Genomic DNA, 497,711 nt, shown 5'->3' on the forward strand with positions numbered 1-497,711 from the left:
ATATTGGTAGCAACTGCAAAGAAACGTGTTGGGGGGTGAGACGTTTGAGTCTGCTGGTGTAGTATCTAGAAATAGAGCCTTCTGTGTGTTCCCTTTTCTTTTCTCTCTGCATCCTATTCAAGGCATCTCATTCATTCATTCATTCACTCACTCACTCATTCAGCCAACTTTTTTTTTGCAGTACACGGGCCTCTCACTGTTGTGGCCTCTCCAGTTGTGGAGCACAGGCTCCGGACGCGCAGGCTCAGCGGCCATGCCTCATGGGCCCAGCCGCTCCGCGGCATGTGGGATCTTCCCGGACCAGGGCACGAACCCGTGTCCCCTGCATCGGCAGGCGGACTCTCAACCACTGCGCCACCAGGGAGGCCCCAGCCAACATTTAAGGCTCCGACTATAGCCATGTTTTGAATATTAAAAGTGAGATTTCATATCAGATAAGGTACATTCCTGCCCTCCAACAGTTGATGGGCAGCGGCTGACAGGTTGGAATTCTTTCTGGTGCTTCAGAAAAGGACAATGTTTGTGTGGCACTGATCCCCATCTCTTCCCAGGTCTGAGAGCAGCACAGGCTCTGGAGCCAGGCTATCTAGGGCTTGAATCCCAGCTCTGCCACTCACAAGCGTCAGACCTGGGTAAGTTATTTGTCCTCTGCAAGCCTCATTTTTCTGCTCCAAAATGGAAATCCTAAAAGAGCCTACCTAATCTGATCATCAATGAGGATTAAATAAATTAAGATTTGTAAAGTGTCTACAACAAGGCCTGGCACATAATAAGGACTCAATCCATTTTTGTTATTATCATAAATGCCTGGACTTCCTGCCTAGAAATCATTGTCTGTGTGACTGCTATGTGCAGGGCAATACCCTAGGTGCTGCAGGGAGACCCAGAGTTGGGCACTGCATTCTAGCAGGTAGATATAATCTGTACACAGATAACCATCTGTAAGGAGGATATGCTCAAGCCTCCAGGCCAGCTGCAGAATGCTAGCATTTGTTATCTATTGCCGCATAACCAGTTGCCACAGACATAGTGGCTCGAAATAACATATGCATCTTATCTCCCAGTTCTTATGGGTTAGGGATCTGGGATTGGTTTAGCCAGCTACTATCTTCAGGGTCTCTCAAAGGCTGCTGTCAAGGTATTGGCCAGGGCTGTGTTCTCATCTGAAGGCTCAACCCAGAAAGAATCCTAAACTCATGCTGGTAGAATTCAGTTCCTTGAGGGCTATTGTACTGAAGGCCTCAGATCTTTGCTGGCTGTTGGCTGGAGGCCTCCACCTGTTCCTTGCCACGTGGGCCTCTCCAACATGGCAGCTTGCTTTATCAAGACATGCAACCCAGACATGCAGTAGAGAGAGTGTACTAGCAAGATGGAAGTCATAATCTTATGTCGCCTAATCACATAAGGCAACAATCTGCTCAGGGCAGTGAGGGAAGCAAAAGTCTTCACAGCACCCATCTCTGTGATGCTCTGAACGTCCATGCGCTGTGCCCCCCCAGCAACACACATGGGGACCCAACCTCTCTGTGTCTCCCTACCAGTTTCTTCAGAGTCAGATTCTGGGAGAAGGTAGAAGCTCAGCTTAGTTTACCATCTTGTCAGCAACGGGAAGCGCTACGTCAGTTTCCCATATGTGAATCTTAGCTCCTTTAGCAATCGTGGCTCTCCGTCTAAATCCCTGTAAGCTCCCATTATTGGTTCAGTGCGCCCATCCCCCAGTTTCTACAGGCTCTGCTCCAAAGAGTTCATATCTATAACTTTCTTCAGAGCACTACCCTGGATCCCCTGGAACCACTTCATTCAGATGCTTCCAGAACCAAAACAGCCTGGAAAATTACAAATCCCCATTTTGGCCTGTGGCTAATGACTGACTGGTGCAGAAGTATTAACACCTAGCTCCCTTACTCTACTGGGCAATTTATTCTCAAAAGCTCCTCAGGGGTTCAAGTTGAGTCTGGAACTTTACTTGAAATCACAACCTTACCTGGCTAATTTTTGTTCCCTATTCTGCTCTTCCTACTCCCTCTCTAATTTCTCTTGAGGCAACTTGCTTAATAAATTATTTACACAAAAACCCTTTCCTCAGGGTCTGCATCTGGGGAACCTGCCTAAAACAGATGCTGCCATACGTCGTCCCAGGAAGCTGACCTTAAGAACGGGATTCTGGATGCAGCTCATTCACCAGCAAGATGAAAAGGGAGGTCTCATCTCTGGTGGTAGGTGGCATTCTGTATTTTTTTTTTCCTGTGTTTGTTAGAAAATCAGCATATCTTTATTTTATACAAAAGAAAATTGCATATAATAATTGATGTAATTTTACTTACATTTAAGGACATACATATTGATACAAACAAACCTCTAAGTAGTAGTTTTTGATGAAGCATCAAGAGAGCAGAGTAGGGACTTCCCTCGTGGTCCAGCGGTAAGGAATCCACCTTACAACGCAGGGGATGTGGGTTAGATCCCTGGTCAGGGAACTAAGATGCCACATGCCACAGGGCAACTAAACCTGCGCCCCACATCTACTGAGCTCGCGCGCCTCAAAGAGAGAGCCTGCACACCACAACTACAGAGCCCACACGCCCTGGAGCCTGCGTGCCACGACTAGAGAAGAGGAAACCCGCACACCACAACTAGAGAGAAGCCCGCCTGCCACAACTAAGACCCAACACAGCCAAAAATAAATTAAATAAATAAATAATGAATAAACCTTTTTTTAAAAAAATGGACAACGGGCTTCCCTGGTGGTGCAGTGGTTGAGAGTCCGCCTGCCGATGCAGGGGACACGGGTTCGTGCCTCGGGCCGGGAAGATCCCACATGCCGCGGAGCGGCTGGGCCCATGAGCCATGGCCTCTGAGCCTGCGCGTCCGGAGCCTGTGCTCCGCAACGGGAGATGCCACAACAGTGAGAGGCCCGCGTATCGCAAAAAAAAAAAAAAAAAAAAAAAGGACAAAAGCACCTTTATTTAAAAAAAAGAGGAAAGCAGAATATTTTTTATGTAGCAAGCGTTAATTGTGGCATTCTATATCTTTGTATCGTTAAAGTTACTAAGACTTTCACTCTTGGTGAGCTGTGATGGCATACAGCTAAGAGGAGCTGCATTGGCTTGTGCAACATCTCTAGCTTTTGAGAAATAGAGGAAATAACAACTATAAGGACTAGGTAATTGGGTGGAATTGGGCTTGAGCAGGTCCAGAACACATGAGTAAATTGCACAAAGTAGGGACCCAGACTCTATGTTATCCACCAACCAAGACATCTTCATCAGCTCACACCTATGGCCTCATGGGGTATCCCCCATGACCAGCTGATAGAGGAAAGATCCCAAGTTTGGTTCACAGATGGGTTGACTCAGTATACTGGCACAAACTGAAAATGGACAGCTGCACTATAGCCCCCCCCAGAGGTGGCTCTGAAGAGACTAGTGAAGCTAAATCATTGTAATAGGCAGAGCTTTGGGCATTGCACCTGGTGATGCAATTTGTGTGGAGAGGGAGGTGGCCCAAGGTAAAGATACAGATAGACTTATGGGCAATGGACACTAACTCCACAGGCTGGTCACGGAACTGGAAGGCACACAACTGGAAGATGGGGGACAAGGAGGTTTGAGGAAAGAGGACCCATGGGAGTGAAGACCTTTGTGTTGTACGCTGATGCCCACCAGGGAGCGCTGACTGCAGAAGAGGCATTAAGCAAACTGGTGGGCAGGATAACTCATCAATAGATGTCAGCCAGCATTTGTTGTTAACTACCTCAGTTCTAGTCCTAAAGGCTCATTTTTGTTACTGTAGTTACAGTAACAAAACTGGAGGCTACGCATCCGTCCAAAAGCCTGGGGCTCATTCTCACTACAGCTGATCTAGCTGTTGCCACTGCTGAATGTCTGACCTGTCAGAGGTTGACTTTGAGTCCCCACTATAGGTCCATTCCTTGAAGAGACCAACCAGAGCCTTGATGGCAAGTTAATTACGTAGGACCCCTTTTACCCTAGCAATGGCAGCATTTTGTTCTGACTGATTGGTACAAATTCATTGTATGAATTTGCCTTTCCTGACTGCAGTGCTTTGATAAGATCCACTATTTGAGGTCTCAGAATGTCTGATTTATGGACACAGAATCTCACAAAACATTTTTTGTCCCAAAGAGGTACGGTAACGGGCAAATGACTAGGGGATCCACGGATCCCACAACATACCACGCCATTCTAGCATAATATATTGTAACCACCTTCTGAAGGCAGAGGAAGGCACTAACTTAGAAATGATACCCTGTGAGGTTGGGGCACCATCCTTCAGGATGCAGCGTGTGCCTTAAACCAAAAGCCATTATGTTGTGTTGTCTCCAGTGAGTTGAATATATGGGTCTGGGAACCAAGGGGTGGAAAGAGGAGTAGCCTGGCTCACTGCCACTCTCAGTGACCTGCTTGGGGAATGCATGCTTCCTGTCCTCACAACTCTAGGGCATTGGTTCTAGAGGTTCTAGTTCCCAGAGGGAGAATACTTCACACTAAACCTAAAGCTACTGCTGTAGTCCTATTGTTTTGGACTCCATGTGAGCAAAGAAAGCTATGATCATACTGGCGGAGGTAACTGACCCCAATCATCATAAGAATGCAGGGCTGCTGTTACATAATGGGGGAGGAATGTGTTTGGCACTCAGCTGATTCACTGGAGTCTCTCTTGCCAAGTTTTAACTGAAAATAGGCAGTCGTGGCAACCACTGCCTGATAAAGACCTGGTAGCAAGGAGCTCAGATCCCTCAAGGATGAAGATTTGGGACACTCCACCAGGCAGACCCCTAGATCGGTAGAAGGGCTAGTTGAGGATGAGAGGAGTCTAGAATGGATGGTAGAGAAGAGAGATGATGGATGTTAGTTATAATCTTGGGACCAGTTGCAGCAGCAAGGGCTGTGGTTTGTCCCACTAGATTTGTGACCAATTAGAATCTTGAATAAGCTATGACAAGATGGAGACTTCATGTGAGAACATGTGAATCTGAGTGTTGCAAGGAGTGGACTGTAGTGGATGCTTCTGGTGCTCTACCACATCCCTTCAGAGACCTTTGACTGGTTCACTGTACACATCCCCCAGCTACTGGGTGCTTCTCTCCTAATGGCTCACACCTCCAACCTTCAGAGAACTACCTTAATCGACCAGATCCACTTCACCCAGGCTCACTCTGGAATCAGAAGTGCTGGGTGTTATGTCCCCCACTCCCTCCAGGAAGGCCTGGAGCCGGTGACTGATTAGTGCAGGGGTATAAAAATCCAGGTCCCTTGCCTCAGAGTGGGATCAACTCACTGTAACTTGTGCTCCAGAGCTGCCTTTGGATCAAGCTGAGGCTGGAACTTGACCTTAAATTGCTGCCTTGTCTTCTTCTCCTGCCCTATTCTGTTTCCCTTACAAGTTTCTCCTGGAAGCATGTCCTTAATAAATTACTTGCAAAGAAATCCTTGACAAGACAGTTCCCTAGTAGCACATAAACTCTTTGTGGATAGACACTAATTAGGGGAAAAGAAAAATCTTTTAATCTCCCACCGTATGTAGCCCGGCATGGGATACCTACCAGGAGTTGATCTGGGTTTTGGCAAATTCTTTGGTTTAGACTCTCTTCCCTTAGTAAGAATCTGAGGATGCTAAGTGGCGATTGCATTAGTATATTACAGACGGGAACATCTGTAAATTATCAGTGATACATCAATGTAAAACACATGCCCCAGGTTTTTTGGACAACCCTGATTTCAATTTTTTAATCTCCCTGTCAGACCATTTCCAGACAGTGTGTCCCAGGTGGTGTGGTGTTTGGATAGCAAAGGATAATGTGCTAGCCAAGAGGCAGCTGAGGGAGAACACTTAAGCATTATGAAAAAGCAGGGACCTTGAAGTTAAGACAGGACCTCAAATCCTGCCTCCACCCAACCAGCTCTATGACCTTGGCCACATTTTGTTCGTGTTCTAATGGAGTTAACTAGCTCCTACTTCACAGAACTGAAAGAGAATTAATGTAGGCAAAGTGCTTAGCGTTGCTCCTTGTCCTAGTAAAGCTCAAGAAATGGTTCCTTTCGGAAGGGGAAGAACAGCGGATACAGCGTCTTCAGTGGAGTCCGGGGACATCACTATCCTTATAGAGCCAGCTTGGGCAGAGGCAACGCCCAAGTGTTTTCATTCACTTTTCCTCCCAGGGCACAGGACTACTTGCAAGGCAAAGGGAAAGAGGACGTCGTGCCGGCCAGAAGGTTAGGCCTCAAAGGAGAAAGGCCCTGACATCCTCGGCCACCACGTGGCTCCTCGACCTCCTCTCCGACCCTCCCCTACAGCCCTCTCGGCAGGGTTGAAGTAGGTGAAGGGTGGAAGCCGAGAGCCCACGCCGCGGAGGCTGACGCCCGCCGGCGGTGTCCTAGCAACACCCGCCCCGCCCCATCCCGCCCGGCTTGGCGCGGTGGCGCCGGGAAGCGGGGGGAGGCGGGCCGCCGTTGCCATGGTAGCGCGTCTGCCGCGCCCGACGCCGTCGGCGCCGGAGGGAAACCAGGGTTCCGGGCCCAGCGTGGGCGGCCGGGAGGCGCCCATCCACCTCCGCTGCTCCAGCTCCGGCCTAGAGGGGACCAGGCGCTCGCCCGGAGCCCAGGGGGACCCGAGCTGTCTGCAACCGTGGCCGGGGCGCAAGGTCGTTGGTCCCGACTCGGTCCCCCGCCGCCTGAGCCAGCCAACGGCCTGGAGACTTTACAGTCTGTCTCGTGGGGACGGAGTTGGTCGTCCGGGCCAGGTCTAGGCTGAATGAACTGTTCGGCTTTGGAATCTCATCGCACCTTTTTTCCCCAGCTACGCAAGAAACACGTACACACACGGCCTAGCGTCCCGTGCTTTTCTCTCAAGTGTTTCACCTGAAGGATCTTTAATCTTGGAAAGAGAATATGCAGAAAACAGCGGCTTCCAAATCAGCCATTTAAAAACAACTCTGCAAATAAGTATCATGTTTCACGAGGGCCATTTTAAACTGATTTGTCCCTGCCTGGAAGGGTAGTCTGGATTCTGGACTTGAATTTGCATTCTTCTAAATCCCTCAGTGAGCTGCGTTTGGAGAATTCAGTTGTGGGGTGTTAAATTTAAACGTATACGCCCCTAGCTAGTATTCTGTGTTATGAATGCTCTGTTAAACGACCCAGTCACAAAGACAAAGCCACACGATCTCACTCATTCTCTGGCCTGAGAGGCTTTTTTTTTTTTTTTTTTTTTTTTTTTTGCGGTACGTGGGCCTCTCACTGTTGTGGCCTCTAGCGCAAGCTCAGCCGCTCCGCGGCATGGGGAATCTTCCCGGACCAGGGCACGAACCCGTGTCCCCTGCATCGGCAGGCGGACTCTCAACCACTGCGCCACCAGGGAAGCCCTGGCTTGAGACTATTTTTAACAGAGGCGGAGTCAGTCACGTGTTCGTGAGTTTAATCAAATGGACAAGGGATCTGAGCGAGAAAAGCTTGCTATGTAATGCGAAGACTGCATTAGGTACATAGAGATGCGTTCTCTTTGGATTTATTTGAATCAGAGCTTTTCAAATGGAATCTTCTCCTGCATATATTTTTTTCGATCTGCTGCAACTGGAAAATTTAAATCAAAATCCTATTTCTTATATTCATTTCTATGGTAAATGTGTCTAGGCTGAGATTATGCATTTTCTTGATCAACAAGCAAATGCGCAGCAATCACTGTGAATTGAGCACCTTGCTGATTGAGCAACACTTGAAGCTGGAGGCAAGAACGACCATAATCTCAGAATGAGGATCCTCCTCAGCGTATTTCACAAGCATGTTCACAGCTAACCTTTTCCCACTCTAAAGGAGCATTCACTTGGAACCTCTTTATTCTTCATTTTGCCAGAATATTTAATCTCTCAGAAAGCTTCTTTCACATACTTTTTCGGTTGAAAATGTAATTGGGCAAATGATCATATTATTTATATTTATATATGAATATGTGTGTTTGTATCTTTTTCCCCCAGTATCAAAACAGAACCTTTATTTTTGCATTCGGAAAGCTAAATCAAGGATCTGAAAATAATAGTTTTATGTTTAGCACTAATTGGAGGGGAAAAAAAAGAATGTACAAAACTATGTATAGTAACAACTTTTTTGTGCGTAAGGCAAATTGCCGAATGTGCTTCCGATTCGGTAGTTTAAATGTTAGAATGGTGGAAACAACAATATATTTTATAATAAAATATTAGCATTTGCAAACATTAATTTTTCTTTGGTAATTTTCCTAGTGTCTGATTCTTCATTCATTACCCTGAAGTTCTTTTCACAGAAGTTATTTATCAGTATGAGCTTAGACCAGTTTGATTGCAAGATATTGGTACGGATCCACACGTGCCTGACATGGCAAATAGAACTGACCATTTCAGCTCTCTAACTGGTTGGTTGTTCTCTCTAGGTAGGTAGAGGTTTGGTTATACCCATGAGTTAGCCCAGCCTTCCCTCCTTAGAATTCATTGACCGTTTTAGAGAGTTACTGCATGCCCTACTTTATTAAGAATACATGAATGTCGAGAACCTTACTAGATTTTCTGCATAATTTCCTAACGTGAAAATGATCTCCACATAGCCATTGCAGTTAGTTTCCATTATTACAAGGTTTCTACCTTATCATTTATGGTTATTGTTTCTTAGGAACCTAATACTTATCAAACACAGGATCCATTTTGCATGCTCACCTTTCCTCTTTTCCAAATAATCAGTGACCTTAAGCTTTGAGCATCTTATCCTTATTACTGGCTACCAGCCTCTTATTTAATCCTGCGTTAAACTTGATTTACCGCTTTATCTGTACTACTTTAATCCTTTAGAGGCTTATCATAATATGGGCTCTTTAATGAAATATTTTATCATAAGAATAACCTTTCTCTACTTTTCCAGATTTCTCTATTTTTGCTCATATACCCATGTACCTTTTTCCTTCTTTAAATATTCATGTTTCCCACTTTCATTATACGATGAAATAAACCAAAATGCTTACTTGTTACTACAGAAATGACTATGTTACCACAAAGTGTTCTTGTTTAGTGCTTAATTAGTTAAGATATTAGTTCTTAATGTCTTAAGTTTAGATCTCCCGATCTCGGGAAAATATAAATGCATCTGTTGCTGGAAGATTCCCCCATCTTGAAATCTCAAAATATTTGTTCCCATCCAGCTGCAAGGTCACCTAATATTCTCAGATCATTCCGTGGGATTTGAAGAGGCAATGTAGTGTAGTAGTTAGGAGACTACTACACTGAACTCAGACTGGGATTCAAATCCTGGTTCTAACGCTTACTAGCTATGTGATGTTTTGGTTTTTTTTAATTTATTTTTTTATACAGCAGGTTCTTATTAGTCATCAATTTTATACACCTCAGTGTATACATGTCAGCTATGTGATATTAATCAAGTTTTTTTAACCTCTCTAGGCCTCAGTTTCCTCATCTGTAAAATGGAGATAATAGCACTTAGTTCATTAAGTTTGGCAATTTTAAAGGATTAAACGACATAATTCTTGTAAAGCACTTGGCACGCAATCAACGCTCAGTGAATGATGTTCGTGAGCAGTGCTGTGCTCACCATGATTATCATCTGTATTAAAACATTGTTTCCACTGTCACCAATTAACTTAGGCTAAATTAGTTTATTAGATTAGACTAACCACAGATAGACAGGATTCTGACAGGACATAAAACAGACATTTTGACTAAGGAGGGGAGCGTACAAGGAGAAAAGTCCAGACACCTAGCAGGCTAGTATTGGCACCAGTGTTACCTTGTTCGCCTCAGTGGCTTCTTGAGCGTGCTTGTTGGCAGGAACAGCCCAACCCAGAAGTGAACCTGGGATGGTGCCAGTGTGCCGTGAGAACCTAAATTATATCCAGAACTTTGCTTCAAGGATGTCTGAAAACTGTGGCGTTCCCACCACGTCTGCCGTCGAGGAAGGCACGTGAAAAGGAGGTCGGAACCTTGTCCACTGCTCTTCCCAAACTTCAGCTTCCAAATTATAGCAATAACGGGAATTACCTGGAGGCCCAGTGGTTAGGACTCTCGGCTCTCCCTGCCGGGGGCCTGGGTTCAATCCCAGGTCGGGGAACTAAGATCCCACAAGCCGCACAGTGGGGCCCAAAACAACAACAGCAAAAAAAAAACAAAGAAACAAAAAACAAATTATAGCAATAACAACAGATCCTCCCTAACATACAAATGCACTTGCCCTCCCCACAAAGGGAGACCAACCTTCCCTGTATCTATGTGGGGAATGTTCATTTTCTCTTAAGCCCAGTCACAATTCAGGTTTGATGTTCCACAACCTATGGGCTGAACTGTAAAGTTAATCATGCCCCCCAGACCCTTTATAAAACATTAGGGACAAAGGGGAGGGGAAAAAAATGAAAGTGGTTAATGTTTGTAAATGATACATAAAGAGCAAGAAAAAACTATGATCCCTACTAGGATCCTCTGTTTCGCTAGGGTTCACAAGTCCAGAGCTGGCAGTCACAGTTTCCTTCCTCTGCTACCTGCTCCATGGCGTCTCTGCTCCCAGTAGGTTTGCTCAGTGGGCCAGCATCTTTGCCCAGTGGCATGATCTAAACCTTCCTTTCCCAGGTGTCTGAGTTCTAGGGTTGCTGACGTCTGCTCTAACCTTTGCCCCTGGGTGTGGAAGTCCTAGGAGGCGCTCCAGAGCATCTACTGGCTCTCACTGTGTAGCAGCGACCTTCATTTTCCCTCATAGTCAGGAGCCCAATGATGACCAGGTGGGAGCCTCAACTTCCAGTCCAGTGAAACCGTGTGTTCCCCGATGGAGGAGTCCACAAACCTCCAATTCCACGATAACTCCAAGTCACAGTGAGGCAAATAAAAGCTTTTACATAGCACCAGGTTTAATAAGGAGAGGTGCCGTTCTCTTTTCCACCCCTTGGTTTCCAGATCTGTGAGACCCGCCCGTGGGAGCATCAGCACCACCTAAGAGCACCTGTTTTGGAGCGTATGTCACACCGAGAAGGAAAGCACCTCACGAGGTGTGGCTCAGCTGTGTCCCCTGGCCGTTACTCTCTGCATGGCAGCCTTCTGAGTGATGGGCACATAGGTAGGTCAGCGAGTCCCATGGAGGTCAGCCACCTGCTTTTTTCTGGCAGTAATGTTTGTTTCTTGGTCAGAAGTAATGTTGTGTGGAATATTGTGAGAATGAATAATGCATTTGTTGCGTCCATAAATGGCATTGCTGGCAGAAGCATGGCAGGCAGAGAAGGCGAGTCCAAACCGAAATAGTCCAGTGAGGACAAATTGTCGCCCCCTCCATGATGGAGGAGGTCAGTTATATGAAACCTGCTGCCAGGCGGTGTGATGTGTCACCAGGGGCTCAGCGTTAGTCCGCTGTTGGTAAGGTGGCCCTCAGCGGTGGGAGGTATCCGGATGTGCCTTGATACACGGAAACCCCTATGACTGAGCCCAGGTGTGACCCCCATCCTTGCTTTTTGGCTGCTTTCTGGGCAGTCTGGGGTGGTTGAGGAAGCAGCTGACTCACAGGCACTGAACAAGGCATCTTATCTGCCTTATCATTTGGGTTCATGCCTCCCTCCCAAATGCCGTGCTGCCCTTTGGCAAGCAAACCTGTGGGACGCATCACACTCTGGGTTTATTCCAGGAGGGCTATACACATCCCTATTCCCCAGACCACCATGTCACCAGTCACCTCTTTTTATTTCCAAGTCCCTAAACAAACCCATGCTTTTGATCATCTCTCTTTCTGTACAAACTGAACAACCGGCTGAATCATTTAAAGTTCTAACCACTGGGAAGATTGCCGTTCCCCACCTCTGAGCCTGTAATGCTGGTACAGTCCCTTAGCCGGAACCATCCATGTTAGCCGGAACCATCCATGTTAGCCGGAACCATCCATGAGCCAGGTTCAGGTTTTTTCTCTCTTTACCTTTAAAAAAGTCTTTTCGTAGGGAACTCCTCATGAGGGTTTATGTGTGGACTGAAGGAGACAAGCAACAAGAACAGGCGCTGTGGGAGTGTGAGCGAAGCACTCGAGCTCCTTGGACCATCTGAACCTGCACAGGCTCAGTATCCCATAGACCACGTCCACTTCCGCCAGCTTTGTGGGTGAGTGGATCCATGCAGCACCCACTTCATGATGGGAAGACAGGTCACAAGGTCACTTGGTTTTCCATTGTCAAGCATTCAGCAAACCGAGAGCTGTTTCTTAATGGTTCTTTGCAAAGAAGATGCGGCTTTAGTTTCAAAATATCAAAATCCTATGCTGGGACCCTCCCACTGGGGCTCATCACAGGCTCCAGAGAGCACTCTGACCTGTCATAGATGCTGTACCCACCATTAGATACTCTGGATCGTAAGAACCAAATTGCAGAACTGCCTGCTTCGGATCAGCTTGAGGATTTTCTCTTGCTCTCTCTCTCTCCCACTGAAAACTGACTGCCCTACAGCTTACTTGGTAAATGGATCAGTCACCTTAATACAGTGTGGATTGCTTCCTTCAGACTCATCTGTTATGGCCATGGTCTGGAAGGCTACCATATTCAGGGAGTGACCACAGTCAAGAATCTTTCATTAGACACAGCTCCAAACCATCGGGGTCCGCTGAAAACTCTCACAGAAAAACAAAATGCCTCCATGCCCATGCTTTCCAGAAGAAACAGCAGAAGCAGGACCTCTGCCCCATTTTTGTCTTCCAAATTTTACTTGAGTACTGAACCTACGTTAGAGCCACCATCCCAATGTCAAGAGAATTCAGGAAAGAGAGTTTTAGCCTTCCAGTCTCTGCTGTCAAGCCTATGGACATGGACTCTGTCTGTGGATTGAATTGTGTCCCCCACAAAATTCATATGTTGATGTCCTAACCCTCACTACCTCAGAATGTGACCTTATTTGGAAATAGGGTTGTCGCAGATATAGTTGGTTAACTTAAGATGAGGTCATTAGAGTGGGCACTAATGCAATATGACTGAAGTCCTTATAGAAAAGGAAAAATTTGAACACAAAGACATACATACACACATGGAGAATGTCATACGAAGCTGAAGACAGAGATCAGGGTTATGCTTCCGCAAGCCAAGGAATAACAAAGATTTCCAGCAACCACCAGAAGCCAGAGGACAGTCCTGGAACAGATCCTTTCGTTACAGCCCTCAGAAGGAGCCAACCCTGCCTGCTGACACCTTGATTTTGGATTTCTAGCCTCTAAAACTGAGAGACAATTAATTTCTATTGTTCAAGTCACCCAGTTTGTGGTATTTGGTTATGGCAGCCGTAGCAAACTAATATAGACTGTTGTGACCACCCCTACTGTAATGTATGGTGCCCTTGTCATGGCTCATAAATGGAGCTCAGCAAGTCCCATCGCTGTTGCCAAGAAATGTCCAGTCCGTTATCTCCACTGCTATTACTGCAATGTCCATCATTGAGAAGGGAGGCCCCCAAACTATTTATAATGACGATATAATTATTTCCTTAATGGGTTGCCATATTTTAACTCTGAGATGATTTAGAATTAAGCATAGAAACATGTTAAGAGGATCCAACCTTTAATATTTATATTTTATTTCAAGAAGGAATCTGTTCGTATCTGTTAATTTTTAAGAGAATTTAACCTCTTGGTTAAATAGGTCAGTCTTATTATCTTAAATAGAAATTATAATTGATTTAGGCGTCTGACTTCTCACTGAAACTTTTCCACATTTATACAAAGTATTGAAACATTCAAGGGAATGTAATAGTTGTAGGATTATAGTAATGGTTATAAGTTATATAAAAATAATATGAATATATGGTTATATTTACAAGATTCAACATGGTTTACTAGATTTACAAGAATAATACAAACACTTGGAAAGTTGTTAAGATAGACACCTGAGTTACATTAAAGGAACTCTAATACATCAAGCGTATACCTGTAGTTAAAAATGTTTGATGGCGTTTTAACTGAATTTATAAAAGCCTCCTTAAAAGTGATTGTCAAGATTTGCTAACTTTATATAAAGAATAATAAGATCTGTAAACTGAACCCAAGAGAGGGATTGGCAAACTTTCTGTAAAGGGCCAGTGGTAAATATCTTAGGCTTTGTGAGCCCTGTGGTCTCTGCTGCAACTACTCACCTCTGCCGCTGTAGCACAAGAGCAAGCATAGACAATGTGTAAATGAACAGGTGTGGCTGTGTTCCAGTAAAACTTTATTTTAAAAAGTAGGCAGCCTACCAGATTGGACCCATGGGCTGTAGTTTGCCAACCTCTGACCTAAAAGATTGACAATTTTTTTAATTTATAAGTTAATAGCTTGCTGTATAATTTCAGAGCTAGAGGGAATCTTAGAAATCATTCTGTTCAATCCTATAACTATTTACAAATGAGGTTATGGAGGATTCGATGGGCTACGTGACTTGCCCAAGAGTACATTATTAGAAGCACATTTATAACTTAATTCCATTATAAATTAAAGCACAAAACCAATAATGATGGAGTCTTTGTATTTGTAGAACCTATTTTGTGTGTATGTTCCAAACCTTCCACAAATAACGTGCAACTAGAAGGAGCAGATAAGTGCTTTACAGCTAAGAATGCGTACTATAGTCTTTTCAAAGTTTATTACAGTGAACCACTTGGAATCATAGGTGTAGGAAAAAAGATCGCTCATTCCTTTGGGTTCTTTACTGTTCTCATGTGTACTGTAATTCCTCTGTAGGTTTCCTAGGATTTATCGATAGAAGAAAGTAGTAAACAAATCAACTCTAACATCCTTTTTCAGTGTTTGTCCAGAGAGGGTTTGCCTGTTTTGTTTACTACTTTATTTTATTTAGTCTAATTACCTCCCTGTAAGAAATAGCACTGAGGAAGATTGTCTAAGGTATATGTTTTCATGCTGGCATTGAAAAACATTAATAGAAGTTAAATGTGGACATCCCAGCATGCTGAAATCAGTTTACAACTGTAAAATATAATTTCCTTCCAAGCCTTTTCAAATCTGGAAGGTTGAGAATGGCTCGTTAAATTCAAATATTTATGTCATTTTGATAGTATCAGCAAAAGGAACTTATTTTCATTTTTTCTTTTATCTTAGTCTTGTTACAGAGTTTACAACACAATCCACTAAAACTAGATTTTCCTCAATTTGGGGGACAGGCGTCTCACACAGACATGCACTTGTATGACCAGCATGGATTTATGGGGGTGGAGATCCTTCCTTTCTCACCGATTTGCCATCCAGTACTTTCTATATGTATAGAATGCACATACGTGCGTCTGGTTTATACACAGTCGGTGTTATGCGTATACATTGTTGTGTAACCTGCTTTTGTCACTTAGTATGGATGTTCCCTCCAGTGATGAAGTGTTCTTTTGCAGTCTGATACTTAATGGCCTCGTGGTATTCCGTCAACCACATGAACCATCATTAATTTACCCACTCTATTGTTGGACATTTGTGTTTCCAATTTTTCACTATTATAAATGATGTTGTGATGAATATCCATGTACATAAATCTTAATGCCCAGTTCTGATTATTTTTGTAAGATAAATGCCTGGCTATGAAATTGCTGATCCAAGGGATATATTTGTAGAACTCCTTGTTATAAGGATCACGAATATACATTCTTTTGGACTCCATATGCTGGGGAGTGTGCTATCAACATATTCTCATTTAATCCTCACAACAAATTCATGAGATAAGTACTATTAATATCCACATTTTTTTTCAGAAGAAACTGAGGCCTGTGCCCAGAAAATGGTTACTACATGACAGTGGTTGGCAGACCTGGTGTTTGGGCCCAAGTCTGTCTGATTTTGAGCCCAATATTCTTGATCACTGCACTATATGGCCCCTTCCATATTGCCAGAATAGCTTCCCCCCAAAATTATTACAATCTAGATTTCTACCAGCAATATGTGAGTGTGCCTGCTTCCCTGTACTGTTGAGGATTCTTTGATTACAAGTGAAGCTGAACAAATTTTTTCATGTTTGTTGGCCGTTTGTGGATTGTCTATTCACGTCCTTTGCAAAGAATACATGTCTGAAAAATTTCCCTTTGAGATAGAGAGTCAGATGATCTGAATTCTAATCACAGCTCTATCCCTAATTAGCTATGCGATGTCAGGAAAAAAAATCACTGCAGAGTTCTGAGTCTCCATTTCCTCTTGTGGAAAACTAGATGATCAAATTAAATCATCTCATGGTTGTTCTCTAAAATTTTGTGATTCCATCCATCGGTCCACCCATCAGCAGGCCTTGTCAGTGGTCAACGGGGGAGGAGATAGGTGACCACCTATGCAGTATATTTTCGTTTATGTATTTAAGGAACGGCCTCTAAATCATCTCTCCCATCCCCTGGGATTCAGGTGCCCGAAATCCCACCCTTCACTCCCTGGGGCTTTCGTTCTTCATTTTCGTTCATTCTTCTGCATCTCTCCTTCCTGCATGAAGGTTTCTTATTCTTTGGCTTCAGTGGCATTCTTTTCTTATGGTTTACTCCTTCTCAGGTTTCTCCCCCTTTCACCTAAAAATGTTGGGATTCCCCAGGTTTGCCCTTGGCCCAGTGCTCTTTTAACTAGATCACTCCCAGCCACAATGATCCACATGGGATTCCTTGCACACGCCATGACTCTTGCCTCTGAACCCTTGAACGTGTTCTCTTTGCCTGGGATGCTTTTAATCCTTTTCTTTCTAAACTGAGTCTGAGCGTGTCTTCTTCTGGGAAGCAGCCTGGCTAAAACATGATGCACGGGGTTGGAGTCAGTCAAGTCCAGGTTCTTCCACGTACTCACCGTGCGACCTTGGGTAAATTATGTATCCTTCCTAACCTCCATTTCCTCATGTGCATGATGGGCGTAATGAAAGTATGTACCTCTCGAGACTGTAGTGAGAAGGCACTGAAATCATGCATGCAGAGCTTAGCCCACTATGCTTGATTTTTTCTGAGCTTTCAAGCACCTCGTGCATACATCTATCTTAGCATTTAACATACTGCATTCTGAATATTCATCGTTTCATCTCCATTCATTAACACTGTGTCTGGCACACGTAGGCTCCCAGCCACCGTTTGTTAAGGGAATAAGTGAATCACACTGTAAACACCTTTAGGAGACTTTTTTTTGGTGGCTATTGTTTTGGTTTTTTTTATTGTTATTATGGTTTGTTTCTTTGTTTGTTTCACTACAACCCTATCAGGAATGATTTCCAACCTGACATGTCAGGAAACAAAATTAATTCCCTAAAATAGATCTTTAGGGTTGGGGAACAAGGATGCCCAACCCAGAGAGACGGAACGGCACCAAATAAGGAAGTGAGACTGTATGGAAGACAACCTTTGTATCTTGGTGCTTTTGCTGTGGCTACTCTAAGAAGATCCCCTAATTCCCCTGCTTTTCTCCCTAATTCTAGCTGAAACTTTGGCCCTGTTAGTTCATCTTCAATGCGCAGGTTCAAGTCTATCCATATACGGAGATACCTAATGTTACCTGTTTCTCCCTGAACATCTCAACACAACCTCAAAGAACAAATGAGCAATAAAGTATCTCAAACCAGATATCGTCGCTAAAATTTCTTTAAAAGTATACATGTTTAGGAAACAAACTGCCTTGGAAGGTAGCCACAGGCTAGAGATAGCAGAGAAAGAAAGGAGAAGAGTGTATGGGAAGAGGCAGGCCGAAAGGCTTGCTGAAAACTGAGATGTCTTTGGGGGAAGAAAAATCAATATGGGCTATGAATCTTTTAGTATAAACTGATGGTGAAAAGCAACACAACAGTCTTTTTTTTTTTAAGCATTTAAAAATAATTACCCATGCCCATTAGCTGGTGTCTCTTTTTTTTTTTTTTAACTTTTAATTTTTTTTTTGACTACATTGGGTCTTCGTTGTTGTGCACAGGCTTTCTCTAGTTGTGGTGAGTGGGGGCTACTCTTCTTTGCCGTGCATGGGCTTCTCATTGCGGTGGCTTCTCGTTGCGGAGCACGGGCTCTAGGCGCACAGGCTTCAGTAGTTGTGGCTTGCGGGCTCTAGAGCACAGGCTCAGTAGTTGTGGCGCACTGGCTTAGTTGCTCCGTGGCATGTGGGATCTTCCCAGACCATGGCTCGAACCCGTGTCTCCTGCACTGGCAGGCGGATTCTTAACCACTGCACCACCAGGGAGGCCTCCTTACTTCTTTATGAACACACAGAATTGCATATTTTTGACATTGGATAAAAGTATTTTCAAAAATATTTTTCTTTTGCTACTTTCTAGGGTTTTCCTCTCCATCTTTATCCACTTTGGATGATTAATTTTAAAAAGGTAAAGAGAATGGATGTAGGAATAAGAGTTTGAAAGTGACAAAAGGAAACACACCTCTTTGCCTCTGGCTAGAATTCCTTCTTCTTCCCGATGTTATTAGCATCTACTCATCCAGAAGACCCGGCTCAAGCGCCAGGTCCTCTGAGAACTGCTCCCTGACTCTGCAATGTGTGTTAGACATGGCTCCTCTGAACTTCTGGAGCCCCTTCCAACCTCCATCACATCATCTCCCCCCAGTAAACCACACTGTTCTCAGTGACGAGAACTGGACCTTTCTTATCTCTATCCCCAGAGCAGTACTCAGCACAAGTACACCTCAACCAATATTTGTTAAGGAAACGAATGAATGAGGGAATGAATGAATGAATGAATATCCAAAAAAGGAAAAGAAAAAGGTGCAGGTGGTAAGCAGGTTTCAGAAAGTAAGAAATAAGAGAACCAATACTCATTCAAACAATCTAAACACAGAGCAGTCTGAAATGAAATTTATTTTTCAGCCTCTGCTGACAGATCTGTTATACAGATTCTTGCCCAAAGTATGTCAATTCTCAGTAACCACAGTCCCAGGAAATGAGGAAAACTGTGTAATGTGGAAGAGCTGAGAGCCACATTTAAGCACAGTCATAACAATTTGATTTAAACACAGCAAAAGCTGTGTTTTCCAGAAATTTACTGCAGAAAAAAAGTTCTAGAAAAAATCTATTTCTGTTATTTTCAAATGTAAATATTCAAATGAGTGCATTATCCCACACTGCAGCAAATACTTCCGAGAGACCTGTAGTGGTGGAAAAAACTTGGATGGCAAGGGCAAAGGCTGATATGCTTGGTGGTACTTCTCCAAAATGTTTGCTCTACTGCCCCCTCTCCTAGAACTTAAAATACCCTTCATAAGAAAGTCAGTTTTTTGATGATGGCCATTCTGACCGGTGTGAGATAATATCGCATTGTAGTTTTGACTTGCATTTCTCTAATGATTAATGATGTTGAGCATTCTTTCATGTGTTTGTTGGCAATCTGTATATCTTCTTTGGAGAAATGTCTATATAGGTCTTCTGCCCATTTTTGGATTGGGCTGTTTGTTTTCTTGATATTGAGCTGCATGAGCTGCTTGTAAATTTTGGAGACTAATCCTTTGTCAGGTGCTTCATTTGCAAATATTTTCTCCCATTCTGAGGGTTGTCTTTTGGTCTTGTTTATGGTTTCCTTTGCTGTGCAAAAGCTTTGAAGTTTCATTATGTCCCATTTGTTTATTTTGGTTTTATTTCCATTTCTCTAGGAGGTGGGTCAAAAAGGATCTTGCTGTGATTTATGTCATAGAGTGTTCTGCCTATGTTTTCCTCTAAGAGTTTGATAGTGTCTGGCCTTACATTTAGGTCTTTAATCCATTTTGAGTTTATTTTTGTATATGGTGTTGGGAGTGTTTTAATTTCATTCTTTTGCGTGTAGCTGTCCAGTTTTCCCAGCACCACTTATTGAAAAGGTTGTCTTTTCTCCATTGTATATTCTTGCCTCCTTTATCAAAGATAAGGTGGCCATATGTGCATGGGTTTATCTCTGGGCTTTCAATCCTGTTCCATTGATCTATATTTCTGTTTATGTGCCAGTACCATACTGTCTTGATTACTATAGCTTTGTAGTATAGTTTGAAGTCTGGGAGCCTGATTCCTCCAGCTCCGTTTTTCTTTCTCAAGATTGCTTTGGCTATTCGGGGACTTTTGTGTTTCCATACAAATTGTGAAATTTTTTGTTCTAGTTCTGTGAAAAATGCCAGTGGTAGTTTGATAGGGATTGCACTGAATCTGTAGATTGCTTTGGGTAGTATAGACATTTTCACAATGTTGATTCTTCCAGTCTGAGAACATGGTATATCTCTCCATCTATTTGTATCATCTTTAATTTCTTTCATCAGTGTCTTATAATTTTCTGCATACAGGTCTTTTGTCTCAGTGCTGGAGAGGGTGTGGAGAAAAGGGAACCCTCATACACTGTTGGTGGGAAAGTAAATTGATACAGCCACTATGGAGAACAGTACAGAGGTTCCTTAAAAAACTAAAAATAGAACTACCATACGACCCAGCAATCCCACTACTGGGCATATACCCTGAGAAAACCATAATTCGAAAAGTGTCATGTACCACAATGTTCATTACAGATCTATTTACAATAGGCAGGACATGGAAGCAACCTAAGTGTCCATCGACAGAAAAATGGATAAAGAAGATGTGACACATATATACAATGGAATATTTATTACTCAGCCATAAAATAAACGAAATTGAGTTATTTGTAGTGAGGTCGATGGACCTAGAGTCTGTCATACAGAGTGAAGTAAGTCGGAAAGAGAAAAACAAATAACATATGCTAACACATATATATGGAATCAAAAAAAAAAAGGTCATGAAGAACCTAGGGGCAAGATGGGAATAAAGACGCAGACCTACTACAGAATGGACTTGAGGACATGGGGACGGGGAAGGGTAAGCTGGGACAAAGTGAGAGAGTGGTAGTGTATATATAGACATATATACACTACCAAATGTAAAATAGATAGCTAGTGGGAAGCAGTCGCATAGCACAGGGAGATCAGCTCGGTGCTTTGTGACCAGCTAGAAGGGTGGGATAGGGAGGGTGGGAGGGAGGGAGACGCAAGAGGGAAGAGATATGGGGATATATGTACATGTATAACTGATTCACTTTATTATAAAGCAGAAACTAACACACCATTGTAAAGCAATCATACTCCAATAAAAATGTTAAAAAAAAAAAAAGCCAGTGTTTAGAAGGGTTGTCGTTACATTTCTAGGAACTATTCAATTCAACTGAAGTTCAATTACATTAACTTTTATTAGCTAATAGGAATAAGGCACTAAGATACTCATTGTAATACATATCACCCTCGTACTGATTAAAGGGGAGCAGTTACGTTTTGATAAAATAAAGTATATGAAAAAAAAAATGCATGAAAGGCCTAATCCATCCTTCACACTGCTATTGGGATTTTCCTCCTAAAATACAGAGCTGATTGTCATAGCCCCAACTCAAATGCTTTTGATGACTCTATCTACTGTGGAATAAATATCAAATTCCTTATTGTAAAAGATGTTTATCTGCCTTATCCAAACAGGAAGGTCCCCTGCCCTGTCCTCACCTCACCCCAACTCTCCCACTTAAGAAGCAAATATCGAAAGCATTTTAACCAGGACAAGAGCACTGAGACCATACTGGTTGATTAGATATCCCTTCTTTAAAAACCTGAAAGAGTTCATAAAATCAGAGTGACTATCAAAAGGGATTTTTGAGAAATTTCTAAGCAAATACTGTGGCTGACCTCTAAATGAAATTACTGAACCGTAGATTGGCAAGCATCCATTGAAACAAAGCATATTACTAACATGACCTCGGGTGTTCTAAAATGCGACTGTGGCATTAACTACCACCTCTCCTTAGCCAGCATCCTCTACGTACATGGTCATTGCTCCCTGCCGCTCATCATTGTCTGCAGTTCACTTCTGGAAACCTACCTGTGTCGCCATGAGATTTGTCACCCCCTTGCTGAAATGCACCAGTTTGGTGGCAGTGTTCAAACTCTTCTGTCTGCAGTTTCTCAGACCTCTGTCCTTAAAATTCAGGCTTTCCGCCTCCACTACAGAGGATTCATCAACTACCATTAATATGTCTCTATAATCTGCTCCTATTTTTTTTTTTTTGTTTTTTGTTCTTGACTCTGGACAAACCCCAGGAGGCACTGAAACAGCAGGTTCTGCCTTACAGGATCCTGGGATAATGGATTTGGCTGAGACTTTGCTGTTTGATCATTTTATACCTACTGCACATGGGCTACATTAACAGACGTTCAAAGCTCGACTCCTCCTGCTATTCCACCCCAATTCCCATTACCCCCCTCTTCATCTAACTGCCCTTCGGCGCATCACGTGATCATTTTTGCTGTCACATTTGTATCTATAATGATAGCCACTTAGTGAGGGCTTATTATGTGCCATGAGCTTTCAGGAAGGCAACATGGGGCAGATTTAGACGGGGGTTTAAATGTGGGCTCTATCACCTAAGACTCTGATGACCTTGGGCAAGTCTTTCCAACCTTTGTATCTTTTAGACCTTGCATTTCTTATCTGCAAAACAGAAATAACAACTACCTCATGATATTGGGATGTGTGTGTAGATATATATGATATAGGTATAGATATACAATTGCTCATCTCTTTCCTTCATGCTTAGTGTTTGCTTTTACTGTTTCTTCCTTTTTCTGGAATGCCGTTTGCCTCCATCCTCCACCTGTCAAAACCCTACTCATATTTCAAAGCTCAACTAAAAGGCCACCTTTTCTAAGAAGGCTTCTCAGCTGTTGCAAGTCAATGGCCCATGGGTCCCCACAGTCCCTTTTTATAGGTTTTGTACCCTGTTTTTCCAGGGTACCCAGACTTGGCAGAATAACAGAGCCATAACACCAGTCACAACCAACTTTTTTCCAGTCCTGTCCCTGCCTGCAATTGTAGGAACTTCTCCATCCAACTCCCTTTGCCCAACTACTCCTTGCCTCAAGGAACCGTTTATAACCCCTCAGATGACCTTGCCCCTAACTTCTTTATACTTTCCCAATTTGTTGCTTTTCCTTCAGAGCACTTACCCAATGAAATAATCATTTATGCAAGTATGAGTTAATACTTGTTTGCCCCCAGCAGACCATCAGCCCTTTGGGGCAGGGGCTAGTCTCTGACTGGTTGGTCCTTGTGGCCCTAGGGTCTAATCCAATGCTAGGCACATGGGTGATGCCCAATAAACATTCAGGTTGTAAAGAACACAGGCTCCATGGGGCACCTGAGTTTTGTTCATCTGCAATTAGCCTTGCCCTCCAGGGTCTCTTATTTTCTCCCTTCCTGTTCTGCTATCTGTGATGCTATGAAGGCACAATCGCTGACGCCTGCCAAAGAGAAGCCTTTCAAAGGAACTATCTTCTGAGGCCACCAGATTGCTACTGACAATCACAATGGCAGATTCATATTGTCCTCTTACACATCTTCTTTGGTCCAGCTCCTGGCTGGAGTGTCCAGCTGCTTAGAACAGTGGGTCAGTGCCATGTCTGTATAGGCTCAAACAATAACTCCAGAGGGAGATGAAGTTGGTCTATCAGCGAGGACACAATGTAACCGTGGGCCATAGATACCCCCATGGGCATGTCATTGATAGAAGGATTCTGTCCACTTGGGCCTCACCCTGTAAGACTCAGGGATGCAGCTGACAGCCCTGTTACACTGAGTGTGTCTCATTACTCTGACCTGGAAGCACTGAATTTGCAGCCATCTTATGCACCTCTAATCTCTCTCCCCCTTACTTTTTCCCAAAAGGCCTCTCAATTCATTGGGCATTTAGACTTCCACCTGCATCCCATGGGACTTCCAGGCACTCTGAGACAAGCCCTATCCTAGGGCATTTTCAGGTTTCCTGCCACACAATCACAGCACGTGATATACTCGGTATTTTATTACAATCTTCATATTTATCTCCCCTGGATTTTAAATTCCTTTAAGAAAGTTATTATATCTTAATTGTCTTTGCATCTCTCTCTCCCTCCCCAAAGCCCCCTCTCTAAGCATCTAATCCAGGCTTTGCACATATTAGTTGCTTAATAAATATTTGTTGTAAGGGTCGGTGAATCAGCAGATGGGTAGCCATCAAGGAAGAAGGGGTTGGGCAGAGACTCATGCAGTCGGCATGAAACTCTGGAGGGGACGCGGAAAAAGGGAGAGCAGAGAGCAAAGGAGACACCAGAGGAGATGCCTCTTCAACCTGACAGCTGTGTCTGCGTCTGGATGTTTCCCTCGTTCCTCTCGTTCCCCACGATGAAAATGAAGGAAACGGTAGATCTCTGCCTTATAGGGCTTCCGCCAAAATCGATATTTTCTGTTCACAAATTATTTCCTTTCTATTGATGTACAAGTCTTACAGAGAAAAGGAAGGAAAGAGGAGAGAAATAATTCTGAGACTTACAGTTCGGGAGGGGTCACCATGGATTAGCCAGATTTATGGGCCAGATTTGTGGACTAGGGAAGGTGACTCCATTTTCCCAGTATCAGATGATGAGGCTTTCACTCTGCTAATGCAGCCATACATTTTTCTGGAGGCTGAATATTTCAAAAATACATTTGTCTAGAGTGGTAGCTATTTTTTAGTTTTCTGTTTGCATGCAGAGTCGTTCTGTTCTAGCAGACAGAGTTTGCCACCATTATGCAATAAGTCTTTCACTTCTTCAGAAACATGTCGTCTATTTTTATAGTTCCCACTCTCTGGGTGAATGTTAAAGTCCCAGAAGGCGCGTGCAGAGACAGTCAGGATTTGTGTACCAGCCTCGCTACCGCTCAGGGCTTCCTGTTGTGCTTCCTTCTTCACGGTTTTGCAGGTGGGAAGTTATTTAACTTCTACTTGATCAAAGTTTCCTGATTAGAACATGACTTTTGTCTCACTAAGGTGCACATCCTTTATGGCTGAAGGCTTGAAAGTTTGGATTTCTATGCAGTAGGAAAAAAATTTCCCTTCCCCATCTTTCCTTTTTTGTATATGTTGAAATTAAACTTTTTTCTGCTGGCTGCAGCATTTGCCCTCCATGAGATGCTTTTGATGACAGATTCAGAAGCTACTTCTAAAAAACAGAACAAAAAATAGGTCTTGGACATCAAGTGTATTGGAATGACTGTGCTGTGTTTCTTAAATCTTCTTGAGAAAGGGAAGACCTGAGATTAAAATAATGAAATCTGAGTCCTATATGGCCTCAGCCCTCCTGATTTACTGAGGGTGCTTACACCTTAGTCTACGCCTTATGGTTCCCCATCTAAAAGAGAGGTTCTGGGTTTCAAGGTTGGTGATGATCTGACGTAAATTCTCAAACAAACACGACAATGTTTTCTCTCAGATTGGGGCTGGAAATAGGACACATCTACTGGAAGCAGGACTGAAAATTTGAGCCTAGTTTCTCACAGAATTCTGTAGAACTTCTCAAACCATGTCCTAATCCCATCCACCAAAGGAAGTAGGGTTAAGGGGAATATAGGTCATGCTTGACACTCAGACGTACTGCTCATGGTTTCAAATATTTGGGTGTGTCTCCCTCTCCTCCTAGGCCACATACAGGCAACTCATGATGCATTTTCCCAACATTCTAACACTCCCTGTGGAAGGGGAAGTTGCATTACAAAATCTGTCTGCTGAGGTGTGCACAATTTAGCTTTGTTTTTCCTTGCCCCTCCTTTTTGATTCTCTATACCCTTCTGTCTTCCACAGCACCTGACTCAGAACTTCATGATCTAGCTCAGTGGTGTCCAATAAAAATATGATGTGTGCATTAATTTAAATATTACATTTAAACTTAAAATTTTCTAGTAGCCACGTTAAAACAGTAAAAAGAAACAGGTGAAATTAATTTTAATAATAGTATGTAATATTTAATAATCTATCCAAAAGATTGTCATTTCCACGTGTAATCAATATAAACATTTTAATGTGGTATTTTACATTCTTTTTTTCATTCTAAGTCTTGGAAATCCAGTGTGTATTTTACCCTTACAGCGTGTCTCAATTCAGACCAGCCACGTTTCAAGGGTTAAATAAGCTGCATGTAGTGGCTACCTTGCTGGACAGCATGGATACAGGACATTTCCATCACTGCGGAAAGTTCTATGGGATGGCACACATCTAGCCCATTCATGAGGATTTTTTTTTTTTTTTTTTGCAGTACGCGGGCCCCTCACTGCCGTGGCCTCTCCCGTTGCGGAGCACAGGCTCGGGACGCGCAGGCTCAGCGGCCATGGCTCACGGGCCCAGCCGCTCCACGGCATGTGGGATCTTCCCAGACCGGGGCACGAGCCCGCTCCCCTACATCGGCAGGCGGACTCTCAACCACTGCGCCACCAGGGAAGCCCCATGAAGATTTTTATGTAGAAATATTTTTCTGAAGAAGACATTACCTGTCATGTTTACTTTCCAAAGAGCCTTAGGCAGGGTCTTTCTGGTCAGAATAATGAGAAAAGCCATTTCTGATTATTTGGACCTGTGTTTTTGTCCTCAGGGCTCAAATTATACCATAGTCCCCCGAAAGCAAAGCAAACACGGTCAGAGGCTCTCTGCATCCTCCATTCACCTGCTGCCTAGAGCAGGGGTGGTGCTGCCTCTGTTACTCCCTAACAGGTGCAAAAGTTAATTTGCGTATCATTTCTTAAAGTACCCAAGCCTCATTTTTGTTTTTCACTTATATACGTTTATTTGGAAACGTTTATATCAATACATTGAAACTAAATTTTAGAGACACTGGATGTCATTAGTTTGGATATCATTAGTTTATTTTACACAGAGAAATGTGAACATTATTTACATGATGAAAGATTTCAGAACTTCAGTGGAATGGGCAGCTTCACGTGATGCCATTTCAATAGTGACATATTTCAGTCGACATATTTCCAAGAATGTCACCATCTCCAAATAAGAAATCATCCTTGTTGTCTAGAACTACTTTGATGCCTCCATATTCTGGGAGAACTTTATCTCCCACTTTCACACTAACTGGTTGAATCTCTCTACCCTTTCCTTTAGAGCCTGATCCAACAGCTACTACTGTTGCTTGCAATACTTTTCCTTGTGATTTTTCTGGAAGCGTAATACCTCCTTTGGTTACAGTTTCGGCTGCACTTCTTTCTACTAGTACTCAGTCAAAGAGGGGAAGAAACTTTCTAAATGCCTGTCCTGCCAGGATTCTGGCCGCCACAGTTTGCAGTTCGTACTCTGCTCTCACACCACCGCTGAAAGGAGGGACCACCAAGCCTCATTTTAAAAGGGCCTGCCTTCCACTCACCCTCAAAAAAGTGGTTTCCTTGTAAATGTTTGACAGTCAACTCTCTCAACGAGGAAACACTGATTTGTAGCATTTGCCAACTACTGTGGTGTTAATACTCCCACTGTGGTCAATGATTTCAAGCTACCAATGTGACATCTCTGAACGCTGGAGGGGGGTGGGGAGTGATGCTCATGGTCTGGTAGAAAATGGCTCCAGCACATCACTTGGAAGCACAGTGACATTTATGTGGACTCCTCCCACTTCCACCCCCCTCATTTTCAGGAAACTGTAGAATCTGTATCTTAGAATATCCTTCACATACAAAGCAAAAATGTCCAAAGGCCTTGGTGTGTTGGATAAAAGTGAAATTTTAAGCATAGCTGAATTTAGTAAGAAGGCTCACAAGTTAGTTTAACAAAATGTATAGAGGATTATAAACTTACCATTCTTATAGTCCACATCTATACTCATAACTAACAACACAGACCTAATCAATATTACTCCGTTTAAATGTAGCTCACCGTGAGAAGTGAGATAAGTCAGAGAAAGACAAGTACTAAATGATATCATTTATATGTGGAATCTAAAGAAGTTAAACCTGTAGAAAAACCAGAGAGTATAATGGTCACCAGGGGTTGGTGGGTAAGGCGGGGATAAGAGTGACGATGTTTAAGGTACAAAACTTGTAAGGAGTGGTAAATAAACCCTAGGGAGCTAATGCACAGTATGATGAATATAGACAATAATATTGTACCATAATTACATAACGTGATAAATATGGCGACAATGGCAATTATATTGCAAGATATAAATATATCAAAGTAACAGGCTGTACACCTTAAACTGACAGAGTGTTACGTGTCAAATTGATTCAATTAAAAAAATGTAGCTGAAAGTGAGATCAGCTTTCATTAGCACTTTTTATTCTGGTCCAATGACAACTGGACTCGTTGTCATCGGACAACCGTTGTTCCATAAAAAGGAACAACATCAAATACATAAATAGCTTGAGAATTTATCTGAATTTCTCATTGACCCATTCTTCCAGGGAAAAGATGTGTGTGCTCCATGAGGCTGAAATAGATGTTGTAAAGGCAAGATAGTCAATCTTAGATGCAATACATAGAGTGTGGGGCTGTAAACTGTAGAATCCAAACTGCCTCTGACAAGCCATAGGATCTTGGGGAAACCTTTAAAACGATTCAGGACCTCACGTTCCTCACCTACACAATTAGGGGTTGGAGTAGGTCAGTATTTTCTAAATTTTAGTCATTCTTACATATGGCCATCACTATTTTTGTCATTTCCATATGCCACCTGCACTATTATTTTGTTAATATTTTTCTTTAATCAACTCACTTTTTGCTTAATTACTGATACTTTTCCTAAGTAATACCGTCTATGAAATCATAGCTTCAATATGCTAGTTATGTTTTTTTCTAATACACATTCTAAGATACACAAACGTAACTGTAACTTCAACCAATGTGTGTGTAATTCCTAAAATTATCTTGTATACCACATGTGGCTGGCATCCTGTGGATGAGGTGATCTCTGTGGGTCCCACAGCGTTGCTGGTTTGAGAGCTGTCATAATTTCAGCCACTTTAGTGCTTACTATGGAAATCTCAGGATTGAGTCACATTGCCGTGACACTTGTCAATCAAGAAGACGAGTGAAACTGATGGCTCATCTAGCCACATTGTTGTCCAGGTCCTTCATTACAGATAAACGTGGTATGAGACTTCTATTCTGAAATGTATTTACTCCTATACCGATATAACTTTCTCATTCCATCAAGCAGCAGAAAGATCTGATCAAAAATTTAAATGAACGCATTTTGCATATAATATTTTGTCTCTCACTATTAAGCTCGGTAAATAGGTTGAAATCTGCATATAAATCACTTATATTTGCCTAGATGTCTCTATGGGGGTTGCAGCAATGGTGCTTTAAATATCATGTGAAATTTTTAAGAGATTGCTGGGTATTGAAAAGCCTATGGAATTATTTTTATAAAAAAATAGGAATTAGAAAGTAGGACTTTCTTTAGAGTTGATGTGGCTTAAATAATTTCAACCAGATGAACAGTTGTCAACAATTTGCATTTAAAATATAATTAATTATGTTCGTCTGTCTGCTATTATACTAGGAAATTAAGATACCATACATGTTTATAATAGGAAATTTCTCAATTGTCTTTTTAATCCACTATGAAGCTGCACATTTATTTCCACAGGAGGAAAGAAAAACATATTATGCTGCTAAGTAATACCAGTCTTTTCCAGGATTAGAAATCAGTGGATGGTTTGTGGGATTAGTGATTTCTATTCTCAAATGAAAACCAGATGGGCAAAACCGACAGCATAAACAGTTAAGGGAAAAAATTGGCAGAAAAAGTCACATTTGTTAATTACATTTGTCGTCACACCTCCTCTTATTTATTGAGATAGTCAGAAACTTGGTTTGAAAGATAATGTAACGCCTGAGCTCTGGTTTAACTCAATAAAAGTTCAGACTGTTTTGTTCGGAATAATTAGGTAACAATATGATAATAGAGCAGTTCTTTTTATTAGAAACAAAATTCTTGCCCACAAAAAAGTTTCAGCAAATGTTTGGCCTGTTGTTCATTTAAATGTGTAATAATCAGTTTATGTATCTATTTATACATAAAAAATAAGATAAATAAATTTAATGTATGCCTCCTACTGTAAATGTATATACAATTACTAAGCATACATCTTAGTAATATTTGGTGTTTTGGCACAAATGCCAGGAACTAATTTACATCTACTTACGAACTAGAGAGTGGGAACAGTTATGTTAATCACTCAGTATTTTAGAGAACATGATACTGAAGAAATAGTGCACAGTTTAATCTAGGCAATTTGTCTAGCATCCCAGATTCACTGGCTCGTACAGTCATCCACATTCCATGATGGTTTACCGTGAGTTGGCTTCTGTGCTCAGCTCTTTGCCAACATTATCCCATTTATTAGCCCCACTTTTCAAAGGAGGAGATTGAGGCTCTGAAGGGCTAAGGTAACGGCCTAGGTTTACCCAGCCAGAATGTGGCAGAGTTGGGTTTGAACAGACACCCCACAGCTGGGCTGTGCTCTCAAGTCCCTGCTGCATGCCAAACCCTCGGCTGAGTGCCGGAAACACAACCACGGGTAAGACGTGGGTGCCGAGTTTAAGGAGATTATGCAGCCCTTCACTTAAAACCTCTGAAATTTTGAGTTGGAAGATACCATGGAAATCATCTGGCCAAATTCCCTTTTATCACAGATAAAAAACCAGTGGCCTAAAGAGGGTAAGTGTCTTATCCTCAGTGCATATTGTAGAAAAGAGTATACATAAAGATAATGAATTGGTTGTTTAAAATGCTGACAATAACATTGCAGTATCTTTGTGGCTTGAATATGTATAAATTAATACTTTGGCCTATTTTCTCAAACATGTGATAAGAATATGGATGTCAGTGAGTATTATATATGTCGACAAAAAATTCATCAGTCAATCTAAGAAAGAAATGGAAAATTTTATTCGAGCCAAATTTGAGGATTATAACTCGGGAAGAGCATCTCAGAAAGCTCTGAGGAGTCTTCCACCGGTTAGAAATCAAGGCACAGTTATATAAGTTTTTTGAGACAGAGGGCTGTATGTCAAATGACGTATTATTGACAGTTCACATAATCCAGATCTAAGCGGCATCCTGGTGGGTCACGTGACCTCTTACAAGATTAAGGAGGAATGTTATTTTTTAAGGAGTTTTATTGTTGGTGCTGGGAAAACGTTGCTCTTTATGGCTGAGCAGGTGTTTCTGCCAACGGGGGAGGTCTGGTCCACGGGTAATGAAGATACACAATGCACAGTGGGGCGAGAGGGAGGCCAAAGAGCAGAGAAGAATTTGTGTTTAAATTTGTCTTGTCTTGCCATAAGATATGAATTTTATTTCACATAACTACGGCTAAGATAGAGGTTAAGAACATAAAATGGGATGGGGGGAGGGATAAATTAGGAGTTTGGGATTAACAGATGCACACTACTATATAAAAAATAGATAGGGGCTTCCCTGGTGCCACAGTGGTTAAAAATCCACCTGCCAATGCAGGGGACACAGGTTCGAGCCCTGGTCCAGGAAGATCTCACATGCCGTGGAGCAGCTAAGCCCGTGTGCCACAACTACTGAGCCTGCTCTCTAGAGCCCACGAGCCACAACTACTGAGCCTCACGTGCCACAACTACTGAAGCCCGCACACCTAGAGCCCATGCTCCGCAACAAGAGAAGCCACCTCAATGAGAAGCCCGCGCACCACAATGAAAAGTAGCCCCCGCTTGCCACAGCTAGAGACAAGCGCATGGGCAGCAATGAAGACCCAAAGCAGCCAAAAATAAATAAAATAAAATGAATTTATATTAAAAAAAAGATTAACAGCAAGGACCTACTGTATAGCACAGGGAACTATATTCAATATCGTGTAATAACCTATAATGGAAAAGAATCTGAAAAAGAATATACATACTGAATTACTTTGCTATATACCTGATGCTAACACAACATTGTATTGGGTTGGCCAAAAAGTTCGTTCGGAATTTTCTGTAACATGTTACAATAAATCAACTGTACTTCTGAAGCTGTGCACCTCAGATTGGGATTTGAACCTCCGTGGCAGGACTCGAACCCAACCTAAACCCACAGACTTCCAGCTGAGATCACACACCTGGTTTCAGGATTTAATGAAGCTCAGGTTCTTGATGTCTCATCGCAGAAAGAATTCAATGAGAGACAAAGTGATAGGTAAGAAGTGGATTTATTTAGAGAGAAACACACACTCCACAGACAGAGCAGAGCGTGGGCCAAGTCAGAAGGCGAGAAAGCCACCAGGGTATGGGGTTGTCAGTTTTTATAGTGGTGGGTAATTTCATAGGCTAATGAGTGGGAGGAGTATTCCAGCTACTTTGGGGAAGGGGCGGGGATTTCCAGGAATTGGGCCACTGCCCAGTTTTTGATCCTTATGGTCGGTCTTGGAACTGTCATGGTGCCTGTGGGTGTGTCATTTAGCTTGCTGATGTGTTACAGTGAGTGTATACTGAGGCTCAAGGTCTAGTGGAAGTCGACTTGTCCACCATCTTGAACCCATTTGGTTCTAATCAGTTTATGTCATGTCCTTGGGCTATGCCATTGTTTCAGATGTTGTGCCCTGCCCCTTCTCTCCTGTTTCACTTCGATAAAAAATTTTTTTTAAAAAAGAACATAAAATAATTCTGGTTAATTCAATTCAACAACAGAAATTGAGTGCCTATGTGCAGGGCCCAGAGACAACTTGCTGGGTAAATAATTATGAACAAGCTGTACAGGGTAGGAGAGACAGATAATTAACATAATTACTATTCAGTGTGATAAGGGGAGGTTCAGGGTGTTATTGACACGTGGCAAGGACACATAGCCCAGTGAAGGGACATCAGAGTTGCAGAGAGTGTTAGGGAGAGGGCAGGAAGGAGGAAGGTGACCCAGATAGAAGGATGTTCATATGATACATCCCCTGGAGAGATCGCTGGACCTGTTTAAGGACCTTGTGCCCTATTCCTTCCATTTGCTCCTTGAGGTCTACCTTCCACCCTTTGCCTCCTACTCTCTGAAGGGAGACTGACTTGCAGGGACTACATTGGTGAGCACCAGTGTGCTCTATGGCTGCCAGTTGTGGTTAAGCCAATGGGGAGCTCCAGGAGGAGATATGGATGGAGGAGATTTGGATGAAGGGCCTGAAGTGAGTTCAGGTCCTTGTGGAGGGGTTTCTGGCTGGCTGGTGGTGTCCTGGGACACCTCTCCATTTTCTCTTCCAAGGTCTTGTAACTGCTCCCTCCTTCAGGTGATAACAGCCCTGAGGCGTGGCACTGTCTCTGTGGTTTTCCTACACCCCACCCAACGCTTTGTACACAGTCCCACAATTAAGCCGTCCTTGAATTATCTTAATTTCAAGTGCAGGGATTCCTGAAAGGGAAGAAGCAGGAATGGGGAGTGGTGTTGGTGGGATTAGCCAGCTGGGTGGGGACAGACTCAGGAGAAGGTTTATAATCTAGGTTAATAGAGTTTGGAATGTAGCCCAAGGAGAACCTTGTGGGCACTGTAGGAATTTGGATTGTATTCTTCAAGTGTTGGAAGGGCATTGGAGGATCTACAACAGGGAAGTGGCAAGATCTGATTTATGCTTTTCAAAGATCAGTGGACTTTGAGTAAATCAGATTACCCTCCATCATGGAGCGGTGCCGGGGCGGGGGAGCTCATCCAATTAGTTGAAGGTCTTTTTTCTTTTTTTAATGAACTTGTTTATTAATTTTTATTTATTTTTGGCTGCATTGGGTCTTCGTTGCTGCGCATGGGCTTCAGTAGTTGTGGTGCATGGGCTTAGTTGCTCCGCGGCACGTGGGATCTTCCTGGACCAGGGCTTGAACCCATGTCCCCTGTATTGGCAGGCAGGTTCTTAACCACTGCACCATCAGGGAAGTCCTAGTTGAAGGTCTTAATAGAACAAAGACTGATGGCCCATGAGCAAGAAGGAATTATGCCAGCAGGTGGCCTTTAGACTTGAGGTGCAACATCAGCTCTTCCCTGGGTCTCCAGACTGGCCTACCCTGCAGATTTTGGACTTACCAAGCATCTATAATCACATGAACTTGTTTCTTAAAATCAATCTCTCTCTCTCTCTCTCTCAATAAATATATGTATATATCTATATCTATCTATCATCTATCTATATATATATATAGAGAGAGAGAGAGGGACATTGGCTATACTATATGATCTATGTGTTTATTATACCCATTTCTAAGACGTGTGTGTATGCACGGTGCACATGCATGCATGCGTATCTCCTGTTGGTTCTGTGTCTCTGGGGAACCCTGAGTAATACAGCAAGTGCCCTTGATTTGGAGGCAGTGGTTTGGATATGAGCTTTGATACCCTGATCACTGTCGGATGAGGTGGCCACACTGTGCACAGAGCACAGGTCCACAAACTGATAGAGCTGCTCCTCCGTTCATGGATCTCAGATCATGCACCTCTGGCAGGTCTTTGAGGCCCCTTTGGGGCTCAATTTCCTCCTCTTTAAAATGGGAAAAGTAATATCTTCCCTGCCCAACTCACATGATTTTTGTGCATATCAAATAAGACAATGTATTCAAGCACATTAAAAAATGACCACATACAGACACAACATATTAGGTATTACTTTATTTGGCCTGTAATTCTGCCACACACATTCTTGAAATTGTGTGTTGGCAGCAGACAGTTTTGAAAGTCAGACAAGCATGTGGCACCCATTCAGCGCTTGCACACGCTGTCTTTTCTGTCTGGAGTGGCTCTTCTGCTACCTTAAGTCTTAATTTGGAGCAAGGGGAGGGTGTTGGGTGGAGGTAGAAAGAGGAGTTAAGAATCAGGCAAAGGTTTTGGGCTCAAACACGTGTATGGATACTGATCGCATTAAATGAAATAACAAAATAACTTAGCAAAATGAAATATTGCAAATGAGCTCTCCATCTCAAGGATGCTATCTGACATTAGGGTATGTTACTGAAGGAAGAATATATTTAGGGGTGTGTGTATGGGGTGACAGCAGGGACAGTGAGATGGAGAGGGTGGGATGATGAGTTTTAAATGGAACCTGTTGCATCTGCAGTGTTTATGGGACATCTAAATGGTAATATGCAAGATAACTCAGGTTGGAGATATAGGCTGGAAATAGACACTAAGAAGAGCAGCTGACATTTCATGTGTTTTTATACCATGTGCCAGACACTGTACTAAACATGTTGTATGTATGATCTCATTTAATCATTAAACAGTCCTGTGAGATCAGTCATTTTATTATACCCATTTCTGAGATTCTACAGCTAAAACATGGTTCATTTGAGATTTAAACCCAAACAATCTGGCTGGAAGATCTCAGTTTACAGGCAACAAATAAAGCTACAGGGATAAGTGAGTGTGCTTAGGCAGAGTATGCAGTTTAAGCAGAGGGCAGACAGTGGAATTCTAGGGAACAAGAACTTTTACTAGTAAATCATAAGAGATTTCCTTGGAAAAGATGGAAAGGGAGAGTTCAGAAGGAGAAGAGGAAAGCTGTGTAGAAGGTGAGTTAGTGAATTCAAGGGAGGAGCATGTTTCCAGAGATCCTTCACCTTTGCAGGGAGGCCAAGTGAAGCAAGAATGTTACATGAATATTGAAATTAGGAGCCAGGGGTGGTGTTGGGGGCACGCAGATGTCTTCAAGAGGAGCTTCAGCAGATGGGTCGCTGTGGGAAGGGATTTGGGCTCAGTCATGGGCTTTCAACCAAGCCTGGGTCACCTGGCCTTCCCCCTGCGGAGGGCCACTGACATGGCACACATCGTTGATATCTCTGATAACGGAATGTTGCCACTCGCTCACTCTATTTTTTTCTTTTCCTTGGCAATTTGTCATTTCGTTTATTTGGTTTTACCACGTTCCCAGCTTCACTGCAATAAAGAGACTGTCTTTGCCACAAGTTGCAACTTTGAATGACGCATCTGTTCTTCTTTTTCCTACCTTCAGTAAGTTTCCTCTGAGGCTAGAGGGAAGATGTGATAAAGATAAATTTAAGAGTGGAATTGGGAAGTTAAGGCAGCTCTCAATCTGTTTATCTTTGGAAACCATTATACAGAGGAAAAGTTTTTCATTTAGCTCATGGTTGCTGCACACACACAAATATAATGCAAGGTCTTTTTTCCCCACAGATGATCTCTCAGAAAAGAAGCTGTTGCCTTAAGTTAGAATCTTTACAAAGTCACTCATATTACAGAGTGCTGTCTGAGTTGCTTTATTTTCAATAATAACACCATTGGGAGAAGACGTTGTTTTAATATTCTTATAGTGGTAAGTTACGGCATCAGTTAAAAAGAAAACTTTAACACAGAGTTAGTAATTATTAATAGTAAAATGATCTCTCGATCATGTGTGTTGGAAATTGTTGAGAATAAACCTTTTAAAAACACTTTAAGAAGTGAGATAAGTCAGACAGAGGAAGGTAAATACTGTACGATATCACTTATAAGTGGAATCCAAAAAGGCAAATTCATAAAAACAGATTGCAGTGGTGGTTACCAGGGACTGGGGCTGGAGAGGTAGGAGAGATGTTGTTTAAGGGAACAAACTTGTAACTAGTAGATAAATAAGTTCTGGGGATCTATACACAGCATAGTGATTATAGTTAACAATACTGTGTTATAAACCTCAAAGTTGCTAAGAGACTGGATCTTAATTTTTTCACCGTAAAAATGAAACGATAATCATGTGACATAATAGAGGTGTTAACTAACGCTACTGTTGTAATCATATTGCAATATATAAATGTACCAAATCAAAATATTGTACACCTTAGACTTATACAAAGTTATATGTCAATTGTTTCAAGAAAATAAAAGACAAACAATTTAAGAAGTAATAAAGTAAGTGATTATGGAGTTCACAAATACTAAATGGCTACTTTTAACTTAGGGTACAATTTCCAAGGTCATTCATTATTATATAGAGATTCCAAAAGTACTGTATCTTAAACAATTTAGGAGGAAACAAAGGTGATGTGTTCTAAAAAACTCTAGAAAACTCAGAAATTGACTCCAGTGATGACAGATATGGTAAAGCCTATAAAGACTTTGAATAAAATTGTCGCATGAGAGTTTATAACATGAGACTTTAAATATACACAATTAAAGTAAATATTATGCATAGCTATTTGGCTGTTGCATCTGCATTCCTGAAAGTTTATATTATATTCAAATCGCCAAAAGGCTTTTGTTCCATATTTTCTCATAGAGTATCGCCTATATACACAATTGCCTTACATTTGGGCACGTGAAGTACTCCATAAGCCACAATGTCAACAGGGTAGGTATTTTGGGCTCAGTATTCATACATGACTGCCTATAAGCGCAGCAAAGAAAGAGCTGGACAACTCAAGTAAAAGATGCAGCTCCTAAAGGCCATCCCAAACACCGCTGTATCCACAGAGCGTTTGAACGTTCAATAATGTGCCTCGTGAATTTGATCAGCGTTGGCAGTGGCCACAGGCTGCATTGCCCTGATGGAATAGCCGAGGTTGGAGAGAGCTATCCCACTTAAAGTCATAGTCCTTTTCCAGGTCAGCCCACAGCCAATGGCTGGTCACCACGGTACAGAGGCCCCACCCCAGTGCCCCAACTCAGAACAACTCTGAATGGCTATCCCAGCTCCAGAGCTCCCGGCGGGGTCGGCTGAGACCTAGCAGTGGCTACACTGCAGCTCAGCTTCTCCTCTTCCCAGTCTACCATCCTTCCCTTCCCCCCACAGGTGTTCCTCTCAAGAGTACTCCCCAAATAAATCTCCTACATGCTAATTTCTGCCCCCAAAGAAGAGGGAAACCCAACTGCCTAAATGCTGAAGAAAATAGTGAAAAATATAAATGTGATTTATTTGACCCCACTGAGTACAAGCTTCTTTTTGTCAGGCAACACAAAAAATAGACAGTGAATAGAGATTCTGCTTTTCACGTGAAAGCATGTAGGCCATTGCGGGCCGGAAGGGGGGCTGGTACCCATAACATTTTTAAATGAAGGATGAGACAAAGTTATTTCTTTATGACAGTAGTAGTGCCAGTGAAGTCATTTTACATTACCAAGTGGTTTTTCTCACTAATCATTTCACTGCCCATCACCACAATTCTTAAGGCAGAGGACCAGACAGATTTTTCTAGAAATACAAACTCAAGTCCAAATGATTTCAGCACAGTGTTTGAAGATTTCTCAATTTTACACTTGATTTTTAAAAAAAATTTGTTGAAGACATAAGAAAAAGACACAATATTGGGTATGTTTGTTTTAAACACATCCAACATCTAAATGTTGCAACAAAACATAAACAATAACTATGATTTACAAATTGTAAATAAATATATAAAAGTGAGCCATTAGGGAAACTAAAATTAAAGCCATAATAAGATACCATTACATACACTCCAAAATGCCTAAAATAGGAAAAACCAAAAACCCTGACAATACTGAGTGTCAATTAGAGCAATGGATCCTCTGAGAAAATGCTGGTGGAGTATGTGAATTGGTAGAACTACTTTTGGCATCCTCTTGATCCAGTTTTTCTAGGGCTTTATCAAATTTTTTGGACTTTTCAAGGACCCAACTCTGTAAACTCTGCTGATTTTGTTATATGTTTGTTTTCTATTTCATTAATTTCTCCTCTTATTTATGTTATTTCCCTCCTTCTCCTTTCTTTGGGTCTATTATGCTATGTCCCCCTAACTTCTTGAGAGGTTGCTTAGCTAATTCATTTTTAGCCTTTTTATTTTTTCAAACCTATGCATTTAATGATAAAAATTTTCTCTAAACACTGCTTTAGCTGTATCTTACAAGTTTTGATATGTTCTATTTTCATTATTATTCACTTCAGAATATTTTCTCTTTTGCATTATGCTTTATTTTTAACCTATGCTAATTAAGAACTATACTCTTTAATTTCCAAATATTTGGGGGATTTCTAGGGTTTTTTTTATTATTATTAACTTCTATTAAATTCAGTTGCAGCCTGAGAAGCTGTGTATGATTTTAATTATTTTAAATCTATGGCTCAACATATGGACAATTTTCTCCATATGGATAATAAATTCTCCATATATGTTTGATAAGAATGTATATTCTACAGTTGTTGGGTAAAGTGTTCTCTCTATGTTAAATTTCTTAGCTCATGCTATTCAATTAATTTATAGTCTTACTGATCTTTTTTGTCTGTTGCTCTATCGGGTTACTGAGTGGAGTATATTAAAAATTTTCATTATGTGTATGGATGTATCTATTTCTGCTTTTAACTTTGTCTTGTAGAGATATATAATTAAATATCCCTCATTATCGCCAGTAATGCTTCTGCTTTAAAGTCTACTTTGACTGATAATAGTACATCAGTTTTCTTCTCATTTTGTTCACATAGTATATATTTTTCTATCTTTTGGCTTTCAACTTATCTGTATCCTTATTCTTAAGATGTGACTAGTGTAAACAGTATGTCATTGTTTCAATCGAGTCTCAAATTTTTTGTCTCTTAACTGAAAAATGTAGGCAATTTACATTTAATGTAATTACCAATGTATCTGGATTTAAATCTACCATCTTACCATTTGTTTTCTATTTGTTCTACATGTTCTATGTTCCCTTTTCTCTCTTCCTTGTGTTAATTATTCATTAATTCCATTTTTGTTATTACATTTTCTAGTTCTCTTGTTATCTATGTATTTTAAACTATTCTTTTTAGTAGTTGCCCAATAGATTACAACATGCATTCCTGGTTTACTTAAAGTATGATATAACAAAACTACAATGAGGTATCACCTCACACTGGTCAGAATGGCCATCATCAAAAAATCCACAAACAATAAATCCTGGAGAAGGTGTGGAGAAAAGGGAACCCTCTTGCACTGTTGGTGGGAATGTAAATTGATACAGCCACTATGGAGAACAGTATGGAGGTTCCTTAAAAAACTAAAAATAGAACTACCATATGACCCAGCAATCCCACTACTGGGCATATGCCCTGAGAAAACCATAATTCAAAAAGAGACATGTACCACAATGTTCATTGTGGCTCTATTTGCAATAGACAGGACATGGAAGCAACTTAAGTGTCCATCGACAGATGAATGGTTAAAGAAGATGTGGCACATATATACAATGGAATATTACTCAGCCATAAAAAGAAACGAAATTGAGTTCTTTGTAGTGAGGTGGATGGAGCTACAGTCTGTCATACAGAGTGAAGTAAGTCAAAAAGAGAAAAACAAATACCATATGCTAACACATATATATGGAATCTAAAAAAAAAAAAAAAAGGTTCTGAAGAACCTAGGGGCAGGACAGGAATAAAGACGCAGACATAGAGAATGGACTTGAGGACACAGGGAAGGGGAAGGGGAAGCTGGGATGAAGTGAGAGAGTGGCATGGACATATATACACTACCAAATGTAAAATAGCTAGTGGGAAGTAGCCACATAGCAAAGGGAGATCAGCTCCGTGCTTTGTGACCACCTAGAGGGGCAGGATAGGGAGGGTGGGAGGTATTCGCAAGAGGGAGGGGGTATGGAGATATATGTATACATATAGCTGATTCACTTTGTTATACAGCAGAAACTAACACAACATTGTAAAGCAATTTTACTCCAATAAAGATGTTAAAAAAAGTAAGATATAAATTGTTGCTTTATTTCTTCTTTGATAATGCTTGAAACTAAAAATGCATTAAGTCCATTTACCCCTCACATTTTGGGCTGTTATTGTAATGTACCTTAATTGTATCTGTATATTTCAAGCCCCACAGGACATTATAACTATTGCTTCATAGAGTAAATATTTAAATTTATGTACATATTTATCATTCATTCTTTTTCTGCAAATACCATCTAGGATCATAGTTCTTCCTAAAATTTTTCTCTTTCACATTTGCAAAAGAGAATGTTTGATGCTAAAAAAATCTCAGTTTTCACTTGCCTAAATATGTTTTTATTTTATCCTCATTTTTGAGGAATATTTTTGCTGGACATAGAATTCTAGGTTGGCAGCTATCTTCTTTCAGTACTTGGAGGATATGATTCCATTGCCTTCAGGATTCATTGCTTCTCTTGAGAAGTCAGCTGTAAGTCCTATAGTATTGCTTCTTTGAAGCTCATATATAATTTTTCTTCTGGAGGCATCTAAGGTTATCTCTTTGTCTTTGTATTTTAGCAGCTTTACTATCGAGCATATGTATATACATACTGCTTGGGTAATCATAGCACTTCTTGAATCTATGAGACCACTAATATCTCTGCTTATTTTCTCATTTTTTCAGCCACATTCCACTCCAAATACCAGGCTTACCTCTTTGGATTTTCCCTTATTCAAATCTTGATCCTACAAATTATCTCTGCTTTGATATTTCTATGATATCTTTAGAGTTTTTTTGTGTGTGTGTTTGTGTGTGTGTGTGTGTGTCTGTGTTTAATATTTGCTTCAGCTTTTCTAATTTTTCTCAGAAGGAGCATTGGTATAAAACACCTCATTAGTCACTCTAAAAGTTTTAATTAATCTTTTAAAAAACAATTTGCCTACATTTGAATATCCACATGTGTTCTAAATGGCCATAAAGTTGTTTGCAGATATCAAAATTCAGAGAAACACTTAGGTAGATGGTTTGATAGGGAACAAAGTAAGGACAGTAAGGGATTGATTTGGAGCACACTTCAAGAATTTTAAATTGTTTAAAGTGTTTGAGTTAGTAAAGTGCTCTAGATGATGGTAAAGCGTAGTACAGTCATGAGTGTGGGGGTATAAATCTTTGGAGTTGAGGTGTAAAAAAAGAGTGAGGTAAGCGTTTTAGACAGGTTACCCTCTTGGAAACCAAGAACCCCTAAAATGACTGTGGTACCTGTGATGGAGGGACTGAATTGTCTTTGATTAATCTGGGGAATTATATTGATTATTTCATAAATTCCTTCCCTATTTGTGAAGTGCCTCTACCATGCAAAGCTCTGGACCAGTAGATGCCAGGCATGAGGGGTGGTAAAATGCTACGTAATTGGATGGCACGAGGTTCAGAGAGGAAGCAAAGCCCAGATGAAGGTAGAGAAGTAATGACTCGGCTGCCACAATGAGAAGCTAAGGGAATATCAAGCCCTCTTGCACTCACGCCACCCCCAGCTCCTGGCCTATTTCCATGTCAATCCTGTGAGAATGAACAGCTGCTTAAGCGTCCTATAAAGAACACCCATGTCCTCGAGGGAGAGCAGATTTCAGTTATAATTAGGAAGTGGAGGGAATATTTTGTGAAGTGATGGAATATGTTAGGAAATTTGCTTAGCATTTAATAGGGATTCCAGGGGATAAAATGGAGAGTTTGGGAGAGAGAAGAGTGCCCATAAAAAACACTTCCATGCCATTTGAAGAGCATGATGATGAGCTAGGGCTGAGATATTCTAACAATCAGTACCGAGACCAGTGATGTTTACTCATGACAGTGGCAGAGTAAACTGAAAAATGGTTGCTGACAACACAGCATCCTTCAGATATCTTAGAGCCAAGAGATCTACAGATGGTCCTAACTCAATTAGGAAATGATTAACACAATAACAGGCATAGTTTTTATAAATTATGTACATAGATAAGAATAACTGAGAGTGTCATGATTTACTTATTCAACTTAAATTGCTATAAGATAACCCATTAAAGAAAAAGCATCATAGCTTTTGACATGGTGCAACACTATTGTGTTATATGATATATATATTGAAGGCAAGTAATAGACTGAGCTAAAAAGAGCAACAGTATTAAAATCATTCTGAATCCCATTAGACAAATAGATGACATTCCCATCTCTAGAAAGTAACACATAGGAAAAACAAGAAAGAACAAGACAACAAAGAGACTGTGGTAACATTAAGAGAGGGAAAGTTTCCAAAAACTATTGTGAAAAGAAAATGTAGCCTCGAGCAAGAGGCATGTTTGGAAAAAGTGATCATTTTTTCGGAAGTTGCTAGTGCATGGGATCCTCTTCAAGTAGACGTTCTCCAGCTTGGGACCATCAGTTTGCCTTTGAGATGCCAAAGGCGAAAATGGCATTCTAGAACAAATGTGATACATGAATACGGAAAAATAAAGAGTGTAAGGCATTGTTACATTTTCCCCCCATCTTTGTATACGGTCAAATTGGTAATTTTCATGGTAGTCTGTTCATGGTGGAGAGTGGGCACGGGCAAGGCATATAAAGGCTTTCGAGATAACATTTTACAACCAGCATGTTCTTTGACTTTCTTTTTTCAGACCATGCTTTAGTTTTTCTTCCTTGGATTTTTTTCTCTGTGTAAGTTATCTTTAAATAATAACATCCGTTTTCTTACTAGTATGCACTGCTTGTAATGACTTCAATGAAATATGCAGGTCATTTGGAGCACAGAACTGTTTTGTGAGTTACATCATTACAAAATATGTCCCATTAAGATGATGCACAAGCTGAACTGGAGTTAATGAACCTGCATTCTTGCAGGATAATTCAAACTTTAAGGGTGATATTAAATAAAATAAGAAAGGTAGGAAAAAATCAGGTTCACTGTACACCAGAGATCATGATCTTTATCCTCTCGGTTCATTAAAGCATATCTATTGCTCACGTTACTCTCAGACCATTATTAGAGTGGTTGTAGAGCACATATACATATGTAATTAAGTACTCCTCTGCATCCATAAAAGAACTGCACGTGTTTCCACAGGGAATGCATGGGGAATTTGATTCAGAAGCCTGTAAGAGAGTGTAAGTACCTTTAACCTTTATGGAATGCTGCATGGAATTGTGTGGAATATTCCCACCTAGTATTCAAAACAAGGGTGGAAACACTATAGCCCATGGCCAAATCCAGCCCACTGCTTGTTTTGTAAATAAAGTTTTATTGGAACACAGCCACTCCTATCTGTTACAAATTGTCTGTTTTAGCCCTGTAACAGTAGAACTGGGTAGGTGCCACAGAGACTGCATGGCCCAGAAAGCCTAGAATATTTACTACCTGGCTCTTTAAAGAAAAAGTTTGCCAAGTCTCGACCTACCTGTTTTTTGTTACCTACCTGTTGACCATATACGTCATCACAAAATGAGTAAAAACCTCTCTTAATCAAATATTATTTGAGAGCGGAATATTTAAATGGTATATAGTGTCAAGGTCCTAGGATCCACTTGACCTACTTAGGAATATCAGTCTTTTTAAAAAGCCTATACATGGTATCTTAAACTCTCCTGTTGTCAAGAAATCAAATAAATAAATAAATAAAAACAATAGCCACCAGTTTCGTAAACCCTCCTGAAATACAATGTCTCGTGTTCCCCTTCTGGCTCTGTGGCAGCTGTTAACTATCAAATACTATTTCTAGAACTGTGCTGACATCAGTCGACAATCATACACAAAGCTGTTTGGCAGGACATACACCAAGCAAGTTGAGGCTGTTAAAATGAAACGGCTCTGTTAAAATTAACCCTATTCACATGGCAGGGAAAATACCTAAGTCTGCCAAATCAAACCCTTCCTATATCAGTGGGGAAGAACCATTTGCCAACCTCTAAAAAGGTAATTTAGACACAGGAGAGCAAAAAAACAAAGAAGAAAAACCCTCCAAAATTAAAATGATAAAAATGTGCTTGACAGCAAAAGTACTTCCAAATGTATGAAATTGAATCCAAAACTGAGCCTGCAACAAATTTAACTGACAAGAAAATCTGCATAATGGACTTGGTTTTATTATTAATGCTAATATGGGTACTCTTTTGTTCTATTGTGCTGATGGCAAGAAGATAAATGCCCACCGAAGGCACTAAAATATCTCCACTGTTGAAATACTGATTGTAGCTAGAATGCAAACACTTACTCTTCACTGGTAACAGACAAAAACTTTTTTAAAGGAAGTGCTACTACAGAAGCCATTTCAGAATCAGGTACAGCTTTGAAATAGAATTTCTTAAAATAACTAAATGCAACATTTAAAAAAAACCCACTTTCTTTGTGAAATTTAAAATTATGTAGATACAATTTTATCAAAATGGTAAATACATTCCTTACATGATTTTTAATTAGCACCTCTTTAAAATGAATAATTAGTCTTACATAGTCCTTATAATTCATGGTTGACGTTTACCTTCAGGGCAACCAATCAAATACTGTTGTGATATCACTTATATGTGGAAACTGAAAAATAATACGAAGGAATGTGTATGCAAAACAGAAACAGACTCACAGATATAGAAAACAAATTAGTGGTTACCTGAAGGGAGGGGTGAGGGGAGAGGCAAGGGAGGGGTACAGGATTAAGAGATAAAAACTACTACATATAAAATAGATAAGCAACAAAGGTAGATTGTACAGCACAGGGAATTATAGCCATTATCTGGTAATAACTTTTAATGGAGTATAAGCTGTAAAAAAGCTAAATCACTATGCTGTGCACCTGAAACTAATATAATATTGTAAATCGACAATACTTCAATTAAAAAAGAGAAACCAAATGGTGTAAATGCTTTTTTTCTGCCAGCGCACCTCTCCCTGAAAATCAATATTTAAAGTCCTCTCCTCCTCCAAAACCCAAGTCACCTGGGGGATGGGCGGCAGCTAGACAGGGCTTGCAAGAGGAGGGGACTGTGCCCAAGAATGTTTGCAGTTGGAGGGGCCAAGGGTCTGGAAGCCAGGGAGCTCAGGCCAAGGCTGGACTCTGTCAAGCCAGTAAACCAGTAAATCTGAGAAGGAGCAATTGGGTTTTGAAGATCAAGACTAGCAGAAGGTCAGAAACTCTTGGAGGTTAGTAACAGCAAGGAAATAGAATCTAGGGATGTCAGCTCTTAAGGTAACATCTATTTGTGTTCGCTTTTATGGGTCTTGTTTATGCTGCTTCCCAGTTGCAGGCAGAGTAGTGGTTACAGCTACTTTGAGGGTGAAATTACTGTGGATAAACCTTGATCCTGGTTGCAGCCAGTCTTTAATTACAAGAAGGCTGTTACAGACCTCGGTGATGTAGAGATTATTTAAATAGAGATTACACCTGTGGTCCAAGCCTGTGCTAATCATTCTAAATTCTCCCGCCACTTGCCTTCTCTATTTATTAATTTATTTAAGCTTTTCCCACTTTCTAGGTCAGTTCTGTCTGTCGTACACAGAATTTTAAGGTGGCCCTGAAGGTTCCCCCATGCCCTGGCATATACACCCTATATAATCACCTCCACTTGAATGTGTGTAAACCAGTGAGTATGATATGTTATCCCTCCTTTGATTAGGTTACTCTTCAGTTGACTGAGTTAGTCAAAAGGGAAATTATCAGAGAAGAAACAATATCCTGCTGGCCTCAAGGATAAAAACCAAACTGCCATGTTATGAGATGAGGGGGACACACGGTAAGGACCTCAAGGTGGCCGCTAGGAGCTGCAAGCAGCCCCTTGGCTATGTGAATACAACAAAATGAGTTCCAACAACTAGGGCGCTTGGAAGAAGATCCTGAGCCTCAGAGGAGACCCTAGGCTACAGGCTGATTGCAGCCTGGTGAGACCCTGCGGAGAGGACCCACATAAGCTGTACCTGGATTCCTGACTTATGGAATCTGAAATAATAAATTTGTCCTGTTTTAAGCCACTCAGTTTATGGTAATTTGTTACACAGTAAAAAGAAACTGAGACCCTGTCCAGTAGAATTTTCCATCATAATGGAAATGTTCTATATTTGTGCAGCTGATATGGTAGCCACTAGCCACATGGGCTACTGGGCATTTGAAATGAGGCTAGTACATGTGAGGAAGTGAATTTTCATTACTTTGAACTTAAGTTGCCATATGTGGCTAGTGGCTACCCTAATGGACCGTGCAGTTCTAGATTAATAATAATGAAGACAGCAATCCTTTGATTTTAATGTTCTTGATTACCAATAGCTCTCCTCTGAGTCCAATTTTTGAAATTTAATCTGAAATTCTCTAAAAAGACTGTATGAGGAACCATGCATAATCTAGCCCCTGCTCCCCGTCTTCAGCTCATCCTCTTCTCTAAACCTTCTTCCAATCATCTGAGTGATCAAGTTCTTTCTCCCCTGAAGCCTCCCGTCTGTAAGAACATTCTTACTTTCATTCTTCATCTGTCTAATACCTACTTAATATTTAGGTCTCAGTCCAAATGTCACTGTCTGGGAGAGAATTCTCTGATGCCCTGCATCAGTTAGCTATTTCTAACAATAGCTGTGTAACAAGCCAAAACTCAGCGGCTCAAAAAATAATCACTTATTATTGTAGTTCATGCACCTATAGGTCCACTGGGTCATCTGATGTAAGGTGGGATCTCACATGAGCCTGTGGGATGGCTGGAGGCTTCGCTTTAAGCCAGGATTGACTGGAGCACATTAGGAGGGTCAGGGTGCTTTGAGTGTCTGTCCTCCTTCTGGGACCAGCAGGCTAATCTGGGTATAGTCTTCTCACAGCAATGATAGAAGTACAATAGGCAAATATAAATACAGGTGAACTCTTGAGACTTAGACTCAAGACTGGCACAACATCATTTTTGCCTCCTTCTCTTGGTCAAACCAAATTCCAAGGCCAAAGCCAGAATTAAAGGTGGGAAGTGCACTCCACCCCTTATGTGGGAGAGGCTGGAACAATCACATGACAAAAGGCTTGGATACAGGAAAGGAAGAAGAATTGGGGGTCAATGATGACATCTTCCATATTTGCTTCATTTAAATTAGATTCTTCACTCTCTCTTTTTTTTTGGCTGCGTTGGGTCTTTGTTGCTGCGCACAGGCTTTCTCTAGTTGTGGCGAGCGGGGGCTACTCTTTGTTGTGGTGCACGGGCTTCTCATTGCAGTGGCTTCTCTTGTTGCGGAGCACGGGCTTTAGGCGCACGGGCTTCATTAGTTGTGGCATGCAAGCTTCAGTAGTTGTGGCTCGCGGGCTCTAGAGCGCAGGCTCAGTAGTTGTGGCACACGGGCTTAGTTGCTCTGTGGCATGTGGAATCTTCCCAGACTGGGGATAGAACTGTGTCTCCTGCATTGGCAGGCAGATTCTTAACTACTCTGCCACCAGGGAAGTCCAGATTCTTCATTCTTTTTTTTTTTTTTTTTTTTTTTTTTTTGCGGTACGCAGGCCTCTCACTGTTGTGGCCTCTCCCGTTGCGGAGCACAGGCTCCGGATGCACAGGCTCAGCGGCCATGGCTCATGGGCCCAGCCGCTCCACGGCATGTGGGATCTTCCCAAACCGGGGCACGAACCTGTGTCCCCTGCATCGCCAGGCAGACTCTCAACCACTGCGCCACCAGGGAAGCCCCAGATTCTTCATTCTTAATGTCTCAGGAAAGACTTTTCTTTCAAGGCACTTGTACTTGGTAATTGTTTACTTATTTGTGAGATTACTTGTTTACTGACAGTGTCCCTCATAACGCTGTGAGCCCAATGAGGTCAGGAATCATATTTATTTTATTTGCTGTAGTGTCACCAGAACCTGTGACACTCAATTATTTAATTGAATAAAAATGAACAGAATATCTGAAAAACATTTTAAAAGCTGAATATGTTCTGATAAGCAGGATCTGACAACAGATAGTTAAAGGTTGAGCAAACTTTGGTAGCTGTTATCAGAGCATGAGGAGGTATCAGTTGTCATATTAATTCATGAAAATCAAGAGAAGTAATTGAATAATAGGAGAATGTGTGTGTATGTCTGTGTGTATACATATAAAATTTGTATGTATGTGTATGCATATATAAGGGCAATAGAGTTAGAAGAAGGAGAGAAGGAGGGAAGGAAAAAAGGAAGGAAGGAAGGAAGGAGTAATTGACAGGTTAAAGCAGTCGCTGACCAGATATATCTACCCTTGGAAGAGTAACACAAAAATCCCCTAATCATCAATGAGTAATCAACCAGAATATACATCATGTAGGAGCTCATAATAGAACAATAGACTCCGTGTATATAATATTGTTTACATTTGAAGATGCTGATTTTCAGTTCTCCAGGTATCCCTCCACAGGCAATTGTACCACAAATAGTCTTTAGGCCCAGTACGCATATAGTCCACTGTTTATAAGCAGCCGTATCAGATGTTCTTATAGACCCTATTTTTTCTCTTTACCTCACGGACTATAGAGAATCTCAAACATTTTTAAAGTTCCTTCGTCTCTTATTGCCATCCTCCAATTAGTCTGTTACTTGGGAATTCTCAGCTGTGTTTGTAAAAGATACATAGAAAAGATCACTGAAATAGAGCTTCCCTCTCTCTGATGCTCTTTGCTGGGAGGAATATGGGACCATCTTTGATTTTCACTGAATCCTACAGAGTTTCAGAGACAAACACAAGTTTTTGGTTTGGTGTCAGTCTAGTTGGCCCTAGATTCTAATAAAGATTTCAGATGTTTCTTCACTCTATTTGCATGCATGACGTATACATGTCCTCTTTAATCAGGATCACAAATAGCTACAGGGTGTTAGCAACGTATTACTTTCTTTGCTGCAAGCAGCATCTTGAACTCTGAGTCACTGACAACAGTCTAATCCTACTGACGCTAGCTGGCAGGGTGCAGGGTTTCTAAACGTCTTAGAGAAACAGTGTGTTTTTAAAGTTGTGCGTTTGCTATTTATACTGATTTAAAAGCCCGCTTAAATACTTATTGAGCACCTACTATCTTCTGGTGCTGGAAGCTCTAAGCTGTATGATCAGATCCCCTCTTCATGGGGCACCCAATCTAGTGGGCGAAGCAGATATTTGTAAGCAAATGGTTGCAAAGAGATGCAATGCTCAGTAAAAGTGCAATGCTCGGTAAGATGCTCGGCACAGTCAGTGGGAACTTGAAAGAGAAATTGATATTTTCCTGGAGGGCACTCTGAGAGAGGGGTGATGCTCGAGCTTAGGATGAGTTGGAATTTGACAAGTGGGTAAAGGGTGAAGGGCAGACTAGGCAGGAGACGATATTTGAGAGATGTCAGGGTCCAGGAAGTGGAGGACCTGCTTTGGTCTGGGTTTTACACTTAGGGCTGTGGTTCTCGAGATGTGGTCTCAGACCACCACCATCACCATCACCTGGAAGCTTCTTAGAAATGCAAATCGTTAGTCCTGGCCTCAGACTTACTGAGTCAGAAACTCTGGGAATGGAGCTCCATGATGATCTGCATTTTAAGGGGTCCTCCAAGTGAGTCTAATGTGTGCTCAAGATTGAGAACCACTGCTCTTGGTGATGAGGGGCCATGCATATGTTTGAGTGGGGAAGTGGCTGGATCAGATCTAGATTTTTAGAAAGGTATCTCTGGCCATGATGTGCAGGATGGATTTGAACTGGGAGAGGGAGTGGAGGTGAGTGGAAGCAGTGAGACCAGTTAAGGAGCTATTCAGAGCATCAGTGAGACCCGTGATAAGGAATCCAGAGGGAGAACCTTGCTTTTGTTCTCAGTAAGGTGCAGAGACTTTAAAGGTGTATAGGTTATTGAGACGCTTCGCGTCTCATTATCTAAATCAGTGGCAGAGGAGCCCTGAGGCTACTGAAGAATTACTGCACGGGGCTTATGAATCCATGTACCTGCCTAGACTAAGTAAATCGTGGAGCTCATATGAATGAACAGGCACATTCACCTAAAATAACTTCCAAGTTCTTACTAACTTTTTTGTTATTACGTATGTTTGCATCAGATACTAAAATATGGCTAGCATTCTATAGGGGATCCCAGTGATTTGGGAAATATTATAGAGAGTCCTCATAGTTGAAAAAGTTCACAACCCCAGACCTAGATAGGGTGTCTTGAGTGCTATTCTACTATAATTATTGGCCGTGGAGGCCTGGTACAGCATTTGAAGTTCACCCAGACATGGAAATCTTAATATAGATTTGCTTCTCCGATATTTCTTTCTCTTTATGGGGTTGAGTCTGTAAGCCTGGCACTCAAAAGACTGTTTAGTTCCTCTTAGTGCTTTGCATACTATTAGGGTACTGGCCACCATGTAAGTGATGATTCTTACATTAGAGCTTTGCAGTCTAAAAAACCCAAATCTCCCAAAGGTATGATTAGTCAAAAGATTAATTTATTTCATAACCTAATTATAATTTCTTTTTACAGAGAATATATCTCTTTATTAAAACAAATAATAAATATTAAAAAAGCAAGCAAGATAGCTCCACAGAGCAAATTACTATGAAAAAATACATACCTAAGTACATTTGCTACATTTCTCATCCATCCTTGAAGCTTATCAGCCACTGTTAATCTCTGTTTTATTCTTAAAACTCTGTAGAAAACTTCTTTTTCAGTTATTGGAATCCTTATACTTCCAATCAAAGCTGCTGGCTGTTCTGTCTGACTAGCACCATAGCTGTCATCAAAGCTCCTGGCTCTCAGAATCAGAATCTAGGATGGGATCTGCTTGTAGGTCTGGTAGGATTCATTAAAGAAATGGACTTTTCGTTCAGGTGGCCCCTCTGCTCTCACCTACCAACTGCGAGTTTAAGACCATCGGGTCCATCTCACATTTTATTAAAAATCTAAAAGACTCACCCTCAACTTCTTCAGGGGAGCCTGGGATGACTCCTGCCAGGAGAGCCCTGCCTCTGACTGCTTACCGCTACACCCGCTAAAGCTTCACATCTCCTCAAGCTCTGACTTACACCATCTCTCTCTCCATGTAACAACAACAATTTAAAAAAAATTTAGAGACATGTAGAAGGTGTTTATATCAGCATAATATTACTTTATATGATGTTTATATTAGCGTTCTCCAGAGAGACACAACCAATAGGATGTATACACACACACACACACACACACATGCACATACACATATACATATACATACACATGTACATGCACGTATACATATATACATATACAGAGAGATTGTTAAGGAATTGCCTCGTGTGATTTTGGAGGCTGTGAAGGATGGGCTAACAGACTAGAGACTGATGGAATAGCTGATTTTGTAGCTTGAGTTCAAAAGCAGTCTGGAGACAGAATTACCTCTTCCTTGGAGTACCTCAGTCTTTTTTTTTTTTTTAATAGACGTTATTTTTAGAGCAGCTTAAGTTTACAGCAAAATTTAGAGAAATAGAGATTTCCCGCATACACCCTGTGCCCATACACGCATAGCCTCCCCAGTCATCAGCATGCCCCAGCGGAGCTGTACATCTGTTACAGTTGAGGAACCTGCGCTGACACACCATCTTCACTCCAAAGTCCATCAGCAAGCACGTCTGCTGGTCATGGTTCTTTACCTGGTGGGTGACCTAAACCTTCACTCCTGAAGGGTCTGGGCCATTAGTAGTCCTGCAAGAGTTGGGTTGATGTGGTTTTCCATCACAGCACATGGTAATACCAGGAGAAACTCTACGGGGTCTGCTGTGTCCCATACACACTCTTCCTCACCTACATTGTGGGGTAGCAGTCCAGTTTCCTCTTGGTAATCAGGATCAATCACCCCAGCCAGCACAGTAACTCCCATCTTTGCCTGTTGGTTCAGGGGCATGAGAAGCCCAAAGTGCCTGGGTGGTGGTCTTAAGTTCCAGTTCACTGGAATCATTGTTGTGTTTCCTGGTAAAAGAATCTCTTCCTGGAATTAAGCCCTCTAGGCCAGTGAGAATCAGATCTTGGGACAAGAAACAAAAATCTTGCTAGTGGATCACTAGGGATAATAGTGACTGGTGTCATTCTCATTGCCACCCCTTGATTCCCAGAGTTGTGAATCCTGGCTATGGGAGAAATGGCACCATATATTGGACTCTGACTCAGAGCATATACAGCTTCCTGGAAAACCTTGCCCTCGCCCTACAAGTTACAGCCCAGCTGATGCTGTAACTGAGTCCTCAAAAGGCCATCACACCTTTCTGTCAAGCCAGCTGCTTTAGGATGGTGGGGAATATGGTAAGATCAGTGTATTCCAATGGGAATGAGCCCATTGGCACACTTCACTTGCGGTGAAGCTAGTTCCTTGATCAGAAGCAATGCTATGTGGAGTACCATGACAGTGGATGAGGCATTCTGTAAGTCCACAGATGGTAATTTCGGCAGAAGCAGTGTCTGTAGGGGAAGGCAAATCTGTATCCAGAGTGTCTGTTTCAGTAAGAACAAAACATTGCCCCTTCCATGATGGAAGTGGTCCAATGTAATTAACCAGGTAGTTGGTTGATCACCCCGGGCAATGATGCCATATCAGGGACTCAGTATTATTCTCTGCTGCTGGCAGATTGGACACTCAGCAGTGCCTGCAACCAAGCTGACCTTGGTGAGTAGAAGTCATGTTGCTGAGTCCATGCATAACCTCTATCCCAGCCACTATGGCCACTTTGTTCATGAGTCCACTGGGTAATAACAGGGCTGGCAGGGGGAAAGAGGCTGACTGGTATCTACAGAGCAGGTCATCCTATCCACTTGATTATTAAAATCCTCCTCTTCTGGGGTCACCATTTGGCAAGCATTCACATGGGACACAGATATCTTCACATTTTTTTCACATTCAGAGAGGTCTGTCCACATATGTCTTCTCTAGACCTCCTTGTCACCAATTTTCCAGTCGTGTTCCTTCCACGTCAAACCACAGACCTCACATGGCCATAGACTGTGAATTGTTATCTAATTGCTATCTAACCTGGCCATTTCTCCTAACAAGCAAAATGAACAATCAGGTGCACTGCTCAAAATTCTACCCACCGGGAGGATTTCGCTTCACCACCGTCCTTCAGTGATATCCCAGAAAGGGTTGTAGCGCTGTAGCCGTGCACTTTGGGGTGGTGGCTGCCTATCACACAGGACTATTGTAAACAAGGCCCAAGTTTTCTCTTTCTCCAAGTGATCATATGGAACTCCCTATGAGGTTATAGGTGCAGGCTGGGAGAGAGAAGGTACTATAGCAGGAGTGGGAACCCAGGAAAGAGTTGATGCTACAGTTTGCCTCAAAAGGCAGTCTTCTGGCAGGATTCTCTGTTCTAAGGGGGCAGTCAGGGCTTTTCAATTAAGGCCTTCGACTGATTTGATGAGGCCCACCCACATTATGGTGGGCAATCTGCTTTACTCAACATCTACTGATTTAAGTGTTAATCCCATCTGAAAAATACCTTCACAGAAATATTTAGAATAATATTTGACCAAATATCTGGCTTCTGTAGCCTAGCCGAGTTGACACATGAAATTAACCATCATAATGTTCTTTCCTAATAGGAAAAAGCCTGTCCTCCCTCCTTTCCCCCTCCCTCTTTTCTTTCCTTCTTTATTTCTCTCCTTTTTCTTTCTACCAACACTTTCTAAGAGCCCACTAGATTCCTGATCCTAGAAGCCTACTGATGAAGTTGAGCTGTCTCCTTGGTAACCATCTCTAACCCAGAATGGAATACAAACTGCTGTCTGAAGCAGACTATCTTCTTCAGAGGGATCATATATCCCTTTCCAATTTTAAACCATAACTTACAGGAGCACGATTTTACTATCTCTTTTAAACAGAAAAATAAACAATTTTACAAAGAGATTAACGACTGATGCCACTGTTTAGCTGGTGGATGCCCTAATTTAGATGCTGCTGATTGAGAATTTGTCATGATTTGGTCAGAGATCAGCTCAGAGATTACTTTTGTATTACAGAGTTTGTAATGGAAATGAATGGTTTAAAAATGTTTCAGAGGAAAATATTAAACCCAATTTACAAAATAAACTGTTTTCAAGCTGTTTAGGTGGTTGAATATATAATTAATGAAACATGTAAGTTACACTACATTTTAAAATAGATTTATTAAAGCAGGTCCAAAGATGTCTTATTTGTCAAAACAAACTTGAAAAGACTATGTTAAGTCTACTTTGAATTCTGTGTCACTCATAAACTTATTTATTTATTATTATTTTTCTAGAAATGGGACTACCTCCCACACCAGTACTGGAGTAGACTGGGGAAGCCCCATCCCTATGGTGTTATATGCTCAGCATCTCATATCGCTATGCTGCCAACTCATGTCTATTCTTTCCAAATCCCCATAAAGGCCACAAGCCTCCCACCATGGTTCCCTAGCCACCGCCCCACCCCACCCCACCCCCAGCCTGCAGGGATGTTCATGATGTCCTTCACAGCATCAAAAGTTTCCACCAGTCCCAATCATCTGTTGATCTTTACTCTTGTTTCCTCAACTATTTCCATGAAGGTGTCCCAAGCTATTGTAAAATTAATATTTAAAATCCCTGGTGATACTCTTCCCTTAAAATCAAGTCCAGTCTTATCACACGTACACATTGCCAGTCATTGATGGGTTCAAAACTATCCAGAACACAAAATTAAGTGTCGAAAAGAGAGGCCATCCTAAACTAAGCAACACATTACAAAACCCATTTAAGTGGCATAGCAGAAAGCTGATTGGTTGAGAGTATATGCTTCATAGTACAGTAATGCTTATTGGACAGCAGCATACAGCAGAGTCTGTCACATCCTGTCTCATTGGCTGAGAACACACGATCTCCTCAGCTTGGGGAAAACAGACATTGCAGTAGACTATAATGAATCGTATGTGAAGATACATATTTTCTTTCTTTAACTTATGAATATGGAATCATTTCAGAGACAAGTAGCTTTATAACAAATTATTGCTGCAAAAGGTAATACTAAATGTAGTGTACATGTAATTGAAAAATTACTTTGTATTAAAATATATCATCTTTGGGACTTCCCTGGCCTTCCAGTGGTTAAGACTCTTCGCTTCCACTGCAGGAAGCATGGGTTCCATCCCTGGTCGGGGAATTAAGATCCCGCATGGCACATGGCACAGCCGAAAAAGAAAACCAAATCATCTTTAATGCAGACTTTTCATGATTTCAGACCTAGTGTCTCCCCGTGCCAAATTATTCCAATATTTACAAAAGAAAATACCTATTTTTGAACAAAAGCGAGTTGACCACTTGTGTCAAATTTTCTCAACTTATGGGGTATTTTTGTCATGCCTACTATTATGTACTTAGAAATTCCTAGTGCCTCATGGCATTTCCACCTGCTTTTGTAAATAAACTTTTATTATAACACAGCCACACTCATTCTTTAGATCTTGGTCATGGTGGCTTTCACACTGTAAGAACACAGTTGAACAGGGAATTCCCTGGACGTCCAGTGATTAAGAGTCCGTACTGTCACTGCCCTGGCCTGGGTTCAATCCCTCGTCAGGGAAATAAGATTCCACAAGCTGTGGAGAGAGGCCAAAAATGACAGAGATCATTTAGTCCTGACAACCTGAAATACGTACTATCTGTGCCTTGTAGAGTTTGTGACCCTCTGCTATAGACACTCATAATATTTTTGTCCTTTTAGGCAGTTAGAAGGGATTTTCTGGACTTAAAGGATAAATTAGCATAGACTACTTACCTCTATTTCTGTAATCTTCAAAAATAAACTACACCACCATCCATCTTGAATGTTTTACAGAAAAAATTACCTAGAGAAGCTCTGTCCTGTATAAACATAGTGTGAGCCACTTAGGTAATTTAAAATTTTCTAGTAGCCACATTAAAAAGGTAAAAAGAAGCAGGTGAAATTAGTTTTAGTAATAGATTTTATTTAACCCAATATGTCCACTATATTATCATTTCTATATGTAACCAGTAGACAAAATTAGTAATGGTATTTTTTACATTCTCTTTTGTTCTAAGTCTTCATAATTCAGCATATATTTTATGCTTATGGCATACCTAGATTCAGACTAGCCACACTTCAAATCCTCAGTAGCCACCTGGGGCTAGTGGCTACTGTGTTGCTCAGCGCAGGCCTAGAAGCAAGGGAAAGGAGATGCTCTTTTACATTCTTTTATATTTGTTTTCCTTTGTTCATTCAACTTTCATTCAAGTTTTAAAATTACTCAGGTCTTACAAAGGTAAGAAAGACTTCTGAAAGACTTTAATTCTTGCTTAAATACTTATATACTGATGTTATTATTTTGCACTTTTCTGAGTATGAAAATGTACAGTGATGGTGGACAGGAGGAAAAGCCTGGTAGACATCTGGAAGGGGTCCACTTGCCAGAGCATAACAAGGTCATGAACAGGGCTACCGAGAAAAGAAGATAGGAGGAAATTTCAGTTTTGAAATACCTGTATACTTGCTTTTTTTTTTTTTACATCTTTATTGGAGTATAATTGCTTTACAATGGTGTGTTAGTTTCTGCTTTACAACAAAGTGAATCAGTTATACATATACATATGTTCCCATATCTCTGCCCTCTTGCGTCTCCCTCCCTCCCACCCTCCCTATCCCACCCCTCCAGGGGGTCACAAAGCACTGAGCTGATCTCCCTGTGCCATGCGGCTGCTTCCCACCAGCTATCTATTTTACGTTTGGTAGTGTATATATGTCCATGCCACTCTCTCACTTTGTCACAGCTTACCCTTCCCCCTCCCCATATCCTCAAGTCCATTCTCTAGTAGGTCTGTGTCTTTATTCCTGTCTTACCCCTACGTTCTTCATGACATTTTTTTTTTCTTAAATTCCATATATATGTGTTAGCATACGGTATTTGTCTTTCTCTTTCTGACTTACTTCACTCTGTATGACAGACTCAGCTACTAGCTTTCAGGTCTCCATCCATGACCCAGGAATGCGTATGGGCCAATGTAAACTTGACCAGGAACTCCCTGAGGGCAGGAGCCCAACATTCCTTGAATGAATTGAATTCCTTCTCTCCTTTTTTTTTTCCTCCTTTGATTTCTTCTCAAGAGCTGTCCCCCTCCCATTTAGTTTTCAGTCAAATGTACCTTCAAGTGTATGGAATTATATGGCTAATTCGTTACTATGCCATGAATTGTCATATTTCCTGTTGATCAATGTTATCAGTTTTCCCCCTTTTTAATGATCTGGTTGAAAACTTGCTCTCTTTGATTTATTTATTTATTTTTTAATTCAGAAGAGAGAGATTAAGAAATGGTGCTAGGTTAAGAAATGGAAAAAAACTTCATTGGGATATAGATGTTGTTCTTTCTTCCTCTCCCTCTCACTCTCTCTCTCTCTCTCTCTCTCTCTCTCTCTGTGTTTGTCATATTTAAAGTATATTTGTGTTAAATAGTCTTCAACCGACTTAAAATATGTCCATAATTTATATAATCCACCCACCAAGTGGCCAAGAATCAAATCCATATACACCCATCCTCTTCAAATGCAGAAACAACATACTTGCATATTCCACAAGCTGGTATTGGATATAGGGAGTTGATCTTTCTAATTAACAGAAAGTCCAGTGCCCAAGAGAGAAACTGAGCGTGAACCCGGCCTCTCTTGGTTCACTGTTGGCAGGATATAGGAGTGGGATGGCGATTTTAAGGCATGCATATATCCATCACCTCTGTCTTGCCCATGGTAGACATCACTAATCAACCACTACATTCCTTCCTGCTGAGCACAGATGTGAGCTCAGAAACTTTCTAACTGTAACCCTCTAGGAAGGCACTATCAAAAGATTAGAGTTTGCATACAAGGTAAACCTATATAACATCTCTGGTATACAAGGTAGAGTTTAGAGTCCAAGACTGTGGTTAAAAGATAAGAAGCTGCTTATAGGCTATTGACACAATAAAATATCCTTCATGGCCACCTGAAGATAGTCTTAAGAAGAAGGGTAGGGGTAAAAGAGAGGTATTTGTCATGAGGCAGGTGAAGAACGAGGAGCATTAAAACCAGATAAAGGCCTTTAAATCTTTATTGAACAATTTCCAAGAGTATAAACCTCTGAGCTCTTAGGAATTTTCCTCCCATTTTGGTGTTCTAAACCTTTTTACTAGAATTTTCCATTTTCAAATCCCTTACTATAAACTACAGAATTTAAAGATAATGGAACCTCTTCTGAATAAAGGAATCAGCCTCTCCATTAATGAGCTATCGATGTCTCATGAATAAGTTTTACAAATCTGTTTACACAACAATTTGTTCCCCTGCATATGTAACCCTTCCAGGCATTGTGCCTACACTATGCTTTGTTTTGTTTGGGTGTTGTTTTTTAATTACAAAGGACATCTAAATGAATATCGGCCCTGCTACTCTGAAGTTCATTTTCTGCTTATTGACTTCTCAGTGTATGAGCAAAACAACATTTATTTTCCTATCAACTTAGCTATTCATATACTGTGACTCACTTTAGGTCTTCTTTCCCAGAGTATATCGCTCCTCCTTTTTTTGTTGTTGGGTTTTTTGCTCTCTTCTTTTTAAACAAAGAATCCATTCTACAAAGAAAATGGAATATAGTATTAGCTGCCATTCTTATTCATTTTAAAGGAAACAATGCCATTTTGTAGCAATAACTCACCTACCCAGAGGTCATTTTTCCAATAATGTCAGTCACTGAGAACACAGCTCAAAGAAAAAGGCCTCTGAGAAGTTAAAATAAACACCATGAGCTCATTCGCTAAGCTCATGAATTTGATTTCCATCCTTTTACTCTGTCATTCAGCAACTGTCTTTTCCCATTTTAGACATGATCCTAATAAACCTGGTTACGTGGTTTCTTAGCCCACAGAAGATTAGAAACAACTAATTCAAAAAAGATCAAGAGGCTTCTAGAAATTGACATGATGGCTGGTGACAAAGGAGAAGATAGAAAAAGACCCAGACTCAGTAATTCAAAAATTACAGCACGGGAGAGGGATAAATTAAGAGATTAAGACTGGCATATAGGGCTTTCCTGGTGGCGCAGTGGCTGAGAGTCGGCCTGCCGATGCAGGGGACGTGGGTTCGTGTCCCGGTCCGGGAAGATCCCACATGCCGCCGAGCAGCTGGGCCCGTGAGCCATGGCCGCTGAGCCTGTGCGTCCGGAGCCTCTGGCTCTGCAACGGGAGAGGCCACAACAGTGAGAGGCCCGCGTACTGCAAAAAAAAAAAAAAAAAAAAAAAGATTGGCATATACACACTACTATATATAAAATAAATAACTAATAAGAACCTACTGTAGAGCACAGGGAACTCTACTCAATACTCTGTAATGACCTATATGGGAATAGAATCTAAAAAAGAGTGGATATATGTATATGTATAACTGATTTACTTTGCTGTACGGCAGGAACTAACACAACATTGTAAATCAACTATACTCCAATAAAAATTCATTAAAAAAAATTACAGCAATGAGGAACCAGTTTGTGTCTTGTCAAATAGCTCTACATTCTGCAGCAATCTCCATTACCCTAGAAATTGTGTTCCTAACTACATCTTTTTTTATTTATTTTTATTTTTGGCTGCGTTGGGTCTTCATTGCTGCGTGCGGGCTTACTCTAGTTGCAGCGAGCGGGGGGCTACTCTTCATTGCGGTGCACCGGCTTCTCACTGCACCTCTCTTGTTGCGGATCACAGGCCCTAGGGCACGTGGGCTTCAGTAGTTGAGGCACATGGGCTCGGTAGCTGTGGCTCGCGGTCTCCAGAGCACAGGCTCAGTAGTTGTGGCACAAGGGCTTAGCTGCTCCGTGGCATGTGGGATCTTCCCGGATCAGGGCTTGAACCCGTGTCCCCTGCATTGGCAGGCGGATTCTTAACCACTGCGCCACCAGGGAAGCCCCCTAACTACATCTTTAAGTCATCGATTTCATATTCAGTATTTTTCATTTAAGATGAGGTAGGTATACAACATACTTTAGGAGGCTTTTGGATGATGAGATGATATGGTAAAATGGAAAGAGGACAGGCTGTAGAGTAAAACAGATCTTTCTGCTTCCTGCAGTCTAACTGAGGTCTATACATGGAGTGGGGAAACTGGGTGCTTGCCCTGGGCTCAGAGTTGAAGTTGGAAGAGGGAGTGTAGGAAACATTTCACTTCATTCCCTTTTTCTGAATATTATTAGAATGTTTTTTTTCAAAATAGACTCTTTTTTTAGAGCAGTTTAAGTTTCACAGCAAAACTGAGGGGAAGGAACAGAGATATGCCATATGGCCCTGCCCCCCCCACCCCGCATGCACAGTCTCCCCTGTTATCCACATCCGCCATCAGAGTGGGACATTTGTTACAACTGATGAACCTACGTTGACACACTGTTGCCATCCAAAGTCCATACTTCCCATTAGGATTCACTCTACTTGTTGGTTTGGACAAATATACAAGGACATGTGTCCATCATTATGGTATCATAGAGAGTAGTTCCCTGCCCTAAAAATCCTCTGTGCTGTGCCCCAGTCCCTGGCAACCACTGATCTTTTGACTGTCTCCATAGTTTTGCCTTTTCCAGAATGTCATATAGTCTGTAGCCTTTTCAGACTGACTTCTTTCCCTTAGTCATATGCATTTAAGGTTCCTCCATGTCTTTTCATGGATCAATAGCTCATTTCTTTTTAGGGCTGAATATCATCTCGTCGACTCAATGCACCAGTTTCTTTATCCATTCACCTGCTGAAGGATATCTTGGTTACTTCTAGGTTTTGGCAACTATGAACACAGCTGTTTATAAACATCTGTGACAGGTTTCTGTGTGGATATAGGTTTCTACTCCTTTGGATAAATACCAAGGAGCGCAACTGTTGGATCATATGATAGGAGCCAGACTGTCTTCCAAAGTGGCTGTACCACTTTGCATTCCCACAAGCAGTAAAGGAGAATTCCTTTTGTTCCACATCCTCACCAGCACTTGGTGTTGTCAGTTCCAATTTTGCTGTTTTACTAGGTGTAGAGTGATATCTCATTGTTTTAACTTGCATTTCCCTGATAACATATGATATGGAGCCAGTTTGGGAAATTTTAAAGTGAACTGTAAATGCAGTCCTGCTCTCCGCCTTCACATCACGTAAAGTTCTTCTATTTATTCATTCATTCATTCACTCAGCTTTCAGCAAATACAGTGTGCCTACTACATACCAGGCACTGCACTAATTGCTGGGGATACAGTAGTGAAAGTAACTGGTTGTTAAAAAAAAGAAGAAGAAGGGGGCTTCCCTGGTGGCGCAGTGGTTGAGAGTCTGCCTGCCGATGCAGGGGACACGGGTTCGTGCCCCGGTGCGGGAAGATCCCACATGCCGCGGAGCGGCTGGGCCCGTGAGCCATGGCCGCTGAGCCTGTGCGTCCGGAGCCTGTGCTCTGCAACGGGAGAGGCCCGCGTACCGCAAAAAAAAAGAAAAAGAAGAAGAAGACGATCAGGAATGTTTCCTGTTCTACCACCACCAAAATCCTGGAAAATTTGGAAGCTCCCCACTATGAAACTTGGCACACGTCAAATTTGAGTTGACATTAAATTGGGTCAACATTTAGTGGTGACAGAGGCAATCAGGGTTAATGTCGAGTTTTATTTCCCCCAAACATAGAGAATTAACTGAACGAAGCAAGATATGGGAAGAGAGGCCTTGATCTTGCGTGGGCGATCAGTAAGCAGAAGACTCCTCTTGCACTCAGCTGTCGGTCATTGGTGTGGCATCAGCCCCTGCAAAGACCTCACAGATGGGATCCACAAGAGAGAAAGTCCCCCTTACTGAAAGGCGACACCCCCTGGTTTTGACAAGTGGTCTCTTGTTTACCAACCTAACGTTAGAGCACGTCTTCACACTAGGCTAGTCTTCTACCATATATTCAGGCATTGAAAAGAATCCATCGTTTATATTTGCATTGAAGATTTCATCTGAGATCATGTTTGAAAGTTGGATTTATATGTTGTAGCTACTAGAGAAGTTACCATGACTTTATTCATAAAATGGTGTTTACTACTTTAAAGACTCAATAAAATACCAAAGAAAAGGTATTTTAACTGGGGGCATAAAGAAAGGGGGTCAAAGGTAGGTGACTTACCGAGTGGCTGGTCACAGCTGTGCTCCAGCATAGAAAAAAAGTTAGTCTCACGTGACCTTAGAATTTATTTTTTTCTTTTTATTGATTTTGGCCTTGGCAAGTGTTGGAAATATGATTTCAAAGCCCATGGGAATTCTCAAGCAATCACCTGCTTCATTTTACTGACCAGGAAATTGAAGCTCAAAGAGGTTAAATGATGGTTATGTTTGTCTCTTGCGTTGGTAGCAGGAAGTTTGCTGGATACAGACACAGGGGAAAGGCACAGATGTTGCTTTCTTCTCAGAAAAGTCTCTCAGATGTGGATGGACTTAGAGACTGTCATACAGAGCGAACTAAGTAAGAAAGAGAAAAACAAATATTGTATATTAGCGCATGTAGGTGGAATCTAGAAAAATGGTACAGATGAACCAGTTTGCAAGGCAGAAATAGAGACACAGATGTAGAGACCAAACGTATGGACACCAACGGGGGAAACTGGGGAGTTGGGGGGATGAACTGGGTGATTGGAATTGACATGTATACACTAATATGAATAAAATAGATAACTAATAAGAACCTGCTGTATAAAAAAATACAATAAAATTCAAAAAAAGAAAGAAAAGTCTCTCAGGCAGAACAACATCTGGAACATTCTATTTGGAATATCTTCCATAGTTATCGAGAGTTTCATAAACAAGTCAGAGGTACATTTGTACAAGGAATTATTGATGATTTATGGCCATGTTCTTTTATCTGCAGTGCCTAGGTTAGCTTGTTGCTGCTAAATTGGAAGGCAGTTAACATCAGTTTCAACTTTTTGCCTCTTTCACTTCATTCTAAGTGAGCCAACACAAAATGTCCACGGTTGTTCTTTTCAATCTCACAGCTTCCTTCTGTACCACTTTGCTGTAGCAGGAGGACACACACTTGCTGTTTATCTAAGGAAATTGTAAATGTGTGTGTGTTTGTGTGTGTGTCACAGCCAGCGGTCTAAAGAATTTTACTACCCAGTTTAACAACTCAGGCCATGGGATTTTACATTGCAAGTTTTTTTCTTCTATATGATGAAGAAACGATTGGCCTTTTAATTTAAAGTCTTCTCTCAAAAAGGTTGCCTCAGCTACAATAAATTCTGGATAAAAATGTTTCTGCTAATTCATTTTTCACTGAGCCAACCAGTCTGCCAACCAAGCTGCTTCTTTATTTGAATTCAAATTGATAGTGAAATATTTTACAGCAATCTATTTGTGGTTTCTTTTCCCTTTAAACTTTTTTTTGTCATTTAAAATCCAATATTGCACAGAGTGTAATTATCTCATTCAACAAATATTTGCTATAACTTTGGAGTTAAGTTGCACTATTTTAGAAGCAGAAGGTAAATAAGACTGCACTGAACCAAGTAAGGAAATCCTAGACTCTGATGGACTGTATGACTATGAAAAAAGCACTTCACCTCACAGGGCCTCATTATTCCTGTTTAAAAAAAGAATAGGATTGGACTAGAGGACCTTTAATGTCTCTTCCAGTCTGAGATGTCATGTTTCTATATACTTGGCCAAGAAATATAGACGTCTTATCTAGTCCCAAGGCTGATTCAAATAGCATGTACATGTGAATGATTTCCCGCTCTTTATCTGTGCTGAACTTCTCTCTGAAAAGCTAGAGGCAAGTACCAAAGTATTAGTTTGCTATGTCCATTTGGAAGGTGAGTGGGCATCTCTAATTTAACGTGGCCAAAGCAGAATTCCCAATCCACCCCACTGACCTCCAAATGAGCTTTCCCTTAGTTTTCCCAAATCAGTGGGATGGCTTTACTGTCTACCTAGTCGCTTATGCCAGAAATCTAGGATTTTTCTCTAACTATCTCTCCTTTCTCACTCATATCGAGCTGTTGGCAAGCTCTTGGACTCTACCTTCAAAAGCACTCCTGAGTCTTTCCATTCCTGTTCATCTCCACTCGCATCATCCTCATCCAAGTCCTCACCATCCCTCTCCTGGACCACTGCAATCACAACCCAACTTGTTTCTCCATTTCAATCTTGCCTCTCTGCAAACTGCTTCTTTCCACACAAAAGCTAAAGTGAGCTTTTAAAAATATAACAGGGCTTCCCTGGTGGCGCAGTGGTTGAGAGTCCACCTGCCGATGCAGGGGACGCGGGTTTGTGCACCGGTCCGGGAGGATCCCACATGCCGCGGAGTGGCTGGGCCCGTGGGCCATGGCCGCTGAGCCTGCGCGTCCGGAGCCTGTGCTCCGCAACGGGAGAGGCCACAACAGTGAGAGGCCCGCGTACCCGCCCCCCCCAAAACAAATATATATATATAAATCGGACCCTGTTCCTCTCCTACTTAAAGCTTTTCAGTAGCTTCTTACCAGTTTAGGTTAAATCTGAACTCCTTACTCTGACTTATAAAGCTCTAAAGGATCTGGACAGTCTCTGTTCAATGCCTCGTTTCTTTCACTTTCAACTTCCCCCGTTTATATTCCGGTCACTCTGACCTTTCTTTTCCTTGAACATTAGTCAGCATTCTCCAGAGAGAATCAATAGCATCTTTATATTTACATACATAAAGAGATTTATTATAAGGAACTGGCTCACATGACTGTGGAGGCTGAGAAGTCCCAACATCTACCATCTGCAAACTGGAAACTCAGGAGACCTAGTGATGTGGGTTGTAGTCTGAATCTGAAGACCTGAGCACCAGGAGAGCTGATGATATGAGTCTAAGTCTGAAGGCCTAAGAGCCTGGGGTGCTAATGATAAATCCCAGTCCTAGGGCAAGAGAAGACCAGTGGTCCAGCTCAAGCAGTCAAGCAGAGAGAGTGAATTCTCCCTTCCTCCACCTTTGTGTTCTATTCAGGCCCTCAGTGGATTGGGTGATGCCCACCCACACTGGGGAGGACAATCTTGTTTACTCAGCCTGTGGATTCAAATGCTAACCTCACCTGAAAGCACCTTCACAGACACACCCAGAAATCATGTTGAAACAAATATCTGAGCAACTAAATATACCACGACCCAGTTAAGTTGACACATAAATTTAACCATCACATGTGTCAACCTCATTCCTCTCTTAAAGACCTTGTGCTAGTTCTCCCTTCTGCCTCAAATCCTTTTTCATACTCACATGGCTGATTCCTTATCATTCAATTATCACCTTGAGAGTCACCTTCTTCCCCCAAAATCCTTCCCTAACCATCCAACGTAAAGTACCTCCCTAAGTTACTATTTATCAGGTCACTCTATTTTAATTATCAGCAGAATACTCATGACTTTCTGAGAGTTTTCTTGCTGTTTATTTGTTTATTTTTTGCTGTCTTTCCCCCATAAAATGCAAGTTTCATAAGTACAGAGACCTTATCTTGACCACCAAAATTGCCTTAGCACAAGAATAGTGCTGGCACATAACAGGATCTCAAATACTTGTTGAATGAAGGAAATCCCTCAGAACCCTAAGAAACCTAGATGTTGTTAACCAGATAGTGATGTCTGTCCCCTTAGATATTTGCTCACAAGTAGATGCCTTTGTGATTTGGGAAAGAAGCTTCTGCCTTACACACATATTATAAATATCTGGAGATCTCTTAAGGATTTATCTAATAGAGGTGGTCACAAAAAGTGATACAGCTGATACAAGCCCCATATGAAGTACCATAAGACTGAAAACCAAGAGAAAAAATAAGTGATAGAAATATGCCTATAGGTAACCCAGACATTGGAAATAGCAGATAAGAGCTTTAAAATAACTATGATTACTACATTCAGGAAAACAAAAGAAAATTTTACTAGAGAGGAATCTATTTAAAAAGAATAAAATAAAAATTTTAGAGTTGAAAAGCCTGCTATCTGATGTTAAGAGCCCATTAAATGGGTTTAATGGTTGATTAGGTACAAAAGAACAAAACTTAGTGACTGAAAGACAAATTAATAGAAAATGTTCAACTGAAGCACAGACAAATGAATGAGAAAAAAACCAACAACAGAAAAGAGGGTAAAAGATGTATGAGATACAGTGAAAAGGTCTAACACGTAGGTAATCAGAGACTTGGAGAAGAAGGGAATAGGACAGAAAAAATATTTGAAGGGTATTGGCCAAAGATTTGCCCAAACTGATGCAAACCATCAACCTCCAGATTCAAGGTCATTGAACCCCAAGTTGGCTAAATACAAAGAAATCACACTTGGGGACATCATAGTAAACTGCTGAAAACTGAAAACCAAAGATGGAGGAAAAAAAATTCATTAAAATCAGCCAGAATTGTGAAGCTGGCAACGAAGCTGTAAAGGGCCTAAATAACCCAGACACTGGAGAGTTTGTCCTTGGAGAATCTAGGACACAATGTGAATCCATTTTAGTTAGAGCTATCCTATAATTTTATTTATTATAATATATTTGAAAAATAAATTATGTATTGCCACACATTGGATTCATCGTTATTGCCTACTACTCAACATATTCTTCCTTCATTCATTCATTCACTCTTCCATTTAACGTTCTTGAAGATATTTATCCAAACACCTTTTATGTGCCAGCCCGTGGGTTATGCTCTTGTGATATGGCAGCAAACAAGAGAAATGTAGTTGTTGCCTTCTTGGCACTGCTCCATATGCTTTTAAAAAATTATCTCATTTATGATTCCCATCTATTCTACAAAAATGCCCATTTTACAAATGTAGAAATGTAAATCCAGAGATGTTAAATAGATTTAGCATGGTTACAGAGCCTGTAATCAACAGAGTGGTGATTCAAACCCAGATGTATCAGATGTCAAAGCTCACATTCTCTCTCTTGAACCATATTGTCTCCACGGAAAACATTCACATTTTCCTTTCATTTATCTAAGCCCTACAGATCCTGTCAAGTGCAACTGAAATCCTTCTTCCTCTATGAGATCTTCTTTGATTAAGCCATTGACTCTCTACCTCACAAATGAGCACTGAACTCTACACGGTCTTGTTGAAAGGTACATCATGTAAGTTTGTATAGTCATCTCAAAGTCTTGAGACTCTGGGGCAAGGATGAGGTTTTACATTCTTCTGGGTTCTTTGCACCCGGCACAATGCTAAGCATCACGGTATATTTGCAACTTAATTGGACTCTAAGTTTCATCCATTTATTCTAACTTCTGGATTAAGATTGAACCAGAAGAAGGGGGAGAATATTTTGATGACCCCACAAGGATCTTTTTCATCTGAGGGACATAAAGTCCACAATTCCCTTGAAATTGTTGCCGTATTTTATATATCTTTGTGTACGTATGCAATTGCTTCAAATTCTCGAAGGAGTGTGAGTGACATCCGCAAAAGGTTAAGAACCATTCAAAGCAGTCCTAGTGGTCCACACCTTAATGCCCCATCTTAAGTTGCTCCACATCGTTTTTATGTAGAAAATTAGAATTTACGTTTTTATAAGGCATCACAGGTCAGTCCCCCCTTGACATCCATTCTGGAGACCTGGCAGAGAAAAAGTGCCTGTTTTCACTTTGGAACAAGAACACAGCAACAACAAAGTTCAATCCTAATCATGCCGAGGCAATTATGAGAAGTAAGACATGCACCACTACATTTCTGACAGGCTTTTACAATCCACTTTTATTATTCAGCTCTTACTAAAATGCTAATCCCCTGGGAGGAAAAAAAAAAATCTCTGTATGGGTTCTTTAGCACAAACAAACATCTTAAAGGAAATTGAAATAAAGACCACGTTGACATAATCTCAAAGATACAGTAGGAGAAGGAATGACCAGACCCCTGTCTTGCCATTGAGAAGGGGAGGGGTGGGGAGAATAAGGAGCTTATATAAAGTAGGGTGAGCTGAATTGGGAAGTGGGAAGGTAGGGAGGCACATCTTCCTAAATCCACGAGCTGGGTGACGATAGTAAGGGTAGGCCACCAAGGAGAGTTGAGACCGGGATTATCTGGTGACGTACATCCGTGGTTTTTAGAGCAATGTTAGAACACTTCCACCCAAATAAATTGATGTTCCTATGTTGCCATTGGTAAAGGCAAACCCCACCACGTGGTCTCGCCTATAAGACCACCTGCCAATAAAAAAGTATAAAGCGCATCCTGAGATGTTACACTTATAACTACCAAGACGTGATGAGCTTTCCATGTTTTAATTTTCTGTGGCAACACCAGTAGAATTGCCCTTGGAATTTTGTTCTAGAAATTAAAATAATGGATTATATAGAGCCTTAGATTACATCAGTGGGTGAGACTAAATCAGTGCTTCTAAAGGTTCTCACTTCTACTAAATGCTTATGAAAAGGAAACACTGCCCAAACTTTGTTTTTTGTTTTTTTTTTTTTGTGGTACGCGGGCCCCTCACCGTTGTGGCCTCTCCCGTTGTGGAGCACAGGCTCCGGACGCGCAGGCTCAGCGGCCATGGCTCACGGGACCAGCCGCTCCGCGGCACGTGGGATCCTCCCGGACCCGGGGCATGAATCCGTGTCCCCTGCATTGGCAGGTGGACTCTCAACCACTGCGCCACCAGGGAAGCCCCTAACTTTGTTTTTAATCCCATTTTGCTTAGCAGATGTTCTGAAGGGGCACACATGATGATAATCCCGATTTTCAGAGAGCATGAACCAGGGCATGTGAGGATAGGAAGGATGCTGGTGTTATAGTAAAGAAATGTTATGTATTTGAGGCAGTGGTTGGCTTTTGGACCCAGGACATTGTCCAGGGCTGCCTTGTTTACCCTCTTTGCCTTCTACCTCAGCCCTGTGATGGGGTATTTTTGACTCCCTGAATCCTATAAAGGGGAACATAGAGATGATTTCTGAAGCCCGTCTCCAGACCTCAGCCCTCTGCATATGTCCCTCTTCCTTTTCGTTTTGTTCAACTAGCAAAGCTAGCTTTGCTCCAAAGCCATGGTACGCTCTTTGCCATACCCCACCCCGAATCGGTAACTGGATTCTTGTGTTGCTTCCCTGTTCTGCTAAATCACCTAGTAGCACAGGTCCTCTAAGAGAAGCTCGTCAAACTCAGCCTAAAAGCTAGGGACCCTTTGTTCACCAGTGGGCTATGTTAATTCTGGCTATTGACCATACCTCTGGGTCCCTATTGCTTTGCTGGGACATACCTGAGCATGTGAGTCTGCCCTGCAATTGTCCCTACTGCTGCAGAGTAGGGCACCTGCTGCAGTGGGTGCAATACCAGCACCTGTGACTGGGCTGGCTCCATCTTGGTCCAGTTCTGGGTCCAGTTTTAAGTCTTGCTCTGGGTCTTGATAGCTCCCAACCTTCCTTATCCTGTTAGAGCCCAAGGCACATCTCACTGTGTTCTGAGGTAGAATATATGCTTAGTTAAAGAGTAGATTGTTAAAACTCCCCTGCCCAAGATCTGGACTTGTTCTAGATTCTTGAACTTTCTAGAATCTCAAGACTGGAGTAGGGCTAATACTGCATAGGTGGGTTCATGGTTTCAGCTGTGGGGAGAGGAGAGCTGGAAGCTGGGGCAAGTGGAGGCTCTCAGGGAATAATAAATGAGCCTCTCCTGAGAACGGAAAGAGAATTGTAGGAAAAAACAGTAAAGAGAATATTAATCCCAGCTTAATCTTCCTCTTTTGTTTCTCTTCTGATGATTCCCAGGCCCTGCTCTGGCTCAGGTTCACTACCTGGGATGATTCTGATGTGGGTGGTCCAGGGACTGCACCCCAAGAAACATAACCATGGAGGCTGCCACAACCAGGGGCCCAGCACGTGTGGCATCGCGGACAGTCATGTTCACATCTAGGAAAGGATCCAGCTGGAGCAGAGAGAGGGCGGAGTCAGACCCACTGGTTGGGACCAGCATCTCGGTACACCAGCCCCAGGGTGTCCGGCGGTCCTGTAGCTGTTCCAGGCAGGGATGGTCAGGTGCAGTGCCTGCTGGAGGCTGCAAGCAAAGGAAGGCTGACTTCCTCCAGCTGGGCCGGGGAATCTTGGGCCTCCTTCCACATTTTCATGAAAGGCCACTGAAAAACTTGTTTGAAAGAATGGTTTGCCACAGTTGTGCTGCAGGAGATCAGATTTAGCTTTGAAGAACACCCTCCTCCAAGGCCCAATGGCATCTTTCTGAAACATTTACTTAACCCCATGTTAGTGCAGCGTTAGCTGCCCTGAGTGACATGTGCAGCGGGTACCCTGGCTTTGTTGCCCCCGGGTGAGGGGCTTGGGCCTCAGGGATATGGCAGCAAGCCCCCTGCCCACCCCATCTTGTCACTAATAACTCACCCTTCAGCAGCAATACATCCTCAGATCAATCTTTTTTTTATTTTAATTTTTAAAAGCAATATGTAGTTCTTATAAAAATTCAAACAAAATAAAGGACTTAACTAAAATTATTAGGGACTTATGAAGGTACAAAAGGTATGCAATTTCTTTTGCCCTGTAAAATATAAATATGTTAAAAAAAGAAAAGGACCCTACTTTTAAAGAGCTATTATTTAGCAAACTATAGAAGCCATATATGTAAGCATGTAGATTACAAGGCAGTATCTGGTATGTTTTGTGAGTTGCGAAAACAGTAAACCCCTTACAATGTTTTTCCAAGTGTGAACTGTGGGCTCATCTATTAAGTTCACTGAGGGGTTTACTAAAAATGCTTATTTTTAGTCCCAAGCCCAGACCTACTGAAACAGAATCTCTGGAAATGGACCCTTGGAAACTGTGTGATTAAACAGCACTCCACATGAATCTTTGTACCACAAAGTTGAGAATCACACCCTTGGAGTTCAAAAGAGAGACAGTATTTCCTCCATAAGGTGACCCGATTGTCTCTGTGATGATGAGATGTGAGAGATTCCCAGAAGGATGCTCCCAGGTCATCGTCTGGTAGCACCATTGCAGAATTGATCACATTGTAATGTAACTTCCTTTCCCTTGCCTGTCTGTCTTTCCAGTGGATGAGAAACTCCTCAAGGACAGAGATTTGCCTTCTTCACTGGAATCCAGTTGGCCCATAGTTGGCTCTCAATAAATATTGGTTGAGCAAATGAATAATCATGTGTGATCGAAACAAACAAGTTTGAGGAATTATATGACAGGGTTCTAGGAAGAGAAGACGCATAGACAAAATTTCAGCAATTGAAAAATCACGGTCAGTTGTTCAGAGGAGAAAGGTTACTTTCAGAAAGCGAAGATACACAGGGGAACAGAGCCATGAGAGAGTTATAGGGGTTCTGGGGTGCTGAGAGGAGGACGTAAACTCTATGTTGTGTATTCTATGGCTGATGGAGAGTCACCAAAGATGGGGGTCAGAAAGTGATGGAACCAAAGTGGTCTTTTAGGATAACTAATTATATGGCCATGGGCAGCTTCCCTGGAAGTAGGAAGTGGGTGGAGGCAAGCGGCCATGTACGGACCCTGAGAGTGGCTCTAGGGATTAGCTTGGTCACTGGTAGAGGCAGGACTTGCTGAGGTTTCATAACTGTCTCTTCCCTTCAAGCCTCAGAATCCTCCAGGGTCCTAACCCCCCGAGAAACCTTTGTTCTTTTTCTCGCTCCCATCTGCTTGGATTCCCAGGTCTGATGGGCTTTTCTCCCTTGGCTGCCCAAGCAGCACATCTCATCTGGTGCGAGGATAACTGGGAAGCCGTGCCGGGTACGCTGGGGGCAGTAGCAGTGGTCAAGAGATGAAGGGGCTGAACCGAGGCAGAGGCCGTGGGGACGGAGTGGAGGGGCCAAGTTTAAGAACAATTTCTGAGACAGAATCTATAGAATTCGGTGAATGAATGTAGAGCAGGCGGGAAGAGGGTGTTAAGGATAATGTTGTGGTTTCTGGATGCTGAATATGGGAATACAGAAAGAAGAGGTTTAGAACAGGTGGATAAATAATTCAGATTGGGACATAACGGATGTTGAATTCGAGGTGACAGCAAAATATAGAGGGTCGAGTGGTCCAGGAGCTTATTGGAGACAGAGATTCCGGAGGGAGCTGGGTGCTGGTTTTGGATTATTGGTGATCATTCTAAGGCAAAGACGTGGATGTGATCACCTAGAGAGAGCGCAAGCGGAAAGAAAAGAAAAAAGCCCATGATAGAATACCAGCATCAGAAAGCAGGCAGAGGAGAAGCCAGGGAGAGAAACTGGGAAGGACTGGCCAGAAAGGTAGGAGGAAAACCAGAAGGAAGTAGAGCTCCAGGAAAGCAAGAGTTCCCAGAAAATGAAGCAGCAGCGTCACACGGCACAGGGGGTAGAGTGAGCCGTGGGGGACTCGTTAGTGCATTAGTGAGAGGGATCGGGGCTTAGTTGCTCAAAGTAAGTGTAAGTGGGAAGCTTAATGATCTCTCTGCCTTCTCGTTTTGTTAAGAAATGAGCCCACTTCCACGTTTAACTTGTTGGGAGAATAATGAGAAAGACTTCCATTCCTGGTTTTCATCAGCAGAAGTTCATATTTTCTCAATCTCTTAAGGAATCAATTCTTTGCTCTTTGAGACAAAAATGATCCAATCTCACATTGAAAGTTTCTTATTGCCAAGTTCAATGTCATCAAGAAGAGTCAGTGGATGAATTACAAGTACGCACCACAATGCGATTTGTACAAGACAAACGGAGAGACTGAATAAGGAAGATGAACGGAATATTGAAACTGTTTCTTCTCTATTTAAAACAACAACAAAAATGATGTTTTCTCTGTCACTATGAAGGTTTATTTTGTTTTATGTTTTGTTTTTGCCCAGAACTCTAGTGTCTTACATTCTTTAGTGTCATTAAAAAAAAAAGAGAGACTACCCTGTCTACAGTACCAGAAATAGGTGTACAATACATGTCTCATTTTATCCATGCAGAAATGTATCTGAGATTAAATTTGCTTACATTTCTGGTTGATTCGCTTAGCACCAGCAGCCAAGGTAACTATTTAAATCCCCCATGGGAGCAACTGGCTTATTCCATGACCACAAATAGCCCCGTACCTAAGTGCGTGTTATTATAAGGAGTCTGGTGACAGAGTGAGGGATCAGTGCAAACCCAATGCTGCGGCTTGAAAAATAATGGCTGGTTGGCTCAACTGGTATCCACTAGGGAGACTGGGGGCAGCACCCTTGTGTCAGTCAACAGAGGCTGAGTCTGGATGGTCTAAGCAGAAAGGGCATTTATGCTCAGCATGGCAGGTGGCCCACAGAAATCCTCAGGTGGGCTGGAGGTGGGATCAGCAATGAGGTGATGCAGCCTAGTTCAAAGCCTGCAGTTTTGCTGCAAACTGGTCTGGCGGTGACCCTGCTATGGACCCCAAAGATGCTGCACTGTGCCCCGGAGGCTGCCACCGCCCCTATGGCTGCAGAATTCTGCACCATCCCACTCCTTGGTATCGCCGGTTGCAGGGGGAGCCTAGGTCATGCCCCTCCCCCCCCCCCAACTGCAAGAAAGGCTGGGAAGTCTGTCTCTGGCACTTCCAGGGGACTTTCCGGTCTTTAGCTTTGACTCCCGAGGTTGGGGATTCCCCCAAGCACAGGAAGGCGGTCACATCCTGGGCAACTAAAAACAGTGACAAATGTCGTTCTTGCATTTGAGAACTGGGACCATGTCTTCATCTACTCTGTGGGTCCAGACCCAGCCCAATGCCTGCACGTAGTAGGTGCCAACAGCACTTTCAATTATGAGATGCTTTGCCAACATACGTTCAGGAGAGAGTCACCCTTCACGGATTCCTAATAGCCTAGAGAGCTGGGCAACCTGACAGCATGTATATCTTCACATTTTAAAGCAGTGGCTCTTTCCCTGAACCTGTTGTAATGTGGCCACAGGATATTCACATTCTCTGATGGGCTCTACGTCAAAGCCATTAACAAAACTCACCCTCTGCCTTTGGCAAACCTCCTTCTGACCCCCATGAGTATCTCACAATGTGCATGGTACAAGAAATAAGGAAATAAAAGTATGTAAAGCCTCTGGTCTCCTTTAAGTGAGAGAGAGAAAAGATCTCAGCATTTTAAGATGAACATCTCAAAAACTGTACTCAGGGTGGCAAGCAGTATAATCTACGGCGTTATTTGACAAGATGGTTCTTGGTAGTCACTGCCCACTGGAAGGGAAAGCGTGGAGCTGGTTGACTGGTAAGTCATCCATTTTCTGTGAAATAAGGGAAGCACTGGGGACTTAAATGGTAAAGTTATCAAATATCTTACATCTGAACGGCTACGTTCAAATGATTTCCACGCAGGCAGCGTTTTTTTCCTGACAGTAATGGTTGCAGTTTTCACGTACAGTATGGTGCCTTGCAGACACTGGAAATTCAAGGAATTTTTCTTGGTGGTGATAACAGCTAGAGATAACATTAAATTGCCTCTCCTTTTGGTAACAAAAAAACTTGGCATTTTTTTGAACCCTAAGGAGATATTTTCCTATAGTGTACTAAAAGTATAGGTGAAGTATTAGACCTATGTGTGAGTGTTACTGATTTCGATGCATTTTAATAACGTTATCGTTGTTGTCAGATGAGCATTTGTTGCAAAGAAAGAAAGAGTTCCGGTATACCATTCACCCGGCTTCCTGGATGTCAATATTGTAAATAACCAGGATACATTTATCAAAACTAAGACACTGAATATGGTATAAGCTCTCAACTAAACTGCAGACATCATTTGGATTTCTGCACCATCTCTTGTCAATGAGACACTTCAGTGCTAATTTGAGATAAAGGTTAAAGGTTCCAACACAGCTAGAGAACTACATTAATTCAGATGGACTGGGATTAGATAGAGAGATGGTTTCGAAACAAACCATTTTATGGGCCAAAAATAAATATGTTTTTAATTTTGGCCCCCAATATTTTGCACGCATGATCTGATTTCATCCTCCTCAGAAACCAAGGAGGGGGTTTGCTGGATGCCGTCATATCCTCTTTACAACTAGGACAGTGGGACTTAGGATTCCGAGCCACGTGTGCGAGACAGCTCAGGTGGGAGGTGGCAGGGCCGTGGTGTGGAATAAGGCCTCTCTGATTCCAAAGCCCATGACCGTGACCGTCACCACTACAGTACAGACTGAAGGGCATTCATCACAGGCGTGATACAGATATTGCCTCTCGATCAGAGTCTTGTCTGGGACCCACCTTCCCAAGGTCGTCTGGATCGACTGTGGCGGGTGACCCCGAGGTGGGAGGTTGTTCTGTGATGCTGACATGTGACTGTAAAGTGAATGGGGTTTTCTGTGATGTGTGGAGTTGGTGCAACCCTCTTTGCCCCAACCCTGTCTGCTCTAAGGAACAGGGTCCTTCCTCCTCGGGGTGAGTGGGGGCTGCCCTCCTGCTGGGGGGAGCCTTTTGTTTTTCTTTCCTGGGTGTTTCAAGGCTTACTTAACATGTGTAAAGTGATCTGAAATGAGGGGATATAAAGAGCTGGGGAACTGCAGAGTGTGGATGATTACCTGAGGCGAGGCAGCTGAAAGAGCGAGGCCCAGGGAGACAAAGCGGGTCTGGGGAGACACGGAGAGTCTCAGCTCAGAAGCCGGCTGGTTGGCCTGGAGCCAGGCCGGCCTGTTTCTGGCAGCGCTCTGCCCCAAGCTCTGCTCAGGAGTCAGACCCTGGGATAAATCACTCCACGAGGGCTGAGCCAGAGCTGAGGGAAACGAGTCTGAGGACACGGATTGCAGCCAATTCTGTAACTGGTCCTACAGAGAAGGGGATGCCACCCGCTCATCACTACTGCCAACGCAGGACCACCTGCAAATTACCGGATTTGGTCGATATAAAGGAGGAAATGTGATAAATATCAAAGACATGAATGAAGCGGAGTGAGGTTTGCTCATTCCTTCCGACAAGCATGGCTTCACAGTAGTGATTTAGTGCTCACCTGTGGGAGGCATTAAACCCTTAGAAAGTGGTGGGTAAAGAAAATGAAGTCTGAGTCACGTGCTAGTGCACCGTCTCTTAAGTGTGTTAGTAGAAGGGTGACACCATTGGTTTCATGGAGGATGTTAAGGTTTGTGACCTCACAGGGCAAAGGCAGGTGGCATTTTATTGCAATTTAAAGCATCCAAAGAAGGAAGTGGAAAATCTGCCTTTCAACATCACCTGTATCTAGAAAGTTAGTGTTATGACATAATTTCCAATTGAGTGAGGGTTTCTGTGCACCTCTGTGTGTATCTAAACGGTGGCTATGTATACAGCCTCTTCTAAACCCTTTATGACGATAGAGGGGGAAAAGGTCTGTTTGGAGAATCCAAAGTTTATTTTATGCTTTCATCATGTTATGTCCTGTTTGGGTTAATAGTTGGGTTGTGACCCATCTCCTGAGCCCACAAACTGAGGGTGTGGCTGCAGGCAGCACCCTACAGCTTGGAAACCAGAGCAGAAGGAAGCCCGCTTCCCCTGACTTCAGTTAGAAAATTCCAGAAGACTCTGATCAGCCTGGCATGGGGGCAAGGGCCCAGTGTGGGGCTAATCCTACAGTCAGAGAGTGATGGTCACACTGTAAGATGCCTGCTCCCATTCGACACCAGGACCATCCAGTGGAGTGGAAAATCCCCAAAAGGAGAGCCAAGTAGCCACCCCCACTTAATGTCGCCTCCAACTGAGCCGTTAAAGCGGCCAGAAGGTGCTCTTGTCCCCAGCCTGCCGCAAGGGGACTTCTCAATGACCAGGACCCACCATAGTCTTCTAGTTTGTTCTTTTCTGGGCATTGCACTTCTGACTGATTCCTCCTGGCATTGTGTCTATGTGATACCTTTGGTATGTAACATCACATATCACCCACGGGTCACAGAAGGGTCATCTGGAGCTACCAATGATGGCTTCCCGCAGGTCTGCATCAATTCTTGCCTGAGCTAGTATAATAATATCCTCCTTATGCGTCTCCCTGCCTTTGTCTTGCTCCCTTGTAAATCATTCTCCTTACAGGTTCTAGAATGATCGAGTCCCTTTCAAAACTGTGATGGTGAATTTTATGTATCAACTTAACTGGGCCATGGGGTACCTAGATATTTGGTCAGATATCTGGTTACATCAGTGGTGGTGTTTTGGGTGAGATTAATATTTGACTCGGCAGACTGAATAAAGCAGATTGCCCTCCCTAACGTGGGTGGGCCTCATATAATCAGTTGAAGGCCTGAATAGGACAAAAGGGTTGGGTAAGGAGAACCTCCTCCTGCCTGACTGCCTTGAACTGGGACATCAGTTCTTTCCTGCCGTCAGACTCCAACTGAGACATCTGCACTTCCTGGGTCTTGAGCCTGCCATTGTTCAGACCGAGATGACACCAATGGTTCTCCTTGCTGACTGCAGATCTTGGGACTTAGCCTCTGTTATCATGTGATCCAATGCCTTACAAAAACTGCTTTCTATATATCTTCACATCCTATTGGTTCTGTTTCTCTGAAGTATCCTGGCTGATACAAATACTGTCTTATTTACTAACTTCATTCATTCATTCATTTAAAAAAAAAATCATTGAGCACCTCCTGTGGGCCAGACACTGTTTTGTGTTCTTGGAAATGATCACTGAATAAAACAGATTCCTGGCCTTGTGAAACTTTTATTTGTATGGGGGTTGGTGGTGGAGGGAGACAAACAATGAATAATAAGTAAATTAGTAAGGGGTAAGTACAAGGGAAGAAGGAAAAAAGTACAGCAGGATGAGGAGGCTCAAGAGACATTGAGAAGGGGACATTTGAGCAAAGGCTTAAGGGAGATCAATGTGTTTGCCATGTGCAAGTCAAGATAAAGTGTAAACCTGGGTGGTCACTGGCCCCTGTCAGCATCTCCAGTGGGACCTACAGGCACTTCCTCACTTGAAACCTTTGTTTTAGCCTCATTGCTCTCCGTGCAGCTCTCTGACCTGCCTGGCTTTCTCATCCTTCCATGCCCTTGCCCACATCTAGGATGTCCCCTCCGTGAAGTCCTTCTTCTCCCCACACTTGCTCACATCTTAACCTCTACTTGTCCTCGAAGACTCAACTTCATGGTTTCTACCAAGGTTGCCCAGCATGGTGACTTGTTGACTCTCTTTTGGTGTCCTACAGACTTGTATTTGAGCTGTTATTCTGCCCCTAAATATCTGTGCAATTTGGGGCAAGTTTGTTCATCTGTAAAATGGGAATAAAAAGAGTACCCTGCTTATAAGGGACTAGAAATGAGAAAATGCAGGTAAAATGACTCAGTGACTCTTAGTTGCTATTATTATTGTTCTTCCTTTTCCCCTCTTCCTCTTCTCTCTGTTCACCCAGAGAGGCCGGGCCCAGCCCTTCCCACACCCCATAGTCTTTCAAGCAGCCTCCCTTCTCAGCCATCACCCTGGACCCTGGCTCCACACCCAGGCTGGCTGTCTTGCTTTCCTCACTCACAGCCATCTCCCGCCTCTCATCATCCTTGCCCAGACCACATTTTGGCTTCAGATTCAGGTTTTTTCCTGGCTTCCCAGAGCTACTTGATCCCTTGCTGGGTTGTCTTGATGTCTTGACCATGAAACCCCCTGTTTTAGTTCTCTGTAAAAAAGTCCTAGACCTGCTGGATCAGACCTAGCCCCTGCTTGGGAAGGGAGGCAGTGGGGTTTCTGTAGTAGGGAAACAAAACCACTTCAAATGTTTACCACGGAAGAATTTTTTTTAAATACACTTTTTAAAAGTAACAGTTTTAAATTTACAGAAAAATTGAGAAGATAGTACGGAGAGTTCCCACCTACCTCACACCTACTTTCCCCTATTACTAACATCTTACATGTTAATGTATGGTACATTTGTTATAATCAATGAACCAGTATTGATACGGTATTACCAGCTAAAATCCATACTTTATTAAATCTCCTTAGTTTTTACCTGATGTCCTTTTTCTGTCCCAGGATCCCATCCAGCACACCACAATACATCTAATTGTCATGTCTCCTTAAAGCTCCTCTTTGCTGTAATAGTTTCTCAGCATTTCCTGGTTTTTAATGACCTTGATACTTTTGAGGGGTACTGCTCAGGTATTTTGTAAGTTGCCCTTCCACTGGGATTTGCTGATGTGCACAGAAGGAATTTAATGCAGGGGATTGCTCCACAGGTGATGGAGGATGTGAGATGCAAACAGAGGAAGGTGAAGTTACCCAGCAACTAATTTTAGCAGAAAGCCATTAATATCACTAAGCTGGAGAGTTAACAGGAAGTGACAGTGTTACCTGAGCCAAGGGCTGGGGTCACCTGGCAGAAGCCCCAGCTAGATGCAGTCATGGCTAGAGATGCTGTCAGAGGCAAGAGGGAGGTGAAGAAATTCTCTGGCCTCTCCTTTCCTCCCACCCTCCACTTTCCCTCCAGTGCCTCTCATGGACCATATCCAGCTATTAGCCAACTGACCAAGATTCTGTAAACCTTGGCCTGCACGAGTCAGCTACTAGCAAAACAGAGCAGAGGCAAGGCTGAGAATGGCTCTAAAGTCAAACTGGCCCAGGACTGGAACCACTGGCATTCGAACACACAGTGCCTGTAACATGGTTTTACTGCAACACTTACACCACCACTCTGCAACTGTTTGTCTGTCTGAGGGCTCCGTATAATGCATTATTTATATTTTATACCCAGAGCCTAGAACAGTACCTTGCTTACATTAAACATGAAAACATTAGGTTTTCAACGTTTGAGGTATACAGAATGAATGAATGAATGAATGATGGTTTCTTCTGACCAGTCCCTCTTCTGGTGCACTCTTGCTTTGAGGAATTGCTCACCACCAGCTCTTCTTTTCAGCTTCTCATCACCTCCTATTGGTACTAAGATGACTTTCAGCCTAGCACGTACAACATCTGAAGGCCACAGTGGATGGTGTGATTATAATTAGACCAGTTTTCAACAAAGGAATCACACGAGTTCACCACGTAAGTTTTGCATGAATCCTGCCAAGTGGTTCCCCAGGAAGGTCGTCCACATCTTTTGAGGACATTGCCACAACCTGACTCTTCCTTATGAGCTGCCCATGAAAGAAATGAATCTTTTTTTTTTTTTTTTTGCAGTATGCGGGCCTCTCACTGTTGTGGCCTCTCCCGTTGCGGAGCACAGGCTCCGGACGCGCAGGCTCAGTGGCCATGGCTCACAGGCCCAGCCGCTCTGCGGCACGTGGGATCTTCTGGGACCGGGGCATGAACCCGTGTCCCCTGCATCGGCCGGCGGACTCTCAACCACTGCGCCACCAGGGAAGCCCAGGAATGAATCATTTTTAAGAATCAGATATTACTGTCTTTTCAGTTAAATGTCACCCAGCACTCACCTGGCCGGTATTTAGCTGGTTTGGGCCACATCATAAGAGAAGTTACATTTCCTTTCGGCAGAGGAGAGGAGGAAGTAGAATGCTACAAACAGAACTGACTCGCGACTTTCCCAGGGGTGCAGGAGGGCTGAGAAGTAACACCTCGATTATCACCAGGTCTGGGCAGGGATGCCCTGGATATCATGAACAGGCCACCAGGTATCTGAAACTTTTGAGGTTCTAGGGTTCTTGTGGACTTTCAGTGCTGGGACTGCACATAGAAAACCAAGTTCCACTTGAGAAAACCTCTTTCCTTCATGTGTCAAGTGGAGTCAGTTTCTAGTCTCTGATAAAGAATAAAAAGGTGTATAGGTGACAGGGACATTGCTTAGCCCCAGAGTTTCAAGTTTTCAGTCTGCCAGGGTGCCCCGGACAGCCACAGGACAGAAGTCCGACCAGCCAGCTTTCTCATTTAGCAGAGACTAAAACTTTTGCAACTAGCCTCTTATTTCCATTCTGGTAAATCGCTGCTCTAAAACAGGTAAGAAATGATGACTACAGGAACATAACTGAGTTTTTGTTTTGGATACCTCATTTTCCATAGTATTTGTAGAGAAATAGTTGGGAGGCCAGGTGGGCACTTGAAAAAGCAGGAGTCTGTTGGAGATGTTGGCATCTGAGTTGGGGATCCCAGCTGCTCTGAGGACCAGCTGTGTGATTTTGGACAAGTCACCGTACCCTTCGGGACCTCCACTTTCTCGTTTGAAAATCGGGGATTATAGTGTCTGTTTTATCACAGAAGTACGGTAAAGATCACATGAGATGTTTGTGCGAGGACTTTGAAGATCGACAATTGTAACATACTACAACTGATTCTTTGCGTGGACATCAGGCAGCAGGAAAGGTGACTTTGATGTTTAATTAATACTAAAAATCTTCTATTACATTTATTTAGCTATAATTGGGAAGGAGGAGGGCAAGAGTAATTTTCAAAGGGACTTTTTGAGCTCCAAAAATAGAACTCAGAAAATACACATTTGATTTTCCTTTTGGTGTCAAACCACAGCGCCATTGTTATTAGCAGTTTTACAGAATTGTGACCTTCAAACTTGGTGATATCAAAGACTGAAAGTAAAGCTCCCAGTCTCGAAGCCTTTTAAACAGGCTTTTCAAACTAAAGCACTTTTATTTTGAATTAAGAGCTAATAGAATTGTCCTCTTAAATGAGCACTTGCAAGTTTAAAATTTGCCTTCCAGGTGGGCTGTAGTAAACAAATGTGTTGAGAGGGCGCTGAAAGCCCTTTTGGGGGCAAATGAGGGGAATCTCTTCGTGTAACACACTTTCTGCAGTTAGAGAAATCTAGAACTTACATTTCCCCTAATTGTACATAAGCTGATTTGTGTATATATCTAGGGTCATAATTTACTTTCAGTTTACTGAATTTGTGAATTTTTGCATTTGTTTTAATTTGTAATTCAGTTTTCTCCATGAAGCACACCATATGCCACCATTAATTCTTGCTCGTTGATTTCTTAGGAGATACATGAGTGCATATTCTGATGCAATTGTTGAGGTCTTTTGAAAATCAAATGACTGCGTGTTTTGCCATATGGGCCTTTGTTATTTAAAATAGCATATGATAAAGTAAGAGAAAGCAAAATGCAGAAGGACGTGTTAGGAAAAAAAATCATTGGAAAACTGTTTAAAACATTGTTTTAAACACACAATTTTCAACCTTTTTCTTCTCGGGGGCGCCGTTATATCTTCGGAACGTATCATTACTGATGCCGCACTCTCTCTTACCGTCTGTGAATGTACAATATCACAAGTGCACCGGGAGAACCTACGGAAACCAGTTACTGCCCTACGCTTTACACTGGGGCTACAGATGTTAATATCCGCCTTCAATGAGTTCAGTTGTCCCCAATGTTTTTCTTTTAACATCTTAGGCCGGGATTTGACATTCAGCTCCAGTTCATCCGCACCTACCGTGTCTGGTTTTGAAAGAGGACGACGGGGTTTTCGGTTTTCCCGGGGAACCACGGTGCTCGCGAGCCGCCTGCCGTACGTGCGGGCTGTAGACCTGGCCGCCGGCAGGCGCGCGGCGCGCACTAGGACCCAGCAGGGCTCCGGGCCCGGGTGAGAGCCGCGCCGCCGACCCCGGGCGGGCGCCGGGGCTGGAGCCGGGGTTCCGGCCGCGATCGGCTGCAGCTCTGCCGGGAGACGGCGCGACCCGGCGGCGGGGCCACCCGCGAGTCCAGCGCCGCCGCAGCCCCCCAATGCGGCCGCGAGAAGCAGAAGGGGGGGCAGGCGATCGAAGGTAACGAAAATGGGGCTCATTTCCTGCCTCCTGACCTTCTGCTCTGGTTCAGCATTGTCACGAGAAGCCCTCACTGTTCAGGCTGCTGCATTTGGGGGCACACTTTGATTTTTTAAGGTGTCCGCCCCCGTATTTCCACCTGGTTTCAGATTGATTTATAGCATGCAGTCCGAATGGGAGAGATCCAGGGCTGGCAAGTTGCATATTTTCATTAGTTTTGTCTCAAAAGTAAGTTCATTTTAAAAAAAAAAGTTTCTCAGGAATTTGAGGATAGTAGTTTTTAAATTTGTTTTTTTTAAATAGCAGACAAATGGATAATTTTTAAAAATTATGAAATAATTGATGTAATTCTGTTAATTACTTCCTAGGTCTTTACTTTTGTGGGCTCCCCAGGCATTACTTTTATTTTCAAGGAACTAACGTGTTAAATGTGGAGTTTGGCTCGGGCAGAGTTTACAGCATTGCTGTCGCAAGTGTTTTGCTATCAATTATAAACAGTCAAGTGTTTTGCTATCAATTATAAACAGTGTCAAATCTGTGGGCAGTTTAAACCTCTTTTCAAATACTGTAACTGGTTATCCTGATATGACATATACAGATGAGAGTTTCCTTTGAGGGCAGTCAGAATATTTCTCTTTTTGGAGAAACCTGGTTTTGAGGAGAAAACCATGATTACTGGCTGGGGAGGCTGAAGAGAGTATTTTTCATGCTTTGTTTATACTCTAGGATTTGACATTTGGGAAAGGGAAACACAGTCTTTCTTGGTAGCTTTTAATGGTGGGATTATTAATTTATTTAATTTATTAGTTTCAATTGGTTGGGCTCGGGGAGCCCTCTGTCACAGGATGTGCTTAAGGTGACACATTTGCCAGCAGTTGGGACACATGATTTGCACGTGTAAAATGTGCTTCAGCCGAAAGGTCTGGTCTGCTGGGAGCTCCCATGTGGAGCTGTTGTGGGCAGGGTGCGGCTGGCTCATTGAGGAAAAAGGGAATCATTTTCCTTAGCTAAGGAGACATCCTGTTATATTCCTTTTGTTCCCTGTTTTTCATTGATCGCCAGCGCTGCCTGAGAGAGGGGAGAGCAGCTTGGAGAGCTCGGAAGACTGCACAAATGACTCCAGCCCACTCTGCTCTCACACTGATTGGTCAGTTCGATGAAGACTTAGGGAAACAGTCACCCAAAACCTTCTTTGAAAATCATGCTGTAATTTCAGAGTAGCCTTCTCGTGCCCAGATTTCTGCAAGGTTGATTTTTAATTTGGGTGCAGTTTGCTTGAGATACCTTTGTGTTTAATTTTTTGTTGTTGCTTCTATCCAAAGAAAGTAGGCCATTCTGGTGACAAATTTCTTTGCAGACATCAGCTTTTATAGACATATCACTTTACAATACGTTCTCAATGGTTTCTCCTTGGGAGTTATAGAATGCAAAGTTGTTCAACTTAGAATAATTTCTCCTGTTTTTTTTTTTTTTTTGATCTGAAGAGTTAAATATCACTGTCAGCAGATGGTGCTTAACTGTATCTTTACTTTGATAATGTAAGTGTCTTGTGCATTATTAGCATGTATCTTGCACTAAATTTAAGTCTGTAACAGTGAAAGAAAAAGGCCACGAAGAGCCAACAATCAAAATCAGCTTGCAGACTGTTATAAGAAATTGTGGCATCTGGTTTGAGGAGAATGCATTTCAAGTTAAAAAAAAAAAGGGCATTCTTCACCTTAAAAGAATGAGTTGGTAAATATTGTGAAATGTTCTACATAAGCGGAAAAACATAAGGCCGGTGGACAACTCCATTTGAGCCTTAAAACACCCCAATTAAAGAAGCACCGTCCCAGAAGTTGTTAAATGTATAAACACTTTTCCGATTGGCTTAAAAATTTAGACACAGGAAGTGGATGGTATCTAACAACCGATGAGTAGAGACATGGTTGTCATGGAAACTGAGACGAGTTACCCCCTCCAACACACGTACACTACCATAACCACCATTTAAAAAACAAAAAAACAAAACCTGCATGTCATCACAGATGCCTGGAGAACATGTTGCCTTCTGTAAGCTTTCCCACAGCATCTGTTGAAACCTGAGACCGTGCCTGTCAAATCAAGGTCATTTTACAACAACAACCAAAAATGCAGTCTCCTGGATTTCATAACTGTATTTTTACTGAAAAGATGTGAGGAAAAGGGCTTAAAGCAAGGAGGAGCACGCGTGCTTACTTTGCATTTTGCTACCTCGGAGTTGTGCCAGGGAAGGCTAAGAAGAATGTATTTGATCACTTAATTGTAGAAGCGAACTGATTTGTAAGTCTACTGTTAGAACAACACTCTGTGGAGCTGTAAAGACTAGGCTGTTACCTGTGGCTGAAGAGTCATTTGGGGACGGTATAATGAAGAGTTTCTGTTTGCAAGAGGCTTCTAACTTGAACTGTTGCAATTGAATTTGAAGAACTGTGGCATTTTGGAGCTTTGCTCTAAGGCTGCCTGTACAGGATAGATGAAGACTCTGTCTGGTGCTTTGGGAAATATAAGGAAGGGTGTTCTTAGTAGCAAAGCAGGGAAAGGATAATCCTAAACAGAAATAAGGGCTCTTTCAAAACTGCAGTTATTATTATTTTGGTTAACTTAGAAAAGTTTCCTCTTCTTCTGTGGATGGAGAAGAGTGCTTTAGTTTTTAGGATAATTGAGAGGTTCCCCACCTCAAGGTTGCGAATATTTTCAATATCTTGGTAGTGGTTTTAGTGAGGAGAGTAAAGAAAGGAGAAAAGTTTGGAGATCTCCCCCTTTCACTTTGCTAAGCAAAAAATAACTGAGGAGGCTAAATTTTGAATTTGAGGGTCAACATTGAAGCTTGTAAATATAAAACCGGTGCATTTCTTATATTTCTCTAATCTTGTCAATGGTAGTCTTTAAATTTGAAGCGATTGATATTCATTTAGAAATATCCTTCTTATAATCGTGACGATTTATAGCATGGTATTGCTTAGTCTTAACTGAAAATGGTCCATTTTACATTTCACTTAACTAACACTTTCGTCTTTTTAAAAAGCAGAAGATTTCCCTTGTTTTCATAAACTAATTGCATGGTGGCAGGGGAGAGGAGGTAGAAAGAATCCTAACTATACTGTAATATTTATTTAATATCCTGCATCTATGCCATAGGAAATACAGACGTTAGAAGCAATAGAGCATCATTGGGGTGATTTAGCATGTACTTCATGATCCCCTCTTGTCAAATATTTAACTGATTGAGATTCGGTGAAAAAGGTTAAGCTTAGTGGCACAACTGTTCTCTTTTAGCAAAGGATTTCCTGTAGGGAGCTTTCTTATCTTCAACTATGTTCATTGGCAGGAAACATGTCAGTTGCTTGTTTTTACAAACTGAAGGAAATGAATGGGATTTGTTAGTTTCTAGAATCTGCCTTCATGCTCCATTGTCTGTCAAATAGTTTGCTCAGAACAGTTCATTTTTAAATGGACTTTGGAGGAGTACAATTAAATTACTCCAAATCTTTGGCATTTCTGTTCATTTATTTTTGACTCTGAGATTAGAAACATTGGTCATTATACTGCTATGGACAACTTATTTGACCAACACACAAGATGTTCAGTAAAATTCCAATTCATTTTCAGTTGTCAGAGATATAGACATTAACTGAAGTTGGCGTTTTTTGATGAGGATGCCAAATTTCTAATAATTAGCCCAGAATACCAACCAAATGCCAGTTCTGTGGAGAGGTAAAGGGAAAGAGTCAGCTTCATTCTTCTCTTGGCTTGTGATAGTAAAATCCATCAAGATTACATGTCAGGTGTATGCCTCCTTTGCTGATGGAGTGGGGGAGAGTTGGAATTTGGGGAGGGGCTATAGCTAAAGCCAGGCTAGAGTCCGTATGAGAAAAACGAATCTTAACCTTGAAAAGAGTTATTGTGCAAAACTCTGGATTACTTTTTGAATATTATAAATAAATATATTTAATAGTTTCAGTTCATGTATGTTTCAAATTCTGGAAGAGGGTGAGGTTCTTAAAAGGAAAATAAGTACAGAAACCTCCCTTTGAAGGGAACAGCCGGGGGAGGGGGTTAAGAGAGCCTAAGGGAGGGCACCATTTGTTGCGATGGTTTTCACACATTTTTGAAGACATCATTTTGGTTTTATATTTAGCACCAAATGGAGTCTTATGCAAGACCCTAATATACGAGTGGAATAAAAACAGAGCTGCTCTGGGGGAACCAAGAGCTGGGAACCCAGAATCTGCTCTTTTCTCCTGGGCTGTGCCTGGGGCACACCCTAGGACCCTAGTATCCCTGTGAACTGTTTGACAACCACTGCTTTTAAAGTGCCCCAAATATTCTCTAAGGAAGGCCCCGAGGGAATTGCTTGCAGAGTCCTGGAACTTCCGAGCTGTAGAGAGAACTTTTGCCTTGACAATTTAAGAGGGCACTTGTGCTCAGAGGAGGAGGAAGAAGGAATGGCAGACAATGGGCTCTAATAAGACATTCTGTATATAGCGCTAGGCTGGACTGGCTATAAGTATGAAAGAGCCCTGGTTCCATCTGTAATAAGGGAAGGGGAAAGGACTTTTTTTTTTTTTTTTTTTACGTCTTTATTGGAGTATAATTGCTTTACAATGGTGTGTTAGTTTCTGCTTTATAACAAAGTGAATCAGCTATACATATACGTATATCCCCAGGAAAGGACGTTTTTAAAGGGCCCCCTTTCCTCATAAGTTACAGGAGCATCATGTGGAAGTGTTTGAGATTAGTCGATTCTCATTGTCCTGGAATGTGTGGATTTATTCTAGTACCACCTCAGGATCTGTTATATCACTGTTCCTCTATCTGTCAGTTAAAATTATTTCATATTAAGTGTCATTCATGAAATGAAAGTTTGCCAAGCTATATAATCTGCTTGGCAGACGCGGTAGTGTTTTGAGTGTTGAGTAAAATGATAACACATGGATGGTATTTGAATATCATCAAACATATTCAGATTATCTCTTCTGTTATGAGATTTACTGAAATGGCAGTATTGGGATTGAGTTCAGTTCCCCTTGTTTACATCCCAGAGGCCATAAATATTAAGATTTCTAGGGGTGGCGGACAGAGGGATCCCCTTCACTTCCACTCCTAATTTTCACAACCCCTTGATTCACATGTGCTCGGTTACAGAAAGAAGGAGCAAGCAGCAGGGACTTCACGCAAACGGTATCAACAGCATTGTGCTTCTTAGGGTCACAGCAAACCTCCTTGCATTGTTTCTTGGAGGCCGCACAGTTGGGGAGTTTATAGAAGTAGAAAGGACAGCCCCCTGTCTACATGCTCCTATTACTTCCACTGTGCTTGCCATGCTTCTAGTACCTGTGTGGGTCAGAGATGGCGATTAAAATAATCAATATTCTGGGAAGCCACAGATCTTCCCACAATTTGTGCCGGAACTTTTTCTTTCTTTAAAGAAAATGTTTCCTCTAGAAAGATAAAACTAGTATAAGCACAAAATAGTTGGCCGTGGTAGTGGATGAAAATGACTGTGGTTAACTTTTGTTTGTTGAATTGGGTTGAATAAAGCTTTTCACGTTTAGGCTGTTTAAAGCTATCTTATTCCTCCTCCCACCTGCATTTCAAAGAAGAATGAGTGTGTACAGCCATAGAAAACCAACGGAGCTGTCCCAAGGCGTATTCATAATAATAGACTAGTGACTCTCCTTGAGTGAGCACTTATACTCCGATGTTCTTGGGGACTTTGTTTTGGAACTCAAGGATGCTTCCAATTACCAGGACCTTGCTGAAGTTGTTAATGGAGGGCTCCACATATTACAGAGTGTGTCTGCTACCTTTGCGGATGTCACTTTCTTAAGATTCAGACAGTAGTAAGTCCTACTGGAAGAGGTGATTTTAGAATATTATACAAGGTTAGATTTTAGATAACCTCACATTTCTCTTTAAAGTCTGAAATGTTCTAATTTGGCAAACTTAACATTTCTGCAGCCTGTAAAATGAAAACAGTTACCATTTAATGACTAGTTAATAAGGTCTCTAAATTAAGACAGTCATATTGTTTCGTGGAATTGGATTTAGCATTTAGAATGGTCTCTCGGAAAAGAAATAAGTTGCTCATGGTAAGTTTGGCAATATTGGATAATATAGAAAAGTCACATCCAACTGATAAGGGGTTTTTGTTTATCAGGTGCTGCCCCTATTAATTATTATAATAATCTAGTATTAATATAATATTACTACTACTACTACTAAATAATGATAATATGCAGTAATGTCCCTTCACAGATGAAGAAACTGAGGTAACTATGTTTCCAGGCCATACACTCTTTGGTACAAGTAGTTCTCACCCTCAGGCCCCCGACTCCAAGTTCCAGTCATTTTCTGTCCCACTGGCTACCTTACAACTGCTCCTCTGTTTCTATTCCAGGGTTGATAACTCCCCCTTCTATGCTTGAAATGGCGTCTCCTCCTGGGAAAAATTGCGAGGGGCGGGAAAAATATTGTGATTTTGGCAAGAAGTAGGGTTTTGCTTCTTGACATTCTGTGTTCCCATGTTTGACCATCAGTGATGGGAGGAAACTTTTAGTTCCCTTGTCAGAGCTTACCTTCCTTAATTTATCTTCATCTTTTCTTTCTTTGAATGAATTTTTTAAAATTAATTAATTTTTGGCTGCGTTGGGTCTTCATTGCTGCGCGCGGGCTTTCTCTAATTGCGGCGAGCGGGGGCTACTCTTCATTGCAGTGCGCGGGCTTCTCGTCGTGGTGGCTTCTCTCGTTGCGGAGCACGGGCTCTAGGCACGCAGGCTCAGTAGTTGTGGCGCACGGGCTTAGTTGCTCCGTGGCATGTGGGATCTTCCCGGAGCAGGGATTGAACCTGTGTCCCCTGCACTGGCAGGCGGATTCTTAACCACTGCACCACCAGGGGAGTTGCCATCTTCATCTTTTGAAATTCCCTTCATGCATCCCTGAGCACATTCACCTAGTTGGTGAACAAAGGGCTCTTACCACAGGGATATGATTTTCTTTAATTACCCAAATATTACACTTAGAATTTCTGTTGGTGGCATCCAGAAAACAGATTTCCTAGACAGTATTCTCTTTATAATTCCTATGAACTGCTCAAGAAACTCAGAGATGCAAATTCAACGATACCTCCTTTATTTTTTTTGGAATAAAAAACAAGTGGCTTAAGTTGTCAGATTAGGAGGGTGTTGGGTATCTCCTTCTTGAGACCCCCTTACCTGTAAATCAAACAAACTCCACATGGGTTTATATAGACCAAGTGAAACTGGGTTAGTCTGACTTTCTCATCTAAGCCAGGAGCTCTGCTCTCATTCTGGCAAAGGGGAAAATGACAAGTTAAATCTTCACCTGGGCACCCCACTATGCCTGGTATGTATGTGACCGGTTGGAACTAGCAATGGAACCGATGTGGACATTTTCAGGGATGCAGGTGCCTGGTACTTTCTAATTCTCTGGAAGACTTCAGGTAAATGATCAGCACTTGAATGGAACTAATTCATATTTCACACGTGTACTTTCACAGACCTCACATGTGAAGTCATTTTAAAGAATTGATCTAGGGACGTGTTCAATATATATATATGCACCAATTTCGGGGAAGGAATCACCCACCCATTCATTCAATGAACAGTTATTGCGTGCCTACTGCATATAAGCGACTGTGCCCTGTGATAGGGAACTAAAGGGGAAGAAATCACCGGCAGAGCCAACCGTCTGTTCCCTAACTCTGAGTGGCTTCTTAAACTGTAAGTATCCCCAAATTTGGCCCTATTGAAGTTTATATTCTAAGCTGATGTCGACAGATTGAAGTGACGCCCTCCCTGAGTTCCTCTCTCCAGGTGTAAGTGCAAGGAGGATTCCAGGGTGGGTAGTTTACCTGGGAGACGATCCCAGGAGGACAGCAGTAGGGGGCGCGAGTGGGAGACTCGTCTATGCCCCCGCACCCCGCCCCCTCCACCTCCATCCCCGGTTACGCTGCTAGGGGCGCCTAGGCGCGCTCACAGCTGGTGTCCAGCATGTCGCTTCTAGGCACTGGTTGATGACTCAGGAGACGTTGATTCCCAGCACTTAAGGTTGGTGCGTGAGCTTCTGCCAGACAAGGTGCTCAGGGAGGTTCTTGACACCTCTGGTCGAGGTGAAGGTTGGACTGGTGGCGCTGAGTAGTGAGGCCTGAAGGGGACGTGGGCCGGGCACCAGCAGCCTCTACAATGCTCTCCACTTCTCAGCTCCTTCCACAGTCTTGGAACTGAGAATGCTTTACAAGAGTCATTTTTAGTGGTCCTCTGAACTTCAAAATGAAGATCCTGAGAAAGTGGTTTTTCGGTCTGAGAAATGGGAACAAGAGAAGGACATAAGCTCTGAGTCTAAGCATTCAGGCAGAAATTTTCAATAAGGGCACTTATTTTGTTGTGTATGTTTTTGTTTTGGTTTGGTTTTTCTCTGTTACAACCATTATCCTTGTTTCCCAGGTTGGGAAACTTGGACAGCCACTTGTTTTACATGCCAGGTATCTCATTTATCACCAGGGCTCCTTGCTGCTTTCTTTGAAATCCACCTCATGGTCATCTCCTCATCTTGAGTTCTAGTGCCTCACTCTGAGAATACTGCTGGGAACCTCCGAGGTGCTCTGTCTCTCCTGGCCCCTTTCCTTCCTCTGTCCTCCTGAAGACTTCTGTCCCTAAACCACTCTGGAAGTTAAGGGCTTTGAAGTTAGACTTCTTGCTTTCAAACCTACTTACAACTGTGTGACCTTAACCTCAGGCTCAGTAATGTGAAATAAGACTCATTAATGTGGAAATCCTGAAAGGATGCTTGCGAAAGCTAATGATAAACCGTTGACAGACAGCCTGATGCATAGTTGCAACTTAAATTATTGTAGCTATTTTTATTTTTACGTTGTTATTGTTGTGTTATGTCCCTCATCTACTAAGAACCTATGCGGGCTCCCCGTTGCTCTCCTTACCGAGTCTGTCCTCCTCTGCCTAACTTTCAAGACCTTCTATAATCTGGCCGTCCCCATTAGTGCTCAGGAAATGCCCCCGGATCTGGTCAGGGTTCATTCATCCCTGAACTTGCCTTATTCTTTCCAGCTCCCCTGACTTTGTTCATATTGTTCCCTGACCACAACCTTCTTCTTCCCCGCTTCACATGTTGTAGGGTCACCAGTTTCACCCACTCTTGCAACTGTGAGGTGCAGAAAAATGCAATTTGTCTATTTTGTCTGCAGCAAACCTTCCTCCCAGCAAACACCCTTTGGTTATCAGGAAAAAGAATAATAACTTTTGATCCCGTCTGTTTAAAAACTTAGTTTGATCTGATAATCCAAATAGTCCCTTAAGATAATTCTCAGTCTTCCTAGGAAAACAATATCCCTTCCTTCCTGTTGTTCCCTTTCTTTGCCGGTGATGTCAGAGTGTGAGGAAGGGGTGTCTCGTGTACTCTTATTTCTTACAGAGGACTAGCGAATCTGTCTCCTTAGTTACGGTGGCCTTGACCTTCAGAGGCTGGGTCTCTTGCCATGGTGTTGCTTGTTCTGTATTAGCAGATGAAGTCTGTGGCTCTTATAACACATAGTCTAGTCCAGTGGTTTCCAAAGATTCAAAGTAAAACACAGATACATTTTCATGAGATTCCAGTAAGCATATGTGGACAGGTGATACAAAAGTTTTTACAAAATAACCTGTATAGCTGAAATAGAAATTTTACAAGGTATTATTATCCTTTTTATACTTGATGTACTCAGATCTTTTCCATTGTATTTTATTTAATGAAAAAAACCCCCAAAAACAAAAAACCACACTTGGGACCCAATAAGTGACCCACAGTTTGCAAAAAAAAGTTGATCTGGTCATCCTCTTGGCTTTATGAGAACCTGACGTGTCATCCCCTGCTGGCTGGGTCCACCCTTAGCTCCCACTGGCAGCAAACTCGTGAGTATGTGTGACACCATCCATCAAGCCCACTGGCCTGGTGGTCCTTGCAAGGGGTCCACTACTCAGTCCACAGTCTACCCGAGGCACTCCACCACACAGCTCCCTCTGTTTGATCAGGCTGCAGTGCTGGGCTGAGGAAGCTGTGTTCCAGGCTGGTGCAGACCCTCTCTTCCTAGGGCTCTGGATGATGGAGGGGGATGGACACAAACACATCCCTCTGCACTCAGGGGTAGTTCCTCTATCAAGAGGCAGAATCCACTGTCTTCTTCTCTTATCTCCTTTTTCCTGCCCATCGTTAACTGGACCCAGAAAGAGGTGGGCTTTTCTTTCACTTCCCCTCCACCATCTCATCCTTCTACCATCCAGGCAGAAAGATTAGCAACTTCACTGTCACTCATGGAAGAAAGCAGTATCTTCTGTAGCCTTCAGGTCAATTCTTTGAGCTGGGTCCTCCAGACTGCTGCTAATAGGTGAAAATCCTGTCCCAGGAGAAAGCCTGACTTTCAAGGCTATGGAATTTCTGCCTATGGCAGAGTGAACTAGTTTCCCACCTATGTCCATTAACTACATTTCTAAGACTCCCTTGTAGCTAAGAATGGCAACATTTGGGCTTCCCTCGTGGCGCAGTAGTTAAGAATCCGCCTGCCAATGCAGGGGACAGGGGTTTGAGCCCTGGCCCGGGAAGATCCCACATGCCGTGGAGCAACTAAGCCTGTGCACCACAACTACTGAGCCTGCACTCTAGAGCCTGCGAGTCACCACTACTGAGCCCGTGTGCCACAACTACTGAAGCCCGAGCGCCTAGAGCCCATGCTCTGCAACAAGAGAAGCCACGACAATGAGAAGCCCGCACACCGCAACAAAGAGTAGCCCCCCCCTCTTGCCACAACTAGAGAAAGCCCGCGTACGGCATTGAAGACCCAACACAGCCAAAAAAATAAAAACAAATAAATAAATAAATTTATAAAAAAAAAAAGAATGGCAAAATTCTAGCCACTTGGATGTGAGTAGATGTGAAGTATGTTGTTTCTGGTTTGTGCCCTTATTTTTCTTTATAATTTTACCACATACTTTTTAAATCCTGAAACTGTATATAGTTTAGTTGCACACGATTTCATATAGATGGAAACATTATATATATATACATACCCACACACCATTTGTAGTATATATAGATATATAGTATAGATACCTATGTATTTATATATATGTAAACATATGTTGTGTGTATATTTATGTCTACAGTTACATCTGTAAACAGATGGATTTTTTTTTAAGTGAACACACCTATGTAACCAGCACTTATGTTAATAAATAGAATGTTAGCTTCACCCAAGAGGTCCCCTTATGCCCCTAAGGCACTATCTTTTGCAAGATGACCACTATCCTAATTTTTTTTTTTAATAAATTTATTTATTTATTTATTTTTGGCTGCATTGCGTCTTCGTTGCTGCACATGGGTTTTCTCTAGTTGCGGTGAGTGGGGGCTACTCTTCGTTGCAGTGCGCGGGCTTCTCATTGTGGTGGCTTCTCTTATTGCGGAGCATGGGCTCTAGGCACACGGGCTTCAGTAGTTGCAGCATGTGGGCTCAGTAGCTGTGGCATACGGGCTCAGTAGTTGTGGCTCGCAGGCTTTAGAGCACAGCCTCAGTAGTTGTGGCACAAGGGCTTAGTTGCTCCGTGGCATGTGGGATCTTCCTGGACCAGGGCTCAAGCCCATGTCCCCTGCATTGGCAGGCGGATTCTTAACCACTGTGCCACCAGGGAAGTCCCTATCCCAATTTGATCTATTTTTTTACTGAGAGAAGTGTATTAAAAGTCTCTCAGTAAAGTGGTAGATTATCATTTTTTTCTTGATATATTTTGAAGTTACACTATTTGGTATGTACACATTTAGAATTCTTCTATCTTCTTGGAGAATCAAATTTTTTATTATTATGAAGTAGTGCACTTTAACTCTCATAATGCTTTTTGTCTTAAAGCATATTTTGTCTGGTGTCCATGCAACAATACTAGTCAACAGTAGGATATAATAGCTTCTTCATTATTAGTTCTTGCTCTTTGTTTTCCATTCTTTGTTTTTTCAAACTCTTTACATCTGTATATTATTTTATTTTGTTTTCTATTTTTTGGCCGTGCCGCACAGCATGCGAGATCTTAGTTCCCTGACCAGGGACCGAATCCATGCCCCTTGCAGTGGAAGCGAGGCATCTTAACCACTGGACTGCCAGGGAAGTCCCTACAGCCTGTATTTTAGATGTATCTTTTGTAAATGACATAACACTGGGTATTGTTTTTATGCAGTCATACATATCTTTTAAATGAAATATGTAAGCATTTATATTTATTGTAATTTCAGATTGATTTCAATTTATTCTTTCATGTTATTTTATTCTTTCCATTTGTCCTACCTCTTCATGTTTCTTTTTTTTCACCTCTTCATGTTTCTTTTTCTTTCACCTCTTGCCTTCTTTTGAATTGATTAACATTTTTTCCTTATTTCATGTATTATTCTATAGCACTTTGGAAGTTTTACACTCTATTATTATTCTTTTAGCGGTTCTCTAGAAATTTAAGCATGCATACTTAAAAGTCTAAAGTGAATCATTATCTTTCCTCTCCTCCTAAACAATGCAAGGAGCTTAGACCATTTAATTCCAGTCATTACCACCTCTCACACCTCCCCCTGCTAGCTTGGGTCCCATTTTTGCCCAGTGTTTTAGTTTTATCTTGTGGGTTTTTTTTAGCTTCGTGGGTTAGACATTATCATTTAAAAATAGAAATTTGTTCAGATTTACCCACATATTTATTACTTTCTTTGCTTATAATTTCTTCCCCGACTTGTACTCCCCTACCCATCACTTCTCTTCATAGATTTCGTTAAGTGAGGATCAATTGAGGGAGACCTATTTTACTTACTGTTTGTTGGAAAATTCTAATTCTTTCCTTTTTTTCCTTAAAATGTAGTTTTGCTAGGTATAAAATTCTGGTTACTTTCTTTCAACACATTAAAGATGTTCCGTTGTCTTCTGACTTCTGCTGCTAAGAAATCAATACTGAATCTAATTGCCATTTGTCTTGGAAGGTATTTGTTTTTCAAGGAAACCTTATAACTGCTTTGAAGGTATTCTTTTTATCTTTGGCATTCTGCAGTTTTATTATAAAGTGTCTATAGATGTGAATTTCTTTTTTATGTATTTATTTTGCTTTGGATATTTTGTTTTGTGAATTTGTGGATTGATTTTTTTCATCAATTCTGGAAGGTTCTCAGAGTATTGTTCCTGCTTAGTACTCTTTTTTCTACTTCTGGATTTTAGATTAGGTATATGTTAGACTTCTGTTGTCTTCTCTATGTATTAACCTCTTTTTCATATTTTCTGTCTATATAATATCTTTATATGCTACAGTCGATAATTTTTTCAGTCCTTTTTGTTTCTTGTATCTAACCTGTCTAATCTTGCTCATAGTTTATATACTTGTGTCCTATTATTTTTTAAACATTTATTTTATATTGTGCATCTGATAATTTTTTAGACTTTTAAAAAACTGAAATAGAGTTGACATACAATATTGTTAGTTGATAATTTAAAAATTTGATGTCTATGGGTTCAGTTCTACTGTCTCTTATTTCTGCTAGTTTTTGTTCATGATGCTTTGTTTCTATATGCATGTGTGTATTTGTGGCTTTTATTTTACTTTGTTTTATTTTACTGTGACCTTATTTTTTTTACTTTATCAATGAGAATAATTTGAGGTTTGAATTGAAGGTGAGTTTCACTAGATTTTGCATTTGTTTCTCCCAAGTGCCTGGGATCATCACCAATCTGCAAAGCAAGGACTTAAAAATTCTCAACTAGAGGTTTGGGGACCGACCACATAATCAATTCATACTCGAAACCCATGTAAGGATTGTCTTATGGTTATAAATGTTCAGTAAGGACTTTCTCCCCTCTACTGAGCACTGAGTTTTGAAACAGGCAATTCTGGTAGCCTTTTGGAGTCCTATCTTTAGCAGGACACCTCCTATTACACTTTGTACCTTGGTGGGCCCTGGCTTTGTCAGTGCCAGTAACTTTATCACTGACCCTTATGCCCTGCTAACTTGTAAAAACAGAAGCCTAAGTTAGCATTTCAAACTATTTTTGAGGACATGTTTTGTCCAGCATTTTTGATTGTTTTCAGAAGATTTTAAAGGTATCTATTCTGCCATATTGCCAGAAAAAGAACTATTCTTTCTCTTCAACGTAGTGCAGTGAATCAAAACAATAGATGTTTATTCCTTATATGTCCAAAATGGGTATCCCTGATTAAAGAATGGCTCTGATTCAGGTGGTGATTTAGGGAATGAGCCACTTTCCTTCCTATGGCTCTGCCATTGTCAGTCTGTGGCTCCCAAGGTCATTGTGCTTATTTGGATCACACTGGCAAAAAAGCAAAGAATGTGTAGACTCCTGAGTGGCATGTTTTTACTAGCCAGCCCTAGATGTGGCACATGCCACTTCCTTTCCCATTCTATTAGCTAATACTTGGTAAGATTGCCACATCTGACTGCAAAGAGGGGTTGCTGGGAAAAGTAGTCTGGATGTGTGTCTAGGACAAAGAAGAAACAGGTTTAATAAATAACCAGTCTGTCTCTGCCATGTAGTTCCTCCGTGAAACTTCAGCCCAACCTGATTTCTCACTTCTCTGAGCTCCTGTTTCACTTATAATCAAGGCCACCAACTTTAGGACCTAATTATCCTGAATTATTTCATGTTTGTACAGTTTAAATCCCCAGCTATATAATAACTTCCTTGAAGGTGTGAATTCTGTGCTCAACTTTTTTTGTGTGGTACACGGGCCTCTCACTGTTGTGGCCTCTCCCATTGCGGAGCACAGGCTCCGGACGTGCAGGCTCAGCGGCCATGGCTCACGGGCCCAGCCCCTCCGCAGCATGTGGGATCTTCCCGGACCTGGGCATGAACCCGTGTCCCCTGCATCGGCAGGCGGACTCTCAACTACTGCGCCACCAGGGAAGCCCTGTGCTCAACTTTTGAAAATGTCCCCTACCGCTCAGTTTTGAACATGCTGTATGCTCTAAAAAAAAAAAAAATATTAAACCTCTGAATGAAAGGAGAAGGTTCTTGTTGTAACATATTTAGGGATGTAGTGTTGTGGTCTGCAACTTACTCATTATGTTAAGCCTTCAACTTTTCTTCTTAGATTTGAAATATGTTGAAATAAAAATTTGGAGAAAACCCCAAACGTCGGGAGTCTGGAGGGGGCACTACAAACAATAGTTGCATTTCCATGGGGGATCAGTTTAATCTGTCTCGGTAGCTTCTTCTGCACTGTTGAAATCAGCCTTTTCAGCTGTCTCTGGGTTGTTATGAGAATTCATTCAGTCATTCTGAAAATATTTGTTGAGGTCTACAGAGTGCTAGATATTGTTGAGAGGCAGGGCATTGGGAGATGAGCAACACAGATAAGATTCTGCCCTATAGGGGGTTGGATGAGGAGGTGCAGACAAACTGCTTTGAGTGGAAAAAGACCTTTATAGTTGGCTTTGTGATTGATATAGTGATGGTGAGGTTCTAGTTATTTGTATGATGTGGGAAAAAAAGGCTTGGTGCTGTCTCAAGCCCTTAAGTAGAGACCTTGCCCTCCCTTTTCCTTTGGCTTTAGGTCTTGCTTAAGGAGGCCAGCCTTTCTCCAGGCTAGTATTTAACAACAGGCAGAGGAATTTAGCTCTTGAATATTCTTCAGAGCCACAGATAATCTCAGCTAAACTGGGCCTTAGGTTATTGGCCTCAGTATCCCTCTTTACTTGAGTTTAACTCATAACTTCGTTGCTAGGCTCGATGTTTTCAATGCTTCATTTTATTTTCTGTTGCTATTGGTCTTAGTAAATGAGAATGACATATGGACCTGAGTTAAATTGTTGGAATCATAATTTGCTTTCATTGAGTAGTTTTCTTTCTCTACTGCACTGTACTGTGGATGGGAAAATGCACTGACATCTTAGAAACTCTAATCTATTATCCATCTGCTCGGATGCAAACACAATGCATGTGGCAAATTACTTTATATGCTGATAAAGCCTGTGCTTTGGAAAAATGTTGTGCTGTTTATATACAAAACATTGTTTTGAATCAAGCCATCTAAAATATGCAGATGAAGAAAAGGAAGTGTATTCTGAATACAACAAAATTCCAGGAAGGGTCAGGCTGCAAAATACAAGATGTGGTGAGTCTGTAATTAGGTATTGACCATGTTTTATTCGACTGAGCAGCTTCTTGGGCTTAGCTCTGACATTGGTCAGAGAATAGCTTTCCAGCCCAAAGGAGTTCACTGTAGAAGATGACCTAGGTGGATAATATAGCTCCCTCAAAAGCCAAGGCAGAGCTAGCCTTTCACTTCACTTATTATGTTGTTTCCTTCATGGAACAGGGCATATGAGAGTAGAGGACAGAATTTCTAATAAGAGAGATGAAGTTGGGGGGGGGGGTACACAGTGCTTTTTTTGAAAATTATGTTCATTTTCTTCTCAACTCTAAGGCTTCTCTCTTATCTTTTTAGAAAAAATGCTCTCTTGTTTGGAAGAGTTTCCAAAACTGCTCTTTTATAGGTACCAAGTCTCAGCCAAGGACATTAATAAGATGTAGAGCCCATGAACTGGCAGGCTGGGTAGGATAGTTAAGTTCTTCTGCTGATACAATGAGCTACTGAATGGTGTCTTCTCATATTGAACAAGGGCTCATTTGTCTCCTTAATACCAAATATTCTGTCACGACAAAGGGTAGGGACAAAATCTCCACATTCTTGATATGGCCAACGTGAATTTTAAATTCATTTATATTTTTTAAGCGAAGTACTCCATGCATTATTATTGGGGTGACCATATATCTTGATTTGTTTGTGATAGTTTGGGTTTGTGCCTATTGCCCCAGTGTAATGACTAATACTACCTCTTTTCATTTTCAAAAGCATCCTGATTTGTACGATAAATTATGGCCACCTTACTTACAATGGTAGTCAATATGTCTAGCAGTAGTAGATCCAGTCTGTTTAGAGACCAACTCTTCTGCTGAGAACAGATGCTTAAAATTAAAAAGAAAGAAAAAAAAAGAAGTCAGTTTGGAAGCATTGGAGAGCCATCAAGGCAATGAGGAATAGCAGAGCTAAGATTTGGGGGCAGGAAAGTTCCTTCATCTAAGAGGTGAGCCCAGCTTTTGTATCTTCTTCTAGAGACAATTATCAATTGCAAAAGTAGTGGCTAAGAGACTAAAAACTTAACAGAGCTTTCAACAAACTCATGGGGTTAGGTAGTCAAGTCCTGCCAAGGAGCACAAACCCTAGTAAACAACCTCAGTTTTCATTTGGAGCTCTGAATCAAGATGAACCAGAAATAGAAAAACTCTCACAGGGACTGAAGCCAAAAATGAAATATTTTCAGATTAGTGTCACTAGCTTAGATGCCTGCCAGAAGCCAAAGCAAAAATCCTCTCTGGAGGAAGATACATCTTCCAGAGCCTCATGTTCACTAGAGTTTTTCATGTACTATATCTGTCACCCAATGAAAAATAACTAGATATGTGAGAAAATGAGACATAATCAAAAACCAAGAAAAAAATTTGACAACTAAGATATACCTACAAGGGATCCACATAGTGAATTAATTAGATATAGTCTCTAAAATAACTGATTAATATATTCAAAGAATTAAAAGATTTAAAAACTTGCCAGAGAACTGAAAATTATAAGCAAAAACGTAGAACTGAAAAATATAGTTACTGAAGTTAAAATCTAAATAGATGAACTTTTTGGGGTGATGGAAATCCTCTAAGACTGAATTATGGTGATGGTGATGGTTGCACAACTGAATTAACATACTAAAATCATTGAATATACATTTACAGTAGGTGCATTTTATGGTATGAAAATTATACTTTAATAAAGTTGTTAAAAAATGGATGGATTAACCAGATGTAGTTGAAGAGAGAGTTAGTGAACTAGAATATAAGGCAGAAGAAAATACCCAAATAAAGCACAGAGAGGCAAAATAATGGAAAGTAATTTGAAAGATTTGTGAAATATAGTAGAAAGGCCTCATATACAAATAATTGGAGTTTCAGTAGGTAGGGAGAGAGAAAATGGAACAGGAGAAATAATTGGGGGAAAAAAATGACTGAGAATTTTCCAAAACGAACAAATGGCACAGAGCCACAGAATCAAGAAGCCCTAAGACACCAAGCAGGGTCTGTATAAAGAAACTTCACCTAGGAACAACACAGTGCGATTTCTGAAAATCAAAACAAGACAAAAGCTGAAAAGCAGTCAGGGCTGGAAGAGTGGGTACCTTTTGTCTTCAAAGGAGCAACAATAAGATTGACAACTGACTCACTGAAACAGTAAAGTCAAAAGGGAATGGATGATATCTTCAAGTTGCTGAAAGAAAACAACTGTTAACCATGAATTCTATATTTACCTAAAAGGATTTTCAGAAAAAACTAAAAATATTTTAAAAAATTATTATGAGCACATTTATCCTAAAGAAAATACTAAAAGGCATCTTTTGGACAGAAGGAAAATTATCCCAGATGAAAGCTCAGAGATGTAGGAAGGAATGAAGAGCAATAGAAATAATAATTAGTTAAATATAAATAAATACTAGCCATACAAAATAATAATAATTTTGTCTTGTGGAGTTTAAAATATATAGGGAATAAATATATATGATCAAAGTGGAACTCAAGTCTGGACAGATTAATGAAATGAAATTGTTCTAAGCCCTTTATATTGTAAAGGAAGTGATAAAAACTAATTAGTGTTAGCCATTAATAAGTCAAGGGTGCATGCTTTAAACTCTGGATAATTTTTAAAAGAATGATGAAGGAATATATAAATAATAAGCTAAGAGAAGGGGAAATAGAATAATAAAAAATACTCAAATAATTCAACAGAAGGTGCAAAATGGGAAAAAAAGGATCCTAGACTAGGATCTTAAGATCCTAGACTAGGATCTTATGAGACAAATAAAAACTAGTAGGTTTAGGCCCAGATATATCAGCAGTTATATTAAATATAAACAGAGTAAATACCCTAATTAAAAGTCAAATATTATCAGATTGAACTTTTAAAAAACCTATATACTGCTTTAAAGAGACACACATTATTTAAAAATATATGGAAGGGTCAAATATAAGAGGATGTAAAAAGATATACTATGCAAACACTAACCAAAAGAAAGATTCTGTAGCTAAATGAATGTCAGATAAAGTAGACCCTCTAACAGGCAAAAAGTGTTGTCAGAGATGAAGAGAGATTATTTCATAACAAAAAAGATTCAATTTGCCAGGAAAATAAAATATTTCTAAATTTGTACGCACTTTTAAAACACACACACATATTCTCATACACATACAATTATAAGACCTATAAGTAGAAATAGATATTGATATAGTTAGAAATTTTAATATATCTCTCCTGGTAATTGATACAGTGAGCAGACAGTAAGAATCAGTTAGCATATAGTTTGAACGAAGTTAATTAACAGACCTGATCTAATTATAAAACAGTGCACTTCGGGCTTCCCTGGTGGCGCAGTGGTTGAGAGTCCGCCTGCCGATGCAGGGGACACGGGTTCGTGCCCTGGTCTGGGAGGATCCCGCGTGCCCCGGAGCGGCTGGGCCCGTGAGCCATGGCCTCTGGGCCTGCGCGTCCGGAGCCTGTGCTCCGCAACGGGAGAGGCCACAGCAGTGAGAGGCCCACGTACCACAAAAAAAACCCCCCAAAAAACAGTGCACTTGACAAATATGAAATACTCATTTATTTCAAGGGCACAGAAAATATTTGTCGACATTGCCCATAGTCTGAGTCATTAAGCAACTCAGCAAATTTCAACGGATGGAAATCATACAGAGTGTATTTTCAGATAACAGTGACATTAAACTAGAATTCGACAATGAAAAAGATACCTGAAAAAACCCCATATGTTTAGAAATTAAGCAATCATGGGTCAAAGAAGAGATGGCAATGAAAATTAGGTAATATTTACAAATTAATGACAATGAAATATGAGATACCAGACATGGAATACAGCTAAAGCCATGATTAGAGGGATATTTATAGCCTCAAATATATACATTAGGAAAAAAAAAGCGGTTTAAAAATAAATAACCTCAGCATTAATTTCAAGAAGTTAACAAAGAAAAGCAATTAAATTTTTTTAAAAGGTAGGAGGAAGGAAATAATACAAATAAGAGAAGAAAGTAATGAAATAGAAAACAGACATCCCATAGACAGAATCAACAGAGCCAAAAAGACCTTCAAAATCAATAAATTCTGGTGAGACTAATCAAGGGAAAAAAAAGCACAAATAGCCAATATCAGGGATGAAGCAAAGGACATCACTATATTTAAATGATAAGGACAGAATATGATGAATAACACCATGGCAAATTATGAAATGAAATTTTAGAAGAAATGGACAAATTTTCTAAAAACGCCACTTATCAAAACAGACATAAGAATAACAGTCTGAGTAGCACTATATCTACTCATATGAATATGCAATTAAAAACCTTACCACAAGGACGACTTCAGACCCAGATGGTTTTTCTGTTAAATTCATTAAATATTTAAGGAAGAAATAACACATTTTTTTCCACAAACTCTTCCAGGTAATGGAAAAAGAAGGAACACTCCCAACTTGTTTTAAGAGGTCAGCAGAATTCTTATACTAAAACCTGACATAAATAAGAAAAATTCTGGGCCAGTTTCACTTATGAATATGGATTCAGAAATCCTAAACAAAACACTGGCAAAGTGAATCCAGCAATAAATTACCACATTATGATCGAGTTGATTATCTTCCAAAACTGTAAGGTTGAGGTCATATATTTGAAAAATCAATCAGTGTAACTCAGTATATAACAGAATAAAAAATCATACGATCATCTCAATAAATGCAGAAAATGTATGTGATGTAATGCAACATTTATTCATGATTTTTTAAAAGGGTCAGCAAACTAATAAACAGGAGAAAATTTTCTTACTCCAAGAAGAGTATCTACAAAAAATACCATGTATCGTTAAAAAGTAGAAAACATCATGAGTAATGGATGCAATGTTAAAACTTTGTTTGAGAGTAAGAAATAAGACATATGTCAGTTATCACCTCTTCTGTTCATCATTGTATGACAAATCCCAGCTAATGCAATGAGGCACAAAAGAGAAATAAAGATATTAGGATTGAAATGGAATAAATAAAACTATAATTATTGGGGGATGAAATTACTATGTATATAGAAAATTCAAAAGGAATTTCAGATAAATTGTTGGAAGTTAAAAGTGAATTTAGCAAGTTGGCCGGATACAAAGTAAATAGGAAAAAATAAATTCTATTTCTACTTATTACCAATAAACAGATATACAATGACTTTACATCAGAATAAAAATAATCAAATACCTAGGAATAAATCTAACAAAAGTTATGAAGACCTATGTTGAAAACCATTTGACATTATTGAGAGAAATTAAAGAAGATGTAAATGGAGGGATATGTTATGTTTATGAAATGGAGGGCTCCTTTTTTTTAAAAAGATGTCAATCTCAAACTGTCAGTGAAATCTCAATCAAATCCCAAGAGGGTTTTTGTGACAATTGATAAGCTGATCCTAAAATTTATATGGAAACACAAAGGACCAAGAATAGCCAAGATACTGTTGAAGAAGAATAAGGAAAGAGGACTTGGTCCACCAGATATTAAGATTTACTGTTGTCCTGCTAGAGTAGCTGGGGGAGTGTGGCACTGGTGCAAGCATAGATGAATAGATGAGTGAAAAAGAACAGAGTCCCCAGACACACCTGTGTATATACAGACACACTATCAATGATAAAAATCCCATCCCCTTGGGGATGGGGTGGCCATTTTTAAATAAACAGCCCTGGAACAATTAGATATCAACATACACCCTTGACCCTAAATTTACACCCTACACCAAAACCCATTCCAAGTGAATTTAAGATCTAAATGTGAAAGACAAGATAATAAAATATCCAGAAGATAACGTAGGATAATATAGTCATGACTTTGGCTAGGAGAGGAATTCCTACACAGGACCTCAAAGAAAAAAATCATATAAAAAGACAATAACGTTGGACTGTATTAAAATGAAGAACTTACATTCATCAAAAGACATAGTTAAGAGAGTGAGAGACGAGTTAGAGGTATCTGCAATATCTATGATTTACATAGGGCTTGTGGGAAGAATATACAAAGAATTCCTCAGATCGATAAAAGATAAAATAGAAAAATGGGTAGTAGACCTAAACAGGAGCTTCACAGAAGATGCTATCCATATGTCCAATAGACTTGTGAAAAAAGGGTTCCACTTCGTAAGCCTTCAGGGAAGTACAAGTTAGAAACCACATAAGATGTGACTACACTTCCACCCACTGCCTAAAATTAAAAATGACTTTCAATACTAACAGGTGGTGAGGATTTGGAGAAATGAGAATTCTCATACACTGCCGGTGAGCCTAAATTGGTACAACCATTTTGGAATACTAATTAGCATTATCTAATAAAATTGAACAAGGGCATATTCTGTGAGTCCGCAATTCTAATCTGATGTACAGTTTCAAGGGAAAAGTGAATACATATATATCAAAAATTATGGAGAGAAAATGTCATAGCACCAGTATTCATAAAGGTCCCAAACTGAAAACCACCCAGTATCCATCAGGAGTATAATATAATGTGTGCATGTGTGTGTATGTGCACACACGCTTTATGGTATATTTATATAAATAAAAAAACCAATAGGGAACATATGTATATGTATAACTGATTCACTTTGTTATAAAGCAGAAACTAACACACCATTGTAAAGTAATTATACCCCAATAAAGATGTTAAAAAAAAAACAAAAAAAAAAAAAAACCAATAGAAACAAACTGCACCACAACCTGGATAAGTCTCATTGACATTAATGTGTGAAGGAAGCCACACACACACACACACACACACACACACACACACACACACACACACACACACACACACACCCCACCCCACCCCCCGTGTTTCATTTATATAAAACACAAAACACAGGCTTGATGAAACTATAGTCTTTAGGGATGCATGCTTAGATAGCAAAACTATGAAGTGATTACTATCAGAGTTAACATAATAGTTGTTGGGGAGGATCAGGGTGCTAATTAAGAGGAGAAGGACGGGCTTCCCTGGTGGCACAGTGGTTGAGAGTCTGCCTGCCGATGCAGGGGACGCGGGTTCGTGCCCCGGTCCGGGAAGATCCCACATGCCGCGGAGCGGTGGGGCCCGTGAGCCATGGCCGCTGAGCCTGCACGTCCGGAGCCTGTGCTCCGCAAAGGGAGAGGCCACAACAGTGAGAGGCCCGGGTACCGGAAAAGAAAAAAAAAAAACAAGAGGAGAAGGATGAGAGTTTCAGGGGTGCTGTCAAAGTTCTATTTTTTGACTTGGGTGATGATTACCTGCATGTCTGCTTTTCGATAAATCATTGAGCTGTACATTTTCTTTTGTTCACTTTTCTCTATGTATTGTATGTTATAGTTCACATAGATGGAAATTTTAAAAAATCAGTAATGTACCTTTACCATCATTTTCTTGATTTTTAATCAATTTAAATACTACCCCTTGACTTGGTACTGTGATAATTAAGACCTCTTCCCTTTCCCTTCTTTTGAATTGACACCGTTTATATTATTACGTAAGCACTATGAATCAGTGAGACCAATGATATACTATGATTACAAATCCTTTCTTGTGCAACTTTTCATTTTTTCCTACTAGTAAATATTGCTTCTTTTTGATTTGTGTATATATTTGTAGATATGCAAACATACACTTTCCTTTCACCCTCCCTCCCTTCCTTCTTTTTTTCTTTCTCTTTAATTTTTCCCATGCCTTCTAATAGCATCTCTCAATCTCATTTTGCTCTTGGCCAAACGTATCAGATCATGTACCCCTTCTGTTTTGTTTTTCCTGCTGTCATCTGCTGTGGTTGCTCTATAGCCTGTTCTAGAACAGGTTTTGTGCAGGGATTTCTTTCTCACCTGTGTCCTGTATGGTTCCCATTTCCTGGATCCCATGTCTTTTCTTTTATGGTTTGCTGCTTTTGGTGGAGCATATGTGGTAACAGTTTACTAATGCACAAACATAGGAGATAAATTCTCAAAGAACTTAATCTTGGGGAATGTCTTTAATTCACCATCTTCCTTAGTCAGCAGTTTGGGTATATATATGGTTCTAGATTGAAAATCATCTTCCCTCCATATTCTGAAGGTAATACTAATTGGCATCTAGCTTCTGTTGTTGCTGTTGAGAAGTCATATGCCATTTTGATTGTTCATCTTTTCTATGTAAACAGATTTTTTTCTTTCTGGAAGCTTTTAGAATTTCGTTGTGTCTTTATAAATCATTTTGCTGTGGATTTAATCAAACCTTTCAACTGAAAGACTTATGTTCCTGTTTTAGGAAAGGTTCTTACGGATTTGTGTTTGTTTGTTTATGTGTTGTTTTTAATCATTTTCCTCTCACCATTTTCTCTGAACACTTAGAAACTCCAATAGTTGAACTTCAGACTGATTTTTAAATTTTCTTATTTTTTTTTTCCCTTTTGTCTTGATCATCTTTCTGGCTTATTGCCTTACTTTCTGGATGGTTTCCTTTTCTTTATTTCCAAATCATCTGTTGAATTTTTTATTCTGTCCATCATATTTTTAATTTCCAAGAACTTTACATTTTTCCTTGAATGTTTGTTTTTGCAACAGCCTGCGCTTTTTTTTTTTAAAGCAATGCCTTTTCTTATCTTACATAATATATTAATTCGTGTTTTTGATATTTTCTTCTGTTTCCTGCATTATCTCCGTTTCCTCAGACTTTATTGTTTTTCCTGATTGCTTAGGTTTCTGACTCGTAGTGTAGGTTTTCCTTGGACGTCCTTTCCTATTTAAATGGAAGGTTCTGAATAGCTTATTGGAAGCTGTGTGCTTCAGGAGCGGGCTTCCTGTGGAAGTGGCTGGGCTGGGACCCAGTTTTTTCAAATTTCGGTATCTCTCAGGAGGTTTCCTTCTGGGGCCATTCCGTTTCTTCAGAGAAGGATCTTTTAATCCTGTAGGAGGGATGTAAGTCTGGGTGTTGGTATTCTGATACCCAGCTGGGCAAGGGGCTACAGACTCTTGTTGTCCATTTCACCTTCTGTTTTTAGCCTGGTGTCCTACCCCTGTGCTCTTTTCAATTTATCTAGCATTAAAATTGACTTGTATGGGAAAGGGGAGGGGGAATCACCTGGTTATGCCCCCAGGAAGTGTTGAGAATGTGAAGGTCTAACTTTTCATTGTAGAGTCTCACTAACCTCCACATCTCACTCCCGTAGTCCACTGTGCTTGACGCCTGCAATTCCAAAGCCTTTGTGGGATTCTGCGAGGCTAATCCACTAGCATCTGATCAGTTTTCCCTCTGCTGGAATTTTCGTCTCAGCTTTCTTCAATATGCCTAAATTCAGCCATCACTCCTCTATCTTTAGATATTGCTTGACAGCTCTCATCTGCTGTTGTCTCCTCTCTCATTCTTTCTGTCTTTGTGGGTTGTGTTAACTCTTTAAGGACAGAAACCATGACGTACACATCTTTAGTTTACTTGCAGGCGCAAGCACTAAGGCTTAGGAAACATTGATTGACTGATGCCGACCTCCCTAATCATTGCAGTACTCTGCCTTCTTGCTTTCCTTTTTTTTTTTTAAAATAAATTTATTTATTTTTGGCTGCGTCGGGTCTTCATTGTTGCGTATGGGCTTTCTCTAGTTGCGGTGAGCAGGTGTCTACTCTTCCTTGCGGTGTGCGGGCTTCTCATTGCGGTGACTTCTCTTGTTGTGGAGCATGGGCTCTAGGTGCGTGAGTTTCAGTAGTTGTGGCTCTCCTGCTCTAGAGCGCAGGCTCAGTAGTTGTGGCACACAGGCTTAGTTGCTCTGCGGCATGTGGGAGCTTCCTGGACCAGGGCTTGAGCCTCTGTCCCCTGCATTGGCAGGCAGATTCTTAACCACTGCACCACCAGGGAAGCCCCGTCTTCTTGCTTTCTTTACCCTTTCCCCCATGTTCTCTCTTGTTTCTCATTTGCCAGTGTGTAGATGCAAATGATAGCATCTACTTGGGTGCTGCATCCAACTCTTGGTAGGTTCTTCCTTCCTTCTGTCTCTTGGGTGCCCAGCAAACCTGGACCCTGCCAGGCATCAGCCCATTACATGTGCCCAGCACTTCTGCCTCCTTCCAAGCTGTCTTTGCTTCCAAACTGTCTGGAAAAGAGGAGTAGGAAAGGGAAGGGGAATAGCTCTGAGGTGCCCGAAGGGGCTGAGTTTCTCTCCCCCGCCTAAGTAGAAACGAGGTGCTCTTAAAATAGCCTTCGAAGCTTTGTGATGTGAATACAGCCACACAGCCGTTCTCAGGATTGGCTTATTGTTGAAAATAAAAGTCTCTGGGAATACGCATGCCACACTTCATTCTCATGACAGATTTTTAGAAGCTGCATCTTGACCGCTGTTGCTAAGTGGTTTCAGGGTAGCCAATTTCCAGTCCTAGGCTGGTGTTCAGAGCATCTCTGATTGATGCTGCATGGCACTCTGCAACTCCTCTCCTGTAGACCTCAGCTGAGTAGGCTTTTTCTCCCTCCTCTCATGCGTCCAAAGCTGGGAATGTGAAATAGGCTGCATGGGTGTGGGATTCTCCAATTATGAGGAGCATTGAGACCGTGCCCAGTGGTCAGTAGGGTCCGTCTCCCTCTCCCTTATTCCTTAGTAACTGGAAAATTGTTTAAGCACAGTCAGTTTCTTTAGCTACCTTGAGATTTTTAAATGAGACTCCTTTGACTTTCATCAGTAATTTGATTTGGAAGAAGTTAATAAAGGTTCTGGTAAGAGTATTGTGTTTTGAATGGTCCATACCTATAGGTAAACTTGAAATGCTTAAGTAAGTCTGGTTTCACAGTGATCTGGAGGGAGGAGTGCCTCTTTCCTAAAGATTATAAGAACACATCGTCTTATATAAAGACAGATATGGGGCTTCCCTGGTGGCGCAGTGGTTGAGGGTGCGCCTGCCGATGCAGGGGCCGCGGGTTCGTGCCCCGGTCCGGGAGGATCCCACGTGCCGCGGAGCGGCTGGGCCCGTGAGCCATGGCTGCTGAGCCTGCGCGTCCGGAGCCTGTGCTCCGCAACGGGAGAGGCCACAACAGTGAGAGGCCCGCGTACCGAAAAAAAAAAAAAAAAAAAGACAGATATGTCTTGGGTTGGGTCCAGTGGTTAAGACTCCGCGCTTCCAATGCAGGGGGCGCGGGTTTGATCCCTGGTCAGGGAACTAAGATCCCACATGCCGTGTGGCGCAGCCAAAAGAAAAAAAAAAGACAGATTATGGTTTTAGTCTCATTATCTGGAAGTGTCTGTGGTAGGCAGTCAGCTCTGCTCTTTAGTTATTGCCAGAAAAAAAATGGTTGCAGTTCAAATACTCTTAAGTGATTTAATTTTTTGGTAGGTGTTTCCCCATCTTAAACTGGTTTATAGTTAATAATATCATACATCGGGTCACTAAATTTGTGGTGTATGTTTTGCAGCTAGTTAATCTTGGAGGGCACGCCAAGGAGTTTTCTGATTGGGAGATAGGCATGGTACATCCTTTCCAAGATGTGTGTTTGATTATGTTTTACAAAATTCCAGGCTAGAAGTATTTCAGTCGTGGAAACTTGGGTGCCCATTTGTCTGTATATTAAAGTGTCCTGAAATCCTTGTTGCACAGGGGAGTGTTAGCTCTGCCCACGGGTACTGAGTGCCTTTAGGCTTTGCCAGGTCCTTCTTCCTGAAGATGGAAGCTCTACCCCACAGCCCTGCTCTGTCTTAAATCACATCTCTCCATACTTAACAGGCAACACAGATGCCAACCAGGAATTTAACCTCAAATATGCTCTTCAACACTGATCAAACCTTTGATTGAACAGGACCATGTTTATGAAGGATTGTTGGTTGTCTGACCCATTCCTAATTTCAGCCTGACTACTAGAAAGCTCCGTATGATATAATATTAGCCTGGAACTTTCATGGAGTTGTGTTTCATCCTGCTGCCATTGGGCAGTATCCCCTGTGGACCCCATTGGTGTGTTTGTGGCCTAGGTGATTCCTAGGTTTTATTTGTCCTGCAGATGATTGTTGCTTCTCCCAAACCGTGGTTTTAAAATTTTCGAATTTGATTGTCTTTGGATGAAGCAAACACCCTCCAGCTGTCCCCAGACCCCACCGTTCCCTATCATCTGACACTAGCTTCACTCAGTTACTTTGCCTGCTTGGCTCCTGTGGGAATTTGAGTTTGCAAATCCTCCTTTGCACAGTGTGATGGTTAATTTTGTGTGCCACTTGGAGAGGCCACCTTACTCAGATATTTAGTCAAATACCAGTCTAGACGTCGCTGTGGAAGTGTTTTTAGGTAAGATTAACATATAAATCTGTGGACATTGAGTAAACCAGATAACCCTCCATAATGTGGTTGGGCCTCCGTCAATCAGTTGAAGACCTTAGGAGAAAAAGACTGAGGCCCACTGAGGAAAAGGGGGTTCTGTCTCCAGACTGTCTTTGAACTCGAGCTGCAACATCAGCTCTTCCTGTGTTCTCCAGACTGCTGAGCTTCACTGCAGAATATGGAGTTGTCAGCTCCTATAATTATATGAGCCAATTCCTTAAAATAAATCTCTCTCTCTCTCTCTCTATATATATATACACACGCACACACTCACCCATTGGTTCTGTTTTCTGGAGATCCCTGACTAGTATACGTAACAAGGTCTTTATAGAGAACTACAGGAGCAGACAGTTGGTTTGCTTGTGTCTTACGGTGACTGAGTCATGTGACTGAAGATACTTCCCTTTTTGCATTGACTTGAAAAGCTTAGAACTTAGTCTGCGTCTTAGCTTTCACAGCTTTAGCAAGTAAGTAGCGAAGGATATGGACGGCACATCACTGGTAGTAGAGGCACACCAAGGCCGTGGTGGTAGGGGTACTGGATTCAGGTTGTACTAGGAGGGCATTTGGTTACCACCTCCCCACCTCCTGCCTTTGGTAAGTATGTCTGTCTGCTGGGCGGCTATAACAAGGCACTGTAGACCAGGTGGCTTGTGAACAATCCAGTCCTCGGTATTTGCCTGAGAGAAATAAAAGCACACATTCCCCACAGATCGGTATATAAGTCTCTATAGCAGCTCTGTTTAGCATAACCCCGACCTGGGAACAACCCACATGCTCCACAGGTGAATTGCGAAACAAACGATGGTACATCCGTACAACAGAACACTGTTCAGTAATACAAATGAATAAACTGTTATACATGCAACGTCATGGATGAATGTCAAAGTGATTTTGTTGAGTGAAAGAAAGAGAGTATATTGGGGGAGAGCAGTCCCAGTTCTGGAGGGTTGATTACACAATCAGGTATTGGTACAAACGCTTATACACATGGGGGCTGGTGTGGGGGACCCTCTAGAAACCACCTCTTCCCTTCTCTTGCCTAAAACCCTCTAGTAGGATGAGATCACCTCCCCTTTAAAGGGTTTTGGGAAAGTGGATTCCACATTTGGCAGTATTTTGTGGTCTGTAACTCTGGCCTGTATATGTATGATTCCTCAGTGTAATTGAGAACCCTGCACAGGGGTGTCTGCACAGAACACATTTTAGTTAAAACTGCTCAGCATGGTAGTCCTGAAAAACAATCATCTGAGAGTTTACAAAACTTTTTATAATCAGCAAGGAAATTATGTCTTCTAATACTTCCATGAGAAACTCATTTTGTTCACCCATTTTATAGATGGCAAAGTTGTGGTAGAAGAAGAAATTCTGAGTCTAATACAATTTCCCAGGCAGTTTGTTTCTGGAAAATCTTAGGAGCAGAGTTTCTCTTGACTGGATTTTTTAAAAAAATATTTATTTATTTGGCTGCATTGGGTCTTAGTTGCGGCATGCAGGCTTCTCTCTAGTTGTGGCGTGCAGGTTCCAGGGCACGCGGGCTCAGTAGTTGTGGCATGTGAGCTCAGTAGTTGTGGCACGCAGGCTTTCTAGTTGTGGTGCATGGGCTTAGTTGCCCCATGGCATGTGGGATCTTAGTTCCCCTACCAAGGATCGAACCCGCATCCCCTGCAATGGAAGGTGGATTCTTAGTCACTGGACCACCAGGGAAGTCCCTCTTGATCGGATTTTCAAGACTCGTCGAGAAATACTAATCTGGTATCTGGAAAGATGGTCATTGGAGTCAAATAGATTCAGGTTCAGATTCTGATTTTGCCTCCAGTTACCTGAATGACCTTGGACGTACTCCTGGAAACCTCAATTTTTTCCGCTTCAAAATAGGAATAATCTATCTCATAAAGTTAGGGGAATATATTTATTCACTTATGTACTTACTGAGCAAAGATTATTGGGTGTCTACTCTGTAGCAGTGAGGAAGATAGTCAGTGTTCCTGCCATCATGGAGCTGACATTTGATTGAAGGGACAAGGAAACAATAAGTAGCTAAACAAATAAATGTATAAGATACTATCGGCTGTAAAATAACCATACAAGGTAAAGAATGGGAAAGAATTCTGGTGGGACCACTTTGATACGAGTGACCAGAGAAGAGTTCTTTAGTAATAAAGGGCCAGCCAAAGGGCACAGTACATGCAAAGGCCCTGAGGTGGGAAACAGCTTGCACATTTGAGGAACCAGAAGAAGGACCAGTGTGGCTGGGGGTTGGTGAGTTGTGGAGTGAGTAGGAGATGAAATGTCAGGGCCTCATCTCGTCGGGTTTTATGGGCAAGGGAAGTATGGACTTTATACTTGGTATACTGGGTGTACTGGGAAACCACCAGGGAATTTTAAACAAAGGAGTTGCCGAGTATGATTTATTTTTTGAACGTTCTCCCTACTGTGTGGAGGATGGGTACAGAGAGACCATTTAAGAGGTATGATGGTTTCTGGGAGAGAAGGAGCTTCAACTACAGTGGTAAATTGGAACGGTGAGAAGTAAAAAGATTCAGGATGTATTTTGAAAGTAGAGCTCATGGATTGGAAGTGTGGGGAGGGGAAAGGAACAATGGAGGATTATTTGAGGAAGTTGGAAGGCAGTGTCGTTTCTGGAGATTGGAAAGACCTGGGGTAGGGAGCGGAGATCCGGAGTTCTGTTTTGGACACACTAGGCTTGAGATGCCTGCTGGGCATGTCAGGAAGGCACTGGGCATTGACCTCTACAACTTGGGTTGGGGGGGCGGTCATTGGCACGTAGGTGGTGTCTACAGCTATACGATTGGGTGCTATCATCCATAGAGAAGGGGCAGAAAAGAGAAAAGGGCCCAGAACAGAGCCCTGAGCACTAAAGTTTAGAGATCCGACCAAGAAGAGATGAGCTAGCAAAGATAACTGAGAAGGAGCTTTCATTGAAGCTGGAGAAGAATTGGGTGTGGGGTGTCACAGAAGCAAGAAAAGAATCGTATCGACTAGCCGGCGCTGGACACGCTCAATGAAAGTTAGTTTCCCCTTAATGGAAATAGTATCATTCATTTACTTTAGGTCTTTCAAAGGATCTAATATTACCTTTCATCCCAGCATAAATTCAATTTGCAATGGCATTTTTTACCTCTTTCATATGTCTTTCAAGGTTGAAATGTGGAGCCCCGAAGAGCTGTGGGTTGGTTACCCCTCTTCGAAAGCATCCATTTACCAGCTTGCAAATCCACCAAGCAAAGATTTCCCCTTTTCCGCCTTAAGTTCTCATGATTTAATTTGCCTGAGTAACCTGCTGTCATAGGTTTTCATAGAGTCCTGACATCTAACAGAGTAATTAATGCTTTAGGCTTTTAGGAACCGTTTCAGGATTTTTATTAATCACCGTTGTGATTGCACATATGAATTATGAAGGAGTTATTTTGGTAGTTGGATTTCCCCCTTAGAAAAATTTCCATATTTGTTCATTATGAACTGATAGCCTGGAGAAGAATAAAAAGGAGAATGTTCCCTGGGTCCTGTGCAGGCATTTCAAATTATCCAGAGTCAGGGTGACTTCATAGTACATGGACAGAGTGTGAGTTGTTTGAAGTTGGTCCTCAAATGCTTTCTCTTTCTCTTTCCCTCGCTGTAAATTAATTAGAGATTCTGTGTGACTGGCCCAAATATATGGATTTTGTGAACTGTTTAAAGATGCATGAGCGTCAGAAGGAATTTGTGTGTTTTGTTTGATTCTGCTGTGATTCTCATCATTGGAGGAACCACTCTTAGAACCATCATAATTAGTGTGCTATTCTTTGGGGGGTTTTCCAGGAGAAGGAGGGTATCCAGGTAACTGCAAAGAAATAGAAACCTATCCTCCTAATTCCTTTTTCATTTTGTTTAGGGAAAGCATCATGGATTTTCAAAATTATGTGATTGTACTTGAAATCAGTGTATCCGAGAGGAGCGTGATGGGTGCTGTCTGTCTGGTCCTTAGGATTCAGTCTGAGGTGTGAAAAACAAAACACCATCACTGTTTTCTTTGAAACTCCTCCTCCTAAGGCATCCGCTCACCCCAGACCTTTGCAGATTCTCTGCATAAACGATCCTGCGGCTGCAGGTGGGTCCTGCTGGCCATTTTCCTTGGCATGGGGGTAAATGCAGGTTCCCCCGTGTTTGGAGGAAATTTTACTCCATGCCCTTTACTCTGACAAGAGAAGACTTGCTGCTTTACTGGGAACAGGGCTCTTTTCAATGATTAGAGTGATTTTCTGTGATTCTGCCGTACTTGGGGAAGATTTTTGAGACTACAAATAAAAGACAGTAGTTATATCAGTGTACGGACGGAGGCAGCCACTCTGCTTAGAATCTGGTGCCTTGACTATTGAGTGAAAATACCTGTTATTGCTCTAACTGCCATTTTTACTCTTCCTAAGTGGCCGGTGGGATAAGGGATGGGGAAGGAGCTGGATAAAGCAGGAGGAAGTCCATTTGCAAAGTCAACAGCGGAAGTATTCAGGCAGAGCAGCAGACATCCGACCTGAATTCTGTATAGATAAGGGAAGGATTTGATACCGGCAGCTGGGCCACCCTGCTAATTCTACAGTAGCTTGCCGTGACAGACTAATCTCATGGTATTTTCATCTTAATTTACTTGCATCCTGCTTTTTGTAGGTAACAGCATTTCTGCCAAAGGTGATAAATTTGCTAAAGCTTAACATTCAGATTCTTTCCTCATATGAGTGTTATATAATTATATATACATTTGGGCTCAAAGGTCCCCGTCTAACAAATTCCCTTCACCGGAGTCCCATCTGAGGGCCCATTCTCTCATTAATTTTATTTGACATTTATGTCAACATTACATTCCTCACCTAAAAGGAGAAATCACATGCGAGCACGGGGGTATGCTTTAAAGTGGAGTATTTAGTTTGGCAGTGAAAAGCAGTCAGCTAAGTGCGAAAGCAAAATGTTCGAAATTAGTTAACGCGGAGTGGTCTAAAGCACTAAACAAGTTGCTCAACAAAGTGCCAAGTGCCCGTGCACGTGGCCGTTTTGATATTTCTAACGTTTTTCCTCCAGGGGTTCCCAGAGTTCACTGACATCGTGTCTGGCAGATTAACTAGGGAGTCATCAGAGGGGAAGGAAATGGGCTGAAAATAAATTGTTATGGTGTCAGGAGTGGAAGTTGCAAAAATCAAAGACCTGATTCTTCTCCCACTTGTACTAACTTCAGAGTGAGGAGTTTATCAGTGAAACATGGCGCGTCCAGCTCCCAGTTCTGCTGAGTGGAGAGTTTTATCAACGGCTGCCGCCGAGGCAGGAGGGCAGCTGGGAGCCCCATCCAGGCATCGAGAGTTATATTATTTCTCGGACCACGTGGCCGGGGCATCGCTTAGCGCTTCCAAAGGTACACAAAAGCGTGATCTGGGGTTGTTAACCCTAAACAAGAAACGATTGTTAGAGAACCTGGCCGTCCTCCGATTTGGGGTCTAGGTTGAATTTCGAGTCCGTGGATGCCTCGAGAGAGGGAAGGAGTCAGCTGTAATCAACATCCAAGGGACTGAACGTGGCAGTTCCTTTTGGTTCCAGAATGCTGACTTCTACATACTTTGTGGTTTGTGTGTTCGCGAGCTGTGCTTTGTGCTTGGCTGTAACGGTGAACTGCAGACTGGGCTTTTGTTTTGCAGAGAATTCACCAGCGGTGGAGAGGACCGGCCTTTGGCATAAGTGGGGGTGGGCAGGTTGTCTAGCCCCCTCACTCTTTTTCATTCCAGTGTTCACCCCTACACCCCCGTCCCCCAGCCCTGCCAGGCTTCACTGACCCAAAACAAACACTGGAGTCCCCCCCTCCATGCTGTCTTCAAGCGGTTGGTGACCAGCAGACCTGCAAGCCTGTCCAGGTGCCCGGGTCCCTCAAGGTCATCACTTGAGTGCTTTTAACTATGACCTTCTGGAATCAGTATCTCCCGGGGGTCCCCTTGGTGGTCTGGCCACTTCATGTCTCTGAAAGGTAGGGATTTTATGAGGGAAGGAGAAGAGGAGGGTTGCAGTTTGTGAAGGAGAAACTGAGTCTGGGTTGACCTCATCACTGTCAGCTCAGATAACTTTGTTCTCGGCACCTCACGTTGGCTTTAAGGACTTTGTGATTTTCTCACCTGATCTCGTCTGCTTAAGCTTCTGGCTTGTGTTGCTAGGTTGTTTGGGTACAGGGTGAGCTCTGGCAGTGGGGTGTGTGTGTGTGTGTGTGTGTGTGTGTGTGTGTGTGTTTTGTTTTGGAGTTCTGGTGTGCACTTCTAACCCCTTTAAAGGCACTGCATACAGAACTAAGAAATTCATAGTTTTCTGGCTATCAAGGCAGCTCTGGATCTCACAGGAAGAGCTTTTGAGAGCTGGAAGGGCCACCTTTCATGTGTGGAAAAACCCAGAGAGTTAAGAGCCAGGTCTGGGACAGTTCCCCACTCTTCTTTACTCCTTCTGGCCACAGCCTGTAGGATGATCAGAGAAGCTTCCCATTGCAATGCCAGCGTAGTGAGATGGAAAGTGGTGGGAATACCTTTGCTGAGAGCTGATGACAGTTATGTTCCAGCACCCTAGAATGAAGGGGCCCTTCAAGACTGTGGAGTCAGGGATTTCCCTTGTGGTCCAGTGGTTAAGAATCCACCTTCCAATGCAGGGGACGCAGGTTCGATCTCTGGTCGGGGAACCGAGGCAACTAAGCCTGCACGCTGCAACTACTGAGCACACGGGCCACAGCTAGAGAGAAGCCCGCGTGCTGCAACGAGGAGCCCAAGCACCGCAGCAGAGGATCCTGCATGCCGCGACTAAGACCCAATGCAGCCCCCCAAAATAAATAAGTAAATATTTTTTTTAAAAAAGACTGTAGAGTCAAATCCTGAGGCCGTTAGCTCTGGGTGGCAGAGCCAGGACTGACACCTGGCTCCTTTGAGCCCTTAGTTCAGTTATCCCCGTCAGCGCTTTCTGGGTGCAAGAGAATTAGAGGCACCCACTGACTGACACCTGCTCTCTCTCTCTGTCCTCTTCCTCCTCCTCTGCTCTCTCCCAGGCCTTAATCAACCCCCCAAAAGGCCTAAAACCTTCTTAGGGGAGTGTTTACCGTGGAACTAATCTGTCCTTGTTGAGCCTCTGCTTACATTTTAAGCTTGGTTAAATGAACCACCATTCCCTCAGGAAACAGCCATTTCTCTGGACCTCTTTGCTGCTGACACCAGTTGCCCATGGGCGTCTTAGTCTGTTCAGGCCGTTAAAACAAAATCCCACAGACTGGGTGGCTTATGAACAACAGAAATGTATTTCTCCCAGTCTGGAGTTGGAAGTCTGAGATCAGGGTGCCTGTGTGGTTGGGGGAGAGCCCTCTTCTGGGTTGCAGACGTCTCATCATAGCCTTACATGGTGGAAGGGGCTCCGGGGCTCTCTGGGGCCTCTTTTATAATGGCACTAATCCCATTCACGAGGGCTCTGCCTTTGTGACCCAGTCGCCTCCCAAAGGCTCCGCCTCCTAGCATCATCACATTGGGCATTAGCGTTCCAACAGGTGAAATTTCAGGGGGACACAAACATTCAGACCATAGCAAGGGGTGACACCTTCCAGCAAGCAAGTGGTGAGGGTCTGTTGTGGAGAGGACTGGATGATTGGGAGTGCTGCAGGGGGAGTGGCTCAGATCAACGGTACTTGTTGTAGACAGTGACCATGGAGATAGTTCCCTCTGCCTCCGGTCCCCTTAAAAATGTCCCCTCTTTGAACCCATTCCTACACTGTTGGTGGGAATATAAATTGGTGCAGCCACTATGGAAAACAGTATGGAGGTTCCTCAACGAACTAAAAATAGAGTTGTCATATGATCCAGCAATCCCACTCCTGGGCATATATCTGGACAAAACTATAATCCAAAAAGATACATGCACCCCTATGTTTGTAGCAGCACTATTCACAATAGCTAAGACATGGAAACAACCTAAATGTCCATTGACAGATGAATGGATAAAGAAGATGTGGACAATGGAACATTACTCAGCCATAAAAAAAGAGTGAAATAATGCCATCTGCAGCAGCATGGAGGGGCCGAGATAATATCCTGCTAAGTGAAGTACGTCAGAAGGAGAAAGACGAATACCACATGATACCACTTATATGTGGAATCTAAAATATGACACAAATGAACTTATCTATGAAACAGAAACAGACTCACGGACATAGAGAACAGACTTGTGGTTGCCAGTGGGATGGCAGGGTGGGGGAGGGATGGAGGGTGAGTTTGGGATTAGCAGGTGCAAACTATCATACAGAGAATGGATAAAGAACAAGGTCCTACTGTAGAGCACAGGGAACTGTATTCACTATCCTGTGATAAACCACAATGGAAAAGAATACAAAAAAACAATGTATGTGTGTATATATACATATACATATATATACACACATATGTATATATATAACTGAATCGCTTTGCTGTACAGCAGAAATTAACGTATTGTCAATCAACTCTACATCAATTAAAAAAAAAAGTCCCCTCTTTGCTACTAAAGACCTTGCTTTGTATAAATGCCCTCGCCTCCTTTAGCCTTCAGGCCTGGCACGGAGAGCTGTTCCTGAGGGGACCCCTGATTCTTGTCCCTCAGAACTTGTACACGTGGCATCTGGCTTGTTGCTTGGCTGGGAATAGGAGCTCAGGTGATGTCCGTGCTGTTTGAAGCAGGGCTCACAGGCAAGCTTTCTTCGCCACACTTTAGAAATTGCTAAGTGGACTAGCTCTTTGGACGGAGGGTCCGGTTCCTCCTTTAACGGAAATGTTCGGAACGCACCCAGCGCCCCTGGTCTTCTCCAAGTGCAGCTTTATTGGCATTTGGCTCCTTGTAATATATTTTTAATATACTATGTATGCTGTATCTGAGTAAATCAGTAGGTATGTTTTGAAATTAAATATTTGCTAAGGGCTAGGTTCTCCCGTTGTTAAATTATTGATAACAAACTTCACAGACACTGTGTGAGACTGGATGATATATGAGTTTTGAGGGACCTGCCACTTATTAGACTTTATCTGCCCATGAAATCCATTTCCAATTCAGACCATATCTACTTCGGGATTGCTTGCTAGAAATCTAGTCCCAGGTTTCTCCTTATTTCAGTGCAGTATCTCTGGCTCAGCACCTTTCCCAAGGTGGCTGATCTAATCGGGGCCCAATCACTTATCGCTTCTCATTTCCTTTGGCAGGTTTGTCAAACCGGGAAGTGCATCTCGGGGACACTCCAAAGCAGTAGTCGACCCACCCCCTTCGCCCTTCTCCTGTTTAGAGGAAGGTGAACTCCCTGAACCACAGCCCTGCTGTGGGGTCTGTAAACAGAAACAGGACCACTTGTGTGGTCAGGAGAAGAGAAGTGGTCTCCCTGCATTCCCCGGTGTCAGGAGCTGTCAGGAACCTCCCCAAGATGAGCAGTCCTCAGTGACCCTGAGCAATTAGAGCTCATTTGCATGGTGTGGCAGGCCACTGACCCCCCAGTCTCTTTCTGCTCCCCCACTCCTCTCTGACTTCCCCATAGACAGGTGCGTGCTTCTGACTGCTGCAAGGTCCAGCTGGCAGGAGTACTCTAACTTGTCATCACAGAAGTAAAATTTGTCACCTCCGTGTTCCCAACCTCTGTTCTTTCATGTTTAACCAGCATTTGGAATCTTTATAAACATGTCAGGAAATTAATTATTTCCTAATTAATTCAGAAAAGGAGCAGAAGACATTGCTAATGATAGAAAAGAGAAAGGGACAGGTAGGACTGAGGGTGGCTTTTGTTTTTCACTTAGAATTGAATGAATATGGGCATCCAGCAATTTGAGAAATTACTTGGGGCCTGCCAATGCCTTGGTGATTTTGGGGCTGTCCTGGAAGTGGTCAGAATTTATGAACAGGTCTAAACTGATCAAATACGATGGCACGCTTTTCTGCTCCTACTAATGGACAAGCGGTACCTCATTTCCCCATGCACAAGGGAGAATAGAAATTTCCACGTATATTAACTTTTTAATTATTTGAAATGTATTCTTTTTATCCCTACTTCGGAAATTATATTCTCTGAGGACATTAAACCTAATTTAACCTTTGTCTTGATGATTCACAATCATCTTTCTAAACATCTAGAACTGTGTATTTTAGTGATTTCAGAATCTTAACAATCTCAAGGGTGCAGTGTTTTAATTAAATGAGCATTTCCTCTATCCATTGTTACCGAAAGGCTAAAATAATAGACATGGAATAATGGAAAGAGTTCTAAACATAGAATCAAAACCCTGCTTCTAATTTAAGTTTAATCATTAATTAGCTGTTTGACCTTTAGCAAGTCCCTTAACCTCTCTGAGAATTTATTTCCTCATGTGTAAAAATGGGAAGTCGGACCATAATATTCCCAAGGCTGTTTAGATTTCTAAACTTCTATAATCTTCTGATGAAGGACCATGATACTCTGTGATGCCGGTTGTCCTAAGGGCTGTTGAGGCTGGGATTATTTGTTTCTTTAAGCTATGGTCCCGGACTGCTGAGATTTTCTAGATATTGTGTTGGCGTTGAAGCTTTTTTCTATTCCACGGTTTGCAAACTGTAGCCTCTGGGCCAAACTTGACCCACCACCTGTTTCTGTAAATAAAAGTCTATTGGAACACAGCCATGCTCCTTCATTTACACATTGGTCTGCGGCTTATTTTGAGCTACAAGGGTGAGGTTGAGTCGTCACAACAGAGAAAGTATAATCCATGATGCCTAAAATATTTACTCTCTGATCTTTATCTTTACAGGAAAAGTTTGCCAACCTCTGCCCTATTCTTTTCTTTTCTTTTTTTTTTTTAACTCTCTATCACTTTTCATCGTAATCACTCTCTCTCCCTCCAGGAATCCATTTTAATTGACCACGTCTCCCAGGCCAGAGGCTAAGAAATCAGAGAACACAAGTGATTAGAATTGTGTTCAAAGAAAGAGTTAATAGGTTTCTGAACAAAAGTTCAAGGGCACAATCTCTGAGTGCAGTGTTGAGGGTGTGAGCTTTTTACCTACTGAGAGATCCTTCTTATTTAAATCTCTGGGTTACTCTGGAGAGTTATTCTAGGTGGTTGAAGTCTTACCACAATTTGAAATTTCTAGAAACAGTTGCTTTTAGGTTGCTGACTGTGGTTACGGATTGGCCGTAACATCTGCTTCCTACATAGACATGCCGTTCATACATGTGGCATTTCCTATCATGGCGAGGCTCAATGCCAGAATAGTGATCTGAACTTGAGATCAAACGACCTGGGTTTAGACCCTCCTCAGCTGTCCCGTGGCTGTATGGTCTTAGGCAGTCATTCCCTTTACTTCCCCAAGCCTGTTTCTTCATCTGTAAAACAGGAACGATATTAACTACATCATAGGGTGTGCTGCAAGGGATATGTGTTTCAGCTCCTCCCTCAGTTGCCCTTCCCGCCACTGGGGTGGAGCAGGTGTGAAACTGATATGCCAAATATAGAACATGAAATGGGCCACAGCAATGGTGGGCAAGATCACTATGCCTTAAAAATTACCAAGTGTTTGCCCTCGTCTACAAGGCCAGGTGAGTAACCCTTGCCAGAGTGCTGGATTGGCTCAGCTCTTGATATAGTCAAACTTTGATTCCTGTTAGGCCCTTGTTCCTGTGTATAGCTCCATGGGTGGTAAAGTGAAGGAGTTAGGGTTAGGGGAAAGATGCAGACATTCCTGTGTCCCTGTTGTAATAGCACCAACCCCGATTCCTATCAGCTGCTGCTGAGAGTACTGTTTCCTGGCGTGGATCTGAGGCCATGTATGTATAGATGACTGCCTCCCACTCTGGTCTGTAAGTCCCGTAAAGGCAGGAACTATTCTTTTAATTTTAGCTGCAAATTTCCATTGACTAGAACGATACCTGGCTTCAACATATATATGTTGAATTGATTTGTCGTGACCAAGAGTTTCTGGTGGCATAAAGGTTTCTTTGAGGTTGACTGTGCTAACTGTATGTTTAGGTAGTAGCCATAAAGTGCTAAGTGTCCAAACAGCCACCTGATGGAGGAAGTAGCCCTTCCCTCAGGATATAGAAATAGAAGGCAGGCCACAGCTACAGGTGCAGCAGAGCTGGGCTGAAATCTCAGCCTGCTACTCACCCAAGATCACCAAGGCTTTCCACCACTGCTGCTGTTTCCCTGACTCGGAGGCTGCCACCCATTCCTCACCTCCATCCCTTTTGCCCCTCTGCTGCCCACGGATAATCTGGATCAAACTGTGGAAAGTGAAAAGAAAGACTAATCTACAACTCAGCTTGAAGGTTATCCTAGAAAGGGCCAAACCATCCATGATCCAAGCCATGTGTAAACACATATATTGATGTATATCGTCCCCATGTGTTACTTATGTCTTTGTTGGGAAATGAATAACGAACACTTGATTCATTCATTTAAACAAACATTGAATCTTTGATTGGTGCCGGGCTTTACGCTAGTTGTTAGGGTTATAGCCCGGTGGAGGCCCAGCAGGGGATCTGGGGCAGGCTGCTTTGGGAGGGGGTTGGATTTATTTTGTGCCGTGGGAAACCTTTGGCCAGGTTCACAGGTGCGAATGGCACAGTCAAGTTTCTGTTTAGATCATCACTTTTGCTGTTGTGTATAGAGAAGTTCCAAGGTGGGTGAGAGTGCAGTCCTAGAGGCCAGGTGAGGGATGTCCCTGGACTACACAGAATAAAGTGACGATGAAGAGGACTTTCTGGTGGATTGGAATAGAAGTGGGGAGGGGCAAGGAGGTCCCGGGATGCTGACATCTAGGAGGTGGCATTTACTGAGATGGGAGAAATTTGGGGGAGGGGTGGGAGGACAGATGTGGGTGGGGGAAGGGTCTCAAGTTCTGCTTTGAAATTAGGTGCATGGGTGGCACAAGCACCTTCTGGAGCTGGTAAGCGCGAACCAGTGTAACCTTTCTTGTCCTCACTGCTCGTGAGTTGTACCACGCTCTGATAAATGACTAGCTTTCTTCCTACACGTGGATCTTCCCTGGGTACCACTTTGTACCTATGTTTATACCATATCGCCCCCTCAGTAGTTAACACCATTGCTCATTTACAGTAGGTGCTCAATAAATATTTGGAGATGACTTGCCTGCACCAAGCATCCCCAACTTGTTCACAGAGCTCGACTCTGAAGCAGGAACTCTGTGGGTAAAGGGGAAGAGAGGCAAATGAAGAGGCTTTTTTTTTTGTGGTGTTGATGATGAAATGGCTACTTTTCTGAAAAGAGACTTCAGATGAGTGAGGAGGAAGAAACGAAAGAGAAACCGGATTGAGGAACACATCTAGACCTTTGGCCCTGATGTTCCCTTTCTTGGCCTCTAGACTTGGAGTCTTGGGTCAGCTGTTGTTGGAGTCAGGGTCACACCTGCACACCTGTCTTCTCTCCCCTTTTCCATTCAGCTTCCTTTCTCCTCCCTGTTCTCTTTTTCCCACCTTAGAGAAGACACGGCAAAGTTTTACTTGGAGGAAGAGGAAGGGGAGAGTGAAGCCGAGGCCTTCATTCAGGTGTCCAGGGGCAGGGATATTGTTTGGAACATGGAGCTGCTGTCACATACAAACCTGAATGAGTCGTGAGTATTTCATCCCCTGGAAACCAGCACGATGTACATAATTTTCACCACATTGTCTTGGTGTTCCGGAAGATCGAAGCTGGTGATAGTGGTAGCTCTTATTAACTCAGAAGTGCGTTTCTGTGATATATCCCATCTCCACACCTAGTATTTTTGACAAAGCAAAATAATGAGGGCAGCGTCTTGGCGATTTTAAAAGCTAAGCGCTTGTTGGATTTTTTAAAAATTTAAGTTATTTCTTCCCTGTAGGAAAGTAAAGAAATCCGTGATAAAATAATAATTAAATGCTGACAGTGCTAAATTTCTACGCTGCGTGAGCGGGCGGCAGTTTCATACCAAAACATTAGGTCATTGGAAGAAAAAAAAAATCTGATTAAATACCTCTGTAGGCTTTTCTGATGAGCTGTTCTTAAAAGAGTCCATGACAGTAATGAAAGGGCGTAATTTGACAGCCGCGATTTACTCTTGGAAAAAAAAGGTACAATAGAATAGTGCGTATGTATGAGGTTTTTACAGGAATTTCTTGTTGGTCTTTACTAGTGGGGTTTGTTTCATAATCATTAGTTTCTAGCAGTTTCGAAGAGCCCCCCCAGCTGCAAAGCACGTTGTATGACTGGGGTGAGGGTTGAGGGGACAGTTTCAATGCCAGACTTCCTTTTTCTGCTTCTTTTTTTTTTGTCTTCTCCAGGCAGCAGGTTTCATATTTCTGGGGTTAAATGACCTTGACACGAGCAGGTTTGGGAAATGGAGTGTAGCTCGTCGAGATTCTCTTATCCCCTGTATTAACCTTCTGCATCTGGCAGCTCCTAGCGTCTCTTTGTATTAAGTCGCCATGGCATGGGGGCTGCAGGCCAGATTTGACATGAAGATGGAATGATAATGTGGCATATGGTAAATGCAAGGACCGCCGCTAATTACTCTTTCTTTTCCCTTTCTCCTTGACTTCTACTGGTGATGGGAGTTTTCTCGAATTTGTGTTTTCCTTTTTCAGCCCCGTCGTACTCTCACCTTCAGTAGATGTTCGAGCAGATGACTTTCTTGGCTATGATGTGATAGATACAGAGTTTGAAACCAAAAGAGGACTTAGGGCTCATCCAACCTAAATGCTTCGTTTCAAAAACGAGGATTCTGGGTCCAGGGAGGGTCACCTGGGAGGTGGTTGCAAAATGGAGCCTGGAATTCAAGTCTCCAAGCCCCCAGATGTGCCTGGTTTTTCCTTTTCTGTCCTACCTCCCAGAAGCTGAAATGAAGCCAGCGTATTTGCGCCCTAGGGCTGCTATAACGAAGGATACAACAAACTGAGTGGCTTTAAAGCAACAGAAAGTTATTCTCTCATATGTTTTGGAGGCTAGAAATCCAAGATCAAAGTATTGGCAGGGCTATGCAGACTGAAGGCTCTGGGGGGAACTGTTCTGTGCCTCTCTCCTGGCTTCTGGTGGCACTGCCAATCCTTACCTTTCTGTGGCTGTGTCAGCATAGTTCCAGTTTCTGCCCCCAGCATCTCGTGGTTTTCTGCCTGTGTGTGTCTCTGAGTCTTTTCTCTCCTCATAAGGACACCCGTCATGTTGGCTTCAGGGCCCACTTTACTCCAGTGTAACCTCATCTTAACTAATTTCATCTACAAGATCCAGTTTCCGAATAAGGTCACATTCAGAGGTTCCAGGAGTTAGGACTTCAGCGTATTTTTTCAAGGGGACGCAATTCAACGCAGAACAGGTGGGCTTGGGTAAGGTTTTCCATGGAGGGTTTCTGGAGACGTCGAACTGCGATGAGTCATTATCACCTTCAACTGTACTTTCAGAGCTTGTTCTGTCTTGATGCTTTTCCTGTCAAGTGCAGGAACCTGAGTCTTTTCCATTTATTATTAATGAGGATGATGCGTAGCTTTCACTTTTTAGCGAGGAGTGAGAGCACGTGAGTCAACCCGAGGATTAGCCACAGAAAAAGGATAAAGTTAGAAACAATTCAGAGACAAGATCTGAGCTGTAGACATTATTGTAGAGATTCTCTGAGTTCTTTTTCTGTCTCATTAGAGCCTTCAATTTGGAGAGTTGATTCTTTTTACTCTTACACGTGTTCTATATTTATTTGTAATTTAGAATAATTATAATTTAGAATATACAATTTATTCTATATTGCTTATTCTATAATTTATTCAGCAATCACCATTGTCTACTTGTCTCCTTAACTATTATTTGTTCACTATCCCCTCACTCTAAATTCACCTTCTGGAAAGCTTGACATTTTAATTCCTTCTGTCCTATCGTGCTCTAGACAAAATTCATAATGGCACCCCATTTCCACCATTGTTGTCTCCTTGTGGTCGCCCCATGGAGCGTCCTTCAAACCAACATGATCTACTTCCTGATCTCCACGTACACACTGCACCTGTCCACCTCCATGCTTTGCTCTGGCTCCTTTTGCATCTGCAGTGGTGGCCCCTGCTCTTGCCACTCCTCTGAACACAACCTACCCTCAAAGGCTTGTATCCATCCCTGTTCTCCGTGGATGCTGCCCAGATAGGAAGTGCTCTCCTCCTGAGTGCAGTCCTGTAGAACTCCTTGTCAGCACCTCCTCTGGATCTCACAGGACTGCCTTTTAACGCTCTCTCTCTATAGAAATTACGGACTGGCAGCCACAAGCCCTGCCTTCTACTCAAGGTGCTGCCATTACCACTTTGTGTGCCCGTGTCTGATGCTGCCTCTCTCACTGTGGTTCTATGAAGATCAGATGAGATAGAACATTAAAATTATTTAAGGCTCATCTATGAGAAGTACTATTTAAACATTTACTACTTAATGTGCCTCAACTTACTCATCTGTAAAATGGACCTATTAATCAGTAGTACCTGGTGGAGATTAATTTAGTAAAGCACACGGGACAGTACCTGGCGTCTAGTAAGACACTCATCCTCGTCCTCATTGTCAGCATCTTTGGATGGAACTGTGTGCCCTGTTAGGACAGAGGTTGTGACTTAGAATTTCCTCCATGCCTAGGATGGAACCTTGTACTGGGTGCTCCGTAAACACTGGCTGAACCGTGAGTTCCAGTCTTGCTGCTGTGTGCGGTACTCACATTCTCTTTTTCCTCCCTTTTCCCAAGACATTAAAATTCCCACTGATCACTCTTGAGCCTGGAAGTTTTTAAATGAATAGAAATCAACTCTCTGACAGCAGTGTTGATTTGGGCTCTAAGCCTAAATTAGTTTGATAGGTGAATTGCCGTGGTAATGCAGATGTCATCATTCAAAAGTGATCCAAATTCATTTTCTTTTGATACCTCCTTATCAGGATGTAACACAGGCATGTTTTGAAATGGAACAACCTCTATTAGTTTAATTGAGCATAGTTTTGACAGTGTCAGGGTTTGTGTGATGTCCTCGTAGTAACCCTTTGAAGGTATTGTTCTACAAAATGGTGGGGCAGAAAATTTTTGGTTCCGCGTCTGGTGTAGGGTAGCAGCCCTGTCATCTCGGTTGAGGCTGTACCTCTTGTACCCCTGAGCTCACACTCAGAGCTGATTTCATCCGGAAGGCACATGGAGCCCCTTACCTGTCACTCACTGCGTGTCCTTTCCAGTTGGTCTAGGCATGGGCATGGCAGTTGTTACATGTTTTCAATAATCTGGAGGACCTCTGTTGGAAATTTCTGAACTGAGACTGTATCTGGATGCCACAGAGCAAAGCTGGGAAGGGGAAACCTGGTTTCCAATGTCAGCTTGTCTAGTAATTGGCTGTGTGACCTTGAGAAAGTTAGTTATGGCCTCAGAGCCATGTGTGTAAAGCGCTTATGCCAGTAACTGGCATGCAAGACACATTCAGTAAGTGGTGTAGCTGGTTTTATTTTTTTTTCGAATATCCTCAGAGATAACAAAAAGTAACTCACTTGCAAGCAGGTAATACTTGCTGGGTAATGTAATTTTGGGTCCATGACGATAAGTCATTGTAAAGTAATGCGACCCAGACTTGTAAACCGGCTCTGGAGTCACTTCTAAAATCAGTGACAGGACTTCCCTGGTGGCGCAATGGTTTAGAATCCAGCTGCCAATGCAGGGGACATGGGTTCGAGCCCTAGTCTGGGAAGATCCTACATGCCACAGAGCAGCTAAGCTTGTGCACCACAAGTACTGAGCCTCCGATCTAGAGCCCATGAGCCACAACTACTGAAGCCCGTGTGCTGTAGGGCCCGAGTGCCGCAACTGCTGAGCCCGCGTGCTGCAACTACTGAAGCCCGCAAGCCTAGAGCCCGTGCTCCGCAACAAGAGAAGCCACCACGATGAGAAGCCCGCAGACCACAACGAAGAGTAGCCCCCGCTTGCCGCAACTAGAGAAAGCCCGTGCACAGCAACGAAGACCCAATGCGGCCCAAAATAAAATAAATAAACAAACAAATAAATAAATAAATGCAGAAGGAATGACAGAATTAGAAAATTATTTAATAAATAAATAAATAAAATCAGTGACAAGATTACTACTTTTCATAAAGCCAGTGCATCCCAGGGCTAGAGTTTTGCTGCCCAAAGCTTCAGTACCAGGACTGAGTTGTATGGGTAACTGGGGGCGGGGCATGCTTCCCCCTCTTTGCCTCCAGTCAGGACAGGTGGAGTGAGGGTGGTTCCTGGTTTCTCTCCCCATTCCTTCACCAGTGACGCTGGGGCTGCACGTGGCCACAACCTGGTCCAGCTCCTTGCCAATGCTCGTTACTGACTTGTGTAAGGAAGACTAGCCTGGCAGACCCTCACTGCTCTGGGCAGACTCCCTCTCCCCAGGGAGTATATTTGAGTGAATACAGCTGCCTCTTTCCCTTCCCTGTTGCTGCCTGGTCCCAGAGAATAACTTGACTCTTTCCCGACATCCTCCACTCAGTGGTAAGAGGAACTTGGCTACCGGACGCTATTCGTACAGAGAAGTTCTGATACACTGTGTATTGTAATTGCACTTTGCTATCTTTTGGTACTGCTGTGCCTTCCTCCCGTGCCGAGAAGGCCAGTGAGAATCTTAAAGTGATAAATAGGAAGAAGTTTTGTGTTAAGAGAGGCCTAAGCCTGCTCAGATGTGAATAGGTTTGCAGGAATGCATTGAGCATCTCAGCCAGGTAGTGAAAACTAACTTGTACCCATCTCGCCCTGTCGTCACCCCTGCTTTCCAGCTGCCTCCCCAGGGCCTGCTGGAGCCCCCATGCTGGTCCGCCTGGCCTGCTTCCTCCCTTACCCCTGATGTGGCCGGATGTGCCGGGCCCCTGGGCTCCAGACCTAGGCATCTCTCCTCACTGCACGGCCAAAGCTGGCTCAGCCTCCCCTGAGGGACGGGCTTGCCCAAGTCCTAGGACAGATCTTGATCTGAGGCAGGGTTTAAGGAACTCCATTCCAGAATCCTTGTTGCCTAGTCCAACCTTGACCTTGGGTCTTGGTTCTTTTTATAGGTTCTGCAAACTGTTCCCTACCCTGTTTCTGTGCCCAAACCTCCTGCCTTGTTTACCTGGCTGAGAACAGGTACTGAAAGGCCTGTGCTCAGCCCTGCCCTGTCCCTGCAGTAGAGCCTGCCTCTCAGTACCAGCCCAGCAGATGGGGGCTCTGCTCCCCTCTACCCACCGTCTGCCTGTCAGCTTTGTAGTTTTGCGCTGCTCCTTTCCCGGTTCAGTCACCCTGTTTCTGACTTCATCTGCCTCTTTCCTGTACTAATTCACTTGTTCTTTGCCCCCTACCCTTTGTATACAGTGGAGATACTGCATGGCCAAGATGTGCTCCTGGACAAGATAGATGATAGAGAAACGGAGAGAGAGAGAGAGAGAGAGAGAGAGAGGGAGAGAGACAGAGAGACAGAGAGACAGAGAGACAGAGAGAGAGGGAGGGAGGGAGAGGTTGTCTGGAGAAGTAGAAGCAAGTCTTTAATATCCATCTTCATTGTCCCATCAATAACTATACATTGTTAATTTTTATATCTGAAACCACACAACTCAGATTGGGACTTGAACCCACTGTCTTTTAATTGCAATCACACACCTGGTCTCAGGACTTAATGAAGCTCAGGTTTTTGATGTCTCGTTGCAGAAAGAATTCAGTGAGAGACAAAGTATTAGGTAAGAAGTGGATTTATTTAGAGGGATTCACGTTCCAGAGACAGAATGCCATCCATCTCAAAAGGCAAGAACGGCTTTGGGAGGAACACACTCCACAGAGTATGGGCCGTCTCAGAAGGTGAGAGGACCCAAAATACGGGGTGGTTAGTTTTTATGGGCTGGGTAATTTCATAGGCTAATGAGGGGGAGGATTATTCCAACTGTTTTGGGGATTTCCAGGAATTGGAAATGAGCCTCAGAACTGTCGTGGCGCCTGTAGGTGTGTCATTTAGATGCTGATGTATTACAGTGTGCGTGTGATGAGGCTCAAGGTCCGCTGGAAGTCGAGTCTCCCGCCATCTTGGACCTAGTAGGTTCTAACCAGTTTCTGTCTTGTCCTCAACGGCTATGTCATTCTTTTAAAGGTTGTGCCCTGCCCCCTTCCCTCCTGTTTCACATCTATAAGGTTCCTGTATCTTAATTTTTTTTGGCTGTGCTGCACAGCATGTGGGATCTTAGTTCCCTGACCAGGGATCGAACCCGTGCGCGCTGCAGTGGAAGCGCAGTCTTAACCACTGGACTGCCAGGGAAGTCACACTCTATCTTAATTTTAAAATTTTAAAGTATTTTGTCTACACTTGCTTTTTTGCCTTATGTTTTGGCTTTAGTACCTAACTTCTGCTTAACATGAGATCACATTTTGTGTGATGTCAAAGACCTCCTTCATGCTTGCAGTGGAATCTTTGCCTTTGGCACCTGTCCCACCTCAGCGAGCAGGTCTACTGCTGAAGACCTGCCAGGAGGCCCCGTCTAACCAGCTAACCAGGCGAAGTCCCACTGTAGGGTGGGACCTCAGCCAGCTCTTGGGGCTGGCTGGCTGAAGCCAGTAGGGGCGCCACTGAGAATGAGTTAGATTCTCTTGGAATGGTCCCTTTCACGTGTTGAGCTGCGTTGCACGTATCACCCACCTTACGTGTGGGACGGGAGCTCCAGCAAACTGCCGTGGAATTTCTGCACAGTCCTGACATGCTTACTCTGCCAGGATTCGAGTGGAAATTAGGAGGAGAGTTTTATGGAAAGGACTGCCTTTGAAGGGAATGAATGAATGCAGCAGTAACTAAACTTAAGGATGAAATTGGCACCTCTCACTAAAGGCTCAGATTTGTGAACTATCGCTCATCCTATGTTCTGGCCACACCGGCTTTGAAGACAGTCGAGAGCTTGGGTGACAATCTCAGGGTTTTGCATCTAAGTCCCACCTAGTGCAGTTTACTGCTGGTGTTTCCCCCAGCTTAGCACCTGAACTACTGCTGGGCCCAGTGAGCCCTTTTCTGCCCTGTAGGGTCTGGTGGCAGCTCTGATTGTATTTTTCCTCATTATGCTTTTGTCCCCATCACTCACAGCTTTGGATCCCTTGCCCCACTGCCCCCCATCCCCTGCCCCAAGATGGGACAGAAGAAGGTCTTCCAGCTTTTTTAGAGCCTTCCTGTCCCTTTTCCCAAATTAGCTGGGTACTTTCCACCCCACAGCCTCTTCCTGGTAGACTAGAGACCAGCTCCCCCGGGACGGGCTGGAGAATACTTGGGAATCAGTATCCTAGGTTGAACCCAGAAGCGTTCCTTGTCAATAGCACCAAGTTGACAGACCCCTATGGCTTATGACCTTCTTCTCCTTTGTCCTGGGGACTTCTCCTTCTGCCCCCTCATAGGAGTTCGTGTATCCATGCTCTCCCCCAGGACATTCAACATGGGAAGGCCTCTCGAGGGTCCCCCTCTTCCTGGGGAGGATGTATGTCAGTACTGTTCTATCTCCCCTCCACCCAGTACTCGGTCCATCCAGGTTGGTAATAAAAGGTTGATAGCTTGGTGATGTGCGATACATGAAGACTCAATGCTTGTCCATGCTTTGGCCTGAGCAACAGAATGAGAGCAAATGAAGTTTTAGTTTCCTTTATTTGCTATACAATGAAAACTGGCCAGGTAAATAGAAAATGCAAATTCATCATTAGAGAAAAAGAGAATATTTCCTTTCTCATCCTTTCTACAATCTAGAGGCATTTTAATGTAGTAAACACACGGGAATGCGCGCACGCACAAATCGTTAGACTAAAAGGTAAGCTACATGAATTCTAGTTCTGGCTACAAACTTCCAGTGAGCTTGTTGGTCAAACCTACAAACAAAACCTTGGCTTCCTCACCTATAAAATGGAGAAAATATTTTTATGCCTGCTTACTGGCTTATTGCAATTATTAAATTAGATGATATATGCACGGGCTTGAAGAACTATACAAAAGACCAGTTTGGAGGGGACGTCCCTGGAGGTAACAGTGGTTAAGACTCCATGCTTCCGATGCAGGGTGTGCGGGTTCGATCCCTGGTTGGGAAACTAAGATCCCACATGCCACGCAGCGCGGCCAAGAAAAAAAAATTAAAAAAAAAAAAAAAGACCAGCTTGGATATCATTTCTAGAGACACTGACTTTACTGAAGAGAAAGAAGGTGGTAGAAAGTCACCTAAGATATGAACATGCAGTTGACAGGATAGGAAGTAAATGGCTCTTAAATATATGAAAAGATACTTGCCCTCCTGCTAATAAGAGAAATATAAACTAGAACTTTAAGAGGTCATGTTTACCTGTCATGGTTGGTGCCGTGGATTAGCCAAGGTGAGGAGAAGCAGACACTCACGTTGCTGAGGGGCGTATAAATTGATACAGTCTCTAGAGAAAGCACATTGGTAACATTAATTGAAATAGAAAATGCATATATTTGGGGCAAGCAATTCCATTTCTTGAAATTTATCCTACAGATGTACTTGCACTTATATAAAATTAGGCATCTCTGTATTTACTGATAGGGACTGACCTTGAAGCTATGTTGAGAGAAAAATGCAAAGTACAGAACAGTTTATAAAAAACATTGCTTTTGTCTTTTCACAAAGAAAAGAAATGCTAATATTTGCATAGATTATATCTGAAAGGATACACCAGATTTAGATCATTGTTTTAGGGTTTTTTTCTTTATTTTCTTTGTCTACTGCCACCCGCCCTACCCCCCCAAACACACACACACACTTTGGTGGTCATTGCTGGTTTTTGTTTGTTTACTGCCCTGCCCAGGAGTAGAATTGGGTGGCTGGTGACAGGGGGGGTGATAAGATTACTTTTCGCTGCATATCCTTTTGAACCTTTTGAATTTTGTCTATATGTAGCTATTACCAACAAATTTTAAAAATCGAAACAAACAAAAGTAAACAAAAAAATCAAAGTGAACAACAACAAAATACGGACAAAGTCCCAACTCTCCTACTTTCTTCTTGCTAAAATAAAGTTAAATAAAATGAAAGGAAGAAAGGCACTTAAGAGGAATTACTCAGGTTTTTTTTTTTTTTTTTTTTCCTGCCCTTTACCATGCTTGACTTTCATATGCCTCTTTGTTTGTTAGAGTATTTTCCTTTCACTGTTTGGAAAACTAACTTGAGCTGGTTCTTTACAACTGCAAAAGGAGATTTTAGTTTCACGATTCTAATGAACCAAATGATCCTGTCTGTGCTCTCTCCTTGATCTGCCAATCTTTATTTCTGAGATCTGAGTAACCCTTGAAAAGTTGTGAGCATCAAACCTAACCCAGATATTCATCTTCCCTGACTTCCCAATGAGTGATGGAGCTGGCTAGAGAGGACCCTTGGAGCCTGCCGCCCAGGGAATTAATCTCCGGGGTAATCAGATAGCTGTTCAGGGACTGTGGATCCTAATTGGGTATTGAGCATTTTGTTAAGTGACTCGAGGTCTGCCTTCCTGCTTTATTAGAAATTACAAGTTGTGTATCTGGGGACTGTACCTCCTGAGTTTTGCTTTCTTTATTTTTATATATTATTTAAGCAAAAGGCTCTTTTAATTGGGCTTGTCTTTTGACTTGATTAACTCACAAGCACTACTTCATAGAGTTAGTTCTTCTTTACCAAATTGTCCCCTTTGTGTAATTATGGAGAACTGTGTGTTCTCTTTGCTGTGAAGACCAAATGGAGCCCCGTGGACCAGGTGGGGTCTCTTGAAGATTTTCAAATGAAGAGGCCCTCCATGAACACGTGTCAACATTCGAAAGAGCCCCTTCATGTTGACTTACCACGGCTTTCAATTAGGAGAATTCACCACAGCCCACGTGGAGACGTCCTCCAGGCCCAGTAAAGAGCTTGTTTTATTGTGTTTATGGACAATTTGGAGTTAAAGGCTATCTTCAACTAAGGGTCATGTTTACATTTCCATTGTGAACTAAAGTCACTTGCTTGTTGGAATGGGGTTCAGCTTGTTTATACATTATTCGTACCTGTAAGTCAGAGATCATACGTGTGGTGTGACATGTGTGAACTGCATGCGTGTATTTGCTGATAGGGACTTGAGTTTAGCTAATATTTTCACAGAACGTTTCCAGCAACCCTTACAGCCTCACTTAAGCAAACAAATAGCGATATCCTTTGCAAAACAACCGAGCACACAATTCTGAGTAATTTTTCAGATGCTCTTTACAATGATTGGCCCAAGGCCTATCCTAACATCATGTACTATAGAAGCAACTCCGAGTTCTTTGAAGAAGAAAGATAAATCTCAAGGCAACAGATTTCCTTCTGTTTTCCTTCAAGTGTTTGGCTCCAGTTCAGTAATGAGTTTTATGTAGCTTATCAAGTCATGAAAATGATGGCATACAGCATTCTTACCTTTTCTTAGGTGACTATTAGGAGATTCCCAGAATCTCTGGATTCCCAGTTTTTTGGGGTCTTGCAAAAGAACTTTTGCCATGGCCTGAGATTAAAGCAAAAGCAAATAAATCAAACAGCTCTGGCAAGTGAACGTTCTTGTGCCCAAGACTGAATCATCAGGGAGACCCTAAAATAGAGTGTACCCCAAGACAGAAGATATCTGGCAGAAAGGAAAGAGAAAATGTTGGGGTGGAGGTCACTGGGCCTTTCTTCTACAAGCGTGTCTTGAGTACTTACTATATACTCAACACTGTGCTGGCTGGGCACACAGCGTGCAGGGATGCAGTGGTTGACCAGATAGACGGGACCCACCATAAGGAAGAAACACAAGTCTAGATGCCCTAGAAAATTGTGTGGAGGCAGCAGTGGGCACAAGGCTCCCCCTCACCACCCTGTGGGGGACGTTATCCCACCTTGGACTCCTACTCAAGAGGTAGCATTGGAGGGAGCAGGGGGTACCCTTTCTTTTGGGTTGAGGGGAGATGGGTTACAGAGATATAGTGGTGTTGGTAGGAAGCACAGGCGTTGGTAGGGCACGTTGGACCAGGGATGAGTCAGAAGGCGGGTGGCAGCATCAGAACCTACTCTGCTTCTATCACTTTGACATGAGTTTCAGAAAACTGATCTGAATGGTACAGAAGATTGAAAATAAAGGAGGTTAACCCCAGAAAGTTAGATCTATAGCTCTTGATCCCCTTAACACAGTGCGGTGCCCCCCATAAAGGGTGTTTTTCCCTCTACCTCACCATTCTATCATTTGCTGTTTTCAAAACCTGGCTCTTTTGCCTTGTGCCGCAGCAAAAATATTTCTACAGTTCTTTGTAAGTAAATGGAGTCTTAAAGCTTAAACCTCTGCCCTGGGCAAGGAACCAAAGGATGTCATTGTGCATAACTTCAAAGGCTGATAAGATGTTTAAGGTCGCTGCTCTCTGAAAGAGTTTCTTTCTTTTAAGGCCAGCCAGAAACATTCTTGTACACATCCCACCATTATTCCAATGAGAAGCAGAAGACCGTTTCTTCAGTGCGTCGAGGCTCTCGTGTTGTTGGGTTTTTTTTTCCGCCGCATGCCTCTACCCCACAGAGTATATTCTCTCTCTCTGCCCTACAATGGTTGCATTGTGCGTTGGATGATGGATGTCCAGTAAGCATGATATTAAAGGCACTACCTTTTCCGTCTGGAGGAATCAAAGAAACAGTGGTTCTGTTGCATTATTTCCATGTTTGCATGAAGCAGTCACTCAAGGACTTGGGGGTTCTTGATATTTTGGGGATTATGACTGGCGTGGTATAAGCTGGTGAAAGATCTGATCATCCAGCATTTAAAGTCTCTCGGTAACAGGTGACTCAAGAGAAGTTCAGAGTCTACTTCTGTCAGGGACACTTCTCTCTCGCTTTTCAGTTTTATCCCTGGGCACTGCAGAATGTGTTGGTTTCTCTCTGTCACCAGCAGGCAGTTTGGCACAGCAGATGCCCTCAACCTATGAAAGCAGGGGTGGAAGATTTTTAGTAAATTGTCCAGGAAATAGGAAAATACTGGCTGTGCTGTTGGAAATGTTTGCTATTTACTGCACATTCTTTCACACAGGATATCTTCCAGCTAAACGGGTTTTTTATACATTCTGATTTTGAAAATGGAGGCCTGCACTGTCAAGTCTAGGAGGAGAAGGCCCCCGGGGTAGAAGGGATGGAGCTCTTGCCATGATTCATTACCCACTGGCTGGTGGAACATGGATGCTTTGATGGCCAAAGATGGTGATGCCTCCGTTGCGTCTTAATAACACAGCGCTCGGAGCTCCTAGGTGCTTTACAAATGCCTGTGGGTGGCTTAATAAAAGTATAATTTAGGGTTCTGGTGCTTGCTTGTAGTTTACCTTGTTCTTCGCCTGGATTGCTGGCCCAGAGAATAGAGACAAAACTCTCTAGTTCTGCCTTATGATGCCATTCTGCATTACTGCACTCCACGGGCACCCCATCGCTGCCTGCCATGGAAGGAGCATTGGCCGGCCGGCCGGCCAGAAAAAAATGTAACGTAAATGAAGACTTGGGAACCTCACTGTTTGAAGCTCCCGTTCTCGCATTCCAGACCGAGGCCCTCAGGCAGACTGGAGATAGCTTAATACAAGCATATTTGTAACACTCCGGTTCCAACCAGATCAAAGGGCAGTGAGCCTGCCTGGGCTGCAGCCTCCAAGTGAAAACTGGACCCTGGAAGTGAGCCTGTGTGACTTGGCCATGCCTTGAATCCGAGAAGAAATACCAATTCTGTTATGGATGTTTGAGCCATCGGATGGAGACTTTGAAGTCTCTCTGCCTGTAAAAAATTGGATTCGGTGCCTCCCTCAGCCTGCCCCCACCTTGGACTGGTTTAAGATTTGGGGTTTCTTCCGAAGTGGTGCTTCTTGTTGAGGCTGCTGGGGAAAATGAAGTGATCACGCAGAAGCCGAATGGGTGCTGGACTGCTGGGAGCCTGGGAGGGCTCAGCTCAGAGGCTGGATCTTTTGGGACGTTCCAGATGTTACTGGGATTGGATGACTAGAAGCACTAAAGCTGCAGGTAAAGGGGAGCCTCACTTTCTTTTCTTGAACAGACTATGGAAATGTTGGTGTTTTTGTTGCCTGAATCAGTTTTTTTCAGACTTTTAGGTTCCATGGATTAATACATTTCAAAAGAAAATTTTCTTCTTTTTTTTTTTTTTTTTGGCAAGTAAGGGCTTTAAAAATTACCACTCGTTAGCACTATAATTCGATAAAGCAATGGACTTTGGAACAAACCAGGAAAAAAAATCAGTAAGAATTTAATTTCAGAATAAAAGCAATCTTTTAAATATAATACGTTTACCATTGTATTTTTTAAAATCTGTAATACATTGTTAGGATTTTTCTCCTTTTGCCTCTGGCCAGTGAAAACTTTGTCACTGACCAGTATTGGTCTGTGAACAGGTATTTGAAAACTATAGTGTTAGGCTGTTAGGCTACATATATACTATATAAACAGACTTATATACGTACATACAAATTGAAAGAAAAATCATAATTATTATGATACTAACACATTTGCATTATTACAGAGTAATACATGTTAATTACAGAGTACGTTTACATATATTATCTCATATGGTCTGTTAGTGTACGCCTTTAAAACATAAATTAGTCTTAATAGCCTAAGCTGAATAGAATTAAGAACAGAAGGGAAGTCTAATGTTTAAACTGTTACTGTCCTAGAGTCAAATATGAATAATTTAAAAAATTATCTACTGCTTTGATTTTTCCATGTCTCTGCTACTCTGCTATGTTAGTGAGAGTAAAGAAACAGATAATACTGTGATGATATGCACACATCTTTAGAAACCTATGTATAGCCTACTCGCATTCACACATACATTTATGATTTCTTTTCTGAATAAAAAAATCAGAGCATGTATTTTGACGAACATAAATAAACAGTGAAAAATTGGGGAAAAATTAAATTATCTGATATACATTATGAGAAAAATCTGCGGACTCTGTGGGGCAGGGGTTAAGGGGGGCAGGCAGGGGAGGACGAGAGGGTGGACGAGTGAGAGAGAATTTTTACTCTTAGTGAATAGGGGTGTTTCTAGTCCCAAACTTGTATTTAAAAACAAATGTGGGGCTTCCCTGGTGGCGCAGTGGTTGGGAGTCCGCCTGCCGATGCAGGGGACGCAGGTTTGTGCCCCGGTCCGTGAAGATCCCACGTGCCGCGGAGCGGCTGGGCCCGTGAGCCCTGGGCGCTGAGCCTGCGCGTCCGGAGCCTGTGCTCCGCAACGGAAGAGGCCGCAACAGTGAGAGGCCCGCGTACCGCAAAACAAAAAAACAAAACAAATGTGTATTTTGACTTCAACTCAAGTGTCTCTGTCTTGAACATCTGAATATAGGTGTTTCTGATTTTGAATGTTCTCTTCAAATAAAATAACAGATATTTTCCCTTTGCCAGCTTCTCCTTCCAGCTCCTACTGGCTCTCCTAGGATTTCAGGCTCCCTAAGTTTCCCTGAAGGAGGGCACTAGCTTCGGTATTCTGGTTTGCAAGAGTTTCTCTGAAGCAAAATCTATTGCAGGACCAGTAGACTGGTTGCCCAATCGCGATCTTATTTTGAAGACCCTCAACCAAGCCAGAACTTCAGTTAGGCACGAATTTATCGGTCAGTTAATTACTTCAGGCAGTGGTCGTTCAGCAGGTGTGTGGGTGCCTCATCCATGTCAGGCTCGGTGCTGGGCAGTGGGGATACTAATAGAACTCAAGATAAAATGGTTTCTACCCTTGGGGAGCTACCAGTCTATTGGGGAGACAAACTAGGACACAACAAATAATAAATTACAAATAGTAATGAATCCTGGATCGGAAACATACAAGGTGCTATTATCAATAAACTTGGAAGAAGCCATCTTGCAAACTCATCAGGTAAAGTGAAAATTTGACAATCAGCAATTGATATTGTGTGTGTGTGTGTGTGTGTGTGTGTGTGTGTGTGTGTGTGTATATATATATGAAAAAGACGAAGGCTATATAATACATTTGTAAGGCTTTTATTACGTAGGAGATTGTTTCAAGAAAGGAAAACATTAGGAAAATATTTCATCAACTCTTAATTTTCTCATGGCCTCTGCTTACTGAATAATTCCTCTGCAGAACTACAGTGTACTAGATTACTTACATGGTGCACAAGGTACTCCAATAGGAAGGCTAGAGCTGCTTGGCTGACTTAATAGTCAGACCACAGGCTCTTCTTTCCATGACACAGCACTAAGGGTTTGGCCAGATATCTCAGATTACCTACAAACTAAAAAAAAAAAATTTTAATTTTTCGGGGGCTGTATTTACCCACCGTTTTGTTTTCTTCCAATGAAAACCAAAATCACCTAACACTGAACATCGGCTCTGAATAAGGCCCTGAGCTTTTGCTCTTGGGGAACATACACCTGGTAGGAGAGAGAATGGTTGTATGCACAGGATGTATATACAGTAGAAAAGGTTCAGTGCAGGAGCAGAGCTGCAGGTAACAGGAAGGGCTGAGTGTAGGGGTGGAGGGCTCAGTTAAGAATTGCTGGAGTGGCATTCAGACTCGATCTTAGAGAGTGGGCAAGCATTAGACTTGTGGAGAGTGGCAGTGCCGTGCACCTGCTCAGCCACCTGCCAAGCTCATGCGAAGACCCATTAAGCCTTTTTCATATTAAAACTAACAACTCTTTGTTTCCTGAGGGCATATGTCTTGATAGGGAGCGACGATAATATATCGATTTCCATCAAGTTGCATTTTATCATCATAATGGTTACAGAGGAGGCTGCTTTTAGTCCCTGCAGTGCATTTGAATGTGTTGCAAGAAACATGGAAGTTGACGAAAGGCATAATGGATCCATAACGGACGAGGGGCTGACGAGGCCACAAATGGGACATGCCACGTCTGGAACACGAATGCTTCGCTTGGTGTCACGTGCATTCTCCACATTAGAAGGGGCCGATGGGCACAAGCTGGTTTTGCCTGGAACTCCAAGGAAATGTGTGGGCACCTCTGCTGGGCTGCTTCATCCGGTTGCCTTTGCCTTCAGCATCCCCTGTGGTGGGCCTGTGGCTGCTAATGACCACAGGTTCAGGATTGCACGAGAAGAGGATGCCTCTGTCCATGCGAGTATGTGCAACTTTCTGAACGAAAGGATTTTTTTTTTTTTTTTTGTGATACGCGGGCCCCTCACCGTTGTGGCCTCCCCTGTTGCGGAGCACAGGCTCCGGACGCGCAGGCTCAGTGGCCATGGCTCACGGGCCCAGCCACTCCGCGGCATGTGGGATCTTCCCGGACCGGGGCACGAACCCGTGTCCCCTGCATCGGCAGGCAGACTCTCAACTACTGCGCCACCAGGGAAGCCCCGAAAGGATTTATTTTTTATTTTGCCACGCCGCACAGAGTGTGGGATCTTAGTTTCCTGACCAGGGATCGAATCCGTGCCCCCAGCAGTGGAAGCGCGGAGTCTTAACCACTGGACCGCCAGGGAAGTCCCCAAAAGGAGTTTTTTTTTAAATGAAAGGAGATACACTATGAATGTTGTGAAGGATGTTTTTCTAAAAGAGAAAGAAAAGTTTGGGATCAAGTGTGAGTATATTTTATGCTATTCAGAGCCCTGGCAGGTAGGCCTGGTTCACCCCAGAACCCTGGGAAAGGACAGGCCTGGCCTTCAGTGCCGTCTTCATCATTTGGGAAGTCTAGTCAGCTCGGTCAGTATGTCTTGGAGGTGGTTTTCGTAAGCAAACACAATCAGTGCCAAAACTAGCCTTTTGCGGAAGAACTTAGTTGGTGAGAGAAACCATCTTACCTTATGTCCTAATAGTAAATGTGTTCTGAATGAGGCCTTGGCCCAAAGTCTTACATTTTCTTCCATCACGCCTACAGCACAGGGGTGGGATCTCAGAGCCCTTAGCGAGGGTTCGCCGATTATTGAGTAATGTGCTCAGATGTGCAAACACCTTCACCAACGCGAGACACAAAGATGCATTTGAATCCACAACTCCTCGTAACATTGAGGCTCCATCTTTATAACGTTAATATTTTTCCAAAATATATATTTGTAATGGAAGTATAACCGACCTACAATACTGTTAGTTCCAGGTGCATAGCATAGTGATTCGATATTTCTGTATATCACAAAATGATCACCCTTATAAGTCTAGTTGCCATCTGTCACCATACAAAGATATTACAATATTATTGACTATATTCCTCACGCTGTACATTTCATCCCTGTGACTCATTTATTTTGTAACTGGAAATTTGTACCTCTTAATCTCTCTCACCTATTTCACTCATCCCCCCACCCCCAAATATTCTTGAATGCTGTTTTTTCCCATTGCTTTTGGATATTCTCATCTTAAAATAACATTGTGTGTATACTAGGATGTGTAAGAGATGTATCACCCAGCAGAATGACCTTTAGTGGATTCTACTTTTCCTGATCAGTTAGTCTTATGTTTGGTATTGGGATGTTTTCTGTCTCACCCAGATTCCTGAATTTGGAAACGAGTGACTTACAGTACCTTTTGATTTGGTTTTAATCCATCAAAATCAAGTTAGTTATAAGTGATGGAAGAGCTTACTTTGTGTAGTCCGGGCTGCCGGGAGACATCAGCCACATGCCAAAAGCTTGCTCGTTGCCCGGCAACCTTGCTGGAGGAATAGATTTTCTGCCACTGGCTCCCTTTTTAGTCGAGGCAGAATCTATTAACACTACTATTCTAGCCCAGAGAACCGGAGCTGGAGTTTAGCTGCAAAGAATGGTTGGAGTTTTTTGTTTTTGCTTTTTAAAATAATCCAGCCCGGTGTTTCTGGCTTCTAAACTCTGCTGCTAATTTCATTGACTTCCAAGTAAAGATTTAGAGCTTATTAAGATCGCTTAACACTGCCCAAGCTAAAGAAGTTTGTTTTCTGCCTGCCTGGCCCCTGAAAAAGCTCTTTGTTTAATTTCTGTAGAAACTACCACGCAGGGAATGGGTGGGGGCTGTGAGCATCCAAGGTGGAGGTGGAGCAGGTAAGAGCGACTTCATTCAACCCCAGACTTTTCGTAGCCTTCACAGGTATACTTGCTGGCTCCCACTTTCTAGAGGCAAACTTAACGTCTGGCTGTCGAAGCTGTTATTTCTTCATGTATACACGATCTAGCTCTGATTGAAAAGTGGCTGTGTATTCCTTCCTCTTATCCTGCAGTCAAAGAATGTCTTTTCTCCTTCTGTAGCTAAATACTTTTGTAGCTAAATACTTCACCAACAGGATTGATGGTTTCCGTCTACCAGGGGAGCTTGCATTGCTGTCAGCTCTATTGTTTTGCTTATGCTTTTAATGTAATAGCTTTGGGTTGTAGCAAGAGAAGATGATGGCTAAGCCCAGCGTCAGGTGGCTGGAGTTATTTGCCTCTGCTGAAATGCAATTTTAATAATGGACTGTATCAGCTCAATGTGTTTTCTTGCCCCTTTGTAAAACAAAGGAAGATCTCAGCGCATTAACCCGTTGGTGGCAGGAAAAATCAAAATCTCTAAGAACCACTTAATTAAATGACAGTTGCACCTCATATTAGAAATCTTGCAAACAGGCTGCAGAAATTATCTGGACAGGGGGGAAGGGGGTTGCTCTTTTTTTAGAAAGTGGACCTTAGCCACCTCATCAATTTCGCCCTTTCTAAGGGCCAAACGCTGAAAGGTAAATACAGAGTGTGACCTGGCAGAGAAATGAGCTAACTTGAAGAAAACCATGACTAACGCTATAGAACAATCTTGAAATTCACTTGTTTATTTGTTCTGATCATTGTAAACTTTATTAATTATGAAAATGCGGGTGTTTTGGGCTTATTTTCCCAAATAATCTTAGAATGTTACTGATGCAAGGGACCTTTGAGAGAGCAGTTCAAGTGCCCCCAAATCCTCCTTTACAAAGAAGGAAACCAGAGAGGTGAAGAAGTTTGCTCAAGGATACACAGCTATGTTGAGAGTGGCCAGCCAGTTGACTCTAATGACAGGACCACCCAAACGATGCTTCTGAAGGGAAATGAGAGAGGAAAAGCTCCTACTTCCACAGCGCTGATTCCATCTGTATAACCAACAGATCTTTAATGCACACCTTCTGCCTATGTGCAGGTACTGGGCTAGGTGCCGGGGGAAGGCGCGGTCTTTACCTTCATGAAGTTACATTTAGAAGTGGGAGATGCCCACAGTCAGCGGTGAAACAGTAAGAAAATTACAGGTTGTGATAAGTACTTAGCTAAGATATAAGGGGAACAGAGGAATGTTGTTGGCAATTAGATAACAGAAGTATTATCTGTTGAAGTACTTAACTCCTTGGGAACACCTGCATTCTTACCACTAACAGAAAATATGTTGGAAAAAAACTATGTTGGATAAACTGAAACCTTTGGAAGGGTTCATTGTCACCCATTATGTTGTTCCAGTGGGGAGGTCTGCCTGGTGAGATTGTGAGCTTCCCAAGACAGTGTACAAACCAAAACCGAAATTGGTAGGGATCTTAGAACTCTTCCAATTCATGAATGCTGGGATTCAGCCCCTTTGTTCTTTTGTTTGTTCATCAGTTCGTTCCATTCCTTCATGTGGCAAATACTTATTAGGTATTTCCCACTTGCTACCGAAAGTCTCTGCACAACAAAAATGTTTCCGAGACCTAATCTGGCACACTTCTATCAAGGAATATTCCATACAGACTCCTGTTATCAGCGATCTTGGGACATTTTATCCTAGCAAATTGGATTTTTAAGTCATATAGCTCATTCTTTTTCTTTCTAACTGGTTGCTTTAGTGCTCCAGGCAACTTTACATGCAAGATTTTTTTTTTTTTTTTTTAATGAGTACTATGAAACTCTAGTGTGAGGATTTGCTTTTGTTGTAGGTCTACTAGAGGGCAGTGGTGAGAACTAATGGACTTGGCCAAGTGAAGGATCTGTTCCAAAGTCTGGATCTTTCCACGAATCACATGGTCATTTGTTGCTGGCCTTGCCACTATCTCCATATATTTCCTCAGAAATGTCCTGGATCTCAAAATCTGCTGTAAATTTACCACACATGGATCTTGTGTTTCCTTCCCCGGCCATGCTGCTAACACTGATTCGAAGGCTCTGACTGAGAAAGTGACTAAAAGCGTTTATCATGCTGTTCTGTGCATTTTCTTTGTTCTCCTGATACTTCGTTATATCTGCGTATCAGATGTCAGAGAAAAGTAGAAGCAGCCCCGAGGGCACTGTTTTTGTAATTTCATATAATTCATTTCCTTGAAAATTTGGCTGGAGAGGATTTTCCTTCAGACTTCTCTTCCATTTTGGCATCTTTCTTGCTCTTTTCCCATGTGGCCGATGTCGAGTCTTTCACTTGTGTTCAAGTTGAAAGCATCTTCGTTTTAGCCTAAGAAGACACAGCTACAGTGGACTGACCCTAACGGGCCTCCCTGCCACCCTGGAGTGTCTCATGCGATAGTTTCTGAACATTGAGAGCTTGCTCTGTGCTAAGCGCTCTGCTGGATGATTTGACTACACAGATATTCCACTCACCCTTAGGGGCAGGTAATGCCATTATTCCCATTTGACTGATGTGGAAACTGAGGCCAAGAAAGTTTGAGCAATTTTTAAACCAAGGTCTCATAGTATAAGTGGTGAGCGTGATCCGAAGTTGGACTTACATAATTTTAAAGCCCCTCTACTGCTGCAGGTGCTAGCTGCCCCCTTTATTTGTCCATTATAGGCACTCACTTTTTTCTTTAGACCTGTGACAAAGTCTGTAATATTACAAGAAGGGAAGGTGATTTATTTGTCATTTTTACTAGACCAGTATTTTCTATGTGTTTTAACAGAACACTAGCCAGCAAGATGTTAGATGTTTCTAAAAAACGAACAGACCAAAAAAAAGGAGTCTTGCGTTAAATTAATATGGTCAAAACTGCATATTAAATCCCCTTCTAGGTGATTCTGAGTTCACTTTTGCATGTTAAGAGGTCTGAGCCGTCCTTCAGCAAAAAAGCATTTTTATTCTAAAATTTAAAATTTTAATTTAATTTCCCCAAATTTCCATTGGACTACAGAACCTTTATTTTTTCTCCTAATGCCTTTAAAAGCATAATTTGGAAAAGTCTTCAAGTAAAAGGCAAGGAAAGAGCTTGGGGCATTCCACTATAGAATTGAATTTTTAAAAAAGGAAAAGAAGAAGAGAAAACAGAATGTTCTCAGGCCCTCTAAAGTTCACAGCCTCCTGTTTCACCCTGTTCCACCTTAAAACTGTTTTTATTTTTCACCCAGGTTCCTCCAAGGCGGGAAATGTGAGTCCCCTGGTCTTTATCTCCTGCCTTGAGACTTTTGTCTTTGGCCCAGGTCTCGACTAGGTTTTTTCGCCATCCGTGCACTCCACCCACCAGTGTACGTTAAGCTCCTTGAGGGGAGGACCTGGGCTGTAGCATCTTTGTGGTCTTACAGTGGCTCAGTCACTACATAGGAAATACAGAAATAAACTGTATTTCGAATAAAAGAATAAAAATGCAGGATATGGCTCTGTTTTTCTGAGTTGATTCTAGCCCAGTGAAGAACCCCCTCTTTGAGTGACAGTGAGAAATTCGAGAAGCTGCAGTAACTCATTTATATCACTAGGGTTCCATTTGGAAAATGATACCTCCCCTTGTCCAATTTAATTAGTAATTGTGTTTTCAGTTGCAATTGAAAGCCTCAGAAGAAAGGATTGTAGTAAACTGTGGTGTTTGGTATTATTGTTGTTATCTAATTATATTTACTATTGTGACAGTTTTAAATTAAGGCACTTTTCAAGAGGAGCACATTGTGTTATCTGATTGGTTTTTCTCTTCTTCTTCCCCCACCTCCTGTGTATTCTAAAGTCCAGTGTTAAGCATGAGCCCTCTTTTACAGATACAAATCGACGCATGCAGATTTGTGGTTATTTTTGTTTGTTTTTTAATGCGTGGCCTCAGGTTACATGGCAAGTCCGTTCTGAATACGGAGGTTGAGCCTCAGGGTCTTTTCTGAGATGTCACCCACACGTTGACAAAGCCAGTGTGGTTTCAGGGAACGGTGACCCAACAGGAAATTGGAAGATGTGGGGTCTGCTCTGGCCCTGCCGTTTATTTGTTGGATGGCTTTGGACCATTCATTCATTCATCAAGCATTTTATGGGCTATCTACCAGGTGTTCGGTGCTAGGCTAGATGCTAAGGCTACAGAGATGAATAGGACAGTGTTCTTGTTCTTAAGGAACTTCCTGTTTAGTGTATAGATTCAGATGCATAAACCAGCGTGCTCAGAAAAATGCCATGGGTGCTTTGCTAAAAGTGTGTCCAGGTAGAGTGGGAGTCCAAAGGAGGGAGGGGCAAGACTCTCTGTGGTGCTGCAGAAATGCTTCGTGGCAGAAGTGATTTGGGGTTGAGTTTTGGGAAAAAAAAAAATCTTATCCAGGGATTATGCCATGATAGGGAGTTTGGACTTTATGCCTCTTTCTAATTTCCTGGCCATGAGAGCCACTGAAGAGTTTTTAACAGGGAACAGCATAGTCATTTTTGTGTTTTAGAAAGCTATGTGAGGAGGATGAGTTTATTTCGTCTCTGGGAACCTTACTTTTCTCAGCAGTAAGATGCATATAGATAATACCCACTCCTCTTGCCTCATGGGTTTGTTTGGGTTGCATTTCCTTAAAATGCAGTAGGAATAGCTGACCTGTACTCACTACTTTCTAAGCCCTTTAATCCTCACAGCAGCCCTGTGAAGGTCATTATTGCCGTTATTTGCATTTTATTTTATTTATTTTTTGGCCCTGCGGTGCGGCTTGTGGGATCTTAGTTCCCCAAACAGGGATTGAACCTGCACCCTCGGAAGTAGAAGTGCGGAGTCCTAACCACTGGACCACCAGGGAATTCCCATTATCTGCATTTTAGAGATGGGGATGGTCATAGGCTGACTATCCGGCCCAGGGAGACACAGCCAGGATTTGAACCCAGGTCTGCCAGACTTGGAGCCCCTGTGCCCTTAGCCCACTATCGATGCTGTTAAGATGCTGGCATGTCTTTCTAGCCCTTCATTTCTCACCTGAAACATTTTGGCTGGTCGCTGTATTTTGCCTCCAGTGACCTTTTAGCAAAGAGTGTTGATGTATTGGAAAGACTCAAAATCAGCACCAAACAAATGTGCCATTATTTGCAACTGTTTAATTTTTGTCTTTAATCATGTACTCTTTTACCTTAAATAGAACCAAGTTTACGGAGTAGAATATGTGACTTCAATTCTTTTATACTAACTGGGAGTTACAAAGAACGTATGTTTCTACGGGCATATACATAAATCTTCCCTCCGATGTTAACAGAAAATTGATCGTGATTCTGACACCCTCCTTTTGGGGAGTTCCTTTGAAGATCCATATTATGAATAGGTAAACGTAAAATTGAAGAGGATGTAATGAGATGGATTAGAGCAGGGGAAAGACCTTGAATGGGGTAGCCTGTCAAAAGGAGTTGCCAAAGAACAGAACAGACAAAGGTAAGGAAGTAGGTTTGGCAAACTCAGCAAGCTCTGCTTGTTGAAACGACAATTTGGAAAATATTCTAGAAGTTCGCACACAGGCAGTCGCAATTCAAGGACAAGTTAACGGCACCTCTTTGGTAAAAAAAGAAAAGAAGTGTATTCACTATATTTTCTCTGTACTAGGTCACTGCAGGGCGAAAAAAGGCTGCATTATCTGCTAACCATGAATCAGTTTCTTTAAGAATTGCTGCTTGAAGATTCAGGAGGTTCAAGAAGAAGAATTAAAATAAAATGCTGTCTCGACCTGTGTTCAGTGTGCCAAAAAATAGCCCAGAAAAATGCCAGGGTTACACATTTTGTGGCTTGGGAGGAACGTTTTGATCAGCCTTCAGCTACTCATAAAAAATAAATACGGCTGTGTTCTTACTCGGACTGTTTCTTGAAGATCTTTTAGAGTAGATTTCCAGCTGAAATTTCACCTCCAGTAAAAAAAAAAAAAAAAAAAGGAAAGAAAGAAAGAAAAGCTGAGCCTTACTTAAAGCATTAGGCATGTCATGCCACAGTAAAATAATGGAATCACGAAGAGAAAATGCTGCATTGAGATAGAACAGCTGTCCCTTATACTCACTGCATAAGTATAATTCATCTGTTTGTAGGTTATGCTTTAATGGGGAGCAATATTAAGGGAATGAGAAAGAATTTCTTTATTACGTGGAAGAGCATCGCAAAGAAATATACCCCCATTGGAGCAGCTGTTTCAGAAGAGCACGTTCTGGAACGTGAGTGGAAGTATATCCCCCAAGATTCTGCTGCCTGGCTCGTAGGAAGAATGGAGAAAATATAGGAGGTGCGGAGCCACGGATAGAACCGACCTCATGGCGTCAGCGTGAGGTTTTGTGGGTGTCACTGCCAGGCTCATTGGTTCTCAGACTTGCATGTGCATTGGAATCACCTGGGGAGTTTGAAAAATATATGATGCCTGGTTCTGTGCCCAGAGGTTCTGACCTAATTGGTCTGGGGTGTGGCCTGGCCATGGGGATTTTTAAAACCTACCCAGAGGACTTTGACGTTCAGCAAAGATTGAGAAACCATCGGCCTAGGAGATGACTGATTTCCTTCTTTTTCTGTGTTCTTTGCAGCTAGGGCGGTTTGCTTGTAGGGACTTTGGTTTGGAAGCCTCCATCCTGAGTGGGGAGCAGAGACCTTCAAAGCCAACCCAGAGAGCACTTGATTAAGTCTTTAGTTTGATAGATTCCTCTCTTTAAGGGCTAAAAAGTAAAATCCCAGTGTTCCTTTGAAAAATGAATCCTGGGGTTTCTTTCCATCACAGAGAAAGTATAAGTATATTCTCTCTGAACTCCGAAGTAGGAAAAAGAAAAAAGTAAACAACCACATCCAGGTGCAGGCAAACTTCCAAGTAGTGGGAAGATGCTGTGAAGTGATATTGATCAAGGTATCAGCAGGCACTGAGACTTGACCCTAATTTACCGCTGGGGGAAAAAAAAACAAGAAAGAAGGAAAGAAAAGAAAAGTAATAGAGTACCTTCTTGATTATAGGTCCGGTGGTCAGAACTACATTCCCTGACTTAAGTGGGGATTTTTCCTTTTCTTTTTGGGATTTCTAGGAAATACCAGACAGTACGGTATAACATAAGTAAGAAGAAACACGGCTTTTAGTTAGTACTTCGCTAATGCTAAGCATTGACCTTCAATCATTCTCTATTTTTCTCAGTCTGTAGAACAGGAGTCATACTATCGCTTGTACTCCAGTTTGATAAAGAACATTTACTTCTTTACAAGGAACTGCCTACTGAGCAAATATTTGAGTTTGGGGTGATTGAGAAGGGGTGTCTTCACCTCAGCACCAACCAGAAAAAAGCCAGGAGGTCACAGGTGGGTCCAAGAGACCGAAAGCAGGCTTGAGCAGCTCTCCTCAAGTGGGATGTGCTCACAAATCTAGAGATGTTGTTAAAATGCAGATTCTGAATCAACAGGTCCAGGGAGGGGCCCAAGGGAGTCGGCGTTTCCAGGTGATGTTGATGTTCTGACCCCCGGCTCACACTTTGAGAGGCACATCAGTCCAGTGCATCTGCTGGGGTGAATGCTTGTCTTAGGGCAGCTGGAAGAGAATAAGACATGGGTGGAGAAGGCTGGTGTGTGGCTGCCTCTGTGCAGGCGATGTGTGGAGTACAGGCGCAATAATAATTTTTTGACTTTGAGTTCATGTGGCCCCAAGCAACTTGGTACGATCAGTGTCTATGTTCTCAACTGCTCTTTTTATAGATACTAATTTTTATATGCTTTCCATGCTCTACATGACCTTGAGGGGAACCTGAGTATAAAAATTTAGTTTCCTTTTTGGGGGGGCTGCGTTGGGTCTTCGTTGCTGTGCGCAGGTTTTCTCAGTTGTGGCGAGCAGGGGCTACTCTTCATTGCAGAGCACGGACCCTAGAGCACACGGGCTTCAGTAGTTGTGGCTCACGGGCTCAGTAGTTGTGGCTTGTGGGCTCTAGAGTGCAGGCTCAGTTGTTTTGGCACAAGGGCTTAGTTGCTCCGTGGCATGTGGGATCTTCCCAGACCAGAGATCGAACCTGTGTCCCCTCCATTGGCAGGTGGATTCTTAGCCACTGCGCCACCAGGGAAGTCCCCCAAATTTAGTTTCTTTCTCCATTAATTTTTTCCTGTTTTTATCGAATTCTGGGATGTCAGCCTACTACCTTTCTTTGTGATTCAATCTAATTTATCTTTTGAGTCTTTCTTACCTACATGTACAGCTAGTTCTCTTTTATCTGGTGCCTACCATGGTGATTTTTAAAAAATCTCTGGGTAAATGGCAACATTATTCAAAATAATCTGGTTGACCTCATCCTCATTGGGTTATCAGTGGAAATGTTGGGGTAAAATCAACTTGCCAACATTGATCTGAATAAGATCCTCTGATTATGTTGTTTGCCCGATGGATAGATTTTTGTGTTGCCACTCTAAATTGGGGGCTGTGTTGTGTTTTCCTGATCGTTTCATAATGTGCTCACACATTATTTAAGGTTTGTAAAGTTTAAGAATAGATGTAGTTTTGTGTGTTCTAATTTAAACATAGAATTTGGAAAGGGAAGAGGGTTTTAAAAAATATGGTTGTGACATGTTTATTATAAATAAGTGAAAATGGAGCCCGTGATTATGCTGGTGGTATATATATATATATTGTACCTTGTCAACAAGAAAGCTTTTATGTTTGTGTATTTCACATGGTATTTTCTTTCTTTAAAAAAAATTAGAGCTGATGATGTCTCCTGGAAGACTTAAACACATTCTGGTTTAAAATAGTCCTCTATAACTGGGCTTCTTCTGGAAGTTTCCATGGCTTTCTCTTAGAACTGCAGGCCTGTTGAAATGGACCTGGTTTTCACTAGCTGCAGTCAGTTATTCCCTCTTTTCTCTAAGCCAGAGGTTCTCAAATATCAGTGTGCATCAGAATCACCTGGAAGGCTTCTTAACAGACAGCCAGCTGGGCTCCATCACCAGTTCCTGGTTCAGGAGGTCTGGGGTGAGGCTGGAGGACTTGCGTTTCTCCCATGTTGCCAGGTCATGCTGATGCTGCTTATCCAGGTACCACATTTTGAGAACCACTGCAGTTTCAGCCCTTGCTAAGTGTAGACTGGAACCAGCTGCATGTATGTTGTACTTGGCTGACGCATCACCTGGGACCTTTTCAGAAATGCAGCGTCTTAGGCTCCAGCCCAGACCTACTGAATCAGAATCTGCATTTTAACAAGCTCCCATGTGATTTATGTGCACATTCAAGTTTGAGAAGCCCTGCTTTAAGCTACTTGCAACATCATTAATGCTCTGATGTTACTAGCATTGGGATTTCATAAGCACTGAGTGAAGGGAAAAGAGAAAATCTTAAAGAAATTAGAACTCTTAGGTACTTAATCTTTCTGACAGCATCTTCTCTGGCAAGCTGAGGTCAACCTGGCCATAGTTGAACTCAATTCTGTATTATTCCAAGAAGTAATTTTTAATCATTTCTTTAATTCTAGAGAAAATGACTTATTTTAAATCACTTACTTAAAAAGCATCGTAAAATTACAAATTGTTTATCGTAAAAAAGTGAGCTCACCTAATCAGATTCATTCATTGCATGTTCTGCCCACAAGTTTTGCAAGTACTCAGGAGACCACAGCAGACAGATGAGCCTATAGACCCGGGAGACTGGGGCAGAGGGCCACTCCACTGCAGATTCTTCTCCATCCTTCTCAACAGCCACAGGACTGTGGAATGAAACCTAAAGTGCATAATTATCATCTGGAGGCTTTATTTAATCCAGTGGAAAGTAAACAACAACAGAAAAAGATTTTCTGGAATATCTAGAATTTTCAGTTATTCAGAACCCAAAGTGCCGCCTTCCTGGATAAATGAAGAGTCTAAAGTATTTTTCTTTCTTTCAAATTCATTGCGTGACAAACATTTGGAATTCTTAGGTGCTACTTCCTTTAAAGAGGAGAGTAGTGCCTAACATTGGCAAGTGTGTTTTCTGTCCTTGTTTTCCAGTGATTCCAAGTAGAAAAAAGAGAACTTGTGGGGGGAGAGAAACACTACAGGAAGACAGTCAAAGCATCTAGACGTCACAGTTGTGCTACTGAAATTTTTTTATACTCCTTTTAGTCATGTGCCGGGATAAGCAATGCCACAAAGAAAACAGGGTACATCTTCTTGAGGTATCTGTTTCACCTGAAGATTTGAGGGGGCGGGCAATGTTACATACTCTTGACTAGTTAAGTAATATTAAACATTATGTTTATATTAAAACATATTATTATTTATGGACTAGGCAGTAACATGTGTACAAATTAAGGTATAGCATGAGACTTAAAGAAATTAGATTTTTGTAGCTGGCCACTGTGGGTTATATCCCCAGGCCCCTAGGGTTTGATTCCTTTTATTCTATAGAAATACGTTGTTCGAAAACATTAAGAAGCATGTCTTAAGATATTAGGTAATCTTTTCAAAAAATACCTTTATTGACGTATCATTGATGCATAGTACACTGTGTATATTCAAAGTGTACAGTTGGTAAATTTTGACATATGTATACACCTGTGAATCCATCTAACAATCAAGGTAATGAAGATATTCATCACCTGCAAAAGCTTCTTTCTCCTCTGTAATCTCTCCTTTCATCCCGCCCCTCCTTCAAGTAGGCAAGTGACCTTTAATCTGCCTCTGTCACTATAGATACACTGTCTAGAATTTTATATAAATGGAGTCACATAGGATGTAGATGTGTCTAGTGTGAGTGTGTAGCATAGTACGAGGAGGTAGGTCTAGCTTCTTTCATTCAGGATCATTATTTTAGGTTCATCCACGTTGTAGTGTGTGTTAACACTTCAATCTCTTTACTGCTGAGCATTATTCCTTTGCATGGACATGTCACAATTTATTTTTCTGTTCACCTTTTGATGGACATTTGAGTGTTTGCAGTTTATGCCTTTTAGAAATATAGCTGATGTGAATATTTGTATGCAAATCTATGTATGGTCATATGTTTTCATTTCTCTTGGGTAAATGCCCAAGATTGAAATGGCTGGATTATATGATAGGTGTATGTTTAATTTTTAAGAAGCTTCCATAATGTTTTGCAAAGTATCTGTACCATTTTACATTCCCACCAGCATTGTATGAGTTCCAGTTGCTTCACATCCTTGCCAAAACTTGGTATGATCTTTAAAAATTTTAGCCATTCTAATTGGTATGTGGTAGTAATATCTCATTATAGATTTAATTTGCATTTCTCTGCTGACTAATGTTATTGAGCATCTTTTCATGTTATTTGCCATTAATATATCTTCTTTAGTGAAGTGTCCGTTGAAGTCTTTTGCCTAGTGTATTGTTGGGTTGGTTATTTACTCATTACTGAGTTTTGAAATATATTCTAGATATGGGTTTTTTTGGTCAGATATGTGATATGCAAATATTTTATAACAGTCTATGACTTGTATTTTCATTCTCTTAACTGTTTCTTTCAAAGAGCAGACTTTCTTAATTTTGAAGTCCAATTTATCAAATTTTTTTTTTTTTTTTTATGGATGGCACTTTTGGTGTTATAACTAAGAGGTATTTGCCTAACACGAAGTCACAAAGATTTTCCCTTATGTTTTTCTCTAAAAGTTTTAAGGTTTTGCATATATTTCTGTGGTTCATTTTGAATTTTTTTTGTATGTGGTGCAAGGTACAATATGTGTTGAAGTTCATTTTTAAATATATGAAATTCAAATTGTTCCAGAACCATTTGTTGAAAAAACTTCCTTTTTCCATTGAATTACTTTTGTACCTTTGTTTAAAATCAATTGACCAAATACGTGTGAGTCTATTTCTGGACTCTGTATTTTGTCTCACTGATCTATTTGTCTATCTTGATGCTAGTACCACACGGTCTTGATTATTGTGGCTTTATAATAAATCTAGGGTCATGTAGTGCAGTTCCTCCAAGTTCATTCTTTTTGAAAGTTGTTTTGGCTACTCTGGGTCCTTTGTACTTACACGTGAATTGTTAATCATCTTGGCGACTGCTACAAAAAAAGTCTGATGAGATTTTGATTGGGATTATGTTGAATCTTTAGATCAATTTGAAGAGAATGAACACTTTAATGAATTGAGTCTTCCAATCCATGAACATGGTATTTCTGTCCATTTATTTAGGTCCTTAATTTCTCTCAGTAATTTTTTGTAGTTCTTACCATACAGGTCTTGCACATCTTTTGTCAGATTTATCCCTCAGTATTTTAATGTTTATATGTTATTGTAAATTGTATTTTCACTTCTGATTATGTGCCAAGATATAGAAATACAACTGCTTTTGTATACTGATGATGTATTCTGCAACCTTGCTGAACTCACTTGTTAGTTCTAGGGTCTTTTTTGCAGATTGTTTGGGATTTTCTACAAAGATGATCACATCATCTGCAAATACAATTTTACTTTGTCCTTTTTCACCTGATTGCCTTTTATTTCTTTTTCTTGTCTGAAAGTTCTGCTAGAACCTACAATGAAATATTAAATAGAAGTGGTGAGAACAGAAAATCTTGCCTGTTCCTCATCATAGGAACAAAGAATTCAGTCTTTCATCTTTAAGTATGATAGTAGCTATAGGATTAAAAAAAATGGTGTTCTTAATTAAGTTGATGAAGTTCCTTTCTATTCCTTGTTTGCCGATTTTACCAAGAAAAGATACTGGATTTTGTCAAATGCTTTTTCTGTGTCTACTGAGATGATCATATGAATTTTTTAGTTTTTACTATGATGAACTATATTGATTGATTTTTCTAATGTTATTTCAACCCTGCATTCCTGGAATAAACCCCACTTGGTCATATATATATTATCTTTTACATTTAACATTGAATTTAATTTGTTAAACATTTTTGTTAAGAATTTTTGCATGTATGTTCCTGAAGGGTATTGGTGTTTAGTTTTCTTTTCTTGTGATCTTTGTCAGGTTTTGGTATTGGAGTGATCCTGGTCTCATAGAATATAGTGGAAATCTTTCTGTCTTCTTCAATTTCCTGGAAGTGTTTGTGAGGAATTAGTATTATTTTTTTCCTTAAATGTTTGGTAGAATTCACCACTGAAATTATTTGGGCCTGGAGTCTTCTTCATGGGAAAATTTTTTACCTAAAAGTTCAGTTTCTCTAATAAATGTAAACTTATTCAGATTATTTTTTTTATTGATTTTTGTTAATTTGTGTCTTTCATGGAACTTGTCAACTTAATTTAAATTACTGAATTTATTGGCATAAAGTTGTTCATAATGCTCACTTAACATACTTTTAATATCTATAAATTGTAGTGACATCACCATTCTCATTCCTGATTTTGGCAATTTGTTTTTTTCTCTCCTTTTCCCTGATAATATTAATTAGAGATTTATTAGTTTTATTGACCTCAAAGAACTAGCTTTTAGTTTCATTGATTTATTCTCTCATTTTTTTGTTTTTTTTTCTATTTATTTTTGATTCTATTATTTTCTTTCTTATTTCCGTTCTTCTGCTAGCTTTGGGTTTCATCTGCTTTTTTTTTTTTTTCCCCTAGTTTCTTAAGATGGAAGACACTGAAGTTATTAATTTGGGAACTTTTTTTTTTTAATATAGGCATTCAGTGTTTTAAACTTTCCTCTAAGTCTGCTTTAGCAGTGCCCCACAAATTGTAATATGTTGTGTTTTCATTTTCATTCAGTTCAGAATACTTTCTGATTTCTTTTTTGTTTCGTCTTTGTCTCATAGGTTATTTAGAGATGTGTTATTTACTTTTCAATTATTTAAGACTTTTCCAAATATCATTCTGCTACTGATTTCTAATTTAATTCCATTATGGATAAAGAACATATTTATATGACTTAAGTCCTTTTCATATATTGGTATATTTTATGGCTCAGAAAGTGATCTATCTTGGTAAATGTTCCATATGCACTTGAATGTGTAGTGTTCTGTTGTTGGGCATAGTGTTCTTGACATTAGATCAATTTTGTTGATAGTGTTGTTCAATTCTATCCTTACCGATTTCCTGTTTACTTGTTCTATCAGTTTTTGAGATCTCAAACTATAATTGTGGATTTACCTATTTTTCCTTGCAGTTCTATCACTTTTCTTCATGTTTTTAAAAATTCTGTTATTAGGTGTCTAAACATCTAGGGTTGTTATGTTCTCTTGATTAATTGACTCCTCTATCATTATGAAATTACCCATTCTTTGATTAGAAATCTACTGTGTCTTATAGTAATTGAGCCATTCCAGCTTTCTTTAGATTAATGTTACTGTGGTATGGGTGTATCTTCTTTCATCCTTTGACTTTGTGACTTTAAAGTGGGTTTCTTATAAGCAGCCTGTGATTTGGTCTTGTTCTTTCTCATCTGACAATCTTTGTCTTTAAATTGGGATATAACTGTAACTATTTACTTACAATGTGATTATTGATTTGGTTAGGTTTAAACTGACCACTTTGTTTTTTGCTTTATGTTTATTGAATCTGTTCTTTACTGCCCTTTTCTTCTTTTATGTCTCCTTTTGGATTGCACGTTCTTTTTCATCTATTTAATTTCCTTTGTTTACAGAATAGTTATATCTCTTTGTAGTATTTCAGTGGTTGCTTTATTGGTCGTATATATTTGTAGTATACATCTAACTTACGGCAGTCTACCTTCAAATAATAGTGTACTAATTAATATATAGTATAAGAATGTTAAAAGGGTACATTCCTATTTCTTTTCTCCTGGTCTTCATGCTATTGTTGTCATAAGTTTTACTTCTATGTTTGTTATAAACTTCACCATTCATTGTTATTATTTTTGCTTTAAACAGTCAATTGCCTTTTTTTTTTTGGCGATACGCGGGCCTCTCACTGCCGTGGCCTCCCCGGCTGCGGAGCACAGGCCCCGGATGCGTAGGCCCAGCGGCCATGGCTCACGGGCCCAGCTGCTGCGCGGCATGAGGGACCCCCCGACCCCCGGACTGGGGCACAAACCCTCATCCCCTGCATCGGCAGGCGGACTCTCAACCACTGCGCCACCAGGGAAGCCCTCAATTGCCTTTTAAAGGGATTTAAATAATAAGAAAAAAAGATCTTTTTTTTGGTCTTATGCAGGCCTCTCACTGTTGTGGCCTCTCCTCTTGTGGAGTAGAGGCTCTGGACGCGCAGACTCAGTGGCCATGGCTCACGGGCCCGGCCGCTCCGCAGCATGTGGGATCTTCCCTGACCGGGGCACAAACCCATGTCTCCTGCATTGGCAGGCAGACTCTCAACCACTGCGCCACCAGGGAAGCCCAGAAGAAAAGATCTTTATGTTAACCTACATAGTTACCATTTCTGGTGTTTTTTATTCTTTTGTGTATATCCAAATTTTTATCTGGTATCACCTTCCCTCCTCCTGAATGACTTCCTTTAAAATTTCTTATCATGCAGGTCTTCTGGTGATGAATTCTTTTAGCTTTCATATGTCTGAAAAAGTCTTTAGTTCACTTAGTTTTTGGAAGCTATTTTTCACTGGGTATAAAATTCTAGTTTGACAGTTTTTTTCCTTTCAACACTTTCAAGATATGGCTCCACTATCTTCTGACTTGCATTCTTTCTGATGAATAATCTGCTGTCATCTTTATCTTTGGTCTTCTCTACCTAACATGCTTCCTACCCTTTCTGGGTACATTCACCATCTCTTCTGTTTTTGTTTTTAATTTTTTTTTCCCTCCAGAAGTTTGACTGTCATGTGCCTAGGTGTGGTTTGGTTGTCTATGTGTTGCTTGGTGTTTACTGATCTTCTTAAACATGAAAATTTGTCTTTAACCAAATTTGGGAAATTTAGGATGTTATATCTTTAAGTAATCTTTGTTCCTCATTCTTTCTCTCCTGTCCTCCTCTCCTCTCCTTCTCAGGCTTTAATTGCTATACATGGGTAGATAGACAGATAGATAGATAGATAGACAGTCTCATAGGTACCCAAGGTTCTAATTTTTTCCAGTCTTTATTTCTCTCTGTTTTACAGACTAAATTAATCTGTATTGTCTTCAAGTTCATATACTCTCTTCTCTTCTCTCCATTCTGCTCTTAAGGCCATTCAGGAGACATTTTAATTTCAGATTTTTATTTTTCATTTGGTTGCATTTGGTTCGTGTTCATTATGAGCCTATTTTGTTTATGCTATGAGTAGAGTTTTTGGTGGTAAAATATCATGTGACTAGTTTGAATAGGCTTTTAAAATCTTTGTCTGTAATTCCAAAATCTGGATTTTATTAGGTTCAGTCTTTTTGTTTGTTTGTTTGTTTGTTTTTTTGTTTTTTCGCGGCACGCGGGCCTCTCACTGCTGTGGCCCCTCCTGCCGCGGAGCCCAGGCTCCGGACGCGCAGGCTCAGCGGCCATGGCTCACGGGCCCAGCCGCTCCACGGCATGTGGGATCTTCCCAGACCGGGGCATGAACCCGCGTCCCCTGCATCGGCAGGCGGACTCTCAACCACTGTGCCACCACGGAAGCCCAGGTTCAGTCTTTCTGATTGCTTTGGACATTTCTCTTGAGTACAGGTTAGATTTTATTGTTTCTTCATATGTGTACTCATTTTGGATTGTAACCTGGATGTTGTGGATGATATATTTTAGAGACTCTGGATTCTGTTATTCTTGAAAAATGTTGATTTGCTTTGTTTTGTCAGGCAGTTATCTTGAATGAATTCTGATTCCAAGCCCTGTCTTTCTTGTGGTGGGCAGCACCTAAATCTTTTCAGTTCTTTTAGCCTTTGCTCAAAGCTTGTAATCTTCCTCACACACATATAGCCAAAGATTTGAGCAGAGTTTTTACACAAAAACTGGGGCTTCCCCTTCTCAGATTCTCCCTTTCTGGGATCTCACCCTCACTTTGTAGCTGCTGTGGATGCCTTAGACTCTGTTTTCTGGTTCTTTAAGCCAGTAACGCCTTGAAGGTTTTCCATCCAAGTTTTAAGTGCTTTATGCAGCACTGACTAGTGAAGTTTTAAAAAGCAGAAATTCCATCTATTGCCTTTTCCTTCATTCAGGTGTAGACAGTGTTTGCCACTTTTGTGACTCCTAATGCTTTCAGGTAGTATTTTCGTTTGTTTGCACATTTGTTTGTGTTTTTTTTTTTTTTCTTTGCGGTACGCGGGCCTCTCACTGTTGTGGCCTCTCCCGTTGCGGAGCACAGGCTCCAGACACACAGGCTCAGCGGCCATGGCTCACGGGCCCAGCCACTCCGCGGCATGTGGGATCTTCCCGGACCGGGGCACGAACCCGTGTCCCCTGCATCGGCAGGCAGACTCTCAACCACTGCGCCACCAGGGAAGCCCTTGTTTGTGTTTTAAATCTAAAGTTTAGTATTTGTTATTTGCAAGAGTATTATTCTGTTAGATACCCTTCTACTATTATCAGAAACCAACTCTCCTCTTTCCCTAACTTTTAAAGTTTTATCCATGGCTCTAGGTTCTTAAATCTCCCTTGGCTTTACCCCTACAGAGAAGGCATGACTGCCCCCTCCTACCCTAGTCAGTCTCAATCTTAACTCCTGCTTTTCCTTGAGGGACTTTGGGCTCTAGTCTCTCCATTCCTATTGGCCTCATCATCCCAGGTCAGGCTTTATCCTTTTACACCTGACCTTCTGGCTCTGGGCTCTCCTCCTCTAAACCATGTTCAACACCTTTGCCTAAAACTTCCTAATGTATCACATTCCCAGTTTCTACGTTGCCAGTAGATCTCCATTGCCTATGATGGGGTCTCCTCACTCACAGATGGTGATAGATCAGTAGTTCTGGAGGAAGCCAGCTACCTTTGCATTCATTTTTGCAACCCTGTCTCCATAATTTTTAACTTTCCTGAAGGTAAAGGAGACAGAGTGAATAGAAGCATGTCACTTCAGCTCCACTCCAAGACTTTACTATCAGAATGTAGCACAACTTCAGAACTTCAGGGAAATAAAAAAAAACTGGTTTTCCTTCAGATAAATTGGCCTCCTCTGGCTTTCAGCCTGAGTGTCCACAGGCATCCACAGCTGGTGCAGCCTACCTGTCTGATCTCAATCCTCCCCTCCCCTCCAGCTTCATGATTTCCTCCAGCTTGGTCCGCCGTCCCTTTGAGCAGGCACCATGCTCGTTCACATGCCTGTGGATGAATGCTTGTGAAGAACTCATTCTTGAAGGCCTAATTCCAGTGCCTATTTCTTTTCTTACGTGAAGTCTTTCCTAATTGCCAGTGGTTGAAACTCATCTTGCCCTGTGCTGGGCTCTTTTGTATCTGTTTTTAAACTATTTAACAAGGTTTCAATGCAAGTAACAGAGACCTCCTTCAAACAAACTTAGTTGTTCTTAGAGTGGGGGAGAATATATTTTAAGGAAACTTGTGTGTCTAACTTGCTGTTTCCTATTCTCTAAATCCCGATTCTATATTCCCAAGAAAGATAATCTGATGCACGTAGCTTGGGTCAGGTATGTACCCCTTCCTCCAGTCAGTCCAGGTCTGGAGAGCAAGGTCACATGATTATAAACATGGCAGCCTGGTGGAGGAGATTCCAGTGATTTGAGGGCTGATCAAGGGGAAAGACATGACCACAAGGTGGCAGTAGCGCACACAAGCTTTATTGGGCAATACTTAGGCAGGTTTGCATGGGGAGGAGGGTAGATACTCCTCAGGGCAGTATTCTGGGGGCGGGGGCTTGTGGATTACAGCGAGAGGGTTGAGGGTAGGTACTCGGAAGGGGAAGAGGACATGGGAGCTCCAGGGGAGAGGGTACCGGAAGAAGGGGTTTACATGTGTCTAGGTGATGTCACCCAGCAGCATGCTGGGGAGTCTTTAGGTCAGCGAGCTCCAAAGGGCAGTAGGTAGTGGCTTAGGGTCTTACAACCATAAGCCTCTGTCTTATTAATGACCAACAAATTCTGGGTGTAGTTTTGTGGGGTATGCAAAGCAGGTCGATTCTAAATGACTGAAAATCTTGTTTGGGCTATTTTAAAATAATTGGATGTGTACAAATTTGAGTTTCGCACCAGCCGGCTTTTGAGCTAATGGGTCTCAGAGTGTACTGAAGAAATAAACAGCTTAGGGGCCAATACACAGGGGTCATCTTCGGCTCCTTTATGTGACACTCAGAAGCACCGCTGTTGGTCTTGGTAGCGGGGAGGGCTGTTGGAAAGAGAAGAAGACAGTCTCCAAGGAAAGCCGGGGCTTCTGCAATCACTCTTTCAGCCCTTGTCACAGCCATTTAAGCATTAGAGATGTTGGTGTGCACACCATCTCGTGTTAGCTCCTTGGCGTATTTATCTGTGTATTAGCTGGAGTACCCTATACCTGTTACACATGGAAGCCATGTTTGTTGAACGAATGAGTGAATGCTTTTTTCCTCTCTGAAATGCCCTGCATCTGCCTGAAATCTGCTCATGCAAGGTCATCTCCCTGACGGGTCTTCATTTAGTCTTTTCTAGGGTCCTCTACGCCACAACGTTGACACACGCCATCTTACGTGGTTATGTTTGTTCTCCGACTGAAACCGTAAACTTCTGGAAGCCTTGGGATACGGCATCCATTTCTTTAATCTTTCACATGGCTAGAGCCCTGCCTTGCCCAGGGAGTAGAGAACGCGAACCCCTTTGGTTGGGGCGCCTGCTAGGTGGAGAGCTGGTTCTCAGGTGAACCGGAGGAGCAGAATCTGGATGGCAGTGGTGTTTCAGGAAAGCCTGGGTGGCCGAGAAGATGACCACAGGTGACTGATTTTAGAGAAGCAGTGCAAACAGCAGGTCAAAGGGTCAAGTCAGTGCTGGGGAGAGTGTGGAAGAGGGCAGGTGAGCTCCGTGGACAGGTCAAAATGAGCAGTTCAGGACTGAGACTACGAACAGTGTTATTGGGCAGGTGTCTGCTTTACAGAGCTGCTGGAAGCCTGACCCTTGGTGCCTACCCCAGAGCTTTGAATGCACTAGGAGGCCGTTGAATACTGTTGTATTTTCCTGAGTCCTAAGTGGCATCTTAATTACAGAAATCAGAACTTAGGTGACAGCAGAAAGACAAGTTACTGCATGTAGAATACTAAGTGTGTGTTCATCCTTGAAAGTTCATTTCCTTTATTTACTTCTACACCTTAGAGAAGTAGAGGCTTCCATTTCCATCTGGCTTATGTACAGATGTAAAAGATTAAAGCAGTAGAGAGAGCAGAGAGAGGAGAAACTTTAGCCAGATCCCATTTTTCTAAAGTTCAAAGTCCCTGAAGCATTTATCTGCACAGATAGCCATCTCTGTACGTACGATATCTGCACACAAATAAAAAGCTATTCTGTGTGTAGGTGCTTCATAAACAATAATGCTGTGTCTCTGCTTCCCTGAGATGCACAACTTGCAGATGAAATAAACTACTTTTCTGTAACAATTTGGATGCATAATTTGGACAATTTGGATTCTGGTTTTTTTTTTTTTTGCCCACAGTCGATGGCATTTTGAAAACCCTGTAGCCGTTTCAAGTGGTGTGGCTTTTGACCGGTGCTCTGACAGAGATGAGGGGCACACCTGCTCCTAGGTCCCAGAGGCGACCGTGCTGTCATAATGGTGGCTCCTCAAACGGTCCTTGGGTATCAGGAGCCGCAGAAATGGTTTGCGCTGCAGCCTGACAGCCTCAACATTCATGACTGGTCATTCTAAAAACCAGGCCTTTAACTTTTCATTACATGTGTTATTTTAACAGTTACGCACATTGGAATACATTCTGACCGGCAGGTTTCCACCTAAATGGTCTTCACTCTATTTGAAACAGTCCTGAAAAGTAAAACCTAATACCTTCCTAAGTGACGGTGTATGCCGCACGTAGACAGTGGTGACCTTATTCTTAGTGGCTGTAAATCTTGGTAGAAATGTTTTTCGCCCTTGCCCAAAGTGGACTGTCCGCCTAGAACTGGCCCTTCAGAATAACACAGAACACACTCAGCTGTGAACGTTTTGCCATCTCTGTGCTGTCGAAATGACAAACAGATGACGATTAATTTAACCTCTTGGACCCCTCTTTTTTTAAGGAGAGTGCCACAGATATCAATAGATAGTTGGGAGGCACTGAATAACGTGAAGCTAGTAGAATGACAAAATGCACAGATGGAGTGGGGACTGTAAAATTCCTCGAAAGCACAAGCCGAATGTTTGATGAACTAAAATTAACTGTGGTGTGTGAGGCAGCGTGGGGGTGGAAAGAGGGCTGTCCTGACAGTCGGCACCGGCTCTGCTCCTCACAGCTTATATGACCTTGACCAACTTCTCTGGGCCTCAGTTTCTGTAATAAAGTTGGGTTACGGTAGCTGATGTCTGTTTCTAAGGTCTAAGACGCTAGCTCTACGATCGTGTGATAAGGGACATTCCTTGGCAATTTAATTGCACTTAATGGAGGTAACATTGCTGTTGTCTTGACATGTGATTTACACAGAGGTTCGCCCCAGGGAGGAGGTGAGGACAGGCCAGAGCTTACAACTGCAGACGCTAAGGTCTCAAGTCTGATTGATGCTGAGGCCAAGGGCAAATGCATGTACAACAGCCGGCTCCCTCTGCGACCTGCAGCAGAAAAGCTCTATAGGAGCAGGTGTTGCTCCATTGTTCTGGCCCAGTTGGCCTGTGCGCTGGGAGTGGCGTAGTGCCTGGTTACCTGGCTGTTAGGACAGCTTCTCCCATTCTCCATCCTCTTCTTCCCTCATTCACCTCTTTCCCTTTTTCTAACACCTTCTCCTCTGTTCTGGCTTGTCTCCTTCGTATCTTGTTTTCCATTATCAGCGTCATCACCTGGTCCTCAAGCAGCCCTTTCACATTAGCCTCTGACATCCTGGAAGAAAACCGAGATAGAGCCATGTCCCCTCCCTTCTAGTTCATCTGGAAATGCTATCAACTTTCCTCTAAGTGTCGAGGAGTGTGTATGTGTGTCTGTGTGTGTGTGTAAGAGAGAGAAGGAGAGAAAGAAGAAGAGACGGTTACAGTTGGTGTGACAGTGGTTAGTGTTTTGAGATTAAAAACAAACAAACAGGGCTTCCCTGGTGGCGCAGTGGTTGAGAGTCCGCCTCCGATGCAGGGGAGGCGGGTTCGTGTCCCGGTCTGGGAAGATCCCACATGACGCGGACCGGCTGGACCCGTGAGCCATGGCCGCTGAGCCTGCGCGTCCGGAGCCTGTGCTTTGCAACAGGAGAGGCCACAGCAGTGAGAGGCCCGTGTACCGCAAAAACAAAACAAAACAAAAACAAACAAACAAACTCAAAGATGGTGGCATTGGCGACAGCATTAGACACCATGCAAGCTGCATTTGGGAAGTAGGGTTTGGGGAAGCTGTGACTGCCTAGTTTCTCTCTTATATTTCACTCTTCTCACCTTTGACATGTGAGAGTCGTTCCCCAAGCCACCCGGCAGCCCTTGCTTCCCCGTCCTGAACATACCATCCCCAAAGCTGCCACGTTGGCCTGTTCATTATTTTGAGCTGAAGGCACTTGGAAATCAGCAGGTTCAGGGAGGGCTCTCTGCCCTTCCCTCTCTGCCTACAAGCAGAGCATAAATTTCCTGTGAGAAAGGTGTCCTCTCTGTACCAGGAAGAGGAAAATATTCTTATCATTGGAGAAGGGGAGTTGAAGCTGAGATGTGTCTGCCCAAAGACACCTTTTACTAGAATAACCCTTCTTTCCCATTAGTTTCCCCTGTGTACTTCCAAATCACTTTCCCATAAACCCATCTTCCTTTAGTATGTCACATCTCTACAATTTATCACTCTTTGTTAAACTGATATATAAACCCCTGGGTCTAATTCTTTGGGTTTCATTTCTTTCTTTCTTTCTTTTTTATACATCTTTATTGGAGTATAACTGCTTTACAATGTTGTGTTAGTTTCTGCTGTACAACAAAGTGGATCAGCTATATGCATACATATATCCCCATATCCCCTCCCTCTTGAGCCTCCCTCCCACCCTCCCTATCCCACCCCTCTAGGTGGTCACAAAGCACTGAGCTGATCTCCCTGTGCTATGCAGCAGCTGCCCACTAGCTATCTGTTTTACGTTTGGTAGTGTATATATGTCAGTGCTACTCTCTCACTGCGTCCCAGCCTCCCCTTCCCCCACTATGTCCTCAAGTCCGTTCTCAAGGTCTGCATCTTTATTCCTGCCCTACCACTAGGTTCATCAGTACCATTTTTCTAGATTCCACATATATGTGTTAGCATACAGTATTTGTGTTTCTCTTTCCGACTTACTTCACTCTGTATCACTGACTCTGGGTCCATCCACCTCACTACAAATAACTCAATTTCGTTCCTCTTTATGGCCGAGTAATATTCCATTGTATATATGTGCCACATCTTCTTTATCCATTCATCTGTCAGTGGACATTTCGGTTGTTTCCATGTCCTGGCTGTTGTAAATAGTGCTACAATGAACATTGTGGTACATTCATTTCTTTCTGTGAAGTCTCCTATTCCACGTAAAAATATTAACGTCAAGTACAATTTGTAAGTTTTTTCTTCCGTTAATCTGACTTTTGTCAGTTTAATCCACAAGTTCCAATCACAGAACCTAAGAGGGTAGAGGAGAAGTCTTTCCTCCCCTAGAGTTGCCAAGCAACTGGTCGTGCTGCCCAGTCCCTGCCTCAGTACGTCTTCCTGCTCGTCTATGGAGGGATGTAGACACAGTTGTTTGTTCTACGTTGTAGGCAGATGGCTGAGAACAGGGGTTTGCTGTTTTGTGAAAGCAGCACACTGCCCTTCTTGCCTCTAGTGAATCTGCATGGTTCATATCAGGACTGCAAAACCTCATTAAACCTGGGCTACTTTGGGTCCGGGGCCTTTAGGGGATGACCTTTAGACTTTTGGACTCTGAGCGAATATGAGTTATCATGTGAATTATAAACCAGGCAGGTTTTCTGAGGATCCTGACTCCTAAGGTGATCTGATTGTGAATTGAGGAACCCTTTGGACACTCATGAATACCTCTAGGCCTGTTCCGGTTAGCTGTGCACGTTTGGGATGGTATGGGAGCAGAAAGAAGTAGCCTTTGGGAAAAGGCAGGTGGCAGTGGATTTGGTCATTCGTTTCAATCTGTGACTTCAAAGTTGCAACCTCCAAGCTCCAAAGATGTCCTCTCGTTCTGAATGTGATGGTGATTATGATCCTATATCTCTGGGAAGTTTATGGGGGGCGGCTATGCCCCCCATCCTTGTCTGTGTGATTGGGGATGTGTGTTGGCAAGATGCACGGCCAGGTCAGAGGGCAGCGTGGGTCCTGGGGTTACGCTGGACACACAGCCCTCTCTGCTCAGCTGAGGCCACCTTCGGTGCGTGTGCAGGACTCTCTCTGGTTCCGTGGATATCATGAGACTTATTCTGGATCCCTGTCACGGATCTTGGAGCTGAAGTCATTCTCAAACCAGGTCCCAGATTCTGTTTATAAGGAGAAGCACAGTTTAAAGAGTATTGGGAATTAGGGGGCATGGGTTCGAGTCCCAGCCCTGCCATCAAAGGGCAGTGAGACCGTCACTGTCTCATACCTCCCCAAGTGTCAGCATCTCCACGTGCACACCGAGGAATTCCCCATCCTGCTTCCAGCTTTTCTCGACTCATCCCCATTTGTGTGTAGGAATGGGAGGCCCCTCTCATGGGGACGTCTGCCTGCCAATTTTGATCTGTCTCTTGTGTGGGTCCTGTGAGAGGGAAGGAGGAGGAATCCAGGCTGAATGGTGAATGAGAGCTGAAAAACATGGGGAATGCCTTTCTCCACGAAGCCCGTGCTTGCATGACAAGATAAAAATATCTCCCACAATCTGTAACAACGATCCTTTTGAAATCTCCAAGTAGTTTCTTCAGATTGAAAAATACTATTAGAAGTATGCAAACAATCACTGAAGCTTTTGAGAGTGATGGTTGGCACTTTAAAATTTCCGCTAAAAATTGAATTCTTTCTTCATTTCACAGATATTTAAATGCCTGTTAGGTGCCACACACTGGAATAGATACAGCAGTGAACAGAACAGACAAAATCCTTGCCTTCTTGGGGCTGACATGCTAGTGGGGAGATGGACAATGGACACAGGAAATAATATATATCATTTGCAATTAGTAGTAAGTGCTATGGAGAAGGACATATACTTTTTTTTTTTTAATTGGCTATGCCGTGCGGCTTGTAGGATCTTAGTTCCCCAGCCAGGGATTGAACCCGTGCCCCCTGCAGTGGAAGCGCGGAGTCCTAACCACTGGACCGCCAGGGCACTCCCGAAAAGGACGTATACTTTTAAAGGGCCAATTGATAGCGATCATTTTATTTTCACCATGTACAAAGCCTATCATTTTGAGCAGCGTGGTCGGGGGGATGCCTTAAGTCATAAGGTCACAGAATGTGCGGTGTTCAAATCTTGCTACCGTGTGCGGTCCACGGGCCAGCAGCTGTGGCATCCTCTGAGCACTGGCGAGAAATGCAGACCCTCAGCCCCACCCCAGACCTGTGGGGTCGGAACCTGCGCCTGACAGGGCCTGCAGGTGGTCCGATGGCAGGTTCACGTCGGAGAAGCACAAGCTGAGAGAAGTCTGTGGCTTTGGGCATCAGAAGCCCGGGAGTCTGCTCAGAGCATGTCCGCTAATGATCTGGCGACCTTGGGCGGGCGCTTTACTGCCCGTCGGCCTCAGTTTCCTCCTGAGTGAAATGAAGAGATTAGAATGATGCTGACATTGTCTGCTCTGGCCAAGTTCCTCTCTTTTTCTGAGTGTGCGCCTCTCCTACCATCACGTTCCTTATCCATCAGACCAAACTCTCTCTGGGGTTGTATAGGACGGGAAGGTGCCTGGGGAGCTGATACTCTGTGCGCTGTGGAATTTCTTTCTCTCTCTCTTTTTTTTTTTTGGCCGCACTGTACGGCAAGTGGGATCTTGGTTCCCTGACCAGGGATCGAACCCACGCCCCCTGCATTGGAAGCGCAAAGTCCTAACTACTGGACTGTCAGGAAAGTCCTGCCGTGGAATTTCTAGGATGTGCTCTGTCCTCTTAACATTTAGTGTTACAGATGCCCACGCTCTATCCCATCACAGAGGACGATGCTGCCTTCTGTGTGTGCGTATAACATTGCTCCCCCACCCTCAGCAGGGCGTATGCTTTGAACAGAGCCACAGGTGGGGTGGCTAATCTGTAGACCAAGTTCCTATTATCTCTGGCCAGGCCCTTTATGGCCCCAGTGGTTCCAGGTGCAGAAATGGGGGTTGCCTTTGAGGGTACATGGAAATGTTGCTTCTGATGATATACTGACTGGTCCACGCTAGCATCGGGTGTCATGGACTCAGCCTGCCCTTCTGAGGCAGAACACACAGCTCTGTGGCCTGGGCATGGAGCCTGGAATCTTGACGATCTAATTTTGGCCTGGCTATTACATGCAAACCTCATTTTATTGCGCTTCGAAGATATTGTGTTTTTTACAAATTGAAGGTTTGCGGCAACCCTGCAACGAGCAAGTCTGTTGGTGCCATTTTTCCAACATCATTTGCTCACTTCATGTGTCTGTGTCACATTTTGGTATTTCTCACAGTATTTCAAAATTTTTCATTATTATTATATTTATTATGGTGATCAGTGATCTCTAATGGTATATTGCGAAAAGATTACAACTCACTCAAGGCTCCAGTGATGGTTAGCACTTTTTTTTTAGCAATAATTAAGGTATGTAAATTTTGTTTTAGACATAATGCTATTGCACCCTAAATAGACTACAGTATGGTGTAGACGTGACTTTTTCTGCACTGGCAAACCAGAACTTCCCGTGACTCGCTTTATTGCGATATTCGCTTTATTGCAGTGATCTGGAACCGAACTCAAAATATCTCTGAGGTGAGCCTGTGTTAACTTCTGAGGAGCTTGGGGCAAATCACTTTTCAGGTGCCTGGCTATCAGGCTGCTTACTGATAAGCTGGGGTTATAATCATTTCTACTTCACAGGCAGGGTATTGAGACTTTATTATATAAATGCTTTGAGAGCTGTTTTAAGATTTTTTTTTTTTTTTTTGGCTGCGTTGGGTCTTGGTTGCCGCACGCAGGCTTTCTCTAGTTGTGGCGAGCGGGGGCTACTCTTTGTGGCCCTGCGCGGGTTTCTCGTTGCTGTGGCTTCTCCTGTCGCAGAGCACAGGCTCTAGGTGCGCGAACTTCAGTAGTTGCGGCACTCGGGCTTGGGCTTAGTTGCTCCATGGCATGTGGGATCTTCCTGGACCAGGGATCGAACCCGTGTCCCCTGCATGGGCAGGCGGATTCTTAACCACTTCACTACCAGGGAAGTCCCAAGAGCAGTTTTTAAATGTGTGATTTCCATGCTTATGTCACTACATACTAGCATACTCTTTTTTTTTTTTTTTTTTTAACGAGTGTGAAATCCTCTCCCTACTCCTGTTGGTTTAATGACTACAGCATTGATGAGCAAACAGTGGCAAATGCCTATTAATGTTACTCACGGACCACTGTGGGTTAAGGAATGAACTAGGCGTTGACCTCCCCTACTTCCCGTTAATTGTGTATGTCCGCAATGTGACCTAAATAAAGTTAGGGTTGGTCTCTTTCAGAAGACGTTTTGGATTTCTCCTTACGATAAAGTTAAGGCAAGCTGATGTATGGCTTGTAAGCAAACAGACCTATTCAGCGAAGCACTTGCCCAACTAGGGAGTTATTATGATTGAACGTCGGTTTCTGGATGTGGTCAAATTCTCAGCTTTCTCAGGTGTTTCCTGGCCTGCCGAGGACTCTAGGAGAAAACCGTCTTCATTTGTCACTGCTGGTTTCCATTGGTGGGGCCACCCGATAGCTGCGATGGAGCTGCGTCTTACCTTACCACCTCGGAGGTCCAGATGAGCCCAGTGCTTGCTGGGATCGGGTATTTTCAGATCTTTGCCATCGTGCCGTGAGACAGACTTCTGGGCTCACTTGACTGACTGCTTAATTATCTGCTGTCCACGCTGCGTAAAGCAGATGGGTTCAGGGACGGTGTTTCATTAGCTGTGTAATTTTAGGCAACCCACAGAGTAAAGCAAGTGAGCAAACACCACATTAACAACCAGCACCAAAACTCCCTTGGTCAAGCTGTGATCAAGTTCAGGCTGCAGAGATAAGATGCAACCATCACAGCTTAGCCGGGCAGAAACCATGCAGGGAGCTGAGTCACAGATCATGCATCTTTTCCAGCCCTTGGCTGTACCCCATTGATATTTGTTTCTTTGCCGGGGGGTGGAGATCATTCTAGACCTCTAGGGTGCATGGAGGCCTGTCGAGGAACAAAGCGCTTCATGACAAGGTTGTGTCTGGTTTGGAAGCTGCTGGGCTGAGTGGGGATTAGATCCAGGAGCTCTAGAAGGGTTTGTTGAGATTGGGAAGTGGTAACAACTGGTCTTGTGGGCCATGGTTGCTGTGAGAGGTGGTTTGGTCTGGTAATATCATAAGGTGTCATCTTACGGAGAGTTCATACCAAGAAGAGGTTCTCTCCCCAAGCAATGTGAAGCCACTTGTCGGAGATTTTCCCCAGACCTGGGGCTCTGATTAAGGTTAAGGTTTTGGGGTGGCAGGGGGAGCTGGGGAGACACATTGGTGGCTGGCCCAGGTTGTCATGGACACTCTGTCTCCTCACGCGGAGTTGTGTCTCTTTGCCCCGCTCTGGCCCTCTCTAATGCCCTTGAGAAGAGCACCAGTCTACATACGCTGGAGCAGGTTGAAGGGCAGTCCATTGGGAATTATTGCCAGGATAGATCCAGAAGAAACGCTATCATTTTGTCCTCTCAGTTTATCAGTAGGTTGGTAAAAAGATCGCTCACTTCTGTCACAAAGTGAGATGGATGCGTAGGAATCAACACATTCAGCATTTGGACAACCCCATGGCATTGTAGCCGCCCTGCAAACACGTGGGTTGGATCCTTGACACGTGGTTTTGGAAGTGGGCTAACGTAATACCTCAGATTCCAGTCTTGCACGGTTGACGTTCCCCAAATGCACGTGAGTTGATTAGCAATGCACGTGATCCCTTGGCTTGTATATTCCCTGGCTGAGTGACCCAGTTAGAGGCCTGGCCCGGGGACAGAATGAGCAAGGCTAGCTGGGCACTGTCAGGAAACCCTCCCAGCTAGGGCTGGGGGCTCCTGCCATCCTAGTCATGGGTACAAACAAGAAGGGGGAGAGCCCCTGCTGTTGGTTTGGCCCTGGGTCATTTCCTTTCCGGCTATGTGGATAAATAGAAAGAAGTAAAAAATCCAGTGGGCTTAATATTAGAGCTTGTTTCATGGTGTCACATATGGCTTTTGGAAGGAGCCATTGTGCACGGTCTTCTGGTTTTTCACCCAATTGTTAACCAAACTTGAAACATTTAGCAGCTCTTTTATGTGCTAATATGTCCAGTGAGGCAAGAATCATTATTGCACCCTAATCATCGACCAAGCAGGGCTTCAGAGTGGTCGAGACCTAGTGAAAATCACAGGCTTGGAACTCACTAGGCAGGGACAGAACCCCAGCCCCAGACTCCGTCTGTCCTCCTGTTGTCTCTCAGATGGTGAAGTGGTTCCACGTATAAAATGTGTTGTTGCTGTGAATGACTGTTGTTGGTAAGGAGAGCTGGAAACATTCTCATTTCTAGATTACCTTTCAAATATTCAAATGCATGCACCAGTGGCATATGGCTAGAACTCTTATTTTTTCACTCAGATGTCTTCCAGTGTGCTTCATTGAATTCCAAACCCACATCAGGTTTGAATTTTGAAAATGCCAACTGTATACTAACTGGATGTGAGAAACGAAGAAAACTTTCATAAATTAAAAAAAAATGGTGATTTATTATTCTGCATTCAAATAAACCAGCTGTATGGATTTTTTTCCCCATTTTGGTTTATTTGCATCTTGATAATATGGAAGGAACAAGGTTGCCTGTGTATTCTTAGCTAATTTTCTACAAGAGAGTTCTACAGTAGCATATATCAGAGGAAAAGGGACTACGGTGGTCTTGCCCATTACCTCTATAGGCCAGGAGCATGGACTTCGCTTTGGGTGGATGGAGAAGCCTTTGTTGTCCTCAGATGGCTGTGCCTTCTCAGTCTGTCCAAAATTGTGGTCCAGTAATCACCTGACTCTGATTTCTTCCCATGTGGAGGAGTTTCATTTGTAGGTGCCATTTATGCTTTTGTTACTTACCAGGTAGGAGATTCTCAAGCACTTTAAAACTAATGAAGGAGGGCTTTTATCTGCCAGAGTTTCTTCAGTTGCAGAGAAAATTAGTCCAAATGTTTGTGTTTCACACGACCTTAATCAGAGGCACTATCATTGGAAGGAACGTTGGCTTGGAAGTCGGAAAACCACCTAACAGAGAGAGCCCAGGTATGGGGCTTGAAGAGATTGATAAGCTTTGTGATGCCCTCTTGTGGAAACAGTCCCCCTTCCCCCACTGTCAACATATTAAAATGCGCCATGGACCACATGCAATAGAACTTATACATTGTACATCTTCAATTCTAAGTTATCATTCATTGTAAAGTAAAACATTATATCCCACTAAGAGAAATAATGCCTAATATAATTAGATGCACTCATTGCAGAGAGTTCAAATGTAGAAAAATGCGCTTTTTACAATTGATGAAATACAGTTTAGTTATAAGTTGAGTTGCAGTCAGGTCGTTGAGATAATGCTAAATTTTGTGGATTTTATTATAATTTATTTCTAATATGAAAGCTAAAACACCCATGTAACCATTATCCAACTTTGGCAGATCTCAACATTTTGCAATTTTTACTTCAAATACGTTTTAAAAAAAAAATTGAAGATATGATTACAGACTTCTGAGTATCCCTTCCCCAATCCCAGAACTAATCTCTCCCTTGTGCCCCCATGTAACCGCCATCTTGAATTTGGTGCTTATCATTCCCATGCATGTTTGTCAACTTTTACTATATATGTTTGTATCCATACATATATTTAGTGTCTTTAAAAACACTGCTAGTTTCCACCAGTATGCATCCCTTCCTTCTTCCTTTTAATACTAGAACCCCAGAGCTTTAGCTAGCTGAACACCATCTGCCAGCGATGACTAAGTGACTAAGTTCTGGCTGATGGGTGAACATGGAAGGGATGGATACAACATCTGGACTTTGCCTTTAAGATGAAGGAGCAAGTGTTTCACGTTCTCTTTCCTCTTTGCTTCTAATTAGGACAGGGGCAAGGTGGTAGTGAGCTACTTAAGCCCATACAAATGTGGGAGACACACAAGAAGATAGCAGAGTGACAAGATGGAAAAATTCTGGGTTGGTTTGGCCCTGGGTCATTTCCTTTCTGGCTATGTGGTTAAATACAAAGAAGTAAAAAATCCAGTGGGCTTAGTGGGCTTCAGGGTATCCGTTGCTCCAACACATCCCACTCACCCCCTGCCCTGCCACCGGGCTGCCCACCATCTCAGGCTGTTTCATGAGAAGTAAAAAACAACCATATTTTTATTTAAGTCAGTGTTATTTGATCACTATGAAAACAGACCGCAAAATGTTCTTCATTTGTTTTTGGCTGCGTTGTGTCTTAGTTGCGGCACACGAGATCTTTCGTTGCGGCACACAGGCTCTTCGTTGCGTCGTGTGGGCTTTTCTCTAGTTGTGGTGCACAGGCTCTAGGACACGTGGGCTCTGTAGTTGGCGGCACGCGGGCTCTTTCATTGAGGTGAGCCAGCTCAGTAGTTGTGGCGCGCGGGCTTAGTTGCCCCAGCATGTGGGATCTTAGATCCTTGACCAGGGATCAAACCCGTGTCCCCTGCGTTGGAAGGTGGGCTCTTTACCACTGGACCACCAGGGAAGTCCCTGACCCCAAAATGTTCTAATAGGAGTGGTTTACATTCTGATTATGTACATTGCTAGTGACTTACTGTATTAAAGACTTTCACTTTTCTTAAGCAGGGAGGATTAGGGTAAAACACTTTCATGTAATTCATTGCATCCTCAGATTAAAAAAGGAAAAGAACACATTTTACAGCTGCCCCAGTGACTAGGTATTAGTGTCCAGTCCTGCAGTGGACATGACCCCATCGAGGGCATGTGAACTGAGCTCCTTATCTTTCATATAAAGATAGAGGAAGTTCATACACACTTAGGACAGCTAGCTGCTCTGTCCCCAATAGAGCAAATGTCACAATGGTAATTTGAGAATGAAAAGGAAAAGTTTCCATTCTCAGGAGAATTTTCTTCCCAAATCCTGACTCAGTACCCAAGTGAGCATCTTAAGATTGAGGCCTTCCTGGTCAGTTTCTCTTCTCCAAGAGCTGGCCCCAGGGACTCCTCACTGCTGCAGCACAAACAGCAGAGCAGCTGCTCCAGGAAAAAGGCGACCCGCACCTGCTGGCCCGCATCCTTGCAGCTCCAGCCAGGGTACCAGGCTGGTTGGAATGCTTGCTCTCTGCAGAGTGGTTCAGCGGCTCAGGAGCTCTGCCCAGAGGGACAATGTTTGTGTCAGAGCCACAAGTGGATAATAGGGGAGTCCAGGGACCATATCTAATTCTTTCCTGTCCCTCTTTGCAGCCCGGATGCTGTCCGATAGCACTAGCTTGTGCCTGATCTCTTGGGTCAACTTGGCTTCTGGCCTTAAAGGCCGGTCTGGTTTTTGGTTTCCCTCTCAAAGGGCACTTGCAACAGAGTGAGGCAAGGCACCTGGCCCCTCCTTTTGGATGGGTCTGGGGCCATCCGTTCCAGTCATACTGGATGTACCTTGACCTTGGGCCTTTTCCCCCTCTTGCATTAAGTATTGGGTTGTCACAAATGAACTTATCTACCCAAGACTCACAGGCACAGAGAACAGACTCGTGGTTGCCAAAGGGGGTGGGGTGGGGGAGGGATGGAATGGGAGTTTGGGATTAGCAGGTACAAACTATTATATATAGGGTGGGTAAGCCACAAGGTCCTACTGTATAGCACAGGGAACTATATTCAGTATCCTGTGATAAACTGTAATGGAAAAGAATATGAAAAAGAATATATATATGTGTATAACTGAATCACTTTGCTGTACAGCAGAAATTAACACAACATCAGCTATACTTGAATACAATAATTTTTTTAAAAAAGACAGCATCAAAAAAAAAAAGATTTGGGCTGTCAGGTGAGTGGTTCTCAGACTTCTGCAGTCTACGCGTTGCTTTGATGCAAAAGATATTGGGTTCCACTTACGCCGTCTGTGCCCACTGCTTCAAAACGCACAACAGAGGCTCCTGGCCTGAGTGAGTACAAGGTGAGCGCTGCTCTAGCTGACACCCACAAGCTAAGCTGAACTCAGTACTGCCCGTAAAGTAAATTCATGGTGGGAAAAAACAAAGTCAAGCAATACCGAATTCCTTCCCTCCCGTGGAGGCTGGAAACTCAACAGTGCAGAGGGTCCTGTGCAAGGAGAAGAAAACGAGGTCCGGGTAGCAGGCAGTGTGTGCATTCTGGGCTGGTTGAACCGCGAGTTTCCTTGGATGGGTTTTTGAATTCTAAAAAAATGAAACTGAGAAGTGAAAATTCCCTTAAAACACCAGTTCTCTTATCAATTTGCCTAATCACCAGTTCACCAGAAATTCAATTCCGTGTGGAGTGTTTTTCGTGTTTGTTGCCACTATCTCAAAAAAAAATTTAATTTAAAAATTAAAATGAAGCGTAAACTAAAATTGAAAAACAAGCTGGATGTGCCCTTCATTTACAAACCCTATAACTCCGAAGAGATGGCAAAAAGAAAGAAACAAACAAACCAAAGGACATTCCTATGTAAAAACATTCAAAAAGGTTTCAAATTATAGGCAAATTGCTCATCAGGTGACTCGCTTTAGGCTAATTGGTCTAGAGTCAAGGGCATGCAGAAGTCGACACTTCTGTGCTCAGGGACACTTTCTCAGGCCTGTATTCATCTTCTTTCAGACAAAATTCTAATCAACTCTCTTATTTGGTTCCCCAGCCCCTGGCATATTAGATGTGAATCAGAACAGGGAGGGAACAGCCAGAACCAGACCACTTGGTGTGTTCAGAAGGCCCGCTGATACCCTGACAGCCAGGGAGGGGCAGGTGGAGGCCAGAGAAAATGAACGTGCAAGTACAGGGATGAGGACACTGCACTAGCGAGGGGCCTTGTCCTGTGTGCTGCCCTGTCTGCCCTCCTGCCTCAAGATTCTCTGGCTTCTGAGGGCACCTCTGTATTATAATGTGCATAATGCCAGCCAAATCATGAAAAATATTTATAACAGGCTAAATCACATGTTATCCACTTTGCCCCATTCATCGTTTTCTCATACAATCCATTTTAGAAAGGTTTTCGTCAAAAGGGACCAAATCATTGACTCTTGAATTGGGACACCCATTGGAAGAAACCAGTTTCCCCTGCCCTCTGGGAGAAGCCTCCCCAGAACGCTGCCCCTAAGGGTGCCTTCTGCTGCTTCATCAGCTCCCCCAGGCCAAACTAGAACAAATCCAATGGCCTGGAAGATTTCACTCCGAGAAGTCCTCTTTCACCAAAACGATGTAGCATGACCAAATCCAGTTCATTCTTTTTTTTTTTTTTTAGCATTTAAACTTTTATTTTACTTAAATTTTATTTACCTTTTTCTTTTTCTTTTCTACAAAAGGCAGATAATGATCGTTGATCTGCAATTGCCGTGTTGTGCACTCCCCGAAAGGGGGCAAAGTTGGGAGCTGGGGCGGCAGCTCGGAGGATGCCTTCACCGGCAGGACTAAGGGGGCAGGCGCCCCCGCGGCCCCCTCTCCCGGCCTAGATCATGTCGGTGGTGTTGAAGACCCACTCCATGAACTTGTTCAGCTTGTCGGAGGCACTCTGGACTCCTGCAGCCTCAGGTTGTCCTCTCGAAAGTGCCCAGTTCATTCTTGATGTGCAGGGTGATGTGGGTAGGAGGTCGTGAATAGCCCAAATCACCATGAAATCTACTTTGGATTAGTTGGTGGCTGCTGGTCCAGAATGGCTTCCTTCCTTAAGGAGACGTATTAGGATTTTCCAGAGAAACAGAACCAACAGTGCATGTGTATGTCTGTGTGTATATCTATATCTATATATCTTTCTATTAAGGAATTGGTCCATGCAATTATGGAGGCTGAGAAGTCCCATGATCTGCTGCCTCTGAGCTGGAGACCCAGGAGAGCTGGTGGGGCAGTTCCAGTCCAAGTCCAAGGGGCTGGGGACCAGGAAAGTTGGTCTAAATTCCAGTCTAAGTGCAGGAGAAAACCAAAGTCCCGGTTCAGAAATAGGCAGAAAGAGTGAATTCACCCTCACCTGCCATTTGTTCAGTTCAGGCCTCCAGGGGATTGGCTAAGTCCCGCCCACGTTGGGTAGGGCAATCTGCTTCACTCAATCCACAGATTCAAGTCCCATCCAGAAATACCCTCACAGACCACCCAGAATCACGTTCAGCCAAGTATTGGGATACCCTGTGGCCCAGTCAAGTTGACACGTAAAATTAACCATCACAGGATGCTAACCAATTTATTGCTGCTTCCTGCTGATTCCAATCCCCCTTTTACGTCCAAAGCCCAAGGAGCCTCTGATCATCTTTCCCCTCCAAGGCCCTCTCTGAGGAGTGGCCAGGATTTAGGGTGGGACACATGGGAAGGAAGAGGGTTCAGGACGTGGGAGCAGGCTGAGAGGATGTGCTTTGGGGGCAGGGGCTGACCTCAGCCTGAAGGCTGACCCATCTCCTTCCACCCTTGGAAGAATATAGGTGGGCGAGGGCCGAGAGGAGCATTGCCTAACTTTAACCACCAGCCATAATTGATGCCCACACCGATTTATCTGATACTTAGTATCTGTCCTTTTATAAGTATTGTTGCTACAGTTATTTTAAGTCCTTTACAAGCCAGTACATTTGTGAGCACACCTAGAGGCAGTGTGGCTCTTGGAAAGAGCATGAGATCAGTTAACAGCAGGCAGAGTTGTGCCTCTGAATGTGTTGACTCCAGGCCAGTCACGGACTTTGGAATCTCAGTGCTCTCCCATAGGAGATGAGATTGCAGATAATTGCCACACTAATTCATAGTGTAATCTTGTCATAGTCAGATGAGATGACCTATATGAAAACACTTCATGATACTCAACAAATATGGAAGGGTGAAGTAAAGGTAAGAAATGACTGTTTTTTACTACTGTGACTCTGTTCCTTAAGTTTGTAAGTACTGGTCAGGATTAGTTAAAGAGTCATCACTACCTGCCCTGCTGGTACTCGAAGACTAGACTTTAATATACTGGACTCCTCTCGAGACGGCTTTCAAAAAGTGACATAGTTCTTTGGCCAGTAAAGTGTATACACGTACCTATTTTCTGTTTTGCCTTATCTTACGGATGCGTTGATCATTATTATCATAGTATGTAGCCAAGAATGATTCGGTTTAGGAAAATAATAGTCAAAACTTTGCTGGTCTTTTGTAGGATGGTTTTGCCATAGCCCTTGCAAATGAAGTAGTGGTTTCTTTAAAACATGCCGGTTCAGAGTCACGGATCTGCATTTTTAAAGCCTGCAATTGATTGTTCAGTGTGAAAATTGTATTCCAGTGAAACACATCAGCATGTAAATCTAAAGTGTGGCCATTTTCATCTAGATTGAATATTATTAAGTAGCCCAAGGGATAGGCTGTAATTAAGATTTCGAAGAGCTTACTTTTGCTGACTGTGATGAGTAACCCCAGTATTGAAAGTGGCATACCAGTTTGAAGAAGGGGAAGATGGCCCAGCAAGACAGTCTCTACATGTTTTGGCTTTTAGGTGTCACGAAAGAATTTGAGTTTTCTTCACCGATCCACACATTTGATGAGGGCAGCGATTGGAACGTGATGCAAATACGAGAATGTTCAGATTCCAGGGAAATCACATTTCTTTCTGAACGATGGCAGATTTCCACCTTGTTAGTCCCTCACTGATTCTAATACCTTCTTCCATGGGTTTAGGAACAAAGACCAACTGGGGACAGATGAAGCCCTTGTTGGGGTTTATGCTTTTGCCTAATTAAAACGATTGGATTCACAGCCTGCTAATGCAGCTCTAGTTAGAAGGGAGAACAACTCTCAGCTTGGATCCACTTCGGAAAGTTTGCAAAACCTCCCCCTGCCTTTCACAGAACTGAGGTGGCACATTTCTGATAGCGTCTTTATTGTGGTGCAATTCCATGATAACTGTTCTTAGGTGAGACGAGATGCTCACCTTGTTCTGTCCTACGCACACCATTTTAAAAGAAAGAAACAAAGTTCTCCATTTCTCTCAGGAGAAGTTAGTGAAAGGATCCGTGCCTATTTGCACCACCTTAAGCAGGTACCCAGCAGGCTAGGTTGGCACACAGCTCGTTTCAGCCATCCGTATTTTCAGGTGTACCATATGTATTTAGTACATCATTTGATAATGCTAAAAAAATATTAAAGCAGTGTGAGACTAAAGGAGAAAGAAGATGAATGTTAGCATTCCCCTGGGGTTCATGGGTGAAGGAATTAACACAGCGTGGCACTCTACCCTAGCTGTGTTTGTTTCCATGGCAACAGCTACGTACATGTTTCAGACTATCTACAGTGACACAGTTGCAGAAATAGTAGCTTGCAGGTTTCTGATATCGCATCAGTGGACAGGCAGCACGTACTATATTAAGTAAGTGTAAAAGAATTTAAAATATAGCTCTGATTCAGATGTATATTAGCTCAGCTAAGCGATGTATTGGGGATTTCGGCATTCCCCTTCCTCATGACAACAAAATCTGGGCAAAGTTGAAAGTTGCAAGATTCCAGTCAAACAATTATCCCTGCTTGGGTAAATATCATCAAATGAAACAAATGTGAGTGAGTTACAAAGGTAAGAAAATGGCTTTTGTAGATGACATATTTCAGAAGGATATAGTCAGTGAAGCTAATTTTTTGGAGGGCGGGTAGTGATGGGTAAGGAACGTAAGCTTTGGTTGAAAATAGCTGAGTCTTAAAGCAAATCAATGTGCACCAGAATCTTTAACTGCTGCTGAGTTTGTGGTAACTAAGGTATTTGAATGTATCATTCTAAAATTGCTTTTATATAAAAATGATCAGGTGAGGAGCAGAGAGGCTGACTGGGTATATGCAGTTAAAGAGAAATTGGGGCTCCGTTGTCTTTCTGAATGCTTATGTAAATATCTCCCTTCTCGCCAGGATGACCCTGGTTTGTCTTTCACATTCGCTGCTACTTTTTGGTACCATTTACTGTCCTGTGTGTTTGTATTATGCTGCCACGTTGTAGCCTGATAAGACTTGAGTGTTGGTTAGAGAGCACCCAAGTAAAGATGATAGACTTTGTAAGTGTGTGACTTTGCAGTCAAATTGTACAGTAATTTAGGAGAACTGTTCAAGTGAGTATTTAGTTACAGGCTAGACCTCTGCTTGTGAATAGTAGCCTAGGTATTAGGTTAATGGATTTTGATGTGCACATTATGATTGCGGGAGCTTTCAAGTATGTTGTAGTTCAATTTATACTGAGGTTTTCATGTCAGAATATTTTTATTTATGCCCATTATTCCACGTAAGCCTGCATTTACCTTACAGTTTTATTATTTATGTATCAGGAAAGAGAATGTAAAATGGCATGGTAATGTAAGCCAATCTATTCATTTGAGGAGGATTTGTTTTCTGACCATAGGTGGACTTTTACAAAAAGTGGTATGAGAAACGCAACTCTTGTGTGTGTGAGACTGTTTTTTATGTGCACAGGGAACTGTCTCCCACGTCTACTGCACACTGTTCTTCACAGTAATTATTTGATTGAATGTTCAGAGAACACCTATGGGAGGAGGGGGTTCGGGAGCTTCCTGCACACCTGGGGGTGTGGGGGGCTGGGAGAGATTTGGGGTTGTGAGTCAGGGATGGAACCCTAGAATGTTTGACACCCTAGTGGATAGATACGATTTGCCTTCTAAATAAGGTGATCCAAAGTGAAACTAGTGTTGAAACCTCCCAGCAATGCCCATCTGTAGCCTGAGCCACCCAGAGACGGGAAGTGAAGTCTGTGTCTTCTAAGGGGAATTTTTGTTTTTGTTTTTGTTTTTTTTGTGGTGGCTCATACTAAAGGCAGCTCCTTTCTCAGACGGGGAGCCCCTCTGCCTATTCTCACACTCATCTCTGTAGTTTCGGGACCCCAGCCCATCTTTGGGGCCGACGGGAGGGCAGGCTTGCAGACCCCCTCCCCCATGGCCTGAGCTGCCCGGCGGGCCCCGGGTATCCTGGTGGGCAGCCTCTCTCTGTGACAGCTGCAGGAAGCCACCTGTGCTTGGTCCCGAGGCAGAGAAACCAAATACTATTGGTGTGAGGGTTTACTTGATGTTCTGCTATTACATTTGAGGGGCCCTGGAAGCCTTGGGTCATTACCCTTGAGCTCTGAAACTGGAAATCAAAAAAGTGCCAATGAACTACTTTGGATGATAGTTCAACTTCTGCCTGTTTGGGGAGTGCAAGCCCTTCCAACAGTTGACACGTTTGTATATATTTTTTTCATCGTCCCAGAGTACTTTCCAGTGTAAACAAAAAATCTCCAGAAGACACCAGTCTAAGCCATGGTATGTTAACTCTTTCGTAAAAATAGAAAAACACATAAACCAAAACATAAAGCCCTAGGCGGCACCAGTCATTCAAATGTAAAATCCTGGCAGTGCTTGTAGGAAACTCAATTGCTTCCATCTGAAGAGCCAGGAAGTTGATTTGGAAAAAAGTAAATTTGAGGGATTCCCAAATAGTGGCAGCATGAAATGAATAAGAGAAAAATGAAGGTACAGACTGATCTTATTACCAATCGTAAATGGTAATAGAATTGCCAGAATAAACTTTCTGGGCATAGAGTCTCCACTGCCTGGTTGTTTCTGAAGGTTCTTAGTGGTCACAGGGTAAGAGCCAATCCCCAGGCTGGTGTCCAGGGCTTTCCACCATTAGTCCCTTTCCAGCCTTCTCTGTCACTAGGTCTCTTTCTTGAGCATCCCGGGGCCTGCCCTAGGGTAATAAATACTATATCCTGGCCTCGTGGGGGAAGTTTCTAGGCCTTTGCTCTTGCTGCTGTCTCTGCCCGGATTCCTTTCCTCCCACTTTCCCGGCTTCAATTCCAATTCCTCCAAAAAACCTTACAGATCTCCCCCTGTCACCCTCCCTGGGATGACTTTTCCATCCTTTCCATCATGCTCCCATAGCAGTTGGTCTTCAAATTATAGCACTTATTTCACTCTATTAGGATGAGTTGTATCTTTTCTGAACTGTGATGTAAATGTATCAAAGACACAGGACCGGGCTTCCCTGGTGGCGCAGTGGTTGAGAGTCCGCCTGCCGATGCAGGGGACACGGGTTCGTGTCCCGGTCTGGGAGGATCCCACATGCCGCGGAGCTGGGCTCACGGGCTGGGCCCGTGAGCCATGGCCGCTGAGCCTGCGCGTCCGGAACCTGTGCTCCGCAACGGGAGAGGCCACAGCAGTGAGAGGCCCGCGTACCGCAAAAAAAAAAAAATAAAATAAAAGACACAGGACCCTGATTTAGGTACTTCTGTAGCTTTTGCCATACCTAGAACAGTACTTCAAACTTGTTTTTCATTGAATTCTTAAACACTTGCAAAGGTATACATCATTGAACAGTCTTCTGCTCAAAGACAGACTGTTAGATATGAGATTCCTAAGTCTATGTCTGTCCCAGAACCAAGCATCGTGACCAGTTCAGCTACTTTCGGATGCTTCCAAACTTCTGGCTGTTTGGCATCATCTAAACACGGAAGCCAGGTGAATGGCTGATATTCTTTTCATCTTCATGGAATCAAAGATTTTAGAGCCAGAAGGAACTTTAGGGAGCTAAAATCATATTACAGAGGAGAGAATTGTGAGCTTGAACCGGTAAGTGACTTTTCCGAAGCCACGTGGTTGTTTAGTGACCCACGTGTGTGGATCCAGCCGGTAATATCTCTACGTGGTCCTGCCTCCTGAGCCTTCCTGGCTGTGGCCTTGGGTTCCACTGAAGATATAACCAGTCAATTTCCTTTCTGCCCCGCTTTGGGATTGGCTGGCCTTCTGTCTATACACACCGTCATCCAACAATAATTCCATTAACTCTTTGCTCGAGGCTGATATCACTGGGATAGAATTAAAAACAAAAGAGAACTGAGAGTTGAACTCAGGGGGACTGAGAGCAATGCTAACAGTTCATTAGCCATCGCCTTGCTAAAGCTACGGCAGCTGCTGGATTCAGTCAAGTTCAGACCCTTAAAAAGAGTGGAAAAAAGAAAGCACATAGTTTCCAGTGCCTGGGCACTGCACAGCCGTCCAGCTGCGTGTAGCACCATGGCAAAAAGATCTGTTCAGTTTCAGAAATACAAGACCCCGTGCTTGCACACAGGGAGGGGACTGTAGCTGCAACTGGGCCTGATTTGGCATTACTTCTGCCTGCAGTTCTATCAGACACAGCTCCTATGGGAAGTCCATTAGTATCTACAGAAAGAACCAACCCTCCAAGTTGACATAAGGAGCAGGCCTTGTGTGTGTGTGTGTGTGTGTGTATGTGTGTGTGTGTGTGTGTTTCAAGGCCTGTGTCTAAGGTCGACAGGCTTTTTAAGAGAAACTCTTGGTTTTCTATGTAAACGGTGTACTTCTTCTGGTCCAGAGTTAGCCTGTTCAGGGAATGAAACACAATTCAGGTTTCTGAGTTGGAAGCCTGATTAATCTTTCTGCCAGTTACATATGGAAATAAATTAGTAAATGGTCCATCTGGGACTAAACTACTGCAGAGATGATAAATGATCGCCATCATATGTCTGTGTTGCTGCAGACTGAGTCGTGCTCACCAGGAGCTGCTGAAAGATATCTGGATGCTCTAGCGAGGTCAGAGGAATAAAAGTTAAAAAAAAAAAATTAGAAGTAAAAAATTTACCTTGAAATGTGTTTTGGGAGGACGGTTTGGTTGGTGCCAAGTTTGTGCCTTAGAACTGCTCTATCTGCAAATATTTAAAAGGAGAGTCTGGGCATAAGAAACATTTTACTTTTATATTTTCAAAGGCCAATACAGTAACAAGTATTGATTAGTACCCAAATGTCTCAGTGAGTAGGATAGTATAATTATATATACAATAAAAATATACCCCTGTGTAATATTTCACCTTATAACTTTCAGAGCAACTTCTTGTCTGTTTTCTTATTTAAATTTCAAAGGTGGGACAAGTCAGTGTCTCTAATTCTTTTTTTTTTTTTGCGGTACGCGGGCCTCTCACTGTTGTGGCCTCTCCCGTTGCGGAGCACAGGCTCCGGACGTGCAGGCTCAGTGACCATGGCTCACGGGCCCAGCTGCTCCGCGGCATGTGGGATCTTCCCGGACCAGGGCACGAACCCATGTCCCCTGCATCGGCAGGCGGACTGTCAACCACTGCGCTACGAGGGAAGCCCTCTAATTCTTGATGGATGAAAAAGTGAGGTTTAGGAAGTTGAGTGCCTTGCCCTTAATGACACAGATGGCTAAATGGCAGAACTGGGATGAACAACGGATTCGGAATCCAGCTTCATTTCCATCAGAGCCTTGCATGACATCAAAAACATTTTCAGTTTTTCATCATTCATCTAGCAGCACCAGGAAATAAAGCCTTCTATTTCTGTCAGTTTTCTAGAAGCAAAAGCCATACCTTCTTGATCATGAAAAGTAGTTTTTTCTCTAATTAGAAGTGTTGAGTATTAGTTTAACTTTTTTAGGGCATGTTTTAATTTTTTTAATTGAGGTATGATTGACATAAAATTTTATTAGTTTCAGGTGTACCACAATGATTCAATATTTGTATACGTTGCAAAATGATTACCGCAGTAAGTCGAGTTGACATCCGCCACCTTACATAGTTACAAAAAAATTTTTTTTCTTGTGATGAGAACTTTTAAGATCTACTCTCTTGGCAACTTTCAAATATGCAATACGGTCTTATTAACTATAGTCATCCTGTATCTCCACGACTTACTTTATAACTGGAAGTCTGTACCCTTTGATCCACTTTATAACTGGAAGTCTGTACCCTTTGATCCCTACACCCATTTCTCCCAGTCCCTGGTTTAACTCTTCCTTTTGACTGAGGCACACCCCTCTCCACTTGAGTTATTTTATAAAGCTAAAACCATCAGTGCCTTCAGGGGCTTTTTAGGTGTGGTAACATTTTGCCCCTTTGCAGAATGGCCCGAGGCTACTGTGACATCCAGATTCTTATGCCTGCTTTGAAATTTCCTTTTGTGTCTTCCTCCAGGGCAAACCTTCAGCAGTTAATCCTTGAAGCAGCTGAGGTGCTCCCCTCTAGAAAAAGCAGTTCAAAACGTACAGAAAAGCAGACTAGACTTAGAAATTATTAAATCACCTGGTTTATCAGACGTCAGTTTCTAAACATAAGCCATAGGTGCTGCTAAGTAGTCTTCATACAAGAAAGAGAAGCAACGGGCCCCTAGCATTTATGTGTCTGTGCTTGGCAGTAACCTTGTCTCACCGAGATCACCTCCAAGTTTCTCACGTATCAGCCAGACCTGGTTCCTCCATGTACCTGAATAGCCCTCATGCTTTCTCACCTCTGGGCCTTTGCTTCAGCTTTTCCCTGTTCCCGCCTGTCAAAATCCTGTGCAGATCTCAAGTCCCATTACGATTGTCTTGATGCTTTCCCTTACCTGCCTCCCCACACCAATCAGAAACAAATATCTCCTTTGAAAACTTCGAACTCTTTGTTAGAGAAAATAACACGGTCTGTATTTGAGTTGCCTGTATACCTGTTTTATCTCCCATAGAGGACAATACATTTCTCAAGGGCAGGGATTTCATCATCTTCTCTCTCTGACCCTTCTTCCCTCCCCAATCCCTAGCCCAATACTTGGCCCTTAATTGAAGCTTAACATGCAGTAGAGTAGGGTAATTTTATTTTTTAACAATGGACTCAATGTCTTTGGATGGGTGGATAAATTAATGATTTAAGATGTATCAGTATCACTTGGAGGGCTTGTTAAAACAGATCCCTGAGCCCCACCTCCAAATATTCAGATTTAGTAGATCTTGGGTTGGGCCAAGAATCTGCATTTCCAACAAATTCTCAGGTGATACCGATGCTGCCCTTCCAGGGACCACAGTTTGAGAACCACTGATAGAATGAATTTGTTTCCTAACATTCTCACACTAAAGCTCATAGGCTCACACCATTCTTTTCATTAGAGAGCCTACTGCTGTGTCTTCCTTGATGTGTAGGTCAAAAAAATATCTTCCATTAGAAATTATGATGCCGTCTATCCCGTGTACCAACTTTTCTATTTTGTAAGATTATAGGTTAACCGTGTTCTCCAAACCTGTAGCCCATTTAGTGAGCTTTAGCTTGATGGCATCTTTTTCTCCAGGAATAGAGCCAGGGTAATTTTATTTTACAACAACAGACTAGGGAGTCATTGACTTTGCAGCCTGTATACCTGGTCTACCTGGAGGATCAAGGCTGGTTCTCATGGTGGAAGGCCGGCCTTGGAGGCTTGCTGGCGCTCTGATGTTTTTCCTTTATATAGACAAGTGTTTCAGTGGCAGCTGAAGTAAAGTAAAATGATCTCACAAATGTCTCAATGGCAGCTAGAGTAAAATAAGATAATCTCATAATATCTATGGCATGTATTTTCAAATCTCTGGGTCCTTTTATGCCCCATGAGGCAGTTTCAAGAACACTCCATCACGAAAGACCCAGTGCTTCAATAACTTGCCAAGAAATAAAGAGGTACCGTTGCAATTGACTTTTTCGCTGAAGTATGTCATGTTTTAGAGAGTCAGGCCAGAGGTGACATCCACCGTGGTTGAGAGGGTTCTCTCTCCTCCTCTGCTCTAATCCCGTCGTCCTTCTGCTCCTCTCCACCAGCCACTAGACGCATCATCTCCTAGAAGACCAGCGTTCTCGTGATCATGGAGGCCTCTCTGTCCTTTCTGTGACTGGAGCAATGCTGACCTCGGTTTCCTGGACCCATTCTGACTCAGGTAACCAAGCTTTGCCTTCCCCAGCTGGCTTACACCTCTTGGAGATTGCACTGAATAAATGAAATACCAAAGCTATATTTAAATGCAAATGCCAAATTGATTGTTTCTCCAGCAATTGAAATCCTCCCCCTCTTCCTCCGCGTCTTGGCGTCTTTTTTTTTTTTTTTTTTTGCGGTTCGCGGGCCTCTCACTGTTGTGGCATCTCCCGTTGCAGAGCACAGGCTCCGGACGCAGGCTCAGCGGCCATGGCTCACGGGCCCAGCCGCTCCGCGGCATGTGGGATCTTCCCGGAGCGGGCACGAACCTGTGTCTCCTGCATCGGCAGGCGGACTCTCAACCACTGCGCCACCAGGGAAGCCCCCTCCGCGTCTTATTTTTCTTTTTTTTTCCCCGCGTCTTCTTAATGATCAATTTATACAGCTGATCAGACTGACAATGTGGTCAATGAATTTAGGCATTAAGATAATGAGTCACATCTTTATTTAAAATGTTGGTGTGTGTCATAGACACAAAGCAACAGGCACATTGCTGGGAATTTTTGTATAGAAACTAGCCTCTGCCGTACCTAGTTTCTCTAAGTCATTTTCTTTCCCATAATACTGTATTTCTTTTTATAAATTTATTTATTTATTAATTTATGGCTGTGTTGGGTCTTCGTTGCTGTGCGCGGGTTCTCATTGCGGTGGCTTCTGTTGTTGTGGAGCACGGGCTCTAGGCGTGCAGGCTTCAGTAGCTGTGGTTCGAAGGCTCTAGGGCACAGGCTCAGTAATTGTGGCGCACGGGCTTAGTTGCTCCGCGGCATGCGGGATCCTCCCGGACCAGGGATCGAACCCGTGTCTCCTGCATTGGCAGGCGGACTCTCAACCACTGTGCCACCAAGGAAGCCCCTATATTTCTTTTGAATTGTATTAATCTTTCTAATGTTGGACCTTTTAATTGAGTTAATAAGTATCATTGAGTATCTGTTATGTGTTCTCAGGGCAGATGGGGATAAAAAACTATAAGACGTATAAAAACATAAGATACATCCTCATGCAGCTCAGACCTTAGCAAAGGAGCCACGACTCACTCATAAGAAAATGGCAGATGGCGCTCAGCTTCCGGCCGGAGCCGTGCACTATGGTAGCTCTCTGGTTCAGGGAATTAAGAGACCTTGAGGATTGGGATTGAAATAATCGGAGAGTTCATGGAAGAGGGAGGGCTGAAGGCGGGCTTGGTCACAGCCAAGAGGGAAGAGAAGCAGCCTGGTCTGGCCCGGAAGGCGGGAACGAGCCTGCCATGAGCCTAGCCAGTGAGGACCACACAGGGCTTGGAGGACCCCGAGCCTCTTCTATCCCAGCCAGAGCCAGGCTCCTCCTCAGGGCCTGGGTCCCTTAAGGTTCCCCTGGGGACACGCTCCCTGCTCTGTTACAGAGTCACCTTGGCTGACGGCTTCCTTCAGGGGACCCTAGTCTGTGGTGCCCCAGCCCTGGCTTGGCTACCTGGCTGGCCTTCTGCTTCCTTGGGCTTGCCCATACCTGGCCTCTGCCTCTCTACCTGATTGTTTATCCTCACATACCTGCCCCCCTCCCCTCTGCACTCTGCCTGGCGGGTGTGGCTTGACAGGGCCCCGGGATGAACCAGGTGCTGTGTGAGGTCAGTCCCTGGTGATTCACAATGGGTGATTCTGAGCTGAGAAGTGGAATGGAAGGGTAGGAAGAAGAAGCCAGGAACGTGAGTTTGTACGTTGATGCCAAGAGTGTATCACGAGTTCTGAAAACCAGAATTCAGGGAGGGCCTCAAGGCTGAAGCTGGGGCCATAGTCAGGGATGGGAGCCCAGTGTGCTGATTCATCTTGCAATGGCCCAGCAAATCCTGCCCACACCTAGCGCTTTTGGATAAAGCAGTGGCGGCGTTCCTGCCCTGGGTCTTGAGGGTGCTGGTGAGGGTCGCCGGCCGAGGCCCCCGCCCAGCCCGTCAGGTCTGCGTGGCCACACACCACCTTCCTTAGCGTGCACCAGTGCTTCTGGAACTGAGGCCTGGCTCATCCAGGAGCTCAGGCCTTCCTGGAGTCAGAGCCCTGGATCACCAGCCACCAGGAAGTGGAAGAACTAGAATAACAGTATTCGTGTTCCCCTCCCACACAAGCGACTGCCTAATCTGTCGTTGCCCTGCCTCTTCTAAGCCTGGGGTGGGTCAGCTATGGCCCGCCGGCCAGGCGTGGCCCACTGCTTGTCTGGGGTGGACAAGCTGAGATGGTTTTCACATTTTAAAATGACTGGAAAAAATTAAAAGAAGAATAGTATATTTTGCCTCGTAGAGATGATACAGAATTCAGATTTCAATGTCCCTAAATTAAGTTTTACTGGAACATAGTCATGTTTATTTATTTCCAGATTGTCTATACCAGCTTTTGCGCTACAAGGGCAGAGTTGAATAGGTGCGTCAGAAACCATAAAGTATTTGCTTTCTGACCCTTTATAGAAAAAAAGGTGCTATCCTCTGGCCTAGGCAATTGATTGACACAAGTGTTTGCAAAATTTGAGGTGTGGAACTTTTTCCCTCATAAAGAAAATAGGATTGAAGGATGAGTGGGATTTAAATAAGCAAGAGAGGAAGAGAGGCATTTTCTAGATTGAGATAGAGAATTGGTCCTAGTCTAGTTGGATTTTTCTGTTCATCTATTTAACTTTCAGTTAAAGCTAGATGTGACACTGAGGCTATTTCATTTCAGGAATCTAATTATTAGGGTCGTCTTTAAAAGGAGGCATCCAGGCTTCTCAGGTTAACGTAAATGTTGGAACAAATCAGCACCAAATTAAAATATAGCCTGCATTTTGGAACTTTCTTCTTTTTACTTGGCACTGGGTGTGAACTATTTTGTTTTAAACCAAGAAAGCATTTTGTTTTAAATCAAGTAAGCATTGAAGGTTTGCCATGAGTAAGCTATGGCATTTAATCTTCGCAGCATTTTCCCAGTCTGGTGGGGATTTTTGATACTGTTGAGTGAAAACTGGTGAAAGTTGGAGATGCGGGTTCTAATCGTATTAGCTAGCTGAGCCAGGGCAGGCTGTGGGATACTAGGGTAAAAAGTACACTCCAAATTTCAGGGTTTAGTGCAATAAAAGTGTATTTCTCACTCACCCAGAGTTGGATTGCACGAGTGTGGCTTTGCTGCCTCCCCCATCCTGTGACACCTACGTCTCAAACTGTGGCTTCCTGGTTGCTTCAATATGTGAAAAAGAGTTGAGAACACACACCCATTCTTAGGTGCCTTAGACCGGAAGTGACTCAGACCAATTCCACATCCACAGTCCATTGGCCAGAACTAGTCACATGACCCTGTCTCGTTGCTGGGAGGGTAGGAAGTAGGGAGCAGCGTGAGGTACGTTTGGGGTTCCCACTGCCCCTGCAACACTGTAGCACTGTGGGAAAGCCCAAACTTTTATCTGTGCTTTTGTCTGCTCATGATTAAAGGGTAATTAACCCAGACCTACATTTTTTCACACAGTTTATGAAAGGCTTAAAAAGATGTATGAAAGATCTCTAAAAGGTATAACGAGTTGTAAAATATGCAAGATATAATCGTTACCTAACTTCTTTACCGGGTCTTGAATGGTGATGGGCTGGAGTTGGGATAGTCACACATGCCCCAGTGTGCCTGGAAGCATCCTAGCATTTGCCAGTTGACCCAACAGAATTATAATACAGCCCTTCATTACACACCTGGAAATATGCTGGTATGGACAATACATGACATGCTCACGCCAGCTTCACCCCACTGGTCATCCTTGAAGATTAATGTTAGCTACTGTTTATTGAGCCTCTTCCAGAGGTCACACTGTCCTCAGCTTCTGCCTGCCTTCTTTTCATTTAATTCCCCAAACAAACTTGTGAAGTAGGTACAAGTAATGTCATTTTAAGATGAGGTAACAGATGCAGAAAGGTTTAAATTGTGGTCACAGCTAGAGAGTGGCACCAGCTTGCTTTGAACCCAGCTTTTTCTTGCTCTTTCCAGCTCTTGCACGTGACTGCCTCACTCATCCTTTACGAGGATTGTGCCCTTGACCACGTGGGGCCCCCCTTCCCTGACACTGGCTTGGGAGTCTGTTCCCAGACCGCACACGGGGAGAAGGGTACAGCTCTGAGTGGTGAGTCCAGCCCTTTTTGACCCCGATGAGAAGACAAGTCATGGAATCATGAAGGGGTTCTCCGGAGCCAGCAGTTAACAGGTTCAGGGTGGCAAGCGCTGCTCCTGACTTTCACTTGGTCCCTTTCTGCCTGCTTCCTTAATGTTGACAACTGCAGCTCGTTTTAAAAATGGGCACCACCTTTATATATAGGGAGAAAAGATTTTATTTTGAGATCTAGGGTGGAGTAGAACTCCAGCCGGTGAAGACTTGCCATGTGCTGTGCAGTTGATCCAAACAGGCATCTTCCCAACTTAAACAGTGAGTAGAAACTGAGCTCCATTTTCAGGAAGTTTGTTTACAAGTTTGTTTATTAAAAAAAAAAAAAAAAGCCAAACCACAACCAACGACCAGTTTGCTTGAAGAATTTTATCAGACAAAAACCCATCTACTCAGGAGATGGTTTTAATTTCCCTGGTTCCTGGCCTTCCTAATCACTGTTCAGAACTGACCCCACGGAATCAAAGGGAATAGTCTCTGAAAAATGGACCAAATGTAACAGAAGCACCTATTGCAATGCTTGCTTCAAGAAACCCCCCAGACAATTATACATGTGGTTTCTAGATGTACAAAGAAAACTAAAGGAATTCCATTATGAAAGAAAAATTAGATGGAAATTTCTAATCCCATCTCATAAACAATATAGGAATAACTTTTAAATATTCTGCTTTAAGCATGCATTTAATGTGTGCTCTGGGAACCAAATAATCTTGCTAAGATAAAACATTCTAATAATGATTTATGTAAATTTATTTGTACAACGTAATGGTGTAGTTGCCTATAGCAAATTGCTTGGAATATGAAATGACATTTATGAGGTCTTTTTTTTCCCCCCTCTGAATGAATACAGTGGAGAAAATAAGAGACTCCAGAAAGGACAACAGAAATCCATGTTCAAAGTGGAGTCTGAGGCCAGAAGAGGCAGAGGCAGCTGGACAGGTTAGGGGGTGTGTAAATAGTCGAGCAACTCAATTCAATATGTGTTCCTGTGATGGTCTCATTATTTGAGGCATCTGTAAAGCCGCACAAAGAGTGTGTGTGTTAGATTCTTAGAAGGCTAGAACCCTTTATTTTAGTGATCATAACTGTGCAGACACCAGAGCTCTTTCAGCATAGCCGACGACAGATCACTTGTTGTCAGCGTGCCCTGAGAGGCAGGGTACTTACAACATGAAGTGCCAAGAGGCCAAAGGTAGTTAAAAATCGGGCAATTAATCTCAGTTCCCGGTTACTTTAATGCCAAGGGAAGTTATGCTGGAGTCATACATGGGGCCCAAATGTTAATAAACAAAAGAGAAAACTCTCCCGGGGACTGATTCATAGACCTATGGGGAGTTTTCCTGTGGCTGCCCGCTTAGCACGTTTGCTTATGGCTCTAAGGTGTTTCCCAGAAACATTTCATTACATGGAAATCCCCATATATGTAACAGAGAGAGTTTCTGGATCTGTGCTTTGGCCTTGTACATAAATGCCCAGTGGAATTTGCCAGAACCTGTACTATTTGGAAAAGATAGGACATTAACACCTTCGTTGTAGACGGCATTTAATTTTTTGTTTCTCCAAGTATTTTTACTATCTCACTTGGTCGCCACACTCATTTTTGTGAAGAAGGTAAGAGTTTGTCTTCTGTATGTAGAGAAACTGAGGGGCCGCAGAACCTCCAAGGAAGGTCACAAAGCGAGACATTGGTGGGGGAGGGGACAGCTTCCCCACTAACGTTCGTCTCGTTGTCATCACAAACTAAAGCAGATGAAAGAGATTTGTGAACTTTGGAGGGCTTGCTTTATTTAAAACAAGAGCAGAGTTTTAGTCCCTCATAAACCATTGTGGAATGATACCAGCTCTCCTGAGAGAAATGGCTTTGTCTGATGGGACTGAATGACTGCTGTGGTGGTCCAAGGCCTGAGAGAGCAGGCATGAAGCCTCAACAGGACTTGAAAGCAGAGTGAAAACAACGCTGGCTTCTAGGAAAGACGGGATGGCCTGCGTTTTTAGCGGTGCTAGTTAAAGTGCATGCACTGTAAAGGCTGTGGCTTCTGGCAGGGCTGCTTGTAGTGAGTGACCCAAGGGTGCCAGGGAGAGGCAGAGGATGTTAGGCTTAGCGTATCAGCCAGAGTTTCAGATTCCTGTCCCTCCTCTTTCCAGCTGAATGACTTGGGGTGTGATTTCTGAGCTGTGTATTCCTAGAAAATAATGGAAGGTATCTGAGCCTCCATTTCCCCATCTGTAAAAGGGGGATAATGATATTTAACTTATAGAGTTGGCGTGAGAATTAAATAAAATAATTCTTATAAAATGTTTGGCACAGGGGGAGGAGGGTTGGGTGAAGGGGATTAAGAGATGCAGACTTCCAGCTCTAAAATCAATAAGTCCTGGGAATGTAAAGTACAGCATAAGGAATAGAGTCAATAGTACTGTAATAATTTTGCATGGGAACAGATGGTTTTACTTGTCGTGGTAATCCTTTCATAATGTATTCGATTGTGGGATCACTATGTTGTACACCTGAAACTAACATCATGTTGTATGTCAACTACACATCAATAAAAAAATAAATAAACAAAAGTAAAATACTTGGCACAGTGCTTGGCAGACAGTAAGCGCTCATTTTATGGTAGCTCTTAAAGTGATTATAATTGTCATTACTTAAGAATGTATGTTCCTGGGTGGCACAGTGGTTTGAATCCGCCTGCCAATGCAGGGGACATGGGTTTGAGCCCTGGTCCGGGAAGATCCCACATGCCACGGAGCAACTAAGCCTGTGCACCACAACTACTGAGCCCACGTGCCACAACTACTGAAGCCCGTGCACCTAGAGCCCATGCTCCACAACAGGAGAAGCCACTGCAATAAGCCCATGCACCGCAACGAAACTAGAGAAAGCCCGAGCGCAGCAACGAAGACCCAATGCAGCCAGAAAAAAAGAATGTATGTTCCTGACTGATAATTGGAAATGAGATGAAAATCCATCTTTTATTTAATGAGAATGAATTGAAAAGACTTCTAAGTCAGTTGTTCCTATGTACTGCAGATAACAAGGTAGATATGAGAGCTCTTTCAACAAAGAGTTCTTCATGTTTGAAAGCCCTTTGCAAGCTGTTTGCCAGGGAGAGAGAGGCCAGATACAGAGCTCTCGTCTCAAGGGAAGAGGGAGATTTTTGCACACAGGCCCTGAGCTGGCCACTTTAACATATATGGTCTTTGTTTTACAAGAATTCAGAAATTAAGCTGGTCTAAATCCTTAGTTTTTGCTGAAAGCCCTGGTTCGGGTCCAGACTCTCCAAGTTGGTTCCCTTCAGAACCGTCATCTTGGCTGGCGGAAGAGTAGGTTTGTGTCAAGATAAATGGATGGAAATCTTTGGTCATTTGCTCCTTCTGCTGTCTGCCTGCAAAAGACGGCATTCACATTCCTTGCACATGTGTTCTTGGCCCTGGTGGGTCAGGCCCCTAGGCTGAAAGTGTGAATACACCCTTTTGTTAGAATTCATTTCCATTAAAAGCATGCATAGTGCTTTCTTATCAAGGGTTGAATTGGATCCGATGTAAAATGTGTTGATTTTTTTTTTGAGATGGCCATATAGTTATGTCACCTTAGAAAAGGTGTTTCACAGAAATTCTCTGAAGGAAGATAAGGAAATGTGAAACATTGTGAAGTGAAATGAGAAAGTAAGTAATAATTCTCAGATTCGGGATCCAATCTGTCTATTTCAGTGGTTCCTGGACACCAGGGGCCCTCCTGTGTGGAAGGTAGAGAGATTCTGAGGGGGCTGCTTGAGTTTACAGTTGATGGGGTGTGGGGAGGAGGGGGGAGCAAACAGATATGTACAAATAAGTGTTCAAAGATGAACTTTTCCCCAGTCCAAGGCAAAGAGAAAAATAAACTCAAGATAGTGAGTTCAGTATTCTTTACTTGGAAAAATAAAAAGTTGGCAACCTACGCCTCTCCGAAACTATTTTTGAAATTTTATTGTGGTGCAAAATCACGATCTGGGAACCTCCCTGACTTGGCTTCTCTCGCCCCTTCTCCTTGGTTCCCTTCTCACCTCCCTCTCTCTCCTCCATACTGGCTTCTACTACTGTTTACTGGAGGTCCGCAGCCTGGGGCTTGTCTTCCTTATTAAACAGGAGATTAGCAAGCGCTAGAGACAGAGCATCAATGAAGACTTTCTTCCTGCTTTAGGGAGGAGAGAAGAAAGGCATTTGAAACGATGAGCAGACATCTGGCCACAGCACTCCGGCTTAAGAATACACAGCCACACCTTTGTCTCCTGGTGGAAATCGGCAGACCCCATCCCCCCTGCAAAGGCAGAGGGTGAACTGTTACTCCTGGTTGCCGTTTCCCTGTAGTGGGCATATTTATGTGTCCACGTTTATTTTACTCTCACTCTGGTATATGCATGTGAACTCCCCAAATGGATATTTGGGCGTTAACCAGGGACCGAGTCTTTTGAGCCCAAACTCAGAACTGTGCTCAAGTCTCGTAGCTCCATCAGTGGTGGTAGCCACGTAGCTCAGGTGAGAGGTTTTTGGCTTTTAGGATAGAGTTAGGTTCAAAGGAATAATTGCAACTCAGAGCAGGGGCATCTCCCAGAGTCTGAAGAGGTAGAGCTGTTTTGAAGTTGATACCCCTTGAAAGAGAATGGCATCTAAATTGGTCTCGTTATTATGACAGCTCATGAGGAAGGCGCTTTTGTAAAAGGCGTAACACGCCCCCAAGCCCAGTCAAGTGGCCTCTGAATGGTTGGACTTCTAACCAGCCTAGGAGAAGGTGAGTTTGTTTGTGACATGAACACATCTGACGGCAGGTAGGTTCAGCTCACTCTTTAGCATTTCTTTCTTCTTGCTGGAAGCTGAGGAGACTTCACTGCCTTTGACTTTTTTCCTCTGAATACCAGAGGATATCATTACCTCAGATAGAAAACGTATTTTTCCAGGTGCACAAAAAGAGGCAGGAAATTGGTTGTAGTTGCTACTGGAAGGTCCAAATGACTTGCCAATTAGAATTTAATAGACTTTCTCTGTGGTTAGTTTGATCTGTGAACGGACAGCTTCTCTTCTGAATCAGTCTTCGGTGAACTGGTAGAAGATTGGGCAATGCTGATTGAGACTGCATGATTTCTAGAGGGTTCCAGCATCGGGGGTCCTCTAAGGTAAAGAAGGAAAAGGTTTGTTTTTTTGCAAAGTGGTGTGTGCCTGTGTGCTAGGAAGTTAGGTGCTTGGTAAATGCTTCTAAATAGTGACAGCCTAGTATTCTTATGGCATTTAACTTTATCCGTCACGTGAAAGTACCTGAAACATTATAAGAAGATTCTTATAATGTTGTATATATATGCATATTCATGTAATGCAGATGTATATGTAAATATATGTGTATGCAATGTGTGTATAAATGAGCAAATGATGTCATTTGATTCTGGGACAGTTTATAGGATTCATTGATTTCTTGTGGAGATATCTAAATGATCCCCGTTGTAAGTGGTTCCACTTTTGTATTAGTCAGTCTCCACTTCTTTTTTAGCTCTTCTACTCGGGACACATAAGTAGTCTCTGGATGTGTGTGTGTTTAACTGAACAAAAATGTCAACAACCTGCTATTTATTTTATTAAACAGCTTGAGCAGAGATGTTTGGTCTGATTGCCAGAAATTGTTAGCTTATCACCGAACTGTCCTGATGATTCTTATTATTCAATTTGCATTGCTTATGATAATAATTATTACTGCATAAAAGAGCATGATGTTTTATTTGTATAGTTCTTTCATTAATAATTTAATTGACTATTACATCCGAGTGGTTCTGCAATACGTGCACATCGAAATTCTTAGAGGTTGGCCCCGGCACCTTGGGAAGTCAGAATATAGATATAAATTGTAAGGCTTGAGGCACGGATACGGGTGGTAGGCAGGCCTTTCGACCTTGACATCCAATGGGGTGGCTATACATTTCCCCTCATATTTATTTCCAGGCATTTTATTGATTCACCCACTGTGACTCTGATCTGGTTATTTTAACAACCTAAGAAATTAGATCATGGTCTAGTTATTTTGGTCACTAAAATGACTAGATTGATACTGATTTATAAGTGAAAAAGGTAATGATGGCTAAAACAATAAATCTGACCCCAAATGATTGAATCAGTGGCTTCATATAAACAGAAGCTGTGTCTTTGGTCCTGGTCTTTAGAAATGGGAAGATTTCATTGGTCGCAACTTAGCCAGTGTACCTGAACTACATTGCAACTGTGTGAGACATATATTTTGATACGTTTGCTGTAGAAAAACTTTGTGGATTTTTTTTTAGTGTAGGAGAGTACTGCAAGTTTTGTCTTCATTCATGTTTTATATATTAAATAAAATGGTGAATTAAAATATGCCTTTGGAGGCATGAGAAATTGGGTTGAACCTGACTCTGGGGGGTGTCAACCCATAGTGATGTTCCAGGAGCTGCATTTTATTTTATTTTATTTTTTGGCCATGCGTGTGGCGTGCGGGATCTTAGTTCCTCCACCAAGGATTGAATCCGCCCCCCCTGCAGTGGAAGCACAGAGTTCTAACCACTGGACCACCAGGAAATTTGCAAGGAACTGCATTTTAAAACTCTGGATTCAACAGGGAAAGAGAGCCCACAGAGGAGTTCCCATTTGGCCAGTCCAGCTTGACATCTGGGAGGATGAACTCACGTGTTGATCAAGAATGTCGTGCGGGAAATCTTCCACATTGGAAAGTGGAGTTTCCTAAGATGATTGCCTTCTCCTCTGCTGGTAGATGATGCATTTGGAGCAGGTTTTAATGTCTGGCCTTGCACCTGGGGACGTGTACACTGGGGCTCAGGAAAGGAGTTAGAGGGTTTGGGGGATTGTTTGAGAGCTTAGTTTTATTTAATTTCTTTTAATTTTTAATTAATTAATTAATTTTTTGGCCGTGCTACATGGCTTGTAGGATTTTAGTTCCCCCGACCAGGGATTGAACCTGGGCCCTTGGCAATGAACGCACGAAGTCCTGAACACTGGACCGCCAGGGAATTCCTGAGAGCTTAGTTTTAAAATTTACCTTTTGGAAAGGAGTTTGGTTTCTCATAATTAAAAATTGTGTCTACGTCTGTAATAAACAGCTAGGTTCCTAGTACTGTGAATTCTCTGGGTGCACACCCAGTTACTGATTTAGAAGAAGGTCATGTTCTGGTGGCTAAGTGGTACGTGTGTATCACTCAGGGTAGACTAGGTGATAGGTTAACAGATGGCCCCCAAAACTCAGGGGCATAAAACAATGAAGGTTTATTTCTTGCTTACCCTACGTATCTATTGAGGTTGCCTAGGGACTGTGCTTCAAGGCGTCCTTGACCTCAGTCCCGGATGGAGGCAATGGAACATTCCCTGTCACCAAGGCTGAGGGAAAGGAGAAAATGGTGAAGCACGTGCTGGCTCTTAAAGCCATCCAACTTCCGCTCACATTTTATTGGCCAGAGCTAGTCATGCGGCCACACCTAACTTCAACAAGGTGGGAAGATGTTATATAACTGTGTACGTGAAGGAGAGAGAGCTGAAATATTTATAAATAGCTGTGTGATGCCCATAATGTACAACTTCAATATTATAGATAGAACTCTAGAAACCTAGCTCAGTGGAAGCAAGTGAGCAGAGCTTTGAGAGAATTCTTTACATCCTTCAGAAAAATGGACCAGTCGCCTGAAATGGAGTTGCTTCATCTCTTCATTATTGTCCTCTCCAGAGACTGAACCAGGGAGTGGCTCGGGACTCTAGCCCCGCAAACTCTCCATCTCACATACAACATAAACCACTCAAGCAAGCATTCCGTGTGCTTGTTTTGCAGGTGGGCCATCTGTGGAGTCCCGCAGCCATCCCCTTCTTGGCCAACCCTGTGCCCCTTCTCAGCTCCTCCTACACAGACCTTCTGGAGCAGCCATTTTGCTTGGTTTCCCCCTCTTGGGTGTTCACTTTTATATTTCATCCTGTATATTTCAGTTTCCTAAGTGGGCATCTGAAGGTTTCTTCTTTTCTTAAAAAAATTATTTATTTATTTTTGGCTGCTTTGGGTCTTTGTTGCTGCGTGCCGGCTTTCTCTGGTTGCGGTGAGCAGGGGCTACTCTTTGATGCAGCGCGCGGGCTTCTCTTGTTGCGGAGCACAGGCTCTAGGCACGTGCGCGGGCTTCAGTAGTTGTGGCACGTGGGCTCAGTAGTTGTGGCTCGCGGGCTCTAGAGCGCAGGCTCAGTAGTTGTGGCACCCTGGCTTCGTTGCTCCGCAGCATGTGGGATCTTCCTGGACCAGGGCTCGAACCCATGTCCCCTGTATTGGCAGGTGGATTCTTAACCACTGCGCCACCAGAGAAGTCCTGAAGGTTTCTTCTTACAAAGACGAAGCTCGCTTGTTTGGGGCATTGGTCTGTGCGTACAGCCAACAGTAAGGAAGTTGTTCCTCGCTCTCCAGGCTCAAGGAGGCTCCTGTTGTCCTTGCCTCCGTGCTCTCTGTGTCTTCTATTCATCTCTGCCCTGCTGTTCCAGGGTGCTGGCTTTAAGTCTCCCTTTTGGAACTGAACGCTTGGGTTTGGGCTTGGGTTGTTGGTGTAACAATCCCCATCAGGGCCTTAGTTATGTTCTCCAAGTCCCCAAAAGGAATTTATATCTACACAAGATAGCCTCACGGAGCCAGCAAATTCAGCTCTCTGGAATATAGCCAGGCGTTAGGGAGAAACAAAACATATCTCAGAGAACAAAAGAGCCTTCTCCAAATCCATGCACTAAACTTTAAGTTGATCCTTGCTGGTTTTGTGTTATTAATGTAGCCACGCTCCTAATTAACGTGGTTGTCTGATTTTCGAGAAAACTTAGGCACAAAGAGGTAGTTTGCCTAAGGTCTCAAAGCTAGGAGTGGTAGAACGGGTTCTTATGATTCGAGACTTAGAAGGATAATCAGTGTTGATGAAGGTGGCAGTGAGATAAGCAGACAGGCTGGACTGTATTTAACTCTTTTTTTTTTTTTTTTTGAAGAAAGTAGTATGGAAATATATAATAACTGTAGGACGATTCCCTTCAAAATGGCCATGTTTAGTTTTTAATTCTAACGTATGATGAGTGTCAGTTGGCTGAGAAATTCCAGCAAGTGGAGCTGTGCTTCCTATTGCCAAAGGAATATGAAGTTACTGGCTGTTCTCTTTGCTGAACACCTAGTTTAGCGGGTGCATAAACAGATGCTTATGAAATGCTTTTTTGCACAATCAAGGTGAAGCCTCGACTCAGTCTGTGTCATGACGATCAGCCTGGTTCTGGTGTGCTTGGTGTGAGGTGGACGGCTTCAGGCATATCTGGGAGCAGGGGCAGACCCCACCCCATGTCTGAGGATGGCTGCTTCCTACAGGCACATTCTGGCCTGGAAGCCGATGGCGACCAGCTGGTTGACATTCACCGAGATCCCCCATTTGTGTTGAGTCTCACAGTTTCAAAGCAGTGTCACCCACATGATCTACTTAACTTGAAACAACCCTGCAGGGTAGGCAAAGCAGGTATCGGTGTCATTTCCGTCGTTCCGGTGGGGACGGTGAGGCTTAGAGAGAAGCACCCAAGGTCACAGCACCAGTGAGACCCAGAAGCTGAGCCCCTCACCTAGACCGGGTACTCGCACCCCTGTGTTGCTCCGTGAACACCTGCCCTGTCCCTGCCCGTGGGATGTGGCCAGAGATACTTTCCCTACTGCAAGGAGCTTTCTTTCCCAGTTAATAAAGTCCAGTTCGACAGAGAAGGAGACAGAGGAATGTGAAGGTCCAATCACAGCACGAACCACTTTGCTCTCAGATGGAACAACATTTGATATGACATGAACAGGAGAAAAAACACCTTGGAACCTCAGGCAGTTCGGAGGCAAAGCCTTCTGTATTCGAGCCGCAGTCAGCAGCTCTCCAATTGGAGAGGCCCCACAGCCCTGCTTCCTGGGCTGAGGACGAGGCTGAGATTTCCCTGTCAGGCAGGGGAAGCACCTTGGGATTGCGGGTACCGAGGGAGGCTCTCACTCTAACCCAGGCATCGGAGAGCCACCTGCCTACCCAGCTGGTGTGCCCGGCAGGGAGAAAGAAGAAGTTTGTCCACTGGTTGTCAGCCTCTCCTCCTGGTGCTGGGGGTCAGGGCATCCTTAGGGTGGTCCGAGCCGAGATCTGGTCCAGGCTTGTCTGTATAACTAGCTCAGGATTAGACCTTAAGCCAGTTAGGGGACACTGGGTGTCTATTTTTCTCATCTGTAAATTAAAGAGTTCTCAACCTCACTCATAATTTAAAGAGGCTCAAATCAAAACTACAAATGTGATACCATTCGTCACTTGTATGGTAAGTATTTAAAAATTTGAGAATATCCAATTCTGGGCTGGAGTTGGGAAATAGACACCCTCTCTCTGTTTTCCTGGGGGGATGCATTGGTAGAGCATCTTGGAAGGGCATCTGGCAATATCTATCAAAAGCATTGACCCAGCAAGTTCACCCTCAAGAATGTATCCCATGGATCTACTCACCAAAGTATCAAAAACTGGTGAATGGGAATATTGATATTGTTCATAATAGCAACAGCAAAAAGTTAGATACAACCTCAATACCCATCCCTCGGGGACTGAATAAGTGTTTATCCTTGGTAGACCAGTGTATATCCTTGGCACACCGGGCAGCATTTAAATAGGATAACGTGGGAGGGGTGCAAAGATATAATAAGTAACAATAATACATGTTTTTTGAGTGCCGTCTACATTCTGAGAAGTTTACATGTATTGACTCACCTATTCCCGTTTTACACTTGAAAAAGCCAAGGCACAGTGAGGTTAAATAAACTGCTCAAGATCATAATATAATCAGAACGTAGCCTGGCGTGGGGAGTACGAAGCAAGTATTTTGGTTTGAGAACTTTGTCCATTGCCTTTTTTTTATTTATTAAAATTTTATTTTTAATCTTTGGCTGCGTTGGGTCTTCATTGCTGCACATTGGCTTTCTCTAGTTGCGGTGAGGGGGGCTACTTTTCATTGCGGTGTGTGGGCTTCTCATTGCGGTGGCTTCTCTTGTTGCAGAGCACGGGCTCTAGGTGGGTGGGCTCAGTAGTTGTGGCGCAGGGGCTTAGTTGCTCTGTGGCATGTGGGATCTTCCTGGACCCGGGAACAAACCTGCGTTCCCTGCATTGGCGGTGGATTTTTAACCACTGCATTGGCAGGCGGATTCTTAACCACTGCGCCACCAGGGAGGTCCCTGTCCACTGCCTTTTGTCTTAGTCTGTTCAAGCTGCTGTAGCAAAATCCCACAGACTGGGTGGCTTATAAACAACAGAAATGTATTTCTCACAGCTCTGGAGGCTGGAAGTCTAAGATCAAGGTATCTAGTGAGGACCCTCTTCTGGTTTGCAGACTTCTTGTATTCTCACCTGATGGAAGGGGCTAGGGAGCTCTGCAGGGTCTCTTTTATAAGGGCACTAATCCCATTCATGAGGGCCCCATCCTCATGATCTAATCACTTCCCAAAGGCCTTACCTACTAATACCATCACATTGGATGTTAGGATTTGGGGGAGACACAATCATTCAGACCATAGCAACTTTTTAAGTGGAAAAAAAAGCAAGTTTCAGGTCCTATTTATGTTAAAAGAATCAAGTCATATATGTGTATATATGTATATGCATATATGTGCATGCATATCTGTGCTTATATTTTCATACTTATTTTTGGCAGGTTACACAAGATAAAGGTAGGGAGGACTGAGGGTTCAAGGTAGGAGGGAAGCAACTTTTTACACATTCCTGTACTGTTTTGTCTTAAAAAAAAAAAAAACCCAAGGGTGCATCTAGCACTTTTGTTTTATTTTTTAAGGTTTACATGGGCCTAGTTTGTTTAGGTGGTGAGACTAGGGGCCATTTACATTTTCCTTAAATTTTTCTATATTTAGAAATTATCTAGTAAATAATTGTATTTTTATTTTTAAATTTTTGGCTGCCTTGGGTCTTCATTGCTGCTCGTGGGTTTTCTCTAGTTGCGTGAGCGGGGGCTGCTCTTCATTGCAGTGTGCGGTTTTCTCATTGCGGTGGCTTCTCTAGTTGCGGAGCACGAGCTCTAGGTGCGTGGGCTTCAGTAGTTGCAGCACGAGGGCTCAGTAGTTGTGGCGCATGGGCTTAGTTGCTCCGCGGCATGTGGGATCTTCCTGGACCAGGGATCGAACCTGTGTCCCCTGCATTGGCAGGTGGATTCTTAACCACTGTGCCACCAGGGAAGTCCCAATAACTGTATTTTTAAATGAAAAGGTTGGACGTAACTCTTTCCGAGAGCCCCTGCCAGATTAGAAATCTCCTGATTGCATTTGTTGAGCGTGAACCCAGCTCTGTTACTTAAGTAACATGTAATGACACCATGTTCTCTGCCCGCAAGGCGCTTAGAGTTGGAGCAGATGGTGGTGGACGGCGATAAACATACCTGGAACAGGTGCAGCACTGGGATCACACCATTCTCTGCTGGAGGCTGGTTGTCTAGCTTGGCCAGCACTCATTTTCTTCTCCGGCAGAGATTCGTGTCTGAGGCTGGGGTGGTGAGAGCCCCTGCGAGACGTGGCCAGTGAATACAGCTGCTTGTGCTTGAGAGCCCCGGCAGGGTCCAGCCTGGGTGGATTCTTCTGAGTTCGAGATTATTACCACCACCAGCAGTGATGTACCAACAATGAGCACCAACTCTTATTTTGTGCCTGTGATCATCTCTATCATTGTTTTTCTCCCCATTCTTTAGATGAAGATTCAGATGTGCCCCCCTTGCCTCTGCCTTAGTTGTCAGTGATGAGAACAGTGTGCTCCCCACCATGCTGCTGCCCCGGGGCCTCAACGTGGTGACTGGAACAATCACTGAGCCGAGAAAACCAAGGAAGGGGGTCAAGATTCTTGGTCAGCTGCCCCAAGCCCCCTGTAAATTTTTTATCTCATGTTAAAGGATTTGCTTTAACTGGGGGGGACCTTGTATCTTGCAGTTCCTCATGACATTCTGTTTGTACCTGCATCCCAGCACTTAACCACACTGTAGAGTAATTGCTGTTATAGGCTGTGTCCTTCACTAGGTGTGGGTTCCTGATGGGCTAGGTCTTGATTCATCCTGCTGATCCAAGTGCCTAGTACTGGCCCTTAATTAAGACTCAGGAACATTTCCAACATGGATAGAGCTGGTGCTCATGGGCAAATCAGTTGTCTGAGCAGTCAAGAGGCACCAGAAAGCAAGTCATTCAAAAAACATAACCCCTACGCTTGCCATCAATTGGAAGAGAGATGAGAAAGAGGAGAAAGGAGTGGGGTTTCCATTTGGTTTGGTGAAGTTGTGTTTGGTAGCAGAATGGCTGCCCCGGGGGGGGGCTGAATGTGTCGGTTATTCCCATCTCAGTTTGCTTTAAGCAGAGTAACTTGTATGCCTCAGTGAACTGTGTTGTGATTAAGGGGGAGGGGTGCAGACACAGAGGAAGAGAGATGAAGAGGAGGAAAAATAAGTGGAGGTGATGGTCCAGAAGCTGGAGCACTAGGGAGGCTTTGGGGCGGGGCAGGCGTAGGCCCTGCTTGCTGACTCCTCCCTGACTTCTCCCTGCCTGAGTGCTCAGTGGTGTTCACACTGAGACTCGTGTTGGGGCAGCCGGTAGAAACGTGTGTGCGCGCGTATAATTTATAAAAATGAATAAAGCAAATGAGAAGGGGACCACCCTCACGTTCTACCCCTATAATCAGCCTGTAAAAATAACACTGCATGAAAACCTAAAAGCTGGAATAGCATTTAAAACTAATCTTAGGAACAATCCAGAATGATGCTCTAAGGCTACCATATCTAGGTAGCTCCAGGATTGAGATTTAAGTGGGACATCTCCAGAGTGTCCTCCAGTCTGTAGCACCAACAGATCTTAATCTACAGGAGTAAATGGAATGTGACCTCTCAGGGCCTGAAATGATAAACAGCTTAGGTTGGAAGTGTTAGATCACCCTTCACAGTCTTTGCAATGCTTAAATCTGTGAGTTTCAGGGAGCCACCTTTTTTTTTCCTTTAAATTTATTTATTTATATATTTATTTTTGGCTGCGTTGGGTCTTCGTTGCTGTGCACAGGCTTTCCCTAGTTGCGGCGAGCGGGGACTACTCTTCGTTGTAGTGCGTGGGCTTCTCATTGCCGTGGCTTCTCTTGTTGTGGAGCACGGGCTCTAGGCCTGCGGGCTTCAGTAGTTGTGGCTTGCGGGCTCCAGAGCGCAGGCTCAGTAGTTGTGGCGCACGGGCTTAGTTGCTCCACGGTATGTGGGATCTTCGCGGACCAGGGCTCAAACCCATGTCCCCTGCATTGGCAGGCGAATTCTTAACCGCTGCGCCACCAGGGAAGCCCGGGGGAGCCCCTTTTGCGTGTAGTCGGTGGTATAAAACACACCTCGTGTGGCCATCTTGCTGAACTTACTGAAGGGTTCGGCAAGAGGGTGGAGCCCACTTCATGAACTAAGCAGAGGAAGCTTTCGCAGCAAGATTTCTGGGAAGGGGGAATCGCTCAAGTTTAACGGGTGTTGCTGGAAAGGTATCCAGACACTGTAGCCATGGGTATGTGGCACCAGGATTGCCGTTTAGTGGGCTGGGAGGATGGGAGCTCTTGGCCATGATTTGAGAAAGGCTGAATGCCAGAAGAGTAGGCACTTGAACTGCCTCTAAACTCCAAGTTAGCATAGGAGCTCCCCGGGTCTGGGAAACGGGGCAAGCCTGGGGAACGGTAAGAAGATGGAGGCATCTCATAGCCCCACACGTGACCTTTCCTTAGTCCCTTCTCCCTTCCATGATCCTTCCTTATTCTTCGCTGCCCCCATGCCTACTCAGCTGATGGAATCTGGAGAAGACTGGGATCTGTTCCATCTGCACTACACTCAGCTGGGGACAGTGGACTGGGAGACACATACCCCTGCATATCTCTGATGCCGGAGGCATTGATCCACGGCAAAACCATCAGCGGAGCCCCAACTTCTTATGGCCCTAGAGCAGTGATGCCATGTCCCTGCCCCAGTGGCTGAGGCTAGAATAAAGAGGCCTCAGGATACTTCTGTAGGTTAAAGACTTTGTTGAAATACACTCTGTGCTGTAGAAGAACCAAAGTCTATGGGAATAGCTTGAACCGAGCGTACTTGGCTAGGAAGACCTGTTATGGGTAAGAACTGGTTGCTCCAAGACTGCCCAAACTGTGGCCTTCTGAAATGAGGGGTGGCATGCAAATTTTTAGTTTTAAACCTGCCCTCCTAGAATTTCCTGATAACTTTCCAGGTCTCTTCTCCTCCAGCAGTCCTGGTCCAGCTTGGTGGTGGGCATGACAGAAAAAAGGAATTAGGTAGGAGTGTATCACTCATGAGATGGCTTTTGACATCATTAGCCAGATTCCTTAACATCCCAGTCTGATGCATTTGATCTTGGATGAATTTTCCAATATCAGTGTTTCCTGTAAGGAAGAAAGAGGAGGAACTGGACTTCTGTCTGCACGGTCGGGAGAGCTCACCAAAGTGGCCCTCCCCACAATGGAGGGGTCTGCCCCAAAGGGACAAGGGTTCCTACTTCCCCCAATCAATGTTAAATAGCCTCCTGGCTATTCTTCCAGCTAGTAAGAATTCAGAACTATCGAGGCAGTCTCTATACTCCCTGCCATACAAGCAGGAAGCCTTCCTTAATGAGAAAAGTAGATGTTTACGGATACTATTTTATCAGATAGAAAGCTGATTAAAGTGGAAGCTCTCCGGCAGGGTCTGTCTCTCCCGGTCACCGTCCTGACCCCAGCACTGCTCATGACGGGTCACCAACTTCCTACAAGGACAGATGTGGGCCTGGATGCCACTAAGGTTTTCTTTCATGCTGCTTCTCAATTCTGAAGCACCCTTTTTTCTCCCTTCCTAGTTTGACTTCTTTTAAAAACCTATCCATCTTTCCATGTCCATCCAGACAGTTGCTCACTGGACATCCTTTCTGATTACACCAGCTCTAGGGGTGTCTGCTTCCTTCCGGCACCTACTCCAGACATCACATTGTATGTTTCAAGTCATTTCCAGCGAGCCATAGTTCAAGTGCTATATTTTGTAACGAACTTGCTTGTTGTTCTTACTATTTTTATTAGAAAGGCTTTAAGGCTAATAACGTCACTCAGCATCGGTTTAATAATTTACTGGTTTACTAATTTAACTTTATTAAAGTTAATTTAATAACTTTATTAATTAACATATCCATTATTCATCTAAAAGTATTTCTTAAGTACTGTGGGCCAGGATATGCCCTGGTACTGGGGACAAAGTGGTAAACACGCAGCTGAGGTCCCAGGTCCTGTGGCATCTGCCTTTTGGTGGGAAAAGACAGGCGACAAACAGACAAGAGATTTCTGATTACGATCCATGCACTGAAGGCAGTAAATAAGCTTGGGGGAAAGTGGCTGTGGTGCTGGTGGTCTGGGAAGACCCTCAGTGGGGAGGACATCGCAGCTGAGTACCTGAGGGAGGGAAGGGAGAGAGAAAGCGAGGCTGGAATCATCCCTAACCTGGGAGTATCAGGTGGGAACATGATGGGGTCGCAAAAGGGAGGCTGCAACCCCTCACCTCAGCTGATCATTTGGTACCTGAAACTTCTTGCCTCTTTTGTTTCGTTTATTTTGTGAAACTTTTTATTTGGAAATAATCCTAGACTCAGGAGTTGCAAAAATAACATAGCGAGGACCCATGCATCCTTCTTCTGGCTTCCCCCGTGAGAACATCTTATATAACTTTAGTACATCGTTAAAAGCACCATTGTACATCATTGGTACAATACTATTAACTAGACTACAGACCTTGTTTAGAGGACTTCACCAGCTTTTATACGTATTCATTGCATATAAAGGACTTGTCTGTGTGTGTGTGTGTTACCTTTTTAATGTGCACATTTCTTTATCTCTTTTCAACTTAGTTTGCTGATTGTTTCAGGAATATCTGATTTATTTATTCAGTGAACATTAATCAGACACCTGCCACGTATCAGTTCTGTGTTGGGTTCTGGAGATACAGGATGAATGATACTGAGGTAAAGGGTGTCAAGGGGGCTCAGTGATTGGTCAGGGAAAGCTGTCCAGAGAAAGTGTTGGAGTGAGCCTGAGAGGTCTGGACAAGAGAAAGGACGGCCCATCCTGGAAATGCCAGCGGCCAGAAGGGAGTGAAGTCAGCAAGGATAGGTTAGCAGGTTGAGAGTACGAGGGGCCCTGAGTGCCAGGCTAGGGGTCTGGGGCTCGATGCCTCTTTGCAGATTACCCACAGTGTAGCCGAGGTGAGAACTCAGAGAGTGATTGTAATCAGCTGATAACTCTACTTAATTTATTTTCTGTCTGATCCATCCTTTTGAGCAACAAAGGCAATGTCTACACTGTGCAGATCTGACCTAGGAGAGCCTCCTGGATGCCGCCCAGCAAGATCTCCGCTCCCAGGCAGAGCTCAGAGTAACCAGAAGCAAGAAGAGAAGCCCATTCACTATCCACTCTGACAAACTGCTCTTTCACCGTGAAGTGCCTGTGTTTGCATATCATTGACATTTGTTGTACACGAAGAAATGAGGTATTGGATGCTATTTAGACGTTTCCTTCGATTTGAATAGGGAGAGAGATGCCTGTTGATTCCTGGATCCACACAGATTAAACAGCACCTACCCACCAAAAAAGGAATATGCACATTTAATCAAAACATCTAGGGCTTCCCTGGAGGCTCAGTGGTTAAGAATCTGCCTGCCAATGCAGGGGACACGGGTTCGAGCCCTGGTCCGGGAGGATCCCACATGCTGTGGAGCAACTAAGCCCGTGCGCCACAACTACTGAGCCTGCGCTCTAGAGCCCGCGAGCCACAACTCCTGAGCCTGTGTGCCACAACTACTGAAGCCCACGCGCCTTGAGCCCAGGACCCACAACAAGAGAAGCCACTGCAATGAGAAGCCCGCGCACCGCAGTGAAGAGTAGCTCCCGCTCGCCACAACTAGAGAAAGCCCGTGTGCAGCAACGAAGACCCAACGCAGCCAAAATAAATAAATAAATAAAATAAATTTATTAAAAAGAAAAGGTCTAGTACTTGGCTCTGACCTTTTGAACTTGTACTTTCGGGGCGGTGACCCTGTTAGACACAGCTTGCACTGCTCCTCTGGAACACTCAAGGAAGATCTAACTCGGATGTCCCTCTTTTAGAACAAAATGCAAGAAAAAGAAGTCCCTCACCCTGCTCCCCCCATCTCCCCATCAAGAAGTAGCCTGGGGCTTCCCTGGTGGTGCAGTGGTTGAGAGTCTGCCTGCCGATGCAGGGGACACTGGTTCGTGCCCCGGTCTGGGAAGATCCCATGTGCTGTGGAGTGGCTGGGCCCGTAAGCCACGGCCGCTGAGCCTGTGCGTCCGGAGCCTGTGCTCCGCAACGGGAGAGGCCACAACAGTGAGAGGCCCGCGTACCGCAAAAAAAAAAAAAAAAAAAAAGAAGTAGCCTGGATTTCTAGAGAAAGGAAAGTGAACAGTAGACCCCAGATAAGTGTGCAGTGGGCTCCCCCGGGAATTCCAGCCCGGGCTGGGTTGCCAGGGTCCTCTCAGCATCCCTTAGCCCCTGTCCGGCAGAGTTTACAGTCTTCCCCTCCTGCTGTGAGGTTGACAGTTCTGAACCAGATGTCACCCCGTGCAGATGTGCACCCCACTCGCTCACCCCACGGTCCCCATGGAGCTGTTTGTTTGGTCTTGGGCACGGGTTGCTGAATGCAGCCCTCATTGGGGACTCTGATACCATACAGGCAATTCCCTTCCTGGCGAAGCCTTCTGGGTCTTGTGATGCTTGTGATGGGCCTGCCTTCTCAATCCAGTCGGCACTTGCGCAGACGGGAGAGCCCAGGAAAGCTGTGGCTTACGGGAGTGAGAAGGGGTGTGCTTTTGGCTGTGTGGCGTACAGTGTACACAGTGTGTGGAGCAGATGCCCCAGGTGGGAGGTGGACCTGGATTGGGCAATGGCCTAGATAATCCTAAAGTCTCTTCCTGATCAAATATGCCATCTTTGTACACCAAAGGCTAGTGGTTTGGATGCAGATTTAAAGTCAGTCTGATTAAGACGAGCTTTCTTTCTAAGCTTTCTCAAGCTTTTACTGGTCTAAAGTAGCAACAGTGTCATTGTCATTTTAAGTCATCATAAGGTTGCTTAAAACGGCCCTGTTGCTTTTTTTTTTTTTTTTAAATAATTTGGCCTTTGTATATATGTGCCACATCTTCTTTATCCATTCATCCGATGATGGACACTTAGGTTGCTTCCATGTCCTGGCTATTGTAAATAGAGCTTCAATGAACATTGTGGTACATGACTCTTTTTGAATTATGGTTTTCTCAGGGTATATGCCCAGTAGTGGGATTGCTGGGTCGTATGGTAGTTCTATTTTTAGTTTTTTAAGGAACCTCCATACTGTTCTCCATAGTGGCTGTATCAATTTACATTCCCACCAAGAGTGCAAGAGTGTTCCCTTTTCTCCACACCCTCTCCAGCATTTATTGTTTCTAGAGTTTTTGATGATGGCCATTCTGACCAGTGTGAGATGATATCTCATTGTAGTTTTGATTTGCATTTCTCTAATGATTAATGAAGTTGAGCATCCTTTCATGTGTTTGTTGGCAATCTGTATATCTTCTTTGGAGAAATGTCTGTTTAGGTCTTCTGCCCATTGTTGGATTGGGTTGTTGGTTTTCTTGATATTGAGCTGCATGAGCTGCTTGTAAATCTTGGAGATTAATCCTTTGTCAGTTGCTTCATTTGCAAATATTTTCTCCCATTCTGAGGGTTGTCTTTTGGTCTTGTTTATGGTTTCCTTTGCTGTGCAAAAGCTTTGAAGTTTCATTAGGTCCCATTTGTTTATTTTTGGTTTTATTTCCATTTCTCTAGAAGGTGGGTCAAAAAGGATCTTGCTGTGATTTATGTCATAGAGTGTTCTGCCAGTGTTTTCCTCTAAGAGTTTGATGGTGTCTGAGATGTGGCACATGTATACAATGGAATATTACTCAGCCATAAAAAGAAACGAAATTGAGATATTTGTAGTGAGGTGGATGGACCTAGAGTCTGTCATACAGAGTGAAGTAAGTCAGAAAGAGAAAAATACCGTATGCTAACACATATATATGGAATCCAAGAAAAAAAAAAAAAGGTCATGAAGAACCTAGGGGTAAGACGGGAATAAAGACACAGACCTACTAGAGAATGGACTTGAGGATATGGGGAGGGGGAAGGGTAAGCTGTAACAAAGTGAGAGAGTGGCATGGACATATATACACTACTAAACGTAATATAGATAGCTAGTGGGAAGCAGCCGCATAGCACAGGGAGATCAGCTCAGTGGTTTGTGACCACCTAGAGGGGTGGGATAGGGAGGGTGGGAGGGAGGGAAATGCAAGAGGGAGGAGATATATGTATATGCATAACTGATTCACTTTGTTATAAAGCAGAAACTAACACACCATTGTAAAGCGTTTATACTCCAATAAAGATGTTAAAAAAAATTTTAAAAATAAATAATTTGGCCTCACCACGTGGCATGCGGGATCTTAGGCCCCTGATCAGGGATCGAACATGACCCCCCTGCGGTGGAAGCGCAGAGTCTTAACCCCTGGACCACCAGGGAAGTCTCCCTCCCCCGACTTAAAAAAATTTTTTTGGCTCTGTTGCTTTTTTAAAGATTCCATCCTGCACCAACTCTTTGCTGAACACCCTATTCGGAGAGCTGGCTGATCGTCTGTGATCCAGAGACCAAAATGTTGATATTCCCTCAAAGCAGGGACATATTAGCTTAGTCTTTCTATGAGAGGAGACGCACGGGGTAAGCAACAGATAATTACTTTTTCTGGTCTGTTTGGAGAGCTTGCAAACGAAATTTGTTTCCTTTTGTCCTTTTCCACTCAGCAAATATCGACTTTGACTCTTGGCTGTGAGTGGGGCTGGAATGAGCGTGGCTAATCTTAGTTTAAGGGCTTTATCTTCTCCAGGGCCAGATCGGCCAAAACTTTCTGCTGCAGTCATTGACTGGGACCTGGAGGGGGTCCTGATGGCTCTGTTCACTGAGGCTCCCACGGGGCCAGCCAACAGGGCTCCACACCCAAGACAAAGTAGCGGCACATTGTGAGGGCAGCTGGATAACTTTTTGGTAATTATTTGTTCTCAGGCGTGCCAAGGCCGCACTTGAAACTCAGATTATTCACAAGCATAATCGTCAAGCTCTCAGTTCACATTGTATGTCTCTGTGGAGTACAGGAGGAATAGGGTCATTTTCTGAGAAGTGCACTGTCAGACACTTGGTAAAAGGGCACCCAAGGGGCAGTTAGAGTCCACAGTTGACCCACATGCTGAGTTTTGGGGAGAACAATGTGCTTATTATCCCAGGAGGAAAGGAAGTTCTTCAGTGGAGAGCCCACGACTCACTAGGAGGGGCCGCCCAAGTGGCTGTCTCTAAACAGGTACCTTGGGGCTTCCCTGGTGGTGCAGTGGTTAAGAATCCTGCCAATGCAGGGGATATGGGTTTGATCCCTGGTCTGGGAAGATCCCATCTGCTGCGGAACAACTAAGCCCCTGTGCCACAAGTACTGAGCCCACGTGCCGCAACTACTGAAGCCCGCATGCTCTAGGGCGCGTGTGCCGCAGCTGCTGAGCCCGCATGCCACAACTACTGAAGCCCGTGCACCTAGAGCCCGTGCTCTGCAATGAGAAGCCACCGCAATGAGGAGCCCGCTTACCTCAACGAAGAGTAGCCAGTGCTCACTGCAACTAGGGAAAGTCCGCATGCAGCAACGAAGACCCAATGCAGCCAAAAAAATAAAAGAAGTACCTTGTGTATTTCTAATATAGGAACGAGACAAGTTAGAGCTGATCCTCCAAGGCCCAGAGAGTGGGCTTGGGTCAATGCAAAGGGAACAGATGCAGATGGCAAGAGACACAGAAAATGATCGATATTTCTTAGAGGGGAGAAGCCTTGGAGGGCTTGGGTTGAAGAGATTTCCGTTAATACAGATTCTAGACCTTGGTTTCAAAAATACAAGATTTTCCCTCACCTTAGTTTGCACCTAGTTTCTTAGGTCAAACAGGTATGATGGACTGTCAGACTTTTTCAACTTCTGAATCACTTATTCAGTCATTCAACATATATTTATTGAAGACCTACTGTGTGTCAAGCATTCTGCTCGTGTTCCTGTAGAGACAGCCAGTGTATAACCAGCAAGCTCTTTCCTCCACCCTTCAGAGAGGATTCAAGATGATTGATTAATAAAAATAGAAAACATAGGAAAGATAGTCTCCATGGGGTTTTTGCAAATGGGTTGATTGAGTTCCATGATTTCTTACAAAACCAAGAGAAGCACAATCTATTCCTTTCTTCCCCTCTTTCCCCAGGTAGATACTATTTTTGTCCCCCATTTTCCAGATGAGAGCACTGAGGTTTCAGTTAGTTAAGTAACTTGCCTGAGGTCATACGGTTAAGAGTGGTGGACCCAGGCTTTGAACCTTAGCTTCTGGCTCCCAACTCCATGCTTGTAACCACTATGGCATGTTGGATTTTCCTTAGTGGAACAGGCTCAGGTATCAGGAGGCCAAATCAGAGTCAAACCTCAACAGTTTGGGCCAGGGCTGAACCAGAAGTGCCCACAAACCTGCTGGTTCTCCTTGACTGGTCTTCACGTCCTTCTGGCACATATACCTTTACAGTGCTTCGTGAAGGTCTTTGGAAACAATGGATCAACTGATAATGCTCTGAGTACAGCTCTTTGAAGGAGACTGGAAGAACATCATGTTTAAAGAGGCTATTGCTCTGTTTGTTGGTTATTGACTAGTAGCTCACAAAGGGCAAGCTGAACCAAACTGCGTATCTTTTATGTGATGCTTGTGATTGCAGGAGATGCGTGGGCTAGGGTGTGAGTTGGAGTTATTAATAATAATGACACAGTGTTAGTTCCCATTTTCCAAGAACCTACTGAGAACTAGGAAGCCCATGCTGGATGTCTCCCATACCTCATTTCAGTCTCCCCCGAAGCCCTAGAAGGTGGTTATTGTTATTCTGCTTCACAGATGAAGAACCAAAGGCTCCGAAAGGTTAAGTGACTTGCCCAAGGCCACACAGCTTATATAATAGTTAACCCCGCTCCTTAGATTATGCCGTTTCCACTTTCATTCATTTGTTAAAACATTTACTGAGCACCTACTATGTGCCAGCCATTGTTCTCTGTGCTGGGGATGTTGTGAGGAATAAGGTAGACAGGTCTCTGTTTTTTGGAGTTTACATCAGACAACGGTGCCCTGTGGAACCTGGGACCCCACTTAAAGTAAGCAAGGGGGAGATCAGGGTCCAAAATGTAATAGGAAGGCCTTGAACTGCAGAGCCCAAAGTCTCTTGTGGTTAGGACTTATTCAGGCACGTGACTCTAGAGATGTGCCTCCTTCAGGGAGGTTTAATTTGTTATTAGTGTTTATTAAAGGGAAAGTACGATTATCATAAAAGATCCAGAATGGGCCATTTTGGAGTTAGGCAGTTTGCAGTTTTATGACTCAGGCTGACTTGGGAACAGGCTGCAGAAGGTGGGCTGTCTGGTGGATATCCCAGTGGTCTTGCCTCCTTGCTTTCCTTCGAGACCCACCCACCCATCCAGCACCCAGCCCCAGCCCCGGGCCATGTGTCAGGGAAGGAAGCTGATGGCTACCAGCCTGGCTGGCATCCCTCAGTGTTACTCCGTGGGCCGCATGGATGGAACTGGGGTGCAACTGTCCCTTTCCTTGTGGCGACTTTAGCATCTCTGCCCCCCACCCAGTATATGCTGCTAGCACCTGCCTTCTCCTATTAGTGTGACAACTCAAACCGTACCTACATATTTACAGACATTCAGTTCTCCAGTTGAGAACCTCAAAAACGTGCTTGTCTTTCCCCTGCGTCAAAACCCTTTTGTTCTTTCCCCCTTGGCTGACTCTACACCAACTCCCAATGATGCTGGTAAGACTTTTCTCAGCTGTTCCTTTTCCCATCGTTTCCCCATATCAGGCCCTGTCTCTGTCCTCCAGTATTTCAACAAATGCCGATTGAGTACTTCATCCATGGAGCGTCTGGTCAGGGTCCCTTCAAACCCTTTATCTTATGATGAAAAAGTTGGGACACAGGAAGAAAACTGGCCCAAGGTGATATTCCCAAGTCACAGTCGTGCATTCTGTTCATCACAATGGCCACTTCTCAAGCACAAAATATCTTAAGTGTGAGAGTATTTGAAGCGCTGGGATTTTGAGCCATTTATCAAATGGAATTGCTGGGATAAAATACAGAGCCCGTAGCCACCATTCTCTAGAACATACAAGAACAACCACAGTCCTCACTCCCCCTCCAGGATAAGATAAGGGGTTGTAGATAATTAACGTGAAGATGGAGGCATTCACTTTTTTCCCTTCTGATTACAAGTTATTGTTTAAGGTTAAAGATAAATGTTAAAATCCTAACAATTTAGAAGTGCTTATCAAGGAAAGTTTAACGTCCCTAATGATCCACCCATGGAAGACTTTTTCATGCATATATTAATATATCTAATGCTATTTTACAAAAAACAGACTTGATACGTGGTTTGCAATGTGCTTTTCTCTCTGAACATCTTTTCCCATAAGCACCATGGTCAACCTTTTTCTTTTAAAAGCCGTGAGTTTTCATTATATGAATGAACCAGGATTTAGCTAACTGATCCCTTTTTGATGGACATGGAATTCTTTTCCTCTAAAACAGTTTTCCTCGATAATAAATAATGCTGAAATAATCCTTGTACCTGCATATTTTTGCACAACTGTGTATTTCTGGGCAATGGATTCCGACAAGGAGAATTGCTGAGTCAAAGCCGACGTGCATTTTAAACTTAATAGATATTGCTAAATATCTCTCCAAAAATGATAGGACCCACTAACATTCCCATCAATTGAACGAGACTGCCTGTGTCCTTACATCTTCATCCGCTGGGTTTTTACAGATCTTTTAAATCCTGGAGCTAAATATTTTTATTTTATTTATTTTTTAATTTTAATTTTAATTTTTTGGCTGCTCTGCACAGCTTGCAGGATTTTAGTTCCCCTGCCAGGGACTGAACCCGCGCCCTCGGCAGTGAAAGCGCAAAGTCGTAACCGCTGGACCGCCAGGGAATTCCCTGGAGCTAAAGATTTTTAGAGGCAATCTTATGATCTGGTACAATTTAAGTTCATTTTCTAATGTCTGTTATCTCTTCCGTCAGGGTACAAAGAGCTTAAAGGTATGGTGGTTCCATTTTAGATAGGCATTTCTTAAAAGGTTTTCATTTTGGGTTTATATCTGCAGGCTTTTGGAAACCTGAAACTAAAGTCTTAGCCCTTCCCGGCATTTTTCCCCCAGGGTTTCCTGTTGGAGCTGACTCGTTTCCTGGACCCTGGCTGCAGGTTGTTGAATGTGGATGCACTGGCCTTCTCAGGGCTCCATAAGGGGAAATAACTGATTTCCAAGGCCTCCCATCTTACAGGGGGCCAGGTTGAGGAAGCTTCTTGAAGCCGGCTGATTCTTAAGCTAAGCTTCCCATCAAAACGGGCTTCCCCCAGCAGGCTTTAGAACACACATTTCCTAACCCAGATGGCCTTGCCAGCCTGGACACCTGGCTGGGAAGTAGGAGCCGGCACCTCCTGTGTCCACATTAGTGATGCTCCTGTGATGGCGCTGACAGTCTCAGCCGCGCTCCTTCCCCCCCATCCCCGAGGAGTGCTGGGGAGATGGAAATGGGCTTGGCCAGGGCGCCTTTCCATAGCAGCTCCACTCAGGCACCAGTTAAGCCCAGGTGGATAAATTATCCCTCCTTGAAAGGTCACTGCTACGGGACACCCCTCTTTTAAAAGCCAAATTAGGAAGAAGCAAGATCAACTCTAGGGAAAATAGTGCAGTGGCCTCTTTGTTCTGGGTGCCCTCAGCCTGTTTTTCTGCCTTTCTCTCTCCCTGCCCCTTAGGGTACACCCTGAAAACACACCTTTATACCTCTTGGGGGCACATGGAGCCCTGCTTTCTCTCCAGCCAGTCCCAGGGGATGACCTTGGTATCAGTCATTTACACACTAGTATGAATTTAGGGTACTAGATTTTGGACACGGCAGTAGGGGGAGGAAGAACTTCAGGTAGGGGCTTTAAGGTGTGGCTGCTTCTTACTCTCTGAAATCACTCCATGAAAATGATCCTTTTTTGAGTGTCAAGTGAATTCAGAGATATTTAGACAAGGTAGGAGGTGAAGAAATAGTGTCCTCAAGAAAAATGAAGAATTTTGGCCACTCTAAGGTCCCCAACCACCCATGCTTGAGTGATGACTTCCAAAAATACACTTTGTGTTTTTTAAAAGCTCTTTTCATTTAAACCGTTTAATATACTCACACAAGCCTTCAATTTTTTTCACATGGGTAGTGAGTGAATACACTCAAAAATAAAAAAGTGAATCTGCATTGTTAAGACAGGCAGGCAGGGATGATGAAGATTTAACTTGTGGGACTGTCACCCTCAAGCTACAGTAATTCTCCAGAATGAACACAGAGATGTGGCAGCATCCCATACCTCCTGGCCTGTGCTCAGGCTGACACCTGCATGGTGACACATGACTGACAGGTAACACGATGAACTGAAAACATATCAATCCAAAGACCAGCCCAAGGAAAGCCTTGTTAAGTTATAACATGCTCCAGAAGTTCCATTTCCAGAACTTTCGGCACAGTGGCAGTATGTGGTGGCCGGTGGTCATTTTTAGGGTTAGGGTCCTGGTTTGAGGAATTACATTTCCTGACAACCATGCAGACTGTTTAGAGCACAATGTTGCCAGATGGTCTTTGCCTTACTTGAAAGCAGCTGGTTGCCACGGATGCCCCCCGCCCCAGGGCTGGGCTGATGGTGCAGATCGGGCTCACTCACCCTCTACCTCTGTGGATTTCATCAGCATCCTGGCATCAGGAGCAAAATGAGAGGCAGCTAAAGTTTGGGTCTGCTTCGAGGTGTTCAATCAACACCGGCTTTTCTCTTTTTGTCTTGACCTTTGGTGGTTAGCTTGAGCTTTCCACTTGCAAAATCCTGGGCTCTTCACTCTGAAAGAGACCTTAGAATTCTTCGGGTCTGCCCCACCGATTGCAAATTCCAAAACTGAAACATCCTTCTTTAAACCTATGGTGGGAGGATGTTGCCTCCAGGCCATGCAATGTCCCACAGATACCAAGGAAGGAAAGGCTAGCCCTGGGGGACTTCTCTGGCAGGCTCAGTGTTCCAGATTCATTTAACAGGCGAGACTGGAAAGTTATTTCTGTCAAAGGCACAGGGAGCAAAGTTTTAAGAAGAAAAATAGAGAATACTCATTTTCTCAGCTAGAAAGAACTTTGGAGAAGAGCTGTTCCTGCCCCCCGCATTGTCAGAAAAAGACACTGAGGTCCAGAGTGGTTCCCAGGCTCATCCAAAAGGACCGAGCTCTAAGGCAGACTTATGATGGATTGGGTTGGGATCCAGGGAACTGTTGAAATTTCAGCAAAGCGCGTTAACCAAGATGTGAGGAAAGAGGAGGAGGGAAGGGAATCCTGCCAGTGAGGGCCGTGGGCTCCGAGGCACCTGGGGGAAGGTGCAGATGGTAGCTGTGGGCCACCAGGGACCTTTACAGATCTGCACCTCGGTGGGCAGATACTGAAAGGGGTAATTACTTATAATGTTCTTGGCTGACATGGCCCTCCATGAAGCAGGATATTAGGACTTAGTAAAATAATGCATCCTACAGAACACATTTCATTGACTCCTGGTCTAGAAACATTTCTGGGAAGGTTGGGAGAATGCGAAGGCCCCATGAAATGGACTAGAGCTGGGTCCATAGGTGGGCACAGTCACAGGCAGCTGTCTTAGAGCAGTTTCTTTCCTGCCATCCCCTGGCTCCGTAATGCAAGAGCAGGGAGTGTCAGAAGCTGCCCGGTGACTCCCCTGCCCAGCGTGGGTTCAGAGCACTTGCCCACACAGGGTAGTGGATGCAGTGGATGGGGGCCACTGGCTCTGCCCCCATGCAACAAGCAGATCCTCCTGTCAAGGTAGCACCGTCAGGGGCTTCAGAACAAGGGGACGTGGCGAGTATGCCTCTAGTGACAGGGGTGCTCTCATCTTGGTCCTCTGCTATGTCCCTCTGCTGGACCACTCAGTTCCCCCTCTGGCCCCCCTGGTCTATTCCTCTATTCCTCTCTCCCCAAGAGGCCTCCTGATGGCAAAGTCCCTTTTGGTGGCCGGAGGAGAAGTCTTTGGGCAAAAGGCTCTCGGGCTCCCACGGTGAGTTGGCTGAATTGTGTGCATATGGGGGTGTGGATCCGGCAAAGCCACGGCTCCAAAAGAGAAAGCAAAATGCCCTAGAACTTGGCCTCCTGCCCCCACAAACGTGGTAATTCCAAATGTCACCTTGGCATTTCCTTCTCAAATAAACTCTGTCTTGTTCCTATCATAAGAAAACACGGACCGCGGAACTTCTGTGTTGATTTCTCAGTCCTCTGATTGACTTGCTGTGTGACATGCTGAACTATTAAATTTTCTTTCATGGATAAATGTAGACATGGACTTTGTGATTTTTAGCTGTTGGGTACTGGAGGCCTGTGGTTTATTTTGAGTCAAAGAAAAGAATCTGGACTTCCATATTGTGTGAGTGAGTGTGTGTGTGTGTTTATAGGAAAAGGATATAAGGTAAAGAGTAGCTAATATTAATTGATTGTGAAGAGCCACATGGATATTTTTAAAAAAACATCAGAGATGGTTCAAAGGGTAGGAGATACCTTGATAACATTGCCATCAGAAACTAAGGAATGGGGACGATTTGGGTAGAAGAGTTGTGCTTGATGGTTAAGTCAAGAAAGCAGAAGTAATTAACAAAGGAACACCTTGAATTTAAAGAGGTGCTTTGCCTCTCGGGAACACGTGAAAAATGTTTATGCTTCAGTTCTCTGCAGAGTTCTCGTGAAACCCACAAGGGAGATGCAGGGAAAAAACCCCACCCATTTTGAAGATTCAGAAATGAAGACACAGAAGGTACCTGACACAGTAATTCTGGGACAAAGGTGGGATTTGAATCTAGAGTTTCTTTTGTTAAGAATATAAATATTGGGACTTCCCTGGTGGCTTAGTGGTTAAGAATCCGCCTGCCAACGCAGGGGACACGGGTTCAATCCCTGGTCCGGGAAGATCCCACATGCTGCGGAGCCGCTAAGCCCCTGCACCACAACTACTGAGCCTGCACTCTAGAGCCCGCGAACTGCAACTACTGAGCCTGCGAGCCATAACTACTGAAGCCCTCGTGCCCTAGAGCCCGTGTGCCACAACAAGAGAAGCCACTGCAATGAGAAGCTCACGCACCGCAATGAAGAGTAGCGCCCGCTCGCCACAACTAGAGAAAGCCTGGGCACAGCAATGAAGACCCAACACAACAACAACAAAAAAAAAAGAATATAAATATTTTTTCCTAGTTTGCTCTGTCTGAAAAGGCCTTGGAGAGAAGCTAGTGATTTCCCCGTACAGTCAACTCTTGGCATTGTGGGAAGAGAGAAGGTAGAGGACTGGGAGAGAGAGGAGGGGCCAGCGAATCAAGCTCATCATCACATCGTATCACGAGGGTCTTCGTGTCCAGCGTGGTGGGGACAGGCAGAGAGAGCGCCTGTAGACACTGGACCCTCTTCATTGCCAAGGTACCCCTGCTAGTTTCCGAATGAACACTGGCTCTGTGGAGAGAGTGGGCTTGGGGCTTTCTGGATCAGATCTACACACCTCCGTTTTCATGTCCACAAATGACCTCCTTGACCTACGGGGGGGTGGGGGGGATCAGTTAAAACATGGATAGATACATTCATTTGGAATTTATTTTGGTGATTTTAGATTAGGAAGAACAGAACTTTTTCTCAGAAACACATATTAAAAGTGTGTTTTTGAGATTAGCTGTGTATCTTTAACGCATGCGTGTAATCAAAAAGACATTTGGAAACCACTGTGGACATTTACTTTAAACTGCAGATATTTATAGACAAGCTCAAGCAAAACACACTTGGTGCCAGAGACACAGATTGGGTGTGGGTCACTGTTTATATGGAAAGATTGGATTTTTTTGTGCTGCGTTCTAGGAAACCTCCTGTGTTCCTGGGGGCGTTTCCTAGTAGAGTTATCTGTTTGGATGGTAGGGAGTTGATAATTTCCCTTGTGGCAATATTAGGTGCCACATGGTAGAGGATGTTGGGGGGGAAGCTGGTGAAAGTTCAGAAGGAAACTCTATACTGTGTGGGGCTGCTAGATATTGAATGCACTTCAATTCCAGCCCTCAGTTCCTTATTAAAATACCTACTGAGGGATTCTACAGTTTCCTCTTAACTCACATAGTTACTCTATGGAGAATACTGTGCTTTTCACTCTTCTGTATCACCAGTGGAGGATATAAATTAGGATTGACTTTCTGGAGAGCAGATCGGCAACAGGGATCCAAGGCCTTATAATGTGAATACTCTGACCCAGTGATTCCACTTTTAGGAATTCATTCCAAGGACATAGAGCTTTGTACACGATGCCTGAATAAGGCTGTTCATCTGACATTGTTCATAGGAGCAGATAAGCTAAGTGTCCAGTAGAATGAGGGTGGCTAAGCCATGGGTCATCACAGTGTCACACGGGCACGCCACGACCATTTACTGAGTGCCTACTACTGTGTGCCAGGCACACAGCAGGTGCCATGATACAGTCTCAAGCCCACCTGAAGCTCAAACTTTTGTAGTAGAAACAGACTTCATACGTTGTGAAGTGGAAGAAAGCAGGGTACAAAGTATATTTACAGGATCTCATTTCCATCATATGAATAGAAACACTCTGGAAGACTGTCTGAATTAACAAGGTGTAGAAGCTTTGGGCAGTGAAGTTATAGACGAGCTTTTCCTCCCTTCTTATTTTTCTCTAGTTTCCAAGTTTTTTGCAGTGACAACTTATTATATATACTGTATGTACTATATGTATATATAGTGTGTGTATATATATATATATATATATATATATTTTTTTTTTTTAAACGTGGCTTTGAGGAAAGAGAGAAAGAGAAGTGAGCAGAACTGGGTTCTAGATCCAACTCTTTTTTTTTAAACTCGTGCTGAGCCCTTGAGCGAGTCTGAGAACTGTCCTGAACGTCCTCTGAACGGCTTGCGGAGAGGCCTCCTAGGGCTCCAGCTCAGGACACAGAGATCGCAGCTCTGTCTCTTCTGAGGACGCTGGGGATTTTGCTGCAGGGCTGGCAGGACCGGAGCTGTCCCGGGGAGCCAGACAGCAGATGGGCTGCTGAAGCCCTGATCCCTGGGCACTATTGGTCTCCAGGGCTCTGGTCCTCTAGGAACCTGGGGCTGTGCTCAAACCGGGAAGAGAGTTTCTGTATTAGTCATATAATTAAATTAAGGAAGTGCCTCTCACCTGGTGAAAAAAAATAAGCTGCGGTTGACTTGCACTAACTCAGCCTAATGTCCCCGCACCCCAAGCAAACAAGGATGGCAGCTCCATGGATTGAGCCTTGCCTGGTGCCTGTTCCAGTGCAAAAAGCATTTCACAGACATTTTCCTCGTTGAGGCTCATGATACACCCTGAAGTGTAGGTACTCATCGCCTCCATTTTACAGGTGGGGACCTTGAGCTCAGAAGACAGGTAACGGGAGCAGGTCATTGGAGTAGAAGAGGCTGGGATTCAAACCCCAGTCCATCTGCTTCGAAGCAACATCTTTTTTTGTTGTTGTTGTACGCGGGCCTCTCACTGTTGTGGCCTCTCCCGTTGTGGAGCACAGGCTCCGGACGCGCAGGCTCAGCGGCCATGGCTCACGGGCCCAGCCGCTTTGCGGCATGTGGGATCTTCGCGGACCGGGGCACGAACCTGTGTCCCCCGCATCGGCAGGCGGACTCTCAACCACTGCACCACCTGGGAAGCCCCGAAGCAACATCTTTAACGTCTGTTCTGTACTGCCTTCCACTCCAAGAGGCAAGCTCTACCATAACCATAGAAACAGATGTCTAAAGCCAGGGGAGTGTGTGAGGGATGAGGTAATCTATCAAGTGGCAGGACTCTGGGAAGCTGAGGAATGCAGAGGCTTAGAATGGGCAGAAGATTATTTCTGATAAAAGTGTTTTTTTTTTTTTTTTTTTGTCTTGCGGCATCTTAGTTCTCCGACGAGGGATTGAACCCAGGGCCCACGGCAGTGAAAGTGATCCTAACCACTGGACCAACCGCCAGGGAATTCCCATTTCTGTTGAAAGTTGATGCAGAGAAAGTTACTCTTTTTTTTTTTAAACATCTTTATTGGAGTATAATTGCTTTACAGTGGTGGGTTAATTTCTGCTTTATAACAAAGTGAATCAGCTATACATATACATATATCAGCTATACATATACATATATATAGAGATGCCCCTCCTCCCACCTAGAGGGGTGGGATAGGGAGGGTGGGAGGGAGGGAGACGCAAGAGGGAAGAGATATGGGAACATATGTATACGTATAACTGATTCACCTTGTTATAAAGCAGAAACTAACACACCATTGTAAAGCAATTATACTCCAGTAAAGATGTTAAAAAAAAAAATCTACAAACAATAAATGCTTGTAGAGCGTGTATGGAGAAAAGGAAACCCTCTTGCACTGTTGGTGGGAATGTAAATTGATACCGCCACTATGGAGAACACTATGGAGGTTCCTTAAAAAGCTAAAAATAGAACTACCATACGACCCAGCAATCCCACTACTGGGCATATACCCTGAGAAAGCCATAATTCAGAAAGAGTCATGTACCAAAATGTTCATTGAAGCTCTATTTACAATAGCCAGGACATGGAAGCAACCTAAGTGTCCATCATCGGATGAATGGATAAAGAAGATGTGGCACATATATACGATGGAATATTACTCAGCCATAAAAAGGAACGAAACTGAGTTATTTGTAATGAGGTGGATGGACCTAGAGTCTGTCATACAGAGTGAAGTAAGTCAGAAAGAGAAAGTTACTCTTAGTTGCCTTTTCTGGAGGGTTATAAATGAGGAAACTGGGGTCTGAGTGAGTGAGAGAGAGAGAGAGAGAGAGAAATAACCACCCTCCCTTATGCTCACTATAATAACCTTTCCTCCTGCTTGTGGTTTGAAATCAAAGGCCAGCTATTATACCTTACATACCTATACCTCCCCAAAGAGTGATAACTTATACCAAGACCTGACCTTTGTTGTTGACTTTTTTTCTTGAAATTCTTTCCTTGCTGGGTTCTAGCTTTGCTTAATTAGTAGGTATTAAAAGATGATAAGACAGGGACTTCCCTGGTGGTCCAGTGGTTAAGACTTCGCCTTCCAGTGCAGGGGGTGTGGGTTCGATCCCTGGTCAAGGAACTGAGATCCCACATGCCTCACGGCCTTAAAACAGAGGCAATGTTGTAACAAATTCAATAAAGACTTTAAAGATGGTCCACATCAAAAACCCCCACAACTTCATAAAAGAAAAGATGATAAGACAAATAGGAGATACCAGGGACACACAGTTAGGACAATTTAAGTTAGAATGAGGATAAGGAATTGTTTATTTTCCACATCAAAAGAATGTTCTAATATGATAGGTACTACAGTTGACCTTTGGACAGCATGAGTTTGAACTACATGGGTCCACTTATACGTGGACTTTTTTCAATAGTAAATACCGTAGTGCTGCACGTTCCATGTGGTTGACGCCACAAATGCGGAGGAACAGCAAATAGGGAGGGATCGTGTATAACTCTAACTTATACCCAGAAAACAAATAGCCAGTTCTTCCTGTTGTGCATTCAAAATGCACACGTTGGAGTATTAGCTAATTATTTGTCATGCATTTGCCACCCATGACTAATCCTATTTTATGAATGAAATGAAAGCAGGGAGGTGAAAATACTTGCATGACCTCTCAAAGCTGAGCCATTGGTAGAAACAGCACTTGAACCCACGTTCCCTTCTGCTAACTCACTAGGCTACTGTTCCATTTAAACCATGAGTCATAAGCCATCAGGAACTGGTACAAATACTCTGGTGGCTTTTGTCATCCTCTCTTCTTTTCTCTAAAGGGCCAGATAGTAAATATTTTAAGCTTTGCAGGCTATACAGTTTCTGCTGGGACCGCTCCACCCTGCCCCTTCTCGGGAAAGCAGCCATCGGTGATATATAAACTAATGGCTGGGGCTTTGTTCCAATAAAATTTTATTTAGGAAACAGGTAGTGGACGTGATTGGCTGGCAGGTTGTAGTTTGCTATCGAAGGCTCCTTCTTCTTCATTTCTGATGTTGGGTGGGAAAGTCAAGTTAGCCATGAGAAATGTTCAGTTCGAACACTGAGCAGGCTCTGAAGTTGGGTAGAGGCTGATGTGTAAATTATGTCCGTGGCTGGGAAGGCTGGCCGCTTAGGATAAAACTGAGAACTGTATGTTCAAGCAATAGACTGTACCTAACAAGCAGTAGACGGCCACTCATCCCATGAACATGGGCGTGGCCTCAAGGGAGACGCTGGGGAGACCCTGGAGAATTCAGGGCACATGAACCCCTGAACTAATCAGCCTGGGGGTGTTTTCCGCTATTGAGGGGGCATAGTTGCATCGTCTGCCTGCACGGCCAGAATGTTCCATCCGGCCCACAGTCTACGCCTACAATCCATTTCTCCCATCAGAATGTGGACCCCAGGAAGGCCGTAATTACCACAAATGTGTTGCAATGAGCTCCCTGTTTGCCTCCTCATCCGCAGCAACGAGCAGTTCTTATTAGCGGCAGAGGGCTGGGAGTGACGTGACGCATTTGCGTCGAGGCAATGGTACATCGTGCGGAAGTGTCACTAGAGATGGCTGATACCTGTCCCCTGAGAGGAACAGGTGGGTCTGCAAAGAAAATGACTTAAAAACTAGCTGTCCATGTGTTCAGCTTACCCGCAACACTCCCGCCTAGGAACGTGCATTCTCCAAGGACAGTGTCCTGCACACTGGGCTGGGATTGGAGAATTTTGTCATTAAGGTCAGGAAAGTTTATTCCGGTTCTGCTGTTAAGAGAGGGAGTGCTATTTTTCTTTCAGCAGAGACAGCACGGGATCTAGGACCAAGATTAGAAAAGTTTTTCAGCAAATCTTCGGGGAGTTGTAGAAAACTTCGAGAAATCCTAATTAATTCCAGGAAAGAATTTCAATGGTTTATTGATACCTTCAACTATAAAGAGAGAAAAGAAGAAAAGGTTTAATCATTCTGCTTGGGAGAAAATGTACCGGTGTTAGGCACAGTTAATGCAAATAATGAGCAAATGATTCTTAAAGTTGGCTCTTAACTCTCATTCTATTATAATTCTCTTTATATTTTACATAATAATAGTAAACACTTGTATAGCATTTACCCTGTGCCATGCATCCCCATAGGTGCTTTACAAATGTCCCTTTATTTGATCCTCCTTGCAGCCCTGTGAGGGAAGTATTATACCCCCATTTTACAGGTGAAGGTAGTAAGGTACCAGGAGGTCAAATGACTTGGCCATGCCGGCAAGCTTGACTAGCCTATGTGCTTGCCCCTCCTGTCGCCTGTCTTTTAAATGGATGTCGTGGCAGTAAAAAGTACGAGTGTATTCCTTCTAATGGATCCATCGTTTCCTAGAACAGATCGATCAATCCCTCATTGCATCCCTTGCTCAGCAAAGATTTCTAATGTTTACTGTCTGCTGGGCAGGACTCTGTCTACTTGGCTTCTCAGACATAATGATGGTGGGTGGTGATGGCTGACAGCAGTGTTGGGTGAGGTGAAGGAGAGCTCCAGCTGTGTGCCCTCACCTCCATGAAGCGACTTCAGCCCAAGCTGCAAACCTGTTTCCCAAGGGTGCACCTGTTCACTAAGCTCACGGGACAGGTGTGGCAAATCAGAACACCTGTGCGTTAATTTGAAGTGAGAAATATCACTGCCTAGAAGTGGTCTGGTGAGCTTGGGAATCAGGAAGGGAAGGCTTGGATGATTTCAATGATTTGAATGAGTGCGACTGCAAAATCAATTGCTCACAGCCCCCTGTGTAGCTAGATGCCATTGTTGCTGAGGCCCCAACCTCAAGGCCAGGGTTAATGCTGCCCAGTGCACCGGGCTGGTCTTAGAAAAAGTCCACCTTTGTGGAATCTGTAAGAGCCTCCAGTACCCTGACCCTCCCACCCAACTCCCACCCCTCCCTCCCTTTCAGGAGGACACTTAGTTCTTTAGATATGTTAACGCAGCCCACACTGCAGACTGGGGACTGGGTGGTCTCTCCCTTTGGGACTTCGTATATCTATATCCCATCTAGCACAGGAAAGTTTTTTCTGTTCAAGCTGGTGGGGTGTGTAGGACAGAGCTGAGACCCGGAGGGTGACTGAGAGCCCTGGAAATGAGCAGTGACACTAGGTTAAGGGCAAAATCAAAGGTCTAGCCTACTTGCACAGGTTCCATGGGCTCCTCCTGGCTTCCCAGCTCACTCCTTGGAGAAGGTAATCACACACCGCCTTGCAATGTCATCATTTTTAACATTAAAGGAGTGGTACCAAGAAATGGCAGGTCCAGTCCTGTGTGCAGAGGCTTCGGGTAGTTGGGGAAGAGGCCTCAGAGGAGGGACTGGAGGGCGCAGTTGCTGTTTTGAACTGAGGGGAAGGGATGGCCCAGGCTGGGCGGAGACCCTGGGCAGGGGGCCTGGTTGGAGTGGAAGGAGAGCTGGAGCTTCAGCTGTGCCCTCACACTTCATTCAGGGCTGCCTTTTCCGCAGCTGGACCAGTGTCCAGTCCTCTCCCCCGTCCCCTTCCTAAATCGGTCATCCTTCAGTATTCAGACCTCAACCAGGCTTGGACACCTGGACCTACTCTCGCCCTATCTGTTTTGCTGCAGCTTAATCACCATCACCTGAGCCACAAATAACATCAAAGGAAAGGGCTGGTCACGGACCAAGAGGGTGTAGCTGAAAGGTGACCCGCTGCAGAGTCCCCCTGTTGCTCATTAACAAGGCTTGAACCCACAGCTCTGCAGGGAACTGAAACAGGGCTCTCTCTGCTGCATGGGTTTGAGGTGCTCCCTTTTCCCCAAGCTCTACTGGGAAGCTGCTGCAGCAGCCAGAGGCCAGGAAGGCACACCTCGATCAGAGGAGGGGGTGGCCCTCAACTTTCTCGCCTTAGTGGGGGCGGGCAGGCCAAGAAGCAGACCTGGTGAGTGCGGATGGCGCCCTGGCTCGGAGCCTGCTGGATCAGACTGCTGGGTTCACTCCCGGCTCTGCCACCCCTTAGCTGAGTAACCTGTGGCAGGTCATTTTAACCAGCTTGAAGCCCAGGTCTCTTGTAAAGATAATCATACCTTCCTCAAAGAGCTGTTGGCCGACAGAGGAGAGAGTCCATGAGAAGCGATGAGCCTGGCACACAGTAGGTGCACATGGGGAAGATGCGGGCTGTGTGTGGCCTGAAGCCTATTCAGTTTTGGGTAGGAGGGAACTCTTTAAGAAAAGAATGTAAAATTACAAATATGGAACCAGGTATAAGTAAGCATTTATTTCAAATGATAAAAGAAAACACAAAAAAGTGTATGATTAAAAAGCTGACATCCTAAACATCATGAAATCAAAATAACATAATATTATTATTGATCAGCTGTTTAACATGTGTCTATGTTACTTTTCTTCCTACAGCTTTTGGGCTCTGTACTCTTTGATCATTTCTTCCTATGATAATGATTTTGGAATGCCGTTTTCTCTCTAGAGAATAGCAAGATAATTCACCCGTTCCTATAGCACGGTTGGTTGGGATTTGTTTTTTACAGTTGATAGTTTAGAAAAAAAGTTTTTTAGCTTTACAACTGGTTGTCGGTAACGTCAGATAAATTTTTAGGATTATTGTCAAACTTGCGGAAAGCTCTTTCAAGTTTCTTTCAATGTGTGAGCTGTAAGGTTTCAGAGCATTTAAAATTTTTGTATGCAGTGTCTGATCTTAAATATAAAAGATGCCTATTAGACACATTTCTGGAGTCCTTACCTGGGTCGCGGAAGGGGCCTGTGTGAGTGAGGAGTGTTGAGGTTTAAGCTTCAGTATTTCATGGTAAATTTTCCTGTGAGTACTCAATAAATGTTAACTAGATCATATTTTATTATATTTACTGACACTCATCTTTTTAATTTTATAGTTTTAGATTTACTAAAAATGAATTCTCATTGACACTAAATAGAATCTTAATTTAGTTACATTTGTGCAAGTCGTTCATTCAGTATCATTTGTTGACTGTCTACTTTGATCAATCTACCTCACGTTGATCGTTGGGAGCCTTCGATGACAGAGTGGCAACACACAGCTCAGTGTCTTCATGTAGTGACTACACAATAAACTAAGCCACTATTGTAACTGAAAGTGGGGTCCGGCTACTCGCCGCTCGAAAGCCAATAAAGAGGCCAAGTTGGTGGAAAGGAGAGTTTGCTTTACTTTGGATGCCTGCAACCGGGGGGCTGGGGGCGGGAGTGGGGAGGGGGAGGGCCGACGCCTGTCCAAAGGCCAAGTCCCCCTCCCTGACAATCAGGGGGCAAGAACTTTTATAGACGGAGGGAAGGGGCTACGTGCAGAAACAGCACAGTCAGCTCTGACCGTCATCTTGAAATTGGTCATCTGTGGTCTGACCAGCGTCATCTTGATTGTTTTAGCTACAGTTAATCTTCTGTTCCAGGGTCGGTTTGTTCCCATTTCTTTGAGGCCGGTTCTCAGACTTGTGGCAGCTGATGTCATGGCTACAGCCTGCTCATCATGTAGGTAACTTCTTCCACCTGGTGGGGATCTCAGTATCTATATGACAGCTCACGGGATACGGCTCAGAATATTATCTATAGCCCTTAAGGAGGAACTAAAGGTCCTGACTATGCTTAATGACTAAACTATTATTATTTGGTCTCCTCTGACTGTTTTCCTTTGTTTCTGCATTTTCTCACTTCTCTGATTAAACTTATTCTTTGGCTGAAGTTTTTCCACAGACAAAATGCAGGCAGAGGACATGGTGGGTGAGGACCACAGGGTCCTGCTCCGTTTCACTATGACCATCATCACCTTCCTGTCAGCACCCGATCTGGAACTGGGCACCTGGGGATATAAAGTTCAGATATTGTCCCTCAGGGAGGTTGGTATGGGCTCAGCTTAGGGTCAAACTCTTGAGACCTGATTGGGAGTCATGGTTTGTATCAAATTCTAGGTGGAGCTGGCCTTCCCTCTAGCCATGAATTCTTTCCAGTTAATCTCCATTCATGAATTCTCCCTTCATCAGTAATGCTCTATTAATATGGCCAAATTTATACATTCAGCCATACTTTTAAAGTGCTCATCGATAATGTTTAATTTCATTTTTCTCCCAAATCTTTTTATTCCTATCAAGTCCAGTCACTAAATTTGTCAAAATGCTGTTTTCTCTATTTTTTTTTTATTGACGCATAGTTGATTTACAATGTTGTGTTAGTTTCAGATGTACAGCACAGTGACTCAGTTATACATATATATTCATAAACATACACACGTATATATATTCTTTTTCAGATTCTTTTCCCTTATAGGTTATTACCTATAAGGTATAAGTATATTGAGTATAGTTTCCTGTGCTATACAGTAGGTCCTTGTTGGTTATCTACTTTATATATAGTAGTGTGTATATATTAATCCCGAACTCCTAATTTATCCCTTCCCTCCCTTCCTTTCCACTTTGGTAACTATGTTTGGGGTTTGTTTTGCCTGTGGGTCTATTTCTGTTTTGTAAATAAGTTCATTTGTATTTTTTTTTTTTTTTTGGCTGCCCTCCGCAGCATGTGGAATCTTAGTTCTCTGACCAGGGATCGAACCCACGTGCTCTACATCAGAAGTGCAGAGTCTTAACCACTGGACCACCAGGGAAGTCCCTCATTTGTATTTATTTTTTTAGATTAGTTTTCTCTATTTTGTAATGTTAAAGACTTTACTCCGGCAGAAACATCCGTGGACAGGGAGTCAAGAAGTGGTATCTGCCACTAGCTCTGCATGGGGGATGTGTTGGGAGGCTTCGGGTTACAAATAACAGAAAATCCAACTCAGTGTCCGAACAAGACAGGAAATGTGTTGGCCCATCCACTGAGTCCTGGCTGGACCTGCCTGTTCTTCTACACCAGTCCACTGCCCCTGGAGCTGATGATGGGATCAATCCTGCCCAAACCACCAGGCTGGGGAATTGGGTGCTGTTGAGAAGGGAGAGAAGAACAGACACTGGAAAGGAAACTACCAGTGTGCGTTCTGACATGTGACCCTAAGTCACTTCACTTCTCCGGGCCTCAGTTGTCCCATTAAATTGGGGGCTTGTCCGAATCCATGAGTGAAGTCCTTCCTAAGGGTAAGCTTTATGATTTTATTTTTACTAATTGGTTCTCGTAATGAATGAACAAACCTTTTTTTGGCCAGTGCTGTAGAGCTAAGAATGTAATTAGGAAACAAATAGCTCTGTTTCGATAAGTCAGGGCAGTCAGCCTTAGTAACTTTCCTCCTACCCATGAGTTGCAGATTTTGATCTAGAAAAATGAGCAGTGGAGGATGTGAGGGAGGATCCCCGGAAAACAGCATAGAAAGCCTGCTTTGACTTAGTAAAGCATATTTTGTTCGCAGCAAAGCATAATTTTGTTCACAGCAAACGTAACTTGGATGTTCGTTCACAGGAGATCCGGGAAGGTCTGGGCCCGGCTTATTTTTCTTACCATAACCATTGGAGGCTCTGCTAGGAAGCTGGTATCACAAAGAAGCCGAGAGAGGTTTAATCTGGATTCAGAGGGAGCTGGTGTTGCCAGAAGCCAGAGAATGACTCTAAATGGCAGTGGAATCAGATCCCTGTGGTTAGTTGAGGGTTTCTCAAGAATGAAACCACAGACCTCAGCTTTCTACTTCATCCACTTTTTATGGAGCCTTCGGCCAGTCTGGACATGAGATCCCAGTAGTGGCACCAGAAAAGCTTTCAAGGAAGCATCTGAGGGTGGTTTCTGAGGGAATGAACTCCTGGGCCTTGGTACCAAAATCCAGTTGGGAGTGCCGTGGATGTGAGGGTGGCATGGGTGCTGGAGATGGCGGTGAGCTATGGGGGCCTGTTTCCTCCGTTCCCAGTGTACAGAGCTGTGTGTAGACTCTGAAGACCTGTAGGGCCCAGGGCTGCCTCAGTCGGAGAGTTTTACCCTCCCGTCCAGGATCTACGGGGAAGAGTTAATCTGATTAGTAGTACAGTCAGTATATTTTTATTGTGGTTGGCTTTTTGAACATATGTATAGAGTTGGCAAAGGTTGATCTGTGCCTTAATCTAATTCCCTGCAATATAGCTTTTGGAAATTCGTTCTGGTGTGGTGGTCGGTGGTGTTTCTAAACCGGCAGACAATTACCACCTAACTTTGTGTGCAAAGTGAAAGAGAAATAATTCGAAAATGGTTGCTGGTCAGATGTCTGTGCCTTGGAAGCATTAGCCTGGAGTGAAACCATAAGATCTTTATCCCTGTGGTGGTGGGTCATTTGTTGGATTGGGGGGAGGGAACAATGAGGACTGGAGACAGAGTAGATTGTTTTATGAGTTGCCTCATGGGCACCTTCATAGCTGCTTGTTCCTTCTGCGGGTCCATGTCCAGATGGGAGGTAGGGACAGGCTTGGAGTTTCAGGCCCGGCCTCTGGAGTTGTCAACTGTCATGAGGTTTTTTTGTTGTTGTTATTCCAAAAATCTTTGTGTTTTATAATTCAGGCAGGAGCTCAGTGCTGGTGTGTGGCCCTTACCCTGGGTCTTACGGCCTTTTGTAGATGTTTGTCATTCACTGAATGATGTCCATGTCTATGGGAGCACAAGCAGCTGAGCCTGCAGAAGCAGGAAGGGCGTGTATGTTTAGTGGTCCATTTGAAGAATGCTACGCAAGAACCAAATCAGAGAAACCCATAAACCTCCGACGAAGAAGCCCAAGACGTAGACTGCAAGCAAGTTACACTCTGTGATCTTGGAAATGAGATCTTGGATAGTATAAATAGATCGGAGAGTGCGGTGCTCAAGAGGATGGGCTCTGCAGGCCGAAGAGACTTGGGGTCTTAACTTCTCATTTCACCTCTTAGTGCCGATTATTGACCACCAGCAAACAACTTTTATTTTATTTTATTTTCGCCACGCCACGCAGCTTGCGGGATCTCAGTTCCCCGACCAGAGATTGAACCCCGGTCATGGCAGTGAAAGCCTGGAATCCTAACCACTAGGCCACCAGGGAACTCCCATAACTTAACTTCTTTAAGCCTCGGTGTCCTCATCTGTAAAAGGGGACAACGGCCCCTACCTGGGAAGGATAGTGGAAGGAGAAAATAAATAACGCAGGTAAAGCTCTTGGCATGGTGCCTGGCATGTAGGAAACATTGGAGAGCTTTTGTTGTTTTGTCTGCTGTCTGATTTTTTGGATTGCAGTAATTGGGTACTTGGTGTTCATTGTTTTGGCTTTTGTTATTTAGGTGCCTTGAACATTCCCAGGCAAAACTGACATTCCCTTTGGTCCTCCTCAGGACAGTTAGGAGTAAGGCGGTGTTAGGGTGGTCTGTGGACAAGCCAGGTTTCCCACCAATGAAGGAAGAGGCGAACTCTGCCTGTCAGACATGTTACTAGGGAAGAGCCCCCTGTGGCTCGGTTTCAAAGCAATATTTTGTCCCCACCCTTCCACAGAGAGGTGACAGAAATCTAGTCAGTCTCTGAAGAGTGGTAGAGAAGCTGAGACTTCAACGGGATGCCATTTTAGACGTCTCAATTTCTTTGGATGGAATTGGGTTTTTACATGTTTGATTCAAACAACAACAGCAACAAATCTGCAAGAACTCTTTTGCACAGAGGACCGAAAGAATGGCTTCTTACTCGATACAGAAACTTGGGTAAAAAACATGCAAACACGAGAAGAACCACCAGATTGCTGTCGGTAGGTGGCAAAGTACTTTGCTATAAATATTGCAGGACTCCTCTTTCTTTTAAAAGAAAAACTTGCTTTGCATTTCAGACAACAGAAATGGCTGGACAAGTCTTTAGTTCATGTGCAAGAAACTGAAAACAATGTGAAAGATTTTCCTTAAATGGAGACAGAGCTTGGCCTGGTCTCACGTTGAAGTTCAAGCCCTGGTCTGAATTGGCCTCCCATGTGTTATTTCTCATATGTTATATGCAAGGTTCCCCTGCCCAAGACCGGGGAATCATTCATTTTTTCCTGTAATCTTGAGGTGTGTACAGGGCACGACTCGGCCTCAGACCTTTCTGCTTTCACTTTTGGTTATTCAGAACCTCCATCTGGCGGTATTTGACTGTGAGTGTTTTCTGTGGCTTTTCTGTGGCTCCTGTTCAAAGTATTCAAAGCAGTTTAAAAATACATAATGTTCAGCGATCTGACCAAGAACTAATGTAAGTACTTATTTGAAGACTATTTTTAACTCTTTTAACTCTTACTATGTCTTGGAAATAGATACTAAGATTTAAAAAAGGTTTGAAAAACATAGGACTACTCCACAGTCATAATGCTTTCAGTGGTGACAGTAGTTGCAAACAGCACAGTTTGTAAAAACAGAAGAGCTAAAATTCTTTATTTAATATTAAACAGGAAACTGAAAGCAGTCTGCAGCAATGTGGTGGGTTTCCAACAAACCTGCGGGTGGGTTTATCTGTGCTGAACAGCCTAAATGAGACATTTCCCCTTTTATTCTGTTAAGATGGTGAGTTTTCATGACAATCTCAACCAAAACATGACCATTGGAAGCAGGTTCTGTCTTGTTAGATGTTAAAGCAACCGGTTTCCACTAGAACCTAAGGAAATTTGGAAGCGAGTTGCAAACCTCTCAAAGAGTGGAAAATGCACTTTTGTTTCGCCTTTGTGCAGGGCTGTCACTCACCCAACATGTGCATATGAATATTATTTCCGAAGACCTGGGCTTCATTTTAAGGTCAGCCTTCAATTTCGAGAGAATATAATTTGCTGCTATTTTTAGAGCATCATGATTGCTGGTAATAACTAATGGAAAAAACTCAACAGAGAAATAAATGTCTAACAGCTGTGTCTGCTTAAACTTGATTAAAGGCAGTAAAAAAAACGTAAACAGAAGAATGAATGTGACAATGGACGGAGGGAGAGACAAGTCTCCCTCATTGTGAAAAGTTTTACAGACCTAACTCGTTCTACTTCGGAGGCCGGAGGTGTCTGTGTTTAAAGTTTACTTTACTGTTGGTCCTGAGTGGGATCAGTGTTGTAGTGAATAATTTATAGGCAGCATGAATGAGCTCATTAGTCACCTTTTCAGACTTGAAATGAGTTTTGTGGTTGTCATTACTCGAGCCTTCTGTTCAGCCGCCGCGCACAATGAGAGTTTGGCAGTTGGCCGCCTTGTTGTCAGGCAGCCTGCTCACCCATTAGGTCTGCGTTGCTTTTGTGTTTCCTTGAAACCTCCTTCTCTTCCTGTGCCGGCCCAGGGACTCTCACATTTCAGATGCCTCTTGCACCCCAAGTTTAAATGAGTTTTTCGGGGGTTAAAAATGTTGCGTCTGCCAGCAAGAATGAAGTAGATGGAGTGAGCTTTTCTTTCTAGCAACTCCTGTGTAGGATTCCCTTGGTGCATGGTTTGATATTCAGGTTCTTCAACAGTAGCAAGCTAGGGGGTCCTTGTTGAGCGGCTGAACCGGGCTGTCGCATGGTGGCAGGCGTTTCAGGCGAGGAGATGTCACTGGAGTTTAGAGGGGGCCGGCTATCTGGGAGTAGGTGTGCGTTAGTTACAGCCCTCAACATCCGTGTGGTGCGGGTGTCTGTGGATGAAGAAACTTATCCCAGCAAAGCTGCCTGGCCAGATTCCCAAGGCCAAAGAGAACCACGTTTTTCCTACAAAGAGATCGACAAGACGACCTTGCAGGAGCCCAGCCAGCTGGAGGGTCCCCGTCACTGGGAATGGCCATTACTTCTTCCCCATCTCTACGTCTTCCCAGTTCAGATTATTAAGAGAAAGCAAATGGTTGCGGCTGCCTCCTTACTGCGCCCTTGGAGACTTGCCTTGGGGGCTGGTATGAGGGGGAGATGAGCCTGGGCATGCCAGTAGCAGGTGGGATTGCTTTGGAACGGACGTCATGACGCTCATCCCTCCCTTTGAACTTGGCCTGGGCAGCCTCCGGAGAGCTCTGACGTCCACTCTCTGGGACTGGACTCCATCTGGAAGTCCAGGACTCTGTGGCATGCCCACCTTGGCCTTCGGGTCGCCTCTGCTGGCGCTCCTGGTGCATGGATGCTTGCCCGGGGAGTCCCAGCCAACCGCCTGCCGCCCCGTGCTGAGGCCTCTTTGACATTAGCTATGAGCAACAGGCACTAATGGCTGCCATCGCCAGTGTGGGCAGCACCCCCTTCTGGGATCCATATTGTCAGACAGCTGGCCCCGAGGCAAGGAGGAAAGATGCTCAGTATTCCTCTCGAGAAGAAACGCCTGGTTGTTTAGGGTCCAAATCTTTGGAGCCAGAGTCACATGGCTTTGAGTGCAGAGAAATGAGGTGCTGTTGATCGCACCCACCGAAAGACAGCAATCCAGTTAGCCACTTCCTTCCCAGCCTCCACCCCTTAGCGATGGATCACTCACAGGCACTCATGCCTCACACTTTATGGGCACGTTTTGCTTGCATCTGAATCACAATATTGAAGGTACAAGAGATGCTATTTTTGGAAGGAGGCAGGGTTTAAAAACTGAACGTGTTGGGTGAATTGCACTGCCCAGTAGAGGAGCAGAGACTTCAGGTTTGGCTGTCGTAATAAATTGAGTAACTTGCTTATCTTCGTAAAAGGGCTTTGTACAGCAGGGAAATAAGTTGATAATATTTTTAATCTATGTAATCTCTCCAGAGAGTTCACCAGATTCGGAGCTTTTACTTTGTTTTAAAAAGACAGATCTTCAGGAGAAGAATTGATTGTTTTCTTTCACATCCCTCCGAAAAAGTAAAATGAGAGAAGTTATTTCTTGGCATGGTTAAGACTTTGGCAGACATAGTCACCGAAACCCATGAGACTGTGGTACTTGGTGTACTTGCTGAAGAGAGGAAAACAATAAATGCTCTTAAAAACGTTGGAGGAGGAAAAGGTTGATGATGCTACTCTTTCACTGATCCGTAGTTATTAGATACCAGTTTGAGAGAGGAATAAAAAAAGAGCATTTTTTTTTCCCGTTAAGTGATTGATTTTTTTGATTACCACTAATTCCACATGCTACGAGCAGAAGAGAAGTGTAAGACGGGGTCCTTGCCTCTCAAGGCACTTAGTCTGTTTGACACTCAGTAGCTAGTTGATTTGTTTTTTATTACAAAGGTACACCATACCATGTTGATTATGAAATAGAAGCTGAACTTTGTCTTTTTGAAAGTAGTCCCTTTTCATTCAGCTTAAAAGTCCCTTTTTTCCTTCTACCTCCTGGTCAGTTTTTCCTTTCTTGAACCTCACCGCTTCCGGCCTTTACATCCTCGACCTCTAAGAGGTTCTTTAAGACAAAACCAAATGCTCTGGATTGATCTGACGCTTCCCTTGGTAGGAACAGGGCTCTAAACTCTGGAGCCAAACTGTGTGGGTTCAAATCCCAGCCCCATCACTTACCAGCTGTGTGACCTTGGGCAGGTGGACCTTAGCCACCTTGGGCAGGTGGCTAAACCTCTCTGTGCCTCAGGCTCCTCATTTAATAAAATGGCCATAATAACATTATCTGCCTCACGTGGTTAATGTGAGGCTGAAACAGTGAATATTTGCAAAGTCTTAGAACACTCACTGGCACTGAATAAGTGGCCAATTAAATACAATCGATTTCATTCTTCACGGGTTCCATATTTGCAAATTCTCTTACTTGCTAAAATTTATTTGTAATCATAAAATCAATACTTGTGGTGCTTTCATGGTCATTCGTGGACATGTGCAGAGTGGCAACAAATATGAGTAATCCAGGGGCTTCCCTGGTGGCGTGGTGGTTGAGAGTCCGCCTGCCGATGCAGGGGACGCGGGTTCGTGCCCCGGTCTGGGAAGATCCCACATGCCGCGGAGCGGCTGGGCCCGTGAGCCATGGCCGCTGAGCCTGCGCGTCCGGAGCCTGTGCTCCGCAACGGGAGAGACCAGAACAGTGAGAGGCCCGCGTACCGCAAAAAAAAAAAAAAAAAAAAAATATATATATATATATGTAATCCAACACACACATTCCCAGCTGAGACAAAGCAACTCTCCGCCTTTTTGTTTCAGCTTTCATACTGTAAACAAGCGTCCTTTTAAATGTCTCTTTAGTGTCACTTTTTTGGTGTGCTTTTTGTTGGCGATTTTGCTGTTTAAAATGGCACCCAATCACAAGTGCTGAAGGGCTATCTTGTGTTCCTAAGTGCCAGAAGACTGTGATTGCCGTGTGGAGAAAAGACAAGCTTTTCCTGTGTTCGATAAGCTTTGTTCAGACATGAGTTCTAGTGCTGGTGGCCGTGAGTTCAGTGTTAATGAATCAGCAATATATATTACATCAGGTATCTTTAAATGGAATCGGAGAAAATAAGGTAATGTATTGATCAGTTAATGAAATTGTTGTGACCGGTGGCTCGCAGGAACCTAACCCTAGATTTCCTCTAGGAGCAGAGGTTCAATATTTGCTAATTCAGTGCTTGACTGAATGATAAGAATTGACTGCAGATAAATGGAATCCAAGTACTCAGAGGGGCAGCCTCCTTTAGGACAAGCTTTTGACTGCAGGGAGTATCCCTGGAAGGGCGGGAGAAGCAGGAGTAGTTCTGGCCATGCAGGGTGTGCCTCAGCTGGGCACAGATTTTTCTGGCAGATTGAAAAACGCAACAACCAAAAAGATGCAACCACATTTGGTCCCTTAGAAGCATAAGTTTTCATAGAAGATCCATCTGGAAATGGAGAGTAAATGTTCCCCCTTCCCCACAAATTCTTAATTCAAGAGTATTTTCCCTCATCTTTGAACCTACCTAAGAGTTTGTAGAAAACGTTTGATACTCAAAACCAATAAATTGAAAGCTTTCCCACAAGCAGACAATAGACCCCATTATGCAGGGTATAACGTTTGTTATACTTAGCAATTCTCTTGTTTGCTTGGAGCACCAGCCTTTTCAGAAAGGGATCATTTTGTCCCTTCTGATTGAAAAGATCACAAAATGCTTCAATGTGGTGAGAAGTTTTGCCAACATATCTATTTTCCCCCAAACTCTTACTTTATGAAATGTTTGCAAATTGTTTCACACATACAGTATATGAGAATGTGAAAGTGATTCAGAAAAGGGAAAGCTTCACTTAAAACGACTGGAAAATGCAAGTAGAAGGGAACAAAGGGAACATGGGTAACTGTGGCCCATATAATTTAATAAACATCCACCTGAAAACGTTGTTGCATATTTCAGTGCCTTCACTCTACATACTGAGTGTCTTCTGTGTGTGTCAGACACTGGAGTAACTTTGCTGTGTACATTGCTGAATAAAACAGGTATGGATCCTGGTTTTACGGGGCTTATTATCTCATGGGGGTAGGCAGTCTGGTGGGGAAGTTTACTGTCTTGCTTTGGCATCTCCTTAGGATAAACTCCTAGAAGCTGGAAATTTATAGAGTCAATGACCATGCTCGCTTAAGTTTTAATTCAGTTCACCAGACTGCCCTCTTAAATAGTTATACCAAGTCACGTTCCTCCGATACCCACACCAATATTGGTGTGGTTATTCTTTTTAAGTCTGTGCCAATCTGATGGATGAAATGAGATATCACAATTGCTTGAGTTGGCATTTCTGGGATTTTGTTGCTTTTTTTTTTTTTTTTTTTACTGAGGTTGAGCATCTTTTCATGGGTATATTGCCATTTGTGTTTCTCCTTTTGTGAATCTGCCCCATTTCTCATTAGGGTGATAATTTTCTCATTGAGTTGTAAGAGTTATAGATTTAAAATATTAACCCTTTTTCATATGTATGACAAATACTTCCTTGTATTTTTTTTTTGTCTTTGAACTTGATTTATGACCTCTGGTCTTACATACAAAGTTTAAATTGTTTTGTAGTCAAATATGTCATTATTTTCCTTATGATTTATTTACTTAACAAAAATAGCTCTAAGTGCCAGGGCACTGTTACATGTGTTTTACGGATATTCATTCATTTAATCTTTATCACCACCCTACGAAGTGGGTCTTGCTGTATCCTCCATCTTTCCCCCTTTTTTTTTAAGATGAGGAAACTAGGGTTTTCCCTGGTGGCGCAGTGGCTGAGAATCCGCCTGCCAATGCAGGGGACACGGGTTCGAGCCCTGGTCCGGGAAGATCCCACATGCCGTGGAGCAACTAAGCCCGTGCGCCACAACTACTGAGCCTGCGCTCTAGAGCCTGCGAGCCACAAGTACTTAAGCCCACGCGCCCAGAGCCCGTGCAAAGCAACAAGAAAAGCCACTGCAATGAGAAGCCCGCGCACCACAACAAAGAGTAGCCTCCGCTCGCCACAACTAGAGAAAGCCCGTGACCCAATGCAGCCAAAAACAAACAAATAAATAAATTTATTTAAAACAAAAAAAGATGAGGAAACTAGGTAGAGAGAAAGAAGTTAAGTACCTTGATTAAGGTTACCCAGTTAGTATGTGGTGAAGTGAGAATACGAACGTAGTCCCAGGCCACTAAGCTATATCAGCTCTGGTCTTGGTATTAGGCTCTGTGTGTGTTTAATTGTGGTTGCTTCCTAAATGCTCACTGAATCTTCCCCATCCTTGAGGGCAAGTGCCACATTTTTATTTCTCCCAGTTCCTTCCCAGTGCCCTGCACACAGTACTGGGCGTGGTATAGCTAGATGCTTAATAAGTACTTTTTGACTTCTGGATCATCAGCTCACACTTCTGTTTATGCTCGAAGAGGAGCTGACAGGTTCTATATTTTCCATTTTGCTTCCAGCAGGTGACTTGATAGGCTCGGCTTTGGCTAGGGCACCTGAGCTAATGAATGTCCCTCCACGGGTTCAGCTGTACTTTCCCTTACTCCACAGCCCTCCTTCCCTCTTCATATAAGCCTCCTGGCTCTAATCCCTGCTGGAGAAATTCTAATAAGCCTTTTCCCAGGCACCACCCTTCAGAACCTGTCAGGTAAACACCAAGGACGCACAAGAGGAAAACCCCAAGAGGGGATAACCGGAAAGCCCAAAGGATGCTTGAACGAGCCTTTGAAACTCACCAAGAGATGGAGGGTCTTCCAGCTGTGGTCCTGGGTGTCTCTTCCTTCTGCAAAGGAGGGAAGGAAGTGAGGAACTATTTTACTACGATGGACAGCATTCTCACATGTTATCTCAAAGACACTTAGTCAACCCACAATTAAGGAGTTATCTTTGAACATAATCTCTTGTCTTCTCATATTCAGTCATTGGATAGATTCTCTTGGTTCTTCCTGTGAAGACTCTCATGCATTCATTTTTTCCAGTCTCACTGACTACTTTCTAATTCAGTGGGTCCCAAAACGTGGTCCCTGGACCAGCAACAGCATCACCTAGGAGCTTCTTAGAGACGCAAATTCTCAGGCCCCAGCTCAGACCTACTGAATCAGACACTCTGGGGGTGGGGGCCAGCAAGCTGAGTTTACGTAAGCCCTACAGGTAATTCTGATGCACATTCAGGTTTGAGAACCACTGCTCTAATGGAACCCCCCTTTTATTATTCAAACATTATAAATGTGTTGGGTACTCATTGTAGAAAATTTGGAAAATATAGACAAGTATGAAAGAAGCAGGCAAAAAAATTACCCCATAACTCAACCCCACAGAGGGAAACACTATTTTACTATTTTAACATTTTTTCGTATTAAAAAATGTTAAAAAAGATAATCTTTGTTTCTGTATGGATTACTGCAGTGCTTTCTGATTGGTTCTGTCTACTTTTGGTCTTCCATTTCCTTCTTTCCGCTCCCAAAACTCATCTTGGGTCCATGATCCCATTCTTCTTTTTTAAAATTGAGATATATTTGACATATAACACTGTGTGACTTTAAGGTGTACAGCATACTGGTTTGATACATCATACTGAAATATTATCGCCACTATAGCATTAGCTAATACCTCTATTGTGTCACATAATTATCATTTCTTCTAGTATTGGGAATAATTAAGATCTAGTCACTTAGCAAGTTTAATGCTTATAATACAGTTTTGTTGTGTGTAATCACTGTACTGTGTATTAGGGCTCTAGGACTTATTTATCTACTAGAGGCAAGCTATTCTTTTTTTTAAAGCATATTTCTGATAGAGCAACTTCTGGATCCAAAAATACTCAATGAGTTCCTCTTCCCCTCTGATTACTGTACATAAACTGCTTACCTTAGCATTCAGGGAGTTTTGTGATAGGATGTTTCCTCGCTTATCCACTAATATGCATGCTCCATAAGGAACAAAAACTTTGTATCCCTGGAACCTAATAACGTCATGTACTTGGTGGGCACTCAATATATTTGTTCAAGGAATGAATGCATCTTCTTTTTTTTTTTTTTTTTTAATTTATTTTTGGCTGCCTTGGGTCTTCGTTGCTGCGCGCACGGGCTTTCTCTAGTTATGGCAAGCCGGGGCTACTACTCTTCGTTGCAGTGCGCAGGCTTCTCATTGTGGTGGCTTCTCTCTGTGGAGTATGTGCTCTAGGCACACGGGCGTCAGTAGTTGTGGTGCACGGGCTCAACAGTTGTGCCTCGTGGGCTCTAGAGCGCAGGCTCAGTAGTTGTGGCACATGGGCTCAGTTGCTCCACGGCATGTGGGATCCTCCCGGACCAGGGCTCGAACCTGTGTCCCCTGCATTGGCAGGCAGGTTCTTAACCACTGCGCCACCAGGGAAGTCCTGAATGCATCTTCTAATACAGTCAAGTCATAGTTGATAAATCTGTATGCGCCATTCACGGCTCCTGCCTGGAAAAGCAGTTTGTGCCGTGGCACTTTCTCAAAGTGCATATGCCTGGGACCTGTCCTAGGAGATTCTGATCTATTAGGTGTGGCTTCCCAGGTATCCCCAGTTGGGAAGCTCAGGTCTAGAATGTCCCTTCCCCGTTTCTATGGACCTATGTTTATTATTCTCCTTCCAAAGTCACCTCCCTTCCCCTCCCCAGTCCTGTTGTACCAGATGGTTCTACTATGCCTCCTGCTGTTAGGAGGGGAGAAGGGAAGAGTTACCTGAATTAGGCCAAGCCGATCAGTTTATTTCCCTGGGAATCTGAACTATGTAGCGGAAGGCTGAGGCAGTCTGAAGGTGGTGGGTGCTGGCAATCAGAAGGTCCTTTGCACTTGCCGCTGGCAGCCATGTGTGGTGATACATGAGTAGAGGAAGCCGGCCTTCAGGGAGGAGAGTGGACAGACATATAGAGGGAGGTAGGAAAGACAACTTGGTCTCAGAGGGAAAGAGGTGAATGGAGAGGAAAACCACCTAATGATGCCCCAGTTCCACGCAGTCCAGCTGTGCTTCCTGTCCCAGGCTTGACCCAAGTTCCCACTTGGGTATCCTTTTCCCTGGAGTCAACTTGAAGGATCCTGTTCAGAAGCCCGTCTTTCCAGGCCTGCCTCAGATTCCTCCTCGTCTTTGAAAATCCCTCAGGTCTTCTCACCTGCAGCCCTCTCTCCCGTTCCAGGGCATGTTGGAGAAGAAAGCGCAAAACACCACGGCGAGGGCCAGTCCTCTCCACAGAGGAGGAACCTGGGGTCCCAGGCTGATTGCGGACTGACTGGGCTAGAATCTGGGTTCTCCCGGTCGCAGATACAAGTACTCTCAGCCCAGGCCCAGATAGGGCCGTGGAACGGTCCCATCAAGTCCCCAATCAGGAAGTAGGTGTTGCCCAAAGTGAGTTCTAGAGCACACCTGGGATTCTGCTGTCAAACGTGTTTGTAAAACAATGATTTAAACAGTTCCACTTGTTTCTTTGAGGCTTCTCCGGCTCTAAGGCACAAGGGTCCTTCCTGCAAGTTCAAGAGGGGAATTGAGAACGAGGCTGTTCCTAAGCGAATTTGGCTTTTGCCCCCGTTTGTCAGGCAGCAGGTCCCAGAGATAGGAGTCTATGGAATTATAAGGTGGAAAGACCACTCTAAGCCTTCTTTTGGCTTTTAGCAAAGGTCTGTATTCCCCATTTCAGACAGACAGGCAACCACGTGTACCCCGCTCTCCACATCAGGCAGGGCTGGTCCACCACTTCCTCTTAAGGATGACGATACCTTCTCACAACTCTTGCTGCATTGGTAACGGGAGAGAGAAATTCAGAAATATGTTTGAGAATGGAAGAAACCAAAAGCCGCAGAGGGGAAGAGAGGTGAGCTCATGAAAGGCAGCTTACCTCACCTTACTCCACCCTCTGCTCAGGGGCTGCTCCTGGCCCTAAGCTTGCTGTGTCTTTAAGTTTCTGTTCACGTAGGATGGCTGCTTTAGACAGAGTCCTTGTACAATAACCACGCGCTTACATCGCGTCCTTTTGAGCTCTGAGGAAGAAGGAAAGGACAAGGGGTGAACGTAACTCGGTGTGTGAGTGTGGTCGGGTGCGGAGGCTTGGGACCTGGCAGTTGAAGGGGAGGACGGAAGAGGACTATTTCTTCCTCCCCAAGGCAGCAAAGGTCTCTGGCCTTGGTTCCTTTGATGAGAGGTTCACCAGCCTCAACTGATAGGCAGATGGAGGTATCTGCAATAGACTGAGCTCCTGTCCTGGCTTTGTTACCACCTCTGACCTTTAGAAACTTCGACTCAGGACTTCAGATATATCTCGTTTGTCCCTCTTGCTTCACGCTTTTTGCTTAGTGACTTGGGGTAGGTCAAGTGTTCAGTAATTTAAGGGGTGGGGCTGGATGACCTCAGGCTGCCCCTGGGCCTTCACCTCTGAATCATCTCCCAGGTGGGTGGGATTTGCCTTGGCACTGGTAAGTAATAAGGCCTGTGGTGAGTGCCCTGATGAAAACTTACCACCCACCATCTTGGAGCTTTGTGAAGTGGAACAACTCTCAGATTGATTGGGGTTTCCTTATTTTTGGAAATTAAAAAACTCAGAAACCCAGTGGGATTTTTCTCCGCCTTTGGCTAGGTTACAAGGTACTGCAACCTGGAGGGCTTTCTGACGGAGATCACTCCGGGCCTTCCCACTGGTTTTCCTGCGGTTTTCAGAGAGCTCAAAAGGGCCTGTCCTCTGGCTCAGGTGGTGGCCGGCAGAATGACCTGGGCTTCTCTTCTGCGCAGGAACCTGCTGATTTGGTTACCTGGGCGTGGTGTAAAATCGTATTTTTATTTATGTCACCACCAGGGTGTCCCGTTGGACTCTCCTTTCATCCTCTCTTGGTGTGGCTTCAGCAGCGGGTGGCCCATCTTTGCAGGCGCCTGAAGACTTGGAGTGGTGGCCCTGCGAGTTGTCGGTGGGGTTCGTGGAAGCTCTAAATATGAAAGACATGAGGCTTGTTTTCGCTGGAGGCTTAGAGGTCGGCTGGGGCGTTGAGCACAACCCACTGGAGGCCCCACGGTTTGGCCTTCAGGACGGGCCTCTTGCTCTGTAATCTGTAATGGCCACCCTCCCTCCCCCGGCAGACACGCGCCTGCGGACAGACGAGAGGAGCAGCCACCGGGGCGGGAGGCTGCGGTGCCTTTGTGCCTTTCCTCCCGGGGCACGAGGTGGCAGCTGGAGGAGGGCTGGGGATGGCCCCCGGGAGTCCCGCCAGGACGCCGTAGTTGGGGAGAAGTGGAATCTCTTCTCCCCCTCGCAAGCCTCGCCCGCATCGTAATTCTTTTTATTTTTACTTTCGAGCCATGTAAGGCATGCGGATGGGTAGGAGCGTTCCGGGGACACGTTGCCAGAGGCGCGGTGCCCGCCGGCCCGCGTGGCCAGAGCCCGGGGAAGGGACAGGCCGCGCGCCGCCCGCCCCACCAGACCCGCCGATCGCGGTCGCGGCTGCCCGGGGTCGCAGAGCCCGCGCCGGCCACCCCCGCTCCGCGAGTCCGCGGGAAGCGAGTCCGCGCGGCCCAGCCGGGTCTCGGCTCCGGCTGCGCCTCGGGAGCGCCCGGGCGCGGGTAGCAGGGCCGATCGTGGCGTGGGGAGCTCCAGCAAGGGCCGCCCCGGCGGGTCCGCGCCCCGCGCCCCAGGCCGCTGGCGGCCCGGCCCACGTTTTCCCTCTCTCCCGCTCCCTCCGCCCCCTCCGCTCCGTCCCTCCCCTCCGCTCCCCTCCCTCCCCGCGCTTCCCCTCCTCCTGCCTGGTCATGTGTCGCCTTTTTTTGTTTGCAGTGGAAACAATTTCTCGCCGCTCGGCGCGCCCCGGCCCGACGCGCCGCGGCGGAGGCGAGCGGGAGGCGGGACGGGGCGGGGAGAGCGGCGGGGCCGGCGGGAGGACGCGCGGCGCGCCCGGCGGACGCCGCAGGTCCCATGCCGCGCCGCGACCCCCGCGCCCCTGCCGCCCGCCGCCCCGGGCTCGCCGCGCCGCGTCCGCGCGTCCTTAGCCGGGCCACCAAGCTATGCCCGCTGGGCGCCTGCGAAAGTTTGTCGGCTCCCGCTGAAGGGCAGCGGCGCCCCCGCGTCCCCGCGACCCGCTCCGGCCAGGTGAGTTTGCTCCCCGCTCCCGCCAGCGCCCGAATGGGATTTGGGTGACTCGGGGCGGGGGCAGTTGTTCGAGGCCGTCCAGGAGGCGACCTCGCCGCTCTCGGCTGACCGGGGACTCCGCAGTTCCTGGGGGAGAGGGCCCGGGATTGGGGGGCCTGGCCGGGCGGGGAGACGGGAGCCCCCGAGCGGGGAAGTTGCCCAGTCCGAAGAGTTTCCTGCCCCGACGTGCGGGCTGTTTCCCGGTGCCTCGATTTCCGAAAAGCCGCCCTAAAGGAACAGAGTTAGTATTGTCCGCGAAGGACTGGATCCCCGCCGTTTCGGGCCGGGGCAGGGGGTGCCGATCAAGGGGAGACCCCAAGACGACAGACAGCCTCCTAACAAAGATTTCCCCCCCCCCCCCTCCCCAAACTGTGCAGGCTTGGCACCGGCAGAGAGAGTCTCCGGAGACTCTCGAGGCTTGACTCCTCCTCACCCCGGCCCTCTTTGAAACCCTCCTTGGGTCCTGGAGAAGTTGGGGGACGGCGGGCTTTTATTGATGTGTTTTTAAGGCTCGCCGCGGTGCGGCCAATAAAAGGTTTATGACATCTGACCGGCAGTGAAGGTATGCGAGCTCCCAATTGCCCTGTATACGGGCAGAAGAGCAGTTTCCCCGTTGCCTGGCAACGCCGCTGATTGACGCGGGACGCAGCCAATCGCCGCTCCCGCAGGTCCCCTTGAAATGTTTTTGACAAGTACAGTAGACTGGAGTGGAGCGCGTGCGTGCGTGCGCGCGCGCAGGGGGGGGGGTTGCCCTCCCCCCCCCCCCCCCCCACCAAACTCGCAACTGCCCTGCTCGGCTTGGAGAGGATTTCTCAACTTTTTAAAGTTCACATTGAGCATCTGTTCAGAGCTGGGCCAGTAATGTCTTTGTCAGTTATTTGGAGCCCTCTGGTAGTGGGCAAGAAACTAGCTTTCCTGCTGCGTTTTCTCCGTTAAAAAGGAAAAAAAGATAAGAAAACACAGCAAGTCATAAAAAAACAAGAAGAGGGTGTGCGTGTGGGGAACGTAACCAATAGCAAACCGAAAAATTGTTAAGGAGGTCACTAGTGAATAACTATTTGCGGATCCGGTGGAGCAACCTTATTGGCAGCAGATTAAAAATGTTTGCTTAACTGCAGACTCACATGATCCGGATTCTTTTTTTTTCCCCCCTCTAAAATAGGAGGAAAGAAAGATTTGGTGAATTATGTAGTTAGAGTATAATAATGGAAAACTCCTCAGCTGTGGTTTCTGGGAACTGTTTTTTAAAATGGAACTGTAGTGATCAGCAGCTCTTGATACCGTTGCTATAAAATGCGGGGTTTCTAGGGATGTAGTTAACAGTTGGAGAACATGGGGGGCACAGAAACACAAAGCAGACAAATGATCCAAGGGTGCTGGGCCCCGGTAACCCTCTTTTCTTGACAGTGCTGTTCTTCTAATAAAACCATATAGCTGGCAATGTTTGTTTAAAACAAAAGAAAACGTGGAGAATAGAGTGTTGGTTCCTTTGGGAAGCTACTGACAAATAAGCAAATTAAAAAGAAAGAGAGCAGCATGTTGTCATAGCAACAGTGCAATTAAATTACTTTACTGTCAGCCATGATATAATTTTCCTGTTTGGAAGCTCAGGAGACATAAAACTTTCCTCTGGAGCTAAAGTTGACTTCAGTGGCTGGGTCGTTGTTCTCTTTTGTACTCGACCATGTGGATATTCCTGGTTATCAGAAAATTAGGTTTTTTGATGGGGGTACGTCGAAACTTTGAGAGAGACAAGCCTAATTTTGATTTGTTCGTAAAGAAGGTAAAAGAATCAGGCTGGTCTCTGTCTTACCCCCAAATTTAAGATACTAGATTATTCTTTAAAATGTGTCCTGTACTACTCAGGTTAGCCTCCTTTTTTGATGAAAAAATATTCCCTGTGGATGAACCCGAGGTAGGTATCTGAACTGCCCTGCTTCCATGGGACTTTGGTCTCTGTGGATGTTTTCCGTCCTTAGCGGTGGACATCTACAAGCAGCTCCAGAGAGCTCCCCCTCAGGCCTTCGGTCTGTAGGTTCTGTTTGTCCACTTCTGGGGAGGGGGCCTGCTACCGTTCTCAGGCACCTTTGACTAGCTGTTTAGTGCCCCACATTATGCTTTCTAGAATCTCATTCTAGAGCTTCCCTAGCTGAAGTGGCAGTTATTTTAGGCATGTTATCAGTGGGCATTTTGAGCCTTAGAATGATCATGTCTTTGCTCTTGATGTGTTCATTCTTTTTTCTAGATAGACTGCTTGATCTTACTCAGGGGTGGGGTGGAGGATAAAACAGACACCAAGCGCATTGTCTGAGCACTGTAGACGGAGAGTGGGAGACCTCTTTCATTATCTTACTGTTCTTTCCGTCTCACATTGAGTGCTTCAGGGGTGAATGTGCCTTGTATCTGTCGGGGTCATTCTTTTTGTGGACTTGTCACCTCCCCCATTGTCTTTCCTCATCAGATATTTTACTCCCTGTTCTAGGTCATTGATAACAATGGGGGAGGGGTAGAGTAGAATTCTGTAGCAGTTTTTGTTGGATTTGCCTTCCTGTCTTGAAGCTCGTGGTTGCTCTCCTGAATTTTTTCACCGACTTTAACTTCAGTTAATGGCTTATCTTCACATTCCCATGTATTTGTGTGGTGTCTGACGTTACTCACTTTTTTGTTCAGTTTGTAGTGTCCCAGAGAAATTAAATGTACTTCCCCCTCCAGTTTGAATCCACAGAATTCCTTGACATCGCTCTTTAGACTTGCCAAATGTTAAAGTTTCAGTTTTAGGTTATGACTTGTGGAGAAAGAAGGAAAAAAAAAATCAAATAAAACATTACCAAATTTATGCTCATCATAGCCATAGTTTTGATTCCTAGGCAGTTGCAGCGGTCTTTGTATGGAAAGAGCTGAATTTAATCTGAACCAACTGGCCTTAAACTTATAGGTATGTCCCTTTTTTTTCTTGAGAAAGATAAACAGTGAGACCTGTCACCCAAAGTGACATGGGCTGTGGTTGCACTTATTTTGTGGTTATTGTGCAGCTTGAAAGAATTTGTACATATTCATGTATAATAGGTAAACTGAGGCAGCAGGCAATAACTGATTTTTCCAGGGTCACAGTGAGAGTCTTCATAGATCAGGAAGAAGGTATTGTGGAATTTCCCATTGTTTTTTTTTTTTTTTTTAATTGAAGTATAGTTGATTTACAATGTTGTGTTAGTTTCTGGTGTACAGCAAAGTGATTTTATACGTGTATATATATTCTTTTTTGTATTCTTTTCTATTGCGGTTTATCATAGGATATTGAATATAGTTCCCTGTGCTATACAGTAGGCGTATCCATTCTATATATCATAGTTTGCATCTGCTAATCCCAAACTCCCAATCCACCCCTCCCCCTCCCATTCTCTTCTTGGCATGTGCACGTTGAAGGTGCTGTGAACATTTCCTGTCTTGTACCTAAGGGCTAACAGGTCATTGTGCTATGTGCGTGGTAGACCGAATTTACTACTGTTAATCGGGCATCTCTGTGTGGTGGAATGTGGGTTAATGTCACTCAGTGTGGGAGCTGTGAGGGGATGTTCCTAAGTGGTAGGGGGTCCCCAGAGGTGGCAGGGGTGGGAGGGGGGCATAATCATTAGGGGGGGCATGGCTGCCTCTCTGTTTTGGGTTTCACCGCCTCGTCTTCTCTCTGTCGTGTGTTTCCCAGGAGCCTTCACGTAAATGGGTCCAGTCATGCCTCCCAGTAAGAAGCCAGAAAGCTCAGGAATTAGTGTCTCCAGTGGGCTGAGTCAGTGTTACCGGGGCAGCGGTTTCTCCAAGGCCCTTCAGGAAGACGATGACCTCGACTTTTCTCTGCCTGACATCCGATTAGAAGAGGGGGCCATGGAAGATGAAGAGCTGACCAACCTGAACTGGCTGCACGAGAGCAAGAACCTGCTGAAGAGCTTCGGGGACTCTGTCCTGCGGAGCGTCAGCCCCGTCCAGGACCTGGACGATGACACGCCCCCATCCCCTGCCCACTCCGACATGCCCTACGATGCCAGGCAGAACCCCAACTGCAAGCCCCCCTACTCCTTCAGCTGCCTCATATTTATGGCCATCGAGGACTCTCCAACCAAGCGCCTGCCGGTAAAGGATATCTACAACTGGATCTTGGAACATTTTCCGTATTTTGCAAACGCACCTACTGGGTGGAAAAACTCAGTGAGACATAATTTGTCCTTGAATAAGTGTTTTAAGAAAGTGGACAAAGAGAGGAGTCAGGTAAGCCTCTGGGTCTGGAACTCACGTTTTTCTTTTTGAAATTAAACCTGTCTCTCCATTAATAAAAAATGTTCAGGAATGTAAATTCACCACAGGGAAGTAGCACAGAAACGCGGGTAATTCGATCTCATTTCATTCATTTAGATAATTGTCAAGAACTTCCTTTTCCTGTGTTTGGGGTTTCTAAAGCCAGATTGAGGGTTTCCCACTGGGGAACATGGTTACAAAACGGTGGTTTACAGACTTGATTGGCTCTGAGTATCATTGTCCTTCAGAGTCGGTGGGTGGGTCCCCCTTTGGTTTTGGACACCAAACAAAAGTCTGTATTTTGATGGCAGCCATGAACCATGAGGTGTGTGTGTATACATACATACATACATATATATATGTCTCTGTGTGTGTGTGTGTGTGTTTGTATATTTGAGGAAAGTTGCCACTGAGGGCTAGAAAAAAATGGCATCTATTTTCGTTCTGAATATTAACTTGGAGAAAGGCAGCTGGTCCGGGATTCTGGAATAAATGGACAGTGGTGGACATTGCGGGGGGTGATTTGAGCATCCTTCTATACTCCAAGACCAAAGACACGAATTGCCCAGGTGACTCTCTTGAAATCGGGTGTCTACAAAGTGTTTGGCAACTTTGAAACTCCCTCTGAGTGTGGAAGGTGGGCTGAGGGTAAGACTGACTTTCAGAAGGTGGAATTTTGACTTTAAAGCCTTTAAAGCTCCAGCTTCGTGGTTCGCTAAAGAAAGACAGTTTTAATAATTTGCTTTATTTTTCTTGTAAGGAACACAATAGGTACGGTAGAAATAGGATTGACGGTTAGAGCTGGAAATCAAAATTGTGACCTAGCTTGGGGTTCTGAAAAGTAACGTAGCAACAGTTAAAATAACTTGCCAGAAAACGTACTCGCCACAAAGTTTTCGTGTTGCCCTGTTCTCACGGTTTTGGTTTCCGTGTTAGTGGTGCTGTGGTGTGGAGCTGGCGGTCTGCTTTCCAACCTTTTTAAAGTTCAGGTTCGGTCTCAGGACCCCTCTGGAGTGGGCTCAGCAGCTGTGCAGGGTTGGGGCCTTTCATTTCTTTCTTTCCAGGAACAGGTATGTGCTTCCAGTTGAATCTTGAGCCTGAGAAGATTCTACTTGTCCTTGGCCTGGAAGACTACGACTGTGGCAGTGGTGAAGCCCTAGTTTTCCTTGCTGCCACTGGACACGTTTGTCTGCAGATGCTGTTCACCCAGAGTTTATGTTAAGATGGAGTGTGGGGGCTTCCCTGGTGGCGCAGTGGTTGGGAGTCCGCTTGCCGATGCGGGGGACGTGGGTTCGTGCCCTGGTCCAGGAGGATCCCACATGCCGCGGAGCGGCTGGGCCTGTGAGCCATGGCTGCTGGGCCTGCGCGTCCGGAGCCTGTACTCCGCGGCGGGAGAGGTCGCAGCGGTGAGAGGCCCACATACCGCAAAAAAAAAAAAAAAAAAAAAAAAGATGGAGTGTGGGCATGCAGGGTTTGAGGGGGGTGTTGCCCAGGAAGAGGAAAGATGTGGAAACTGCGGAGCTTTGCCGCTGATCGTGGGTGCAGGTGGTGCCTGGATCCAGCGTGCAAGTGTGAACACTCCTGAGTGCTCTGGGCCCTGCCTTCCCAGTTACGTCCTTATTTTTATGTAACTGTAACAATCGCGGGGCACTGCTGCTGTCCCCAGGTGTCCATCACTTGCTCTCCTCCCCTCCGCATCCGAGCATGGGCATCCTAAGACCGACCTCCGGACTTGGCTCTGCTGAGTGTTTTAAGATCATTCCTTGAACTTAGAGAAAATTCATCTCTCCCCTGTAAAGAACCAAGTCTGTGGTCTTAAAAACTTCCATATGGGTGGGTGCTCAAGAAAGGGAAAATCTTGGGAAGCAATTCCAGGGTTAGAAGGTAGAGAAGAAAGGGCTGTCAGGTCCGCCAGAGCAGCACGTCCCTGATGAAGCAATGATCAGGGCTTTAAGTTGGTGTGAAATGATTCTGCAAGTTACCACATGCCTGGGTCGGCGTGTTTGTCATCACGCCGGGGCACATAATAGTAATTTAGCAAATGCACACTCTGAAATGTTAAACAAGACCAGCTCCAAAGTATGCAGAGAGACTCGGGAGTATTATTCATCAGCCTGGGGAGTGACAGGCGGGCGTTGGATAACACTCTGGCAGGAGCGCCGTCACCCCCTTGCACCCCCCTGCCCCGCTCTGGGAGTCGTGTTTTCCTGGGATGATGGTTGTCATTCTGCAGATAGCGCCTGTAGAAAGGGAATGGTTTTAAGGGCTCGAGTTTGTTTATCTTGTGAAATGTTGAGTTCTGGCTTCCTGGGCGTACCGACCTGTATTAACATGTTTCTGATCAGATGCCAGTCACTTGTGTGGCTGGGAGTTTGTTCCCGGGGTTTGTGATGCTGTGAGAACAAAGCAAGGTGTGTGAACTCCCCATTTTACTCCTCTTTCCTCGGATAACCTTGGGGCCAGCTGCTGGCTGCCCTGAGAGGGGCAGACTCCCGGGTACCCTCAGGCACTGGTCTCGACCCCTTTCATTTGTGGTTTTCTCCGGTGGCCAGCTGAGTAAGGCAAAGGCATTTCCCTCACACTCTGCCCAGGGGAAGCTCCTCGGGCTCTCAGGTAAGCTCATGTTTTCCCAGAGGATTTTACTTGGCTGTAGCTCCCATGCTGAGGTTCTGCTGCAACACAGTGACTAAATGTGCGCAAATGTTGGTGAGAAAGATGCCAGGGGAAGGGGAGGATGGAAGCCTTGCGAGCTGTGTTTGCAGAGTTAGCCATTCCGCTTTTTGTTTTCTTTTTAAAAGTGTGGGACACGGTTTTAAGCGTGGCATAAGCATGAGAATGCAGAATGTGGTGTGATCCTTGTCCCTGGGGGCTCGGGACAGTCCCCTGCTGCACGGCTGCTTGGTGGGGTGCTAGAGAGGGAGCAACCTGGGTGGCACCGGAATCACCTGCGGCACTTACACACCACCGCCGCTTCTCGGCCCCTTCCTGGAGACTCTCATTCAGCGGGTTTGAGGTGGGCTGGGGAAAACTGAAATTCTCATAAGCTTCATAGGTATTTCTGACTTACAGCCAGATTTGGGAATCCCTGAACTAGATCCCCTTTTGGGTTCTTTCCAGTGCTGAGATTTCGTCAAGGACATATTCTCATGAATGGGTAAGTTAGGTGAGAAGAGAGGTTTTTTTTTTTTTTTTTCTTCCTGTTTTATCTCTAATAGGACTTTGAGAGATAGCGTTTTTTTTGTTTGTTTGTTTTGTTTTTGTTTTTATTCCAATCATGGAAAATTTCAAGCATATACGGTGGAGAGAATCAGTCACTGTATGGTAGTGACTGCATACAGTAGTACAGTGACTCTGTATAACCACCATCACTGCCCACACCAGATTTAGTAGTTAACAAGGGCTTGCCTCTCTTCCTTTGTTCATTTTTTCTTTTTTTTTGGCTGTTGCTTAAGTATTTTGAAGCAAATCCTAGCCCTCATGTCATTTTATCCCAACATATTTTAGTGTGCGTAAGAACGGTTTCCATAACCACAATGCCAGTGTTACCTCTGATAAAGTGAACAGTTCTTTGGTATCACCTAAAGGCAGATCTGTGTTCAGATATCCTGGATGGCTTACAAAATGTTTGTTTGAATAAGGATCCAAACATTGTTTACACATTGCATTTGGCTTTGTTTCTTCAGCCTGTTTCCGTCCACGGCAGACCCCTGCCCCTTCCTTGTCCAATAGACCCCTCCACGTAATACGTCTGCTTCATTGGGGTTTCGTGAAGCTTGTTCCTCTGTCCCCTCGTGCATATATTCTGTGAAATGGAAGTAAGTGCTAAAAGGCTAGATCCCATTCCGGCTGTTTTCCCTCAGGAATACTTTATAGACGAGTCTCGTGCCTCCTCACATCAGGAAGGCTGGTTGACCCACTCCTGGGGACGCTGCGCTCGTGTTGTGGGTTCACGTAGAGTCGGCTGCTTCCTCCTCTGCAAAGTCCCCGTAAGCCTTTCATCTTACGGTTTCATCTGTGGATGCCCTTTGCCCACATCAATCAAGATTGAGGTCCAAAGTCTGGGATTAAGTTTTGTTATTTCCTAAATACAGTTCTCAGTTGGAACCGTAAGATTAGCATGTACTAACCTCTCCGAGTATTTGTAAATGAGAAGTAAAGTGTACTTTTTATTTTTTTATAAACTGGATTATAATGGCTCAGGGGTGTGTGTTTGCTGTTTCTCTGCTTTTTCTTTACTTCCCCGCTTGACACTTTAACAAAACACATTGTTGTCATAACAGGGTTTATAAAGGAAACAGTGTACAGAAATATGTTTATTATATCCAGGGCTGAGTGCTTTAAGTACAGTTTTAGCTTGTAAATATAAGCAGCTTGTCTTGGTTGAAAGAGGCCTGGATTGGAAGCCAAGATACCTGGTTCTAGTTCTGATGCCGGAGATACATGGCTGTCTTGGGCCTCAGTTTTCTCAGCTATAGAAGCAAGAGTTTATTGTTACCCGAAGCTTCTTAATTTGGGCTCTGTGAATGTGAGAGGCTTTGCAAACAGCCTGAAATTATTGACAACATGTCACGTGACTATGCATTTTCCCAGAGGATCTCAAGATTTTGTTTGCTCAGTTTTTAGGTTCTTAATGGGACCTCTGACCCTGGAAAGGTGCAGACCCACTGGTGTATTATAATAACAATAGTGGACTTACTGTGGAACACTTTCTTTGTGCTTTCCCAATATATCATTTCTTTCTCACTACAACCCTGTGAGGTAGGCCCTAGTTTCATTCTTAAAATAGATGATGAGTTAAGCTCAGAGTGGTTAAGCAACTTGCTGGAGGTCACGCAGCTCGTAAGTAGCACAATAGGAATTCACCTGAATTCCCTACAAACCTAAAGGGCATGTGCTGAAGTTAACTCTGGTGCCTGAGCACACGTTCTCAGTGTAGACGCTGCTGTAGATGATCTCTATGTGCTTCCCCAAAGTAGCCTATGATCATGAGTTATAGGGGAATTAAAATAACCCAGATAAACTCAGAATTTACTCTGCAGGTACAGGATAGAGAAGGGTAAATATAGAGAATATTTTTGTGCTGTCAGGACGGGGCCAAGCTCTGTCCTTGTCAAGCAGCTGGAAGGGTGTCGGCGTTTGCACGAAGCCTATCATGGCCCTCCAGCTCCCTGTTTCCAGGCTCTTCCCAGGCCCCCTGCCTCCCAGGTCCCCTCCACTGAGGTCTGGCCCAAGTTCAAAGCCCCTTCTCCCTGCCTAGACACTGTTTATACAAGTTCTCCCTCTAATTCCCAGCCCCCTTGGTGTTCGCTTTTCCATCCTGGTGGATGAAATTCTTTTTCAAAGGCAGTTTTGAAAATGGAGCACCTCTTATATGGCAACACCCCCATATCACAGTTGCTCTCATTCCCTCCTCTTGGGGGTGCGACCACAGCATTTCCCTTTCCCGTGAAATGGCCCCCATTCCTGTGATGGTCATTTTAGGAAGAAGAAAGCCTGTAGCTACTACTGTTATTATGTTTTGGGGGGTGGGGATAAATGATGCTCTTTGAAAAACTGTGCAGTTCTGTCCTGATGAGTAAATTACTAAAAATCAGGGTAATGTTCGATGGTAGGACATGCAAAAATGAGATGAAGTGTATAAGATTCTTCCGTGGCCTCTGGGGCAAGTGACGGTCCCGTCTATCCCTGCGCTGGCGCTGCCCTGGACAGCAGTAGGAACACAGCCTCTTTCTCACCAGCGCCCACTCCCTGGCAGGCTGCTTTCCATTGTCTATGCTATAGGCTGTGTAGCCTTGGAAGGCTGAGACATTACCAGCCTTTCAGGCCGTCTCTGGGGGCCCTGAAATAAACATACCCCCATGTCACAGGCCCTGGAATAGGAAGCACTTCATACCAGCATCCTCAGTGAGGCCAAAAAATCTATGTACTGCCTTCGGCCACGCTGCCCCGCCGATCTTGCCCATTTGTTCCAGGCACTGCTCTGTCTTGATTCTTCCAGGCATAGATGCTTTGGCTGGGGGGACATTTCTGTTGTCTTGCTCTTGCCAGCTGTTCATTGCTCATTCATTCATTCGACAAACTTTTTAAAGCACCTGTTGTGCTCAGTACGTACTATACTTAACTATACGAAGTGCTAAAAGGGTGCAAGATTGAATGTATGTGGCCATGGCCTAGAAAGACTTCGTGGTCCAGTGAGCCCCACCTGCAGAAATTCCTTCTGGCTAACGGAATTCACCAGCAGAAGCCCTTCTTTCAGCTCTCTCTCCCCCTTTTACTTATCTGTTTCTGGTTTCTCACATCATTGCTTTTCTGGCCCTTCCATTTCAAGGATACCCTGCTTTTCTAGTCCTCACAGTGACTCCCCTGCTGTTGACCTTGATGAGGGTCTATACACGTGTTCTGGAAAGCTTGGTTCTTGGGGATCACAGGGCCCCATTAATGTATCTGTCCAGTATCATTTTGCAAAGTAGGGCTTGGTAGTCCCTAGGTAGGTCTATGAGATGCTTCTTCATTGACGTACTGGCTGGATATGCAACCAGCAAGAAATTATTCTCAGAACCTCCCCTGTTGAGCTGAAGAGGCTCTAGGATTTCCCTTTGAAATCACTTTAGCTGCAGGATAATTCTCTGTGCTAAATAATATAGGAAGTTGGCACACCGATCTCCTATTTGAAAGTCATGTGTTCCGCTTCTTTCACAAATAGCGATGGGTTGTTGGGACTAATCGGTATCCTCTCATGGAGCCCTTGGCCATCTTAATGCTCTTAAGCTTTAGCAATATGATGGCAGATTGTAGATTTTTTAGAAAATTCTGTCTCCTTCCCAGTGGACATTTTTGCACTTGAAACAGATGATGATATATTTAAAAGCTAATGTAATGTTCGTTTCGATGATACTGTGTTTATTAGCCTGGTCTTTTGTTTGCAGATTTGGGATTCGTGGACCCCTTAAAGTGTTTAATTCTTGTTCTCCACCCTTGTCGCTTTTAACTTTTTTGCGGCTTCTCTCAATGAATACATCCAGCCAGCCCTGTAAGAATTTATCTTGGCTACATTTGCTTCAACACTGGCTTAAAGTTTTCAGACGGTAGGAATTGCATCCCGCCGCTCCTGTGGAATGCCTCCCTGTTACTAGGACATCAGTATCTCATTGCCTATAATTTAAGGGGCTTCGAGCACCTTCTGCTTATTAGTTACTTTATTCAGTAGAATTGTTTGGTGATATCAAAGGTTAAAATTGAAAACGAGATTTGGTTCTTGGCTTTTAGGAGTTTACATTCCAGTGAAATAGGAGACATTATAAAAATATAAATAAAGAAGAGTAAACCGTCACAGGTATGAGAAGTGTACCAGATCAGTAAGTGATTGGTGTCATTGAGGTCAGTCAAGGAGGCTTCCCCTCCCCAACGAGGGGCACTTGGAGCTGACATAAAAGACAGTAACGGACAAGTTTTGAATATTCCTTAGGGGGGGCGGGGCGGGGGGCACTTGAATAAATTGTTAACAAAGCATGAATGAACATGAGACCTCCAAGAATAGAGTAGTTAGGATGAGGTTTGACTGTTTCTATTATAAATAGAAACTCCAAATAACAGTGAATTAAGCTAGAAGTGCATTGCTTTGTCACATAAAGTAAGTCTTGAGGTATTGGACAGAGATCAACATTCCGTTTATCTTTCTGCTCTACTGTGCTTAATACACTGCTGGTTTCCATTCTCAAAGTCTTCTTATGGTCCAAGATGGCATCTGCTAGCTTGTTCTCATTTTAGGAAGCACAAAGGGGTATGCAGGGAAGGACAAAAAGGGGTTCCATTGAGTTACCAATTTTAGGGAACTTTTCCAGAAACAGGCCCCACCCCCCACCCCGCACTCTGCTTTCATCTTATTGGCTAGCACCTGGCCACATGACCCCTCTTGGCAGCAAAGAAGGCTGGGGAATGTAGTCTTTTAGCTGAGCCCATTGCAATCGCAAATAAAATGCTGGTTCTCTTACTAAGCAAGCCTGAGATTTTCTGTCACAGAAGTCTAGGCGGCCTAGGAGATGCATGTTGCTGGACCCAAGGGATGTGTTGGAACAGTATCAGAGAAAAGCAAAGAGAGAAATGGGTGGTCGGAGAGGTTATGTAAATGAGTATGAAGAATTGGTGGGGAGCTAGGATGCTAAAGGGGGAAATTTAAATTGCTCTTGTAACTTAAAGCAGAGATGATGACCCGTTTTTCAAATATTCCAGTTAATCAGCATTTTGCTTCCAGATATTCTGGTTAAATTGCATTTAATATCTTCAAAAGCAATAGCTTGATAGAGGTGAAGATGTAGTCTGTGGCAGGTGTGATAAGAAGAAAAGCAAGGGAAATATATGGTTGAAGATAGGGAGGAACGTAAAGTAGTTCTTTTAATAATAACTTGATGCTTTGCTGTGCGAGGTTACTGACAGTTCCAAGAAGAGAATGAAGCCTTTGATTTACGTGTGTGTGTCTGTGTCTGTGTGTGTGCACGCGTGCTGTTTGAGTACCTTTGCTTGTGAACACAGCAGGAGACCGGTAAATACTGGCAGAGGGACTGTGCTGCTGCTCAGGGGAACAGGTTCTCCAATTACCCTTCCTTTTCCTCCTTTTGTCCCCACAGGGTTTGTGCGGGGTCCCCTCTGGGCCCAGTGAGGTCAAGGTCAGTGTTGCCTTCCACTTATTGGAGCTCTGTGAAGGGCCTCATAGAAAGCGATGACTGTCATCCTTGAGGGACAGGACCCATAAATGATTTAACTGATGTCATTAGATAGAAAACAGTCAGCTAGCAGAACACTTGTACATACGTACTTTGTTTTTAGAAGAAAAGGCCAAGTCAGGTGAGCGCTGACTCCAATCATGGCTGTCGTGGAAGGAGAAGAAAATCCAGTCTCGTGGCACCAGAGGACAGGCAGTGTGGCACAGAGCTGGGGTGCCGAGTCACGCTAAGTACTCCCGGAATACTTCACGGAATGCTGAGTTCCTTCTAGAATCTTCCCTAGATGCAGTCATGTAAAGTGAGAACCTGCATTCGCAGCCACAGTTCTGAGACCCTACGGAAGCCTTACTTTGCAAAGTAAAAAATAGACTCCTCACAAAAAGATGTAGAAGTACTTCTCCTTCATCGTAGAAGTATTTTCAGCGGTGGTTCATCTGTGCCATGTGTTTGTGGAGGGCCAGGCACTGTTCTGGGTGCTGGGGACACAGTGGTGACCTGTGATGGTCCCTCACATTTCTCCTGGACCATCCATGGGGTGGGGACAGGGAGGGTGACAGGGAGGCACGTGTTAAACGTGTAAACAGTAGATCCATACATGGACACATAGGTACTGTATCAGATGATGATACATGCAGTGAAGACAGTAAAATGGGATAATGTACCAGAGAGGGGTGGGGAGGAGAGAGGCAGGCTTCCTGGAGGAGCTGACTGGGCCACGCCTTGAATGGCAAGAGGGATGCAGCCGAGCAAAAACTTGGGACAGAGAGAACAGCATGTGCAAAGGCCCTGAGGTGGCAGTGGCTTGAAATGTACAAGCACCAGAAAGAAGGCCTGTAGGAAGTACGTCCGTGAGGGGAGAATGAGGTGTTTAAAGGGGCTGGAGGGGGAACATCTGTTTGGGGCTTGTTCCTGTGGTACAGGTTAGAGATGATGGAAATGATGCTGGCTTAGACCAGGATTGGGATTTGCAGATGAAGGTGTATGTGCAAACATGGGTTGGGAAGTGAGATGGGGGTTAGAGCAAAAAATACTATTTTGGCCATGTTAAATTTGAGATGACTTTTGAACATCTAGGTGGGGCTATCAAGTTGGAAGTTTGGTATGTGAGTTTCAAGCTCACTAGAGAAGTCGGAGTAGAGTTATGAATCTGGGACGCATTAGCGTTTATTTGGTGGAAACTAAAGAGGATTTCTGGATTACCTCTCCATCAGAGAGGAGCTGAAATCAAACCTCTATTTTAGTTCTGTAGGAAATTATATTTCCATTAGTGTTTGACAAGAAAATTCATTTTGGGGTATATTCAACATGGCGAATAAAAACAAAAGCGGTTTATATTTAGAGGGAGAAACTCCGAATTATTTCAAAAATAACTTATTTGTAGTTATGGTAGTTACTGCCTGTAGTTTTGTAGGCAGAAGAGAACAACTTTTGCTCCTTGTAACGAGGGTATAACTTCTAAACGTGTTCAGGGCCAGTGGCATCTCTGATATGATGAGAAAAATGCACTCCGCTAAACATCCCATTTAGTAGAGCCCCCTAACCCATGGCTTTGGCGAGTTCCCTGCCATCTGGTCTCTGGCTGGAGAGAGGAATTTTTCTTGTATATGTGTCTCCATAGCAACGAGTTTGCATTTGATATGGTAAGTAAGCAGTTGCCTTAGCAACGGAGTTGCTGATGTGGTGGCTCCCCTGCTTTCCGGGAATGGATAAGCTGACCAAACTAGTTTCGATGTATCGTGTAGGGCGCTGTATTTGTAGGACTGCACACGCTGGCCCTGCTAGTGTAAAATCAGTCCTGCTTTAAAAGAGATCGCTGCCCCTCCCGCTTCCAGGAGGAAGGGCTTACCCAGGTAATAAATCAGGCAAAAGTAGTTGCTGTCAGTTGAAATAGATTCTAAGAGGGATCTCCTGGTGGAATTTATTTAGTTTCATTTAAGGAGAATGTCCTCGGCAGGGTGCATTTGGTTGCAAGGCAAACAGAGTCCCTCAAGTTGCCTTAAGTAGAAGAGTAGTCCTCCCAAGGACGTAATAGTCCCATGGACCAGTGGTGACAAGCGGTAAAGCACATCTGGGGTCCATGGCGATTGGAACTGCTCCCTCTGTCCCTCTGTGGCCACACGGATGCTCATCCTGCCATTCTCTGGGGATCCGTTCCAGTCTCCTCTTAGTAGCCTGGCTTCCCCCGTGTGGCTCTTGATTTCCGCTTCCTCACACCACTGGCTTGATGAGGTGGCGTGTTGACACCAACCCTTGCGATGTGATGGCCCCAGTGCCCGTCGTCGCTGTGCAGTGTCCTTGTCATCGTTTCAGAGTCACAGACTTGTCCTCCCTGAATCAGATGTTCAGCCCTGGTCACAACATGGGCAGGGTCCCCTGGATCAAGGCAGCTGCTGGGACCATCGCTTCATCTGGGGTGGGGACTGGGCTTGGGCTTGAAACATGCCTGCAACAAAAACTTGTCTGGAAAGCCTTTGGTCTTTGGAAACATTTTAATAATGCAAAGAAAAATAATAAATAACTCTGAAGTATTTTGTGATTTCCACTTCCCTTTGTGTCCCCTCAGCGTCTCTCCAACAGATAATGGAGATTTTCACACCAAGAATTCGGGGACTGTCTTGTGCCTCCCTTCATTAATGGTCTCTGTGATGACTTCATCTTTCTTGCGTTTCATTTCCGTAGATTTGGGGCTGGTGGTTCTCAAACTAGCAAAGTTTTTCTTTGGTGGCTACTTTTTCCTGCCAGCTGCCCTCAAATTGCCTGTAATCACAGGGTTGATTGATTACCAAAAATGATGAACTCTAGCCCCCTGTTCCAGACAGGAGTAAATGTCATCTATCCAACACAAGTTGTCCTGATTTTCAAGAACAAGAGATTGGGTAATGGTTCTTGCTAATAATAATAACCATTGTCTACCAGCCCCTGTCATCACATTGAGATGTTCAAAATGGGGGAAAAAATATAATTACTTCATGCCGGGGACTGGAGATACAAAGAGATTATGAAACTCTGGTGGAGTAGACTGGGCAAAGATAAAAAGAGACCAGGAAAGTATCATTTGCTAATTGCCAAGGGATTGATTGTCCAATGGCCAGAATTACATGGTTTGGGAATCCAAAGGAGAAAATGATCCCTGAGGGTTAGCAGAGCCATGGGAGAAATCCCAGAGAGGAGATGGAATTTCATTAGCTGGGTGGCCAGGACTGGGGCTGGTAACAGGGAGATAGGAGGTCACTGGAGTCATTAGGGTTAGGTTGGACATGGGGGTGGGAATGCATTTGGGGAAGACTGGATCTGAAACCGGGAACTGACATTTTCACAGGTCTGTTTGGGGGCTGTTTGTAATTGTGTGAGGCATTTGCATCCATGATCTTGTAGCTTTCCAACAACTGTAAAAGTAGATACTATGTTCTATTTATAAGTGGGGAAACTGAGGCTCAAAGAAATTCATTGGTTTGCCAGTGAAGTGACCCAGGCAGGTGTTGAACCAAGATCTGGGGCTTTTGCTTTTGCCTGAAGCAGAGGACTCCTGTGGGATAGAGAGGGAAATAGATTTGGAAAGGTCAGTTGAGCTGGACTTTGGGGGTCTTGAGTGCCACGCCAAGGAGTCTGGACTTTGCTCCTAAAGCGGGGGAGAGCCCTTAGACATTTCTGAGCAAACCCAGGGCATATACAAAGATGCAAAGCTGGAGGCAAGTGATTCTTGCTTATGTCTTCAAGGTTTTGGCCCCAGCCCTGTCCTCTGCTGCAGAACTTCCTGCTGCCCAGAGATTTATGGAGAAAAAGACCATGGCCAGCTCTGACTGATTTTCAGTAGATTTAACTAACTTGGGCCAGATTTATAAACAACAAACACTCTGCAACTTATTGTTCATTTTAAGTGTTTTGCTCTTATTTTTATTTAATGAATTCTGTTTTCACTGATCCTTGCTTTTATTTGTTGGTGCCACCAGTTCCTAGGAATGACCTGACCATTCTGGAATTCCTAGAGTTTATAGAGGAATGAAACGAGCGACCCGCCCGCTCGGCACTGCCCTGTGGATTTAATCATTTTTTGGTGTCCGGGTGGATCTTTCCCTCTTCTGGTTTCAGGCGGTAACATCTTTTCCCCTTTGGCATTGTAGGTAAACACAGTAATATTAACCCTTTAGTTCTATGGGAAACAGGGTCCAATAGGTGATTTCTTTCATTCCTTAGTTCATTCAACTACCTTGAGCCCTTGGAATGTGGAGGGCATTGCGCTAGATGCTGTGGGGGACCCAGAGGTATAAGACGGGGTCCTTGCGGACACTCTGGGGTCATCCCTGATGCTTCCCTCTTTTTCAACTCCGTACCCAGTCAGTTACAAACGTCTCCTGATTCTGCCTCCTTCAAGTCTCTCTGGCCGTCCCTTCCTCTCTAACCCTACAACTGCTGATCTTCGTTGTTTGCTGGGTGGTACTTTACTGTGTCCCCTCAAGTCCGTCGAAACAGGGCTGCCAGAGGGCTTATTTAATTCACAGCCCTATAGTGGCTCCTGTTACCTGGAGTGGTTGATCTCAGAGTGTGGCTCTGACCACCAACCTAGAATGATCTAGAGTGTTTATTAGAAATGCAGATTCCTGAGCCTTAGCCCAGACTTCTGGTGGTGCCGCCTGGGCATCTGCATTTAAGCACACTCCCCAAATGCTTCTTTTTTACACTGAAATTTTCAGAAGCAGCGCTTAGAGGACCAAGATCAAACTCTTCAGCTGGGCTTATAAAGTCTGCCTTCCTTATACTTTGTATTCTGGAAGATGTTAATACTGTAGTATAATGGACTTCAGTGTACCATGTAACCGTCATGGGAGTCCACAAACCGTATGTGTCATTAACATGTGACCTATCTTGTTTCATCCGACCTCTCCCTGACCCTTCTCACGCCCCCCCACCCCCCCATTATTTAAAGCAAATCCCAGGCAGTGTATTGTTGTATCTACAGATATTTCAGAATGTATCTCTAATACGTAAGAACTCTCAAACACACACAGACACCCGCCCCGTACCACGAAACCATTATCACTCCTAAACCAAATTAACCATGATTCTTTACTATGTCTAAAATCCAGTCTGTTTTAGAATTTATCTGATCGCCTGTTTAAAAAAAAAAAAATTAGCAGTGGTTTTTTCAAATTAGAGTCCAAAGAAGGTCCACATGTGACATTTGGTTGACGTACAGGGTTTCCCCCCACTGTCTGAAAATAGAGCATTCCTATGAAACCTTTCGTAGGACGCATCTTGCTAACGGATGCACAAAGTAAATTAGGGTAAAGCACAGACACAGACACAGTTCAGAGCTCTAGCGGTTTGATGCTGAGATGCTGAGTGTGGTTCCTGGGGAAGGAGCTTGGTGGGCGCCCCCACCCCTTGCTGCTGGGGTATTTGCTGCAAAAAAATGAACGCTCTTTTCGCTTTTTGCCTTTTCTTGTAAAAGCAAAGAGCTTTGGATTTCTTTCTGTTAGTGAAACAAGTACTAAAATAGGTCTTTTGTAAAAGGGAAGTGGCATAAAGCAAACTTTGGAAAAGCAGGGGATACCTGTATCTCTCCAAATCTCTTCAATCTCTTTTTAATCTATGCTCCTTCCTCTTCCTTTTTTCCCCTCATCATTTAAAGGAAGCTGTCTTCCCGTTTCATCCTCCTCTTCTGTCATTATTCTGATACTCCAGTCCTTCTGCTGAATCTCTGGGCTCTGTTCCTGCAGAAGGCCCTGTGCTCTAATGCCGACTTCGAGACTTTGACTTGCGTACACTGTTCCCTCTGCCTGGATTGTTCCTCCTCTTTTCTCTTCTGGACGCTGCATTCTCACCTTGGAAGACCCAGTGACCTGCACCCCTCTAAACCTTCTCCAAGCCATCCCTGCCCATTTTAGTTTTTGTTCCCCACTTTGCCCATTATTTTTCAGCACTTATTTTGCAGTGTAATCATCCCCTTAGTATCTGTCCCTGTGGTGTTCTCGCTTCACTCCTTTCCCCACACTGAGGCTGAAGGCAGGGATCACATGGAATCTACTTTTGCACCCGCTGGAATAAGGGAGTGCCTGGTATATGGTGGGTAATCCTTTTTTTTTTTTTTTTTTTCATTTCAAAATATTTTGTCTAGTTCTTCTCTCTTTTTTTTTTTTTTTTTTTGCGGTACGCGGGCCTCTCACTGTTGGGGCCTCTCCTGTTGTGGAGCATAGGCTCCGTACGCGCAGGTTCAGCGGCCATGGCTCACGGGCCCAGCCGCTGCGCGGCATGTGGGATACTCCAGGACCGGGGCACGAACCCGTGTCCCCTGCATCGGCAGGCGGACTCTCAACCACTGCGCCACCAGGGAAGCCCCGATGGTAGGTATTCCTGAAATACCTTATAAGAGAATGGACGAGCCATAAGCCACCAATTCAAGTGTTTTAAGATAAATTGAGGTTTAGGTTTTTTGAACACTCGAATATTTACTGTTAATAAGGTTTGTATACCCTGTATGAGTAGCTTTCTTTAATTAGGAAGAACACTGCTTCCAATTATTTTTTTCAGTCCACTGTAAGACTGTGGGCTTGCCCAGATAACGGCCTCTGTCTACCTTCAGTGGCCAAGAGCCGCCACCCTTTTGTCAAGAATTAACAAAAGGGAAAGAGTCTTAGCACCAAATGTGCTGACCAAGGAGTGTTTGACAGTTGGTAGCTAAAGAGGGGGTTCAGGCGATACGGGAGAATTGACCCCTGCCCTGGGAAATCGCTGAATTGTGGATGACACCCAAGAGTCTGTCACTTTTGTTAAAGCACAGCAGATTTTCTTTGTTCTTTCCGTTCCCTAAATTCTTTGATAGGGATCTCTTTACTGGGATTCTAGAAGATGGTGGGGGTTTGTAGAAGAATCTGAGGTCCAAACAGTGCAAGTGACTTGCTAGAAACTCATGTATCTGGGCGCAGAGTCCAGGTCGGCTGCTCTTTCCTCTGCACCATCTCCTTGCTTCACTCCTTCCTCAAGACTCTGATTAATTGGAAATGGACACAAACTTGTGCCATTTACATGGGATTTATTTTCCTTCATGTGTCTTATTTTGAGTTACTGAATGTAGTAAATTTTTTTTATAAAAAAAATCATTTGTTTGTGACCTTTGAAAATATGCTCAAGCCTGTCACATTTTTGTTTCATGAATTACTCAAAATGTCCTTGAATTTTAGTCTTTGGATAAGTCTTACAGGCACTATTTTGAGTTACCTGCTCATTAGTATTATAGCCATCGATGAAATCCACCCAGATCTTTCCTGGTGAGCATAGGACCTGTTTGTTGATACGTATGTTATGCGTAGAGAATGCAGAATGCCCAGAAGCAGGGACAAATGGAATCAGAGGAGAGTTGGAGGATCCACTTAAGTATTTGTCTTGATTAGCTCTACAATTATTATCTCTGGTCCTTTAACGTATTTGAAAAGTTTTTCCTTCTTCCTTAGAGATCAGTTTATATTGAGGGAGTTGTTTCTCTGAAATAATATTAATACATTACCACCCCTGTATTGGTGCCTGAAACTTTCTGATAACTCATTCATTCATTCAGCAAGTGGGCATTTCGTGCTTACAAACAGGCTTTGCGCTAGGCATCAGGAAAACAAGGATGATTCCAGTCTTGTGGGGGAGATGAGCATATAAAGAAATTCATGCCCAGCTTGGTGTGTGACCTCCATACAAGGTGCTGTGGGAGAGCAGAGGGGTGCCTGCGGCTTGGCTTTTATATGTGTTGATGAACGGGTAACTGTTGAACAGAGAGGGTTAGTAGAAAGCTTGCATGGTGCACAGAGCACTGAGCTAGATGTTTAGGGTCTCTGGGTTCTAGAGCTAACTGGGTCAGCTGACCAGCTCTGTGACCTAGGCGTGTGCCTTCATCTCTCTGAACCTGAGATTTCTCCATGCGATTCAGTAATCCTTCTCTTGTGGTCCCACTGTGTTTATTCAGTGTGTTGTCATTCATCTGTAAGCCGAGGTGGCCTAGATCCGTGGTTCCCAAACCACTTGCGCTGGGGGACTGTTTATCCTCCCTCCTCCATGCTTTTGTTACACATACAGGATGTGACCCCCAGTCACAGGTTCTGATCTGTGTCAGATCACCAGTGTCAACTCGGTGTGCCTAGAAAGAACACTTCTGCCCAAAGCACAGGAGCCGGATGTGGCAGCTTACACAGCAGTGCTGTGCATAAATGTGATTTCCAAAGGGCTTGAGGAAGTGTTGGGAAGAAGCCCTGCCCTCACGGTGCTAGCTCTGTGGAAGACCCTTCCCATGTGGGAACAGCAGACCTGGGATGTGTGTAATCTGCAAGCCCTTTCTCGTGCCGAAATCAAAACTGTATTGGGGGGCTTCCCTGGTGGCGCAGTGGTTGAGAGTCCGCCTGCCGATGCAGGGGACACGGGTTCGTGCCCCGGTCCGGGAAGATCCCACATGCCGCGGAGCGGCTGGGCCCGTGAGCCATGGCCGCTGAGCCTGCACGTCCGGAGCCTGTGCTCCGCAGCGGGAGAGGCCACAACAGTGAGAGGCCCGCGTATCGGGGGGGAAAGAAAAATCATTTCATAAACTCCCAGTGATGTCGGAGGCGGTGACAGGCACTTGTGCTCATCCCCATCTTTTCTCCCCAACTTCCTGCTCTGGACAAGCCACACCTCTGGGCTCTCGCTTCACTTTTGCCCCTCTGTCACCCTCACTGCGTCTGTCCTGCCTCCCTCTGGACAAGCCTGCTGCCTGTGCAGGCGTAATTTATGGCCAGATGGTTATTTTCTTAGCAGCGGTTGAGTTTTCTGAAATGTACTCCCAGTTGGTCTTTTTTTTTTTTTTGCCCCGTGCAGAGTGTTTGGTGTACACAGTCTGAGCCATCTGTTTGCCCCGGTGCTGAGGTATGGGGTCTGGTGAGGAGCCCTGCTTGTGGCTGTCGCCTGGCCATGGCTGATCGACGGCCATTCGGAGACGGCCGTGAAGGTTTTCAGATCATCTATTCAGAAATGGCAGCTTATTCACACGGTGTCATTTTTGGACGTCTCATGGTGGCCTTCATTTGCCTGTCTAAGCAAGCATTATGCGTTGAATTGTGTCCCCCTCGAAAGACGTGTTGAATCCCTAACCCTCAGTACCTGTGAGTGTGACCTTATTTGGAAATAGGGTCTTTGCAGATGGAATCAAGTTAAGACGAGGACAGACAGGATTAGGGTGGGCCTTAATCCCGTATAACTGGTGTCCGTATGAGAAGAGGAGAGATACACACACAGGGAAGGATGCCGGGTGAAGACAGAGGCAGAGGTTGGAGTGATGTGTCTACAAGTCAGGAAACTCAAGGATTGCCGGCAACACCAGGAGTTAGGAGAGAGGCATGGACCACATCTTCTTTCAGAACTTCCAGAAAGAACCAACCCTGCTGATGCCTGGATTTTGGACTTCAAGCCAGAACTACAAGAGAATAAATTTCTGTTATTTTTAAGGGACTCAGTTCGTGGCACCTTTTTGCAGCAGCCATGGGAAACTAACACAGCAGCAAAAAGAAATAGCAGTGAGTTTCTGCTTACACTAATGATGTTAAGCGTAAACCCTAGCCAAACATAATTAAGAATCATACAGCGGGACTGTGTCCTTTCACAGAGGAGGGAACTGAGGTTGGAGAGGTGCTTGCAGACCCACAGCGGGGACTGGTGATGGATTCCGACCCGGACCCCACATCTCCAGAGCTTAGAGCTTCTCCCACTCCTAACACTGCCTATTTGAGGACATTCGAAAGCTGACCTCATTCACATTACAGAAAAAGAAGCCAAGTTAGGAGACAAACCGTTTGTTTTCCTCTTCGGGTTTGGATGGTGAATGAGGAGACCACGGGTCTTGACGACCAAGTGGGGGGAATTTACAGGGTTCCGGGCATATTTGCTCCACAGACTGCCAGAGGACAGCCTGGGACACAAACTGCTGGGATTCGTTCTTCTGGGACCGTTGCTTGTTGGTCGTGCACTTGAACTTTCTCTTCTTTATCAGTAATGGATTGTAATGAGTGCCCATGTGCTTCTCTTTTGTTTTTCCTCCTTTCTGTCACCTCCCCTCTTTTCTCTGAATGGAAGCATTTTCTGAAAGGCTTTTCTCGGTGTTTCTAGTAGGTGGAGGTGGTATGGGGTGATGGAGCAGGAAGTGGGCTTAACTTTTTAACTTTACACGTGAAAACCTTAAAGATGTCAGCCTGTTTTCAACTCATGTCACTCATCTCATCCTCTTCAGAAGGTACCTTGTTAGAGCAGAGACTTTGCAGGCTCATCTCTGCCTACTTTGAGGTGTTTGTGGGCCTGGCTCAGTCCTCCCCCAAGCCCTCCTGTGCTCCCCGCCCCGTCCTGGGCCGTCTCCTGCACCGGGCGTCTGTCTCCGGGGCCCACTCACGTGCCCCTGTGCCCATGGCAGGGTCTTAGATGCATTGAACCCACAGGATGGTCCTTGCTGCCTGGCAATCGTCTTGAATTGGTTTAACTAGGTGCCGTACCTGCCTGACATTTCTTAGGATCTGTCTAAACCTTGAAGTCGGAAGGAGCGACTCTTGTTTGGAGTACCGTGTTGGTCAGCAGAAAAATCCTTTTGACTGAGACATGAAATCACGAGACTCAGTTTGCACAACCCCAAATGGTCACGTCAGATGGGTTCTTGGTACGGAGGGCCTGACTGCATCCCCTTAGAATTATTAATGTATTGGCTACTTTGTTCCCGATGACTCAGTGTGTGCATGACCTCAGTTCTACTAAGCATCCGAAGGCACTTTTGTCGAGTGTCTTCAGTTTGCACAGTGCAACAACATTTTGTTTCTGAGCAACAGTTGTGCCCTTGAACCCAGGCTGCTTTGCCAGAAGGAGGACTCGCTGGCCGTCCTCGAGAGCTGAGGTCGGTCTGGGACTGGCCATGGGCAGTCGGGCTGCTCCTTGGGTTCAAGGTGATTCTCTTTCCTAAAGTTTTCGCTGGCCTTAACTGGTCCCAGGAGACCAGACATAAGTAAGTAAACAGAGTTCCCTGTACAGATGCCAGTCCTCTTCATCTCTGGCTTGTGTGGGCTAGACCCACTCTTAAGCTTAACATCTGGAAAGAGAACTTTCTGGAGATACCACCTCCTAAGTGCTAAGGGCAGGAGCTCTTGAGAAGATCTGGACTCCTGAGAGGGTCTCCCCTCCCATATGTGAGGACGGAAGTAACAGCCCCTCTCATGGCATCACCAGGGAACAGCAAGGACTTCAGAAGGGTTGCCTGAGATTTGGGTCATACGTGTGGATTCAGTTACTTTGGTGCATCCTTGTGCTGTTTTTATTTTCTTCAATACCTTGTATTTTATTCCTACTAGGCTTCCCCCCGCCCCCGAATAAAAGCACATTCAATAAGAAGAATTCTCTAGTATCTAATACAGAATGATACTGCTTGTCAGTTGGAAGAAAAAGCAAATTGTCTGCTCTGTGGGTTGGGAGTTCCTCTTTTTTTAAAAAAAAAAAAAAAGCAGCTTAGAGAAAATCCCTGAACATAGTCTCCTGATTGAAAAATATATTAGTGGATTTCAGGGCTTTATCATTTTCTTAAAGTAACAGTTTTCCTTACTTTTCAAACATATACCATATATATATATATATGTGTAGTGCTATTGAAACATATGGCTGAAAACATTCCCAGTGCAGAATTTTTATGGTTTACAAAACAGAAAAAAAAAGCCATAATTTTATAAAATTGGGTGGTTGGAAAGACCCTTCTTATTCCTTATCCATCCCTCTTTGGTGGTGGGCCAAAGGGCAGTGTCCTCTCTGTGGCCATGACCAGCTGGATCATTTCTGTGCTACCTCCATGGTGGGCTTACTAATATCATGCATCGACACCTCCAGACCGCCCTTTGTGCACCGAATTTGGCTTCCTGTACATCGTCAACAAGCAAATGCCTCTAGCCATCCTACCACCCCCGCCAGCCAACACATGGTCAGTTTCAACAGCTTTCCATCCTTTTCTTCACAACAGTTTTTTTATGCAATCATTTGGATTGCTTGTGTACTTTGCCAGTGTATAAAAATTAAAAATTAAAAAATTTAATAATAAGAGTTATGAAGAGCGTAATTCTCTTAAACACACCCATTGAGAAGGAGCTGGAAATCCTTGGGCGTGAATCTTGGGTCTTGATTGGGGAACTGTGGGAGTCCTCGGCTGGGAAGGGAAAGGAGAAAATTACAGTGTGTGTGAAATGCTGCGAGTCTGAAAGGTTGGGCGTATTTAGGGACTTCATAATTGTTCTTTTCTTGGTTTTGTTTTAAGCACTCTGAGAAGGAACACGCTTTTATGCTGGTGAGGTGGGCGCGGTAACAGAGAAGTGTTGACTTTCCTGTGTTTTACTTTCGAACCCATTTCGGGAAAGCATCCCAGATGGGACGAAAAGGATTGCCCTGAAAACCCAAACAGAGCTCCTGTAAGCTGTCCCTCGAGCTGCAACTGCCCACTGGAGCCTCGCAGGATGAATGTTTCCTTTCTTTTTTTTTTTTTGCGGTTCGCGGGCCTCTCACCGCTGTGGCCTCTCCCGTTGCGGAGCACAGGCTCCGGACGCGCAGCCTCAGCGGCCATGGCTCACGGGCCCAGCCGCTCCGCGGCATGTGGGAGCCTCCCGAACCGGGACATGAACCCGTGTCCCCTGCATCGGCAGGCGGACTCTCAACCACTGCGCCACCAGGGAAGCCCAAGTGTTTCCTTTCTTAATGGCAAGACATATTACGGTGTTTCCCGAGTCGTCCTAGTTCCTTCCCCAGTGCTTCAGATGCGCAGTTTCCCAGGACTTTCTCTTTCTGAATCACCTGACTTTGGATCCTCCGATTTCTCCGGGATCCCTTTGTGGATGCCACCTGGCATCACAGAGCAATCCGGGACCGGTACTCTGTTAGCACTGGTGAGCCGGCCACCGGCAGAGCTGTGTTCCCTGATGTCTGGGATCCGTTCTGTCTCACCATGTCTTCCCCCATCAAAGGCTTTGCTGTCAGCCTCTTGGGCATCTCATTTTTAAATTTTTGTGCTCTTCCCCCAACCTGACACCTTCTTAACTATCAGGTTCTAGCTTTCATGACACCTCTTCCTAGAGGTCCTGCTTAAGCCCTCCCACTGGGCTCCATGAGGACTTTTCCTCTAGGGAGCACTTTGCCACAGGTGTATTTAAACTCTTACATGTTACTTGTTCACCATCTCTCTCCTTCTCCAAGTGGAGCACCAGCGCCTTACACAGGGGACTCCAGAAGTTCTGCTGAACGAGTAACTGGCACCCCCATTCTCCTGGTCCCCTTGGTGCTAGGCCCGCTGTTGTCTTTGATTCCTCCTCTCCTTGGGCCTCTGGAGGACACCTTGCTTGTGGCCCCACCCCCTTTATCCCTGAGTGGCAGGTACAGCCTTTCCCATCTCCCAGCTCTGTCCCCTGTAGTTTGAATACTGTCACCACTGTGTCCTCTGCTCAGGTGTCTTCGTTGGTTGCTGCCACCCATGGAAGTGAGTTCTCATCTCCTCCCTGACTTTATAGCCCCTTCTGAGTCTTCACCCATTTAGCTGTCTTCATCTTGTTGCTTCTCTGCTTCTCTGTCCCCGCTGGGGACAGGTGGGCCCCCTGCCTGCTCTACAGAGCGCACCGTGCATGGTCCACTACTTGTGTTGTCTTTCCCTGGACTTCCTTTTCTTTCTCCCTTCTGTACAGCCCAGCCAAGCTCTTTCCTAAGAACTCAGTTTAAAGCCTATGTCCTTAATGGGATCTACCCCTGATCTTATTACACTCTCTGGCCCTTGGCACTTAAAGTCTGTGCGGCTTATAATAAACTTTATAACAAAGTTTGCTATCTAATGAAATAAGGAGCAGTGCAGATGATTTTTTAGGAGCTTGGAATCAGAGAGACCTGGGTATGAATCTTTGTTTTGCCATCTGCCAGATGTGTGTCCTTCAGCAAGTTAATTACTGTTAATGAGTTTCGTGTCCTCATCTGTGATGAGGAGAAGAATAATGCCTTTCTTACATGGTTGCTTAAAGAACAAGTGATATAATGACGGTACAACTCCTGGAATGTACTAGGTACTCAATAAATATTATACTGATGGTCATTTCTCCTATGCTGGTGCTGTGGACTGAATTGTATCCTCCCTAAATTCATATCCCCAATGTGACTCTGGAGCTTTTAGGAGGTAATTAAGGTTAAATGAGGTCATAAGGCTGCAGTCCTCATCTGATAGGATTGGTGGCTTTATAAGAAGAGGAAGAGAGAGCAAGCGCTCTCTCCATGCTCACACACCAGGGAAAGGCCATGTGAAGACACAGTGCATAGTGGCCGTCTGTTAAGCCAGGAAGAGAGTCCTTACCAGGAACTGAATCAGGCAGCACCTTGATCTTGGACTTAGAGCCTGCAGAACTGTGAGAAATAAATTCCTGTTGTTTAAGCCTTCCAGGCAGTGGTATTTTGTGAAGGCAGCCCCAAGCAGACTAATACAGTTGACTTTCTCTCTAATTAGATAACGATTTGTCTAGTTGATGTTAATTGAGCACTTATTATGTGTCAGACACTTTCTCATTTAACCTTCCATGTCTAATCTCTCTCAATTCTCATAACCACCTCAGGAGATTGGTTATGTAACTTGCTGAGGTTCCTATAGCCCAGCAGTGCCAGGTTTAGAACAGCAACTTCACGTTGTAGCCTTTGTGCAGTGGCACCTCCCAGAGTTGTGCAGTGTGTGCCAGTGACCCCACATGACCCTGATGGGAGGCCATGGGTCTCTGAGTCCAGATGATGAGTTCCTTGGTGTCAGGGGCGATGCCTTATGTTTCCTCTCCAGTGGCACTTAGCAAGTGCTATGTGCACAGGAAGCAATTAAAAAATAATTTTCGGTTGGCTAATTTTCTCCAGACTGTTAGATCGCCTACATCTGGGCAAAGAGTGGAATTTTCCACCCTCCCCCATTCTCCAGTGTGCATCTCCTGAGCTGTTTGCTGTCAGTGAGGGCATTTGGTGTTCAGGTGCAGAGCTGAAGAAAGTAAAGGAGGATCACGTCTTCAGTAGATGGATGGATATTAAACCTTTGTCTCAACCTTCAGTTTTTTATTCTCTCAGTGAGTGGGAAGTGAGTGAGTGTGAGGATGGCCCTTATGGAGGTGTCTTTACACGTTGGTAATATAAGTAGTTCTTGTCTTGTTCTTTTTCTCCTTTGCTTTCTTCTACCTCTCTTGTGTGAGTTAAATTTAAGAGACCAGAGAGAACATTAAACAGCTCTTTTTTTTTTCCTTTCCCCTGCCTCAGCCTTTGTGATTCAAAGAGAAATTTGCTTCACTCTCCTCAGGACCCAGATGGCTTTGTTCATAATTAATTAGCCCGTTTCCTCTCAGAACTCGATGGGTTTGGGCCTCTGAAAAAAGTTAGCCGTGTGGAATCTAACTTAGGTTCGAGGTGATGAAGTTCTTCTAGCTTTTAGATTTCCAGGGTCATGTTCATAGACAATGGCATATGTACCTTATCAGCACGATTATTATTTATACCCCACTTCCTTGTAATAAAGATTACTGTAAGACATAGAAGACGTGTTACAATAAGGCTGTGAAAGTGAAAATCAAAAATAGACAAACCCTGTAGAGAGAGGGGGGAAAAGCACATATTCCAAATCCTTAAGCTGATATATTTATTTCAGTTGAGTACCCTGACAGCCAAGGCAAAAATGGAAACTCAGCAGGTTATGTAATTCTGCTTCGCTGGTAAGATGACAATTCAGGAGAGAGTCATAATCCTCAGGTGCCAGTTTGTAGAAAGAATACATTGTGGGGCTCTTTCTCCAAGGAATATAAAACCACATAATTTACAACATGTTAGCAACCCTAGCTATAGTTCAAGAAGTGATCTCGATTTTTGCTCATGCTGTTATGGCCTTATCCTTATCTGCCCCTGGATAACTCCTGTTTAGCCTTTAGTCTTTGACAGGGGTCACCTCCTCCAAGAAGTCTTCCATGATGCTCTCTGCCTAGGCCAGGCTGACTCCCTCTCCTCAGTGGAACCATAATACTGTGGGCATATCTTTATCTCTGCCCCTCCATGTTGCATTATGTTGTCTCTTACAACTAGCCCAGGTTTTCCTAGGACTCATTCCTAGTACTGTGGTAGGTGTGTGGCCAGTGCTGAAGGAAAGAAGTTTACTGATCTAGGTTAGAAAATTTTCTAAGTGGACAAAACCAATTCTGGCAGTGAAAACCATTGGCTGATTTTTAGTGTCTGCCTGTAGTAGGTAGTTTGTCTGTGACACAGGAAAGTTGTCCGTCTCATTGAAGCTGTTGGAAGTGGTGGTTGTCAGGTGACCTGGGTTCTAGTCCTGATGCTTCTACCAAGTGGAGGTGCAACTTGGACATTTCACAGGCTTGGCTTCTGCACCTGCAAAGTGAGCATGTTGCATCAGGCCAGGGAGTGCAGAGGTGTGGAGTCCATCTCCAGCCCCGCGTTCCATGCCCAGGGTGGGCAGCCCTCATCGGCCGCAGCTCTCACCTGTGTGCAGATGCAGGCTCAGGCGCCGTCTCTGAGAGTCGCTCCTGGAAGCCACCGCCAGTCCACTGGGGTTGGTATCAGAGAAGAAACGTATTTAACATCCATGGTTATATTTGAAGTTCTTTTTTGCCCTAATGATTCTAGAAAATTCCTTGATTTTCCTCGATCATCACTGTAATGGGTTGGAGTATCCCCCCCAAATTCATGTCCACCTGGAAGCTCAGAATGTGATCTCATTTGGAAATAAGTCTTTTGCAGGTGTAAGTAGTTAAGATGCGGTCGTACTGGATTTGAGTGGACCCTAAATCCAGTGACTCGTGTCCCTGTAAGAAGAGAGGACACGGACACACGGGGAAGAGTGCTGAGTGATAAGGAAGGTAAAGATTGGAGGGATGCGGCTACAAGCCAAGGAATGCTGAGGATGGCTGGGAGCCACCAGGCCTGGGAGGAGGCCAGGAAGGATGTTATTCCCTGGAGTCTTCAGGGGAGTGTGGTTCTGTCAGCTTCTTGGATTCAGACTTCGGGCCTGTGACTTAATATTTCTTTTGTTTTAATTCACCAAGTTTGTGGTAACTTATTATGACATCTCTAGGAGACCAGCACACTCACACTTGTCTCATCAAGGAGGAGACGGTGGATTTGGGGGGCCGTGGGGAAGCTGATGGGTCCTGGCTGGGCCATAGCAGACTCCAGGCACCCAAGGGTCATCTGGAGAGGATGGCCGGTAGACAGCCAATGTGTGGGCAGTGGGTGGGCCAGGTGAAGCTCTGGAGAGAGTTGAGAGGGTCAAGCCAAGGGCATGGGGCCAGCTTTACCTTCATTTAAGCAAAATGAAGTGAGCTTCCTGGTACTTTTATTTAAAAACCATCCATTGTGTTTGCTCTCTCTAATGCTGCTATGCCATCCTCATGTCTGTCTAGAGAAGGCTGACCTGTTGGAAGATGTCTTCTTGCCAGGTGGTGTGTGTGATGGAAAGAACCAGACCTTTCTCTGACTGTTCCTAAAAATCTAGACATTGATAAAAAGCCCCTTTTCCCAATTAATAGATGAAAACATACAAATTAATTTATATTTTTGTGGGACATATGTTTAGTTCAGGCTCCCTGAGGTCTTATTCAAATTATCGAAAACCTGGCCTCTGCAGTGTAATTCACAGATGGTACTGGCTCCAGCCAAAAACGAAAAAGCAACCATGTGCAAAACACAAAACGACTCAAGCATTCTGAGCACTTGGGTTTTAGGGGAACAGTGTTGCACTGGGCCTGCCTCCCACCCCCCCAGCTCGGGACCCAGCAGGACACCCTCCCATTAGATGGGGGTGCATTTCATTGTCTTTTACCTGTCTTGTTCGGTGTGACCTGTAAGCTCTTGTCCACGTTTACCTTGCCTCAGATGCTACCCTTTCTTTATCAAATGTTCTGTTATTTAATGATCTCAGCAGGCCACGAAGTGGGGAATTGTTGTCCCATTTTATAGATGAGGAAACCGAGGCTCCAAAGAACAACGAGGTAGCCTGTTACGGGTCACACAGCGGGTAAGCAGCAGAGCAGAATCTGAGGTGGGGTCTGTCTGACTCTGACACCCATGTCCTCCCAACCCACCTCACAGGGCATCTGTGGGAGGGGTAGGAATGTAGCTTGAGCAAACTTGGAATGGACACAGATGAGTTTGGAGAGGGAGCTGGTGGAAAAGGGGGATGAGGGAACAGGGAAGGGGATGGCACAGGAGAAGGTCAGGAAGCTAGGAAGGTGCAGGCTGTGAGGCCTGGAAGGTGGGATGTTTTCTGTCTACACTGGGAGCTGTCAAAGGCTTGGCCATGGGGAATAGTGGTGATTGGAGCAGTTACACCTGGCAGGAGGGAGCAGCGTGGTGGGTTAGGGGCCAGGGGTTTGGCTGGGGCAGTGAGCAGTTGACTAGGTTGGTAGCTGTAGGAAAGGGGTGGGTGATGCCAGACCTAACTCTCCTGGAGGTAGAGTGTGAGGCTGTGATGACAGCTGGGGGCAGCGGGGTGGGCAGACATGGAAGCGGAGTGAGAGTCGAGGCTTACAGCTGCTTAGAGGAGAGGGTGGTGACATCGGGCACCGTGACAGGCATCAAGGAGGAGATGGTGGATTTTGGGGGGCCGTGGGGAAGCTGATGGGTCGTGGTCTGGCCATGGCAGACTCTGGGCACCCAAGGGTCATCTGGAGTGGGTGGCCGGTAGACAGCCAATGTGTGGGCAGTGGGCGGGCCAGGTGAAGCTTTGGAGAGAGTTGAGAGGGTCAAGCCAAGGGCCTGGGGCCAGCTTTACCTTCATTTAGGCAAACGTCGCGAAGCCCCTCCCGGACTGTGTGTGCTGGGGCCGCGTAGACTTGGCAGCATGCTCTCCAGGGCTGGGGTGTCGGGGCGTGCAGGATTAGTTGGGCTGTTATGGTCATGCCACCAGATGTTGTGGGAAGGCTTTATAAAATTAAGAGCAAACCTATAATCCGTGTGGTTTTGTAGGTTGAGGCCTTGGTCCGAGGCATAATCCTCTTAGTCGCTTCAGGAATACTGGGAGTAAATAGTCTACAGTGGAGGATTATTATTGGTATTTATCAGTAATATTTGCAGATGACAGTTCAGTTAATTACCTTGCTGGTGTCTTTGTGACGATTTTCTGAGAACAGGGCTTTTCCCCTGCCGTTGCTGAGCTTGATTTCAGAGTTACATGCAGAGCTTTAGGCATCTCAGGGCTGGTTTTGCCTCTGGTCCACATAGCTGAGCATCTTCACAAGTGATTCTGAAGGTGATTCCCAGGACTGCTCGTGGTCTGTGGGGCCCGTGAGGTCATGGCCATGGCGCTGAGTGAGAAGCAGCCCTGCCTGTGGGTAGCGCTGTTAAGGGACGTGGTTCGAGGGGCCCGCGCTCTGGGCACATCAGGAAGGGCAGGGGCAAGGACTGGGGGTGCAGCGCTGTCAGTGCAGAGCTCATTCTGAGATGTTCTTCTTGGGAAAGCTGACTGCGTTTTGGTGTTAACGTGGAGAAGAAGGTGAAGCTTGACTGAAGTCCTTCGGTGTCCCAGGTAAATAGGACCTTAACAGGAATGAGGCTGGGAAGAGAGGGCCTCAGCCACCCGCAGTGGGGAGGTCCGTGATGTGGGAGAAGGCGCTGTCCTGCGTTCTGGGTTCAGGGAGTCCTCTTCCTGCCGGAACTCAGGAACTTAGTAGTTTATTATGCTCTGGAGCAACAGCTCTTAATGGAGGTGGTTTTGTCCCCTCAGGGGCCGCTTGGCAATATCTGGAGACTGGTTGTCACAACTTGGGGGAGGAGTCCTGCTGACACCTAGTGGGTAGAGACCAGAGATGTTGCTGAACTTCCTGTAACACACAGGACGGCCCCACAACAAAGAATTACCCTGCCCCTAATGCCAGTAGGGCTGAGGTTGAACCGTTGCCATGGGCTACGGTTCCAGCAAAATCTTCCTATCCTCACCGCTGTCTGCGGGGGAGGACTCAGGGCTCTCACCACGGCCAAGGAGGGTCCCAGAGTGAAGGTCTGGTTGAGAGAAGACTGCGTGGCTGCAACCAGGAGACTGGGGCCAGGCCGCCAGCGGTGTGTTTTGCCCATCAGAGTTTGGGTCCCTTAAATGGCAAATGAGGAGGGCCAACCAGATCTCTGAGACTCTTTCCAGCTCTCACATCCCGAGATTCTAGAACTGACCCTCTATCCTCATAACCTGAGCAGGATTTGAATAATTTGCGGAAAAAAATTTGATGAGACACTATTTTCTTACGTCTTTCTTACCAGTTTTTACTTGCTTTTTTGTTTGTTTCTGAAAAGGTAAAAACTGTGTAATAAAAAGTACATATTTTAAATGTTTCCTCTTTTTAATAAAGAAGGACTGTGCTGATAAACATGAGAATGTTTGTTTTATTTCAAGGAGAAATGATTTTAATATATTTGAAACACTTCTGCTCAGTGATGAAAATTCCACATCTGATCACTTACAGCAGATAGGTATGTGCGTTTTAAGCGTCTCTCCTGGGATACAACCCGGCTGTGGGGACCTCCCCAGACATGTCTGGCTCTGAGAGGAGTCCAGTGAGTGTGCAAGAACTTGTGATTCCAGGGTGTCTGGGTGTTCCCCAGCTGATGCAGCAGACACGAAGTCATCCTGGATAGCCGTCTCAACTCCCACCCCCCTACACACACACAGACACACACACGCGCGCGCGCGCGCGCAGTATCCTGGGAGCTCTTGATTTTCTATATCAGTGAATGGCTAATGTGCACACGGTGGCAAGAACTGTTCCTCCATTTGAATTAGAGGCATAGGCTTCCTCCTTCTCCTGGACATCTTTCCTATTAGTTTGCCAGATGTGCCACAATAAGTACCACGGACTGGGGGGCTTGAACAACAGAAATGTATTTCCTCACAACTCTGGAGACTAGAAGTCTGAAGTCAAGGTGTCGGCAGGGTTGGTTTCCTCTGAGGCCTCTCTTCTTGGCTTGTAGATGGCCGCCTTCTCCCTGGGTCTTCACATGGTCATCCTTCTGTGCGTGTCTGTGTCCAAATTTCCTCCTCTTATAAGGATACCAATCGTACGTTGGATTAGCGCCCACCCTGATGACCCCATTTTAGCTTAACTGCCTCTTGAAAGACCCTGTCTCCAAATACAGTCACATTCTGAGATACTAGGGGTTTGGACATCAACATGTGAATTTGTGGGGTTAGGGTCACAATTCAGTGCCGCTCGCTTACGGAGATGTTTGGTGTGCCTGTAGATGTAGAGGTTCTGTCTGGGACCAGACTTTACAGATCGTGATGAGATTTACACCTCTGCAAAAATACTACAGTGACCCATTACCCTACTACCTAGAATCCGTAATTGTTAACCTGTTGTATTTGCTTCATCTTTACGTATAGATTATATGACCCAGTTAGAAGAAAGTTGTAGCATCAAAACATCAGCATGAATCTCTTAGGAATAAAGATGTTCTCCTGGGCAACCACAACACTATCTGTGTTTTTCGCTTTGCGATTAGCCCGTACTCGATGGGGAGACAATTTGGCACTGTGTGTGTATCCATTGATGATGCTTGATTGAATTCTTTCACTGGGGAGTTGCAAAATGGTGATTTTTCTAATTCTGTCATTAGTTGGCATTAAAGTTCCAAAAAGGAACTGTAATGACCGATGTGTAGAAAAAGGGATTGGTGTAATAGTCACCTCTAATGGTAGCAAAATAAATTTCTCTCTGTGAATACTGCTGTGGCCTCATAGGTTTTTATTTAAATCAATGCTTTATAATCAATTGCAGATTTTTTATACATCTTTATTGGAGTATAATTGCTTTACAATGTTGTGTTAGTTTCTGCTGTACAGCAAAGTGGATCAGCTATATGCATACATATATCCCCATATTCCCTCCCTCTTGAGCCTCCTTCCCACCCTCCCTATCCCACTCCTCTAGGTGATCACAAAACACTGAGCTGATCTCCCTGTGCTATGCAGCTGCTTCCCACTAGCTATCTGTTTTACGTTTGGTAGTGTATATATGTCAGTGCTACTCTCTCACTGCGTCCCAGCCTCCCCTTCCCCGGCTGTGTCCTCAGGTCCGTTCTCAAGGTCTGCATCTTTATTCCTGCCCTACCACTAGGTTCATCAGTACCATTTTTCTAGATTCCATACATATGCATTAGCATACGGTATTTGTTTTTCTCCTTCTGACGTACTTCACTCTGTATGACAGACTCTAGGTCCATCCACCTCACTACAAATAACTTGGTTTCGTTCCTTTTTATGGCTGAGTAATATTCCATTGTATATATGCGCCACATCTTCTTTATCCATATGTCTGTCGATGGACATTTAGGTTGTTTCCATGTCCTGGCTATTGTAAATAGAGCCGCAATGAACATTGTGGTACATGACTCTTTTTGAATTATGGTTTTCTCAGGGTATATACCCAGTAGTGGGATTGCTGGGTCGTATGGTAGTTCTATTTTTAGTTTTTTGAGGAACCTCCATACTGTTCTCCACAGTGGCTGTATCAATTTACATTCCCAACAGTGCAGGAGGGTTCCCTTTTCTCCACACCCTCCCCAGCATTTATTGTGTCTAGATTTTTTGATGATGGCCATTCTCACCGGTGTGAGGTGATACCTCATTGTGGTTTTGATTTGCATTTCTCTAATGATTAACAATGTTGAGCATCTTTTCATATGTTTGTTGGCCATCTGTATGTCTTCTTTGGAGAAATGTCTATTTAGGTCTTCCACCCACTTTTGGATTGGGTTGTTCATGGTTTTTTTGATATTGATCTGCATGAGCTGCTTGTATATTTTGGAGATTAATCTACTCTATGACGTAAATCACAGCAAGATCATTTTTGACCCACCTCCTAGAGTAATGGGTATAAGAACAAAACTAAAGAAACGGGACCTAATGAAACTTCAAAGCTTTTGCACAGCCAAGTAAACCACAAACAAGACAAAAAGACAACCCTCAGAATGGGAGAAAATATTTGCAAGCGAAGCAACAGATGTTGTTTTGATGCTCAAATTATCCCAAACTTGGCCAGTAGGGCCTTTCAGGCTGCTTTTTTCTGTCTTTTGAACAAGCCTCTTAGTCTTTGAATACTACCTTGCTTTCTTGCACGGAAATGCCTTAGGCTCATCTTATACTTTCCATTTCCAGGCATGGGATCATCCATTTCTCCAAAAAAGCTCCGATTCCATTTAGTGGAAAATGGTATTTAGAAACCGAATCTGTATGCTAGGGGTGTTCACTGTGGCTGCGGTGTCATTACTTTCAGTGGACAGAACTAAGGCAAAATAGAATCACGCGTTTATTGCTGTTTCCAAATCACTTTAAACATTAGTGGGTTTAAGTCTTTGATTTTGTATTCATAGCTCTTTGCTTGGCTTCTAACACTACTGTTAATACTGTTAACACATGCACTTTTTGCTGAACTCTACGAGATATATAAAATAGTTTCAACATCATATTGTCTGTTACTATTAATAATGTGATTCTGATGGAAACATAGTATTTCTTTGTAGTTCATTTTGTCCTTAATATACATTCCACTAGAATGCACAGCCAGTATTGAATTCAAAAGTCATGTGAACGAACTCTTTTCCTTGTCAGGTTATATTGCCCACTTGATCCTCTAGTTAGGTTATTTCGTTTGCTTTTTAAATTTTATTTTAAAATTATGGTTTGCTCTTTTTTTTAATCAACTTTACTGAGGCAAAATTTAATAAATTCATAATAAAATGCACCCATTGAAAGTATTTTGACTAATATATATGCGCCTGTGTAAGCAGGTGTTACAGTGGAGACCAGAACCTTTTCATCAGCATGAAATGCTTCCTTCTCCTTTGAGTCGATCTCCTCTCCCTCACCCAGACCCTTGGGCAACCACTGTTGTACTTTCTTTTTCAGTAGATTAGTTTTACTTTTTCTAGAATTTCATATTAATGAAATCATAAATTGTATATTTTATTTCTGGCTTCTCTTACTCAGCATGTTTTTGAGAATCACAAATGTTGTGTGTATCAATAATACACTCCTTTTTATTGCTGAGTAGTATTCCATTTTATGGAGATACAGAATTTGTTTGTCTAGTCACCAGCTGATGGATTTGGGATTGTTTGCAGTTTTTAGGAGTGATGAATAAAGCTGCTCTTAACATTCTTGTACAAGTCTGTGTGTGGATAGGTGCATTCATTTCAGTTGGGTAAATATCTAGGACTGGGTTTGCTGGGTCCCATGTAAATGTATGTTTAATTTTTTTTTTTTTGCGGTACGCAGGCCTCTCACTGTTGTGGCCTCTCCCGTGGCGGAGCATAGGCTCCGGACGCGCAGGCTCAGCGGCCATGGCTCACGGGCCCAGCTGCTCTGCGGCATGTGGGATCTTCCCGGACCGGGGCACGAACCTATGTCCCCTGCATCGGCAGGCGGACTCTCAACCATTGCGCCACCAGGGAGGGCCCTGTATGTTTAATTTTATAAGAAAATGCTAAACTGTTTTCCAACGCAGTTGTGCTGGTTTACATTCTGCCCAACAATTTGTGAGTATTTCAGTAGCTTCACATCCTGACCGCATTTAGTATTGTCAGTGTTCTTAATTTTAGCAATTCCCATGGGCATATTATCATATCTTACCATTTTAATTTGCATTGTTCTCCTTTTGATTGAATTTCTATTTTGAATAGTAAAGTATTTCTTAGTTCCAACATTAGAATTCTATGAAAAAGTATATTTAGTGAAGTCTCAAACTTATTTTTTCCCAATCCTCCTGTGGGAGGTGTGGTTTAAATGATTGGAGAATCTGTTGAGCACTTGTGTCTGTGTTGGCACTGGGTCTTGAGTAGAAATGGAAATAGACCCTACCTTCAGAGAGTTTACATATTAGTGAGGGGAGATAGGCATTGATCACATAGCCTCACAAATAAATGTAAGATCGTAACTTTGCCGTGTGCTTTGTAGGACAGATATAAGGAGAGGGCTAAGGCTGTGGCGTCTGGATTTCATCATGATTTCCCAAGAAAAGATGTTTACATGCTCCCTCCCTTAATACCTGTTGCAAAATTTCTAACCTGCTGTGACTCTGGGATCTGTAGCAACAGGTTCAACCCTTGGAAAATAACCAGCACCCCACTATTGGAACCCAGGTCTGTGGAAGAACCATGATAAGCCTTCACTTAACTATTTGGTTTTAGATGAAGTTGTATGGGCTTGTTCCTTACAGAGTCCCGGTTGAGACAGACTTTCAGTGTTTTTACAAAAAATACATTGCTAACACCTGGTTTACATGTAATTTCTTAAAAGCCCTTTTTAGTTTAGTTTTTAACATTGTAGATACCGGCACTGGATTTGAACCATTTCTCAGTGATTAAAGAATGTCAGTTGTTACGTTATCAATGGTTGTTTTTTTTTTCCTTTAGTAGGTTTGTTAGATATCCCCATCCAACCCAACCCCATCCCAAAACAGCTCATAGTTTTTAGATTTGAAACTTTGGTTTATGTTTTGATTTCCTAGGTCACCCTGACCTAGTATAGAACACCAGGGGTCTTCAGGGTGAGGTTGACTGTTAGGTCTTAAATTCTTAGAAATTTTGATTTTATGTTATTGTTGTTATAATCATTGAATTCATACCATAGAGCTATTATCTACTCTATAAAACGTTTTAGATAAGATGCAGTTTCAATCTGCTGTTCTAAAACTGGAACTTCCCGACAAATGCTGTCCTATTTGCAATTTTTACGCATGGTTAAAGTGACTCTGAAACATAGTCGAAATCATTGATGATGCACTTATAAAGGAATTCTACAGAGAATATTTTTAGGAACAACATACTTTTCTAATCCTGTAATTGAGTTTTCATGTTTGAAAGCTTACTTCACTTTTTAAGAAGATGAATTCTGCTCTTTCAAGGTACACAATAGAGTAAATTATGATGGAAGTATTGGTGGCATTTTTTCCCCCTGCCTGATAGCGATCCTCTCTGCCTTGCAGAAATTGCAAGGGGATTAACATGCACATATTGTGGCACGTAGATTCCAAGAGTGAAATGCTAGGGTGATCAGTTTGGTTTTTATTTTTGCCAGTCACTGCCGTGGCAGGAGACAGATGGCACGCTCAAGCCGAAGTAACCAAGGAGTGTTTAATAAAAGACTAGTTGGCAGCAGTGGGCAGGGATAGAAGAAACCAGCAAGGGTGGTGCACTACCCCCGGAGGAGGGGGGATGGCTGGCTGCACCGGGGAACTTTCCTCACCTCTGGGTCCAGTGGCGAAGGAAGGGAGCAAGAGCTGGAACCCGGGGGAGAAAGTAGCTGAGGTTGTGGACCCTCAGTAGGGGCAGGGCCTTTGGCCGCGGGATGCAGCTCACTTCTAGGAGAGCCAGGAGAATAAATACCCTGCCCTCATTCTCCTCCCACCCTAACTTCTCTCACCGGTACCTCCCATTGGAGGACGCAGACCGGAGGTCAGTGGGCCCGGGAGACTGTCCATGTGTCTACAGGTGTCAGCCTCCGAGGGTTGTGAGCAGAGCAGAGGAGGGTATAGTGTCCTGCGGAGCGGAGGGAGTCTATCCAGCACACTTGTAAGATATAGAATGGGGCGGGGGGGGGGTGCTAAGAACCGTTGCGTTGGTCCTCACGTGCCCTGAATATCTAGTGCACGTGTGTGCTTAGCCCTGGCAGAGGCCGGAGAGGAATGGGGCTCCTGGTGGTCGGGTGGATCACAATGGGAGGTTTGTAAAAAATATCTAAAGATCTTTCCTTAATTTAAAATACCTAAACAGGGACTTACCTGGCGGTCCAAAGACTCTGCACTTCCACTGCAGGGGGTGTGGGTTCGATCCCTAGTTGGGGAACTAAGATCCTGCATGCCAGGGGCGTGGCCAAAAATAAAACAACAACAAGAGCAAACCACACTAAACAGGACCCCCAGCTCCTTTCAGCTAAGTTGTAATAGTCTTCATTTTCGAGTGTTTGATACTTACTTTCCCATCACTGGAGGATGGTACAAAATCCGGAGAGATCTCTCCCAAAGGAGAGCTTCCCTTTCTCCAGGGCTACCTTTGGGAATGCGGAAGACAGAGCTGGCCTTGTGAGCAGGACGCATCCCCACAAGCTCTTCTTGTGTATATGGAGAGTCTCTCTGAGCTGGGACTCCCGGGACCCACCGCACAGGTTCACCACAGCTTAAATGCCCAGAGCATGCTTTCCATTCCATTCGAGAGCACAGGGAGATCAGCTCCTGCTTTGTGACCACCTGGAGGGGTGGGATGGGGAGGGTGGGAGGGAGGGAGACGCAAGAGGGAAGAGATATGGGAACATATGTATATGTATAACTGATTCACTTTGTTGTAAAGCAGAAACTAACACACCATTGTAAAGCAATTCTACTCTAATAAAGATGTTAAAAAAAAAGATCCTGCAAGCTGTACGTTGTCCTCAGGGCTGCCACGTGGGGGAAGGAAGTGCTGCCGGAATAGATGCTGTCTTTTGTTGTTTTTGTTTTGGGGAACAGCTGCATCTTTGGAGCACCCGAAGTACAACTTTTCTTTCTGTTGTCTTAAAAGATTGATACCAGTGCCTTATAGATGCACTTATAAGTACTCATTATGTACTTATAAGGACATAACTTATCAGAAATGTAAATCACATCCTCCCTGTGGTGTGTGGACCCCACAGGCCGTGGAGACCTTTCCCCAGAAGTTGAGTGTAATTTAAGGCTGTGTTTATGTTGCCAAACAAATCCAGTGTAGATGACTCCAGCGGAAGGATGTTGGAGTTCAGCTCTTTCTCACCCATTTTAGAACATGTCCATCAAACCAAAGCCCTTTCTCTCCTAATTCCCTTTGAGAATTTCTTTAAAGTAGCACATGATTTTAAGAATCTCCTTGCTGCCGGGTGAATTCAGAGACGTGGGGTCCCACCTGGAGGGGAGAGGATGTAAAAAACATTGGGACAAACGTACACAAGTTGCCCCAGTTTGTGGGATTCTGTTTATCTTGGTACAACCCTTTCTGTGGATTGTTGGAACCCTCTGAATGCTGAAGATTTGAAAACACTTCCAGGAGGCTGGATTTTCTCATGGAAGCAACATGATTTGCTGGAAAGATGGGGGCAGCTCAGAAGACTGTGGCTGGCTCTGCTTCTTGCTGGTTAGGATCTAGGGAAGCCCCTGTCTTTTCGGAGCCTGTTTTTCTTGGCTATAAACAACCTGAATCTTCTCAGATTCCTTCATCGAGTTGTTTAGGGCCACCTGAGATATTTGCTTGCCCTTCGAAATTTGCTTTACAAACAGAAAGGTGATGTTTTGTCTGCAGAGGGTCACGTGCCAGCAATGCAAATATAAAGTCATCGTAATAACAATAGTAACTTTTTCACTGTTTTTCATCTGACGTGAACGATTAAAGAAAATGTGTGTGTGAATGAGTGTGTGTGTATCAGAAGGTATTTGTATGCACACTCCCATTTAAGGATGTACATCACTTCGTACAGTAGATCATCCCCAAATTATTCGTGATTTGACTCGGAAATGTGTGATAGGTTTTCTTGCATCTGGTTACCTACCTACTGATGTTGGTCACGGGACTCTTACTTTGGTGGTGACACGCACGGGTTCCTGAGTCAAACTGAGGCAAGTTAGTTAACTTGTTTGAACCTTAACTTCCTTATCGGTAGGGCCATCCCACTACCCACCTTCTAGGTTTGTTGGGCGAATTGAACGAAATAATGCACATGAAATGCTAGCTTGGTGCCTGGCACATGGTCAGTTCTTGGTCAGCGTTCATGGTCATTGCCGTTACTACCGCCGCTACTCACGTGTGTGTAGCTTGAGTTCCGAGTTGGACTGACATTTAGGCCAAGTGACTCTGCAAGATCCTGAGTGAGTTAAAATTTCTTGTGTATAAAATTTCCATGGATAATCAAGGGCTGGCTGTTTTGGGAAACCTTAATTAGTCATTGTGGCATGGTCTGAGTGCGGTTGGTAGGAATCCCCGGGTATCCCTGGGCAACGCACCTAGCGTCCCTGTTTCTCCCCTCCCCTGTGGGGGGGATCAGATGCCGGCCGCAGGAGTCCTTCCCGAGATCCAGTTCGGGACTGAGGAAACGGTGGTCAGAGAGGACTTTTACACCGTGAGATGAAATGCGCTGTGTAGCAAGCCAGAGATACCCACCCCCGCCCAGGCGTTGTAATCAGGTAACTCAGAACCCTTGGCAGACTTTCTCCGAAGGTCCTGTGCTTGGCTATCAGGTCGCCTTGTGTAATTGTCAGTTATTAGGTACCCTCATGAGCTTCTGGTTGACTCTCTAGAGGGCTGTTCTCTGTGTTCTGCCCCTTGCGTTGCAGTGAGTTCTCAGGTGAGCTGAGAAGCATCCAGACGCAGGTGTGCTGTCCCAGGTTGCCTCTGTGGCCCTGTACGAATCTTCTAGGTCACTGTGCTTATGGCGCAGGTGAATCCCCATAGTGCCCAGTGCTCAGTTTTGACACTGGCCTTTCCGGGTGACACATATCACATTATCACCAAAATCAGCAGTTTGTGGGAGAGACATGCAGATACTGAGGTATCTGCCCTTTTGCGGGACCTCCCAGGAACACAGTTTGTGAGGATGATATGATGATGAGGTTAAGGTTGATGATGATGAGGTTAAGGTTGTAATTTGCTTTTTAAATACAGTTGACCCTTGAACAACAGGGGTTTGAACTGCTCGGGTCTACTTTTGTGCAGGTTTTTTTCAGTAAATATATTGGAAAACATTTTGGACATTTGTGACCATTTGAAAAAACTTGCAGGCGAACTGTGTAGCCTAGGGATATCGAAAAAAATTAAGAAACATACAAAACACATGTTAATTGTGTATGTTATTGGTAAGGCTTCTATCAACAGTAGGCTCTTAGTAGTTGAGTTTTGGGGGAGTCAAGAGTTATACAAAGATTTTTGACTGTGCATGGGGGCCTGGGGGTCCGTGTCCCCCCAACCCTGCATTGTTCAAGGGTCAGTCGTACTCAGAAATGGGCCTCAGGGAGACTCAGTGTGAGGCCAAGAGAGGACGTTTAGACACCAGGAAGCTCAGACCTCACCAAGGTTTTCATGTGGTTCCTAGGGTCCAGGTCAGCGAGTCTTTCTGGGGGACTCTGTTCACTTATATGTTTCTTCATCATTAATCGCAGGATCAGATCATCCTCTGACTCTATCTCCCCTCCCCTCTCTGCCTAGCGCTCTGTCAGGCGTGTGTTCCTTTGGCGTCCTGGACCAGCCACCTCTTACCTGCAATTGTCCTGGGCACCCTCTCCCTGTCCCGCAACAAATTCGGCCACTCCCTCTGCTCCCAGGGCCCCGTGGATTCTGTCTGACTAGCACCCACAGTAATATCAAAGGAATCTTACAGGGTCCTTTGATCATTATTGCTTCCCCCACCTGGGTCAGGGATGGTCTCAGATTTATCCTCGTAGGGGACGCTACAACATCAGGGGCCCAGGCTGTGCTCAGATACCATTTGTTGAAAGTGTCTCCTTTGCTGTTGGGGTGCTTGTGCTAGAATTTAGAGGCACTGTAAAGATAATTTCTCCTTCAAAGCGGGCCGAGTTGCTTATAGCAAAATACTGTGGCGAGAAGCTGGATTCCCAGCCTAGGAACTGCCAGCCAAGACCCCATGGGGACGGACCATCAGGGAGAGTGGGTGACTCGTTGGTCCCATGGCCAGTGGTCTACTCTTTAAAAAACCAACCAGCCAACCAAACCAACCAAACTACCAACCCAGCGTGCGTGTTCTACTGAGAGCGTCTTTATGATTATTTAAAAAAAATAAAAGGCCGTGATCATTAAGCTCCAGCCCAGTAGACACACAGCCTGTAACTGTAACTCTTACCTGGCCAGGCACATTTAACAACTCTTAGTTATGGAAATAAGGTGATCAAATTATATGTGCCAATTAGATAAGATCATATTGGAACATTTAAAAATAGATGAGTAACTATGGACAACCAGAAGATAAAGTGGCACTGGTGGGCCAGTTGTAATCCAACCACGGGTGTCTCTGTCAGACCCACGTGGGCCTTTGTCACCCTCCATAAAACGTTACTGTGGTAATTCTCATTTGCCACGTTTGAATCACTTTTTAAAAAGTAGAGGTACCAGAAGGAGTGTAAGTTCGGTCCAGAGTTGGAGCTGGCTGTCATCTTCTCACCTCTCCATAGTGTGTTTATTAAAAATCCTTTCCTGGGTCTTGAACTTTTAAAATAACTGAGTTCTTACTTCTGTCAGTGTTCTGAATGGTGAGTTTTACCTCCCCTCCTATCCACGAGCTTTAAGTCAGTTTGCTTTTTAAATCGGGGGAAAAAAAGGCCTGAAAAAGGCAAGTTAATATATGTCTTTTATTCTCCCATGTAGCCTCTTTGCAATTTGCTTATGCAGTTTTAACTTTAAGGTTGTAGATGTGATGCAAACAACTGTTATTTATAAATTTTAAAACGGAATATATCCACATTCCAAACAACTTTATCACGTACCGTCCTGTTTTATATATTTATATATAACCTGTTTTATATCGGTGACAAATAAAACCTTGTAAATTTGCTCATCTTTGTTTCTGTAATAAAGTTATTAGCAGTTACGTGGTCATGTAGAATTTATTTATCTATCCGTATATCCTCTGTGTATGTGGTTGTGAGAGAGAGGGAGGGAGGACTGTTTGATGCCACGATATCTCGATTTCATTTGAGTAGTAATTTCACTCTTTGAAGTGGTGTAGCACGGCTGGTTTTGCAAGTATATAAAACCACCAGCTTTTTATATTTCCTGTGTGTTTTGAGAGTGTATGAAGTTTTTGTAAACTTCTCTGTGTCTGTATTTCTTCTCAGCCTGCCTAAGCTAATACTGTGAGGTTTCAGAAAGGGAAGAATAGTTAACTCTTACTTGCTAAAGGGCCCCAAAGGACAGATTGGTGAAACTAATTGGGAGAATCCCAAGATTTAGTTGGATAAAAGCAGTGATTTTAAAGATGCCAATTCTTGGGCTTCCCTGGTGGCGCAGTGGTTGAGAGTCCGCCTGCCGATGCAGGGGACACGGGTTCGTGCCCAGGTCCCGGGGGATCCCACATGCCGCGGAGAGCTGGGCCCGTGAGCCATGGCCGCTGAGCCTGCGCGTCCAGAGCCTGTGCTCCGCAACGGGAGAGGCCGCAACAGTGAGAGGCCCGCGTACAGGAAAAAAAAAAAAAAAAAAGCCAATTCTTTGACTTGCTGACTTGGAGTATCAGAGTGCGTGTGTGCGTGCCTGCCTGTGTGTGTGTGTGTGTGTGTGTTCCCTTTTCTTTATTAGAACTTACCAGCATAGAGTTTGACAGTATTTTTAAGTAAATGTCTTTTAGGTGTTTTGGTGATCATTTTATTATTGATTGTTGCTAGTGCACTAGCTCTTGACTGCCTTTGGTAGTTGGAAAACAGTAGTCTAGAGAGTACCAAAAATAACTCATTTCAACCCAAACAAACACTTGCCAGCTTTGCCAGCCGCCATGAGCTGATGTGCTTCACGGTTTCCCTCCCTTTGGCCTCTCCTAACCCCCGGTGGAAATTAGAGGGATGAGCGGTGGAAGTCAGCGTCATAGTGAGTGATAGAGGAGAGATTCCTGTAGAGCAAGAGCCATTGGTTGTAAACTTCAGTCAACTGGTGTCCTTCTGCCATTCCCACCCCGACCCAGCTTCACCTGCCAGGTTTGTCCTAGAGATCAATTTGGTTTTAGGCAGATCTTGGGGCCATTTTGGTTTTATTTAGGTGTTAATGCAAGGAAATGATTGACTTTTCCTGCACCGATTAAACACACACACAATCTGTCCAGCTTCTCCACTAGAGGTGAAGCATTTTCCTCATGCCTAAAAAGTTCCTTCCCCACCTGTGCCACCTGCATTCCCTCGTCCCCTTCTCCGTGGATGCTTGGTGAAGGGAGGGAGGCTTTCAGAGACAGCTGAAGCACGCTTGTGGGAAAGCCTCATTATAGAGCTCACGTGTCTGAATATCGTACAAGTGACATGTTCATCTTGATTTCCACCTTCCTAGCTTTTAGAATACATCTGTAAAGTGATAGCAAGATGATCGCGGGACTGGAGGAGAGTTGTGTATCTGATATTCAGAAGATGCAATGTTAGTGAGTTCGAAATAGTCAGAGGCTGTGAATCTCAGGGGCTCTGTGTCCAGCTCCCGATGCCCACAAGCTGGGCTGGTCCTCCAGGTGCCGGGGCTGCCCTCCCCGCCTGCAGGGCCGCTCCCCGGAATGAAGCTAGACTGAGGCCCACCAGGCCAGGGTCTTGAGAGAGGGATTCCTGTCTGGACCAGGTATGTAATATCTCTTTTCCATTCCTCCTTCTGCTTTTGGAAAACAAACAAACAAAAAAACTATTTAGAAAGCAAAGTGGGACATTTAAAACACTGCAAACAGTTTGGGAAATCCAACTGTCTGATGTGATTTCTTTTTAAAAATATCTTTCTTCTGGTGTAGTTGTCTATTTTGTTATGATGTATCTAGAAAAAAATTCTTTGTGATCAGTTTTGTTCTTTTTCCTTCTCTCCTCCTCTGTTTCATGTATTTGGCTAATTTTTCAGATCCTTTTCTTTTTTTTACTTCCTTTTTTTTTGGCTGTACCCACTTGCGGGATCTTAGTTCCCTGACCAGGGATCGAACCCATGCCCCCTGCACTGGAAGCGTGGATTCCTAACCACTGGACCGCGAGGGAATTCCCCAGATCCTTTTCTTAACAGTTTAAAATTTTAAAAATCCCCCTTGATGTTTTTAGATTATAAATTATAGAATTTTAGGACAAAAAGGGCCTTTAGGAATCACTTACTTGCTAAGCATCTTGTTGTGGTATGACGTTACTGGCACTTGTTAGAATAACTTTTCTTTGTTTTATTTGCTCTTTCCAGTTTCACCCAACTTCTCCTGTGACGTCCTTTGACAGGAAGTAGAATTAAATTAAGTGTCTTTTTCACGCTGGGTATGGTGTTAGGCGCATTTTATATGTTATCACCTTTAAGCCCAACAAGACTGGGAGAAGCCTGTTTTACGTCTAGTACGTAGGTGAAGAAACTGGCAGTCAGAGCTGACAAGAGGTTTATTCCCGGTAACACCACAGTAGGGTAGTGGTGTAGACAAGATCCACACAGGCGGATCCCTTTGTTGCTTGGGAGCCATGCGCGTGGTTGCATTCTGGAATTCTCCCTGGGAAGCCCTGGCATTGCCTCTTGCCCCCTCACTGGTCAGAGTCAGTGAGGAGTGTTTGCCTCTCACTGTTGACAGTCCCAGGGAGCCTGAACCTCAGAAAGCCAGACTCTGTCCTGGGGCTTTGATGGGAAAGTAAGAGGAGGGATCGGGAGAACACAGTCTCCAAGGGGCTGCAGTTTCTAGCGGGGGCAGCCTGGGGTAGGGGGGTAGCTGGAGGGGGCGTGGGCGTTGGGTGGGTCCACAGGAGGAGCTGGCCTGACAGAATATGTGTGTGTGTGTGTGTGTGTGTGTGTGTTGTGTCCTTGTGTGTGTGTATGTGTACAAGTGCGAGGTTTCAGCACCTTTGTGCCCCGCAGGACTCATCCTTTCCCTCCTCTGCCGACCTACACTGCATCGGCCAGCTTGTGCTGTCCTTTATAGTTGTGTATTGTTTGTCTTCCTCTGGAGGTTCTGCACCCTAAAAAACGGACCTTGCCTTGCGTCGTGGTTACAGGTGTTGTTAAGTGGCCTTCTTCAAAATGAGGCACGACAGCGTTATTCCCTAAGTCAGCTGTCTCCCCACCCTGTAGCAGGGCAGCGTGGAGGGTAGGGCCTCTCCACTCAGGAGGTGGCAGGTTTAAGGTCTGAAGGGTAGGGACCTCCCTTGGGAAGTACTGGGTTGCCACAGGGTCCTGGCACGCAGGGGCCTCGTTGCACAAGGAAGCGACTCAAAGCAAGGAGCATCCTCAGAGCCTCGTATGCCTCCTGGCATCACTCCAGTGCCCACGTCTCTGCTTTGTTCTGTTTTGATCCTTTCATTTCTACCGTAGTACGTCTGATATAAAATGCTTCCTTCGGACCAAGGAAAGTACCATCAGACAGTGGAAAACAAATAGCCATGTGTGTTGTTTTTTTTTTTAAGACGAAATTCGCATTATTTCACAATTCGGCAAGTACTCCCCCTCACAGGGCAGGGCCTGCGTGTTTTGGAGCTTGACGTCAAGGAAAGCGGGCTATTTAATATTTTACCATCATGATCAGGGGAGCAGTGTTCGTGGAGCTTTTATTACGTGCCACGCATAGGACTATCTCATTTAATCCTTGCAACGGTCCTGTGAATCAGGTATTATTATATCACTCCCATTTTATAGATGAGGAAGTTGAAGTTCAGAGGAGTTAAGTAACTTGCCCAAAGTGCCCAGAACAGAAAAATGGCAGTGTTGGGAAGCTAGGAAGGAGATGGGGAATTGAAGGTACGTGTGTACTAAGTAATCTGTAGTAACACATTCTCAAAGCATAGAGTTAGGAGCCCGTGGGATGATTTAGTCTGACCACCTAATTTATAGATGAGAAACTTGAGACCCAGAGAGGGAAAGTGAACTGGACATACACGTTGACTTTCAGAAGCAGTGGTGTTAGGTGCAGCTCAACAAATACTAATACGTGTACTCATCACTGATGGGCATACTGACTCCAGTGCGCGTCCGTACCTCTTCCCTCCCGCATCCCTGCAGATGGGCCCCTTTCCTGCCTTGGAGCACTTGACTTAGATCATCATTGGCATTCTCTCCCCAGTTCCACAGGACCCAGCCCAACTCTCTTAGCGCCTGAAGACTCCCCTTACCTGGTTTTAGGTTCCCAAACTACAGGAGCTTTGAGTCTGAACCCTGGGTTCAAGTGCAGAAGCTGTAGAGAGGGACCAGCCAACAGTGGCCTGTGTTTTTGTAAATAAAATACTGTGGAAGCACAGCCATGTCTGTTCATTTACATCCGTGGTTGCTTTTGTTCTGCAACGGCAGAGGTGAATAGTTGCAACGGACCGTGTGGCCTACAGAGACTAAAAGTTTTTTTTTTTTGGCTGCGTCGTGTGGCTCGTGGGATCTTAGTTCCCCGACCAGGAGCTGAACCCGTGCCCCCTGCTGTGGAAGTGCCAACTCCTAACCACTGGACCACCCGGGAAATCCCCACAAAGACTAAAACAGTTACTCTGATCCTTTAAGAAAATGTTTACCAGTGCCTGCTGTAGAAGAATCAGTTAATGTTAAACCTCTAAAGCCAGACCACCTCAGACCTACCTTTCTGTGTTCGTAAGCTTTTGCTATAAAGTTTGGGGTCATTGAGGGGACAGCAGAGGGAAGGGAGTGGCATATGTCCAGCAAGTTCCTTCAAGTACCTTAATCAGTAGCTCTTAATACAAAGACTCAAAGGTTGTATGTTCACCTGAGCACTGGATTTCCCCCTGCCTCCCAAACTTTGACCTAGTTACTCAAATCAAACCATTATTCTTCTCTTTTCTTTACCTGCCACTTCTAATCCATCGCCAGGTCCCATTGCTTCTGCAGATTACATCCCGAAGCTGCCCTCTCTTCTACGTCACTGCTGCCACCTGGGCACGTCGGGCCTGGGCTGTGGCATCAGCTCATCATAGATCCCGGCAGGTCCTCTTCCACTCCCAACCCTTTTATGTTTCACACAGCAGCAAGTTCCTGTCTTCCAACTCACAACTCTCTTTATTTCCTTCACAGCAGACGGTACAGTCTGTCATAATCTTGCTTATTTGTTTCTTGACTTACTTACCGTCTTCTTCCCCCTCCAGAATCCAAGCTTCAAGAGAGCAGTTGCCTTATTGTATTGTTCTGTATTCACTAATGTACCCCCATGGTGCCTGGCATACAGTGGGTACCGTATGGGTGAGGGAACGGAAGAGGGTGGGTGGTGTTGGAAACATCCGTGGAAATGGCATATCAGAAGCATCAAAAGGGATTGTTTGGAATTGACGTGTACACACCGCTGCTATATTTAAAATGGATAACCAGCAAGGACCTAGTGTACGGCACAGGGAACTCTGCTCAATATTATGTAACAACCTAAATGGGAAAAGAATTTGCAAAAGAATAGATACATGTATATGTATCACTGAATCACTTTGCTGTACACCTGAAACTAACGCAGCATTGTTAATCATTATACTCCAGTACAAAATAAAGAGTTAAAAAAAAAGTGGGGGGCATTGTTTCAGAGTCACCAGAAACACGTATCCAGCTCCCTGCTCCATTTTGCCATGGGTCCTGCCTCATTAACCCCCATCCCCAAGCATGGTCCCTCCCCTGTGAATTGGGGGTCACATCGAGGGAGTCCTCCGTTACAGCTGGGAAAGGGCTTTATCCTTCAGAAGTGACGAGAAGGAAGAAAATGGAAACCATTGCTCTAGAAGGGTGTTTACTACCCGTTTTGGACCCAGATCCCCAGTAAGAAGTGTATGTTACTTTGTGATCCACTGTACACCAACACGCAGGTGTACTCACACACACATTTCACAAAATATTACTTTAGTACAGATGCTTTCTAAGCTGTTCTGTTTGGTTCTAGTCCTTTCCATGAAGGCAGTGCTGGTTGTGACCCATTACATTGACTGCGTGCCCCATTAATGTATCATGGGCCACATTTGGTAAACAATGTTTTAAAATACGGTTTATCCTCAGAGACAACCTAGCGAAGAGACCTGCAGTGAAGGCCCGATGTTCGGCAGACTGACTAGTGCTACCATGCGGGTCTGCAGAGTTCCGGGAACAGGGAGAAATTCATGGCCTGCCAGGGATGCCCCTGGATCCAGACCTCTCAGGGAAAAACAAGTTATCCTTAGAAGTTAGATTTAAGATTTAATTTAGTTGCTATTCTTCTCTCTCTCTTTTTTTAAAACCCTTCTCACTAATCAGTTCTTTCTGTAATATAGGTTCTCCTGGTCTTTTTTTCCTGCTATATACTGATATTTTTATTGCTAACAAGGAATTGTCTGTTATTCCCCAGGTGCTTTTTAATTAAAACAACAACAACTTGGCTTCATCTGTATGTTTTTACTCCTCTTTCCTTTTCATATTAGTTTTCTCAAACTCTGTGTGTGTGTGTGTGCGCACACACCCGTGCTCATGTGAGAAAGATCTTCCTTCACCTCTCCCTTCCTTCACAGACATGTTTTTGTCTTAAATATATATATATTTATATATATAAAATATATAAAAACATATTTATAAATATATTATATATTTATAAATATAGAAAATATGTATATTTGTATATTTTATAAAAATATATTACCTATATAAATATATATAACTATTTTTCAAAGATGAAAATGTGTCTGTGAATAGAAATCTTTCTTCCCTTATTATCTTGAATTCCCTAACATTTGATGGTGCACGAGCCTCACAGTTATTATGGTTCAACAAAAGAAATCCATATTCTTTAGATGAGATGCAGATAATTCTAAAAGCTCTGACCCTCAAACCTATTACACAACTCTAATCAAATTACACCCTTTTCTCCCCTGTTATGGGCATTAAATGTAATTTTTCCTGGCCGAATAAACTTGAGCATTCTCTGCTCTGCATAGTTCCATTTTAAAAGTTTTCAAGTCAACCTTCTTACTATTCTGAACTGTTACATGAAACCAACGAGAATGCTTGCAAATAAGATGCGGCGCCAGCCTCTTTCATGCTCCTTCCAAGCTCTGCCTGGAGCTCTCCACTGGAAAATCATTGGAGGGATTTGAGGGATCTCCAGTGTCCCCATAGGTGTGTCCTGAAGATGCCCTTTTGGCTTATTTTTTTTCTCTCTGGAAATTCTGAGTGTGAGATACTGAAATTAGTGTTTGGTCTGTGAAAATCTATCACAGTTCCAGACCACGCTCACCATAAAATGCAGAACTGATCAAGGTAGGAACCGTGATGATCCCAAGCTCAGGCACATTGCCTGCAGTGAAGATACTGGGAATGTGTGCTGACCAAGTGTGGAATTAAACCTTAGCTTGGTGATCACTGTGCGAAGACCCGAGCAAAAGAAAACTTCTAGTAGGGAAGTCAGAATTGGCTTCCTGAGCAAGGGAGAAGTAACATGGAGTGAGGGGTTCGTAGAAGGGTGATGGGGGGGGGGTGGAAATAAAGTGGGGCGTCTTAGAGAGTAGCAAAGCTCTCCAGAGCACACTTGCTGAGCCGGGGCCAGTGGCGCTCCAGGAGATTAATACTTAGTCCTCACGTGGAAGGTCTGCTTGCCGGGGACCCTACCCACTGCCTCTGTTGGAATTTGGTGATTCTTTCATGATGGGAGAATCGGATGTGGAAAGCATGGTGCAGCCAGCTTTGCCTTCTTTCTTCTGTCCAAAAGGACCTGTTCGTGGTCCCCTCCGCCCTCCGCCATTTATCCAATGCCTGTACGTTCTCCACTGTTCTAGGTGTTTCCTGTCATGCTGGACCGCACACCTGTCTCTAAGGGGGTCTTTATTTTGCCACTGAGGAAGCCTGGACTTTCTAGGGGACCCTGATTTGCCCCAGGCCACAGAGGAAACATCTGTCTGGCTTTAGAACTCCCGTTCTTACTGTAGCTCGGCCTGCCTCTTGTACCTGGATCACTTAGCTTGCGATCGTCCCCTCACCCCAATCCTGCGGGGTTTCCCCCTTTTTCTTCTGGTAAATAGTAGCGTAGTATAATAAACAAGGTGCTAAGGATTAGGAGAAACCGCCTTCTCGGCTTATTGTTATTTCCCTTCATTTGTTTGTCATATTTTTATTCCCTGTAAGATTAAACGGCCCTACCCTGAAAGCCACCTTGATGAAAACAGAAGCCCCGTGTGGTTCCCAGAACCAGGGTGATCTCATTGCAGAAACGTGTGGGTTGCACCTGGGCCCTGGCCCTCCAACTAGCTAGTTGGGAGCCTTGTCTTCAAGGGGATTGGAAAGGGAGTCCCACTGGCACAGGGCTCCACAGGGAGCCTTTGATGGACTCAGGCCAGGACCCCTGCTGCCCAGGAGGTGACTGGCTTTTGTGGTTTGCTTTACGTTATCCAGATCTGGTAGTCACTGGTCTTCCTCCACGCCTCTCAGCATCTTGGCTTTTGCTTTCTTCTAAAAAGTGTGCCGCACAGCTTTTCTCCAAAGGACAGAATGGAAGGTCCAGGGCTGATCCTTGGTGGCCTGCCTGCTTTACCCGGAAAGTGTCATTAGTCCCCCTTCTGGGCTTGAAAATGTACGCGTGGAAGGAAAGACCACGTAAGGGTGCTGAGTTTTCTAAAATTGAAATGTTTCATTTCTTTAAACATCCGGGTGGTTAAACTGGGAGCTTTGGTGTTTAGCCCAGGCAGGTTGGCCTGACTGGGACTGTGTTTGGGGTCAGGCCTGCACTTGCGGGGCGGGTGGGGGGAGCAGTGGGGGAGGGGGAGCAGAGGCTCTAGCCCCGGATCTTGGCTTCGAGCAGTTCCCTGTGCTGAGTGCACTGGTGGTGTTGATAGTAAAGAATTTTAAGGGGTTCTGTGAATAAGTTTGTAAGTAAACTATCTGGTAAGCTGATGACTGAAATACAAATTTTTAAAACTTTAAAGATTTTAGGAATAATTTATTTTTAGTTCTCCTTCTAGGGGATTTTCTTGGACTTTGCCCCCTGCATAATAGTTAAACGATTTTCTTGTTTGCTTTCTAAATCTATCTGTAGTATGATAGTTGTGAAAATTAGAGAGTCGTTGGCTGGAAGCATGGGGTGGGTGTGGGTTTATATAATTTGACTTCTTTTCTCTCCAAATCAGTAAATGTTTACAAATGACCTTATCAAGCAGCTTGGGTACATTCGGTCACTTGAAAGCGAGCAGTCAGAACAGTGACTGCCTATCCTATCAGCCTGCCGCCAGATCCAGCGGGCCTCAGAGGCAGATCTTGCATGTGTTTTATAAAATGCTGCGTGCCCAGAACGAAAGCGTCCAACTGAAAGTGGGCCTCCGAGCAAGTCTCCCTCTTTCCATGGAACCAGTTTGTTAAAATTTGTATTTTAAAAGTTTCTGACTTCTGAAGATTCAGGTCTGGAGCAAAATCCAGAATGGAGGATATCAAAAAATAAGTACTGGATTCTGGCTAAGGTTTACCACTGCTGCCTGAGTTCTTTTGTTTCTTTGGGAAGGTCATTACAGAATTCCATTGGAAGCTTAAATAATGTCATTCTTTTGTTAAGCAGGAAAAAACAAGTGGATTACTTTTCTGTTTTTGTAAAGTGGCACCGGTATAATAGGGTTTGAAAACATAACCCTCGAATTTTTAAAGCAGAGACAGAGTTTTGAGGGTGTCCCTGCCCTCTTTTTCTCTCAACCCTTGATACCTGACAAATTTAAAACTCACTTTTTAAAGGGGATACATATGTTTTTCAAAGTTGACACTGAAAAATCATAAGGGAACTGAGGGTTTTGGTCAGTAGGATATGAAAATTACAATATTATTGTAGCAACATCACCTGGAAATAACATATTCATTTTGTTAAACTTAATGTGTATACACAGAAGCGCATTGCCTGGTGTTCTGTTGTCAGAGGACAATAGTACAGTAGTTAAGGCTGGCAGACAGTTAACAAAGAAGTGAGAGGCTTTTCAAAATAAGTAACTATGATGAGAGTTATACATCTACTTACTGCACAGTAGGTACTGTCTCTATATTAATCACTTTTGTATTTTATTGTTCTTTGCAGAGTATCGGGAAAGGGTCATTGTGGTGCATAGACCCAGAGTATAGACAAAATCTAATTCAGGCTTTGAAAAAGACACCTTATCACCCACACTCGAATGTGTTCAATACACCTCCCGCCTCTCCTCAGGCATATCAAAGGTAAGCCATTCAGACCTTTTTTGTTTTGGGGTTGGTTTGTTTGTTGTCTACTGAAGTTGCATAATTTTGGCAGAGACAGGCACTGAAACTAATTTAATAGGCTCTATGATTTGAAAAATAACTGTAGATAAATGAGAAAGAAGTTAAGTATTCTTGGAGGCATATCCAATTGTTTTTTCGGCAAACCTTACCGCTTCTGCTGCTTGGGACGAATGTGTCTCCTTCCAGAAGGCTTCGTGGTGGGTGGAATAATGTCTTCCTGGGTAGAAACATTTACAAAGGGAAGTTGTCAGCTTTAACATCTCAGAGTGTGGCCGTTTGCAGGGATGAGAGTCCAGGAGCGCGTCGGGTAAGCGATTCCAACTTCCCATCCTCCAAGCCAGAGTGTCTGCAGGTGTTTCACTGAAGGATGCACAGAGTTGTTGCCGCTTCCCGTCTCCATGTAGACGGTGCTCCAGAGTGATCGTTTCGTTGTGGTTACTTGGTGTTTGCCTCTTCAAGGAAAACAGCAAAGAACAGTACAGACTAGGATTGCCCCTCACATGCCCATTTGTTTTGAGACAGTGAGGTCACGGGTGCCATTTTTACAGAGATAGAATTGGAGGGGAGGATATGCAACCTGTCACTCAAAAAAAAATAGGTTACTAGTTTTAGTATTTAGGCTGAAAAAATAGCCCTATAAAACAGAACCAATTTTTAAAATTGATTTTCTCTTGCATAGTGTTTGGGTTTGAAATCTATCCCTCAACTCTACAAAAAAAAGTTTTTTTTTCTTTAATGTATAGAGATGTTTCTATTGTTACCCGTCAGTTAAGAGAATGATCCTTGGACTACAAGTTTACGTCAGTGAGGAAAGGCGTGAATTCATAGATGTCGGTAGTTTCACAGTCTGTGTCATTGCAGATTCTTTCCCTAGTCTGGTGTTTGTTCTGCAGAAGGGAGCACAAAGTGATCCTCTGAAACAGCATTAATGAAGTTCTTGTACATCTCAGTTGAGAAGCATTCCATCACAGGCCTTAGACAATCAGTCTTCAGCAAGAGACGGGGAGGAACAGCTGGGCTCTCTGAGAAGACTGCTGTATGTCTGCCTTCGCTAGGCGATTAGCGTGATGGTAGCCATAGCAACTGCAGCATCTCCATAGTAACACGTAGCCGAGACAGGTGCAGTTGCATCACAAGGCTGTTTGTTGCCTGGCAAAAGGACAGGCCATTAGTACTTAGATATGGGCTGTTGCCTTAGAAACAAATAACCCTACATAGCAACTACAGTTGGCTTGAAAGATTTGGGGGCAAAAAAGGTTGTAGCAGCTTTTGTCTATGTTCATAAAAATCAGTGGAAGCATACTTTATTGGAAATGACAACTTGAGGTCATATAGCTGTAGGAGATAACATGGGATTTTCCAAAGCAGCCCAGCCAGCATTGTAGAAATGTCCAGAAGGGCAGAGCCATATGCTTGGTTTTCTCCTTGTGGCCGTAACCACTCCTGAAATGGGAGAAAACTGGGTTTGGAGTGGAGACTTACTGATGTGCAGGGTTGATGGGGGAGGGGATGACCCTCATTATTGGAATAATTCCCAGATTCTCATGTTCCTTTGTCATCCTGCTCCCCTCACCCTCCACACCCCACAGAAAACCCTTCACTTTCCTCCCAGTTTGTACCTCGGAAGTATTTCGTATCCTTTTGCTTCTAAAAAGTTAAGAACATAAGTGTTATTCACTGGGTCACATCACTGGTTCATTTAGGCCAGTATTTTGTTGCCAAACGCGACCCCAAGGGAAACACAGTAATTATTTAATAATTTGAAGGATTAGAGTGGAGCTCTAGAGGTTGCCAGAGGGATGCACGCTCAGGCGACGGGCTTTGTGAGCTGGCCTAAGCCTAATGACTTCATTTGATTTTTTAATATAGGAATAAAAATGCAGATGAACTGGAACTTTTGTAATGAAAATAATTTCCAAACGAAAACTTCAGATCCCAGTATGTCACATCCAGTTCCTCTTCTCCCAGTTGACTGAGGGGAAAAAAAAAGTTTCTGCCTCTACGCATGCGGGAGCTTAGATTTCACCTCCATAAAGATTACTGGATGTGGAGTGAGAAGACAGACCAGATTTCAGCCTGCCTCTTCCATGTCTTAACTCTAAGAACAAGTCACTTTCTCTTTCCCGGGGACTATAGTTCCGTCATCTGAAAGCTTAGTATCCTGTAGTGTGTAAAATTGTACTAAGGGTCCTAAATGCTGGATGATTGTATAATATTCGTATAGCTGACAGTGACGTAGTCAGTTCCGTTCTAAGCCATCGGGCCACTTGTGGACGTGACTTAGGGAAGGTGGAAGTGGGACAAAGCGAGTCATTAAACAGGGACCACAAATGATGACCTGACACGATCTGGCTGGGTCCTCTGTGATGCAGGGAATCACCTGTCTGCCCCGCAGGATTGCTGTGAGGGGCACCTGGGAAGCGCTTGGATTTCACAGAGCTGGTACTTAGCATGCTGAAGATGGTGATTATACTAGATGGGTGGTTATTGCTAGCACTTGCAGGTGTGCTTGGCAAGTAGCGCTCTGAACCAAGCTGCAGGTGGCTGGAAACTCTGCAGGGAAAATGAAGCATCTGAAAACACTGACCCCGAAACCGTGTTCACGTCCAAATATGATGCTCAGTACTGCCGCACGGAGCTTGTGCCTCTGTTTTCCAGCATACCCTTTTGAATATTTGTTAGAAACATCACTGTGATCTCTGTCTTCATCTTCACTGTGTGATGCACTTTTTTCTTCCTGTGTGCCGTGTCCAAATTTCCCTTTTTTAGAAGGACATCGGTTATACTGGATTAGGGGACTACCCTATTCAGTATGATCTAATCTTTTTTTTTTTCTGTGGTACGCGGGCCTCTCACTGTTGTGGCCTCTCCCGTTGTGGAGCACAGGCTCCGGACGCACAGGTTCAGAGGCCATGGCTCACGGGACCAGCCGCTCCGCGGCATGTGGGATCTTCCCGGACTGGGGCACGAACCCGCGTCCCCTGCATCAGCAGGCGGACTCTCAACCACTGTGCCACGTGGGAAGCCCAGTATGATCTAATCTTAACTAATTACATCTCCAATGACTCTATTCCCAAATAACATCACATTCTGAGGTACTGGTAACCAGGACTTTAATGTGAATTTTTTTTTGTATGTTGGAGGGGGAACACAAAATTCATCCCATCACAACCCTTTTCTTAAGTAAGGCATTTCACTAATAAAAATATGGAGAAGCAGAAAGTAAGGAAGTGTTCAGAAAACAAGGATGTAAAAAGCCTACCAGAGCCAACCTGAATTTGCTCCCCGTGGCCAAAGCTGGGACAATATGAACAATAAATAAATAACATAGCATTGGGATATAACCCCAAATATAAAATACCTGTCTGTGAATCCATACTGATATAAATAAATGCTCAAATAAATAAATGAGAGTAGAGACAAATTTCCCGTACGGAAGAATTCTAAATAATTTATGTAGATATTCATCCATTCAAGGAGTGGGTGTTTAACTCCCCACCCCTTGAGTGGCTGCACTTAATGACTTACTTCCAAAAAGCAGAGTGTGGAAAGGGGGTGGAAAAGGAAGTTTATGGTGGAAAACCTGGCAAACACTACCTTGGCCAGGTGGTCAAAGCTAACAGCATCTGTGATGTGAAGTTGACAAGATGTACCCGTGATAACGATGTCAAGAAATTATCACTTCACCTTTGTTGTCCTCCTCCCCCAAATCCCTAACTTCTCTGTAATCAGAGAAAAACATTAGGCAAGGTTTTGTCCCCAAGGTGGTGCGGCGGGGGTGGGGGGGGGCATTCTTAAAAATACCTGACTAATTGTCTTCAAAGCTGTCAGGTCATCAAAAACAAAGAAAGTCTGAGAAACTGTTACAGACCAGAGGCTACGAAGACATGGTGAGACATGGTGACTAAATGGGTAATGGGATCTCTTGGATAGGTTCCTGGAACAGAAAGAAGACATTAGGGAAAAACTAGTGAAATAAGAATAAAGTGTGCAGTTAATAGCAACGTATCATTGTTGGTTCCTTAGTTGTGACAAATGTACCATAGTAACCTAAGATGTTAATCTTGGACAAACTGAGTGTAGCGTCTGTGAGAACTCTCTGCACTGTCTCTGTAACTTTTCTGTTCAAGAAAAAGCAGTCCCCGATGCGCAGACTAGTTGAGTTTATCAATTTAAAATAACCATGTCCCTTTTGTTGTAATGGAAAGTGAAAATCACTGCATCGCTGAGCAGTTTGCCCGACCCATTTGGAGTCTGTCTCTATCATGTTACGAGACAACTGAAGAGCTCTTGCTTTTACCTCATTCTCCCTAGGATCTGCTGAGCCGTACAAGGGGCTTGGCTGTAAGTTGGCTCTTACAGTTCTTGGAACTCTATTTCTGTGAAATGATGCTCAACTGTGCTTGGTAGGGTCCCCGAGGTCAAGCTGCCCGTGCCAGATCAACTTCTTTTTGTTCCCAGCTTTTGCCAGTGTGACTTTCAGACTCTAGGTCTGGAAGGAGGAGGGAGGATGGTGTAGTTGGGTTTCTTGCCCATACGTCTTCAGAAAAGTCCTATTATCTGGTTTAATGGTTTTGTTGCCTATGCCCCTCTTTCGTGGACGTGGGATTTCTCATTAATGGATATGCACATTTTAGTGCTTTTGATATAGATATTGCCAATTTGCCTTCCAATTTTAGACTCTGTTCCAATCTACACTCCCTCCAACTTATTAGGAATTTTCCCTTTTCTAATCTTTCTCCGTGTCTGATGGTAAAATAAACAGCTCCCCAGTGGGTGACCTTGACTTTTATGATTTTGATACTGTATAGTGGGGGCCCTTAAACTTGACAATACTCAATTCACACCCCTTAAATAGTGGGTACCCCAAAACAATGTTTATGACAACAGATTGTTTTCAAAAGTTATGTATAGGGTCTTATGTAGCATCCTCTCTGGGATAGGCACCAATCCAAAATCAGTTGACAGAAAAAAAGTTTCAATCATCTGTCACCATAGGCGGGAACAGGTTTTATGATGAATCAAACAGGATGGGTTATAGAGAGTTTCTTGGATGATCATTTTTTCAGAGAAGGGAAATTTAGTAAAATATACCTAATTTGGGAGCCAGAGCCACTATAGTTTTATGCTTCCTTGGTACCTCCAAAGAAATCTCAGCATCTTATATGCCTCTGGTCTATGTGATGGGGCAGCCATGGTTGGGCTTTGGAGGAACATAAACCCTGATTGAGGGGACTTCTGTTGCCCAATGCACCTTTCACTTTTTGCTTAAATATCTTTAAAAATAATGACAATGTATTTTATATTTTATATACAGTATTGTAGCCTAACATGTACAAAGTTAGAAAAATCCATAAGACTTTTATTTGCTGATCTAGGTCTGAAGATTTATTTTTTGGATGACTTTAAAGTTTACAGAGTCAAAACATTTCAAGAAAGTTTCTGTCGCTCTCACCTTTTTTTTTTTTTTTTAAAGAGAATTCCGAACATTTAAGCTTATCATTTAGCTCCTTATGTTTCTTTTTGCTTCTTCAGAGCAGTTTAATGAGCCGCAAAAGATACGTTAATGACCTCTCCAAAGGTTTTGGCCTTTCAGATATTGAGGGTCTTAATGAAAATGGCTGATTTTAGTGCTGACTCACCAAAAGGTTTTATTTTTATCCTGCCTGCTGCCCTATTCATGTGCTTTGAGCTTATTCTTTATAATTTTTAAAAATGCCTACATAGCAGAACTATACTGCTAAGGATATAGAAATTGTACAGAGTGGTCAGTATATGTTTGAATTAAGGAAATCATCAGGGATTCCTCACCAGGTAAGTAAGCACTGGCCGAAGGAGAGACCTGATGATGGCAGATGGGGGATTGCGTTGGGAGGAGGTAGGGAAGGTGGGGTGTTTAGGGAACTCATCCTTTTAGACAATTAAAAGATTAGAAAATCCTAACAATGTTAAGCTTGTTAACATAACCATGTTAATTCCCCCACTAAAATGCTGAATTTATACACAGCAAGGAATAGCTTATTCATTGCTTGGATAACATCCAATAATTTTTTAACTTATAAGACATCTTTCATTCCAGTTATTCAAAGTGGTATGCATTTAATTGTTGGCAGAAGAACTGCAAAGCCCAAATAAAATCAGTTTTAACTTGTATTAAAGGGGTTTGTTAGATTGTTGTGTCATCGCAACTTTTAATTCAGTCAAGTATAAAGAATGAGTGTGAGGATTTAGATTAGTTACATCATTATTACACATTACACACCTTATATTTACTTGTAAGTGACATATTTGATGGAAACCATGAATAGTTTTTTAAAAGCTCCTCATATACAATACACTTACTTGTGTAAGTGTAATTAAAAAGGGTGAGGTATTAGCTATGTTGAAAGCATATGCGTTAAACTGCAACATTATGCTTAATTTTTTAAAGGACAATATTCTTTTAAATTTTAAAAATCTTTTAAAATCAGTGTGAAGCTTCATTGTGCTAAATATATTGAAGGATGTGCTAAATTAATGTGGTAAAATGAATATGGGATTGAATGACAAGATTTTCTAATCATAGTAATTTGAAGTACAAACTTTGTTTTGTTAAAAAATTGGAGGAGACATAGAAAAGGCTTACAAATTTAGGGGTTCACTTATATATAAAAAACAATGCTCATTTACAGTGTGAGCTTTAAAAATCCATTAGTTAGCCATGATTTTCTTTGCATATCAAATCATATTGTCTATTGACTTCCATTCTATTTTCTGAGTTTGTCCCGGAATATTTTTAATCTCAGCATTTTACCTGCAGTATGCTGTCCATTGTACATTTCATCCTCCCTTATTTTATTTAAATGGAAAATAGTCTCTGTTATCTTTGAGCTCTTATGTACTAGGTGTATCGTATGAATATAGTGCCCAGTCATCCAATTTCATCCTGTTTTCACACTCACTTTGAAAGTTGAATGTTTCAGCAGCTATCTATTTTACTCAGGTGCGGAGTGAAACTCATGGCCAAGAGAGAGCCAAGCTGAGTTCTTTTTCATCCTCTGAACTCTTGGGGTGCCCTCAGTCCCTGGTTGGTATTCTGTCAGCAGAAGTGTTAGGATCTCTTTAAATCTGCTACTGGTAAATTTCTGTTGATCTAACTACTGAGATAATGGATGACAAAGGGGTTCTGTGTCCCTGATTCCTGGTTAGAAAGTTGAAGTGTTGATGGACTCAGCAGGAGTCTGGGGTCTTTACCGATTTGCTTCCTGTTTATTTGCATCTCCAAATAGCCAGCAGAGGACCTGGCAGATTCCTGGTCAGAGCATCTTAGGGGCCGACCTGCATTCTGCATGTTTGTCAACCCCCTCACCTTCTCGGAGGGGGAGAAATTGATCTCCATGTTAGAAATATGAAAGAGCTGTCAAAAACGCATGGAATCAGTGATGTACAACATGAGACAACAGACTGCACACTCTGTTTTGCAGGAGGGTAAAATTGGCAAATTAAAAAAATTTTTTTATTGGAGTATAGCTGCTTTACAATGTTGTGTTAGTTTCTACTGTACAGCAGAGTGAATCAGCCACATATATATCTCCCCTCTTTTTTGGATTTAGGGCACCACAGAGCATTGAGTACAGTTCCCTATATAGTAGGTTCTCATTAGTTATCTAAAAATCGGCAAATGTTTCATCACAATAGAAAATTAAAAGCAACCACTGCCATTTGTAAGACTCCTCTTTCTCCAACTTCTGGTTACACTAAACACTCCTGGATTTTATAGACTGAAAAGGAGGGGGATTAAGAAGTAGAGGCCTGATATAATTAGATTAGACAGTAGAACCCATCATTCACAAAAGATTTGAGGAAGGAAGAATGGGGGTGGGGAGAATTCGTGTACTATAAGTGCGTCAGCTGTGAATTAATGTTGGTCAAAAGCGTACTGTTAAGTAGTTTCAGGTTATATTAATAAAAGGTGAGTATTTGAACAAGTGATATGATGACCAGTAATTCCCACTTTCATTGTAGACCAGACCTCACTGCGATGTTTCTGACCAGGTGGGAGGGGGACTTTAAGATAATGAGAAAAGCAGTGAAGCTGGTGGAAGAGCTGGAAATGTGTGATCTGGAGAAAATACTTTCAGAAGATCAGCATGCCAGCCGTATTCAACTTCTGCTAGGAGGGTTTTGGGTCCAGTGGGTTGAAGTTATAGAAGGAAAGATTTGGGCTCACTTAAAAAAGATCTCTCCAACAGAACAGCATCTAACAATGCCAGACACATACCAGGATCTGGGTAACTGTTTGGGTGGGTAACTGTTTGGGTGGGTAAATGTTTGGGTGGATGGGTAAGTGTTTGGGTGGGTAAGTGTTTGGGTGGATGGGTAACTGTTTGGGTGGGTAAGTGTTTGGGTGGATGGGTAACTGTTTGGGTGGGTAAGTATTTGGGTGGATGGGTAACTGTTTGGATGGGTAAGTGTTTGGGTGGATGGGTAACTGTTTGGGTGGGTAAGTATTTGGGTGGATGGGTAACTGTTTGGATGGGTAAGTGTTTGGGTGGATGGGTAACTGGGTGGGTAAGTATTTGGGTGGATGGGTTACTGTTTGGGTGGGTAAGTATTTGGGTGGATAGGTAAGTGTTTGGGTGGGTAAGTGTATGGGTGGATGGTAACTGTTTGGCTGGGTAACTGGGTGGATGGGTAACTGTTTGGGTGGGTAAGTGTTTGGATGGGTAAATGTTTGGGTTGATGGGTAACTATTTGGGTGGGTAAGTGTTTGGGTGGATGGGTAAGTGTTTGGGTGGGTAAGTGTATGGGTGGATGGGTAACTGTTTGGGTGGGTAAGTGTTTGGGTGGGTAAGTGTTTGGGTGGATGGGTAGGTGTTTGGGTGCGTAAGTGTTTGGGTGGATGGGTAACTTTGGGTGGTTAAGTGTTTGGGTGGATGGGTAAGTGTTTGGGTGGGTAAGTGTTGGGTGGATGGGTAACTGTTTGGGTGGGTAACTTTTTGGGTGGGTGGGTAACTGGGTGGGCAAGTGTTTGGGTGAATGGGTAAGTGTTTGGGTGGGTAAGTGTTGGGTGGATGGGTAGCTGTTTGGGTGGGTAACTTTTTGGGTGGGTGGGTAACTGGGTGGGTAAGTGTTTGGGTGGATGGGTAAGTGTTTGGGTGGGTAAGTGTTTGGGTGGATTGGTAAGTGTTTGGGTGGGTAAGTGTTTGGGTGGATGGGTAAGTGTTTGGGTGGATTGGTAAGTGTTTGGGTGGGTAAGTGTTTGGGTGGATGGGTAACTTTGGGTGGTTAAGTGTTTGGGTGGATGGGTAAGTGTTTGGGTGGATGGGTAAGTGTTTGGGTGGGTAAGTGTTGGGTGGATGGGTAACTCTTTTTTGGGTGGGTGGTGGATAACTGGGTGGGTAAGTGTTTGGGTGGATGGGTAAGTGTTTGGGTGGACGGGTAAGTGTTTGGGTGGGTGTTTGGGTGGATGGGTAACTGTTTGGGTGGATGGGTAACTGTTTGGGTGGGTAACTTTTTGGGTGGGTGGGTAACTGGGTGGGTAAGTGTTTGGGTGGATGGGTAACTGTTTGGGTGGGTAAGTGTTTGGGTGGATGGGTAACTGTTTGGGTGGGTAAGTGTTTGGGTGGATGGGTAAGTGTTTGGGTGGATTGGTAAGTGTTTGGGTGGGTAAGTGTTTGGGTGGATGGGTAACTTTGGGTGGTTAAGTGTTTGGGTGGATGGGTAAGTGTTTGGGTGGATGGGTAAGTGTTTGGGTGGGTAAGTGTTGGGTGGATGGGTAACTCTTTTTTGGGTGGGTGGTGGATAACTGGGTGGGTAAGTGTTTGGGTGGATGGGTAAGTGTTTGGGTGGACGGGTAAGTGTTTGGGTGGGTGTTTGGGTGGATGGGTAACTGTTTGGGTGGATGGGTAACTGTTTGGGTGGGTAACTTTTTGGGTGAGTGGGTAACTGTTTAGGTGGGTAAGTGTTTGGGTGGATGGGTAACTGTTTGGCTGGGTAACTGTTTGGGTGGGTAAGTGTTTGGGTAGTGTGTGAACCAGCTACTCTTGGGATGCTAGTCAAGTTGAGATGACCAGCTGTCAGGGTCCCTTGAAGAGATTTAATTATTGCTGGGAGAATTGCAAGGTCATCCCTTCCAGCTCTTGCAATGTTCTGTTTCTAAGTCTGTTGAGCTGCCAGCACAGGAGAGTAATGGAATATCACTTGGTAGCGCAGTGTTTGTAGTTCTCCAAGCCCACAGTGTAGGTTGGAAACAAAACACAGGGAAGATACGGCTTTGTTACTCAGAAATGAGAGGTCAGATTCTTCTCTTGAAATTGTTAAGTCCAGATTTCAAGGCCATGATGGTACTAATTTAGTTACTCTTCATTCTGTGTCACCCAGTATTTTGATTCCTGCCCTATAATTACCTCTCTTGTTTTAGTGACACTTCTTTGCATTTCCTTCCGTGTGAAGAAAATTATCACTGCGGTGTTTTGCCAAGCAGAAGATCATTTCCAAAAGCTGTCCATCAAATCATCCAGACCTTCCTCCTATTGTTTATCCACTGAATTAACGAGAGCAACACCCACCCTTTGTATAAATCTCTGTGGAAGAGCCAAACCCCTGTCTTTATTCTGTGGTATCACATGTTTTGGGCCGGTCTCTGGTCACATTCTTAACCTTTTGTTTTTTCTTACGTAAGGGCCACATCGCGTTATTTGTCAAACCATCTTTGAGACTCTGCTGTGTATGTGAAAGGTGCAGGAAGAGTGTGAGAAGCGTCACACGTTAATTCCACATTAATTGCTAACTCTTGCTGATTTTTCATTCATCTGGAGACAGCATCCATAAACCCTTTAGACACATTTCTTAATCCTTATCTTCTTAGATTGAGTTGCTTAATCGCAGTAGTCCAAGTAGAGACATGTATACGGTGTGTTTATCTATTTTAAATGGAAGCTTTTGGTCAAAGTCTGTTAGCCACCCATATCTCTCTAACACACTAGTACCCCGCCCCCCAACCCCCCACCCCCGCAAACACACACCACCACCCACCCCCATATAGCTTGGGAAGAATAAAAGTGAGTGGAAAAAAAAACATTCAGAGGAAACAAGTAGAAGGAGTTTAGTGGCTTTCTCTTCCTACTCACCCTCTTCTACCACCCGTACCCCTCCCCTTTCCTCCTCTTCCTCCACCCTCCCCTCCCCCTCCCCTTTTCTCCTCTTCCTCCACCCCTCCCTCTCCCCCTCTTCCTTTTCCTCTTCCTCTTTCTTCTCTTCTCCCTCTTCCTTTCCCTCTGCAATTGTGGGACTTTCAGTGAAAGGATTTTGTTTAATGATAAAGAGAGCAGAGTTTAGTATCCTAGGATTCCTTTGACCTAGAAATTGACTCCCTCCTTCCCTCCCCATTTCGTTTTTTGCTTGTAGAGAAATTGAGGAACATAGAGAGATTCCCCCCCTTTTAAACTTTCCAGCAGAAAGCCACTGGAATGGGTGTTCTGACGGGCTTTGGTGAGTTCCTCAGGCCCACAGCCCCCTGCCTGGCCTCATGTCTGCCCGCACTTGCTAGGGAGTGGACCCTAGCTGGTCCTGCAGGCGGATGGACGGGTGCAGTAGCTGTGACGTCCTCAGGAGGAAGAGGCAAGTCTGGAAGAACAGTAAGAAAGCAGAAAAACGAAGAAGAGCTAAAGATCTTATGGTCTCAGAGTGGGGTGCTGGCATCCCCGACCCTCCCCACCTGTCAGAATCCTGCCCTGTGGTAGACCAGAAGTCACACAAGGCGACTTGTCTCTGATGAGCTTTGGTGCCCTCGTGCAGGTCCTTCTGCGTCCCTGGGCCTCAGCTCCTCGTGTGCAACAAGGCACATCAGGGAGCACAGCCTGAGAACCCCACTTGACCATCCCCAGGCTCCCTCCCAGCTCCTGCAGGCTGACCACCATCAAACCAGGCCTAGAGCAAATCCCAGTACCTCTCAGAAAGATGCGGGTTAGAACCTTGCCTGGGCCACTCCCTATCTGTGTGATCTTGGCCAGGTTGCATTTTGTCATTCCTGTTGTGGCATAAGAATACCTAGCTTAGGACTTCCCTGGCGGTCCAGTGGATAAGACTCTGAGCTTCCACTGCAGGGGGCGCGGGTTCGATCCCTGGTTGGGGAACTAAGAAACTAAGGTCCCGAATACTGCGTGGAGGCCAAAAACAAAGAAGAAAAAAAAGAATACCTGTCTCAAAGGGGTGCCATGGGTATTAAATTAAGTAAAGGACTGTATCGAGTGCATCTGTGCCCATGGAAAATCAACGCATTTCAATTTCTCCTTCTTCACCTTCACAAGACTCTCTTTTGGTAGTTGTACAGTCTTGTTTTTACACATGCTGCATACCAATTTGGCCCCTAAATATTGGTTTGCACTGTAAGGCATCTTTTTATATATTATCTTCCGTAGTTTCCACTAGATTTAAGATCTGTGAAAACCAGGATTCTTTTAGAGTTCTCTTTCCCTGTGCTTTAACCCTGCCTACAGGTGTTATTCAATAGATATTTATCAATGGTTTCCCTTAGATAGCAGAGTGCGGATTATGAGAATAGTGCAAAACATATTCTTCTGGTTGCTCAGGGATGCCCCAGAATAATTGTAATGCCCTCCCTCCCTTTACTGTCGTGAGGCAAGGGACATATGGGTGGGGGGGGGCAGCTCACTCTGTATCCTTTCCCTCTGACGATAATTGAGCGGGTTTGTAGTGTTGGTGTCTCTGACCTTCCATCTCCTTCCCCATCTGTCTGCCAAGGCCCTGGTGTACCTCTGGGTATCACAAAGCCTGACTCTTTGGACCGGGTCATTCTTGAAGCCTCAGAGACCCATCAGGTGACTCTGCGATGGAAAGGTTATACATTCCAGGCTGTTGACTTCAAGGCACCAAATGTTGTCAGAGGACTAAACATTTTGCAGCTGCCATAGAAAATTCAAATGCATGTAAGGTGGCGCTAGCCAGGAATTGCTCTCGCTTTGTCTCATTCATTATTCCTTTGAAAAGAAGCCTCCCTCTGCTCCTTGCTGAAAGGAAACTTCCTCTGAACACTTAACTGCAGAACAGAGCACTTGAAAGGTAAGGCACTTGGGCTCCCCCTTCCTTAATCATAATGGGAAAAGTTTTCACCGCAGGCCGGCCAAAACACTCAATTTTGTGCATTCTCTACCAGATACATAATCCGTGTTTAAATCTCTTGGCAGTAACTCATTAGTTTTTCCCCCTACATTCTTTTCTTCTTTGATGAGAACAAAGCCCGTCTCCCCCCTGCTCCAGATCTTGCTTCTTTCTCCCAGGAAATCTCACTGTTTCCCTTTCATCCCTCAAGAAGAAAGTCACCCAAATGTTATCCCTCCCTCCCTGCTAAAAGATGATCTTGATTCTTTGTACTTGAAAATCTGGGTTCAGAACTCACAAATAGGTGATACCACAGGCCCTGGATTCTGCAGGAGGTGTTCTGGCCATACATCGTGGCCTGACTCTGAGGACCCCCTCACTTGAGCAGTGCCTCCTTCAAGCTCTGTAATGGGCTGCTCTTGAGAAAGGCAGGTGGGGCGTATGGTAACTCCAATGGAATTTTATTATTTAAGCCCTTTGAAGTTCCCTCTTTCTAACCCCCTCTTACCCTCCCCTCTTAGATGCGGAATATTCTGTCATCACTGGTGTTGAAGTCGAAGTTATAGGAGAACCACCGTGAATTTCTCTAATACAACTCTTTGATGCAGAGTCAAACAAAAATCTCTTTCCACCCGATATTCCAAACGTCTATGAAAAAACTGTGTAGTGGATGTGAGCTCTTTAGCACTATAGGATTACAGGCAGAGCTTGGAGATATTGTGGGTTTGGTTCCAGACCACTGCAATAAAGGGAATATTGCAATAAAGTGAGTCATAGGAATTTCTTGGTTTCCGGTGCATATAAAAGTTATATTTATACTCTGCTGTTGTCTAGGAAGCGTGCAATAGCATTATGTCTAAAAACAATGTATATACCTTAACTTAAAAGTTCTTTACTGATAAAAAAAATACTATCATCTGAGTCTTCAGTGAGTCATAGTATGTGTGAACATCAAAGATCATTGATTACAGATCACATAACAAATATAATAATAATGAGAAAGTTTGAAATACTGTGAGAATTACCAAAATGTGACACAGAGACACAAAGTGAGCAAATGCTTTTGGAAAAATGGCACTGATAGATTTGCTCAATTCAGGGTTGCCACAAACCTTCAATCTGTAAAAAAATGCAATTATCTGGGCATGCAATCACGTGAAGCACAATAAAATGAAGTATGCCTATATAAAGAATTTAAAATTTAATTAGTTCCTCCTGCATTGAACCCTAAATCAAGGCAGAAAACCAAGCATTTATTGAGCATCTACTATGTACCAGACTTGGTATTAACAGACATCATGTATGTAATCTGTCTTAACTCTTATAAGAATCTGATGAGATTGATTTGATCACTGTTTTACATTTTAGAGAACTGAGGCTAAGAGAGGCAGTCCTGTGCCTGCCAATGGCAGGTCACCCAGGTCACTCGTGAACGACTGAGCTGGGACTTGAGCCAGCAGTCTCTCCCTATTGTGACTCCAGAGACTCAGCTCTTCCTACCTTAACTTGGCACCTTGTGGTCGCTTCCTTCTATGGAAATATTCTCCAGTATCTGATAGTTGGAGGGGTGAGCCTGGGAAAGGAAGACTGGCACATCAGTTTTTATTTTTAATTAATTAATTTATTTATGGCTGCGTTGGGTCTTTGTTGCTGCTCGCAGGCTTTCTCTAGTTGCAGTGAGCGGGGGCTACTCTCCATTGCGGTGCGCAGGCTTCTCATTGCAGTGGCTTCTCTTGTTGCAGAGCACAGGCTCTAGGTGCGCGGGCTTCAGCAGTTGTGGCACGTGGGCTCAGTAGTTGTGGCTCGTGGGGTCTAGAGCGCAGGCTCAGTAGTAGTAATGCATGGGCTTAGTTGCTCCGTGGCCCGTGGGATCTTCCCGGACCAGGGCTCGAACCCATGTCCCCTGCATTGGCAGGTGGATTCTTAACCACTGAACCACCAGGGAAGCCCTGGCACATTCCTTTTTAAAAGGCATTTTCAGTTCTGTAGCGTAATGAGGGTGGGACAGATGGAGGTGAGAGCAGTTCAGAGGCCCCTGCAGTAGATCACATCTTTGGAGATGAAGGTCTGAAACAGCTTGCGAGGAGGGAACAAAGACAGTTGGAGGGAGATCCCTGGGGCTTGGTGGGGAGCGGGGTGGAGAGGCAGCTGAGAGGGGCCTGACTCGTGTGGATGGAGGAGGGCACCGCAGAGGGAAACAGAGAGGGAAGTGAGTCAGGGCCATGGGGGGTGTGTGTGTGTGCGTGCACACTCCATGCTTGTGTAAGGATCGCTTCTGTTTTAGACAAAATAGAAAAGCAAATGTAGATGTGAGGTGGGGGAGAATCATGCAATATTTGCTCAAACTTGTGGCTTGAGTTTTATGATTTGGGAGATTATTTATACTGACTGTTTAATAAGAATAAAGAAATTCAACATTCTCCATATTAAAGGTCTTGCTTTGGGGAGTTCCCTGGCGGTCCAGTGGTTAGCACTCCACGCTCTCACTGCCAAGGGCCTGGGTTCGATCCCTGGTCAGGGAACTAAGATCCCAAGTGACGTGCGGCGTGGCCAAGAAAAAGAGAAAAAAAAGAAAAGAAAAGAAAATCAGTGTCTGCCATATGTTCAATTTCAGTAGAAACAAATTAAAATTTAAAAAAAAAGGACTTGCCTTGCCGATGAATTCCATTCTCAGAGATCATTAAGGTTTTGTTTTTTCCTCTAAGCTTGCTTAAATACTCTGTCATCTTTGGGAATAAATGGCCACACAGCCATCTTTCTAATCATTTTTTATGTGTAATTTAAAAAAAATGTGTTTGTAGGGAGAACTGACAAGAGCTAACTGCCTTTTGGGGTTAAGTTTTTTTGGTCATGGTTGTTAAAGCAATATATTTTGTAAACATTCTTTTAAAAAAACTAATTATTGACCCGAACCTCCAATATGTGTGAACCCAGTAAATATTTGTGAAATCAAATGAATAAATGTAATTAGCATCCTTTATTTGATATTGAAATCATAAAATGGATGAAAGACACAGAATTAACTTTATTTCGGTACAGAATAAGCAAGTGAAGATTCTTCCGAAAATACCTGGCTAATTCTGGTTGACCCACATGTATACAAATTAAACTGTAAATAACTATCAAAATAGTGCTGTGAAAGTGTATAGTTGCTAAGGCAAGACTTAGATTGCTGAAAATGATAAAGCTCTCCTGGTCACTTTGGCTTCTATGCGCCAAGTTGAGTGGACTACTTGGGTGGCAAAATGCAACAAGTAAGGACATTTTCAGTAATATAAAAAGGTGTAGGAATGATACTAAATTTGAGAGAACCAATTGATATTAATGTGCTAGACCATTGAGCTGTTTTGCAGTTAGTCCTGGAAGATGTAGTTTTAACGAAGTCTCTAGATCAGCATTAAGGGAACGAGGTGGGGTGTCAGAATCACTAGAGGGAATTTTAAAAAATTATATAGGCTCTTGATGGTGCAGTGGGCTGTGTGTGTTGGGGGAACTTTTTGCTGTGAACATAAAACTTCTCTAAAAAATAAAGTCTATTATTTTCTTTCAGACGTTTATGTGAATAGATGAAGGGCATGACTCTGGGAGTCAGGTATAGCATTACTGTGAAGGGTGCTTGTCTCCCTCTATAGCGTGCACCAGGAAAATCATGCTGAGAATTACTGTCCCATGTCATAGAAAGTGGGGCAGAAAAGAACCTAAAACCACCCAGTTTAGTTTCCCCAGACGGGTACTACAGTGAACAGTTTCCAGAGATGTTAGGACTTTCCTATCGAATATGTGTGGAGTTTTCCATGGCCAATAAATTTGGGAAATGCAGCTCATGATAACTTTGTAGTGAGCTAATGCAGATCTTTTCCCGCACTTTATTAAACAGATACTTTTTTGGGGGGGGCACACTTACCGACATGTTCCAAGGAACACCAATTTGGGAAAAAGTAATCTAAAATAAGGGTGTTTTCAAAGCATGAGTTGCCACTCGCTAATGGGTTGTGAAATCAATGTAGGGCTTACAACCATTCTTTTCTTTTAGTGAAAAATAATAGAATAGAAAATGCCAGAGTGGGTTGCACATAGGAGGGTAAATGTTATTTTGTGAAACTTTTGTTTCAGTTATATATGTGGGTTTGTGTAAACTCAGTCATAATGAAAACTCTATTCCTTACTGTAGATGATGGCCAAAAATATTTTGGAGATCACTGGTCCATTTCAGTTCCTCAGTTTTATAAGTGAAAACCCTGAGACTCAAGGGTTTGAGTGGATCTCAAGATCACGTGGGGAGTTAGTGGCAGACAGAACCTGAGTCTACTCTTCATCCTCTTTCAGCGACACCAGCGCTCTACCAAATCCATAAATCATCCTGTTTAAAAAGCAGCCCTGGACTTCCCTGGTGGTTCAGTGGTTAAGACTCCACGCTTCCAATGCAGGGGGAGCTGGTTTGATCCCTGGTTGGGGAACTGAGATCCCACGTGCTGCGCGGCGCAGCGAAAAAATTCAAAAAACAGAAAACAAATAAAAAGCAGCCCTGGTGGAAACAACCCAAATGTCTGTCAAAGGCAAATGGATAAACAAAACAAGGCTTATATGTACAGTGGAATATTATTCAGCCTTTAAAAGGAACGATATTCTGATATGTGCTACAACATGGGTGAGCCTTGAGGACATTATGGTAAGAGAGACAAGTCAGACACGAAAGGACAAGTGTTGTATGATTCCACTTAAACTTAATAGAGACAGAAAGGAGATTGGAGGTTACCCGGGGTTGAGATGAGGGGCAGCCAGGAGGTAGTGATATTAAACCACTCTGGGTACAGAGTTGCTGTTTGGAATGAGGACAAACTTCTGGAAGTAGATAGTGGTGACGGTTGCACAACTGTGTGAATGTACTCAGTGCACTGAACTGTACACTTAAAAATGGTGAATATGGCAAATTTTATGTTATGTATATTTTATCACGATAATAATTTAAAAGAATCCAACCACAAAATCATAATAGTAATAATAATAATAACAAAGGCAGCATAACACTTGTTTTAAGCAGACCTCATTTCACACTCTAACACCTGTTCCTTCCTTTGGCCCTTCCCCTGTGCAGGCCCAGGCACTGAGGTTTCTGAGGCCACCTAGGCAGGCTTCCTGCGCTTAGGAATCCCTGGAGCAGAGTATGGCCACATGTGGCCTTGATTCTAGACTCCCTGGCAGGTGATGACGGCTAGCATTTTCGCAGGTGATGCATTTTACAGCAGTGGGTCCTGCTCAGCAGATGACCTTTTCCGTCTAATAGCTCTGATTTTCCAACGCGACATTTGGATAAACCCACAATTTTCTTTTGGAAGGCCAAGGAGAAACATGTATCATGGTTTTTCTCTTGGTTTCACCCCTCTCCTCCGTTGACCTTTAGCCCTGACCCATTGACAAATACCCTGTTCTCCTTTCCTCTTCCCTCTTCCTTTACAAGACCGCCAGGCTCGCCGCAAACAGCCATTTAAGTGAAATGCTACTACCCACAGGCTGCTGATAGTGATTCCCACTGTCTCCATTCTTCGCTCATGCTTCACATGTTTGGGTATGAGAATCAGAAGAAGCACGGTGAACCAGAAGTGAGACCAGGGGCGGCCAGATAGCAGAAAGTGGATGTGTGCTTCTTCCTTGGAGCCAAGAAGGTTTTTGCAACTCCCAATGCAAGGCAACTTCTGCCCATAAAAGTTGCAGCAGATGGCAGTCACTGATTGGCTCTGCTTGAGGACTTGGGAGATTTCTCTCTGTCCTGCAGGCACCCTTTTGCTTCCTGTTCCTCCACAGATATTGACAAACAGCTGGCCTGTGCTTGCAGCGACCCCATCGGAATCTCTGCGGCCCTTAAGTCAGCATCCACGATAAAGGAAACTGAGAGAAAATGCCTCTGAACTTAATCAGTGAACGTATTTAACTCGGTTTACTGGGAGCTCAGGAAGTACTTCAGAAATAGTTTATCCTTATGTTACCTGAAATTCACCACGAGTGAGGCTGGTAGAATCTCCCTGAATTAGGGGAATACATCATGATATTTACCTCAAAACTCAGCGTAACCTTGTGATTTGAAATCAAACCCAGGGTTTCTCTACCTTGGCACCGTTGATGTTTGGGACCCGAGAATTCTTTGTTGTGAGAGGCTGTCCTGTGCACTGTAGGATGGTTTGCAGCATCCCTGCCCTCTACCCACCGGTTGCCAAGAGCAGCTAGTAGCACCGGCCGCCCCCCCCACCCCAAACTCCTGATGATCAAAAATGTCTCTAGACATTGTCCTGTGTCCCCTGGGGGGCAAAATCGCCCCTGGCTCAGGACCACTGGCAGCCAGGATTCTGCCATGTTCAGAGTTTTAGGCATTGAGGACTTCATCAGTTGTTATTCTGGAAATAATGGGAAATGGCTTGGGGTTTTTTTGTTTGAGCCCTGCCTCATTTGTATAAAACTCCAATTTTTAACGTGTGTGTAAAGTGTCATCAACTGTGAGAAATTAATACCTAGCACTGCTGTGAGGTGAAACCATTACCCATGTCATGGGCTTGTTCTGTGATGGGTATTTGGTTATGATTTCAGTCCAGGTCTCCGTGCCTATGCCAGTCACGTGGCTGAATGATATGAGCAAGTTATTTACTTCCTCTCCTGTGTCTTTCTCCCTCCACGTCTAAGTGGAGGATACCTGCTCTTCATCTTATCAAATAGCCATGATGTGGCCAGTTCGTCTGCTGAACTCACCTCATTGGGGGTGTTGTCTGGGACCATGGAATTCTTCATGGTTTCATTACCTGTTCCAGAGCCCCCAGTGGGTTCCCAGGTTCCATCTTCCATAAAGCAAAGCATTCGTTTCCTCCCCTAGGCTGGATAAGCTGGAACGTTTCACTATTCAGTCATCCATTGTTGCTGGAGCCCCCGCGTGCCATGCTTTGTTCAAGTCACTTGAGACACTTTGATGACTAAGCTGGTTTCCTATCACACTCTAGTTTGAAAGGTGGACTTATAATAAATCTGATGTATCACGAGAACTGCTTTCTATCACCTGTACGAAGTGCTGCGGTTTAATCTTCCTGCCTAAGTCTGAAGAACTGATTGTGGTGGTGATTATTTTGGAAGGTACTAGCATGCAGTCTGGGAGAGCACTGTTCTGGGAGTCTGAAAACCTGGCTTTTTTTTTAATGTTGACACTGGTCCTGATTAGCCGTGCTCCCTTTCCCAGGTCACTCTCTTTTTCTGGATCGCACTTCCTGGCTGTGTAAGATGATGTGTACGGGCTGGATCATCTCTGACTCCAGCAGCCTATGCTTATTTTAATAGTAATTGTATTAGAATTATTAGATACTATGATAATAGGTTTCAGAGCTAGAAACCTCGTGATCAGCCAGCCTTTGTGAGGAGGCCCTATTTTATGTTGTTACAGTGGGTTCCCGGCTCACTTGTGCCTGGTGGGGAGACTTGCACAACTCTGCTGGGGTCGGAGGCCTTGCAGCACTTAGAGGTCCCACAGAAGGGGTAAACCAGAAGTCTGAAAGCTTGCCCTGAAGCTCCGTAAAGCAAGATGCTATCTCTAAACAGACCCATCCATTTCAGAGGGCTTCTTTCGACGGGGCTTTCTGGGGGCGGGGATGCCTTTTACCAGTATCTTTCTGCTCACCTGTGGAATTTTATAAACTTATTCGATTCAGGTGACCCACTCCTTCTGCACCTGAAGCTGTAGGTGAATTTCCTGTCCAGTTTAAACCTTGTCTCCACACCTGTCACTTCTGGATCCTATAAGCTCCATCCCCAGCATTCCAGGGTCGGTCACCTCAAAGGTGTCCATAGCCAAGCTCCCAGCAAGGGACGCCCAGTCGGGAATGAGATCTCTAGGCATATGTAACGGGAGAGAAATATTCGGGGCATCCTTCTCTTTCTCCAAGACAGCTCTGCGTACTTATTGCCCTTTCAGGTGTAGTCTTGCAGGTAAATCTCACCTTCTCCAAGAAACCAAATTTTGAACTCTCACTGCATGTCAGGATAAATTTCCCGAATCACCTGGCTGATATTTGGCACATACTGCCTTATAGTGTGGTCCTGTGTGTGCATGTGCCGTTTCTCTTAAAAGATCGTAATCCTCTCCCAGAGCCATGATTGTATTTAACCCCCTAGAAGGACCCTACAGCCCAGGTCGGGCTGTGCGCGGATGTGTGTGCGTTAGACACCAGTAAACATCAGCGGAGGGAATGGATGGATCTCGGTGTCAGGCACTGGGGGGCACTCAATAAATAGTTGTAGAATTGGACCAAATGGTAAGTGCTTAAATATTTCACAGTTCTCTAGTCTTTCTACTTTATGCCATTTACTGGGGGTTAGAAAATAAGATGAAGCTGTGTGTACGCCCTGAAGAGTGATCAGTGGTTGCTGTTATCTGAAGAGCCGTAGAGCTCTTAGCTGTTTTACAGCTCTGGTTCTTTTTTTTTTTTTTTTAAAGCAGTGTTTACTATTTCTGGCCATTATGTACACTAATATAAAAATTTAATTAGACCCTTTCTTTTCAATTAATTTTTACAGCCCTATTTGTTTGCTCTCTCGACAGAGCCTGTATTGTGTGAACAAGAGAGATCAATTTTCTATCACAAAATTCATTACTTTTGACTAAAGTCCAGTGAGTCTGTGATTGTACGCGCCACTCTGGGTGAATTTTCCTGCCGCTGGAGAGAGCTATGGATGGTGAAATGAGCCGAGTGTTCAGGTAGCCAAAGAGAAGTTTTGATTTACTCATGGTCCTCCTCAGGGCGGCAGGTGGAGCAAAGTTAAAAGGCTCTGCAACTCTTGAGATTAGAAATATGTATGTGTTTTATTCATTCCTCATTCTTTTTTTGTTTGTTTGTTTTGTGGTATGCGGGCCTCTCACTGCTGTGGCCTCTCCCGTTGCGGAGCACAGGCTCTGGACACGCAGGCTCAGCGGCCATGGCTCACGTGCCCAGCCGCTCTGCGGCATGTGGGATCCTCCTGGACCGGGGCACGACCCCGTGTCCCCTGCATCGGCAGGCGGACTCCCAACCACTGCGCCACCAGGGAAGCCCTCATTCCTCATTCTTTAATATTTTTTTAAAGTATCTAGAGAAGTGAAGTTAGGTATAGAATATGTAAAGGTTAAGAGAGGCCTTTTCTTTCAAGAGCGTGTATAAAAGAAGATGTCCATTCCAGGAGGGCAGGGACCTATAGTTCTATTCATTCTTTACCTCCAGGGTCCACACAGTTCCTGGTACCTGGTAGCTGTGTGGTAAATAGTTGTTGAGTGAGGATGCATGAGATAAATACTAACTGGTTTTGCCTTTTATCATTGATTAACGTGTTTCCTGGATTAAAGGGTCTCTGTGACTGTCTCTGAGTCTCCATGAATAGCATCTTGGTTGGGGCTGCTCTCCAGCGTTGGGAGATACGACCACACCTGTCTTCAAGGGCTGCAGCTCCAATGCCTAACTTGGCAGGGCAGGGGCTAGGCCTGGTCCCCAAGAGGCACAGGTAACGCCCAGTGTAACCAACACAGCCCCTGAGGACAGAGCATGAGCTTGGGAGTCACACACACCTAAGCACAAAGCCACCTGCCACTAGCTCTTGACATGGGGCAAGTCGTATAACCTCTCCTGTTGTCTGTTCATTGATCTGTAAAGCTGGGCCAGTGACACCTGCCATCCAGAGTGGGTGGTGGGTGATAAACGAGGGAGCGGGTGATGTCCTCCTTACTGAGATATTAAATAAATGTATCCATTTAAATTCCGTTATCTTCTAGTGGTGTGTTCTCCATCCTCCTCTGTACTGAACGCTTTACCTCTTCCTCTTGCATGAAATGGGGCAGGTGGGAGAAAGGGCCACAATAGCCTCGGTTCCTTAGGGAATCTTTGATATGGTGCAGAGTTCGAGGCTAAAGCATGAGTACAGGAAGGACTCATTCTAGGTGGGAGCAGCAGTGTCCAATGGAACTTTCTGTGATGATGGAAATGTTCTGTATCCATGCCGTCCCAGGCACAGTCACTAGCCACAGGTGGCTGTCGAGCACTGGAGATGTGGCCAGTTTGACCGAGGAGCTGAATTTTTCATTTCACTTCATTTGAATTTGAATGTAAACCCGTCCCATGGCGAGTAACTAGCGCATTGGACGGTGCAGCTCTAGGGCCTTGCTGGGGCTTAAGGACTCGTGGTCTGTCCGTTCCCTGGGAGCTTGTGAGAAATGCAGACTCTCAGACATGACCCCAGACCTACGAGATCAGAATCAGCACAGGTGGTTCACGTGCACGTTTGGATTTAAGAAGCACAGGGCTAGCCTCTGAGCTGCTCAGTGTTCTGCATGGACTTCCACGCAGCTGTAGTACTAGGGAGGCTGGACCCTTGGAGCTGGAGGGTTCTCACCGTCACCTTTGCCTTCTCGGCTACTCATACACCCTAATGCAGTCTCCAGGGGACCCAAGCGTGTGGGTCTCTGCATCCTGTGGTTGAGAGATCAAAGGAACAAGTTATGTAGCTTTTAACTCAGGGTTCAATGCTGTTTTGCTTATTCCTCCTCATAAACCTTCTTAATCTCTATGTTCCCAGGTTCTCTCCCCAAAAGGTAACTCTCTTTTTATCTTCCCACTCATCCTACTATAGCTTTATTTTTCCTACTACTTTGCCTTAAACTGGTAAAGATGTGGGTATGTACATATGCATTTCTCTCTGTCTCTGTCTCTCTCTCTCTCACTTTCTGGATGTTTCAAACCGAATCAGTACATTCAGGTTGTGGTTATCTTAATGCTTCCAGCACTCTGGCTACTGATAAATATTTCAAAAGCATAAATAACTTTTTCTACATGAAATGAGAGAAATGTCCCCCACCTCTCTGAAAGTATTAATAATTTCTCTTCTGTAATGGGACTGATTTAGCCAAATGAAACACAGAAAACTTCGCAGATTTTTTTGACATCCAGCGGTCAGATCACTTTGGCTAATGGGGATGTTACTTGGGTATTGCTGACATTAGCCAAGTTGGGAATTTGATGGAGACTTTTCATTCTGCCCTCTTTTCAGCCTTGAATCCTCACAGACATGATGTGCTGATGGCTGTCCACCGGATGTTTGTCTATAGGATGTTGGTGGCAGGTTGCAAAACTGTATTAAGCTGCATCTTGGGAGCTGCCGAGGGCACTGTGAGGCAGCTGAGGCACTGAGCTAGAAGGGGCACCACACCAGGATTCCGTGCCCCTAAAATATGTCTCTAAAACAGACCCGAGGTCACAGCACTGGTAAATGAGGAGCCATAGTGTGACCCCTGGAGGTTTGGTTCCAGATTTTGCACGATTCGCCATCCCCCGCGCCTGCCTTTGCTCCCTGCCGGGAACAGGCCATCTCCCACATCCCCTGTGCTGCCTCCCTCTGAGTGTCGATGTCATTGCATCTGGTCTCTCCTCCTCCAGGTCTTTGCTCAGATGTCACCTTCTCAAAGATGCTTTCCCTAGCTGCTCCATCAAAAATAATGCATACACACGGGCTTCCCTGGTGGCTCAGGGGTTGAGAGTCCGCCTGCCGATGCAGGGGACGCGGGTTCGTGCCCCGGTCCGGGAAGATCCCACGTGCTGCGGAGCGGCTGGACCTGTGAGCCATGGCCGCTGAGCCTGCGCGTCCGGAGCCTGTGCTCCGCGGCGGGAGAGCCCACAGCAGTGAGAGGCCCGTGTAAAAAAAAAAATAATGCGTACACAGACACACACACACACACACACACACACACACACACACACACACACACACACACACACACACACACACACACACACACACACACACACACACACACACACACACACCAACATTCTCTATTCCCCGTGCCCTTCTTTATTTTTCTCCTTAGCTCTTATTCTTACCTGTACCATATACATTTATTTGTATGTATGTCCCTTGAGAGCAGGGGCTTTGTTTTGCTCACTGCTACGTCCTCTAGATCTAGAACAGTGCTCAACCCCAAATAACACAAGATACATTTTTTTTTTTATTGCGGTACGCGGGCCTCTCACTGTTGCGGCCTCTCCGGTTGCAGAGCACAGGCTCCAGACGCGCAGGCTCAGTGGCCATGGCTCACGGGCCCAGCCGCTCCGCGGCACGTGGGATCTTCCCGGACCGGGGCACGAGCCCGCGTCCCCCGCATCGGCAGGCAGACTCTCAACCACTGCGCCACCAGGGAAGCCCCAAGATAAATATTTTTGAATGGAAGGATGAATTAATGGCTCTCTAACCTGGAGAGCTGCCGACGCCTCTCACTTGGTCTCCTCCTCGCCTCTTTCCTGGTGAGCTTCCCCACTCCAGGTGGCCGGAGTGAGCCTCCTGAAACGTCTACTTGCCCTTGACGGTTCCTTCCAGAGGCTTTCTGTGCTTATGGCTCCTGACAGCTTTACAACTCCTCTTCCTGCACCCTTACCAAATTTCCTTCATTCTTTGCCTATGCCGCCGCGTCGTTCCCTGTGTTCTCTGTCCTTCCCTCCACCAGCCCTGCAGACCCGGGCCCTGTGTCCTCAGATGGCCTGAGCTTCGTCTGTCCGGCTTTCATACTTCACAGTCATGTCCGTCGACTCCAAGTTATGTGAGGACAGGAGCCACGTCTATCTTGCTCCCCTTCGCTCTCCCACCTTCAGACTGAGCACCCCGCACAGAGCAGGCGCTTGACCACTGTGTATTGAAGGATGAATGGGGCCATTTAATTCTATGGGCAGAAGGAAGTCTCACTTCTGTAGAATTCAGGGTTTCTTTGGCACTGTGAGGCCTTACTGTTCAAGCTGTGAGATTTAAAGACAGAATGCTTCCTGCTAATTATTAACAGTTGCCCTGGAAGAACAGAGCCATTATGGGGCCCTGAACCCTGGCACGCTGCCCCCCCCCCCCCGGCCCCTGGTGAGCAGTGCCATAGAGCAGGGCGGGAAGGCAAAGGCAGGTACCGCCCTGGCACCTGCTACCGTCCTGTTACCCAAAGAGGATTGCGATTTTGGGGCCAAAAGCATAGGGAGTGGGTAAAAGGCTTTGCAGTGAGATTATAGCGCCTAAAAACTCCTTGCTTTTGTTCAGGAAATAAGGTATTGGTTTTCTTTAAGGCAGCGAGACAATCCAGTTTAGGGCCTGGAGTGGCAGATCGATGTCCTGGCATTCTTCAGATACTGAAAAAAATCAGTTGATCTGTATTTGTACTTACTGGGTTTCTTGTTTAAAAAAAAAAAAAAGGAAGAAGAACGACAGGAAAGGAAGGAAATTTTAAAAGCTCATTAAAAGTCCTCTAAATGAAGAAAATTGCACGGCATAGCTCTTAAGAACATACAAAGACAGCCTCCCTTTAAAGAACATCTTATTTGGTCAGTGTGTCTTCAAGCCAAAGTCTGGAAGGTGAATGGGCAGTGTGGTGAGCATGCAGTTTCTTTGTTTTGGACCTGGAGAAGAAGGATCCTTGCCCCTTGACCTCAGCTCCCTACATGTAAGATCATAGAACTTCTCACGTTTGGTTGGGGCTGGGTTACAGTCAACTCAATGTGCTCTCTACCATTGTGGTGGGCTGTATAGCCGTCATAGCAATTCTCTTAGTGCTGGAAAGTCATTTTCACCTCTGATGCTTCCTGGAGGTGTGTTTTGCTTGGCTGTTGGCCCAGGTGCCTGAATCTTAGCCCTCCCTGCCTTACCTAAAGTTTTTATTGATGGGAAGCTTCTTTTTGCCAATGGGAGAGCAGGCCTTCCTCCTGTTCCTTCAGGTGTGAGCAGAGACCCAGGAGGGATTTGTCCCCCTGCTAATAATACTTGGGTTTGATTCTTGCATGATGGTTGGGGATTAGCTCACTCACAGAAGTTTCCATTTCCAGAGAGGGGAGAAGTTTGTGGGTGATTCCGAAGGAAACGTTCAAGAGATTTTCTTCGTACCACAGAACCCGAGTTAACACTGAGTTTGGGAAACCTCGGCACCCTGGTTACAGAACTACCACGCCTTGTGTTTGAACTTCCATTGTTAAAAATTTATTCTGAATCTGTGTGTCGATTTTCTGCTAATAGTTAGAATATGCTGAACGAATACTTGATGTGTTGGAGGACATTGCATTTTGCCCTTCAGTGTTCGGTTTGTAATAATTGATGTAAAATACGTGTCCACCCTCAAGAGGCGGCAAGAAATGATTGCTTTGAATAAATCCCCAACTGGAGCATCTGACCTGCCCCTTTCCCTTAGAAGTGAAATAATCTCTATCCTCTGCTTTCCCTGCCACCTGGAAATGTTTTTATTTGAAGACGGGGGCTAGCTGGGTTTCAGTTAATTAAAGTTTTAATTGTGTTTGATTCTGCAGCAGACCTCATGTTTGCTTTCCTTAATAATGAAATGCAAAGTGTCATCTCCGAGCTCACACTCCAACTGGACAGCAAGGGGGAGTAGAAGCAGGCTCGGAACCTGCTAGCCCTGCCTGGGAATTTGTATTTGCTATTTGCTTTTGGTATTATATTCAGGTCTGAGGAAAGTACTGACTTCAGTTTCATAATCTGAACATGACTGAAGAATTGCTCTAGTGTCTAAAATTCGAGCACTTGTGCGTTGGAAATAAAACATCGTCTGTACAAAACATAAATACTTGTCCTTTTGTGGAGAAAAAAACTAACCTGTCTGGCGTCTTCTTAGCAAGTGTTGCTTGTAAAGCTGGCCTTTGGCTGGTGTCTGGGTACTTAGATTTTGAGAGGTTTCCAGAACTGGTAATGAGAGTGGTTCACTGTGTCTTAACTGTTTGTATAAACAATGTGATGATGGAAGAAATTTGGGATTTTCACGCGAGCCAGGCAGGGGGTGCCTTTGGGCACAGTCCCCAGTAAAAACCTTGGGCACCGCTGGGAGGGAACTCGTGGAAGCTTGTGCCTGGTTTCTTCCAGACTTCACCCCATGTGCCTTTTCCCTTTGCTGAATACACTTTGTATCCTTTTGCTGAAATAAATCGTAGCCATGAACATTTATGCTATATACTGAGTCCTATGAGTTCTCCTAGTAAGTTACCGAACCTGGGGGTTATCTGGGGTTTGGATAGTCATTCAGTGTCAGTTTGAGATAATCATTTCTTGGCCTGAGTAAATTATTTTTACTGGGGTATCTTGACACACCTTCTAAACCTGTTCTGCCTCTTGATTGTTTCTATCTCAGCAGTTCCCTCCCTTCAACCCAGTATTCATAGTCAGAAACCTCAGAATCATCTTTGATTCTCTCCTGCATTCAAAGCACCAGATTCTGTCAGTTTTGCCTCTGAAGTGTCTCGAATCCAGCCTTCCCGTAGCCCCTGCCACCATCCCAGTGTTAGCGCTACTGCTCTTTGCTGGACTTCGTGCAGCAGCTTCCCTGTCCTGGTTTTCTGCCTCTGATCTGCAGTCCAGCCTGTCCTTCGTGTCACCTCCATCCAAAACCTAGGTTGAGTTACTGCCACCATTGAAATAAAACACAAATGCCTCGGGTCAGCCTTCCAGGGCCCTTCACTGGAGGTGGCGCAGCAAAGCGGTTGGTGTGCAGGTTTGTGTTGTCAGCTCTGCCCCTCACTGGCTGCCACGGGCAAGTTACACACCCTGTCTGTGCGTCAGTGTCCTTACCTGTATGTGAGGATAAGAACAGTACCTTCCTGCTAGGATTGGTACAGGTTTAAATGAGTATACGTTTAAAAACCTTAGAACATGTGCCTGGCAGATGGAAAGTGTTCCGTAACTATTAGCTGTGCTTAGTTTTTTTTTTATTATTATTTTTTTTATTTTTCGGTACGCGGACCTCTCACTGTTGTGGCCTCTCCCGTTGCGGAGCGCAGGCTCAGCGGCCATGGCTCACAGGCCCAGCCGCTCCGCGGCATGTGGGATCTTCCCGGACCGGGGCACGAACCCGTGTCCCCTGCATCGGCAGGCGGACTCTCAACCACGGCGCCACCAGGGAAGCCCACTAGTTATCTATCTTATATATAGTAGTGTGTTTATGTCAGTCCCGATCTTCTAAGTTGTCCCTCCCTCTCCCTCACCCCCTGGTAACCATAAGTTTGTTTTCTGAATCTGTAACTCTATTTCTCATGCTTGGTTTTTATAATTATCTCTTGACTTGCTTCCTCTGGGCTGGGAGCTGCTGCCTGATATTGTCTGGCTGTGGCTCTTTAATAATCAGTTGCTGAATAAATGAATGAATGAATGAATGAGAAAGGGGTTTGTGCTCTCAAGAAGCTTATGGTTACTTGGGGGATATAAGATGCTCTGATGGATTAAACTGAGAGTATGAGGGGAACACGGATGAAAGTGGCACATTGTGTAAAGGGCTCAGGTGGGAAAAGAGGCGCACCAAGTTGTTTAAGTGAAGTTACCAAACTCATGCTTTACCCCCACTTCTGATCCCACAGAGAGAGGCAGAGAAGTGTCAGGATTGGGTGTGCCTCCAAGAAACAATCATAAAAACAAAGTCTTCCCGCGGGACCCTGAGACTCTAACTCCTGCTGAAACTCGTCTTTCTCTGGAGTGACATTTTGAGCTACTTAACGGGGTGTGCGCCCTTCTGAGGATACGATCCCTGTCTGGTGATTTCTGAACGATTCTCTCCAGGGTGCCTAGATTTCCTCCCGGCTCTCTGTGGTAGAAGGGACACAGGGAGAGAGGAAAATAGATGTCAGTACCAGTGCAATCTCCCAGGACCCTGGCCTCCTAACACATGTCTGAGGATTGGACTGGCCATCACCAAATCTTGCATCATGGAGTTGGTAGAAAGGGTTGGTGTAAGTTGCTGTTGGGTGTAAGGCAGCTGTGCCACATGGGAGCAGTCCTGTCCTAGGAGCTCCCTGAGTGACTGCCAGAGGCCACGCTGCAGAAGGTGTTACCAAGATTGCTGTTGCTACTTTCCCTTATTTGTATTAGGCATCCACTAGAGTCATGTAAAGCTGCATCTTGAAGCTCCATCACAATCTTGGGATTGTGGTTTGCTGTACAGGTTCTGTTGTAGAGATCTTTGTATCATTTAGTTTATGCTGCGTAACAAACACCCCAAACTAAGTGAAAGTGACTTACAGGAATAGTCATCTCTGTGCTCATCATTCTGTGTGTTGGCAGTTTGGGCTGGGCTCAGTGTGGCTGGATCATCTCTGTTCCGGGTGGTGTCGCCTAGGCTCTCTTGTGTATTTGGACCTCAGCTAGGATGACAGGGACAGCGGGGGCCTCTCTCCATGGGCTCTCACATCGTTGAGGAAGCTATTCCAAGCTTATTCACGTGGTGGCAGAAGGGTTCCGAACCACTAGAGAGAACATATTGCTCCACTATGCAAGGACTTTTCCAGTCTCTGCTGGTGTCCTATTTCCTAATGTCCCATTGGCCACAGCAAACCATGAGTCCAAGGCAGAACCATTGGCAGGGCCCATCTGCGGGTGTGGATACAGGAAAGTCTGGTGGTTGTCGGCTCTAGCTGCAGCAGTTTGCATCAAGGTGTTTAGCTGGGGTCTTGCCAGAAATGAAAGCAGCAGTATTATCGTCTGCTGTTTTTGCCTCAGCAGTATTACTGTCTGCTCTCTTTGCCTTTCTCCTCCAGACAGTCTCCTGGGATGGATGCAGTCAGTGGATTAGATACTCTGCTCCCTGGTCCACTGGGCCCTCTTAGCACCATTCTCTCTATGCCCAGCCATACTACAAAGGCTCGAGCCATCTGGCTCACAGATTGATGGGTACTCCCAGTCCCAAAGGGCCCACCAGGAGAGTGTAGCTGGATCAGCACGAATCTGACGTCAGTGCTTGAAAAGGAACTCCAAGCTAACAGCAAATACAGCCCATGCAGATAGTTCTGACGCAGCAATATCTAAATCCCCCACAGTCTCCTCAGCCTGCCCCGAGCCTGGGCCGCGTCCTTCTTCCGTTCTTGCGCATCCTTGAGGAAATGCCAGCAGCTGTCCTCTGTGGCCCTCACAGTGCTGTGACGACAGCAGAGCAATGGATGAAAGTCTGGGGCTGTGAGAAGGAGGGACACTGCCTGGGACTCTGGACACCCAGACTCGTTAGTTGGGTTTAGTGCCAGGAGACTTGAACTACTGGGCACGTGGAGGGGCGGGCTGATGGCCTCCGTGACAGCTGCTTTCATCCCATTCTGATCATCTTATTTTAAGTTCTGTATCTTTTCAGGTTTATGCTCATGTTAAAGATTGTATTCACATGATGCAAAGTATAGATAAAATTTTACGTTTTTGCATATGGGTATTCAATTGTTCCTGCAGCATTTGTGGAAGTCTATCATTAATTACTGCACTAATTTTTTTTGTATTTTGTCAATAATCAATTGTTCATATATGTGTGGATCTAAAAACAAATAAAGATTGTATTCAGCAAATATTAGAGAAATATTGCCAAGAGACAGGAATCAAAGGGATGATTTTGAGGTCAGATAGGTGTTTGGATGTAGAATCTGGAGTGAGTAGGGGAAGAGAGCAGAAGGATGGATGGTCTTCGGGTCCCAGAGTGAGGCTGGGCCCTGGGCAGCAAAGATACTTGTTTGGCCAGGTGACAGGGGATGGGACTGATCAGGTATCAAAGAACTTCTATTAAGTGCATTTGGGGAAATCAAGATGACTAGGCGTCTGGGGCATGAGTACTGGGGAGATGACTTTTGCTGCAAGCAGGGAAGAATTAAATTTGAGCAAGGATGAATTTTCCATTCTTTCAGTCTGATATTATGACAATATCTCAGGTTCAGCAAATTCGACTGTTAATGGTCAGTGGGCGTCAAGAGCCCTCCTTGGTGGGGACTGTGCAGGTTCTAGGTTGGATAATAACATCAGTATCGTTGACTGTGAAAGCTGCTTGGGTGACTGCGTGTGTGTGTGTGTGTGTGTGTGTGCACGGGTGACTGCGTGCGCGCGCGTGTGTGTGTGTGTGTGTGCGCGCACCCGTGCATGCATGTGAATGCATAGCCTAGCATGGAAACACAAGTGGAGCCCTATCAACCTGTCTGTCTCATGTCTGCCTCCGCCAGTTACGTTCTAAGCTCTGGGAGCCTGGAACCGAGCTTATCCTGGGCACCACTGTGTCCCCAAGGCTTTGCGTGTTGCCAGGCGTCTATTAAGCACTTAAGAAATATTTATTGAACAAACAAATCAAGAAAAGCTGGAAGAGGAATTTTTTTAAGCATGTTTACTTTCTTTTTGCAGTAATTTTTACATAATTAACCTGGACATTTTAAACAGCCCCAGAACAATGACTGTTGATGGCTTTTAAGCTGTTTTGGTGGTGGTGAGATAAGAAATGAAAGGAAGCTGACAAAACAAGGGACCAAAGTGAAATTTCTACACTATTAAAAATAAACACACACTAAAAGACTAGGAACCTAAGTTATATGGATTACCGGCCTAGGGTAGTAGACGTATACCATCTTTTCAAAGTGTATTTACCTTTTTCCAGAATTAAAATAGCTTTTTTGTATTTTCTGATTATGAACTTAGTACATACTCATGTAGAATGGTCAAACAATGGAAGAGTGTAAAGCACTCAATAAAAGTACCCTTATTTCCAGATTGTTAACATTTATGAAAAAAATTTTAATTGTGGTAAAATGCACATAACATAAAATTCACTGTCTTAATTTTTTTTTTTTTTTTTGTGGTATGGGGCCTCTCACTGACATGGCCTCTCTCGTTGCGGAGCAGAGGCTCCGGACGCGCAGACTCAGCGGCCATGACTCACGGGCCCAGCCGCTCCGCGGCATGTAGGATCTTCTCGGACTGGGGCACGAACCCGTGTTCCCTGCATCGGCAGGCGGACTCTCAACCACTGCGCCACCAGGGAAGCCCTGTCTTAACTATTTTTAAGTGTAAAGTTCAGTGGCAGCAAGTATGTACATGTTGTACAACCAGACTCTCGAGAACTTTTTCATCTTGCAGAACTGACACTATACCCATTAAACATTGGCTCCCTATTTCATCCTCTCCCCGACCCTTGGCAACACCATTCTACCTTCTACTTCCTGTCTGTGAATAGGACTACTCTAGGTATCTCATATAAATAGAATCACACAATATGTGTCTTTTTTGTGTGTGTCTGACTTATTTCACTTAGAATACTGTCTTTGGGGTTCATCCATGTTGTAGCATGTGTCAAGATTTCTTTTTGTATGATATTCCATTATATATGTATCAATATATGTATATATAGTTTGTCAATCCATTCCTTTGTAAATGGACACTTGAGTTACTGACATCTCTTGGCTATTGTGAATAATGCTGCTGTGAACATGAGTGTTGAACATCTTTTAACATATCCCTTTACCCACCCAAACTATATTTATAAAGGGCTCATACGGTGCTCCTTTGTAACGTGCATTTTTACTCCGCACTGCCATGTACCTCTTCTCTTGTCAATTCATATTGACAGGCAGTACTCTTTTTTACTATGTGCATGGTGTGTGTGCCCTTGTATAGATTTACCTACTTGTGGTTGGACATTTAAATTGTTTTCCATTTCTTGATATTCTAACCGTGCCTCAGTAAGCAGGGTGAGACTTATACGTTTGCCCCCTTGCCTGGAAATAAAAATCATAACATTTGGGTCCTAGGCTGAATTCTGCAGAAGCAGAGCCCAAGAGGGGGATCTGGGTAAAAGCGATTTACTAAAAAGGTGTTCTCAGGGGAAAAGGAGTGAGGGAAACAGGATGAGTAAGGAACTGAGCAGAGAAGTTCTCAAATTTAGTCTCGGCCCAATTGGAGTGTAGTCACCCTGGCAGAGCTGCCCCTCTTTGGTCTGGGGGTGCTGTCAGCCTGTAACTTGAAGGCCTCTCGTGGCCCTAAGCCAGGGCAGTTCTGGAGGAGGTGCAGGGTGTGAGCTATTTGTGTAGGCCTCATAGTGGCTGGAGCGGGGGGCAACCCCTGGTTCCGAGGCTGTGGATGGGACAACATCACCACCAGCGCTTGCGACAGTCGTGGCGCTTTCTTTCTGCCCGGATTGTGCTAAGTCCCTAAATGCACGTTTAACAGCCTAGGTGCTCACTTATCCCTGTGCTACAAATGAAGAACTAAAATTGAATGATGGTAGGTAACTTTCCTAGTGTTCCACAGTCAGGAAGGGGTGGGTGGGATTTGGAAGGGTCTGTTCTATACGAGGGCCCGGGCTCTTTTATCAGTAGCCTCTGGTATGTATTGATTAACTCCTAGAAGCAGTATTGCTGGGCCCAAGAGATAGGCATTTTAGAAATGCATGTATATCCAAGTTTCTCTCCCCACCCCTTCCCCAAGTTGTATCAATTTATAGTCCTGCCAACACTTTGACTCTTCTGCCATCCCTTAGTCTTGTCAGTCTTTCAAATACCTGCTCATCTAGCTGGTAGAGATTTTTTGCCTTGATTTTCCTTTCTCTCCTTATTGCTGAGGTGGACACCCTTCCCCGTGGTTTGGGCCAGCTGTATTCTTCTCAAGGCCCGGTTTTTCGTTAAGTCCTCGTGCTCATTTTTGACGCCTTTGGACTACTGTCAGATCCCCGTCCCCGGGATTGGAAATGCTGCGTTTATAGTATACTTGTTTCGTCCCAACGCTTCATTCTCTTTCTAGACTCTCACTGAGTTCTCTGTCTAGTCTTATGCTAGGGCTGTACTCTTTGGATTACCACACAGCTCATTTTTAAAGATGGAAACTTGTAGGATTTCTTTTGTCGGCTAGATGCTTCCTGAAGAGTTGTCAAGTCCAGGACATTTATAAGCCATTCAGCCCCAAATAAGAATAGCTGAAACTCTCTTGTTAGCAGTTAATAATGGTGTCTGTGGTGCTCGAGTGCCAGCAGTGACTTTTCTCTAGTGAAAGCACATTTCTCTCTTCAGCCCTGTCTGTAAACTTCATTTGCATGGCAGACCCTTTTCTTAAAGGAAGTGGGAGAAGGAACTTTGAGCTTCATCTCCATCTGAATTATCGGTGTATCAGTTGGTACTAAATTTGCAGTTGAGAGAAAATTTGACTTGGAGTGGCTTGAGAACAAATGGAAATCTGTTAGGTTTCTGCGACTATAGAGTCCAAGAGTAGGTCTCACTTCAGGCAGAGGTTGTTCCGTGGGTCACACAGTCATGGTTCCTCACTTTCCACCCTTTGGCTTTTCTTCTCTGTGTCGGTTCCATTCTCAGTCAGGCTTTCACCTCGTGGAGGCAGATGGCTGCCCAACCTGACATGAATCCTTGAAGGTCAAGGCCAGTGGAAAAAAGAAAGGATCTCCTACTCCAAAATGTAGGTCTGACTGCCATCCGCCTAACGACCAGTAACTGTAGCAGGGGATGGTGTACATGTTTCTGACTTGTGCTCACCCTGCACTAGGGGAGGACTGGCACCCAAGGCAATTTGGGGAGTGATTACTGGAAGAAGAGGGAATAAATTCTGGCTGGCCGGGAATGTCAGCAGGTGTCTACCACGTCCACGTTCATGGCGCTTTATTTTCACGGTGAGAAAAGTTCGTGACGGGAGGGGGAAGGGTAAGCTGGGACAAAGTGAGAGAGTGGCATGGACATATATACACTACCAAACGTAAAACAGATAGGTAGTGGGAAGCATCCGCACAGCACAGGGAGATCAGCTCGGTGCTTTGTGACCACCTAGAGGGGTGGGATAGGGAGTGTGGGAGGGAGACGCAAGAGGGAGGAGATATGGGGATATATGTATACGTATAGCTGATTCACTTTGTTATACAGCAGAAACTAGCACACCATTGTAAAGCAATTATACTCCAATAAAGATGTTAAAAAAAAAAAAAAGTTTGTGACCTCAGGCTCGGAATGGGAGCTATGTTTAGAGAACAGGGCTTGCCCTGGGTCTGGTGACTCGAAGACAAGAGAATCCCCTTTTCAGGTAAATTCTGTGACTGTGGACCATCTGCAGAGCCTGGGGTTGCCAGGGCCATCGGTGACTCTTGGCAGACCTTGGTGGGGTTCCTGTCTTTTTAATGAGTGAGGTGAGCTTCCAGCCTGCCATTTCAGTATTAAGCCAGAAAATGGTTCCTCAGCACCACTGTGGGACTCACTCTCCAAGGACCCAGCATCCATCCGCTGGCTGCAGGGGGGTAGATGGCACACCCAGGAGGCACATTGCCCGTGAGCCCACCCTGACCCGTGGCCAAAGTGCATCTCTCCCCACTCTTGCTTGGGTTTTGCTGTTACTGAAATGGTTAGCTGTGCCCAGTTAATGAAGGTGTTACTTAAATTCCTTTTCCTTTGCTTTTTAAGCATGAACTTTTAAATGGAATTCCCCCTACCCTTTTAAAATAAAATTTTAAGTCTAATAACAGAGGCAGCCTATGTAATGGAAACAGCAGTGACCTGGTCTCCCTCTGCTCCTTATCAGTGCAGGGCTATGCAAAACCTCTCCCAATCAGTTTTGTACACTGTAATGTGAAGTGGTGGTGCTAGGTGCCCTTTGAAAACACAGGAGTGGGCTTCCAGAATGTGAGTCCAAAGTGGCTGTAGAGAATGCAAGTGCAACCCTTACACTTATCAGAGGAGAAGGCCTAGTGAGGCGCAAGGGCTTATAAGGGGTGAAATTGGAGGGAGGGCCTCAAACCTGGTCTTTTAGTTTGGGCTCTTAAATATAAGGAGCAAAGGACAACCACTTAAAAAGTTAAAAAAAAAAAAGAAGTGTAACTGATCTGCTAAAAGAAGAGAGAAAATGGTATTATATAAAGCATTCCATTAAAACCTCAAAAAGCAGGAAGAAAGTGGAAGACAAAAATAAGACCAAGGGTAGTGAATAGAAAACACAAACCAATAGGCTAGATATTAATCCAACTGTATCAGTAGTCACTTCCAATGTCAGTAGTGTGAATGCACCAATGAAAAGGCAGATAATGGCAGAGTGAATTAAGAAACAAGACCCAACGACGTGTTGTCTACAAGAAACCCACTTTAAATATAAAGACACACATAGATTAAAGGTAAACAGATGGAGGAAAATGTACGGAAAGAAAGCAGGAGTAACTATATCAACTTCAGGCAAAGCAGACTTCAAAGCAAAGAAAATGATCAGGGATAAAGAAGGGCATTACATAATGATAAATGGGTCAGTTCTAGAAGAAGACGTAATTTTAACGTGTTTGTGCCTAGCAACAGAGTGTCAAACTATGTGAGGCAAAAACTAATAGAATTGCAAAGAGAAGTAGATACATCCACTGTTATAGTTGGAGACTTCAACACCTCTTTCTCAGAAATGGACCGATGCAGAAGGCAGAAAATCAGTGAAGACATAGTTGAACTCAGCAGCACCATCAACCAACTGGATACAATGGACATCCATAGACTAATTCATCCAACCATACCAGGTTACACGTTCTTCTCAAACTCACATGGAATGTTCACCAAGATAGTTAATTGGAAAATGCCAAACTGTGGGGAGATTAAACAACACACTGATGGCTAACGCGAGTCAAAGAAGAACTCTTAAGAGAAATTTTAAAACAGAATAGAGAAATTGTAAAATATTTTGAACTAAGTGAAAACGAAAGCACAACTTATCAAAATTTGTGGGATGCAGTGCTTAGATGGAAATTTACAACATCAAAAGGATATACTAGAAAAGAAGAAAGATCTAAAATCAGTAATCTAAGTTTCCACCTTAGGAAACTAGAAAAAAGAAGAGAAGATGAAATCCAAAGTAAGCGGAAGAAAAAAGATGAGCGTAGAAATCAATGAAGTTGAAAACAGAAAATCGGTAGAGAAAAATCACTAAAACCAAAAGCTGGTTCTTTGAATAGATCAATGAAATTGAGAAGCCTCTAGCCAGGCTAACTAAGAAGAACAAAGAGAGGATGCAAATTAGTAATATTAGAAATGAAAGAAGGAACATCACTACAGATCCCATGGAAATTAAAAAGGATCATAAAGGAGTATTATGAACAACTTTTTGCCCACAAATTTTATAACCCAGATTAAATGGACCAACTCCCTGAAAGATACAATCTGCCAAAACTCACACAGGAAGAAATAGACAATCTGAAATAGACAATCTGAATAAACCTCGGTCTATTAAAGAAGTTGAATCAATAACTAATAACCTTCTCAAACAGAAAGCCCCAGGCCCAGATGGGTTCACTGATGAATTCTATCAAACATTTAAGAAAGAAATTATACTAATTCTTGCCAGTCTTTTTCAGAAGATAGAAGCAGAGGAAATACTTCATAACTCGTTCTGAGGCCAGCATTACCTTAATACCAAAAATGGATGAAGATATTACAAGAAAAGGAAATTACAGACAAGTATCCCTCATGAACATAGATGCAAAAATCCTTAACAAAATATTAGCAAATAAAATCCAACTATGTATAAAAAGAACTATAAACCTTGGCCAAGTGGGATTTATTCTAGGTATGCAACAGTGGTTCAACATTCAAAAATCGATATCCTCCATCACATTAACAAGCTTAACTTATATGTGTGTGTACTTCTGCTTCTATTCTTATAATTCCAGGCCTGAGGACTCTGAATGGCTCAGCTCCTCGTTTTGAGCTAGGCCAAGTAGATTAAGGGTCACCTAAAACTGATGTCCCTTAGACCCAGAACCTGGGTCAGGTTCTACCCCGGCCCAGTCAGCCATGGCCATTGATGTAAAGCATGACCACCCTGGCTCCGTGTGCTGAGGAGGGCATTTTCCTGAGGAGAGTGTGGACCAGAAGTACCAGCAGACCACCAAGTTCACCAGGTGTCCCCAATCACACATTTTACCCACTTCAGCCTGAAAATACTAGGATTATTTTCAGAAAAAACTGGGGGCCTTCGTGACCCTACAACTGTGTCCATCTGCAGAGAACAGTGTAGCGCAACCTGAGGTAATTCCAGAAGATTCAAGTTCATTTTAGAAGAGCTAATTCTGGATCAGGGGCATGAATACAATTTTTATTTTGATAATTATTCTTGTGCTCTTCTTCCAAAATTGTCATTGTCTTAAATAGTGACCAGACTTGAAGGTCTTTCCTCTTTCTTATGTCAGGTGCGGAGTGTCCAAAAGTTGCTTCTATCTGGCACATACTTGCGTTTTGATTAATGGAAGATTGCTTTAGGGTTTATTGTAAGTGATTCTGGAAGGCTTGGAAGAATGGCACTTTTTCTAAGCTTTGGTTGATAGTGGAATTTGGAAGGATGGTTAGATGGTGAAAACCACGGTTGTACAAAAACCGTGGGCTGTAATATGATGCAAAACATGTGTCTCTAAAGTATAAACAGAAGTGCAGGCTGCCAGTGAGCTTCAAGGAGATACTGTGGCTTGGTAAATGGAGAACCCAAGGGAGAGGGTAGCAAAAGCGAAGAGTCCTTGGGCTGTTTCAGACTTGAGTGAAGCAGCATATCCATGTTTTAATCTGGATCAGCACTTTCTAACAAAGTTCATGGACGATGCAGCACTATCTGGTGGGCAGGCTTATTTACACACAAAATATAATTAATTCCATATTCTCCTCAGACCCAAAAACAGTACTCATGTTTGTTTTTAATAATAAAATTATTTCTGTTTAGAAAATGGTGTAGATTTACATAGACCATCTGATGAGTTACTCAGATTGTTCCACTAATAACAAGATACAGGAGAAACAATCTAAGAAAAACATTTTGAAGAGAATTTGTGTGTGTGGTAGGGGAGGGAGGGTTGGTTAGCTGAAATCAAAAAGATTCCAAGTAACGATGATTAAATTTAATACTAATTAAATTAGCATTCCACAGGAACTGTTTTCTGGAAATTTTGGTAGTGCCTTCACGAAGCAGCCCGGACTCAAGGCCATTTGGTGGGAAATGGCTCATTTGCTTTGTTTTGGTCACGTTTAAAGTTAATCCAAAATCAATTTCTTTTTCAAGAACTAAAATGTCCCTGGTCTTTATTCCACTTCAGAGATCTGCAGACTTTCATTGTAAAAGGCCAAATACTAAATATTAACACGAAGCAGACATACACATAAGTGAAGGACCTGCAATTTGGATTTCATATTTCATTTTTTATTTCAACCACTTAAAAATGTAAACGCCATTCTTACCTCTGGGGCAGTACGGTTTGGCCCATAGTTTGCAGACCCCTGTTCAGTTCCTATACTGCCTTTGAGGTTGGTGTCTTGTCTTTTGGGGAGAATATTCCTACATATGAAATCCTTTTACATTGGCATGTGAAAGGGGGCCAAACTCTGGTGCTCACGCGTGTGCGTGTGTGTGCGTGCATGCGTGTGTGTGTGCGTGCATGCGTGTGCGTGTGTTTTGGGCTCTCCTGATCCTCCTGCCTCCACTCTAGGGGATGAAGCCAGGTCTCTTGACTTTAGAACTTTGATTGCTCAGAACTTTGTCAGCAAAATAGCCTTTATGGCAGGGAGGCCAGCATGGTGGACTCTGAAACAACTCTGGGCTCATTCTCCACGCAGAGAACTCTGAGTGGCTCTTGAAATAGAGGGAATCGAGAATGCAGGCAAATGTAGGAAATGAAGGTAGAAAGCTGCTGAGCTTTCCATCCAGATATCCCTGTAAGAGTTGTGAGAATTGTGATGGTAGCCTCCTAATTTCTTTGCAGATACGTATATTTTAAAAGGCTTAGGTGTCTCTGGTGCTTCATTTCCTCCTTATTCTTAGAGTAGTAAGCAAAAGACGTGCTTCTACAAAATATAAGCACATGGTGAGACACAGATGTAGAGAACAAATGTATGGACACCAAGCGGGGAAAGGGGGTGGGTGGTGGTGCTGGGATGAATTGGGAGATTGGGATTGACATGTATACACTAATGTGTAAAATAGATAGCTAATAAGAACCTTCTGTATAAAAAAATAAATAAAAAGCACATGGTTTCGTTTAGTACAATCTTTGGAGAAATTAGGAAAGATGCAAAAACATCCAGTTTTCCTAAAATGATCTGCATAACGTGGGACAACGAAACAAAGACAGATTTGTGTTGTATTTAGTTAAATTTGTTTAATAGAAATCATTCTTATTAGGATGCCCTCCCCAAATCCTTAATAAATATAAAGCTTTTAAATATTTGTCCCATTTTGTAATTAGTCTAGATTTAGCAGTGGTTCTTCCTGATTTGGGAGGAAGCATGCTTGACTGTTGCTAGGCAACGGCTAATCGGGGGTATTAGCTGCCAGCAAGCCGTTGGCAGTAACTGTAAATTCTTTTGTCTTGTTAACCCAGAAATGAGTGTTAAAGATACAGCAGTACATAAAGTCTGTTCTGTTGTTCAAATACATGCAACTTAGCTGATAAATTCCTCCACTAATATAACCTTGAGGTGCAGCTAAAATTTATGGTGTGTTTAGGGAGCCTGTTCATTCTTGTGCCTGAGTCAGACGTCTGCTCACAGCACCGAAGCTCATAGAGTGGGACGGTGATGTCATAGAGGCGTTGTTTTCTCCAGGTCTCCATAAAATAATCTGAGGTTTTTGTTAAGTTATGGGTTGTGAAATGTATGTGGAGTTCCAGCATAAGCGTCCCAAGTGAGGACCCTGGCTCAAGGATGGCCTTCGCCGTCCTTGACCTTGGTCTCCATCTCCCAGTGGCCCGCAAGTGAGCACCCAGCACCTGTGATAAGTCCTGTGGCAGCCAGAGCCCTTGTTCCCCTGAAGCTCAGCCAGCCTCCGTGCAAATTTTCTAGGACAAAACCCTTGGAAAATGAATTCTCACTTCATAAGCAAATATGGTGTGAGTCATCCTTTGGACATTAGAATTAAGAAGGAAGAAAGAAACACAATTTATTTGGTGGATGCTTTTTGTTTTTTTTTTTTTGAATGAAACTGCTGTATTCCAGACTTGACCCCAGACACTCTTTCTTCTGGTCACATGTTTCTAAAGGACACTGTTGATTGTCTGTTAGGGGTCGCCCACCTCACCAGGCTCTTCGGAGTACGTTTTTTCACTTAATCCTCGTACCCTGGGTGGAAGATAGGGAAGACACAGCAGGTCCTTTGGGCCAGAAGGGGAGGAGCTGGGATGAAAGTTCAGGTTTCCTCTGGTTCCCAAGCCCATGCTCTGCTTTGCCTTCAGTTTGGGTCCGGTTGCCCAGTGAACCAATATGAGGCATCCAAGGCATGGCCAAGATGTTGAATATGTTTCATTCTTTGTTTCCTTGATTTCTAAAAACAGCTCTTTGATGTTCTCTACAAGGTAGAAAAGTACCCCTCCTTTGTAAGTTCTCTTCTCTAAAAGTACCATTTTCTTGGCCACTTCCCCACCCCTACCTCAAGCATAGTCGGGAATCTCACATCTTAGGAAGCAGTCTCTCTCCTGTCTTCTCCACAGTTGTGCTTCAGTCAGTTTCCCCTTGAAGCTGGGCATTTTCCCTGCCAACCCCACTGTTCTCCTGGGGCTCCAGTTCAGCAGAAAGCAGTGTTGTCACCAGAGGCTGCAAACCCATTTCTGTCCCTTTTTAGTGTTTTTCTTTTTTTCTTTTTTTCACTACGAGCCAAACTACTTCAGCATCATGTAAACACGCTGGAGTATGTTAACAGCTGCCTCTCTTAAAGTTGAACCTGCTCAGAACTAAACGGGGAATGCTTTCAGGTTCTGCCTAAGTTTGCATGTGACAGCATCAAAGCTATTTTTAGTGGAGTGATCACCGGCAAGAAGCTGAAAACGGCTGCTTTCAACTATAAACAGTGGAAAGAAAGGATCATTTATGCACTGCTGCAGCTCTTGAGTCCATTTCTATGGGAGACAAAGAGGTGTGTAAATCTCTTCTTCAAAGTTATGCAGGCGTCTTGTGCCTGTTCAGAGCCCCATCACCTCTGCAGAGAAGAGTAATGTTAATTTAGCGCTTGGCTGCCTGGGCTCTGAGTTAAACTAGATGCACTGATAATGGTGAATTATAGGACTGTCCTTCTAGGTGTCCATTCTGAAAAGAAGGCTATGTATAGATGCTTAGGAGCATCCAGTAAACATTTATTTCCTGTAGGTCACAAAACTCCAGAGATAACAGGAAATGAGAGTTGGGTTATATCAACGTCATGGTACAGTGGAAAGAACATGAGTCACTTACTAGCTGCAGGACCCTCGTGACCTCACCTTTCTGAATTGTGTCCTTAGCTGCAAAATGAGGATCCTGATACCAGCTCTGTAGACTTCATCGGGCTAGCTGTTTTTTTTTTCTTTTGACATTAATTAATTTATTTATTTTTGCTGTGTTGGGTCTTCGTTTCTGTGCGAGGGCTTTCTCTAGTTGTGGCAAGCGGGGGCCACCCTTCATCGCGATGCGCGGGCCTCTCACTGTCGCAGCCTCTCTTGTTGCGGAGCACAGGCTCCAGACACGCAGGCTCAGTAGTTGTGGCTCACGGGCCTAGTTGCTCCGCGGCATGTGGGATCCTCCCAGACCAGGGCTCGAACCCGTGTCCCCTGCATTAGCAGGCAGATTCTCAACCACGGCGCCACCAGGGAAGCCCCCAGGCTAGTTTTTTTCAGCAGACATTTACTGAACACCTGCTCTGTGCCAGCTACTGAGAACTTTAGACTCATAGAATAGTCGCCGTCATCCTCCCAGAGTTCATGGTCTAGCCGCATAAACAAATAGATTACAATACAGGGTGATACCTGGGGAGAACAGCATGGGAGAGCCGGATGTGCTCCGGGCATGGATGAAGACAAGAAGGAGATATCGGAAGAGCAGAATTTTCGAGAACGCGTCAGAGTTTGCAAAGAGGACAATAGAGGGAGAGGTGTTTCTAGCGTGGCAGCTGAGTGAACAAAGACAGAGGTGAGAGGCATTCTGGTGTGTTCGGGAGCCCATGAGCAACTTGGTGTTGCCAGAGCGAAAACCAAAAAAAATACAAATAAATGAACACAAACAAGCAAAAACAAGACAAGGGATGGTAGGAGATGAAGCTGGAGCAGGCTGAGCCAGTCGCTTAGAGCTAGGAAAATCGGGAGTGACACAACCCACAGGGAGCCCAGGGAGTGGTTTTGAACACAGGATTGACTGAATTTCACAAAAAGTCAATGGAGTCACGGCTAATGAAAGTCCGTACATCTGCGGAGATGAAGTGGCGGCAATTATAACATACGTGTGATAAGGGTGCCCTAAATGTAAAGCGTTGTCCCAGGAAAGGCTAAGCCTGGGACAGTGGTCCTGAAACTGGGTGGCACGTGACTCCGTGGGGCTTTGCCTTGAAAGGAGGGCAGTGGAAGGTGCAGAGGTAGCACCGTGGGAAGACCTCTTCCGGCCAGATTCAGTGCTGGGCTCTGCGAGCGAGTCAGGGGCATGACTCGTGTCCTTCAGGAGCTCTCAGGCCAGGTGGCACCAATGAGGATGCTGTGAGCCTTGGACGTGAAGCGTGTGCTGTGTGTGATCAGTGGACACTCCCAGGAGAGCATGATGACCAGGCACCAGGTCTACACATGGGAGTCGAGTTCTCCCAAAGTTTTCAGGAAGCTAAGGGTTTCCTGAATACGCTTCAGGCTTCGCTTAAGTTGTGGTAAGTCAGAGAAGAGGGAAGTCCAGAACAAAACAAAGCAAAACAAAAAACCTCTCACACAGCTACACCGACTGTTTTTACCCAGGAAGAAATGTTCCCACCAGTCACCATGTACCATGGAACTGTGTAAAGCGCAGTCCTCACACCCCCATCTCTGTAACTGTGGCCAAGAAGTAACATTACTGTTCTGAAACTATATTCTCCTGACTTTAATACTGTTAAGGAAGTTTAGCAACATTATTTGCTCCTTTGTCTTTTTTTTTTAATTTTTATTTTATATTGGAGTATAGTTGATTAACAATGTTGTGTTAGTTTCACATGTACAGCAAAGTGACTCAGTTATACATATACATGTATCTATTCTTTTTCAAATTCTTTTCCCATTTAGGTTGTTACATAATATTGAGCAGAGTTCCCTGTGCTGTACACTAGGTCCTTGTTGGTTATCATTTGAAATATAGCAGCGGTGTGTACATGTCAATCCCAAACTCCCTAACTGCTTCGTTGTCTTTTAAGGAGAGGAGTGGATGTTTCTGTAGGTTTTCTAGAAGAATCCAATGGGTGTGAAGTTTTAGGTGAAGAGTCAGTTATATAAGCTCTAGCCCACATGGTGTGGGAAGAGGACCAGTCCTCTTGGGTTTTCCAGTCATTTCTTCTCTGGTTTTCCTGAGTGGGGCTCCGGGTCCACATGGGACGATTTGAGAATAAGAGAGTCACAGGCAAGTCACGGCTTGGTACAGGTGGTGAGGGAGGTGGCGAGGGATCACAGGGAGAGGAAGGAGTGGAGGGCGCATCTTTGAAGGTAGAGCCAGTTCTTTATGCTCAGTTGGAAGTATTAGGACAAAGGCATAGGTTAGACGCTGATGCCAATCACAATATTTGTTGCCTTGGCAGATATAAGAGATTACTTTCTGGAAATGGAAAATTGCTTTTTGTCACTTCAAAGCCAACCATAACTAGATCCAGTAAACCATAGGAGAAATATTAAAAAAAGAAAGAAAGAAAGAAAACAACTTCTGTTATGTACAACTTCAGCATTTGAACGCCTGGATTTGGTACCCTTGATAGAACGTGTAGATGGAGATGTCCAGCTCTACAGCATCAGCTTTCCAAAATCAGCATTTATGTCTCTCATCTTCTCGGTGGAGTCCGGGGGTGGGACTGGCTCTCAAAGGGAGGAAATGAATTGTCAAAGTAAACCACAGCTTTGCCACAAATAGGTCATTTTCTTGTCTGGGACCAGTTTTCAGCATTGTAGGGAGTACTGGGAATCAAACTGTGTCCAAAACTTCGACTAAACGTTTATATCTCTTGATCTCCACAAGCCTGAAAGATAAATAGGTCATAGTGACTTTTGTCTCTGTTACTGAGGTTTTTCCCTGAAAGCTGTATCAGTGCAATGGAATGGCGATGGGTAACGTTATTAACATTATCTGTATCGTGCAGTGCGTGGTTGTGACAGCCTCAGGACAACCCTTCAGTCCTGGGACAGAAGATAGGAGTGTGGCCGACCCTTCCTGCTTCTTGGTGACGGGCGATGGCCCAAGGATTTCAAGGCAAAATGATATTGAGTTCAAAACAAAATGATATTTTCGCTCAAGAGGTGATCCTCTTAAAGGAGTGGATTTTGGGGAAAGATCACTTGTCTCCAGCTACATGATACTGTTTCAGGTCCCCAGCTGGTTCCACCTGTTAAGCTGGAGCCTCTTTGCACAATTGTTCAAGATCGCCACAAAACCGCCACCAAGCGAAGGAGAGAAGGGTTGGGGTTCCTCAGTCTCGATGCCCCTGCAGCCCAGCATGGCCAGAGGGCCACACTGTCCCTGTGCCACCCTAAGTCACTGCATCCCAGACCTGCGCCCTCATCCAAGCTGCTCCTTGAAGGGTCTTGGTGTCTGTATTCATGGGCAGTGACCCCGAGATAGAGAAATTCCATGACAAAGCCTCCAGGTTTCAACCCCCCAGGAATGCACCTAAGGGTGTATTGAGGGGCTGCTCTCTGGGCTGGGATAATAGTCAGTGTTTATCGAGCAGGTACTAGGTACCATGCCCTGTGCTGAGCACCCAGCAAGACGGATGACACTTTTGGGGGGTCTGTAGTTTCCCCGGGGAGGCAGCTGGAGAACTGGCAGGACAGTTGGTGTTGAAGTCTGTGTGTTGATGGCGGGGCTGCCAGGCTTCAAACAAGGGACAGATAAAGATCAAATCAGGGTAGGCCTCATGGAAGAGAGGAATTGTCCATGGTTTCTGCCCAAAAAGAGGGTTGTTGTCCAGAAGTTGCTAGCGTCCAGATTCATGGCTTAGTAATTGAGGGACCCAAGGGCAGTAGGATCCAGAGCTGTGTGTCGTTCTCTGAACAACCACGGATTCTTTATTTTATCTGCTTAGCCAGCCATGACCCTGCCTCTTGGAGGACAGTATAGTTTCTTCATTGCTGTGTCCCCATAGCAGGTGTAAAGACATGTTATTCAATGAATGGATGAGTCAGGGAAAGGAAGGTGGGCAACCCAGCTCTTATTACTGGAGCAGAAGCTCCACCTGCCCTACGTGAGTGTCTGGCTGGCCGTTAGGGAATAGCAGTGTATTTAGTTACTTATCTAGCTAGCCAGTTAGCTACTATTTGTTTTTATTTTTTTAAATTTTTATTGGAGTATAATTGCTTTACAGTGTTGTGTTAGTTTCTACTGTACAGCAAAGTGAATCAGCTATATGTATACATATATACCCTCTTCTTTGGATTTCCTTCCCATTTAGGTCACCACAGAACATTGAGTAGAGTTCCCTGTGCTATATATAGTAGGTTCTCATTAGTTATAGTAAAATCCACGTAATATTAATTTATCATCTTAACTATTTTTAAGTGTACAGTTCAGTGGCATTAAGTACATTCACATTGTGGTGCAATCGTCCCCACCAGCCATCTTCAGAACTAACTTCATCTTGCAAAACTGAAACTCTGTAACCATTGAACGACAACGCCGCATTCCCTCCTCCCCACAGACCCTGGCAACCACCATTCTACTTTCTGCCTTTCATGAATTTGACTACTCTAGGTACCTTATATAAGCAGAATCATGGAGTACTTGTCTTTTTGTGACAGGCTTATTTCACTTAGCATAATGTCCTCAAGGTTCATCTGTGTTATAGTATGTGTTGGAATTTCTTTCTTCTTTTAAGACTGAATAATATTCCATTGTATGTATTTACCAGGTACTCTTTATCCATTCATGCATCGATGGACACTCTGGTCGCTTCCGCTCTTTACCTATTGTGAATAATGCTGCTGTGAACATGGGGGTACAAGCAACTCTTTGAGTTCCTGCTTTCAGTTCTTTTGAGTATAGTCCCAGAAGTGGACTGGATCCTGTGGTAATTCTATGTGTAATTGTTTGAGGAACCACCACACTGTTTTCCATAGCGACTACACCGTTTCAAAGTGATGCCTCAGTTACTTAATTTTTTGTGTCTTGCCTTTCCTCTGTGAGTCTTACAAATGCAATCCTCCTCCCTTCTGCACCACTTATGTCCTTTGAACTGGACGGATGACCACAGTTGCACAGTCAGCCCAGATTCGGGAGCTGCCTCTAACCTCTCCCAACCACCTTTGAAAAAGCTAAGTTTATCCCATTGGCCCCTGGGCAGTTGTCCTGTGGGGAGTCCCAGGCTGCTCCTGAGATTAAGCTGGAACCAAACTGGCCCTAGACTTGTAGCTCTTGGAACAGCTGCTCAGCTTTCCTCAACTCCACCATTTTAATTGTGATTAGTAGGTTCATTTGCATCTAAAAGGAGTCGTTTTCTTATCAGCACCATTGAGTTGCGAACCAGTGTGCTCCATTTATATAGAGTGGCCCATTTTAACCAGGCCCATTAAGCAGTAAAAGTAAATGTGGGTGTTTTACAAATGCAAATATATCATGCAAATAATGTACTTTATGCTGAATGATGCCTTGGTTTTCATATGTAAAATTAGAAACTGTGTAGCACAAAGATAATGATAAACACCTTTGCATCTGTTCATAAGATGTATCATGAGCTGTATGCATCTAAAATTGTAGCCCAGGCTTCAGGCAGAATTTCTTTGGTATACTCAAACATGCATTCCATATTATCAAAAATACACATGTACTTATCTAGTTATTTATATATTCCTACATAATCAAAAAATCACAGAAAAGAGTAATCCAAATTACCTCACGTATTACTTACCATCAAAGATGAGATTTGTAATTTTGTTTCCATTTTTAAAGATTTTTAAGTTTTTATCTGAGATGATGATAGTGGAAGAAGGAATGTTACTATATAGGCTAGTTCCTTTGTAAGAGAATTATGTCTACTAAGAGAATTTTTTAGAAATCCTACTGTGTGAAATAATTCTGTTTATGATATGCAGGTAGCACTTCTGCTGCTTTACACCATCACTTAGTAGAATAATAGCAACAATTTTTGTGTACAGTGAACTCGGCTAAATTCTAGGAGGGGAGTCACCTTTAGTCTCTGCCTACATGGGGTTTCTGCCCTTTGGAAAGGTAAGACACACACCTATGGAAAGTGAATTAAAGGTGTAAGACATCAGATCAGGAAATATCACATAGTACGATCAGCTGTACTGTACAGGAATTACCAAATAGACTTTACTATACAGGAATTACCAAATTCAGAGTGGGGAGAGGTTCCAGTGTAGGAGTGACCAGAAAAAGATCCGGGATTTGCGTTGAACCATAAAGGATGGATGGGAGTTGAATAGGCAAAGAGAAGATGGGAGCAGGGCATTTCAGCAGAGGGGAACAGAATCTGAAACCACACAACCCAGATTGGCACTTGAACCCAGTGTCTTTTAATTGAGATCACACACCTGGTCTCAGGACTTAATGAAGCTCAGGTTCTTTTATGTCCCCTCACAGAAGGAATTCAGTGAGAAATAAAGTGATAGGTAAGAAGTGGACTTATTTAGAGAGAAACACATTCCGTAGACAGAGTGTGGGCCGTCTCAGAAGGCGAGAGGCCCCGAAATATGGGGCGGTTCGTTTTTCCGGGCTGGGTAATTTCATAGGCTGATGAGTAGGAGGATTGTTCCAACTACGGATATTGTGGAGAAGGGGTGGAGATTTCCAGGAATGGTGCCACGGCCCACTTTTTGACCTTTTATGGTTAGCCTCAGAACTGTCATGGCACTGGTGGGTGTGTCAGTTAGCATATGCTGATGGATTCCAATGAGCATATAATGAGGCCCAAGGTCCACTGGAAGTCGAACCTTCTACCATCTTGGACCTAGTTGGTTCTAACCAGTTGATGTTGTGTCCTCAGTGGCTGTGTCATTCTTTTAACGGTTGTGCCCTGCCCCCTTCCCTCCTGTTTCAAGTTGGCTTGAATGGGTCATAGAAATATATGGGGTACGAGTGTGTTCTGGAGACCTGCCTCAGGTGGTATGTTGGGGATCAGGGGGAACGTTTGAGAAGGAATAGAAAGGCCTCTTGGGGCAGAGAACCTATTGGACTTAACTCTGCCCTATAAGCTACTGGTTTTCACCCACTTTTATAACCATCAAGCTCTTCAAATGAAAAATTATGTGGAAACTCAACACGTCAGACACATGAAAAATGAGATGCTTTTTTTTTTAAATTAATTTTTATTGGAGTACAGTTGCTTTACAGTGTTGTGTTAATTTCTGCTGTACAGCAAAGTGAATCAGCTATACGTATACATATATCCCTCTTCTGGATTTCCTTCCCATTTAGGTCACCACAGAGCACTGAGTAGAGTTCCCTGTGCTATACGGTAGGTTCTCATTAGTTACCTATTTTATACATAGTATGAGATGCTTTGTTGACGTTGGTGCAGGACCTCACCTAGACACCCGTCCCCCACGTCCACCACTGGCAGCACTATAGGCACCCCCTGGGGGTTCCCTGGGGAACAGTTTGCAAACCAAGGGGAGAGCTCAGGAAGATACTGTGCTCTGAGAAGACTGTAAAGGTATTAGGCAGGGAGAACTGGGGTTGGGGGAAAGGCTGGAGATGGGCAGACCTATTAGGATGCTAGTGGGAACATCTGCATATGAGTTGACACAGTAGAGTAGAAACACAAAGGAAGGGAAATTGCAAGAGTCTTTTGAAAGAAGGGGTTGGCAGGAATGGATGACAGCAGATGGGGGTTCAGGAGAGAACCTTGGTTGAGATCCCAGATTTTTTTTTTTAACATCTTTATTGGAGTATAATTGCTTTGCAATGGTGTGTTAGTTTTGCTTTATAACAAAGTGAATCAGCTATACATCTACATATATCCCCATATCTCCTCCCTCTTGCGTCTCCCTCCCAACCTCCCTATCCCACCCCTCTAGGTGGTCACAAAGCACCTAGCTGATCTCCCTGTGCTATGCTGCTGCTTCCCACTAGCTATCTATTTTACATTTGGTAGTGTATATATGTCCATGCCACTCTCTCACTTTGTCACAGCTTACCCTTCCCCCTCCCCGTGTCCTCAAGTCCATTGTCTACGTCTGCGTTTTATTCCTGTCCTACCCCTAGGTTCTTCAGAACTTTTTTTTTTTAAGATTCCATATATATTTGTTGGCATACAGTATTTGTTTTTCTCTTTCTGACTTACTTCGCTCTGTATGACAGACCCTAGGTCCATCCACCTCACTACAAATAACTCAATTTCATTTCTTTGTATGACTAATATTCCACTGTATATATGTGCCACATCTTCTTTATCCATTCATCTGTCGATGGACACTTAGGTTGCTTCCATGTCCTGGCTATGGTAAATAGAGCTGCAATGAACAATGTGGTACAAGACTCTTTGAATTATGGTTGTCTCAGGGTATATGCCCAGTAGTGGGATTGGTGGGTCATATGACAGTTCTGTTTTTAGTTTTTTTAAGGAACCTCCATACTGTTCTCCATAGTGGTTGTATCAATTTACATTCCCACCAACAGTGCAAGAGGGTTCCCTTTTCTCCACACCCTCTCCAGCATTTATTGTTTGTAGATTTTTTGATGATGACCATTCTGACTGGTGTGAGGTGATACATCATTGTAGTTTTGATTTGTATTTCTCTAATGATTAGTGATGTTGAGCATTCTTTCATGTGTTTGTTGGCAATCTGTATGTCTTTGGAGAAAGGTCGATTTAGGTCTTCTGCCCATTTTTGGATTGGGTTGTTTCTTTTTTTGGTATTGAGTTTCATGAGCTGCTTGTAAATTTTGGAGGTTAACCCTTTGTCACTTGCTTCATTTGCAAATATTTTCTCCCATTCTGAGGGTTGTCTTCTCATCTTTTTTATGGTTTCCTTTGCTGTGCAAAAGCTTTGAAGTTTCATTAGGTCCCATTTGTTTATTTTTGTTTTTATTTCCATTTCTCTAAGAGGTGGGTCAAAATGTATCTTGCTGTGATTTATGTCATACAGTGTTCTGCCTATGTTTTCCTCTAAGAGTTTTATGACGTCTGGCCTTACATTTAGGCCTTTAATCCATTTTGAGTTTATTTTTGTGTATGGTGTTAGGGAGTGTTCTAATTTCATTCTTTTACATGTAGCTGTCCAGTTTTCCCAGCACCACTTATTGAAGAGGCTGTCTTTTCTCCATTGTATATTCTTGCCTCCTTTATCAAAGATAAGGTGACCATATGTGCATGGGTTTATCTCTGGGCTTTCTATCCTGTTCCATTGATCTAGATTTGTGTTTTTATGCCAGTACCATACTGTCTTGATTACTGTAGCTTTGTAGTATACTCTGAAGTCAGGGAGCCTGATTCCTCCAGCTCCATTTTTCTTTCTCAAGATTGCTTTGGCAATTCGGGGTCTTTTGTGTTTCCACGCAAATTGTGAAATTTTCACAATGTTGATTCTTCCAATCCAAGAACATGGTATATCTCTCCATCTGTTTGTACCATCTTTAATTTCTTTCATCACTGTCTTATAGTTTTCTGCATACAGGTCTTTTGTCTCCTAGGTAGGTTTATTCCTAGGTATCTTATTCTTTTTGTTGCAATGGTAAATGGGAGTGTTTCCTTAATTTCTCTTTCAGATTTTTCATCATTAGTGTATAGGAATGCAAGAGATTTCTGTGCATTAATTTTGTATCCTGCTACTTTACCAAATTCATTGATTAGCTGTGGTAGTTTTCTGGTAGAGTCTTTAGGATTCTCTATGTATAGAATCATGTCATCAGCAAACAATGACAGCTTTACTTCTTCTTTTCCGATTTGGATTCCTTTTATTTCTTTTTCTTCTCTGATTGCTGTGGCTAAAACTTCCAAAACTATGTTGAATAATAGTGGTGAGAGTGGGCAACTTTGTCTTGTTCCTGATCTTAGTGGAAATGGTTTCAGTTTTTCACCATTGAGAACTATGTTGGCTGTGGGTTTGTCGTATATGGCCTTTATTATGTTGAGGTAAGTTCCCTCTATGCCTGCTTTCTGGAGGGTTTTTATCATGAATGGGTGTTGAATTTTGTCCAAAGCTTCTTCTGCATCTATTGAGATGATCATATGTTTTTTTCCTTCAGTTTGTTAATAGAGTGTATCATATTGAGTGATTTGCGTATTTGAAGAATTCTTGCATTCCTGGGATAAACCCCACTTGATCATGGTATATGATCCTTTTAATGTGCTGTTGGATTCTGTTTGCTAGTATTTTGTTGAGGATTTTTGCATCTATGTTCATCAGTGATATTGGCCTGTAGTTTTCTTTCTTTGTGACATCTTTGTCTGGTTTTGGTATCAGGGTGATGGAGGTCTCGTAGAATGAGTTTTGGAGTGTTTCTCCCTCTGCTATATTTTGGAAGAGTTTGAGAAGCATAGGTGTTAGCTCTTCTCTAAATGTTTGATAGAATTCGCCTGGGAAGCCATCTGGTCCTGGGCTTTTTGTTTGTTGGAAGATTTTTTTTTTTTTTGCGGTACGCGGGCCTCTCACTCTTGTGGCCTCTCCCGTTGCGGAGCACAGGCTCCAGACGCACAGGCTCAGCGGCCATGACTCACGGGCCCAGCCGCTCCGCGGCATGTGGGATCTTCCCGGACCGGGGCACGAACCCGTGTCCCCTGCATCGGCAGGCAGACTCTCAACCACTGCGCCACCAGGGAAGCCCTTGTTGGGAGATTTTTTATCACAGTCTCAATTTCAGTGCTTGTGATTGGTCTGTTTATATTTTCTATTTTTTCCTGGTTCAGTCTCGAAAGGTTGTGCTTTTCTAAGAATTTGCCGATTTTCTCCAGGTTGTCCATTTTATTGGCATATAGTTTCTTGTAGTAATCTCTCATGATCCTTTCTATTTCTGCAGTGTCAGTTGTTACTTCTCCTTTTTCATTTCTAATTCTGTTGATTTGAGTCTTCTCCCTTTTTTTCTTGATGAGTCTGGCTAATGGTTTATCAATTTTGTTTATCTTCTCAAAGAACCAGCTTTTAGTTTTATTGATCTTTGCTATCGTTTCCTTCATTTCTTTTTCATTTATTTCTGCTCTGATCTTTATGATTTCTTTCTTTCTACTAACTGTGGGTTTTTTTCGTTCTTCTTTCTCTAATTGCTTTAGGTGTAAGGTTAGATTGTTTATTTGAGATGTTTCTTGTTTCTTGAGGTAGGATTGTATGGCTATAAACTTCCCTCTTACAACTGCTTTTGCTGCAGCCCATAGGTTTTGGGTCGTTGTGTTTTCATTATTATTTGTTTCTAGGTATTTTTTGATTGCCTCAATGATCTCTTTGTTATTAAGTAGTGTATTGTTCAGCTTCCATGTGTTTGTATCTTATAAAGATTTTTTCCTGTAATTGATATCTAGTCTTAACAGCATTATGGTCGGAAAAGACACTTGATAAGATTTCAATTTTCTTTAATTTACCAAGGCTTGATTTGTGACCCAAGATATGATCTATCCTGTAGAATGTTCCATGAGCACCAGCGTTTTTAACTTGAACATTTTACAGGCAATCACCACAAGCTGGGTCATTTTCTTTTCTTTTTTTGAGGAATGCTGAGTTAAATTAATTGGTAACTTGTATTCTTTCAACAAGCATTGACAGGTACCAGCCAAGTTCCAAGCATTGCCGTAGGTGGTAGGGATTTAGGAGAAGACAGACTCAGATGTCGCAGTGTGTCAGGGAGTGTGAGTGCACCGTGTGTAAAGGGAGACAATCACAGACACTGTGTTCGGCTGAGTTGTCCCCTCCAAAACTTCATATATTGATGTTAGGTCCTAACACCCAGCACTCCAGAATATGATCTCATTTGGAAATATGGTCATTGCAGTTGTTAGTGAAGATGAGGTCATACTGCAGTAGGGTGGACTCCTAAGCCAATATCAAAAGGAGGAATTTGAACACAGAAAGCACACATAGGGAGAATGCCATATAAACATGAAGGCAGAGACAGGGTGATGCATATATAAGCCAGGGAAGGCCAAGGATTGCCTGCAACCACCGGAAGCTAGGGGAGCGGCATAGAACAGATTCTCACTTAAAGCCCTTAGAAGGAACCATCCTTGACTTTGGACTCCTAACCTCCACAACTGGGAGAGAAGAAATTTCTATTGTTTTAAGATACTTATCTGTGGTACTTTGTTATGACAGCCCTAGAGAACCAATAGACACACTGAGAAATCCAGGGCAGTGTGGAAAGTGCCCGTGGGGACCAGCAGGGGAAACAGAGGTGGGAAACTGGCTCCCTCATTTGAATTGATGTGGCCTGGGGGGATGCAGCCAGAAATACATTCCAGAGTCTGGAGGCAAGATCAGCTCGAGATACAGAATTGGAAAAGCCAGATTCCCCAGGAGTTTATGAACTCTCCTAACAAAGGAGAATGAATAGAGAAGAAGAGAGGGCTACAACTCCAGGAATACCCATCATTATGGGGGTAAGGCTGGACAGAGAGCTAGCAGATTTCATAGAAAGGAGAGTGGGAGGAGGAGAGCCAGGCTAGCTGGGTGTTGTGAGGCTAAACTTGGAAAGGATTTTAAAGAGATAATGTCAAAAGTGATAGTTTATGTAATTAGAAAAAAAAAATAATAAAGTAAGCCTCTCATATGCGTGCATGTGGGCGGGCACAGAGTGGGCAGGGGAGAGGAGCTGTAGAGCCATCAAGGCCCTTAGCCCTGAATGGCGGGGTGACTTAGGGGCTTCTGATGACCCAGACGTGAGGGGATCGCAGCCAGTCCGGGGACACCATGACGCAGAAGAGCGGAGGTCGGGCACTGTCGCCCAGCTCCTGTGCTTGGTGAGTGCATGGCAGGGTCATGGGGGCCAAAAGGAGCATTTGGACACTAGGTGATGTTGGATGATGGGTCAGCTAAGAAGTCCTGGAAGGGGGAGGTGAGGGGAGACAAGGGATAATGGCAGGAGGAAAGATGCCAGAGGAAAAGAGGGCAGTAGGGGTGTTGCTTTGGCAAAGAAGAAGGTGCAGACACAGGTAGAAATAACGGAGGGTGAGTGAGCTTGTGAGGAATGGCTTTGGTTTTAGAAAAGAGGAGGTGACGTTTTTGCCTGACGAGGTATGGAGCGGGGAGGGGGGGTGTTGGGACTTGGCGAGTGGAGAGAAGAGTGAGGGCAGCTTAGTCGGGTTGCTGACCATCGGGTAATGGTTCTTGGCTGGGGGCCATTTTATCTCCCAGAGGACACATGGTAGTTTCTGGAGACATTTTTATTTGTTACAACTGGGGAGGGTTGGTGCTGGGATCTAGTGGGTAGAGGCCAGGGAGGCTGCCGAACACCCTAGCACCCACGGGACAGCCCCCACCACAAAGATGATCCAGCCCCAAAGGTCAGCAGTGCCAAGGTTGAGAAACCCTGTCACAGGTCAGCAGCACATCTCAAACGTGTCTGAGGAGGGAAACCCTAAACTTCATAGCATACTCTGTGGAACATTATTGATGTGTTTAAAATCGCCCAGTAGCTCTTGCTCCAGAGCAGCCAGCCCTGTCTGAGTCTCGCAGCCGTTCCCCCCCATCCGCTGCAGCCTAGCGTACCCTTGGCTGTGATGGGTACACAGGAATGCTTTGCGGGTTGATCCGGTTGGAGACAGGATGAGTCTCCAGTCTTTTTAAAAAAATTTTAAATTTAACTTTATTTTTTTATACGTCAGGTTCTTATTAGTTATCCATTTTATACATATTAGTGTATATATGTCAATCCCAATCTCCCAGTGCTCCAGTCTTAACATTGGCGAAGGTGACAAAGCCGTTCCATTTCTTACCAGGATCCGAGTTTTGCCTTCAGAGAGATCTTGCCACACTCTCCGTTGTGGCTTTTGTGGTCCTTGCTGGTTATTGTCTGATCACTCCAGTAATGCCTTCCCAGTAATTGTCAGCCTCTGAAAATTGGCCAGTCCTGATACGTTTCCACCTGGTCTCTTCTGCCTCTTGATTGCCTGACCCTGAAAGGTCACTGTGGGCAGCCGTACTTAATAGTTTGGATCTATGCAGGATTCTGGGCAGAGCTGTCTTTTTTTTAGCTTTCTTTGGAGTAGGTGGCATCGTGAAGCTGCTTCTTCCAGCCTATTGATTTTTAGAAAGTGTTCATTGCTACTTCGGGTGGAGGAACGTTTGCAAATGAGATGATCTCAAAGCATCCTTAAGGGGAAGAGGAAGATGAAGGTGTGGTTAGCTCTTCTGTCACAGAAGTGAAGCCAAGAGCCTAACGGGGAGAGTCCACAGGATGTAGGAGGAAGTGTTGGCACCGAGCACATCATTTAACTTCTCTGAACTGCAGTTTTCTTGTAATCAAGACAACCACTGGGATATTTGCAGTTCACAGAGTGTCCTTTGTACATGCATCATCTCATTTAATTCTCCAGCACTACATGCTGTAACTGCTCCCTGTTTGTAGGAGTGGAATTGAGACCTGTTTTCATCTTGTGTTTTTTTTTTTTTTTTTTGCGGTACGCGGGCCTCTCACTGTTGTGGCCTCTCCCATTGAGGACCACAGGCTCCGGATGCGCAGGCTCAGCGGCCATGGCTCACGGGCCCAGCTGCTCCGCGGCATGTGGGATCTTCCCGGACCGGGGCACGAACCCGTGTCCCCTGCATCGGCAGGCGGACTCTTAACCACTGCGCCTCCAGGGAAGCCCTCAGCTTGTGTTTTCAACAGACAAATTCCTTGAGTCCAAATCTTGTGCTGTCCCCACCACAACTCGGATGGAGCCAGGTGCCCACTGAGATCTCTTTGAATGTCAGTATAGTCCGGTTTTGTATGGAAGGTTGTAAAAGTCCCTGAGATTTCTGAACTTTCAGCTGGACTCTTTAGTGATGCGTCTCAAATTATGAAGGGTGTTTTGTGAAACTTGAGACCATCTCACACACGTCTGATTCCTGCATTCCAAACTTCAAGACTGGCATCTTTCACCCAGCGTGTCTGTGTTAGTATGTGGTGTAGGTCGTATTTGTTTTTCTATGACATTCTGTTGATCAATCCACAGTTAGAATTAACAGTAGAATTCCAAGTATTTTTTCGGGAATTTCCCCCTTCATTACAACTGCTTTGACTGTTTTATTCCTGGAGAAACACAGTCTGATGGTAGATTTCACACATCCAAGGGGACTGCCTTCGCATTGTTTCTAGTGCTAAGAATACGTCAGAGATCTGCTCAGCTGCCTGAAGACTACCAGGCAAGCTCTGGCCTCTGTAAGGACCAGGTTAGGATAGGCTGGTCTCACCACATCCCTTTCTGTTGTTTAGTGTACTTTGGGCCACTCTGGCAGAGATGCTAACTGCAGGGGACCTTCAGAAACGCAGCATGTAGGTTGATCTTTCACTGCCCAAAACTCTTTAGACTTTGATTCACTTCTTCCGGGGTCCTTCCTGTATTCATTCTCTCTCTCTCTCTCTCTCTCTCTCTCTCTCTCTCTCTCTCTCTCTCTCTCTCCCTCTCCCTCTCTCTCCCTCTCTCTCCCTCTATCATTTTACAGTAAAAATTTTTTGTTGTGGTAGTAAAATGCACATAACATAAAATATACCATCTTAGCCGTTTAAGTGTACAGTTCAGTAGTGTTAAGCACATTCACATTACTGGGTAACCAACCCCCATAACTCTTTTCAACTTACACAACTGCAACTCTGTACCCACTAAACAACTCCCTACTCCCCCCTCCCTCCAGCCTCTGGGAACTCCCCTTCTACTCTGTCTCTATGAACTTGAAATTTGTCCTTTTGTGACTGGTGTATTTCACTTAGCATGATGTCCTTGGGGTTCATCCGTGTTACAGTACCCTGTTCTCTCTTTCAGATCAACCCGTTCACATTTGGCAGCCGGGTTCTTAGACAAAAAGTACTTTTTAAAAAGTACTTAGAAGAGAAGTACTTTAACTAATTTTCTTTTCTTAGACTCACAGAAAGTCCAGGCTGGTGAAAACAGGTGTGGATCTTGCCAGAACCTCCCAGGGTCTTGGTTAGAGTTCATCCGGTTCTGACAATGATGGCAGCTCATGGGTGTCGCATGACAGATGGCATCATTATGCCAAGAGCCACCTTAGGGCCGGACGACCTGTTGACCTACAGTGTCCCCTTGGGAGCTGGAAGAACTGCAGCTGAGTGTGTGAGGCCCAGGGAGAGACAGAGCTCTGAGTCTCTGGCAGGTGCTGGTGGGATGGTAGGGCACTTCCCTTGGGATTTGCTGGCTCAGCTCTGGTCTTAATGATCAGCTGGATCAATGTTCTCAAATGCCAGTTGACAAACTGCCTTTGCTGGCAGGCCAGGCCCTCTTAACCTGTTGCTCGACTTCCTTTGCCACACGTGGGTTTGGCTTCTGGTGCTGAAGGTCATGAGATTTTGTTAGAGCGTTACTGAAGTGAGACAGTTGTGAAACCAGCGTTATATTGTTTCTGCTGATATGAGCCCACGTGTCTGTTTTTCGCATCTGGTGAGCCTGATTGCTTTTTCTAGCCTGGGATTTTGTCTTGGAGAGATTCCTAGTGAAATACCGTCCACAGCCTTCTTCCGTGGAGGAGGATAGCTAAGGGTTTGGTGCCGAAAGACTGGAAGAGAAAGCTGGACGATGAGAAATGAAATCGGGGCTGTTGACGTGTGTCTTTGTGGTACAGTGGGCTGGTCTTGGGCTGATCACTGACCAGCCGTGTGATGACTTGGACAAGTCCCTCCATCACCTGAAGAATGGGGACAGTGGGTTCTGCCTTGCCCTCTCATGGGATCGGAGGATCCCACGGAAAAGTGTTGATCACTGTGCTCTGTACATGGTAATGTGGTATCCTGTCTTCAAGCAGTGTGAGCACCATTGTAACGTGATTAAAACCCACTCTGGTAGGTTGAAGGGGGCCCTAGTGGCCACTTCCCATGGCAGTGACTATTTACAAGTTCACTGGCGTTTAGGTGACTTGAGTGTGGCGAGTCCCCCATCCTGCTCTGCACAGACCACCCACCCTCCCCTCCTTGATTTGCCACACAAATGAGTGGTTTCCAGAGTGGCCTGAGATACTCCCACAGAGACCTCGACCACTAGCTTCTCTGAATTACTGTGGTTGCTATACATTTTTAAGTAATTTTATATACTTTTTAAAAGCTAACTTTGAGCTTTAAAGCCCGGTGAGCCAGGGATATCTCCAGATGGAGGAAAAAAATCAGTTTGCTCTCTCCCCAACCTGTAGCCACTAGGGCCATAACCGTTGGCCTTTCCACACGCATTTCTAGTCTCTTTAGATAGAGTCACAAGAGGTTGGAGCTAGCTAAGTATGACAGTAAGCTCCTAGAGGCCATAAAATATGGCTTCTAATTTTTCTCTCCATGTCCAAGCACAGTTTTCAACAAGCTCTTAATAAATCCTTGAATCTCCTAACAGTTAGAAGATGTCACTTGGAGGGACCATACCAAAGAAGAGTGTAGAATATGGGGCCAGTGAGCTCAAAAGCTTTGCAATTAGCATGGCAGGAATCGAGCCCCCAGGTGAATGCATCAGTCACAACAGGGGCTACATCAGAGCGGGTAGGTGGGCCACTCCAGATCTGTCTCCACTGTGAGAGTGTGGATTACACCGGCAGCACAGCAGAACGAGCGGAATAGCGATCGGTGACTTAGGTACATTCAAAGGATGTTGTAGAAATCTTGAAGTAGATTTCTATCGTACAGAGAATTTTCCTTATCTACACCACTGGATTTACCCGTCCTCCGTTCCCCACGTTTACTCCATCCCTGGCGTCTACTCAGTTTTCAGGCAAATCAAGGTCAGAATGAAGAGGAGATTTGGAGGGAAGTAAGCTAGATATTCAGGCTCCTGCAGTAATAGTCAATTATCGAATTCTCCAGAAGCGCCAACTCCTCTATTGTGAACTCCTCAGTTTTTAAGTATCTTTAGAAATCAGGTGATTCAGCGTTGGCCACAGCCAGCTGGCTATTTCCTGCTTTCTTATAAAAATCAGATGGTGAGATCTCAGGAGCTGGCTGGGGTTGTTAAAAGATAATCTTAAGCATTTTAACACACATTATTCTTCATGCAGCTATGAGCCTTAACAGCCTCGAATCGGAATAGGACAGGAATCACACAGAAGAGAACTCAGCTTGCTGCCATCATCCTGCAGCCCTGAGACCCCGGCCAGATCTCCTGCTGTCCTGCGCAACTCCTGGCCACTCAGAGGCCACAGCAGCCGGAGCTGAGGATCAGGGCTGCAGGAAAAGCCATAGCTGAGATGCATTATCCTCACTTACTCTGAGTAGAGTGGATCCGAACCACAATAAAACAAAAGTTTTATCATTTACATCAAGGTTCATTCTGTGCGTTTTCTGACACGTTTGACATTATTTTGATGTATTTGTGTGCTGTAGCACTTTTCTTCCTCCTTCTCTACGCCTCACCAGCCATGTAACATGTCCCCATACCTGGTGTGCTCTTTGTACCTCTGGGGACGAAACGTTGGTCAACAGAATGTGTCACTGGCATTTTTCCTTGTTAACAGTATTGTTCCCCTGCATCACTAGAGACCCTGATGGACTCTAGAAACATTCATCAGGTAGTCCTTCAGATTTCTTATTCTGTGTGTGTGTGTCCGTGTTTGCCAAACTTACAAACTTATCATTTAGACCAACTTTTTAATTTTTTTTAACGCTGAAGGTGATTGATGATGCATTAACCGGTATCATTTGCCACGTTCTATCTTGGAGAAAGTAATTTATGCTGCCTGTTGGGCTGGCTGTAGGAACAATTTTGACTAAGTGCTTTCTAACATTAATCTAAACCAATCCTTGATTTAGAATCACCTCCTTTCTACTCCAAGACCGGCTTGGTTATAAAGTTTTTCACTGGGTGTCTTAAAACAGTGAAAATGCTTGTCTATAAATGTAGTAAAGTGTCATTGTGATACATTAATCTTTCGTCTTTTCTTGCCTCTCCTGTTACAGGACTGTGAGTGGTAACATATCTGAAAAGTGTTTTATGGGATATGGGGTGCAACATTTTAAGCCAAGGAATTGAAAACGGGATATGAAACAAGAAGACGGGAGGGAGGGAGTTGATCAAGGTCATATCTGTATAATAAGAATTTGGTGGTAGAAAAGCCAGGAAAGGCAAGCTCGCATTTATAATGGGCAGGTGGCACTAGGAAGTGGTGAAAAACCTGCTGATCTCAGAAGACATGGATGGGAGTTCTTTGCCTCATAAAGTCATAAAATTATGAAGAAATTAGCGGAAGTTATAAGCTATGATGTTGAGCATCTGATGTGGCCATTTTGTTTACCTGCAGACGATTTCAGTGCCCAAGAGGGAGCAGGGTTAGGACAGTAACCTGAATACCCACATGGACGGGTTATGCACGTTGAAATATGAAGCCCATTCATCATAAAACAAGACTAACGGTTTTTAAAGATACATTTTCAGAGGGTGTAAATAATGCGTAATTGAGAAAGTGTCCTGAGGCCATTTTGAAGGATGTGTTTGGAGGAAGCGTTGTTTTCTGAGTGCTGCTGAGTGAGTGTAGACAAGCTCGCCCTCACGCTGGTTTCTCTTCTGTTTCAGCACATCAGGTCCACCCCTCTGGCCGGGCAGCACCTTCTTCAAGAGAAATGGAGCCCTTCTACAAGGTAGGTCTCTGACAGCCCCCCCTCCCCCTCCCCCATCCCCACACTACTCCTTCGCTCCTGGTGTCTGTCGGGAGAGTTCTGTCTGCTGCAGAGCGGGCCCTCTGTGACTGCTGTGGGATGGCTCTGTTTGTCCAGTTCTCTTTATTTCTTCCTACTGACGTCTCCTGGTTGATATGAACTGTTAATCTGAGATAAGACGGCTTCTTTGGTCTGTTGTCACTGGTCAGATTCCAGAAGTGGTCGGCTTGCTTTGGTGAAATTGGAATTACGTGGCAGTTAGGATGCAACGATAGCATCAATTGGACTGGTAAAATCAAACCCTATCGCGGATTTCCAGTGCCTGGGCTGTGAGGAATGCTGGGGGTGTTCTGGCACTTGGGTCATCGTGGAGATCCACCTGTTGCTTGCTGTACCCTGACGTCCACGTGTGCCTGGAAGGGTGACTGCGGTTTGTTCTGAGGCTCAGAGTTCAGACGCCCTCCCTCATCCCTGCAGGCGTCATTTGCAGGGGGGCATTCTTTCTGCTGTCCAGTCCATCCTCAGCTGCCTTGCGCGACTTCCTGTCCAATGCACTCAAGGAATTCAAACCGCCTTTCATCTCTACTTTTGCTGTCAAGTTTCTTTAAAAATGGCCAAAGTCGAAGAAGAACACAGAGCTAAAAATAGCAATGAGATGCACTCTAACTACTTGGAGAAAGTACTTTGGGGAGATGTCTGCTCTGCAGATCAGCTGGAATTGGCTGGCCCCCAAGTGTCTTCTGACTTCCCTTCCTCATTAGCCTCTCTTGATTGGCTGGGTGTCAGAGTGGCACAACTGGCCCAAAGCAGATGGATTTGGTTTTGCCAAGAGCTTTGAAACTGTACTGGGCTTAGGGTGAGGAGTTTCAGTGCATCTTGGTTGGTTTAGAGCTGTTACGCCTCTTTTCCCTAAAAGTTACACGCCCGGGGCCAGCCATGTGTGTGAAGGAGTAGGATATATATGTAGCTAAGAAAAGAGGCATTTATCTTCAGGTTTCCAGAGTAGCTCAAACAATTGTGAGAGATGTCATCACATTTGTGCTATTGTTTTCAAGGCCATACAATTGTATGTTGTCTTTTTAATAGCCTGTGAAATCGGGAACTTCAGAATTCCTTTACATCTTTGCTTGGTCCGGGTGAAATTTAGGTAGGTAGGTCTGATTAATCCTAATTTTAATGACCATCATAAATATCCTAAATATTTAAGAAAAAAAGGGAACTCCCTCCACTCTCAAAAATTAATACATAATTTTAAAAAAGTCTATTCTGTTCTCCCTTCAGAAAGTGTAAATGGAGACCTATTATGAGGAGCCTTTGGGTTTTTGCAAGTGGATTTCAAAGTTATGTGCATCCTTATTTTTCCTCTAGATCTGTAGCAATGGTATGAATATCATTCATGGTTGGATTATTTTCACAAAAGGCATTTTATTTACCTAGAGCATTTTCTTATAGGATTTTTATTCATTAAGTTCCACATTAGGGAAGATTTGCTCTAAGCATGTTAGTTTTGGGTTATTTCTGCAGGACAGAAGCATGAGGGAAAAATTGGTAAGGTTTATGAAATTGAGTGATTTCACCATGAGATTCTGTCTCATGGGTGGTAGACTTTTTTTCTTTTCTCATAGGGTTAACCATTCTCCTAATTACTCTAGGCATTGAGAACTAAATTATTACAGATTTCAGATGCTTCTTGAATCCACATCCAATTCAATACATCCCATTTACTTTTTATGTACATGTTAAAATCAGAAGTATCGTGGTGAGAATTCTGGAGTGTGGGTGGGGATTTGCTAATGTTTTTTTTCCTGTTGTGTTTCTGCATTTGCTGTATCTGTATAGAGGGTTCACGAGACACTTACATTGTAATAAGGTTTTTTAAACTCTGTGTGTGTTCTTCTGAATTATTATTTTTTTAACTTTATTTTATTGATGTATAGTTGATTTACAATGTTGTGTCAGTTTCTGCTGTACAGCAAAGTGATTCAGTTTTATATATATATATATCTTTTTTATATTCTTTTCCATTATAGTTTATCACAGGATATTGAATTCAGTTCCCTGTGCTATACAATAGGACCTTGTTGTATATCCATTCGATGTATCATGGTTTGCCTCTGCTAATCCCAAACTCCCATTCCATCCCCCTCCCACCCCTCCTCCCCCTTGGCAACCACCGTCTGTCCTCTATGTCTGTGAGTCTGCTTCTGTTTCATAGATAAGTTCATTTGTGTCATATTCTTGTGTTCCTCTGGCGGGCAGTACTGGCTTATCAAGAAGTTGCTGATGCCCACGAACAAAAGTTTTACAGTAAAGATACTGGCATAGAAAGAAGGGAGCTGCCCAGTCATGGCAGAGGAAGGTTTAGTTTAGAATCAAGTAGAAGAAAATGTAGCTGATTTATGCTCACACTCTCACCTTTATACTTTGTATTTTCAATGTATGTCCACATTTTTTCTTTATGTCTAAAGCGAGCAGGAGGATGTTTGTCTAGATAATCAGACTAGGAAAGAGCTCTGTTAATAGGTTCCAGCCACAAGGATTGGGAGTGCAGGCCAGGAGGATCCCCTAAAAAACCCAGTTCCTAGAAGCAGGGTAGTAGGTGAAGCTTGGTCACACAGTGACACAGGGACCCAGCAACCGGCCAGCAAAGCCCAGCTGCGACCGTGGGCCCTGACCACAAGCAGAACTGGCGAAACCGGACTGCACGGGGCCGGGGAGAACCTGCTCTGTGAAGTCACCCTACGGGTTGAGACTAAAAGAACCCAAAAGCAGCAAAATGAGCAGATGTGCCCCATTCCTTCGAGGACAGAGCCTTGTTTTTGACAGGAGGGAGGGAACGTGGGCCTGTCACTTCTTGGGAGAGTTGACACTTGTACAAGGCCTTAAAAAGTAAATAGATGGGAGTGGTGCCAGGAGGGAAACAACCAGAGCACATGGGCACGAGAGGACCACAGGTAGAGAGAGCGATGGGGACTCTATGGGGTGGATGCAGAAATGAGGGCTTTGCGGGCACTTTGGAATAATGACATCATCACGCACTCCAAGATGTTTTTCAGAAGAAAGCTGAGATTTCCAAAGAGGAAGTAATGGAAGGTAAAACCTGAAATCAGTGGAACAGAATGACCTAATTGGTACAGTGGGGAACCGATGTGTATTGTCTAATAGTTGTTTGCTTTATAAGCTGTTGAGCAGAGAGGTAGTATAGTTCTTTTTTTCCAGCGTAAAACCAATTGCAAGAATTAACCGGAAGCACTCAGGGTCCTGTTGAGGGCGGCCTCTGGGTTTCGGTTCTTGCAGATTCACTGGCAAGAGGGCCTGCTGAATCGTCTTGCAGTTTTGAGGATAATGGGGTAAGATTTGGTTTGGATTACAGCAGGCATGGGTACTTAACATAATTGGTCATTTCATCAATTCACAGTATTTATTTTATTTTAAATGCCATTTAGGCTGCTAGAGACATTTTAGTATGTTAGCAGTTTCAGTGGGTAGAGAGCACTTCAGATCTTGTACAATAGTAACCTAGCTGATTGCCAGAAGGGGACAAACCCTTCGTTAAAAGGGGACCCAGGATGGGGCCCAACAGCTGAGTGTGGCTTATTCAGAGGCCTCAGGAGTGGCCAGCTGACAGGTGTCCCCAACTGTCTCCTCTGCCTGTCTCTGTGTGTCTTGGTGACAGTCTCTGTGTGTGAAATACATTTTTTTAACCATCTTTTTTTTTTTAATTTTTACTAGAGTATAGTTGATTTACAATGTCGTGTAAGTTTCAGGTGTACAGCAAAGTGAATCAGTTATACATATACACATAGCCACTCTTTTGTAGATTCTTTTCCCATATAGGCCATTACAGAGTATTGAGTAGACTGTCCTTGTGAAGTACATTTTAAAATTTCTTAGGTTATAATATCTCTTATTTTCTTAATTAAAAGAGTAAACTGGGCTTCCCTGGTGGCACAGTGGTTGAGAGTCCGCCTGCCGATGCAGGGGACACGGGTTCGTGCCCCGGTCTGGAAGGATCCCACATGCCGCAGAGCGGCTGGGCCCGTGAGCCATGGCAGCTGAGCCTGCGCGTCCGGAGCCTGTGCTCCGCAACGGGAGAGGCCACAACAGTGAGAGGCCCGCGTACCGCAAAAAAAAAAAAAAAAAAAAAAAAGAAGAGTAAACTATTGTAAGTTTTCTTCCAAACTCCCTGGCCCCAAACTCCCCCCTCTCCTTCTGCCACATAGACACACATATTCCCTTCACCCATCAAACTTAAAATTAGGTTACTTTATTTAAACATCACCCTTGGATGAATTATTTTAATGAGTCAGTGATTCCTAATTAAAGACATTCCTCACCTCTGGTCTGACCCTTCAGCGTCTGCCCCTGGAGGGTGCATCCCCCAGCCGCACATGGCATCGCTGCTCTTGCTCGCATCATTTCTTCTACTAAGAGTTGCTACGAGCTGCCGCCCATCCGATCCGCCACGTCTGCCCCACTTTGGCCTTCATAGGCTCTATAGGCCTCCAAGCTCCCCACGGAGTTCTGTTCAGAGAGAAGCTGCTGCCTGTACAGCTCTGAGCCAGCTGACCATCTGGGCCTACCCACACTGCCCCACCTGCAAGCATTTCATTAGTCTTTGTCTCTGTGTGTCAGGCACTGGATTAGGCTGGAACCTCCCTGGGAGGCCCAGGGACTGCCCCTCCACCACTGACCGCCCGTCCCGGGGTCAGACCACACGTCCCAACCCTTCTTGCAAAGCAGCTCAAGCCCTGATGCCACCACAGGTCATGCAGACCTGCCCAGTTAGCAACCCCCTGGCAGCCTTCCGGGCCCTCCCTCCACTTTTCTCCTCTCCATCCCTCCTGTATGGGGCCACTAATTATTATTAACTCTATTCCCATAGGATGCAGGGGTGGAATTCAAAGAAATTCCCTAGCACGCATAGCAGATGCTTATTTCTTTTCACTCCTGACAGCCCCCTGGATGAGCTAATGAAATGGAAAGAAGACCTTCCAGGCCTTTTCAGTGCACAGAGCAGGACTGAGCTGCCGCAGGCCCGAGAGCAGACAGGGGAAAGGAAACCAGCTCTTCTGCTGTCAGATGCACGTTGCCCCCACGAGCGCACAGATGTGCTCGCCACTGGTGTGACACATGCAGGAAGTTGATTATGCCCAGTAGATGACCTGCTTTGGGGAATGCCAGCTTCCCAAGTTCTAGGCCGGCTTCATGCACTTACTTTCCTGGGAGTCCTATTATGTACCGCCCACTCTCCACAACCCTTACGCCTTACCCTCTCCCGCAGCTCCGCAGTGGGTTTTTTCTGGTAAAATGTATGTAGTACCTCCCTTTGGTTGTGTTTGGGGCTGTGAAAGGCTCAGCAGCAAGTAGTCAGTATATCAGAAACGAGTTTTCGTGGAAAGGAGCCTTGGATTACCAGTGAGGGGACCTGGCTGTGGTCCCAACTCTGCCACTTGGTAAACTCTGACCTTGGGCAAAACTCAGGCATCCCTAGGGTTTCGTGTTCTTGCCTGTGAATTAAGGAGCGGACCTCAGGAGTGGCAGGGGTTTCCTGTGGATTACAGCTCTGATGAGCCATACTAACAACTTCTCTAAAGTGGGTCGAGGACTTTCCTGGTGGTCCGGTGCTTAAGACTCCGTGCTTCCACCGCAGGGTACACAGGTTTGATCCTTGGTTGGGGAAGATCCTGCATGCTGCGACCAAAAAAAAAAAAAGAAAAGAAAAAATGAAATATAGTAAAGTGGGTCAAAATGGTTTCGAGGCATAGCTCAGCGGGAGCAGTGCCACCTTCAGCCAGCAGTGTCAGCGGATGGCCCACGGAGAGGAAACAGGGTGACGGCTCCCTGGGTGTATCTTGACCCTTGAACAAACCCTTTCTCGTGGATCGTAGGGAGGCAACATACTACAGATTTGGACAACTTGGAAAGGACCCATCTTGGCCTCGTGGGCACCTGGCTTAACCCTCTCTGTGGGGGTAATAATAAACATGCTTGCCGTATGGGGTTCCTATAGGGCTCAATGAATTCATATCAGTAAAGCCCTGAGAACAGGCTAAATTCCCAGAGTCAGTTATTATAACATTTTACAAAACTATGAATCTTAGGAAAGCAGGGCTAACATCCTCTGAACGTGGTGTCCCTGTGTTATTTCTCTTCTCTGCTAAAATTTCCCTTGTCCATTTGTTGGGCCTACTGATTCTCAGAACAGGGCAAAAGACGGGATAGCCCGGATCCTTTTGGATTTATACGTGGATCTGAAAGACAACTTGTTCAACTCTTTATATCAGATTCCTTTCAAATAGGACTGCTTCCTTGTGAGGTTCCCCCAGCTCACAAAGACTGAGTTATACCCCTTGCTGTACAGTTGTACATAGCCAACAGGTGCATAGATAACCACGCAGAAAAGCACGGATTCAGCACCACGGCAGCCCAGCTTTAAATCCCTCTCTCTTTGGGCACCAGCTGTTTGACCTTGGGCCTCAGTTTCAGTTGTCTGTAAAATGGGGCTACGAGTTGTGCTCCCCAGAATCTTGGCAGAGATTAAAGGAGGGTGTGAACGTGGAAACATTTGTCCAGTCCAGTGCCTGGCCTGGCACCTCACAGACACTTAATAAGGAGTGGAGTTAACCTTTGACTCTGTGCCCGTTAATCCTGGCCAGTGTATTCAGGGTGAAAGGTTCCAAAATTCCTTAAAGGAGCCGTCTCCCAGCAAAAGCCCCTCCTGTGCGTGATGTCCACGCACACTGCCAGCCTCGCCAGTGTTTCCTTTCTGATGGAACCAGGGTGTCTGCGTGGCCTGGGTCTCTAGTCCAGGCGCTTCCTTCTTTCTGTCCATCAACACACAGACTGAAGGCTTTGTTCGGTTTACCCTGCCCCTCCCCTACATTGCTTTCCCATTTGGTTGCCGCCTCTGGGCTCTTTGGCTTCTTTCATCTAATCTACTCCACAAGCTGACTCTTTTGTCCATTTTGCAAAGAGGGCATCCGCCTAATGCATAAATCTCTTGATTCTTGCCCCCAGGCACACCCGTTTCAAAAAAAAAAAAAGCAACAGTAATAACAGAAAGGAAACAAAAAAAAAACCTCTCTACTTTCCCCCCAGTGCTAATTGCCTTCTGTCTTTGTTTGGCCTGCAGAAGCCCTTTGGTTTTTCGGAGGAGCTCTTATCTCTTGGCCTGTTTGTCTTATTGTTCTGCCCTGAGTTATTTGTAAAGATATTTATGTAATACAGTAGTAAAGTCACCTGCCTATTTTTGTTTACCATCGAGTGAAGTTAAACGGCTGCTGCTCTGTTCTTCTCATCACTCAGGTTCTGTGCGGTCACTGAGAACATGCTCTTAAGTTACTTAAAAACTGTAAGGAAATGCAGTTTTATTTTATTTTTACCCCCATCGTTTTTTTTATTGAAGTGTAGTTGTTGTACAATATTATATGTTACAGGTGCACAGTATAGTGCTTCACAATATTTAAAGCTTATACTCCATTTATAGTTATTAGAAAGCATTGGCTGTATTCCCTGTGCTATACAGTATATTCTTGTAGTTTATTTTGTACCTAATAGTTTATACGTCTTAATCCCCTCCCGCCTTTCCTCTCCCCGCTGGTAACCATTGGTTTGTTCTCTACACCCGAGTCTGCTTCTTTTTGTTATATTCACTAGCTGGTTGTATTTTTCAGATTTCACATGTAAGTAATACAGTATTTGTCTTTGTCTGACTCAGGAAATGCAATTTTAAAAGAAGCCTTTGATAGAATTCTGACCTTCACTGTTTTTTTTCCCCCCTTAATTTATTATTATTTATTTATTTATTTTTCGCTGTGTTGGGTCTTCGTTGCTGTGTGTGGGCTTTCTCTAGTTGTGGCGAGCGGGGGCTACTCTTCATTGCGGTGTGCAGGCTTCTCATCACGATGCCTTCTCTTGTTGCGGAGCACAGGCTCTAGGCGCGTGGGCTTCAGTAGTTGTGGCATGTGGGCTTCAGTAGTTGTGGCTCACAGGCTCTAGAGCGCAGGCTCAGTAGTTGTGATGCACGGACTTAGTTGCTCCGCGGCATGTGGGATCTTCCCAGACCAGGGCTCGAACCCGTGTCCGCTGCATTGGCGGGCAGATTCTTAACCACTGTGCCACCAGGGAAGCCCCTCACTGTCTCTTGGGAATCCAGATTTGCCCCAACTTCCCAGTGTCTGCAGCCTGACATGGACTCTCCACCAGCCAGATAGCCTGTGTTTTCCTATCTGACTTTAATTTCAGCCAGTCTCTGTACCATTGTCCATAGAAACCCTTTTCATGAAAATCCAGTGTTGTACTCGGCCCTGTAGACAGAAGTAGGGAAGCCAGCAGGAACTGCCAGCTTTACCAGGGACCTGGCATTGAGCGCTTCCTCTGGGCCAGGCCCCTGCCGGGTGGGTGGGTGCAAGCTGGTTCTGCTGTTTCCAGAGGAAGGTGGAAACTGGGGCAGGAGTTTAGGAGATGGAGGGCAGGGCCGGAGAGGGAGTTTTAGAAGTTGTCAATCCAGAAATGACCGTGGAAGTTACGAGCCTACATGAGATTTTCAGGGGGTTATAGAATGAAGAAGAGGGGAAAGCTCCATGTTGAAGACCTAGATTTGTGATAGAAAGAGGAGTGCAGCTGACAGCAAGCAACCATGGCATCAAAGAAGCCGCTCAGTCAGAAACTGGAGGAAATCACTGAAATGAAGGGAAAGAGTTTCAGAGAGAGGGGACTGGGCAAGAGCATCCACTCTGCAGAGAAGCCAGTGGGGGCGTGGGGGGGATGGATGGGGCTGAAGAAAAGCCACCTGTGGGCTCTGATGATTAAAGTGGCACTAGGGCCTTCGGGGCACGACCGCTAATCTTCTGTCTCTATGGACCTGCCTGTTCTGGACGTTTCACATAAATGGAATCAGACAGTAAGTGACCTTTTGTGTCTGGCTGTATATATTCTTTACACTATTCCTATGTTAGCTTTATGCCTTAGGTATAATTACTCCCGTTTTGCAGATGGGAAAAATAAGGCCTGGAGCAACTGTGCTGCTCAAGGTCACAGAGCCAGGATCAGAAACCTGGACTCACACTCATCTTTGGCTCAAAATGGCATCAGTATTTCTAAACAGCTTTGCACTTTAGGTGTTTAGACAGACAGTCTGCTGTGTTTTGCAAACTGGGGCTGGGGAGAATCCAGTTATAATGCTTAAAAGCAATTTATAACGACGAGACAAAAAGATGGAAGTGAATGCTTGTCTTCTTTTGTTTGAGTAGTTAAGAGGCTTCCTTTCTTCTTTTGTCCCCTCACATGACTATTGTAAACAGCTAACTTTAAGATATTTTAAAGGCTGAGGAAAGAGAAAGGGAAATCCTGAAATTAGTCATTCAAAGATTAATGCAATGAGAGGGCGTAATTCTTAACAGAATGAATATTTTATTTGAGTGTATCTGAATTTTGTACTAGGAAATAGAGAGATAAAGATAGTTTTACACAGATTACAACTCAGCAACAGGAATATTTCCTTATAGTTTAGTTTTTGGAGCATTTAAAAATGTTTTCCTTGTCTATTAAATTGTATCATATAGATGATAAAATAAAAAGATTAGACAACTTTGGATCGTATTGTACTGCAGAGCCTGCTTTTATCAAAGTGCTCAATCTTATTAAAATACAATTGAAAAAGTCAGCCCCCTTGAAGTCCTGTTTAACCGTGCGTGGATGGAAGTTTAGAAATATTTCAATACAATTGCCAAGAGGCTTGCAATGAAGAAGAATTTTTTAGAGTAGACGAAGGGAAATGTTCACATTACAGTTTCAGAAGTGAACTTGAAAGCATCCACCTGTAAACTGCAAGAGGTCAAGTTTGTGTTCTTGTTTGGTTCCCTTGACGACCAAAAGGTGTGGCTCAGAACTCCTGGGTAGTACTGGCTGCAGTGCATGTGATAGGTCAGGAGTGTATGGCTGTGTGTGTGTGTGTGTGGGTGTGTGTGTGTGTGTGTAGATGTGACTCCCCTGCCAACCCCCTGCCCCTCTTCCTCTGGTGTTTCCATCCCACAAAAGACGGTATGAGGATAAAAGACCTCAGTTTTCAATTCAGGCCTTCCTGGATCCATTCCCTGCCTTGCTGCCTAATTGCTGTCTGACTTTGGGAAAGTTATGTAAACTTCTTTGAACTGCTGTAAAATGCAAAAATACCAGTCTTGCAAGATGAGTATAATTATATGTGAAGGTTAGATGACAATCTGTGTATTGTCCCTGGCACTTAGTAGGTGCTGCAGGTGTAGCTGCCACGGCCACTACTTTCCCTCCAGGGGAGGCAGCGTGACTGGGAGAGAAGAGTATGGATCTCGGTGCTGGCCAGTCTTGGGTACAAAGGCCGACCTCTGCCGTCCACCAGCTGCGTGATTTCAAGCAGCTTATCCGATTGTTCGAGCCTTTCCAGCCAGTAAGACAGATAGTAGTGCTTCATGGGATTTTGTGAGAATTACAATCGTGTATGTACAGGGCTGGCACAGGGCCTGGTGATCATTGTGTTCAGTAAATAGGATTCATTATGTTTATGATAGCATTTCTGCGATTTCCTAAGGTTTTCAATTCCTTCCACCCCCAGACAACAACATAAAAAAAAAAAAATCCTTGCCCAGTTGAACTGATGTTATATCTTCAGGAATGTTTAAGACTGTTTTCAGCCTCTCTGAAGCTCCTGCTACATGAAGGCAAATGTCTACAAGATATGCACAGGAGGAGGAGAACTTGAGCCCTCACCAGCTGTTCTCACGGACGCTTTTGAGTGACTAAGATCTTGCAGAAATATGACACAGAAAAAGAAGTTTCCTTGGGGATGGTTTGGAATAGTTTGTGATCTGTATTCCTGTTTCTTCCTCTTAGTGTCTCGATGGTGCCAGAATACGAACTATTTGCAAAGACGCGTTTCAAAGATGGGAGGAGGGAGAGGGAGAGAAAGAAGGAGAGACATACTTGCAGTGATAAAGAACTTTAGAACTTCGTTTAAAGGATCTCGTTGAGCTTGTCCCCTGCTCCATGGTCACTGTAGCACACATGGTTGGCCCCTTTTTGGGCTGTGATTTTTTTTTTTTTTATGCGGCGTGCTCAGGATGACCGCATTCTGCTTATTGGATACACCTTGCAGGGAGGTGTTAGAACCACAGGTCCGTGCCTGATGACACCTGCCAGTGGGGCTACTCTAACCCAGTGTCTTGGCTGTGGAGTCATTTCCTACACGTTGGACAAGATTCTGAGGACATTGTGACAAGAGACCAAAAGCCTGTGACATGTAGAAAGGCCAGTTCTGTATTTAGCATTTGTGTGTACCATAGTTCTCAGACTGAGAGACTTCCTTTTTTAAGTTTTGCCATGGTTGGGAAATGAAACAATTATGCATGAAGTTTTCACTTTTAAACTTTTGCAGCTGTTGTGGGCCCTAATTGGGGTGCTCACGGGGACGGCATGGGTACCAGTAGCCATATCAGGGCATCAGTGGCATCTTTCTTCTCTTGTGGGGCCCACTGTTCGCTCCCCCAACATGATATTGCAACATAATATTACAAATGAGAGGTGCCAACTTTTTACAGGAGCTCCCTGGCCTCGGCGATTGGTTGAGAGACAGGCACGTGACCGAGCCCAGGCCAGAGTTCTACTCTGGTCTTTCTTCTCTTGGGTATGGGAGCTCTAAAGCATGTGCTGTCGTCACAAGGCCTTCCACGTATCAATAGAATTGACCAGTGTACAAGAAATGGCACCAGCGCAAAGAAGCAGAGACAAGGGACCACTCTACTACGGTCCTTCCTGTGGTTCGATTAGATGAGCTCATAAATTCTCCCTTTTACTTGACCCAGCTTGACGTGGGTGTTTTTGTCTGTGTGTGTATGTGTACATCCAAGAGTCCTAACTAATAAAGAATCTCGATAAGGGAATAGCATCCATTCAGCTAAATGTATATCACTGATGATTTCTGTGTGTCAGTGAAATTCCAACCTCCCCATTGTCCTGGGAGGCCCACTTAGTGGTTTGGCTGTCATTTGAAAGCAGATGAGCTCGGAGAGCTTTCCGGAGATGGTGACTTGAGTTAAACAAACAAAGTAGGATCGTGGTAATAATAATACCTATTCTCTCTGTCCCCCAACTCAGCATTGCCTTTGGTGGGAATAGGCTCGGAGAGGCTCAGATTGAATTTACAAAGTGGCTGCCTGCAGCCTCTCGGGCTACAAACTTTGACTCTAGCGTTTTCCCAGTGTTCCCAGAAGAAGTTACGAACAGCACTGTAATTAGACCAGCTTGGATCACATGACCACCTGGAACCAGCACTGTAATCCGAGGAATGGGAGGCGCGGGTTGGGTTACACGGCGGGTGGAAGCATCACTTGGAAGCACATGGACGGATGGGGAGATGGAAGGGTCTCCAGATTGCAAGTCAGGGTCAGTTCCCAAAGACGGGGAAAGGAACTGTCCATGACAACAGCACAACCATTTTAAAAAACGAGTCAATGGACAAGAAAGCGTTAGGTCACATATGCAAGTATTCGTGGCCATCCAGTGGAAGGTCAAAGGCTGAGTGCACATCTTCCCCTCTGAGACTCTTCCAGCTTTCTTTGCACGAGAAGGGCCATCATCCACGGGTGTACAGGTGCCAAGGTCTCAGGGCATATGGTGGTGTCGGTCAAGTTAAGTAATTTCGCAGAGGCCCAGGATCTTGGGCAATGATGACATTCACCTTTCCTGGCAAAGTGGGGGTCGGTGGAATGCATTACTTTAACCAGACTTGCCTCATTGGTGATAAAGGAGAGGAAGAAGATGGGATACAACTTCCCTTTGTTGAGGATTAACCTTGAGCAACCAACCTCGGGATGTCTGAGAAGTTCTCTTAGCAGCCAGAGTTGATCCCCAGGGTCCTCACTTCAGAATACAAGATGCTTGGACAGTTCATGTATTCATCAGCTAGGACGGCCACAACAAAATACCTCAGACCGAGGGGCTTCTGCCACACAGATTCATTTTCTCACCGTTCTGGAGGCTGGGAGTCGGCAGGCTTGATTTTTCCCGGCCCTCTCCGTGGCTTGCAGGTGGCCACCCTCTCACTGTGTCCTCACATGGCCTCTTCTTTGTACGTGTGCTTCCTCTGGTCTCTCCCTCGTCTTAGAAGGACACCAGTCCTATCGGATTTGGGCCCTGTTAGGGTCCTGTTGCCTTAGAGCCTCACCCTTACTTCTCGTTTAATCTTAATTACCTCTTTAAAGGCTCTGTATCCAAATTCAGTCATATTGGGGGTTAGAGTTTCAACATAAGAATTTGGGGAGGGAGACACAGTTCAGCCCATAATAGTGAATTACACACATATATTTCACGAACATTCCTTGATTTTCTACAATGTGCCAGCTACCCTAGCTGTGACATCGCAGTCTAGCTGGGAGACAGAACCACTAAGAAGCCTGGGTGGTTTGTGCCACTGCAGAAGGGCTCAGATTCTGGGAGGAGGAAGTCAGGAGTCAGGGAACACTTCGCTGAGGGGTGCTGCTCGTGCAGTGCAAGGCTCTTGGCCCTGCAGCTCCTAAATCTGCCCATATGGACTCCTTGACACGGTTAACTGTGCCCTTCTCCATCACAGTGTTGCTCCGGGCCTCAGTACCAAAGATGCGTCACATTACATCAATGGCGGAAACGCTCACTTAGCCAAGCTTACAAAGTCACGAAACCCACCCCAAAGGCACAAGTCATTAACAAGTGCACAGACAGTCATATGTGACGTGCGTGGCTTCGAAAGCAGTGGCGAGATACAATGATCCAGGATGGAGATGGGAAAGTCACCATGTCCGTTTCAGGTAGCTTTCCTAATTCCTTGCAGGAAAGAAGATGGGGAGGTGAAAGAAAGGTGTTCCGGGCAGAATTGTGGGGAGATTCTTAGAAAGGTAGTAGAAGATCGGTTTGACTCTGAGGTGAAGGGAGTGGCTAGATAGTGGCATTGGGCTGGATGGTGCAATTTAAATCTGGAAACCAGCCGTATAAGGAGGGGTCAAGAACTAAGAGCCAACAGTCATAAACACCGGAAGCTCCTGCAGGATGGTACCCATCATATCACACGATCACAGCAGAAGGTGGTCAGGGTGACTTGGGTCGTAGTGGTCATCGCTGGGCTGAAGCCAGAAAAAGATGCAAGCAGCTTTGCTGAAGAGGTGAGAGGAGAGTGGCAGACCCAGAAGTAGCTTGGGTGGAGGTGAGGTGTGCGGGGCGACTGGGCAGGTGAGAGAGGTGTTAGAACCTCACATACCATTAGGCTGGGATGCTTTGCATTTCTCTCATTACCCAGTCTACTTAGGAAAAATAATAATAATCACATCTTAAATCGGTATAATTTGAAGAGTAATTGGGTAATGAAAATCCAGTTCAGAGCCAGAGATGGAGCCTCTTCCATTTCACTTGCTGGTTTGCAACTTAATTTTTAAAATTAAAATACCTCTAACGAGTCTCAAAATTGTTCAAAATCCAAAATATAGTGAGGGGAAGATAAGATGCTGAGTGAGAAAATGGATTCATGTCAAAACCCGCCATACTGTGTGTGTGTGTGTGTGTGTGTGTGTGTGTGTGTGTGTGTGTGTGTGTTGAGGGTAAGGGGGGCGCTCAGGGGTGGGATAGTTCTTCTCTATATAAGGACATTAACTACAAATGGCATTTGTTGGACATGTGAATCAATGAACTGGGAGAAAAATGGGATCGTCTAGAATAGCTTTTATACTGCAAAACTGAGCTTGGCATTGGAGGGACCTGACTTTGAATACTGACTCTGACAGCCCCTCATAATCAATCTCTCGCTCGCTCGCTCTCTGTCTCTTTCTCTCTCTCTCTCTCTCACACATACACACACACACACACACACACACACACAGCTGCACGTTCATTTGCATATGTTCTTCTTGGCTTGCTCAGATACTCAGCCTTGAGCTTCTGTTTCTCCATCTGTAAGATCAGGAGGTTACCACCTAGCTCTCAAGAAGTAAATGAAATCACGTGCAAGCCAGTGTGCTTTGTGGTCCTGACGGTGTGGTCACCTGGGCTCAGTGTTGCCCCAGCCAGAGCTCACAGGGAAGGTGGGCAGAGAGAAATCAAGTTACGGTTCTCCTTGGGGTGTGAGGTAGTGACTGGAGGGGGTAGAAGGGGGCTCCTGAGGTGCCAGTTTGGTTACCTGGGTGCTGGTTACCAGGGAAAATTGTTTGTAAAAATTCACTGAGCTGGACACAGATGTGGACTTTGCTGGGTATATGTTACTTCAGTCAAAAGTTTCAAAGATGATTCGGCAACAAAAATTTCATTACACCTGCTTGACTTCAGATTATTTTTTATGCTTATGTAGTGAACCTCAGAATTCTTACATGATTCAAAAAATGAGATTGTCATAGATTTTATTAAATCAATGTATTAAATTAAAGCTGGGTGAAACAAAATAATGAGAATTTCTCTCACAATTCAGGCGTGTTTTATTAAGGCCCACTGAACCTGCTTTTTATTGATATCGTTAATACAATATTTAGATTCCATTTTGAACGTGCCAGCTGGCAAAGATTACTGTAATGTCCATCTTTTCCGAGACTGGGTGGTTATTTTTTAACACTCATAACCAGAGAGTTAGGTTCTTAAATGTAGATTAAGATGAATCTATGTGACTATAAGTGACATTAGAAAAATAAATGAAAGCTCTTTATCAAAAACTTTGAGTAGGTCTTTGCCAAAACACATAGGAGACTCATGTAAAAGTGTAAAAGTTTACCTAAACAAAAGTGGTTTTTCTTTCCATCATAGTGTCTTGATGGATAAATACGTCGGTAAAGTAATTGATGTAGAAATCATTATTTAAACCTTGAAACTTCCCAGCAAGCATTTTGCTAGTGGAGAAAACGTGTTTGAAAACTTTTGAGATTTAAAAACAAGCAGGCCAGGGTCAGGGTGGTAGGGGTGCAAAATGGGTGAAAGGGTCAAAAGGTACAGACTTCCAGTTATAAAATTAAAAAGCCTTGGGGTGTAGTGTACAGCATGGCGACTATTTAATAATACTGCATTGTATGCTTGAAAGCTGCTAAGAGAGTAGATCTTAAGTTCTTATCACAAGAAAAACAACTGTAACTGTGTGGTGATGGAGATTAACTATACTTACTGTGGTGATTATCTCACAATATATACAAATATCAAATCATTACATTGTACGCCCGAAACGAATATAATGTTACACATCTATTATATCTCAATTAAAAAGAAAAATAAAAACAAGCCAGGCCAGTTACACTGAGATTTGTAAGCTTCCAGTGGAATAGGAAATAACCAAGATCTTTTTCAACTGATAGCACGTAGAATTGTGGTTGTACCTTGAAGGCTGACTTAGAAGAGAGGACCCTTACTCTGGAGCATTTGTTGAAATGATTAAGGTGTTCAGGAAAGCCTGTCAGACCACTGAACCATTTGTTATCTTCAATTAAACTCTAAGTCTTTACATCGGCCCTTTTGTAAATACTGTCTAAGTGGCTACTGCTGCCTCTTAAATTTTCAAATCTTCTAAGAATGTGTTGTCATAATAATAATAATAAACCATAGCATCATTTTTATGTTACTGCTCAGACCTAGATTTTGTCTTGTGTGTTCCCAAGCCAAAGGCTGTGATACTCCCCTATTTCAGGGACAGAGGGAATCTCAGATATGTCTGTATTTGTTTTTCCCCAAAGAGTTAAGGCAATACTACAGTGTGCTTTCTGTTTTTCAGCAAAGCTTAAGTACCTGCACGCTCTGACTGTGATTAGTTTAACTGTCGAGAGTCTGCACGTTACAAGTATACTTTGCTTTATTGTGCTTCACAAATACGGTGTTTTTTACAAATTGAAGGTCTGTGGCAGCCCTGCATCAAGCAGTTTTATTGACACAGTTGTTTCCAGTAGCATTTGCTCACTTCATGTCTCTGTGTTTTGGTAATTCTTGCAATACTTCAGACTTTGTCATTATTATTATATATGTTATGATGATCTGTGAACAGTAATCTTTGATGTTATTCCTCCGACTTGCTGAAGGCCCAGATGATGGTTAGCATTTTTTAGCAATAAAGTATTTCTTAGTTAACATATTGCATACTTAAGAGACAACAGTAGAATGTAAACATAACTTTTATCTGCACTGGGAGACCAAAAACTTCTTGTGACTGAGCTTTATTGCGGTATCAGCTTTTTTGCGGTGGTCTGGAACTGAACCCGCAGTATCTCTGACGTCTGCCTATAAATATTTCTGAAGGACTTTCTTCACTCCTGTAGTCATTTATACCAGGCTTTGAAGTATCAGTAGTGTGGCTTATATTCATACCCTACATCAGGTGTTCTGCTATTTTTATCTCAGTGATAGTGCAAGAAAGTACACACCCTTAGTTTTGGGGTCGCATCACAGTACAAAATTAAGTTGTGGGAGTGTCTGCGTGTGTCTCTTACGTGACTTAGCATATGTTTTCTGTCCGAATTTGTCCTCATCCTCCCCTCTTGTCTAATTAAAAAGTACTTGCTTCCTTGTTCGGAACAAGGTAATTTTGTATTCGGGACTTATTTTGGCGATACCAGCGGAGTGCCACAGATCACACAGGCCTCCAGTTTGCACTTGGTGCGCTTATGCAGGAACCAACCAGAGCCATGGAATTTCGGAGCTGGAAGGTTTCCTAGACACCCAGCTGGCCACACCCTCGGTGAGCAGACAGGTAAGCTGGGCCCAGGGAGTCCAGGATCTCTGGGTCACAGGGCAGATTGGTGGCAAAAGCAGCCCTCCCCAGGCCAGGCCAGCTCTCCTTTTCTGCCATCCTTGCAAATTGGAGTAAACTCCCCTTCTCTTCCTGGTATGCTCAGAGGTATGGAAAGGAAGGAAGGAAATCCCAAAGGGCATTGCATAATCGAAAGCAGTAATATAAAACGGATGCTTCTTCCTTATCACACTGGCACCAGTCCTGGCCTCGGATCCCAGCTTTTCTTTATTTTTTTTCTAAATTTATTTTATTGTAGTATAGTTGATTTACAATGTTGTGTTAATTTCTGCTGTACAGCAAAGTGATTCAGTTATATATATTATACACACACACATGCACACGCGCGCGCACACACACACACACACACACACATTCTTTTTCATATTCTTTTCCATTATGCTTTATCACAGGATATTGAATATAGCTCCCTGTGCTACACAGTAGGACCTTGTTGTTTATCCATCCTATATATAATAGTTTGCATCTGCTAATACCAAGCTCCCATTCCATCCCTCCCCCACCCCACCCCCTTGGCAACCACAAGTCTGTTCTCCATGTCTGTGACTCTGTTTCTGTTTCATAGATAAATTCATTTGTGTCATATTTTAGATTCCACATATAAGTGATATCATATTTCTCTGTCTGACTTAGTTCACAGAGTATGATCATCTCTAGGTCCCTCCATGTTGCTCCAAAAGGCATTATTTCATTCTTTTTTATGGCTGAGTAATATTCCATTGTATATAGGTATCACGTCTTCTTTATCCATTCATCTGTTGATGGACATTTAGGTTGTTTCCATGTCTTGGCTATTGTGAGTAGTGCTGCTATGAACATAGGGGTGCATGTATCTTTTTGAATTAAGAGTTTTCTCCGGATATATGCCCAGGATTGGGATTGCTGGATTGTATGGTAGTTCTGTTTTCAGTTTTTAAGGAACCTCCATACTGTTTTCCATAGTGGCTGCACCAATTTACATTCCGACCAACAGTGTAGGAGGGTTCTCTTTTCTCTGCATCCTCTCCAACATTTGTGATCTGTAGACTTTTTAATGATGGCCATTCTGACCAGTGTGAGGTAGTACCTAGTAGTTTTGATTTGCATTCCTCTAATAATTAGCGATGTTGAGAATCCCAGCTTTTTTACCCACTAGCAGTATTGTATCTTTTCAAGTCTCAGTTCCTCCGTCTGTGAAGCCTGGCATACAGTAAGCACTCCATAATTAGAAACGACTACAACCATGAGGGCTTGGTGGGTTTCCTTAGGTGCAGTTAGAAATTGCACGCCCCACCCCAATAAAAATTTAAAACAAACAAACAATAAACAACAACAAAAAAGAAACAGTAGTTCAGCCTTCCGGCCAGGGTCCTGATTCCCCCTCAAGGAATACACATAACAATAACTTTGAGCTGTTTTGCAGATACTTAAACCCCTCACCAGGTGGGAGAAGTTAACTGTCTGCTGCCCACAGGCATGTAGACCCCAGACTGGTTAGAACCAGAAGGTTGATCCTGTGGACTCCCACTTACCTCCCCACCAACCAATCAGAAGAATGTCCACGAGCTGACCACGCCCTCTTTGAACCATTACCGTAAACCTCCTCGCTACCCCTGCAGGTCAGAATGTGCAGTTCTGAGGGCGTGAGCCCGCTGTGGCACCGTTTGCCTGGCAAAGCAATAAAGCTCTTCTTTTCTACTCCCCCCATCCCCCGCCAAAAAAGAAAGAAAGAAATTGCACGCCCCTGGCTTTGAATCCAGCGCACTGCTTCTGTGTATGGCCCAGACTGAGGCTGACCCCAAGATACATACATAAGTGAGGATTGAGGGGGCATCTACTGAAATTTTCATTGTAGTTACTTTGAGCCATGGGATCATGAGTAGTTTTTTATTCACTTTCTACTGGCTGCCATCAGGTTGTGTTGGTTAGACAACTAAAGTATATAGAAGAATAAAATAAATTGTACAACTGCTAGTTTATGTTCATTAGGTTATCGTTAGTGGTTCGTTTACATCTTCAAAGATCGAGCAATGTTTGCAATAATGTAAAATGGCAGAGTGTTTAAGGCATTCTGGGCTACTTAAATCTTAGAGAATAGGGAAGCTTTAGATCTCATCCCCTACTTGTGCCTGATATATGTACCTGAGACTTCTTTTCTTTTTAATAAACATGAACCATATCCTCACATTGTTACGTGAGAGAAATAACAACTAGCAGAATGACAGAAACAGGTCTCGTTGCCCATACACGTGAGACCCGGGGCAAAGCTGGAATGCACCCAGACCATGCCAGCCAGGAGACCTTTTCTGGTCCACCCTTTTGATGCAGATGGGCAGAGTTAGGGCTAAGAAGGACCCGGAGCCCCTCTGTATTTTAACGGTACATGGCAATCACCACAAGCACAGGGGAGGTCTTCCCTGCAGCCCAGAGCTCTGGTCCAGGCTGCCCCACAGGCTGAGCACCCCCCCACCCCGGGATTCTTGGCCACATCAGAAGTGCTCCTGGCTCTGTGCTCGGGAGAACAGAGTCTCTAACCGATACAGGAAAGCACTTCAGTGGCAGATAATAATCTTTTTGATCACGTTGGAGAACAGGTAGTATTTGGGTAGTTAGCTCAGTTGAAAGCATGAAGGAGGGTGATGTGGGGACATCGGGTGCAGGCTGTTTGCTGTATCCAGGACTTTTAAAAACTATTACATGTTTTTAAACAACTGGAATAATGTTCCGGTCTTCTAAATGATCTCTTCTTGTCTGATACACAGTGCCACAGACTTCCAGGATCTATTACTTGCCTGTAATTTTGCAGACCAACCTGGTACATTTCCATGAGGACCAGAAATTCCATGTGTGGATCTGCTCAATGGGATTGAGAGACAGTAGGTTCAGAATTGAACATCAGGATTCCCGATTTTGAATGTGTATAGCTGTTGAAAACATTCATAATCTTAAAACATATTTAATATGCAGTTTAGAAATGTTTGCAGGTGTTCTGGGACAACTGGGGCCATTGGAAGGTTTCTGTTGGGGGTAGTGACCCCAAAGCCAAAAGGTTTCCTCGGAGCCCTAGTCTCTACTTCTGGTGCTTGTTACCATCTGCTTTAGGGCTGTTGTGATGAAAAGGGCTGCATGTCAATGACTATATTTAATTAATTTGTCTAACATATCCTACCTTGTTCCAAAAAGAATTTGCAATAGCTTATGAAAATGCAATGCAACTAGAATTTTTTTTAAAGGACATGCAACAATCAAAATAAAGGGAAAAGAAGGGTAGGATAACCAAGGTAAAGTTAGGAGATAACATTAATATATAAAATTAATATCCTAGGTTCTATGTATTGGTTTAAAGGATAGAGCGGTCAGTCATGAATATGGCTCTAAGCTTCCCGGTAGCCAAGGCAACGAGAGAAACACAATCACTTGTATAGTTTAAATGTTCAGGTTAAAATCAGCTTGTTACCAAAGAGGAATGCAGAAGTCCCTGGTACTAATCATCAGAGAGAGTGAGAGAAATCCTTAGTTATGTAGCAAGATGCATCCTGAAGACTATGCCTGGTTTCACGGGCAGTTTTCTGTAACATCTCTTCAGGCAGGGCAATGGCAACGAGGCGTTTAGAAGCCAGTTCTTCAGTGATAGCCCAGGGATGTTGCCATCTTTAGGCTGGGGTAGGGCCATGGAATCTGTACTTTTAAAAGCTTCCAGGCGATGCTCATGTTCATACAGACTTGATAGCTTCTGTTTTAGGTAGTGAGAAAAAGGTAACTAAACGAGGTAAGTGTCCAGAGCTAGAAATACTGGGTTGATGAGTTGCTAGTGACCAATCATGTGAGAGGCCCAAATTCACCTGTGGAAGTAAGTCTAGAGAGGAAGGAGGGGAGAGCGAAGGAGCTGAAGGGACACAGGGAGGGGAGAACGGGACGCATTCCCATGGCAGACCTCTCTTCACATTTTCTCCACCCCTTTTCGAGGTAGAGTTTAGAAGGGAAGCGATACAGATTGGGAAGGTATACTGTAATGTGAATAAAGACGTTTGAAGGTAAGGCACATTGAATATATCTTTAAATTGGATCACTTGAATTATTAGTTATACTTATCATTATTGAATATGAATTCTTTAAATTAGAAAATATAATAAGGTTTAGAAAATATTTACCAGTAAACAGGGCTCCAGTGGTATTGGCTTTGTCACAGGGGCTGCCACTTACTAAACTTGCCTCTTATGTGCTCGGCATCGAGCTTGGGCCATACCTGCTCCCCCCTTGCTAGACCTCACCGTAGTCCTGTGAGGAAGAGGCATCGTAGTCATCTCCCAGTCACTGGCGAGCAACTAAGGAAGGAAACAGAGGAACTGGGATCTGCTCCAAATTTGCCCATTCCAGGAGAATCCAGAAACTTGACACTCCATTTGTGGTTAAGTGTTCTTTTTTCTTTTCCTTTCTTCTTTTCCTTCTTCTTCCTTCTCCTCCCCCTCCCCTCACTTCCCCCTGACCCCCTTGCTGAAATAAGGTCAAACATGAAATCAGAAGTGTCTGGTTGAACTAAGGGGTTAGGGGCCAAGAGTCCCCTGCCTCAGCCTCTCTCACAACCCCAGTGTCACCCTCTCAGAAAGGCCATAGAGCGCCACTGGGCCAGGATCTCACTGGCATCCCAAGCTGTGGCCTGCAGCGCTTTTGTAATGTGACTCTAAGCCCCATTTGTCATGGCTCTAGTGTGTGTGTGTGTTCAAAGACATTCCAATTTTCAGCCAAAGGACAGATGGTTATTTCCTATTTCATTCTTTATGAAGTCTCGTTTACTTTTACAAATTAGAAGAATAAATAGACAGAGTCTCTATCATGGTATTAGGATACGATGCCCAAAGTTTGGCACAAGTGCACACACCACTGTCTTTTCATCTGTGTGTTCTGAAGAAACCCTGCCCCTTGGAGAGTTCTCACTGGTACCCAGGCTGTGCACTTTGTGTAACGCTGAGGTTCAAATCGGCCGAAGACATGTGACCAGAGAGCATCTCACACCAGGGCCGCAAACGGAAATTGGCTCCAGCGTTTCAAACTTTTTGTGGTGAAAATTCAACCTGATGGGGAAGCCCAGAGGGGATTTTGAGAGATTTTCTCATCTAGCCTCCTCCCCCAGAATCGGATTACGCACAAATTGGTACTTACAGGTGGTAATTAGTTCTGTTCTTAAAAGATTTCTCTAGAGGATAATTTTACTACTTTCTTCAATAGTACGTTTCAGCCTGAATTTCTGGAAGGAACTTCTTCCCACTCTTTAATTTGAAATTCTCTTCTTATGGTTTAAATATAATTTCCTTCTGTGCTCTGTGAAGAAGAAAACAAATAACAAAACAACAAAATGGGTTGGTCCCCTGCCTCTTATTATTATAACACCTTGGAAGTGTTGCCCTCACCATCAACACCCATCAACCCTGTGGGAAGATGGCGGGACTCAGCCTCTAGCAGTAGGGTGGGTGTGTATCCTTACGTGTCCGTGTGCCCGTGAGTCGGCAGAGGAATTGATGATGGTGATTAATGGGAACCTCCAGCCCCTGCCCCAGTTACCCCCAGCACATACCTGCAGTATGGGTGGCCAAGGAGTGCTTCATTTTCCGACTGAACAGTGGAGTTTTTCTCGGCTCGAAGATAACTGATTTATATTGGTTTATACAGGGTTCGAACCTTTGGCCTCAGTGGTTAACCCCGTGTGTTTTCCTACTCACCTAACCTGCTACTCACACAGAAAACAATCTAGTTTTCAGATTGACCAGGTCTTAAATGAATAACTCGAGGAGTCTAAACTACACTGCTTTTTATAGGTTCTGATTCTTTGAAGATTCACAGAGGTCCCACCTGCTCAGGCTTCTGTTGGCAGGATATCAACTGTGGCCTCATCGCCAGGTTTTCCCTGAATAATGAATGAGGCGGTGTCGAGCAAGTCAGAAATAGAAATCAATAGAGCTAAATCCCACCAAGAAGAGGCAGCCCGGCAGTGGACTGATAGAGAACACTGAGGCCATTGGGTGCCAAACACAGTAATGCACAGCTTTGCCCTCTTGCGAGCTGGGGAAAGAGAAAACAGAAGGCTCGTGACCTGGGAAGAGTCGTAAGGGATCAGAACTTGGGATGTACCTTGCTCAGTGGGAATGAGGAAACGTGAGCAGACGGTCCAGAGCTCAGCTTCTTTCCTGCCGATAGAGCAGCAGCTTGGTGCGCAGATCTCCCGGGAGCCAAGCACCAGACATCTTCATAAATCCCATGTGTGCAGCTGTGTGACCAAAATAGACCCACACACGGCCTGTTTGTCCTGGCTGCAAGGAACGTGGCAAGACCGCGAGGTCTGCAGAGACATCCTTGATCCCTGCCCCTGCTTCCCTTGGTGCTGAGCTGCCCATCAACCGTCTGCTCAGGTGCAGCCCCCCGCCCCACCCCAGGAGGGGAGCACAAAAACAGGCTTGGATCACAGGAGGCACTGTCTTGCTGATGGACTGATTTTAGTTTGAGGGAGATTGAAACTCGTGGTGTGGAGAGCCTTTTTCAATGCCAGTTGTTCATGAAAGACTACTCGATCTCCCCTTTGAAAATGATAGCAGGCATCCTTCGGGAGGATGTGGGGATGGCTGGCAGGAAGGGCAGGGCTGTGCCAGCTAATTCTACTTAGTTGCCTGGCAGGTAACCAGACTTAATCCTTTCATTAAAGGCATATCAGGTGTGCCCGTTGGATAAGTGTTCAGACACACACACACACACACACACACCCTTCAGACTCCTTGTGAACCTCCATCACCCATGGACAGGGGTTTTGTGCCTTAGGTGCATTGGAACATTAACCCAAAAAAGCATGAGAACCACTCGATATGGTTTTAGAATGTGTAAGGAGGGCTTACTATGCAGAGGGCACTGATGGAATCTCACTGATGAATTCTTGAGGACCTTGATGAGGGTCATGTTTCCCTGAAGATCCCAGTTTGCTGACATATGAGTTTGGACACCAGGCCTTATTAGTGGTTCTGTTCGAATTCTGTTTAGAATATTCTGTAAGGTGTTTTGAAAAGAGTGTTGGACCGGGAGCAAGGACTTCTGATTTGATCTTTGTACCACCCCTTCAGAGCCAAACGTGTAGGGTTTGTGTTCAACTCTGCACCTCATCTGGATGGGAGTGTTGGGTGGCATCATTTCCTAAGGTCCCATCTAACCTCTGTTTACAGGAATAGACTTTTGCCATAGGATTTTTTTTTTTTTTTTTTTTTCCGGTACGCGGGCCTCTCACTGTTGTGGCCTCTCCCGCTGCGGAGCACAGGCTCCGGACGCGCAGGCTCAGCGGCCATGGCCCACGGGCCCAGCCGCTCCACGGTATGTGGGATCTTCCCGGACCGGGGCACGAACCCGCGTCCCCTGCGTCGGCAGGTGGACTCTCAACCACTGCGCCACCAGGGAAGCCCAGCCACAGGACTTTTTGTACTTAATTTTTCTGGCTCTTCTCGTGCTCAGTGCTGTGTCTGACCTGGAGTGAGTCGATGCTTGGTGAATGAGTGAATGAGTAGATGAATGAACGCAGACCAGCAGTACTCATCTGAGTAGACAGCCTGTGCCTGATATAAATATGGAGAGCTCAGGCTCCTTGGGTTTGACTTGAGTCCACACAGTTGGAGATTCGGGCATCACTTGAAACTGTGCATTTGTAGAAAGGAGAACAGAAAGTGGCAACGTGGGCAGGTGGCTTGTGGAGACAGAAGTGTTGGCATGACTGTGTGAATTTCTCCAAAGACACTGAACAGCGCACTGTGCCCTTAGCCTTCTGGGCCTTCATCAGGAGAAGGATTCGGTGGCACAGCGTCACGCACTCCCTGTGTGCGGGGTAGGGGGGTGGGATGCTGGGGGAGAACCTGATGGAGGGGCCCCTGGCCTCTGGGAACCTAGCCTCTAGGACAGTTCACTGCACAGATGTACTGTGTTCAGGAAATCCAAGTGGAGGAATAAAAAAAACTCTAAATCGATATAGGAGTGTCATTAAAGCACTTAGCTCTCCTGCGGATCCCCGCTAAGTGCCTCTAATGCACTGTGTGTGGGGGGGGGGGGGATCAACAGAAGGTCCACTTTGGGCGGCAGCCGGGAGGGTGTGGCCAAAGAAGGTGGCCTTGAGGGCTCTGGGTCTGAGGAGGTGAGGACAAGAAGCTCTGCTGGGGCCCCTTAGGAAGAGACGTATGTTCAGAAGCACAATTTGTCAATGACCCCACCCAGCGGAGGGCACAGACTGATGGGCCGGGGAGGGGTGGGCGGAGGGCAGGTCTGGCACACAGATGGGTTTTGTTTGTCAGACAGAGTGACTTTGAACATATAAATTCATCGTCAATGCTTAAAATTAGGAGTTTTCCCAGCAGTGTTCAGATTTCTGGCTCCTCTTGACAACTTGGAGATACAGCAGCACGGGGCCCACGCTGCCTCGGGCCAGGAGCTGGCTGGACCTGAGTGGCCGTGCTCCGTGATGTCCGGGTTCATGGTTCTTAGCACCATACACCCTGCTTCACTCGGGCTCTCGCCTCTGAGTCACTGGTTAGAGAGCAAGCTTCCCAGTTCTACTGGGGAAATAGTCCAGGTTTGGGCAATTAACGCAGCCCTGCTAAAGGTAGGATAGGTTGGTGGCGACGGCCGCTAAAACATTTGGAACTAACTGCTCGCTATGAGTGGACTCTCTTCTAAGCGTTGCGCTGGCTTTAATTCACTCAACCCCATGGAAACCCATGCAGGCAGGTACTGTTATAACCTGTTCTGACAGATGGCGAGACCAGAGCACAAGTTTCATAATTGGAATTAGCTGCTCAGGTGCAAGCAGTTCTTCTGTGACAAAGCTGGGATTTCCACCCAAACGAGCTGGGTCCTGGGGCTGCTCTTGACGGATCAAGGAAATTGACCATTATTGAGTCTGGTGTGGGTAGCACTGGTGCCCAGGGCTTTGTGTGGCCCATTGCCACAGAGTCTGGCACAGCCTCTGGGACACATACAGATGAGGGAGTGGAGACTTGGAGAGGATAAGGGACTTCCTCAGGGATACAGCTGGAGTCTTGAATGAGGGCCGGAGAATGAGGAAATCCTAGAGGATTTCAAGAAGGCAGTGAGGGGGCTTCCCTGGTGGTGCAGTGGTTGGGGGTCCGCCTACCGACACAGGGGATGCGGGTTCGTGCCCCGGTCCGGGAAGAACCCACGTGCCATGGAGTGGCTGGGCCCGTGGGCCATGGCTGCTGAGCCTGCGCGCCCGGAGCCTGTGCTCCACAACAGTGAGAGGCCCGCGTACTGCAAAAAAAAAAAAAAGAAGGCAGTGAGGGACTCAAAAAACACAATGATGGCTAATGAGAGGGAACAGAGGAACTGGAAAGAGGGAAGAGGAGGCAAAAGATTTATAAGGAAGGATCTTGACAGACGTTTCTGTTTATTCTCTTTCATTTGGAGCAAGGTTGAACTGCGGTTCCCTTCTGGTAATTTGTCATGTTTCTGGGTGCTCCAGCCCAAAGGCATTAGCTCCCACCAGCCAGACTTCTACCTTAAGAAACGACTCTGGGAGTGAAATAAGATCTGATCTTTTCTGTGCTCTCAGTTGAGATTTCTGCAGCCCAGTCTATTTCATGGGAAAGAACCATTTGATCTCCCCCGCGGACAGCATTTCAGGGCCAACAGGAGGGACCGGGCCTAATGCAGTGATGAAAACTGGAATCGCCTCTCCACCCCGAGGCAGCATAAACATGTAGCAGCCCTGGGCAGTGCTCCCTGGGGAGCTCCTTGGATTCAGTCTTCCAGAACCTTCAAGCCCTAGCGTGAATGTCAGGTTCCTGCTGCAGGCCCTTTTCCACGATGCCCATGAACCCTTACGAGAGTAAGGCAAGAGGATGCCTGCACACGCACGTGTGCGCCCTCCGTTTTTGGTCCCCCCAGGCCTGGGCCATCTCGTGTTATGCCTCGATGAGCACTGACAAGCGGGGGCAGCAAGGAAGCCATTTATAGCTGAACTGTGGCGGCCCAGGTGCCCAACGCACTGCGGCACGCTCTTCTCGCTGGCATGGCCCACCAAGACCCATGCGGAGACAAGACACAGACGCTCAGTGCCCTTGACAGCCCCCTTCCAAGCTCTGCCTGACCCTGTCGCCTGTCTCTCCATAAAGAGATGCCCTCTTCAGGTAAATCGGGTGGTTTCCACAGTCCTAAACCTCCCCACGCTTTGGGGCAATACGTTCACTGCTGTATTTTCCATTTCTTTAGTGGAAAACCTCTGCAAATTTTATATTCTGTTCATGCTGTATCTGTGTATTTAGTCGAGTAACAGTGTTTTTGTTTACTTTAACTCTCCCTAAAGTTGCATATAAAATGAGGCTCAGGTAAAAGGTATCATTTTCATCTCGGCTTTTCAAATACCGTCACGTGTCAGGGGTGGAGTGTGGGTGGTAGCACATGACCCAGTTTGAGAAGCTCATGTCATAAAAGTAATCCTAGGCTCTGTAGCCTGGGTTTGGCTTGTAGTTCACCAGGTTATTGGCCGAGTGTCCTTTGTCAAGTTGCTTAACCTCCATTTCCTCATCTGCTAAGTGGGTATAAGGATCACTGCTTTGTTAGGTTGTTACAAAGAGCAAAGGAGACGATTCAAATGACTAAGCATGTAAATGACGCCTAGTAGATACTCAGTAAATGGTTGCTGTTCAACAGACAGTACTTCCAAAGAACTTTTCCCCAACATTTTCAACCAAACCTGTGAATTCTTAGCTAGTGTATCACAAAGCTGCTTTATGCCTTTGAGTTGTTTTATGACTCTGTCCCCTCGTTTGTAAAGGCTTCAAGGTCAAAGACCATATATTCAGACGACTTCATGCTTCTCATAGCATATCAGTAGTATTCTGTAGGTATATTCTATTATTTGTGCCTAGAAATGATTTTATGGATCAAAAATAGCACATTCTATTAGAACACAAAGAAAATAACTTGAAAATGAAGAAACATTTCATAAAGGACATGGCAGTTGGGTGGGGTCTTTATAGAGAAGGACAGCAGGGCATCTTAAGTGTTTGTTTAGCTCAAGTCAGCCCCCTCTATCCTACTAAACTAACAAGGTACACCTACCTCCTCCCACATTAAATATCATCATATATAAACTATGCTCTTGACTGGTTAGTATAATGTTATTTTTAGAGACATTTAAGTGATTTTTTTTTCTTTAAATTTACAAGGTGCTTTTGCAGTGAGTTTGCTTTTCAGGTCTCATTTTTGTAGGCCTTGGAAAGCTTGGGGACCCCAAAAGCATTAGAATTAGGGGACCTGATGGATCAGACAACTAAGAAAAGGATCCCAGGCAGAAGGGGTGGTTTTGTGAGTGAGGTTGGATGGCCTAGGACGTATTTCGGGACGGTGCCTTTATCAGGTGTGACGGGGCTGCAGGAAGCATCTGGGAAGTGGAGAGTACAGTGGGAAGAAGATCAGAGGTTAGAGAAGGAGGAGGTGGTGCGTTCTAAGGAGGTTCTCAAGTAGGGGCGCTTAGTTAGGAAAAATAGAAATCTAGCCCTTTCAAAGCCTAATTTTATTTTTTTAGATAGTTCTCGGTAAAGATCTTTTGTTTTTTTCTTTCAGTTAGCAGGATGGGACATATATGAGTTTGGGGACAGCAAGGACACTTTCTTGACTGTGCCGTTCCCTATGGGCCTGGCAGAGTAACTTGGCTTCTTGGGGTCCAGTTCCTCACCTGAAAAATGTGAGTGTTGGTCTAGGAGACATCAAAGGCTGTTTTACATTGTAACTCACAGATGTCTTTGTGGATTCTCTCAAAAGTGTCTCATTGCTAACCATCACACAGTACACTGGAGTTAGTTATACATTTATATCTTTTAAAAACAAAACACCTCAGTCCTGCTCAGTGGCATTAGTCCAGTGGACTGGAGGAGTCAGCTCACTTCTCCTATAAAGAGCAGATAGTAAATATTGTAAACTCTGCAGATCACACAGTTAGGTTTTACAGCTTCTAAACTCTGGCTGTGTCCTGTAAAGTTTTATGTACTGACACTGAAATTTGAATTTCATATAATCTTCATGTCACAAAATATTCATTTTTTTTCAATAATTAAAAAATATGTACGCCATCGTCAGCTCGTAGGTCATCCATACAGAGACAGACACATTTGGCCCATGGGCTGTCTATAGTTGGCTGACTTCCGAATTAGTCTGCCCCTCCTCGGCAGCTGTCGGATTTTATCCAAGCTCCTGCTGTAGTCCCGCACACCTCTGGGCCTCTATGGTGTTGTACCGTCATGTGTTTCTCCCAAGCATCTTATTCAGGGACCGTGAGACCTTTCTCCACAGCCACAGTCCCTGGCGGATAGTAGGTGCTTGCTGAATGCTTTCCAAATGAATGGTGTAGTAATTGTCCCACTTGCAGGATGACTCTTGTCTACATGAAACATTGGGAAATTATTGTTTCATTCCTAGAATGCAGCATCTGTTTGGATAGATCTGTACTGGAAGGTATTTATTGTCTGTCTGCATCGTTGAGTGGCTCTCCTAGCATTTCAAAGGCTGCAATGCTTGTAAATAAATTCTCCTTACCTGACAGCCGCTGTTCTAAGAATTACTCAGCTGAGGAGCTCTGTGTCTGTGATTCCAACTAAGTGAAGATGCTGTCAGATGAAAGGGGAAAGGGCTTGGGAAAGGAGGATGGAGCAGTGACAGGGAAGACAGCAACAGAGGCCTTGACCGCCCCAGGTCTTCTATAAATACACCATGTGGGTCCACAGGAATTTCTAGATACCTTCCTCTCCACCCTGGCAAGCTTTTGAGAATACAGCCCATCTGTTGAGTCCAGACTCCCAAGAGGCTCATTTAAATGAACCCCTGAAATATTTATTTTATCGCTTGTTTGTAATTTTAAGGCAAGAGCTTTATAATTTCAACTAAGGAATGGTGTTCAGTATTCAAGCAAGGTGGTGTTTGTCCTGGCTTCCACTTGCCCATGAGAGACGCGAGGCACTTAGGGAAGATGACTCTTGCACAGAGCTGTATATCTGGAGGATATAATGCCAGGAAGCACAAAGAAGAATTATGACCATTTACTTGTGTATTATTTTCTCAATTTGAAGCACTTGAATTCCAGAGCTCTTAAATCAAGAGGTTGAATTCCTGGCATTTTAAAGTAGACCACTTGAATAAGCTGTTTAAACCGTTAGAATGGCTTTTTAAAAAATTCACCAGTTTCTTGGATTATTTGCTCTCGAGATTTACTTAATTGAAGTTTTTGCCTTTTCATTTTCCTTCAAACCAAAATGATTTCTACAGTTAAGGAAGTTTTAATTTTATTCCTCTGGGTAGAGTAGATTTCCTACTTCAGTCAGTTCCCCAACAGGTAAAAGCAGGCAGTTTTCCACAAGTTTCACATAGCGCACTATACACAGATACACGCTTAGGGTTTCAGCTTTGACTTTCTTCCCCATGGGCATCATATCTGTAAATACAATGGTTGCTACATTTTCAGGGTCTTAGGCCCATATCAGCTGAAAGCTGCCTTTGATTAAAACCAGCCATCAGGGAAGGGAGAAGATAGGGATGGGAAAAATATCAATAATGAAGTTATAAAATTGTTCTAGACACCGATTATAGATCATTTGCTTCTGTTGACGAAAAGCAAAACAATACTAAAATGCAGAAGTGTGGAGGGTAGAACTAAGATCAGAATCATCTATTTGCACATTTATAAAATGCCTATTGTATGTTAGTGACAGTCTTAGACCCGCAGGAAACCAGCAGTGAATAAGTACTAAGGTCTCTACCCTGTGACATGTATATTTTAGTGGGAAGACAGAAAGCAAACAAATGGAGAAATGAATATGTAGTGTGATCTCAGGTGGGGATACTTGCCATAAATAAGAATAAAGCAAGGCAAGGATAGAGTGGTGGTCTTAGGGTGCTATTTCAGGGAAGGTAGGCAGGAAAGGCCTTTCTGAATAATTGATGTAGGAACCAAAATGATGAGAAGGTACCAGTCATGTCAGCATGTAGGGGAAGAGCTTTTTAGGCAGAGGGCAAGTGCAAAGGCCCTGTGGCAGGAACAATCATGGCTTGTTGAAAGAACGGCAATATCAATGTGGCTGGAGAGGTATGAACAAGACAGAAGGTTGTAGGAAAGGAATTGGGAGTAGCAAGCAGAGGCCAGATCATCATAAATCATGAAATAGAGACTGGGGTTTTATTCTAATTATGATGAGAAACTGTTAGAGGGTTTTGAGGAGGGGCAAGACTTAATCTGGTACGCTTTTTGTAAAGATCACCCTGGATATATGTCAATCCCAATCTCCCAGTTCATCCCACCCCCCTTTCCCCACTTGGTGTCCATATGTTAGTTCTCTACATCTGTGTCTCTATTTCTGCTTTGCAGATAGGTTCATCTGAACCATTTTTCTAGATTCCACGTGAGAACCTACTTTATAGCACAGGGAACTCTACTCAGTACCCTGTGGTGACCTAAATGGGAAGGAAATCCAAAAATGAGGGGATATATGTATACGTATAGCCGATTCACTTCTCTGTACAGCAGAAACTAACACAACATTGTAAAACAACTATACCCCAATTAAAAAAAAACAGGGAGTTTGGGATTGACGTGTACGCACTGCTGTATTTAAAATGGATAGCCAACAAGGACCTACTGTATAGCACAGGGAACTCTGCTCAACGTTACGTGGCAGCCTGGATCGGAAGGGAGTCTGGGGGAGAATGGATACGTGTATATGTACGGCTGAGTCGCTTTGCTGTGCACCTGAAACCATCACAACATTGTTAATCGGCTATACTCCAATATAAAATAAAAAGTTTAAAAAAAAACTGTAAAACAAACAAACAAACAAAAGATCACCCTGGAGAGTGGAGGACAGAATAGCTGGGCAAGTGGCGGGGTCTGTGGAAGTGGAATTCAGTTCAGAGTCTACTGTCATAACCCAGGTGAGGATGACGGCAGTTTGACCAGGGTGCTGGCAGTAGAGGTGGTCAGACATGGCTGTTTACCGTAATCTCTTAGCAGAGGCCTTGAACTATACAACTTTTTCTCTCTCCTTAACATAATTCAAGCCTAAGGTGTAAACTTACTGAATTGTCTGTTTAATTGAACCTGGAAGTACGATCTAATTTGACATCTTCTAGTAATTCTTCTCTGCCCTCTCCTAGCTCTCCTGGATTCCGTAAAGCTCCACTAATAACCCAGTTTCTTTGGTTTTACTCATCGAAGTTTTCTTAGTTCCCAGGCGTGGATATGAGGGCAAAGAGGTAAAAAGGATATCCTTCAGGTTTGATTACAATAATCATACTTAAGTTCTATATATACTTTTCAATTTACAGAAGTTATCTTATTTGTATCTCTGTTTTTGCAGCAGAGACTCTTGATAAAGGATGGGTGGATGGATGGATGGACAGTTGGGTGGATGGATATTTGACGAGTGGAAGGAAGGAAGGAAATAAAGTCTCTCCCTATAGTCTACACCCTGAAATTGGAGGGAGAGGAGATAATATTCATTTAATTTGATTTTCTCAGTAATCCAGATTTGAGCTTTTTCAACCATGTCCTGCCTTCTCTTTTCTTCAGCTATGCAGCTCCATTCCCCAAACAATGTGAGTTAGGGATAGGGACTAAGCCAAGATTCTCCCCACTCTCTCTAATTGCCCTTCACTGGGGCCTTCAGAGCACTGAGCATAGGAATATGTGAAACCCACCGTTTCAGGGTAAAGGACCTCAGCCCTGGGCTATGTTCCTCATGGGCCTCTGATCTGCTGTAGTGCAGACACCCAGGCCTGGAGGAAATCATGCCCTGGGAAAGTATATCTTTTCATTTAAAGATGTAAAACAATTAAAATGTGAACAGCAGCTGTCAGCGGTGGCCTCTTACCATTAGGGTAATGTAATGGGAAAGACTGTTGATATTTTGGGGTTGATGAAAATGTCGACCTTTTTTTTGATAACAGCTTTATTCAAGTGTAATTCACATACCGTACAATCCACTGGGTTTTAGTGGAGTCACAGAGTTGTGCAATCGCCACCACCATTAATTTCAGAATATTCTTATCACCTCAAAACAAAAAAAAGCCCATACCCTTTAGCCATCGCTCCGCCACCACACCCCCAAAATGATCATTTTTTATATCAAATTTGTAAGTCCTTGGCCTGCTGGAATTTGCGCTCTGATCGTGAGCTCTCAGAGAGGGCGCTTGTAGGCTTGCAGCATGCGGAATGGGTAGGGCAGGTGGGGCTCTGTCCCCTTGCTGCTTACCATGTGTCTCAGGGGGCCCCTTTCCCTGCTGGGGTCCTCCAGAATTTGTGTGTGTGTGTGTGTGTGTGCGTGCGTGCACGCACACGCACGCATGTGTGTTTAACCAGGCCACTTACAGAGCACACACAGGGAAAAGCTCCACTTTTGGGGGAGAAGGAGGGAGAAATGTGAATTTTGAAGCATTCTCTTATGTCTCTTTTCCCTGAAAATTGCTTCTTTCTCACGGAACTGCTTTTCCAGAAGAGGGCCCTAGTGGATGAGACAGTCTTCTTTACTTTATTTCACAAGTGATTTGTAATCTTGAGGCTAGGCGCTCCAAATGGCGGAAAAACGTATACCGCAAGAAATATCCAGTTCAAGAGACGGGGACGAGAAAGACCAAGCTCCTGTTTCTCTCTTTCTTTTTTTTCCTTCCAGCGCCTTTTTCAAGCACTAAAAGCCCAAAAAATTTTAAAATGAGAAACCTGTAGTGACTATTGTTTCTTGCTTTCAAACAAGAAAACATTTCTTGCCCTGGAGTATTTTATGCCCCAGAACACTTCTTTGATATTTCGAGCTGCAGGGTGAAAATTGTCAGCTCTCAGTCGATAGATCAGTGCAGCATCCTAAAGACGGAAACAGGAAGAACGTGACCGATGCCCACCTGCGTCTCTTTTGCATGTGCTTCCAAAAATAGGATGTGTGTGCATTACACTTAATTTTTCCTTTGTATTTATTAGCGTTTTGGTATTCCTTTGCTGCATAAAAACATAAAAAGCCCAGAACTTAGGTTATCCAGTTCTGCTGCTGCTTTGAATTCAGACTAGCTTTGCAACTTTTGAAGCTTCAGTTTGCCCATCTGTGAAATTCATTCAGCAACCCCTACTGTGTATCCCATAGCACTTCCATCCACCTGACAATTTAAGTCTTGATTATTTTCCATCTCCTCCTCACACCCCTAGAATATCAGCTCCTTAAGGCCGGGACTTTCTTCTTTGTTCATTGCTGTATTCCCAGCATTTAGAACAGTACTTGGCATATGGTAGGTGCTCCGTTAGGTGCTCCGTTAATATGAGTTAAAGGAAATGAGCACACATGTGCTCATTTAGGAAGCACGTGCTTCAGCGCTTCCTGACTTCCTACCTGAAGTCAGGAAGTTGGACTTAGATGATTCGGAAGGGCCCCTCTGGTTTTTAACATTTGATCATCCATGCCAAAAGCCCTCTCCGGAAGCTGTTCTGACACATTTTTGTATGTGTATGAAGGATAACGGGGTTTTCACATGCCCTGATCTGAACTTCTTGTGTGTTTCCCTTTTCTGTAATCTTAAGGAGAAAGTTAAGTCTGGGGCGTCTTCACTCTTGTAGCTATAAGAAGACAAGGTAAGTGTTTTTCTCTATGGTCTCCTTTGAAGTGAAATGCTTACACACATCATATCCTGAAGGGCAGATTTCTTTTTGTGTATGTATATGTCAGCTTACATATTAGCATATGCCCAGAGCCTAATGGGAAATCAGACAACAAACCTAAAACAAGTCTAGTAAATTTGCCTTTTCATACCCTTCACACTTGATGAGATTTTCATGAAACTGGTAGGTGAGCTCTGAACATATTTGGCCATAGGCAGATTCCTGTGTGTCTTTGCTTCCTGAAGGTAGGACTCGTAGAAGGACTTGTAGATGGCATTTGTAGGTATGGGGTAGACAAGGGAAAATATTTCAAGACTCCTGGATTATTTGGGGACCTTGCCTTGGGTTGCCTTTGTATTATAAGGTCAGATTTAAGGTCAGGAAAGACGAGTACCAATACGATACGTTTCTGCCTAAGAAAATACTTCGGCTTTTGCTGAAACTTGATTTCATTTTGCTTGGTTTCTCAGGGTGATTTTGCCTCAATTCTGTACAAATAGGATTTCTAGATACTTGGTGCGAAGATAAACTGCATGTCTCTACTCGTTGACAATGAGTTGGGTTTTGCAGGTTGGTTTGTTGTAACTTTTTTCTCTGAGCATCTCCGTTATAGCATCAGTGCAGAGAGATTTTCTTGTGTAGCCAGGGCTGCATATAGCTTTTTACTGTTTTCATTCTCCTGCGAGATGGACTTAGGGGAGCTCTTATGTGAACTGAGGCGTGTCAGGGAGAGCGCTCACATGGGTCCATTGGCGGATGCAAGGCAGACACGGCTGTGTTTAGATCCTCCCTCAGAGGTGCAGGAGCCCATTCGCGCCGCTCCCTCACCTCCGTAGGTCATGGAAAATGGCAAAAGTAGGATCGTTGAGGTAATTTTTTGAAGCACTGTTATTGTGGTTGACATTGATCACTTACTACTTCAGTTGCATTCCATGATGTCAGGTTTACTGCATTTACCTGTAGAAGAAGGAAAATAAACCCTCTCAGAGAAGAAAAGGGCAGCATTATTATGTGTTCATGGAGTCATAATATGGCCTCATTGTCTCTCGCTGCGGCCATCAAGGATGTATTCATATAAAATAACACAGCAGAGCTGATGCTTAGAGGTTATGAAAGAACATACAGGGGTTGTCAAAGCTATATCTGGGTTAAAATATGTTGTGAGACTCCCAGCCCTCCTCAACAGAGGCTGTTTAAGGTACAGTGCGGGTATTTGTGCTGCTTTCATTGTATGCATCCTGAATGAAGAATCAGCTCTTTAAAAAGAACGTTAAAAATAAAACCCATGTTGTAGAAATCTGACTTAGCCCAAAGAGATTGTGGGTGTCTTAAATGGCTACTCATTTCCCAAGGTGGCTCAGAGGTTTCCTCTTGGTCGTGAGATATTTTGACATGGCATCTGTACTTTGCCTTTTAAAAACGATGTTCTGTCTGTGAAAATACATACATACTTCCTCACAATCACTTGTATGACTCTTCGGGGATGTGAACCCCAAACCTCCTAGGAGGGAGGGTTTGTCTCCTCCTGTTTCGGAATTGGCCTCACCCCAGCTTCTTGCCCCACCAGGTTCTGGTTTCCAGCTTGGACCATTTCATTTCTCTCTCCCATCAGGGGGCAAGACTGGTTGAAGAAACTCTTGTATAGAGAAAGTGTAAATCATACCTCAATAAAGCTATTAAAAAACACACACACGCAAGCACCCTGATTAATGGACTGTGCCATCACTATGTGGATACTGTGCGTGGTTTTTAAAAATAGCTCTTTCACTAGAGTGTTTCGGTTGAGGGTATGTATTCTTGGATTGTTTTTTATTATTATTTTTTTGTATAGCATTGATAGGAAAAGATAGAACTCTTATACTAATACATGCAGTATTTAGATTGGATAATACTCCCTTCTCTTTTTATGGTGATTTCCTGCCTTTCTCCTTTGCTTTTCCCTGCTACTTAAGCATCAAGTCTCGGGCATTTTCCCAGTGTAATTGTTGATTAAGTGCTGCATATCCTGCAACGATTATGAGAAGATTATTGTATTCAGCTTTTAATCTTATGAGTGTCAAATATTTTACTTTAATGGTATCTTTATTGTTATTATTCTTCATAGCTCTTTCTGTTTGAGTAATGTAATCAGGCAAAATAAAGGTAACAGCACAAATTCAGCACTTCTAGAGTAAGAATTCTTTGTCTCAGAATGGAAAGCGCCACCTGCTGGCTGTTCTGAAATGCTGATTGGGGTCTGCAAAGATGGAATTAGGAATGCCTTAGGCCTCTTTTGGTTGCAAGTAACAGAAAGCAGCTAGCTCAAGAAGAAATATATATAAAGATAGAGACCTATTGGAGGCAGTACCAAGGGTCTCAGGACCCCAAGGCCAGGCTTGTAGCTGGGAGGCACCAGGACCGGGAACCAGACGGCTGCCAAGAACGCAGGCAGCGCTCACCTCCTCGCTGCTTCTTTCTGCGCGTCCTCTGTGTTTTCTCTAACGTTGTGTGTGAATTGGTCGGTGGTCATCGGTAGCTTTCAAGCTAAATATCCTCTGTAGACGAGAGCAGCCCAGGTGGACCAGCCATCTTTTGGTCTCAGTTCCCAATTCCCAGGAGCAATGGGAATTCTGACTGGAACAACTGTAGTCATGTGACACCCCCCCACCCCAGTCCAGTCAGCTGGTCCAGGAGCGCCGTCTCATGACGTGAATCACGGCAACCAGGGGCTCTCCCCGTTGGCGAGGGAAGGCGCAGCTCCAGAGAAAGAGGCTCGGTGTGAATGGACCTGACACCTGCAGTAGGGCTGTGTTTGTATATTTTTGTGAGAAGGACGGCGACCCTGACTCCTCATGCAGCCTTCAGGGATGCCCCACACACTTCTGCAGGAATCTGAATGCATATTCCAGAGCTTGGGTTTCTGAGGGGAACCCCCAAAAGCAATTTCTAGTCAACTGCCTATTGCTTAGCTGGGCGAAAGGAATCAACAGTATGAGTAGCTCCAGTTACTGTTTCCACAGAACCACTGATGTCTCCACTTTATAGATGGGGAAACTGAGGCTGGAAGGACAATGTGTCACCTGTTGTCATGTCACTTGTTCTGGCTGACTCCAAAATGCAGAGCCAACCATGGTACTAGGTTTGGGCTTTATCTCTACAAGCTGACAGCCGATGCCTCATGGGTATGTAGGGAGGACAGTAGGTGGTTAATAGGGAAGTGGCTGGTTACACGTTGGCCTGAAGTGGAAAATTTGCTGGGAATAATCCATATTGAGTAATATTTGTGCACATCGTGAGGACTTAACCTCAGCATGAACTTTCTATATAGAAACCTAAAATCCATGTAAATGTTTTAGTTGGACTTCAAGCCATAGGGCATCACTTTGAGTAGAGCGTGTCACAGGGATAGAGTTCTGACTGGTCCAGCCAGTGTCATCCCCTACTCATCGCTCAAAGGATTGCATTGTCTGTAATATGGGGGACGGCGCTAATTGGAAAACTGTGGCTTATCTATCAGTGCTAACTAACAAGATCATGGAGCCAGGGAGGTTGGAGCAGTTTCTCCAAGAGTGATCATTGTGGGTGGTGAGTATTGAGTGAGGTGTAGAGAATCAAACTGTCTATATAGATGCTGCTGCCATGGAAAGAGCACTGGGCTGACAGTCAGGGTTCTGGGGGCCAGGCCCAGCCACTGACCATCTGTGAGACCCCAGGCAAGTCACTGCCTGCTCTTCACCACTCCGCTTTGTTTCTCCCTTTCTTTTTAATATGTTGTAAAAAAAAAAAAAAAATCATAAAGTACAAAAAGATACATAGTGAAAACTGTCATCCTCCTGTGAAAGAAATACAGCTCTAGTCCCCCTCCCCAGAGGTAACCGGCACGATCAGTTTCTTACGTGCCGTTTGATAGCCGATGCCTTTACACACCTGAGTAAGTGTGCACATTTATGCAGACGGGGACATACCATATGCATTATTCTGACCATAAAGATCTTTCTGTATCAATGCATATAGAGCTATCCTTTTTTGGGACTCCGGAGTTTTTCACTGTGTGGCTGGATTAAAGTATCCTCTGGTCTTTGACATTCTACAGATAGGGTTGCAAAGTGGCGTTTTGTTGGTTCATTTCCTTAATTGAGCGAGGTTGAAGGCCATGTATATTTTTTTCTGTATGTTCCCTCCTTGTGCCCGCTGCTCTTTTTTTTTTCCCCCATTGAATTTTTCTTTTCCTACTGCACCTCATTTTCCAAAGAGGTAATGATCCAAGTGCCAGTCATTTCTACAATTAGGAATATTTTAGCCGGGGGAGAGATCTGATGGATGTTTACTGAGAAGCCCGGGTACCTGGGAAGAGGCCCCGCGTCAGCTGTGGAGGCCGACTTCGTTTACCCGGTCCCTTTCTTCCTCCCCATTGTTGTTGAGGTGAGGTCATGCCGAGTTCCTCAACAAGCCTCAGACTTAGTAGGGGGAATACCTGCCCAATAGTGGGGCTTGACCAGTTTTTGCCGGTTGAACAAAAGAGAGAACATGGCATTGTGGGACGAGATTATCTTTGGGATCAACTAGTTCTCTAGACATTGATCTGGGTTCAAATCTTCTTGGCTCCAGAATTTGCAAGCCATGCAAACCTCTCTGGACCACAGTTTCCTCGTCTGTAATATGGGAATAATAATACTGATGTTGCCAGGCTGTTCTGAGCAATAGAAAGAACATAATAAAGTATCGAGCACATGACAGGTTTTCAGTAATTGACAGCTTCTTGTATTAGTGTCATTGTTCTGATCAGGACTATTATTGCCATCACCATAAACCCAACGAGTGACAGTAGGGCCATGGGCTAAGACTAAACAATTGATTCACGAGATGACCATGTTATATGAGATTGTGACTTTTGCAGACCATCTGCGTCTTTGCAATAAAAGTTTATTTGCACCTACATTGATTTCATTTGTCTTGTGACCATCATTTTCTTACAGGCTTTAAGCCTCTGTTGCTAGACATAGTACATAATGCCCGTGTAGTTTCAATGCCCATCCAGTTTTCGGGCCTTGAAAAGGCAGAGTGATTTGAAAGTATTCTACTTGAATTCTTAGTGAGAAAGATCTGAAAACTCTGCTCCTCCCCTTGCCTCCCCCAAGAAGTCTGAGAGATCAAAACAAATAATCTTTCTCTCTGCATCCCTTAAACCCAACTTAAGAAATTAACGAAGGAAGATGGATAGAGTGAAATAAGACTCATCGAGAAGAAATGGGAGCCTCCTAATTGATTCCCACAGAGCTGCTGGTTATTTACAACTAGGAAAATTGCCTGCTTGGAGATACCAGTTCAGCGCTCTGGTTCCACTGTTTTGACAGGAAAAAGTCACTGCGCCTGGCTGGAAAAGCTCTTAGGGAGGAGGAAAGTAGAATGAATTACATCTGACTGTTTTTCTTTTTTTTATGACTATTTCTTTTTTTTTTTTAACTGTTCTTTTTTTTTTATTAATTAATTAATTTATTTATTTGGCTGTGTTGGGTCTTCGTTTCTGTGCGAGGGCCTTCTCCAGTTGCGGCGAGTGGGGGTCACTCTTCATCGCAGTGTGCGGGCCTCTCACTGCCGTGGCCTCTCTTGCTGCGGAGCACAGGCTCCAGACACGCAGGCTCAGTAGCTGTGGCTCACGGGCCCAGTTGCTCCGTGGCATGTGGGATCCCCCCAGACCAGGGCTTGAACCCGTGTCCCCTGCATTGGCAGGCAGACTCTCAACCACTGCACCACCAGGGAAGCCCACATCTGACTGTTTAACACCATCTCATTCATAGATTTCTGCCTTTTCCCCCAGTGGATCATTCGCAGTCTCTTTTTTAGTATATAATTGTTCATTTTAAATTTTCATGTTTGCTCTAGCTGGGTGTATGTTAATTACTGGCAGTCTGTAATTATGTTGTCTATTTGTCATTTCCATGGCAGCAAGGGTAGTAAGCTAGAACTCTTCCAATAGCAAGAATTTTAATTTATAATTCCCTCCCCCCAAACCGTTTAGAAATTGATACGTTTCACTCACATTCTAGATGTAGTTCAGTAAATGCCATGTTATTGATGTTCATTATCAGGTTTTAAGCTAAGAAATGCCGCTGTAGCCGGGCGCGGTGGCGCGTGCCTGTAGTCCCAGCTACTCGGGAGGCTGAGGCAGGAGGATCGCTTGAGCCCAGGAGTTCTGGGCTGTAGTGCGCTATGCCGATCGGGTGTCCGCACTAAGTTCGGCATCAATATGGCGACCTCCCGGGAGCGGGGGACCACCAGGTTGCCTAAGGAGGGGTGAACCGGCCCAGGTCGGAAACGGAGCAGGTCAAAACTCCCGTGCTGATCAGTAGTGGGATCGCGCCTGTGAATAGCCACTGCACTCCAGCCTGGGCAACATAGCGAGACCCCGTCTCTTAAAAAAAGAAAAAAAAGAAATGCCGCTGTACTCTAACTTAGAGATTCCCAAGATTTTGGTGTATTCATTCACTCCACAGCCACTTATTGAGCACCCACTGCACACTAGGTGCTTGGGATATATTCTCTGAATAGAACAGACAAAATAAAATATTCTGTAGTTCTCTGTGTAACAGGACTGCCCAGCTGACCCCTAAAGCCACTGTCTGGCTGGCGGCCATGGCTGTGTGTCCCCTAGGCTGCCAAACACTTGTCTGTTCCCAGCACGGTAATAATGAGGAACATGGTAAGAAGTTAGAAGCCACTGGCGATTAAAGTTATTATTTCACATTAAAGTCCCCCGATATGATATTGGCAGCTGAGACATACATGGAAAACATAATAGTTTAAAGATCATCAGATTAGTTCCAGACATCCCCAGGATCTGGGTGCAAATTAAATTAGAGGTACATCCAATCGATCCAATCAAGAAACAGGTCTGGGATTAGGGGGCATGTTCTTGCTGTATGGACCAGGTAAACAGAGTGACCGTTGATACTGCCTAAAGCCACATGCCTCACAGGAAGTTCCAGCACCCTAGATTGAAACTGACCCCTGGAAATGATTCCCAAGACTGGGCTGTTCTGGTGCTATGAGTACAGAAGGTGGGGACTTGGGAAGGGTCTAGAGTGGAGTGGAAGACTAAAGGTTCAGTGAAACTGATTTAAGAGATGGTCCTGCTGGTGGGTAATGCTGAAGAGCAGGTGCTTACAGGAGAAGGGATCTGGGGGAAGTTAGGCAGTTGGAAATGCTCTATCTAAAAAAGGCATATGGGGCTTCCCTGGTGGTGCAGTGGTTGAGAGTCCGCCTGCCGATGCAGGGGACACGGGTTCGTGCCCTGGTCCGGGAAGATCCTACATGCCGCGCAGCGGCTGGGCCCGTGAGCCATGGCCGCTGAGCCTGTGCTAGAGACCGCAACAGTGGGAGGCCCGCGTATCGCAAAAAAAAAAAAAAAAAAAAGGCATATGACTTGAGTTCCCCATAGTCATTCAGCAACTTTTTTTTAGTACTTATAGAATGTGGTAGAGTGTGAACAATACAGAGGTCCTGCCCACACAGAGCTTCCATTTCACTGGGGGAAGCAAGACAGACAAATAGGACAGACAGATGGACAGATAACCAAATGTGATATAATATAATATAATGTTGTACAGTTGTGAGTGCTACAAAGAATTATAAATGGGATAAAGGAATAGAGTGATCAAGGTATCCTACTCTATTAGTCGTTTTTTGCACTTCACTAGTTCTCAGTATGAGAAGAAGACATTAAGGGGAGGGGTGGTCACAGTTTGTTCCTTTGGGGTGTTTTGGTTTTGTCTGTCTTCCCCCAAATCAATACAGGGCTTTTAGTGACTCTTTAAAATATCACAGAGAGGTCTTAGGAATCATCTGGCATCTTGTTGTTTCTGTAGCTGGATAACTTAAATCTTATTCATCACCTGCCGAACTGGTCCTTCTGCAGAGATGTAGATACCATCTAAAATTTTTCTAATATTCTTGTTTTCAACTGTTGTGGCTTGCTGAATCAAAGCAGCTGAATTTGATGCAGTTTCAATGTCATTTTCTTTGAGAATTAACTCACCTTTCTGGGCTTGAGGTACTGAACAAGCGATGTCTGGCCTCGCCTGAACCCGGAGCATCTATTTTTTGCCCAAGAAATTTCAGATTTCAACAAGAAACCTGTTTTGAATAACAACATTGATGGGGAGATGAGCATATAGAGACCTCATTTTGTAATGGAAACCCAACATAACACCCTTGATCATGTTCTGTTCGTGATACAGATAGTCGAAAAGTGGCCAGTTTCTTTCTGTATCCCCGCCATTTGTCAACCTGGAGCCTCTTTCTTTTCTTTCCAAGGAAACTGAGTTCTACATTGATATGATTGAAGCCCCTCCAAAAGGCTTTTCTGGTTCCCTTCACAGTAATTGTGTGGCCCTTCACACAGTAATTGTGTGATGTCAGAATTTTCTGGAATATCTGCAGTCTGATTGCTGAGAATGGTCTTCATTCTCATAGTAGATGCAGCAAAGAACAGTTTTTATTTTTAACAAACCTTGTGAGATAATTGTAGATTCATATGGAGCTGTAAAACAATTGTAATTCAGAGAAATTCTGTTTCTCCCAATGGTAACATCTTGCAAAACTATAGTATAATATATATAATCTCATCTGTATCTACAAAAGAATCTTGCTGGGGTTTTGATAGGAATTGCATTAAGCCTGTGTATCAGTTTGAGGACAAATGACATCTTTACTATGTTGAGTCTTCTAATCCATGAACATGGTATACCTCTCTGTTTGTTTAGATCTTCTTTGATTTCTTTTATGAGCATTTTTGTAGTTTTCAACATATAAGTCCTATACATGTTATATTTACACCCAAATATTTCATTTTTCTTGAACAATTGTAAATGATATTATTTTTAAATTTTTGGTATCCATTCATTTATTGCTAGCATCTAGGACTATAGTTGATTTTGTATGCTTATCTTATATTCTGAGACCTTGCTGAATGTACATTTTAGTTCTAGGAGGTTTTTTGTATATTCCGTAGGAAGTTCTATGTAGACAGTCTGCAAATAAAGACAGTTTTATCTCTTCCCTTTCGATGCCTTTATTTCACTTTCTTGCCTTATTTCACTGGTTAGAACTTCGAACACTATGTTAAATAAGAGTGGTGAGAGCAGGCATCTTCACCTTGTTCTCAATCATAGGGAGGAAAGCATTCAGTCTTCCCTTATTAAGCATAATGTTAGCTGTAGGTTTTTTAACAGATGCTCCTTGACAAGTTGGGTAAGACCCCTTCTATTCCTAGTGTGCTGGGCATTTTTATCATGATTAGATGTATTTTTCATATGCCTTTTCTACATCAGTTGATATGATCATATGATTTTTCTTCTATAGCCTGTTGACATGGTAGATTACTTTGATTGATTTTTGAATACTGAACCAGTCTTCCATCCCTGGAATAAACCCCACTTAGTCACAGTATATAATTCTATTTAAATATTCCTGAATTATATTTATTAATATTTTGTTAATTTAGTCTGTACCTTGCCTTTTTTATACGGTCCTTAGTTGGTCTGCTCTCTTCTCTCTACCTTTCAGAGTCTTCTTATGTTTGTCTTATATTTAATGTCCATCATTTTTTGTTGTGTTTGGTGGAAAGAATAGGGAAAAGTATGTCTATTCCATTTCCTGGAAGCAGAAGTCCCTTCAGATGGTCAATTTTTAGGTATACTTTTAAGCAGCTGTATAATTTACTACCGGAAGAAAAGGAAATCCTGAATTCAGGTCTTGATGAATAAAAATGTTCGACCAAGTTACTGGTTTGACTTGCTTGATTCTAAAGAAGCTGAACAAAGGGATTTAGGCTGAGCAAAAAGGTGTAAACATATCAGATCTTCAGTATCACTCCTGTACTTCCCAGCAGAAGAAAGACCTGTTAGGGTCATCAAAGCGTCAGGGACACTATACAGGCTTTTACCCCAGCAGATTGGCACGCACCGATAGAAGCCTTTTGATGAACTTCAATCCACTGTCGTGCCGACAGCATTCACTTAAATTGCATTTCCGGGACTTCCCTGGTGGTGCAGTGATTAAGACTCCACGTTCCCAATGCAGGGGGCCTGGGTTTGATCCCCGGTCAGGGAACTAGATCCCACGTGCATGCCGCAACTAAGAGTTCGTGTGCCGCAATTAAGACCTGTTGCAACCAAATAAATAAATATTTATACAAAATAAAATTGCATTTTCTTCAAGCTGTTGGTAATACCAGATATTTACAAAAAGGTGCTGTAGGCACTGCCGCATGCTCTCAGTTGCCTATCAACAGTTATTTGCCAAATAATTGTGTGTTGGGGGGCCTGAAACTTAGGCCAAGGGGGACTTTTCTTCTGTTGTAGACAGATGATGACTGGTCAAGGAGATGAGTTCCCAGAGGGTCAGCGAGAATCTCTTCTGCATCAAAAGAGCGCCCATTCTTTGCTTTCATTGGTTGGCTTACTTTTCTGCCTTTCTTATGATTTCCAAGAAATATGGCACGGTAGCAGAGGTCACAGAGATTCAGTGGGGGAATCAATAAGCCACGGAGTTCTAACAGCCCCTGGTTTCAAAGGTCCCTCTCCATGGTGAAGTTTTCAAAACAGCAGATATTTTCCACTCTCCTCTTATCTTCCTGCTGGTTTACTTTAGCGTATATTTGCACGCACCTCCTGTGAGTGCAGTGATTGAGTAAGAAATGATCCCTGCTCTCAAGGAGTGGTAGGCAGAGAGGGTGCAAATGACCGTAGTTCAGGGGTCACCAAGGAGCAGACAAAATGCCTTCAAAGGTCAGAGGCAGGTAACCTGGCTTTCTGCTGGTGAAATTTGAGCTGGTGCTTCCAGAGTTAGGAGGATTTCAGCAGCTGGGGGTAGGGTGGCACTGCTGGCAATGGGTGGGCCAGGAGGTGAAAGCATAGGCACGTCCAGGGAACATAGCACAGAGCACGTAGGGCTGGACTGAAGAGAGAACAGCACTTTCCTCTCCAGCGCTCACCTGCCCAACCATTGAAAATAAACATCTTTTCCCCATATGACCGTTAGAACCGTAATGTCTTTCCACTTATGTTTTTCCTTCCACTTTACCTAAAGTGGGCTTTTGTCATCCCCTCATTCATTTGTGCACTTGAGTTAAGACTTCAAAGTGTGCTTACCTACCTAGCGTTAGGGGTTGAATTGCACCCTCCACCCACCCCAAGATATGTTGGAAGTCCTAACCCACCCTTCGGTACCTGGGAATGTGACCTTATTTGGAAATAGGGTCTTTGCAGATGGAATCTGTTTATGTCTTGTAATCAAGATGAGGTCACTAGGGTGGGCCCTGATCCACTGTGATTGGCGTCCTTATTAGAAGAGGGAAATTTAGACACAGACACACATGGGAAGAACTCCACGAGATGATGGAAGCAGAGATTGGAGCTGCAAGACAAGGGGTGCCAGGATGGGTGACCAGCACTGGAAGAGGCAAGGAAGCGTTCTCTCCTACGAGTTTCAGAGAGAACATGGCCCTGCCAGCACCTTGATTTTGGACCTCGTTGTTTTAAGCTACCCAGTTTGTGGCTCTTTGTTATGGCAGCCCTAGGAACTAACATACCTAGTTTATACCTGGCCCTCTACTGGTGGAATTCGACTTGGATTCTACAGTCTGTCAGGGAGGTTCAGTTGTGCCTGTTGAGGTCACATCGGTGGCTAATAGGTGGTCTTTGCAGGGGGAATTTGATCATCAGAGGGGCTCCTCGGCTTTCTGGTCTTTAGGCTGAGGTCTCTGGGATCTCCGTGGAGGACAGTGAGCTGGTGACAGAGGGTGGAGTGAGCAGGCACTGTGACGTGGTTCCCATTAGAAAATTGGAGTAGATGGGAATTAAAGGGTTCTAGAGCAAAAGACTTCAGAGTTCATTTACACCAACTCTTCCTCCTGCCCCTCCCTGGAAAGAAGTATCACGTGACCCATCCAAGAGCCACTCTGCTAGTAACAGAGTGAGGACTTGAATTCAGATCTTAAATCTCATATCCAGACTTCTAAGATTTCTACCGGGACTCTAAAGTCTGTGGTTCTGATTTCGGAAAGTTTTTTGGGGGTCACAGAATTTTAACTTACGCCTTTAGACTCTTCTTTACTTACTGGGCTGGTGGGGGGAAGAAAGAAGAGGCACTTTAAAAAAGAAAAAGCAAAAAAGGGGAACATGTTGACCTTCAGGAAAGGGATTTGAAAGAATAAGTTTATGCATCTTTAAAATAAAAGACCCAAGGGTATTTAGTTTTACTCTGTGTCATTGAAAAATAAAATCCACCCCAGCCTCAAGTGGATGGGAAGTTCCAGCTCACAGGTTCATTCACTGACCGTCTGACCCACGTGTTGCAGAGGGTAGAATTTATAAAATCAGCAACTGTTATATGACCTCAAACACCACAAGTTGCACTTTCAGCGTCATTCTGAGTTTCCTGTCCCTCTGCAGGGTGGAGTAGAGCCACTAATGTTGTTTCCATGGATCTCATCTTTCCAGGCTTGGTTTAAATCTCGAGCGCAGGATGCCAGGTAGATTCATTATGGCAGTAGCAATGCACACACGCCATCGTGGTAGCTTTAAATCAATCTCTCTCCTAAAGGTTCCGAGGAACGTCACTTACAAGGCACATTGCTTGCATGAGCGTCCTTTGTGTTGGGTGCCCTGGAATGTAATTTCTATCAGGAAGACGTAAAGGAGACACGGGGAGGAATCATTTTGCTTGACAGCACACTTTGAAAGGAAGGGGAGTTTGTTATTGTTATTTTTTGTTGTTACTTTGATTGTTTCTTGGGTTCCTCCAACAAAGAAATGCCGTGTGGCTTTCAAAAGTCTCCCCGTGCAAATGCTTCCCGTCACCAGTGATCAGCGTCCTGCCATTTTGAAATCCAGAAGTGGCTTTAGCAGCCCTTATGACATAATCATTGCCGGGAGCTGGAGACCAACCTCTCAGAGAAATTGACACTCTCATCTTCCATCTTCGTGTACGCATTCTAAGTGCTGGTGCGCTGTCACTTTAACAAACTGTCACCCTGAAATAGGGTTGCTTCATCCAGTGCTGTGGAAAAACAAGGTTAGAAGAGCAGAGGCTTTTGTTGATAGTGAGCAAGTGGGATTTGTTAAACCAATATTGAAAGGTGGTTTGCACAACTCTCGGCAGCTCACGTTACTTCTGAAAAGATGTGGTCTTTCAGCCCTGGTTGGCACGGATACAGTTAAAGTTGCATCAGGACCTTTGTTATATAATCCTTCCCGGTTATATAATTTGGGGTCCTGTTTTTTCTTGCCCTGGTTTATAAAGATTGAAACAAGGATAGAAGATCACAACAGTTCATAGTTTCCTGTAATAGCGGAGGCAGTAATGTTATTGACTAAAGCACATGGGATCTATTGGTTGTCAGTAATACTATATACAGGATGAACTATGTGTATGTGAACAGTTTGTGTATGAAAAATATAAAATGAGTTTCAGACATATCCTACAGATGAGCAGTTTAAAAGAACTGACTTTCAGATTCTGGCTTATACGAACCTTCTGGTCTCAGCCCATGTCTCTAGCGGGTCAGAAACTAGAAGCCAGCCTAGATATGGAAACATACAATACGGTAGGGACTTTTTGTGGCTGCCGTGAGTGACCCCTGTGACTTTTTCCAGACCTGGCCCAGATACAATTAGGAGATGTTACAACCTAAGGGCAGGTAGGATTCTTGAGACTTCGGTTCACACTTTCCTGCAACACTGAGCTCACCTATCTCTGAAGTGACTGCTATCACCTGTTTCTATCTTGGCCTCCTCCCAGTTATTTCAAATATAAATTTAGTAGCCAGTAATTCGCGACCCCCAGCCAATTGATTTGAGCAGACCTAGAAATCAATTACACCACTGTCCCCCTACTCCCACCTACCCAGCCTGGGAAGATTGTAGAACAAGCACATCTGTCCCATGCCCCAGCTCAGAGGCACCCCTACGTAGGCGACACGGATCAGAAAACAGTACCACATGGGGCAGCCATGCTATTACTTCACGTACGTCTGACTCCAGATGTGAGGGTTCTGTGTCTGCCCCTTCCAGGGCCCCAGCACCCTGACTGTCTGGCTGGGACCTTCTCAAGAGCTCTTGGTCCTCAGGGAGTGGTGCTCACATCCTGCTCTAACAAGACTCTAGTCGTCGGAACCGTGAACCGTGAAGGACACACCTTCCACGCTGCCAGCAGATCAGATCCGACCCCCACCTTTGCCCTTCCCCACCACTTGGACCTGGACCCACTCTACTCCTTTTCATCCTCAGCCACCCTCCCTCTCAGGCTTCTGAGCTCCTGCCACCTCCCTGCCACCCCCTCCCCAGGCCTGACTGCTCTTGACTCCCAGAATTCACTGTGGCCAAGAAGCCACGCTAACATCTTTCTACAAAACAGTAATATTTTGCTTCAGATACTTCCTAAGAAGCAAGTACTAACATCAAATTGGGTTGTGGGTAGTTTCAGTTTTCTTCTTCATACCCTTCTTTCTTTTTTTTTTGGCTGTGCCACACAGTATGCAGGATCTTAGTTCCCCGACCAGGGATCGAACCCACGCCCCCTGCAGTGAAAGCGCAGAGTCCTAACCACTGAACCACCAGGGAATTCCCAACCCTTCTTTCTTTAAATCAAATTTTCTACAATGAGCATGTACTAGTTTTTTAACTGGAAAGAAAATATATGTATTGTAAAATAGCCGTTGGGAAGATGGCAGATAAAAACAAGTAGTCTTTTTTGTTCAGTAGAATAACAACAACAGTAAAATCACCCCAAAGTAAATCAGTGCAAAAATATGAGGCAGCCTTGCTCCTCCTCATCAAGTAATAAATGGCCTTTCACAGGTGAGATGAGGTGGGACGTTACCGTCATTACCATCAACCTCCAGTCCTGATACTTCTGCAGAGATGCTGGGCATGTCCTACTCCAGTAGACACCATGGGAATTTATTACAGGGTTGTTGGGAGGCTCAAATGAGAAAATAGATGTGAAAGTACTTTATAAATGGAAGCTATTATTTTCAACAAAAAGTAGAGAACTTTCATCTACATTGAGAGACAAGGCAGAACACTGTAAGGATGTTTATACAATTTAACATAGGGGAAGATGTGGCCGTTACGATCTAAGAACTTAAGTTCATCTATTCATTTGATAAATATTTATTGGGGGCCTGGAACAGTTCTTGGTGTTTGGGATTCATCAGTGAAGAAAACAGACACAAATCCCTGCCTCGTGGAGCCTCGTGAGGGAAACAGATGAGAAACAAAAACATCTAATAAATTAAAAAGAAGTGGTCATCAAAATAACAACAGTAAGTAACACTCCAATAGTGCTTATTTTGTGCCAGGCATGTATGTAATATATTTAATCCCAAATACTCTATGAAGTAGATACTATTTTCAACCCCATGGTGGGGGGAAATGACCCACAGAGAGGTGAAGTGACTTGCCCAAGGTCACGCAGCTAGTAATGCTGGCACTGGAAATCAGTTTCACAGAGGAAGTTCGTGGGTGAGAAGCCAGTGGAGAAAGAAACGGAACGGGGTAAGGGGTTATCCATTCAGCAGACATTTCTGAGTGCTCTGTGCCTGGCACTGTGTTGGATGCCTGGGATATAGAAATGCAAGGGGCATTATCCCTGCCCTGGAGAGGTTCACAGTTTCTTAGGGGAGATTAGGGGTACACAGACATATGAGCAAACCATGTGGTGTGATATACCTTCCTCCTTGGTTACCTAGGGCAGCAGAGGTACCATACTGGAAAAGCATTCTATTTGAGCAGACCCAGATCACCTAGTGATTTCATGGCATCAGCGGCCTTACCTTTGTCCAAAGACCATTGATCGTGGTGTCGTACTCTCTCTTTCCCTGCAGAACTTCTAGGCATGAGAGGCTGATCAAGCCAATAGCTACTTTGGTTAGACTCCAGGCCGCAAAGCCAAGGCCCTTGGCCTTCCTGAGCTGATCCCTCCTGTCTGCACCAGGAGGGCCAGTTCAGTTCCCCTTGATGTCTGTCTGTTTAGTTGGTGTCTGTGGTATAGCCGTTGTTCACTCTTTTGAATGTCACCCGTCCCTCCTTTCATCTCTCATTGACCTCAGAGAGTGTCACACGGAGGGACAACCCTTTGCATCCCCTGCCTGTTCCCAGCCCTGCCCACGGTCCTCCATCCCATCATTGGCAGAGGTGGGCCAGGGAGACCTCATGCCTACTGAGGATAAGCCATTGCAAGTTTATTTCCTGCTAGTGAGGGGTCAGTAGCGAATACAGCCTATTTATTCCCAGAGCTGAAAGTCACAAGGACTTGATACATGCTCTGGTGCTGTAGGGTTTCTGTTGGTTTGAGGTTATATTTGTTTCTTTACTTCTTTTGTCTGACAAAGTCTTCTGAAGAGGTGAATTGTTTTTGCTTTTGCTCTGGATTCAAGAGATGAGTATTGTCGTGGGGAAGTTCCCCCTTATCTTTCCCCGGGGCAACCACACTTAACCTCTTTTCTCATAGACATCAGTGCAGGAGGATGAGATCATTAACATTGAACATCCATCATAGGTCGGGACTGCCCTCCCCTCTTCAGGGCAGCTGAAGGATTTCCCTCCGTTAGGCCCATGGTGGTTGTTTTGCTTGCTTATGAGAAGGCCTGGCACGTTATGACTGTTACTTCACCTCGTTCTCAAAACAACCCATGTTAGGGTGGAGAAAACCCAGGCTCGGAGAAATAAAGTAACTTCTTCCCAGGCACAGAGCACGCAAGCAAGTAGAACAAGACTTAAACCCAGATTTTTAAATTTCTGTTTGTTTTCTTTCCAATACTCTTTCTACTCCAAGTACTCTTCTGTGGGGAAATGAACTGAGCCTGTCTTCCTAAAAAGTGTCCTTTTTTTAAACACTTAAAAACACTTCCTTCTTCCCGCAAGCCATGCTTCTGAGTTTGTTTGTTTGCGAGGTTTTTTGTCTGCTGGTTGGCTGGTTGGTTGGTTTTTTGGTTCCTATTATTAAGCTAGAAGAGGCAGGAATGAAGATTTTTTTCCTGGTAAAATAAGAAATTGCCTTCTCTCTTCAAATCTGTGCTTTTCTATCTCTCCAACAAGTTGAAGATGATATTAAAAGAATAGCTCTGTCTTACAGATTAACAGTGAGACACAGATTATTTAAATTCACGTTTTAAGCTGTAGAAATAGACTAACAGGTGATCCTTACGTACTGTGACCTTGTTATTTTCTCAGACATTACCGCGTTTTGCAGTAAATAGTATTGATCAGACAGAAAGATAGGTTCATAACCGTGCGATCAAGAACATCTTGGGGCTCATTGATGAGGTTTAGGGGGTCTAGACAAATTCCTGAAATTGTGTTCAAAACATGTGCCTTCCTGAGCTTTTCTAATTAAAGAAGCCTTCTTTTTCATCAGACCCTCAAAGGACGTGGTCACCACATCAGCATCTTCAAACAGCACATACTTGTAATCTCACAGTTGCCCTGGGTCAGGAATCCAGGCCCAACTTAACTAAGTCCTCTGCCCAGGGTCTCACCAGGCAGCAAACAAGTGTCTTAGGGCTGTGGTCCTTTCTGGAGTTGAGTCCTCCTTCAAGAATTCTGAATTCAGAATTCAGATCCTTGTGGTTGCAGGGTGGAGGTCCCCTTTTCTTGCTGGCTCTCAGGCAGGGGTAGATACCCACATAGTCTCTGCCACGTGGCCCCCTCCCAGACTCTCACAATCAGGCAGCTGCTTCAAGGCCAGCAAGAGAATCTCTTATTCGGGTCTGCTGCGACACAGTCCTACCTGATGTGACGTGACCCAGGAAGTGACTACCCATCACTTTGCCGTATTTCATCACTAGAAGCAAGTAACACCTTCCATCTGTACTCAAAGGGAAGGAGATTATACAAGATCATGACCCACCGGGGGTCTCCTTGGTCTTTGTCTGACATAATCACCTCCTGAAAACTCAAAAGAACCTCTGCTCTGGAATCTTTGAAAAAAGACACAGTTGACATCCTACAAACACGTCGTTAGTTCACTGAGGAGTCGCATCCTATCCGTGGGAAGAAACCCGACATGACTGAATGGGGAAAAATTGATCAGTCTTATTTTATCTAGACGGAGTCAGCGCCGTGAAGGGAGTATTAAGTGAGAGAAAAGAGCTGATTCTAGGCTGTGTGGGAGAAGACCCACAGCAAACATGTATTACGGCCTATGTCAACATCGTGGCCACGCTTGCTCTATTTTTTGAGACAAAAAGATCATGGTTTGGACAAATGAGAGGCAGCCAGGCCCCAAAATAACCTCAGACTCCTCGTTCCTGGGTGCTGAGGGGGTAGCTGCATGTTGACTGAGATGATTCTTGGTTTATTTCGAGTCTAATTCAGCGTTAATAAAAAAGTTCAAAATTGAATGTGAGTTGGTCTGTGGTAGAACTTAATGGGAAATTCCCAGAGCTGCTCTTCCTTCTAGCTCTGTTTTCTTAGTGTATTCGTGTCCTCGGGCTGCTGTATCAAAAGTACCACAAACCGGGTGGCTTAAAGAGCAGCCGCTTATGCTCACACGGTTCTGCGGCTGGAAGTCTGAGATCAGGGTGTCAGCAGGGCCGTGCTCCCTCTGAAGGCGCTGGGGAAGGATGTGCTCCAGGCCTCCCTCCTAGCTTCTGGTACTTCCTTTACTTCGGGGGCATCACTCCCCTTTTCACATGGCATTTCCCCTGTGCTTCTGTTGTGTCGGCGTCCATGTTTCCCTTTTTTATAAGGACACCAGTCATATCGTATTAAGGGCCCAACCTACTCTAGTATGACCTCATCTTAACTAATTCTATCTGTGATGACCCTGTTTCCAAATAAGATTATGTTCTGCGATGCTGGGTAGGACTTCAACACGCTAATTAATTGGGTGGGTGAGGATGGGGGAAGTGGACACAATTCAACCCATAACACTTAATGAAGAATAATTTTAAATTTTCCTGATAGTCATGTTGTTCTGGCAAGTAAATCAAAGTCTCCCTGGTGGATCGATGGTCAGAGATCATTAGATTCCCCTCTCTCCCTCCACCCTCTCATTTGGGAGTTTACTATTTTCTCACTAGAATGGCATCCTTGCCTTTTGGACTTAATTTTAGAAATAAAACAGCTCTCATTCTGCGTCTAAAATTGGTCAGTCATAACCCTATTTCTGGTAGTAGGATGCTTATCCAGAGGTCAGTTATCTGGCAACCTCACCTATAAGGTAGGTGGGGAATAGAAAACCAAGGTCACAGAGAAAACAGAAAAAATGCTGAGCAAAGATGTCACAACAGTCACAAAATAAACCCTTTTAAGAGAACCCTGTGGACTTTTGCTCACATCCTATTAACCTTTACTCTGCACATAATTCTAACAGACTTTTAAAGTTCACAGGACAGTGGAAGCATCAATATGTGAATGACAGACTCAGGGAAAATTCCAAACTAAATTCAGTTTAAATATTACTTCCGTTATGATGCCTTCATCAATACCTTCCTCTGAATTCCAGTATTATTTTATACCTTCACTAGTCACTTGTCACCTGTTTTCTAACAATTTGTATCCATATTCTACTTTGTTTACATATCTTAATCTCCCCTACCAGATGCTTGTAAGAGCCGGGACATACCCAGTTGTGCCTAACACAATACCTGACACACAGTAGGTACACCAACAAATTCGTATTGAAGACTGAAAAACCGGAAAGGATAAATTTTTAGGTGGACAGTAATTAGGTAAGATAATAATTTAGGTGCCTAATAATTTTAGGCAGGGTGGAGTTTCAAAGCATTTTGAGCAAAAAAGATTCCTCTGATATTTCCTTTTTAAAATTAATTTTTATTAAAGTTACAAAATTTGAAACCTTACCTTTCATTAGGCTTTTAAGAGGTGGTCAGAAGATCTCAATTTATTTATTCTAGCAATTTTTAACAATCACTTTTAAGGGGACCTTTTATTAATGCTCGGTCTGATTTGCAAACTTAGTTAATTAAACTCCTTTAAACATTTTAAACTACATTTGTAAAGGAAATCGAACATATTAAATGTATAAGTACTCAATTGCCTGACTCAACAAACAAGCCGCCCAGAGCACTTAAGCAATTCTTATAAATCTAATTAAGCTTAGAAGTATGTTACACCCTACGGGCTTTTAAGTTTTCTTCTACTGTATGTGACTTCAGTGAGATTTTGATTTAAAATCAAAGTCTCAATTGGTTATTTAATTCCACAGTTTAAGTTGATGTTTCAAGGCTGGTCGTTATTCTTACGGGCCAGTTCTCTTAGTTGTAGCAAATATTTAAAATACTAGATCTACATTGATTTCTTTTTAAAAATAATTAATTTGACAGATCTCATTTTCTTAACCATGTTTGTACTTTATTCTAAATCTTCTTTGGGTTAAAAAGTGCTCACTCACATTGTCCAAGAAGGAAAAGAAGGACACCCTCCCCTCTGCCTTCCAGAACCTTCCGCACATCAGGGATCTTTGGAAACTTCTGTTCACCAGCAGTGCCTCCCCTCCCATCCATGACTGTCCAGGGGAAGAACTACCACAAATCCCCATCAGGTGCTCCTTGGAGGGACCTCCCATGTACTTCTGGCAGCTTTTTTTTTTTTTTTTGCGGTACGCGGGCCTCTCACTGTTGTGGCCTCTCCCTTTGCGGAGCACAGGCTCCGGACGCGCAGGCTCAGCGGCCATGGCTCACGGGCCCAGCCGCTCCGCGGTATCGGCAGGCGGACTCTCAACCACTGCGCCACCAAGGAAGCCCCCTTCCGGCAGCTTTGAGAGAGAAAGTCTGAGCAATCTGAGGCTCCCGGAAGCTGCTCGGGAGCACCGCGCCATCCTCAGGCTGTCTGCACTTCCTTTACCCCAAAGAGGTTTCCAAAGATGGGCAGACAAGCCCCACCCAAACTCTTGGGGAGCCATCAGCTGCCGGTGCCTGGATGTCCCCGAGAGGTCCTGCCCATCGTCTTCACGGCCGCCTTCGCAGTGGGCCAGGAGGCAGTGAGGGTCTGGCCATGGCACCAACGTCAATGGTCTGTACCCTGCCCCGGTCCAGAGCTCTTCCCGAGGGAGGCTGGCCGTCAGGACCACACGCCGCAGCTTCCCTTCCCACCTCAGTCCTGCATTTTCTCCTCATGCAGAAATCTGCACAGTGGTCAAAGGTTGAATTCAGAGTGTGGGCCTGGGTCAGAACCATGACGATCATTCAAATTACTGAACGTAGCAAACCAAATCTGGCTCCCTGTGCACATTTTTAAAAATTTGAGCCCAAATAGTTTCTCACCCTGCAGAAATAATAAGACCACATTCCGTTGTTCAGATATTGTCGACAGAACTTTTTTTGCCCCCAGATAACAAGTTATAAAAAATCAGCAGTTGTCTACATCTTTAAAAAAAAAAAAAAAGAAGAAGAAGAAGAAAAAGGGCCTCACTGGTGGCGCAGCAGTTAAGAATCCACCTGCCAATGCAGGGGACACGGGTTCGAGCCCTGGTCTGGGAAGATCACACATGCCGCAGAGCAACTAAGCCCATGCGCCGCAACTACTGACACTGCGCTGTAGAGCCCACAAGCCACAGCTGCTGAGCCCGCGCGCCTGGAGCCCGTGCTCCGCAACAAGAGAAGCCACCGCAACGAAGAGTAGCCCCCACTTGCTGCAACTAGAGAAAGCCCGTGCGCAGCAACAAAGACCCAACTCAGCCAAAAAATAAATAAATAAATAAATTTATGGAAAAAAAAAAAGAAGAAGAAGGAAGGGAGGGAAGATGCTTACTTCATTTAAAAACAGTTAATTGTTCTTTGAGGTCTTCTCAAATAATTTTGAGCATCACCTTCCTAACTGAATTTCAGGGGCAGGGCAGTGATGAGGGAGGAGCTGCCTTCTCAGCTTGCTGGGATTTCTTAATGAGCAGTGGGTATCAACCAGCACTCAGTTGGATATATATGCGCCTGACAGCTGGGTGAGCCCCTTCTTACAGTCACTCTGTAAATGAGACCGCAACTTAAAGAGGTAAGTTTCACTTGTCCTCCATCCCTTACATTAAAGGCAAACATTACGGATTCTTCTGTCCACTCACCGAGATCTATATCCCCTACCCTCTGGTTGTCACCAGAAAGGAGTTTACATTTTCTAAATTTTAATATATGCAGATGTCTTTCCATGAGTGTCCAGAGACCTTGAAACTCTGTGGGATTGTGCACGATCTTCATATACAGGCGTATCTGAGATATATATAGTATCATGGGTTTGGTTCCAGACCACCGCAGTAAAGTGAATATTGCTATAAAGTGAGTCACATTTGGTTTCCTGGTGCATATGAAATTTATGTTTACACTATACTGTAGTCTGTTAAGTGTGCAGTAGCATTGTGTCTAAAGAAACCAATGTACATATTTTAATTTAAAAATACTTTATTGCTAAGAAATGCTAACCATCATCTGAGCCTGCAGGGAGTTGTAGCAGTAGCATCCAAGATCGCAGATCACCATAACAAATATAATAATAATGACAAAGTTTGAAATATTGTAAGAGTTACCAGACTGTGACAAGGGGACATGAAGTGAGCAAATGCTTTTGGAAAAAAACGGTGCTGATAGACTTGCTTGATGCAGGGTTGCCACAAACCTTCAATTTGTGAAGAATGCAGCATCTGCGGAGAGCAATAAAATGAAGTATGCCTGTAATGCTAAATGCTAATGTGGGCCTGTGGAGCCTCATCTTTGGCTGCCAGAGCTCCCAGCCCCCCAGCCGGCCACTCCACAAGTGACATCAGTCCTGGAGAGCATCATGTGTTATAGCAGTGCCCAGTGATGGGTTTCCATGGTGACAACTCAGTCCTCAAGAAAATATTGTGTAGACAGGGAAGTATACGATATAATTCTTAAATTTTGTTAAAATAGTTAAAATGGAAAAAAAAAAGATATTTCACCCAGAGGCAGTGCTTCATGTATTGGAAAATTGTCTTAAAGAGAGTGCTGTATTTCCCGACAATGTGGCTAAGTGAGTTCTTGCTTCATGAAAAAAACATTTGTAAAAGTCTGACAAAGGTTCTTGAGCCAATGAGAAAGTTGGTAAAAGCAAGTTCTTTATAACTATGTTGAAGAAAAACCAGAATAATACAGTTTGGTTATCATTTAAAGTGTGAAGGGATTTGCGAGGCTTCCTGGCTTTTGCTACATGTATCACGAACCTGACTGTAACCAAAGGTTATATATAATGTGGTGCGGTGAATAATGCATAGGGAGTGATAACGGACTTTAAAAGAGAGAGAGAGAGAGAAGGTGGCTTTTAAGTACAGTATGGCATTTCCTTCCTGCCATGGTGATACATGATATAGTGCTCTGTGGTGTGCAAAGTGTTACTGGTTGTCATAGCAGTAGAACACCATCCTGGAGAAGGGAGGAAATGCTGGCATAAGACGCTTCGCTGGAATAGAACTACAGTTCTAACAAAACCATCATTGTTAGCTCCGTATTTGTTGTCAAATAGTAAAATCCATGCTAGTCTTTTTCTTTCTTCGTGATAATGCTGAGTAGCCCTGATACCATCCCAGGGGCTTGTATTACACACACAGGCTTCTGCCTTCACTTGAGAGTTTTATGCCTATTGCTGGTGTAAAAATAGGTTACATCATGAATGCCTCCCTGAACTCACTTCCAGCCACTGGCCCAACTCACTAAGCTTCAGAGTTTGAATACCTTCTCTGTAGCGCCTGTAATAAATGTCAGTGGTTCTCCTTGCTGTCAGGATTGCCTCTCCTTGGTCACATTTCAGTCATTGTTATATTTTGTTAGACCCTGAGTGAACAGCCCTCTGAAAGAAGCATCTGAACTGAAGCTAATCTTTGCTTTCTGGTGGTTCTCAGGGCAGAGTCTCTGATGTGTCTGTCCCATCTTTCAAAGTGTATATTGGATGAAATTGATGGAAATTCCTCTGATACAACTACTGATGTTCAGTTGCCTGGGTGGGTTTCAAAGGGAGCCAAGGCCAAGAGAACCAGTGAGTCCAGTTCGGTCGTCTTCGCCACATCATGGCTGTATCCTCTTCATCATCCAGCCCATGAATCCACATTCTTCACCCAGGGAGGTATGGAGTAGGTAGTGTGGAAAGAGTTGTGTGTGCGTACACAGTCCAGAAGACTCCATTACACCACCCGCAAGCACAGCTCGCGCAGCAGGACCTCGAGATGATGGTACTTGGGTTGCATCATTTTGGTCTGATGATGATGATACAGCACTCCCGAGTGCCAGGTTCTCTCCTACACAATTTGTGCACATCAGCTCATCTAGAACCACAGCCCGATTGACAGATAAGGAACCTGACGCACAGAGAGGTTAAGTATCTTGACTGAGATCACACTGCTAGTAAATGCTGGGGCTGGCCCCAGAGCCTGTGTTCCCAACTGTGCTGCCTCTTCTGTGATCCAAAGTGGAACCAAGGAAGGCCCTAAATACATCCAGAGAACTGGGCACCTCCTGGGGGAACCACTGGAATCAATGGTGCAAAATGAAGAAGAAAAACGTGGTGATAAGCAAGGAAGAGGAGGGGACTTTGAAACATAGATGAGAAAGCCTCGCTTGCAAAAAGCACAATAAAACACAAAGTTCTGTTCATTAAACTGTTATCAGTATGGAATTATACATCATTGTAAAGAAAAGGATAGTAAACGGTAAGCAGGATACGAGTACCATGAGTGACAGGGACGCTACCCCATACTTCTGTCTCACTCACAGCTCTGGCATATCTGGCTCAGATATCCTAGCACTGCATCCCCACAATTTCAGGGGTGGCCCGAATACAATATCCCATTGATCAAGTGGAATATCACACTTACCCAAGTTACAGTGATAACTGTAATAACAGCTAATATTACTTGACTGTGTCTCTGTACCAGGCATTGTTCTTAGGGCTTTGCATGTATCAACTTGTTTGATCCGCCCAGCAGCCCTGTAAGGGAGGGAGGTGCTATTTTGCGTTTTCCAGGTGAGGAAACAAAGGCAAAGAGAGGTTAAGTCAACTTGCCCCAGACTTCACTCCTAGCTCATGGCCGAGGTATTGATAACAGTCATCCATTCACCAGATATTTGATGAGAGCCCACTGGGTAAGGGGCGCTGCTCCTGGCTCCTGGGGCACGGTGAGGAGCAAGCAGACGAGACCTTTCCCCGAGGGGCTGGCCTTCACGCAGACATGCACACACACACATGCGTCATAAGCTCTGAGCACCTCCAATGATGCCTGTCGAGTATTAAGGAAGGGCAGGAATTTCTTAGGAGTGAGAAGGACTTTACAAAGATGGGTCAGGAGCAACTGGATGTGTTAGATAAAAGCAGAAAATAAGGATAAATGAGTTCAGATTATGGAAGACCTTGGAGAGGCATAGGAGAGTCTTAGCTGGGGGCTGGATTGAGTTGTGTGTAGAAACGCAGCCTTCTTACAGTTGCCTCTAATGACACACAACATTGATTGGAAGTACAGTCACAACAGACTGTTCAGTCCAACCTTCTCGTTTTGCAGACAGGAAAGTGAGGCCCAGAAAATTTCTTTAGGACGAATTCCCTAGAAGAGCTGTCCACATGTTTCTGCTGCAGCTTTCTTTATAAAAGCCAAAAATTAGAAACAACCTAAATAAATGTCCATGTCCAGGGAGATGTTGAAATTAACTACGCAGCAATGAAAGACACGCGCTCCATCCCTCTGTACCCCAGATGGAGAGAGGCCAAGACTTACTGTTGAATGAATGAAAGAAACACATTGCAAAGCGATGTGTAAGTCTGTCTCCATTCATCTAAGACAGCAACACTATATTGTGAAAGATACAGATTCTTGTCTGATTGTCTGCAAAGGAAAAGCTCTGGTCAGATACACACCGAGGGAATGTCACCTTCAGTGAAGGGGCAAGGCCATAGGATTAGGTGATCTTTTTAGTAGTGGCCTAATTTTAAAAATAAGCAACTATATTCTTGTATTAATCGTGTGATTAAAAATTAAGTCAAAAAAGAAAGGTCTATTGACTTGTCTGATTGCATATATTGAGTTAGTTGAAAAGGCAAGTCTAGGACCACTCAAGTTTCCTGGCTTCCAAACCCCACTCAAACACCCAAATATTCAAGCATGGAGAGGTGGGGTAGAGGGGAATCCAGAGCTTCGTAACCAGCCAGATATTGTTTACGAATCCCAGGAACCATACACATGTCAATGGGTTAAACCGGGTTTTGCTAAATGAGTGTGTGTGTTTCAAAAAAAGACTCCAATTTTTAATGGCATTAGTATTCCAGTCAGCTGAATCCCAGGCTGGAGAAAGGTACAAATGATGATTGCTCATTAGCAAATAGAATACAGATGTTAGCTTCATTTTGCCTGAGTGCATTGGCACCTTGGGGAGCCACCAGCTTAGTGAGCCAGACCCACAGTGATGCTGCCGGCCCAGCGCAGGGGAGGGGTCTGCAGATGGGAGGGGATACAGGTCACTTCAGAGCTTACAGGGCTGGGCTTTGTTTCCAGCAATAATTTGTTGGGACTGATTGGTAGAAGAGGGAAACTAAGATTTCTAAAGCAACTGAGCAAAAAATTTTAGTATATTTTTTAGTATATATTTTTTTCATTTAATTCTTAACAACCACCCTATGAACCTAGGGTATATGGTTCCCTTTGGAAAGGAAAGTGAGGCTCAGAGAGGTGACGTGAATTGCCCAAAGTCACACAGCAACGAAATGATATATTAGAACCCACGTGTGTCTGGCTCCAGAACTCAGACTTCTGGGTGCCCTTCTCACTAGCAACTGGGGCTAAGGAAGAGAACGCATCTAGAGATCTCCCTCTGAGCAGTTTCCAGGACGTTTACATCTTATTTTCTCAGGAGCCTCATAAAAGATAAATGAAGGTGTTCTCATAAACAAAAGCAGCACAGAAAAGGTCCAAGCTGGAGAAGGATAGATACGAAGGATGGTAAGATGCTACTTCAACAGTCCTGGCCCCCAAGAAGCATCTAGCTTGGTTGCAGGGTCATGAAGATTGAAAATCAAATGGGTAGAAGTCCTTACTGACCGTTCTACATGACAGGGAATAAATGTGCAGAAGTTGGATTTTCATTAAGGGGTGGGTACAGTTTTCCTAGGAAGAAAGGATGGGGAAGGGTTCTCAGGTTGGCGGCGACATGAATAAGAACACCCACGAGGAGTGCCAAGGCTGGCTGGAGGGACAGGGCTGCTCCGTGAGAGTGGCAATTCACTTGGCTTTGAGTACCAGGCAGGAGGGTTGGACCATGTCTTACAGGTTGGAGAAGAGCTGGCGGAGGTTTAGAAGGAAAGGGGTTCTTGAGACTGGTGCCATGTGGACAGTGGTTTAGCAAGGGGAGAGCTCGAGGCGGCAAGACCTGGTTGAAGGTGGTTCCTGGGGTTCTGGCACAAGCTGGTGAACACTGGGTTAGGGGTGCGGGGTGGTGGCCTGGGTGCATTCTAAATGCATTTGCAATATGACTATGTTAGAAACGCCTTATCTGCCAAGACATTCCCCCCCCCACCCCCCGGCACCCTTGACCTATCTCATAGATTATTTTGCCTTGGGTAAAATGCTGGGGTTTTAAAGATTTGGGTTTTTTTTTTTTTTCCAGTAGGTAGGATGAAAAGTTTACACCCCATCAAGACATAATGCCTTTTATGACTCAAGTGTTCTACCCACACACAACACCTCCCGCCCCCCAATAAACACACATCACTTACAAACTGCTTGTGCGTCTGTTCACACTAAGTCCTATGTAAATGCCTGTTAACCAACTTTCGTATCAATGGAAGTGTGTCAGCCTAGGTGCCTCTGGTGATGTGAGCCCGACCTGTTCCTAGTGCCCCAGCCAGTAAGGCATTGTGCTGCCCACCTAATCTTTTTGCTCATTGTCAAAAATGTCCCACTTCTCACCTTTGCAACTCTCAGCAAGTTAGTAAACTTTTTCAAGAGGAACTGCGGTTACTTTCTTAAGAAGATCCTGGTCTGTCTTCAAGGTGAATGAAGAGTTTTAGATACAGGGACCCATTTCATTATGCCCTCAGCATCTGCCCAGCTGTTAAAATTTTAAGACGGCAAGTCATCGAATTTTTCAGCTGTTCCACCACCACCACCCAACCCATGTATCGGATGTCACTGTAGATCTCTTGGTCCAGCAAATTCTCTTTACTGTCCTGCAACAGAAGCTACCTCCCTTCTGCATTTGGGCTGACAGGGGTAAACAGCTGGCGGCATGCCCTATGAAAAAACAAAACCAAGCTTCCAGAAACAGTTGACTTTAACTTCTTGTTCTAAACTGAAAGTTTTTACTGTCGCTTTCACTAAATTCTTGTCCGCGAACTTTTCTCACCTTATTAAATGGATAGAATTCAATGTGGTCAGATGCATTCTGCCTCGGGAGTATAAAATTAATTTAGAACCGACATTTTAAATAGTGGAAGCCTTTTATATAGTGATGTGAAAATTGTTCTGCTTTTGAAAACCAAAATCAAACATTAAACAGTATGTGTCTCTGTGAAGAAGTCAGATATCTCGCTGGGATATTACTTTGGCTTTCTGCCAAAAAAAAAAACAAAACAAACCTCTATTCTTCTAACTCTGAAGAAATGAAGCAAAAAAAAAGGTATTTGAGGAATGGGGAGGGGGTTGTGATTGTTTTATCCTGGAGACTGGAAGCCAGATTTGCAAAGCAGCACTTTTTTTTTTTAACTCTAATCCAGACAAGAAAAATTGGGTGCCTTCCCCAGATAGAATCTCTAAACTGTGCCCAATGAAAGCTTGAATAACTGGTTTGGATTTTGAAAGATAGAAGACCCAGCCCATTGCTGACTGCAGTTTAATTACATAATTAACCAACCAATCCTGTTTTTCTCTGGTGTAGACGCCTTGCAAAATAATTTTCCATATGCCCCACTAACCCTCAACCTCACGTTCTTGTCTCCCGTTTTTGTTAACCATCTGAAGGCAAATTCTTTTAATTCTCTTGCTTTTTTAAAGGGCTTGGCCAGGCTCACCTTACCCGATAAACAGTTTAACAGTCAGAAGCAGCATCTGGCCCTCTGATACAGATCAGAAGATGGAATCGTGTTACTCCCAAGCTGGTTGTAGCCTGTGTTTTTTCTTTTAAGAAAATATTCTGCTTAGCTAGAAGGCGTTCACATTTCTTGATCCCCACTGGGCTGAGAAGAAAGAAAAAAAAAAAGTCTGACAAAATGCAGAAACTATGGTCGGTTGCCATCAGAGTTGAACCACCTTCAGGGGCGAATCCAGGGAAGGAGCTGCGGGGAGGGGGTGCGGGTCATTGTGAAGCGCCTGCCCTGGAAGGGGGCCTTTGCATCTCTCCATCTTTTCACAGCCGTAATTGAGTGAAGAATATCACCAGCTTGATTTACAAAAGCTGCCGCTTGCTCCCTCCTTGTGCCCCAAAGCAAACAAAATAGGCAGGTTCCCAATTTGGAGCCAGCGGCATGAAGCCCAGGCCTTTGTTTGCTGTTGAGTTGTCCGGGCAGCCGAGCAAATAGATGTGAAGAGATTAACCAAACAAGAAAGCCCAGCACGGGCGGCCCTTTCTGTCCAGCCTGGAAAGTGCAGCCAGCGGGGCCGGCCGAGGGGTGGAAAAGGCACAGGGCCTGGGCTCTGGTCGAGACTTTCGCAGACAAACCTTGTCCTTTCTCAACATCCCAGTGGGGAAAATAGGATTGAGCCTGCTTCACCGGTGATAGAAATTAGAGATTGAGTCCAACCTCCTTAGCTCACAGATAAGGAAACTCCCTCGTTAACAGATAAGAAGACAGAAGCCATTTGTGCTAAGTAACCTGCACCCAGACTGGTTGGGACAGAATAAAGAGAAGACACCTCATCAGAGTTGGGAGCGCATCCACGCTGACTTGTTATCTTTAGGGATTTTCTAAATTCTTCCAGAATGTTTTAATCCTTTTGTGCTTGCCTGTTGCCCCGAAACGCTTAGTTTTTTCAGCCTTCAAGGATCCGTGAGAAAGCTCATTGAGGAAAGACCCGTAAGTTAGGAAAGTGCAGCGATAGTAGCATCTTCTTCAATACTGTCGAAGCGAGTATAAAATTGGAAGCGATGGCCTAATAAATTATTAGGTGTGCCCTTGAGCAGCTGCATCACAAGTTTTGGTAATTGCCTGCTTCTTTCTAGAAACACAGTTAGTTGTCCAGTTTCCTCTGGGTGGCAGTCTTCCCGTCTCCTCCAGAGCAAAAGGGAAAGGGTCTCATTTATTATCCTTCTTCAGTATTCCTCACTTAGGTCAGCCGGCAGGGTCATATCCTCAGACCAGTGGCTTGCCCAAAGCAAATATTTTAGTTATCTATACCTCACCTATCTCCAAAAAAAGAAGGGAGGTGACTTATGATCATAAAAGCACAAAAAAGCAATAATACCAGCAGTCCCTAATGTAGGATTTTTTTAAGAGTAGCTGTATGGGAAGGAAAGGGAGGGAGGGTCACTCCTAGGGGTTGTACTTCAAGAGCCTAGGCCACGAAAATGACAACAATTGATTCAAAACCCAGCTCTGACAACAGCAAGAGCAAAGAGCGAAATGTGGTACACACAGCTCTCATTTCTAGGACAAGCACACGTACCAGTGAGGTGCCTGACTCTGAGAACAAGGGTGATCTGTAATGGCTTTTTATGACAGGGGTAAGAAATAGTGCCTGAAACCAACGGTCCCCAACCTTTTTGGCACCAGGGACTGGTTTCGGGGAAGACAATTTTTCCATGGAGGGAGGGGGAGGGATGGTTCAGGCAGTAACGCGAGCAATGGGGAGCAGCAGATGAAGCTTCGCTCTGAAAAATGAAGAAGTTGAGCTTCCCAACCTCTCCAGCTAGAAGGCTAATGGGCTACAGGCTGAGCAATCCAGTGTCAGCTGCACACAGTCTTTGTGAATTGTTGAATTCTGATAATACAACACCCCCCAAGGAACATGTCTTAGTCTACTCCAGCTGCCATAACAAAACCCATAGATCGGGTGGCTTTAACAGAAATATATTTTCTCAGTCTGGAAACTGGAAAGTCCAAGATCAAGGTCCAGCAGGATTTGGTGTCTAGTGAGAGCTTACTTACTGGCTTGCAGATGGCCACCTTCTCCCTGCATTCTTGAGAGAGAGAGAGAGAGAGAGAGAGAGATTTTTCTCTCTCTTCTTATTCTTATAAGGCCACTAATCCCATCATGAGGGTGCCACCCTCATGCCTAAATCTAACCCTAATTCCTTCCCAAAGGCCCCATGTCCAGATACCATCACATTGAGGGTAAGGGCTTCAATATATGAATCTTGGGGGGACCACAAATGTTCAGTTCTTAACAGAATACATCTTTGTTGGCATTGCAGATATTTCAGGATCATTCCAGAGCAAAGACTCGTAATGCTTCCTTTCAGCAAGAGGAGAGCATTTAGTCCTGTCCTAATGATGCACTCCAGGGTGAGACTCAAATCTCTGATGAGCGAGTGTAAAGCTGATGATTCTTACCCTTTTCTGGATAGTCCATCCCTGAGACAACTGGATAAAAGCTATGGACCCTCTCCAGAAACATGCACAGAATCCCAGTGTTTGTATGCACTTTCTGCAGGTTCCACATAAGTCTGCCTATGGAAGGGCCACCTACCCTCGCCCCTCCCCCTGGGGTTTCCTGCTCTGTCTTCAGGGCAAGCATCTCTTTCCTTCCTTGCAAACTGCTTTTCTTTGGGTGGTCATCAAGAATCCGAGGTGCTGCCGTTCAGTCCCAGGGCACTAATGGGATCCAGTGGTTGGAGTTGAGAACCATCTGTTCACATTCACAGAGAGAGAATTAGTTTGTGCAGCTGCATACACTGAGGCTCTGATTAGGATCTTTGCTATTACCTTTAGTTAATAAACACGACCAGGATGACTTGGCCACTTTGGAACATGAAGATTGTGATAAAAATGAATTTACTTGGGAAGCTTAATCTCCAAAATTGCGTCAAGTTTGGGTTCTCCTCCCTCTAGCTCTGGAAACCGCAGAGAGAAGCATATAGAATGACATCAGCTGGTTTGGAGGGACACAGTATATTCCAGATGAGAGGTAATGAAATAAAAAAAAGAATCAGAAAAATGAGCGATTTTATGTGAAATGGAATCAATAAAATTAAATCCACTTTGGATTCATTAGCTAGTCTATTTGGGTTTTTGCAGAGTCCTTAGATGGAGAAAATAGGCAGCTAGAGAGTGGGAAGAAATGTAGAAATTGTGTTCTGTAGTCCAAACTGTATAGTTTCTTTTGAGAATAAAATAAAGCAAAACGGAATGAGCTGGATTTGCTACTCAGCAGATGCCAGGATTTTACAGTGTGGAAGGAATGTTTTACTTTGAAACATGCGCAGTCTGATGACCCCCACAGGAAGGGGCTGACCTAACCAGGCCATGTTTTTAACCCTTTCAGTCACTAGGTGCTGAGGCTGCCCCACTGCCGGGGCCAACAAATAGCTAAATGAAGTGTGCAGTCCAGATTCAAAATTTAATTGAAATAGGAAATGATGGTATTTAATTTGACGCTTGTATGTGTAAATTAATGCAGCAAATAGCACTTAGGGATAAATACGGTGGATGCTGATTTACTAGGCAGTAAAGCAAAGCTCTAAGGAACCAAGCCTTTTATTTTAATAGGATGTTTGAGTGACAACAGTATACTGGGTGCTGTGACAAACCACAGTTCTGGAACAGTGACACGAGGGCGCGTAATTTGCAAAATCCTTGTGAAGCATGGAAGTGGAGTTTCTGGGCCGAATAACTACATGAAATGTTCCAATAAATAATGTAAACTTGAAGAATTTACCACTGAACCATTTCCCCTTTTTCACTGCAATGGTAGGATGAACTTTATCAATGTGTTTGCATTAGTATATCATGCATTGATTTTACACTGAGATGCAAATGAACTAGTCTCAATTAAATACCTTTGTTGTGATGTATTTAGACTTGTTCCTTTGACTTCTTTTACTGCACCAAGAGAAAATAGTAGTAAAGTAGTATTTCTTCATAGTGACATGCCTATAAAAGCAGTAAGGCAATCGTTCTTTTATTTAAACTCTAGTTTTGAACACTTCTGAATAGCAGTTAAGTTTTTCTTTTCTGCATAGAGGAGCTTCTACAAATATAGAGCACCATCATTCACTCTCAGGCTGTTCTATTCAAGAAAAATATATTGGTGGAAAAGTACATTTCTCAGGCCTCCAAGCGGGAATTGTCACTTGGCTGTACATGTTGTGAATTGACATTGTCTTACCCTTTTTGAAACCAGTGGTATCAAACTTGGGAATTTTTTGATCCCTTTTTTTCAGTCAGCAAGAGATTAGCTGGTGCTACTGCGTCTCTCTTTCCAATTTTTCAAGCACTGACTGAGCATTTCAAATACTGTTGGTAAGAAGTTAGCTATTTGTCAGGGTTATTTAGTGGCTTCTGGTAAAGGGTGAAGAATCAGATGCTCCTGAGGAAAGGAATAGGAGACAGAATAGCTGCTTAGATGTTGTGTTGGAAGCGGGAATTGGAATTAGCTTGACCACTAAATAAGATGCTGACCACCGGTTGGTCCTGAAATGTTCCTGTGAGTTCCTCAGCCCATCATTTTCTGCCGTCACATTTGCTCCCCCTTCTTTCTGGACCTGCCTCGGGCTTTTTATCCAGAAATCTGAAGACCCTAGGTGATTTCACAGGGTCTCTTTGAGCTCAAAAATTCTGTCATTCTCTGCTTAGAACTGAGAGAAGTCTGGCTATCTGAAAATCCAGGTAGGTTTTATTTCACCACAAAATGATTTGTTCTCGATGATGATTCAGGCTACATAAGCCAGAAATATGGCTAGGTGGGGCCGATTATCAGGTGTAATAAAATAACAATAAATCAGAATTTTTAAAGTGAAGTGGGGTCTCTGTAGCAACTTTACAAAACACTACAGTGGAAAAATGATCCAGAATTGATCTTTTCAACTTTGTCATTACATGGGTAATTAGACAGCCGAGGCACATAATTACTGGCATATTAATTTGCATGGTTGCTTTTGCGTTTTTCCCATGGTCAGAAAGACAGTGGAATGCTCTGGCTCGTCTGTGTCTATTTAAAGAAATAAAATGTGTCTCGGTGAAACATGGTAATTCGTAAACCCCAAACAGATCGAAGTTCCATGGGGAATAAGTACGGTCTCCTGACCTCAGAAACTGCGCGGGGACTCTGGCTGCCCGTCACTAGGCCGCCTGTACCCTCCTTTTATGTACTTCCCAGCATGTAGGCAGCGCTGCCACGGGAGGTCAATTTGGATACTATGGTCACATTTTAAAAAGAGAACCGTAATTATGACCTCTAATTATGTACAGTTATGCCTGCTGAGTTAAAGATAATAGCGCCTCCTGCTTGGAAGTATAAGCTAATTGCCTACAGGGGTCAGGAGGGTGCTGACCCCTCTCTCTTCCCCCCAGCCTCAACCAGGCATACACCATAAGACAAAACTAAATTGGGCCTGCTGTGCTTTATCATGCTGTTTAAGTGTTGGGTTTAACCACTGTTTAACAGTTATTCTAGTGGAAGTTCAAATTTAACTCGTGTTCAAGAGGGATCTAAAGCTTCAATTGCGTCTAGACCTTAGTCTGTCTTCCATGATGGCCGTCTCAGAATCCAGCTTCACCTGGAGCTTCATGTCGTGGGTCCTGTTTTTGTTCATTAAGAGCATATTCCACATCTGGTACAGTTGGGCTGGTGTATTTTGCCACCTTTTTTTTCTAACTATTAGAAATTTTTATTAGAGAATATTTCGATATATTGCAAAGAATAGAATAATAAACTCCTATTACCTTTCACCCAGTGATCATCCAATCCTGGCCGGGTTTGTTCCATCTGTGCCTCTCCCACTTCCACCCCCAAGTAATGGGAATTCTGGAGCAAATCCCTGGATATCATGTAACTTCTTCTATGTCTGTCTCAATGTAGAAACGTTTAAAGCACAACCACAATATCAATAATACACCTTAAAATTTTTAATGATAATTGCTTTGATCTTAAAAGTTCTCAACATGAGGAAAAACAGTTGTAACTGTGTGAAGTGGTGGATTTAACTAAATTTATTTTGGTAAGTTTATTTTGAATTGTCATTTTGCAGTATATACATATCTCAAATCACGTTGTACACCTTAAATTTACACAGTGTTGTATGTCAATCATATCTCAGTAAAACCAGGGGAAAGGATAATTCCTTAGTAATTTATCAGTGTTACTTTTGCCCAATTGCTTGTAGGTTTTTATTTAACCATTTGTTTTTCAAATCAGGAAGCAAATAAAGGTCATACATTGTAATCGATTAAGTCTCTTTCAATCTGTAGGTTCCCTTCCATAATTATCTGTCTCTTTTTCTTGCTGCAGCGGTTGTTGTTTAAGAGGTTGGGTTGTTTGTCTTCCACAGTCTGGATTCTACAGATTCATTCTGGGTTGTCTTTTTACTTGTTCCTTTGTCCCCTGAATTTTCTATAAATGGGTGGCTCAGTTGAGAGCTGGGTTTTTCAACCTTGGCACTTGATGTTTGGGGCCAGATCATTCTTTGCTGTGAGGGGCCATCCTTTGCATTGTAGGATGTTTAGCAGCGTCCCTGGGCTCCACACACTAGATGTCAGTACACACAGACACACAGACACACACCAGTTACAACAATCGAAATGTCTCCAGACGTTGCCAAGTATCCCCAGAGAACCACCGCTTATGGAGGCTTGAAGAGATTCAGACTGAACCCTGATTTGTTTCGGTAGGACGACTTCTAAGTGGGGTGTTATTCCTCTGTCAGGTAATATATTGTGTCTGGTTGTTTCTTTTCTGTGTTGTTAGCAGCTGTTGATTATCACTGCTTAGATAAAGTTATTCATCAGAGGCTTGCAAAATTTTGTAGATGCAAACTCTCATCTTGCCTTCTGCATGTATAATCTTGAATATTTCTTTAAAGAGAAACATCTCCTCATCAATCCCTTAGCTAATCTGGGTACGCTGCCTATAAGAAAGGAGCAGTCACTTGATTCTTTTATTAGCTCTCAAAGAATGAGTCAGTTCCACAGCACTTCCCAAAGTCGACCAGTGAGTTTCAGTTTTTTAAAAATATCATTATGAACTATGGGGTTTAAGCGTATTTGATGTGTTTCAGTTTAACGTAGTTATTAGCTTTATGGGAGCTCAAATTGTCCCATCTTTGGCCAATGGGAGAGGCTTCAGGTAGGTTTCTGAGTCTTTTTGACATGAAGACCATAGACTTCAATAGTGTCTTCTTCTGATATGACAGGGCACTCTGAGCTCATTGTGTATACTCCAGACCAGGAGTCAGCCATTTCTCTAAGAAGCCCTGGTTTCTTTTCCCAGGAAATGGTGGAGACTACAGTCTGTTGCCACTGGTAATTCTAACCATGTAGTTCTTCTATTTGTTATGGATCTCGGACTCTACCCAATTAAGTTCTCAGCACCTTGATAATCTGTATAGCTTCTTTGGATGAGTTGTTATAAACTGCTTAGAAGCACCTCTTGTTTGCATATAAGCCCCTCTGAGACCAATAAGACTAATGTTTCTTTTGCCTTTGAAATCAGTGTCACAGGGTGAGATCACAGTATATGGAAAGGTCAAGACCAAGGAGGCCTTTGTGGTTGAGTCACGTAGTAGGTTCTAGAAGTAGCAGAGCCTAGAAACTGATCAGTTACTTAGGAATGAATGGGACATCCTTAAAAGTCCATCTCTTGAGGACCAGAAGACCCTTGATTGCAAGCTCTTGATCAGGTCTTAGCAACCTAGGAGAGTCACAGTCTTTGCAATTTGCACACCCTGGCTGGAACTTCAAGAACAGGTTCTTCCTGGTTCCGCTTCATGCTACTCAGACACCTGAAGTTGTGGCTCACTGTCAGAAGGTATGGGCTGGCTACCTGTGTGCCTCAGCCTGTCTTCTGCTTTGGAAGCAAGCATCCTTCCCAAGAATTCCGTGGCAAAAAGAATTCCTTGTTTTTCCCGTAATGCAAATAAGGCAAGTGTGTTAGAAGTGAGATATTGTCCAGAAGGTGAATGAATGCTCACTAGCTTTGGGAAGACCCTCTCTGCATCTTTTTGGTAAGACCCTAGGTATGTAGCGTACAAGAAATGATTAGAAGATAACCCAAGACAGATGACAGGAAATAGTAAGGAGAGCTCTAGGTGTCTAGGAAGGGAGAGACCGCCGTGGGTGGGAGTTTCAGAGGAGGCTTAGTGGCAGAGCTGTACTTGGCAGTTCCAGGTACTACTTGCCTCCGTGCGTTCAGACATGACCAGTCATCCCTCTGCTGCTAGCATCCCATGAGCCCTCACCTGGCTATGAAGACACCAGGTGACAAGTTCTAAAAGTGACTCGGGAGCCTTCTTTGGCAGGAGACAACAGGTTGGTGATCTCAGAGGAGCATTGCCCAGAAGGTGATGCACTGGTATCTGGGTTCATTCATTCCATTTTTGCCGTCAATTCCATCAGTCTGTACACACATTACAGCAGACTGGGTGAAATGTAACTTTGAGGGACTACCGTGTATTTTGTTTGTTTTTGTTTCATTGGGTTTTTTGATGTTTCCTTTTATCGGCTTAGTCGGCAGGATTCAGGGAATACCGTGTTGAATATGTGGGTTCCATTTTAGGTGAGATTGGCTCTGTGAAGTACTTTTTTAAATAAAAAGCAGAAACACCTTTTTTAAACAAATCCTTTGTCTTATCTAGAGAGAAACAGTCGAACTTCCCTGGCGGTCCAGTGGTTAGGACTTGGCACTTTCACTGCCAAGGCTCCGGGTTCGATCCCTGGTCAGGGAACTAGGTTCCTGCAAGCCGTGAGGTGCGGCCAAAAAAAAAAAAAAAATAGAAACAGTAAGACCTAAATACTAAGTGGGGGAGAGAAGGAGGGAACACTTCGGCTGCTCAGCATTTTCTCTCCGTCGTAAGTCAAGCCAAAGCCCAGATTTCTAGAGTGTGAGTTTTGTCCTTACCTCTCCCTTCCACACCCGACATGCCCCCATCACACACATGCACGTTCTCTGAAGCAGTAGTCATTGGTGGGGACAGGAGGCTGGTGGCAGTGGGTCAGCTCGTGCCTGGCCTCGCAGGATGGGCTGAATGCCTGTCACCAAGCACCTTGGTGGGCACAGCTGGCAGCAGCAGGGCTTTGGGGGTCCGCTGCCACACTGACCTGAGGCACAGGCCGGTCTGAGGGCTCCAGCTCAGTGAAAAATATACCAGAAGCCTTCCTAGAAGAATCTTGAAAGGGAAGAGAAAACCACAGGTGCCAGCATGGAGACAGTTGCTCTGGTTTTCCCTTCTCTGTTTTCCAGTATTCTTTGTTTGGTTTTGCTCATAGAATACTTGCTGTAACTTTTTTTTCCTTTTGAAAGATGCAATGTGCCTTTCACGGTAAGAGAAGGAACGCAGTTGCTGTCGTGAAGTCACCTGATCCACCTGCTTGCTGGGCTGGCCTGCGAAGCCGTCTCCATATGGTTTTGCCCTTACGCAGCCCCAGTGGGAACAGACCTTACCCCACCCGCACTGTCACCTTTTGTCCATTTTACCTTCAGAGTCTACCTGGCTCTGTTCATCATATTGTCTGATGACCATCCTCTCTCTTGGTTTTTCCTAAGACAAGTGCACCCCAGACACAAGCCGAAAACCTTTCTTGGCGTAGCATTTATAGTTCTGGAATGAATACGTAGCATCTGCAAAAGGAAATCAGCTCTGGCCTGAACTCACCTCCTTTAAAAGCATGCTTCCCTAACCAAGCTCTTGCCCTCAGCACTTGGTCTACTTTATTCCACAGTATATTTACTTAGTGTTTTTATGTGCTGGTTGTTTAACTCATGTACGCTATGTGGCTGGGAAGTAAGGAGCTCAATTTTTTCTTTCAAGCACATCCAAAAAAAGAAGGTCCTTCAAAGTAGACTCAAGGCAAAATACTTGTTCCAGGGATGAAGACATTCCCAAAAATTGTTCTGGAAACTTCTGTGGAGGTTGTCTTGAGAACCAGTTTCCCATTTTCCCACCAGAAGATCAGCTCATTGCTTCATGGTTAGACTAAAGTCTAAACCCACGCCAATCATTCCCACCCTCCCCACCCATGGTCTCTCAGAGTGCAGGGATCTTCCACCCTTTCAGGGTCTGTAGCCTTCTCAGCTGGTTGGTATCTCCTTCAGGATTTCTCTCCCAGTAGCATAGCGTTATATGTAAATCTTGTTGGGTAGAAAACTTAATCCTTTTATTTCCATGATACTTTCATTTGTAGTCTTAATCTTGAATCTACATTTCCATATATTTCCATATTTAGTTGTGTCTAAAATGAATTACTTCTTAACAGCCTAACGCTATTTTTTGTTCTCAGTAATGAATGGATGGGGCCAGTCTCTTTGTATGCAATTGAGTAGACACTATGCAGTGAAAATGGAATCAATGACAATTACATTATTATAGCCCCCTCATTGTATCCACCTTCTCTGCAACCCCTAAAAGGTGCAGGACATCCCAGGAGCCAGCTTTGAGAGACACATTAGGTAAAGTTCCCCTGTAGGATAAAGGAAAACAAGTGCTTTGTTTTTATTTTTCAATCAGTATATTTCATAGTGTAAGTTGTTTCTGAATAAACATGTTTCAGAGAACTACACACACACAAAATACCAAGCAACAGATGTGCTTTTATCTTTTTTTTTATAATGTATTTGGGGGTAAGGATTAGACCAGAAAGCATAAAAGGCGAAGCATTAAAACTGAGGCCCAGACAGAGCTCAGTGACCAGTAATCCTGTTGCGAGAATCAGCAGCCTTGATTCACTTTGGAAAAATAGTGGAGGAGATGGTTGGGCAGCGTTCAGCATCAGTCCTGTTGAAGAACGCGCTCCAGTCTCCCAAGAGCGATGTGGAGTCTTTAGGTTGGTGTGTACAGACGAAAGCAGGAATAAGGACTTCAAGGTCTTTGATGGGAAATGTGCTTCCCCTGTTCTGGTTCCTCTTTGTATCTGAAACTCAGGTCTCTAAGGGAGAAAGAGACGGGTTTCCCAGGACCCACTCCCCAGTGGAAGCAGGATGGTGTCAGGCGGTGATTGTTGTGTGGGTATGCGTGTGTCAGGGAGGGAGCCTGTTTGCTTCCTTCACGTCTTTTATTAAGATGTCCCAAATAGGATTTAAGTAACTGGGTTTTAGTAGTAAATTCTTATGACTTTCCATCTGGAAACAGGGTGGCCAAAGAGTACTAACATATTTCCTTTCTTGGAGCTGAAAGCGTGCAGAAGTCTCTGCTTTGCTGTCCCACTCCTGGTCAGCTGCCCAGCTCTGGGGCACTGTGGATGGACGGAGCCCTCCAGACTAGCTAGAAGAAAACCGTAGACGGTTACATGAGCCTGCGGTGATTCTGCTTGCCCTCCACTGACCTGTCCCGCCCCCTGCAGCCCAGCCCTGTCCCCATCCGCGTGTCTGCTGTCTGCCTGCCCCGTGCTGCGATCCCAGTGTCTGAACCGCACTCGGTAGCCCTTCCCAATCTCACTCCGCCTCCCCACTGCCTGACTTCCTGTCGGTTGGCTTTGTCTGCTCAGTTTTCTCATTTGAGGTTGTGGGCTGGGTGCTGGCTCTCCTGCCCTCCATCCTCCCCCCAGAAGAGGGCAAGTACTCCTACACACCCGGGCCTGGCAGGCTGGCCTCCCTCAGTTGCCGTGGACACAGGGCACGGTGGAAGGGAGAGTGCTCCGGCCTTGGTGGATAGGTAGGCCTCTCCCCAGAGAATACCCTAAACGTTCATTTGGAAATCCACTGTACCAAAGTGAGAGAATTCTGCGATGTGCACTTGAACTCAACCCCTGGGGTGCAGACGCAAAGGGACTGCGTGTCCCTCTGAAGGCCCTTCGCCACCACATTCGTCCAGCCACCCATCACTACTTAACCGCAGGCTCTGTTCCAGCCTCCCAGAGAATCCCTCTCTGAGGATGGTATAACCAATGGGCTGTAGCAGGTGAATTATTTTATTTTTAATTTGTTCCCCTCGCCCCTACCCACATCCTCTGACTGCAGATGGGTTCTTAGAACACCCTCCGACTTGTCTTGAAGTAAAAGAAAGGGAAATGCTGGGCATCGCTCCCAAGGCATAACCGTTGCCCAGCTGTGGAGTTAACCTGATGGTGGAGATTAGGGTCCAGAGTGGCAGTGGTCTCCTCTTCCAGGTTCTTGAGGAGCAGCTCTCTGGTAAGGAAGTTGATTTCAGCATGGGAAAACCCTTTTTCAACTCAACTGAATGATCGTTTATGGCAGGGGTCCCCAACCCCCGGGCCACGGACCAGTGCCTATTAGGAACCGGGCTGCACAGCAGGAGGTAAGCGGCAGGCGAGCGAACGAGCAAAGCTTCATGTGCCGCCCCCCGTCGCTCGCATTACCTCCTGAACCATCCCCCCATCCCCCAGTCCGTGGAAAAATTGTCTTCCATGAAACCCGTCCCTGGTGCCAAAAAGGTTGGGGACCACTGATTTATGGCACAGGGACACACAGATGGTAACGCGTTGCATGGAATGGTGTGTGCGATTCAATATGGTAGACTTGATGTGGAAAGCACGGGGCAAGGTTTATTTATTTTATTTTATTTTATTCTATTCTATTTTATTTTTTGGCCGTGCCGCACTGCTTGTGGGATCTTAGTTCCCCGACCAGTGATTGAACCCAGGCCCTCGGCAGTGAAAGCACGGAGTCCTAACCACTGAACCACCAGGGAATTCCTGAGGGGTAACTTTTAGTTCTGACGTGTCCTATCTGATGACAGTCGCCTGTCAGATCTGGGAAGATCAATGGTTCCCTGTTCCTTTTGAAATTCTTTTGAGTCAGCATAATACATACATTCCCAGACAAAGTCAGCCTTGTGTTTAGAGTTAACTTCCTCCAGTTCTTCATCCCTTGAACATTAGGGAGGAAGACAGTTGAAAGCTGGGCAAGCAGTCGCTTTGTGCCTTGGAACACTGATGTCAGCCTTCTGTGTGATGTTTACTTTCACTAACACACCTGCCGGTGTCACTCTGAGATGGAATCTCTGCTTCTGGAAAAGGGGCTTTGCACATCTACCCAGTTTAAGACAGAGCTAATTGGAGATGCCGTGCAAATGGAAATATTCAATTGTCAGCAACAACAAGCATTGCATGCCTGGTGGGGACCGGGCCACCATGAGAACGGCTGGAGCCGTGGAAGAGTTTGTGCAGGAGTTGCCAGAAATCCTGTGACCTTTCCTAGAGGTGGAAGTGGTTTCTAGGGTGGGGACTGTGCAGGAGCTGATTTTCCAGTAGGTGGGAAGAAGTGATAGCTGGGGAAGACGAGCTCGCAGCATGGGGAGGGGGAAACCGGCTAAGCTAGATGCCCTGGAGTTCCCCTGCCACCTCTGCCTGTTATGCGTCCAGCCCTCTGGGGCTCCTGTTGTCCCCCTGGGCCTTTAGCTCCTGTCTCAGGGATCCCCAGCCTGGTTCTGCCTCTGGTTTCTGGACTTGGTGCATCCTTCCTCCGAGACATCAGTGTGGCCAGGCCTTCCGGTTCTCAGGGCTCTTTTGGGAGCACCCCATTCCCGTTCCTGCCCCTGGAAGCTTTCCATACCCAGGGCTGTCTTCCTGGTCCCAGCTGGGTGGTGGGCTTTTGCTCTATCCCTGGTTGAAGAAGCCAGGAGCAAACACAAGGTTTTCAAAGCAAAGAATTCCAGAGTCTAAAAGGCTGCAGCATGTATCCCCTTCAGTCCTCCCTCCCAGCATCAGAAGCCCCTCTACAGAATCCCCGGATGTCTCCTGTGCGTGCTCATGGTTGTCATGTACAGCATCCCCAGAGAGGCAAAAGTCAGAGCATGCAGTAAGCAGAGATCTACAGCTGAATGAGGCGCAAAGGGGAAGGCACTTCCGAGGAATGTGTAGTTTCTCATTCACCTACAAGAAGTTTTAAAAGAGTTTTTTTTAGAAACTCCCAGCAGACAAGCAGCTGTAGAACAGTTGAACAAGCCAAACAGAACCAAACCAGAACTCCTTGCCTCTTAAGTAGTGGTTACATCTCACAGGACAGAAGTCATAACCCGTTCTGGGTTTCCTGTCACCTTTGCCCACATGCTCCAGTTCTAGAATTTTGAACCCTTTGTACTGTCCACCTTGGTCCGCGTGGTTCCTTTCCCTTCGCTCCCAGGCAGCTGCTAGAAAGAGTTCCATCAACTCGTCAAAGATATTAAAGACGCAGACATTCATCGTGGGGAAAATTCAGAGCGCCGATGTGAGGTGTTGGTGTGACAGTGTCTTGGCTGAGAGGAGAGGGGTGAACCTGAAGTGAGCCAGGAGAGGGTGGTGGCATTGCTTTCATTGGAAGCACAGACTTGGAAAAGTAGGGAATGAAATGCAGACCTCTGAAGAAGCAAAGGAGACTTTTGAATTAAGCGACTCAGAACACAACAAAGTTAAAGTGTTTCTTGTTCTCCAGAGAAAAGCAGAAGGATGGAAGCGTCTGGCCTGAGGAGTGTCAAGGAGCTTGCTTTTACTTCTCAAGCAGGGAGGGAAGCAGCAGCAAAAGTGAGTGACTCGCAGAGAGTTCGAGGCCCCAGAGGGCCGGCAGCTCAGCCTCCCTAACATCACATTAGAAGCAGGGCGTCTGAGACTTACAGAGGTGACAGCCCGTGTCACCTGACTCCCAGCCCAGGGTGCACCCTGAGCTCAGCACTTAACCTTCCAGGTGCTTTCCCTCCAATCCCTTCTGCATGAAATAGAATCAGCGTAATCAATGGGCCATTTACAGGCGTTAGAAGGATGTCCCTGGTTGGGAAGCTGGCTTGTAGAACTGTGGTCCTGATTTGCAGAGTTGACCATGATGCTGCCCCTCAGAGCCAGTAAATCCCTCATTTAGAGCTCACCAGTCACTGGGTTTAAGCTGAGGAAGAAGCTGTGTGAATGGGAGCCTAATAATCCTAAAATGCAAGTAGAATTTATCCATCCTGTAGTTCGCCCCGACCTCATTTAGATTCTCTTTTGTGACAACAAACAACTGTTAGTTTCAACTTGTTTAATTGTTAGTTTTAACTCAATTCATTTCTTCAGTGTAGCAAGTTTGGAGGTTGTTTTTTTTGTTTGTTTGTTTGTTTGTTTTTTCACTTAATCTTTTGGAGAAGCAGGACTACTCTTGGTGTTCTCTAGCTCCAACTCTCATCCTAAAGATAGTTTTTGTTTGTTTGTTTGTTTTTTGCGGTACGCGGGCCTCTCACTGCTGTGGCCTCTCCCGTTGCGGAGCACAGGCTCCGGATGCGCAGGCTCAGCGGCCATGGCTCACGGGCCCAGCTGCTCCGCGGCATGTGGGATCTTCCCGGACCGGGGCACGAAACCGTGTCCCCTGCATTGGCAAGCGGACTCTCAACCACTGCGCCACCAGGGAAGCCCCTAAAGATAGTTTTTTAAAAGTCACAACTTGGAGTCAGTTTTTGTGTGAGGCTGTTATTCCCTAAAACCCCATCCATCGTGAAGATCGTCCACCGGGCTCATTGGTGTCACTTTCCCTCGTCTGGCTGTGAGAGCCTCGCAGATATGTAGCCGTGGTGAATACCATCTTAATCACCTCCAGCCAGAAGGGAGGTGGAAAAAATATTCCTGGTAAATGACCTCAGTAGATCTGACAGCACCGCCGCCCGCCCCCGGCCCGCCCCAGCCCGTTCTGTTGCCTTTGAGATCAGAGGCGGCTGGTGCAGATGTCTTGATCGATTGCAACAGCAGCCAAAGCGTGTGACTCCTACTTCAGTGGTTTCAAAGCCACAAATGTAGATATCCCATCTCTGTTAACCGACACCTAGGGATTTTGCAAAAAGGGGAGAAAAAGAGACATCAACAACAGAGTGAATTTCATGTCAATTTGTTTACTTTTGATGTATTCTATTTGAGATAATTTGGCTCGAAGAACTGTTTTTCCTGACCATAGCACATGTACATGTAAGCTTAATACAGAGTTTCTCAACCTCAGCACTATTCCCATTCTGAATCCAATAATTCTTTGTTGTGGGGGACTGTCAGTACACTGTAGAATGCTGGATAGCATCCCTGGGTTAAGTGTTGCCGCTAGGTGCCAGTAGCATCCTCCCCGTCCCACCCAGTCATGACAGTGAAAGCCACCTCCAGACGTTGCCGTCCAAGGGGCAGACAGCATTGCCATACGAGGGAAGGGGTGCAGAATCATCCCTGATTGAGAACCACTGACTCATGGAGTTTACGGAATGTGCATAATGAAACCATGCGTATCTACTCAGAATGCCCCAGGAAGTGGACACCTTATTGAGATTTTTATTTCTTTTCTTGCTTGTGTATTTGCTTTCATCTATTTCTTGTTCCCTTAGCCCTAAAAGTTATCCAAGTATTTTTTTCCTCCATTTTCAGGGATTCATTAAATACTTTCAGATGTCACTCTCATGCAGAATTACAGGAAAATGGATAAAGATATTTCAAAGCAAAGAGATCTAGGAAAGTTATAGATGATAAAGGATCTCTAGGGAGCACTTGCCATCCTCAAGTGCTTTGGAATTCAAATCCCCTACTAAAGGAGGCTCTTTCCCTTTCCTGCACATCAGAACCCCCTGATAAATTTTTACAAAACTCAGTGTCGTCTGGGATGGGGCCTGACATTTAGTTTTCTGGAGTTTCCTGGGGATTCCACTGCACATCCAGAGGCTTATGCCCTGGGAGCATCAGACAGTTGGATTGGATGAGGTGTGCATTCAAATGTTCAACATCTATTTTTCTAGCACCCCCTGTGCTCCAGGCACTGTTCTAGGTGCTGGGGGTACAGCAGTGAAAAGGCAGAGAGGGAGGAGCCCTTGTAGCAGGGCTCACTTTCTTGTGAAGAATGTCAGAGAGAATATGAGCACCTTGGTGTGTGCATCTGATTGAATGTGTACTGTGTCCATATGTCCAGTAGTTTTTTGGCCGAGTGTTTGTCATCCATTGTTTGGCTTTTTTTTAATGCTTCTTGGATCTCTTTTATTCAGTTACATAAAGACCTTTTATCATCCTGTAAAACATTTCAGATATGAAAGGGAGCAGGGAGAAATAGAGAAACCGTGATTTCTAAGAGAGCTATGATTGTTGGTTGTTCTCAGGCTTTATCTATGGGAAAAGTTTCATTATCACTGTTTTGTTAGGTTGGTCAACTCAGAGATGCTAAGGCTGGTACTCACATTTTTGCAGCCTTTCTATAGCGGTGAGGATTGAACCAGGGGTTTCTGGCCATCTTTTGTATTCTTAGTTTGTTAAAACAGATGGTCTCTGCAGTCACTTCCCTATGACCCCAGATCCTAGAGGAAGGGGCATGGATATAAACAGAAGCCGCACCAAGAACCCACAACATACCCATGCCAGGCCGAATGGATTGCTCTGAAATGGACCCAGCAGACGCCCAGAATGACAGCCCACCACACTCCAGGGACACTAGGATAGTCTTCCAGCCTTGCTAAGAGTGTTAACTGCCTCCAAAGGCCTTGGAGCAGATGCCCCATTTGGTAGATACTCCTTGGAGTCCATAGTTCCGGCAGCCGTGAGCTGGAAAGGGAGGAAAAAGTCAGGGGACATTATGGGGCCTTGTGGGTGGAGCCAGGAACTCTGTGGAATGAGATTTAAAACCAGTTCAGCCCCTCCCCTGTCTGTAGCCACCCATCACCCTTTTAAAAGGAATGAGCTCAGACCCAGCAAAGTGAAAGTCACATGTTGATCAGCAGCAGCCCCAAGACTCAAACCCAAGAACACTCGTGCCTCGCCTTGTGCTCTTCCCGTGATACTCGCAAAGGAAAAGCCTCCTCCCGGTGCCCAGAAGAAACTGTCTCCACATTTTGGTAAAATGAAGCACAATCTTTTTTTTTTTTCTTTTTTTAAAATCCAAACAGCTGAACCGTTGGTTCTGGAAACTTTGTTACCTGTTATTTCACTGTAGGATAACATAATTGTCTATATACCTTCAGGAGAAAGAGGATTTGAAAACCTCTTTAAGATGTGTGACCGTTTTTCAGTCTCATAGTACAGAGAAGAGGCAATGTGATAAGACAACTGTATTAAAGATGAAAATTGAAATGGGCCGCTGGGAGCCAGGCCAGAGGAGAAGTAACATTTGTTACTGAAGCATGAGAAAGGAGGAATTTTTTTAAATATGGGATTTGAGATGCACTGGGTTTTAAGGATGGTCATTAAGCATCCGTGATGGCACTCTTGATGTTTTACTGAATTAACCGAGTGGTAAATGATACGGCCTCTGGTATTAGGGCGCTGAACTCGGTACTGCTGTGAAACACGCCCCCACCCCCTCCAAAAATAAAGAGGGTTGCGCTGCTCTGTTCTCCTGTCCCCCTCTGCCTCACCGACATTCCCCAGAGATACAACATAAAGGATACTTCTGCCAGGTGGATCTTCTTTCCTAGAAAGAGTTCCTGGCCAAAATATCTTCTTCCTCTTTTCTTATGCTGGTAAGCTGGATTGAACCATCTTGGGGGTAGAATTCCTTTTTTTTAAGCCCAGGGAAAAATTTGACGCAGCCAACATGCAGCTCTTCCTCCCCGAATCTGGTCCTGGACCTTTCATCTGTCAGAATCAACCATGCCTCCGAAGCAGAGCATCCCTGACTCCAGACCAGCTGCCCGGTCCCCTAAAACAGCTCCAGCCAAAGAGCTCCAGAACAAGCATCCTTGGTCAAAAGCATCCCACCAGGAAGATGTGCTTCCATCAGAAAGCCCCTTGGCTACCCAAGGACACAGGCCACTGCCAGCTCTCTCCTGAGCACAGGGATTGAGAGGCTTTTAGGGACACCCAAAGTGTGCTCATGAAAACTAACACGTCACCAAGGTGGCAGCTGGGGGTGAGCCCCAGAGAGAGGTTGAGAAGTAAGAGCTGTGCATGGCAGAGGAGGGAGAGATGGGGGCCGTGCTGGGTCCTCATGGGGAGGGGGGCCGGGAGAGAAGATGGGGATTGCTGTGCTAAGGCGGTATCTTCAGGGGCTCAGGATTTGTAGGGAGAAAGCAGTGTGCTGGGCGCAGGTTTCCCGTTACAAACGCTTTGTGTCTGCCTTCTGAGAGTCTGCGGTGTAAAGGCGAGGGAATGTCAGTACGAACACTGTGGTGTGTTTTTATGCATGAAAAAGTCACCACAAAAAAACTTCGGCTTATGTATACTAATATGACAGTGTGCCAAGATCTGTCATTAAGTGAAAAGTAGGGGGACAAAGTTATCTTCAGAAGAGTATTTTCCACATGAACCAATTTTTAAAGAATAGATATGTGTGCATGTGTAAGCGTATGTGTGCTGGTATTTCAGTGAATATATATAAACACCTGTATTTGTATAGACAGTTTCTGGACATATGTACAATAAAATGTGAATCTGGGAGTGGGTCTATGGGGAAGGCATTTATTTCTCAAATTATATCCACCTAGTGTATATATATATATTTATTTTTTATTTATTATTTTTTTTTTTTTTGCGGTACGCGGGCCTCTCACTGTTGTGGCCTCTCCCGTTGCGGAGCACAGGCTCTGGACGCACAGGCTCAGCGGCCATGGCTCACGGGCCCAGCTGCTCCGCGGCATGTGGGATCTTCCCAGACCAGGGCACGAATCCGTGTCCCCTGCATCGGCAGGCGGACTCTCAACCACTGCGCCACCAGGGAAGCCCCCCTAGTGTATACTTTTTGTTCACAGTGGGCATGCATTACTTTCTTGATTTTTTTTTTAAGGGAAAAAATCTTAGACATTTTAGTAATATTGTAGCATCTCTTTAGAGAGGAGGGATGGGTGGTTTTCGGCTCTGAAGACTGAAACACGCACAGGATGCCTGGGTGTGACAAGTGTAAAGGTGTGTCAGATGTTTAGTAGAGGATCCGAGAGACTTTTTGACATAGAAACGTGGCTGATTGAGGCTTCTTTCGGGCTGTCTGGTGTTTCTCCAACACACCTGGAGCCAAAGCTGGCCCTTCTAGCATTGATCTGTACAGTTCTGGGAGATCTGTGCTTAAGCAGCTTACTGGATCAAGAAAGAGGTCTGGTTGATTACTTCCATTTTCATTTATCTGTATCTGAGTATTGAACCCAGATAATGTTATATTTGATACACTAACAAATGAGACAAAAAGATGCCACTCAGGAGACAATTCTGTGCAGTTTTGGGGTAGGCAGAGATTTCTTAGTTGGGACACAAAAAGCATTGAGCTATAAAAGAAATCGATAGATTGGATTTCACAAAAATTTCAGACTTCTACTTATTAAAAGACACTATTAAGAAGCTGAACAGACAGACCGTGGACTCAGAAAAATATATCTTGCAAAGGACTTCTATCTAGAATGTTTAAAGAAGCCTTACAATTCAATCGTAAGAAATTTAACAACCCAATGAAAAAACAGGCACAAACTTAAACAGTCTTTCCACAAAAAAAGATCTACACGTGGCCATTATGCACATGAAAAGATGTTCAACATCGTTTGTCAGTAGGGAAATACAAGTTAAAACCACCAGGAAATACCACGACACATCTAGAAAGGCTCAAGTTTTAAAAGATTGACAAAAATGTGGAGCAACTGGAACTCATACGTGGTACAGCCTCTTTGGAAAAGAGAATCAGTCCTCTGTAAAGTTAAACGTACACTTACCAGCGGTTACCCAAGGGAATGAAAAGCTGTTCTCAGAAGACTGGTAGAGAAGTTCACAGCAGCTTTTTCTGTAAGTTCCCAAACTGGAATCAACCCAAATGTCCATCTACGGGTAGATGGATAAACAAATTGTAGTGTGTCCATACAGTGGGGTACTACTTGACAGTAACGGTAATAGGAATGAACTGCTGACACCACAGCCTGGATGAATAACAGAAAGCGAGCCAGTAGTTGCCCAGAGCAAGGGTAGGGATGACAGCAAAGGGGCACAAGGAAACTTCGGGGTGATGGAAATCTGTATCTTCACTCTCCTCTTTACCTTGATTATGGTGGTGGTAGCGCTGGTATAAAATTTGTCAGGCTCGTCAACCAGTACGCCAGGGATGACACTCACTGTATCCCCCAGGGAAGGGCTGGCACTGTCGTGCCAGGGTGTACACACCTGCACAAACTCGTGATCACGTTTTCTCATACCATTTACAGTTCTCATGTTTGCCGATTCACCTGCCAAGATAGCATGAGGGAGGAATCCCGTGCCTTGCCCTCCATTCCGTTCTGCTCCTGGGGCTTCATGAGCAGGAACTGACCCGTTCAGAATGGAGAGTGGGGCTTAGGAATTGATTATGCATGAAATAATGAGAAGACTGGGTGTTACATTTGCCCCAGATGCCTGGAGACCAGCAGGAGTGCCGAGGTAGCAACAGAATTCTTATCTGTGGCGGCCTCAGGCATGGCAAATCTGGTTGGAAGGAAGGATTGGAGGACTTGTCCTAAAGCATCCTATCTTTACTTAGATTATATGTTTCTTTGGCTTGGCTGGGTGGGGTGGGGGTAGGGGTCATGGGTGGATGTTCCCATGTTGCCCTTGGGGCTGCCGCACTTAGGTTCGGTGAAATCCACGTGATGTTAATACTCTTGCCCTTTAAAGTTCTCTTTCTCTCCCTTCTTTTTCCTTCTTTCATTACATCTTTCTATCTGTGGCCCTTTACACCTTCCTCCTGAGGTCGAATGTGTTTTTGAAGAGTACGGAACTACTTTCTTTAGTTTTCTGGCAAAATAAGTAGGAAAAGACTCCAGACTTCTTAACTATATTTCCTCTTGTTCTGCCCGCATCAAACCTCCTGGTCACTCAGGAAAACACCAATGAGAGTGGCCTGGGGAGGTGGGGACCGTCCAGCCAGGCCAAACCTGGGTTGCCTGCAGCACTTGCATTCTCGAAGATGGCAAAGAACCTTTGCTTGGCGAGGGGAAACAGGCACGTTTTCTCATTCCTGAGAAAGGAAAGGCCCTTTCCAAAGAGAGGGACTAAGAGAGGAAGGCCTCAGCCTTGCTGCCTATGGCTTGTGGGGTACCAGCAGTACCCTGACACTGCGAGCCCTTTGTCCTGGTGGGGACATGAGAGGGCAGGGACAGTGGCAACCCTGGGAGCACTGAGTGGAACTTTAAGTTTTTTGGTTCATCATTCAACTAATATACATATTTTAACATCAGTGGGAATCGATGACTGTTTTAGGAGTTTCACCCCAGGAGTTGTCAAATAAGTTAACCTACCTGTTTCTCCTACAATATACTTCTTAAAATAAAATTTCACTCCATTATGAAGTGTAAGTAATGGACCTCCTGCAGGCAAAATAGAAAAAGACCTGAAGAGTCAAGTTCCTTTGCCTTTGTTTGTTTTTTGGGTTTTTTTCTGTTTTGAGACACTCTTCTGAAACCAGAGTCAACCGTATTATTAATCACTGGTAGGGCTTTATACTGTATCACGTTACTCCCCTGGAATTAAACTGCACATATAAAGTTATGAAACATGTACTTTTTTAAACGGTAAAAAAGTTATTTTCTAACATAAAACCCCAGATAAAGTGCCATGGAGCCATTAGCAGTAAATTGAATTTTTTGGTATGTAATTTATACGAAAACTGACAAGTGCGACCCCGCCACCCCGCACCCCGTCATTAGTCATCGGTTTAGTGGACGCGGAGGTAGTAATCTTCAAGGGCAGGCATTTGGATGTCGACTTCCTTTATTTGGACCTGGCTCAAGCGGCAGCTCCTGTCACTCGGCCTCGCTGCACTATTAGCGAATTTTACCCCAGGGCAGCTGGGACGCTGGGCTGGGGCAGATGTTCTTTTCAGCCTATTCAGTGACCATTCTTGGGGGTTGTTTACTGTTGCCATGGTGACTTTCATTTCCATAGCAGCAGAGCTGCTGTTTCTCAGAGGAAAATGAATTTAGTTATAAAAGGATAATATTTTTCTGTCTGTATATAACCTGCCATCTGTCAACCGGTGGATCAGAAAGGATTCAGAAACCTATTAAGACTGATAGCAATGAAGTGATGAGTTGTGTTTTTTTTTGTCCCATATTAAAAGCAATAATAGATGTGGAAACAAATGTTGTCCCCTCAACATCAGAACTTTAATTTTTTTCTTTATATTGATGTGTGTGTGTGTTTAATGCCTTCACCGCCTCCACCACTGCTGCGACAACCTCATAAAATACAGTTTACATTCTGCTGACAAATGGAAATGACCGAATATCTTGTTTGTATCTCACTAGATGCAGGTGTATTTAGTGCTTTCTTTTCTTGGTGCTGTGAGCTTCCCTGGTTCATTAAAGATTCCGGCGGCTGAACTTTCTATTGTCACCCCACTCTCCTCTCCTCCACCCCCGGGGACAAAGCTGTGCGGGTGAAAAGATCAGCAACTTATCAGGAACATACAGTGCAAATTATGAAATTAGCAAACTGCGAAAAAAAAGCCGTGCTTTATCTGAAAAACTTGCTAACATGCCCCTTAAGTCTCACTCTAGAATAACATTCTTCCTTGCAAATCCAAATGGGAAGAAAAGTCACCTTTGGGATAGCTCCTCTAGTTCCTGGAATTTTTTTTCTCTGTTGCATTCATAAACTGTAACGTGCAGGGGGAAAAACACCCACACACACCGGCCCCGTTGTAAATAATGTTGTTTATTGGTTGATTTTTCCAGATCCTGACATTGATGCTGCCAGTGCCATGATGCTTTTGAATACTCCCCCTGAGATACAAGCAGGTTGTGAGTAGATATTTCTATAGCCTACAGCACCATAGTTTGTGAACTTAACCTTCTCCTTTATATACCAGGCCATAGGAAGAACTAATGCTCAAGCCAACCTTCCCTTATAGAATCACTTTAAACTACCTCAGTGCATGACTACATACATGTGCGCATAGAGATGCAGCTACGCATATGTATGAATGAATGCATAGGTGTGTTTCCAAGATGAGAAAGTTCTAATATAATTTCAGGGCTTAAGACTTGGGGGCAGGGAAGTGGACCCTGTAATGAGTCCCAGAGGAGAGACCCTTTGTCCTGCAGGAATTGTTCCCGTGAGTTTGTAGTTTCTGCTAGAAGAGGCTACAGGGGGCCAGCCTGACAGTCATGGAACTCAGCAGTGTCCGTTTTTAGACATTCCTCTCCCCTTGGGGACCTCATTAATAACAGGCTACCATTTAAGAGAGAGGAGAGGAAAATCTGGCGAGGCGGGGATGCAGGAGTTTGGAACAGCCTTAAAATGGAAACACTGTGGTGCCCCCCGCCCTGCGTCTTCCCCACCAGCTTTCCAGGGTGCCACAGACAGAAGGGCAGGGCTGGTTTAGCGTAAGCAGGGCTCCTGTCTTCATCTTCTGTTGGCCCTTGAGCAATGTCAAGCTTGAGACAACTCTTTTCCTAACTTGAACTCTCTTCTCTCCACCATCGGATGTTTCTCCCCACCTCTGGCGCTACAACATTGTTAGAAAGGTCTCCTTCCCAAGTGATGACAAATGACCCAAACGCAGACATCTGTCCCCTCCTCCTCCCAACTTGAGGCTAGTTTCTGTGGCACATTCCACCCCCCACCAGAAGCCTGTTGAGCAGATAGCCACCACGGGCCGCTCAGCTCGCTGGCAGGACAATTGCATCGTCGCCGCCTCCTGTGCATGAAACTCACGGCGTGGAGACGGCGGCGTGAAGCGGCACACCCCGCCGCGACGCCCACCAGGGCTGGCGCCCACCTGCCTCGTTCTGAGCGCTGCATGGCCTCCCGAGCAAAGGGAATCCCCCGCTTCTGGAGCTGATAGGGTTTCCCACAGGAGAACATCTGTTCCCAGACCCTACCCAGGTGTCTTTTGATGCGGAGTTCCAGACCATCCCTCCTAGCCTTCTACTCGTCACAGCCTTCCAACAGCTTTAGGAAACTTGGCTCCTTCCTTACCTGGTCCATTTTTTAAAGGACCCAAGAGATGCAGCCAGGCGTTCTCGGGAGAGACTCATCCCTGTGCCGCGGGCTGCCATTACCTGATCCTGAAGGTGCAGAATTCTCATTCTCTCTTTGCTAAACTCAGCTTGCCGGCAGTTGACATAACGGCTGCCCACACCTCCGAGAAGGAAACACCACCGTAAGCAGATGTGTACCGGTGCAGTCCTCTCACTAGCGGCTAACCTGTAGTGTGGGTTTCAAATGATGTTTGAAGTTAAAAGGAAATGAAAAAAACAAAATCAGAAAAAATAAAAAAAAAACCTCCATTCTCAGATGACTCTTGCAGGAAGAGTATAGACCAGACTGTAATTCAGTTACGGTCTGAAAAGGTTTCTGAAATCGAGTTGCGTAATTCATCATGAGGCAGGCGTACTGATTTTATCAGAGCTGTGTAAGGTTCAGGCACCTTCCTTTGCACCCAGCCGCCGCCCGCAGTGATCATTGGTTTAAAGAAATAACTTGGGGCTTCCCTGGTGGCACAGTGGTTGAGAGTCCGCCTGCCGATGCAGGGGACACGGGTTCGTGCCCCGGGCCGGGAAGATCCCACATGCCGCGGAGCGGCTGGGCCCGTGAGCCATGGCCGCTGAGCCTGCGCGTCTGGAGCTCATGCTCCGCAACAGTGAGAGGCCCGCATACCGCAAAAAAAAAAAAAAGAAAAAAAAAGAAATAACTTGATGAACTGGAATAATGGAGTTAAGCAGGGAAAGGCAAAGGGATTGGTCATTAAAAGCAGCTTTATAATAATCCATTATCACTAGATTCTTCTCTTTTTTTTTTTTTTTTTTTTTTTGCGGTACGCGGGCCTCTCACTGTTGTGGCCTCTCCCATTGCGGAGCACAGGCTCTGGACGCGCAGGCTCAGCGGCCATGGCCCATGGGCCCAGCCGCTCCGCGGCATGTGGGATCCTCCTGGACCGGGGGACGAACCCGTGTCCCCTGCATCGGCAGGCAGACTCCCAACCACTGCGCCACCAGGGAAGCCCTATCACTAGATTCTTGACCACAGATAGAAGAGGAAAAGGGTTGATCCCGATTAGCTGAGAAGTGAATTGTTTTAATGTTCTCATGGCTAAATGAACTTCTTCTCTCCTTTACTGTAACACAAACTGTAATAATTATTTTTTTCAAGGTATCCATAGTCTTATTTACATTGAAATGCTGAATTTGAGTTTTCAAAGCGCGTTCATGTCTTGAAGCTGTAGAGTCATGTAGGGCTTTCCTACCGCACTCTCACCACTGTGAGAAACCTGGCTGTAGCCTTCGTGAAGGCCCCCACCAAGAGGGGGTCCCAGGGTCCTGGAAGGAAGGAACAAGGAAGCCCATAAAAGTCGTGGAAGGAGACGCATTGGCAGGAGCAGCAGAGAAGTAAATTTAAGGACTGGGCAGAGGATAGAACATCACCTTCATATTCACCTTCCTGTCTGACCCCAAGCCTTGTAAAATCCCCTTGAGGCCAAGCTAGGGCATACTCAGTGGGACGGATGTAAAGCCCCCCAAAATTGGACCAGTACCATCGGAAGGAAGTGAGTGTCTGTTGAGCGTCCGCTCCAGGCACTTGGGGGAGCCAGGGGGTCCCTCCTCAGCCTTCTGAGAAACGCAGTCCGAGGTTTGTGTCTCCGACGCCAGGCCTCTCTTTTCACTTAGCTCTTCTTTGCCTCACTCTCCCTTCCCCTCCCTGCCTGATGTTTCTTGTCCTGGGAAGTGATGCAGTACCTCGCCTCCTGACGGGAGACGCATTCCATACATACGGTGGTGAAGCCACCGTGCCCTACACTGCTGGCTTTGTGCAAAACCTGGAAAAAGTGAGAGGTGACCCCTCGACCAAAAGGTTCAAAGGCAGCAGACGCCCAGGCAGTGCTGGAGTGTGGGCAGCCTACCGAGGGGTGTTTGTGTGCACGTGTCCCGGTGAGGATGTGTGTGTGCATCACCCAGGTTCGGGGGTCCTGCCACTGCCACGCGTGGGGAGCGTGGGTTCCTGTCTGCACGGAGCCTGCCTGTGTTCTCCCCCGTGTTGCTCCGTGGCTGGGCTCTGTTTATAGAGCTTCCTCGTGTGCTGCTATTTATAGCCCCTTGTTTTCACCTCCCAGGCTGTGTGATGCCCCTCTTTGAATGGGGGCCACCGGCCACCAACCTAGTCTGTCTGCCACTGGCACTCCCAGCAGTCGGAGGCTGTCCTGGATGGTTTGAAAGCCTTTTCCTTTGTCATTGCCCTTCGTAGCCAGTTCACTTCAGGTCACCAGATGGCAGCCACTTAGGTCTTTTCCACTCATCCTCCCTGCTCAGCATCTGCACAGCTAGCTCGGTGCAGACTGGCCTCAGTCTGGCTCTGAGCTGACTAGTTCATAGAAAGGAAACTTCTCCAGAAGTTGACAAGAACCCCAGTCAGCCAAGACGCTTATCTTGGGGGGACCCGATCCTGCCCCAAGGGTGCTCACTGCACTATGTGTTGCTTGAGCTGGACTCCCTGTGGGTCCCCTCAGCCCCTGCCTGTGCTCTGATGCTTCTCTTTCTGTGAGGCAGCAGTGCACATCTAATCAAAACCTCAGGCCACAGCATTTTGTCTCCTCTGGTAGCACCAGCGGTAATGTGATCTTTCTCAGACTTTCCCAGATTGCCGTATGGGGAACATTCTACAAGGTGTGCCATCGTGTCTCAGGTGCTCTGAAAAACACTACTTCCAGAAAAATCCAAGCAGGACACTGCTTCCTCCTTATCTCTTAACTTTGGATTATGCTTCTGGTCAAGTCCATCCACCTACCCACCCCCCCAATAAAAAGTGTCTGTGTAGACTAATTCCAGCTTCTAGAGTCTACTTAAATACCTGCTTTGCAGTTCCCCTTCGACAAGCCCTGTGAGTCATCTTTAACCCCAGTGGAGGAATTGTTATTAAGTCCGGAGAAGTCAGATCACCATTACTCATCTTCAAAGGCTTGCATGATCCCTGGTTGGAATGTTCCAGAGAGGAACTCTAGGTAATAAACAAAACAACAAAATGGGACGGAGGGGGGAGGCGGGGTTCTGCATCCCCCTCCCCAGAACTAGGCTGTGTACGGATGCACCAGCCACCGGCGAAGAAGGGCAAGCAGGAAGCAGGCTCCCCTCTCTCAGCCCCCTCCCCAGCATCTTTCCAAGGAAGCAGGTGGAAAGGCCAATTTTAGGAAAGGGAAGGATTATCGGAATCACCTGCTGCTCAGCTTATGGCCTCTGGTAGCTTAGCCAGGGCTGCTCTCCAAAGGCGGCAGCAGGAGCGCAGGGGTTACTTTCACAAGCTGTGAAAATCAAGGAAACTGAGCATCAGGAGGGAAGCTGGGGAAGCCAGGATGGGGCGGAGCTGAGGGGGGCGGAGCTGCAGGAAGGTTTCTCTTGTGCCTTCAACTTTTTTTTTTAGGTTCTGGAGACGATCACATTTAGATCACAGTGAGCGGTGCTGCTTGATTGGACTGTGTGTGTGTGTGTGTGTGTGTGTGTGTGTGTGTGTGTGTGTGTGTGTTGCTTTCTTGCTGGTTAAAAGTAAGAAAGTTTAGGGTCACCGTATAACTTAAGGTAAAGTGGTCGATCGGCTGGGAGCCCTGGTGCTGATGTCCTTAACACCTCATCCCAGGATTTGAGAGTCTCAGATGTATGTCTTCTCTCCTATAAAAGCCATTTTAAAAAATTTTTATTTTATATTGGAGTAGGTTGATTAACAATGTTGTGCTAGTTTCAGGTGTACAGCAAAGTGGTTCAGTTATACATATACATGTGTCTATTCTTTTTCTAATTCCTTTCCCGTTTAGGTTATTACGGAGTATTGGGCAGAGTTCCCTGTGAAGAACCAGATATTTAACTGATCTAATAGAAGGGGATGATGCTGGAGGCCCGTGCTTTTTTTTTTTTTTTTAATTTTTGTTGGAGTATAGTTGATTTAGTGAGAGCCACAAATCTGAGTTTAAGGTTGATTTTGAATGTCCAGTTTCTTATGACATCTCTTCTCTAGCTGGAGCCTAGGTATAATTTCAGCACATTGGGTGGGGTGCACTGGGGTTTACGTGCTTTGAAATACGTTGAGGGAAATGCAAAGGAAATGAAAGGAAGTCGACCTGCTGATAGGAGAAGGACTGAGGAGTGGTGGACTCGGGTTCCTCCAGAGCCCAGAGTCAAAAAAGCCATGCAGTAGGGACCTCAGAATACCTTTCTCAGACATTTTAGAGCGGCTGTGATTCATCTTTCAGAAGCCACATTCTTGAAACTTGGGGATGGAGACGGAAAGGAGAAAAGATGGGAGGACAGTTAAGTGTCACAGCCGGGCTCCTGGCAGCCTGTGAGCAGAGAGGGGCACACCCGCCCGCCGCACGTGAGGCGCACTGCCAGTGCTGAGGACTGAGAAATGCCGGGCTTGGCCGAGGCAGCGTTCAGTGGCAGCTCATTTGAGAACGAGCTCCAGGATTCAGAAGAAGAGCCTAGTCTGCACACCAGAAGTCTTGCGAGGTTCAGAAAATAGCTCAGGGAAAACCTTTTAATGCTGAGGGATAGCTCCGTCCGTGAGATTGTCTTTGAAGTGAATACAGTTCATTAACCAGGAAGATGTTTTCAGGGGTGAGTGCAGAGTTAGGGAGAGCTACAAAAAGCATAATAGGCTGAAAGAATTTCCCCATGTCCTGACCCCGTTAGGTCCTATGCCTCAGAGATAATTAGTAAGAAGATGCCGTTGCGGTGAGATGGGATGGTAGAAGGATGAACATGGTGGTGACGGTGATGATGAGCTTATATAATGGGCCAGCCACTGAGCTAGCAATTTGTGTACTTTGTCTTGTTTAATCTTCAAAATGATCCTCTGAGGTATGTTTATGCCTACTTTACAGGTGGGGAAACTGAGGCACAGAAAGGGTAAGGCACTTGCCCAAAGCCACAGAGCTAGCGGTGGGGCAAGACTTTGAATGGAGGCCATGTGGCCCCATGACTTGTAACCATGCAGGAGGCTTCTTCCCTGAAGCTTAAATGAGACAAGAGGGTCAAAAGAACCCAGTCTCCAGTAGGTGCTCAGTGAGGGCTGGCTTCCTTTCTCTGTTTCCTTTCACGCCAGATGTGCCCCTGGTGCTTAGAGGTTCTAGGCACTTGGGCAGAGGACTCTGGGCAAAAGAAAAAGTTGGGGCTGCATTTCTCCTTTGACTGGCAGGTGATTCCATGGCCGTACTAGAGGCCAGGGGAATGCATGTTCCATGACTCTCATCCGCCCGCTTCACTTTCCAGGGCTCCCTAGTCTTTGTCCCAGGATTTTAGGTGGTTCCGGTGTTTTTGCCAAAATGGTGACTCTGACATGATTTGTTCAAGGAGAACGGAAGCACCGTGAGAGCAGTGGTTGCTCTTCCGGCTAAGTCTGTGACCAGAAAGATGGTCAAGGTCTTCCAATGCGGTCTGGTTTTGTCTTTACGCATTCTTACGGGCTTTCATCTTACCTGGACTGGAGACAACACAGGCCACCCCAGGATTGCTCTGGGAATGTTGAGCATGTTGATGACGATGATGATGATGAGGGGATTGATGGCTAACATGTATTTTCAAAATAGCAATGCCTTTATTAATTCAGTTAAATCTCTAAATACTCTGATAAATACCATTTGTCTCCTTCTTACTTAAGTAGCTTGTCAGGGGACACAGGCAGTAAAGGACACGCATGGGAAACACCAGAGTCTGGCTCTCAGCCACTATGCTGCAGACCACTTCCTTGCTCAAAGCCCTTTAATGGTTTTCCCAATATCCATGAGATGAAGTCCAAAGGCATCTCATGCCTGCTAGGATTATGTGCTTTATCAAAATTACTTTTTAGTTCATGTGCACATTGTGATTTTTATCACTTCTAGGCCTGGTTTGTGCCTTTGAATCCCAACTTCGACGGCACTTCCTACGGGAAGCCTTCCCAGATAGCTTTTTTTTGGGTTCGGTGTCTCCATCTTTCATGCGTTTAGGCCCCCTGCCCTAGCACTCGCCATAGTATATTTTCATTGCCTCTTCAGTTTTCTGTCTGTCCCACTTAACTGTGGGGACCCTGTGTCCCCTTCGTCTCATACATTGGCAGGTAGTTGGTAGTTTAATCCATTAATTGATACAATCTGTATATGGGACTGTAATAATTTTTACGGGTGAGAATTATAACCATGGTATAAATTTTAAATATTTAAGTTTTTTGGGGGGGTACCATTCTATGAGATTTGCTTGCTGTTCTAGGTGAGATCCCTAGTGACTGGCATATTAAATAGTATTATCAGAATTAAACTGAACCTGTGGTCATCTGACCATTTTGAGGAGAGTACCCTACAGCAAAATAATTGAAAAACCCTTTCCCACGATCCCCAAAACAGAGACAAACCAAAAACACCTCTCTTTTCAAGCAACCTGAAGCATCTGTCTACAAACTGCATAGTTCTACTGGTTTTTACATATGTCTGTCCGCAGAAGCTATTGGTATTTTCTTCTAGAAGTTGTGTAGTTTTAGTGCTTACATTTAGGTCTATGATCCATTTCTAATTAATTTTCCTAATGGTATGAGGTTAGGACCGAGGTTCATTGTTTTCCAAATGGATCTCTGATTGTTCTCTCTTTTCCCCCATTGTGTTGTCTGCATATTTTTTGTCAAAAAATCAGTTGACCACACACATGAGTCTGTTTCTGGACTCTATTTTGTTCCATTGATCTATATTTCTGCACTTACACCAATACCACACTGTCTTGTAGCTTTATAGGAATAATTCAGGTAAATATAAATTCTAGACACTCTTCTAGAGTTCTAGAAAACTCATCAACTGGGCAAACTATGATAATTAGCTGCAATATCACATCATAACAGGTTTCATGCTTTTAAGATGCCTGGTGAGTCCCCTGCCTCAGATGATCTGAAATCAGGCTGATAGTATGGGATGGGTAGGAATTCCTGATCTAGTTCAAACTACCTTCATAATTAAATATGGGGAGAGACAGGGGATTCTGGAACCCTGACTGCACTAGTGGTACTGACTTCAGGCACTGGTTTCAATTTTGTCTCCCATCCCACCTTTTGTAAAGCCTAGTAACTAGGGCCTTACACAAACCTGGATGAGAAATGGCAAAAAAATATTAGCAGGAGCTACAGAACGCCCAAGGAATCGGTCTATAACTTAATCTCATATTCCAGAGTGGACATTCATCCTACGTGAAAGACCTGACTAAAGGTTCAGAATATTTAAGTAAATGTGCTCTTAGAGACCTGAAAATGATAGGAGTAAAAAGTATATGCTGTGTATTTTGGGAAAAGTAGTTATTCTACACAAATAATGTCAGCTTTAAAAACTTGATATCCAGAGTGGTTTTTATTTTTGAAGGTATGATTTTCTAGAGTCTTTTTGGTAAGGTGTTTGTTTGAGAAAGCACAATTTGTCCACCTTGCCCCCGGATGAGACTGTGCCAGGGGCTGCATGAACACAGCCAGGGCTCTGGGGACTCTTTCGGATGCTGGCAGCGGAAGGGGTCTTAGAGAACACCGTTCAGAGAGGGACACAGAGATTCCGTGAGCTTGCGTGAAGTCCTACCAGAAGAACTAAGATTAAAACCCAGGTGTACAAGCCCTGTGTCAGTGTGCTCACACAGGATGCATGCCTGACCCCATATACACACACATGGAGGGGTGTTGATGGTGCAGTAAGAATATTAGCTTGAACCAGAAGAAACTGCTGTTTGGGAGGTCAAAAAAGATCGAATATCGGGGATTTCCTGTGGTTCCCCTCTTCTGCACAGCCTCAGATTCACGTAAGGCCACCGTGAGTTTATATGCAGCATGGGCAGTATCTGATGGTCACTGGCGTGAAAGGTTGGCTCAGGATTAATCCAGGGATGAGTGTGTATAGGAGACCATGGGATGATGAGAGAGCTCTCAGGAGATTTGCTTAGAGGAAGCTTCTGGGAACGAGGAAGGCGGCCCTCCAGAGCGGGCTGTGTGCTTCTGAGGCTGGAGCCAGATCCACGCCACTGACGACCCTTCACTCCCAACAGAGATGGTTGTGAGGATTCTGAGATGATGAGATGATGCTGTGAGCGCTGAGGTGCTGAGTAGTTTGTAACATCAGCTCTGCTGTTCTCTTGGCTGTCTTTTTCCCTTGATGGATTAAGGACGCTTAGAAAGATGTTCCCAATTCTGACCATGAACAGCAAAGCATGAGGAAATGCTTTTGTTTGGTCATCTGCTGTCAGGTGGTGTCAGGTTCTTAAGATCGTTTTAGGGTCTGACTAGAGATAAAAGATTATATTTAATAAATGCAAGAAAATAATATTTGAAGCCCACTTTTTAAAACTCATCTTTTTTTTTTTTTTTTCCCCACCAAGGCATCAATAATAAGCTATTGGTCTGACTTGGCTGACTAGTCCCTTTCTTGAGGTGTGGTATCTTTCTCTCTTTCTGTCTCGCTCTCATGGTATTTTTTTCTGTATCTGTCTCCCTGTGTGTGTGTGTGTGTGTGTGTGTGTGTGTGTCTGTGTGTGTGTGTGTGTCCGTGTGTGTTTCTCTGTCTCTGCTTGCTCTATGTACCTATGACTATCTCTTTCTCCCTTCTCTCTCTCTATCTCTCTGTCTCTCTCTCTCTCTCGTTCTCTGGTGTATCCAAAATTTCTGACTCAGAGCAGAAATCTTCACAGTTGGATTCATGTGTGGTGTCTTTTCCCTTTTTGCTCTTTCAGTTCCTCCAGGAGTGATACAAAACGGAACGCGGGTTCTGAGCCGAGGCCTGTTTCCCGGAGTCCGGCCGTTGCCAATCACTCCCATTGGAATGACAGCAGCCGTGAGGTAAGGGAGAAGCTTGCTGGGCAAAGCCCACCTGAGGAGTGGGAAGGACATTGTGTGTCCCACGGGGCTACTCGAGGGGATGGAGAAGACCAGCCTCAAGTAGTAAAGACAGAAATAGTACGGGTGTTCAAAAAAGTTACAGTAGCTCCCAGGGACCCCAATCCAAGTGCCAACTACTCCTTCTTGGGCCATCAAATTATCCTGGTCTCTTTGCAGATTAAATGAAGACAGATGAAACTAAGTTGCTTTGTGCTAAAAAGGTGGGGTAAGGTGAACAGAAGGAAATGGTGGGCAAGTTAGTCATTAGATTCTAGGCTAGCTGGTCGACCTCTAGACTTAGCCCTGTCACTTCCCAGTCCTTTGACTTTGGGTGGATGTCTGACCTCTCTGGGCCTCAGTTCCCTCATCCACGAAATCCTCTAGTCCTGGGAAGGGTTGCGATGAAACTCACATGCAAAAAATCGTGTGTGAAAAGTGCTTTGGTAAGTGATGTATAAATACCAGGTGGCATCAGTCTCCTGCTTCTGAGACTCCAGTCAGTTGCCAAACCACATGAACTCTTCCTTGGGAAATTTCTTTCCTCCATCCTTCTCACCTCCTCTGCCAGCCCCAGAGTAGGGTCTGTCGCTAGCTTGGAAGCCTCACACGCACCAGTTTGAATGCCTTCCTCCTATTCCTTGCTGCTTCTCTGCCCACCCTCGCCCATCCATCAACCATCGCCAGACTGATTTCCTAAAATGTGCCTCTCCAGCTGTCTGCAAAAGCATCCTCCTTGGCTCCCACCACATCACCCTGATGTCCCCCTGGTCCTCCCATCTCCTTGAGCCAAATTTGTTCTCCGCATACATCCAATGTTTGCCCATCTTATTCATACAGTTTCCTCTCTGTCAATTTCCCTCAGACTCCATATACAAGGCAGCATATCCTTCATGGCCCATCACAAAAATGATTCCTTCACAAAGCTTTTCTGCACAGGCCTCTGAGCCAACATCAGATTAATTTCTCTTTTCTTGGAACCCATAAGCCCATGCTTTGGTTGTGACCCTTTGATGAGTGACCCTATGTGTGTGTGTCCCTCTGTCCTCTGTGGTTTGCTCGCTGAGGACGGGGGCTGGGTCTCACTCACTTGGCTGATGTCTCATTGCATGTTGCACAGCTCCTTGTTTAGAAAAGGCCTGCCATGCTGAGCTGCGTCCCTTCACAGCATCACCTTCCAGCTTCTTTCCTGCACTTTTGGATCAAGTTCACACCTAATGGCGATTTTGCTTTCATAGTGTTTCATGTCCCAAAGGAAACCATCCCAGGAAGTCTGTTAACTGGGCCCTGAGGGACACGTAGGGTCGAGCTCCCTGACGTGAATCAACCATGTGGAGATTCTCCACTCACTTGTGTCTTTTAATCCTCCCAGCAAACCAACTACTTTTGCCAGGATGGAAGTCCTTAATCTTCAGGGCAGGCGCTGGCATTTGGAACCTGCTAAGGAGGAAAGTTGGTAGGAATTAGAAGAGTCATAGAATGATAAAAACCACTTATCATTTCTATTAACCAGACATGGTGATACTTTCCAAAAGTGTATGGGAAGGTTCTTTTTCTTGTACTTCTCCTATATTTTTCTTAGATATCCTGAGATCAGTAATTGAATTCATAAATGGTAAGCCTCTTCCATGAAGCCAATATATCCATGCCTTGACCTCACATTATGAGAGAGACATTCTGTTTTCCGTTCTTTCTTAAAATTGTTTCTGCCTAACCTCCTAGTTTGCCTTTTTGGTTGAGAAGACTTTGAGACCGTAGACTATTCTTACGGGGAGTAACAATCTACTTTTCTGAGCGGATGCTGGGTACAGACTTTCAGTTTGTCGTCTTCAGCATCTTTTCAGTGCCTTTGAAAGCGAACGAAGCTCTCCACGTGGCTCCAGCCATTCCCTCAGAGAAGGGAAGAGCCAGGCAGAGCGAAGGGAGGCCTGAGACCGGGCTGGCCTTCAGCAGGAGCTGCTCCTAATTTTAATTCCTAACTTTAATTATTACCCTCATGGCATATATTATTGCAAAAATTTACTGATTAGCCTCTAGAAGCATTATGTAAAATATAATTTTTTTTAACTGGTTATGTTCTGGTTAGAAGATAACATAGCACTACAGCAAAACAATGATGTCTTCTTTTTGGTAAAAGAGTTGCTACTCATCCAGTCCAGCCAGTGCCTCACCTAGGCTCCTTCCACGGTAAAAGGCCACAAAACAGGTTCAGGGCTAGACCTGTGCATCAGTCAGATCCAGTTGGGAGACAGAAGCCACACTAGGTACTCGAACAGAGAGACTTCAAAATAAAGAACCGTTAACCAGGTAGAAAGTTATTAACCAGGCAACTGGAAGGGTAACAGAGAACTCAGGGTATCACGGAGGAAACAGTTGTAGGAAGTAGCCACATCCCCTCGGGTGAGGTTGGAATGACTGCCTCTCAAAGCTGGACCTCAGAGCTCAGAGGAGGGGCTGGGGCTGGGATCCAGACCTCTTAGGAGGTACCACTGAGCTGGGCTGGAATCTCTGAGCTCAGAGGAGGGACCCGTTGCAGGACCAGAGGTATCTCTAAGGAGAAAGCTCCTCCTGCTAGGGCATGTACCTCTCAGGGAACGTGAAGAAGTTGGGTCTCCAGTATTGGAAAAATCACAAACTGGATTCAGCACCTACTATAGGAATGAACTGGCGCTGCAGAGGGGAAGAGGCATTGCTGGGGTGACGCAGGAACAGGAAGCACACAGGAAGGAGCGTGTCCCCTCTTCCTCCACCCCCTTCCCAGTCTCTCGAAGGCAGAGCCAGGAGTGCTGCAGAAATGTGGCTTGCCCCAGCCCAGCCTGCTCCAGCTTACGAAACACTACAGTAGTCTGGGGTTGGGGCTGAGTGACAGTAGCTTCATAACGCCTGTCCCCCTACAAAAGCACTCATAGTCGAAGAGTGACCTTCCTCAACATCACAGGAGGTTTAAGCAGAATCATTTCAGTGAAATGTACAACCGCAGTTTGCAGAAACTAAACAAGTTTCCATTTGCATAAATAGAGATAAAGAAAACCATTGTGCCTTAGCAGTCCATTATCCAAATACCAATTCTGCACTTTCCACCTCAGTTTAAGAGACATTAGGGAGAGGAATGTCACAGGCTCTGGAAGATCAGGGACCCTTGCTTATAATACCTTTGCCCTCTTTATGGCCCAAATAGGAGGCAGTGCGACACTTTCAGGAAAAATGAATATAAACATAGCTAGGTGGGTATTTGCGGGAGAGACTGTGTAAAACCCATTAAGAAGTGTTTGGAGGGGAGGGGGGGGATCTTGTTTTGCTTTTTCACATTCATTGCAATTGCAATTGTTTTAAATTTGGCCATTTGTCAGTTGAACCTAAATTCAACTAAGGTTATGGGGAAAACAGTCCAGCAGAGAATAGAACAACAGCAAACGTCGTCCGCCAGACCACGTGGCAGTGACCAAGGGTCCCTGGGGGTGTTCACATGTTTACAGGGGTTGCTGTCCCCATCAGTTCAGCTGGGGCTGGCAGGAGGGCCAGAAAGTCATTAGCACCCCCTGAAGACCTGTTTCCTACCCTGCTTTGTGTGACAGGTTTTCTGTGTGAGTCTAAGCAACTTCTCCTTAAGTGAAAATATTTGTCTTTCAGGGATTTTTTTTTCCTCCACTGAGTGGCAAAGGCCATGTTTGTTTGTCTTAACTCTGAAACTGTTATTGACATAGATGAAGTGTTACTTTTATTAGCTGATCATTACACAGCTTGTATTTGCTGGGTTCCTTTGCATATAATTATGATGTGTAATCTCCTTGTAAGAGTATCTGTCAATAGCATAATTGACTTTACAGTGTTGACTTTTTACTCAATAACCTCAGGGATCAGCCCATCCTTAGACATCGGAAACCTGCTTATTTTTAAATTTGCTTGGGCAGAGAGTCCTCAAGACACATTTTCCTCAAAATAACTGCTCCCACGTCTCATAGTTTTATGCCCGTGTCTTCTGCTGCTTCTCCAGTGAAATTTCTTGCAGAGAATACACTGAATGGGACAAACAATTCTAGTCCAAGAAGAACTGTTTCTGGAACTCTTGGGAAATGGGAGCATAAGACTTCTTACATTCATAGAATTATGGGCTGCTTCCCAGGTACAGGCCGTAGCACTCTCCTGGGTCTGAGCCACCTTGTTTTCAACTCTTAAGGCTTTTTGACCCCAAGTGACCTCTCAGGTGGCAGAGAAAAATTAAATGTCCAGGGCTTGCCAGAGGATTGAGAGAGAACTGGTGGAAGGGCCATCCTTCGTATGTCAAGAGAGCCCAGAAATTGCATGCATGAACTTGGGAACCAAGTTTCCTGGGTCCATAGCCTGCAGCTGTGTGACCTTGGGCCAGGTGTGCCTGGGCTTCTCAAGAGAAAACCAGCACCTGCCTCATGAGTTATTAGGATTAACACACAGTTACATGCCTGGCGCACAGTAAACATTATACAGGTGTTCAATAAATAAATACTTAGAAAAACAAACAACCCTATTCATAAATGGGAAAGGACTTGAACAGACTTATGTCCAAAGAAGGTACACAAGTAATCAATAAGCACATAGAAAAATGCTCAACATCACTAATCATTAGGGAAATGCAAATCAAAACTACAGTGAGATACCACTTAACCCCCATTAGGATGGCACTGTCAAGAAAACAGGAAATAACAAGAGTTGCCAAGGGTGTGGAAAAATTGGAACCCTTGAGCACTGTTGGTAGGGTTGTAAAATGGTGAAGCCACTGTGGAAAACAGGATGGCAGTCCTCCAAAAATTAAAAATAGTAACTGACATATGAGCCATCAATTCCACTCCTGGGTATATACCCAAAAGAATTGAAAGCAGGTTCTCAAAGAGATATTTGTACATCCATGTTCATAGCAGCATTATTCACACAGTAGCTAAGACGTGTAAGCAACTCAAGGCTCCATCAGCAGATGAACAAACAAGCAAAATGTGGTATATATACACACAATAGAATATTCAACCTTAAGATGGAAGGAAGTTCTGATACATGCTACAATATGGATGAACCTTGAGGACATTTATGTTGAGTGAAATAAGACACTCACAAAGACAAATACTGTATGATTCCACTTATATGAGGTACCTAGAGTAGTCCGATTCACAGAGAGAGAACGTAGAGTGGTAGTTGCCAGTAACTATGGAGAGAGGGAATGGGGAGGTAAATTGTTTAATGGGGACAGAGTTACAATTTTACAGGATGAAGGGTTCTGGAGATGAATGCTGGGGATGCCTGCACAATGTTATGAATGTATTTAATGCCACTGAACTGTATGCTTCAAAAGGGTTAAGATGGTAAGGTTTTTTGTTTGTGTATTTTATCACAAACTTTTAAAAAGGAAAAAAAATGAAATGAGTAATGGGGAGAGCCTTATGGATTCATCCAACCTGCCCTCCACAGACCTTCCCAGGCCCCCTTTCTGGGTATCTGAAGCTCAGTCCCAACCGCCAGAAAAGGCTTTAGCTTGGGCTTCTGTGCCACCTTGAGGACAGTGCACATTTGTGGCAAAGGCATGGTTTTGAGGAGTCATGACAGTAGTCTAAACCATAGCCTGTTGTAAAATTATAAGGAAGCTCCATTTGATCACCACCTAAGGCTGCTTAATTTCATTTGGATCTCTAAGAACCTCAAGTGAAAACTGTACTTCCCGTGGAACAGGAAGCAAGTCAGAAATTAATGGTTCTATACATACAAAAGATTAATACGTAAGGTCCTGTCCATATAGAGTCACCAGGAAAACCTACGTATCAGCTTTAGATCTACTCCTTGTCATTCTCTTTGTCTTTCCCTTGGAGAAGGTGTTTGTCACAGGAGTTTAGGAAGCCTGCAACCTTCAGTTTTAAGATAGGGTGGGGACCAGTTATACAACTGGAGGGAAAGTTTGCCACTGATCTCTTTCTTTTGTATTGTATTTTGTTTTGTTTTTTAAAAGCCAAGTACCTGTCAGATTTTATCTTCTGAAACCATGGTCTTTGAAGGCAATTCTAAAACTCAGTATGAGGTTATGCTTAGTGGTGGGAAGGAGAGGAGGAAATATTACTAAAGGGAGCAGTTAAAGGGAAAAGGAAAAAACAGTACCAGGAGGACAAAGGATGCACAAGAGTTCCTGCTCGGCTGCCAGCTCGGCTTTTTGTCTTGACTTCTGTCTCTTCTGGTCCAGAAATCTAAACAATGACCAGCAAGTTCCCTGTGTAAAATTTGATCAGCGTTCTGGAGCTGCTCCTCGTGTTTCAAATCAATGGCATTGGTTTGAAAGTCCAGGGGGCTTTTCCTATTGTATCTAAAAATCCTCTGCTCTCCCGGTATGCAGAACTGTGCCAAATGCAAAACGGTTCATAGAGGAGAGTTTTAGGATCACTCCTGTTGTGTTCTGCGATCTAGTACAGAGAGGGAGTCACATTTACCTCAGTCTTTTAAGGGGACGATTTGCAGCTCATGGGAGAAAATTATGCTCCTTCCTGCCCCCGCCCTGGGGGTGACCACTGAGACAGAAGTCCTGGAGTTGTTGGACCCATATGCTTCCTGGCAAGGGCTACCCAGCTGGAGCAAGCATCAGAGGCCCCTGCACCCACTATCTGAAAGATAACCATAATCCCAAATTTTGTATTTACTGTTCCTAGGTTTCTAAAAGTATTTTTGATATCTGTAAATACTGTATTTAGTTTTGCTTGGTTTTGAGTTTTATATAACTAGAATGATACTATATGTCTTCTTTCCAACTTGCTCTTTTTATTCATTATTAAGTTTATTTGGTTTGCTGCATATAGTTGTAACTGATGATGATTTTCATGGCTTTATAATATTCCACTCTGTGGCTATACCACAATTTTTTTAAAGACATTTGAATTGTTTATAGTTCTTTGCTGTTACAAGCAAAGCTGCTATGGAAATTCCTATACATGGCTCCAGTTTCATTTAAGATGCATGTCCAGGTGTGGGAATTGTTGGTTTGTAAGGTATGAACATGCTCAGCTTTACCAGATGATGACAAATTGTTTTCTAAAGTGCTTGTATCCATTTACACTCCTACCAGCAGAGTATGATGCTTCCCATTCCTCTTCATCTTCACAAACATTCGGAATTGTCATACTTTGCAATTTCAACCAATCTAGTGAATATGTGACACGATCTCCTTGCATTTTAATTTCCATTTCCCTTCTTACTAAAGATATTGCACAGTTCTTCATATATTTAATTGGCTGCTTGAATGTGCTCTTTGATGGATTGCCTGCTCAACATTTTTATTCATTTTTCTATCAGGTTGTTTCTGTTTTTCTTATCTTTGTAGGAGTTCTTTGTATATTCTGGATATTAATCCTTTATTGACTATATGTGTTACTAATAACTTTTCTAAGTTTGTGGATGGTCATTTCACGGTCCATAGTAATGTCTTTTGATGAATAGAAGCTCTTAATTTTCATGCTTAGTAATCATTTTGTAATGAAATCTAGTGTCTTTAAAAAGCCCCTGTTCCAAGATCGTATGGTCTTCTATAGTTTTTTTCTAAAAGATTTAAAAAGTTTTTCCTACTCATTTAAATCTATAATCCATGTGGAGTTAATTATTTGTATATTGATTTTTTCCAGCAACCTTGCTAAATAAAATAAACCGGCTTAGTAACTTTAATAATTTATCTGTAGATTCTTCTATGTATAAAATTATATCTTATATAAATAATGGTGTGGATTTTTCTAATTCTTATATCTTTTATTTTTCCTGTCCTATTGCAGTTAGGACCTCTGAGTAAAAGTAATGGTAATAGACATCTTTATATTGTGTCTTATTTTAAAGGGAGCTATGTTATTGAACAATTGATAGAATGTTATAGGTTTTTTTAGGAAATATACTTTATCATAACAAAAAAAATTCCTTCTATTTTTGGCTTGCTATGATACTTTATCATAAATGGTTGTTGAATTTCATCAACGAAATGTTTACATCATTTAAGATAACTATAAATTTTTTCTCTCATTGGTTTTTTTTGTTTTTTTGGTTTTTTTGCGGTACATGGGCCTGTCACTGCTGTGGCCTCTCCCGTTGCGGAGCACAGGTTCCAGATGCGCAGGCTCAGCGGCCATGGCTCACGGGCCCAGCCGCTCTGCGGCATGTGGGATCTTCCCAGACCGGGGCACGAACCTGTGTCCGCTGCATCGGCAGGCGGACTCTCAACCAGTGCGCCACCAGGGAAGTCGATCAACCCTCTCATTGTTTTTTACTTGGTGAATTACATTATAAATTCCCAATTTTGAGTAAAATCTGCATTTCTGATATGCTTATGGTACATTATATTTTTTACATATTGCTAGTGTTGGTACGCTAACATCTTAGGTATGAATTTTGTATATTTGTCCATGTCCATGTTTCTCTAGTGCTATTTTTATCTAGTTTTCATGTCAGGATTACATTATTCTCATATAATGAATTAAAGAGTATTCGCTATTAGATTCTCTGAGATTAGGTAAGATTGGAATTATCTATTGCTTAATGTTTGATGGAACTTACTTGCAAAACACTGTGGAGCTGGTGTTTTCTTTGTGGGGTGATTTTTTTTTTTTTTTTTTTTGCGGTACGCGCGCCTCTCACTGCCGTGGCCTCTCCCGTTGCGGAGCACAGGCTCCGGACGCGCAGGCTCAGCGGCCATGGCTCACGGGCCCAGCCGCTCCGCGGCATGTGGGATCTTCCCGGGCCGGGGCACGAACCCGTGTCCCCTGCATCGGCAGGCGGACTCTCAACCACTGCACCACCAGGGAAGCCCCTGTGGGGTGATTTTTAACTATTGATTTAATTTCTTTAATGATTATAGTATAATTTATTTTTTATTTCTTTTAAAATTCATTTTGGTAACTGTAGGGATTTGTCCATTTCACCTGTTTTCAAATATGTTGGCATAAGGTTGTATCTATTCTCTATTTCATTGATTTCTGCTACTTTATAATTTCCTTTCTTTCTTTGAGCTTATTCTTTTTTGTTGTTTGGTCTGGATTGGATACTTTTATTTTAAACTTTTCTTCTTTTTATATAAAAGTTTAAGGTTATAATTTCCTTCAACCTACTGCTTAGTTGCATCTGTAAGTTTTGATATCTTTTATTTTTATTATTGTTACAGGTTCAAAGTATTTTCTAATTTCCATTTTGATTCCTTCTTTGACCCATACATGTTTTTAAAAGTGTGTCTTTAAATTTTCAAACCTAGGAGGAGATGGTTATTTCTTATTTTTGCTTTTAGTTACCTCTTCAACATTGATTATTAATTATAATACATTGTGGTCAGAGAATTGCCCTGTAAGATACTGCTTTTTTGATATTTGTGGAGACTTGCTATGTGGTCTAGTAGTGTATATCAGTTTTTATAAATATTTTGTGTGTGCTTCAAAATAATATACCTTCTCCATTATGAGCACATGTTCTATGTATGTCCATTAGATCAAATCTACCTATTAACCATGTCTGTGTGTGTTTTGGGAGGGGGCTGGTGGAGGGAAGGAAGGAGGGAGGGAAGGAGATGTGGGTTTGATCATTTCTCCTTATAGCTCTTCCAATTTGGAGTGTATTTTGAAGCTATCTTATTGGAGGTCTCCATGTTTAGAACAGTTATATCTTCCTGGTGAATTGAACCTTTATGAATGTTTAATGACTCTCTTTATCTGTAATAATGATTTTTGCCTTAAAAATCTATCTTATCTGGTTTTAATGTAGCTACACCAGCATGGCACGATGTTTTTCCTCCTTTTACTTTTAACCTTTCTTAATCCTTATGTTTTTGGTTCATCTCTTATAAGCAGCATATGGCTTTTTAAAAGGTCTGTGTTAATGATCTTTACCTTTTAATGAAGATTTTTAGCCCATTTTAAATGACATATTTGGATTTATTTCTACCATCTTAGTTTGCATTTGTTTGTCCCCCCTTTTCCAGATTCCTTTCTAACATTGTTTTAAATTGATCATGATTCTTCCACTCCTCATTCCTTTTACCCCTCTTCTGATGGTTTAGAAATTATATATATTTTTCTCTTCTTTTAGTGTTGATCCTTGAACTTTTAACATGAATATTTTAAAATGTGTAGAGTTAATCAGTATCTTTAACCTCCTGATCTATACAAGGCTCCTGGAATGCTTTAACTTCTGTTCTCTTCACCTCCCAAATGATATGCTACATTTGTCGAGGACTTTAGTTCTATTTCAGTTTCTCGTTTGTTTGTTTTTTTTAAGTCAGTTGTTACTATAGTCAGCCCTCCGTATCCACAGATTCTGCATCCATAGATTCAATCAAAATATTCGGGGAAAAAAAAGAATTCCAGAAAGTTCCAAAATTGAAAATTTGTTTGCCCTGTGCACCAGCAACTATTTACATTGCATTTACATTGAATTAGGCATTATCAGTAATCTAGAGATGATTTACAGTGTATGGGAGGATGTGCGTAGGTTATAAGCAAATACTATACCATTTTATATAAGGGACTTGAGCGTTTGCAGATTTGGGTACCTGTGGGGGTCCTGGAACCAAAACCCCACAGACACCAAGGGACGACTCTATTGTATTGTCTGGTCAATACCTGAATACATTTTCTTTGCTTATCATTTTTTTTCTTGCATCTGAGACCTTTCTTCTTGTTTTTATTTTTCATTTTTATTTTACAGTGGAGTATAGTAGATTTACAATGTTGTTAGTTTCAGGTGTACAGCAAGGTGATTCAGTTATACATACACATATATCTATTGTTTTTCAGATTCTTTCCCTATGTAGGTTATTACAGAGTACTGAGTAAAGTTCCCTATGCTATATAGCAGGTCCTTGTTGATTATCTATTTTATATATAGTAGTATGTATATGTTAATCCCAGCCTCCTAATTTATCTCTCCCCTCCACCTTTCCTCTTTTGTAACCATAAGTTTGTTTTCTAAGTCAGACCTTTCTTTTTGGATCATTTTCTTTTTTTTCCTGAAAAATATTCTTAAGAAGTTCCTATAGATGAGTATCTGCTTTTAATTAAAGTCTTAAATTTTTGTCTGAAAACATATTTATTTTGCCTTCATTCTTAGACAATAGTATTGTAGTTTGACAGTTATTTTTTTTCTCTTTCACTTTGAGAATATTGTTCCACTTTCATCTGTGTCACTGGTTTTATCTTAATTGCTACTTCTCCTTAGGTAATGTGTTTCCTTTCTACTCCTTTTTTTTTTCTTTGTATTGTCTGTAATGACTATGATGTATCTAGATATGCATTTCTTTTTATTTATCCTCCATGGGATTTGTTGGCTTTCTGAATCTGAAGATTGGTAACTTCCATCAAAACTAGAAAATTCTCAGCCATTTTCTATTCTGGGATTGGATCTTCCCCATTTTTCCTTTCACCCTGGAACTCCAGTTAGATTTATATTGGATCTTCTTACTGTGTGCTGTATTACCCAATCTCTCTTCCATATTTTCAATCTCTTCATCTCTCTCTGCTGCGTTTTCTATCATATCTTTAGCTCCATCTTTCAATTCACCAATTTTTTTTTACTTTTTTTGTTTTACAACTCAATTACATTGAGTTTTTTAATTTCAGGGATTATCTTTTTTCAGCTCTAGAAATTCTATTTGATGCATTCCAAAACCTGTCTGCTTGGTTTTAATAATCCAGTCTTTCTTTCTAATATTTGTCAATTCCTTCTTTTATTTTTTTATACATAGTTTACATTCTGTGCCTAATTATTGCAATATTTTCAGACTTTGCAGTTCAGATTCTATAGGATGTTTTTTCTGTTGTCTCTTTATGTTGGTGTATTTCTTTTGTGTTTAATGATTTTTTTTTTAATTGTGAACATATGTTCCTTAAAATCTTATCTGTGGGAATTCTTTGTGGCCTGGGTTTAAAGTATGTTCTTCCAAAAAGGGTTTGTATTTTCTTCTAGTAGGCACAATTGGGCACTTGAAACTAAATTTAGCTTAAGGTCTTTTGGTCCACACAGTAGAATTCTGGCCTCATACCCGCAAGACTTCAGGCTTGTGGTTAAAAATTCTCAAGGGAGGCTTTTCTTGTCTCCAGTTCCATCTGGAGCTGAGGTCAAGGCTGGCTTTTATCCCCATTGTCTGCCTGTGAGGGGCAGTTATTTTTCCCTAGGATCTCATTGAAGGCGTCATCATTCAAGGGTCCTAGCTTTTTATGTGGCATTTTTACATTCATACGTTCCTAGTGGCCTTTTTGGTGATTTTAGGTTATGAGCTTCTACTTGAATGTTTGATTAAACTTGATATACAGGAATCCTGATGGCCTCAATGTGGCTTGCTTTCTTCAAGAGAGCATTTGCTTTTAAAATTTCTGCTGGTAGCCTGGGGACCAATGCATCCAAGGCCACTTTAACCCCCTCAAGGGGCCACAGAAACCCGGGAGCTGCCAAAATCAATCCTCCTGCCGCTCCCTCCCCCTAAGATTGGGCTCTTGTCCCAGGGCTAGAGGAGGCATTTGCTTCACGAAAACCCTGCCTTTCTTGGTTGCCTACTGCTCATGTTTCAGATTCTGTCCCGTTTTTTTTTAGATTTTCGTCTGTGTGTGTGTGAAGTTCTTTTGGTACATGTGCATTGATGTAGAGCTTTAAGAGTACCCTTATTTTCCAGGGAACCCAACAATGACTCAGAAATATGTTGCTGCCCTTTATCCAGTATCTTTTGTATGATAGTTGGAAGAATGCCTTCTAAATATCTCCTCTGCCAACTGGCTGGAAATGGAAGCTTCAGGTCATCTCTTGTCCTCTGTGTCTTTCTACCTACAGTCGGTTTTGGACAGAAGCGCCGCACTTCGAGTGCTGCTTCTATAATCCCATTAATTGCACCTTCTTTTCACAGTTGGCAAAAGACCAGTATTCTCAAGTAAATCCCTAAGGAGGACAACTTCACCCTCAATGCTAGCTAGGTTTAAAACCACCAGCTCCAGAGAGAGAACCCTGGTACACAAGTGAAAGGTGGAGACAACACTGATGAGATCAATACTGATGATACGATAATGGAACAAATCATGAACCCGTAAAAAAAACCAGCAAAATGGCCATGTCTGATCAGAAGCTATACCTTAACTTGTTAGTTGCAAGCGTTGCTCATTGTCGGCCTGAACTAATGTGATTTCTCACCTTTTATGTTCAGTATTTCCTGCCCACCCACCCCCACCCCCCCGGCCAATTTGACAAGAGAATGAATACCAGGTTTTTATTTGAGATGAATAACATGCGGTTCTGTGTCATCCTAGTAGAATCAGGTGGCTTTAATTTATGCTCACATGAGTGTTGTGAGTACTGTTACATAGAAACTCAGCTGAAACTGAAAAATGGCAGGCATTTCAGATGTATCGAGTGTTCATTTTAATGAATGATTTTTAAGGAGGTGGTTAGAAATCCCCCTTCCAACATGTCCAGGTTGCCCGGTTTCTTCTTTTAAAGTAGTTGGTTCCCCGGAATGACAGCCCCTGCAGCAGGAGGTCTCTGACACCAAGTCAGTGCAGCCAGCATGTCCCACCATGAACAACCTTGCATCGAGTGATTAATAATTGAAGGAGCTTGTCTCTTCCTGCTGAGCTTGTGTGTAATTTATGGATCAGGAGCCCATGCTAAAATCTCAGGGAAAGCTAATTGTATCAATATCGAGTGTGAGAGAGATGTATTTATATTGTAATTCTGACTCCGTGAAGTTACGTCTGTGTACCTGTTTTCACCCAGAAATATTGTCAAATGGTAAGTTGTTTCCTGTCTTCATCACAGTAAGCTTGCTTCCTGGGGGGGATGGAGACATTTCAGTTTCCTGCCTGAGCCGTCTTTGAGATCTAGCAGGGCCACCTCGGATGAGTCACGGGGCTCCCTGAGTTTATTCTCTTTGTCTGTCTGTGAAGTGGTTGTGTGGGGCCAGCGCTGCAAGGTGTGGGTTGTGGAATCCCTGTTGACGTGCAGTGTGTTTCCAGGAGGAACCAGAGACCCTGCACTGCACAGCCTTGAATTCATGAGCTAGGGAAGTGATTTGCTTCTCTCTTATCCTTCACTTCTATGATGCCTTTAAGAAGAAGGTCTCAGTGTGATTCTGGTGTGTCTTGAGTGCTTCTCTCATGCTTGCTTATATCCTTGTTTTTTTTTTTTTAAGTATAGTTGATTCACAATGTTGTGTTAATTACTGCTGTACAGCAACGTGATTCGGTTATACTCATATATACATATTTTTAAATATTCTTTTCCATTATGGTTTATGCTTGCTTATATCCTTGAAAGAGAAAGAGATAAAAAGAAGCTCTCAGGCTCAGAACGTTCCCTCTTATGACAGCAAGGCACTGAAATGTACCGTTGCTTTCATTCTGGTGTATTTCTCCCACTCCTCTACCCTGCACCCCAAACGTTTTACTTAAAAATATGTTTCACCTGTGGAAAGAAAAGAAAGAGAAGCACAATGAACACCATATATACCTTTCACCCAGATTCACTAAGAATTAGATTTTTGCAACACTTGCCTTTTTCTTACTCTTTTGCTCCCGGAATTCTCTCCCTCTCCTCTCCCGCTCTGTCTCCCTCTTCATAGGTGCTCAGAGATATATCAAATTCTGCTTAACTGTGGTAGTGAAGTGAATCATAAGGCCCATGTTGTTAAAAAAAAAATAAGGATTCAGAACTGAATTGATTTTCTAAAAGCCAACCATAGCCCGGTCAACTCATCCAAGTATAGCTGGGTTCATTCAGAACCCTTTTAGGTTAGTTCAGTAGACTAATTATTTGGGGATTTCACAAGAGTTAACCTGCAACAGCAGCAATCCTGAGAACCATTGTACGGGACTTTCATTTTCATTCACTTTAATACCTCTTCATAGCTACCTGTACAATTTATTACATTTACCCAGTTTCATGTTTGGTAATACCTCACAGGAGTCTTTCCCTGGCCACTTTTGTGCATCCAAGGCACAGCCAAAAAACAGGAAGTCTGCAGAAAACGTATCGCAGAGACCATACCCCAAAGCACAGGGGCTGTCTGTACAGGCAAGCCCGTGAGGAACTTCTGTCTCCGAGCCTCTTCCCTCTTACTTTTTGCTGCATTCCCATCAGCCTGCTGACCTGGCCTAGAAGGAAAATGGGACTGCTTGGGGCAGCAGAGAGAGCTCTGGGCAGGCAGACAGCAAGAGAGGGGCCCGTGTCAGAATTCTCAGGCACCCCTAAGAGCCGTCTTCTGTGCTTGGAACTTTTCATTTTATCGTCACATAGCCCCATAAGGCAGATGAGGGGCCTGTAGAAGGTCTCACTAATAAACAGTGTTGGGATGTGAACCCCAAAGTCTGTCTGTCTTGAAAGGCAGGCTGTTTCTATAAGGACTTTGGGGAGGGGGTGTCGATCTGGGATCACAGAGTGCAAGACAGCTGCTGGGATCCTTCCGGAGCCTGCTAGGACTTTATCATACAGATGCACACATTGTCATTGTCACGGTTTATCGTGATGATCTTAAGGCATCTGGCAAGGATGGAATTTTGATAACGGCCCTCATGAATTTTGCTGGTGCATGTTATGGGGGCGGGGGGTTCCTCACCACCAGCCTAAATTTTTTTTTTTTGTCAGATAATCTAAAATTGAACATTGGGCTCTTTATTTTTTTTTAATTTATTTATTTTTAATTTTTCATCTTTATTGGAGTATAATTGCTTTACAGGGGTGTGTTAGTTTCTGCTTTATAACAAAGTGAATCAGTTATACATATACATATGTTCCCATATCTCTTCCCTCTTGCGTCTCCCTCCCTCCCACCCTCCCTATCCCACCCCTCTAGGTGGTCACAAAGCACCGAGCTGATCTCCCTGTGCTATGCGGCTGCTTCCCACTAGCTATCTACCTTACGTTTGGTAGTGTATATATGTCCATGCCTCTCTCTCGCTTTGTCACAGCTTACCCTTCCCCCTCCCCGTATCCTCAAGTTCCACCAGCTTAAATTTAACGGAGCACCAGCAGGAAGGAGATGCCTGCTACACCATTTACACCAAGGACTCTCCTCGCCTCTTCCTTTCTCTTTGGCCTGCAACGGGATCTCCCTGAGCCTCGAGGCCCACAGGGGTGGCAGGAGAGAAAGGGAAGGGGCTCCAGACTGACTCTCATTGGAGGGCCCACCCCATAGCCTTTCTGCCGGGGCCGCTTCCTCAGGGAGTGTCTGGGAAGACGTGCTGGTGGAGACCCACAGCCATCTCCCCAGACTTCCTACTCTCTGCCAAACAATCCCATCTGCTCCGACACTTGCTCGGTGTATCTGTTGTGGGTCCACTCCGTGCATGGCACAGTGCTAGCCCCTGAGGACAGATCAATGACTTGTGGTGCTAACTCTTTAACGGGAACCACCGACACTGGACATCACCACACGATCATAGTGATGGTGGGAAGTGCTGTCTATGGAGGGAACGTAGGGTGCTTACAGTTGGGGCTGTGTAGGAAGAAAAAGTGTGCCCATCTTCCCAAGATCTAGAAATATATTACCCGTGGATGAGTCTACGGGAAATGGGGCCAACATGGTACAGTGGAACATTCTCCTCCCTGCCCAAAACCTCCGGCCCTCCCATCCAAGGCCAGGGAGGCCATGTCTTCCACAAACCTCCTTGTGCCCTCCCTCTGCCCCCTCCAGCTGTAAGTAACCCTCCCCACCTGTGTGTCTTCATCTCTGATCACTGCCTCTTATGAACACCTTCTGTGTGCCAGGCACCATCAGAACCACAGCTGCCGTGCAGACAGGATTGGTGCTCATTCCACAGAGTGTATGGCCGAATCAGGAATAAGCATCACCGTCCTTGCCGCTATGCCAGGCGCTGGTCCAGGTGCCGGCAGGCGTTCGCCCACATCCTCAGCCCAACAACCCCGTGAAGCAGGGGGCAGGTACTATACCCACTTTGCCAGTAAGGAAGCACAAGGGAGGTCCGTTCACTGCTCAGACATGTGGACACAATAACATGATCAGAGGTGTGATGGGTGCTGTCGGGTCCCGATGGGAATATATAGCAGGTGACCTAGTTGTAGGGGAATCAGAAAAGAGTGAGAGTCGGTCTGATGATGTTACGAAGAGCTCAAGCTTAAGACTTTGGTTCTCATCCCAGCTCTGGTACTCATTAGCTGTGTGGCTTTAAGTAAATTACCAGACATCTCCAGACCTCACTTCCAGCATCCGTAAAATAAGGATGCTAATATAACCACTTTATAGAGTTAAACGCAATCATCTGTGCAGACGCAGCAGGGCGCCTGGCAGGTGGTGAGTTTAGTAGATGGTAGCTTATTGCTGTCTCGTCTGTGCTCTAACCATGACTTGCTTCTCTGTTCATCTGTGCACATTTTTGTGACAGTCAGGATTTGATTCCACCTCGGATGCCTCCCCCCGGCACCCTCCCTAAGGCCGTGCATTTCTATTAGGTGTGCAGTGAATATTTGTGGAATGAATGAATGAGGGAAGGGACGCAGGAGTGAGTAGCTGTCACCACATGGCAGGTGTCTCTTTTTCCTGAACATCAGATTTAGTCCTCCAACAAAAGGCTCCTACCAGAGCCGCTTTAGAACAGAGCGGGCTTTTTTCTCTGAAGTACCCAGCCAGCATCGCCCGGTGGTGTCTCCTCCGCGGTGTTGATGGGTATGTGAAACTAAGCACAGCTTGATTTTTATGGTTTAATAGAAGAGATGGCGCTTCCACCGCTGTCACTTCAAAAGAGTGTTGTTTTGATGTCTCAGCTGCACAACTTGAGTGAAAATGTCAGTGATAGGAGATAAGCAGGGAAGACGGAGGTGTCAGGATTTAGGACCCTGTCTTCAAAGTGGACCCACCTGTTGGGGCATCGCCGGATTGGATGTCAAAGCGTCTGCTGTGGCAACTCAGTGGGCTGCTGGGTGTCTCGTCACAGGGGTTTAATCCGTGTCCTCTCTTGTCTCCCGTTCCCCGCCCCTCTCCCCGCCGCTGTCCCCCGCCCCGCAGGAATGGCCTCACCAGCTGCCGGATGCGGACTGAGAGCGAGCCTTCGTGTGGCTCCCCGGTGGTCAGTGGAGACCCCAAGGAGGATCACAACTACAGCAGTGCCAAGTCCTCCAACGCCAGGAGCACCTCGCCCGCCAGCGACTCCGTCTCCTCCTCCTCGGCCGACGACCACTACGAGTTTGCCACCAAGGGGAGCCAGGAGGGCAGCGAGGGCAGCGAGGGCAGCTTCCAGAGCCACGAGAGCCACAGCGAGACGGAGGAGGATGACAGGAAACGCAGCCCGAAGGAGGCCAAGGATGCTCTGGGGGACAGCGGCTACGCGTCCCAGCACAAGAAGCGCCAGCACCTCGCCAAGGCAAGGAAGGTCCCCAGCGACACGCTGCCCCTCAAAAAGAGACGCACGGAAAAGCCCCCCGAGAGCGATGACGAGGAGATGAAAGAGGCGGCGGGGTCACTCCTGCACTTGGCGGGGATTCGGTCCTGTTTGAATAACATCACCAATCGGACGGCAAAGGGGCAGAAAGAACAAAAGGAAACCACAAAAAATTAAAAACAAGTCACTGATTTGTTTTGAACTTACGGCCATTTGGTTTCAGCATGTCAGGAGATTTCTAATGATTTGTGGCAATATCAGCAATTTATTATTCTTTTTTCTTTTTTCTTTTTTTTTTTTGGTTTGGTTTTCTTCCTTTCTTTCTTTCTTTTTTTTTAATTTGCCCCCCTCCTTTGTTTTGGACCCTTAAGAATTTTATGTTTAAAGGAGATTGAAGCCATAGAACTCATATTGACACTCAGCTGTTTTACAAAAGCTTTTCATTATCTGAAGACAAAACCGCAAAAGCCAAAATTACCATTGCTTCCTCCAGCTTGTCAGAAACCCGTGGCTGAATCCACAGGGATGGCAACAGTAATGCCACGGGGATACACATCTGGCACTTAGAAGGCACGTGTGCAGAGTAACCATCTATCAGGCCCAACCTTTAGGTTTAAAAGGTCAGGATGTGCACCCAGTTGCTTTCGCTGACTGAATGCACATAAGGCAACTGAGGAGAAGGAAGGAGCAGACCCAAGCTCGTGGCGCTGGGCATCAAATTGTGCCAGGAAACCCTTGGCATTGCCCCAAGCGTGCGATGCAGGGGTGGGTAGGCGGTCACCAGTCCTCTGTGCTTCTTAACCGTGAAGCCTAGTAGCATCTTCCGGGGTGGACACTGGACCATTCATGTTCAACAGGTGTCAGTGACTCATGAGAAGAAACTGGGTCAGTTTTTAGTGATGTTGCTAATCACTGAATTCTGTTCTACATTAAATGAAGAGAAGGTTCCACAAGCCATAAGCCTGAAGGTTGGTCCTGCACACACGCGTGTGCACACACACACACAGACACACCACACACACACACACACACACACACACACACACGAGAGAAAAAGAAAAAAACTGATGCAAAAAACAAGCTATGTCTTCTTAACTGCCCAAGTGAAAATCAAGTTCCAAAAAATTACAGTAGCTGTTAACAAAGGAAATCATGGTACAAATCTTTTTCTGTCTGTCAAAACCATTTGATCCAAGTGAAAGCAAAACAAAACAAAAAGCTACAGAACCTGCCATTAGTATTGTGGTGTATTTTTAAAAGATGAAAGGCACATTGATGGACAACTAAAGTAAAACATGGCAAAAAAGAAAGGAAAACAAATTCCTATACTGCCCTCAAAATGGAGTTTGCAATTAATGTCAGTCAAGGTTCATCTTTGCGAAAATCAATGATTTCCACATTCAGCCAGTGTAGCCAGCAGAAATTTCTGATCCACAATGCATGGAATTCCTTTGAAAAAAGAAAAAAAAAAGAAAAAAAAATCACAAAAACACAAACTTTTTTTATTCAAAAATAAAGTTCTTGTAAGGTAAACAATGTATTTAGCATGAAGCATGAATTATTTTCATATAAATATAGAAAATAGAGAAAAGGCTATGCCTCTAATTTTTAAGCCCTTAGGCTTAGAGGTTCTTTTGGTTTTCTTCTTTTTTTCCTTTTATTTTCCTTTCCTTTAATTTTTTTCGTTGTTTTTTTCCCCCCCTTTTTTCCAATTATTTTGTTTTTGTTTTTTGAAGCAGGTGTTTAAGGTTTAACCTTCTTCAGGGACAAATTCTGACTGTTGGGGAGCTTACTCTGCAATACAAAATCTCTTCATGTTCTGGTAGGGCCTGGATGGTGGAGCTCTGCACTGCCTTGTCTGCACTTCAGCCCCGACCCCCTCTGATTCTCTGTTGAAAAGTGTGTCCTTTCTCTTTGTCTGTACATGTTTACCATGACGCAATAATTTGAGGGCAAACTTAGTAGTGAGTGTGTATGATAGAATCAAGAGAATTATGGGACGCTGACTTGAGAAAACCATGACCATGATTTGGTTTCGAGGAAAAAGGCAGTGAATAATTATGCAAATTCACCAGGAGAAGGGGAAACACACTAATGGGCCTTATTGGATGAGGGTGTGAGTTAGGGTACACGTGAAGGAGGAAGTGACACGGGTGTTGGAAGGACCAGCCCCAGATGTTTTCCCGTGACGCCATCTCATGGTGGGAAGGAGGGGCTGGCCGTCTCTACCACCTGGGCACACGAGCCAACCTGGAATGAAGCCCACCTAGATTGTGAGCGCTGAATCTAGACAACCAGATGATGCCACGCAGACCAGAAACTCCTGTTATCTTTGCCTAAAAGAAATGATCTGGGGAGATCCAGAGAACCCTCTAAAAGAATTTGATCTTCCACCCACATGGAAGGGAATTTTAAAACATAAACAAAAATGCCCACTCCCATGGCTCAAGATATGCTGGTGAGGGAGAGGGAGGGAACTGGGGTGATCTTGATTTTTAAGATAGGACAGGGTGGGCCATTGTGGAGCCCATCTGCCAGCATCAGGCACTGTCAGAAGCTCCATCAGCCAGGACGGTGAAAATTAACTGGTGCATTGTATTCCTCTGGGTTGCTGCTGAGAGAACCTGAGGGGAAAAAAAAAAAGATCTACGCCCCTACACAGGTCAGATTCATTACCTGAACCTGAAAACTTCCAGCATACTTGTTCAGGGTGTAGATGGGAATAAGGATGTCTTTTTGAAGTGCTCTGTTCCCTCTGTCTCCCCAAACATCTGACACCCCAAAAGCCATCCACAGCTGTGGAACCTGGGCGACACTTTCTGTGTTGTCACCTGACTGAGCCCACCTCAGTCCCCCACCCTCACCCCACCCCCAAGGTCAAATTCAGACTTCCCTTCTGAAAGACAGAGGTAAACATCCAGGACTGTTTCTGGCAGGGGATTTCTTCCAATTCAAACCCCACCGTGGGCTGTCTCCCCTCATTTCCTTTTTCTAAAGGAGCAAAGGCCTCTTTTAGAAAATAATAAAATGCAATGTGTGTGATTTACTTTTCTGATCTCTTTGAGAAATAGATAAGTATCTTATAAAAGTGTGTTCTTAACTCCAGAACCACTCTTTTTGCATAAATACCTCATCGGGCAGCTTTCTAAGTGTTATTTTTCCCGAGTCTCCCTCAGTCCCTCCGTAGGAGCCGCTGGGAGACCTGGGGGAAACTTTAGTGAGGGTACTTTCTTCTATTTTTCTTCTGTTTTTGGAGGCATACACATTATGCATAACCAAAACAATGGCTCAATTGTGTTTAACTTTGTATTTTGATTGTTGAGAAAAAAAAAAAAAAGTATCGATGTGTATGTGGCCGTTTGTAGTGAATTCATTGCAGAATGAGGTTGTCCATGTCCTTGCCAAGCCAAGGGGCAGGAGGCACCCTCTCTCACCCCCTCCTCCAAGAGCAGTAGAGAATTTAAGCACAAGCCTATTTGTGAAAGAATATTTTGCTCAAGTGTAATCACTTTAGTCTTGGAATTTCTTCCCAAACGTCAGGTGTTCTTTTAGCTTCCAAACTAGCCTATGTACTCATTAGTCTGACAAAAATTGCCTGAGCACCATTCAAGGGGTGTGGTGTTTTTGCTTTCATTTCTCCTGCTGGGAGAAGTGGCGTTTCATGTGTCATTCCAGTATCTCACATACTCACGTGGGGCAGGGGGGAGGGGAAAATGGGGAACTATAGCAATATTTGAAGATGCTTTTGGAAAACAAACGTGAACACATCCGTCGGCACCATGACATCTACAGTTACTTGCTGTTGGTCCTCGGACACATTTAAGAGAAGGAGATTGTAAGCTCTTTTTTCTTAAATGATATACACGTAGACAGTTATTTTTATGCTTCTACAGTTGTCTTTTATCTTTACCTAGTATTCTGTGGAAAAAGTTTGCATCATAGATTTTTCCCAGCCTTATGATATACCCTAAGCTCCTACTTCCCTTCCCCCTCTCTAAGCAGTATATATACGTTCAAGAGTTCTTTGGTAAAACTGTCTATCTGAAACTAAAATGAACCCAACCCACATCGAGATGGTGGTGTGAGAAAACCCTGGCCAAGACAACTGTAGCAGGTTTTAGTCTTGGGGCTGAGTTTTTAGAAGGGATGTGTGGGAGGCTTTTCCTAAGAGCTGATTTTCAGCATGTCTAGCCCTTGCTAGGCATAGCTGTGAATACCACGGGGCCACTGGAGAAGGCCATCGCACTGAATGTTGGTCTCACCCGGGACGGCTTCAGGCTGTGGGCTCTGTAGAGTGAAAACCGTCCGGATGGCTTTTGCGCCCAACTCAGTCCTGGGACGCGGCAGGACTGCTCGGCACCAAGCGCTACCAGTTCCTCCTTTCAGTGACCGCCACTCCACGTGTGTGGGCCCTTGGCCTCTGTCATCAAAGGGCTCTCGGAGAAGGAATCAGAGTTATGTACAAGTGACCTACATGGGAGGGTTTTCCATATGGGATTGGATTCAACTCAATGTGACTTCTCTTTCCCTTTTAAACTTGATTCAGGTTGGGACTCGTTTCTTTCTGGTGGATCACAGCTGCCCAGATGTTGCCTTTTTCTTTTTTATGTTTCTGTAGAGGAGTACTTTTCTTTCATCTTCAGGATTTTTTTTTTTTTTTTTTTGCCACCAAAAGAACACATTTGAACTCCGTGTCCCCTCTTGATTGTGACTTAACCAGTGTTGACAGTTAAATCCTTTGTGTCGTAGGTCCCAGCTCGAATACTATATCAAACACTGTTATGCACATAATGCAGCACTGTGATCTAATTTAAATAATACTTTTTTATTATTTATACTACTATATATAATATACATCAACACTTTTGCTATATAACCTAAGTGATAACCCTCTTTTTAGTTACCTGCCAAAACTCCGGGACTTTGGTTTATATTGCAGTTAACACAGTTACAAAGTTGTAATGGTGTCTTTTTTTTTCTTTTCTTTGTAACGGAATGTGTAAATCAAAGTATATACGTTGTGTGGTGTTCCCCCTTCTGGAATCCCATGAGGATTTACACATGGCATTCAGTGTTCTGTATAGTCCCGCCTGCCTTTGTGAATTCATCTGTCAACCCCTCTTCCTTTGAGAGAGAGCCGGTGATGGTGGTCAATTCCTGTTCTCTCTCTCTCTCCCCTACTGGTTATTCTTGAATTAAGCACAGACTCATCAGCTCCGTTGCTTTATCATGAATATAGCGTGTGACCTTGCAATTCTTCCACAGTTCAGCAAACAAGTGCTAGCTTCACTGACCAAAAATTAAGGAAGGAAAATCCGATTTTTAAAACGATCCATCTTTTAACAGCCGAAACCAATGTGTCTATGGTGCTGCATTTTGCTGTCTGTCCTACTTTTGAAATCAGACTTGGGTGAAAGATCACTTCTGACTTACTGTGATCATGCTCACAAGTACCCTTCCTGTTCGTTTTGTTAGTGTTGAAATCAAGACTATTTATTTGGAATAGATGCAACAGTGTTGTCCACTGTATTTCATTTGCAAAAGTTGAGAATAGCCTTCCCTACTTTTTGCAAAGAGTTAATATTCCATATTGGATTCTCAAAGACTTCGATATGGTGAATCTATCAAACCTAGAAATTGTCTTTCATCCTTTCATGACTGTGGCCTGAGTTCCCAACCCCTCCCTTTTTTTTAGATGAAACCCTTAGCACAATTTCAGTTATTTAAACACTCAGCATTTCTTGAGTATGTATGTTGAGACATCGACGCTCACAGCTGATTCAGTAACCAGTTTCCTGCTGTCATTCACACTCACTACTTATACTGCCATGGTAACAATGTGGAAGAAACAAGTATCCGTGTATGTCTGGGAAGCATTATACACTTGTACATTTTTTTTATACTCTGATTCTGTAACATTTCTGAGTTCTGCTTTTGTTTTACAGAAAAATAAATAAATAACAGTGATAAAGCAATCAGAAGACAAGAGGTTTACTCTCAATACTTAGGGTCATGTGACCTCTGGCCAATAGACCTCGATGGCCAAATTCATTTACTAGAGTAATAAGGTTTCAAAAGCCAATTTTCTTCGGTATTTTTTTCTGTATGAAACTGCCAATATCATGACTAGAAAGGGAGAACCATAGAGGAGACAGTGACGTTCAGTTGCGTTTGTGTTACCTAGAGGAGCGGTGTGGAAGCAGGCACAGTCCGCCGAAGTTTAGGGACCTGATGGTGTTGCTTTGGAGATATTCATACTTGCATTTCGCATTCTTCGTATGTAATCATATTGCCAAAGACAAACTATTTCATCATTTATTGTAAATAACACTTTTCCCCAGACCTACCATAAAGTTTCTGTGATGTATTGTCTTCCAGTTGCAATAAAAATTACTGAGTTGCATCAATTGAAGAAAAATGCCACGTAGTATTGTGTGCACCGCGTCTCCACGTGCAAATGCTGAGCAGTAAAATCATTTCTATTTCTTACCTGCACTAGGGTATGTGTTCTGTTTTTTACGGTCTGGTGTTAGAGTCTCCACTGTACTTATCTGTGCCTATCCTCACGCATGCTTGTTTTTCAGTAGAAAATCACACATCTTTTGCAAATACACAGATTCACAGCCTAAGGGTGGGCTCACCTGTGGAACCCCGGTGAATTCCAACTCTGACCTGAAGAATTGTTGGACAGCAGGCCTCCTGCCACGAACCTTAGGGCTTGTGGTTAAGAAAGAGTGTGCCTTTCATTTGGAAATTGTCAAGCGATATATTAAAATTATACAATGGGGCTGGAGCCTGCCAGCCTATCCCAGGTCCCGAGGGCTTCTTAGGATAACTTTCCTAACCCTGAGACTCTGACCTTCCAGGATTTAATCCATCACCACTCAAGGGCCACACACACGCCCTAAGAGGCACGAAGGAGCTGGTTGGGAGAGGAGTGGTTGGGACAAGTAATAGGTCCCAGGGCACCAGTCACCATGCTGGAGGAGTAGAAAGGATGTTCTTTCGAGTTCTGGTTCCTTTTGTGATGGTTGTTCTAGTGTACTATGTCCATCTGTAGATCTCACAGTGGCAGCAGCAGCCCTCGTAGATCTGGTCTCCACCGATACCCTTCTGCTGGACCCTCATACTCACGGGTGTCTTCTAGGTGCCCAGGCTGTACCTCCTGCGGTCAAGGTGTTACTGCAAAATCACTTCTAGTGGGCCTGCTGGAATGGATTCCCAGCAAGGCTTCTCAGAGTGGTCGCTCCAGGATCCAGTATGTTTGCCAGGGTTGCAGCCATGTCCATTTGCACTGTTGGAATCACCTGCAAAGCTGTGGTGCTCCCTCCTGGTTGACAGATCTTCAGTATTTCAGGGGAATTGATTGGGAGGAATAGCAGGAAGTCATTTGGGTCAAATCTGATGAATCGGGTAGTTGACCAAGTTGGGTATGACAATACCAAACATAAAGTGTGGCCACCCACCATAAAAAGCCCAAATCAAACATGTCGTAAGTGATTCTCAAGGTGTCTGAAGACAAGACAGCCAGTTAGATTATCAGAATATCTGAGGGAACTCTGTCAAGATGATAACACCTCCAAAATTCTGATCTGACCTCCGGGGGACATTGACCATTCCACAGAAGAGAGGGAAAAAAATCTGGTAGTTGTTCGTAACCTGCAGTGAAGACCGTTTTTTAAAAGACTCAAATATAAGTTCAGAGTATTGTCAGGCGACTGATTTGAAAGGACAGCACTCGCATGTCTCTGAGCTGCTTCTACGTGTGTTCAAGCAGTTTTACTTCCTTCCCTTGTATTCACGTGCCTCTCCGTCTGTGTCCTCTGCGCTCTTCAAAATGGGGCCACAGCCTCCCTCTTCAACTCACTCTCCAGTTCCTCCAAAAGAAGTAAGCAAAGGAATGACCAGTGTCTTCATTTTATTAAAAGCAGCCTGGTATAAATGCAAAGAAAGAGGAAATCAAAAGTACTAATAAAACACACTCATCAGTGACTTGTATTCCGCATTTGCGATCTGTGCCGTGCATTTCGCTGCGGAACTGTATGTCTAATGTTTTGTGTTTCCTTTGAGCAAAACTACAAGATTCTGGACTCTGCCTTGAGGATGTAATTATGCGCTGGATAGATGCCTCATTTGCATATTTAAGTAAAACGCAACCTCTCCTCTAATGTTTAGGTAATCTAGATGTGGGCTCTCTCTGCTACTTAAAAATTCTTCCTGGACAATTGAAAATGGAATATTTTCTGAAAAGATCAGACAGCACTGTCTGCAAAGTTGTATGAATCCTCAGAGCAGTGAAACTACCCACCCACCACCCGCGCCCCAGTACCTCAGGGACCACAAAGGCCATTTGGCGTGTTGATGCTGCACCGGTGGGATGAGTGAAGGTGAGCGGTGCTGCTGCCCCTGACCAGTTTCCCTTCGCCTCTTGCCTGCTCTGCCTGATGAAAGGAAGTGTTCTGAACTAAGAAGTCACCATCCTTCTAGAAAGTTCTGAACAGATGAGGGCAATTTCAGAGGGAGTCTGGCATGACTAGGAGGCTTTTGTTTATCACCTGAAAGCTCATGTCTGTCACCCTGCTTCTCAGATCCCCTAGGAATCAAATGGTCTTGTAAGTACACAAACATAAATGTGTTCTGACCGTTATAACGTCGGTTGGGATACAAAACCAGGGCTTCAGGAACTTGGTAAGGACCGCTTTTTTTTTTTTTAACATTTTTATTGGAGTATAATTGCTTTACAATGGTGTGTTAGTTTCTGCTTTATAACAAAGTGAAGCAGCCGCATAGCACAGGGAGATCAGCTAGGTGCTTTGTGACCACCTAAAGGACCTTTTTTTAAAAGACTCAAGTATAAGTGAACAAACCAGCTTATTGGACGTCCACCTCTTCCCGTTGTTTCGTGTGAATAAACCCAGAACGGTGCTTTAAATAATACTCAAACAACGGTATCTTGAGTTGCAGTCATTCTGGGGCATTTTGGGATAGAGTTTCCTAATGTTTTATGTTACTCCATAGTAAAGTACTTACAGAACATATGGCTAAATCTCCTTCAAAATGCAGCAATTTATTTGAGAAGAATCAAGGAATTCTATTTTTTCTCATCTGTTACTCATCTCAAAACTGATTTCTAAAAATGTAATATGGATGAAGCACTGTATGATGAGGGAAGTCTGAAAACAAGACAGTGGCTGATGTCTTAATCCCACTGGGATGCAGTTTCTTCATTAAATGGGTCCATTCTAGTCACATCATAAAACTGGAAGGGACATTGGGGACCGTTGAGTCCAAACACCCTGTTTTATAGACCTGGCAGCTGAAGCACAAAAAAGTTAAGGGATTTACCCAAGATGACACAGCTGTCTAGTGGCAGACCTGGACTCAAGAGGAAATTTTCCTTCTTATCTTTTGCTATATCCATCTATTTGGTATGTAATTATAATCATCACATCTCTAGAATTTCATAGCTGACAATTCCCCACACATACACACTTAATATCATGTCCTATGCATTTTGCCTACAGCTGTAGTGAAAATGACTATCTTTGTAAATGATATATAACACTCTATTGAGTAGGTGGCCTGTCACCTTCAACTGTTACCTTCCTTTTCATTGTTTAAATTGCTTACAGTTTCTTTCTATTTTAAGTAATACCACAATGAAGATCTTCAGGCAAGTGGCTATTTGCATATTTTCAACTTGTCTTTTGTAGATAGCCTGTTGGACTATTGGAACAAAAGTATTACCAATGTTACAGCACTTTATATACCAGCTTTCCAAAAGGCATCAGTGCCAACAGCAATGAATGAAAACCCCAATTTCATTGCACCCTTACCAACATTGGAATTTATTTTTCTCCTTAATTTTTGCTACCAGACAATTGCTATTTTTTTAAATTGCTGTTTTTTTAAAATTGAGGTTTAATTGACAATTTATTACTGTGTGAGTTTTCATTTAATTACTAGCAAAGTTACATGATTTCCCATCATTTACTGGCCATTTATTTTCTTCTTTCTGAATCATCTGTAACTGACTCTTCACGAGTAGAGGAGAAAGAAATGAGATTCATAGTCTCTTTTCTAGCAGTGCTCCTGATTAGCCATTAAATGGCGCCATGATGACCAAACACGTCAGCTGTCCCCAGATGGCCCTCTTTTTTTCAGACACTCTAATTGTCCTTATATTGAGACAAATTCCACCCCCTAAAACGTTTGGCTGAAGTTCCATGGACTAGCCTGGAAAGCCACAAAGATGCAAACCTAACTCATCTTCTACATGGCAACCATTTATATGTTTGAATAATTTCTTCCCAAAGTCTTTTCCAGAATAAATATTCCAAGTTCTGTCTATTCTTTCTCTCTTCTGGACATGTTCCAGTTTGTAGTCAGAACTGAGTACAGTTTGATGATGAGAAACTATCACTTTCTTCATTCTAGATCCTCTATTAATGTAACCAAAGGCTAAACTCTTTTTTTTTTCAGAAGTATCACACCGCGGATTCACGTTGAACTTGCTATTAATTAAAACAACTAAGTCCCAGCTGTTGGTGTGCTTCTCCAGTTGTTCATTTTGGATCAAAGTGCTGGACTTTATATTTATCTCTACTAAATGTCACCTCCTTAGATTTGGTCCATTGTTCAAGGCCAGTTGAGATTAGCAGTGGGGTGGGGGTATGAGGGGCCATCGGAAAAACTTGCTTTCCCTCCAGGCATCATTGGATCACAAATTTGAAAATGTCTTTTGTTTGCTGATTAGGACAAAGCTGGAGCCATGTAGCATGGTTCTGGAGACCCCCTTGTCATCCCCCTTAGAGGGCAATCATTCAACTAGTTATACGTATACCTGGCTTTATGAAGATATATGAAGCCTACATGTCTCCATCCAGTCAAAAGTTTGTCAAGCACACCCTTGATCTCCAAGTATAAGTCCATAGTCTTCCTTTATAAAAAAAGAAATAAAGTCCTACTCTATGCTAATGTGAATTATGCAAATTTGAAATAAGGCAACGGAGAAGAATAAAGTTTCACCTAATGTACAAACCTTGAAATAATGTAAATCCTACTTTATTCCTACGGGGGGAATTAGTCTTGATTTATGCATGTATTAAATAATATGAGATTTTAAGGAACATACCCCTCATATGAAAAGCAGCCCCAATTTATTCATCCACATCTTCATCCGTCCGTTCACTTACTATATCTTAGTGAGCTCAAGTTAGCTTCCTTGCCAAGAGCTTACAAACCATTCTTGTAATAATCCGTCCCAGAATTTTGCCCAAGGACAGCATTGAGACTATAGATCTGAAGTTTGCAGACAGTCTTCTCCTGTTTACAATCAAGAAGTTTCAGCATAATGCTGGTGGTATTTCTTCACTCCTTGTGCAAGCCCGTTTAGAGCACTGCCATATCTAGCCGGTAGTGAGTCTCTAAACATAGTCAAATGCATCTAAAATAATGGTCTTCCTTCTTAAAACAAAACTCAGAACTTGAGTTTGGTTACTTCTGGCACCTATTTCTTTTTAAATACTTGACACTATCTGCCATGGCATATATAGTTAAGCACGCAGAACTTCAGTAGTCTGAGAAGGCTGCCCGAAACATGAAAGGATACAGAAGAAATTAAAGAAGAAATAGGTTAAGGAAATTTTAAAATAGATTCTCTCCTTCACAGTCATAGTCAACCCACCCGTGTTTTTCAGCAACTTTTTGCCAATCCTGATGGCTCTGGGGATGAAGACGAAAAATCTGGTTCCTACCTTCAAATATGACCACCTCCAAAAATGCAGCTGTATCAAGTAATGGGTATCTCACTGGTGGCTGGTATATCGTTCCCCAAACTTCTCAGTAGTGGGTGGCCTTTTCAAGACGTAAAAATACTTGTTGCGAAGATCAATACAGCTTTTGTCTTCCTCTTCCTCTCATGTCTCCTCTTCTCACCTCTGTTGGCTGGTGAGGAATTAGATAAGAGCCTGTTTGCCATTTGCAGACATGGCCATCCCTCCCGTGGGAGAATGATTTCTTACTGAATTGATCCTTGCTACTGGTTACCAGCTCTATGATAAAATAATTGGGTGTGTCCTTCTCTTCCACACAATGCTTCAGGTTCTCGATTTATAAGCAAGCAGTCAACCTCACACTGCCCCCCTCCCTGCTTTCTCTCCCCACCACCTAGCCATCATCACTCCCTTCTCAAAATTGCTGTAAGAGCGAAGATTGGAGAATCCAAGCGGCACAGCATCCTCTTGCTTTATTTTAGTAATTCTGCCACCATTATGGGCGATCAAGGATGTGCAGAAAGATGCATGAAGCATTCAGTTGATTATCAGTCTAGTCCTTTCCCTGAAACTCTTCCTCACTGAACATGGACCCATAGACCTGAGAAGGTTCATTGTGTTCAGCCTCCTGCCCACAGGTGGACCATGGCAGCAAACTCCACTCGGAGCTCAGAGGGGGCATGCCATGCACACTGATTATCAGGGGCTCTAGTCACACAATACAAAAGCCATGACTTTTTGATGCTTAATCCTTTCTACTAGACCATTTCTTTCAGACTGAAAATGTCATCTAACCCATCCTGACCCATTGGCAGGGAAACTACTCGGTATTTTCTCATCTTTATTGGCAATAACTTGCCCCTTCGGAGTGAAAAGTTCAAGTGCCAATTAAGAAAATTCAGAAGGAGGTTATACTCACGCTTAAGTTAACATTCTTACACTTTGAGGATGGAACTCGTTTCATATATCTAAGAACTCATAACCTAATAATAAGATAAACACGCTGCACATGAAATTGGTCCTTAGTGTTTACAAGGTGCTGTCAAGAACGCAACCTACCCATCCCAAACCAACCTCTCTAAGAGCCCCCGAGTCATCCTGAATCCCTTCTGCTCTGGCAGCTCCTCCAGGGAATCCAGCACCATATTTGGTCAATTGCACCTCAAACTCACCTTTGCTTTTTTCTGGTCCTCCACCTTCATGACCACCTTCCTGGTCAATCTCCGTTGCTTCTCGTCTGGACGTCAGCCATAACCATGAGCCTCCCCTGACCACACGTTCCCCACAGAGCCACGAGAATCATCTTTCCCAGTCCCTTTTTTGTTGTTGTTGTACCTCACGACATGTGGGATCTTAGTTATCCCACCAGGGATCGAATCCGTGCCCCCTGCAGTGGAAGCGCCGAGTGCTAACCACTGGACCGCCTGGGAAGTCCCTCCCAGTCACTTCTGATTGTATCATCTGCTTCAGATCTTCACACCTGGCTTCATTGCCTGCAGAACGGCCAAATCCCACAAGGTGGCCCTTAGAAAGGAGCCCCAGCCCAAATTTCCAACTTAATCTTGAGCCCCTCCACCCACGTGGACTGTGGCCACCCTCGGTGACCCCAGCCTCCAAATTCCTCAGGTTTTTCCTGGCTTGGGCTTCCTCATGTTCTTTCTCTCTCCCTGGAATGTATGCTCTCCCCCCTCCCTACCTCTTTCCTCCAGAAAAATCCCTGTCAATCCTTTAAGACCTAAGTCAAATTATTCTCTCCCCATGTCCCCATAGCACCAAAGTCCTGCCTGTATGGTGGCTTCCATCACACGAAAGTAAGATTCTTCATCTACGTGTCAGCTCCCTTCCCTAGAGGGGAGCTCCTTGGATGAAGGTAGGCATCAGATCTTGTTCTACACTGAACCCCCAAGACAGTCGCTGCCACTTGGATACTTTAAACATTTTTATTTAATTCAGCCTCATCCCATTTTTTCTACTTGATGGTTCCAGTGTCCCACTGCTCTCAAAAGAACTTATAGGTCGGTAAATTCACTTGGCACACTCCATTCAAGGGAAATTTGGACCCGGAATGAGGATAACTTCTCCCCACTTGAGACCACCGGAATAGCTGGAAGCTCTTATTTGCTGGTCTACAAGGATCTATTTAAAATCAAAAGCTAAACTCTGTCACGATATTTTGCCATACGCTGATTAGTAAGCTGAGAACTCACTGACGTTCAGCCAGTTTATTTTGTGAGAGTGTCTTACTCAGTGAGGCAGGAAACGAAGTTTTGATTCCATCTCCACCAGCTTTGCGAACGTCACTTAACTTGTGTAGGGTGGCCTTGTTCATCAGTTCTGATGGCTGGTTGGTGAACCAGCATCAGCTCCTGACAAAGTTCTTGGCGGTTGGCAAGACAAGAATAGTTGAATGATGGAGGGAATTTTTCAAAAAGGTCAAATTATTCCATTCAAAAGACTATCCTTTAGTCTAAGATTACATCTCTCCTGCTCTCTTGGTGTTAGAATGTCCTGTCTTCTATAAAATTATGGTGATCATAGATGGAGATGTTAGTTTTTAATGTCCTCATTTGACTAAGCTGATAGTTGGCAATGATATGTCAGTCCACCCAAATTTTCCTTTGATCCTGAGCCAATGCTGCATCTCTGTCTCTTTTCCACAAGAAAGTTGCCTAATATTCATCCTTAGCCAAGCTGTTAAGCAAAGGTAGAATGAGTCTGAGGGAAAGTGGTTCTGTAGTCAGTGTAGTCAGGGATCCAAAGCAGGTGTTGTGTCATTTCCAGACCAGAAATTGGGATAAGGTATGTTCTTGATCCTAGATCTGCAAATTAGATTACCATCTACATTTGAAAATTCTCTCCCCTGGGTCCTCTAAGACCTCCCATCCCCAAGGGTCTGCATGAGCTTAAAAAGGCTCATTTATTCATTCAGCGAACACATACTAAGCATGGACTCTAGGGTCAGATGCATGCTAGGCCCTGGGCATACAGAATGACTAAGACAAGATGCACGCCCATAGGAAGCTTGCAAGGCATTGCAATGCTGCAGTATAGTAAGATAGAATTCCCAAATGGGAAGCCGCCTGTGTGTCATTGCACCAAATCTCTCCAGGTGGGACACTGGGGTCCACAGAGGGAAGAGTAAGCCCCTTCCCAGGGAGCTTCCATCTTCACATTTGGCTCCAACCATTTGAGAGTGATTCCACATCACCTCTTAGACCCAACCTCCTTGCCCAAGATCCAGACCTGTATGGCCAGATCAGAGACCTCCAACTCAACACAGCCAAACCAGCACTGTTGACAGAGACCTCTAGTTACCCATCCAATGTCCATTCACCCTTCACCACTCACCAGCAGAACCATGATTTCAATGGGAGTGGCTGTGTGCCCATCTGAAAAGCTGTTATACGTTCCCCAGCTTCCCTTGCAGATTGATGCCAGTGGGATGTAAGGGGAAGTATTGGGTGGGGCTTCTGGAAAACTCTTTAAAAGAGGACTAACACATCTTTTACCATTACTGAACCTCCTACCCACCCTCCTTCCTACAACATGAAACGCCACTGTGAAAGCTGGAATTCTAATGTGATAGCTGGGAACTTCCCTGGTGGTCCAGTGGTAAAGAATCCGCCTTACAATGCAGGGGATGTGGGTTCAATTTCTGGTGAGGGAACTAAGATCCCACATACCGCAGGGCAAATAAGCCCACGAGCCACATCTACTGAGCTTGCACACCTCAGCTAGAGCTCGTGTGCCACAAACTACGGAGCCCACGTGCCTGGAGCCTGTGCGCCACAACTAGAGAGAGAAAACCTGCACGCCACAACTAGAGAGAAGCCCACGTACCACAGTGAATATCCCGTGTACCACAGCTAAGACCTGATGCAGCCATAAATAAATAAATAATAAATCTTAAAAAAAATAAATAATGTGATAGCCGGAGAGCAGAGGTCATTTGGTGACCATGAGGCAACTCTGAGATGACCTTGAAAATGAAAACCAGGTGCTAAGGATGGTGGAGAAGAAAGTTATAAGGAGCCTGGGACAACACTGGCGCCATGGAATTGTCATAGCAGCCCTGTACTCCCAACCTCCAGGCTTCTTTTCCATGAGAGAAAATAAAACCCAGTCTTCTTTAAAACA

At 44.1% G+C, this 497,711-nt stretch overlaps 1 protein-coding gene and 1 pseudogene across 5 annotated transcripts; one reads left to right on the forward strand and one right to left on the reverse strand.

Annotated features, from left to right (window-relative positions):
* The first annotated feature begins 82,682 nt into the window (after positions 1-82,682).
* FOXN3 (forkhead box N3) lies at positions 82,683-485,150 on the forward strand. Of its 5 annotated transcripts, XM_060004071.1 has the most exons (10): positions 82,683-82,837; positions 188,072-188,187; positions 246,642-246,813; positions 247,611-247,922; positions 251,662-252,218; positions 302,646-302,782; positions 365,252-365,316; positions 453,346-453,411; positions 463,318-463,423; positions 481,428-485,150. In XM_060004071.1, the coding sequence occupies exons 5-10, from the start codon at positions 251,676-251,678 to the stop codon at positions 481,975-481,977; spliced, it is 1,467 nt and encodes a 488-aa protein (XP_059860054.1). In that variant the 5' UTR covers positions 82,683-82,837; positions 188,072-188,187; positions 246,642-246,813; positions 247,611-247,922; positions 251,662-251,675; the 3' UTR covers positions 481,978-485,150. The 5 variants fall into 5 exon arrangements, with proteins under 5 accessions (XP_059860054.1, XP_059860055.1, XP_059860057.1 ...); XM_060004072.1 differs by lacking the exons at positions 246,642-246,813; positions 247,611-247,922; XM_060004074.1 differs by lacking the exons at positions 82,683-82,837; positions 188,072-188,187; positions 246,642-246,813 and having other exon boundaries at positions 453,346-453,408.
* Positions 408,106-410,087, reverse strand: LOC132420059 (large ribosomal subunit protein uL6-like; annotated as a pseudogene).
* Positions 485,151-497,711: the final 12,561 nt, after the last annotated feature.

Source organism: Delphinus delphis, chromosome 2 (assembly GCF_949987515.2).
Source record: "Delphinus delphis chromosome 2, mDelDel1.2, whole genome shotgun sequence".
Taxonomy (NCBI): domain Eukaryota; kingdom Metazoa; phylum Chordata; class Mammalia; order Artiodactyla; family Delphinidae; genus Delphinus; species Delphinus delphis.

Coding starts and splice junctions, on each gene's coding strand:
- FOXN3 (XM_060004071.1), top strand. CDS start 251,676: ATGGGTCCAGTCATGCCTCCCAGTAAGAAGCCAGAAAGCTCAGGAATT. Junction 252,219..302,645: donor TGGACAAAGAGAGGAGTCAG/GTAAGCCTCTGG, acceptor TGTTCTTTGCAG/AGTATCGGGAAAGGGTCATT. Junction 302,783..365,251: donor TCTCCTCAGGCATATCAAAG/GTAAGCCATTCA, acceptor CTTCTGTTTCAG/CACATCAGGTCCACCCCTCT.